Below are 541,209 nucleotides of genomic sequence, written 5' to 3' on the forward strand. Positions count from 1 at the left end.
TTTTTCAGGGATCCATCAGGGCGAGGAGGCAGAGCTGGCTTTGGGGGACATATTCCTCTTGCTTGAGGAAGCTCTGATTAAAAAAGTAGGTTCATGGAGTAGGGCTGGAACATCACTGTTTTTACTTGACTTTCTAGGTCTGAAAGGAGTAAATATCATGAAAAGGCGATAGTGTTGCTTTAACAGAAAAGTTGCTGAGTCGGGAGGCAGAGTCCAGCCTAAAGGGAAATGTCCAAGGCTACTGCATTAGCTCAGTAACATCTGCAAACAGTATTCACTGTGGCAACTCACCGTATGTCACTGGTGCTGCCTTCCTGCTGTATTACAGTGTAGCAGTTTTCTCAAATCAGATGACTCAAAGGACAAAAGGACCAGCGTCTTTCAAGGATTCTTCTGTAGCAACACTTAAAGAAGGAACCCATCACATAAATCCCTTTGCACAAAATGATGGTGACTGTCTTAGGCAGAAAATGAGCACCAACTTCACTTACCCTTGAGATATATTCCTTTAAGAATTTAGAAGACGAAGCTATTCTGGGATTAGCTAGAATTCTGTGCCTGGAAACTATCCCAATACTACTAAGTATTAATGGATCTTTGTTATTAGGTGGTGGTGGTAGGGAGCGGAAGCTGTGCTCAGTCTGGACAGAACGGTGATGCTCAGAATGCAGACATTTAATGTAGAGGCTGAGAGAGGAGCCCTTGGAGGTACTTTGCAGCAACCCTCACCTCTAGGAGAATGTGGAGCAACGTCTGATCACGTTCGCCTGCTCTGACAGGTGCCCATCTGAGAATGCTAAATCAACAGTCAGGCTGAGAAACCAACTTGTTGCTTTCATCATTTTATTGACAGTATAATAGCCAGAATTAGAGAAAGGATTTACTGGGTTCAGTCAAATTAATAAATAGAATAATTTAATTGTAACAGGAAATTGTCTACTTGGAAGTTTTAGCAGAAATTGCTAGAGGCAAGGGACTCTTGGCAAACAATCTGCTTGTACACAGGACAGCACAGAAAGAAAACTGGATAGGCCAGGGAGTGATGGCTGAGTAGGGATTCTGCAGACAGAAAAGCAAATGTACTGATTGACTGCTCTTTTGAGGTATGAATTTTGAAGAGTTAAGACATTAAAAATGAAAAGCAATTGAACTGGGTAACCAGCCTGAAACAGGGAATCAATATTTGGCGACACCTTGATTTTAGCTGCCAAGCTGACATTGATTACCCGAGAAATTTCAAAGTTTCAGTAAGTGACCTTTCCCGGTAGATGAAAGGGAGGCTGGGTGCCCCGGGCAGACGAAGGTCAGAATGCTGCTGAGTGGTGGGCTCCGGTCCCAGCACCGCCCACCAGCCCCACAGCAGAGTGCGCTGAGTGTCAAGGCTATCTTTAGCACGATAAAGAATGAAAAGAATGGACTCAGAAGAACTTAATAGCGTAAGTAAGAACAAGAGGAATCATGAAGAACAAGCACTTAGATCTTAACTTTGAGCTTTTCTCCATTCTTCATGTCTAACAAGGCAAAATAACTGGACTTCTGTGCCAGTACAGCTGAGTGAAATGTTACAACTATAAACGGACTTGCTGACCACGATGAGCAGTAGAGTTTCTCAATGTTACTGAGGATTGTGTTTCTGCCTCAATATAATGTACCTCCATGTACTGCCAGCACAGCAGAGACATGTAAGTAAGTACTCCAGTGACAATTACCACAATAGTTTCAGGGAGGAATCTATTGAGTAGCGCCATGGGAAGCACAGTGTGGAAAGGGAGTTTCCCCAAAGACAAGGGACAGGCAAACTCCAGCCCTTTCAAACAGGAACAGAGATGAGGGCAGGCAGGCGGTTTCCTCCCGTCGCTGAATGAACTGGGGCATGAGGCCTTCAGGCCGCCTACGGTTTAACTGGCGTTTGATAGGCTTTAGAAAACATGAAGATGGCAAAGGTTCACTTACGTTTCTCTCAGTCGTTTAATTTGCTTAAAATCTCAAATGCTTGTGCTTGCTGTAACTTCCAAAAAGCAGTAGTGTTCCCTTTTATTACCTTAAAGTATTTGCCCCTTTGATACAAATGACGTTTACTGTGCTAACAGCTGAACCAATGGCACAAAACTGAGATGGTACTCACTGCAGCAAGGTCCCTGTAAATCAAAATTGGAGCTTTACATAAAAATCTTATTTATAAAAAATACAATACCAAGTACAGTGAGAATGGGGCATGGAGCAGTGCTCCCGGCCAGGGCCATGTGGAAGTGGCTTTTGCTACAGTGCTTGCTTAATGGCACAAGTGAAAAGCTGAGTAAGGCAAACACTTGAAGAGGCAGTTCTTTGTAAACTTCTCGGGGTGGGGAAAATTTCCTCTGTTGGGACAGACACGGATTTGGGATGGCTAAGATCAGGTGGATATTTGGTGCACCTGACACATCACATTACAGATTAAGACAGCTCCTGCTGGCTTGTGTCCGGAGAGGGTATCACTGTGGCCTTCTGCCTTTACTGTTAACATGTGCAGCCCCCAGCTGGTGTCCTCCTAGGGAGGAAATCACCTCCCAAATCTTCCAAAGTGAAAAGATACAAAATAAGCTAAGTCATTCAAAAGTTACCTGAGCTTAATGCTCCTTAAGAACCCTACACTGATTACTAAGCAACTTTGTTAGCGTGTGCAGCTCGACACATATGCTTTAACTAGAATATGGATTCCCACCCACTTGGTACCTAATAGTAATAAACTGTAATGACACTTGGAAAACAAACAGGTCTTAAGGAATGTTGGCCTCTTCTCATGTCCTCACTTGGAACTTTCCAGCTTTTGTGACATATTTGACTCCTTTAAATGGCTTATATTTCTCCCCATACATGTCCAAGCGGTTTACTTTTAAGCCTGTGTCAAAAAGAATGGGTAAGGAAAGAAAGAAATTATTTTCCTGGTCACACCAACCAATACAGTATTTGTTTACCAATGAGCAGGATACAGTAAGTCTGCCATTAAGCCCCTCCCACCATTTGGAAGCAATGTCCCTCCCACCATTCACAAATTATAGCATCGGGGGTATCATTTTAGTTCAGATTCCCACGTGGGCAAGGAATTTAAGGATGATTCTACTCTCTGTGAGTATGAATGATGTCTTCTTTGATGCTTGAATGAGGGTGGGGGTGAAGTGAAGCTGCGTGAAATAGGGTGCCCTCCAAAATCAGTGCACCTGAGAGTCTGGCCCCATACACAGCATGAAAGGCAAACGGAGCTGTTGCTCTTTCTAGAGAGGGAATATGACTCACTCTCCTAAGCAACCAGTAGTCAACCTCAGCAAAATTCAGTTACTCTGAAACACAAGTCAAATCTACGCTTACCCGAAATCGCAAGCTGCTGGATCTTGAATTGTATATTGAGGCTTGGATTCTCTTCTGGCTTGGGTGCTCCAGATTGTAAATTTACCAGTCCTTTAAGACTTGGAAGCTTTTGTGGAGTAATTTTGCCCACATCCCACGTTAGTACCTTAAAAAGACATGGAAAACAAAACAACCTGAACCATTTAATAAAGACAAATGTTCAAAGACACCATAAATTTTTGTACAAAATGAAGCACAGTGTCTTGGAAGCAAAAGACCTCAGACATTCTTTTTCTTTTTTTTTAAGATTTTTATTTAAATATAGTTAACAATATTATTTTAGTTTCAGGTGTACGTAATACTTATTCAAAAGTACTCACCTGGCACTATACTTAGTTATTACATTACTGATTATATTCCCTATGCTAAAGAAGTGATCACCGTAAGTCCAGCAACCATCTGACACCGTACCACGCTATCACAGTATTATTGACTATATTTCCCATGCTGTATGATACACCCCCAAGACTTAACTTGTTTTATACCTGAAGTTTGAACCTCTAATTCCCTTTTATCTTCCCCTTTTTAATTTTTCAATTACAGTTGACATTTAATATTACTTCATATTAATTTCAGGTGTACAGCACAGATGTCAGACATTTATATAATTTAAGAAGTGATCTCCCTGACTAGTACTAGCACTATACATAGTTACCATATTTATTATATTCCTTATGCTTTACATCCCCAGGACTATTTTATAACTACCAATTTGTATTTCTTAATCCCTTTACTTTTTTCACCCTGCATCCAACCCCCCACCCATCACCCCAATAAACCTAGTATCCATCTGACACCATTGTTATTACAATATTATTGACTATATTCCTTGTGCTATACATTACATCCTCATGCCTATTGTGTAACAACCAGTTTGTATTTCTCAATCCTTTTCCCTTTTTCACCTAACCCCAACCCCCTCCCACTTGGCAACCATCAAAATGTTCTCTGTATCTATGCGTTTGTTTCTGTTTCATTTATTTTGTTCTTTAGATTCCACTTATAAGTGAAATCATATGACATTTGTCTGTCTGTTTGACTTGCTGCACTCAGCACAATACCCTCTAGGTCCACCCATGTTGTTGTAGATGGCAAGTTCATTCTTTTTTATGGCTGAGTACTATTCCATTGTATATGTGAACCACTTCTTCATTATCCATCCATCCATTCAGGGACACCCAGGCTGCCTCCATATCTTGGCTATTGTAAATAATGCTGCAATGAACATATGGAAGAGCATGTCCCCTCAAAGTACCATTTTGTGTTTCTTTAAATAAATACCCAGAAGTGGGATTACTAGGTCTTTGTCTCGTTATAGCCTTTATTTTAAAGTCTAATTTGCCTGGTATAAGTATTGCTACTCCAGATTTTTTGTTTCCAATTTCATGAAATATCTTTTTCCATCCATCTGTGTGTCTTTTGATCTGAAGTGAGTCTCATGTAGGCAGCATATGTAAGGGTCTTGTTTTCTTATCCATTCAGCCCCTCTATCTTTTGATTGGAGCATTTAACCCATTTACACTGAAAGTAATTGTTGACAGGTATGTAGTTATTGCCTTTTTATATATATATATATTTATATATATATATTTATAAATATTTTTATTTATAAATATATATATATATATATATATATATATATATATATATATATATATATATATATATATTTTCCTTCTTAAAGACGTCCCTCTAAGATTCCTTGTAATACTGGTTTGGTGGTGAGGAACTTTAGCTTTTTCTTGTCTGGGAAGCTCTTCATCTGTCCTTCAATTCTAAATGACAGCTTTGCTGAGTAATCTTGGTTGAAGGTCCTTGCTTTTCATCTCTTTGAACATTTCCTGCCAATCCCTTCTGGCCTGCAAAGTTTCTGTTGAGAAATCAGCTGACAGTTTTATGGGGGCTGCCTTGTAGGGAACTGCTTTTTTCTTGCTGCTTTTAAGGTTCTCTCTGTCTTGAACCTTTGGCATTTTAATTATGATGTGACTTGGTGTGGGCCTCTTTGGGTTCATCTTGTTTGGGACTCTGCATTTCCTGGGTTTGTATATCTATTTCCTTTGCCAGGTTAGGAAAGTTTCCCATCATTATTTCCTTAAATAGGTTTTCAATTCCTTGCTTTCTCTCTTCTCCTTTTGGTATCCCTATAATGCGAATGTTGGTACGCTTAATGTTGTCTCAGAGGCCCCTTAAACTATCCTCATTTTTTTGGATTTTTTTGTTGCTGTTCTGTTCTGATTGGCTGTTTTCTGCTACCTGATCTTCTAAATCGCTGATTCGATCTTCTGCTTCACTAATCTACTGTTCATTCCCTCCAATGTATTCTTCATTTCCACTATTGTATTCTTTATTTCTGACTAGTTCTTTTTTGTTTTCTATTTCCATTTTTATGCTTCCTATCTCTTTGTTGAAGTTCTCCCTGAAACAACTGAGCATCTTTATAACCAGTGTTTTGAACTCTGCATCTGGTAGATTGCTTGTCTCCATTTTGTTTAGTTCTTTTTCTAGAGCTTTGTTATTTTATTTGGGACATGTTTGTATCCCCATTTCGGCTGCCTCCCTCTGTTTGTTTCTATGTATTAGGTAGGGCTGCTATGTCTCCCAGTAGAGTGGCCTTATGTAGTAGGTGTGCGGTGGGTTCAGTGGCACAGTATTCCTGGTCACCTGAGCCACACACTGCAGGTGGTCCCTGTGTGAGTTGTGTGTGCCCTCTTGTTGTAGTTGAGCCTTGGTTGCTGTTTGCATATCAACGGGAGGGATTCACCCTTGGTCTCACTGGTTGTGAGGACTTGCTGGGATACAGTGGAGGAGCCGTGGTGCAGGGGCTGGCCTACTCTGCATCATCTGCAGCAGCAGGGCTCTGGTACTTAGCCATCTGCTCCCTGGGTGTGTCATCCTTGGAGGTGGCTGGGTGATGTTCCTACTTGTTTTGAAGCTGGCTACTGGTGTGCCACCTGGGAGGGGACCTGCTATGGGTCAAGTTCAGCTGCAGCCCATGTCCCATCTGGGGCCACCAGGCAAGAGCCACAAAACAATCTGCAGATGGCCGCTGCCCATGCCTTGATTGAAAGCACCTGGAGAGGCCAAGCCATGAACAAAGGCTAGCTGCCACTAGTGCTGGGCTTAGGGATGCTCAGCCAGAGGTATGGGACATACTCAAGCCAGATACTGCTTGTCTGTGTTCTGCAAACCTTTCAGAGACCTTAGGAGAGTCTGTGACATGAGCTAAGGCTGGTGGCTTGTATGAAAAAGCCACTGGAAACAGTTTGAGTGTGCCCAAAAGTTGAGTGGGGTGGGGTCTCAAATCACCAGGAAATGGCAAAAGAACAGCGTTAGCCAGCTTGATGGAGACTCAGATATGGCCGCCACCAGCGTCTGCACGCTGGGAAAGGGGAGGGCTCAACAAAGAAACAATGGCTTCTGCCAGCTCCTCTGTCTGGGAGAAAGCTGTCCCTCCAGCCCTCATCCTGCGGCCATACAAGTCAGTTCCCCACGTATGTGCCTGTCGCCTCTCCACCTGCTGCCCCAGCACTGGAGCTCAGAAGCAGTGATTGCAACATTAAGTCCGTGCATAGTCCCTTTAAGAGGGGTGGCTGGAGTTCACTCAGCCACAATCTCCGCTGGTTTTCACAGCCAGAAATTAGGGGACTTCTCTCCCCGGCACTGGAAACCTGGGCTCGTAAGGGGCTGGGACTCCTCGCTCCACCAGTGGGGGGATCTCTGCAGCTGAGATATCCTTCCTGATATTTAATGGTCACAGGCAGGTGTGGGACCAGTCCATTCCATGTCTCTGCCCCTCCCACCAATCCTGAAGTGGTTTTTTTCTGTGTCCATAGTTGTAAGGCTTCAGTTCAGTTACACTTCAGGTGACTCTCAGTGATTGTTCTATAGTTTAGTTGTAATTTTAATGTGGTCATGAGAGAAGGCAAGCATAGCATTTACCTACTTTGCCATCCTGACTGGGTCATTGAGACCTGGGATCTTCACTGAGTTTACCACTAATTAGTTGTGACTGAATGGAAAGTAAGTAGAGAACCAACATTTGTTGAACATCTATTTTTGGATATAGCACTATTTGTACATTATTTCATAGTAACCTATAATTTAGATTTTGTCTTTTTACAAATTAGGAAATTAAGGCTGAGGTCAAATGATTTGCTTAAGGTCAGACAGTTAGTGAGCAGGTTGGGCTTTGAACCTAAGGCTATCTGATTTCAAATGTTCTTTCCACTATACCGACTTTATTGTTTCTGTCTGGGCCTCAGTTTATTTTTTTATAAAATGATAAGACTGACTTAAATTGGTATTTTTAAACTTTTAGCTATGGAACACTTTGTTCAAATGAAATCTTTAGTGTGGAAGCTTACTAAGAGGAGAAAGTAAAGCTGTTATGGTTGAAGCTGGAATGAAGGGCTATGGATCTGGAACTCCCCTTCACTTCTCAACACTGTGTGGTCTCTGGAGAGGTTCTTTGAATACCCAGGACTGGATTAGATGATCTTTAATATTCTATGATTTTATTTAAAAAATTTTTTCATTTATCAGGCAGCTCAATGAATCTGCCATTGAAAAGAATATTTTTCACCCTAGCAGGAAGCTGAGAGAAAATAAATTTTTAGAGTTTCTCTGAAAACCCTCTACTTGAGGCACATTTATGTAGGGTGAGAAAGTAGCTTTCCAGCCAACATCCCCTGTGGAAAAGTATGAAACAATGCTTTTAAATTGAAAAGGAAGAGAAAGGTCTTAATGACCAATTTCTATAGAAAATTTAACAATATCTTTTTATACCCACAAAATACTTTTCTCTTTCACATCAAAAAGCTTTCACATCTTCCTCACGAGACAATGAGTGTGTCTCTGGATTATCAATGATGAGTAAAGGCACTTTATGGAGGAGGACAGGATGAGTCTCTTTGCAGTTGTTCTACTCGGCAGCAGATACAGGATTCCCTTCACAGCCAGTGGCAGAAGCACAGCACAGTATGCTCTCTGGGTTTCATCAGGAACTTTAGTTTTAACCAAGACACTAAACCTTCCCTCTACCTACTCCCCAAGCAAATCACAAAACAAAGACTGCAGAAACACTCGCTCACTCTTGATTTGAGGTAGCTGTACCTTGGTAACTGGATCAAATGTATAGCTGCCTTGTGTTGGTGTCAGGTTCATATTCAGCACAACTTTTGGCATGTGAACTGTCACTGTGATTCCTTCAATAGTTTTTCCCATATTCTGCTTTGGTCCAATTGTAATATCAAATCTGCCACAGGAACTGTTCTCCTTAAAGCTGATGCTATGTTTCACATACACTGGTATTGCCACTAGACTAAAAAGATAAAGAAAGACACAAAAGCACAGACACACACAATTAATGTTATGACACAGCTCAGGAGGCAGCCTAAAAACCTCAGTGCAGAGAATCTTACTCTGCCTCTTATCCCACTATAGGGCCCAATACCTTCAGAACTGCAGATTCTGTATCGGAGGCAGGCTGTAGGGAGGTGGTGAGCATAGCTCAGTGTTCAGGTACCACTGCGTTAGGAATGACAATTTCCGAGTAATAACTATACAAATAGAGATCTGAAGCTCAATTATAGGATCAACAATTGGGGCAAATAGCAGTAGTTTAAAGAAATGAATTAAGATCCCATAGAAAGAATTTAAAATTATAAAAACTAAATAAAGCAGTTCCTATGTGGTAAGAGCCAAGAAATAATTCCTCTGCTTTTGAGTCCTGTCCTGATGTTACCCAAATAACTTCTGATATTTTCAAGGGACAAACCAGCTATAAACCACAACACTGAATCATGCATTTAAACCATAGTTCAAGTCACTCTTCAGTTGGGGGATGTCCTGGGGAACTATCAGTAGGTCTGTCTCCTTCTGTAAGCCATGAAGTCTACAGACTATAGTAAAATTATAGCACGGATCACGGTTTTGCCCAAGTTATACATAGTCAGTCCCAAATGCTTGTTCTCAGGTACATATTTGACTACAGTCTCATTTCCTACTACTCTATATTCTTAGAGTCAAGGTACACTGATAATTTTAGACATATTTTCACCAGTCCTTGGCTATCCTGGTGAGCCATGGCTAAAGAGAACGATGATGATGAATTCAAGTATCTAACTGTCAGAACGAAACAGGGAAGTCAGTTCTACCCAGCACATTGGTATATGATGGCAGTATCTGGTTGATGCATCAACATACTTTTGTGAGCTGACACGATATGATATGAGTCGGAAATTTCCATCTGGAGGAATAAATGACAAAACTCTTTCAGATTCCCAACGCTTGAACCGGATGCAGGGGTGGAAGCTGACATCATCTAGAAGCCTTGGGTTCTGCCAGGAAAACAGAACATATTCATAGAGTATAATGAATATGACAACTCTACTCAGATATTATGAGAATATGCTCCTTAAAGGTCATGTAAGAGTTTGTTACTATGACCCCATCAACACAACGTTATGGTTTCATAGTATGACATGCCTTATTTTATTTGAATTTCAATAACTCTATGAGGTAGAAAATACAAGTAGTATCATTCCCATTTCATAGATGAAAAAAACAGGTTCAAAGAACTCAAGGTCAGAACAAGCTAGTGACAGAGACAGCACCAGAACTCAGTTCTCTTGATTGTGTCATACCAAGTCTAAAATGATGCCAAAAATCAATGCCCTTTCATATCAGCAAAGCAAATAATAATTCAGTAAAACTAACACGGCAGATTTGCAGAAATCAGCCAGCCGTTTAAGCTCCTTCTAGCACATCCAGGCAAAGACCTTTCCTCAGCCTTTCCATGAAGGCTATGCTCGTCATGTAAGCTATTTTCTTGGTAAGCTGTGCTACGGATATTTCTGAGATAGTCTTCTGCATTCTAAGATACCAACATGTCTCAGTATTTATCATTTCACTTAGTACTTCACATGGATTAGGCATAAAAGCAGCTACAGAACAGGAGAACAAAACCTACCATGAAAGAAAGGGAAAGGTCAGGCATTCCAGATAGTTTAATGCAAGCATCAATGACCCCCTGAATTTCTGCAAAGACTGTAGATCCTGAAGAAAGAAGAAACAGGGTGATAACACCACTAGAATCTGCGTCTTTACTAGAGCTATCACTATCTCTGAAGTAATGGAGATACCTCCTGGGTGTCAGGCATACTGAAGCTTTGCACATCTATTAACAGGTCAGTGGACAGAGATCCATTACACCACTTCAGACAGCTTTTTAAGTGCCGTGGCCTGTACCTAACTCTGGTTGGAATATAATAATTCTGAGGAAAATCAAACCTGTCTATATCTTTATAGTCAAACATACTAGTGCTGGATATAAAGTTAGAATATTTTTAACAGAATTTAAAAATGAGGCAAGTTTCTCATGAAATGGATTAAGCTGTTAACTTTTAAGAAACAGGAGCCATTATTCTGTAGTATAGCTATTATTCTGTACAACGGAATTTTACACTGAAAAGGGCACTCACTATAGAAAAGATATTAGCTATATTTCACAGTAACTCATTTTCACACACCAACTAGCTGTGTTACCTTGAGCAGATTACTTAGCCCTTCTGAACTTCAGTTTCATTCTGTATAAAATGTGAGGGTTAGACTAGATGTTTTATTTATTTTTTAAAAATTTATTGGGGTGACAATTGTTAGTAAAATTACATAGATTTCAGGTGTACAATTCTGTATTACATCATCTATAAATCCCATTGTGTGTTCACCACCCAGAGTCAGTTCTCCTTCCATCACCATATATTTGATCCTGGACTAGATGTTTTTAAAAACATTTTTATGATTCTAACAGAGTACTGTTGTTTTGTCTGGGGTCTTTACTAGAAGTACTGCACAAAAGTAGCAGCAAAGGTGTGGTATACACTAGATATATAGTAAATGTTAGAATGAATGAATGGCAAGAGGGAAAAGTGTACAGGGTAAAAACTGGCTTAATGTAAGACAGCATAAGATCTGATTTCAAAGGTTTGGCAGATCTCAACTAGTGGTTATGAAAATTATATGTAATCTCTGGGCAAAATAAACAGATTTTTAAACAATTAGAAAACCAAAGCTTTTCCACTGAAACCATACTGCCAAGGGATTTCAATTTTCTATTCAGCTTATGTCAGCTGAACTGTTTTTCCCAAATAAGACTGCATATACACAATTACCTGATTTATCTATAATTGCATCTATTTCTTCAACGACATCGAAATAGGCTTCATTATTTGTGTACTTTACCCCTGCTCGGCGCCATGGGATGTTGGACAGCTGCCCAGTGGGGAGTGTGTCCCCAACATTACTACTGCCTAAAAACCAGAAAAGGAGAAAGCGAAGCTAATGTATAAAATAATCATCAGAAAAGGCATTAACAGGAAAAAAAAAAAAATACGTTAGTTGCTTCTTTAACATTTGGGTTTTTCTTCACTCAAGTTGTGGAATGTTTCCAGAATTGTTGGAGACATATCCATACCAACATGATCAAATTTCCAGAAGACAGAAATAGGCCATGTGGTCCTCTATCTGCCAATCCAGGTTAAATTCATTTACTTATCTTTTGCTTCCTGTGTGTTAACAGTAACCTAACCTAATTCCAGTGGCTCAACAACAGAATCTCATCCTGCTGCCACTGATGAAAAAAGAAGCTGGTTGTTTCAAACCTTTCTGCTGATAAAATGTCTCCACTGAGAATACAGAGTGATAACTAGGTCCTTTGGTATTCAGCTTAGATTCAACATGAGATGCTGCCAAGCAGGCCTCAGTGGAGTAACTGCAATGAAGAACATACTTTGGCCTTTTTCCACTTTAAGGTCAGCACACCCATCTGGCTGCAATATGGCTAATGTTCAACAGCGGGCTAATTTCCTGGTAAGCTGACATAGATCTGAAAATAAATCTGATTGTCCCAAACATATATCCTTGAGGAGTGACATATTTAATATTTTTGGTTAATATAGATTTCCAATTCAAAAGTGGTACATTCTTAACAACACTTTCCAGTGTGACTACATCATCTATAAAGTATGAAATTGCTTTTAAAAACTTTACACTATTATTCATATATTTTAATTTTTTTTTCCAGTCTCTCCCATCCAGAGGGTAAGTTTTAGGAGCACAGATGAGATGATCTTTCTCTGAATTACTCCTGTCACTCAGTCTTGTACAGAGGACGAATAAGAGCTATGGAACGATCATTTTTTTCCAGGCCTCTCTTACCCCATTTTTTAGGTCAATGCACTTGGAGAGGCATTTACAATGGTGGACAGTATAGCTGGAATGGCATATAACGTTTCATAGACATTTTTCTCTAGAAGTCTTTAATATTTTCAAAAGAATATTCTTATCTGATGTACTAGCTCAGTAGAGCTAGAAATTGGAAGCTTATAAACACAAGTACAAGGCACACAAAGTATAAGATCTCACAAATGGACTACTTTCCTATATCCTTTTGTTTTAATACATCTCTTGTACGTATAAAACAACTCTATTATATAGAGTTACATTTTCTATACTCTAGTAATTGTAGGGTAGCAGCATAAGGCCAGTTTTATAATAGTATTTCTTTAGTTTTATTTTTTCCAACTTTATTGAGTTATAATTGACACTTAACATTGTGTTAAGTTTAAGATATATAATATAATGATTTATGTATATATTGCAAAATGATTACCACATAAGTTTAGTTAACATCCATCATGATATAGGCTTCTTTAGGATTAAATGGGATAATTTATTCAGTCTTAGTCTTTAGTGTTAAACAACAGTAGTAAGTTGTGGTCTTGTAGAAAAACCTATAATAAAAAAGTAATAACCAAAATTTCTTTACCATTTACAATCTAGCCTCTTTCCATGAAAAGAAATATACTATCGATTTTAACATTATCACCAACTTTAATTCTGGCCACACTGGACTACTTTAATAATCTGTCAGAACATAAGCAACGAGTTGTTTATAAAGTTTAAATTGCTCAGATCCTAATAAAGTATGTTTTTACCTTACCTGTAATAGAGTTGACGACAGAACGTAGAATTGTTGGTGGTTTAATCAGTTCTTTCAAAATGTTAGATTCAGTAGCCAGTGGAAATCCATTGTCTAACATTTCTTCCAAGAGCTCATATACTATGACCACATTATCCTTAATTGCAGCCTCCGAACACTCACCAAAGTAGTCCTGACAAAATGTATATAATATTGCACAATGGAAGGCATGAAGAAAGGCTTGCTAAATACTTTTTGTTTTGAAGAATAAAGTTATAGTAACATAATTAATTGTTTAAGATGAAAACAGAGGAAATACAGAGGAAAAAACACCCTCCATAGTTCTATATACCATTCCTCAATATTTTCTTAATATTTTTAGATTGAATTCCTATTACATATTATGCCAGAAAATACACTGAAACATTAAATAAGAATGTGAACTATAAGTTTCCTTTGCTGTGATTCGGTACTCCAAAACACAAGCTAAGTTAAACTATTTGGTATATTCTGCAACACAAGATAAAATAAAAAATGTAAATATTAGAAGATTTGATAACCAATAAAATCTTGGGACCATTCATAGAATTGTATGTGGAGGGCACTGTTGCTTCCTGAGGACATAATTTGTAATGTATATAAAAAATAAGGCTTTTGTGACCATGAGATTGTTCTGTTCTCCTAAAACAGTGAATGCAGCAGCCATGTGTGCTACTGTACACCCTACAAAAAAGGTTTTATGAATTTATGCTTAGTAGAAGAGACAGACAGACAACACATCAATAGCTGGGTAATTAACAAATATAATAATGTGTCCCACCTCCAACTAACTTGGGTAATTTAAGTTCAAAAGATTTGATGAAAAAAAAAAAAAGATTTGATGAATAACCAACCTGAAAAGTGTCAGCAACTCGATGTAGGAACTCAATTACAAAGAGAGGTGGCACTTCAGTCTGTATGACAGACACAAAGAAGAGCTTTTCCCGATAGATACTGATGAGGTAGTGGTGAGGTGTTGAAATGACAGGTGGCACATTTTCAACATCAGCAGCTTTCTCTTGAGCTTCAAAGAAATAATCACAGACAGATTGGCTCACAACACTCTTCCAGTGCTTCTCTAGAAATATGTCACCGGAGCAGTTTATGAGAAATAGACTGTGGATCATTTTCTGGGGAGGGGGAGAAAAGGTTTAAATTTAGTATACATCAGAAAGTATCCTTGTATTATCCTGACACCAAACCAGACAAGGCAATACAAGAAACCACATACTGTTATCACTTAAGAATATAGAGGCAAAAAATCCTGAACAAAATACTAGCAACTGAATCCAGCGACATATAAAAAGATTATACACCCCGACCAAGTGGGATTTATTCCAAGAATGCAAGGTTGATACAACATATGAAAATCAATCAACACAATACACAATACTCATAAGACAAAAAAACGTAATCATTTCCAAAGGTACAGAAAATAATTTGGCAAAATCCAACATCCTTTTGTGATAAAAACCCTTAAACTAGGAATACAAAAAAACTTCTTCAAACTGATAAAAAGCATCTATGAAAATTCCATAGCTAACATCATGTTTAATGATTAAAGACCAAAAGCTTTCCCCTTAATATCAAGAACAAACAATGATGTCTACTCTTCTGACTTCTATTCAACTAGAGGTTCTAGCCAGGGCAATTAGGCAAGAAAATGAAACAAAAGGCTTCTAATTTGGAAAGGAAGAAATAAACACCCCCCCCCACACACACACACACACTCACACAATTACAGCTAATAAATGAGTTTAACAAGGTTGCAGAATACAAGATTAATATGAAAAATCAATTGTATTGCTACACATTATCATAATACCTTAGACACACAAATTCACTCCCACCAAAAAAATGTATAAAAATAAAGTGTATTATTAAATGAAAAATTATACAGCAATGAAAATGAATAAGCTATTGCTACATGAGACAAATATGGATGAATCTTACAAACTCAATACTGAACAAACAGACACAAAAGGATACACACTGTATGATTTTATTTATATGAAGCTCTAGAACAGGTAAAACTTTGAAAATTCAAATGGTTTATTTTATGGAGGAAAGTGGAGGCAGTAACTGAGATGGGTATAAGGGTAGTGTTCTAAGGTGCTGGTAATGTTTTATTTCTTGATCTAGATGATGGTTACAAGTTGTGTTCATTTTGTGATAAATCATTGGACTTTATGTTATGACTTGTATACTTTTATACGGGTTAGTTATGTTTAAAAAAAAAAGTTCATTGTCCTTGCAATATGGGGGGTCAGTGGGAAAATGTCTAATTACCTTAATCGTTTTTTTCTTTTATGTGGATAGTATTTGGTGTTTAGTACAGTGGTCCATTCATTCAAAATTACAGGCTACGTGTTTAATACATGTATGATACACGTAGCCTAAGGAGAAAGAATTTAAAATCTGAATACAGTATCTATGCACAAAGATAAATTTCAAAGAGGAAAGGAAGACTTTCTAGAATGGATTCATTCAATTCTGTTCACATAGAAAACAATGACATCAACCTGACCAGTTCTTTTTAGAGAATGTTAGTTATTTTATGAAAGCAGCTGACATTTAAAGACTATCTGGTGATGATTTCTCTTTCCCATTTGGCATATGTTCAATAGTTTTCAAGTAAATTAATACTAATTACTAAGATGTGTTTTAGTAATTACTGTATTAATAAGGTTATAAATGCTGTTAATAGTTTAGGGTTTCTATTTATTGGAAACAATAAAATGTTTCTTTGTTCAAAGCCATCTCTGATTAGCCAAGTAATCAACTTGAGTTGGCAGCAATAAACCTTAATTCCTTAGGCTTTGGACCTACTGAATTTTTCCAGAATATCTGAAACCTGCTAAATTTTTCTACAGTTGTTCAGTAGGTTTGCTTTGTGTTAGCTTTATATTTCTATTAGTGCCAATGGAATACATAAACTTGCTACACAGAACCTATTAACTTTAACTGACTATAACCTCTGCTGATACTTTTCTTTTTTTCCATGAGACAGAATCTCCAGCAATGATCTGCAACTAAATTTGTATTATGACACTTTTCCTTGAAATAACATCTTCATCTGAAATATAGTGTGGTTTAAAGCAGAATACTGTAATAAACGTAGTGAGACCCAGCCTGGAGCACTTCAGGTGAGCCAGCTATTGATATGTCATCCTTTATAAAAATTAATTTTCAGTTCCATTCAAAGTGTTTTATTCATTAAGGATAAATGAATTAATAATATCTAAAACGTATTCAGTACTTACTATGGACCAGATACTATGAAAGGCACTTTAGCTGCACTATCTCACTTAATCTTCCGAAGTCAATGCTATTACTTCTCTATCTCCATTTTACAGATATGACAATAAAGTATCAGAACTGTTAAGCCTATGACCTAAGATCATAGCATAAGTATCAGAGCTAGGATTCAAACCCAGAACCAGTTGAATCCTGAGCTCCTATTTTTACCTGCCTCTTAGAAACTGATTATTAGGAACATAATGCAATACTGTCTGATAGGATTTCAGGCAATGATGGGCATGTCCTATATCTATGCTGTCCAGTATCGTAGCCACATGTGGCTATTGGACATTTAAAATATGGCTAATACTACTGATGTACTGAAGTTTTATTTTTAATTAATTTAAATTTAAATTACAACATGTAGCTAGTGGTTATACCACATTGGACGGGGCAGCAAATGTGCTGTTTTGAGCTTATAATTAAGAGGAAGAGTTGAAGGATATGCTTATTGTTTAGTTAGGAGCCAAAATGTGTTCTAATAAATTGTTTGGAATATAAATTACATTTAAAAGAGCTGACACAGGTTACCTTCCTCAACCATTCATCCTGTAGAAAGTATAGTTCACATGGACCTATGGTATTCCATTGCCACAATATACCCTAAAGGACCTGCTTGTTCTGAAAGCAAGTGACTTTGTTGTTTGTTTATTTTTAGGAACCAGAGTCCTACTCATCCTCTTAAGCTGGTGAAAAATTCTTTCCAGGAAAAGTTTCCACCAAAGTTGTTTTCACTGGCAGTAATTCAGGTCTTGGAAGAATACAGTAAGTTTAACTGGCCATCTGGATTTATTATTGTTATCCTTAGTGGTGAGATGAAAGTATAACACTTGTGGCTTTCAACAGTTCTGAGCTTTAAAACCCATCTTAACCTTCTATTATAGGAAAAGAGAGCTTATTTCTTCTGTCCATATTATGACCAAGGGCCTAATGCATATAACAAATAAATATCACATGCAGCCTGTTTGTTTAACTACTTAACCTTTTAGCAGCTGTAGTTCTTTTATTATTTTAATAAACTTCCCGGGAAAGCTACACACTCACCACCACCACAACTATCTTTTGAGTCAGAAAGCAGAATTCTCCCAATTTATTTTAAAGCCACTTGAGAAACTGCTCAGAGGTTGTTCCACCAAAGTTCTGACTGCAGCTTAAATGTCATAAATTCCCTTTACCAAATGTTGAACACACTCATTCTGATGATTCATAATCAGTGCAATAACAATAGTCAAAATATCCTTGGAAAATAGTGTCTAAAAAAGAAAATGTGTTTCTTCTATATATAACAGAATAAAGGCATGGAAGGTGAGATAGGTATATCCAAGGCCAGAGAATAAGACCAGAAAATAATGTAGCTTCCCTGATTCTCAGCCAATATTTTGACCATTTATTCATTCAACAAGTAGTTTTGAACATGTTTTATACATTAAGCACTGGGGATACAAGGGTGAACAAATTAGATTCCCTGAACTCACGTTTAGAGTTCAACGAAGAAGGCAAACAACTTAATACAGTAAAATGTAATTCCTACTATGATAGGGGAAATACAGTGTGCTATAGAAATTCACAGGCTTTGATGTGGGAGAAAACAAGACAAATCCAGTACAAATTCAGCAACTTTAGGAGGCGGAGGGAAGTTGTGAGATGAGACTGGAGAAGAAGATAAGCATTGATTAGTTCACTTTATTCTCTGGGCAATGCAAAGTCATTTTCTATGGTTTTATGGAGATTCATGCAATCCAATTTACAGTTTTAAGATTGTACTGCGGAAATTGCATAATGGGGCAACTGAGTATCGTGAGACCAGTTGAGAGATGTGTTATGGTAGTGGCCTGAACTAGAGTGTTGACAGTAAGGATGGAGGAAAATGAAAAGAGTTTTGAGCAAAGTGTGTTTCCAAAAGAATGGAGTATTAAACATTTTAAATGCCACAAAGAATTCAAGCTACAAGAACTTGAAAATGACTGTTGATTTAATAGTGTTTCTCAACTTCCTTTTCATTATTACCTGCTTTTTCAGATTACCCTTTCAATCATACCCCTCCCATAAAAATTTTAATACTACAGTATATCTGCATATCTCTTTATGTACTGTAAACAAATCTGTGCTTTATACATAAAAAGAGTATGATTTTTTTCGTTTGTTTGTTTCACAAGAGGCGGTTTTTGTCCCCACTGAGATATATGATTTAACACAGAGGACACTGGTGATCTTTGTAAAAGTGGTTTCAGTGGTCGTTTAGCTGAAAACTAGATAGGCTGCAGTGGGCTGATAAGTAAATAGCATGAAGTGGGAAGAAAAGAGATAAGGCGAGTAGTTGATACATTCAAGAGCTCTAGCTGTGAAGGGGATGAAAAGACAAGAAAATAAATAGGAGTAGTTCGTTAAGGAAGATGATTTTTAAATGCTGAATGAAAGGTGTGAGTAGAGGGGAAAGACTAATGATGTAGGAGAATAACTGAAAAAAAGAAGACCCGGAGACAGTAGGAGAGCATGGTATTGGGAGACGAGGTTAAGGATTTGAACAAACGGCAAGAAGATTTGTATATTTGGTGGCAGGAAGATGATGGCTTTTATTTTCTGTGTGTCATAAGAGAGGTCATTTGTAGAGGGAGAGAGACTACAAATACAATTTGCTACCCATGAATAGAGATATTATGGAGCTTCTTAAATGTTCTTAAAAATATCTAGCCAGCAGGGAACTCCAATAATGTATTATGTTGAATATTTAGAGACATTGCAAAAATCCTAAGAGTCAGTAAGAAAAGCTACCCTTACTTCAAAGAGAGCTTTCCTACTAAAGGTGTGTCAGGTAATTCTTCATTTACCTCATTCCTCCACTTTTCCTATGTTTTCAATCGAAAGGGTCCTCCTGTGTTTCCAGAGCTAATTCTTCCACTTGTGATTCTGATCCCATCTCCTTTCGTCTTTTCCAGGGTCTTTAATCTCCTCTTTTGGAATCGTTAATCTTAGACATGGGTCACTTGCTTTCTGCACCAAAACTTAATGCTCAAACCTTTTAGGGACCTCGTCAGGCTCCACAATCGTTTGCTTCATGCTCCAAACGAGTTCACTTGCAGTCTCTCCTCTCAGTAACCGACTCTCTTCAAGTCGCTCTCCCCAATGGCTAACTTCCGGATCGACAAACCCAATAACCAATTCCGGACTTCTACTTACTCCCTTGACCCTGGGACATTTCATGATAACGTTCCTCCAAACAAAACAAGTACTTCTTAATCCTCTTATATGAAACTGCACCTGTTTGGGTTGTCACCTTGTTAACGTTTCTTTCCGGATTACTTCCCACGCTTTTGTTCTTTTCATCTCTCTACCATTTCCATCTCAATCACTGTTTCAACCTCGATATATCCCTAAGTTCCACAAAATCCCTTCTCCTCATCCGAAGGCTCCTGATTCTATAGTGGCACCGCCGTCTTACACTATAGGCTTCAGGTTCGATCCAAAACGACCAAATCCACCCAGCCACGTGGCTCATCACTTTTCCATATTCCCTCTCTCCGGAAGAACTGCAATCCCCTCCTCCACTGTATTCCCCACCCCAGACAAGAGGTCCGCTCGGGTCGGTCAGAGGTTGTGTCCTCCAAAGCAGAAACCTGGGGCTGGAGTCCCAGGCGTCGGCACTCCAGCTCACTATGGGCGACAAGACCTTTTTCTCGCGCCGGAGAACCCCAATGAGCTTGGATCTCTCGGGTTTGGGGCCTGAGAACACTGAGCTGCAGGTGCACCGCTCCCTTCCGGCCCTGCTGGCAAGAAAGCCCGGAAGGCCGGGAGCGAGGCGCGGTCCCGGCCCACAGCACCGGAGACGCTCCGGTCCGCAGTCCAAGCTGGAGTCCGGAACCTCAGCTATTCAACCTACTCCCCAGGTTCCGAACTGTCCCCTGACCTCAGACACCCCCTCCTCACACTCACCCCGACACCTGGGCCTGTCAGTGATTCGGCGCCGGGTCCTCTCCGGACCGAGGCTGAGGCAGCTGAGAAGACCGTGAGGACCCCGCAGTTGGAGTGCCCAGTAGATTGCCTGACTAACCAACTAGGTCTACCGATTTGGAAATATTAAATAAGCGGGAAGACATTGAATGAGAAGAAACACGTCTCTTGCGGTTTAGGATATAAATCTTTTAGATCACCCAGAATCTAGAAGAATGGGGGGCAATCTCACACCATCTGGACTCAGGCGCTCATCCGCAGCCTAACTCAGTCTGGGGTCCCCCTATAGTAGGATGGGCGGGGTCAAGAAGGGTTTGTATATTAGCTGATGGGTGGAGCCGAGGGGTAGAGCCAATGACTGTGGGTGGGAGAGGCATAGACTGGGAGGAGTCGGGAGGGGCGGGGTTAGTAAAAAGAAGGCGGTGATACGAGAGGGGGCGGGTCCAGAGAGTCGAAGGGGCGCACGCCGGTGCCTAAGTGGGTTGGGAGCGTAAAGATGGCCGCGGCTGAGCAGGAGCCGAAACCCAAAAAGCTGAAGGTGGAACCTCCGCGAGCGCTGAGGTGAGCGCTACCCTAGGAAGGGTAGAGGGTGACGGCACCTGCCGCAACCCGGGCCCTCGTGTAGTTGCGCGATCCTGGCGCTGGGTGGCGTCCTCGCTGCCGGCATGCGGCCAAAGTGCAGAAACCGCTGCTCCGGGAGCTGCCCGCAGGGCTGCGACCTCTTGTCAGGTGCCCGCCCAGTTTGGCTGAGTCGCCTCGTGCTCCGCTGCGGCTCCCGCTGCCGGTGACCAATCAGAGCGCCGGTCGGGGTTGCGGAGCCGGCGGAGAGCTAAATGCAGGCGCCACGTGGGAGCCCTCTCAGGCTGGGCTGGTGAGAGACCCGCGAGAACCGGGCAGGACCAGCGCACGGTCAAACGCGGCCATCTCCTCTGCCCTGCGGGGTGACGAGGAGGAGACCCAGCGACTGCTCTGCCCTGGGGCAAAGACATAATTCTTGGGGATTTTTTCGTAAATGTCGCGGAAGGACGACTTGACCTTCCTTTTCATAGAGACTGATTGCTGGCACCTGTGAAGATCATCTGCCAGGGACTCAGTCCCCGCCTCTGAGGCTTTGTCGGGGCGGCCTTTGGCTGAATGGTTAGGAAAGGCTGAGTTTTCTTTTTTTCCTTGTAGTTTTTAGCAGCAATGGGGAGAGTTCTGCGTCCGACACCTGCCTCGCGTGATTGATGTTGCAACTTTTACTTATCGAAAGCTGTTTGTTAAATATACCTTCCTAATAAGTATAAAGTGCAGTGTGCACAGTCCTTGCTTTTGCAATAATCGTTGGAAGGCAATGATTTTTCTAACTATACAGGGACATATTGAATTGATTTAAAGCTATTGGGACACTCCTGATTATGCAAGACAAATCTCATTTCTTCCAACATCACCCCTCTTTACCTCCGAAAGAATGAATCATTCATAATTGAAAAGAAAAGGTCTCTTAGGGTGGTGTGTTCATGCTGTTTTGAATGGATGGTGACCAAATCCCTGCCAGTGCCTTTAATGTATTTCTACTACTGTCAAAGGGTTAATGTGCCTACCTCATACGAAGAAAATAAACTTTTATTTTGTAACAACTCAGGATGTTCTATTTTTATTTTAAGCTTTCAAACTATAGAGTAAAACTGGGGCTTTTGAATTAGACCTATGTGGGTTCAAGTCACGTGCTTTCCCTATTGACCCGTTATTAGAGTGTTTCCTTATAAGTCACCTCTTTTCACAAAGTTTCCTCTAGTAAATTGGCAGACAGATGCAACTTTTCCCTACTATACTACTAAACGAACTGCCTTTAGATTTTCCTATGTTAATCCATTTTAAAGTGCTTTCCTATTTTACAGATGAAGAAATTGAAGCCCAAATGAAATATTTAGTTAACTGTTTGAACCCAGAGCATTTGGGTGCAAGTTCGTTGTTGTTGGACTCTACTGTGTCTACTTTTATATAACCACCAAAAGGATACTTTCTGCCATCCTTACAACGAATGATAAATAATGTTTAATACTTAAGTATGTATGTGCTAGGCACTATATCAGCACTGAACCTATTTTAAGTCATTCGATTCCACAACAACCCTACAAGGTGGGTACTGTAATTATCTCTATTTTACCAAGGAGAAAACAGGCATAGAGAGATTAAGTAATTTATCAAGGTCACCTATCTAGTAGGATTGGGGTTTTAATCCAGGTAGTCTGATTCCAAGTCTGTACTCTTAATTACCATGCTATACTTAATAACTTCAAGCAATTTATTCCAAAATACCAGTGAATTGTTAACTCAGTTTTTGTTTCTCCACTGCTTTTGCTTCTGGGTGTTTTTTTTTTTTGTTGTTGTTAGTGTACATAACTTTTTATATTGTTGCAATATGTGGGCGTATGATACATATATAATATATATGTAATATATTTTGATATATAATGTATCTTAAATATATATGTTTTGTATGTCATTAATGTATTTAATACTTGTAGAAGTCTTTAGGTCACTAAAACTCATTTTATACACTGTCTACTTAATGCCACCTGTAGATTTAAAGTTAAAAGATTTAGACACTTGAGTGCTGGGACAAATCTCTTAATTTTGTGTGAAGATGTTTTAGGATTGGCTGTTTCTACTTTCATTATATTAGTTTGGCTTTAAGGGTTGGTGTGATTATGCACTGAGTGATCAGACTGCATGCGTTATCTATAATGACTTGCTTGACAATTCAGAGGCTAGATATCAGTTTTGGTTAACTTTTAGGGAGAATGACTTATAAAGTCTAAGCCTAAATTAATGTGTAGATCAGTCCGTGAGGGAACACATAAGTTTATGAGATATTTGTAGATGCCAGGGAAAGGATTTAGACTTTTGTGACAATTTCAGAATTCTGGAGTAGCAGTTCTCAACCAGGGGAAATTTTGGCAGTGTCTGGAGACATTTTTTGTTGGGGACTGCTACTGGTTCTCAACCAGAGGACATTTTGCAAATGTCTGGAGTCATATTTTTGGAGAGTACTACTGGCACCCAGTGGGTAGAGTTCAAGGATGCTGCCAAACAACCTGCAATGCACAGGAAGCCCCCTACACCAAAGACTTATTCAGCCAAAATTGACAATAGTGTTGAGATTCAAAGAACTCTGCTCTAGGGGGAACATCTGACAAGTCTAGCCTCCCTTTCTCAAATGGTCATTGTTTTTCTAACCTGGATTGCTTTTCAGGGTAGCAGTTACTAAAGTTGCAAAGAAATAAGCAGACTCTAACATGTTTTCACGTTGAGTTGGGGAACAGACAAGAACATTAATTGAGACATTATACTAGGTGCTCTATGTATGCTATCTCATTTAATCTTCCCAGCAACTTGTGAGGTAGGAGTAATGATCCCTGTGTTACAGGTGAGGTATGTAGAGCTGAAAAAAGTCTAGAAGAATTTTCGGGAACTGCTTTCTAGGCGAAGGTGCTCCACGATGCTTACCTATATTTAGGACGTCTTAGTTTTCTCTCCTTCGGAAATGTCATCCAAGTTTATTTCTTTAGCAGTCACCTCTGAGAGGATGCAGTTCCTTCCATGTGCTCCTTGTTGAGCACATGCCAAGTCTGTTCTTTCAATCGGTCTTTCAAGGGCCTGCTCTTTTTAGCATGGTGCTAAAAATTAGGTACCTACAGATAGAGAGGTAAGACCCAGGTAACACCCTCCTGGTGGAAATGAGTGGGGTTTGGAAAATGATACCTGAGCATTCTGAAAGATGACAAGGAGTTAACCAGGTGTGAAGGAGGGTGTCTGGCTTTATAGGAAAGTTTGTTTGGAGGTAGAGATGGGAGAGAGCTGCCCAATGGAGAACTACATATGGTTTGGTCTGACTGAAGCAGAAGGTGTATGGGGTCCAGGCTTTATACTGGGCACTCTTCACATGTGTGATCTTTCTATCTCTATATCCTTTAGCTTTCAGACCCTAATCTTACTGTCTGCTAAATATCTCCTTCTGAGTGTCTTGCTGACACTTCAAAGTCATATATATCAAACTAAATCCATCTGTTGACCTAAATCTGTACCTTCTTCCCTACTTCCTGTATGTGTTAATGGTACCACTAACTTCTCTCTCTAAAGTGTGGAACCTAGTTACTTGATTCCTTTTCCATCCACATAGAGTTATCAAGTTGGTCTTTTTTTCTTCAATAGTATCTCATAAATGCCTTTCCTTTTCATTTCCTGCTGCCACAACTCAAGTTTAGACTTTATCTTGCTTAGACTTTTTATTGGCCTCTTAACTAGTCTCTCTACCTCCAGTCTCAAGTTCTGCCTAATCTTCAGGCTTAGCTCTACTTAGTCATCATAGCAAATATTTGTAAGCTCTTAAGTTGATGTTAGGAAATGTTCAGCCCTAAGGGCCCACATCATAACTTTCTGACATTAGCAATTAAAGATTATTCTGGGTCATGATTTTTAATAATGTTAAAAAGGAAACAAATGACAGTTCTCCAATCAGTGAATATTGAGCTTTTCTCAAATTATTGCTTCCTAACCATTCATTTTCATGGCCTCATTTTATTCTTTCACTTTGTCTCCTACCTCATTCAAGACCCCGTGTTTTAAAATTGCATCGTAAACTTAGGAAGAAAAATCTGTAAGTATCTTAGGTGACCAAGCAATACCTTTGATCCCTTCTTCTAAAACACATTTTTTTCTCTTTCAGAAAATGTTCTGGAAGATTAAACTGAGCACACTGTTCCTGGAGGGGTCTGTTGTGAGGATTACATGAGAAAATATATGCAGATTGAAAAAGAGGAAGGATGAGCATGTGTTCTTAGTGTGTTGCACAGTGCCTGGTCCTTAGGAGCTGTTCAGTTAATGTTTATTAAACAAATCATCAGCACAGCATTGAGTGGACCGATAATCTTCACTTTTTAGAACTTACATTTTTTTTTATAATGCAGCCTACAATTGAGTTTGGCTCTTTTTGGATGATATTGCATGCTGTTCACTTATATTTATAAATTTAATTCTTTAAGATTAAGGCTTTGGGCTATGAAGGAAAATGGAAAACAAAAGTTTCCTGAGATACTTTGTATGAATGCCTTCATAAGATCCTTTCCTGCCGTGTTTCCCCGAAAATAAGACCTAGGCAGACAATGTGTCTTTTGGAGCAAAAATTAATATAAGACCCGGTATGATATGATATATGATATGATATTATTATATTATATTATACCTGGTCTTATATAAGGTCTTATATAAGGTCTTATATAAGACCAGGTATTATATTAAAATAAGACCCAGTCTTTTTTTTTTTTTTTTAATTAATTTTATTGGGGTGACAATTGTTAGTAAATTTACATAGATTTCAGGTGTACAATTCTGTATTACATCGTCTATAAATCCCATTGTGTGTTCACCACCCAGAGTCAGTTCTCCTTCCATCACCATATATTTGATCCCCTTTACCCTCATCACCCACCCCCCACCCCCTTACCCTCTGGTAACCACTAAATTATTGTCTGTAAGACCCAGTCTTATATTAATTTTTGCTCTAAAAGACGCGTTAGAGCTGATTGTTCGGCTAGGTCTTATTTTTGGGGAAACATGGTAGTTAGACTCTGGATTTAGGAGCTGGTGGAAATAACTCTGTGCAGGGGAACTAGAGTTAGATACTCTGGATGAAACCGGGAGCTGGATTGGGGCTAGATGAAAAGAAGGCTGAAATCCTCTGCTTCCAGTTGTTGCTTTAAAAACTGTGAACCTGATGTGACACAGAAGTGGCTGAACTGCCAGATAGCTCCGAATTGGGAACTGTAACTTCTCCATTATCCTGTAGTACAAGAGCACCAAGCTTGTAGGTAATGGGCTCCGGAAGAGGGGTGGCCTACTTCAAAACCACTGGAAAAAGGAAGTCTGAGCCTGCAAATATATGAGGAAGACAGGTACTTAGAAAATAAACACCAGAAGGTACATTCACTCAAAATCTAATGGAATTATTAGAGCAATTTCAAAATGACTTCAAGCATTTTAAAGATCTTAAAAGAGATAAAAGAAATAATTGCCTTTTAAAAAAACAACATGTTCTGTGCCCTGGCTCTCTACCTTCTCCCCTGTTGAAATGAATGCACGTCAGCCTTCCATTTATGCTTTTTAAACATCCCTTTTTCAAGGACTTTGATTCAACAACAAACATTTTCTTTCACCATCAATTTTCCCTTCCATATCGATTCATTCTTACCAACAAACATGCCCTATTATCTCTCATCTTACAAAAAAAAAAAAAAACCCAAAAAATACACACCCTCCCTTTATTCCATATCCCTCTGTAGTCATTACCCCATTTCTCTGCAACCCTTTAAAACAAAATTTCTTTGACTCTACTTCCTCGCTTCTCATTCCCTCTCAGTCCACCTTATTTGTCTTCTGTCTCCACTCCACTAAACATCTGTCAAGGTCAAAATGAACTTCATGTTACCCAATTCAGTGGTCTCTATTCTAATCTTAGCTGATCTCTCTGCAGTATTTGTTTCAGGTGACCTTCATTTGTTTAAATGGCTCTATTGAAATATAATTTACATACCTTGCTATTCACCTATTTCAATTGTATAACTCAGTGTTTTTAGTATATTCACAGGATTATGCAACTATCACCACAATCTAATGTTAGAACATTTACCCATCAGCAGTCACTCCTCATTTCCCTCTCCTTTCCTGTTCCAGCTATAGGCAACCTTTAATCTTTCTGTTTCTATAGATTTTGCCTATTGTGGACATTTCATATAAATGGAATCATACATATATATATAAAAACATGTATCAAAAATAGATAAGTAAATGGCTATGTAAAAGTAAAATTAAAAATGGGAGTTATTGAAATTAAATACAAAAATAGGTCGGCTAAACGTTAGACCAAACATATTTGAAGGGAAAATTAGCAAATTGAAAGATAGTAATGAGTAATTCACCTAGATGTAGCACAGAGAAATAAAGAGAAATTAAGAAATGTGAATATAAATTGAGGGGCACCAACTTGCATCTAACTATGAGTTCCAAAAAGAGAAAATACTGTGAATGGTGACAGGGCCATATTGGAAGAGATGATGGCTGAGAATTTTTCAGAACTTAGGAAAGCCCAAAGTCCTCAGGATAAAAGGATATTCCAGGTACATAGTAAGATAAAAACAAAAAATCCACACTAAAGCTATTTTAGCTTTTAGGGATTTTGATCCTAATTATTAATGTTTATAGGAAGAATCTGGAAATGTGGACATCAAAAATTTAGTAGCAGTTATCTCTACGTGGAGGGATTATGGGTTGTGTTTATTTTTTTGCATTTCTCAACTTTTCTGCACTGAACATAGATGTTAGGACTCTTAATTTTTAAGCTGGAGAAACTTGATATGCACCGAATACATAATTTGACTGAGTGCTGAGTGGCTAAATATCACCATTGCAGAGTGTATCTCTGGTATACTAAGTAAATCTGGGACTTTGTAAAATAAATATTATTATTATAGGTTGTAATTTTTTCATCTATACTTCTAAAATCCCAAAAGCTCTGAAAAGTGGAAGTTTTTTTTAACAGATGAATTTGCTTGTTAGCCAAACTTGAACTGATATGAGGTTCTCTGTAGCATTTATTTGTCTGACACAAATGTATATGTTTTGCTATAGAAATATTAGTCTGTTTGTTAATGGCATGCTGCATGAAGCCCTCCAGGGCAGTTTATAAAATACACAGTTCATACAGTGTGTTACCTTCCTAAAATCAATAACTTCTGAGTCCCATAAAATTCTGGCCCCCAAACATGTCTTGTCCCAAGGATTCAACCAAAGGACTGTGACCTTTATGAAAAATGTAGTCAGTTTTTAAAAATTTGCTATTGTACAGGAGCAATAATTTTTCATCGGAAGTCAGTTGCTAGATTTTTCCTGCGGTCCCCATTCTATACTTCTGTGATACTAACTAGATACTAATTTCAAGACCTCTTTTGGCTAGCTCTACCATAATACTATTACTGGTTATGTCATTAAGTGATTAGGCTTTTCTTCCTCTCTAATAGTAACTGACTAAGGTAAAATCTTCTCTTCAACTTTTGGACATGAAGATTTGGAAAGCTTATTTCACTGAAGGGGTCTTACAAACTGAGGTTTCACATGTGTTTGAAGAATACGCTTTGTAAATGTTTTCCAAGGCAGATTTAAAGTTGTTGCCCTCACTTATTTGTTTTATTTCTGATGTTTTGGTTTGTATCTTTTTGTACTTGTGGATTCATAGAATTGTTTTTTTTTTAAGATTTTATTGGGGAAGGGAAACAGGACTTTATTGGGGAACAATGTGTACTTCCAGGACTTTTTTATTTCCAAGTCAAGTTGTTGTCCTTTTAGTCTTAGTTGTGGAGGGCGCAGCTCAGCTCCAGGTCCAGTTGCCGTTGCTAGTTGCAGGCGGTGCAGCCCACCATCCCTTGTGGGAGTCAAACCGGCAACCTTGTGGTTGAGAGGATGCGTTCCAACCAACTGAGCCATCTGGGAGCTCAGCAGCAGCTTAGCTCAAGGTGCCGTGTTCAATCTTAGTTGCAGAGGGCTCTGCCCACCATCCCTTGCTGGACTCGAGGAATTGAACTGACAACCTTGTGGTTGAGAGCCCACTGGCCCATGTGGCAATCGAACCGGCAGTCTTTGGAGTTAGGAGCATGGAGCTCTATCCGCCTGAGCCACCGGGCCGGCCTCTCATACAATTTTTTTAAAAATTGTGTTCAAGTAGAAAGCAATGTAATTATCCTTCAGCATGAAAACATCTCAGTTTCCATGTGTATTTTGGCTTCCATTGTATGTATGCTGATTGCAGCATATTCTCTGGAATAGAATAAGAAAATACACATATGACAATTATGTAAGAAATTCTTACCTTCTCAAGGCACGTCCATTTGGTTAATATATTAATGGGGTCTCACTATTTTGTTGGCAGGCCACATTTAGTTACTAGTAAGCCCTGTTATTTTGCTATGTTACTTGCAAATATAGGATAATAGATATGACGGTATCCTGTATGATCATTGATCACTCACAAATTTGGGGATTATCAGAAATGATACTGAAGTAGTTACTTGGCTATTTGCTTTCTAGAGGCTGAGGCTGGACTTTAGTGCATCACTAGTAGAACCATTTGTAAGTCTCTAAGAGACTTAATTACTAACATAAGTGCGAAATCCAGCCAAATATGACTCATTATAATAGTGCCTCTCTTGCCTCTGTTGTCCTCTGGCATTGGATTTGTTTCTCATATAGGCCATCGCACTGTAACGAGAAAGATGGCATTTCTCAACCCCACGCTAAAATCGCATGAGCTCAGTAGAAGAGGCTTTCTGTGTCCATGTATCAGTTTTGAGAATACTTGTCCTACATACGCACCATTGAACCAATTACTATATCAGAGGTGGAGAGCTTGGCCAACCTTAGATACATTCTCACTCCTCATCCCATGGTGTGTGTACGTGTGTATGTGTGTGTGTATGCATGTGTCTGCCAGTGTGTGGGGATGAGTGTGGGTAGCTGCGTGAGCCAGTGGCATTTATATAATTGGGGGAGTGGATGGATACTGATAAGGACACCCTAATTTCCAATTCCACCAGAACCTTGTAGAGAGAGAGAGGTGGTGTCATTCCCTTAGCAAGAGAAAAGTCCCTTATAGCATGTATAGAAAATGTTTATGAAAACAACAAACAGTTTCCCCACTCAAACCTCATTCCTCAAGGTCCAGCCAAGACCTGTCTTCTCTGTAAAACTTCCCTAATTGCCCAATCTGGGAATGGCTCCTTCTTTGTTTGTACTTCATACTTTGCATTATTGCTACGTATAATATGTGCATGTTTTATCTTGTCTTCTACTGCTACTTGAAGCCAGGAAACTAGTTGAATAACTCTTGAATAACTCTTGGTGCCTCATAAATAATTACTTTATTGCAACATAACAGGCTCTAAATTTTTGTTAAATGAATGAATTCTTAACTCTTCACAGGTATTTTAAGGTTATGTTTGTACTACTTACTGAGGCAAAATGGTTTCAAGTATTCGACATAAATTCTTATCTATTCATAAGAGTCGATAAGAGAGAACCCTTACGTGAAAACACTTCAGGGTCTTGGATATTTCATTTTTCTTGTTACCTGGAGTGAGCTTGTGAGTGAAATAAATCCAATACTGGCGGACAGTAGAGGTAAGAGATGCCCCCATAGATTGCATTTCTGTACATGTGGCTATAGTGAGCTTTGACTATAATAATCATTTCTTGCATCTGTGTTACTGAACAGTAAGAGTTCATCCACCTGGTGCTAGCAGAGCCAAACCGGATAAAGCAGTGGAGAAAGATTGGCTATTTTGTTATGAATTTTTCCACCTAGGAGAACAGGAAGCTAATGATCAAAAACCAAACTCCCCTATGACCTGTAGATTACAGGTTATATAGGGCAAAATCACAAGACACGGTGGGTTAGAGGAGTTGGGGTGGTGCTGGGCGCTGATTGGTCAGAAGTGAGGTAAGGGTAATAAATGATTTCTTCAGGCCTTGAGGACAGTCCTGAGGTCTGTGTCAGTGTCCTGCTGTCTGGTTTCATGGGAAAGGAGCCAGGAAGTTGTTCCATCTTAGGGGTCAGGAGCTGAAACATTTAACTTAGGTCAAGATGTTATCTTTAGCCTGCCAGGGGTTCGCACCTTGTGACCATTAGTCAGGTCCCGGCTACTGTCTTCTGCTTTCTGCTGCCTTAATCCAAGAGAAAGGCTAGCTAGGTCTCTGAGGGGTGTGAGTGGGTAGAGCTGGGATTTAAAGCTAAATTTAATCAAAGTCATAAGGACCCTCAGTTTCATTTGTCTATGGGGAGAATTCCCTCAGTAGAAAATAGGGGACTATACGTCTTCTACATGATCAGTAATATTTTATTAATGCCCTATGGTCTGTTTTCTTTTTCTTTCTTTTTTCTTTTCTTTCTTCTTTTTTAATATAATAGAATTGCTTATTTGGTGGGAGAATAAATTTTTTGAAAGAGTGAATTTACAACGATCTCTGTGACCTATCAGAATGACGAATCTTTTTCCTGTGGGTCAGCAAGTTCTTAATTAGTGAGGCTCTTTGCAATGTAATTAGAACTCCAAAAGCATTGAAGGTCAGTAATACTGTTCTTAATTTTGTAGTGTGCTGTGTAACACAATGTACTACGTAACTAATGGATACTACCACAAAATGTTCTTTGAAAGAAAGTTGTCTCTATTGACTCATCCAGGAGGTGTCACTTGAAAACAAAATAGAGCAAAAGAATAAAATACAGATAGCTTAGGTTTTCTCCAATTCCTTTTAAGCTTGATATAGCAAAATAAACTGTGTTTTCCTCTCTGATCCCTAGAGCTGAAGTCTGAAAAACCATGTAAGTTTTTGACCAAACAAATTGAAGTACAAGAAAATTATCTCCTTTAAAAATAAACAGTTCAAATATTTTGTCTTTGAAGCTAACCACATTAGAGATTTGTAATTTTCTTGTTTTACAGGCATGATGGAGAAAGTCTTAGGTTCCTCCTAAAATAGAGTTTTTCAGAAATTATTTTTTTCCTAAACAGAGCTGAGACCATAGTTATCATTTTTAGTTCTTAGTTTTAAGATTAAAGCTGTTAAGCTGTAGAAATGATGCAGAGTATACCCTTGGTTATGTCTATGTTCTTACATGCTCAAGATAAACTGATTATATTACATTTTAGCATGTGATAGCATGTTGTTGGACATTAATGTATGCTGACAAAATTCCACTTTGTCTTGTTTTACTTAGCACTTGCTTATCCAACTGGATAGAACTGGATTGTTCAGATTTGAAATATTACAATAAAACATAGTTACATTACATTCAGTAAGTAGTACTTAATGTTTAGTATTAAAAATAGTATTTTAGTAAAAAAATAACTCAAAAGATTTGTCTTATTTTGGAGGGGGGGTTATAGTTTCTTCTCTACAGGGAATGTATCCATCTCTTTGACTCTCGTGAGGATGTTCTATAGAGAAATGTATAAATTTCTAGACTTAATACTCACAGATCCTTAGAATTGGGAGGGGTCTTAAGGTATCTTTGTCTAGCCTCCTACATTAGACAGGAATCCCTTCTTTAGCACTCTTATTCCACTATTTCCTCTCCTAGATTCAGCACAAATAAGGGAAGAGGAGTGTATTTTTCCAATGATGGAAACACACACACACACATCAGAGAGAGACCTTTGACCTCAGTTCTATGTCAAGCTTGAATAAACTACATGCCGGAGAAGACTTGTCAGTATCCTGTAGGTAGTGAGATTCAGAGCTCTTTAAATATTTCTTGTTGGCCAAGATGTAGCTCCTTTATACCCATGAAATGGGTGAAAGCAGTCTCTCCTAGCCTCTACCTTTGAGAACATACTTTGGTATTTCCAAAGACTATTTGTGAAGGCTGTTGGTAGTGGGGTTAGGAGCAGAGGTGGGAGGAGATGGTCAACTGTACAAATTTCCAGGTAGAGTGGGACCCCCTAGAGCTGAGGTTTCTTGCAAGTCGTGTAGTTAGGATGTGAAAACAATGGCAAATCTCGGTATCAGCCAGATGAGGCTTTTAAATGGTAGTTCACAATTTCAAATTTCATGTTATTTTTGAAAACTCTCTGAACATGTTTTAGACTCTAGATGAGGTACTTAAAATCAGTCTAAGATTTACGTTGTACAGTTGAAAGAATTGAAGCCCAGAGAGGTTAAGTGATATCAGTTAGGTAACACAGCTAGTTACTTAAAGCTATTAAGTATCTATCTGAGGTGAGATTTGATCCCAAGTTGTATTACTTCCCATTGTACTATGATCTGGAACAAGAAATGAAGTATCAGTTTTCTTAGAAGTGGTTTTTTTTTTTTTTAAAGATAAGAATAGTATTTAAAATATGTCAGGCACTTTCACTTAACCTTTTCCTATTGATCCTCGCAAGAAGGCCGCCGGGTAACTGTCTTTACCTGAGGAAAATAGACCCAGAGAGGTTGAGTCCCTAAATAGTGAGCTCTGATTTCACGCTCAGGACCTCTGACTCATATTTCTTGCTGTTTATATTACATTATGAAGGTACAAATGGAGAACTTGTCAAAGTGAATTCTGTATGTGCTAGATAAGCACACTATTTAAAGAAACACTGTGGCAATGCATTTATTAGCCTTGTCTAGATTTTTGTCTGTCAAGTTCTCTTATTCACACATGTAGTTTTCCTTCCCAAGAATAAATATTCCCTTGTGGGATATACTTAATTGTATGCTTTGCAAATGGATTAACTCATTGAACTTGAACTTTGAGCAGATTGTGTTTTCTAAATTAAAAGCCTTGGGCAAATTCATTTTGCTTATGATTAAAAGTTAAAACATGCCAGTGAAGAGAACAGTTTCTAATAAGTTTTAATTTACTTTGGAGATTTTGCACTTTTCCCTGGCATCAATGATTTGAATCTTATGACTTTAGCATTATTATTATGAGATACCCATTATTGTTCAGTTTAATGTACCCAAGGTTACACAGTAACAGGATTCAAACCTGAATCTGTTTCATTTTAAGATTTTTAGCAATTAGCTGCAAAGCTCAGGTATTATATAAACAACAGGAACAGGAATCAACAGTGATTTGTATGATTAAAACAATTAAGCAGGCCCCTTTTGCTTCAAAAAGTATTCCTATATTATACATGAAACAATTTGTAATAATCTTCTAAGAAGCTGTGAATCTATTAATACTATTTGTAATTTGAAATCCTACAAAAATGTTCTACCAGATTTGAGATGGCAGAAATAAGAAACTTTTTCATTGAAAAATGACTTACTGTCACAATTAGCCTTGGACCTCATACAAATAATTTTTAAAAAGCAACCTTTTTAAAGAAATGATGCAATCAATGTTCAGTTAGCCTGCTTTTAAGAATAGGACTATAACATTTCATTAAATTCAACTGATATAGGTATCCCCTGCTTTAAAAAAAAATCGCTTTACACCATTTTGCTTTTACGAAAAATCTACATTAGTACTTGTTTTTTGCTTTTCACTTTTTTGAAAAAGGGCGAAAAGCAAAACTAGCATTCAGTTTGTTTTGTAGTGACACATTATAGAGGCAGCACACACCCTGAACAGTGAGAGTGGCCCCACCAAGCTCCTTCCCGGAAACCACACTCAGCATCTCAGCGTCAAGCCATCATAACTTTGAACTGTGTGAGCCTCTGTGCTTTATCTCCATTTATTCTGCATATCCATTAGCAAGTTGTATCCTAAGGTAATTGCTTCTTCCCTTTATGCCATTTCAGCTTACAAAAGGATTCATAGGAACAGCCTACTTTTGGATAGTGGGGAAACTTGTATTTAAAAACCTCAATTACATAATACTTGATAACCGAAAAGGAAGTAGTGTGAGGGAAATACATATTTGGGAATAGGAACAGGGAGGTAAAAGGAAGTGGTAAAAAAGGAAGGGGGAGGTAAAAGGAAGTGGTAAAAAAGGAAAAGGCTTAATTCCTCTTAGCTATTTCTCATTTCTTCTACATAACCTCCAATATCAGACATCTTAGCTTTTCACCCAGCACTGAGGTGTGTGCGTGAGGGTTTGTGAGAGGCTTCTTGTTATGACCTGTAATACCCAAGGGCTGCTAGCATGGTGCAGGGAGTTTTGGATTAAGAATCAGGATATCCGAGTCCCTTTAAAGTTTCTGTCAAACTTTAAGTGAGTGGTAGAGACTAAAATACTTTTCAAACAACATCATGGATCAACCTGGGTGTAATACAACTGGTATTTTATAAATAGAAAATAGAATAGAAAATAATCAGTGCATTGAATATGGTGAGGGTTAAGCATTGCTTTGTGAAACATTGTTTCCGTTATGTATATGTATAAAATACTAGGTTACAATGCAAAATGTATTTTTCACAGTGATTTTGGTTTTCTATCCCCAAATTTAGTAACTTCAAATAACCCTTTTATTAGAGATCATGATTTTCTGGATCAGGAGTTCAGACGTGGATTGGCCAGTTGATTGTTCCGCTCGCTCCATGGGTATTGACTGGATTACTGGGAGGTATTTAGCTGACAACAGGTCTGGAGGGTTCAAGTTGCCTTTACTCACTTGCCCAGTGCTTTGGAGAGGATGGCTGGGAAGCTTGGCTCAACTGGGCTTCTTTCCTTCTCCATGTAATTCGAAGGCCTCCCCATGTGGTTTCTGCTAGTTGGACTTCTTACATGGCAGCTCAAGGTGCCAAAAGACCAAGACAGGAGTTGGCCAACCTCTTAGAGGCTAGCCTGGAATCTGGCACAGCAGCATTCCCACTATACCTTATTGGTCAAAGGAGTCATTGCCTAGCTTAGATCGAAGGGGAGGAGACATAGACGCCTGTCTCCAACAAATTGTAACTGTTTTTCAAATGCTACAGTTACAGTAAAATAATTTTGAGAAACATGGCTTAATTATATATAGAAGCTTTTAATTTTGTTATTGCCCTTTGAAAGATGATTGCTACTTTTAATAATCTCCCCCCTCCTTTGGAAGATGTGTCTATTTTTGGTTTCGGAGCTCAGAGTTTAAATATGTGTATTATTTTTCCATGAAATACTGAGGGTTTTAGGTTTTTGAAGAAATAATTTAAGGTTTAAAAATTTCCATGGAGTCTTAAGATAAGTTTCCTACCTAACACTAAAAAGTCTATTTGGCATGCAAAAGGAGCTGCCATCTAATGATGCCCGAAGACTACATTCAGACTTCATTACTCCCTCCCTTCACAAACAGGCAATCTGAGGCTATTAGGTTCGAAGTGAAACCTGAAAGAGTGAGAATTATGCTTCCATCCCCACATCCACCCTTTAGTAAAGAAAACAAAAATATTAAAAATTTTTATTAAAAACTTAAAAGTTCTCATCATAAGAAAAAAATTTTGTAACTAAGGCTGTTAAGTTGACATTTTGCAATATATACAAATATTGAATCATTACGTTGTATACCTGAAACTACCATGATGTTATATGTAATTTACCTCAATTAAAAAAAAAATTCATCTACTCTTATAAAATGCAGGTTTTGTGGTGTACTGTACCCTGAGCCAAGATGCTTTTCAGAAGAGAGTTATTCCCTGTGATAGAACCACAGGGATTTAAAGAAATGCCCATTTCAGACTATCTTCCCATAGTTGGAATATTAACATCAATTTCTTAAGATATAAGCAAAAAGGATTTATCTTGTCACATACTGTGGCTATTTAGAATCCCAAATCTTGAAGCAGTGTCTCCTCTCGGTTTAACCTCTGGCTTTTTGGGAATGTGTTGGGCTGGTTGTTTGACCTACATCTGCTGGCAAATGTTCTGTTTTTCAGGTAAACCACAGTTTTCTTCAGTGCTCTTCTACCTAGGAAGACATGAAGATAGTCAAGATTTCTTTCAAAGTATTTAAGGAGGAAAATATGAACAAAGGATAAGAGTTTAGAATGAAATTCTGTGGGTTTAAATGCCAGTATTTTAAGATAAAGATTAAAACCCAAAAGTAAAATGGGAATGGGAGAATGTAAGTGTATTTTAAACTTATAAAATAGGCATTGTGAGGATATATATCTCAATTCCTAGCAAAGGGATGTTAAGTTATAGATGCTTAGTTATAAAAATTGCAATTTTTGGAATATTACATATGCATGCATGCATACATACCTACATATGTACGTACAATGTACATACAGTATGAACCCTGATATTGGTAGTCCCATCACAGTATACTTCTCAATGAGTGTCTTTTATAACCACTGAGGAAATCAGAAATTCATTCTTAATGTCTTCATGCCTGATTCTGTCAGATACGTAGTGAATCATTAGGAAATCTTCATTGCAACACACCCCAAAAGCTAATGATCCTTTCTTTTTCACTAGAGACTACACAATCCCATCAAGTAACAACAGGGTGAAGTAATCTCCATTGAAAGCACTCCAAGGAGTGCTACTGTGTGTGTGTGTGTGTGTATGTGTGTGTGTGTGTTTACATATATATTTATATTGACAGTTTTAATTCCACTTGACTTAGAATGTCTGCTGTGCGACATAAGGAAAGACACTTCAAAGATTACATTTTTCATATACATTAGTTTAGGTGGGCTCTTTGTACTTCTTTCCCTCCCATGTTTCCCAAAAACACCAAGACTATTATTACCGCCACCTCCACCACCATCAACATATAAACCTCCAACTCTTTCAATTTTAAATACCTAGTCATTGCAGAACAGTCTATCCTATTTCCATGGCGAGGGGCTTTGCTGTAAATATGTCACTGTATTTCTCCCTGCACCCTAAAATCCAATTTTAGGTCAGTCTTTAGGCAGATGAGTCAGTGCCCATCTGGGTCTGGTCCTATAGGTTATGAGAGAAGATGGGCCTCTGCCCATGAGGTAGAGTGAAGATAGGACCTTCAAATCTAGGTCAATCCTCATCAGTGGAGACCGGGGGACTCTTGGTTCCTATTGTTACCCTCTCAGAGGAAAACAAAAGCATTGAATAAGGGAAAAAATTTTAGAAACCAGTTCCATCATTTATATAACAATCAAATAGAAATGATTAATTCTTAGGACATTTTTTTCAGCTAAAACTGTATATTCAATTTAAGACCATATTTATTTTTACTCCTACCCTGTTTCCCTGAAGATATGATCTAGCCAGACAATCAGCTCTAATGCATCTTTTGGAGCAAAATTTAATATAAGACCCAGTAATATGTTATGTTATGTTATGTTTTGTTATGTTATGTTATGTTATGTTATGTTATGTTATGTTATAAGACCTGGTCTTATATTATAGTAAAGTAAGACTGGGTCTTATATTAATTTTTGCTCCAAAAGATGTATTAGAGCTGATTTGTCTGGCTAGGACTTATTTCTTGGCAGCGCAGTTTATAGAAAATGGTATGCACTAGGAGTTAGAAAGAGAATATACCTAAGGACTAAATAAGTGCATTTTTTTTTTTTTTACGGTGGAACTTTTTGTGAACATTTGTGTTTTCAACTTCTGAGTCTTGAAAGATTTTGATAAGAAATAATTTGTAATTTTACTGAAGCCTAAATTTGATTCACATAAACTGAACGGGTAGGATGGGGGATTTACTTTGCTGAATAGTACATTTAGCTACGTGCTGCTCATGTGTGCCCCTAAATTCTTGTACAGAGATAAAAAAACTTTTATTTATCAAAAACTTCACTCTTGTGATTTTGACAGAAATGAAGTTGTGGTTAAAATTTTAAACACGAAGAATCTTCTGAAATTATTCTTGGTGACAATTAGGAGTCTTGGCTAAATTAAAGACAAAAATTGGCTGCTCAGACTTAATCTCTGAATGAGTGTATACCAAAATAAAAGAAGCAACTTCTGAAAGTATTTCATATGGTGCTCCAGCTAATCAGAAAGCTGTCACTTATGCACCCATAAGATGGATGTGGTGGTCTGAGATTTGGCTATTTATAAAGGTCTTACTCGGACAGAGATAAGACTATCTTGGACTTACGCTAGTGACACCATGTATGGTGGTTATTAGCTCCCGTTCTGGAGTCAGAATATCAGACTTTGGATTTCTGTTCTGCAACGTGTGAACTTTGGGCAAGTTGTTTAACCTCTTTGAACTTTAATTTCTTCTTCTGTAAAATGGCGATAATAAACTATCTCCTGGTAGGTGGTTGTAAATTCAAATAGGATAGTACTTGAAAGAGACATACCATGTCTGGCACATATTTGCACTCAGTCCGTTTTACCTAGTTTACTTATATATTACCTGCTAGCAGCTGACTGCCAAGGTAGAATAGTTACCCTCTTAGGGTGTTGTTCAAATGAAACTAACTGCGTATACATTCTGGACATTTATTTTTAGTCTGTCAATAGGAAACAGTAGGCACTATACAGTAAGAAAGACTGCGAAGAAAAATTTGTTTTCACAAGTGTCTGTCTCCATCCCTGACCTCTCCCCAGAACTCCAGACTTTTGTGCTTCTTTCTTGCTTTCTCCATTTATCACAGTAAATGGCAGCACCATTTACCCCAAATAGTCCAAAATGGAGGAGTTAGTCTTCATTCCTTCCTTTCCTTAAGCCCTCATATCTAGTCCATTAGCAGCTCCTGTCATTCTGTCTCCAAAATGTCCACCTATTTTTTTCTGTCCTGTTTGTCATCTGAATTATTATAAAAGACTGCTAATTGGGTCTTTCTGCCTTCATGCACTACATTATAACCAGGGTGGTCCTTGAACATAAAATTAGATGTTGTCATTCCTCATTCCTCTGTTTAATGCTTAATTACAGTGGCTTCTTGTCATGCTTATAACTAAATCAAAATTTCTTAGGCTCCTAAAAGCTAGGAAAATCTGTTTTTTTTGCTCTGACCACACCTTTCTTCTCTCCCTCACCTTTTTTCACACTGGCCTTCCAGTTATCACTTGAGTGCTGTCAGGAATACTATTCCCACACCTGGCTTTGTCATTCACTTCTGTCCTCTGGAAGCCTTCCCTGACTGCCCAACCTAACAAGACTTTCTCTGCTTTGATCTGCTGATTTTAATTCTCTGCACAGCACTTATGATCATTTGATGTTCTCATTTGTTTATTTGATTATTCACTTATATCCCATCACCAGAATATATAATAAGCTCTGTAAGGGCAATTCATGTTCTTGATTATTGCTGAATCTGTAGTGTTTTGAGTAGTAGATGCTCACTAAATATTCGTGGAGTTAATGAGTGAATGATTCCTAAAAGCTTGTTTGTGAAGTACCACAGACCAGATCTATGGTGAAGTGAAAATAAGAAAAATCTTTGATATAGAAAATATAATTCATAAGATTACCAACAATACCTTGGGAAGGGGTAGTCTTTATCCTGTGATGCCCTTCATACCTTTTTATGTTAAAATGCCCTTTCTTCTATGAAATGATAGTGATATTCAGTTGTATAATTTAAAAATATGTTCTTGGCAGCATAAATAATTGGGAAGCACTGTTGTCCTGTACTTTTAGATTGAAGGTTTTCTTTGAGTTTCAGAGATTTGTAGTTCACTGAAAATAAAGAAGCACTGTGTAGGTGTTCCTGGGAGGGAGTTTTGCTAAGCATTCTTACTAAATAAAGTTCAGTCAATCAAATGTTATTATATTCTTCAAATTCTCCTGGGAAATAAATTGTCAGGTTCCATTTAAAGATTATATGCTGTTTGAATATGTAATGTTAAAGTGAAATGTGACATAAAAATCCACAGATCATAATTAAACGAAGTAAAAATAGCAGACCTCTTCTGCCTTCTGGGGAAGAGTTAATATATTTAGCAGCGTTTCTTTGAATAACTTTGTTCATAATGAAAGCTAATTAAAATTGCATGCATTTTATTGCATTAAAACAGATCAACTCTTAAAAAACCCAAATTTGTGTTAAAAACAACAAGTGAATGTTTTTTTCCCTTTCATTGTCCTGTAATAACTAAAGGGACTCAAGATGTCACTTGTAACAAAGTCCCTGTGTTTCAAATAAAGAAACTGATGGTCAAAGGGCATAATGTTTTTCAGTAGTTTCAGAATCAGAATTTCCATCTCCTTATTCCTAGGCACTTGAAATTTATGCTATGACATACTACTTATTTTAGGGAGACAAGTCTTAAGAAATTTCTCTTTTTGGAATATGATATAGATTGCTTTAAAATATTATTTCGGTCAGTATTTTAATTAATATGAAATGAGGAGATATATTTTTAAGTAAGATGCAAAGAAGACATTCCACATTAGATGTTGTGACAGCTGGCCTCTTAAAGGCTATGCAAAGCTATAAAAGTGGTATTTATACTTTTAACTTTTGTCAAGTTAAGATTTAAAATTAACCAAGAAAATCATAAAGACACTATGTTTTTGTTATTCCTGTCTTAAAGAATCTTTACACATGAAAAGTTGAGAAACTTAATAAAATAAACCCAGTTTCTCTAAAAATAAGAATAGTTTTGATGGTTGTGATTAAAAAAAATACAAATTTTAATAAATAGCAGGGATAATTTTTGTATTTTTAAACCATTTCAGAAAGATAATTAAAGTTCAATAGTAATTACAAAAATTTTATGCTAATAAAACTAATATATAGTAGAAAATTTATAAGCTAGATCAATATAAGTAAGTAAAAATTACACATAATCTCACTTTTCAGAGAAAGCAAGAATAATAATATTTTGGTGTGTTTTTTACCAATCTTTTTTTCTGTGCAATTATGGCATGTATTTTTTTAACAAAGTCAAGATCATACTCTATATACCTTTTGTTTGCTTTGCAATTTTCATTTAACATCATGAGCATTTTTTGTACATTCTTAAAAGTCTGTGGAAACATTTTATAATAGCTACATAACATTCTAATGTAATTTATTTAACCATTGCCCTATTTTTGGTTATTTGGGATATAACAAATTTTTGCTATTATTAATGCTGAAATGAGTATACAAAATCTTTGTTCATATTTTTCTATTTTATTTACAATAGTTGCCTAAGAAATGGAATTGTTGACACATATTGCTGTAAAGCTTTCTAAAAATGTGCTAATTTAAACTCCCATTAATTATGTGTGAAAGTGCTTGATTTGAAGATGGACCAAGATGGCAGAAAAAAAAAAGTAATAATAAAAGGAAGTGTTCTTTTAACCCCCTGGACGGACGGAAGGAAGGAAGGAAGGAAGGAAGGAAGGAAGGAAGGAAGGAAGGAAAGAAGGAAAGAAAGAGGGAGGGAGGGAAGGAGAAAGAGAGACAGAGAGAGAGAGAGAGAGAGAGAGAGAGAGAGAGAGAGAGCGCGAGCTTGTTTTATTGTACCCTTAAGCACAAACTGGTTGTGTTTGAAGAGGACTTTGCTATGATTTTGGGGCTTGAAGCATTTTTTGAAAAGATTAATAGGGTGAGTGCACATGTTTGTTATGCTATCCTTGTTATGCTATCCAGAAGCACTTAATGTTTTGGGGTTAGCTATCTGTTTTCATAGCGGCAGACTAAATTACATGATTAGATAATGTAGATAGAATATTTACTTATCTATCTTCACTATCTATCTTCTCAAGAGCCAACTATTCTGACTCACTTATCGTGGTTCAACTATTTAAATTGTAAGGTTAATGAAGGTTAAAATTTCATTTGGCTGCTTTTCCCTAAAGTAAAAAGAATAGAGTTGGAATAAATTGCTTAAAAAATTGATCAAAAGAGTTTAAATAGTAATTAGTAGTTTAAATAGTAGCTAGTGTGTGTGTGTGTGTGTGTGTGTGTGTGTGTGTGTCTGTGTTGGGAAAGATTGGGTGGAAGAGAGGGTAGGGAAAGATTAGAAAAAGAGCATGACTGAGGAAACAAGGGCACTGTGAATTCACAAGAACACCCTTTACCTGGAAAAACAGGTCTCTACTTTTGTCTCTTTGTGATTGACTTTGAAAGAACAATCACACATGAGCCCCCTTTGCTGAAATAACATTTTTGTGTCTATACCTGCTGAAATGAACTTGTATCGATATACATTTAAAAATAATAAACTTTTTGCAAGTTTTGTTGACTGATTATGTAAAAACCACTTACAAGTTTTAAGTTAGATGCAAAGTGTCACTTAACAAAAATAGCTTTTTGAAAAATATTTGAATGTGATATGGCTTTACTTTGATTGAATATTGCAGGCCCTTGTCTTCGCTTAATGACATAGAATTTAGTATATTTGTTTAAAAAAAAAGTTTCAAGTCTAGCTGTTTTGGTACCAAAATTAGTTTTAAAACTTTCTTGTAAAAAATCAAAAGTGAGTGTTACTAAAGTATGTTAGACGTGAGCAAAGTGCATTTTATTTTCACAGGGCCAAGTTCATGTTAGCTTTCTTACCATGCTTTCCAGAGATGTAATTTTAACTAGTGTGATTACATCTCTAGTTAATCATACTAGATTAACTAGAAAGCCATGTGCCAAAGACTCTATTAGACACTTTATTAGAATCAAGTTTTAATCAATGCTGTAAAAAGCATGTAATGGGTAAACTGAGAGACAGTCTAAGATAATACAGCTAATAGGAACTGAAGCAGTTCCAAACCACGTGTCTTGCTTCCTTTGTAATCTTTCTACTTAGTGTGACCTATAGACCAGACGCAATTGGTGAGATCTGGGTACATAAAGAATTGCAATCTTGGCTACAAAGACCACTGAGTCAAACCCTTATTTTAACAAGATCCCTCAAGTGATGTGTATGCATATTAAAGTTTGAGAAACACCATACTACATCCCATGTTAAAAGTTACAATGAGGCTTTGAAATCCTTTGTAACGATTATTCCTGGTTTGACTTTTAGTTCTGTGGGTTATTAACATTTTCCGTAAGAGGAGGAGGGAAACTGTTGAATTAGTCAGTGTCTCCACCATTTCAAATTGCTATATTTTGCTTCTTTGATTTAGATCCTGTTTAAATCCAGGGGAACAATACATAGACTGATTCTGCTTGTGAGCATTTGATCAAAGTCTCAATCAGCTAAGTATAGCTCTGTTTTTAACAGCCATTTGTCATGGACTGAACACATCATCAGATTTATAGTCCATGGTTTCATTCTGGAGAGACATTTCCCAAATTAAAGAGAACAGTGCTAAAAAAAAAAAAGCATTTTTGAAGGAAACTTTAATTTTTTTGGAATATTTGATGTTTTATATGGTTAGCAAGGAACCATAGGTATGTATAAACTGGTGTCCCTGCTAATTTCATTTTGTGGACATAATTGTTTGGTCACAGGGGCAATGATAGGTCAAAAAAGAAGCAAGGCTAACTTAGTAGAAGAGCACTTTCCATTAGAAATATAATGAAAGATGCATATAATTTTAAATTTTCTAGTAGCCACATTAAAAAAATAAAAAGAAACGGTTTAATCTTAATATACTTTATTTAACCCAATGTAGCAAAATTTTATATCAATATGTAATCAATATAAAATTATTGAGACATTTTATATATTTTTGTACTAAGTCTTGAAAAATCGGGTATTTCATATTTACGTTGTCTCAATTTAGATGCAAAAGTTTCAACAGTTAAAAGAGGAAATGCAGTCCAATGAAAACCAAATTGTGTTTAACGGAAAAATATTTTATATTGCTTTGGTTTTAAAATGTAAACTAAAATTAAATTAAAAATTCATTTCTTTTCGTCACATTAGCCACATTCAATATCATATGATGTTGAGTTGTGTTTCTAATGCAACTGATTTCAGACCTTGGAATTGATCACCATCCTATACGGTCAGTAAATGAATGCCACTGGCAGTTGGAAGTCTTGTTAACATAAATATTATCGGAGAATAAAGAGGGAATAAAGAAAAGCTATTTAAGTCATAACGCATTTACTGATCTCTGCCCCCTTCTTCCCCATCCTTGCTGCAGTAGGAATGAACTTACCTGACTTTCATTAGTGGTTCAGAATCAGTTTACCCCGTTAACCTCTCTATATTGTAAGGAGTTAGGTTAGGGTCCTTCCAACTTTTCCCCCCTATGGTATTAGATGCTTGCTTCAGAGCACTGCACACTTCAGAAAAGTGAGGTAATCTGACAAGCGTGGCAAGTGGGATAGTGGGCTTGTTTGGCCAAGAGGTTTTATTTAAACTCTATATGTGTACCTGGATCACCTGGGCACGTTCGTTAAAAATACCAACGTCTGGGCCTCACCCTTCTAGATTCTGATTCACAAAGTTGACAATGAGTCCCTGACACTTCCATATTAAATAAGCTGTTTTAAGTGTTTCTGAAGTCCAAGAGAATTTGAGAATCACCGAACTCAGCAATTGACTCTCAAAGCTGCGAGTTCGAATTTAACATATGGTGCTGCTGTTGCCACGTGTTTGAATTTCCCCCGGCTGAGATTTCCCAGACAACTGCTGCTTTTCTTCTGCGGGTGGGTTCTGCAGGCTGTTGAACCCCATCCCCGAAGAGTGCGCTGAGAGCGTCTCTGTTCCATGTCCGGCTCAAGCGACCAGAGTTCGCCTAGGTAGACCAGGGCCATGTGACTGATAGATCGCTTGCCAGTCGGGGCGGCCATTTTTGAGGCGGGCATCCGACCTCATGTCCAGTAAATAGTGAGTGGGGGGAACACTGTTAGTAGGACTCAAGATGGCCACCGCGCCCGCTAGCCAGCCCGCTAGCCCGCGCGCCAGAGAGCGGGCAGCAGACGCGCGGGCGGCTCTCCTTGGCCGGCGGTGCCTGGGGCTCATCTCCGGCCGCGGGTCCGGGGCGGAGCACCCGCCCCCTGCGGGAGCGGCCAATCAGCGCGTGGGGCCGGCAGGGCGGGGGCCGCCCGCACTCGGGGTGTATGAGGACGCGTTCCCAGTGGCTGAGTCCCTGAGCAAAGGAGCAGTTGCTGTGGTACCTGCTGCTGCTTCTGTTGCCCGTGCGGACGCAGAGCATCGGACGCGAGCGCTTTTGGCGTGGGGCAGGAAGGTGAAGCCATGACGTCCGTCAGGTAATGAGAAAGGGCGAGAGCCAAAACTGCTTGCTTGCTAGGCGATAGCTTCCTGACTGCCTAAGGACTGTCGCCCCTTCTTGGGTGGTCTGGAGCCTCCCAGTGCCACCGGTCCTCCTCATGTTGGAGGTGCTGCCTGCACTTTTCATTTGGTCATTTCTGCTTTCTCCAGAAGTTTTTGGGTCTGTGGCACATGGTGGAGTCTTGTAAGTAGCCGCACTGCCGAGGTGACCCTCGCCCAGATTCCAGAGCTTGCTTGTGTGTGTACTGAATTTCTCATGCAAAATGTAGCTAGCTACCTTTAATTCCCCAGGGGTGACCCAGGGCCTGAGGAAGTGTGACGTGCTCCGTGTGTCACTATGCCTGCGTGTCATGCTTTCTGACAGAACTTCATTGGTAAGCCATGAGCAGACCTGCAAAGTTGGCTTTTCTCTGATGCAGGTAGATTGCCCCCAAATCATGGAATTGTATGTCCTTAACATGTTTGCTTATGACTGGAATTAGTACGCTGATTCCCAAAGGCAACATCTGTTTACCTACTTTTTCTGCGAGTCACAAGTGAAACGTCAGATGGTAATGAAATATAATGAAAGCAATAAACAGGCGATTTCCCCCCAATCGCTCTTCCAGAGTTTTGAAGATTCTTCTTTGTTAACGATGACAGATAATGGGCCTGTCCAATTTTTGTGTATCATTGTGTATCATTGACTGAATGTTTAACTTGTGCTAATGCAACTACTTACAAAAAAGAGATAAACTGCCATATTTACCCAGCGTTCTGACCTCTTTTAAAGTAGACTTTAGCCTTCACTGTCCCAGAGAAAGGGAGGCCCCAGCACAAATGGGAAGAGAATAAAATGGTTATTTATTTATTTATTTTTATGAGCTCCCAGCAGCCTAAGTCCTGGGGATTTAACAGTTTCTCAGTGGTTATTTTGACTACACAATATTTAAGAGATGGCCTGAGAAGCTAACCCTCAGGTAAGATAAGGTAAGGTAAGCAACTGTGCTGAACTTGAATACAGATTCTTTTTCTTAAATTGCGTGATTCTATCCTAACATAGACAGAGTACTTACCTCATTATGCAGAAGGAGAAATTCAGGTGCTGATATATGGAGACCCATATGGAAAGGTTTTACAGTCAATTACATCGGGGTGTGTAAGTCTAGCTTTTAATGCTAACAGTAGTTTAGGATGAATTAGGAGTTAAACTTAATTTCCCCTCTTCCCACTCCATTCTCATCATTGGAACCTGCTGCTAATTAAGTGTGTGGGTCAATTAACTTTCTATGTTAAGAGTCAGTTCTGAGTGGACTGAGTTTTAATTGACCCTTGTCTTCCTGGCTATTCTTCATTGGGGAAACACCCAAATCTAAAGCTTTGGCTACTTAGCAAATAATAGTAAGATGCATATTTTAATGTAGGGTTTGAATGGTTGTTTTGTTCACAAGACTGATTTAAAGGTTGACACCAGCCTTATTTGACTTATTATGGAAGGGTACATAACTGCTAATAAAATTACATTTATGCTGTTTCTTCAGATGTTAGTCTGCATTTTACAGTCTTAAACTATAGAGACATGACTTGAAAAAAAGATTTTTAAATGTTATCCAAATCAGCTTCCACATTTACACCTAAGGAAACAGACCAAGAAAAGTTGAGTGAGTGCCTTATGCAAAATCAGTTAGTGGCAGAGGTAGGAATTGAATCCAAATTCCACGATCTAGTGCTTTGCATGATGCCTTTATAGAAACAATATACTACTTAAATTTCTTGAAAAAGCTACCTCTATGGACAAAAATTCCAAAGTATTGTGAGAGGCAACTGTAGTAACAACTGTTTTGCTTTCCTCTAGTCCTCCAAGAAACTTGATAATTGAGGTACAGGAGTAGGCGGGGAGACAACTGAAGAAAAGCAACTATGTATGTGGTGACAGTTTTGAGTGAGTTGATAATCACCAGCCAGTTCCCATTGAGGACTGCATTTAATGCAATTATAGCATACCTTCATTTTCACAACTGTGTTAGGCATATTACCATTTTGTGTTGGGTTTAATAGTAGCCTGGAAGATAGGTATTATTGACCTGGTTTTACTGGTGAGGAGAGTGATCCTAGGTCACAAGTTATCAAAATCTGACTTCATGTCCAATGTTGTTTTTCACACCATACTTAAAACCGTTGTTGCTAAATATAGTAATATGTGACCCTTTGCAATGACTGGCAGAATATAGGATTGGAAACCAATGAGGACCAGTGGTGAACATATCTGCATTCTACTTGAGGATCTTTTCCTGTGTTACTGATCTTCCTTCTCTCTTTTTCTTCTCTGGATGTTTTTTTTAGTGAAATACTCAATGATGGTGATACGAATATGTACCCCACAGTGTTTTTGTGTAGGCATGAAAGTACTTGTACATTTTAAAGCATTTTATAAATGCATTATTCTCTTCTTGTTAAAAGCAACATAGCCCTGTAGAGAATGGTGTCATCTGAAAAGAAATGTTTAAATCTTACATTTTTAAACAGGAAGCAAACTTACCTATCTGATTCCTTCATTTTAAAGCAGAAGAAATGGAAGCCAAGAGATACTGTGATTTGTTCAAGTTTAGACAAATAGTTGCATTACTTGAACGAGAACCCAGATCTGTGAACACCTGGTTCAATGCCCTTTCTAGTGTGGCATTCAACTATTAGGAATTCCTAAATAATGATTTAAATCAAGAGATTTTTTTTTTAATGAATTTGGCTGGAGATACTGTCTTTGAACTTTCATTATTTGTATTCTTCATCATTACCAATGAAGAGTCTAAATTTACAGCCTCTGAAACCGATTATCCTTGAATAACAACTTTTATCCTTGGTTGTGTTATTAGATTCTAACTGGTTTTCATTTGGGAAATGATAGAACATATTTGATTAATTGATGCTTTTGTCATTTTTTTTTTTAAAGATTTTATTGGGAAAGGGGAACAGGACTTTTGGGGAGCAGTGTGTACTTCCAGGACTTTTTTCCAAGTCAAGTTGTTGTCCTTTCAGTCTTAGTTGTGGAGGGTGCTGTTCAGCTTCAAGTTGTTGTCCTTTCAGTCTTAGTTGTGGAGGGCGCAGCTCAGCTCCAGGTCCAGTTGCTGTTGCTAGTTGCAGGGGGCGCAGCCCACCATCCCGTGGGGGACTCGGAATTGAACTGGCAATCTTGTGGTTGAGAGCCCGTGCTCGAACCAACTGAGCCCTCCGGGAGCAGCTCAGCTCAGGGTGCGGTGTTCAATCTTAGTTCAGGGGCGGAGCTCACCATCGCTTGCGGGACTCGGAATTGAACTGGCAACCTTGTGGTTGAGAGCCCACTGGGCCATGTGGGAATCGAACCAGCAGCCTTCGGAGTTAGGAGCATGGAGCTCTAACCGCCTGAGCCACTGGGTTGGCCCCTCTTTTGTCATTTTTAATTGGCCCAGCAGAAAAGTTGATACTTGAGTTAAATTCAGGAGACACTGGATAACTTTGAGTGAGAGAACTAGAACAGAATCTTAGCGAGGCTTTTACTTTACTGGACCTTGAGACCCAAAGTGAAATGCTGTGTCCTAGTTAGGCAGTGGTAGAGCTTGAGATAGATTTTTCTGACTCCTATTTTAAGTACTTTTTACTGAGCAACACTATTTCAAAATGCCAATATTGCCTGTTTTCCTAACATCAGTGCTTAGTTTGGTTTTGGGTATTGCTTACAGCTTGTGTTTGTGCCAGGGAAGACTGAAAAAATGAGCTAGGGAGACAGGACTGTTTCCTATAGAATTAAGGAGCCCTATCTTTTGGCTTGCCCAGACAGGTCAGATTTGGCCAAAGACTATTCTGGGACTGGACATGACTGTGCCCTTCATGATGGTTCTGGAACCACTTCTATGGGCTGGCCAACGTTGGAAATTTATGTGGGCTGTGGGTGGGGTCTTGGGGTATTTTTCTCCTAACACTCAAGACTTTTGAGATGCGTCCAACATGATCTGCCAAGCCACTCAGATGGAAAACATTCATGTGGAGACTAAAATCTGGCTAAGATTGAAACTGCCTTACTTTGTTGAGGTGGTTTCTTTAAGAGCCTTTAAACAGAATTTTCAAACTCATTTCAGGACTTGTGTCTTTTGTAAGAATTGTAAATTTCAGATTACTGGACAAACTTTTTTATGCTATGGGACTTGTTAATGAGGCAAGGGAACTTTGAAATGAAATGAAATTGTTTCGTTTATAAAATATTTTGAACTAAAACAGGAATCCTCTTACAGAACTGTACAATGTTGTCAGCTGTTAATATTCATATTTATAAATAGGTCATCTTTGTTTGAAAAGCATACAAGGTTTTCTAACTCCAAATTTTTCCAGCCACAGTATTGCTACATTAACCAGAACTGTCAAAGATAAAAATGGAACCAAAATGATTATCTAGACTGAATGTTAACCCTTTCCTGTAACATTGGTTAATAATCATGTGTCTACCTCTTCATACCTACTTGATTTTAAATCGTTATTAAAAAATAGGCCAGAGATGGTAAAAAGATCAGGAGTTGCCGTGGGTTCAGGGGGAGGCTAGGAGGGATGAATAGGCGGAATAAAGGTCATTTTTCAGATGACAAAATTATTCTGTAAAAAAAAAAAAAAAAAAAAAAATGTAATAGACCATAAGTATGGATTTTTATTTTCAAATAGCAAAGCTAGCTTATAGATAGGATGACCATATGTAACAGTTTACTTTTCTTTTGACTGTAAGTTCAAGTTGTTTACTTATATTTTGATATTTTTTGTTGTTGATGGTTTGTGGTTCTTTTTGTATTCTGGATACAAGTTATTTGTCAGATTTTACACACACACACACACACACACACACACACACACACACACACACACACAGAGCGCAAATACTTTCTCCCTATCTGAGCTATGCCAGTTCCATTTTCTTAACAATTTTTTGGGAGCAAAACTTTCAAATTTTGATTAAGTCGAATTCATTGGTTTGATTTATTTTATTTTATGGTTATTACCTTTCGTGTTCTTAGAAAATTTTCCTTACCCTATCCCAGAGTTGTAAAACTGTAAGTGTTTTCTTCTAGAAGGTTTATAGTTTTAGTTTTCACATTTAGGTCTATGATCCATTTTAAACTAGTTTTTTGCTGTGTTGTAAGGGTTTCTCAATCAATTGATTAGAAAAGTGTAGGTCTTTTCCTGGACTCACTCTATTGACCGATTTGTATATTGTTATGTCAGTACCACACTGTCTTAATTATTATAGCTTTGTAAAATTGGTATTGTTTTTTTAAATTTTTGATAGAATTCAGCATTGAAGCCATCTGAGCCTGGAATGTTTTTGGGTAAAGGGATGGAAGGTTTCAAAATACAAATTTAATTTCTTTAACTGATATATGACTATTCAAATTTTTCATTTTTTTCCTGTGTCAGTTTTGGGATGTTGCATTTTTAAAGAAATTTATCCTACATGATCAAGATGTTATAAAATTGCTCATAATATTCCCTTAATATATTGCCTATAGGAACTGTTTTATGTCCCGCTTTTTCATTCCTGATATTGGTGTTTTCTGTTTTTAAAAACCTTTTTGGATCAGTCCTGCTAGTGGTTTACCAATTGTATTAATCTTTTAAAAAAACCCATATTTTGGTATTGTTGAACTTTTATTTTGGTAATTTGTTTTCTAATTTATTTTGGCTCTCATCTTTTTGCTTCCTTGTTTCTACTGTTTTGGATTTGATTTGCTTTTTCTGTTTTTTTTGATTTAGAGGTTTAGATAATGGATTTTAAACCTTTTTTTTCTAATATATGTATTTTATATATAAAATGTTGCCCTGTAAGTATTTCTTTAACTATGTCATGCAGATTTTTGTTTTATTAGTTTCAGGTGCACAAGACAAAGTAATACTTAGACGTTTATCATTTATATCCCTCGCACTGTGTGAACCCTCCTCCCCCCAACCACTATCCCTCTGACATTGCACAGAGCCATTACATTTCCACTGTCTCTATTCCTAATGCTGTACTCCACTTCTTGTAAGTATATACATACATATATATGTAAATAAAATTATAGTTGGCATTCATTATTGTTCAGCTTCAGGTGTACAGTGCAGTGATCAGGCATCTACATCAAACCTGAGGTGGTCTCCCAAATGGGACACGTGTCCATCGGATACCCTACAAAATCTTTACAACATTATTGATTACATTCTCCAAATTAATTTTCAAAACCCCATGGCCATCTTGTGGTTACTCACTGTTTTCTAATCCCCTCACCTTCCCCTTTATCCCCCTCCCCCGCCCATCTAGCAAGCCTCAGTTTTTCCTCTTTGTCTCCAAAACTGTTTCTGATTAGTTCATTCATCTATTCTTTTCTTTAGATTCCGCATATAAGTGAGATCATATGATATTTGTCTTTCTCTGTCTGACTTATTTCACTTAACATAATGTTCTTTAGGTCCATCCATGTTGTTGCACGTCATGCAGATTTTGATATGCATGTTCGGTGCAAATTATTTTCTAATTTCTATTGTTCAGTGCAAATTATTTTCTAATTTCTATTGTGATTTCTTTGATCCACAGGTCATTTAGAAGTTTATTGTTCAATTTCTAAATATTTGGGAATTTTTCAGTTATTTAGATTTCCAGTTTAATTCCATGATGTTTGGAGAATATATTATTTATACATTGTAAGCACATCTGTATTATATATATCTATATATCTATATCTATCTAGAGAGAATATGTTCATGATTTCATTCCTTTTGTATCTACTGAGGTTTGTTTAATGGCCTAGCTTATGGTCTATTTTGGTGAACGTTACATGTGTTTTTGAAGTCTTGAATTTCACTCAATAATATTTTGAAGTTTTCAGTGTATATGTTTTTGCACATCTTTTATTAAATAAATGAATATTGCAATTGTTGGGTGTAGTGTTCTATAAATACCAGTTAGGTATTTAATTTGTTCTATTAATTTATTATTAGTTATTGTTATTTAATTGTGATTAATTCACATACCATAATATTTACCATTTTAAACTTACAGGTCAGTGATATTTAGTTTATTCACAAAGTTGTGCAACCATCACCACTATTTAATTCCAGAACACTTTCATCACCCAAAAACAAAATCTCGTATCTGTTAGTAGTCACTCCATTTCCCCCGCCCATCCATGGCAACCACTAATCCATTATACTTTATCTCTCTGAATTTGCCATATTCTGGACATTACATAAGTGCAGTAATAAAATATTTGGGCTTTTGCGTCTGGCTTCTTTCACTGAGTATAGTTTTCAAAGTTCATCTATGTCGTTGCATGCATGCATGTCTATGGCCGAATAATATTCTTTTGTGTGTATACACCACATTTTGTTTATCCATTCATCAGTTGATGGATATTTTTATTTCTACTTTTTTGTCTATTATGAATAATGCTGCCATAAACATTCATGTTTAAGTTTTTGTTTTGTCACATGTTTTCATTTTTTCTGGATATATACTTAGGAGTGGACTTGCTGGGGGAAATGGTAATTTTATGGTTTTATTTTTTTTTGAAGAACTGCCAAACTTTTTTCCCCAAGCTGACTGTATCATTTTACATTTCTAGTAGTAGTGTATGAGGATTGTAGTTTCTTCACATTTTTGCCGGTATTTGTTATTGACTCCCAATCTTTGCTGAGAGACTCTGTGTGCTTGTTGAAGCATATCTTCAACATTCAGTTAGGCTTAACAACTCTGCCATAGCCTTCATTTCCTGCTTGTGTAGTGCCTCACGCTCAGAAATGATTGTGTAGGAATTCTTCCGGTCCTCAGCATGCCCACAGCCCTGTATTCCTAGATATTCCTAGAATGCCCACACCGGGCATTCTAGACAATGTGGGCTCATGTACCGGGCATTCTAGACAATCAGGAATATGCAGAACTTTCTAAAACCCCTTACGGACTTCTCATGTCCCCACTTTTCCTTTTAAACTTTTTGGCTAGCTTGTTGTTTGCCCCATCTGCTTCAGACAGCTGATAGTTTTTGACGAATACTCCTGGGGAAAAGGCTGTCAGCACTGGGCAAGCTCTGAGTCAGTTTAAATTCAGAGAAGCCTTCCCGTAAAGATTTTGTTGGGTATCCGATGGACATGCGTCCTATTTGGGAGACCACCTCAGAGATAATGTGGATGCTTGATCATGGCATTGTACACCAGAAGCTAAACATTAATGAATGCCAACTATAATTTTATATATATAATGTGATGGCTCGGTGTGAGGTCGGAGGGATAATGGATGCGGGGAGGGGGGTTCACAGTGTGACAGATATAAATGATGAACGTCTAAGTATTACCTTGTCTTGTACACCTGAAACTAATAAAAAAAAAAAAAAAAAAGAGAAGACTTCCCTTTTTCCCCACAAAGATGGCACCAAAAGCGAAGAAGGAAGCCCCTGCGCCTCCCAAAGCCGAAGCCAAAGCAAAGTCTTTGAAGGCAAAGAAAGCAGTCCTGAAAGGTGTTCACAGCCACACAAAAAAGAAGATCTGAACGTCACCCGCCTTCCGAAGGCCCAAGACACTGCAGCCCTGGAGGCAGCCCAAACATCCTTGGAAGAAGCGCCCCCAGGAGAAACAAGCTTGACCACTAGGCCATCACCAAATTCCCCCTAACTACCGAGTCAGCCATGAAGAAGATAGAAGCCAACAATACACTTGTGTTCATTATGGATGTCAAGGCCACCAAGCACCAGATCAAACAGGCTGGGAAGAAGCTCTATGACATTGACGTGGCCAAGGTCAACACCCTGATCAGTCCTGATGGAGAGAAGGCATGTGTTTGACTGGCTCCTGACTGATGCTTTGGATCTTGCCAACAAAATCGGGATCATCTAAACTGAGTCCAGCTGGCTAATTCTAAATACAAAATTTTTTCACTGTTAAAAGAAAAAAATTAAGAGAAGCCTTCCTTAGGAGTGGCCTTTTTTGGGAACTGCCAGTAAGCTCAAATAATAGCAGTTCTCTAAAAATGGGGCTTTGAAAGAGCTCTAATCCTGTTCTGACCCTTCCAATGGCTGCTGGGCTCCTGGTTTCCACTGTGTTTGTGGGCTATTGCTTTTTAAGGCTGCCATGGAGCTTGGGAGATGGGGATGGGATAGGGCAAGTTAAAATGCCACAAAGCTTGCTGTCTTTACTGAGATTCAGCCATAAGAAAAAAAAAAGCACTTTGGATTGTTACAAGCAGATTGTTTAATATTTAAAGTTCTGCAAAAATTGATTTTCATAGTTTTTGCTAGTGTTCTTGTTTTTATGGAAGAGGAATTTTTGGAGGTCTTGATTACACAGTGATGTCATTCAAATTGTTTTTTAAACATTTTTTTGCTATCCTTTTTCTTTCTTTTGAAATACTTTAAGACTCACAAAGTTGCAAAATAGTATAGAGAGTTGATGTGCGCTCTTCATCCAACTTCCCCCAGTGATAAATCTTATTATATAACTATAGTATATTACCAAAATCAGGAAATTGATGTTGATATAGTACTTTTAAGTTGACTACAGATGCTATTATAATTTCTTCAGATTTTGCATGCACTGGTTTTTTATTGGCGTGGTGGTGTATAGTTCCATGAAATTTTATCATGCCCAGATTTGTGTAGCCTTTAACATACCGTGTTTCCCCGAAAACAAGACCTAGCTGGACCATCAGCTCTAATGTGTCTTTTGGAGCAAAAATTAATATAAGACCCGATAACAACTTGAAGCTGAGCTGCGCCCTCCACAACTAAGACTGAAAGGACAGCAACTTGACTTGGAAAAAAGTCCTGGAAGTACACACTCTTCCTCAATAAAGGCCTGTTCCCCTTCCCCAATAAAATCTTTAAAAAAGGACTTTTTTCCAAGTCGTTATCAATTCAGTCTTAGTTGTAGAGGGCGCAGCTCAGCTCCAGGTCCAGTTGCGGTTGCTAATTGCTAGTTGCAGGGGGCACAGCCCACCGTCCCTTGGGGGCCTCGATTTGTTGAACTGGCAACCTTGTGGTTGAGAGCCCACTGGCCCATGTGGGAATCTAACCTGCAGCCTTCAGAGTTAGGAGCACGGAGCTCCAACCGCCTGAGCCACCGGGCCAGCCCAGTTCATTCCTTTTTATCACTAAGTATCAGTCAATTGTATAAGTATACCATAATTTGTTTCCCCGTTCACCTGTTGAAAGATATTTTGATTGTTTCTAATTTTTTTCACAATTTCAAATAAAGCTGTTAATGAACATTTGTGTACAAGTTTCTGTGTAAACCTAAGTTTTCATTTCTCTAGGATAAGTGTCCAGTAGTGCGATTTCTACTTATTTTTGCATCTGTCTGTTTTACCAATTACTGAAAGGGGTGTTAAAATTAAGATTGTGCATTTGTCTATTTTATTTTCTCAATTCCTCTCCTCCCCCATGTATTTTGAAGCTATTTCTTTTCTTGAACTGACCTATTTATTTTTATGAAATCCTTTTATATCTGGCGATAACCTTTGTTTTAAAATCTACCTTGTCTGATATTACTATAGCCACTGCAGTTTTCTTATGATTAGTGTTTGTAGGGTATACCTTTTTACCCAACCTTTTGTCTTTGAACTTTCTGTATCCTTGTAGTTAAAGTGTATCTCTAGTGAATAGCATTTAATTTTTTAAAATCCAGAGTGACAATCTTTATCTTTTAATTAGAGTGTTTAATCTATTTGCATTTAATGTAATTACTAATATGGTTGGGTTAAAGGATACCATCTTTTTGTTTTCCATTTATCCTATATGTTGTTTTTGTCTTTCCTTCCTTTTTCCCCCTAAATTGAGTATATTTTAGTTTTTCATTTTATATCCTCTATTGGATTTTTTAGCAATACGTAATTGTACTATCATTTAGTGATTGCTCTAGGAAGTACAATATTCATTTTTAACTTATCACAACCTATTTGAATTAGTTTTTGATCATTTTACCTTTGATGTAAGTCCCTTTAAAATCCAACTGTACTCTAGACCGAGCCCTGATCTATACGAGTCTGAGAGAAGCAGCAGTTTGTTGATAGAAAGGTCAAAATCTAGACTCACTTAAATCCCATGTAATTATCATATGTTAGCCATTGAAAATACAAATGTAATTGTGATTTAAAAAAATCTTTACCCTTTATTTCTAACTGATTGAGATCAGTTGATGGAGATAAAGTACAAAGCAGCCCCTAAACTCAATTAAAAAGTTCATGAAAGAAATTATAGCACCTAGGGGGAAGGAAGGTGGGTGGGCAGCAATGTCTTACTTAATACACAACTCTAGGAGCTGTCTTTCACATTGTGAACAGCACTCTCTGGAGTTGTGCAGGGGACAGCTTATGCAACTTTCCACTGGAACCCTTGAGTAGTAGTTGGGCAGAGAGGATTTCCTAAGAGAAATTAGGAATGTGAGAAATTTTAAAAAGATGAATGGGAGTTTGCCAGGCTAAAGAAGTAGGGAAAGAACTTTACATTTACAGTCGGAGTCTTTTTCAGGGAACAGCGAGGTATTAATGATTAGAAATATTAGAAAATAGATTGTATTACAATGATGAGAGATAAAGTTACAGAGGAACTGTATTTCAGTGATTTTATAATATGCACGTTTCTTCCAATTTAACATCTCTGAAATTAGCATGCGTCTTACAACTGATTGTGCCTTGCAATCACCATGAGAATTTGGAATGTATCTTAAGATTGATGGCATCTTCACTATGGAAAACAGTATGGCGGTATCTCAGGAATCTGAAAATGGAACTACCCTATGATCCAGTAATTCCACTCCTAGGCATCTACCCGGAGAAATCCAAAACTCCAATTCAGAAATCAGTATGCACTCCTATGTTTATTGCAGCACTTTACACAATAGCCAAGATATGGAAACAACCGAAATGCCCATCGATAGATGACTGGATTAAGAAGCTGTGGTACATTTATACAACGGAGTATTACGCAGCCATAAAGAAGAAAGAAATCTTATCATTTGCAACAACATGGATGGATCTAGAGAACATTATGTTAAGTGAAATAAGTCAGAAAGAGAAAGACAAGTACCATATGATCTCACTTATATGCGGAATCTAAAGAAAAGAATATGTGAATGAACTAATCAGAGACAGTTTTGAGGACACAAAGAAAAAACCGAGAGTTGTTAGATGGGCGGGGGCACGAGGGGGTTGGGGATAAGGGGAAAAGTGAAGGGATTAGGAAGCAGCTGGTAACCACAAGGTGGCCTCAGGGTTTTCTGAAAATTAATTTGGGGAACTTATTCAATAATGTTGTAAAGATTTTGTTGGGTATCCGATGGACATGCATCTTATTTGGGAGACCACCTCAGAGATAATGTGGATGCCTGATCATGGCATTGTACACCAGAAGCTAAACATTAATGAATGCCAACTATAATTTTATATATATAATGTGATGGCTCGGTGTGAGGTCAGAGGGATAATGGATGGGGGGAGGGGTGTTCACAGTGTGAGGGATATAAATGATGAACGTCTAAGTATTACCTTGTCTTGTACACCTGAAACTAATAAAAAAAAAAAAGATTGATGGCATCTTAAATTTGGTGAAATATGGTAGGTTTGAGCAATATTTAATGTGCTTTTATTATAAAAGCTAAGGCCTTTGGATTTTATCCTATACATAATTGGAAACTAGGCTGACTTTAGGTAGAAAAATATCATAGTCAGATTTGTGTTAATAAGATAATTCTGATATTATACAGGATTTATTGTTGGTAAAATTAGTAGTAATGTAGGAATTTAGGCAAGAGCTGTAGAGGCAGTGACGGTGGAGAGGTGGTGGGATTTCCTGGTACAAGAGCTGTTGGGTAAAACTACTAAGAAGACTCAGTTACTAGTAAGGTGATGTTTGTGGATGGAGAAAGCGGCACATATGAAGCTGAGGTTGTTGGATTTAAAGAGAGGATGATTAGTATAACAGTTAAGAACACTCATTATTAGTATTTATTCTGGCACCATAGAGTAACTAAACATTTCTACTGGCCAGAGGACTAATCAGCATTCATGTTTTAATAGCTGAGAAAATTTTTTTTCTCAGGAACTTTTACGCTAATCTCTATGTTAGTGCATAAACTTTGTTAGCTATCAAAATATAATACAGTGTAGGTTTATGTTGGCTAGAGGCCTGAATTATGAGACAGTTGAAAATTATGGAGGAGAAAAAGGCCATTTAGAATCTTTCATGCTAGTATCCATTCCAGGAAAAAGATACTGCTAACATTTGCAGCAAAAATAGTAATTCCAGTATGGGTCGGTCATAGTAGACCCCATGTTGTTCACATCTTGGAAAACAAGGTCAAAATAAATGCTTAACTTAAATAGTGTCTTCATCATTTAAGAAGGGTAATATAAGTCTTAGTGTTTACTGGTCTGGATACTAGTTTATATATGTTTGTATTTAAGAAATTAGCCATTTTGGGCCGGCCCGGTGGCTCAGGCGGTTAGAGCTCCATGCTCCTGACTCCGAAGGCTGCCGGTTCAATTCCCACATGGGCCAGTGGGCTCTCAACCACAAGGTTGCCAGTGCAATTCCTCGAGTCCCGCAAGGGATGATGGGCTGTGCCCCCTGCAACTGGCAGCAGCGACTGGACCTGGAGCTGAGCTGCGCCCTCCACAACTAAGATTGAAAGGACAACAACTTGACTTGGAAAAAAGTCCTGGAAGTACACACTGTTCCCCAATAGAGTCCTGTTCCCCTTCCCCAATAAAATCTTAAAAAAAAAAAAAAAAAAAAAAAAGAAATTAGCCATTTTAAAGAATTCGTTCTTTTTACCAGAGTTCATTTGCCATATTTAGAATGAAGCCACATAGTAGTTTCTCAGTTATGTCCAACGATGGAGAGGAAAACATGACATAAGTACTAGTTTGAAATCATTTGCTTTTATAAATAATTTTATAGTTTTTACTTAACTGATTGTAGGAAGACACCTCTTCTGTGTTATTTTGAATTCCATTGTCCCCACCTTTTTCACAGCCACCGTTGCTGCAACAGGTTCCACTTAGGCTTTGGACAATTGCAACTTGACACCATCTCTCATCAGAGGCCTTGCTGCGTACTGCTTGCCACGGGGGACGGGGGACACGTAGTCAATGAGTTATGGGAGTCTCAGGTTTTCTTGCTGATGCGGTGAAGAATCAAATGTCAGCAAGCTGATTAATAAACAAGCAGGGTTTATTAGTGATACGTTCTCAGGGAAGAAAACAGGCCTAACCGAGGTGGGGAAGGTGGGAGAGGGACAGAGAAAGGAGGAGAGAGGAAGGGGGAGGGAGCGAGGGCAAGAGTGCTGGAGGGCCAGAGAGACCTTGAGGGCCACAGAGAGAGAGAGAGAGAGCCCTTGTCCTAGGACTTATATTTTGCTGGGTGGGGTGAGGGAGTTAACACATATTGATTTGGCAGGAAAAGTGGTGACCTAAGATGGTTGGAGGTCTGTTAACTCAGATCCTTATCTTGCTCCAGACCACTTCTTGTCATCTGTTGTTGTAAAAACATACACGGTTGGAGGCAGTTAATCAAAAGCTGGTTATGAGCTTTTTCTATAGGCACTATGGACCCTCTCCCACCCCTCCTCCTCCTCCATTTTCTAACTTCTACCTAACAAATGTATAAATTCTTCCACTTTTGTTCTTTAGACAGGGAGCTCTGAATCTCATTTCATAAGGTTTTCTGAAAAGTTTGAGCCATAGTCACCTAATAATATATTTGTTATTATAAACCATAATATCACAGCAAGGTATGGGGGTGGGGGGTGGGGGACACAAGCTTCCACGTCTCTGTGGGCCTGCCATCCTTCCTTCCAACACCTCTATGTGTTCACCAACCTGGAAGTTCTATACTATCTTCATTTATTATTATTGTTTTAGGTGTATGTTTAAATTTTGATTTGAATCTTCTACTATATTTACTGAGTTATTCTTGGGGAAGTAGTCTAGGTGTACAACTCAAGAATTAGAAATAATTTTCTAAGTTAAGACACAGAAGAGCCTATGTAGGTGAATAAGTAGGAATTTAAGTGTTTGAAACTCTAATATAACCATTTATTGGAAGTATACAAAGAAAATGTCAAATGTTGGTTGAACATATTTTCCAAGCTTCACATGTCTATGTCAGTAAAACTAAAATTCATATAACCCTCCCCATGAAGGAAAAGAAACCACTGGCACTGGTCCTGTTGATATTACTGATAGTTTCCAAATGGAGAGGGTGGTAACTGGTTTGGAGGCAACTGGAAGAGATCTAGCAAACTAGAGACCAATGGGAAATTACACACAGGCAAATTTTATTGAATGAACTAGAAGAATACCTCCCATCGAAGCTGACTGAACCATGGCCACTGGTTCACTTCTTGCTGTCAGTTGGACTCCAGTTTAAGACATCTCTTGTGTTGGAGTCCTGTCTTTCCCCTGGTTTTGAGACATATTGTAATAAGTTATGTAAAACAGACTTCCTTAAAGTCTGTTAAATGTAATTGAAAATTACACCATTTATGATACCCAATGTGTAGGCCCCACCGCAATCATTCAGTTTGTCAAGGGTAGAGCTCTTGCCCGGATTCTCCAGGACCTGCTCTACGTTCCCTGGTAACTTTTAGTAGTTGGGTATCTTACTTGTTAGAGCGAGTTCATTCTTGTGTTTATTGAGTATAGAACTTTATTTTAATGGACCTTAAAAAAACAAAATGAAATTGACTTCACTTATTAGCTGTTGAATATTATGAAAAGCACACGATTTTTGTTATATTTTATGCCATCCAATTTAAGTCATTGTCTTTTCTTTTTTTAAAAAATTAAATTTAATGGGGTGACATTGGTTAGTAAAATTATATGTATTTCAAGTGTATAATTCTATAATACATCATCTATATATCACATTGTGTGCTCGCCAGGCAGTCAGTTCTCCTTCCATCACCATATATTTGACCCTCTTTACCCTCTTTTACCATCCCTCTCCACCCTTAACCTCTGGAACCACTAAGCTGTTGTTTGTGTCTATGAGTTTTTGTTTCTGTCTTTGTCTTGTTCCTTTGTTGCCTTCAGTTTTATATCTCACATATACTCAATATATTTTATAAATGGCTCTGTGCTACCTCTGAAATTTTGTTCTACATGTAATAGGCAAATCAGAGGTTTAATAAACTAGTATATTGGGTTTATTTTCAAGATGAAGTAAAGATATTTATATTTGGGTGCATTTTACACATCAATTTACTTTAAGAAGTATTTCTAACTTGTGCTTATATATACATATATATTTTCTTTTTTTTTTTTTTTTTTTTTTTTTGTAGAGAAAACATTCTCTTTGGAATGGGAAATCCTCTTCTTGACATCACTGCTGTAGTGGATAAAGAGTTCCTTGATAAGTAAGTATTAAACTCTTCGTATGTACTACGTGAAACATATCTAAAGAGAAACTGATGAGAACTTTAGAAATGAACTTACTGTCTACTACCTTCAGTTGGAGGAAAATTTAGGAAATTTAAACCTGTTACTTGCAAGTACACTGTCATTATTTATTGAGTGATTGACCACATTTTTCCCTGAGAAAACTTAGGTACATTTGTTCATTCCTGTTGCTATTTTCACCTAAAATTTAGTTTTTATTCTTTGCAAGGAAGAAGTATATATGATTTACCCAATGATTTAATTTCCAAATTTCAGATTCCAAAATTCTCTGGATTTTTAAATTACTGTCAGTGAACTACATCTATAATGGTACCATAACATAAATGAGAGAACAAATAGGCTTAGAGAGGACAAGAAGAATAAGCAGGACACAATTCAAAGGCCCTGAATATCTACTGTTTCCCTCTTAATAGTAACTTTCAATGTTAACTTAGCTGAGAATTCACTGTATTTATTTACCTGGCTGTTTGAGACCATTTGGTACATGGAAAAAATTAAGTAGTAGAAGAGGATTAATACTAAGAAAGCAAGAACGCTTTCTCTTTGCACACCCTAATTTCTGTGCCCAGGGGCAACCACTTTTTTAAATAATTAAGGTAAAATATAAAATCCGTAATTTTAACCATTTTAAAATGTACACTTTAGTGACTGCCAGTAGATTTGCAGAGTTGTATATGACCATGGCCACTATTTAACTTCAGGACATTTTATCACCCCAGAAAGAAACCCATACTCATTAAGCAAGCACTCATTTTGCTATTTCTTCCTGTCCCCTACCTCCCAGTCTTTCAGGAACTATAATATCAGTCTGCTTTTGTTTCTATGGATTCACCTATTCTGGACATTTTATTTCATATAAATGGCAACATATAATATGTGGCCTTTTATGTCTGGTGTTTTGCACTGAGCATGATGTTTATCCACCTTGTAACATGTATCAGTACATTATTCCTTTTTATGGTAAAATACCATTCCATTGTATGGATATATTACATTTTGTCTATACATTCATTGGTTGATGGACACTTGGGTGGTTGCCATTGATGGCTGTTATGAACAATACTGCTATGAACATTTGTATATAAATTTTTGTGGCCATATATTTTCATTTTTCTTGGATATGTACATTGGATTGGAATTGCTGGGTCTTATGGTAATTCTGTGTTAACTTTTTGAGGAACCACCTCTTTTCTGTACTGTACCAGCATCATTTTACATTCCTACCAAAAGCAAATGAAGGTTCCATTTTCTTGTCAAAACTTGTTCTTTTCCCTTTTTTAAATTAAAGCCTTTCTAGGGGGTATAAATTGATATCTCATTGTGGTTTTGATTTAGATTTTTCTAATGATTCAAGATGTTGAACATCTTTTCATGTGCTTATTGGTCATTTGTATATCCTTAAAAAAGTGTCTATTGAAGTTATTTTCTCATTTTTTTAATTGGGTTGTTTGTTTTTTTGTTGTTGAGTTGTAAAATTTCTTTATGTATTCTGGATACTACACCCTTATCAGGTATATGATTTGTAAATATTTTTCTCTCCTTCTTATTTTTACTTTCTTGATAGTGTTCTTTGATGCACAAAAGTTTTTAATTTTGATAAAGTCCACCTTATTTTTTCCTTTTGTTTCTTGTGTTTTCTTGCTGTCATGTCTGAGAATCCATTGCTAAATCCAAGCTTACAAATATTTATGCCTATGTTTTCCTCTAAAAATTTTACAGTTTTAGCTCTTATATTTAGGTCTTTGATCCATTTTGAGTTACTTTTTGTATCAGATGTGTGTTAAAGGTTCAACTTCATTCTTCTGCATATGGAAGTCTAGTTGTCCCAGCACCATTTGCTGAAGAAACTATTTTTTTATCCATTGAGTGGTCTTGGCACTTGACAAAATTTGTTTGACCATAGGTTTGTGGGTTAACTTCTGGATTCTCATTTCTATTCCATTGATCTATATGTCTGTTCTTATGCCAGGGCCACACTGTTTTTATTACTGTAGTTTTGTCGTAAGTTTTACATTCAGGATGTGTGAGCTTTCCAACTTTGTTGTCTTTCAAGGTTTTTTTGGCTATTTGGAGACCCTTGCAATCCCATATGAAAAGCAAAGATGTATAACCAAGATTAATCTACCCAGCAAAGCTATTATTTAGAATTGAAGGACAGATAAAGAGCTTCCCAGACAAGAAAAAGCTAAAGGAGTTCATCACCACCAAAGCACAAAGAACGTTAGAGGGACTTCTTGAAGATGAAAAAAATAGATGAAAATTGTGAATAACAAAATGGCAATAACTAAATATCTAAATATCTATCAGCAATTAGTTTCAATATAAAGGGATTAAATGCTCCAATTAAAAGACATAGGGTGGTTGAATGGATAAGAAAACAAAATCCTTACATATGCTGCCTACAAGAGACTCACTTCAGATTGAAAGACACACACAGACTGAAGGTAAACAAGTGGAAAAAAGATATTTCATGAAAGGAAATGAAAAGAAAAAAAAGCTGGGGTAGCAATACTTACATTAGATAAAATAGATTTTAAAACAAAAGCTATATATAACGAGACAAAGAAGGACCCAGTAACCCCACTTCTGGGTATTAATCTGAAGAAACCCAAAACTTCAAAGGGACATGTGCATCCGTATTTTCATTGCAGAATTATTTACAGTAGCCAAGCTATGGAGGCAACCTGGGTGTTCATTAATGGATGAATGGATAAAGAGGAAGTGGTACATATATACAATGGAATATTGCTCAGCCATAAAAACAGAATGAAATCTTGCCATCTGCAACAACATAGATGGACCCAGAGGGTATTGTACTGAGTGGAGTTAGTCAGACAGAGAAAGACAGATGCCATATGATTATACTTATATATGGAATCTAAAGAACAAAATAAATGAACAAACCAAACAAACAATCTCATAGATACAGAGAATATTTTGATGGTTGACAGACGGGAGGGAGGTTTTGGGATGGGTGAAAAAGGGGAAGGGATTAAGAAGTAGTTACAAAATAGTCATGGGGATGTAAAATATAGCGTAAGGAATATAGTCAATAATATTGTAATATGTATGGTATCAGATGGGTACTAGATTTATCGGGTGATCACTTCGTAGGTTATGTAGGTGTCTATTATGTTCTACACCTGAACCTAATATAATATTGTATGCCAACTGTAATTGAAAAAAGAAAACAATTATTAAAAAATTCCATATATAGGTGACACCGTAACAAAAAACAGAATAAATGGTGCCTTCTTATTCTCAAGAAATAAATTTGTATTTACTATCCCTAACTTACTGAACATCATAGCTTTGCCTCGCCTACTTTAAACACGTTCAGAACACTTAACATTACTTTCATCTCAAGAGTAATTTCCTTCCTCTTCCTCTTCTCACCAGCAGCAGGAGACACACATGGGTGTTTTGCAGATATGACGGGATGCAAAAACACAAGGCACAACATCTAAAAAATGTTGGCAACCCAGTATACTCTATCGGTTGTTTACTCTTGTGATTGCATAGCTGACTGGAAGTTGCAGCTCACTGCCGCTGCCAAGCACCACAAGAGTATCATACCACATATTGCTAGCCCAGGAAAAGATCAAAATTCAAAATTTGAATTATAATTTGTAGAGAATGTGTACTGCTTTCAAACCATCATAAAGTTGGAAAATCGTTAAGTTGAACCAATGTATGTTGGGGATCGTCTGGATATATCACTTATTGCAGTTTATTATTAAATAGTGTACTAGCAATGTAGAGTAGGTTTAACATTCAGAATATCATTAGAATAATTCACTGTATTATCAAACTAACCAACTAAAAACAAATCATGTAATCATCTCAGTAGACACTGAAAAGCCGTTTGCCAAAATCCAATATCTATTCCTAATAAAATACAGCAATCTAGAAATAGAAGGGAACTTCCTTAACTTCATAAAAGTTAGTTTAGAGAAAAACCTATGAATGACATAATTTTTAATGGCAAAAGACTGAATGCATTCCCTCAAGATCAGAAATCATTCAAGGATGTTGACTGTCACCACTTCAAAATGTATACTTTGGTACTGGAGATTGTAGTCAGTGCAATCAGGCAAGAAGACATAAAAGATATTGCAAAGGAAGAAAGAAGCTTCTACTTCCAAAAGATGATAATTGGTATAGAATAACTAATGCAATCTACAAAAAAGCTACTACCTGATTTTAAGAATTACTCTGAAGCTACAGTAATCAGAACAGTGATATTAGCATAAAGATATTTTTGGTATAGAATAGAAAGTCCATGAGTTTTTGTTTGTTTATTTGTCTTGTTTGTTTCTTGTTTTCAGTTTTATAGCTCACATATATGAGTGAAAACTTTTGGTTTGGAGCTTGGAATGTCTCTCATGTTCCTGTTATGGGCAAGTGGGGTTAAGTAGGGAGATGACATGGTTGGATTCACATTTAGAATGATATCAATCACTGTGTCTGCAGTAGGTCACTGGATGTGAGGAGATAGATTAGAGGAGGCTGTAGTGACAGAACTGTTGAGAGATGGTGACCTGATCATTGTAGCTAGGGTAGGAATAGACCCACACATAAATGGACTGATTTTTGACAAAGGTGCAAGGCAATTTGCTGGAGAAAGGATGGTCTTTTCAGTAAATGGTGATGGACAATTGAATGGATATCCACTTGCAAAAAAAAAATAACTGAATTTGGATTTATATTTTACACTGTATACAAAATTAATTGAAAGAACTAAATGTTAAGCCTGAAACTATAAAACTGCTAGATTATAACAGAAAATTTCGTGACTGTGGTTTAAGCCAAGATTTCTTATATGGTAACACCAGAAGCATGTGTAGAAAAAAATGAATTGAAGTTCACCAAAGTGAAACATTTCTGCTGTTGGAAAGAGCGTTACAAGAATTTAAGGACAAGCTATAGGATGGGAGAAAAATCTTAGCACACTATATGTCTGATAAAGGACGGTAGTCATAATATATAAAGAACTCTCAAAATTCAATCAGAAAAGAAACAATCCAATACAAAAATGGACAAAAGATTTGAACTTTCACTAAAGATACATGGATGGGGGTGGTCGGTTAGCTCAGTTGGTTAGAGTGCGGTGCTCTAAACAACAAGGTTGCCGGTCCGATGCCCTCATGGGCCACTGTGAACTGCGTCCTCCACAACTAGGGGAGATTGAAACAACTACTTGACTTGGAGCTGATGGGTCCTGGAAAAGCACACTTATAAAAAAAAAGAAAAAAATGAAAAAAGATACGTGGATGGCAAATACACGAAAAGGTACTCAACCTCTTTAGTCATTAGGGAAATATAAATTAAAGCCACAATGAAATAATATCACACATTTGTTAGAATGGCTAAAATTTTAAAACTGAGTGTACCATATGTCAGCCAGGAAATGGAGGAACTGGAGCTTTCTGCTCATGGTAATGTAAAATGCCGCACTGAGTTTGACAGTTTCTTAAAATGTTAAACATACATTTACTGTTTGATCCAACCATTCCATTCTTAAGTATTTACCCAAGAGATGTGAAAGCATATACCCATACGAAGACTTGTTTAGGAATGTTCATGGTAACTTTGTTTTTGATAATTAAAACCTGGAAGTTACCTAACGTCTATCAACAGGTGAATCATTAAACAGATTATTATCCATACTGTTGAATACTAGTCAAATAAAAGACGAATGGGGTATTGATTGGATGAAACTCAAAATAATTGTGTTCATTGAAAGAAGCCCGACAAAAAAGAATACGTTACTGTATTATTCCATTTATATAAGATTATAGAAAATTCATTTTAATCTACAGTGACATAAAAGAGAGCATTGGTAAGGGTGTGGTAGGATGTGGGAAGGAGAGATTGCAGAGGGACAGTAGGGTGCTTTTAGGGGTGTGTTCCTTATCTTGATTGTGTCATGAGCATATGCATGTATCAAAAGCTACTAAATTGTATACTGTAAATATATATAGTGTATCATATGTCAGTTATGTCAGTTTTGCCTCAAGAAAGCTATGAACAAAAAGTAAAATCAATTGAACATGAATTCATGGGTTTGCAGTTTACTTGGTGTGAGATATTTTGTCTAAGAAGTCAAGGTATTGATTGTTACTATTTAAAAAATAATCAAATACCATATAAAATTTCAAAGAGAAAGTACAAAATTTGAAATTTTATGATGGTAACCAGTGTTATAACTGTATCGTGCTAGACTAGGTGGGGGGGGTCACTTTGTAAATTATATAAATGTCTAACCACTATGCTGTACAACTAAAACTAATATAATATTGGATGTCAACTCTAGTTGAAAAATTGAAATTTTAAGTGTTCAATGTTTCAAGTTAATGAGGGACTTGATGCTTTCTTCTTTTGCTTTTAGATATATTTTTCATGCGCTATGTTTTTCAAGCGTTTCAGAGTTGTTTTTTAAAGAACAAGAACCATCATATGCTAGAGCTAGAGGTCTTCGCAAAATGGACTGGTAGAGCACAAAGAGTTGAATCTAAAGAAGGGTCTTGGAGAATCCATTTGAAAGACTTTCAAGAGGAGAGAGAAAAATAAGAGTATAATAATTTTTAACAATTATTATCTAATTATATAATAATGGTATTTATTTAACTTGTGTTAGGTGTGTTTTTATATGGGATCAGTTTAATCCTCATGACTTTGTGAGGTAGGTTTCCTCCTAAAGAATAATTTAGAGCTTAAGAAATTTGTTCGTGACCAAAAAACACATTAATTATACTGCAGAGATTTGAAGTAAATCTCTCATTGTAAAACCTGTTTTCTTTATTTTCTTCAACTATACTATGGAAATACTAATACGAAAGCGAAAAACTCAATCATTCAGATTTTTTTGTGTGTAGATATGTAAAGGGTTATAAACTTAATGAAATTTTGTTTTCCTTCAATTATAGGTAGAGTGTAGGTGAGAAAATATGTGTAATTTTCTCAAAAATTGTTACTATTTAGTTTTAATTAATGTGTTAGATTAGATTAACAAATCCTTTGTGAGAGATTGAAAGCCTGAACAGTTCTTGTCTTGGCTAAATTTTCAAAACAATGCACTTGTTGTATTGTGGGGTTGATTTGTTGCCTACAATTGACCTATTTCCAGAATAGAGCAAGCAATGCCGTGATTGAAAAATACCAATTAGATAATTATTTGATATTCAAAATTAAATTTCTTCTAGATTATGCTGTTGTTTATTAGAAGATTGTAAAGCTAATTTTTCCCTGGGATAAGAAAATTTAGGCTCTTTATCTAATTGAAAGAAAAGCAGAATTAAGTTAGTCAATTTTAATATGTCTAATTTGCCAAACTATAACAACTGAAAATAAATAGAAACACTTGCAGCAGGAAGTAGTAGGCTATTGAAAATAAATTTTTCTAGCATATTGAAGAGACACAGTTGATACAAGGGCAGGAAGAAAAATGGAACATATAAATACTCGTACTTCCAGATGAGTATTGTCTAATTGTGGAGAGTAAAGAGATAGGTGTTAATAAGGATGGAAAAGGGAGGGCAGGAATGTGTAAGACAAGTTTGCCTTGAGTTTTCTTCATACCAGGTAAATACCTTGGAAATGAGATGAATGAGAGGATTAATAAAATAATAATTGGGGAATAACCATCATTAGACATGAAAATACTCAGTTTTAAGAAGAGAAGTTAGAGTAGTTGAGGAAATATATGTCTTTCTCACAGATCTAAATATTAATAATGTAAATATACAAACCTTAGGTAAGTCTTGATTAATGTAAGCATGCATGAAAGATATTTTTAATGGTCACTCCAAAAATGCTCAAGGTAATAACAATTGGTCATAAATTTTAGTGCTGATTATTCAATGCCAGAAATTTAGAACTTAATTATTTGTATAAAGATGAATTACTTCTATAAATGAGTGTGTGTTAGGTTTGAAGGTGAAACAGTATTTAGAGTGTCTAGTAAGACTCCTTATGTAAAGTTAAAATCTGTAATTGTTTTAAAATTAATTGTGAGATGCTCTGATACTTTTGTAGTTAATTCTGTATAAAGCTATTTTGCAATATTTTTTTCTGCAAGTTTTAATATTATGCTTTGTGTGTTTAGGTCTTTAATTGAGCTGAATTGATTTTTTGTATATGATAGAAAAATTTTTTTCCTTATTGGGAATCAGCTATTACATCACTATATTATGAATAATACAACCTTTACTCAGTCATATGCAATGTCAATTTTTATTTATCTATATAGCTCAGTTTCTAGGTTCTTCGTTCTTTTTGCTGGTCTATTTATCTGTCCTTGAACTAATGCAACCCTACATTTATTTTAATACTAAGGCTTTATAATATTTTTTGAAGTCTGATAGAACAAATCCCTACACTTTTTTCTTATTCAAAAATTTTCTTACTTAGTTTTGGCTCTTTTGTACATAAATTTTAGAATGAGCTTGTCAAATTCTACAAATTTTTTTCTTGAATTTTGCTTAGAATTACATTACATTTATAGATTAATTTAGAAAAATGAGTTCTGTACCATGTAAGAATTTTTTTATCTTACATGTATTTCTCCATTTATTTTAGGTATTCTTTTATAATTTTCTTTTCTTTTTAACTTTTTTTTATTAGTTTCAGGTGCACAAAACAATGTAATAGTTAGACATTTATCATTTATATCCCTCACACAATGACAAAACCCCTCCTCCCATCCACTACCCCTCTGACATCGCACATACCCGTTACATTTCCACTGTCTCTATTCCTAATATATACATATATATTATATGTGTATATATATATATATACACAATTGTAGTTGACATTCATTATTGTTCAGCTTCAGCTTCAGGTGTACAATGCAGTGATCAGGCATCTACATCATCCCTGAGGTGGTCTCCCTAATGAGACAAATGTCCATTGGATACCCTACAATTTCTTTACATTATTGATTACATTCCCCAAATTGACTTTCGTATCCCTGTGGCAATCTTGTAGTTACCAACTGTGCTTTCTAATCCCCTCACCTTCCCCTTTATCCCCCCTGCTCCCTCCCATCTAGCAACCCTCAGTTTTTCCTCTATGTCTCTGAGACTGTTTCTGATTAGTTCGTGTTTTATAATTTTCAATAACACATAAGCTCTAGATACATTAAATACGGGGTTACAAAATAGGTGTTTTAAAACTTACACATCTTATGTAGTGATTATTGCTGAATTTGTTAGCTTCAAACATTACAAAAATGAATTTTTTTTTTGGAAAAAAATCAAACCATGTAGAAGTGATTACAGTAAAAACAAAAAACAAAATCTGAGATAAGTTTTTATCTCTATAGCTGTGCTTTACCCTAGAACTTTCTGTGATGATAAAAATGTGTATCTGTGCTGTAACCAGTAGTCACATTTAGCTTTGAACATTTGAAGTGTGGTTAGTGCAACTGATGAATTGAATTTTAAAACTTTATTTAATTTTAATTCATTTATGCTTAAGTAGTCATGTGATTAGTGGTTAAAATATAAGGCAGGGCAGCTTAGGTCTAATTGCAAAATTTTATAGTTTTCTTCATAGGTGTGTACATTGTTTGTTAGGTTTATTTTAGGAATTTTAAAAATAAAATTGTTGCTATTGTGAGTAGAATTTTTTTTAACAATATTTTCTAGATTATTGCTGGTACTTGGAAATGTTACTGAATTTTGAATATATATATATTTTAACCTTAATTACCTTGTGAACTGCATTTAAAGAAACATGGTCTTGGGTTATTCTGATTTTCTCTTTTAGCATACTAGAGTCTCACAATTTGAAATAAACTGGTATTTGATTCTGAATCTTTACTATTTCACAGATTAAGTAATTGATCTTGATAATACCTAAATTATGGGCTTCCTCACATAAGACCTAAATTATGGCTACTAAAGGACCACACACTCATGTATGAAATCTTCACTTTGCCCCAGATATAATTAGATGGTATTCCTTGGAGATCCTCTGATGTTCAGACCTGACTTTGAATATCGAGGAAAAGTGGTATTCCTAATACTTACCTAAACATGGATTCATTTTTAACAGTTCATTTACGCTCAATACAAATTTTTTTGAGTGCCTCAAAAATATTTGTGGTGAGCATTTTCCCAAGTACTGGGAATACAATGTTAAGTAAGTTTCTTCCCTTTAGGCATCTAGTAGCCTAATTGAGGAGACATGTAGAAAGAAATTACTTCATTGCTGTGGTATTATTGTAGAAGAAAGGTTATTAAGAGTGTTCTCTGGAGCCACTTGCAGTGTGACCTTGGTTATGTTTCTTCATCTATGGAAGCTCAGTTTCCTTGTGGATAAATTAGGAACATTATAATAAGAATATTAAAATAGGAATATTACAATGTGAGGATTGAATGAGCTAAGTTTCGTATTTGCCATTCGGCTACTAAGGAGCTTGGAATGTCCCTCATGTCCCTGCAAAGGGCAGGAGGGTTAAGTAGGGAGATGACATGGTTGGATTCACATGTAGAATGCTATCAATCACTGTGTCTGCAGTGGGTCAGTGGATGTGAGGAGATAGAGGACGCTGTCGTGATGGAGCTGTTGAGAGATGGTGACCTGATCATTGTAGCTAGGGTAGTGTGGGAGAAAGTTCAGTAATGCTTTAGTGTTACAAAGGTAAGACTCCACTTGATTTCATGAAGAGGACAAAGGAGCCAGGGATGATATGCCAACTTTTGGTTTTGGTGACTGAGTACTTGTAGATGGTGATATTTAGATGGTGGAAGACATGTTGGAGGGGATGGAGAAACTGAGTTCAATTTTGTTTGTGCATGAGATGAATATGTGATATCTAGGTGGATATATTAAGGAGAGAGCTTGATTTATGTTTCTGGTGGGTAGAGGATTCATGGCTGGAGAGATGTACAATAAATAAACATATTTAATTGTAACTTTACACATTGCCATTCAATAAATGTTAGCTGCTGTCATCATCATCATCATCACCATCATCGTCGTATAGGTGTATTTAAAGCAACCAATACATGAGCCTTTCTAGAGAAAGGGTATAAAGTAAAAGGTGAAGTGGGCTGGAAGATAGAACATTAATGGAGGGATAGATGAAGAATTATGGAAGGAGGTGGAGAAGAAAGTGAGCTTTTAGCAGGAGAACTAAGACAGGGTCTCACGAAGCCCAGTGAGTTTGTATGACACAGTGGTTAATAATATCAAATGTAACAAATGTCTCACAACATAAGGCCGACAAGAGTCCAGTGGATTTCACAATAGGATGTCAGTTGTGACCTCAGCCAGGTAAATCACAGTGAAGTGATAGGGACAGAAGCCAGATTAAAATGTATTTAGAAATAAATGGGAAGTGTCATATAAAGTGGGCCAGTTTTCTTGATGTAGCCCAAGAGCCAAGCAGTGACGTATCATCACAAGTACCAAATTTTTCAAAATTCCTTTACTGAAAATATGTGGCCAGTCATTTTTGAGTAATTATCAATTTTTTTTAAATAAAAGACATAAGGAGAGAAAAATGTAAGACTACCAAGAGTATAATTCTGTGAGTTTAGGTTTTAATCTGGTTTAATTCTTTTTCTTTCAGCTTTCTCTAATTGAGTTTTAATCCTCATCCAGTTTACTAATGAGAATTTAAAATATTATTTCCATAATCCTTGTACTTTTGCTGTGATTTTCATTCTAATCCTGTGATTTATTCTTAATCTGTTCCTTTAGAAAAGGCTCTTAAATTTCAGCTTTAGTATGAAACATTGTTATGATGAACACTTTTGGCCTCTCTTTTCTTCCTGTCTAGTATGTTTTAATCAACCTTCATTTTTTAATTGCAAGAGCCAACTACACATGTTGTTTAAAATCTTACCATATCCACACTGTCTACCTGATTGAATCTGCCAATTTTATAAAATTTTTCAGGACAGTATTAGGATTGTTTGGACTATGTGGTAATGTTTGTAGGTTTCTAGGAATTTTACTTGTTTAATTCTCAGAAGGCAATTTTAGTTGCAAGTATTTATGGAATAATTTATTCTCACGCTGCTATGTAGCAAGTCTTAGCTTGGCATTAATACCCGTACGACAGTGAGTAGGGCATTTTACTTATAACAGGGCTTTTTCTGGACTTCACAGTTTCTTTAAGGTCCTTTATAAGCCTAAAATTCCATGTTATGCTAAACTTCAGGGAAAGAACGTATTTGGTAAATAATGTTTGTTTCAATCTCTTACAAGTGTCCCAAACTTTGTTTTATTACTGTTAGTTTACACTACTGCTGTTCTTGCATATCTTAATAGTTATCTATAGTGTATTTTTTAAAAAAAATTTTGTAAGTGTATTTTGAACCAAACTGACCTCATATGCTGGTGAGCAAGATCTCAAATGCTCCCTCTATAATGTATTAATACATTTTTCTTATGTGTTCTGATACTAATTATAAACCTAAATAGCAGTAGCATTTTCCCATTGCCCATGGTGGGAATGCCATTATTGGATTTTGTTCTATTTTACTTCAAGCGTGTCTTCCTGAAATAGCTCATATGGGATGGAGGAAAGTACTCCTTTTTCTCCTCTCCTACTTCTCCTCTCCTCTACTTCCTCTATTCCGCTTCTTCTCCCTCCCTTTCTTCTCCCCTTCTTCCTACTTCTCACCTGTTACTGTCAATATTTATTCCATAAAGTATTCGACTTAAATTTATTTAAAATTTTTTATGCAAGAAAAGTTTCGAAATAATCTTTGGAGGCTTACATGTTAATTGGTTGAAAAATTTAGGTGAAAAGTATATCCAGATGAATATTATAACCACATTCTAAAGTGTTACATGTGTTTGTTTTTACTATATTTTTTCTAACTTCAAAAATGATATGCTTACTTATGTTTTGAAAAAGCACAAAGAAGAAAAATATCATCTGTAATGCTATATAATATTTTTACATACATGTTTCCAATTCTTTTTGGTAGTATATTGTGATTTTTTTTTTAAAAACTTATTATTGAACCATTTCCCCATGGTTGTACTATAATTTATTGATACAGTCTGCTACTTTCTGGATGGTGTAGTTGTTTACAGTTTTACTTTTCCATAAATAATGCTCTTAATTGACATCCTTGTGCACAACTCTCTGGTTTCCTTAGTGGACATTTGTAGTCGTGCAATTGTTTCCAAACATGCGAAACACTTTAAACTGTTGCCCACCCCCCATACTGAACTAATTGAGTTATTCATTTTATAGGGGTGGGAGCATTCCAAGAAAGGGGCTAGGGATGAGTATTTATTACGTGTTAAATAATGTGCTGGGCACTTTTCATGTATTACCCTATTTGATCTACATAGCAAACCTGTGATATAGGTAGTTTTGTCCTCCTTAGAGGAATTAAATGGCCTGCCCACTTCAAAAAGCTAATTATTGGGAGAATCAGAACAATAACCTAGGTCTCAGACTTTCGACCTAATGTTCTTTAACTCACTCGAGAGGTTCTCTCTGTGGGGGGCAAGCTGCAGGATCAAGAGTGCCCTTTCACGTGGTGCTTTGTCCTGCTTCCTCATCTGCTGAGTGGAGTATAGATGTGTTTTCCCTCTGGTAAAGTCAGGCAGAAAAAAGGTTGAGAACTACCACTTTTTAACTTACATAAAAATATTTTGCTCAATCATTAATATTAATGAGTTTTTATTGTAATGTTAAATAAAACTGACAAGTCACTCGTTTAGTGGACTCTAAATTACCTAGTGGTTTGATACCTACCATCCATTTCTAAAAATACATGAGCAAGCTCTTTTTTTAACATTGAAAAATTTTATATTCCTTTTTCTGTTAAATTTATATTTCTGTTATACTTTTCTCAACCAGATTTTATCCTTATGTAATTGATTTATATGCAGGAATTATATTTTCCATGTAATAATATATTATGAAAGTATATTTTGTACATTAAAAGTTCTCATGCTTATGGATCACTCTATCATATCGCTTCAATAAAAATATGTATGTAAACAGAAATTTTTAAAAAGTCTCCCAGTCATTAAATTATAATTAGCATGTGGTTAGTAAACCAACATAAATGTATTAAAATGTTAAATAAGGATGAAGCAGAAGAAAATAAGTTATTCGAAATGCAACTTTTGATGACATGGGTGAAGCTAATCTTAAATTTTTTTTTGTTTAGTTCAACATTTTGTGGATAAATACTACTCATTGCTACAATAAGACAATGTTCAGCATCATTTATTTCCCGTTTTTGTTTTAGAGGTGTAAGTATTGAGAAAAATTTCACATAATTAATTGGATGGTAATGGACAGGCTTTTGTTTCAGCTGAGTCACTCAATTGTTTGAACTCTATCATCAAATGATCTATCATAAAAAATTATTTTTATTTATCTATTAGCTGATAATTTGATTAGATCCTTCCTCAGTTTTTGTGGAAGTAAAGAATTAGAAACCACCTCACTTGCCAGGTATTAGAGTCTTTAGAGACATGCAATTCTGGGAAGTATACCAAAAAGGGCTTTATTTATCAAGGCTCCTTAAACACTTAGTAGTTACATCTATTAGTATTTTACTTCTAGGTATATGTTTACCTTAACATTTCAGGAGGTGCTGGGAAAAGTTAAATACTATTTATTTCAATATGCTTTTGTCAAAAGGATTTTTTTTTTTTTTAAAGTAAGGATAGGTTTATTAATCCAGAAGGCGCCAACCGAGAAGATGGGAGACCTACTGGTTCCTCAAATCCATCTTAACAAAGTAGAGTTCAGGCTTCTTTTACATCAAGGGAAGGGGAAATGGGAGGGGATGTTTTAGTAAAATTGAAGCTGTGAGCAGAATTCCTCTAACGATTATTATGTCTAGAGGAAATACTAAGCAGAAGCTATTAACTTGAAGGCCATGGGAACAAAGCAGGCTTGAACGAGATGGAGTCAGAGAGGCTGAGCATTTCAGCTTCCACCAACAGTTCTCAATGTGAAATCTATGGGCTGATTCCAAACAAATGAGGAATTACAGACTAAACCGTCAGCAGTTCCCAAGGTGGAATTCAGGGACAGAGCTAAGGGCTGAGGTTTACACCTGGGGATTGCGGTCTGACAGACTAGGGGCTTGGCTCTTGGAGATAGACCATCTGCCAGCTCACATAGCTCCTCTTCAGTTGGCTGCAAGCAGAATCATCTCCTAGCTCAAGGTGACCTGCCTGTACAGGAAAGCCAATGAGCTCAGAGCTCAAATGCAAAGAGAGAGTGGAACTCAAACAGAGAGGGACTTACTAATGGCCCGTCAAACAGCGAGAAAGACAGTGAACTCAAAATGGGGTTTGTGGGTGCCACACCTGTGTTCCTCACACACCTGTGTCCCTGTATGGTGTCAGGAATTCACTTTGGTCCCAGGGTTGCCACCACATCTGTTAGAAAACATAATTCAACGAAGTAAATTTGGAGGTCTGATTGGTTCATGAGTTGGGTAGCATTCTGTCTAGCAATTAGAAGGGCTCTTTGAAAAGGGTATTTTTTTGATAAAATGTTTTTATCAAGTCCCTTAAATATATTTTAGTCAAAGCCATTCATTTAGTTTAAGACCATCTGCCTTGGAACCTTATTGGCAAAACTGTTCTTCATTGTCAAACCAATCAGATTTATTTTCATGATAGAAAAAGTCTGGCCTCATTTTTCAATTCAAATTAATGATTTGATTCCTGTTTCTGTGACAACCGTCTTCTGATATTTGATCCTCGGTAGATAAATGGAAGGGCAAGGGGCCTTGTTTTAGGTTTGTTTCCTGGAAGAAATAAGTTGACACTTGTTGGACATTCTCCTAGCTTTGCTTCACAGGACTCTACCTGAAATGTAATACGTTCTTTGATGGTGATCATGGGATGGAAGAGATAAACTTTTGAAGTGAGAATTTTATAATTAACTTCTGCCCCATTCCATAACGTATCTGCAAATAGAACATGCTGTCACAATTCCACATTTTTAATTGCTGGCTTTGTTCTTTATAGAAATAATATATAAAACAGGAAGACCTGGAGTCAGTTTGTGGTATTAAAGAAGGTTTTGTGGACAAAATATAAATCATTCCTTGATTAGTACTTCAGAGGTTTTTTTTTCTCCAGAAGATTTTACACTCCAGGCAGTGCAGTACAGTTCTATTCAGGATGCGTGATTGCTGTTCTTTTTATAACGTGGGTAATGGCACTTCTTAAAGTGGAGGCAAGAAAGGAGAATCCACATGGCTTTTCACTTGGACCTCTGATCCATTGTCAGGTAGGTTAGTGTTACGAGCGACTGCTAGGCTCACAGTCTGTGCTGCAGTCTTTTCTTGCAAGTCAGGGGACTAATCCCCGAGAGACTCTCAGAGCCCCAGGATCCACCTGGGCACTGACTGAGGCCTCTGCGGTAGCCATGGCATGAGTGAAGAACAGAGCACGTAAAATCTTAAATGCCTTTCAATATGCTCTTTACTCAAACATTAATCATCAACACACCAAACAGTGAGACATCAATCATGAATACACCAAACAGTAAAGCACACAGAGTAATACAATAATTGGGTAAAATAGAATAATGAACCCGTTCCAAAGTCAATCAGAGTCCTGGTAGAACGAGGAAGGGAGGCAGGTCTGGGAGGTTAGGTTGGAGCAGAGCAGAGCAGAGCAGAGATTTCTCGGAGCAGAGATTTCTCGGAGCAGAGTGGCAGTGTGGTCACTTCTCAGTTGAGACTGGCTCTCCGAGCTGCAAAAGTCCCCAGTTCTTAAGCATTTCTGAGTGCCTTCCTGACGTCGCCTCATTGGGGCAGCCAGCCGGCGTCCCTGACATCCTCAGCAGCAGAAACTGCGGGGTGTTGCTGGTTACACCCAATTACCAGGGCAACCAGGCAGCTTCCTGGGCATTGTCCGCTAGGTTCTTTGCGTATGTCCAAAATGGAGTTACTCTCGCTCATTCAATATGGAGTCACTCTTGCTCACACAAAACTCATTCTAAAGGCTTTCAGGGGCGCTCTACACAGTTAATTTTAGGAAAGTGTTGAATACAGGTATAAATTGAAGATCTGGTAATTGCTGTCTTTTTCTTTTCTTTCTTTTTTGAATCTGTTTGAGCAGTGTACTCCTCAGAAAGTGTTCACCTTCAGCAGTAATTTGGAAGATCCCTGTTCTAAATTTTATAGACAGGAAAACTGAGATTTAAATAAGCAAAATAATTGTGTGTGGTCATTAAGCTGGTAAATGGGTCAGTCAAGAATTTAAAAACTCATTTTTTCTCCTATGTCACACTACCTAGTACATAGTTTGGTATGCAGTAGATGTTTACTATGTTTTAATGAATGAATAACTTCATTTTTTTTTTTTCAAGATAGCTTCTCGGGGTGGGGAGGTTTTACTTTTTTTTTTAGATTTTTATTGGGGAAGGGGAACAGGACTTTATTGGGGAACAGTGTGTACTTACAGGACTTTTTTCCAAGTCAAGTTGTTGTCCTTTCAATCTTAGTTGTGGAGGAGCTTCAAGTTGTTGTCCTTTCAGTCTTAGTTGTGGAGGGCGCAGCTCAGCTCCAGGTCCAGTTGCCGTTGCTAGTTGCAGGGGGCACAGCCCACCATCCCTTGTGGGACTCGAGGAGTTAAACTGGCAACCTTGTGGTTGAGAGCCCACTGGCCCATGTGGGAATCGAACTGGCAGCCTTTGCAGTTAGGAGCATGGAGCTCTAACCGCCTGAGCCACCAGGCCAGCCCATAACTGCATATTTTTTATGAACTCTTAAATACTTTGGGTATTTTGAATACTTTTGGGTAGTTTTTTGAATTTTGACCTGCTGGATGAGCATGACATTACAGATGATTCAATACAGAAAAATATTGAAGGTACCTTGTGTTTTTAAAGTATGGTCAAGTTGATCTCCCTTCAATTCTTGGGGTGCTGTATGTAGAAGTGACTAATAGAACAGCCTTTTATATATTTTATCAATTAAGACAGAGACCTGTAACAGTGTGGTAGTGTTTGATAGGTGTCAACTATTTATACTACCTACAGTCAGGTGTCCCTGAGGCAAATGTACTTGTATGTTTATATGACCTGTATATTTTTGTTTTGTGTTATAGGTATTCTCTTAAAGCAAATGACCAAATCTTGGCTGAAGACAAACACAAGGAACTGTAAGTGCATTAAATCCGAGGTTGTACATAGTTTATTCTGTCTGTGGGGTAGATGTATATAAACAATATGATTTTTAAAATTATATGAAGTGTAAAGATGTAATTAACACTAAGACCTTAATTTTAGTAGGATTAGGATATTTGTATTACATAAGGTTAACACAAGAAATAATTATTCTTATATGCACATTGAAATATTTAATATTGTATTCCATCATCTAGACTAAGGGTATATTGGGAAATATGTCAATTCATTTTCTTTCCCTAGATAAAATATTAAATTTTGTCTTTGTTAATTTCTGGCTCTTACTTAGTTGACTTCCTCGCCCTCATACTTAAGATGGAGAAATATATTAATAATTTTCTTTTGTTGCCTTATTAAAAAGTAAGTGCAACAAAGTGGTTATTGTTTAGCATAAGGTAAAACACTTTTTAAAAAGTTTGAAATGTGAATAAAATTGTTTTCCTTTGTAAAGTTTTAATGTGCTTAGGGTTCTATCGTCCAGATAAAAATAACTATATATATGACTCTGGGATATCTCCATTGCTATTTTTCTGCCCTATAGTCGTTAAAGATTAGTTCCTACTGTGAAGTTTTTAGTTAAAAATTACTGGGAGTTTGGGAGTTCTTTAAATTCATGTTAATTTAACCTTTTCAGTATCATAAGATTGTCCAAAGACAGAAGCTAAAAGTTTTTTTATGTATTTCTATTTTCTAGCTAGTCTACTTTTTTCACTTTGTACTGTAAGAAAGTTATGATAACCTTAATTATTATGCAAATAGCCTCATGTCAAATAATACTGTAGAATTAAGAATTTGAGGAATTTGAGGCTAACTACAGCTTCAGATTGGACCACACTTGATAATACTGTAATCCCATCTTATCCATGGGGGAATAAGTGGATGCCTGAAACCATGGATAGTACCAAATTCTACATATACTATATTTTTTTCCTATACATACATACCTATGATAAAGTTTAATTTATAAATTAGACACAAGAGATTAACAATAACTAATAATAAAATAGAACAATGTGATAATATACTTTAATAAGTTATTTGAATGTGGTCTCTCTGTCTCTCTCTCTCTCTCTCTCTCTCTCTCTCTCTCTCTCTCTCTCTGTCTCTCTCTCAATATCCTACCTACTCCAGTGTATATACTCACCCTTCTACTTGTGATGATGTGAGATAATACAGTGTCTGTGTGATGAGATAAAGTGAGGTGAATGACATAGGCATTAGAACACAGCGATCGGCTGTTATAAGGATTACTTGAACAAGCACTGTGATACCGCAACAGCCGATCTGGTAACCCAGACGGCTACTAAGTGACCAATGAGCAGGCAGCTATACAGCGTGGATATATTGGGCAGGGGGTGATTCATGTTCTGAGTGGGACAGAGCTGGACGGTGCAAGATTTATGCTACTCAGAATGGTGCACAATTTAAAACTCAAGAATTGTTTATTTTTGGAAGTTTCCATTTCTGTAATCAGAAAAACGAACTTAATGAAATTCAGTAAATTAACACGTTAAGTTTACTGAATTTCATTAAGTTCTTTCAGTTGAATATATCACCATAAGAGTAGAATGTTAATTTAAAAAATTCAGTGCTAGTCCTTCATGAAAGCTAACCTCATGAAAGCTGTTTGTAAATAATCTCATTTGTGTCTTTTACCAAGATATCTTTGTGCTCACGACTAAGCTTTTTAAACTATCATAAGAGATATAAAGCAAAATTTAATTATACAATTAATAATTCCATGTTTTATTCTCATGAAACATTATTGCTTCTTAATTCTAATCTGTTAAAGACAGCCTTGATTCACCATGATATTGTAAAAATGCATTGGCATCGTTAAATAAGCCCGCTTTTTGAAAATGTATCTTAATTCTATGTATACCAATAATAGTACAATGATTATCTTGGTAATACTTCATGTGGTAAATACTAACTATATTTTCATTAAAAATATTCTTAGTTCCTAAAATGTGGTGATTCAGGTTTCATATACACTTAGTCATTCTCGCTTCACAAACATATTTGTTATTTCTCTGTCTGGGCAAGACTGGCATGAAACAGAACAGGAAACATTGGTCAGCAATGACAGGGACACTTGTCTCTTTAAGCAGAATGGTTTCTCTTAGGTTCCTTTTTCCTAATATTCTACATCCTAATGATTCTGGAGGATGAGTTAAAGTAGGCAAAGCCAAGCAATTAAATTTGTGATGGGATTAATCCACAACTATGGAATGTATACTTCTCTCTGTACATGGTCCAGGAATGGACTGTTTTCGTTAGTTTTCTGTAGATTTTTCTCAGTCTGTCAGGGTTTTAGTGTTGTAAATGGAGTAATTTAAAATAAATTAGAAAAACCCCATTGTTTATTTAATAAATTTTTTTCACCCACTTATCAGTCACTGTGTTGGGTACTATTAAAAGAAAAGCTGTTGACTTCATTTATAAATGGAGACTTACTCTCCAATTTAATATTACTTCACATTTAAAAACAGTTGCATAATTGGGGATTTTGTGATTTTGGGTTTTCTTGTTGGACATATCTGCAGTTATAGAAGATAGAACCATTTTGTTTTCATAAATAGCTGTTCATTTTATGAATATCTAAATTGTATATTACTTTGAATTGGATATTGAGATCAGATCATAGAGATTCAGATAAAAGTTAAAAGTTGGCTGGAGTTAAAGACAAACTCCAAAGGCAATATAAATAAATATAGAAGTATCCATGCCACTTAACACAGACAGAAGTAACTTGATATCTGGATTTTTTTTCAGTTTGCTGTACTATATGTATAGGATGGGGAAAGCTTCTTTAAAAAGAGGTTCACATTTATTTACTTGGCTTTTCAAGATAGCTGCCAAGATAAAGGGTGAATTTTTATAAGCAGTGTGCTGTTCTAGATATGAGATATATGTTTCCTTCTGATTTTGAATTAATTCTCTTTAATGACTTTTTTATGTCAAAAATTAATTATTTTGTCAGAATTACCCCCTTAAATTATAAAATTTTGTCTTGTAATAATTATATTGTATTTATGTTTTTTGTCAATTTAGTATTATGATGAAATAGGAGGAAATGAATTATGCAAGGGGTATGAAGCAAGACTATTGAAAAGGACACTGTTAGACCTTGTTCTTTGATTCAATGTAAAAAAAATATAATTTGTTAGAAAACATTGCCTTATTTCTAAACTAGCATGGGAAATGTATAAGTTTTTAAGTGGCATGTATAAGAATATGTTTAAGAGCAATTAGAGACAATCAGTAACATCTGATATGCTCTTATGTTCATTATTATTAATGTTCTTAGCAGTGGTTTGAAAACATCAAATTGTTTTGTAAGAATCATGTAAGAATTATTTCCTGTAAAGCTATTAGATTTTGTTCATGGCAACATGTATTTACTTAATGCAAAAGAGAAAAAAAATCTGGCAAGCAAAAAATTTAAAAAATTGAAATAAAGAACATCTAGGCCCAACAAAAGGGTTAAATGGTTAGTATTTTTCAATATTCATAGATAAGATACAGTATTTTAAATATCGTGAACATTTTCATGGTCTTTTAAGGGCCACTTTCTTTCATATCTTTTAAATCATAGAACTTTGATTCTAGAAATGAATATTAAAACTCATATCTGTATTTTATAATGACTTGAGTGAGATTCACCGTGATAAAATGACTTGCTACAGGTTACACTGTTATTTAATGACAGTGCTGAACCAGAATTCGAGGCTCCTGATTCCCATTTAAGTGCTTTTCTGTTACAATGAGCATCTCCTTAAGGATGTAGAGATTTTTTTTTAAATAGACGAATTAATATCCATTGCAAGACTCAGTAACTGATTGTAGTGAACTCAATAGCTATATCAAGACTCAACGGCTGATTAATTTCACAGTATTGTATTATGGTTTTGGAAACCACTTCAGAGCTATAGCCACTAGTGAATGATTTGAGAATCATACACTATGTGTGCCTGACTTCCAAATGCAGGACACTTCCCATTCTTCCAAGGAGGGAGTATAATAAAGATTTCTGGCCCAGTTGATTCTAAAAGCTTTTAGAGATGTCTATGAAATAAGTTAGTTTTATACTTATAATTTAGTTTAGTTATGTCATACATTTCACAACCACATATTATGTGGAATAATTTTTAAATACTTTTTTCTTTTTTTACCCTCATTTTCTTGAACGTTCAGAATCTTTATCATGGACATCTTTTTCACCACTAGAATCTTTTTCTCTAGAAAATAATCTTTGATCTGAGTTGTTTGGTCATATGTATGATACTTTCATTGGACATTTCATCCACTAAAAAGCCTTTTACATGGTAAAAGTTTTTTTTATTGATTTTTATGTATAGTTTGATCTTTGTAAGGTAACCATTAACTCTATTGCTTTTTAAGTTGATCTTTAAGAAGTTCTTTATAATAATCTTCACCATTTTTGCTTATGAGGCTGTGACTCCAGGAATAAGTACTAAATGTTAGATTTCTTTGCTCCTTTTTTTTTTTAACTGATACCATTAGATGACTTCTGTGAGAGTCCCAAACTAGCATTGATTGAATTCATTTCAGGCTTTTATACATACTCATATTCCATAAATGGTTCTCAAGTAATCTGTGACCAGAGTTTACCCTTTTTGGTGAACTTTAGACTGACCTCTCACTTTAAAATTCTGGGATTTCATAGTTTTTTCTTATCCGTTATACCTGGATTATGAAACTTCTGAAAGGTTTGCTTAAATATTTTGTTGTTTAAAAGAAAATTATTACCCTGTCATAAAGGAGAACTCGTTACAGGAGATAATTTTAGAATTACACTTGGTCTCATATTTATGTATGTATGGTAGATGAATGAAAAAATGTATATCATTAGTGGAATGGTAAATCTTAAAACTCTTAAAGGATTTAAACCTAAATTGCCATCTTTTGTTTTTGAAGAAATGTGTGGTGCCATGGACTTAGCATTAGAAAAAACTTAGTTTAGGTGTGAATTTTGCTACAGATTATATAACTTTGGTGTGTCAGGATTCAGTTCCAGTATGAAAATTAAGAAATAAGGAATTTATTGTAGGAATTAAACTTTATTCAATTTGGGAAATACCAGGGAAGTAAAGGTCCAAAAAGGAGCAGAGAATAAGTCACTAACCACTTCTGGTGTAGGTTAATGAGTTGGAGCTTTTAAGAAGCAGCCAGGCATGTCCCACTGTTCGAGTGAACTGTAATGGGGGTTGTTGGGTTGTTGGTTCTTTGTAGCTACCACCTGAGGGTTTTCAGTGAACCGTCTGGTGATAGTCTTGGGCCTGGTTGGGAAAGAGAGCTAGAGGTGGAGTGGGGATAAGTAAGTACAAACTGGAATTCTGCCCATACCTTTCTGTCCATCCGCACTACACTACCACTAACTGATAACTACCTTTGGACTGACATGGCAGCTGCTTCACTTGCATCTCCCAAATTGTATACAAATATGTCTTGTGGTTAATCTTAACCTGAAACCATATAGGGAAGGGAATTCTGGGAAATGTAGTTCTAGTTGATACAGTATCAACTATATCACTTGTATTAATCACTTAATCTTCTGAATTTAATGTCCTTATTTATAAAATGGTGATAATTTCAGTTTTTCTTATTGGGTTTAATAAGGATTAGATGAAATTACATATATGAGAAAGTTCTGAACTATGAAGAACCATGTAAAGGTTAGTTGTGACATAGGTTTTTGTACGATGATGTTTATAAAAACCCTCTTGAACTGGCTTCTGGAGAACATGTCTGTCAAGTATCACTGTGGGTTTAGATTAGTGGTTTGCTATTTTATTAATATTATTGATCAAAATTAAGCAAGTGATTACTTTGCTACCTCATTTTTAGTCTATTCAGTAATTTCTATGGGTATAGTTTCTGAGTTTCTAGCATAAAATTCTTTAGAAAAAGAGAAGAATAATGGTCTTTGCTTTCCACCTTTTTGATTGTTTTCGGAAGGGAAGGGTAAGGTGTGTCCCGAAACTTTATCTAGAGGTTTTCAGTCCAAGTGCAGTTCATTGCTCCTTTGCTATAAACAATGTACTTGACAGTATTTCACTATATAATATCTATGGGGTGAATAGTCCATGGGGTCAGCACGGAAAGAAGAGACCAGGAACTGTTGGGATGTTGAATTCTTTTTCTTCTTGGTCTAAAACAAACAGGAATATTTTGAGAATGAAGCTTTGACAAATATCTACCTGAAAAAAAATGTAAGGGTATGGCAACACTGTCTGTACCCTATGGATTGAGTCAGAGTTTTGGGGGATAATATGGATATGGGAGTTTTGGGGAAATTTTTAGTATTTATTAGCTAATCTATTTCTTGAAAACATTTTCTCTACTGAATATAATTATTGATTTCTTTTGGAGCGTATTGAACTATTAAATGACACTTATGTATTGAAGAACAAGAAAAGAGAGCATTATTTTAATTGCTTTTATGCTCTAATTTCATTTTCATAGCAACCTTTAGAGGTAGATACAATTATTTCCATTCTACAGGAACATGAGGCATGGAGAGACTCTATAACTTGTCTTATAGTGGAAAAGGATAGACCGTGATTTGACTTTAGATCAATTTTATTGCTTTCTACTTTGCTTAAGTTCAGTGACTTAGGAAAAATAATATTTTTTACTTTTTTTTGAGGAATGATATTTAAAACAAACACAACTACTTCACAAAGTATTTAAAGGTATTTATGATGGATATCACATTTAATAAATTTTAATATAATTTACTAGAAATATGCCATAGTTTATTGGTAATACTGTGTTTTGGGGTGTTGGTTGATAGCTCAGGTGAAACCTTAGAGGATAATCTGAGCTCATGTTGATGAATAGAAATCCAGTATTTCCAGCAGACTAGGTCTTTTCTTGAAGTTCTGTTATAAATTTATTCTTTGTGGTGCTAGCTCCCTCTGTAGAACTTAATTAAGATTGCAACTTGACTTTTTAAATTATTTAGCAAAGTGATTGAAACATTATCTAGAATAGATTTGAAAAATTTCTTGTAAAATTTTATTTTATATCTCAATCACTTCCAAGTGTTTTTCTTGTGAAAATGTTACCTTTATAAAAATATCTCACTTTATATATATATATACTAAATTTTAATATCATATGCAAAATGAAACCACCTTCCTCAAACATTCCTACTACTTTAATGCTTTGTTTGGGAAGGCCAGGGAGACTTGTGATTTCTATGTGTGTAAGTCTGTGTTGGGTAAGACCAGAAAAGGTAGAAAAAAACCTAAAGGAAAACTTGAAAACAAAAATGTTTTGGAGTTAATTGGATTCTATATATCATATTTGAAATTATCCTTTTATCCCCCCCAGAGTTTTTTAAAATGGTGAATTGGATAGGAAAATTCATTAAAGGATTTTTTTTCTGAAAAGAGACAAAAGATTTCTGCATGGTAGAAAGAGCAAAAGAACTATTTTAGCAAGATCCGAAAATGGAACAGAGAAATGCAGAAAACATACTTCACCTATACACAATTTGCATAAATGTATGTTCTTGCAAAGAAAATCCTTTCTTACCAAATCCCTTTGTGGGAGTGTGGGTACTTTTTTTAACTACTACCTTTTTTCCTTTCTCTGCTAAACTATTTTATATAAATATTAAATGTGTAAATAGCTCTTCAAAGATGTTTTGTCTACTAGAATGAGGACAAGGGAATGTGATGGCTTCCAAGGTGGAATTTAGAGAAATGGGCAAACTGATGTCAACCATAATGCCATGGATTATGTACAACATGATAATGAGAATAGGCATGAACAAAGTGTATGTGCTCTTTCAATTTATCCAAATTTAACTATACCTTCTTCTAAGGAGGATTAAGGACTTTGTTAGGATCATGCATGGATAGGCTTTTAAACGATTTTGTAGGATACTTATTTTTAAAGTCTTTGTTAATGCCAAACATTTATTCTGTTAAGGTGTGATATAGTTTACACAAGTCTGGCATGCATTATGGTGGCACAAAGAAATTCAAGGATGATTCTTACTATACTTTTTATATTTGTTGACCTTGATTGAATTTTGTATCAGAGAATTATTTGAAAGACTACTAGCATAGAAAAGAATACAATTGTATGAATATAACAAATCTTTCATTATCTTTAAAGCAAATATTATGCCCTTAAAATAATAATATTGTTTTCCTATATAAGTAAAATGTTTATATTGATACATAAATGTTTTGCTAGGGGTTCTTATAGTTTTTATCTTTCAATCAGTTACTTTCTTACAATCTTTAAGGATACTAACCCATCTTTTGTTAGTCTCTGGAAGAAATCTGGAGTGGACTCCCTTTACATTATTATTGGCTACTTAAAAGTCCATGTCATTTTAAATTTGGATTAACCTAATGTGTCACATGTATAGTAGTGAGTCCCAGTGTTAATACTTCCTATATCATTTATTTAAATTTTTATGTTAACTTAAAAAAATTAGCCTTATCTTAATAATATCTGTGAAATAATGAGTTTTATACACTTACTTAAACATGAAACTATTCAAATCAAGATGTTTGCTACTTAAAATTGTCTCCAATACACGTGGACATCATGTGCTTTCTGATGTGATGCACTGAGGACATCATGTGTAGTACTCCTATTTAAAAAAAAAAAGCGTGAATCTGATTATGAGGGAAACATCAAACCCAAATCTCATTGTGAGGGAAACATCAGACAAATTCAATGAAACAGCTGGCCTGTACTCTTTAAAAGAGTCACTGTTGTGAAATATAAAGACTGAGAAACTTTTCCACATTAAGAGAAACCAAAGAAAGGGAACAACTGAATGTAATGCATGGGCCTGGGTTGTATCCTTGGAGGGAAGGTGGGTATTATAAAGGATATAACGGACAGCTGGCAAAAGTGAATGTGGACTATAGATTAGGTAAGAGTGTTATAGTAATGTTAAATATTGTGAATTCCTAAATGCACCATGGTTATGAAGACAGTGGTCGTGTTTTTAGGAAATAACACACTCATGTATTTGGGAGTAAAGGGTGTTGATGACTGCAGCGTATTTAAGTGGTTCAACAATAACTATGAGTAATAATGAATACTAGGGGGTGCCAAAAAATGTATATACATTTTAAGAGATGTTAACACTTGAGTCAATGTTGCTCAAGCAGTAGTTTGCTGTAATCCGAAGTGTCTGGACCACGTTGAGCACCTCTTGTAATTGCAGAAGTCAAACGTGACTTGTATTCATCATTTGTTATCGGTATATATTAATGCAGGTTTTTTACTTTCTTAAAATATGCATACTTTTTTTGGCACCCTCTGTGTGTGTGTGTGTATATATCGTGTGTATACATATGCATGTACATAAAATGAGAGAGATAAATCAAATTGTGTTGTAATGTTAATATTAAGTAAATGTAGGTGAAGAGTATATAGGGGGTTATTTGTACAATTCTTGCAATTTTCTTGTAAGTTTGAAATAATTTCAAAATAAGAACTTAAAAAAATTTGTCTCAAGTATCACCAGTGGTGCACATACTATACTTTGGGAATCACTTGACCCTGTGAGTCAGCAGTGGCTCTGGTAGGTATTCTTTTACATAGATATATACATAGATATATACATTTTTGTATATATCTATGTATATATCTATGTATATATATGTGTAAAAGAATACCTACCAGATATATACAGATATGTATATATCTATGTATATATCTATGTATATATATATGTAGGTAAGAAATTTTTAAAAGAAAACCATGGAACTTCCTTTACCTTTCTTGACTACCTCCTATTCATCTTTTTTTATTTTATTTTTTATTTTATTTTATTTTTTTTCCTATTCATCTTTTAAGACTGAACTCAGATACTCTTTCTGGTAGCTTTTTCTATTGCACACCCTTCCTGTATTCTGGGATTAGTTTGGTGCAAATCATCAGGCAGACTAGAATTAGAATCCTGGTTTTGATACTTACTAGTAGAGACTCAAAGAAAAGTCTCCTTGTCCTTTTTAAGAGGAAGAAGAGCTTTCCCAGAATTACTACAGTAGATTTCTCCTTAATTTATCATTGACTTCCATTGTATCACACGCCCATCCCTAAACCAGTGACTGGCAAAGAAAATGGAATTATGATTTGGCTTATTCTAATCAAGAATCATTCCATTTGTTAAAACACAAGATGATCTAATAACTGAAAAAAAAATTGGAGTTCCATTGGAAAAGGAAAATGGCTGTTAGTTTGGGAACTAACTGTAATACAGTGTTTAAGTAAAATGGCCTGTCACATTTCCTTGGAACACAGCAACCAGGGTCATACCGCAAACTATCTCAGTGAGAGATTTCCTAAAACTATTTCTGTTATAATCTTTATTCCTTATTACTGTGCATACTGAAGGAAATTAAAAATTTAAACCACTCCCTGACAGTAACAAAAATATAAAAAGGTAGGAAATTGAGTGAATAGTTTTGAAAGCATGTATGATTTTTGTTATCTTCAGATTTGAAAGGGACGTACACACTTATGTGGCCTCATGGGGAATATTGCTTACTTTTGTCTTGACATAATTTTAGCCTCTTCTTTGATTTCATCCTCAGCAACCAGCAAGACACCTTTAAAAATAAACAAACAACATTATTTACTGCCTCTAAAACCAGGGAAGGTAGAAAAATACATTCAGAAGAATTCTATATAGTGTGAACTGCTGCTTTGTTTAGTGCTTTATATTTGAGAAGAGATGCTGCATATTTTTAGGGGATCACAGGAGGGAAGCTTGTTACACCTCTGCTGCCTCCTGAAAACATCATTATTATACAGTCATGTGCCACATAACGACAGCAACGTTTCTTGTCTGTCTTGGTCCTATAAGATTATAATGGAACCGAAAAATTCCTGTGGCCTAGTAACACCGCAGCTGTCTTGACATCGTGGTGCAATGCGTTGCTCTCATGTTTGTGATAATGCTGGTGTAAACAAACCTACCATGTCGCCAGTCGTATAAAAATATAGCACATACGATGATGTATATAGCACATACTACATAATGATAGTAGACAACTGTGTTACTGATTTATGTATTTACTACACTATACTTTTTATCATAACTTTAGAGTATACTCTTTCTACTTATAAAAAAAGTTTGTAAAACAGTATGCTGTGTCATACATCTTGTGTTTACTGCATCTCTTGATTGCATGATTTTTCCCCTGTGCTTGGTTTAATCTCATGTTATTTTCTTCATCATGGCCCCTCAGTGGTCAGAATCCACTGCTAATGTTGCCAGTAAGAGGCCACATTGAGTGACTGACCTGGAAACAAAATTAAGAGTGATGAAAGACTACGAAGGTGGAAAATCAGTGATGGTTATTGCTCACCAGTCAGACGTGTCCCGTTCCACCATGACCGTGATTTTGAAGAACAAGAAGAAAGTGACAGAAGCTGTTAAAGATCTGTTTCATTGACGGCAACGAGTCTAACAAAAATTTGAGAAGGGTCTGTATTAGTCAGGGAGAAACTTCTAATGACATGGATTGAAGACCAGACACAGAAGCATATCCCTCTCAGTGCCATGACGATCCCGGCCAAAGCAAACCGTTTGAGATACTGAAAGAAAAGGCTGGACCTGACTACGATGTTGAATTTACTGCTAGCTCTGAGTGGTTTAAAGGATTCGAGCTGCTATTCATTACATAATGTGAAGACGAGTGGTGAGTCTGCAAGTGGTGATGTGAAGGCAGCTGAAGAATTTTTGGAAACTCTGGATAAGCTGATTGTGGAGGAAGATTACTTGCCAGAGCAAATATTCAGTATGGATAAAACTTCCCTATTCTGGAAACGGATGCTTGAAAGGACTTTTCATCTATAATGAGATCAGTTCAGTGCCAGGTTTCAAGGCTTTTAAGGGCAGGATAATAGTCTTGCTTGGGGGCAGTGTTTCAGGTTGCAAAATCGTCTGTGATCTGGCACCGTGAGAACCCAGGGCCGTCAAGCATGTCAGTAAGCACATACCGCCAGTGTCCTACAGGAGCCAGCTCTGCTCCCAGAATGCCCTCTGCAATTGCTGTGCCAGTGACATGGAGAAGTACTGGTTGGTTAATAAGACACTTTCATGATTTGTTTATTGTTGGTAATGTTCCCGTACACCCTCCTTTTCTTGGTGATCTTTACCCCAATATCAAAGTGTTTCTCCCTCCAAATACCACCTCTTTGATCCAACAAATGGATCAAGGAGTTCTAGCCGCTTTGAAGGCCCACAACCTGGCGAGGACGTTTGCCCAGGCTGTTGCTGTAACTGAGGAAGACATTGAGCAGACACTGATGCGATTCTGGAAGGATCACAACATCTGTGACACTTGGGGTGACGTCACCAGGAGGGTATGCGTGGCATCCGGACGAAGACACCCAAGAGGTTTGTCTGCGACTTCAAAAGATTTGCCAAGGAGGAGGAGGTTGCAATAATCCACTAGGCTGTGCGTGGGATGGCGCACAGCTCAAACCTGGGCGTGGATGAAGGTGGCATGGCGGAGTCCCAGAGGGGTTCCTGAGGAAGTGAGTAATGAGGGGTCAGAGCTGGAACAGGAACGCACAGCTGAAGAAGAGGCCAGAGAAAAGGAAACTGCAGGGGAAGAAGAAGCCCCAGGAAAATTCACAGCGAAGGGTTTGGCAGAAGCTTTTGCAGACCTCAAGAAGCTCCTTCAAAGGTTTGAAACATGATCCCGATGCTGAAAAGTTTTCATTAAATGTTCATGGTGCATTATCTGCTTAGGAGCAAATCTGTGATGAAAAAAAGAAACAAGTCAAGTAAATACCATGGACGTATTTCTGAACTGAGTGACCCCTCCTTAGAAAGAGCCTCAGGCACGTCCTTCAGGAGGTCTTCCAGAAGAAGGCGTTGTGATCATATGTGACAGCTCCATGTGTGTCATTGTCCCTGAAGACCTTCAGTGGGACAAGGCGTGGAGGTGGACAACAGTGGGATCACTGCTCCCGGCCCTGTGTTGGCCGAGGCTAGTGTGTGTGTCTGTGTCTTAGTTTTTCACATAAAAGTTTAAAGAGAGAAAAAATAAAAAAATTTAACTGTAGAACAAAGCTTGTCAAATAAGTATATAAACGAAATATTTTTGTATAGCTATACAACGTATTTTTAAGCTATTATTATAAAATAATTGAAAAGTTAAAAAAATTAAAAAGTTTTTAAAATAAAAAGTTACAGTAAGCTACAGTTAATTTATTATTGAAAAAAGAAAGTATTTAAAAAAAATAAATTTAACGTAGCCTAAGTGGACAGTGTTGACAAAGGGTACAGCTGTGGACAGTTGTGTCTCGGCCCTCACGGTCACTCACTCACTCACTGACTCACCCAGAGCACCTTCCGTGCAGCACGCTCCATTCATGGTGACCTATGCAGGTGTACCATTTTTTCTATCAAAAGATAGCTACCATATTTTTACTGTGCTTTTTCTAGGTTGAGATATGTTTAGATATACTAATACTTACCACTGTGTTACAGTTGCCTGCAGTATTCAGTGCAGTAACATGCTGTACAGGTTTGTAGCCTGGGAGCAATAGGCTACAAAATAGCCTAGGTGTGTAGTAGGCCATAGCATCTAGGTTTGTGTTAAACGCACAGTATGATGTTTGCACAATGATGAAATCAATCAGCAACCCGTTCCTCAGAGCGTATCTCCATTGTTAAGCCATGCATGACTATAGTTTTTTTTGGGGGGTAGATGGTTAAAGTCGTAGTAGTTTGAAGTATTTTATTCCAGACTATTATAAATTATTACTCTGTTACTTGCTGTTTGAAATTGTTTTACTCATTCACTCAATAAAGGTAGCATTAGATCCTCTCCATAGAAGGAAGAATATTATCTCCTATGTAAGGAAGTATAGATTAGCTATGGATGAAAGCAATGACTATGGATCCAATTCATCTTGAAGAAAGAATGAAAGTAGAATTGAGTAATTTCTGGAAAAAGCAAGATGAACTGTTATATCCTAGTACTTATTATATTTAAGATTATTTAATGTTAGTAGGTGATTGTATAATTAAAATATTCTAATTTATGTATCTTTCAATCCGTTTGTAATAACCAAACCACAGACATTCAATTTGCTTTGCATATGGAGAACTCTGCCTTAATTTTCATAATATTTGTATATTATGTATATGCTTTTCATTTCTCTGTAAAAATTACTTTGTTAATATGTGAGACCTGGAAAATAATAGTGTTGATGCAACAATGCCTTAAAGATTATAGTAGTATCTAGTTTTACAATATTCCTGAGATGTAGGTAATTTTCAGCCGCTCTTAAGATTTCCATATTATTATTAACTGTTATTGTTATCATTTGCATCTTTCTTACTTGTTTCGTTGTTCATACTAATTATGCCCTCAGGCATTAGCATAGTATTAATATAAATTTATTATTATTTTCTATCGGATACCTCATTGGATATTTAAAAATGATGAAACATTTTTTAGGGGTAGACATTGTCATTTGTATTCCCAGGACTTAGGCCCTTATATTTTGGTGACTGACTTGAAGATAACTTAATGTGTAATAATATTTCACTGTCTTCCATTAGTTTGTATAATTGAGAGAATTTTCCGCTGTTCTTACCCTAGAATTGTGATCTATAAAGTGTTCTAAAATTATGTATATATTTTCATAATTGTTTTACCTTGGCCTGCATAAAGCAAGTATTTTTTTAAAAAGTGTAATAATTTACCTTGCAAACCCATTGTTATTTGAAAAAATGAATATTGTATGATATGAAGCACTTTTTTTATTGCTATTTTCAGGTTTCAGTATCTGGAAGCCCCTAGGTAAAAATTGAGGTCTATTACCTGTCTTCTTTATTCTGTCTGAAATGATTTATTGACATTGTAAAACAAAACTTAACCATTAAGACTGTAGATTCTGTAGGATTCTGGGAATCATTTCACTAAGTTTGTAACTGGTGATGTTAACAGCATTATCACTGTTATTAATCATTATCCTTTGAATGTCCACATTTGTAAGGCAGAGTAAGTAAAGCCATTATACATGTTTAGTTCCAGGAATGACTTAGCATACAGTTTAATGTTAATATGTAGGAATTTTATTTAAAACCCTTTTTTAAGACAGGGTGTTATGGTTCTAAGGCTTCTTGCTCCTGGACATTTTATGTGCAAAATTATTGGTGATAAAAGTTGTGTTTTATCAGTTTCAAGTGAATGATTCCATTTCCCATCTACAAAGTTATTTGTAAGGTATTATTTAATGCTTAATTTATGCCTTTCTTCTCTCATCACAGTAATGAAAATGTCCCTCAGGTTACTGAATATTTTCAGCTATAGAAAACATGTAGTACCATTCCTTTAATTTTACTAATGAATAAGCTGAGGCATAGAAATCATAATTGGTAAGGAAAAGACTGTAACTCAGGTCTTTTTAGTCCATTGTTCTTTCCATTTTACCAAATTGTGTTCATTTTTCCAAAATATGCATTATTGAATTTTGAATTGATCTGCTTCTTTTTAAGCAGATGTGTTCTTTAATTTCCGACTGTGGCTTTTTAGTTTGAATACAGTATGCAAAAGCTAATGTGTAATAGAATTACCTCTTGATTAAGTATTCTATTCTTTATTTTCATAACCTCTTTGAAGTGGTAGTAATATTTCCTCCTATGAAGAATAGGAAGTAGAAACTTAACATACTTGTACAAGGTTGTATTGTATAGTTGAATTGAGAGTACTCTTAAATCAGTTGTTGCTTTTTGGCTTTTTTGGGGTCACCATTAGCTTTTGTATTGTTAATATAAGATAATGCATGTGAATTATCTAACTAGTTTCCATGTATGTAGACACTTATATATGCACATTATTTATAGTTGGCCTATTGTAATTTTTCTAAACTGAAAAATCTGATCTCATTTTTTCCAGGTTTAAAATCTGTTAATGACCTCTCTTTGTCTGCAGGATGAAGCCCGAAGAAATTCCTTTGCTTTTTACTCCCTGGTTTTGGCATCTATTTGCAATTCATTGAATAATGTCCCTCTTGTCCTTGTATCTGTACACAGTGCTCCCTCTAAACCTCCCCTCCTTGTAGGCCACCTCTCACCATTCCAAACCCTTTTCAAGATTTGGATCTCTATTTATCTGGAAAACTTTGACCTGTTAAAAAAACAAAATTCAACTGCATGCATTTTAAAGATGGTACTGGCTTTATTCAACAATTCATGAATTGGGCAGTATCCATTCTAGCAGATAGGAAGGAGTTCTGAGGAGCCGCACAGAATGAAAGACTTATGGGCAGAAGGGAGTGAGACCAAGGGGTTAACACTAGGCAACAATCGTGTTGGTTATTGCAAAGTTGTTTCACCTTCAGTGATGACATGGGCTTTTTAGGCATATTAACTAACTAGTGGTAACCAGACAATTCCTGATTGACTGTTTTAAGACTCCACTTCTGAGAGAGCTGAAACTATCATTAAGTCTCAGTTTGGTGACATGGAGCTTAGCATATATGTCTCCATTTTGGGCCTGTTGTTTTGTTGTTAATACCTTCTAAATCTGGCTTAGCCCAGATTTTATGTTAGAGGAGTTATTAGATTGTTTTGTAATTCCATGCTTTCTTTTTGTCTCCTCTGGATTATGAGCTGTACAAAGGCAAGGCTATCTTTGTATCATCAGGAGTTGGCATTATGCTAAGCATATTCTAGAAGCTTAATACATTTTAAATGAATAAATATTATACTTAGATGTCTCCAATTCTATTCTTCTTTTTTATAATTCTTGCCCAGAATGTTATAGTAGCACCTCATAAGATCACCCTGCCTCTAGTCTTACCCCTTCTCCTATCCATACTTCACATTCTTCTTTTAATGTGCGTTGTAACTTTGTTTCTGTCCTACTGGTTGTCTACCTTTCTAAAACACCAATTTGTCCCATCACTCGACCGTGTTATTAAAACACTTTAATAGTTCTCCATCCATTGCCTACAGGATTGAAGGGGTTCAGAACAGGCCTCCCCAAGCAAGATGTGCTATTTTGGCATGTGGATTATTTTGAGCTGAAGGTAATCAAGACCCTGGGCTCAAGAGAAATTTTCACCTCTCCCTTAAAGAATTTAAATTGAGGACGTTTCCCATAACAAGAGTTATCACCAGAAAATAAAATCTGCCCTTCTTATCATCCTGCAAATTATCCTCCTCCACTCTGAAGCCTCAGGTCCCTCACGTCATCCTTATGCCATATATACCTCATTTTACCTGTCTGTCTTTGAAACTCTCATATGTTTCCATACATACATATATAATTAAATTTGGTTATTTTCTCTTGTCAATCTGTCTTATGTAGATTGAATTATTAGACTAGCCAAAAGAACCTAGAAGGGTAGAGAAAAATGACTTCCTCCCCCACAGAATGAATTTCAAGTTGTTCAGCCAGACTTGGAAGAAGCTGATGGTCTGAATCTGGCTTTCCTTTCTAACACCATCCCCTGCCATCAACCTTCTCCCTTAAACCCCAGTAAGACCTAATTTCTTGTTTTTGTACCTGTGTCTTTGCACCTGGCTGTCCTACCCCTCCCCAATCTTAACTGCCTGATAACTTCAAAACTTAGTTACTTCCAGAAAGTTTCCTCTTCACCTCTAACAACTTTGCCTCTATTGTTGTACAATAATTTCTGTGTTGTTTTCATCTTAGGCTAGGCTCCTTGAGGCCTATGACGATTTCTTATCCAGTTCTGCTTTGTGTGTAGTTTGTAAGTCTGTTTATTAAGTGCTATTGAATCAAATTAAATGCCTGTGAGTTGTGGAATCAGTATTATTTAAATTGGAAGTTAAATTTTAAGAAAGTGATTTTTTAGGAATTTTAGGAAAATTGTGTTAGCTTTTAAAGCATAATCCAAAATTATAGTATTTTAATGTTTATTTATAGAAGTCTTTTTAGACAATTTAAAATGATTTTGGTTTATTTGTATTGAATGTTCTAGGAAGATATAAAAAAGACTTTGATCCATAATTTAATCCTTTTAAAAATAGAGTTAGTTATCAGAACATTTGTAGAGCATAACTTTATTTCCATGCTGATTTCATCCTTCCACATTATTTGTTGTCAAATAAGGGGGAGAAAGGAGTGAAGTGGGAGGGGTGGAGGGAGAGGTCAGGAAGGGGGAAGGAAGAAAGTGAGGAGAGTGTGTATATGAGATGAGGTTTATTTTACCACTCAGTGTGCAGACTTTTATTTAGTCTCTCTGCTTTTTAATATGGATGTATAGCCCGTGTCTCCAGAGATTTCTGAATCTTTTGATGATTCTGCAAATAAACTGATTTGCTTCTTATTTCTTCCTTTCCTTCTGCTTCCTCAGGCTCTGGTTTTAGATTTTCTAGGTGTTCTGGTTCAGCCATCAGTATATCTGTTATTTTAAAGACTTCAACATCATATGGACATTTTTCACCAAAACTACTTTTCTTGTGAGTTTATTGTTACTTCAGTGCACAGGCAGAGATGAACTTTGCGTTTAAGTCTTTTATGTTGAAGCAGAAGTTAATAATGGTCAGCATATTTTGCAGAGATGTTCAATTCCTTTACATTACGAGAAGAAATGCTGCGTCTGAAAGGTGCTCAGACAGTGGGGAAAAACAACAGCTACATTGTAAGCTCCAGAGAGAATGGGTTTATATCTTTGTATGTTTGTGTTTGCTTTCCATTGTAAACATAGTGTAACATAGTGTGGTTAACCAACAGTTATTGGAAAATTACATTATGTAATTATTATCATTGTAGATAAAAGAGCATGTAAGAAATATGCTACCTTTTTGGTTGGCTTTAGTATTTTGATCCTGTTGTCCTCCATTTCACCTTTAAGAACGTGTTATAAAATTTATCAAAATAAATAACCTCACCTTATTTGTGATTTTGTCCTGTTTGTTTATATTCCTTTTTATCATTGTTACGTGTCTGTTTACTCATAAAATTATGGCCTAAGTTATGTTTTGATCATTATCAGCCCACTGTTAGTACTCAGAAAGCTTTTATTAATAAACCTTGATTAGCCTTACTATTTTCAGTTGATTATTTTTAAAAAACTCAGCTCTAAAATAAACATAAATAACAGGCAATACTCTCATTTGTGAAGATGTTTACATCTCATTCTCTTCACTGAATAGTATAGATATATTATAACAAGATGTGTTATTTTTGTATTAAAAATTGACACTTTTTAAAGCTTAGACCTCAAGGTTAAGTTCTGAGGAGATTTTATCCTTAGTGGCATTACAAAAATGGTTAACTCCTCAGTAATTAAAAGAGCAAAACAATGCTGCAACTTTGGTTCAGTTTTCAAATATACAAGCTTGCTAATCAAGCTACTTTTCATTATTCATTCATAGTGAATAATAATTCCCTATTGTTATGCAGTGTTTTCAAAGAAGCTAAAATGGTAAATGTAGAATATTATTTTAAAACTAAGGTGATACCCACCAGATGGTGCTATTTCACCTGTTTTGTCTGTGAAAATAAAGAGGATAAATGAATAATAGAACTTTAGAAAAGTGTATAGAGAGCTAATATCTTTTGGCCATAATATTTTGGGGGTAGAGGAGCTCAGTGGAAAGAAGTATTCAAATGTAAACTTATATTCAGTACTGTATGTTTACCTTAATAAAGGTAAGTCTATTACTAGGGTTAACGTGACGGAGAATCTTCTATTTAGTCTAAAATTATTAAATAGATATTCTTTTTAAGGTTGACAGTGCAGATCCTATTATCTTAATTCCATGTGCATGAAAAATGTAAATATTTATAAAAGGAGATGTGTATTACCAAAATTTATGTTTCATTTTTCTTTACATTTTCAAATAAAGAATACTAAGATTACTGAGTGATAGAATTATTTACAAATTAAGGGAAACATTTAGATTATTTTATGTGTTCTTAAATATTTCCCAAATAAGGAGTGAGAATTAGGTTTGAATTCTATTATTTTTACAAAGGAAAAAGATAATTATTCTAAATTAATTTGTATATTAATTTGTAACTGTGTGGTACACTATTCATTTAGCTGCTTCAGTTGAATGACTGACCATCCATTATATTAACATGGCTAGCTAATGAAATGTAGGTACTTATTAGTGAGGTATGAAAGCTTCAGTCAGTGTTTCTAAGATTTTAATGTACTTACCTTTTCTGATCTAATTATCATTCCATTCATAGTTGTATCTGACCATGAGATTGAGGCATAAAGATGTCTAGGTACTGTTAAAGTTATTTACCAAAGTCACTGTTGATTCTGTCAACAGTGATTTTATTTCTATGTTTGAAATTAAAAATTAAACTTGCTTTCATTTCTTACATTTGAATTTTTCCTCTGCCAAGGTACATTTATCACTTTGGATTCAGTGAATGAAACATCTGTATAAGCTTGTATATATAGAGAATAGATTTTTCTTGTGTTCCTAGATGTTCTGAATGAATATTTTCATCATAATATTTCATAATTCATCATGAATATTTCATAATTCATCATGAATATTTTAATCATAATATATTGACATCATCCTCATGATACCCTTAAGATTATGAACCACCATACTGCTTTATCTTGTTTCATAGCATTTGTCTTTTTTTTTTTACTTTGTATTATAGTTGAGTATACATCAGATCTCTCCTGCAAGAGTGTAAAGTTCTTCCTGCTTAGTTTCCTTCATTTCACTTAGCATAGTAGTTTACATATAGTAGACAACTGTGTATATGTTACATAAAATAGTACTTTTGTCATGCTAAGTATTACTAGTAGTGTTACAATAAAAGAGAAAGTATTTAGATAGCTTTTCTTCCCTGTGTGAATTTCCATAGTAACAAAGAGTATGCTGTATTATTTTTATCTTCTTTACTGAGACGGCTTTTTATAGTTAGTTTAAAAGGACCATCTCACTGAAATCTCTTAGAATCATAATAGTGATGCATTCTATCCTGGTGAAGATAACTGTATTTTCAGTTTTTAAAGAAGTCAAAAGTCTTGTTATCAGTCTGGTTTCATGCAGGTCTTGAGAATTAGAGATGGCCTAGTTCGGCAGTTCTCAGTGTGGTTCAGGGCCTTTTTGGTGGGAGGTAGGTTCCTAAGACTTTTTCAAGGGATCTGGGAGGGTAGAACTACTTTCAAAATGGTACTAAGACATGATTTGCCCTTTTTATTCTAATGCTTTCATGAATGTAAGTAGTTTCCAGAGGTTATATGACATGTGCTATTGTTTGACTGTAAGCATATGAAAGTCTACCTGTCTTCTATAATATTAAACCAGACATTAAAGAGATTTGTAAAAATTATAAAACAATGTATTCTTATCATTATTTTTTTTTAGTTTGGAAATCAGTTATTTTTCACAAAACGTTTTTTATGTTGACATTTAATGGTCCCATTATTTAAAAAATAAATTAAAACACATTTAAAAAAATGTATGTTTTAATTTCTAATGTGGTAGGTAACCAGGGATAGACATAAAAGCTCTCTGAAGTGCTAAATACTTTTCTTAAAATGTAAAGAGATCCTGAGATCAAAGTATTTGAGTACTTCTAATTTTTTACTTTCCTTTCACAGGTGAGGGTACTCTGAGGTTAGCTGATACTTGTATCACTGACTTCTGACTGCTTTGATTTCTTTTGCTAGTATTTCACTTTTTAGATATTCTGTAACCTGATACCAACTCTGAGCTCCTTAAATTGTGTTTTAGTTTGATATTTTAACTATGTTAAGTATATGAGTAAACAGAATATTGATCTGATTTCAGCTACAAGAAATTGGTGAGGTTTTTTAAAACACATAACATGTCTAGTATAACCTTGCTATAAAGTATGAACTTCCTAGCAGGAAAAGGAAGTTAATACATGAATAGTGTAGCCTTAGTGTCACAAATATAAAGTTGAGGGCAAAGAGGTAGCCTTTTGTATTTTAGAGACTTTTTTTACTATCTTTACTCTTTTCCCCCTCGTCAACAATAAAACATTGGTTACAAGCTTCCCTGGACATTTATGGCAGTTCGGTCATAGAAGAACAAGGTATTCTATTCTTAGGTTTCAAAAATTAACAGGATAATATTTCCATATTCCTCTTTTGGTGGATATGCATTATTTCTCATGTTGAAACTCACGGTTGGCAGGGTGGATTCTAAAACATCCCATTGTTTATTTTAATTATTGAAGGAATTTAAAATCATGTCATAAAGACAGATTGAAAACCTGGATAGTTTTAACTTAAAGAAAGAGAATCAGGATATATATGATAGCCCTCTTCATTTGAAAGGCTTCCTTTATACGGAAATGAAATTAGATTTGTTGACTTATTTGTGAAACATCAAGGACAGAACCAATATGTGGATGACACAGACTGAATAATTTTAGCTCAATAAAGGAAAACTTTCTGGTGGTAAAGAAATACAGAAATAGAATCAGCTTATTTTGGAGGTATGAGTTCCATTTCTCAGGAGGTGTTAAAATATAGACCAGATTACTTGGTAGGAACGTTGGCAAAATGAATCAAGGAAGTCTGGTTAATTGGGTTGGGTGACCTTTAAGATTCTTTCTATTAATATGTGTTTGGGTACAATTTTTGAAAATAACTTATTTTCATGATGTGAGTTTATTTTTCAGAGGCAATTGGCTTAGTAGATGTATTTCACTTTTATATCAACTAGTCAATAAACCTGAAGACTTTATGGATCTGTGGACCTGCCATGAGCAGTATAATCGATTTCCCTAGAAGGAGTGTGTTTTGTTTGCTCCTTTTCTTGCAAGCCATTTGAAGAGATGATGGATTGGTAGCAGAACTTGGGAAGAAAAGGGATGATAAACATTAGAAAGGAAGATAAGAGCCATTTTGGAGATGTACATTGAATAGATGATATTTTGGGGTGTATTTTATTTTCTTAATTTGCTTATGATCACAAATATTTTTTGCCTCTTGTTACCACTCTTTTCTTGACTGCTTCTTTTCCATGTATTTCAACAAGATAACTATAACCAATATTTGTGTGAAATTCTCCTCAATTGTCGGTGGTTTTTAACTACCAGGGTCCTTTGTAATATAATCACTAATACAATGACTGCATTAAAGTATACCGCATTGTATTACTTACTAATTTAACCGAGTATTTGCAGGGAGGAGGAGGGAAGGATCTAGCCTAATATTTTAAACTCTTTTTATTTTCTTGGTGTACTAGAGGGAAATACATGTTCTTACTATTACTAGAAGTATATGGATTATACTTCTTATAGGGAACATACTTATTATAGGGAATATTTGGCTTTATTTTCATTTTCTAGTGGGTGTTTGTATTTCTGTGTTTCTGCATGTATCTTTATATATCATTTACATTCTTAATACTTTCAAAAGAATTTGAGATAATGTCTTATTGTACACACACGCACACACAGTTTTATTTGTTCATCAGACATTTTTTGAAGGCCTGGCATAGGAGTTAAATTAAATTCTGAAGGGTTCAAGTAGGGAATGAATGAGTGAAATGAGCCAAACTGAAACAATAGGTATTGATTGATACATAGATTATAATCTCTGTTCAGAATAAGATACCTGGCACTGTAGAATCTTGTCCTCAGATATACAGTGTAAATAAGATTGCTCTGTGATATTTAAATAATTAAGAAATTTGACAAGAGAACTGAATGAAAAGGCTTCCTGGTTAACCTATCATTAGACAAATTAACTAGTCCCATTCTTCAAGTATGCTGAAGTTTTATTAATTAATTATTTATTCATTTAACTAATATTAGTTATTAATCTTCTCTCGGTGAAGCCATACTTTAGATATTGGATATAGAGTGTCAGATAGTGATTTTCCTTCATTCATAGAGTTTACAGTGTAATGGCAAGACAGATTTGAGCATTAAATTGCTTATTCAATAAGTATTTCTAGTAAAACATTAAAAAGCTTAGAACTTGAAGTCTAATGACTCGAGATCTTATTCTGCCACTATTTATTTATTCAGTTAATGTTTATTATTAAATGTTTATGATATATACCAGAAATGGAGAGATTCATAAAATGTAATCCTGGCCTGAAAAACTTCACTCTCTCCAGGATTATAGACAGACAGATAGGAAGGAATAGCTAGCTAGCATGCAGTGTGATGTAACTGCCCTGACAGCATTATGTATGAAATCCTACAAGAGCAGTAAATTCCTGTAGCTGTGAGGGACGTAAGAAGCTACCTCAAAGAGCTGATATTTGAGCTGGGCCCTGACGGATGAGAGAAATTAGTTGAGAACAGAGAAATCAGCATGAATGAAAGAGGTTTATCCTTATGCCGCCAAACAGAGAGATGTACATGAACGCACACAGAAGCATGAGTGAGCAAGGTGCATTTGGAGAATGATGAGAGATTACATAGTTTGCTTAACACACTAGGTATGTCATAGAAGGAGTGTTAAGAGAAGAAGCTGCATGTGTAGGTAGGAACCAAGTTGTGAGTGATTTTATACAACTAGGCTAAAGTTGTTGTATTTTTATATGAGAGATATTTGGGACCTGTGGAAGGAGTTTAAACAGGCAACCATGCTTGGTCTGCATTTTACAAAAAATAGCTGGTAGAATACAAGATGAAGTGGAGAGAAGTTGAGACTGGAGACAGATATGTTGGTTTGAAAACGCTTCATAATAGATACAAATGAGATAATGATCTCATATAGGTAGCGGTAGTAACTTTAGAACACAGGTGATGGATTCAGAATGTAATTCAGGGGGTGAATTCATGGGATGTAGTGACTGGTGCATGAAGAGAGAGGCCACCCAAAATGCAGGAAGGTTTTGAAGCTTTGTCTTTGGAATCTGTATAGATAAATGGTGACGCTATTAACTTTGAAAGGAAAAGTAACCTAATTTGGGGAAAGTAATGAGTTTGGGTTTGTGATGTTGAATTTGGAGTAGTAAACCTAAAGGAATGTTGTCTGTATTTAAGTTGTAAGTGGAGGAAATGCCTATTGAATAGATAGGAGAAGAATTAGAAGAGATAGCTGTTATGTATGTCATTAAATCTCTTAAATTCTGAGCTGGTTATTTGTAAAATATGGGAGGTGGAATCAGTCTTTCTGGTTTGGAAATAAGAAATGTTTTAGTTACCACAAATTCTAAATTAGTAGTGCAAAAATCATAATAAATGTGTATATTACAACTAATAATATTAGTTAACATTGAGTGAATTAAAAATGTAATTCAAATGTAATTGAGTGCTTCCTATGAAGCTTAGCTAAAATGCTAAGTATTTTGCGTTTGTCATCCTATTTAATTCTCATAGCAGCATGAGTTAAATTACTACGATCTGAATTTTCAGAAGAGAGAATATCTTGACCAAGATTTTACAGCAAATAAGTGGTAGGATGGGCATTGAAACCCAGGGCATTCTGACTTTAAAACCCAGGTTTGTAATTACTATACTTTTTGCCTGTTTTATAGAGCATGAGAGCTATAATGGCTCTAAAGACATCATCTGACCCTGACCTGTAATCAACTATACTCAAATATCGTATGTCATAGCTAAGTTAATTTAATTAATACCAAGATTAGCTATCCAATTTACTTAATAAAAAGTTTACCCAGCAGCCATTCATTACTTCTGTTATCCTTGTGGCAGATCCTTCTTTTGTGTGTATGTATGGGTGGGGGGCAGGGCTTATCCCTCTATCATGTGGCTTGAGTAAATCTTGATCAGCCTAGGCCAGTCATGGTTGTCCCATTTTTTGTGCTAGTAATTAGTGAAGAGATGTGGGTATGTGACTTATATCTGGGAAATTTGATGAGGGGCTTCTAGGGAAGGGATTTTTCTTTTTTCTATTTCTGGATGTTATCCATCTTGATGGGTATTTGAAATTGTGGGATCTATTTTGTAACCATATGAGTGCTAGTTTAGTGAACTAAAATAAAACACTGTATGGCAGAGTAAAAAGATGGAGAGAACGTGGATCCTTAGGATTTTGTCATACTGCTAGATTACCCAATCCTAAAGCTACTTTGCCTCAGGACTAAGTCTTATGTGAAATTAGAGGAAATTTCTTAGGCTCTGTTGTGTGGAAATGAAAATTTATTTGGCCATTTTAAATGGAAATTTATTTGGCCATTTTAAAGTGGATTTTTCTTTATATTTACCACCGAAAGACACCTAACTGAGATCTAAAGTGTTCACCCTTGGTCTGAAGTACAATAGAACGCCATTGTAAGTCTTGCATTACTGTTAGGTTACAATTACAACAGGAATAGTAGAAAGAAAATTTTTGTGTCAGTGTGCCTAATGTAATTGGGGTAGAAGTTAGAAATGATCATATTCTAGAAATTATGTTAATCTTAAAGTAGCAAAGTGTCGTTGAGGAAATAAGTATGATTATTTTGACAGTTTCTTCAAATTAAGGTAGGAAATAGAGATGGATTTACTTTGTAGTCAGTTAACTTAAGGTTCAGAGTCCCTAACTTACACAGACCCTTCCAAGACGCTGGGAGAATCCCACGCAATGTATTTACATAGTTTTAATCTTTTTGTAAAATTTGCAAAAGCTAGATATTTTAACCAGTTAAAACTTGTGCCTTTTCTCTCTTACTTTCCCTCTATCATACCCTCATGTTGGCTGGCATTAGAGTGGCTGGAGGCATTTTTGGGATATGGTTAAGGGAAAGTTTAGGAGAGGACACATTTAGATGGAGTATATGGTTTGCAGTTGTTTCTATGTATAGTTATTGTTAGTCGTCCTGTCATAGTATGACTTCCAAGAGTAATTTTACTATCCACTGTGTCAGTTACTTTTTAATACATAATTACAGCTTATGTATTAAAGAAACATGATAGAGGTTTTCCTAAATTTGACTGTATTGCTAAGATGTACATGATCTTATCAGTAATAAGTTGTAAAACTGATAATCTTTTTAAACTATCAATAATAAAAATTGATCAAACACACTAACAGAAAGTCTAATTATCTTTTTCTTCTCTTAATATTACAAAATTATTGTATGAAGAGGCAATCAAAAGTATGCAGACACGCAGCCAGAAATATAGGAGCATAAGAGCATTATAGAGATTGGTCAAGCAGTTGATAAAAATATACCAAGCATTCTGGAATTGTGATGTTTGTGGCATTTGTCAGCTTTTGAAAATTTGTAATTTGTTATTTATTTTTATATTCTAAATAAATATTTACTTCATACCTAATTTTGTAGTCTTTTCCTTAAGGAGAGTTCCACAAATTTAAAAGATTCTGGCCCACAAAACCTGGATCCATTCCTCATAGGAAACAAAGCTAAGATCGGTTTTGTATAAGTACTGAACTAGGTGAGTCAAGTGACAGTTAAGCAAGTACCATGTTTCAGTATTATGGTAGAAGAAGATAGAGATAAAATGTTTGAAATGAACAGAGGGAATTGGAAGGTTTTATAGCTACAGGGTTTGAGTGATAGTATCTTAACACTTTTATCAAATTATTTCTGGTACATGGTTGTGGCAGCGTTGATATTGTCTTCATTGATGTTCTGAGGAATTGGAAAGATATGATTGGGGGAGAGGGGAGAAGGGCTGTACTGTGTGTCAGCTAATGAAGAACAGACAGAATCAGCCTCTGTTGTATTATAGATAAATTTGTCTGGTTTTTGTCCTGGGTTCCTTATACAGAGCAACTAAAACTCTTAGACTTTCCCAAGTGACAGAAGAGTCTTTGTTATTCATGATCTGCTTGGATCACAGGTGCTAATGAGATGCTTATGGTGGGCCTCCAGATAGCTTCAGAGGGGGGGCTGGTCACCCAGGAAGATTAAACCATGTGATTAGAGGATTGGGATTGGGAGCCAGTTTGACTTCTGAAGGGGCTTGGAGATTGAGTTCAATCAAGTGGCCAATGATTTAATGAACCATTGTAATGAAATCCTAATAAAAACTCTGGACACCGAAGCTCAGTGGAACTTCCTTGTTCGTAAACAAAATACGTGCCAAGAACGCGTTTTGTTCTGATTCCACAAGCAGTGGGCATGGAAGCTCTGTGTTCAGGACACGTTCAGACCTCACCTTAGTTTTCTCTTCATTTGGCTGTTCAAGAACTATATACTTTATAGTAAAACTGCAAGCGTAAGTATAGTGCTTTCCTGAGTTACGTGAGTCATTCTAGTGAATGACTGAACCTGAGGGAGTAATGGAAACCCCCAAATTTATAGGCAGTCAAAAGTGTGGGTGGTATCTGATGGGAGGGAGTCATGCTACGAACTATGTCCTTTAACTTGTGGGGTCTGTGCTAAGTTGTTAGTGCCAGCATTGAATTGTAGTACACCAGTTTGGAAGAGTATAATACCTCCAGAAAGACAAATTGTAAAATTAAAGACAAATTCTAAAATTGCCAAAATATTGAACACAACTTAGGAGTTGGTCGCTCCAAAACAAAAAACATGAACGGACAACTCAGATATAAAAGATAGATGTTCAACTTCATTCCTAAGAGGTGAACACTTTATTTTTTGTTCTTTTATGTGTTTCATTATCAGCAAATGCTAAACATCCACTTACATGTTGTATCAATTAGTATTGAGTTTGTACACACTAGAGAGTCCAAAATCACAGTAACAAACAAGACAGAGCTTTGTTTTTCTTTCATGGGAAAGAAGTCTGGAGCTAGCAGTCCAGGTTGGTATAACAGCTTTATAGTCGTCAGGAACCCCAGCTCTATTTCTCTGTGCCGGCTTCCATTTTCAGGGTCATTGTATGGTGCTTGTTACTTCAAGACATGTTAGGTCTTATACTAAAACCTGTCCTTAGAGTAGTCTATAAAACAGACCCAGTCCCTCACCTCATGGAGTTTATAATGAGCAAAGAAGCAGCTTGTAAAACTGAAGGTGTAGTAAGCATCAGATACTGGCTTCTTTTGGGGAAGGGTGGAGGCAAACACCTTTTCTGAGGAAAAGGTGATTTCTGAAGGCGGTAGGTTAGGAGCAAAAATAACAATTATGACGCTATAATCAGAGAATTGTGAGTGAATTTAATGTAAATAAACAGAAGTAAGGTAATCATATAGTATGCTAAAGCAAATAATAAAGGGGGTCTATATAAGAGAGAGAGCTAGAGAACTCTCTATATTAGAGGAGGGAATGACTGAGTTTGGGTAGGATCAGTGATTCAAGATCAACAGGACAGCCTTTCAAATAACTTGAAAACCCCTCCCTGTGTCCTCCCTGAGCCTCCATGTCAGTCAGGTTTTAGTTTTCTGGTTAGCCTCAGGTGCTCTGTTTGCAGTTTCTTGGTTGTGCACTGACTTCAGTGCTTATATAGTTTGAGCTGCCTGGAAGTTGTTGTGCTCCCCTGAAGGCTAATTTCTGTTTGTCCTTGAAAATTCAGGATTTCTTAAAAGGTTGCCTGAGAGCCTCCCCCATCTTCTTCCCTCTGTCATGCTAACCTTTCTTGTATTTTTACAATATGTTAGTATTTTTTGCATTGTATTAAAGTAATTTTCAGTTTGCCGCTTCCTATAAATTGTATATTATTTGAAGATGAAAACTGTTTTAATTCTTTTATTTCTACCGAAAAATAATAAGACATTTACATGAAAAAGAATTTTTAAATGTAATGTGCTCACCTGTACATGCTTTCTCACTAACTCTGTGTCCCTAAATATATAAAGCACTACTATAATCTTTTAATATTGAAAGTGTAATTTTCCTAAAAAATCTGGGCTTTTGGGTCACTTCTATTCCACTTAACTGTAAGTTATTTAATTTTATAACATCTATTTTAAATGCATCTATTTTAAATGTATTGAACACGTACATGAAAGTTTTGTACATTTGAAAAATACTAGTATAACCAAACTCTTAACAGCTTTATCTCTGGAGAGTATAACCGCAGTTATACTCTTACGAGAGTATAATATGAGTTATACTCTCATTCTGTTTCTTATTTTTGAATTTATAATTGGAAAATTATAAAAATTCATCTTTTTTTGGTTCCAAATACAAGTTTATTACGTTTCTTGTGAAAGATCAAAATGATTCAGAAATATATAGAAAGCAAAAGTTTCCCACAGTTCCTTACCAATAAGATAATCGGTGCCAATCATTTTGTATATATTTTTTCCAATGTCTTCCTTAGAAAGTATTTGATATATCAAAAGAAGATGTATTAAGGGGGGATGAGAGTGGTAGATGACGGTGAGGGGGATCAAATATATGGTGATGGAAGGAGAACTGACTCTGGGTGGTGAACACACAATGGGATTTATAGATGCTGTATTACAGAATTCTACACTTGAAACCCATGTAATTTTACTAACCATTGTCACCCCGACAAACTTTAATTTTAAAAAAATATGTATACTGTTGTAAAGCATAGTATGAAACTCTCATGAACCTAACACTCAATTTAAGAAACACAATGTTTTCAATAGTTTTGAGACTCCCTGTGGTCTCCTGCTGGATTTGATTCTCCCAAATCCCCCACAGAAGTAACCATTCTCCTGAATACACATTTTTTTCAAATAATGTTTTTTAATTCTTTATCTCTATATATAGTTTTACCATAAATATTTACAAATATTTATACCATTACTAATGTAAACAATATGCTCTTCAGTTTTGCTTGCTTTTAAGCTGTATAAAGTTAATACATTTTTGTATGTTTCTGTGATATATCCTTGTTGATACAGGTAGCTATAATTCATTGATTTTCATTGTTGAGTAACCGGTGTTCCGTTGCATGAACATGCATCACTATTTTTCTATTCACCTATTGATGTACATTTATGTCATTTCCAGTTGTTTCGCGATTATGGACAGTACTGCTATGAACATTCTTACATACAGGCAAGAGTTTATGTAGGGTAGTGTTTATCAATACATTGTCAACACCAACTCACAGCAATAAATACATTTTACATTGCAGTGCACGCACACACACGCATCCCTGCAATTGAAACTAACATTTTATGGAATAGTACTTAGTCTTAGTCTTAATAAAATAAAATAAAAATATAACAAAGTTAATGACAGATATTTAAAAAATCTCTAAATGAACATTCCAAAAATGAATATTTAGAATATTTTGTTTTGGAAAGACATACAGTTTTGGAATTTTTATGGTGTGTATTCTTATTTTTTCATAAATCCATTTCAATTCACTGCGTATAAGAACAAATGCAATAAACTTATTTGGTACACTGTTGAGCCTGTTGCTTTCCTGTTTTTAATTAAATCAAAGTTGAAATCCTTGTTCATGCTAGTAGGTTGTTGTCAATGATAATATCCTCTTTCTATTTAACAGTAGAAATTTCTTTCTGGTCCTAATCTAAAATAATTTATTCTGTTTGGGCATCAAATTTAATGTAATCATTGATTGAAGGTTTAAAAATGGATCTTTTGTCTAAATGTTTTTCTTTAATGTTTCGAATTTCAGAAATTAATCACGAAATGTTTTACATAGATAAGAAGTTACAGTATATCTCATTTAGTTCCAAACTGTTCTCTTCAGTGAGTTTGGGAGCATATAGTAACTAGGGTGTTTACTTTTAAGTTTTATTTACTATAACGTTAATGTCTTTTGGTATCCTTGGGAATTTCTAACATACTAAAATATGCCATTATTTGTTCCCTATAGTTTCACATTTATTTCTTTAAGAGTGTTGAAAATAATCAAGTAGATATACCTATTTTGTCCCCCAGTTTTTCAACAATATTTGCCAGATGAGAGTTTTATTCACTTGAATAAAAAAGGATACCCTATTCCTACATTTCACACCGTCCCCTCTGCTTTCTCAGCAAGCAATAAATGCACTCCAATATTGTGTTCTTTGTAGGCATGGTATGGTTAGTTCCAATCTCTGAACAAAATATTTTAGAAAGTCTGCTATTCACTGAGCTTCCTTTCATTACATTAACAGTTTTTATTACATTTTACCCATGGGAGTTGGTGGAATTTCTGTGCTAAAGCTTTATTATATAAAGCAGCGGTTCCAACGAACTCTTTGTTTCAGCAGCCTCCTAAGTTTTAAGACTACTTCTGTTCTTTTCCAGTCATATTTGCTGCTCCATCACTTCTAATTTATGTAAATTTTTTAAGTTTAACTTACATTGCTCAGCAGTGCACTTGGTAATTCTGTAAATATATTTAAACCAATTGTACAAGAGGTTAAAATTTCTACAACACAAAAATCTTAACATTAAATGGTCTTCTCACAGGTATCTGACATATATTGACAGAATTCCTATCAAGTTGGGTCATGAAATTTATGCCAGACTAAAACTGAGAAATAAACACTTTCCTGATATCTTGAAATAGTACAGATTTTATGTAATAGCATATCTTTGGTAAAAGATACAGCTTTTAATTTATCAGCACTGTTATTATTTAAAAAAATATACTCTCAAAAAAATACATTCTCTGTATCTGCAATGCTAAAAGTAAAAACATGTTCAGTGGCTATGTGAGTCATTTACAAGAATGACGAAGAATTGAGCTAATTTATCTTTTTTCTTTTTCTGAAAGTATTTCAGGAATGTAGAGCATGCTGTTCTTCCAAGTGTCTTTCTACTTTTGAAGATTTTAATCTTTCATTTACAAAATATCACTACAAATAATACTTGGTTTATAATTTTTATTACTTTTTTGAACATTATTTTCAATATTTACCTTTACAGCTCCAACAACTGATTTAGAATATGCTTTTTATTTTTTTCTCCTTTTTTTCTTAAAACACACCTCTCTGTTTTAATGTCAGTTTGTTTTGTTTAATTGAAATGTTTAATGTTAAATTGCTGTGAACTTGAAAAACATTATTTTATGATGTATTTCAAAAAAGACTTTTAAAAGCAAAACATAGTTAATACTTTTATGCCCAATGGATAATAATTGTTCCAAATTTTTTGTAACTACAGTGAATTTATGTTATTAGGTTGGTGCAAAAGTAATTGCGGTTTAAAAGGTTAAAAATAATTGCAAAAACCGCAATTACTTTTGCACCAACCTAATATAAAAGTACACTGTATAGTATTAGCTCTCCTATTATGCTGAAGGTAAAAGTGGACTACCATAAAATTAGATGAGACATCAGTGAGCAAAATATTAACCTGTTTTCGTCTGATACATGTATTGATGACATCTCCACTGTTAATGCCATCCTTAGAACCTCTCAAGCTCTTGGAATGCTGTAAATCTTAGCTGAATAAAGAAAAGTCTGGGGGAATGAATGAAGGAAGAATTAACTGAATGTCATATAACTTCAATTTGATCAGAATTGCCAGCAACAAACAGACTCTAGCATTTAGATCAGGGGTGTCAAAACTGCGGCCTGCAATCCATTGTTAATTGGCTCGCAGCAAATTCCAAAAATATATTTAGTTTACTTAAATAAACCAGGTGAGGCAATACGTAGTTCACCTTGAGTCAGTGGCCCCGCTGTTTGTGTATTTTACCGCATATGGCCCTTGGTGAAAAATGTTGAAAAAAATTTGGACACCCCTGATTTAGATCCTAAAAGGAACTCATTGAGCAGACTTACTGTTGAAATTATATCGTCATGAACTGCCAAGACGGTTAGTCTTCATTTATCAAAACATACTTCTTTTAGCACCATTCATTTGGCATTATGGAATGTAATTTATTTTTCCAGACATTTATTTGTTTATTAGCCACTCAATGTCCAGTGCCAGGGATTCAGAGGTAAATATGACAGCGCCTGCTTTTGAGGAGCTCATAACCTAGTGGGCGGCTAATGAACAGCACAGTGGCGACGAGGAATCAGTGTTTAGAGAGTACAAAATTCTTTGGGTGTTGTGATCTGAGTCAGGAAAAGCTTCACAGTGGAGATGGGCTTAAGCTGACATTGAAGAGTAAGATTTCATGAAGTGGAGGGGGCAGAGAAAGCATTCTCACGTTGTCACATGGATGGCATGTGAAAAATCAGGGAAGCCTGAGTGCAGCAGTTACTAGTTTTGTCCTTTGGAGCATTTTGTAAGTCATGTTGAGTATTCTGAGATGACAGAAAAAGCAGGCCAGGGATCATTTCATGGAGGGTGATTCTACAATTAGAGGATTTTGAGCACGATGTGTTCAAATTTGCAGTTTTGAAAGGGTGCTTGATATTATCCTGGTTATACTTTTGGCAGATTTGTCAAGAATTGATTGTTTTGATATGATAGTGAATTAGTACAAAAAGAAATTTAGAATGATAGTTGTCTTCAAAGACCTTCATGAACATTATCTAACCCATCTTTATAACCTGCTTAGGGAAGTAGATGTCTTTGAGGGGAAAAAAATTTTGAAATTTTAAAGATTTAAACTTTTTCAAGGTTTAAGTTTCTCAGATAATTGGCCTAATGAGTTGTGAGCAGAGGTGAGATGTGTTTTCCTGGGCTGGCGCATTTAATTACCAGTGCAAGACTGTCCAGAGCTCTCCTTTTGTCTGCCCTGATGACTGGCAGAATTTGAGATGGCTATTGCTCCATCATCTTTGGTACTGAAATGTAAAGACATGGAATAGAGCCTTTAGATGACCCGTGAACATCTAGTGGAAGCCAGGAAAAGACTTTATTGTTTTACGCCCCTGAGATTTTGCAGTTTTACCTGAACCTTACTTGACTTGTCTTCATTGATGCGACCTGCAAATTGAAACAGTTTTAGCCTAGAAATAAATTTATTTTAGAAGGAATCATTGTAGATAGAAAAATTTTACCTGTTTTAGAGATATTGAAACCACACTAACTCATGTACATAGTAATGTAAATGTTTTCATACTATATGTACATTATGAGATGAGTTATTGCAAGTATCTATAAGAAAGTCACTTTGAAAGAGATTTACATTACCTTATATTTAATTTGTTAACATAAATACAGCAAGCATTTTATAAATCCATTACAAAATTGTGTAAGAATTGTAGACAACTGCAATTTTATACGTCACTAAATTCAATCTTATATTCCATATTATTTTACTTTAAGTATTTACATACCAAGGAACCTAAGTAGCTAATTTGTATTTTGATATTTCAAGTTCAAAAATAATCCATATGTACATTGTAAAATAGAGTATGGTGACATTAATACTTATTTGAAAATATGAGTTACTAAAGCAATTCATAATTTGATATCCATTAATCATGTTGGATAATTATTACCCAATATCATTAGAATAATTATCTATATTGTTATAGGTATGTTAATCTTTCTATAAGACATTCTTATGGTGTTTTATCATCGTAACTAATTATGAGTGAGTAAAAATTACACTGCAAATATATAAACCAATACATGTTTAAGATTGTTATCTTTACTGATAGTAAATTAAATTTCTACACTAAATGATTCCTGTTTATTTAGACAAAAAATTTATAGAAAAAAATACAGTGTAAGTTGTACTGTAAGTAAACTGTTAGCAATGAGTATCATAGTGAGAGCTGGTAGCCTATGAATTATTCACTGCAAACTTATTATCTATATGTCATTAGCATATAAGATAATGAACCTAATTACCATGGCTTTAAACTCGGGGGAGTTAGCAATTTATGTGTGGAACTTTCTGGGCTGTAGTTACCACCCACAAGGGTATTGGGAGAACTAAAGACATTACTTCTGGGTTTTTTTGCTGAGATACTTTCTCCTTACATGTTTCTTGTTGGTAAATTAGTTTTTGTTTATTTTTAGGGTAAGACTTAGGGGATTTTTGTCTTGCTTGAATACCTTTTAAAGGAATTATGAGAAATATTTAGTATTTTAATGAGTTCTTTTTAGTGTAATTTAGTGTTGTAGGTAGAAAAAATATTGTTATGTGTTTTTTCATTTACTCACATAAGTTTGCATCAGCTATTATAGTAGATTACCATAAATAGTGTAATTACTTGAAAATCTAGGCTAAAAGGTTAATAATCAATTTTCTCTTCTTAAAGAATCTGTACTAAAATGATTTACTCTCAGAGTACTTGATACTACCATATAGCCCTTTCTAATCCATAATATTGTATCTCTAATCTTTTTTTTCCCCCTCTCCTTCTCCCCGCACTCCGGTTCAAGCTGTTGTTTCTCAGTTTAGTTGTGTAGGACACAGCTCCCTGGCCCATGCTGGTGTTATGAGCCTTGCGTTCTCCCTGGCTAAGGGGGTTGGTAGCCGATCATCGGGTGTTAGGAGCACGGTGCTCCAACCACCTGAGCTACAGGGCTGACCCGTGTATCTCTAATCTTAATATAAGGTTTTGATGAACTTCTTCTATTTTCTTTCTTATATTATAGTGTAAATTATCTGTAATAAGCTATTCTAATTAAAGTTGGTAAATATACAACTATTTCAATTATATACTAATCAATTTTACACTTTAATTCTGCTTAGCAGAGTACAGTACATTCATCATTAATTGGCTTCAGATTTAATACAACAGATTTAGAAGTAATCAAAATTTGAAGCATTTTGTTTGGGAAAAAAATGAAGGACCATAATGTCAAGTAATTCACATATCAACCCTGATAAACTAAGAGGTTCATCTCTAAAAATGAAGGTGTACAGCTACTATTTATGTTCATTGTTGAGTGCTGTGGACTGTATTGCTGATTTTATAATATCTTTAGCTATTAATAATATGTCTTATATTCCTTTTTTCCTAAATTTTTACTTTTTTAATGTTAAACACCAAATTATTTTCTATAGCATGGCTGTTTAACATGTATCATAAGGATATACTGTAATTCATTGCTTTTCAACCTTTTCCTTGTCATGGCTCACACAACGTATTTATTAGTAGTTTGTTTTGAACATGTAAGCACATGCTTAAGTGCATTTTTTCCAAGATTATGTTAAAGAAAAAGATGATTACATGTAATTAACTTGAAAATCTATAGCAAAGTGATCTTTTGTTATGGTTTTATTCTTGTTAAGTGTGCCTGAAAATTCTTAGGAATGAGTTATAAACTCAACGTTACAATTTTTTCCGGTTAACTGATCATTGAATTAAATTTCATTACTCATTTTTAATCTACATATTTATATTATTGGGAATACTCTTTTGCCCTGCCCAGCTTTCTTCCCAATAAATTAGTATTTTTTTGTTCACTGATCTTGTATTTCTTTATAGGAATGTTCTAGATGGGGTTTTTCTAGGTTGTGAAGACTATGTTAAATGCATTTCACCCTTTTGAGAAAGTTATTTTTGGTAACAAGTTTCAGGGAACCCCATGGGTCTTTGATCCATTATATCTCAGGGCCACTTTTAAAAAACTCAAAGCTAATGTACGTACATGGTTAGAAATCAAATAGAACAGATGGTCTTATAATGAAAAACAAGGGAAATCCTGCCCCACATTTCCCTTTGCCACTCCCCAAAGGTAGCCACTTTTAACTAGTTCTGTTTTGAATGCTCACTGTGGTTATCTCTACGTATGGTAGGATTATATATTATTTCTTGATATTTCTGCTCTTCTATGTTGTTCTATTAGATAAACCTCATCTCACACCACCTTGACCTTTGTTCTACCCTTCCTAGTTTTGATCACTGTTTCAGTTCATAAATTGCTTATTTTATATCTCCAAATAAGAAATGGAAACAGGTTTCATGTTTTGTTAGCTGTGTTCCCTGCCCTCTATCACTCAGCTTCTTTTAATTATAACATCATCAAAGTTGTTAATACTAAAAATTATTTTGTATTAAAGTAATTAGTGCATATGGGTAAAAAACTAATTATTGCCAAAAGATTTACAATAAAATATAGCAATCTCCTGCCTGCCCCTCAGTTCTCTAGAAGCAACCACTTTTTGATACTATTAGCTTCTTCATTCTGATACTACCCTATTTATAAATAATGTGCTTATTCAGCTTTTCTTAACTAAACAATTTTAGATGTTCTATATTGATCTTTTCATGGCAGTTTGGGATTCATACACATACTCTTTGAGTTTTGAAAAATTATGTAATAATTTTGGTTAAGTCTATAAACAATCTATTCTCAATATTTACGTTATAATGACCGTGTAAGTATTGAATAACAATGCATTATATTACATTCATTTACTTACATCCCCTTACCCCCGTCTTGTATTATTTATTGCCTTGCTTATTCATTTGCTTAATTCCCTGTGGGCTAAATTGCTAATTTCCCCCTCTGTTTGAACAGATCTCTCAGGTACTGTTCATTAATTTTTTTTTCAAGTGCTTAAATATAGGTTCAAAGCTCAATTAATACTTTAAGACTTATCTTCCTCAACCCTCTATTCTGCTTGTATCAGGTATTTTTTTTTAACTCTCCACAGCTCTGATCCCATGGCTTCTCTTTGTTGCTCTTTTGTTGGATAATAGGCTTTTGATTATTTTCCCTCTTATTAGTTTATTCCCTCGGTTTATTGAAACACACCCTCCACATATTCCTGAAAAAAGAATGGGTGGAAAGTAAAACTTTTGAGTACTTGCAAGTCTAAAGTATCTTTACTCTACCTTCACATTATTGTGTTTCCCCAAAAATAAGACCTAGCCGTACAGTCTACGTTCATGCATCTTTTGGAGTAAACATTAATGTTAAGACCTGTTATTATAGTATATAGTATAGTGTGGTGTGGTGTGCTGTGGTGTGGTGTGGTGTGGTGTATTGTACCTGGTCTTATAGTAAAATAAGACCTGGTATCTAATATTATATTATATTATTATATTTATTATGGTAATTATATTATGTTAATTCTATTATATTAATTCTATTATATTAATTGTATTAATTATATTATATTATTCCCAGTCTTATAAGACCAGGTCTTATATTAATTTTTGCTCCAAAATACTCGTTAGAGCTGATTGTCCGGCTATGTCTTATTTTCGGGGAAACACGGTAGGTTGTTACTTCAACTAGGTAGGGAATTGTAAGTTGAAAATAATTGTTCCTCAAAAATTTGAATTGTTTGCTCCATTAGTAGCCTGTGTTGCCCATGAAAAGACTGATGTTGAGCTGTTTTCTGAGCTTTTATATGTGACTTATTTTTTTTTCTCTTTGGAAACTTTTAGAAAGAATCTTCTCTTTCCCCCTGGTATTCTGAATTATCTTTATGTGGTTTTTCTTAGATTGGCTCCTATTTTCATTGTTCTGAGTATGTTATTGTCACTTACAATCTGGAGACTTTGGTGTTTAGAGTTTGGTTCATGAGGTTTAAGGAAAGAAGCCATCTCCATAACCTAAAAGGGCAAGATGAAGCAGCAGGCTGTGATGTAGAAGCTGTACCTAGTTATCCAGAAGATCTGCCCATGGTAATTAATGAAGGTGGCCACACTAAACAACAGATTTTTACTGTACTCGAACAGCCTTATATTAGAAGATGCTGTCTAGAAAGAACTTTCATAGCTAGAGAGGAGAAGTCAGTGCCTGGCTTCAGAGCTTCAAAGGACAGGCTGAATCTCTTGTTAGGGGCTAATGCAGATGATTTTTAAGTTGAAGCCAATGCTCATTTACCATTCCGAAAATCCTAGGGCCCTTAAGAATTATGCTAAATCTGCTCTGCTTATGCTCTGTAAATGGAACAACAAAGCCTGGATGACAGCACATCTGTTTACAGCATAGTTTACTGAATATTTTAAGCCCACTCTTGAGACCTACTATTCAGAAAGAAAGATTCCTTTCAGAATATCACTGCTCATTCACCCAAGAGCTCTGTCACCCAAGAGCTCTGACAGAGATGTACATTTGAGATTAATGTTATTTTCATGCCTGTTAACACAACACCCATTCCAAAGCCCATGGATCAAGGAGTAACTTTGATTTTTAAGTCTTATTATTTGAGAAATACATTTTGTAAGTATATAACTGCCATAGACAGTGATTCATCTAATGGATTGAAAACTTTCTGGAAAAGATTCACTATTCTAGATGCCATTAAGAACATTTGTGATTCACTGGTAGAGGTCAAAATATCCACGTTAACAGCAGTTTGGAAGAACTTGATCCAAACCCCCATGGACTTGGAGTGGTTCAAGATTTCAGTGGTGGAAGTGACTGCAGATGTGGTGGAAATAGTAAGAGAACTGGAATTAGAAGTGGATCCTGATGGTGTGACTGAATTGCTGCAACCACCTAATAAAACTTGAATGGATGAGCTGTTGCTTCATGTGGGTGAGCAAAGAAAGTGGTGTCATGAGATGGAATCTACTGGTGAAAATGCTGTGAAGATTGTTGAAAGGACAACAAACGATTTAAACTATGACAAAAACTTAGTTGAGAAAGCAGTGGCAGGGTTTGAGAGGACTGACTGATTTTTAAAGAAGTTCTACTGTGGGTAAAATCTTACCAAACAACATTACATGCTACAGAGAAATCACTATCAAACAGCATCGCGTGCTACATAGAAATCGTTTGTGAAAGGAGTCAGTTATTGCGACAAACTTCATTGTTGTATTAGTTTAAGAAATTGCCACAGCCACCCCACCTTTCAGCAACCACCACGCTGATCATTTTGCAGCCATCAACTGAGCAAGACCCTCCACCAGCAAAAAGATTACAACTTTCTCAAGGCTCAGGTGATAGTTAGCATATTTTTTTTCAAAAAAGTATTTTTCAACTAAGTTATGTACATTTTTTTAGACATAATGTTATTGCATACTTGATAGACTACAGTATAGTGTAAACAATAACTATTGTATGCAGTGGGAAACCCAAAAATTTGTGTAGCTCACTTTATTGTGGTGGTCTGGAATCGAACCGCAGTATCTCTGAAGTATGCCATTTGTAATTACATATTTTTGCTAAGGCTCCTTTTGTACTCATTGGCATGAGAGAATCAGTGCAGGGTTAATGGGTCAAAGAAAAGTTCCCTGTTCCTGTAGGCTGAGAGTGGCTCCTGGCTTTGTCATTTTTCAGACAGAGGGGGTATTCCCATGTGTCAGGGTACGTGAGCCAAATGGAGTATGGAGGGAAGAAGACTCCATTTGGCTCAAGAAGACCTTGCCACAAGACCTTGCCACAAGACACAAGATTTTAACCTTAAAATCTGGCTTTGGTTTTCACCCTGTGGAGCAGTGATTTATCAAAGAGCTGGAGGGTTGGGTGCATAGAGCAAGGGCTGGGAGAAGCTTTGAGTTTCTTTCTGATGTGAAGCTCCAACATTGAGTTCGAATTGTTTTTAAAGCATGGTGAGTTACAGTTTTTCAGATTTTTTTCTCTTAACCAAGTCACGAAGCATAAGAAACATCATGGAACACATTTGATACTAATGATAAGTAGGTAGTTTTATTCACTGATTATTCATTTATTGATTCAGTCGTATTGTGTAGGTCTTTGGGGATACATTAGTGACACGGTACTTGCTCTCATGGAACTTACAGTCCTAGGGATTGGTAGGAGTCTAATTGATAAAAACACATATTTTGTGCTTTGCAACAATAGAAGGATTGACTGATTCAAGAAAACTTTTGAATCAGAGTCAGGATCTCTTTAAATGGAATGTGATGTTTGCTTGTTTCTACTTTTATAAACACGTATATTTGCTTTTGATTTAAAAAAGTAGGATAGAGCAGAATGTCTTGGCAGAACAACCTAATATGCCATTCTTATGAGTTCTTCAATTGTTGCAAAACATAAACATTTAATAAGGGGTTCAGCAAAGTAGATTAAATGTTATTTAAAACATATGTTATAGTTGACCTCATGGCTAAATGGCCTGGTTCAGGAATCCATGAATTATTCCAAGGGTAATTCTTATATAGCAAAGCTTTTTGTTTTGTTTTCTTCTTCTTGCTGAAATACTTGATTTGCACAAATACTGCACAGGGGAATTAAATAAGAAGTCAAAAAGTCATAAGAAAAAGAGAAACCTCGCCTTTTTACTGCTTTTACTAGGAAGTAGAATTCATTTTTAGTGACAGGCTGTGCTTCGTCATTAAAATACAGTTGGGTGTTTTTGGCTTTCACAAATTTGATTTCATTCTGTTTAGTGATGGCTACTAATTAGTAAGTTGGATGAGATGGGGAGAAATTAAAGAATGAAAGGAACTCTCAAACTTTTAAGTTGTTATGTTCTAGTTTGTAGCATTGATTTTATTTTTTAGATTTTTAAAAATAAAATATTTAAAGTTTATAGAAAAATTTAACAATGCTAAAACAAACACGTGTAATATCTTAATATTGTGCTGTATTTACTGAAGGTTTGAGTGTGGTGGGAGGAGGGAATAAAACATTGTAGATACAGTCAGGAGTCTCTGTACACCTCTCAGCAATCCCATTCTCCTTATCCCAAAAATCACTGGTATTTTTAGATGTTTCTGGTGTTTTTAGCTATAATACCTTTCATATCGCTGAACGTGTGTGTGTGTGTGTGTGTGTGTGTGTGTATTTCCATAAAAAATATGAGGGGTTGATTTGCAGGTTCTAAAACATTATGTGAATGCTATTTTATTGTGTCTGCCCTTCACGTTGCTTTTTTTGTGCTGTGTTATATTCTTTTAGATTTAATATATATATACACGTATATTTGAGTCTGTGCTTCACGTTGCTTTTTTGTGCTGTGTTATATTCTTTTAGATGTAACATATACATACACGTATATATGAATTTATTTTCTCCTGTATAGTACTGTATTAATATGTCACAATTTTGTCTCTTGTTGAGGCCTTAGAAACACTACTGCATTTAAGGTTCTTGTATTTACCTATGTGTGCTTATGTGCAAGATTCTCTAGGGCTGTACTCAGTTCGTTGCAGGAGCCACTGGCCACATGTGGGTATTTAAAGTTAATCAAAATGGAATGAAATTCATTTCCTTGGTTGCACTAGTAGCCACATGTAAGTAGTGGCTAATGTTTTGAGTATTGTAGATGCAGAATATTTTCGTTATTCTAGAAAACTCTATAGGACACTGCTGTGGGGGATTTGTACCTGTGTGTGAAATTGATCATACACATCTAGCACTTTTCCAGATACTGCTTAATTGTTTTTGTCAGCAGTATTAGAGAGTTCCCTTTCTCAACTGTCTTGCTAAGAATTGGTATCAATAGAACTTTTAATTTCTATTTTGATAGGTGTGCAACACATCTCATTGTGCTTTTAATTTGTAGTTTAAAAATGTCTGGTGAGGTTGAGTCTATTTTTCTATACGAGTATGTTTCTTTGCCTAAAGTATCCTGTTTTGTGATTGTGTCTTAGTGTCCTTTGCTCATTTTGTTTTTCTGTTGGAATATTTAAAATGACTAATTTATAGCAGTTCTTTATATTTTTATGGATACTAATTGTTTGATTGCATTTGTTGCATATATCTGTGTCCTTTGTGTGACTTATCTTTAATTTTGTGCTGTCTTTTTGTTTCATACAAGTTTTAAAATTTGATGTAATCAATTCATCAATCTTTTTCTTTTATGCCTTATACTTGTCTAAGAAATTCCTTCCTACTCCATGGTCAAAGAGTTTCCCATATATGCTCTATAGAGTTTGATCTTTCATCCAATTAAATATAATTTTTGTGTATGGTGTGATGCAGAGTGTGAGACTGAATTTCTTTGCATATGGTTAACTAGTTATCCTGGCATAAATGTTTGAACAGTTCACTGTCATGTACTGAGTTTTCTGTGTATGTGTGAGTCTATTTCTGGGCTCTAATTCTGTTCCATTGGTCTATTTATCCTTACACCAGTATTTCATTTGAATTTTCTTAAAATAAAAAGAACAATGGTGGTTAGGTCTAAGTCCTTCCCCAAAATTGATTTAACTGATAAGCTAGAGGATTTAATTCATAATGCAGAATATTAGAGAATAATGTTAGTATAAGTGGCAGAAGTGAACAAGGACATTATTTTCTGTAACTGTATTTGGGAAAATCTTCGCTTAATTTTCATAGAATGAAAAAAAAGGATGGTAATATTTTGAAAGTCAGAACTTCTAGACACTTTTAAGAGGTGGATTAAGACTCAATTTTTTTTAAAACTCGAATTTTCACTTTAATACCATCTGATTCAGATACAGCTGAATCACCACCAATTTTATAAATTAGTTTGGTGGTTTGGCCATAGTATGAAAAGAAGAATTACGAAAAGGCAGCATGAGCCTTATGAATAGCAATTAAGCCAGTGGGTTTTGGAGTTGCACTGCCTGTCCAGTGATCTGTGATCTTGAGAATGTGAATGGGACGCTCGCAGTACGTGACAGGGTGGTGCTGCGTTAAGCACCAAGTAGCTGGCAGAGATCAAGGGCACCCTAAATAGGGATTCCTATTTAGTAACCGGACAGTTGTTGAGAGAGGGATGAGGGGGGGTTAGGACAATGTGTATATTCATACGAATAAGAAAGAAATGGCTTTTAGAAGAAAAATTAAGGAGAGCAGCAGAAGGAAGTGGAAGAGGGTGAATCCGATAGTGACCAGTACAAGACACGAGGTGGCGCTATTGGCCTAGACTGCTCGTTTTATGTCTCAGGAGGCTGAGTAGCCTCAGGGTAGAAGGATAGAAAGGGGTTAGTCAGGAATTGCTTGTGTATTGAAGGTCTGAATTGTTTTATTGAGTATATTTAAAAATAATATGATAGTTCTTGATATTTTCTCTTCCTGTGATCATTTTGAAAAATTTCCTGTTTTAAAGCAGTTTGTCCACCAAACAAACTATATTTTAAAAGTTGACAGTGTGTTTCTAATTTAAAATGAAAGATTATGTATAAAAATGTATTTCTGTTTAGAATCTATATTAAAACAAGATAATGAAGTTTTCATATTGAAATGATGCAGTCAGAAGGAACTTGTTTTAATAAGCTACGGTGGCCTTACCCCAGGTCAGTGTACATACAGCTCCGTTCAACTTTTTGAAATACTGGAAATTGTTCCTTGATTCATGTTAAATTTTTTTTTTTTTTTTAGATTCCAGATTAAGGATAATTAAACACCTGATTTGATTTCTGGAGGTGATTTATCCCATTAAAATTTTATTTATGGGTGCATTGAACAAGTGACAGAAACCCCCAAGTCAAACTGGAAATTTATTGGGTTGCATAATTGAAAAGATTATGGCTGATTTCAGGTGAAGCTTGATCCAGTGGCTATTTGGACACTCTTTAACTGTTAGCTCAGTTTCTCTTGGTATTGGCTCCTTTTGCAAATAGGCTCTCATCTCCTGGAGGTAGGATATTTGTTAGCAGTTATAGGCTTATGTCCTTCTCACTTTTTTGCATCTGTTCTAGTGGCTCCAAGAAAAGTTGTATTATTAGATCATATTAGATCTGTTTGGCTTGGCTTGAGCTACATACGTACCCCTGTAACTGGAGATAGAATTAACACTGCTGGAAACTTACGGATTAAGAGTGTTGGAGGAATGGTTTCCCAGAGCAAATTTGGACTCTCGTTATGGAAATAAAGAAAGGTTGTAAAATAGCAGTCATTTTTTTTTTTAGAAAGTTATCTTAAAACTGCTTTTAATCCTTTGATTTTATTTCACTGGAATTTGTTTCTACTTTAATTCCATCTCTGCTACTTATTAGTTGTGTGACTTCTCAGAATCCATTTCCTCATTGGCAAAAGTGAGGCTGTGACACCTATTGATATAGTATTATGATGATGAAATAACATAATATATATGAAATACCTAACCTAATGCCTGGCCTATATTATATATTCCAGAAATATTAGTTTACCTCTAAGCATCGTTATTATCCAGACACTTTTGGATTTTATCAACACTTGCTGTATTTCTTATATTAGTCTGTAATCTCTGAATATTACAAATGTAGTAGCTTTATAATGATATATTTTTAAATTATTTTAATTTATTGATGACCACTTTTAGTGCTAGGACAGTTGCCAGATACTGTCCTATTCATGACTTACCTGGATTTTTATACTTGTACTGAATATGTGGATTTAGTTTATGCAAGTTTTTGTAATTAATCTATGTTGGGAAATATAAATTATCTTTAAAGACAGCAATAAATATAGTGAAATTATGATAAATGGTTTATTGTTTGGGGACATAATGTAAACTGCTTCATGTGTTTGAAGAATAGAAGGAAGTTGGCAGCAAGAGAGAAAGATGAATGATTAAATATGGTTTAAACTTGTTTTTTAATTAAAATGTTTCATTGCTGTGTGTAATATTCAGAAATGTATTTTAAATGTAACATTAATTTTTCAATTACCATTCATCTTTATTAGAAAATATTGCTTATATTTATCATAATTTTTTAACCAACTATAAGGCTTTTATAATCCATTTATGGTAAATTGTGTATAATCTCAAGAAAAGAACCTCCATAATCGTTTTCAAACTATTAGAACATTAGATATCTGGTAACCCACATTTCCAATAACTAACAATACACATGAAAATCTTGATAGTGATGGAATAGAACTAATTATTTTCTTTATAAAATAACATAGTGTTACATCATTATTTGACTTAAGGAAGGCGTATTTAAATTGCTAACTGCAAGCAGTATTATATTGTTATGTTTTATTCAGGATTGATAAATATCAATGTGAAGTATAAAATAGTTCTTTTTACCATTTTCATTACATAAACATTTGTAAACAAATATAAATACACATCAGACCAAAGAATGCTGTAAACTGATCATTTTATTGTTGGTTATTGTGTTCATTATTCTGTACTGTGCTTGCTTTGTTTGTGTTTTAACTGCAATCTGTTTATTTATTGCAATTTATTTTAAAGAATATTGTGTTATGTAGGTATAAAAGCAGTAAGAATAATAAATGCTAGTAAGAAGAAAGGTGTCAGTCTGTTGGTATTTAAAAATAGAGCAATTTTAAAAAAATAATGAAAATGGTTGAAAAATTGTTATGCAGCAATAGGAATTATTTTGAAGACAAAGCCAGTGATTAAACAAATGAAAAGTAGTGTGCATATATCTCAGAGAACTATTGCTTAGTGGGTTATATATCTATTGATATTTACCATATCAGAAATTAAAATGGAGATATTTGAAAAAATTGATTAATACATTTAAAGATAATTGTAACAAACCCATTATATGTTGCCATAAGTAACATATTATTGTGAAAAATAATTATATTTTCCAAAACAAAAAATATTGTAAAAAGAGGGGCATTGTTTTACCTTTTTGCAAATCTCTTTAATGTCTGACTTAATAGAAGGCAGGTGGAGTCTCATCTGCTTCTGCATTCAATCTGTTGCAATATATTGTTTTGATTGAAGTACAAATGAAATATGGCCTCACACAGATGCGTAGATTATAGCAGGTATATGTAGTAAGAGTATACTAGAAGTACTAAGAACAAACGTAGTTAATCTCTAAAAACACATGTATTAATACCTTAGATCTATTACCTTAAAAAATTCTCAAAACAAAACAAAAATATACAAGCATCCATTCGATTCGCCACCAGAGCAATGCCATCATATATTATATTGCCTCTGGAAAACTTTGCTGTACAGTTGTGCAAGACTAACAATGTAAATGGCACACAGTTTTAACCTGGGGATTCCTTGAAGAATTTTAGGGACTCCTGTGATGCATGGGCCATTTTGAGAACTGCTAGCCTACACAACTGCAAATAATCAGTAAGAGACATTGGTAGAAGTACTTTTGAATTTACAGTAGAGTCTGAGCATCAGTATCAGATGTCTCTTCACCTTATGTTAAAGACCAAGAGTTTGAGAATTTAAAGTCTAAAGCAATGTGTAGTAGGCGTGTTGATCAAACTTGTCATAGCCAGAAATAGTTACGTAGGAGTCAGTCCTTTTAAATGTATGTGATATCCAAGTAAGTGATACGATGGATACCGTAGCTGCTAAAGTTTCTTACGACTCGTGCAGAGATCATCAAGAAGAGAAAATTATCTCTCATTGCCAATTTTTCATGTAGACAAAGCTAGAATATTTTGGAGAAAGAAGACCGATGGATACATGTACCAGCAAGTTAGGAATAGAGGTTAACAATGCAATTTTCTGTTTGACAGGATTGTGTATAGGGACTGGTCACATTAGATTAAGGGACAAATGGAATTTAACCTGCTTATAATAAAAGAGGAGATTCTGTCTTGAGAATTTTTTTTAGCCTAACACACATTCACCCCAATATCAAGTTGTGGAGGTTTTTGATACCTTCACATTAGCAGTTGTTCAGGTGAGGCATGGAGGCAGGTCAGCTCTTGATTAGTAGCTTGCGGTAATTTTCATTATTAATCTTGGAAATTTTAGCTCTAATGCTGTTGATAAAGCACTTTAGCCATATGTTTTCATACTTAGAGATGAAAAGTATTTCTGTTTTTTAGTTTTCTTCATGTGTATTTAAGGCAATTTCATTTTAAATATGTCATTTGTTTTTCTTTCTAATGGTGTTTATCAAAATTATAATTATTTGGCATGACAAAGACACTTGGTATTGTCATATTAGCGTAAACTTCTCTTTGATAAGCCCAGCAAACAGACAACTTGTTTTTCTGAGTAGAAAGCAACTACACTGCACATCCATTGACCCTAAATTATTTGCTGAGATTTAACATGTAGGGAAGCCTTAATTATTCAGAATATACTTATATTATGATGTATAGATAATTTGTTTACTGTTTTTAATGGGACTCAGTCAAAATATATGTAGATATTTGCATAAAGGAGAAGTGTTACTAATATCTTTTCATTATTGAATGTTACATATAAAATTAATTTTCCTTGGGTGAGAGAAATTATTTCAGTCCTCATTTCTGTTTTTTTCTCTTCAATTTCAATGAAATTGTAGATTTAACCTTTTTATGATACAGGAGGAGTGGAATAAGTGATGGGAAGCAGCATGAATTACTGGCCGAGTGTTTGCTTATCAGCATTTACACAATTCTCTGTCGGTAAACAACAGATTAAAGTCGCAGGAAGGATGCTTGATCCTGATACCGCACTGTGAGTGTCACTCTGACCTGGTGTAAGAGCACTCTTGCTCACCATGCTTCCGTGACACGCTGATCTTTGTTTTGTTTCTTGAGCAAGTGCTCATTCCTACCTCGTGGCCTTTGCATATGTTGTTTTCTCTTCTGGAATGCTCTTCTTTAGGGTTCTTTTGGACTTCTTTTAGTTCTCAGTTCAAGTGACACTTCTCATAGCACTTTCTGATATCCGAAGTGACTTTGTTTCCCTGTTTATTATCTGTCTCCTGTAACGAGAATGTAAGCGCCTTGATGGCAGGAGCTTTGCCCTGTTGACTGCTATATCCAGCAACTAGGAAATGACTGGCACACAGTAGGACTTTAAATATTTTATGAAAGCTTATATTTAAGTAGTGTATGATTGGAAACATAAAAAATATGCTTATTTTCTAATTCTGATAATTGAAAAGATAGTATTAAAAATGCTTCATTTTATAGCCCTCAAGTAGTGATATTTTATTGCTCCTTGTGGTGGTGGATAAATTGTAAGCTATTTTGTGTCTCATTCAAGTAGGGTTTTGTGGAAAAGTCTGCTACTCACAGAGGTTTGCTCTTGGGTCATTTTGCCAGTTAGTCCTATGTACGTGCTTATTTCACACAGTCTTTGCCAGCGATTTACAAATAAACAGATCAGTAGTGCTTCCTGTTGCTCTGAGTGGGACTCTTTCTGCCCGTGTCTAACTTCAGTCTGCCCACGGGCTATAGTGTACCTCTTGTGAAGTCTTCACAGTGCACATCCTCTCTGTACAAATGCTTGGGCTTTTACCTTCAGCAAGCACACTAGAAGCAGAAAAGAGGAGAAGCAGAAAGTACAAGAGAGAAGAGAATTTTTAGAATGGATGAAACAGGCCTCTCAATGAAAATATGGTAGTCCTAGAGTTAGGCAATTCCTCCTCCTTCAAGGGAGAACTGCAGCCCTGCTCTGGGGAGGGTGGTGATCAGAAAGCTTTCGGTTGTCCGTCAGCTTTTTCAAGGTGGGCCTCTGCTACACAGAGTCTTCTTGCTTCAGGTCCCACCCTTCCCAGGGCAGAACTTAATCCTGCAGCGGACCAAGATGGACGTATAAAGGCCCAGCCATTTTGTTCATACCTGAGACAAAGTCTGAGTTCCCTTCCAGATTGTCTGAGGCTTTGTGAGGCCGGTATCAGAATTTGACTTCCCACTTTGCAGTCTTGCTTCCCCGCCCCCTTCCTGTCACAGGGGTTGATCCCGACTAAACATCTTGTACCCCACAATGTCTCAGTGATAGTGATGTCAGTCAAGTCAAAGCTCTATTGATAGGGAAGCTTTCTCTCTCCAACGACAGAGCGATTAAATACCTTGGCAAAGGCCACTGGAGCTGGTACTCACATGCCGCTTTGATGGCTCTTGGAAGCTTGGAACAAGAGATGGCCCATGTTAATTGAAGTAGAGATGTCAGAGCTGCACGGCAGACCGTGGAGCAAGGGATCAGAAGGGCTCAGAGAAGCAAGCATGCTGGAATGGATCTACTGTGTAAGACACTGTATATCAATAGTGCAGTAAGGAAATGAGATAGGGGAGCGCCAGCATCATGGAGAAGCCTCAAGAGGGGCTGTTTACAGTAGATGGGGGCTGATGGTGGAAGATGCATTTATAAAACTGGACTCTGGTAGCAGGGGGATGAGAGGATATGGGAATAGTAAAGGCTAGGGAACAGCACTGACTGTCAAGCAACGGGGGTATATTACTTTTCTGTTGCTGCCGTACAAATTGCCACAAATTGGGCAGCTTAAACAACACCCATTTATTATCTCATATTGTTCTGTGGGTCAGAAGTTGGTACCGTGTGTCTCACTCAGTTGGTTCCCTGCTTTAGGTTTCAGAAAACTGAAATCAAAATGTTGTCAGGACTGCATTCCTCTCTGGGGGTTCTAAGGATGAGTGCTTCCATGCTCGTTCAAGTTATTGGCTGAATTCAGCTAGTTGGAGTTGTGGGATTGAGGTCCCTGTTTGCTTGCTTGCTGTTTTGTTGGTCATGGGTCTTTTATCTGTTTCCTCTCTGCTATAGCTGTTGTAGTTATATATGTGTGTGTTTTTAAATAGATCCGTTTACCTTTGCTTTCTATTTCATTGCTTTTCTTGCTCTTATTTCCTTCCTTTTACTTTCTTTGTGTTTATTTGTTTTGTTTTGTTTTAAGTATCTTAATAGGAACACTTGGCTCACTCATTTACAGTTTATTTTTCTTTTCTGATATTTGTAATTAACGCTGCATTTTTCTTAAAACACCTTTTGTGTTCTATAATCTGGCTTTTGAGATAGTGTTTTAATTGCCATTCATTTCTAAGTATTTTAAATTTCCCTTTAGATTGTTCTTTTTGACCTATTGTTTGAGAATTGTTTTAAAATTTGAAATATGGACTTTAAAAGAGTTATCTGTTTATTTTTAAAATTTAATTGTACATTGTGGTTAGAGGACAAGGTCCATGAGATATCTGCTCTTAGAAATTTTTGAAATTTGTCTTATGTACTGGTACATAACTATTTTAGTAATGTTTTATGTATACTTGATAAGAATATACATTCTCTAATTGCTGGGTGAAAAATTGTATGTATTGTATGTTATATGATCCACTCATGATCTGGCTTATTAATTATTACTTCTTGCATGTAATTTTTTGTGTACTTATATGCTTGACTGGCCAATAATGAAAAGAGGTGTGTAGAAATCCATTGTGATGCTAGATTTGTCAATTTTTTTCATATTTATTTATTTTTGCTTAATATATTTTGAGACTATTTTATTAAGTATACAAACTTTTAGAATTACTATGTCTTCCTGGTATACTGAACTTAAAAAAATAATTATGTAGTGACTTTTTCTGTCCTAATTGATATTTTAACATTTATCTGACAATAATTGCCATTAAACTTCTTTCTTTTCATTAACATTTGACAGCGTATAGGTAACCCCCGTATAACACGCCACTTCTATAACAGTTTCGCTGTAACACAGTTCGAGAATTAGAGAAATCCCTGAACAACATGGAGCATAATAAGAACTTTTAAGAGCAAGAGATATCTCATTTGAAATTTTTCATTTGAGCGTGGATGTCATCTCAGATTTGACTGCAGAATTTTAAAATTTATTAGAATTTTACATCCATTTTGTTCGTGGACTATTAAGTTCAGAGGATGAAGATATCTTGTCAAAAAGAAAACACCCTCAGTTAATGGTGCTTCGTAGTGATGATGAAGAAAACATTATTTAATACATATTAATATGTTAACTTTTGGTGAAAATTGCTTTAATAAAGATATTTCTCTTAATTATAAAAATATAATAGTATGTTTTTTTAATTTTTGGAACTAACCCCTTTTTTGCGGGGAGAGGAAGGGGAACAGGACTTTATTGGGGAACAGTGTGTACTTCCAGGACTTTTATTTATTTTTTTCCCAAGTCAAGTTGTTGCCCTTTCAATCTTAGTTGTGCCATTCAGCTTCAAGTGTTGTCCTTTCAGTTTTAGTTTGTGGAAGGTGCAGCTCAGCTCCAGGTCCAATTGCCAGTTGTAGGGGGCACAGCCCACCATCCCTTGCTGGAGTTGAAACCGGCAACCTTGTGGTTGAGAGGACGCGCTCCAACCAACTGAGCCATCCTGGAGGCAACTCAGCTCAAGGTGCAGTGTTCAATCTTCGTTGCAGGGGGCTCTGCCCACCATCCCTTGTGGGAGTCGAGGAATCGCACTGGCAACCTCGTGGTTGAGAGCCTGCGCTCCAACCAACTGAGCCATCCGGGAGGCAGCTCAGCTCAAGATGCCGGGTTCAATCTTACTTGCAAGGGGCGGGGCCCACCATCCCTTGTGGGACTCGAGGAATTGAGCTGGCAACCTTGTGGTTGAGAGCCCACCGGCCCATGTGGGAATCGAACTGGCAGCCTTCAGAGTTAGGAGCATGGAGCTCTAACCGTCTGAGCCACCGGGTCAGCCCCTAACCCCCTTTTTTGCACTAGTTCTTTGTTTTGTATAACACGGATTTGCATAACACGGCATTTTTTAGGAAACTAGCAACCGTGTTATGAGGGGGGGGGTTGTTACCTGTATCCTTTTCCTCCTTTTACTTTAGAACATTAGGTGTCTTTATACTTTTTTTTAAAAAATGCTGAATAATTTATTTCAAAAAGGAACTATATTTTAAATCTCTGCCATGTTTGTCAACACTTCACTATAATAATAAACAACCATTTATTTAAAAAAGATGGATGTGACCACTTTCACATAGGTGTCTTTATACTTTTGATTTTTTTTATAACATCCATTAGTTGGATTTTCCCCCTTTATCTAATCTTAAAATCTCTTTTAGCATAATTATGATTTAAAAATTTTGTTCCATTTTTCTCTTTTGTTCTCCTTTCTTAACTTTAAAAAAAAAATTGAGTGCCTTTTCACCCATAGCCTCACCAACAGTTGTTAAACTTGTGATTTTTTTTTTTTTGACAGCTTGATCACTAAATAATGGTGTTTCAGCCTACCTCTAATTTGCATTGTTTTTTTAATGAGTGAAGTTAAGGATGTCTTTCAAAAAACATTTCTCTTTCTGTGAAATGTCTGTTCCCATCTTAATCTTCTGCACCACACATCCTTTTTGGAGGAATAGATGGTATTTTTAGTGATTTCTGGGAGCTTTATATATGTTAGGGACATATGCTCTTTGTGATATGAATTGCAAACATTTTTACAAGAGTATAAATAACTTGGATTGTTTTTGCTAATTTCATTTTTATTGTTATATAATGGAAGTTATTATTTCTTTTAAGACTTCAAAATTCAGTTTTTTTACTCTTAAATATTCGATCCATTTATAATTTATCCTCATACACAGTATAGGATATAGATCCTACTTTATTTTTTCTTTTTCTTTCCAAAGAGAGACGAGACTGTGTACTTTATTTTTTATAGCTGGTTATTCACTTGTTTCATACTGCTTATTGACTATCCCATCTCCTCCTTATTATTGAGAGATACCACTTTAACCACAGGTTACTGTCGTATATAAATTTCCGTTCATTCTGATTTGCGTTTGAACTTTCATGTTGCATTGGTATGGCTTTTTATTCATGTGCCAATTTAATTATCGAAGCATTATAATAGTTTTATTCTTAATTGGACTATTCTTCCTCAGATCTTTAGTTTCTCAGGGCGTCCCAGTTTACCTTTATTTGTTTATTTTTCAACATTTTATCATGTTGTCTCGTTTGCACGACTAATCCCACAGAAAAACCTGAAATGTGTTGTTCTTGATATGGCTATTATATTGAAGTAGAAATTAACTGAAGGTAAATTGACATCTTAATACTGAGTCTCCTAAGCAAGAGCATGGTTTGTCCTTTCATTGCTTCAAGTCTTCTGTTAATGCCTTTAGAAGTATTTTACATTTATTTTCGTATAGTTATGATGTTTTTGAAGTTTATCTTTTTTATTGGTTTTGTGAGTCAAGAGCTTTTTAAACGAGTTTTGGTTTATATAAATGACAATTATTGACTTTATATATTATTTTTTTTACCCATTTACCTAACCACTTTCTCTTATTTTTTTGTTAAGTTTTCTGTTACATATTTTTTTGAAAAAAATTTAGCTATGCAATAATAACAGCTTCAAGGAGTAATAATTTACTTCTTGATTCAGAATATTTACACCTCTAATTTCCTTCACTTTGTTTAATAATGTTGGCTCGTACTCGTATGCTAATACGATGTTAACTAGTAGTGGTGATAGTGGACTTTCTTGTCTTATTTCTAACTTGGCAAATTAGTGGTATAGTTATGCATTTCATGGTACGTCTCTCAGGTTTAAAAAGTATATTTTTACAGGCTCTTGTTAGTGAATTTCCCCCACTGAACCCTCTTGCACACTTTGTACTTTTCTTCCTATTGCATGACAGCTGCTTTTTTATAGAGCTTAAACAGTCTCCATTTATAGTTTCATAACATCATTAATTAGTCCATCTTTTCCTTATTTATTTGCAATACTTACTGATTATGTTTGTCTCCTAATTTGACTGAAAATAAAGTGCTCTATTCATTATCCTAAATTTTTGCATGATTTCCAATAGGAGGAAGAAAGTGTTCCATGAACATTAAAAGTTCTAGTATGAAGTTTCATGCTGAGAGTTGGGAGCATTCTGATTTAAACCACGCCTTCATTTTTCTTGTTCTCTGTATAGAATTGAAATATTTAGAAATATTTAGAGTTGATCTTTCTCCTCTCTTGGGGTACTGGCTATCATAAAACCAACGTACTTAAAGCAGACAGTTTTGGAACACAGCTATGCTAAGTCTCAGTAGTGTGTTTCATTTTTGGTTTTTGTCAAAATTGCCCTTGTATTTTCAAGGCAATGCTCCGTTATCTTTTAGCTTTCTGTGTTGCTGTGGTGAAATCTGGTGCCATTCTGATTCTTGATCTTTTGTTTGACACATTTGTTTTTTTCTTACAAAAACCTTTACGCTCTTTGTCCTAATAATGGCTTTGTATGGGTCTCTTTCACCCGTTTTGCTGGACACATTGGTGGGGGATTCTTTTGATAAGGATCATCCCCTTCAGTTTTGAGAACTTTTCTTGAATCATGTATTTGTTTCTTCTTATTTTCTTTGTTCTCGCTCTCTCTTTCTCTCTCTGTTTGGAACTCCAATTATTTGGATATTGGGCATCTTGGGTTGGTCCTCTAAATTGTCTTTTCTAATTTTATTCTACTTTTTGAAAAATTTTGATTTTTGCTGACATATTTTGAATTTTAAAGGTTTTTAAATTTATTCTGATGCTCTTTTTAGTAGCATCCATTCTTGTCTCATGGATGCAGTATCTACTCTCATCTCTCTGAGGAGAAAAATAAGATAGGTTCCCCCCCCCCCAAGCTATTTCTTAATGCATGTCATCCTTTCGTCCAAATTGTCATTTAAAATTTTTGTTTATTTTGGCCTCTCTTTTTCACAGTAGAGATTTTCTTTAAAACGTCTGGCGATATTTGTCTCTGCTTATTTTATTTTATTTTTTTTATTAGTTTCAGGTGTGCAAAACAATGTAACAGACATTTATACCCATCACAAAGTGATAACCCCTGATTATTTTTCAAAGTAGGAAATTGAAAGACAAAAACTGTGCATGGGTAGGAATTGTCAGGTATTTGTGTCACTGTTAAATGATCTGGCTGGGCTGTTTTGTAGCAGAATTCCAGGTTGATATCATTAGATTGTTTCTTAGACTAGATCGATCATTGTAAGGTTCCTTTTGCAACTTCATGGCTTCTGGCTCCAAGAAGTTCTCGAGAAGAAACTTAGAGGTCTCAAAGTTTAGTGCGTCAACTTTCAGTTAATCTTTATGTTTTTAATACATTTTTCCAGCTCTCTTTTTATCCTCTCTAGAAAATAGACCTCAGTCTTCTGCATGGATGAGAAAGAGGGGTATTTGCCTTGATGTGCAGAGTATAGGACGGGATCTGGAAGTCCATCTGCTTCTTCAACAAACTTATGCCCTATCTTTCCTCCCATTCCTAGAGATTCCTAATGCCAGCCAGTGTGGTGCCTTGGGAGGGCAAGGCAGTGTAAATTTAATTGCTTCCCAACTTTCTTCTTTCTCCACTGCTGTTTAGGATTCAACTTTCTTGGGTCTGTTGAGTTAATCATTACTCTTCACTCTGCTTTCCAGTATCCAAATTTTTGTCACCATTATTTTCTTTTCTGATATTTTTGTCTTTGACAGTACTTTTAGTGGGGATTCAGGAGGAATCAGAAGTTCATGCATGTATGCAGTTCCCTTTGACTGAAAATCTGACACATATTTTGAATTAATTATTTTTATCTTTCTTAATTTAGATGGAAAATTATTACATTATACAATTAACTTCTCTAGTGAGATATTCAATTTATCAGAATTAAGATATTTGCCACACTGATATATATATAATATTCATTTGAAGTATATAAAGATATTAATGACTATTTTATATTATTATATGCAATGTATGAAAATAGTGATCTGATGCTCCAATTGATTTGATACTTTAGTTTTGTTTTTTTTCTAATTAAAGTTTATTGGGGTGACAATTGTTAGCAAAGTTACATAGATATGGACAGATAATTTTCGACCAAGAAGCCAAAAACACAATGGAGAAAAGGCAGACTCTTCAATAAATGGTACTGGGAGAATTGGAAAGTCACATGCAAAAGAATGATACTTTAGCTTTTATCACTCAACAGATGTCCATGTGCTTTATGGGAAGTTAAGTTCTTCTTTACTTTCAGGGACTGAATCTGAATTAATCTAAGCCAATCAGGGTTATTCATTCCCTTTGCCAATGATTAATTTAGTAATGAGTGACCAATAACACTGAGAAGTTTGGGCAGTCTCTCTTCTAATTTTTGGACGTAGGTAAAGTGAGACTTGCAACTATTGCAGTTGTTTTGAACTATTAAGGGGCAAAAGCCACAACACTAAGGATGGCACAGTGAAAACCTGGAAAGAACTGAGGCCTTTGATGATGTGGTTGAATCATGGATTAACGAACTCATCCTGGTGCTGTTCTAACTCTGGAGGTTTTGTTATATGATATCACAATTCCTATGATTGTCATAAAAAAAAAATCAGTCACTATAACCATTACTTGTAGCTGGCTAAAAAAAAATCCTAAGTAAATAAACATTCTAAGGCTCAAATGACATAAATATTAAAGCTCAAAACTACAGGTTTCTGAGAGATTAGTGATTATTGTTTTTCACTAAAATAAGCTGAATTGGACCTTTATATCATGTTTTTTCATTAATGTTGTCTTGGCTAATAACTTGTGTAGATCTGACATTTTGGTTGTTTAGTAAAACTGGTAATTTTAATCTTTTGTTTTAATATGATACAGGTTGACCTGACATTTTAATAAATCTGGCTCCTAGGACTGATTAAAGATACATCTTATTTGTTGAAATACGTACGTTTTCTTCATGAGATTGGTTTTCTTTTTTATCTGTCATTTGTCTTGCCAAAGCTTTTGAAACATATGTTTTTGATATGCCATTACATTTTTAATTAATATTTTAGATGCAAAAGGTGACAGTTTAAAAGATTGTTTTGTTAGTGGCTTATCCTTAAAAGCAAGTGGCATTTGGTTTTATTTTACAATAGAATTTAATCTTACATGTTTTTTGTTAAAGTAATGTTAACCAAAAAATCTCTTATTGAACTATTTGTGGTGAGCTTTTTAAGGATGTTTAAGATTTCACATGCAGTTTAACTGATCACAGATGAAGTTGTAAATTAATACCTCATGAGCGTATTTGACTGCAGGGCATTGTTTGTGAATCAAAACTGCTTTGTTCCTGTAAACTGTGAAAGAGGTTTAAGCATATGGATTAAAATTGCATGGTGATACCAGTGTACTTAGGAAAAGACATTGTAGTTGGATCATTTTAAATGTACTAAAATGTTATGAATAGCCATCAATTGTAATAATTCCCTTAAACTTTTAATACTTGTAAGATTTAGTTTTATTCCTTTGTTGGATTTAACCACCTTAATAAGGAATTGTTTTGTTGCTTTTAAAGCTGTACGTAGTAATAAGAATAACCATGGATACAGTGTGGTTATGAGAACAGCTAAAGTTTCCCAGAGAATATGCAGAAGTGTTCAAAGTTGTATCAAATATGTACATGAGCTTTTCCCTTGTTTTCATTTGTCATTCTCTTACCAGAACCTAGTATGAATAATTGTTCATTGATATTTTCTAGCATAAGATTGTTAAATATAGGTTGTTTAGTGTAAAATCAGATTTTTTTTTTAGTGTTATTTTTGTTTTACAATATGTGAAAGTTACTTGATGTAGAATGCACTCTTCTGGCCGTGATAAGCTGTATCTATTGGAACAAAAGACCAGAAAATAGTCAAGGAAGTCTTGCTGTGGAAGGCAGCATTAAGAGGAAGCAGAAGCAAGCTTTAATTCACTTCTTTAGTCAATAAGGCAAACACTAAATCATGCTAAGGAAAGGTTGTCGAGAAGTGTTTGGAGTGTCACCCTTTTAAACTCCTTCAGATTCTTTGAAAACTTTGATACCTGTTTTACAAATATTCCATTTTCAACTATCTTCTTAGTTCTCATGGGGAAGACATTTCCAGCACTAGTTATCACACTTCCTTAAACTCCTCTGTTAGAACTCCCTTTATCTCTATTCCACTTGAGCAACCCTCTTTTCATATTTTGAACCTAGTTCCAGCCCATAACTGCTTTAAAAAAATCTGTATCACTTTCCTATTTAGCTCCGTCCCATTTTCAAATTATGAGTGACACGGTCAGTTATTTCAACCACGTTTTATCATTACCTTCAATTCTCTCTCCCTTTTGACCCTACCAGTGGCTAAACCTGGGTCAGTTTAATTGTGCGCCTTGCTTCTTGACTTTTTATCACAATTAACTTATTTTGTCATACTAGATATTTTCAGCCGTTTTTGTTCCTACTCCTTAAACCTCCACAAGCATATGATTCTCCAGCTCTTATTATCATTTGAAATGGCTCTCAAATCTCACCCCTCTTTGCTACTTTCGTGTTTCTTGCCTGAATCATCAACCTCTCGCACTAAGTACTGTAGCCCTCTCCTGTCTGGCTCCATTTATCCAGTGGTTCTTTCTTTCCACCTTTTTCTATCCCAACAACATGTGAGGGGTTGGATCCCCATCCAACCACCCTCTCCCTATCTTAAGAGAAGCTCACTTCAGTGGTAATCGTTGATTGAAGCGCCAAATCTTTTGGGTCTCTGTGTACTGTGTATTTGGTTTTGAAGACACCCTAAAAGTGGTTCGCTTCCTTCTTTCTGAGGTCCTAAAGGGTCTCTTGCAGGACTTCCTCAATTCTATCTTCTGTAGTGCTCTCCGAGTCATCTTTCTGAAAAGTGGATTTACTCACTTTACAAATGTATGGTAACTTATTTTTTTGCCGAATACCGGATTAGCTGCTAGCGTAAGGGAAGATGAATTCTAAGGTGTTTGCCTTTGAGAAAAACATTAATGACAAGGTACATCTGTCATTTACTGGAACTTGTGTGAAGTGCTACTCACTTCCTGCACTTAGCCTTATAGGAGTCCTCAGGGTAGGGACTCTCAGTCACTGTACAGATGAGCAAACTGAGCCTCAGAGAATTCTGAGTAGTCACATGGGTAGTAATTTAATGTGATAAGCGTTTATGAAAAATACTTGAAAAGTCACCTTTGAGACCACAGAGGAGAGATATCTAGTTTAGGATTAGAAGATTAACAGTTAAGGGGAGCTTCACAGAGAAGTTGATGCCTTAAACTGAGTCTTTCAAGGCCACTATGAAGTTAGACAAAGAAAGTGATAGACAGGGAACTATGTGTGTGGCCTGGTTATGCTTGTAACAGTCTGTGCAACAGACATGCAGAGACGTGAAAAAGCTTTTCTACGGGAACACCTCAAAATGACTGAAGGATAGTGCTTGAGTTGGGGCATTGAGAGGGATTTTAGTAGATATAAAGGCATTAAACCAGGTTGTAGTGTACACACACACACACACACCACCCTGCTAAGGAGTTTCGATTTATTTTAGTAGGTGATGGGAATGATTTTTTTTTTTTTAATGTAGTACATTCCTTTATTAACTAGATGCAATGAAGTATTTTGTTAAAATTCTCTCCTGGGATGTTTTCATTTGAAGCCGGAGATCGTGGAGAATGGTGAAGACTCTGCATTGCTTTCACCTGGCCTTGGAGCTTAGTCCTGGAATCTTCAGCAGCTGTCTTAGGGTCCCACCGATGGCTCGGCAGCATCCGCCTCTCTGCAATCCGCTCTTGCTAGCTCAGCCACCCATCTTCTTGTTAGCCCCCATTCTTTCTCGGGAATGATTTTAAATAGGAGAGTTAATTGGTTAGACAGTATGGAGAATGGATTAGAGGGAGGCCTTTCTGCAAAAGACCTGTTAGGCTGTTGGAACAGCCCAGGTAAGAAATGAGGCCCTTGAAATGTGGCAATGACATTGAAGGGGGAAGAGGTGGAACTGAAGGCTATTGGGAGGTGGAATCAACAGACTTAGTGGTGTGAAAAGTGAATGAGAGAAACGCTTTCTCAGGTTATACTCAGCTTGGAGAGTGTTGTGTCAATCTGAGATAAAGCATATGAATAATAATACATATTATTATTACAGGACATCCTTAAGGCCTTAATAGGCTCTGAATAAATATTTGTGCAAACTGCTTCCTAAATTGTCTCCCAGGTTTTTATTGAAGTGTGTTCTTTAAACACTTTGGCCAAATATGGGCATTGAAACCTTTTTACTTATCAAGCCTTAACTGAATGCCCAAGGGTCCGTGTACATCTAGGTCCTGGGAGGGGGTACAGTGGGAGTTCTAGGAGTTACCCATTTAGTTGAACCTTTTGGTTTAAACAGCTACTGAATTTCCAGTTTTCACATTCGTCAGCACTGAAAACTAACTTTTGTTAGAGATCACATAAGTCAGTATTGTGGCTAAAAAAAAAGTGATCATAATATATAGAAGTGAACTTTTAAAACCTCACTGTAGACTCATTTGCCTGAAAGTCTCATTGTTTTTGATCAAATTGATAAATTATTAAAATATTGCAGTGAAGTTGAATGTATTGGAGGGATCTTTTTGCATACATTTGGAGTAAAACCTTTGGTAACTATTTAATATACTGGAAAATAGGATCTAAAATGGGTCACATTGTTACTTTTCATTCTTCATATCCGTGGAAGTCATTTTGCCCTAAGTTATTTAAGAGATTATTTATATGAAAAGTAGTGTTTTGTAGACCTGTATTGCAGCTGATTGGAGGAAGGAGGGTACTTTGAAATATTCCGGTAGGTAGGAAAGGAAAATACGAGTGAAGCAGCTCACGCTTGATTGTTGAATTCAACCATGATGTTGTAATATAAAGCCTGGATTAAGCCAGTAAAGTTATTGCAACTCAAACATTGCACACACACACACAAACTGTATAAACTAACATACATGCACTGAAGTCTCATGACTACTTCTATGAACTACATATCATTTTTGTTATGACACTGTGCTTTACACGTTGCAGGTGTTTAATAAACATTTGTTGAATTGAACTAAATAAACATTTCACCTCTCAATACTATATGAAGATTAAGACTAAGGAAAGATGTCCTTTGAACCGTGATGAAGGTTAAAGGTACTTAAAATGTACCCTTATTTAAAAAGTATTATGTTTCTTACCAGTTGTTGACAATTTTGAAAATACATTAAAATGAAAAAAAATAAAGATCACCAGTAATTCCACCACAAATGGAATATTCCTGTTACCATTTTGTATTCCCTTCTAACAGATATTTCTGTTAAAAATGGTACTACATTTTTTAAAAGAGATGAGTACTTCAGGAAAGTTGCTATCAGTTTCTTACACGGGTGCCTTTAAAAAAAGGTGGCTCTGAAGTGATCTCCTATAGTGAATCTTATTTTGGTGATTTTAAAAAGCCACCACTCCCCCAAAAATAAAGGAAAGAAAATTCTCCTTTGTGGAAAAAGGAGAGACTCTAGATGGAATATATGATGTCATAATACACCTGAAAATCAGCTCATTTCTGTGGTTATATGGACAATGAGTAGTATCATTCTTAAAATATTTTTACACTCTTAGGATTCTTGGTTATATGTGACAAGAAATCTAACTAGGACTAGCTTAGGCTAAAAAAGGAATTTAGTAACTCAAGCCACTAAACTTCACTCATACAAAAGTATGGGTACAGTTGGGCCTTAGGGATGATTAAATCTAAAGACTCAAAAGCTGTCAGATTTTTCTTTATTCAGTTCTTTCCTTTGTCTGTCTTTGAGAGTTATCTTCAATTTATCAGACTGATTCTCGATACTTCTTCCTCTCTTTCCTTCCTTTGACTTCCTGTGCCTGTAATCGTTTTATGCTACCTTTTCTCACTTGTTTGAAAAACTATCAGTACTGTTGATTAACTAGTAATTTCAGATGTTGTTTTTATTTTTATGCAAGATGAATATCCAGAAAAAATAGTTTGGTTTAATATTTTTATAAGATTTACTATGTATTTCAGTATTCTTCCTCAAAAGAATAATCTCAAATGAAATAACCGTGACTGGATTCTCATTTGCTTACTGGCTAAAAAAAACCTATCATTTTACACAAGAGACCAGGAGATAAATTTTAGTATTTGTGACCAATATTCATGTTCTAAGGTGTTAAGTGCTTTCATGAAAGCGGTGTTTTACCTAAAGAATGAGAAAAAAATTAATTTTTTTGTGACTTACAAAGTTTTCTCCATTTTTGATAAACGCTTTTTTCTTTTTAAACTTTACATTTTTCCAGGGTTTACTTCTTGCCGATCAGTTAATGTGCTAAATGTGTTTTGTTAAGGTCACCCTTTAAGATTGCTCTTATAGACTAAAGAGAGGCACTGAATTTTCTAATGTCGTAGAAGTTATATTTAGCTGTTGGTATTTCAAGTTGGAACACTTCATTCTACTGTGTCTTTAGTTAATGAGTCATCTGGAGAAAATGGGCTGCCTCTTGCTTTTAGGGAAGAGCCTGTAGCAAATAATAATAAGTTAAACACTGTGGGAGATTTTCTGCCAAGAAACAAACTTAAAATGGAAAATGTTTTGTAGTACATTTTATTATGCATACGTGAAATATATGCTAAAGGATATAGAAGCATTTTGCTCATTATTATCTTCAACTGATAAAAACCAAAAAAATAATAATCCCGATGTCACATACAGCAAAAAGAAAGCATTTTCTATTAAAGAATTCTGTAGATTATGAGTTACAGACAAGTGGGAAGCCACCTTCAACTTTATGAAATTCTTTTACATACAGGATATACAATAGTGGTCGAATCGAATCTTGATAATTGTCAGTAACAGGAAAGTATTGTGATTATTGAAGTAGGGTTTTATTTTAAAGTATTTTTATATTACGTCTTTCAACTTATTCTCCAATATTTTTTAATGTGGTAAAATACACATAATATAAAATTTACCATTGTAACCATTTAAAAAAATTGAAGACCTAATTGGCTTTATTTTATAAATTGCATAGCATGCCATCTGGTAACTACTAGAAGAGTGCTCCCTTATCTTAATATTTTTAACTGCACAGTTCAAGTGGTATTAAATACACCCATAATGTTGTGCAGCCATTACCACCATCCATCTTATAACTCTTTTCATCTTGTAAAACTGAATCTCTATACCCATTAAACAATAACTTCTCTTTCCCCTTTTCCTCCAACCCCTGACCATTACCATTCTACTTTTTGTCTCTGATTTTGAGTACTCTAAGTACCTCATAGAAATGAAATTATACAGTTGTGTTTTTTTGACTGGCTTATTTCTCTTAGCATAATATCCTCATGGTTCATCCATGTCGTAGCATATGTCAAAATTTATATATATGTGTATATGTGTGTATGTGTGTATATATATACACATACAAGTATACACATTTTGCTTATCTATTCATCTGTTGATGGATACTTGAGTTGCTTCCACATTTTGGCTATTGTCAATAATGCTGCTATGAACATGGACATATGAATATCTCTTTGAGACCCTGCTTTCGTTTTTTTAGGGTATATACCGAGAAGTGGAATCGCTAGATCATATGATAATTTTATTTTTAATTTTTGGAGGAACCACTGTACTGTTTTCCACAGTGGCTGTACCATTTTACATTCCCACCAACAGTGCACAAGGGTTCCTTTTTTTCCATATCATTGCCAATACTTTTGTTGTTGTTGTTGTTAGTTGTGTTACGTCCTGTGCCATGTAGGTATTTTCAGGCTTTTTGATGGTAGCCATCCCTAATGGGTATGGATGTGAGATAGTATCTTGTAATTTTGATTTGCATTTTCCTAAAGATTAGTGATGTTGAACATCTTTTCTTATGCTTATGGGCCATTTATGTATGTTCTTTGGAGAACTATTTATTCATATCCTTTGCCCATTTTGAATCAGGATGTTTATTTTTGTTGTTTAGTTTTCGGAGTTCTCTATATATCCTGGGTATTAATGCCTAATCAGATACATGATTTTTATGTATTTTCTCCCATTCTGTGGTTTGCCTATTTAGTATGTTGATACTCTTTTGATGCATAAAGGTTTTTAATTTTCATGAAGTCCAATTTGTCTATTTTGTTGTTGTTACCTGTGTTTTTGGTGTCATGTTCAAGAAATTGTTGCCAAATCCAATGTTGCCTTATAGTTTCTTCTAAGAGTTTCATAGTTTTGGCTCTTAAATTTAGGTCATTGTCCATTTTGAGTTAATTTTTGTGTATGGTGTTAGATAAGGGTCTGACTTCATTCCTTTGCATGTAACTGTCTAGTTTTCCCAGCACCACATGTCGAAAGACTGTCCTTTCCCCTTTGAGTGGTCTTGGCACCGTTGTCAAAACTCTTTTGACCATACATGTGTGGGTTTATTTCTGGCTTCTCTATACTATTTCATTGGTCTGTATCTGTCTTTATGCCAGTATACACTGTTTTGGCCACTGTAGCTTTGTAGTAAGATTTGAAATCAGGAAGTGGGAATCTTCAGCTTTGTTCTTTTTTTTTTTCAAGATTGTTTTCAAGATTGTATTTGGGGTCCCTTGAGATTCCATATGAATTTTAGGATGTGTTTTTCTATTTCTGCAAAAAAAAAGTCATTGGGATTTTGATAAAGTGCGGAATTTTTATAGTTTTCTTTGTTACCTCATATTTACGTTGCATGACAGATTTACAGTATTAGAAATTCTTTGATCCACAGTGAAGGATCTGCAGACCTCATATAAGAACAGTTTTCAAATGGGGTCTATGAGAAGCCACACAACCGAAACAACTCTGTTCCATTCCTCTCAGATTTACTGAAAGCTTTCATGGGTCAACCCTTATAATTTTGAAGGGAGAATATCTTTGCCCACTGTTTAGTTTCCACTGAGCTTGGACATTCATTCATGTCATCACTACTGTAAATAATAAAAACAATAACATTTACTGAACTGCTGCCCAATAACTCTTCCCTTTAACTTCTAAGAACTGGTACAGCGTAATATCCTCATCAGTGAAATTGAGACCCGTGTATTATTGTCTTCCATTTCTACATGTACTCCTAACCAGTAAGGTATGAAAATGGCAGTGGGAATTATTTTTATTAGGAAAAATGGAATTCTGATTTTTCTAGCATCCCCCTTTATCACCCTGAAAATCTTACCCTTTCTTCTAACTTGGACCAACATCTATAAATGACAAAATGAAACAATACATGACCATCCTATGTAAGGAGGTGGAGGTGGATGGCCATACAAGGTTCCCATGATGTTTTCTGTTACAAGCTTGTTCAAACTAATCGCTATGTGCTTTGAAACTCCTGAGTTATTCTTCCAAATGGTCTGCCAATAGTTTGGTTATTTATTGAGCAAGATACCCTGAAAGATTATGCGTTTGTTTCAGATGGTTAAGTTCTTTATATAGAACTTCTTTATATATGCCTGTTTAAGTTCTTTATATATTCTAACTCATCAAATCCTGTTAAGAATTCTACAATATAAGTACTATTAATTTCCCCCTTTTACAATTAGGAAAGTGTAGCACAAAGAAATAACGTCACCCCAAGTAATACTGATGGTAAGTGGTTGGGGCCAGGATGGCTAACCAGGAGCCAATGCTTGTGGAAGAGTGTGGGGAACTAGTTGGTCGCTGTAGCAGGGAGTATGGATGGAGGAGAGGGTGGGTAGGGTAGGAGAAAGAGCATGGAGGATGTATTGGGATGTTCCCTGTTTCACATGCAGTGTAGAAAATTTCCCAGGGAATGACTGCAGTGTCCATTAGAGAGGGCAGGGTTTGCATTCGGGGTGAAGGACCTGTAATTCGAGTCCAGAAGCATCCTGACCTTGCACCAATAAACATGAAGAGGAAGGCACCTGGGGTTAGTTTCAGAGTGATGGCTACATTCCCAGGAGCCTCATACCTGTATTTCTCAGTCAGTTTTGTTGTTACCTTCATGTCCTTATTTCAAAAAAAGAAGAAATTCTTTGAGAGTGGATAACTGGCAAAGGATGTGGGACAGACCAGTTCTAATTTTGGCTGCCTTTGTATTACATATGTCACAGTGACTGCCTACTTCAGTTTTCTCATCCACACAACATTTTGTTCTTCCTGACTTTTCTTGTAGAAATGAAAGGCAGCACGGAATGAAGAAAAGTATATCATACTGAAAAATGGGAAATTTTAAGGTCTTAGAATTCAAATTTTTGATGCAAGATGTCCGTTTTGAAGGAAACTTACCAGGTCTTCCTTGGGCACAGAAGACCAAGAACTGTGGAACTATTTTCTTATTCTCAAATGTATTTATTTACTGTGGATCTGTCTATCTAATCTAGAACTGTTGTGAGTTTAGTCTTACCGGGTTTGCGTGAAAATAAAACCTAGCCGGACCATCAGCTCTAATGCGTCTTTTAGAGCAAAAATTAATATAATGCAGCTGTTATGGAAGGCAGTGTAGAGGGTCCTCAAAAAAATTACGAATAGAATTACCATATGACCCAGCAATCCCTCTCCTGGGTATCTACCCAAAAAATCTGAAAACATTTATACATAAAGACACGTGTGCTCCAGTGTTCATTGCAGCTTTGTTTATGGTGGCCAAGACATGGAAACAACCAAAATGTCCTTCGATAGATGAATGGATAATGAAGTTGTGGTATATATACACAATGGAATACTATTTGGGGATAAGAAAAGATGATATAGGAACATTTGTGACAACATGGATGGATCTTGAGAGTATGATGCTAAGCGAAATAAGTCAGACAGAAAAAGCAGAGAACCCTATAATTTCACTGATGTGTGGTCTATATACCAAAAACAACAAAAGAACCAGACAAACAAATGAGAAACAAAAACTCATAGACACAAACAATAGTTTAGTGGTTACCAGAGGCTAAGGGGGGTGGGGGGAGGGAGATGAGGGTAAGGGGGTTCAAATATATGGTGATGGAAGTTGAACTGATTCTGGGTGGTGAACACACAATGGGATTTATAGATGTAATACAGAATTGTACACCTGAAATCTATGTAATTTTACTAACAATTACCCAATAAATTAAAAAAAAATTAATATAAGACCTGGTATTCTATTCTATTCTATTCTATTCTATTCTATTCTATTCTATTCTATTCTATTCTATTCTATTCTATTCTACTCTATTCTATTCTATTTATATATATTATATATATATTACATATATATATATAATATATTATATATTATATTATACTTGGTCTTATAGTAAAATAAGACCGGGTCTTATATTAATTTTTGCTCCCAAAGACACATTAGAGCTGACGGTCTGGCTAGGTCTTATTTTCGGGGAAACACGGTATCTGCTATACCAAGAATCCCAGTCCTTTCTTCATTTTCTTCATTTACAAAGGCCATAGGGAATATTCTGGAGGGGAATTTGGGCCTTCTGGTTTTGCCTTTAAAGCCTGCCTTTTGGTTGTCCCTGCACATGATTGTCAGGATATAGGCCAGTTTCTGCCACGGGAAGGAAATCTCGAGCAATCGTTTCTTTGCAGTGAAGTGGTGTGTCCTATGTATGGCCTAGCTCTCTGTGTCCTTAATCGTAGCTATTTTGAAATGTTGAAGAATCAGTCATGTTTGAGAGATTGATTAATTGATTTGTCCTTTCAGCATTTAATGAATGTGCTTGCATTTTTGATATCTTAAACTCAGTATTTCCAAAACTGAGCTCCTAATCTTTCCCCCCAAAACTTGCTCCACCTGTATAGCCTGTTCTGTTTCACTTGATGGCAACTTTATCCTTCTGGTTGTTCAGGCTAAAAACCTTAGAGTTATTCTTGATTCTTCTCTTTTTCTCATAGCACATATCCAGTCTTTCACATGTACTACTGATCCACCTTGAAATGTATCCTGAATCCAATAACTTCTTACCGACACTCCTACAGTCCCCTTCCCCCCTACTTTGTGGCACCATCATCATCCTTTGCCTGAATTAGTACAATAGCCTCTTAACTAGTCTCCCTCCTTCCACCTTTGCTGCTTATAGTCTTAGCACAGCAGTCAGGTTGACTTTTTTTTTTTTTTGTATTCAAAATGTGTTCATTGGGATGGTTCCTCACTCAGGCTGATTGAGGGTAATTTTCATGCTGCTTCCTTCTGAAGGCGCATCCTTGTAAGCTTTGCTCTTCCTCCAGTGGAGCAGTCAACATGCAAAACTACCATTTGTGCATGGCTAGCGACAGTGGTGATTTTATAGCCTCTGGGACCTTCCACGTCCATGAAGTAGGGGTTGGGCTCTGCACCAGGGTGTCTTGTCTTTCCTCTTCTCTTCTGGAGAGAGATGAAGGAGATCCTTAGCCAGAGGCATGTTCTCATGAGGAGGTCATCACCTCTGGAAAGCCAGGTTGATTTTTTAAAAACAAGTCATTACAACACTGATAAAAATAAGTAAGGTATAGAAATGGTAAAGAAATGAAATATTTGCAGGTGAAATTATTGCATTTCTGTAAAACTCAAAATGTATCAAGTGAAAAATAATTAGAAACAAAAACATTTACTTGGTGGATGATTATAGAATTAATACGCACAAATATAGTTTTACACTTTTCTATGTGTAGAGAGCTACAGATGATAAATCATCAGTAATATAAACTAAACAGAATACAGCCACACATCAAGAGACTAGTACAAGTGGGGTTTATTTCAAAATGAAGTATAGTTTAGAATTAGGGAATCTATTAATATGATTTACCATGTTCCCCACAACTGCTTCCCAGAGAGTTTCAACTGTTTGCTTAGCAACCCCAGACCAGCTAAACAAATGAATTCTGCTGTCTAGTGGCTGAACCACACCTTCTCAAATGAGGTCTGATCCTTTACAAATTTTTCTTTCCTGGGGTACTCTTCAGTCAGCCCTAGAGTATCATATGGAACTTCCTTATATCTTACAGATACTCTTTTATCATAGTTAATAATTCTTCTGTGTTAAGCTTCTCCTGTTTATGATTATTTTCGTAGATGCTAAAAATGTATTTGCAAAATGCAACATTCATTCTTTGATTAACTTTTAATGGATTGAAGTATAACAAACAAAGGAAAGTATACAAATCATAAGTGTTCAGCTGAAAGAATTACCTCAAAGTAAACACAGTACATGTTTAACCAGCATCCAGTTCTAGAAACAGAACTTGGCCAGCAGCCCAGAAGTACCTGCCCCCAGCACCCCCTTCCTGAAAAGTATCCACTATCTTACTTATACCACCACAGATTTGCTTTGCAGTTTTTGAACTTGAAATAAATGGAATCACGTAGTGTGTGTTTTTCGTCTGTGGCTTCTCTGGCTCATCCTTGTTTGTGTGACTTATACATCATTGCATGTAGTAGTGCTTTGTTCACTTTATTTTTCTGTGTCCTGTTCCACTGTATAAATCTATCTCAATTTATTTTTATATTCTGCTGTTGATGGATATTTGGGTTCTTTCTAATTTGGCTCTATTACAAATAATGCTAGTAATGAATATTCTTGTTTGTGTCTTTTGATGTTCATGTGCACACAGTTCTGTTGGAGTTTTCTGTAGGATGTTAATGCTGGGTCACTGGGTATGCTTGTCTTAAATTTTACAAGATATTGCCAAAAAGATTCCCAAAGTTTTGTATTCCCGTTAGCAGCAGGACTGAGAGTGCCAGTTATTCCACTGATATTTTCAGTCTTTGAAATTTTTTTCTTTCTTTTTTTTTTTTTTAGTCTTTGAAATTTTTTGTTTAGCCATATGGGTGGGTGAATGATGGTATGTCATTATACTTTTATAGTTTTAAATGTATTTTCTTGACCATGACCGCTAATGAAGGTAAGCATTTTCTTATGTTTATTGAACATTTGGATATACTTCTTTTTGAATTGCATGTTTAAGTTTTTTTCCCCAGTTTTCTATTGGATGTTTAACATTTTTTGATCAATTCATAGGAATTCTGTATGTATTCAGGTTATATAACCCGTTTTGATTGGCAAGTGCCTTCTCTGACCCCAAGACTTGCTTTTTCACTCTCTTAATGATATCTCTTCATGAGTAGATGTTCTTCTTTTTAACGTGGATACTCTTTTTAGTGTTTGTGCCTTTTTTAACTTTTTGGATGATTTTGCCTATGATTGGTGTTATTTTTTCCTTAAATGTTTGATAAAATTCACTGATAATGCTATCTACACCTGGAGGTTTCTTTGTGGGAATATGTCATTAAAAAATAATTAAAGGATTTTAAACATTTTTTTCTACCTATATCATGTTTGGTAAGAGTTGTATTTATAAGTATGTGAACATTTTGTCTAAATGTTAAAAGGTTTTGTCATACGCTTGTTTACAATATTTTTCTGTGATCTTTTAATATGTATATGATCTATGGAGATATTCCCTTTTACATTTTTGCTAATGGTTATTTATTCCTTCTTTGTAAAAGTTCATCAATTTTATTAGCCTTTTCAAAGCACCAAGTTTGGCTTTGTTGTTTCCCTGTAGAACATGCTTATTTTCTATTTCTACATATTCAGCTCTTCTCTTTGTTATTTTCTTCTTTCTCCTTTCTTTGAGTTTAATTTACAGCTTTTTTTTTCACTTGTAATGGATGTTTTACCATATAAAATATGTTTTTTATACATAGCGAAACGGTTTTCATAAAGTCAGAGACAATTTACAAATTGATAAAAATAGTTGCCAATTACATCCCAGTCCAACTCCTCCTTTCTTATATGTAAAGACCTTCTAGAAATCAGTAAGAAAAGAGCAATGATTACATATTAATAAGGAGTAAGGTGATGGATAGAAGAGTTAATATTAATGGCACTTAAACATATGAATGGACGTGCATCCTCTCTCATAAGAGGAATTCAAAATAAACATGTTATGATAATTCCTATATTGTATATTAGGAATTATATTGACAAGGATATAGAGAATAGGCACATTCATAACATGGTGGGATATAAATTGCCACAACCTCTTTGAATGAACAATTTGAATCATTTATCCAAATTTAAATGCCCGTTGATCTATGAACTATATGTATGGGTAAGATTATTTGTTCCCATATTACCTGTAAAAGCAAAAAAATTAAACAAAACCTAAATATTCTAGAGATTAGGTTGTAGTTATACAATGGAAAACTAACAAACCACTAAAAAGAGGTAGACTATAGGTGTTGATTGTTACAGAATAAGCTTTAGGAAAGATTGGTTGCTAAAATATATATTTTATTAAAGGAGTTTGTGGTTGAAGTATTTGTGTTTTGCATGCGCATAGTGGATTTCTGAAGTCCCTTACTATGTATCTTGCCACAGGTAAATGCTTAGTGTTTGTTTCATCATGTTTATGCAATTGAATTGACTACTAGTGTTTAACAGAGGCTATTCAGTATTTCTTTTGGTTATGTTGTATTTTCTTATATTGTAAACTGATAGAAAATGGCCGGTATAGACCATGTTATATACTTATTATATGCTCTACACTGCCTGGTACATTGAATGTACATTGAATAGTACATTGAATGTTGTGCAATCAAATTTTATAAATGCAAAATAGAATTAGTTGACATTCATTTATTTTACAGTTTCAGAACCTGTTCACATATTATCTTTGATGATCATTTTCATAGCCCTCTGTGGTAGATAGGTGCAACAATCATAATTTTATTTACATGTACAGAAGACTGAACTGAGCCCAAGTGAATAAGTATCTCCTTTAAAGCAGGGGTTGGCAGACCATGGCCTGTGGCCCACATCTGTCCCACCACCTGTTTTTGTATAGTACATGAGCTAAGAGTGGTTTTTATATTTTTTAATGATGGGGGGAAGGAATATTATTCTATGACATGAAAATGATACTGAATTCAAATTTTAGTGTTCATAATTAAAGTTATTAGAAGACACTATTGTCTATTTATCTATATATTGTCTATGGCTGTTTTCCCACCACTGTGGCAGAGTTGAGTAGTTGCAACAGAGATTTGATGGGGCATGCTCATTGCTCATTCACATTGTTGTTTGGCATGCTAGACAGCTCAGTGATGAGGTTGTAATTCAGTAGTGTTTCAAGTGTCATATGTATTGCTGGGCTATAACACTTCATACTTTATTACTAGTGCATACTCATCATGCCAAAACAAAAAAAGGAGAGAAAAGGAGACTTTGACTCTCACAGTTTTAAGGGAGATTGGACCGTGGATTATTTTATTAAGTTAGATTTTAAAACATTGGATTTATTATGCTCTATTCAAAGACTGTAATATTCATTGCCATTACCAGGCTAAGCACTTACAGTATTCAAACTCATAGGAGAGCAACTCTTATAAAAATTAGAAAATTTATAGTATAATATCTTGTCCCAGCAGAAAATGAGGCTGCACCCACAGTAAGGTTTGGAGTGACTCATTTGTTAGCCACGCAAAGAGAGCCACTTACCCGTGGTGAGTTAATTGAACTGTGTTTTATTGTAGTAGCCGAAGAAATGTGTTCAGAGAAAATAAAGTCTATTAGCCTTTAAAAATTGAGGATATTGGTAACAACATCAGTAGTCGATTAAAGAAGAAGATAATGATTTTGAGTGATTTTCCTTGGCTCTTGATGAGTCAACAGATGTTTACCGACATTGCTGAGTGTTTATTTATTCAAAGAGGTAGTGCCAAGTTTCAAATGACTGAAGAATTAGTCTCCATGAAAAGTCTGTGTAGAACAACTGCAGGCAAGATTATTTTCAAAGAAGTTAAGGCAACACTATTTCAATATATGTAGTCTGAAGTGGAATCTGTTAAGATGTGTTAGAACTGATGGTGGGAAAAATATGTGGGGAACAGAAAAAGAGTTAATTGGATACATATACAAAGTTTGTGAAAATGTAAGTTTTTTTTAAACCTATGGTTATTCATTGTTTTATTACAATTAAAAATTGTAGAAAATATTTGAATCTGTCATTTATTTTATTATTGAACTGGTAATATAAACAGTGAACTTCATTTGATTTCGTGAAGAGATAGTTCTGTAAGTTTTTGTCAGAAATTTGAGCTATTTGGCTTGCCCTACCACCCATTGGTTTGATTATTGAAATTTTTTGAGCTTGTGGTCAAGATTCAAGTTTTTCTAGACAAGAAGAAGCTCTTTTAAGTAATTTTATGGAACATTGAATGGCTTTAAAAGTTACCTTTTGTTTCAGTCTTTATATTGTTTCTTAATGACATAATTGATAGTATCTTAATTCCAAGGAAAAACAGCACTTATATGTGAAACTTATACTATAGTAGTTATTTGACAGCGACTAAATGTAGTTTAAATCACAAGTAATATCAAACTACTTCATGTACGTTTCATTCTATCAGAAGTTTAAACAAGAGATGTTATTTCCATTCCCACATATATTTGTAGCAGATACGTTTTCCAGGCTGAAACTACAGTTCCAGCAGTATTCTTCAGACCTTGATGAAAGTGCAAAGGAAACTTAAAAAATCCTCTAACAATGTATTTGAGGAGCCTCCACCTAACGTTGAGTCGGAAGTGAGTAGTCTATATAATGTAGAGACATACTAAAAGGCAAATATCAGGAGACCACTGTAATAGAATTCTATAAATGCCTTCTAAGTGATGAATATGCTTATTTAAAATCATATGCTTGTGGATTGACATCAATATTTGGCAGGACGTTTGAAAAGACTTTTTCAAAGTTGAAATGTATAAAATCTCATTATAGATCCAGATAACATACGAACACTTGCAATCATTTTTGATGCTAGGGAACAGTAACTTTGAACACTAGTTAAATGAAATGTTATTACCCCACCCCAAAGAATTACATTTTTATTATAATAGTAGACCTGAATTACGAACAAACACTCTATTATATTTTTAATTTCATCAGCAAAATTTTTTTGAGTGAAATTTATCTTCATTTGACAACCACGTAAATAATACCCTTGAGTTTTTCTTTGTACCCTCAAAACCTAAAATATTTACTACCTGGCCTTTTACAGAGAAAGCTTTCTGACCCTTCCCCCTTGCCTCCTGAAAGAATAATGGCATGCCTAATTAGAAACCAGTTATACATTGGTTTGATTGTCTTTTATTCTCATTTAGCATTCTTACATTTAGAGAATACTAAAAATTCCAAAATTTGGAAAAGTTTATTGTCTATATAATGTAATTTAAATCTTTGAAGTGATTGGAAGAGATTGACCTGTAAATTATATGTCAGTAGAGTATGTCTTGTAGGACATCCTACGACAAACACTCTTCTGCTGGATAACTTTGGAATTTAGGGTTTTGCCTTTTTTACCCTTTTTTGTTTCCTTTTGCTTCCAAATTGACTGATAATAGTTTGTTTGCTCAAAGGTTTTTACTATTGAAATTCAATATGTACTGTAAAGAATTTGTATTCTACATTGTACTGAGTCCAGTATTGGTGGCTGTTTTAAAAGACAATGTGAATACTTTCTTCAAATTAATAAACTTTATGGGCAGTTTTATTTTAAATTCTAAGTTTTAGGATCTCAAGTGTCGTGCCTTGATACATTATTGTATATTTTGGCAAATAATCTCTTTTTATGAAACAAACCTTTGCATTAATATTAACTTGATGCAAAATAAAGCTATATCTTCAGTTTTTTAAACATAAATTAAGTCATTTATTCCTTACAATAGCTTTCTGAGACTTTATTATAATTTCCTGAGAATTTATAATGGGGAAACCTCTTTCATAAAAGAATACTTGTTATCTGAATCCATCACCCAATATTTATTAGTTAGCAGTTGTAAAGGATTATTGACAGTTACCATCTGGTTGCTAATACCTCAAAAATCATTTTATTCTCATGATTATTTTGGAATTAAGTCCTATATATTTTATAATTGAGCCCTAGTGTTTATTTTTAAAGTTTCCTTTTATGGAGCATTTTTGTCTCTTGGCACTTTCCTCCTGAATTATAGTTTCTTTTTTCTCTCTCTTTTTTCAGTCTGTTTATATTCAATAGGATTAAAAACACACTTCCACTTTTAGAGCAGATATATCATCTACCCTTCAGGCTGTTCTTTAACATGGAGCTCTTAAGAATGAATATCTGAAGATATTCCCCAGATGTTTTAAACTTCAGCGAACTTGTGGTTTTCTTTATTGTAATCTCGGTTGGTACTATTCGGAAGATGAAAGAGAACATCTCCTCAGTATCTAAATACTTTTCATATTGGTTTTAATGTATTTTGCTGCAAAGACATACCCAAGATAAAACTTCTATACTGATACATTTTCAAAATCCTTGCTTTTAAAAGGTAAAATCAAAATGAAAATTGCATTTAAGTCATGTAAAAAATAATTTTGCGTGCTTCGAATCAACATTCTTATGTGGTTAGTATTTGTTTTTATAGCTGTAACATTTGGTTAATTGTTTAAAGGGTTACGCAGTAGATTTTATTCTTCATAACTTAGTAAACTAAGGATTGAGAATGTTCTGCATCAAGTGTTTTCCAAAATGTTGGGAAGTTTGAATATGAAAATTTTTAAATGTCAACCATTTAGTTTTAGAGGAAAGTTGAACTGAATATTCTTGCAAAATCAACAACTAAGTTTTTCCTTGACGATTATAAAAATAGTTGGTAACATTTATTGAGTGCTTATTATGTTCAAAGCACTGGTATAATCCTCAACAGACAGGTCATGTTTTGTATTGATTGGAAGATAAGGAGTTAAGTGAAAGTAAAATAGTGCACTACACACACACACACACACACACACACACGTTTTTCTCATCTTGAGCCTGTTATAGGGGAAGCAAGTAAGAACACTTTATCTGATCTCAGTTGTTTTTAACAATTTGATTTTGATTTTTCTCACCAGGTAACAGCATATCTAAGTGTTAACCTAAAATTTATATCTTGTAGTTAAATTTGACTCTAATAACAATGTTCTATATTCTTTTGTTTTAAGTGCTTTTGCCATAATTTTCTACTTTGTGTCCAGTATGTATCTGGTACATGGGCAAGACCCAAATCAATGTCAATTTCTTTTAAAAAATATTTGAGAGAAACACTTAATTTTGTTAAAATGTGTACAGATTGGTAGTCTGTACTTTCATAAAAATTCAGCAGCAGCAGCAAGACTCTCATTTAATCTTTCCATGTTTATTCATTCATTCATTCATTCCTTCATTCATGCATTCATTATTGTGTGTGTGTGTGTGTGTGTGTGTGTGTGTGTGTGTACATGTACACCCATATCTGTCAGGTACTGTGCTTAAATATTGTGGAATGCAAAAACATTTATGGTCTTTAATACCACGTTTTACAAATGAGGAAACCTAATCCCAGAGAATTTAAGGTATGTACCCCATGTCAGATTAAACAATTAGATGAACATTAAATTACAGCCAGGTCTGTCTGACACCAGAGCCTTTGCGTTTAACCATTAAGAAATGCTGTCTACCCTGACGACTTGCCATGTGAAATCATATTTTGGTCATATTAATATCAAATTTGTCTTATATGTTCTTAGTAAGGAATTTGGCTATTTTGGATATTCCTTCCTTCTTTTCTGAAATCTCACTTTCTTCTAGTTCTTGTTTTTGGCATGTGGATCTTTGTATCCCTGCCTCTCTGCTGGTACCTTTTACTCTTACATATTGATATTCCACCCACTTCCCCTCTGTGGGTTCTTCTCATGTGTCTGGGCTTAGATTTCTTTGGCGGTTTATCCTATTTGGTGTGTCTGAGCCTACCGTAGGAGTGTGTCTTTAGTCAAATTTGGGAAGTTTCAAGCAATTAGTTCTTCAAAAATTTTTTCTGCACTGCTTTTTCCCCTCCTCTTCTGGTAGTCTGATGACATAAATGTTAGGGCTTTGAATATTATTTCATAGGTGTCTGAGTCTTTGTTCATTTTTTAAAAATAATTTTTCCCTCTGTTGTTCAGACTGGAACATTTTCGTTGATTTCTCTTCAAGCACATTGAGTCTTAATTCTATCTTCATTTTGCTGTTGAGCCTTTCTAGTGAGTTTCAAATTTTCAGTTATTGAATTTGTATTTGGTTTCTTTATATCTTCTATTTCTTTGCTGCGTCTTTTATTGTTTTTTCAGATGTTTCAAGAGTTCTAGTATTTAATGGTTTCCAGGAGTTCTCCTTTTTGGTCCTCTAGCCAGAGAACTGGGACTTTATTTTCCTAGTTCTGCCACACATTTCAATGACTGAACCCATGTCTGGCCAAGTAGTAAGAACATACAGAGAGAATAATCTAAATTTAAACTTAGTCAATGAATTCTTAAACTCATGTATCAAATTATTTAGTTCTAGATGTTTATTTTATTCTTTTTGTTATCATTTAACTGTTGAAATTCTCCGTTCTTACATCTCGTTTATGCATCTTTTCCTTTATTTCCTTAAAAATATTAATCATATAGTTATTTTGAGGTCCATTTCCATTGTCAGAATCATTTCTGAAACTTTTTTCTTTTTTTCCTTTTTGTTTTTTGTCAACTTATTTTGTCCATTTGCATAACTGTCAGTTGTTTATTGTTTGCCAGACATTATTTATTTAAGAATGTAGATCTTCAGATTTTATCTTCTGCCGGAGTGTTCACCCTTTTCTTTACAAGGCTGATATGAAGTAAGGTCTTATCACTTTAATAAAATCAAGGATTAAGCCAAATCAAAGTTGATTTTTCCGTTTTGATAGATTCACTCTACCCTATTTATCTGTTTCTAGAACTTGACCTTTTAGGGCTTTTAATTGAGACCATCAAGTTTTTGTCTCATCAGCTCTGAAATAGTCTACAGAACAAGGGCACCAGAATTGCTCTAAGAGGTTTCCAGCTTAATTCTTTATCCTTCTGCCCAACCCACCTTTAAATTTTGGCAAATACCTCAAGTGGGAAAGTGATCTTTTGTTAGTTTAGTCCCTCCGTTTCCGATTTTATCACTTTAGTACTATGTAATAGCTGAAATCCCTACTTTTCTTTTTTTTTTCATCTCCTTGGCCCCTTGGCCCCCAACCCCATATCAGTGTTCTGCTTGCTAAGCCCCAACTCTGAATTTTCAGCTTCTAGGTGTAATCAGTATGGATATATGTTCTCTCTTGATCCCCAAGGGAAAATTGTCTGTATATCTTCAGTTTTTACTCTCCACTCCTCCTAGGGCTTTCATTTCTTGCTTACTTTGTTTTTAGTTTCTTTTCTCCCAGTCTGTCTTTGTTTTGTAAGCACTGCCGGACAGGCGGAACTTGCTGCTTCTTAGGTGATTTTGGTTAGCCTTCTTATCTTACCATTCACTTTCAGAATTTAGCAAATGTGTTACAGGGCAAACCAGCTGTGTGTTAGAGGTCCTCGATATGTCCAGTTTTATCTCTCAAACCCCATCCTGCTGTCTACAGATTTGGACAGGTCAGACAAGCAGCTGCCGATTCTGGCGTGTCTCTGAACAATTCTCACCTCCGTGGAAATTCATTCATTTGGTCCTTGTTGCTTCCATAGCGTTTTGGAAACTTTAATGATTTATAATTTGTATGATGGTTTCTAGTTGTATTCAGTAGGAATGCTGGCCGTGTCCTGCTATATGCTAATCAGAATCAGAAATTCTATGTTATGTTTTGATAAGAGATTTTCAATGTTTGAGTGTTTCTTATAACTGATATTTTTTTAAAGTTTGGTAGAGGAAAAAATGACTAATTATTGCATGAATACTTTTTATCCATATCTGTTACATATGTTTCTAGAATTTTTCTATGATCAGAGAAGCTAAGGCCCCATTACAAACCACGGATTCTGTGACAGAAACAATAGCTGGAACCAAACCAATATAGGAGAAAAAAGGTGTAATTTATGTTGTAGGACTGATTGTGGATATATGGACGATACTTTAGGTTTACCAGGAAACTACACAGTTCATTTTCAGAACCACTGTCCTGCAGTATTTCTCTTTTCCTTGTATATGGCTTTTTCTTACATGGTTTAAATGTCAAACCATTTTACTATTTAATGACAATTGTAAATTGGTTTAGTGAAATTTTGTTGTGTGTTTTTGTAACGTGTAGAAACCTAATGTATATATCATGCATCTGAATTTAGGAATAATTCATTTTATTTTAATCATGTATACTTACATGCAAAGTGCTTTTCAACAGTATTTTTGATTACCTCATGTGCAAAACTTCATTCATTTTCAGAGTTATAAATGGGAATAATTAAACTTTAAGCATTTTAGAATTGAATGAGGACTTATCTAAGTAGCACATGCCAAAAGCTGCTTTCTTATCAAAGAAAATACAGTTAGAGGTTGGAGAAATACCTTTAAATTACAATCCTTATGAACTAATAGCTTAACCTTAGTTTTGAATGACTGTTACTTTTTCCATCCTTTTAAAATATGCTTAAATATAAACACATGTGGGAAATGTTCTTTTGGCTTTTATCAAACTGACATTTAAGTGAATTTTTTCAACCTCACTAAACATTTGTGGTAAAAGATTTCAAAGCTTTGAATCTTACAATTTGCCTATAGATTCCCCCCCGTGTTATTCTATTAACATTTGGTCTTAATAAGTATAACCTGTTTAGAATTAACTGATGTTTTTTCATTTATTATTTGTTTAGATGAGAAGTTCAGGAAAGAACTTCATCAAAAACACTACTTGGCAGTTATGAATGCGTTCTTAAGGAAGTTAATTTTTTTTAGTTTTACCGTAAAGATTTTACTTCTGTCTTATCCCTCATATGTCTTCCTTTATAAAATCTTCAAAATTGTTGATGTTTGTTTCTGTGCTGTTGTGATGTTAGCACAATGAGATGTTTTTTATCTTATGATGTTTGCTGAACTCTCATTTTTCCCCCAAGATGGGGATAAAAAAGGCTTTAGTTACTGTGCAAATAGGAAGCAAATGCACTAATTTAAAACTAAAAATTGTAAAGGGTGGTTTTGTGTACAGTTTCCTGTTCATAATTCTTCTTATATCTTATTTATAAGGACTTTTTAATATAAGAATTACTGGTGCTAAGATATAGAGTATAATCATGAAATCTTTCTCATTTCAAGTAGTATTTGTTCCTTATCAGGTACTAGAAAAAAATGCACATTAAATGTAAAGAGCCATTTTTGTTCTTTAATTTCTTCTCTCCTCTTTTCGTTCTTTATCATTTGCTTCTTCTTATCTTTCTTACTTTTTAGAATGCATCTTCTGGATGCATCTGAAAAATAATTAAGCAACAACTGTCTTTCATTAAAAAGTAATTCATTTAGTTGCAGGCCATAAAGTATTCTAAATATTCTTATATTTATTTTATATGATTTTAATGTTTTCTTAATTATTGGGTGGATTTCCCAGTCCTGAGCCTGCCATTTACTAATTGTGAGAAATCCATCAAAAGTCACTTACACTGGGCTTGGAGAATAATCAATCTGAATTTCCTCATCCTTCTTAAAACAAGGGACACACGTAGAATCACATATAACCTGCACCTTCAGAATTGCTAGGAGACAGAACATACTAAGAATTCACATTTCTTACAAGTAGAGGAAGAAACATCATATTCTAATAGAGCTCTTGTTGCTACCGTTATGTCTGTACCTTTGGAGAGTAGAGGTGGGCTGGAGGCTTAAGAGACTGAAAAAGAAGGGAGAAGTAGAGAATGTAGTTCAGCAACAGACACAATCACCCCTGAAAAGTAAAAGTCCTAAAAAGTAAAAGTCCTGAAAAATAAAAGTCCCACACAGGTCCCAGACTTGTGTTTTGGACATAGAGCAGGATCAGGCAAACCCTCTTTCCGGTGTATCATCCGCAGTCCATTCCAGTTAGATTCCTGTTTTTTGCCCCGTGGGGGGCTTGTTCAGTGGGGGCACTGAGCCCTGTCCTGGACTTAAGAGCAAGGACCTCACTGTGGAAGAAGAGAGATCCATAATAGAAAGGGAGATGACAAGAAATGAGAGAAGACAATGGCTTTGGATTGTGCTGCATTAGAATTGGACATAGCCATACAAACCCATAGAATTAAATGATTTCATAGATATAAACTTCATCTTCTGAGGAAATTTTCCCTGAGGTATTACAAATAATAAAAGTGTTTTATATATACAACTACTCCAAAATTATTTGGACTCACTAGATATTTATGTATATAGAGAGAAAGAAAAAAACGTGCAAAAAATGGTGAATCTTGGCAAAAGGTGTATAGGTGTTCTCTGTACTACTCTTGCAGTCTTTGTTGTTTGAAACTATTTCAAAATTGAAAATTAAAAAAAAATGAGTCACTAAAACTCCAAATTTGTGTCTTTACTTAGAAAATTGAAATAATTGTATTAATCTTAATTTTATTATAGGATTGTTTTGAGTTTCACATGTGCTTTGTGTATGTCTCTGTGTGTACATGTGTATGTCTTTCTGTGTAGGTAGGTAGATAGGTACATATGTATATACATCCATGAAGAGAGAGAGAGGTAGTCTTTTGGAATTTCCTTGATTGGCTCCGTAGATTTTGTGTGTGTGTATGCGTGTGGGTAGGTGTGTATTTAATAAGGTATTTATTGAGATATATTGGGGTATAATTTGCATAGAGTAAAATACATCCTTTTATGTGTAAAATTTTATGAGTTGGGACAAGTGTATACAACTCGTAACTATCACCAAAATAGAACATTTCCATTGCCCACCAAACTCAACTTCTTTACAGTCAGTTTCTCCTTTCTACCTTCAGCTTCTGGCCACCATTCCTCTGATTTCTGCCCCTATAGCTTTGCCGTATCCAGAATGTCAAATAAATGGGATCATATTGTACGTAGCCCTTTTTAGGTCTGGTTTCTTTCACATAGTATAATACTTCTGAGATTCATCCATGTTCTTGAATGTTAGTTCTTTTTTTATTGCTTAATAATATTTCCTGTATTAATATACCACAATTTGTTCATCCATTCACTAACTGATGGACAATTTGGGTTGTTTGAAGTGTTTGGTGATTATAAATAAGGCTGTTATAAACGGCCCTGTACCTGAGTTATCTGGTGAGTGAATGTTTAATTTTTTTAAGAAATTGACAAGTTGCTACCTTAAGAGATTGTACCATTTTCCATTTCCATCAGTAATGTATGAGAGTTTCAGTTGGTCCACACCCTTGTTCCACTTAGTATTGTCAGTTTTTTAAAGCTATTCTAATAGATGTATCTCCTTATGGTTTTAATTTGGATTTCTCTAATGAGTAATGATGTTAAAATGTATGCTTATTTGCCATAGATTTTACCAAATGAAGGTAGGAATTCAAAATGCTCTAGATTTTAAAACTTTCTTTAAATCTTACAAATTGAACTAGACCACAGTTGATCCTCAGATTATGGGAATAAGACTTACTTTTTCATTCAGTTCCTGATGTGTAGATCTGTCATTGGAATTAGAATTCTGTGAATGTTTTTCTAAGGTATAGTGAATATACATTGTTATATTATCATCTTCCAACAAATATTGCTCTTACTTTTCACACTCCTGATTTACTTTACTTTTGTGTGCTGGGTATTCTTCATTCTTGAGTGCTAAATTTTCAAAGCAGAACAGGCTTATCACATTGGGTATATTGTTTCAATTCTGCTTTTTTCTGCTATTATTAATCTACCTCTTAAAACTCATTGAAAATTTATTTACTGTTTATTCCTCATTCTAACTTGATGAAGTGGAAACTAGTTGAAAATGATATGAAACAAGCAGTACACTTCAATGGCAAGCAGCAAATTCTACTATTCTCTCTTTAGTATAGATCATAATCCCCTTCCATTAAAATTTCCTTCCTGTAACCAATCTGCCCATGTTGTAGTGAATATAATTATTATTGCCTTTGAAAAGGTGATTTCTTTGTAACATACCATCCTGTATTTATTTCCATTAATACTTGTACCTTGATTTCGATGCCAAAAGGACTTTTATTTTAAGGGATGGATTATGTTAGCTTGCCTGTGTTTACTTTGGTCATTTAGTCACTGCCAGGCTGTTCCACAATTAGAAGCTATCTGCTGCTGCTAGTAGCATACTTAGGGCTATCAGCATTATTTTTATTTTTACTAGAAGTCAGTGTTGTCTTTTAGTAGACTTTAAATTTCTATATTTGATCATCTCATTTCATACCTTTTCATGTGCACAGTACCACTCTGAGGTGGTACTGTGTCTAAAGACATTTAATACTAAACCAGGATCAACGGACTCATGTTTACTCCCAGCTTTGCCTACCACATGAGTGTCTGAAACCCTCTCCACTTCCCTGTTTCATTTTCTTCCCCAAAGAAAAGCAGTTATATAGATATCCATCATATTAATTGTCAGGAATTCTCAATTGTTTATAAAGTATTTAAGAATATGTGATGTCAGAGTGGAAGGCATTACTTAGAATTTAAATTCTGTACACTATCAGAACAAGTATTGATACTTCTTTACAAGTACGTGGTATATTGCTTTTTGGTTTGCTTTTTTATAAGGTTAGTCGTCAAGAAATTCTGAATTACATTCTAGTGACATTAATTTTTATTTAAAGTGTTCCTTAATAAAAATGCTTTCATCGTAAAATGAATATAAGCACGTGATCAAATTGTAGAAAATATAAAAAAGGAAAAGGCTTATATCAAAAATACTGTTGGCATGTTAATATATTTCCTTTGGTCATTTTTTTAAATTTCTAAAGAAAACTAATGAACATGTCAAATGCATTTTTATGTTCTGATAATGTCTTTGAACAGAAAATATAAGGACATTCCATATTACATTTTGTTCTTCATAAACTTTGATTATTCATGTCTTATATTTTGTGTTCTTACAACTTCATCTTAATTTGCTACCTCTATTTGTAATGTCATTTTCACACATTTGCTTAATGTATTTATTCAGTCTATATTATAGATGTCTTTATAAGCAGTGATAATTTCTTCCTAGAATAATACAGCGTATAAATAATTATTATATGAGCTTTATTATATTCCTTCCAAGATAATTACCATAATTTACTTAATCATTCCCCTAATTTTTAGCCATATATGTTCTTTTTATTTTATTATACATTATGGTAGGATGAATAGCTCTTGCATATAGCATTATGTATGATTTGGATTACTTCCCTAAGGTAGAGTCTTAGAAATGGAATTTTATGAAAATAGGGTATAAACATATTTGTGATTCTTAATACGTATTGCTAAATTACTTTCCAAAAGTGTTCTGTCACTAACATTGTATGGTTATGTCAGCTTTTACACATCTTTACTAATGCTGAGTATTATAATTTACACTCTTGACTAATTTAATGTGCATAAATCTCTGTTTGAATGTATTTGATTACTGGTGAACGAAGCTGATTGTTTTTCAACATTTATCATTTTTCTTCTGTTCATTTATCTAAATCATAGTTTTTTGCTTTTGTATGAGAACATTAAAATATTTTAAAATAATTGAATGAAAATCATTTAAAATTAAAATATATTAAGTATTTGAAATATATTTTAAATAAATATAATAGCCATTTTCCTATTTGTTAAACATTTCTTTATATTTTAAACTTCTTATTTTTGATTTTGTTTTTATGTAGAAAAGCGTTAAATATTTTCGTATTATCAAATATGTTGATCTTTTTCTTTGCTTGCTTCTGTCAACTGGAAACTCTCATCCAGAAGTTTGATAAGCACTGAATCCAGTTTTTCTCTAGCATTTTATTTAAGTAACATACCCTCTGGAATTTTTTAACATCATAAAAGCTGTACACTTTATTAATTTAGGCTTCACAGTAGATTGATAGTAGGAAAATGGATTAGCTACTGTCCTTTCAATTCTGTCAGATTTTTGATAGAGGTGTTTTATATGCTCACTTCATTCAGATGACAAAAACGCTCAACCACAAGGAGAAAGTAAGAATGGATCTATAAAGTTCAAAATTGCCACACTTCACTCCCTATAGAAAATAATCTCATAATGAAAATACTTAGAAGTTTTCCATAAAATGTAAACATATCATAAACTCTTTGATCCCTAAAGAATTTAGAAAATATTTAAGACTTTTACATAACTATTTCCCTATTGATAATTTTGACACAGACAAGATAGACATTGATAATTTTGACATGGACAAGGTAGACCATTCATAGACAAACAGGACATTTTTGTCTAGCTAGAAAGTGTACAGAGAAAACCAAGATATGATTTACATGCCCAATCCATGCAAACGTTTAAAAGGAAGAAATGTTGTCTCACTGCAGTCAGTTCCCTGAACAGAAATGTTTTTTAGTTTGTTAGTCAGCTACTTAGGATTTCCCTTTGCTCCGTATGGTTTTTCTTCTCTTCTGCAGTCCCTTTCCTGACAACATCCAACTGGTCATCCAAACCAGAACTCTCAGAATTGTTATCCCTCTGCCATGTGTTCCTATTCTAGTTATTTATCACATGCTGTCTTCAACATTAGAAATGATTCCTTAGCTTGATCACTTCTCTCTCTAGCCCTCTCTAGCTCAGCATCTGATTTTCTTTGGTTTGAATTATTCTATAGGCAGGCAGTCTGCCTTTTTTACTCTACCCTGCCCTCAAAACTGTGTTGTCATCATTAAAAAAAAAAAAATCTGCCTTTAATGCCAGTAGTAAATAGAGTCTAACAATTACTAGTTGCCTACTGAATGATATCTAAATTTATTAGCCTGGCAGAGTGAATAAGATACCTTTTCTTTGTCTGTTTTTACTACTTTGGTTTTGACCTGTATTTTACTCTGTGTTTAACTTGTTTCTCTGAATTCCATTTTGTTTTGTTTTGTTTTACCCTCAGCTCTGAATATTTTTTCTCCCTTATCTGTCAAATTCCAGTTCTAAATGTTAAACTTTCCCTGCCTCTTTCATTCAGAATCACTTTTCTGCTCTGTGCTTTTTATTTGGCTTTGTTCTATATGTAGATCTTTTTAAATAATTATATGGAAAATTGCTGTGTTCTTCCATTGTAAAATATAGTAGACTTAAAAATGTTTTTATTACAAAACAGTTTTTGTGCTCATTACACAATCAAAACAAATGTATACTAGATCTATAATTACTTCTACTCTGAGCTAATCGCTGTTAACCCGTGGTTGTACTCTAACAAGTCCTTTTCAGTACACATGAATATTGGGTAATTTTGTTTGCAATATACATATGTATATTGTAATTTTGTTGGATTATATTATGCATACCTTTTGATAACTTAATATTTCTAAATTAAAATACATGGAAAATATCCATTAGTAGATATAGGTCTATAACATTTAAAAATTTTTATTCTTTAGTAGAAGCAATATAAACACCCAGTAAAAATAAATCAGAATGAAAAATTAAACACTTCTCTCAAAGACTTCCAGTTTTGGGAAATGGACCTTCCCCTCTATTTATCAGTATTCATCAGGATTTATCAGACCAAAACTTGGAATAAGACTTAGTTTGCCCCTTACCACCCACTACTATTTTTATCTCTATGTGTGTTATACAGCAGATCCTACTCTCTGCACTAAAGCAGGAAAAGGGGAGAAAAAATTATTCACAAATGATAATTATGTATATATGGCAAAATGGACAAATCATTAGAATTAATTATAGATGTTAACACTTGACTAGATAAAACATTATAGTTATATTTCTAAATACCAGCAACAAATAAAAATTACGTTTAAACAAATATTACTTACAATAATATTAAAACAGGAATTATGAAATAGTGACTCTAATAAAAGATTTACAGGCTTTATGGCAAAATTATGAAACTTAATTGAGAGATATTAAAGAACTAAATAAATATACTGTGATTATGAATTGGACCATTTATGAACACTGGAAAGATAATCACTACATATATATGATAATCACTATATATATAAGTGATATATGATATGATATGATATGATAATCACTATATATATAATCACTATATATATAAGATAATCACTATATATATATATATATATATATATATATATATATATATATATATGTTTAATACAGTCCTAGTAAAAATCCTGACAAGTTTTTTTTTTAGAAATTGACATCTAGTTTGTACATTTTAATGGAGGTGCAAAAGGACCAAGAATAGTCAAAGCACTCATGAAGAAGCACAAGGTGAAGGCACTTGTCCTTTCATTAAGACTTATAAAACGATAATAATTAAGACAAACTGGAGTTTGTGCAGGGGTAGAGATACAGAGACAGAATAAAGAGCCAGTAATGGTTAAGCACATATATGTCATTTCCTGTCTGCCTGTCTATGCTTGGTGGTGGTTGTTACACAGGTGTTCACTTTATAACTGCAGTCATGTACTGCATAATGACATTTTGGTCAATGGTGACTACATATACAATGGTGGTCCCATTAGATTATAATGGAGCTGAATTTGCTGTAAGAAATGGAAGGATATATGATTCAGGAAGATTTTTTGTTTTTCTCTGACAGGAGCAGTATCTGTTGGGCTTGGCAAGAGATTTTGCTTGGCATCTCAATTTTGAATGCAGGTTCTATCCCAGTCAGCAAGCCACTGACCTGTTTCAGCACAGAGGAGCTGGTCCCCTCGGTGGTACATATTCAGAGGGTGCTATGGCCCTCCCTTATCTAGCTTGATGGTCTTCAGAGTACATTGCTGTGAATTCTTTGTTGAGCCACCCCAGATCCTGTACAAGGACACAGGTCCACAGGAGCTAGCTTAACAAGTACTAAATGTCCCTGACACTTTAAGCAAAACCTTTCTGTGGTAGTATGTACCTGTACTTTGGAAATATTTCCAGGTTGCAATGATGTAAAGCATAGATAAGTTTTATTTTTTTCTATCATTTCAATGTCAGAGAGAACCCTTTGTGCCAGATAGTGTCAGTGAAACCAAAAACAAATTTCCAAAGTCAGAACATTGAGTCCATAGTTTTACACCAGCTCCATGTTAAATACCCTTTGCTTTTTATGAATACCGCAAAGTTCTTTAACCTGACCACTGCTGACATGAAATTGCCTAACACATTTCTCAGAAAGTATCCCCATCTTTAAGCGACACATGACTGAATTTTTTTTTTTAATTTTTTTTTTGAATTTTTTTTTTGATATATGATTTTATTCTTCTTGCTTTTACCTATCTCTCTCTCCCTTTCTCTCTCTCTCTTTCTTTATTGGGGAATATTAGGGAATAGAGTGTTTTTCCAAGGCCCATCAGCTTCAAGTCAAGTTGTTTTCAATCTAGTTGTGGAGAATGCAATTCACTGGCCCATGTGGGAATTGAACCAGTGACCTTGGTGTTATGAGCACTGTGCTCTAACCAACTGAGCCAACTGGCCACCTTGAATTTTTAAAACTAACATTTATTTTAGATAACCTTAAGAAATTTATAACGAAACAAAACTGAACTAAAAAAAAGAAAAGAAACAAACTTCACAAATTTGCAAATATTAACAATTTTTCAGTTTATCATTATAAATCTAAATAATAGGGTTATGCCCCGTTCTTGAATGAACAAATTTACACTTCTATTTACGCTTGTCTGGAAGATGAAGAATATAGTGCAGTCATACTATTTTACCTATTTTCCCCCTTCCTCATTGTCATATTTACTTATTTTATATATTTTAATTTTTCTACTGATTGACTTGAAGCAATATTCTTAAAATCTTTTTGAAAAGTTGATTATTAACATTTGAGATACTGACTCTTCAATCACAGGAGAATTAGAATGCTTTTCGTTTCATCTCGCACTCTCCCACCTTCAAAATGTCAATGTTAGATATATAACGTTTTAAAATTGTTTCATAACTATAATTAAATTAAATGTTATCTGTCCCACATCTGCATAGATTCTAAAATAAAAATGAAACATAATTACCAAAGAACCAAGAAAATTTTATTCTCTGTAGAACCAAGTAGTGTGATTGATGGATTTATAGAAAATACAATCCTTTGTTATTAAAAGTTTTGCTACTTAGGGTAGAATTTTACATGTAATAAGGATCCTCTTTAAATTTCTTTCTGGATTCTTTTACTTTTCCAAAGTCATAAACAGTTCTAACTTTTTCATTTTTTAAAAACCCATGCCATCTTTCTTATATTTCCTTTTGATTGGTACACCTCCTCCCTAGTAATATATTTTTTCATATGGGAAAAGGATGGGGAATACTTTTCCTTATCATTGAGTTAATAATCTGAGTGGATATTGAATTATATTAAAAATTGTTTTTTTCTTCCAGCATAGAATACAATATAGTATTGCCTTTTAGCATCCTATATTCTTTATGAAGTCTGGTATTATTCTGATTCTTATTCCTTTTTAGGTGATCTGTTATTTTTCACTCTAGAAGCTTTTAAGGTTTTCTCTTAATATGAGAGTTCTGAAATTTAACAAAGATGTTCAAGTATGGATCCTAGTCCCCACTCCTTGGTAGACTTGCTTGGTGTTTGGAGAAATCTGAAGATTATATATTATTTCCTTTTTTCAAAACTTTTCCCTACTATTTCCTTCTTACCCATCATTATCTCTATTCTTCTGTCATTCTTTTAAAGTGAATCTTGGGCCACCTGATCCATTCTCCGTGCCTTTTAATTTGTCTTTCATACTTTTTATCTATTACATTTTCTCTCCAATTTCTGAGTATTTTTCTTAACTTCAACTTTGTTCTCTTCATCTTATTTTTTACCTCTGCTCGTTTTTTTCGGCTCATGTCATACATTTACCTATTGATTCTTTTAAAATATTACCAGTGGTAAAGTTAATTTATAGAAACTATTATTCTCTAGTTGCGTCTTTTTCATATAGTAATTAGGCAGATTTCCCTGTATTGTTTCTGAGAAAAAATTAGGCACAGTGGAAAATATAGTGTGGCAGTTCCTCAAAAAGTTAAACATAGAGTAACATTTGACTCAGCAGCTCCACTCCTAGGTATGTAGTGACGAGAAATGAAAATATTATGTCCACACAAAACCTCATATGTGAATGTCCATAACAGCATTATTCACAATAGCCATAAGATGAAAGCAACTCAGGTGTTCATCAATGGATGGATGGATAAAGAAAATGTGGTATATCCATATAATAGAATGTTATTCAGCCATAAAAAGGAATAAAGTACTGATGTATGCTATTACACATATGGATCTTGATAACATTCTAAGTGAAAGAATCCAGTTAACAAAACGACGTGTTTCCCCAAAAATAAGACCCAGCTGGACCATCAGCTCTAATGCGTCTTTTGGAGCAAAAATTAACATAAGACCCGGTATATTATATTATATTGTATTATATTATATTATATTAATTATATTATATTATAATATTAATTATATTATATTATACCTGGTCTTATTTTAGTATTAATTTTTGCTCCAAAAGATGCATCAGAGCTGATAGTCTGGCTAGATCTTATTTTCGGGGAAACACAGTATACGTGTATTATGTGATTCCATTTGTATGAGATGTCTAGGCAAAATTACAGAGATGGAAAGTGGGTTAGTGATTGCTTGGGGTGGGGGAGAATGATGGCAAGATTTGATTTTGATAGCTAAAGGGTACGGGATTGTTTTTTTAATGAAAATATTCTAAAATTGATTGTGGTGATGGTTGCACAACTATGAATACATTTCATCGATTGGATGGTAGACTTTAAACGGGTGAATTGTATGGTAGGTGAATTATATCTCAATAAAGCTATTACCAAAAAGATAAGACGAAAGTGAAAGAAAAAAATTGTCAGGTAGGCTAGCAATCTACACAACTGCCAGAATAGAGACTTGGCCACGACAGATTCGAGCCTTTAAACACATTTTACTCTTGTGGTGTGCTAGGAATGGTTAGGCAGCTACACTGTTGTTCCAAATATCAAAGGGTGACAAAAAATGTATACACATTTTAAGAAAATAAAAAACTATTAAAATTATAATAATCTATGCCAATAACAAAAGATGAATACAAGTCGTGTGCATACATTTTTTTGGCACCCCCGATAGTGTTGAAAGAAATTACTTACTATTATGACTTCTATCATTGCAGTGTCAATTCTGTTGTATTTGCTTTCTGTTAAACTGAAATTTGTTGTTTCTCAAATTTGTGGTCTGCATGTGACATTTTCCTTGCTTTTCAGTGTTGTTATACTTTTGTTTACTTTTACATACACATATAAAACATTTTTTTTGATGTCCAGTGGGACTTGGAAGAGGAAGTAGACATATGCTTCATCATCCATCTTGAAATGTGAGGGTTTATAATTTTTATACCTCTTGAAATGGTTCTAAAGATAACATTAGTAAGCAAAATTTTGGTTTCTACAGAAAACTCGTAGTTGACTGGAATGAGGAAAAACATACAGATTTCTGTGTTTGTAACGGACAAGTAATTCTGAGACTGTAGTTCTCATTTTAACTCACTAGTGTGCTATATATGACCTTTGTTTGGCAATCTATTCAAGGACATTATGCCTTACTTTTCCCATTCGTTAAACAAAATCATTATTAGGTCTCCTTCCATTCTATTAGGTTGGTGCAAAAGTCATTGCGGCTTAAAAGGTTATAAAGAATCACACAAACCACAATTACTTTTGCACCAAGTGAATAAAATCGATCATGTTTACTCTGTTTACTTGGTTTTCGTTACTGAACTCTCCCAGCACCATCCAATAGAACATTATTTTTGTAATAGTGGGAATGTTCTGTATTTGTGTGTTCAGTATGATAGCCAGTAGCCACATGTGGCTGTGGAACACTTGGAATGTAGCTAGTGGGACAGATACACTGAATTTTAAATTTAGTTCACTTTAATTAGCTTAAATTTGAATGTCTATCGCCACATGAAGCTAATAGGTACCTTGACCAAGTAAGCTTAGGAAATGTGCGTCCTCCATCTCCATCTTGAATTTTCATCAGCATATGAAAGGCCTTGAGATATTCTGAAGCAAAGAAACCTGTTTAATTATTACTCAGTTTTTCTAAAACTTATGGGATCTCAGCACCTTCTGAGCCTTTGGGATTAGGTTCCATAGATAGCATTTATAGAGTATTTACTATATGCCTAAAGTTACTGTTTTAAACATTTTATCCAAATCATCTTTTAAAGGCTCACTACCAGTTTGTGAGTTGGGTACTATTAGCCCCTTTTTACCAATGAGGAAAGTGAAACACAGAGGATTCACTGACGTGGCCCATGTCACACAGGAAGTAGTACAACGATCATTCCAATCTGTAGTCAGATTGCTATTGAGCAGTATGCGATACACCTTCCAAAATAGACATTTCATTTTACATTTTTTTACACTTTTTAGAATTAAAAAAAAATATAGTTGATTTATGTGATTTTCAGTATCTATAGCAAATTTAGGCCCATCTAGTTCTTTCCAAAATATTATAGCTATTTGATTCTTAGTCGGAAGGGAGAAATTGATGATGAAATAGAGAAGGCTATAACTTCAGGAAAGAGATCCTGAAGAAAGTGAGGAAGGATCGATGTGGTGACGTTAAAAAAAAAAAAAAAGAAAGTGAGGAAGGATGGTGTTGCCATAACAAACACAAACCCTGATGGGTTGCAACAACACATTTTTTTCTTGTGGTTCTGGAGGGCAGAAGTCTGAAATCAAGGTGTTGGTGTGGTGTGCTCCTTCCGAAGAGCCTAGGGTAGAATCTGGTTTTGCCTCTTCTAGTTTTTGGTGGGTGTTGGCCTTCCTTGCCTTCCTTGGCTCGTGGCTGCATCACTCTAATCTCTGCCTCCATCTTCATATGCCCTTTTCCTCTGTGTCTTCTCTTCTGTCTTCAAGACAGATTTGTCGTTGGATTTAGGGCCCACCCATGGTGATGAAGGAGGGAGAGTCTTATCTCAAGATTCTTAATTATATCTGCAAAGATCCTTTTTCTAAATAAGGTTATACTCACAGGTTCTGGGGGGGACATATCATTTTGGAGGCCACCATAGAACCCACTACATATGTGATCCAAAACCTTTGGAGGAATTGGCTTTTGAAAGTGAAAGGACCTCAAATGAGCCTTGCAATTGATTGATTACTCTGTTTACTTTCACCCTGCCTTTCTCCTCCAATCTCTAACATTACTCTTAGGTGATACCTAGTCAATAAAGTAATTAGAAGAGAACGTCCCCTGAACTACCAAAACCACCCACCTCTCTGCATCTGAGTCCTATGTTCTCGGCTTTCTCTACTGTTATTCTTACATCAGTGATATTAGTGGTATACAAATATTGCTGTCAGAGCTCTGGGCAGGTATACTAATTGTGTTCATTGGCATCTCAGGGTTTTACCGATCCAATTGCAAGGCAACTGGGGGTATGGGACTAAGCTATAACTCAATTTTCCTTACCCCTAATCTAACCATTTCTGCATTTATCTCTTTTTTGTATTTGGAAACCTGTGCAATGTGTCACTTGAATAACAGCATCTACTTCTATAATTGAAAATATGTTCCAAGACTGAAATCTTCCTTGAATATTCTACTCACATCCCAGTCTCTCTTTTTTGACCAATCTCTTGTAGCACTTACTGTCTACCCTGCACACATTTTGTTATTTGAGGAATTGGTATTTTTCTAATGGGTAATCATTGTTTTGTCCCTCCAAAGCTTATAAATCCTTTGAAATTAAAGTACATGCCTATGCCCCTTAAATATTTCCCATAGCATCTAACATGTTAGATATATGTAGTAGAGATAATCTGATTTGTGATCCAGATTAGTAAATACCATCTAATTTGAGATTTACTCGAATCAGTGTCCGTAGTCCTTTGGCTGGGGGTATGTAGGAGGGGTGTACATGGATCATCTTCTACGAAAAGTTGCATGTGTGTGAGTATATGTATTTTCCTGGAGGAAAGTTCTGTATCTTTTATCAGATGCTCAAATAATGAGTTATCAAAGCTTAATTCATCTCTCTCTGTGCCTTTATTTGTCAGATACAGAAATTATGTCCCCAAGCAACTTGCCCAGGATCATGCAACCCAGTGTAGTTTCTCTATTCTTTAAATTTTAAGCCATCAGTCTTTGTGATCCAAAACTTTTAAAACTTATTAAATATGCATATGTAAGGATTCTAGAGATCAACACTTAATATAGGAAAATATGCATTGCTTATAATAATTATTTATGAATTTTTATTTCTACCTTTAGTTTAGTGATTAATTATGGAAAGCCTATATATTTAAAATTCTTATAGTTTTACATTTATGGAATAAATTTCTTACTTATAGAAATTTAGCTAAGTTGTTTTTCATATAATATTTTAATTCATCAACATAATTATGTAATTCCAAAATTTCTGTGATGTAATTACCTTTTAATTTTTAGGTATTAAGTAATAAAAGATAACATTTATTGAGGGTTCATTATACATGCCAGGCAGTATTCTTCTTTTTTTTGATTTAATGACCTTCTAATCAGAAAAATTTTTGCATTGTGACACCGACAAATGCTAACTTATTTTTTTTACTGTGATTTCCTTATAGGTTTGATGAACTTGTAAAAAAATTCAAAGTCGAATATTATGCTGGTGGTTCTACCCAGAATTCAATTAAAGTGGCCCAGGTTAGTTAATTATTTTTAAAAGTATAAAGAAATGGATTCAAAATGATTCTAGATTTTTGGTCATTGTACATAACTGTTCCAATCTATATTTTGTTGCTATAAAAGAGTTTTGGTGGTTTTGAATTAGGATTTTAGCGGTCATTGCCCATCTAATCAACAAAAATTATTTTATTTTAATTGGTATTTCTTTGGTTATTGGTAAGCTTGAACATCTTTTAATGTGTTTATTGTTCATTTGCATTTATTCTTTCTTATTTGTCAAATCCTATGACTATTTTTTAATTTTTCATGTTATTGGTTTGTAGAAATTTCTCACATCTTATGGGTAGTGTTCCTTTTTATTCTATAAATTGAGAGAATTTATTATTTGTTATTTGTACTTTAACTCTGCTTATAGTAGCTTTTACATTGCCAAAGTTTTTAGTTTTTTAAATATAATTAAACCTTATGGCTCCTGCAGGTCATACAGTGTTTAGAAAGTACTTTCCTATAATAAGATACTGCAAGTTTTCTTGTGTTATATGTAGATACATATGCCGGGAGTGCCCAAAAAATGTATACACATGACTTGTATTCATCTTTTGTTATCGGTATATATTATTACAGTTATTTTCCTTTCTTTAAATGTGTATATATTTTTTGATATCCTCTGTATATCTGTATACATTAAATAAAGATATATTTGTATTTATATATCTGCATGTCTATCTGGGTATATCTTTCATATATTTATATACATAAATTTATATACATAAATTTGTATATATGTATGTATTTATGAATTTCTATATCTATCCCGTATATATATCTTCTAATGGATAATTGGATAAACTCATTTGACATAGAGTCTTTAAGTCACCAGCCTAACCTAATCTCAATTGAGAGGCTCAGTATTCTGTTTAAACTTCTAATTATGAAGGACATGAAAAAGCTTTACATACTCTGGTTCTTACCTCTGTGATTTGAAAACTAGCTCAAAACCCCACTCAGTGGAGTCATAAGTCCACTCCGATGGATTTGGGTCATTTTGTTTTTTCATTGATTAATGCTTTCCCTTTGAATTTTATTAACTACAAGAACTGGAGAAGTGGAAAACTGACAAATAATGGTTAAACAGTTTTTGTTTTTTGAACAAACTTTTAATTGATTTAGACACCCAGTGTAATTATCTTCCATACTGACAAAGCTCACTTTTAATCATAGTATGAACATATTTTACGTTGCGAAAATTAATCTTTAAGGTGGTCATTTATGTGCAGTGGCCTGTGGAGGTCATTGTGTTTGTTAGTTGATTTGTATTGTTTTGTAGAACATCCTGCTCGTCACTTTGTGAGTTCAGGTTATTAGAAAAAGGACACTTTACTTTTTGTCCTTAGATAATATATTTTTCCACTCAGGCTGCCATAACAAAATACTCCCGACTAGTGGTTTAAACAAGAGAATTTTGTTTTCTCACAATTCTGGAGGTTAGAAGTCCAAGATCAAGGTTCCATCAGGATTGATTTTTGGAGAGCTCCTCTTCCTGGCTTTTAGAGAGCTGCCTTCTCACTGTATCCTCACATGACCTTTCTTCTGTGCCCACCTGAAGAGAGACATCTTGCTGTTTCTTCCTCTTATAAGGATACCAGTCCTACTGGATGAGGGTCCCACTCTTAGGACCTCATTTAACTTAATTATTCCCTTAAAGGCCCTATCTCCAAATATAGTCACTAGTTTAGGGCTTTATCATAGGTATTTTCAGGGCGGGGACACAATTTTGTCCATAACAGGTACAGTTTTTAAAGCCTCAGTCTACCAAAGCACATTCTACTATCTCTTCAGTCGTTTCTCTTTCTATTAGGTTGGTGCAAAAGGAATTGCGGCTTTTGCAATTTTTTTTAACTTTTTGAACTGCAATTCCTTTTGCGCCAACCTAATAGATCTGGGAGACTATTAACTGTCCACTAATAAAGTCTCTCCTTTCTTGAGCATCTTCATTAATTTCTACCTTCCCGAAATGTATTACTTACATAATAAATATCAAGACCTCTGTTGGATTTCTGCCTCATAATTAGTCTCATTAATAAAACAATCATTGCCTGTTATTATTTTGTAATTTTTAAAAAAACTTCATGTGCATTGTAACAATGTATTCTAGTAATGGTTTATTTGTTCCTATTTTTAGCAAGGAAGTAAATGGAATTTAAAGTTTTAGGTGGCTCATCTAATAGTTTTATTTTGTTATTATTGGCATATTTGTGGTTGTCAGACTAGCAATCTTTATTTCCTCCCATATGCAGAGCAATTCAGTTCAGTTCAGCCAACATGTATTGGTATATATGAAGCGTTGTGCTATATGATGGATATATTGCTAAATAAGAAATGTTCCTTGTTTACAAAATTCTTGCCTACCTTTTGAAACTTACCGTTTCTCTTCTCTTCAACCACCATTCTAACTTTTTCACTTTTTCCTCGCTTTCTTCCTTGTCCATTATTAAATACCTGCTGTGTGCCAGGTAGTCTGTCAGATGTTGGTGAAGAGAAAGCTGATAATAATCGATTTGGTCCATACTCTTGAAGCTTTTGTTATAGTGAAAATGTGTTTGGGGATGGAGATGGTGAGTGGAGAGAGAAAATTATAAACTATTAACTACAGTATAATGTTATAGGAGGCATTCTCTCTACTCCTAAAAGACAAACAAATCTATAAGAACCAGGATAAAAACATATCAGTACTCACATCTGTGATTTCTCCAATTTCTGGAAACTTGAATGCAAAACTCTGTACATTTTCCCCAGTACACCTCCAACGTGATGTTCAATTTCTAGTTGAATCACAGTAACTCCAATCTTCTCAGTAGGATTTTTATCTCATGTCCTAGATTTTAGGTTTTAAATTTGAACTAGGAAAAGTGAAAGAGATACCCTGAATAGCAGTTTTCTTCTACCCAACTCGAACCCCACCACCTGCCCCCAGCATAAGCCATCAGTCTATTTCCTAAGATTTTCTTTTCAGACTGTTTATGGAGCCGCTAAGAGACTGTCACAAAAAAGCAAGGGTAATGCTAGATTTGTTCTAGATTTTTTGCTTTAGAAGGAGAGCAATTCTGCTTTCCCCCCCCCATTTTGTATATTAGCTTTAATGTGTGATTTAATTCTTTTAAAAGTTATACTGCCCGTGTTACACCCATTAGGATAGTACTATCACATAAACATAAAATAACAAGTGTTGGCAAGAAAGTAGAGAAATTGGAATCCTGTACACTATTGGTATGAATGTAAAATTGTGTAGCCACTATACTATGGAAAACATTGTGGTGTTTTCTCAAAAAATTACGAACAGAATTACCATCTGATCCAGCAATTCCACTTTTGAGTATGCTATCGATGGAATGTTTCTGTGCCCCCAAATTCATATGTTGAAGTCCTAACCCCCAGTGTGATGGTACTTGGAGATGGGGTCTTTGGGAGGTGATTATGGTTGGGTGAGGTCATGAGAGATCCCCTCAGGAGGGATTAGTGCCTTTATGAGAAGAGACACAGGAAGCTTGCTCACTCACTCCCCTTCCCCCATCGTATGAGGACACAGTGAGAAGGTGCCATCTACAAGGCAGAAAAAGAGTCCTCACTAGGGTCTGAATCAATTGCACCTTGGTCTTGGATTTCTTAGCCTCCAGAACTGTGAGATGTAAGTTTCTGTTATTTAAGCCATTCAGTTTATGGTTTTTTGTTATGGCAGCATGAGCAGACTAAGACAGATTACATGCTCTATAAAGAACTGAAAGCAGGGTCTTGAAGAAATATTTGTACACCTACGTTCATAGCAGCACTATTCACAATAGCCAAAAGGTGGAAGCAATGCAAGTGTCCTTCAATGGATGAATAAACAAAATGACTGCTACATGCTAGCTATGGAAAAATAGGTGGAAATATTGAAAGGGAACATTATTTGCAAAAGTCATCACCTCTGTGAAATATGAACTGAAAGTCATCTGGAGAGTAAAGGTCAACACTTTACAATGCAGAGCTCATTCTGTCAGATCTTACCAACAGTCGTACTTTGATAGATAAAAGATGTGGTAAATCATGTCAACACGAAAATGTTCCCATTGCTCATTGATACTTTGATTTGTTAAATCATGTTCTTGAAGATTTTAATGAAACCACCGCAACATGAAACAAAATATTGTTGATACCATGTCCAAATACAATTCAAGACTTTCTCATCTGCATATTTGACAGTACAACTTTAAATTTTGGCAAATTCCATTCAGTATATACTTCCTAATGAAAATAAAATGATCCTATCTGCTGAATATCCTGTGTACTTTAAATACAACAATACTGTGGAAAGGAGGTATGGTTTGCCTACCTGTGACATTTATACTTTCCTAGTGAATATTTTGGTCACTTCAGTGTTCTCAAAATGTATAGACTTACTTAATGTGATTTTTTATTGTAAAGATACGGAAGGAGATAGCCTCCTTGGACATGTGCCTCAAAGATGGCTATAATTCTTGTTGGACTTAGATAAGATATCCTGTAGTAAAATATTTCTAAAATGGGAGGCAAGAAGAATGTCTTTGTCTAATTTGGTAATACCCGGAAGATGAAAACGGAGAAAAAGATTACAGTAAAACAGAAATTTATATACCATTTCTTCTGCAGTGTTTGTTGATACTTGAATAGGCCATACAGAGGCTAGAAAGAAACTCATACAACAAACAACTAATTTTTGTGTAATATGACTGCTTTATAACTTAAATGGGGGGGAGGTCGCCACAAAAGGGCAGGTAAGTTAAGTACGGCTTTCTCACTTTTCTTACTAAAACCGTAACTTATTTGCAATCCAATTTTGACAGCACAAATTGAAATTACCCATGTGCTTTGGAGTGTTTGAAATGATGTTCATTTTAGACATGAATAGCATATATAATGAACCTATAAATGGAAAGGACCTGATTGATAAACAGTTGGAATACCAAAGCAAACATTTAGATTCAAGGTAGGTAGATGTTTTGTAGATCTAGAAATGGATTTTTATACTATATCTATAGACCAGCTGTTCCTAGTAAGTAAAACGCTGTGTATTGTAGTCCATGTTCAAATTCTTTGGTTGAGAGGATATTTTGTTGGATGTCATCACACTGGACTGACACCAAGAATGTGGACTTGATAAGAGCAGAGCTGTAAGTCAAAGTGAAGTTTACAATGAACTATATTCAGTTTTACCACATATATAAGAAGGATGTCCTAATGGTTCCAGTCAGTTCAGAAAAGTATTACTGAACTGTAATGTAAAAAATTCTATTATTTCATGGGACAAAAAGAAAAATGTTATTTTCCCTAAACATTGGTAATATCTATTTAATCCAACTGTACTTACTCTTCTTTTAAAAACCTTACACGTATATATGTTAAGAATATACAAAAAAAGCAATAAAAAGAATATACAGTGTAGTCTGTAAAATTTAAATATCCGATAAAGAGTTAAGAAAAGTTAAAATAAGTTGCGGTATGTATTTTAATGAAAGAAACATTATAATTGTTATATTCTCACAGATACTATTAATATTTGTTGAATTAGTCCTACTTTTAATTGCCATTAACTATTCCTATAGTTTTGTTTAAATAATAGCACTTATGTAACAGAAAAGTAAATAATACAGAATAATATTTGGCTTGGGCTGCCATAGCAATATCAGAGACTGGATGACTTAAGCAAGAGAAATTAATTTTCTCACAGTTTTGGAGGCTAGAAATCCAAGGTCAATGTGTCAGTAGCTTTGGTTTCTTCTGAGTCTTCTTCCTCTTGCTACCTTTTCACATAGTTGTCCTTCCATGCATACCCTTAGTGTTTCTCTGTGTGGTCTTATCTATTTTTATAAGAATACCAGTTTGATTGGATTAGACCCCCCCAAAGAGCATCATTTTAAATTAATCATTTCATTTCTTTAAAGGTCCTCTCAATATAGTTGCACTCTGAAGTTCTGGGGATTTGGGCTTCAACATATGACTTTTGAAAGGGCACAATTCAGTCCATGACAAGTACTTGTTTGTATATATTTTTTATTTTTGGTAGTGTATGTACCATTTTGATTCCCTCAGAGCATACCATTTTGTTATAATGTTGATGAAATGCTATAGAAAGTTAACTCTTGTTTATATCAATTATCCTATGGTAAAATTGATTTTGTTACGTGTCGTTTTGTTTAAAGTTGCAGAACCTATTGATGACATTAAGTGAGGACTTCCTGTATGTGATTTAGTTATTTTTTTAGTGGTTACTTTGGGGATTGCCATCACCATTCTAAATTTATAATAACCTTATTTGAACAGTACCAATTTAGTTTTAATAGAATACAAATTTTCTGTTCTTTTACAACTCCATCCTCCCCTTTATATTATTATTGTCACTGATTACATCTTTTACATTGTGCCCATTAACACAGACTTATAATTATTGTTTAATTCATAAAGTTTTGCCAGATATAGATCATGGCTGATAGTTCTTTTCTTCAAACACTTTAAATATGTCATCTCACTGCCTTCTGGCCTCTATGGTTTCTGCTGAAAAATTATATATTTTCTTGTTGAGGATTCCTTATTAAGGACAAGTCACTTCTCTCTTTCTGCTTTTAAGATTTTTTTTCTTTGTCTTTCAATAATTTAGTCAAGTGTTGGTGTGCATCTCCTGAGTTTATCCTTCATTGAGCTTTTAGGATCATGTATTTCCTGAAATTTGGAATGTCATTGGCCATTGTATCTTCAAATATTTTTTGTGCTCCTTTTTCTCTTCTCCTTCTGGGTTTCCTATAATACATATGTTTGTATGATTGATGGCTGTGTTTTTTATTGATGTTTCTGTGGGGAGAGTTTGGAGCTGCCTACTCCCATCAATTTGTTCCATAATTATATATATATATATATATATATATATATATATATATATATATATATATATATATATATATATATGTTCCCCTCCCGCCCCCGTATGAGTATTTCGGTGGCTTTCTAAAAAGTTGGTCACTCTATATTAAGACCACTGGCCAATTGATTTCTGTGCCTCTACTGGAGCCATAGGTTTTCTTAATTGTGGCCTACCTATTTATATTACCTCTCTGTAATCCTTATTTTATACTACTGTTCTCTCAATCATTAGATCCTCACAACAGCCTATGAGGCAGACAGGGCGATGTGGTTTCTATACAATGATGAGGATTCTGATTCAATAAGAGAAACAAAAATGCCCTGGTGGATAAGGAAACAAGGCAGAATTAGAAACCAAGTGTTCTGATGGGAAACTTCTGATTGCTCTCCTTACTGGAGATTTTCCTGTCTTCCTCAGAGGACTTCAGTTTTGACTTGTCTATATGTTTGAAAGTTTGAGTAGTGTTTCACATACCCTCTCTGCTTCTTATAGTGTGGGAAGAATTGGAGGCTGTCAGGGAGAATAAAGTATTTATCATTTAAAATACAGTTCTGAGTAAACCAACTCTTTCTTGCATGTTCTTAGGGACACCAATTTTCCTTGATGTTTAGATACGTTTTTTCTCCTTGGAGAGTTGTGATTTTTTGTTACTTATTGAATTTTTCAGAAGCTGATAACTAGCTATTAATACATGTGGTATTCCGCTATTGTTTTAAGTTGTATAAGTTCACTTGTTTGTATGCTTTCTGCAAATTGATTTACTGATTTTTCTAATGTTCTGTATTTGTTAAAATTTTGTCATTTCTGTGTATGTTCTGGGCATCAGATCAATATTTTAAGTGCCTCCCTAACCTTCGTTAACTGGTATATAAGCAAATCATCATTGAAATAAATTATTTCTTCATGTCAGCCCCCAAAAGGTTGAGGCTATATGGAGGACTTCTCTATTCAGTAATAAAGAGTAACGATTTTCCTATTACTTTAATAACTGCCATCTTTCTAAATAAAGTACATTTTTCTCTTATTTAAAGCAAAGGTCTGTGGGATAAAATAATTCCTCTTTCTTTGGTGTATTCCAAATTATTTCATGCAAACCACTAAATTTCTATATGTTTCTTGCCAAATAGTCGTCTCTCTCCATTTTTCTTTACTTAGTAGAGATGATACTGTACTCCTAATTACAGATTTTCTTTGTTTTAATCATATACATACTAAAATCATCAGTAATGGATTTGATTTTTTTCTCAACATAAGCATTTAACATTTAGCTTGGTCTCTTCTTGGATTCTTAGATCCTTATTTCTATCTTCTAAGTACTAACCTGGTTCTCTGATAATTGACTTTTTAATCTTCCAGTTTCTCATATTTATTCTAGTTAGATAAGCTTCCATGTTTGTATTTAACTTCTGGTGAAATTTTAACCAAGTTTTTGTTTGGTTTTTAATTAAATTTTGAGAGAACTGTTTAAGTACCAGTATGTTTATATTTTTATACAGGATTGTATGGGGGTGAGAGGTGGAGGAAGCATGTATTTAATTTTTTTTTTGATGCTAATGTCCTGTAATGAACCACTTTTCAGAATTGTGTTTTAGACCTTTCCCAAACTCTATATCCATTGAGTTCCTAAAAAAATGTTTTAAAATCTTATAAAGAATTGTGTTTGAATCAATAAAAAAAATGATGAAAATATTGTAAAAGTGATATTTCAAGAATCATGTAGGATTTCCAATTGAATCATGGTATTTAGAAACTAAAATTAATGAAAATCAAGAGCCTCACTTTCTTTTCTTTGTAGACCTTTTTTTTTTTTCTTAAAGCTAATCTATTGGTTTTTCTGTATGAATGCATATTTCTGATTATCTCTTTTGTGGCCTATTTCACCTGAAAAAGCTAGTTATTAAAAAGCCTTCTTACTAGACATACCTCTGGGAATCTGGGAACAGCCCAAACTGCTTAGATCTAAAAAGAAGATATGACATTGGAGTGATCAAAGAGAATTCTCTGTTCTAATGCCTTGTGCCTGAAGCAATTGTAGAAATGTCAATAACACAACTGTATTTATAAATATCAGAGCAGGATGTGGCAGATGGTGATGCAAGACAGGGTCGTGTGGAACCTTTATGTCATTAGAAAGGAGGTTCCTGTTAGTACCAATTTTAAGATTAATGAATAATTTTAAGTGACTTGGCTCTTGCAAAATAAAGTTGCCTATTCAAATTGTGATTTCTACTTGCAGTTGAAAAAACTTTAAATATGAATTAATACCTCCCTTCTTTGGTAATCTTTTTCTGTGTTGAATGGGATTGTAAGAGACATTAGTAGTCAAAATAAGGTGAAAAAAGCAGTGTTTTGTTTTCCTAAATGATATTTTTAATGTGTTTGTGACATTCTTCTAAGTTATGTCTGATTCTTTAACGTAAAGCAAACTTCTATATTTTATCTTTTCCTTCTTTTCTTCTTCCTTCATTTTTTTCTTTCAGTTTTTTTCTTTTGTCTTTAAAACCTTGTTTTATACCTTACATTAAAAGATTCTTTTGCAACTATTAGTAAAACTTGCTTTTGGTTTTGCTCAGTAGTGATAGTAACGCTGTGAGGTTATCTACTAGAAGTCTACACATACATATTATAATTATCCACTTTATAAAAGAAAGGCGTACTTTTCCCCTTATACACCTTAATGTGTTCCATTATCCTAGGATATGCCATTAAACCTGGATACAATTTGAGATTGTGTCTCTCCTGCTTAAGAGCAAAGCAAAAAGAGCTTCAGTGAGAGTACTGCATGTGACAGGACGTGATTTCAACCAGGGGATAAAACTCTTGCCTTGGTTCCATTCTTTTTCATTCTATTTTGGAATTAAAATTCAGAAACTTAAGAAAAAATGTCTTGTGGGTAATGTATTCATTTATTGAACTGAAAAATAAAGTCAGATCTTTTCTGGGGGAAAAAGTCTCATTTGTTTAGTTGTTTGGACTATGAGGATGTTCTTTGTCAATTGAAATATAGTACTGTCAGCCGCCATGTTTTATACAGAAAAACTTTTCTAGAGGATTTGTGTTCTTTAGTACTTTTTGTAGTAAGATACATGCGATAACAGAGTAAAAAAAACAAATAGTCTAAATTTTAGCAAAGCATAGTGATTAGGGACAAAGGGGATAGGTGTGGAGGTAAGCAAAGCAGTGCAAATATAAACTTGGGCAAGGCACCTAACCTCTTCAAGTTTCAGTTTTCTCTTCTGTAAAATGGGAATATTCACAGTACTTTTGCAGGCTAATATTCTTAAAAGGGTAAAATCATGATTCTCATAAATATAAAATGAATACGTCAACAATTTTATTTAACTCATAATTAATGCGTGAACAGGTAAGCATTACAGCTGATTTAAAGGAGAATTCAAAGACTAGAGACGTATGGTCTGTGAAAATAATCTACAAATATTATATCATTATGTTGTATTTTGATCTAGAAGGGTAACATCTCTCTACACTGTGAAGTATTTTAAAAAAAATTACCCAATAGAGTTTCATAATTTTTTAAAAGTCCTCACAATCTCACGTATAGTCTAAGTATTGTGTGTTGTGCTGTCATTCTTGTTTCTGTTGTTATTTCTATAACTTTTATTTTTTTAATTTTTAAAAAGATTTTTATTCAAATAAACTAACATACAATATTATTTTAGTTTCATGTGTACACAAACATTTACATGCTTAAAGAAGTGATCACCATGATAAGTCCAGCACCCAACTGACACCGTACCATGCTATCACAATATTGTTGACTATATTCCCCATGCTGTACATTACATCCTCAGGACTTACTTGTTTTATACTTGGAAATTTAAACCTCGTATTCCCCTTTACTTCCTTTATCCCTTTAAAAAATTTTTCAAATACAATGGACATTCAATATTACTTTGTATTTCAGGTGTACACATCGTGGTTAGACATTTATATAATTTAAGAAGTGATCCCCCTGACTAGGCTGGTATCTTCCTGGCACTAGACATAGTTTTACCATATTATTGACTATACGAACAAAAGCAGGAACTACCAATTCTTAACCATCTCCTTTACACCCCTAAGGGATGAATTTTAATTTTATAGCGGCAATGGGTACAAGTAATGTGTGGGGTTTGGCACATGTATAAAGTTTCTGATTTGACAGGGCTTATACTTTTGGAGAGGTAGTGTCCTAGGTGAAGAAGAAAACTCTGCTATTGGACCCTTCTACAGGTAATTAAAACTGGCATCTAAGAAGTTGTGGCAGATTCACACTTTACCCTCAGATCTACTGTATCTTAGGAGTCCTTCACATTTTTTAAATGATTTTAATTGTTAAACTTGTAACACGTTAGGAAATCAAAAAATAGAGAAACGAAAAAAAAAAGACAATAATCTCTTGTTTTTTTCCACTTGTGTGTGAGTCAGTGTGTGTGTTTACATAGTTTTACAGTTTATATTTGTTTTGGGAAGGAAACATTTTGCTTTGTTTTTTAAAGTAAATGCAGTTTGTGTCATGTAGTTTTACAGAGCCACCAAAACACAATCTTCGGGAAAATAATGTAAAACTAGTATTCCAAATAGAGGAAAATGGGCTAAGGATAGTACATTTCTTGATTGTGGTGCTCAATTCTGGGAACCATGTATTTGGAATATATGACAAACGTCTTACTTGTTGCATATGACCTTGGACAACTTAGTCTTCCTGTGCTTCAGTTTGCTCATCTGTACTGTAAAACGTACATTGTACATTTCAGGATGTGAGGGTAAAGCATAAAATAAAGATTTGAATAGTATATGCTAATAGTTGTAAAGTGTTGGCACATAAAAATATGATGTTTTTAGGTTTCAAGTATCATCATCACTGTTAAAGATTATGTGATTTTGAAGTACAGCATAGGGAATAGAGTCAATGGAATTGTAATGTAGATATATATGATGTCAGAGGGGCAATAGATTGGAGGAGGAGGCTTATCACTTTGTGAGGGGTGCAATGTCTAACTAGTACATTGTTTTGCACACCTGAAACTAATAAAAAAAAGATTATGTGATTTAATTTCTCAGTATTTTCACAAAATATTTATATGAAGTAGGTGATGTGCATTGATCAGTAGCACTGCAAAATTCCATATTCAAAATAGTCCTATATTTGTATTCCCAGATTCTTCTGAAGTTATTTTTAGTTATATGTTTAATAAATTGCTGCTCAACCTACTGTGACTTCTCTGAAGTATTATATTATGGGTTGGATTTTAGATGTTGTCAACTGGCAAAAAATAACTCTCCAGAAAATCCACCAAAAGAGTGGTTTATTCTGGAAAAGAAAAAGAAACAAAAACCACCACTGTAGTGCTGGAATGTACACCTCCAACCTGGGGCTCCAACTGGCTGCCACGTGAAGAATAATAATACTGGTTCCAAGATGGCTATTCTATTTATTAGCATCCCTCTTCCGGAAGTTACCACAAAGTTTAAAAAGAAGTCAGGACTAGAGAGTTAAAAAGAGGCCCAGCTCTCCCCATTGTCCTCCCATCTCTATGGTTAAGCGTTTTAAGATGACAGTGGACTTTTTTCATTGTCAACATATGTTCATCTTAGATTGAAATGTATAGTCATTTCATAAGAGTTAAACCTTCCTATACTTTCTATCATCCATTTGATTAATGATGAAAGTTTGTCTACCACAGAATTAAGTGAATCTTTCAATTTAATATTGTAAAAATATCCTTTAAAATTTTCCCCCCAAAATGTAATATGTACATTTTGGTTATTTAAAAGTATTCCACAAGTTCTTTGACATACCTTCATTAGAAGTGGAGCCTAATTTCCCAGCTCTTGAATATGGGCCACACTTAGTGACTTGTTTCTAGCAAAAAGAATGTGCGGCAGTGATGGTGTGCTATTTTTGAGGTTAGATCATTGTTTCCACATCATTTTCTTTTGGAATATCCATAATGGGAAAGTCGACCTCTGTGTCATGAGAACACTCAGTCAGCCTATGGAGAGTCCTACACAGGGAGGAACTAAACCATTCTACCACTAACCAGCATCAATGTGGTAGCCATGTGAAGGAGTCAGGCCCAATCAAATCTTCAGATGATTGGAGCCCAGGCCAACTTATTCACTGCAACCTAATGAGATACCCTGATCCAAAACTGCTCTGCTAAGCCACTCTCAAGTGCCCGACTCATAACATCTCTAAAAGATTATGTTTCTTGTTTTAAGCCACTCTGTTTAGCAGCAACAGATAGCTAATATGCACAAAGTCCAAAATTTTTAATGTACAAAGAGTGTATAATGAAAAGTAGGATTATTTCCTGTGTCTATACTCCACTTGCCCACTTTATTTCATTAGATGTGATCCTTTTAATGAGTTTCTCGTGCATACTTCCAGAAATACTCTATTCCTTTACAATTATGTGCACATTTACTAATGCATCTTTTATGTCTACGTTATACTATATACAGTTTTATATCTTGGATTTCTTTTTGTTAATATTATATTTTGGAGATTGTTCCATATCATTGCAAAATAGATTTCACCAATTATTTTTAATGGCTATAATGGTCCATTCTATGACAGTATTGTAATTTATTTACCTAGTCTCCTATTTTTGGACATTTAGATGGCTTACAAAGATGCTTCAGTGAGTACCTTAATAGACATGTCATTTTCCATCTGTGTAAGTATGTCTTTATAATTTATTACTAGAAATGGAATTGCTGGCTCAAAGAGTATAGGCGTGGTAAATTTTTATAGAAGTTGCCAAATGTGTTCACATAAACATTTTACCAATTTTTATTTCCACCAGAACTAAATGAATGTGTTTGCTTTAATACATTCTCATAAGTGTTTTTTTATCAATATGATATGTAAAAAATAATATCCCATTGAAAGTTTACATTTATATTTCTCTGGTTGAAATAGAATTGCTGGAATGGAGTGAACTATTTTCCAGGAGAAATAAGTTGCCAAAATTAATTCTAAAAGGAGATAGAATATCTGAATGGAGTAATGCTCATAGAAGAAACAGCAGATTATCAAAGAGCTTTCTCTCCACAAGAATAATAGTCCTAGGTGACTACACCAGGAAAATATGCCAAATGTCTGAGGAGCAGATAATTCTAAACCAAATGACTGAGGAGCAGATAATTCTAAGATAATTCTAAACCATTTGGCAGCATAGGAGAATAAAATCTTCAGAATCTTTTTTTCCAAGGTGGTCTCATATTGATACCACATCCCAACAAGGATAGCAGAAAGACAAAGAAATAAGCAAACATAAAACATACAGGAAAAATATAGATCAATATTATTTATGACTTTTGAAAGAATCCCAGATAAAGTATTTGGAAATGGAATCTAATACCACATTAATAATAGTCAGTCATCCAGTTGGGAAGTAGGGTTAATTCTGGGAATCCAAGGGTGGTTCAATATTACAAAATCGATTATTTTGGTCACATATCAATAAAACAAAAAAGAAATAGGATCTTCTCTGGAGATGCTAAAACACCATCCATTCCTGATAATAGAGAGATGCTTTCTTACAGTGATAAAATCTGTCTCTCAACTCCAATGTCAGCATCATATTTTATTGATAATAGAGGGAAATAACACTACGTTTGTTAATTCTATTGTGGAAAATCCCAACTGTTACAAACAAAGAATCCATAAATTAACTGAATTTAAAATTAAAATATTGAGGTACTTAAATTAATAGAGTACATATACAAACCATAAACCTGATTTACAATATCAAATAAAAAGATAAAGTACTTGTTGGACAGACATTGTTTTTATTCCTGTTTTCTACAATCTTGGCCTTTCATCCCCCCATTTATATTTTCTGTTTCTATTTAAATTTCCTTTTTCTCTCCTCTTGTTTTTATTTCTCTTTGTTTTCTCCCTCTAGCCTCCCTTTCCCATGTAATTTTATATATTGTTTTGAGCTATAAGAATAATATGAGAAATATTACAGATTACAATGTTACAGTGAATCCAGAAAGTACAGCTAACATTGCACGTTAGTATTGTAGCTTAAACTAAAAAGTATCAAAATAAGTTTCTCTTTGGCTAAAGTTTGCTTTGGCCCAGAATAGTTTAATTATGTTTCCCAGGAGAAGAACGAAATAATCGGGTAATTCTATATAATATTAACCTATATTTTTATTTCTTTAATTTCAAACCATTTACTACCATTAGCTGGATTATATTTCTTGAGTTTTGCTTTAATAGTAATTTTGCTAATGTAAAAATCACTATATAATGTGATTAGTAATGTCATACTCTATCAAGCTGATGCTCTGTTAAAAATTGTTTATGGTAATAGTAGAAGAGGGGTGTGTGTAGTTGTGAAAGACCCCCCCCCCAACATGATTGTATATCTTTTTATTTAAATACAATGTATACTCATATTGTTTCTATTGCTAGAATTCTTTTTAATGGCATAGCACAAAGAACTGTATTATGATGGTGAGACTATGGAAAGGTAAATTTATGGTTAGCTTCCAGATCTGTTCTAGAGTTTATTGCCATCTGGTCTCTTTGGAGACTATTATAATTATTCATGGGAATGTTTTCAACACACAAAAAAGCATGGTTTGTGTATTGGCAGAAAGTAAAAAATACCAGTGGTTTAAACCATATGTAGTTTTCTTAGAGTTAGGCAAGGGAAATGAACTGAAGAACTAATTGAGAATTAACAGTAGTGATGTGGTTGGTCTCAATTTTGTCAGAATCTGTTCATAATGAACAAAATATTGCACAAGAAAAACTGAAGGTAATAGAAGTACAACTCCATTTGGCATAGTATTTTATTTCCATTTTAATAAATGAAGTGTAAGATAGTCTTAGACAAATCTTGGTGTAAATCTCAGAAACAATGTGGAATATATGTTAAATTTTGAGGGCTTTTAGAAACAAAAACATTATTTTCTTTAAGATTTTTATTAAAATATAGCTAACATGTTACGTTAGTTTCATGTGTACACAGTAGTTATTCAACATTTATATACCCAAAGAAGTGATCACTATGATAAGTCCAGAGTTGAACCTGGACGAACGCTTTTGTTAAAGGTATTTGTCTTGACTTGAATGCAAACATTTAAAATAATTTTACATGTGTCGTGGACTTATTTATGTCACTCTTAAGAAGCATAAGTTGTTTACTGTATTTCTTCAGCTTACATAGGTTTAATAGCAAAAGCATAAAAACAAATATCTTTTCACTTTTCCGTTCTAAGAGTTGGAGAGAGATCTATTAAAAAATGAGATGACAAATTTAAAAATTGAAATCATCTATTTTTACTCAGCTATTTTAAAAGAAGAATGCCTGGTGGGCTGGGAGAGTACAGGAAATTTAAATTTGTGATTGAGAATAAGAAATGCATTTGTGGTTTAAAAAGAAATACCAGCATGTCACATAAAAGTTATGGTTTATACAGTATAGTAAAGTTAGCAGGAAAATGTATTACATCAGGGTATATGTTGCACTTTAGAGGACTAGTGTGGGGATGCGAAGGAAGAGAATAACTCCATAGAAGGCATGAGCATTAATAATCCAGTCAGAGAGGAAGAATTTTGCTGTCTCCCATGTAATATAAAACAGATGTTGCATTCTATTAAAAACCTTCTTAACTAAAATGAATGTTTACATCACTGGTCAATAAGGAGAAACATGAACAATGGCAATTTACTGATTTTGAAAATTTATTTTGTTTGTCAGTTAATATTGCTAGGGTGGGTGAAGGGAAGCTTGCCAATTGGGTATCTTAATTTAGAAAGCGGAAAGGCGACAGCAAACTATTAACTTTTTATTTATGTTTTTCATATTTGATCTATTTTCTTTTTCAAAAATTGTAAAAACCAAGTGATTTAGAAACCGTGAGTCCTGATTTAATAAGTTTGAATAGGAGGTTTAATTATATCGAACAGTGTAATTAATTAACCTTAAATAAATGCTGGAAACATTGTTAAGTATTTGGCAACTGAAAGTAGACATATCCAAAGGGCCACTGGGGATGTGAACACAAGGGCCTAAGTGTCTTTTTTTTAATTTAAGATTTACCTTTGTTCCCTTAAAAATTCAGGTATAATTTACATACAATGAAATTGATCTTTTAAATGTACAGTTCTGTAATGACTGTCACGCAGTTGTGGAACCAATACCAGAAAAAAGCTACAGAATCGTCCCATCACCCCAAAACTTCCCCATGCATCTTCAGAGTCAGTCTTTCCCCCATCCTCGCTCCTAGCAATCCTTGCTCTGTTTTTGTTGGCAGACAATCCTCCTTGGTGGGTGTGCCAAGACTATAAGGCTCCTGGCTGCTCTTTTTCCTGGGACATTTCTGAGTGTTATTTATACAGCTGGTGGACCTAAGATATGAGGTAACTGCCTCTCCCAAGACAAAGAGCAGACGTGGTTACTGTTTGCTATAAAATTGGTGGATTCCCCAAGCTTGATGGTCCTCACCTGCCGATGCAAACTCCTGCATGCATAATATCTATCTGAACCGTATCGTCTCACCTCCGTAAGTCTTAGGAGAAGGAATTGGTACAAATGTTTCTGTTATTGTGCCTTGCCCTGAGTAATAAATTCTTTGACCCAGGTGTCTCATGGCTTCTGTCCTTATCCATGAATTAGCAGCAGACGTTTTTGTTAGCTTTTAAACAGGGTAAAATCAAATCCCATATGTCATAGTTTTATGTCCCTATAGTTTTACCTTTTCCAGTGTTTCATATTGAGGAATCTAGCTCCTGGCCAGAAACCTATGTGTGATTTTTTTTTTTCCAGGTTCAATTATAGGTATTTACAAAGGTTATACCTGGCGGGCTTTGTGTGGGAAAGCTGCCTTCCCTACACCAGGCTTGGTGCAAAGCTAGTGCGTTTCAGTCTCTTAAGGGAGCTGAAGTCAAGGACTCAGCCCCGCTGGCCAGCCACGCTCTTACACACGTCTGTATTCCTAGTCCAGGCACCTTTATCTGGAGGCCTTTTTATCTGGGGCTTTCATTGAGGCCTCCTCAGATGCTTCTGTCAAGACATAATGATTGAGGAACTGAGGGGGGATTTTGAAAACACCTTTCTCTACTATGACTTAGTACTCAGTACTTTTCCACTCCTAGTTCTTCTCCCTCTGCCTTGCCCGGGGCCCAGGATCTGAAAACTGCAGGAGCCTTTTGTTGGGGGCTCCCTTGACAGTGAAACAACCCCTACATCTTTGCTGATCCACCTGATCTTTGAATAGTATGTTGGTCCTTGGGAGAAAATGGAACTGTGGGAAGCTGGGACTTTTTCTGGTCTAGCTTCTTTCTTATAACATCACAGTAAGTGATGAAAGGCTTGACTCTTACTTTTATTCTGGCTTGTCATAATTGGCTCCTCTGAAACCTGGCAGATGGGTTCTCTCCAGCTCACCTTCATTCCTGAGGCACAGAAATGAAATCATACAGTGTATAGCTGCTTTTGAATCTGGCGTTTTTCAGTTGTCCTAAGTGCATCTGAGATTCATCCATTTTGTTGTGTATCAGTAGTTTGTTTATTTCATGGCTGAGTAGTAGCCCATCATATTGATGTCCTGCAATGTGTATATCCATCTCCAGAAGAGGAGTATTTGGGGTGTTTCCAGTTTGGGGGATTGTGAATAAAGCTGCTGTGAATATTTGTGTAGAAGTTTTTATATTAAAATATGTTTTTATTTCACTAGAAGAGGGATTGGCGGGTCACACGGTATGTGTTTAACTTCATAAGAAACTGCCAAACTGTTTGCCAAAGTGGCTGTACCATTTGACATTCCCACCAGCAGTGTGTGAGAGTTTTAGTGGTTCCACATTCTTGTCAGCACTTGGTATTGTCAGGTTTTGTTATTTATTCATTATCGTAGAGGTACAGTTATATCTCATTGTTTTAATTTACACTTTCCTAATGATGTTGAGAGTGTTTTTTTGCTATCTGTACACTTTCTTTGGAGACGTGCATGTTCGGATTTTTGCCCCTTTAAAAGGCTGAGTTGTTTACTTTCATTATTATTGAGTTTTGAGAGATCTTTACACAGTCTGGATACAGTTGTTTTATCAGATATGTGATTTGCAAATGTTTTCTCCCAGTCTGTTCTTTTTTTCATTTTCTTAACAGCATCTTTCAATGAGCAGAAGTTCTTATCAGTTTTTGTTTGTTTTTTATCAATTACATTTTTATGTGATACTTAAGAACTCTTTGCTTAATCCAGGGTCAGAATGATTTTATCCTATATTTTCTTCTACACATTTTATTGTTTTGCTTTTTATTATTTGAGTGAATTTTTGTGTATGCAGGATGAAATATGAAATATCCCCTCCCACTTTGGCATTAGCTATCCAATATTACACCCAGTACCCTTTCCTGAAGTATTTTTAAATTGCTTTAATAGCTTTTGTACTTTTCTCAAAAATCAATTATATGGTTGTATTTCTGTACTCTTATCTGTTTCATTGACCTATATGTCTGTTGTTTCTCCAGTATCATAATGTCCTGATTATTGCAACTTTATAATAACCATTGATATGTTTGTTTTTTGTGGTCTTTGTCATCATGTTAAATTGAATCTGAAAGTGAAATTATTACATTTTACAGGTTGAAAATCTTTTACATTTATAGTCATAGACAGCTATAAATTTTCACTATTTTTGAATTTTGATGTAATGTACATGTTAGAAATTACGTTTTCAATATGTAGAGGAAAGTGCTGTTAATGTACAGTGGAAGAGTTTTGAAATAGTAACTAATATGTAGAAAAAGTAAATAGATGGCAAGAGGAAAGGTTATACATCTTATTAATTGTCAGTACATTTTTCTTTTACATATTTTTATTTTAATGAGACTTATTTTGTTATGGTGGATGGTTTAAAATATGTAGGTTTTCCCAACAGAACCCAGCACAAGGATTTTAGAACAAATAGTCTATTTAGGAGATGAAAGTAACACTGGCCAAGGTGCAGGAGGTGATTCAGGGAATACAATGCAGCTAATAAAAGTTATTAAGTAATTACCATGATAAGTTGCTGGAGCTTTATCTTGTGGGGAATCTTTGAGAAAAATTAGTGTTAACATTGGTTTCAGAATTAACTCACCAGAAATGTGAATTTATTTCCTGTTTTTAGTTGTGGAGTGCCATCCAGAGGACTCTGCACTTGCCTAGCGCTCAGGTTGGCATAGCAGGTTTCTCCAGTTCAGGGAAAAAGCTCTCGGGCACAGAGAGGAAGATTCTAGCTGTTGAAAGTAATCTGGAGCAAGGGGAGAAATGGGTAGTTCCACAGGCTACAGCAGCCTCTGATGTCCTATGACTTTTAAATGTTTTTCTTGGGTTATCATAATAAATAGCTTTAATCAAGTCATCCCTATAATGATATTTTCAAAATAAGTTAGATTACGTATTGTGTACTTATGTTTATCTCCATGTTTTGTTCACACAGTTTCACTAACTTTTTGTATGTTTATCCCCGTTATCATACTATTTAATTACCTAGAAAAACTTACTAACTGCACACTTGGAGATATTATTGGCTATTCCCTCTTCAGATCATGTATTCTAAAATGTTAATGATAAGAGAGGATGTATAAGATGGCATGTAAGCATATAAAACATTTTCAGTATCTTTAGCCATCAGACAAGTGCAAATCAAAGTCACAAGAAACCATCGCATATATATATTCAAATAGCTAAAATTAAAAATGCTGACAATACCAAGTGCTGGTGAGAATACAGAATGACCGGATCTCTCATGCATTGCTGGTGGGAATGGAAGATGACAGAGCCGCACTGGAAAAGAGTTGAGCATTTTTTATAAATTTAGATATACATTTTCATATGACTCAGCATTCGCATTCCTGTTTATTATAGTGGAATGAATATTTATGTTCCTGCAAAAACCTTACATACATACATATAGCAGCAGTATTTATGATTGCCCCAAACTGGAAACAATCCAAATAACCTTCACTAGGTGAGTTGATAAACAAACTGTGATAAATTTATATCGTGGAATGCTACTCAGTTTTAAAAAGGAATAAGGTATTGATACAGACAACAATTTGCATGGATATCAAGGGACTCGTAATGAATGAAAAAAGCCAATCTCTAAAGGTTACAAATTGTGTGAATCCGATTATGTAATGTTCTTGAAATTAAAAAAGAAAATTGTAGTCTTGGAAAACAGAACAGTGATTGCCAGGTTTAGGGATGAGAGGATAAAGGGGATAGTGCCGCTTACAAAGGAGCTGTACGAGGGGCTTCTTGGTGGTGATGTAACAGTTAACGTATCTTGATTGTGGTAGTGGCTGCACACATCTGTACAGCTGATAAGATTTCACAGAAGGCATACACACGCACAAACAAGAAAGAGTGTGGATAAAAACTAATGAAACCTGAATAGGGTCTGTGGTTCAGTATTGTACCAAAGTCAAGTTCCTGGGCTTCAAAATAGACTCTGGTTATGTAATGTATTATGGTTAAGGGGTTAGGGGAATCTGGGAGAAGGAACAAGGGAACCTTCTGTACTATTTTTGCAACTTCTTATGAATCTAAAATTAGTAATTGATCATTTAGTAAGTTCTATTTATTCACATCCTTTGTACATTTGTATCTAAGCTAATTCTTTCTTAATGGCAGAATAATCACTATATATATACATATATATATATACATATATATATGTGTATATATATATATATATACATATATATATATATATACTTATATACGGACTTAAAAGCCTATGAAACTAATTGCATGAAAATAAACTTTATAAACTATGTTTTCTATGTCTATTACTTTTTTAACCTCTTCACAGAATTCCAGGATTACAAATATAAATAAAATAGTTTTCTTTTCAAAATGATCCACTTTATAGATTAAATTAGAGGAGACTCATAATTTCTTCAGAACTTATCCTATAAATTGAAACTTTTGGTGGCCACTCGTTTCATACAATCTCCTCTGCCTATAATGTTCATTTCCTTCCTTTGACCAACATGTACCCATTTCATATGTCTCAGCTTAAAAATCACTTTCTTGTGGCTGTCGTACCTCTGACTCCTCTTTTCCCCAGATCTGTGTTTGGTGCTACTCCTATCTGCGGTATATACCAGGCTGGACCCTTTTTGCAGATACACAAAGAGACCATGTAACGGGCACGTTAATAATCCAACTGAAATGGTGGCATTGGTATAAAACTGCAGAATACATCCTAAATCTTAAATGTACAAATAAATTATTCAAAACATGAGACCACCCAATCTATTCTAGTGATATTTAACAGAGATATATTTGTAACTGGTAGAAGAAGAATCACTCCCTAGGTACAAGATCAATTGCTGTTCATTTTATTCACCTGAAGATAAATCACTTTCACAGATTTTGCAGACTTCTCCTTTTCCTGAAAAAATGATTTATTAAAGTGGAGGTTTCTTTACTATATCAATGCTAGCTTACTCTTTTCCTTTATAATACGTCTTCTATATTGAAGGAAGCCAGAGGCCAAGAGTAGTCTTGTCTGTTCTGCTCTTTATTTCATTGTTATTTTGAAACCAGTTGATGAAATTCCCTTCCATTTTGAAGGATCGTTCTTCTCATCTGTGAGAGAATTTAAACTCTTTGAGCTGATATTTGTAGATTCTATTACAGTAAATTGTCTTTAGTTTGATTACAAAATACATGTTGATTTATATTCATTTAGTGTAATTTTGGGATTCTCTCTATGACCTGTAAAATAGTGTTTTATGGTGAGTATTGGGTAAGGAAAAGGTATAGAATACTGGTTAAAAATCTCAGGAAATGTTTTCAATGTTTCATCATCCCTCTGCATTTTGTATTGTTTATATTATATGAGAGCATTTCAGTAGTTTCCTTAAATTCCCATGTACTTTTTGACGGTTTGAGTAAGTATGACAGTTTGCATTTCTGCACCTAGAGACTTTTGATTTCTAAAATATTTTCTAAACCAGGTGTCAGATAATGTATTCTGGTACCTAGTTTGGGAACTCTGACTGTTACTACTCAAAACTGTAAGCAAATAGATCTTTATGAAAATGAGGGCATATGTACCATTGGCTTTGATAAAGAGAATAGAAGTCTGGACTGTTCTGTAAAATCTAGGATATAGTTTCAGTGTATATATATTATCTAGGTACACAGACTGACAAGTTCGGGGATCTGAATAGAGTTAAGAAATAAACAAATAGAAGTGGAAATTCAGTAAAAATATATATAAAATGACATCCAGTAGAGGAAAACTGAGGAATAATTACTATTTGTGGGAGAATTGTTTCCCACTCCATGTGCTTCCTTACTGTTTTAATCCTATTTTAAAATAATATGCTCTGTATTACCAATTCTCAATAAATAATTTTGAAAGACTAAAATGGCTGGCAAGTTTATACAGGAGCAATTTATTTTATCAATATTTAATTATTGCTCATTTGCAAAATATGATTATACCAGGCATAGTATGATATGTAGAACACTGGACACATTCTCTTTCAAATACTTTAAAAAAATACCACGTCACCCCAATAAATGAATAAAAAAATACCACGAACTTCTTCCCTAAGAAATACATCTTAATGATTAAGATTAACTCCATTCATTAGACATCTACCATTATCTTTTATGTCAGAGTAAGAGAAATTTTATGACTAGACTGATTGATGAGCACTTGTCCTCATTGGCTGGTGCTATATATATATAGCCTTGTGACATCCAAAGCTATCGTTTTTTACTTCTAGTTATTTTTCATCTCCTTGATTGTATACTAACACAAGTATGTTCAAAGTGATGTCCTGGATTTCAAAGTGCTATCCTGGATTTGTTTCTTTCACATTAAAATTTTATTTATGCTGTTGCCAGGATTTCTTGTATATGCCATAGTATTTCATATATACCATATTGAAAGGATTTTTGCAATCATTACCTTTGCTTCTTGTTCTCTTTTTTTGTTGTTTGTTCATGTGTTTTCTTTTGTTGTCTATTTATGGCTTCTTCAAAGATTTATATGTTTGGACTTCCTTAATCCAAAACCCTCCATGTGTTGGCTCTCATGCTAATTCCCCATATCATGTAGTAGCTTACATACTACAAATCATGATTGTTGGAGTTTTGTATAATTGTTTATTTGACTGTCATTGTATTGAAAATTATTTTGACAATTGTTCATTTATGAACTTCCTTAGTACTGAAATATGCAATACAAGCCCAGTGTGCTCAGGTTTGTGCTGCTGTGGTTAATTGTTGCTGTATGTGTATTTTCAATATTTTAAAGAGTTAGAGAATGACCAAACATACACTTAGCACTAATGTCACCACTCCTTGGTACCTTTAAATTACTCTTTAACTGTCTTCTCATGCTACTTATAAAAATAGCTTCATTAAGATATAATTCATATTCATACAGTTTATTATTTAAAGAATGCAATTCCATGGTGTTTAGTATATTTATAGATGTGTGTAACCATGACTAGTGTCATTTTTAGTACATTTTTATCACCTCAAAAAGAAACCCTGTATTGTTTAATTACCACGCCCCACTCTAGTCCTTCCTCATGCCTATTTGGGTTTCTTGTAATTCTTTATGAGTTTTAAATCAGCTTGTCAATTTCTACAAAGAATACACCTTGGATTCTGATAGAGATCAATATAGATAGTATTGACTATGTTAATAAAGTTAAGTCTAATGACCTGTAAACATGGGATATTTTTCCAGTTATTTAGAACTTTAAATTCTTTCAACTGTGTTTTGCAGATTTCAGAATATAAATTTTGCACGTTAAAAAATGTATTCCACAGCAGTGTACACCAGAAGCTGAAGCTGAATAATATACTGTATGTCAACTATAATTTGTATATATATGTATATACATACATACATATATATATACACAAATATATATATACACACATATAGTCACAGGATGTGTGGAGTACAGCATAGGGAATAGAGTCAGTGGAATTGTAAGAGCTGTATACGATGTCAGAGGGGAAGTAGATTGGGGGAGGGGGATTTATCACTTTGTGAGGGAAGTAAATGTCTAACTATTTATATTGTTTTGTACACCTGAAACTAATAAAAAAATTAGTTTCCTTCCTTCCTTCCTTCCTTCCTTCCTTCCTTCCTTCCTTCCTTCCTTCTTTTTTGATAGTTCAACTAACACCTCTACTGTAATGTTGAAGAGAAGTGTGAGAGCATTCTTGTCTTGTTCTTGTTCTTCATCTTCATCCAGTCATGCACCTTGATCTTTACTGTGGGTTTTTCTTAGGTGCCTTTTATCAGATGGAGGAAGTTTCCTTCTATTCCTAAATTTGTGCTCTTAATTTGAAACTTGCTGGATGCTTTTTCTGCACGTGTTGTGATGATTGTGATTTTTGTTTTTTGCTCAATTGATATGATGTATTACATTAATTAGTTTTGAGATGTTAAACCATCCTAGCATTCCTGGAATAAATCTCACTTGGTCATGTTATATAATTCTTTTCATATGTTGCTGGATTCATTTTGCTAGTATTTTATTGAGGAGTTTTACATCATATTCATAAGAAATCTTGGTCTTTAGTTGTCTTTTCTTGTGATTTCTATGTCTGGTTTTGGTATTGTGATAATATTGACCTCATAAAATGAGTTGGGATGTGTTTCTTTTTCTATTTTTTTGGAAGAGTTTGTGGAGAATAGGTACTAATTCTTCTTTAAATGTCTGTTGGAATGTTTGTTGAAAGCACCTGGGCCTTCGCTTTTCTTTATGGGTAGTGTTTTTTTTTTTCTTTTTTCTTTTTTTCCAAATTCAGTCTCTTCCCTGGTGTATAGGTGTATTCAGTTTGCCTGTTTATTCTTGTGTCAGTTTCCATAGTTTGTGTCATTGTGGGAATTTGTCCATTTCGTCTAAGTTACCTAATTTGTTTTTACATCTATTTTGTTTAATATTAGTATAACCCCTTCAGCTCTCTTGTGGTTACATGATATATCTTTGTAACCACATGATATATCTTTTTCCACTTTCTTACTTTCAAATTATTTGTAACTTTTGTTCTAAAATGTGTCTCCTCTAGACAAGAATAAATGTCTTTTATCTGTAATTATCAGAACTTTTGATGTGAAAATGTGAAATTTATCCCATTATCTTATTTTCATGGGATCAGTAAACTTAGTATAATAGTCCGTAAAATATCTTATACTCTTTATATGAAACCCAATTATTTTTACTAAGGCCTTTGAGAAAAACATTTGAATAAGCTTAAGATTTGTTGCATTTAAAAATTTCTGTTATCTAGTGAGTTCAAAGTTTATCTTTATTTTCCTTATTTTTGTGCTATGGTACATATGAAAACAAGTAAAAATAGTGATTTGTAGTTCTATGAATAGTGGATTTTAATCTTATTGAATAATGGGTATAATAGTTACATTTTATAAGGATATCTTCTGGTGTGGAGAAATAAGTATTAAACATAACCATAATGTTTTAGTTAAGTTTATATGCCACTTAGGTTTTCCTCTTATAGATTAAATTTTTTTTTAATTAAATTTATTGGGGTGACAATTGTTAGTAAATTTACATAGATTTCAGGTGTACAATTCTGTATTACATCGTCTATAAATCCCATTGTGTGTTCACCACCCAGAGTCAGTTCTCCTACCATCACCATATATTTGATCCCCTTTACCCTCATCACCCACCCCCCACCCCCTTACCCTCTGGTAACCACTAAATTATTGTCTGTGTCTATGAGTTTTTGTTTCTCATTTGTTTGTCTTGTTCTTTTTGGTTTATATACCACATATCAGTGAAATATAGATTAAAATTTGATATTTATAATCCATTGCCATTTATTAGGTTGGTGCAAAAATAATTGCGGTTTTTGCCATTTTTTTTTTTTTTAACCTTTTAAACGGCAATTACTTTTGTACCAGTAGAACCTAGTAGAAATTGTATACCACTAGTGATATTGATAGGTGCTTTACAATTATAATAATGTATAAATATAACATGGGAGGGCCTCGCCCAATGAAATTAATTAGCTTGTAATTAATTCAATCTTGTCTAAATTTCACTGATTCCAGTTTCTAATCAATCTGAATTTTACCCCCTTTCTTCCGCCTCCCCCTCCTCACTCTGGTTTAAACCATTGTTTTTCAGTCTAATTGTGTAGGACACAGCTTCCTGGCCCATGCTGGTATTATGAGCTCCCCTTCCCCCACTGAGGCAGTCGGTGCCTAGTCATTGGTTGGCCGCTCATACCAGCTCACAGCAGCTCTTGCTGGCTGCCAGCCACTCATGCTGGCCACTGGCTGCTCCTGGCAGCACACCGCCACCTGCCACAACTCACGCGGCCCTCCGGCTGCTCGCGGCATCCCAGCTCCAGGGAGAGCCGTTGTTTCCAATCTTAGCTGTAGAGGGCGCAGCTCACTGACCCATGTGGAATCGAACCAGCGACCTCCACGTTAGGATCCTGGCACTCCAACCACCTGAGCCACCAGGCCGGGCCAAATCAATCTGAATTTTGAATTATGTTTCTTCTATTCTGCTTTTTTATCAAAAAAAGAAAAAGCCCTCCTAAAAGTGGAAAGAAAACACTAAAATTATTTAAATGCAAAGTTGAAAGTGTTTCATAATGTAAAAAAAAATTTTTTGTTTTTTGAAATGTTCAGTTTATTTGATTTTGTATATAGAGTTCCTTAGGGATTTATTTTATTTTTCAATTAGAGTTGACATACAATATTATGTTAGTTACAGGTGTACAACATAGTGATTAGACATTTATATAACTTAAGCAATTAATGTGATACCATACATAGTTATTACAATATTATTGACTATATTCCTTCTGCTATACCTTGCATCCCCATGACTATTTTGTAACTACTAATTTGTACTTCTTAATCCCCTCCCCTTCTCATTCACTCCCCAACCCACTCCTAAAAATGTCTGTATCAATGAGTTTGTTTCTGTTTTGTTTGTTTATTTTGATCTTTAGATTCCACATATAAGGGAAATCATATGGCATTTGTCTTTCTCTATCTGACTGATTTACTCAGCATACATAACCTCTAGTTCCGTCCATGTTGTTGCAGATGGCAAGATTTCATTGTTTTATATGGCTGAGTACTATTCCATAGTATATATGTATTGCCTCTTCTTTATCCATGTATCCATTGATGGACACCAGGTTGCCTCCATATCTTGGCTACTGTAAATAATACTGAAATGAACATATGGATGAGCATGTCCCTTCAAAGTAATGTTTTTGCGTTTCTTTGGATAAATACCCAGAAGAGGGATTAGTAGGTCCTTTTTTGTCTCTTACTATAGCCTTTGTTTTAAAGTCTGTTTTGTCTGGTATAGGTGTTGCTACCCCAGACTTTTTTGTTTGTTTGTTCCATTTTTATGAAATATCTTTTTTCATTCCTGTACTTTTCAGTCTGTGTGTGTCTTTTGATCTGAAGTGAGTCTCTTGTAGGCAGCATGCATAAGGGTCTTGTTTTCTTACCCATTCAGCAACCCTACATTTTGATTGCAGCATTTATCCATTCACATTTAAATTAACTGTTGATAGATATGTAGTCATTGCCATTTTATTATTCATATTTTTAATCTTTATTATTATTATTATTGTTAAAGAAGTCCCTTCAACACTGCTTGTTGTTGAACTCCTTTAGCTTTTTCTTATCTGGGAAGCTCTTTATCTGTCATTCATTTCTAAATGATAGCTTTACTGTGTAGAGTAATCTTGGTTGTATGTCCTTGCTTTTCATCATTTTGAATATTTCATGCCAGTCCCTTCTGGCCGCAGAGTTTCTGTTGAGAAACCAGCTGACAGTCTTATGGGAGCTCCTTTGTAGGTAACTAACTGCTTTTCTCTTGGGGCTTTTAAGATTCTCTCTTTGTCTTTAACCTTTAATAGGATCGCCTGGGACTCTAGCTGCCCTCTGTCTCATTCATCCCCAATCTCTGCTGGTTTCACAGCCAGAAGTTGTTGGGACTTCTCTTCCTGGCACTGGAACCTTCGGCTGGGGCCTTGGTGTGGGGCTGGAACCCCTCGCTCCTCAGGTGGAACTCTGCTGCCAAGATATCCCTCATGATTTTTTCTTGCCATACACAGCTGTGGGACCAGCCCATTTCACTTCTCTGCCCCTCCCACCAGTCTTGAGATGCCTTCTTCTGTATGTCCTTAGTTGTTGGACTTCTCTTCAGCTAGATTTCAGGCAATTCTCTATGATCATTGTTCTGTAGTTTAGTTCTAATTTTGGTCTGATCTTGAGAGGAGGCAACATTTACCTACTCTGCCATCTTCACTGGAAATCCTCAGAGTTCCTTAGAGATTTAAAAAAATGCTCTATTAATTTACCAAAAAAAAAAAAAAGAAAGAAAAAGAAAAAAAGCATAGAACAGAAGTAAAGCTTGTAAAATGCTCTAAATCCTTCTACATTAAAAAAAGTTTTTAAAAAAGCAGCACTTAAAAAAAACAATATTTGAAAATATGTATTCAACAAATTGGTGTATGAAGTGTAACATAAGCAACTAAACCTGTGGCTTTGGTTAGTTTCTCTACTGATTACTACTGTTGAGCAGAAGTTTCATATGGGATTAGGAAAAAGTATATTCATCATTTTCTTGAGCATCTGGAAAAAGATCCTGCCAGAGGCAAGATAGTAATTTTTATCTTCTCAGTATAGCAGATTCTATGCTGCACTGAATCACTTACAACCTTATTGACTCTCAGAGAACTATTCCAATATCTATGTGAATTTTCTTTTGCTGGAAAAATTGCGTTTTTGTGATGTCTACGCAATTCCTTCATAGATAGTAAAAAGTTGTTTTTACTATCTATGCCTTTTGGATACCTGTTTTTGATTTGTTTGAGTATATCTCCGGGAATTTAATTGCTGGGTCATATGGTAAATCTACATGTAACTTTACAAGGAACCCCCAAACTGGTTTCCACAGTGGCTGCACTAATTTATGTTTATGTGTTCTCTACCCATGTATGAGGCTTCCAATTTGTGCTCGTTCTTGCCAATACTTGTTTTTGTTTGTTTGTTGTGATGGGGCCTACCTGGTGTGTATAAACTAGTACTTCATTGTGCTTTTGATGTCTTTCTCTATTAGCTAATAATATTGAACATATTTTTAAGTGTTTATCGGCCATTTGCATATTTTCTTTGGAGAAATGTCTATTCAGCTTATTTAACCATTTTTACAATTTAGTTGTTAGTCTTTCTATTTTTAGCCTAGAAATATCTTTTAAATGACACAGATCCAGGATTTTGCTAGATTTAATGATTATCAAAGCAGAGCCACATTTTTACTTTTGAATTCTCTATTATTATAATCTTCACTGTTTATAATTACTTGAATATTATCAGCCTCTCTGGATTCTCTAAAAAGCAGTGAATTATTTTTTGATCTTTATACTCAAATATCCAACTCCTTTTGAAATTTTTAACATAGAAAATTTCCACCTTGCATTTCTTTATACTCTAATATACAATTATTAAAAGGGTATAAATTCCTTTGTCAATTAACTAGCTGTCATTAGTTATTGCTGAAGCAATTGCTGGTATTTGTTTACTTTTTTTCTCTTAAGAGACATTGCTTGCTTCCATGTTAGTACTTCACAAAACATTTTCGAACTTAATATGTCAGTTGTAAATCAGATTTAACTGTTTTTGACAGGCAGGGTTTTACCTTGAGACCAAAGGGATATGGGATTACAATCAACATTTTAGATATTTCATATGTAGAGAACCAAATAAAATGGTAAAGCTGATTGATATAAATATCAATGTGCTATGAAACCTTACAGTTTATGTGTTCATATACTAAAATTGGGGCATTTTAAGAAGCAAGAAGAGGTCTCTAAATTAATTTATGTTTTGCTTTTATGATGTTCTGTAGGGATTTTTTTAAAAAAAATAATTTTACAAGAAAGCCAAGAAAAATTTGCTCTAGAAAGCATGAAAACTACAAAGGCATTTTATCCTCTATGACACTATATCCTGTTTAGCTGTAAACCCCAATCTTTGTGCACTATGCACTCAGAAAATGTAACCTGATGATATGTACAGTGATGACTATTTTGTAAATATGAAGAGTTAATCAGTAGTTGACATCTAAAATGATTATCAAGGGATGCTTTTAAAATTCTTTGCTTACAAACCTCTAAATGTGGCATTTTAAAACTATGTTTCATGGGTTATCAGTTGGAATGGAGATGTGTTTATAGACCTATAGGAGGTCCATAATTGTCATTTCATGCACTGAAATGACAATTTTTTTACTGCATTTTTTTTCAGAGAATACAAATTTTTTTGTTATATTCTCAGAATCTAAGACTCAAAAAATAGTCAAGAACAACTGATTTAAAATATTGATAAAGGTCATGATGGATCCCACCATATATATATATAATTGATTTTCATTATTTATGGAATCTGTATTTGCAACTTCACCTACTCAGGAAAAATTTATTTGTAAATCTAAAATCAGTACCCAGAGCACTTTTGGAATCATTCACAAACTTATGCAGAGCAGCAAAAACTTTTGAGTTGCACGATGTGCCCATTACCATCTGAGGTCAAGCCAGGCAGCCCTCTGCTTCATGTTCTAGCATGCATACTATAAACAAGTGTCCTTTTTGTGGTGTATTTAGTGCCATGTTTTCTTGCATTTTGATGCTTTTGTTGTCTAAAATGGCCCTCAAGCATAGTGTTGAAATGCTGTCTAGTGTGCGTAGGTGCTAGAAGGCTGTATTGTTCCAAACAGAAAATCAGTGTTAGACACACTCTTTCCAGGCATGTATTCTAGTGCTATTGGCCATGAGCTCAGTGTTGATGAACCAAATAAAAATGTGTATGTATTTTTATATGTAGTTTTACCTTTATACACGAGGCCTACCAATTAAGTTTGCAAACTTGTTGCAACAATGTTGCTAACCTTTTTTGATACCAGAGGGATTATTCATTATGAATTTGTACCAACTGGACAAACAGTTAACTAAGTTTACTATTTGAAAGTGCTGAAAAGGCTGTGTGAAAAAGTTAGAGGAAAATGACCTGAAGTTTTCGCCAAGAATTCGTGGCTTTTGCATCACTACAATGCACCAGCTCACACGGCACTGTCTGTGAGGGAGTTGTTGGCCAGTAAACAAGTAACTGTATTGGAACAACCTCCCTACTCACCTGATCTGGCCCCCAATGACTTCCTTCTTTACCCAAAGATAAAGGAAGAATTGAAAGGAAGACATTTTGATGACATTCAGGACATCTAGCATAATATGATGACAGCTCTGAAGGCCATTCCAGAAAAAGAGTTCCAAAATTGCTTTGAAGGACTAGGCACTGGCGTCAGTGCATAGTTTCCCAAGGGGAGGACTTCGAAGGTGACCATAGTGATATTCAGCAATGAGGTATGTAGCACTTTTTCTAGGATGAGGTCACGAACTGAATTGTCCGACCTTGTATGTATATGTACGAGTAAAATGTGTCTGTAAAGAGAACCACATGTAAAACAAAGTTATGTATTGATACTGATTGATTGACAAAAATATAACAAAAAGTTCACAGGAATCTAACCCTGTATTTCGCCTAGGAGCAGTGGTTCAGTATTCATGAAGTCAATCTTCATGTCAAGCTTGTACAACATAAGTACCCGGAATAATAAGAATCAACTGTGATTGGGTAGAGCCAGAGAGGCCAATCCAAGTTGAGATTTTGAAATCTTTTTTTTTTAAACTTAGTATTTCTTGATCCATTTCTGAACATTTACTGATACTAAAATGGCTATGCATCATTCATCTTTTAATCTCACATTAGACAAAACCATGATAAATGCTATTGATTTAAGGAAGCTACGTATTTACACTTTCTAGCTCTGCCAGAATTCACTCGTCTACGTCAAATTTCTGTCTGAAATGTTATTATTGTTCATCATACAGTGTATTAGAATATAACATCCTATTTTGCTATGGGATATTGGTAACCATTTAGGTGGAGTTTAGCCATTTTATCTAAGGGCCTACTAATTCATAATAGATGAAGAGTTAGAAGCAGGTCTTTTTCTTATAAATCTGAGCTGTATATTTGCGTACTTGACTACGTTCATTGAATCAGATTATATTTTTCATTATTCAAAATTAAAAGAATTTGGGGCTCTTTCTAAAATGATGGGGTAACAAGTACTGGATTTACCCTCCCATGTGAAAGCCATATGATCATGTCTGTAGATGCAAAAAAGGCATTTGACAAAACCCAGCGTCCATTCCTCATAAATCACTCTATAAACTGGCAAGAAGGGAATAGTAGGGAACTTCCTCAACCTGATAAATAGTAACATTATATCTGTTGTTGAAAGACTGAATGCTTTCCCTCTGAAATCAGGAACAAAACAATGATGTCTGCTTTCACCACTTCTATTCAACATTGTACTGGAAGTTCTAGCCAGCGCCATTAGTCAATAGTCAATAAAAAGAAGGCATTTAGATTAGAAAAGCAGAAGTAAATCTGTCGTTATTCATCTGTGACATGATTATCTATATACATTATCCTATAGAAATCTACAAAAAAGTGGTAGAACTAATTGAGTTTAGCACATTTACAGGAGACAAAGTCAATATTTTAGAAAGCAAGTATATTTTTCTTCACTAGCAACAAACATTTGAAATTGAAATTTAATAAAATCAACGTTTGCCATAACATCAATAATATAAAATACTTAGGGACAGATCTGACCAAAGACATACACGATCTGTATACTGAAAACTATAAGACATTAGTGAATGAAATTAAGTGGACAGATTTCTTAGATATGACACCAATAGTATGATCTGTAAAAGAGAAAATTGATTAATTGTGTATCGGGAATATACATATGTCAAAACTTACACAATATTACACTCTAATTTGTACAGATAATTTTGTATCATTTAAACCTCTGTAAAGCTATTTAAACCAACCAACCAACAAACAACAAAACCTAAAGGAATTTGTGTCCATATAGCACTAAATGCGTTTGTTGCCCAAGCTCAACTCAGTTTTTAATCACAAGGAAATCAGTCTTCAAAAATGAGCATCTACTGAGCAAACATGAGTGGAGTGAATGTTACTATCAGCATTACTTCTTTGGAAGCCAGAACTAGCTTAATCTTGACTAATTTGTTTTCTTGTTAAATACATTTGCCTATCATACTTTTGGGGTTAGCACTCTAAAATCAGAGTGGGCAACATCTTTTGAGCTTTTTTTGACTGTTTTCTGTAATTTTTTTCTGATATATAATTGGTCCAATAGATTATAATTAGAGGTGCATTTGGGATATGTGTATTTAGGGTAGACGATATTTAAGAAGTATTTATTATGAAGAACCTTTGATTAATATTTTTAAAAGGTCATATAGACTAATTTTGAGCTGGGTTCAAAATAGTCCTTTGCAATTCTTCTTGTGGTGCATTAAACTATTAGTTTCCGGATAGGTTTACTGATTAGTATGTTTTTAATCATGATGTTTCCTTTTCAAGCAACACATTTTGATGAAAAATAACTTCACAATGAAATGTATGTATTAGCAATTACAACTTCTGGGTTTGGAAAAGAAAAATTAAAATCAGCCACTTTTACATTTGGAAAAATCATAATCTAAAATTTGCTCTCTCCCCAACCCCCAAAGAAAAAGTCAGTTCCCTTCAACTTTTTGAAATGGTTTCGATTAGATTTCCTAACATACGTATTTTGAAAGGATGTGTATTTATTTTGACTTATGTTCAAAAAAAACTGGAAGGTTTAGCCATAATGCTGACATATTCATTTGTAATCAATGTATGAAAGAGATTAGTTTTTGCAAGAGAGAATCATACATCTTTAGTATCTGACTCATGTTATCTCCAGATTTTTCAAAGATGTAATAAATCTGACTTCCAGTATTTTCCAAATGAAACATTTGTAGATATAACATTTTTCTGCTTTATCTAAAGGGTTTACTTTACAAATTTGTTTGAATACCTATACTCTCTTGTTGCATATAATTTCTGGAGACTAATTGTATCTTTTAATGAGGTATATGCCTTAGCTATCAGGAAATTTCCACTGTGTACCAACTGCTTAGAAATGGGTAATAAATTATCCTGGAACTGAAATATTCTATTTTTTTTGGTCTACTTTACAAAGTAGCAGTTTCTCTGAATAATAGGCTGTTTATGAGTGTCTCTTAATTTGTAACGTTTGATACCAGTTGATTACTGGGAGTCCATATAATATCTGTAGCTGTTAAATGTTAACCAGATGAAGAATTATAATTATTGAAAAAATAGTTGCCTATGTTTTATGCTAAAGTTTTAGTTAGTGTCCCTGTGATCATTTGTTATTTTTATTTAAATCTTTATATAATAAATGGGACATTCATGACAATCAGTATTTTTTATTTTAATAAAAATTCCATTTATATTTTCATATCGGTTATACTTTGTCATTGTTTTTTTATGCTCTCCTCAGAACAATGACTTGATATTAAATCCCAGCGTGATTTTGTACATATGCTCAGATCCTTCTGTACTGAGCCAGCAGGCATTTATTGAATGCTGAATATTTCTTTATAGCATTAGTTTAGAATTTGTTTCTGTTTCTTGAATCTTAAAATACTTTTTATATCACTCACCCTCACCTTACTTTCTTGAAGAAATAAGACTTTTTTATGAATAACAGTACTTTGAGTTCAAGTTAATAATATTAGATATTATTGGAAAAACTAAGATTGAAATATGTTGTGAAATAGCGATCCTGCTCTAATATATCTTTTCAAGACAATTTTTTTAAAAAAAAATTTATTAAATTTATAGGGGTGATATTGGTTAGTAAAATTATATAGGTTTCAAGTGTACAATTCTGTAATACGTCATCAATGTATCACATTGTGTGTTCACTACCCAGAGTCAGTTCTTCTTCCATCACCATGTATTTGACCCCTTTTATCCTCTTTTGCCACCCCTACCCCTTGCCGTCTGGTAACCACTAAACTGTTGTCTGTGTCTATGATTTTTTGTTTGCTTGTTTGTTTGTCTTGTTATTTTGCTGTTTTCAGTTTTATATCCCACATATGGGTGAAGTCGTATGGTTCTCGACTTTTTCTGTCTGACTTATTTCACTTAGCATAATAATCTCAAGATCCATCCAAGTTGTCACAAATGTTCCTATATCATCTTTTCTTATTACCAAGTAACATTCCATTGTATATATCTACTACATCTTCTTTACCATCTATTGAAAGACATTTTGGTTGTTTTCATGTCTTGGCCATTGTGAATAATGCTGCAGTGAACATAGGGGTACATGTATCTTTACAGATAAATGTTTTCAGATTTGTGGGGTAGATACCCAAAAGAGGGATTGCTGGGTATATGGTAATTCTATTCTTAATTTTTTGAGGAACCTCCATATTGTTTTCCATAGTGGTTGTATCAGTTTACATTCCCACCAGCAGTGTATGAGGGTTCCTTTTTTCTCTACAACCTCTCCAACACTTCTTTTCCTTGTCTTGTTGATAATAGCCATTCTCACAGGTGGTATCTCGTTATGGTTTTGATTTGCATTTCCCCAATAGCTAGTGAAGTTCAGCATTTTTTCATTTATCTATTAGTTGGTTGTATGTCTTCTTGGGAGAAGTGTCTATTCAGGTCCTCTGCCCATTTTCAAGTTGGATTGTATGATTTTTGTTGTTGTTGAGTTGTGTGAGGTCTTTATATATTTTGAATATTAGCCCCTCATGGAGGTGCTGTTTGCAAATGTCTTCTCCCATTTGGTTGGTTGCCTTTTTGTTTTATTGTGGTTTCTTTTGCTGTGCAAAAGCTTTTTGGTTTGATATAGTCCCATTCATTTATTTTTGTTTTTACTTCCCTTGCCTTTGAGGTTCAATTCATTAAATCTCTCTGAACCCAAGGTCCTTAAGTTTAGTACCTATGCTTTCTTCTTTGCAATTTATTGTTTCAGATCTTATGTTTATGTCTTTTATCCATTTTAGCATTTCACTTTTCTGACAATCCTTTTTTCAAATTGTCTATTTTCTATGGGTCCAAAGAAGCCTGGTAAAATGCACATTTTAAGGAAAACTAAAGCGATAAAATGAAAGCACAGTATAATACACCTCTTTTCATCTTCGTTATAATTTTTCCTATATTTTCATAATACAAAAACGTTTAAGTAAATTTTATTGTGGTTTGCCAAGTATTCCTCAACCAGAAATTAAGGAATAATTTAACTAGTAGTTGTCTGACTTCTTGTTGTACCTTGGCCGTCATCCTGGTTTCAGATTTTGTTGAACTTGGTATTTTTTAAACTAGCATACTCTGTGATGTGTACATGCTGTGCATTAACAACCCTTGTAGTTCTATATATGGAATCTAAAAATCTAATATTTTACTCTTATCTTTTGCAGTCTTATCCCTGACTTTTCTCCTATTATTTCAGTTCTTTTATCATAAAATTCTCCTAGCCTTTGTACTTGTAAGCTTCATTACCACCAAAACTGCCATTTCGCTACACATAGTGCATTTGACTACACTTACATTTTTCTCTCAATTTTGTGTCCTTTCATTTCATTGTGCCTAGCCACTGATTCTAGATCAGTCTAACTAACCATCCACCACAATATCTTGGATATTGAGACTATTTGATGAAAATCATAATAATATTTTATGTATTCCTCTTATTTCAAATTTCTGGTCTCCATACCTGACTTAGTTCTTCCTGTAACATTTCTGTAAATGGTAGGTTTTCTTTCAAGAAATTCTTTTGAAGATTAATGTAAATCTTTTACAATTTTAAATAATACTTTATTATCCATCCACTTGGAGGTTATCCGTTTCCAAAGTAGCAATACATCCTAGAAAGTGGAAGAATATAATTGATAGGTGAAAACACTGTTTTTTACTCAACTTGCAAAAGGAAATGTGTCCTTTTATTTGTCACCTGAGATGAATATCAACAAACTATGTTAAAAATTTTTTGCAGTAAAAATACTACCTTATGAAGCGGAGAAGATGTTTATGATATGAGGGACGAACACTTCAAAATATAAAAGCAATTTTATGCTTTTGATAATTTTATTGTTATATAACATGTTAATAATATAAAGCTGTGTGGAAGAAATATGGGAATTCTCTGTATTATTTTGCATCTTTTCTGTAAGTAGAAAATTGTTTCAAAATAAAAAGTTAATAAATATAAACCTATTAGTCATAGTTAGTTTTTTAAAAATAAACTTATTTGGAATAATTTTAGATTTACATAAAAGTTTCAAGGAGAGTACAGAGAATTCCTTTGTAAGCCTCACCTCATTTCCCCTGGTGTTAGTTTATTAATTAAAAAATCATTTTCAGAGTACATTTAGTAGCTGAATACATTTAGTAAGGTCATCACTCTAACTCTATTTAGATACAAGTTTTACCATTAATTAGCAATTTTAGTACTTTTTCCTTTTGCTTTTATTATGGAAATGATTTGACTATACAGATTAAATAAATGGGGTTATATATGTTCTCCTTGGGAAATCATGTTACAGTGTAATTATCATACTAGTATACTGGTTTACATAAAACATGTTAAACACATATAAAAGCTAAATTTTTTAGAGCATACATATTTTTAATTATCCCAAGTTTAGTTAAATTTTATACATACTCATTGAGTCCTTCTATGTGCAAGGCATTTTTCTAGGCATTATAAGGGACTCATATATGTTTGCATCTACAATACTTTGTTTCTATTCCAATTCTCATTTTCCTTCGTGTTTGTTCGAATTTTTCTCAATTTGTACCATTTTACCCTAATTTCAGCAAGTGACCTCATATTCTTCTCTATAATTACAATGGAAATCATTAGGTATCAACTTCTTCACCTTCTCTCCCCATTGTCTCCAAACTTGACTATATAATTTTGCCTTTTTAAACTCTATTTCTTTTTTTCTCTAAATTCTCAAACTGTTCTCCTTTTCCCTGTTCTCTTCCCTGCCAGATGTCTAGACCGAGTTTACGTTCATTACCAGTCCTCTACCTCCAACTCATTCTTTATTCACTAACTGCAATGTGAGATCTCAACCATATCTCTCTTTGGAAACATTTGTTTCCAAAAGTCACTAATAATATAATTGCCAGATCCAATGGCCATTTAAAAGATGGGATCCTAATTGACCCAGTTAAGGTTGTTTCATTTGTGGATTACTCCATCAATTTTGAAACTTTCTTTCTTCCATTAGCTTGCAGGACAGCTAGTACTTTTTTTTTGTTCTTTTCTTGTTAACTCTTGAGTCACCCTTTCTCTGTACCTTTTACTGGCTTACCTTTCTCTGTCAATTTCTTATTGTTTCTAATCTCATAAATCAGAAAGATTAAAGTACATAAAATGCAAGAAAAGTAGGTGAAAGTCGTCATAAACAAAGATGAAATGGATATTTGCAAGATATAGCAGACAAAGAGCTAATCTTCCTAATATGTAAACAGATTTTTTGATTCTTGACATCATTAAGAAGAAAAACCCAACTGAAAAAGTAGACACAGGATCTGATGGGTAATGATTTACCATATGACCCAGCAATTCTAGGCAGATAGCCCAAGAGAAATGAAAACATATGTTTACCCCAAAACTTGTGCATTAATGTTTATAGCAGTATTATTCATAACAGCCAAAAAGTGGAAATAACCCAAATGTCCATCAACTGATGAATGGATAAATAAAATGTGGAGTATTCATATGATAGAATATTGGCAATAAAAAGAAATGAGGTACTGATTCATGCCACAATATGGATGAACCTTGAAAACATTATGCTAAGTGAAAGAAGCCTCATATTTTATGATTCCATCTCTGTGAAATTTTTTCCGCATATTTATAGCTGCAGAAAATACGTTAGTGTTTGCTTAGGGTTTGTGGCAATAGGGGTTTTAGGGTGTGATGGCTAAGTGATGAGGGGTTCTTTTTGGAGTGTTGAAAATGTTCTAAAATTGATGTGGTGATGCTTGCACAATGCTGTGAATATATTAAATACCAGTGAATTGTGCAGTTTAAATGTAAAGTGTATGGCATGTGAATTGTATTTCAACAAAGCTGTTATGTTAGAAAAATATGCATTGATCTGTTCACTCTGAATGGGATCACTCGTATGGGATCTTGAACCCATACGTGAATTTTACTATAATACTTTGGTCACTTGCAAAGTTTTTGTTCATTAAATTATGCAGATCTTGCAAAAATGTCTCATTTGTCTATTTCACGACGGGTCTCAAAAATACAGTCATTTATGTATTGAGAATCTCACCGTGGTGGATATGAGTTTTACACAATTATGATTTTCAGTTGAAAGCTCAAATTTTATTATTAGCAATAAATCCTGACAGTTATTTTTTAAGTGACAGACTTACTTTTTTTTTCATTTTGAAGAAAATGTCTGCCAAATTTGCAAGTCTGAATAACTATCATTTGTCTGTCAGTCATTATTTCAAATAAAAATAGTTTTCCATAAAAAAGCCGTTCATAGAGAAACTCAACTGCACAAGTGCTTTTCCTCAGGAAACCATTGTATTTCATTCATACTTCCCATTTCCTTACACAGAGTATTAAAAAGATGTGTATTTAAGTGTTAATATTTGTTCAAAACAAATGATTTTTGCTGCTTCAAAAAATTCTTAAATTGACATCTTTTTAATTGGAGCACAGGGTTGTGAAGAATTCAATGACTACTAGGACAGCTTGGTTGCATTGCCTTTATTTGTTTTTAGGTACCAGCAGTTTTACCCACCTTTGAATTTGCACTATGAACACAAATGTCAACAGTGAAAAATGCAAGTAACATCTTATTATTGTGAAAATGGAGTTGATTTTGTGGATCCCCTGAGAAGTTCTCAGGGTCTGCAGACCCTCTCCAACAATAGATGGATGCTTTTTTTCTATTTTCTACCTCTTTCTGGAACTACAAACTGGTATTTTGAAAGTTCCAGTAGGTACCTCTACAAAAACATCCTCATAATTCAGTATGTTCAAACAAAATTCACCATTTTCTGGCTTTTTACATTGTACTTGCTCCTGTGTTCTTAAATTTTCTTTATTAATGACATAACTGCCCATCAGTCATCCATTACAGACATTATAGTCAGACTCAACCTACTTTCTCTCTCACCCAGTGAGTTCCAAGTCTTATCCTTTTTACCTCTGTATTTTTTTTCTTATAACTGTTTTCTCCTTTCCTTAGAATTCCTGAGGTTGAGAGCCTTGTCTTTTTTCTATAACACCACATGGTCAGGTAATTGGTCTTCCTGTGACCTGTCCTGATCCTCTCCTTTTGGAAGAGGTCGTTTTCAGTATCTGTGAAACGTCTTGGATTTTACCCCACTTGCAAGCTAACAAATTAGTCCTTTGCAGTTTCATAGATGTTGACAGAAGACAAGAGCCTCCTGGTTCAGAGACAAAGGAATTTTTTACTCAAGGCAAGGAGGCTGCATGAATTTCATATTCCCATTGGTTCTGCTTTCATTTCCACTCACTCAGGAGCAACTGGAGGGTGATGCAGGTGGAAGCTGTGCACAGAGTTTGCCTCACGATTGAGGAATCCTGACCTTAGAAAACGCCAGTCTTTAAAGGTGCTTATTGGAAACCTGCCTAATCTTTACCCTGAGATAAAACCAGTATGTTTAACTTCTAGGGTTCTTTGCTATATACACATCTTTAAAATAGAACATAATCTGATAGACCCACAGAGACATGAAATACCCCTGGTCTGTTGTCTCCCAAAAGTTTTTGGTTAGTTTTCTGAACATTGTTGCTAAAATTACCTGTTTAAAGTACATTTTTATCATGCAACTCTCTGATCCCAGCCTGATTTTTCAGTGTTACTGACTACTGGTCCTTCATAAAATATGCTATTTTATTTTTGTTTTTCTTGTTCTCAGCCAGGTAAAATCTTCAACCCTCAAGAACAAGTCTATTTGTCATTTTCTTTTTGACTTTTTCATAACTCCCCAAACTTCTTGTTACTCTCAGAATATTTTGTATATACTGCTATTATCATGTTCATTGAATTTGAATTTGTTTCAATGCTGTCTCCTGCACTAGACTGTGAACTCCTCAAGGTCATTTTCAAGATTGTATTCCCTCACAGAGTACTTAGCTATGAACTTAATAGAAATTTGTTGGATTAAAAGTGTATAATTCCATGGTGGGTGCCCAGTAACATTTTTATTTTGATGATGTTATGATTGAGCTACTAATAAGATTCTCCTTTAACTCGCAACTTGCCGCTGCGTGTAAATCTTTCTTCCTAAAAGAACTCTATACATTTTAATTATCTGATGTTACTATGTAATTATGTTACTGTGCAAAAAAAAAAATACACGTTTATTGTCCATTGCTGTTTATTTCATTGTAAAAATAGATACAGGTGGACTAAAATGTGGGCCCATCAGATATGGATATGCCTGGGAAATTGTCCTTTGGTTCACCTGGCCTCACCATCTAGCACTCAGAACTATGATATATAGTTCTTACCATTTATTTACACTTAGTAGATAGACAGGCTTAAAGCTAAAGTCTCTTACTAGGGTCACTCAGGAGGGGCCTGAATGGCCTAAACACCTCAGCAGTACCGTGAGAATGGCAAAGGGCACTTCTTGGAAGACCTTATGGCATCCTCACTGCAAACAGGAGCTAACATCAACAGTAGCATCTGTGATACACATTTGAAAGCCAGTGAAGATTCCTCTTGGATTTGCAAAGTTGATTTTCTTATTATGTACAGGCCTTTCAGTGTTTTACATGCGTGTTTTCTTTACCTGCGTTAGAGTAGTGTAGATATTATTGCCTGTACCTATGGGCGTCACGCTATCAAGCACCACCACCCTGTGATAACCTTGCAGATCTTTTCCTTACTGATTTTTTAGAATTTCTTGTCTATTAAGGAGACTGATTCCCCCGACCCCCGCTACATACACGACTTCTTTTTCCTGTATAGTGATCTTAAGTTTATATCTAGTCACAGCTATCAGTACTTTCTTTTATATCATTTGGCATTCATGCCATGGTTAGGAAATCTGTCTCTGATTTAAAGTTATTAAAATAAGTAACTGAATTTTCTACCTTCTGGTTTTATGTTTTACATTTTTGGTTACAGTGTGAGGTGAGGGAGTACCTCTTCCCCATAGTTATATACTTAACCCATTCAGTTGAGTAATTCCCTCTTTGCCATCTCAATGAAATGTCATCTGTATCCTTACTGTATTACCCTCGGTACTTGGGTCTATATTTGAACTCTGTTTTTTCCCTTGGTTTCTTTATGTGTCAGTACCACATTATTTTAATTACAGTTGCCAAATAATACATTTTAATACCTGGTAGTAAGTCCTCTATTTCCCCCATTGTTATTACTCATCTTTTCCCGAGTGTATTTTCCTATTATCCTCTCAGATGGATTTAAGGATTATATTGATGTTTTCAAAATATCACATTGGAATTTATAGATTCATTGGTGAGAAATAACATTTTTGTTATACATATTTTGGGTAAATGTTTTTCTTCTTTTTGTCCTACATCAACATTTTCTTTTTAGCTCCCCATGTTGTATATGTATATGTGTGTGTGTGTGTGCGTGTGTGTGTGTGTATATATATATATATATATATATATATATATATATATTTAAACTTTTTATTATAGAAAATTTCAAACCGACACAGAAATAGAATAGTATAATGAACTCCATATACCGATTATTTAGCTTCAGTAATTTAACATTTTGCCATAGTTGTTTTATCTCTTTTTCCTATGAAGCAAATGCCACGTATCTTGTCACTTCATCTATAAATCTTTCAAATTTACTTTTCAGGAATGACACTGTAAAAAAACACCACCACCATACTATTACCTTAAAATATTAATTTTTAATGTCATTTAATATCCAATTCGTATTTAAATTTTCCTAATTGTTTCAAAAATATTCATTTGTGATAGGTTTATTTGAATCAGGATTTAAACAAGAATTCAAACATTGCATTTATACTTTGTATCTTTGACTTAGTAATTACCCTGATTCCCCTCTTTTAAAGTGTCATTGATTTTTTTTAAAAAAAGAGAAACTGGGTTATTTGTACTGTAGATTATCTCGTTTTCTGGATTTTGTCTGTTGCTTCATATTTAATATTTGCTCACAGAGCTAGAGGTTTGGTTAGATGGAAGTTTTGTTTCTTTAGGCAAGAATCTTTTAACAGTGTTACTCTATCATTTCTCTTGTATCTTGTCTGTATCCCTGTGACCCATCATATCTGGTTGTTCCAATTTTAGTTATGCTAAGATTGATCAGTGGCTTCAAGTGTGGTGTCTTCCTGCTGCTATTGTATGTAGAATCATTCCTTTTAAAAATATTTTTTTCCTGTTTTATTGAGATATAATTGACATACACCACTGTATGCATTTCAGCTGTACAGTATAAAGATTTGATTTAACATATATTGTGAAACGGTTATCACAGTAATATTAGTTAATATTCATCACCTCATATAGTTACAATAAAATGAAATGAAAAAAAGAAAAATATTTTTTTCCTTGTGATGAGAACTCTTAGAATCTACTCTCTTAATTTCATACGTATCACACAGCAGTGGTAACTATAGTCATATTGTACATTAAATCTCGTTATTTTCCTAGTAAGGTGTTATTATTGTATGAGAAAGCTTGTAAAGCACATGTTTTAGTAACTGAACATCTTACAAACTCTCTTTACTATTTATAATAATTTTTTTAATGTATTTTTTTCAGTGAGCATTACAGAAGAGTGGTTCACATTTGGACTTTGTTGGTAGAATGTCTAGATTTAAGTTCTGGGGAGCTTATTCACCCTTTCTGTGCCTCAGTTTCTTCATCTGTGAAAGGAGATTAAATGAGTTATTTCCCATAATAATCAGAAGAAAAGTATGTTTGTTCTTAAAATTCTTATTTCTTTTGCAGACCATGATATTATGTTTTCACCTTCTCAGTATTTTTCGTGCTTTATTTAATTTTAGAATAAATTACACTGACCACAACATTGTTAAATAATGGCAGTGATAACATGCCATTTGAAACATGCCAAGCTTCAATAATATTAATAACCAATATCTATTGAAGCATCATTTTATTCTTGTGCTAATTTTATTTTACTTTTGTTTTACAATAAATAAGTTTTAGGAATATGATGGATATCATCAAAATAAATTTTTGGTATCGGTTGATCTCTGGGGATCTACTGATATGTTAATAAGGTACAATTCATGAAATACTACTGGTTATCTACTATGTGACAAGTGCTGGGCATGCATTGATGAGCAAAACAGATTAAAATTCCTTCCTTTATGGAGTACATATTTTAGTGAGAGGGAGAAATATAGCGAATGTAGTATGTTAGCAAATTAGAAGATGTTAAAGAATAGGGATAAAAAGTAGAAGAGTGTGATTGTGGTATTGGGAATGTTGGAACGAAAGGAGCATTTTACAATATTAAATAAGGTGTGTGGAACAATTTTGTTGAAGAAGGTAAAATTTGAGTAAAGACTTCCAAGATGAAGGAACAATCGTCTGTGTCTAGTATAGTAGAGATGTCAGCAGTTGCTAAGGGAACACGTGCTTGGCATGTTTCAAAATTTTTCAAGGAGTTAAGTATGGATGCAGCAGTATAAGAAGTGCCACAGGAGATGAGTTTAGAGAGACAGTGGGAGGTAAATGAAGAGTGGCTGATCCTGTATGGCCTCATACACTAATATAATGATTTTTGCTTCTTACTGAGTGATAGGGAGAGCATTAAAGGGTTTTATAAGTGAAGGAATGACAAGCACTGACTTACGTTTTAAAAGGAAAATGTCAAGGATGGAAGCAAGGAGTTTAGGAAATACTGCAACAATCCAGGGAAGAGGTTATGGTAACTGGGATGGGTGATCATAGTGGAATTAATGGAAAGTGGTTGGAAAAAAAAGTTTGAAATCTGTAAATAATTTCAGATGGAGCTGTTGGGGAAGAAAAATTTTCTTTCACCCTTCTAGTTTCTTTGGTTGATTTAATAATTAAATCAATATTAGATACATTAACAAAAGAAAAACACATTTAAAATTTTGTACATACAGGAGCCCCATAAAAACGTGAGACCCAAGGGCAAGTGGGCAGTTGAGGCTTATATGCCATCTTGAGCTAAGGAATGGAATAGGGACCTGGGGATTCAAAAGGAAGGTGGATAATTCACAGGACAGTAAGAAGAGCAGATGTTTGGTAATTAGATGTTAGCCCTGCCATACAGATAGGTCATTCAGATAAAAATTATCTCTCGTAATAGCTCTTTCTGAGCCAAGCTCCCTATCTAAATTTTTTTTTTAAGTAGTTAAGGGAGAGGTAAAAGTTTTTCTTGAGTTGGCTGGGTCTTGATTGTCTTCATCTCAAAATAATCCACATGCCAAAGTGGCACATTTTAGGGTGGCATATTTTTTCCCCTTTAGAGCTAATAAGCTTTTCCAAAGGACTGGATGTAGGATGTGAATAACACCCTCCTAATTTATCTCCTCATTGCTTCTTCTTTTATACACAGTACAAAAATACTTCTATCTACAGTAGCAAAGGTGGTTCTTATTTAAATTTGGTAATTTCACTTTCTTGTTTAAAACCCTTTGGTGGCGTCCTATTGTACCCTGAATAAAATTTATTCTCTTTACTGTAGCCAACAGGATATGCACGATCTGGAACCTGCATATTTTCCCAAACTTACTTATCTACTCTTCATCTCCCTCAGTGATCTCTAGCCACACTGATTTTCAATTTTTTTTAATATGCCAGCCTCTTTCATGCGAAGCTTTGCACTTGCTGTTCGTTGTTTGCAAAATCCCCAACCCAAGCTCATTCTTTGCCTGTTGAGCTCATTTGCATATTTTGTGCCTCAAGTTAAATATTCTTAGACAGGCCTATTTAAAGTAGATTCTTGCCCCCCCCACCACCAAATAGTCTTTCTCAAGTATTTGTTTTTTCTTTCATAGCATTTCTCACAATTATTTGATTTCTCTGTTTAATATTTTTGTTTTGTTTACATTTTGTTTTGTTTGATTTGGAATCTCCAAGAGATGGAGACCATGAGTGTTCCAGTGCAGACATGGCGCCTGCCCATCGAACTACTCAATAAATACCTTTCAGTTGGATTGACTGACTAAAGTAGGGAACAGTTGAACAAATAAAATATTTAAACTATCTGCTAGAGGAACAGAGCTGGACATTGCATCTTACTTAGATTTCAGTTTGATCTTATTATTTTGATATTCTCCTTCCTTAATCAGCCATGGCATATTGCTTATTGTAAGATGGTCATCAGTGATGTTTTATCACTAGAAGAATATTTCCTCATTGAAATTCACTCAGCGATTAACATCTAGGTAAATTCTTATTTTCAGAAGAGAACTATAGTTGTACAGTTATACTGTCATGGAGATGTGTCAAAGGAAATGTGAAACAGTGGTTGTAAAGATGTCTTCTATCCCCAATCCCGTTTTTCCCTTGAAGCTATTATGCTAAAGGAAGAAAGGGAAAAAAAAGAAATCTATGGTGTGAGTTCAGGTTTACTACAGTAATTGTTTAAGAACAGGGCCCTGTTACCATGGCAACAAATGCATGGATTTCAAGTGGAAAATTTTCATCATATGGGACTGATAAAATCCTAGCATCCCTATGCTCTTGGTGTAGAATTGGTCTTTGTCAAGTTGAAGAAATTTTGAAAACCCCTGTTAAAATTAATTTTTAAATGTTCCTATGATATTTTTTCAAGTCACTTATTATAACTTAAAAATATACCAAAAGAATATACGTTGATAGATATGTTATGTAGAAAGTTAAGCATTTGATTTTATATTAAAAATTGCTTTCTTATTCTGTACTAGATCTTTGCTTAAATGGTAAATAAAATGGTAAATAGTGTAATGTAGTGGGAGTTTTTGACAATAGAATACGACCTCCCACTTCATAGATTCCTTTGCCTTAAATGCTTTATAACTCCAGTAGAGGAAAGCTGTTAAGCTTTAAGTGCTCTGTCATATTTTCAGTCTTTTATAGTAAAGGAGAACAGCAGTGAGCAATGATGATAGAAAACGATGGCAGGTAGACTTAAAACACCATAAAGCACAGACGATTGTGTGTAATTCCTTGAATTGAATCCTTTTTGAATGAAATGATCAGCCATATGTGCCACCCTTATGGACCCTGTAAGAAGAAGAGAAGAAATGTGCCCTAATGCTAACTGTGCATGAAATTGCAGTGTTAGGAGATATTGACCAGATGTTTCATTCTCATCAAATGGCTTGTTATGTGACTGAGTGAAAATATCTTTGCTGCTTTGATCACATACACCTTGAAAGAAGGGGTAATTTAATAGAGGCTGTCATAGTTCATCATTGTCAATAAACTTTGACTTGACCTTTGCCTTATATTTTTGATGTTGCTTCTGATAGGTGTTGATGGGCAGATGTTTACTGCCTTAAGGGATTTTGCTTTTTATAACGTGTATGCTAGAAATAGTAAAGGAAAAAGGATTTTCTCAATTTTTTTCTTGTTCTTTGGTTCTTAGTTGGCATACTTCTCTGTAGATTTTGTAGAATTTCTGGGCGAATGCATCTGAGAGACAGTCTTACTTCTAAAGATCCGTTGTGGTTTTTCTCTACAGGTTTTTTACTTTCTTCACCTCTCTGGCCCAGTTTTAACTGGCCACAATGAACGTGTATGATAATTCTTTTCTTATTTTATATCTCGCATATTCTTCTATTTTTTTTCATAGCTTGAAGTGATGGATCCTTAGAAAAGTCATCATAATTTCCTGAGTTTTACAGTTGAGGACAATGATGGCTAGAAAGATTACTTTACTTATACAAGGTCATACAGTTACTGTTTTCCAAGCCAGCTATGGCTGAGGTCTGATGATACTCCTTCCAGTATGATTTCTCATTGCTTCCCTTTGTTTCCTCATATCTAGAATAATGATTGAGTGTATACCTGCTAAAATAATTCAGACTTGAGCTCTGCCACTGGCCTACTTTCTTCACCTGTGAAGTTGGAATAGTATCTGTCTCATGCTTGGTGGTTCAGATTAACTGAGGTAACGCAATAGCTAAAGGACTAGCATAATGCCCAAAATATAGTACTTCACTAATTTAGCTCTTCATTATATTGTTGTTTCTAATGCATCTTTGGCTGATTATAGTAGGTTTTTTGTTGTTGTTTGCTGAACCTTCAGTTTGTATTTGGATTTAGCACAATGTTTCTTAAGTTGTCAGGGGAAGGGTTTTGGAGTATAATGGGAAAATGATAAACTAAAGCAGCCATTGCTATCATCTCTTTTAACTTGAAGTTGCTTGAGGGTAGTAGGGAAGGAGAAAATTTTCCTTGACCCTCTTGGTGTCCCTGGTTGGGTCTGAAAATTAAACTGACAAAGCATACAAATTTACTTAATATAACTTTTAGGTGACAGGGTGCCTTCATAAGGAAATGAAGACACAAAGAAACAGTTTGACCTGAGTATTTTTAGGCTAGGTTTGTTGAAGAGTGGGAAATCTTGTAGAAATATGGTAAGTCAGAGTATGAGGTAAGTGTAGTAAACTGAATGAACTTTTGTTAGGATTCTTCTTACTATCCTTTTGTCTTTGGAATGAGGATGTTCTTTTCCTCCAGGCATAGGGGGCACTTTTCACTTGAGAGTTTTATGAGCCGTTTCAGGGGAGAACAGAAGGGAAGGTCAGTATCCCTTTCTGCTTCTGCCATTTCCTCACATTTTTTCAGCCACTGTGCCGTAATTTGGAATAATGTGTCCTGATCCCCATCAGTGTGTTTCCATATATATTTACATCATTTCATTACGTAAAGGAATTTCTTTCAGATAATGTGGAAATACTATATATTGAATTCTGTTCTAAAGACATTTTCTAGAAGGATTTTTCTTTTTAAAGACCTGCTTTCTCCTTAAGAGATCTGTTTTTATTCCAACCTAAAAGAACGACTTCATAGTGCTTAGCAAGAAACTAAAATTGTCGAAGTAGGCATGATTTTTTTCAAATCTTGGGAGAATATAGAGATATAATACATACTATCCATCTGATAGAAACCTTGTTGCTTAAAGGCTTCTGGTGAAAGTCAGATCGAATAAAACCCTGAGGCCTATTATAACAGCATATTCAGGTGCTATGCTATCTATTACCTAGTTTTGGAGACCTTTGGAAATAAATCTGGCTACATATTTTTGAAAAAGAAATTAATTGAGTAACAATTTCAGATAAGTTATTTAAAAAAAAAAACATAACTTACCAGTATTTTCAAATTGGATAAATAGCTTTGTATTAAATGGTTTTCTTGGTTAATTTGGTGTAATCTTACAACCTGTTCCTCTGCTTAAAAAGAAAAGGCTTCCTCCCTGGCTGGCTATAACTGGGTTTTCCCTACCCTTTTCCTTGTCCCTTCCCTTTTGGTGTGGGTGGCCTAGTCCCTTTTAGGAATCTGATGAAATATGTGAATCCTCTCCTCTGAAAAATACATCAGTTTCTTTATAATTTCAGGGAGTTCATGCATTCCCCCATTCCTCTCACACATAACCTGTCCTGATAGGGACCCATGGATCTCAGGCAGTCTATAAATCTCCTTAGAAAATAAACTTCAAACTCCTTAGTATTCTAAATATTTAACAATTTGCCTTAGAAATAATAATAAAATAGTGTTGATACTCCTATACTAATTACAGTAGTAGTAATTATAATATTAATAATAGTTAAAAAGTGCCAACCTCATGTCAAGTCCTATACTAAACCTTTAACTTGGATTAATGGTTATATTATTAATGATATCTCCAAGTGGAATATATTCAGTATGCATTTATTGTGTTTTAGAAACTACTGTATCTTTAGAATACAGATTTAAGGAAGAGATTATAGCATTTTGATTCTAAGACCTTATTTGTCTTTATTCATTGCATTTATAAGGTACCAAAATCCTTTTTGGAATTCTGAATTTACTTTTAGTTCTGTAATTCCAGTAGTTTCTTTTTTGTTTCTGAGCCTCTTTGTCATTCTTCTTCCTCTGAAAATTAACTATCCCATCCAAGACCCACCATGTCCCTTAATTTTTACAAATTTTAGCATGGACACGATTTTGTCTATTTCCTTTAGGAAATTTTCTTTGGCCACTCCCCAAAGTCTAACATAGGTGCTACTCCCATGTATTGCAATAGTCTCTCGATAGATAGATAGATAGATAGATAGATAGATAGATAGATAGATAGATAGATAGATTAGCTAGATACAGATATAGATATGTATAAGAGATTGGACAATTAAGTTCACAAACTCATCCTAGAAAAAGTACAATTAACACCATAAATACATTAACAGTCGCGTTTGAATCAATACCAACTAACTTTAACAGCACACAAAACCTCTACTCCTCTATAGCTCCTTCCTCCATCATGTTGTTGTTATAACTTACATCTTTACATGTGTGCTCATTAACACACGACGTCTGATGATTAAGACTGCAGACTCCTCCTAGAAAAAGTGCTACAGACCTCACTGTTGAATATCATTACAATCACCTTCAAAGTACTCCCCTGAGGAAGCTATGCACCAAGGCCAGCGCCTAGTCCACCCTTTAAAGCAATTTTGGAACTCTTTTTCTGGAATTGCCATCAGAGCTGTCGTCGTATTACCCTTTATGTCCTGAATGACATCAAAATGTCTTCCTTTCAATATTTCCTTTGTCTTCGGGTAAAGAAAGAAGTCATTGCGGGCCAGATCAGGTGAGTAGGGAGGATGTTCCAATACAGTTATTTGTTTACTGGCTAAAAACTCCCTCATAGACAGTGCCGTGTGAGCTGGTGCATTGTCGTGATGCAAGAGCCATGAATTGTTGGCAAAAAGTTCAGGTCATCTAACTTTTTCACGCAGCCTTTTCAGCACTTCCAAGTAGTAAACTTGGTTAACTGTTTGTCCAGTTGGTACAAATTCATAATGAATAACCCCTCTGGTATCAAAAAAGGTTAGCAACATGGTTGCAACAAGTTTGCGAACTTACTTGTTAGACCTAGATATAGATATATCTTATAATTAATAATAATATATTTTTGTCTGTAATTTTTATATAACCCTGAACTGTAAACTTTATGAAGAAAGGATTATGGCTTTTCTGTTTCTTAATTTAATTGACAAAAATTATTTAATACATAGAATATGGCAGGCACTCTTTTGAATTAGAAATATACCCTATAGCTCTTTCAAAGAAGCCAGGAAAAATGTGTTGAACAGGAAATTACAAGTAAATGGAAATTAACAATTAATCTTATGTGGGATTGATACAGTGTGCTGGTTCAATCATAAAGTTGTGTATATTTGAACTTTGGTTAACAGAAATGGGTAACTATTAAAGGACATTTTAGAAAGATCACTAAGTGCAGTGGATTTGAGGGAAACACAACTGAAGGGAGGGGGATGAGGTAAGCTTCTGCAAATGGCTGTGGAGGGTAGCATGGGGGAAGAATGAGGCGTGATTGCTAAATGACAGTTTTCTTTTTGTGTGATGAAATGTTCTGGAGTTAGACAGTGGCACAACCTAGTGAATATATGGGAAACAACTGACTTGTCCCTTTAAACTCGTAAATTTTATGATACATGAATATATTTCAACAATAAAAATTTTAAAGAAGCTTTTGCAGTAGTCTAATTGAGAGAAGATGGTGGAATGTACTAACGTGGTAATAATGGAGCTAGAGAGAAGAAATGTGTATATCTACTAGGCAAAATAGGCATTTAGATACTTGTGTTAGTTACCTGAAGAGAGGTCTAGATTAAAAAATAGAGGTGAGGAGTTTCAGTGTATAGGTGGTAATTGAAACCATGGGTGTGCATTAGATCATGTCAAGAGACATGGTGTAGGTAAGAACAAATAATTCGTGTATTCAGGCCTGCGGAACACTAGGGGATCAGGAGAAGAAAAGAAGCGTACAAAAGAGAAATGCTGTTGGACTTACTACGATAGTGTCCAACAAATGATAGGTGATCAAAAAATACTATGTAATGAGTTGAATGAAGTTAGACTAAAAATTATGTGATCGTATCTCAGTGCCCTGTTAGTATCATCATCGTCAGTACTTTTTAATAGGTGCTGCTTTAGACACTTTACTTACATAATTTTACTCAATTCTCACAATAATTCTGCAAGCAATATAATCACTGATAAGAGTATGTAATTTACCATCACAGGACTAGATGAACTATATATATATATGTATATATATATGTGTGTATATATATATGTGTGTGTGTGTGTGCATATATATATATACACACACACATATATATATACATATATATATATATTTCTGAGTCTAAAGTTTATCTTTTTTTTCCAACTAGGTCAAAGTTTCCCAAAATCTCTTCTGAGAAATAGATGTTAACAGGTACTGTATTTTGCCGTGTATAATGCACTCCTGTGTATAATGTGCACCCACATTTTTAGCCCAAACTTTCAGGGGAAAAATGTTTCATTTTAATTTTTTAATTCATATTTTTATTTGTTTACATTTATGTACTTGTTTTTTGTATTATAAAAGGAATTTCAGCATTTATTTTTCAACATAGTAAGTTACAAGAAATTTTGTGTGCCGGTAACAAATTTACAATATTTACGCATCATAGAAGGCCAAGAACTCTTGTTGTTATAAGTTGGTCTAAGTTCCACAAAACTGATTATTATATTCTAGGGTGTTATTTTGCTTACGGATATCGTTATTGATTTCTAGAGTTACATTTTTAACTCATAAGCATAAATAAAAGAATTAAAAACATATATATACACACACACAGAATTAGTACTACCCATGTGTAATGCGCATCCTTATTTTCCCCCCACAAGTTTGGACAAAAAGGTACGTTATACATGGCAAAATACAGTATTTGACAACAAAAATAACAAGAAACTGTTGAAATAATACTAGGATTATTGGGAATCAGTTTCTATTAATAAGATGCTTGACAGTAGCAAGCAGGAAAGCATCATAACATACTAGTTTTGAGGGAAAATGGATTCTTAATAATATTTATGAAAATTTTGTTTCACCCGGTGTCACTTGTTAGCATAGCAATCCTCTGAGAGAATCAATCCTTTAAACTAGGTAATATACGCTGTTTCCTAACCAACTACTGCAGTTTTGATTTCCTCATCTCCCTTTGCAATCTACTTGTGGCTGTTATTGCCCAGTTTTGACATTTAATTTCTTTTAGTTGTGCTTTACAGTTTTCCTGAAATGCCTCATTGGGTTTTTTGGTATAAAATTTCTTAGGTTTGGCTTATCTCACAACTGTTTCAGTATCTAGGTATCCTTCTTCATCGTTCTATTAGGAATTGAATTATATAACATTACATTAGAAGTGACTAGCTCTTGAGCATTGTTGTCAGTTATATTGTTCTAAATATTACATATAGGTAACAAAGAGGAAATTCATCTGGCAGGTGAAGTTAATGATAATAGAAATCATTCCATACGTTGTTAAAGACTCATGAAGTGAAGCTTTCATATGTCATTTATTCAGCCTCTATTTAAATTCAGTTATCATTTTTCTCCTCCTAGTCCCTTAATAGGCATCACCTCTTATCTCACTCTTTTGCTCAAAACCCCTCATTTGTACCCCTCGTTTTGCTGCCTAAACTTCAAAATGGCATGTAATGATCTGGCCTAGATCTACTTTTCACATTAGTCTCTTTCCTCCCACATAGTGCTTTGTCGTTACACTCCTAATAGTCCTTTATTTTTCTTTTTCATTGCGTTTGTTAACACTATTCTTCTTTATTTCCCAAACTGTGTGCTAAGACCCCTTCGGTCCCACATTGAGTCTGCGGGTTATTTTAAATTTTCTAGGGAAACAGTGACATTTATTACATATAGCATGACCCACTAACTCCATATATGTCTGTTTTCACATTAGATTTCTACATTCTTTTTGGTGGTATCATATGCTTTGGAAAACTGGATTTGGGGTGGTTTCTGTGATTTTAAGAAAAAGTACTGCACAAAGATTAGTGTGACATAGGAAATGAGGATGGTGTGTTATTCTGAGGTTTGAGAATTTTGCAGTGCACAATACGTGCTAAGTTGTTAGGGAATAAATATTTATTAAGTTTTTTAGGACTAACTACTTGATAAATATAATTTTTTTTTTTTACCTTTGGAATACCATGATAAAATTCCCAAGACAGGAAAGGAGACGTGTGCTCAGTGCCTCTTCTTTCTTTCAAGTTCATAGCCATTTTTGAAAATTACACCATCCTACAAAGACTAGTTGATAATGTCACCCATCTCTGGAAGCCTTTTCTGATCCCTTAGCTGCAATTAATGTTCTCCTGGGCGTTTCCTGGTGGCATTCTGCCTTTATTACTGATTTTTAAAATCGAATTCAACTGTATTTATGTATTTATTTAAAGTTAACATTTATAGCTGTGGCTTTCTTGTTCTCCAGTTAGGTGTATTACTTACAGTATAGTGAGAGCCCTTTTCATTCTCTGTATAAAAGTGACCCAACTGTAATAATAGGTATTATTTGCTGAACTAAATTGCATGTCTTGTTAGTCTATTTCCAATTCTTAAAACGTGCTTACAAGATCATAGGTTATATTATCAACATTATATTTGAAAAAATTAGGGGTTAGCAATGTTGGTTTCCATAACACTGACATACCTCCTAACCTTTGGCTATTCTAGTTCCTTTTCCTTTTACTGTGGATTGTAGAATCAGTTTTTGGTATCTTCAGAAATCCTATTGAGATTTTGATTGGGGTTGCAGTGAATCTATGAATCAATTTGGGGAGAATTGCTGTCTTAAGAATATTGAGTTTCCTAATCCATGCATATACTATAGCCCTCTATTTTTATAGTTTTTTTCTCAGCAAACTTCTGTAGTGTTCTAAGTATGGCTCTTGCACGTTTTCTTAAATTTGTCCTGATGTTTCATTTTTTTCATGCTATTGTAAATAACATTGTTTTCTTAATTTTAATTTTCAACGGTTCCTTGATAGTATATAGAATTACTTTAGATTTATGTATATTCATCTTGAATTCTGAGACCTTGATAAAGTCACTATTTAATTCTAGAGCATTTATATAAATTCCTTATGATCTCATATATTCCTTAAACGTGCAAAGATTGGTACCTGCCAAAGCCTAGAGAATTATTCTATATGGATTTCAGCTCAGTCCTCTCTGATGTTGTTTTTTGCAATTTCTACTCTTCTGGCTCTCCTTGAACGCTTACCTCTGTTTCATCATTTCAGTGAGAAAGCCAGGGTCAGTTTGGCTTCTTCCTCCTTGCATCAAAGCTTGGAAATTGCCTCCCGGCAGAGAGCCTGCATGATGTCAGGGCTCACCTTGTGTTCTTTTCTACCAGATCACAGTCTTGCCCTGCCTGATGTCCAGTGTCTGAAAATTCTGTAGTTGCTTCCTTTTGGTTTTGTTTCCCAGGTATTCACAGCATAATGGTAATTCTGGACCCTCTTCTCCCTTAGAGCTAGAGTAGAAGTTAAAGAGGTGTTTAAGGATGTGCTATACATATAAAACAAAAAGAGGCTGGGCAATTTGCTTCAGCCAAAGGAAGTAGCATAATAAGAGGTTTCACACAAGGTTAAGTCTTATTCCTGGAGAATCTGAAAATGTGGCTGTGACTTTGTATTAGTGTCACTGTCATTTTCTTCCTTTTATCCTGTAGTTGACATGCATTAAGTATTTATTGATTGGATGTCAGAATAGTAGGAAATAGATTGGTTAGGTGTTGGTAACACATTGTGTTTGAGATAATGTTAGAGATGTACTAAAATTTTACCAAAACTCTTAGCAAATTATTTTAGAAGCTTTCAAAAAAAATTGACATTTTTCATCTATTTCAACTTCCTTGATTGTAACATCTTTCCTTACTCAGTTAGGTTATGAAGTGCTTTGAAGCAGTGGACATGGCTTCCATTTCTTTTGTGTGTCTACTTTTGTGTGTCTACTTTGTATGTCTACTAAGCTCATTTTAGATGTGCTAACTTTTGAATGAAAATCACTGATCAGTAGTAAAATTCTCACATTTTGGCAGTGTCCTATGTGCTGACATTAGAAATAGCCAGAATTTTAGTCATTTTCTTGCGATGAAATATTCAGTAGTGGAATTACATATGAAACCTGCTGAATATTTCTATTATTTGTTCATTTTTGTGTTGTAGGTTTAAGTAATATTGATATAATGGAAACATTTTAATTAATTTAAATCCTGATTATGGAAATGTTGTAAGTCAGATATAAGCCTGTAGTGAGTTGATAGAGCCCTCTTTTCAGACTACAGTTTGAACATGTAAATTTTTATTTTTATTAGGCTGTATTACATTATAATGAATTCACTTTCAATGAATGAAGTTTCCCATTATTTTGATGGCATATTGTTATTTGAGTAATCATGGTAAGATTTGCTATTGACTTTGGTTTTGTATTTTACTACATAAAGCAGACATGCTTGATCATTAATCCATGCTTTCTATGTGAATAAAAGTAATATATAGAATAACACATATTCTTCTCAACTGTTGAATTTATACTTTCCCTAAATCTCGTTTAAAGTATTTAAAATCTATTAGGCATTGATATTAATGCATTTTAAGGTATTAATTGCTTCATGTGATTTATTCATTTGAATAAGTGATAATATTCATTGATAATATTAAAGATTGAATAAATTAATTGAAAAATTGTTATTCTTTAAACAGAATGATTGATTTAGTTACAGTATCTTTGGTGCACTCTTTAATTTTGAAAACTTTCTAACAAAAAAGTAGAAAAAACAGTGAAATAAACTTCTCTAAACCCTTCACATAAGTCTACCAATTGTTAAAGTTTCAACGTATTTGCTTTCTTTTTCTTTATATAAATGTATATATCCTTGAACCATTTTTTTATTAGTTTCAAGTGTACAAAACAATATAATAGTTAGATATTTACACCCCTCACAAATGATAACCCTCCCCAGTCTGCTATCCCTCTGACATGGTATATAGCTGTTACAATTCTATTGACTATATTCCCTATGCTGTACTCCACATCCCGTGGGGGGAGCGGAATATATATATTTTTTTGACACTCTCTGTACACACACACACGGTGCCAAAAAAAAGTATACACATTTTAAGAAAGGAAAAAAAACTATTAAAATTGTAATACTCGATATATACCGATAACAGAAGATGAATACAAGTTTCATTTGAGTTCTGCAATTACAAGAGGTGCTCAAAGTGGTTACCATCAGCGTCCAGACACTTTTGATTACAGTGAACTACTGCTTGAGCAGCATTGACCGAAGTGTCCACTTGTATACATTTTTTTGGCACCCCTGAGATATGTGTGTGTGTGTGTGTGTGTGTGTGTGTGTGTGTGTATTTAATTATAGTTGACATTCAGTGTTATTCAGCTTCAGCTTCAGGTGTACAATGCAGTGGTCAGGCATCTACACCATCCATGAAGTGGTCTCCCTAATAAGACAGGTGCCCATCTGATACCCTACAAAATCTTTACAACATTATTGATTATATTCCCCAAACTGTATTTCATATCCCCGTGGCAATATTGGACTACTGATTTGTACTTTCTAATCCCTTTACCTTCTCCCCCAGCCCTTTCCCTCTCCCATCTAGCAACCATCACTTTTTTTTCCTTTATATCTCTGAATCTATTTCCGTTTTGTTTGTTTGTTTATTCTGTTCCTTAGATTCCACATATAACCATTTGCAATGACATGAATGGACCTAGAGAATATTATGCTAAATGAAATAAGTCAGATGGGAGAAAGAAAAATTCCCTGAACCATTTTGAATTGTTTGTCCCGTTTGAGAAATTTGATACAGTATTATTTTCTGATATAAAATAAGTAGTATTCCAATTTCAGCAATTATTCTAATAGTGTCTTTTATAGCTATTTTATTTAATTCTCAATCTAGGACCCAGTAAGGATTACACCTTGCATGTATGTGTCATAATTCTTTAATTTACTATAATCTGTAACAGTCCTTCTTCCTACCTTTGTTTGTGAGTGTGTGGGGGGAGAGGGACGGCGGGTGTGTGTGTGTGTGTGTGTGTGTGTGTGTGTCTTACTAGGCATTTCCTTGTTTTAAAACTCCAAGCCAGTTGCTTATAAAATGATGTGCCATACATAGTCTGATTGTGTCCTCATGATTAGATTCAGGTTAAATATTTTTGGCATGAATACTACATAAGTGATCCTGTGTATTTCTCATTGCATCACAGTAGAAAGTAATAATGTTAGTTTCTTGCCTTATTGAAGATGCTAAGTTAAATTATTTGGTTAAGACGGTATCTCTCGGAATTCTTGCTTGGAACCTTCTTCTCTTACCCCATTCCATATTTATATTGCCCTTCTACAGTGCAAGCCTACTTTCTGACCATCTCAACTTACATTCATTTGCTATATGCTACAGTACATGCAAATAGTTTTACCAAGAGCATTACCAACAATAAACCTACTATTAAAATTCAAGATATTTTTGGTTTTTATTTTTGCTTATATTAGTATGTTGAAAGTTGTTTGTATTCTGTGATTATAATTTGGTATTTCTTTGCTTTTGTTGTATTCAATTTTCTCATTTGTTTTTTTTTTCTCATTGAAGTCTTCTATGGATGGACATTTAGGTTGTTTCCAACATTTTGTTTTTACAAATAATGTCTCAAAGAATATCTATACATACATTATTGTATATTTATAGACATGAATTTTCAGCATAAATCCCTAGAAGTAGAATTGGTAGATCATCATATATAGTTACTCTATCTTACAGTTTTCTCTGTTACCTTTTGTTTCTCTCATCATCCTTTTAACTCTCAAATATACATGCATTTCTTTTATACACCAAATATTTGAGAATGTGATAAGATTTTGCTGTTTTTTCACTTTGTATATTGAGTATTTTTCTAACTGTAAGTGTTAAAAACAAAATAGGCGGTGGCTTTAGAATAGCTAATTTTACAAACTTTAGGAATTTGAGCTAATTGTGAAATGCATGCTTTTCACTTTTTGTATCAGTGAAAAGTATTCATTTTAAAAGAAATCCACTGTTATTAATTTATAACAAAGAAATTAAAGTTTATGAGACTAATGAAAAAATGAGATAATAGAATTAGAATTTTTAACACTTTGGAATTTTTAAAACAATTTATTAGACCTGAACAGAGTTTAGCTTAATTTATATATGACAAGTATGGCAATAGTGGCAATGACAGCATATATATGTATATCTATCTATATAATTTACTATGTGCTGGGTACTAGGCTCAGTTATGCATATATATTAAATTAAATTATTTAATATAATCCTCAGCAACCTTTTGGGGTATATTTATAATCATTTTTTCATTTTTTTTGATGGTTAATTTTTTTTATTAAATTTATTGGGGTGACAATTGTTAGTAAATTTACATAGATTTCAGGTGTACAATTCTGTATTACATCGTCTATAAATCCCATTGTGTGTTCACCACTCAGAGTCAGTTCTCCTTCCATCACCATATATTTGATCCCCTTTACCCTCATCACCCACCCCCCACCCCCTTACCCTCTGGTAACCACTAAATTATTGTCTGTGTCTATGGATGGATCTTGAGAGTATAATGCTAAGTGAAATAAGTCAGACAGATAAAGCAGAGAACCCTATGATTTCACTGATATGTAGTATATAAACCAAAAAGAACAAGACAAACAAATGAGAAAGAAAACTCATTTTTTCATTTACAGAGGAGGAAAATGAAGCATAGAAATATGAAGTGACATATTCTTACTCATACAGCCAATAATTGGCAGAGGCAAAATTTGAACCCAGACAGATAGATAGTCTTCAGGATAGATTCTGGGCTTTTAATGACATTGCTATGCTATTTCTATTGAGACTCAGCTGTTATTTTTCTGTACCAAGCCAGCATTGACCTAAGATCTACATGACTTTCGATTCTGAGTTCTTAACCACTGTGCCCTATTTCTCTCCCCCAACATAGTATAATAAGATTTTATGTGGTTGTTACATCAAATTTGTTATCATAAGAAGTAGTACAGGATTGGAATTCCATTCGTAACAGTCATAGCTTCTAACAAAGTGTCCCTTTTATATCACTGTGTATGGCAGAATACTGAACTATGTGTACCATTTTTCTGACCTACTAAAATTATTTATGTTCCTCTTTTTCAGTGGATGATTCAGCAGCCACGCAAAGCAGCAACATTTTTTGGATGCATCGGGACAGATAAATTTGGGGAGATCCTGAAGAAAAAGGCTGCGGAAGCCCATGTGGATGCTCATTACTATGAGCAGAATGAGCAGCCGACAGGAACTTGTGCTGCATGTATCACTGGTGGCAACAGGTCGGTGAGACCCCAAGGCGGGGGTCTGTATTAGTTGGCTCTTCAAACGCTGGCAAAATCTGAATTTGGAATTTAAATCTCGAGTTTATAATTGCTTTTAACGTTTAATAAACTCTTCTTTCTCATAATTTCTCCTTTCTTTAATTATCTTTGTTGACTGAACATGTTGTTGTCTTCATGAGACATAATGGAATGAAATTTTTGAGATTATCTAGTCTAGTCTCAACTTTTTATAGTTATGATCAGAAAAGGAAAACATTTTATTCCATGTCTTGTAGCTACTTTCTTCCAAACTGAGATTAGAAAGAAATATTCTTTTTACTATATCCTGAGATTGGAGTATTCAAATATACACATACATATACATATATATTTTTTAACATATATAAAATACTACATTATATCTAGTCTCATATACATTTGGTCATCTAAAGCATTTCTGGCATGACAAATAGTCATTGATCCACATTAACAACTTAGTCATGGGTAAATATACCACTCAAGAAACAACCCATTACACTTCTATACAGTTTTACTTACCAGAATTTCTTCTTTATATGAACTTTGAATGTATCACTCAGGATCTTACGTACGTTAGTTGTATTTGTGCCTTTTGCAGCTATGTGTAGATTTTCCTTCAGTACATTCGTACTTTGCAAGCAGCATGATTGCCATATTGCTCATCAGCATAGGCTTTTTTCTCCTTTGCATGGGAAAAACAATACAACTTGTTTAGCTATTATATTGTTAGAATTAACAAAGATGGTTTGTTTTTAAATAGTGATTCACTATAAATTTTATATTCCTTATAGCTAGAAATATTTAGTCTGCCCTCCTCCAATTTCCTGTCTTCATTCCTTTCTCTCCTTTCTTGTTTGCCTTGTTTTCTTCCTTTATTTCCTCCCTTCTCTCTCTTCCCCTTTCCCAACCCAGCTTTTATTTTTGCTTACTCTTTGACATCCAGCAAATGTATGTTAAGGATCTGACATTATTCGGGGCAGTAGTCATTAAATAACTAAAATATAACTTTTAAAAATAATTAGAGTGCAAAAACCTTTCAAACCTTTCTTGTAACTTTACTTTTTGTTTATAGGAGACTGTTATGATTTTAAGGTTTCAGTAAATAAAACCACTCATTGTTCAAACATATTTGAAATTAGACCTTTCCCCTTTTCAGTTTTTCTAAAACCAACATTAATATTCAGGTGTAAAGTTTTCCCATTAGAGAGAAATGAGTCCAGTTTTGCCTCTGACATCACTGAGGCTAGAGTAAAATTGATAAATTATTTTTGTATGCTAAATTGCTATTTTAAAGAGCAGTTATGGTAATATTAGGTCTCCCAGATGTCAACAGCTTGATTTATTATGGTTATGACTATCAGCATTGTTCAAATGATACTGGAAATTAGAAACTGGAGAAAGCCCTCCCGATCTAACTCATTATCCAAATTGTGGAACCTAACAGATTTGGATAAATTATTTCAGATAGGGCTGGTAATTCTTAGTACCACTATCCAAAACTCAGGAATCAAAGAGTTTAGGTAATGCAGTAATCTTCTTAATCCAGATTCTCATTTGCCAAACTCTGAAGCAATACATTTGGATAGTAAGAATGCTTGTATTTTTATTTTGGAGATACTTGATAGTTTCCTATCAAAGAGTAGTTTTATTATCAAGATAGAGTTTAGTAGCTGTTACCAGAAGTGTTTGTTTTCATTTAGTAACCATTTTTGTCAAAATTTTGCTGAAGTCATGATTACTAAAATATTTTTTATAAATTAGGACTAATTATTCTTAACTTTGTAATATAGTTATTTACATATGCATATACTGATGCATATTACTCCTATTTTCATTCATTATAATTGAACGTAAACAGATATATTTTCAGTAGTCAGTTGGCATGTGGATGAGTAGAAATATGTTTTGGAAAAAAATCAACTTACTCTTTACTTAACAGGAACCATCATAATCTCAAGTGATGAGATGATGTATTTGGTTTGGTTTTTTTTTTTAACCATAACTGTTGCCATTGATCACAAAAGTGAAATATTGTCAAATTATTTTCTAATTTCTGAGTCAGAATGAGAAGGAAAATTATTTTTATTAATTTGTGTATAATGTGAATAATTTATTAAGTTTAATTGTTGGTCAATAATAAAAAGGTCTGTGTAGTGTCACGTGTAGCAAGATTTTAAATGCAGTGTCCTGCATAGATTTTTCAGCTGCAAAACTGGACCAGGGTAGGGCAGTTTTTCAACTGTAGAAACTAATTTAAATTTATTCCAGTCCTTAAAATGTAGTGCTTTGCAATTAATTTTACATAGTAAATATGGTCTATATTTATATGTGTGTTTTGTATAATTAATCTTTTACATGACTTTAAAGTCAAGTAATAATAAATGTATAGTATGTTGATACTTAAAAACAGGTTTTTATTTGCATGGTTTTTTTTTTTTTTTGCATAATGGCATTGTAACTTTATGTCTTAACTGCATTTTGAACAATTGCAATGTAGAAAGTAGCAGAGAGTAATCCAAAATGGCGGAGTAGATAAATGCTGTGCTTGCCTCATCCCATGAACACATCCAAATTACAACTAAATTATAGAACAATCAACTTGGAGAACCATCTGAAATCTGGCTGAACAGAAGTTTTATAACTAAGGGTATAAAAAAGATTGAGATTGGCAGGAGGGGCAGAAACACGAAATGAGCTGGCCTCAAACCTCTGTGTGGCAGTTGGAAATCAGGAGGGATATCTCTGGCACAGAGGTTCCCCACAGAGGAGCGAGGGACCCCAGCACCACAACAGGACCCCCAGAGCACTGGTGCTGGGAAGAGGAGCCCCCTATAACATCTGGTGTGAAAAAGAGTGGGGATTAACACTCTCTGAGTAGGACAAAAGGCTGCAGGAAACCCAGACGTCCTCATAAAGGGCTCGCACACAGACTCTCTCACTCGCAAGCACTCACCCTGGGCTCCAGCGGAGGGACAGTGACTTGGGGGATGCTGGCATGTACAAGGGGCAGACTGAGTTGTGGCTTCATGGCTAGGATTGGAGGGACAGTTGCCATTTTCCCTGTGTGGGGGTCTTTTACCCGTGCAGCCAGCAGGCCAGTGCCATTTCTCCTGTTTTGACCCTACCCCACGCTCATGGCCAAATCTAAATTTCAGTTGGTCTGGTGAGCTCGGCTCGCTCCATCCTGGTGACTCACTGAGACCCTGCCGCACCTAACTCCATACCACAGGAGGCTTTGTCAGTAGCTGATAAATCTTAAGGGAGCCAGCAGCTGACAGCAGGCCTCAGAGTTCTGGCTTTTTGCAGAGCTACCCCTAACCTGGTACTTGTGGCAGACATCCTTGATTTGCAGTGTAGCCTCCCCCATTCACCTCCAGGTCCAGCATAGGCAGTGACCAAACATGGATTACTTTGTGGCTCCTACCAGGTACTCCTGGGCTGGTCACAGTGGTGGCTGACCTGGGCTAGCACCGGAGCCCCTCCCAAGAGGCCCCAGAACCAACATACTTGGAGTTTAGCTTCAGACCACAGTACAGTACCACCCAGTTAGCTTCACAAGTGACACACCCAAAGGGTGGTCTCAACAGGAACCAGAGCCCACTGGGGTGAATCCTGTTAGGTGGGATAAGCCACCTGCACAGCAGACTGTAAGCTGTGGATGTGGCCGTACCCCACAGCCAGTCAGCCTGAGGGTCAATACAACCCATTGACATGCCAACATTAATCAAGGCTCAACTACAAAAGGAGGGCACACACAACCCACACAAGGGACTCTCCTGGAGCACCCAGCACAGGTGACCAGGGATATTGTGCCACTGGGCCCCATAGGGCACCTACTACATAAGACTACCTGGCAAGACTGGGCAACATAGCAGATCTACCTAAGACATAGAAACAAGCACAGAGAGGCTGCCAAAATGAAGAAACAAAGAAATACTTCCCAAATGAAAGAACAGAATTCCAGGAAAAAAACCCAAAATGAAATGGTGGCAAACAACATATCAGAGACAGAGTTCAAGACACTGGTTATAAGGATGCTTACAAGGAACTTAGTGAAAACTTCAACAGAGAGATAGCAAGTATAAAAAATGACATAGAAACCATAAAAGAACCAGTCAGAAGTGAAGTATACAATAACTGAAATGAAGAATGCATTTGAAGGAATCATCAGAACACTAGATGAAGCAGAGGACCAAATCAGTGATTTGGAAGACAAGAGAGCAGAAAATACCCAATCGGAACAGCAAAAGGAAAAAAAAAATGAGGATAGTTTAAGAGACTCTGGGACAACATCAAATATAACAACATTCACATTCTAGGGGCACCAGAAGGAGAAGAGACGAAGCAAAGGATTGAGAACCTATTTGAAGAAATAATGACTGCAAACTTTTCTGACCTCATGAAGGAAACAGATATGCAGCCCAAGAAGCAGAGTCCCAAACATGATGAACCCAAATAGGCCCATACCAAGACACATTATAATTAAAATGGTGAAGATTAAAAACAAAGAAATAATCCTAAAAGCAGCAAGAAAAAGGCAATTAGTTTCTTATAAGGGAGGTCCCGTAAGATTATTAGCTGATTTCTCAACAGAAACTTCGCAGGCCAGAAGAGATTGGCAGGAAATATTCAATGTGATTAAAAAAAAAAACAAGGACCTACAACCAAGGGTACACTACCCAGCAAAGTTATCATTTAAAATAGAACAATAACTCCCCATTTCCCTCTTCCCCCAGCCCCTGAGCAACCACCATTATACTTTGTCTATTTTTTTCTCTTTTATTATGTCGCTTTGAATTGCCTATTCTAGGTACCTCATATAAATTGAATCATACAGTAGTTGTCTTTTTGTGCTGGCTTATTTTACTTATAATGTCCTCAGTGTTCACCTTTGCTGTAACATTCATCAGAATTTCCTTCCTTTGTACAACAATGTGGATGTACTTAATGACTGAGTTGTACACTTAAAAATGGTTAAGATGGAAAAGTTCGTGTTATGTGTATTTTACCACAATTAAAAAAGTCAATGAAGTTTTTAAAAAAGAAAAAAATGGAAGGACAGATAAAGAGCTTCCTAGACAAGAAAAAGCTAAAGGAGTTCATCACCACCAAACCAGTATTACAAGGAATGTTAGAGGGACTTCCTTAAAATGAAAAAACAAAATCAAAATTATGAATAATAAAATGGCAATTGCTACATATCTATCAACAGTTATTTTCACTGTAAATGGATTAAATGCTCCAATCAAAAGACATAGGGATGAATGGATAAGAAAATAAAACCCTTACATATGTGCCTACAGGAGACTCACTTCAGATTAAAAGACACAAACAGAAAATAAAGGGATGGAAAATGTTATTTCATGAAAATGGAAATTTAAAAAAAAAGTTGGGGCAGCAATACTCATACCAGACAAAATAGACTTTAAAACAAAGGCTGCAACAAAAGACAAAGAAGAATCCAGTAATCCCTCTTCTGGGTATTTATCCGAAGAAACCCAAAACACTACTTCGAGGGGACCTGTGCATGCATCTGTTCATTGCAGCATTGTTTACAATGGCCAAAATGTGGAGGCAGCCTGGGTGTCCATTGATGGATGAATGGATAAAGAGGAGGTGGTACATATGTACAGTGGAATATTGCTTGGCTAGGGAAGGGAATGGGTCTTGCTATCTGCGGTGGCATGGATGGACCTAGAGGATGTTGTGCTGAGTGGAGTATGTCAGACAGAGAGAAGACAGATGAAATGTGGAATCTAAAGAACAAAATGAATGAACAAAAACAGAAACACACTCACAGATGCAGAGAACATTTTGATGGTTGGCAGGTGGGAGAGGGTTTGGGGGTGTGGGTAAAAAGGGGGAAAGGATTATGAAGTACAAATTGGTTGTTACAAGTAGTTATGGGGATGTAGGGAATAGCATAAGGAATATATTCAATAATATTGTAATAACTATGTATGCTGTTAGATAGGTACTAGATGTATTGGGGTGATAATTGGGAGAGGGTTGGAGGGCAGGGTGTAAAAGATGAAGAGATTAATAAGTAGAAATTGGTAGTTACAAAATAGTCATGGGAATGTAAAGTACAGCATAGGGAATATAGTCAATAATATGGTAATAACTATGTATAGTGCCCGGTGAATATTAGTCTAGTTAGGGGGATCATTTCGTAAATTATACAAATGTCTAACCATATGCTGTACACCTGAAATTAATATAAAATAATATTGAATGTGAGTTGTAATTGAAAAATTAGAGGGGGAGGCAAAAGTGAAGGGGAATAAGTGGTCCAAATTTCCAGGTATGAAACCAATAAGTCATGGGGATGTAACATACAGTATAGGGAATGCAGTCAGTAATATTGTGATAGCGTGGTACAGTGTCACATGGTTGCTGAACTTAACACAGTGATCACTTCTTAAGTATATAAATGTTGAAAAACTATGGTATGCACTGAAACTGGTATAGTGTTTTATGTTAGCTATAGTTTAATACAAATCTTAAAATAAAAGTAAATTTTAAAATCAATGCAGTTACCACCAAAAGCAGTAAAATATTGAAAATATCAAAAACATCATATTTGTGTATCTATTTTAATGCATATTTATATTTACAATAAATCATCTCGTAATTTTTTTAAAATGTAGAAAGTAGATAATCTTATCATTTACGTATCAAAAGGAAACTTAAAAACCCATTTCTGAAAATACCAGGTGGGATTTAGAACAAGGATTAACATCTCTGCTTATCTCAAAGGCAACATAGAAGTCTCACAGAAAATCTCAAAACAAAACTAATTTTATTTACATTTATTACAATCAGTACACAGTAGTTTGAAGAATTATAATGTGAAGTAAAATTTGCAAAAACTATTAATTAACTGTAGAAATACATGACAAGTTTGCCAAAAAAAAAAGAGAACAAACTGTATATGAAAAAAACCCACTTGCTTTCTGTTGTTGTTTTAGGTCCCTTGTAGCTAATCTTGCTGCTGCTAACTGTTATAAAAAAGAAAAACATCTTGATATGGAGAAAAACTGGATGTTGGTGGAAAAAGCAAGAGTTTATTATATAGCAGTAAGTATTTACCTAATTCAAATTTCTGGTATATAGTTTACACTATAATTTATAGTTGTTAGCTGATATAATTTTTTAAATAATTATCTTTTATCCTGCAAAGTATTTACCCATCTCAAAGTATACATTACGTTCATTATTACAAATAGTGAACAGGAATTAATGATCATTCTGTGGTAACGTAATTTGTATTTTTTACCTTCAAGTCTGCCTCTTTTTGGATGCATTAGACATAGGTGTTTGTTAACCAAGTATTGAATTCTGTATTAAATCAGTTTCTTAAGATCTTTTGATTTTGCAAATTTACATTTTATATTTTTCGACTACTTGTAGACGATGAATGCATTGTATGGGTATGAATGCATTTTTTTTTAGCATACGCTCAAACGGATATTAGTGGTATAAATATTCACTGCAAACAGTTTGAGCTTATTTGCCTAAAAAATCCTAATTGCTGTTTATTCCATAGTAATTACCATGACACATTTTAATTTAATATTTCAGAAACATTGATCGTGACAAATCTCTTAAATCTGGGAATAAGGACAGCATGTAATTTGAATTATTAAGTCTTCTAGCATAAGAATCATTGGTTAAAAATTTATTCCTAAAATAAGATTGTACTGAAGATCCTCCTGAATTCACCCCCCCATGAATACCTTGTTTTTATTTAATATGAGTTAAATGTGGCTGATCACAAATAAGTGGATGCCTATGAAAAATTAAAAGCACCTCAAATGCATATAATACACGATTTTGATATATAACAGCTGCTGCCGTTCGCTACCTGAGCTGTGAAACAGCTGGTACGACGGGTAAAAAATTGATTATCTAGTAGGAACATGTTTATTGAAAATATAATTATTTCTTTCAGTCTAGTGTTAATGTCTCCTACAGCATGTTTATGTGCACTGCTGTAGGCTTTCCAAGGTTGTTATTGACCCCTCTGTATAGCGGACCCTACCCCTTTTTTATAACTGTCAAATAAATGCTTACACCGAGAGGATTATATAGAGGAAAGACATATTACCTCCTCTGCCATTATGTGAGAAAAACATTTCAAAAATTAAAATTTTTTTCTAGTGATTTTCTTCTATTTTATTTTAATTCTCAGAATGGTCTTTTTTTGGGGGGGAGGGTAATGTCTTGGTAGCATGTTATTGTGGTGTGGCTCTTTAGAGGTAGTTATATACTATTTCAAACCATCTTACCTTGAAAGTCTGCATTGTCAAAGCATGTGGTTTAATTTTTGGCATTATTTATATTACATTTTATATTGACGAAATATGACAATATATTATGATGGAAAAGTCTTTTTAACTGATCGTTAGAATTCTCTCTATTTCAATGGATAGTCATTGGACCCGGAATTATGAACTAAGTTGGAAACAACTCATACTTTTAACAGTTATGCACATGTGACCCTTTAGCCAAGTTTGGGTGAATGGAATTTTTATGTAATATTAACTGTTCATACAAGTGCCATTTGTATAAAGTGTGGAGTGATTCGTTTTGGTCAAATTAACAAAGAAAATTGAATTATTTTTGAAGCTTGTCTAGTATAATCAGTCAGAAACAAATATAAACATGGATTCCAGTTGCTATATCTGATGATAGTGGGTAGCTCTTAGCTTTTATTTCAGCTATTATATAAAAAGAATGCTCTTTTACATTGCCAGGTAATTCTATAGTTTGCTTAGAGTTTGGCTGTTTTAAAATAGTTCTGAAAATAGACTCATGTTGGATACTAGGATTCTGTTATTCTTGGTGGACATTCAGTAGATATTTATTTTGCTAACAACTAAGAGCATACTTTTTATTCATTAAAATCTGTGAAGTCTCTTCTGAAATGTAATGTTATTTTCACAAAGACATTCTGCAGGTTTTTTAAATCTTTAATTCCCTTTGAGCACAGAGTATCCAGTCTAGTCTTTTCTTAGCATATGCTCAAACGGATATTTTATATTGAGTAGGTATATATATACTTAGTTCATCAAATCAGCTGGACTCCTTCATACTCTCAGGCTCTATAGGTCAGCAGTCTTCTCTTATCATCATCATAAACTACTGAGGTTTAACAAGTTGAAATTCTAAACGCTCTTCAATTACAAAAAGTTCTTGATCTAAGGAAGCAACTCAGTATATCTATTCAACAAGTTTCCAAAATTAAGACATCTGTCTGCATTACGTAAAATAAACCAAATCTACATACTCAGTAATTCTTCCCATTATTCCATAAATTAGTAATGGTCATGAGCATTAAGAAAATTCAAAACCTTGATCATTTTTTTTTTTGGTCACATAATGCAATGAACCTACAATGCAGAGGTCACATAAAAAACTTTCCGGACTAAAAAATAAATAAAATGGAATATGCATATACCAATATTATTCTCTTTTGATTGAAATAAAGTGTTGTGATTTTTTTTTAACTTTAAAGCAAGTTGTCCCATTTATGGCATGTAAACTCAGTTTTTGCCATGTGTAAACCAAATTCCTTGTCACTAGGTGATTAGGGATTACTGGTTGAGATAGCTGATTACATTTTTAAAAATATAAATCTCAGGTGCTCTTCACCTTAGCGTCATATTTACATATATCTTTCTTCTTCTCTTATAGGAAATATTTCTTACAATAGCCCTTAAGACTGATATTTATAAAAGGTTGATGAACAAGGTTAGGATATTAGAGACAATAATTTTTCTAAACTGTATATTTCCTTTCTTAGACAACATTAATGTGCCATAAAAAATGAGAAAATTAGCACTCAATATTTCAACCTGCCTCTTGATTTTTTGTAGTTATAGTTTTATGTCATTTTTTACATTTTAGGGTTTAAACATTTGCATTCTCTTCTATAATTCTTACAGTCTTAATTCTACATTTAAATGAGTTAAATGCTTACCAAATACTTTACCCCACTTTCCTCATTCCTTTATTGTTCATTTTGATTATTTCTTAATTGACTGTGTTTTTGTCATCAAACATTTTTTCCCCTAAGAACTCAGAGCTCCTGTCTTCTTGAGTTTTTATTTACTTTTCATTGCTTTTATATATATAAAGACAACATGTTTGATGTTATATTTTGTGGAACAAAGTAATACTCTGTAGACAGTGTTTTATTGTCTTCTAGCACTTTTTGTAAAAAATCTAAGCCCAGGTTGATTTTCATTTTTGTTCTTTATTATTTCCCTTTTTCTACTTACCTTGGATTTCATATGTTCTTCTATTCCTCTTCCTTCATCCTCACCATCCTCCCAACTGCCTTTTCTTTGTTTCTTAAGATGGAAGAATAATTCATTGATTTGAGACTTTTCATTTCTAGTATAGATATTTAGTGCTGTAAATGTCTCTCGAAGCATTGATTTGGCTACCTCCCACAAATTTTGGTGTTTTATGTTTTCATTTTCATTCAGCTTGTAGTACTTTTTATTTTCTTTTTTTCTTTCTTCTTTGACTCATGGGTTATTTTCTACATCTTTATTTTCTAAATCTCTGGGAGATTTCCTAGAGATATTCCTTCTACCATTATGATTCTGTATATTCCTCTTTGCAATGCTATCAGACTTTTCTTCATGTATTTTGAAACCCTGTTATTAGATGCATAAAGGTGTAGAATTGATTATTTGGCTCATTTATCATTTATTTATCCTTGGTAATATATTATCCCCAAATTTGCTCTATTATGCTGGTAACAGTATAGCCAATCCAACTTTCTTTTGACTATTAATGTATTTTGATATTATGGCATATCTTTTTCTGCCTTTTACTTAAAACCTATTTGTGTGTTTATTTTTAACACCCCTATTTGTGTATTTATTTTATTATAACCTATTTGTGTGTTTATTTGCATGCATGTCTTGTAGGCAACATATTGTTGAATGTTAGTTTTTGTCCAACATGACAATGTCTACCTTTTCATTGGGATGTTTATACCATTCCTATTTAATTGATTATTGATATGGTTAGATTTGAGCTCATCATCTTGGTACATTATCTCTGGATGTAACATGGCAGACACCCCAAATCCTGGCTGCTGTTAATATCTCCTATTTATTACTGGTTTTGATCAGTTTGATTGTATTGTGCCTTAGTGTGTTCTTTTTCATGTTTCTTGTGCTTAGGGATTATTTAACTTAGAGTTGTGATCTTATAGTTTTTTATTATGTTTGGAATATTTTTCAGCCATTATTTCTTTAAATATGTTTTCTGTCCCAACCCTCCTTTTGGGTCTCAAGTTACCAATATATTATGTCACTTGAAGTTGTCTCATAGCTCAGTGATACTACCCTTTTCATCTTGTGAACTCTTTTCTCTCTGTGTGTTTCATTTTGGATAGTCTTTTGCTATGCCTTCTAGTTCACTAATATTTTTTTTCTGTGATATCTGAACTGTCATTAATCCCATCTAGCATATTTTTTATTTCATTTTTTATTTTCATATCTGGAGGGTTGATTTACATCTTTTATCTTTTTCTGTCTCTATTTAACTTTGGACATGTAAAATACAGTTAAAGAACTGTTTTAATGTCCTTTTCTGTTCATTTTAACATCTGTGTCAATTCTGGGGTAGTTTTGAGTAGTTATCCACCTCACTGAGAGCTGTATTTTCCTTCCTCTTTGCACGTCAGACACCACAAATTTTACCTTTCTGGGTGCAGGATGTTTTTGTATTACTGTAAATCTAATTGAAGTTTATTTTGGGATCCAGTCTTGTTACTTGGAATGAGTTTGGTGCTTTTCAGTCTGGTTTGTATGATTTATTAGTGCTCATTCAACCGCAGTGCTTCTTAACCAGGGGCGAGTTTGCTGCTGCGGGACATTTTGGCAAAGTCTGGAGACATTTTTTTTATTGTGATGACTAAGGGTTGCTACTAGTAGGTTTAGGACAGGAATGTGGCTGAGCATCCTACAATGCATGGGACAGTACCCCACAGCATGGGACAGTACCCCACAGCATGGGACAGTACCCCACAGCAAAGAAGTATTCATTTCAAAATGTCAATAGAGCCAAGGTTAAGAAACCCTGGTCTAAAGCTAAAAATTCCCTACTACTGAGGCAAGACTTTCCTGTACTCTATGAAATACCCCATTAATGATGAGCTTTTCTGCTCTAGCTGTGGGAACAGGCACTATTTTCAGAGGTATGTGTGCCCCAGGTCCTGTTCTCTCTAATCCTTTTCCCTCTGATACAATCAGGTGGTTGGTTCCCAGGCTCTGATCTGGTAATGCTCAAGGGGAATCCTCTGCAGATTTTCAGGGTCTCCTGTAAAGCTTTCTCTGCTCTGATATTCTAGCCTCTGAACTCTTATGGCTCTGGTCTTTCTAGATTCAGCTCTATCTCCTCAACTCACTGGATTTCACTCCATTTGCTGCTTATTATGCTGTAGCCTGGGAACTCTCAAGACAGTAAGCTGATTCAACTTTATGGCTCACCTGGATTTTTACCCATCTCTCAAAGATCACTATTTTTCATTCTTGATGTCCACTGTCTTGAAAACATTGTGTCATTTATCATGTCTGTTTTTGTTTGTGTTGTTTCAGGCTGGAGGATAAACCCCATTTCTGTTTCTCCACTGTCTTCTGCCTTGCAGTGTTTTTTGAGAAGAAGTCTGTTGTCATTCTTATCATTGTTCCTCCTTATCTAATATGTCTTTTTTTCCCTCTGTTAGCATTTTAAGATTTTCTCTTATTGGTTTTAAGTAATTTTATTATGATGTACCTTGGTGGAGTTTTTTTCGTGTTTCTTGTGATTGGGGTTTGTTCAGTTTGGAAGATTTTCTGTAAATTAATTTTCTCTGCTCACTCCTATCCACCTTTGAGGACTCCATTTGCATTAGAGCTGATGGTCCAGCTAGGTCTCATTTTCAGGGAAACACGATATTAAGCCACTTGAAACTGTCTTATGCTCAGTGATGCTCTTTTGAATTATTTCTTTTTCTATCTGTCCTTTTTTTAAAAAAAATAATTGCTATTGCTATGTCTTGACTTTTACTAATCATTTCCATTGCAATATCTAATCTGCCATTAATCTCATCTAGTGTATTTTTTTTTAAATCTCAGACACAGTTTTGATCTTTGGCCTTTTTTTACCCCTGCCATGTCTACTCTACATACTCATGTTGCCATTTACCATATTTAACTTACAAAATATTGTTATAACAGCTACTGTTAATGTCCTTGTCTGCCATATCTATCACACATGTTTTTTTCTGGTTCTTACCTTAGCATTGGGTTGTTTCCTAATGCGTATGCACAATACTTATGGGAAGCCCCTGCAGATCTCCAGAGTTCTCCTTTTGTACCTCTTTTCTTCAGGCAGCTCTCTTCTGTTCAGTATTCTGCCCTGGCATGTGCCAGACACTGTGACCTTCCTGAATAGAGACTACTGGATGCTGTTTAGCTTCTCTCAGCCCACACTACAGCCTGAAAACTCTCTCCAGGGAGTAATTTTGACTAATTGTAGGGATCACCTTATTCTGTCCCTTTTTGGTTATTGCTCACTGTCTGAATATTGTTTCATAGGTGTTTTTTTTTCCATTTTTATAGTTGTTTAAGGTAGATGTGTAAATCCATCCTTCATTCACTCCATCTTGGTTGAAAGTGGAAATCCCCAGGTTGACTTTGTTTTCCCATTTTTAAGATGTCTCTCTTTTTCTACAAGATTGCCTCACTAACTTTTCCTTTGAATTTGAACCTGTTGGTAACTTAACCATGGTTTATCTTTGTGTCCATTGTTCTATACTGACTTTTCCTGGAACAAGGTATATCTATTTTAAATTGCAGATTTAGTTCTCAGTTAACCTAGTTAATTCTTTCTTTCCCTGTCCCCAAATTTTATTTTTCCTTCCTTGAACTATTTGAATGTCTGCATGACCAACACCCCTACTAATAGGTGTATTATAGGGAATAATCAAGTAATAGCAGAAAGCAGAAATCCCAAGTTGAGAAATTAGTCTTAAATTAGTCTTGAGGGAGACTCAACCTCAAAAGTTCCCCAAAGTCTTATTCTATTAGATTCTGTAAAATTCTCTATCTCCCATTTTGTCATTTAAAAATAGTTTTAAAAACTTTCAGCTAATATATAACTGTTCATCTATGTATAATTAATTACTAATGTTGCAGTAATTTTAAAAAATATTTTCAGTCATCCCTTTACAGTGTTTTGGCTTACATTTTGAGTATGGTAGGATTTTGCATAGAAATCTATGCATTATTTCTAATAACTTTTTTTTTTTGATGAGAAAAAGTTGCCAAGTTTCAAATATGCTGTAAAGCACAAATCAGCTTGCAAGTTTAGGCCTATTATAGGGAGAATATTTAACTTTGGAGATTAAGCAGATATTTAAGATAGGTTTAATAAAAAATTTTCAGTGCCTTGTGACTTACTTTGCATAAATTACATTAGCTGCATGTTGTGCCTTTTTTTACAGAGTAAAAAGAATTATATATGAAAGAATAGTGAATCATAGTTTGTCAATAATTGTCTGAGAATATGGGTCTTGGAGTTTGAATTTTCCTTTGGCATCTGTGCCTATTTCCATCTTTCTGTGATTTTTCCAGTTCCCATGGCACATTACAGATCTTTTTTTTTACCTATTTTATAATTCCATATTGACTGCTTTTATTTATTTTCAGCCTGGAATTTTACCATTTTGGGGAATATAATTTTTGTGAGGGTAGGGTTTTCAACTGTTACTAATGTTTGCTTTTGGGATAAACGGAGGTAGTAGAGGAAATATAGTTTGGAGAAGTGTACGTTCTTGGAGTAAAGGAATAGAGGTCAGAGATGGGAAGAAATAGGAATATTTGTATATAAAGGACAAATAATGGTCAGTAACAACTATTTGGGTTTTACATCTCTCACTTTGTTTGGCCTAGTTGCTGGGGTTTCTAGTAAAATTCTTAATGACGCCGTGTGTAATAATTTATCTTAATAGAATTGCTATTTAGCCTCAGTTGCAGTTAAATATCTTTATCAGTAATCTGAAAGCAATAACATATGCCCTTAAAATGAGATGTTATAAATCGTAAGAAATCTGGTCTAAGAAATTATATATTTGAAATTTTACATATGTTTTCTAAAATGTTGAATAACAAATTAGAATAAATGGATCATGAAATATATGATTGGTGTTTTTTTTAGGATTTGGTTACAATTTGATAATATTTACTAAAGATATGCTTACATAAAACTTGATTGGAAATCATGAAAGATGGTTCTGATTATGTTCAAAATTTAGTATGTGTCACTGGTATTGTTAACTCTGTCATGAAAAGATTTTTAAAAAGTTCTAGCGAAAGTGAGTGAATCTGTCTTATAATGGTAACCTAAGGAATTGGAGTAATATAAAGAGACATGAAAGATAACAATTACTTAATATACATATTTGAGATTTGCCACCCTCCATACTCCCCCAAGTCTCTACAGTTGAAGAAATTTTAATAACATACAGTTACTTAAAACTCATTGCCTTAAACCATATTAGACCATAGAAAAAGCTTTTATAATGTCTTCCTTTGAAAGCTGTATTATAATGAATATAATGAATATACTTTATCAGAGAAAGTAAACTAATAGATATTTTTAATGTAAGCTATTTTGTGAATGACAGTTGATTTAGTAATATCACAGTTCTTTGTAAAACATTTAGATTAAATTGAAAGCAATTTTTGGGATTCTAATTGGAATTTATCAATTTATCTGTAATAGTCTTCTGAGATTATTAATTAACTAACTACCTCTGACTTTCCGTTTTATCAGTGTTTGAATGCAGTTTTTAAACTCATGGATTGGAACTCCCACTATAGTTTTCTTCCTTTATTTTTTGCTCAAGATTTTGACCATTTTGTTCTGGACTGCTTCATTGATTTCATTAGGGATTACCTATGAATTGTTCAGCCTTTATTTGAAAACGTCCTTGCAGGTGACCTTAACTATTACGTTTATAAATTCCAAAAATAAAATGAGAAGAAATGTGTGGGGTTTTTTTGTGGGTATTTTTTTCTTCTATCTGGAGCATTTCATGTTTCTATTTAATTCCTGACGGTATATACAATTCTTTGTCATGTAGGAGTTTAGAATTTTGTGTGCCAATTTGACATCCCTTCAAGTAGTATAAAAGGCCAAAACTATGGGAAAGATAGTTTTAATATAAAGATAGATAAATATAATACAGAATATAGTTTTAATATAAAGATAGATAAATATAATACAGAAAGATACAAGAAAAAGACTGCTAATTATGTTTCTTATTAAATATTAGCATTAGAGTTCAATTTTTAACTTTAAAACATTTTCCATATGTTATTGATGTTCAGTAAGTTACACAAATAATTATTGTTCTCACTTCTGCCTTAATAGGGACAATCTTCGATTCTTGTTAGAAAATTTTTCAAATGAGTGTGATTATTGAAGTCCTACTTGTATTCATTTCCAGTTTCTCTAAAATTGCTTTTTTTCTGTCAGGTTAAATTCTAAGAGTATCATTTGTTAGTGATACTAATGCTTTGTGATTTTTATAGATACATATTTTATCCAAGTTGGGCAATTTACTTCTCTATTCCTGTAACTTTTCTTAAGTGTCATTTTTGGCAGCTATTAAAAGTAAAACTCTCTCCTAAGATGGAGGGAATCTATGGAATATTAAAGTAATGCTATTTTTAGTTAAACAGAATAATCATTTTACTTATATATAGTAGGAGTAAGATAGTATTGGTTAAAGAAGCTTTGAGCTCTAAAGATTTTTGTGTTTTAGACTGTGGCATTATAATGAAGCCTTGAAATTTTATGTGAACTTGGAAACCACGCTATGTGCTAATTGCCTTAGAATGGTAAGAAAATAAACATATGTATAGCACTTAGTTGTTAAGACAGGAGGCCCTTATACAGAGCCCCAAATGAATTAACAAACCATCTACTGAAATGTTTCCACTTCCATTTACTTTATTTATATATTTCAGACCAATCAGCAATTGCTTGGGAAAATGAGGTGTTTACTAAATCTCTTTAATAAACATGATTAAGAGAGGCAAAATTTATAAACATTATGATGGCAGTGTACATCTTTATGTGCTAGTTGTCATATCTTTGAAATTGTATATAAACTGGACATAAACAGTATAGTATCTGTAGAACTGTATCTGTTTCCAACATATTTACTGTGCACATAATAGAATCTCTATAACCTAATGTGGTTTAACCCATATGTTCTGCTGTTGCTATCCTTCTAGATAAATAAAATTGGATTTAATTTTTTTATAGCAGCTTTATTGAGAAATTTATATACCATAAAGGTCACCTGTTTAAAGTGTATAATTCAATGATTGTTAGTATATTTACAGAGTTCTGCACCAGTAGCCATAATCTAATTTTGGAACATTCACATCCCCACAAAAAGAAACTTTGTACCCATTAGCAGTTATTCTCTGTGGCCCCTGGATTCAATCTTATACCCACACTTCTCAATGATACCTAGGTATTATGGCTACAAATAGTGTAATTGTTCCTAATTAGACAAATAATGAATTTATGTCTTTGTTCTTTGACATGTATAGTGCAAGTCAAATAAATCTATTTTGATTTCTTGCTGTTACCTATTTCTCTTTTACAGGTGCTTTAAGAGGGTCTTTTAAGCTTTTGTTCTCATTTATTTGTTGTAGATATAATATTACTATGTTTTGGGGTCAGTTCTTTAAAAATGTTAATTTTTTCTGATATGGGAGGCTGACATGTAGTAGATGAAGTTTTAAACAAATTAGATTTGGTAAAGTAGATGAAAAAATTAGAAAACACTTTTCTTTCCTTCCAATACTTACTTAAGAAGGCAAGCTCATGTATAAATCCATATTTGCTGTTACACAATTTCAGGCGAATGCAGGTTTCTCAGCTATACAATAGGGCTCGTTTGACTCTACTCTCTTGTGTCTGTCATGTGTTTTCTCTGCCCCTTTGCAAAAGCTTCTGGCAGGCTGTAGGGAACACTTTAGACTCAAAGGACATACTCGCATTAGTGTTTTCACTGACATTGTTCTGATATAATTAGGAACATTATCAAATCCTAAATAGTTGAAGATATTCAAAAGATAGATTGCTGCTTTTCCAAATTTCCTTGTATACTTTTCTCTGTAACTCCCATCGTCCCAAACATCTCATTTTTATCCAACCTCCCAAACCTGTTCAGCTCTGCTGTCCTGAATAGTCATTTTGTGTATTCGTTTTCTAAGTATTTCTTTCTTTCTTCATTGTGTAAAGAAGTTAAGACCACCTTGTATTGTTACGTTATTGTTAAGTGTAAGAGAGGTTACAGAAACAATCATAATCAAATAAAATATAAAATGTAGAATAACCTACCACAAATTTTTAGTTCATGTTTTTCAGAAAGACACATATAAAAGATCAAAAAAGCACCGTATATTGCATTATTCATCCTTGAGAAATAATTACTTTTATAGATACGTAGCTTCTTGTAAGGTTAACATTTATTTAATTTGACAGCTAAAGTAAACTAAATTGCGTCTTAAAATAGTATTTTACCTGTGAATGTCAACTAGCATCGCTCAGGTAGATTGATATGCTTAGTGTAGTGGTTTTTAGTGTTTTCTGAATTTTGAACCCTCCCAGAAAAATTTATTCACTTATAAAATTTTCATGTAATTTTTCAATGTTGATAGATTTCAAAAGACTTTTTGCTAATTCATAGAGTCCAGGTCAAGAACTTGTCATAGTAAATAGTGAATTAAATTGACATATAATTCCAGTTATAGTTTCATATTAGAAAACGTCCATTCTGGATTTCTAAAACTTTTCTGATTGTGAATGTGTATTTGCTTTCTTATATCAACCAAGAATTGTTTTTTGTAAAAATATACTGAAGGGCAAAATCAGACTCAATGGTGAAATGATGTGGTTTAGTGCCAGCACTAAGCAGAATTTTATAAAATTATTTAAATATTTTTAACTCATTTGCTCTCTTCTAAAAATATCTATATATTTTAACTACCTGGATAAAACCAAAGACCTTTTAATGCTACTGCTCCTTTATAAACATTCCCTAATGCCATTTATATTTCAACCTGTCAAGGTGGTCATTGTGATGTTTCAGGTAGACTGTGGCATTTTCACTTCCTCACATGAGCTGAATTGGGGCTATACTTTGTGGGAAGTATTTTTATACAGTACATAGACATTGGTAAGAATCATAATGTCCACTGACTTATTAGTTTCACAGATGTTTCCATAATACTTAGTGTACTCTTGGGTCTGTTAAATTATATCCTGACAGCAGTCCTGAAACATGTCAGTCTTATAAAGCCATATTTGTGAGAACTAAAGCAAGGTATCAGCGAACCATATCTGGCATGCCATGTTAATTTCCATAACTATCATTCCAGTAACTATCATTACTGGAAGTGGTAGTATTTCTAAGGCATGGAGAATCTCACTAAATCCACCAAGTAAAAAATGGCAAAATATCTACCTTTTCACTAAGTTTCCAATTATAAAGTCTGATTTTTTTCAATCCCAAGTGAATTATTTTAGAAATAATGATAAGCATCTTTTCTTCTCTTACCATGGATGATAAAATAGTTATTTTAAGTGGTGAATATACCAAACCACAATATTTGAATTATTCTATTTTCATTGTGTCTAGTGTTCATGTTGTGAATGAAAATCTCATTCTGCCATCTCATACAATATTTACATATTCACATGATTTTTGCCTTAACTAGAAAAGAAACAGCTGACAGATACATAGGTTAATTTGCTTTTTAAAATTGTAGCTAACTGTTTTGTGGTTCTTTTGTGTGTTTGGGGCTATTTTATAGAGAAAGAATTTGTCAGGCAACATTTGAGTGACATTGGCCTTTTGTACCCTTTCCTAAATAAACTTAAACAGAAACCTGTCAACTCAAGAATAAAATATTTCTATGTAAATTCTCACCTGCAAATTATTGATAATGCAAGGAGCACCTTTTAAATCCTTATATCTTCTTCCCCCTCAACACAGCTTTTAGATTGTAGATAAACTTCCCAGCTCAGTAATTAACTGAGCTCAGTCATTGCACCCCATATCATGTGATTTTTTTTTTCCAGTGGAATACATTATTAGAGCACTTACACAGCCAGTATAGCTGCAGCAGCCCAGGCGGCAACAGCAGTGCCATTTTTCACAAAGAAAATGTTGAACAGGAGCCAAATGTTTGGTGGCAGTCTGTTGCTAGGAAATCAAGGTCCTGAGGCGATTAATGACAAAGCAAGCAATAACAAGAAGGCAGAATTACAGATTTAAAAGAGAAAAAAGTGGTTGGTGTTATAATTACCCAAAGAAATCCGTACTCATTAAATTGGCTGTTTTTATGATTGACTTTAATTGGAGGTTAGCTCAGATATTTAGCTCCTTTCCCACCCCTTTAAACACACACAGGCACATAATCTGTAGAACTGCAGACTTGTTTTTCTAAGCATTGAGAGGAGCTTGCCCTGTAATTTGATCCCCACTGACAGATGCATTTTCTATGCTGCCATTTTGAATTAACCTATTGTAGAACAATTTTCTTCAGTCCTGTTGAATAAAACATCCAGTCTGATTACCTCCGATGGATTTGATAGAGTAAAAGAATGTACTTCTCATTGAAGTAGATTGTTTGCATGGACTCTACTGATTTTGAACTCTGCCAATAAGCACAATCATTTGTAATAAATTTTCAAAGAAATTTGTAGGGAGAAGGTAATTAAAGTCACCTTTTATAGTTTAATGTTTGGGCACCTGCATCAAAACTGTATTATTCTTACAAAACTTATTTTTTCCAATGTGATGTTCATCTGCATTTAAAAAACATTTTCTGAATCTTCGTTTAGACTGTTGATATTTTTAGGAAAAGAATCTTATATTTATGTGCTATAAAATGACCATTCTTTCTCCCCACCAAAGTATTTTAATTACAGGACTCAATATGACTCATAGCACCCTATTGTAAAAATACTTTTAATATATAAAATATTTAACTGAAATGATTTTAAGATCTGCCTTTTAAATCAATCTTTGGTGTATTTTTTAAGGAAAAAAATAATGATTTTATGTAAATTTGATAGAGCATATTCCTAGCAAAGCATTAATCAGTCTTTCCCGGACAATACCAGAGAAAAAGCATCAGTTTATTTACCTTTCAGAAGCCTTAACAATAAAGTTACATGATGCCACTGCTCTCCAGATTTCTAATCAAACCCCAGAACAAAAGAGCTAAGCACATTCTGTCTGACAATACCCACACTGCTAATCAGATGCCAATGCCAAGCTGTCTGCTTTGTTAAATACTTCGCTTCCTAGAGGCAGGAAGACAGCTGCTATAAGTATGATGAAATTTGGTAGTTCAATCTATTTTTACTACCCTTGGGCTACTAAAATACTGTTAATTTAGACCACCCCAATTGGTACACTTCAGGGAGTTTTTTTAAAGAGTTTGTAATTAAAATGATAAAACATCATGATTACATTGAAGACCTTCTGTAAGTTTTACATTTGGCAGATACCTACTGAGATAACCCCAGCATGTAATTTACAATGATGTAATGGTTATAATTGCATTTTAGGGAAAAAAAGAGGAACTATAGGAAACAAGTGCTTCCTTTAGAAGAGTTTTGAGATCTGCTTCTATTTCATTTAAATCTACTTTTATCCCCCACTTACTTACCTATTATTGACTGTAGCAGCCATAACATTCAGATACTATCCAAGTATTTTTAAAATTATTATCATGGCAGACACTACCACCAGGGGGAGAAAGCTAAACTTAAAGTCCTTAACTGATGATAATACTTCCCTCAAGTAGATTGTTCTGCTCAGACCTGTGTAGTTAACCACCTTGCCATATGACGCTGCCTTTGAGCATGTGATTCTTTCATTGTACGCAAAATCTGTACAGACTTCACACACTATTTAAATGTAAATACAATGAAAACGTCCAAACCTTATGTTGTGTGTTTTAGAGAGTGCAAATAAGCCATATGAAGGTTTTTATAATTTTCTTATTTATCAGCTTGAGTAGCTCATAGCATATTAATGAAGAGCAAATAATCACATAATTGATACAGCAAATTAAATAGCTTGTAAAGATCATTTTCTAGTTTATTGTCACACAATGTAGTTTTTGTTTTTTAATATTTCTCTAGTAAACCATTAAAAATTCAATCCTAAACATTTGAGCAAAGCTATTAGGTTCCTTCCTTGGAGAATATTTTATAAATGCAGGAAATAAGTGCTTGGGACTAGAATTCAACTCTCAACCATTTACAACATCAAGGGTGATCTCATAGTCTCACATTTTAGAATAACACCATGGGAAAGCTAATTGAAGAACTTGGGTATCTTCTTTTCCAGTGTAGACCTCTAAAGTGACAAATTATGACCCCTCAATGCTAATAACTTTTAAGCAGTGACTCTCCTTACAGTTATAGGTTTTATTCTGTGAAGATGATTTTTAATATTTGCATTCTGATTTTTAATCATTTCAGATATTAAAATTGCAAATGATGGGGAAGGAAAATGGTTGATTACAAAGAGGACACATAGGTCAATTTTTAGGGCAGTAGAACTGTATGGTACTATATAATGGTGGATATGTTGTTTTATGCATTTGTTAAGGCCCATAAAACTACATCACATGGAATTAACCTTAATGTATGCAATGATTTTTTAGGTATTGGGGATCGGTGGATGTAATGCAACTGTGACAAGGGAATCTACCTGTATTACAAATGTATGACCTTACCTCATTGAAGGGACGGTGGGGGGTGGGGGGGGGGAAGGAGCTGGCCTAAGTAACTTTGGAAAATTGATTTTGACTGGAAAATGTATAGCTAAAGACAAAGGAACACAACAGAAACACTGTATTCTAGTTGGTAAATTTGTGTCTTATAGGGGTATTGGGTTAATAATTCTGAACCTGCTTTGTATATACTCATATATTGGAGTTAAATAAATATCTAAATAGATGATGAGTAGTGAGATTCAGGTTTCTCACTGTCAGAGGGATTTACAGGATAAGCAAGGAGGGAGAGCTGGAATAAACTCTATGGTACTGGATTAGAGTTGGAGATGATTGTATGAACTCTTGTTTAGCTTAATATGTATAAATGGGTAGATGCAGAAATAACTACAGATATATCTATATACATGGATTAGTATACATACAAATATTTCCTAGCTCTGTCCACTGAGAAGGCTTAGAAGCAGCGATACCCCAGTGGCAACAAACACACCTAGTACCCAGGTCTGGGTTTGTAAATACCATTCTCCAATACAAAGATCCAGGGTTCCTTGGAGAAATTCTGATTCTATGGCTGGGGCTAAAAAAATACGACATGAGTATGGAGTATCTGGTGTTCTTTCCCCAAACCTGTGGCCTCCATCTAATGATGAAAAAAATGTCAGATAAGTCCAAAATGATGGACATTCTACAAAATACTTAAAGGATACTCCTTAGAATGGTGGAGGCCATGAAAACAAGGAAAGACTATGAACTTGTCACTGACAAAAAGAGACTAAGAAGACATGACAACTAAATACAAAATGGTTTCCTGGATTGGATCCAGAACAAAAAAAAAAAAAAAAAAAAGGACATTGGTATAAAAACTGGTGAATTCTGATTCACCTGGACTTTAGTTTATAGTAATGCACCAAAGGGTGGTTTCTGTAATACTGAAAATATTCCCAAATAATAACTATTTAAATGTAAAGGGCCTATGTAGCCAGCACCCATCTTAAGAAACAGGACATTACTAGCATCTTTGACTCCTTGGGTGCCCTTCATGATCCCATGTCTCTCTCCACCCCAAAGATAACCATTATCTTAAATGTTATGGTTATTATTTCCAGACTTGTCTTTATAGCTTAACCACACGTATCCCTAATCATTCTACCACATCTCTTCACCTTCTACATAGTTACCCCTATCTTTGTCTTCTTTGCTACATTCTGGATAATTTCTTCTGATTTTTCTGATTGTGTTTTCAGCATTGTCTAATCTTGTTTTATCTATCCATTGAGTTTTAACATCCATTATTTTTCATTTTTTTCTCTCAAAACTATTTGTTTCATTGTTTTCATAAACTCTTACTCCTTTCCCTATTTACAATCCTTTCTTTTATTTCTTGAAATATATTAAACTTATTTTCTATTTTGTGCCTCATCAAGTGTTTACAATTTTTGCAGTTCTGATTTTGTTGTCTGTTGTTTCTGCTTGCTCTTACTCAAGCTGCCTTATTTTGTGTGAGTGAGCTCATCTTTATTTGTGGGAACACTTGAGGCTGAGATGAAGATAAGTTTTCAGAGAGAGGCTTTGCGTTTGAATCTGCCACAAGCCTGGGAACACCGTCAACCTGGGAACACAGTGAAATAAACTTTAGGCTTAAAGTTTTGTGACCTACCTACATTGGTAGCATGAGTTCCAGATCCATAAACTTTCACGAGGGTAGGCTTATAGTTAAATTTTCAAGGGAGATATTTTTTAGCTTTACCCAGCATCAAGTTTGAAACAGACAAAATTTCCTTGCTGATTCTTTCTCTGGGATAGGTATAATTCTATTCTGCTCTTACACTAAGCTTGCAGGTCTTCAGAGTCCCAGCTTTATGTTGAGATCTGCAATTAGACTCCCTATCTTCAATATACCTAGGATTTCTTTCCTAAATCTTGGGCTCAGTAGTGTGCTGGTAAATACTTTAAAACTGGCTCTCCAGAGGAAAAAAAAAAGTCCTTATTTGTAATCTTTTCCAATTTCATATTATGGCTGATTTCAATCTACCAACACAAAGTCACTGAACATGAATTTGGTGAAAGATATGTATAGTTGGCTTTCACAAGCCAGCTCCAACATACCACTGCCTGTCTGTACACGGCTGTAAAAACCAGCTCAATTCATGGGGTTTGGCATATCTCCAGAGTGAAAGACGTTTGGGTGTTTGCTTACCTCCCTTTGTTTCCATTTTTATATTGTTTTAGCCATCTGAGTATTCTGTATCAACCCAATGATGTATCTCAAAACAAAAAAGATTCTTTTGTTTTCTTTTTATTTTTCCTCATTTATTGTTTTTGGCAAGAGGGCTGGCTATGTTATGGTACCTTAGTCATCTCTACTGCCAGAAGTACAACTCCTTATTGTTTACAAGTGTAACTTATTGTTTTATTTTTTATTGTAAATATAATATGTGATGATTGCATTAAACTTGACAAATATAAGAGTACAGAGAAGAATAGTAAAATGCTCATAATCCCATCACATGTTTATTTTTTGTGCATACTTGTGAGTATCTCTTTGAGTTTTTATATGATTTGCATCATACTGTATCAACTATTTCATAATATGATTTTTGTTTCTTAATATTTATTGTTAGCTCGTATTATTAAATATTCCTCTGAAGTACTCTCCACACACACAATTACACATGAGAGTTAAGATAAAAATCTGCACAGTTAGGAGTTAGTTTATCCAGGAATCCTAGTTTTGTGTCGTATAAAAATAATATTTTTAAGATGATTTTTTACAGCATTATTAATAATTGCAAAATACTAGAAACTATATAAACAACAAATCATATTGTTTGAATCCACAGATATAGAATGACTTCTAGGAGATAGTACACAAAAAGGAAAGCACAAAAAAGCATATATAGTGCTACCTTTTATATAAGAAAAAGGGGAAATAAAATATGAAGATAAGCAGGAAGGAAATTGGAAAACAATAAAATCATGTGGTAGAAAAAAACGTGTGATGGATGAGATATGGGAAGGCATGATACTTCTTAGAGTATTTTTTTTGGTATGATTTTGAATATTGATAGGTTAAATAAGAGTGATAAAACTGTAATCAAACTGAAACAAGTGAACTTAATTGTCAAAAGTCAAATACATACTGCAATCACACTGAAAATAAAAAAGAAAGAAGTGAAGGGGACGAAGGGAGGACTAATCCAAGAAATTTATGAACGCCATATTGGGCTGTATATCCTCAGTTTGGGGCAGAGTAGGAGAGGAAGAAAGTATTACAAACAAATCCTGAACTCTTTTTAGTAGGTTTGTTTATTTTAGTGGTATGGGAAAACTAATTCTGAAACTATATTTAGCAAATGAGTGAGTTTATATTATTAGGAACCTGTGTTCTCACTGTGGATAAAGGGACGTACAAATACAGAATAGCAGAAAACAGGAAAGAGTACTGTGGGGATGGATTGGATTAGAGGTTCCTGTTGTAAATATATACATTTATGTATAAAAGTATGTGTGTGTGTTTGTATATGCATGTATGTATTTGTGAATATACATGCATATATTTCTTAGTTGTATATCCAAATGGGAAAAGGAACAGAGTGACTCAAGTAGTAATGACACAGCTCGCACCATTTCTCACCCTATTAGTTTACTAGGGCTGCCATAACAAATGACCACCAATGTAAAACAACAGAAATTCATCCCCTCACAGTTCAGGAGTCCAGACATTCAAAATGAAGGTGTTGGTAGACTTGCTTAATTCTTGAAGGGGCAGAGGAAGTTCTGTTCCATGCCTCTCTCCTAAGTTTTGTTGCCTACAATCCTTGGTCTTTCTTGGCTTGTGGTAACATAACTCTAGTCTCTGCCTCCATTGTGACCTAGCATTCTCCCTGTGTGTCTGTGTCCAAATTTCTTTCTTATAAGGACACCAGTCATTGGATTAGGGCCCACCATAATCCAGTCTGATCGCATCTTGTATACGTCTTCAAAAATTCTGTTTCCAAATAAGCCGACATTCACAGGGAGCAGGGCTTAGGTCTTAAACATATGTTTTTGTGGGGCACGGTTCAACTCACAACACCCACTAAAAGGAACCAGGACTCATTGAAATAGCTGGCTCCAGGTCTAGGGCCAAGTAGATACAAGATGAACATCTTGTAATGTTACAAATGAAGTGCTCAAAACAATGGTGGGTGATTTATCATAACTACATGGGAGCTAGATTGAAGGGTTTTCCAATGGCCAATCGGGGGCAATTTGAGCATTGAAATAATTAAATACAGCAATGAACTATAGAGCATTGTGGGGCGGGGTAAAGAGCTTTATGAGATTATACCAGTAATGGGAGTGAAAGAAGAAGGGAGGGAAAGAATGAGAGAGGGAGGGAGGGAGGAAAAGGACAGTATCTTGCTTCCAATAAAATGCCGAAGGTTGATTGGCAAATGTGGAGAACGTGCTGGAGTTGGAAAAGAAATCAAGGCCAAAAAAACTATTATTTGGCACCTACCAGGCTAAAGATTAGATCAGGCAAAAATCATCAATGAATGTAACATCTAAGAGGACATTTTGATATGAGTATTTGCATGATCTTAGAGTGTCTCCCCATAGAATGTTTATTAGTTATAGAGGAGAAAACAGCAGTAATACCATGTTTCCCCAAAAATAAGACCTAGCCGGACCATCAGCTCTAATGCGTCTTTTGGAGCAAAAATTAATATAAGACTTGGTCTTATTTTACTATAATATAAGACAGGGTCTTATCTAACATAATATAATATAAGACTAGGTCTTATATTAATTTTTGCTCCAAAAGGCACATTAGAGCTGATGGTCTGGCTAGGTTTTATTTTCGGGGAAACACAGTACAGTGGAGAAGTCAGGTAACACCTGACCCGGTGATCAAAATTATCATTATTAATGAAAATTGAGGGGTCATTATGTGCTTCCAGATGAGGATCCCTGAGAAGGACACATTACCTGTGCAGTGTTCTGGCTCATAATACACAATCTCAACCTAATCACAGGGAAATATTGGAAAATTATGCACATACATAGAGCAAGACAGAGGACTAGGAAACACAATAATGCAAACGGGGTAAAAATGTTAACAGGAAAGTCTAGGTAAAGAGTATATATATGGTACATATATGGCTGTTCCTTGTACTGTTTTTGTTTTTGGAAATTTTGTAGATTTGAAATTATTTCCAACTGAAAATTTAGATAAAAAAAATTTAGTGGCAGAGGAAAAATTGAGAAAAACTTTGTAAAGTGGACCCCTAAGTGAATATTATTCAGTATATACAATTAAGAAATCCATTTTTGTGTTAATTGCAAAATGTTTTATTACATTGACTTTATGCCTCTTACAGCATTAAATTATGTGACCTGGAATCACCTTGAGATTTAACATATGATAGTTTTTTTTTTTTTTTCAGTTGTTTTTTTTTTTTTCTTTCTTTTTTTTTTTTTTTCATAGAGATTTAACATATGATAGTTAATATACATTATACTTGTATGAAGAAACAGAGCTGTGGAGGTAATAATTAACATGCTCCAGCTCTCACAGGTGTTAACTGGCCAGTCCAGGGTTTGAATCCATCAGGTTACTCCTGTGTCCAAGCCTTTTTTAAAAAATTAAACTTTCAGTTTGAGATGAATGAAGATTCACGTGCAGTTAAGAAATAATACAGAGAGATCTCGTATACTAGTTTTCCCCAAAGGTAACTTCTTATAAAACAATAGTAATAGTACAGTATCACAACCATTATGGTAACTATGATGGAATCCACATACCAAGCATATCTATCATAAGAATCCCTTGTTGTCTTAGTTCGGGAGCTATAACAATACTATACACTGGGTGGCTAAACAATTGACATTTGTTTCTCACAGTTCTGGAGGCAAAGCAAGGTGACAGCACATAGTTGAGTTCTGATGAGGGTCTCCTTCCTGGCTTGCAGATGGAAGCCTGGCTTGCAGATTCCTTTCTGTAGCATTGCATGGTGGTGAGAAGTGAGCATCTTTCTTGTCTCTGCTCTAAGGGCACTAATCCTACCCATGAGGGCCACACCCTCATGACCTAATTAACTTCAGCAATCTCACCTCCAAAACTATCACATTGCGAATTAGGGTTTCAACATATGAATTGGGGGATGGTGGTAGAACAAACGTTTGATCCATAGCACCCTTTATAGTCACACCTGTTTCCTTCTGCCCCAAACCCCTCGTAACCACTAATCTGTCCTTCATTTATATAATTTTGTCATTTCAGGAATGTTGTATAAATGTAATCATACAGTATGTCACCTTTTAAGATTGGCTTTTTTCACCAAGCATAATCCTCTGGAGTTATTCAGATTGTTGCATGTATCAATAGTCCATTCCTTTTTACTGATAAATAGTGTTCCACGGTATGGTTGTGCTACAATTTACGTAATTATTCATGCATTGGAGTACAGGCAGTTTGTTTCTAGTTTGAGGCTATTACAAATAAGCTGCTGTGTACATTTGTTTATATTTGTTTTCACTTTTCTGAGTTGCTTCTAAGCTTTATCCGTCACATTTTACCATTCCTCAATAAAGAGAATAGGCAATGACTTGCTGGTAAGGTGACTTTGAGAATAAGCCTGAAGGAAGTAAGGGGAAAAGCAATGTAGCTTTGCGGGGAGAGCACCTTTCTAGCAGAGGGAACAAATGCAGAGGCCTGGAGGTTGCAATATGCCTGGAATATTTGTGACACAGCAAAGAGGATAATGAGTCACACAGCAAGGAGAACAGAAGATGAGCTATGAAAGATAGCTGTGAGTGGTACCTATAAAGCATGTAAGGTTTTCGTTTTTTCCCAAAGTGAGACAGGCAGCCATTGAAGAGTTTGAGTAAAAGAGTGGCATGTTCTGCATCATGTTTGAAAATCACTGTAGCTGCTGTGTAGAAAATAGGCAGTACTCGGGCAAGGGCGAACAACTAGGAGGCTGTACGCTAGTCCATGCAATGGTGGCTTACACTAGTGGTGGAAGTAGTAAAGATGGGTCAGATCTGGATTTATTTTGAAGTAGATAACACAAAAGTTTGTGATGGATTGATTGTTGGATATGAGAGAAGGAGAGGAGGCAATCGGACGATTCAGTTGACCAAGTTCAGAATGATATATGAAAACCAATAGGCCCCCTATTCATTTATAGTAGAAAATGTAATTATCACAGAAACCCAGATGTTTTTATCTGCTCAATCTGCATATTCTCTATAAACAAATTTGCATTGAAAGCTAAATATTTTCTCTGTGGTGACATGGAGTCAGAAAAAGTGGACTTGAATAAATTAATCTTTAATCGTATCTGAATATATACATTTATCTCATCAATAGAAACTAAAAAATTCAAGTCCGTTGACCACGGCTTCCCGAGCTCTTCTTTAATAGCTACTATTGACATTTGCCTTTGTCTCTCTTTCATAACCTATCAACACTAACACTACTCCTAACCTCAACATAATCTTTCTCTAGAATTGGTAATACAGGCAAACTGGCCATATTGTATATCTTTGTTGTTTTATAGTTGAATGAAAAGCAGTATTAATATTCCTTATTTCCATGTTATTGAGGGATGTCTCACACTGCGTCCTTGCACTGGCAGTCGTGTTAATGACTGTAGACAGTTTTTTTCATTTGGAGAAATTTAGCATTGCTTGAGTATTATTGAAACTTTGCTTAGTGATATATCATATATCCAGAATTGTTAAGGACAGCAGTGAACCTTAAAAAACAAAATATAAAGTGGAACCTTCTTTAAAATACAGATGTAGAAATGTTTCAAATTCATAGTCTTTCTTCATCAATTCCGTAAATATAATTCAGTTTTTCTTCATGTCTCAAGATCATCATTTACAATATCTATTATTTTTTGGACTGTTTTATGGGTCTACTCTATGGTACATTTATTTGCTTTTATTTTAAGTGGCTTGAAACTGCCATGTATTTGAGTGCCTCTAGATACTTTGTAATAATTTTATCACTTCTGGAGCTGATAATATATCATCCTCAAACAACCTCTTTTTTATTATTTCTAATATTTTAGAGTGTGGAAAAAAAATAATTAGATAGGTAGCATTTTTATAAAAGAGTAAATAAGCTGAGTACTAAATATTTAGGCATTTGACTACTCTGGGACCATTTCTGCTTCCTGATTCTCTTTAGTACTCAGCATTCCTGATGGTTCCTTTCATTAAATATTAGGTTTTACTCTACAAGGTGACTCAGCAATAGCTCTGTGTATCTCTTAGTTGAAAGTCCTTTCATTCAATGCAAGCAAACATTGCCCATTAATTAGCAACCTGACATAGAATTATTCTGTTGATGAGAAAATTAGCAAAGTGGATCATCCATGAGAGTTTATACTGCAAACAGTGCATCAGAAATGTCATAATCTCATTTCATTAAGAAATTTACATACACACCAGATTTTAGAGTACTTATTCATGATGAAAGTCTACTTCCACACTGTTTGTGTTTGAAAACATTCAATAGCCAGCCCTGAATTGAAGAAATTAATTGAATGCTTAAAGAATTACAAGTGTTCCTTTCCTTAGCTCTAATGCTAACCGGAGTGCTTTTCTAAACTGCTGAGAATGGACTGAAGATTCTGCCGAGGGCTGTAGATACTTATCTGCCTAATTGAGCCATCATTTGTTGACATGAGGAAAACCACGTGACCTGCTTTAATGCTTTTCTCAGTAACAGCAGGAGGTTAGAATGTAGTTCATCCAAGAGTAAAACCAGCAGCAATATTATTAGACATGTGAAAATAACATTGGTTATGGAATGGTTTTGTAAAAGAAGAATAGTGGTATAAAGGCATATAATCGTACAAACAGTATAGAGAATGATTTTTTTTATTTGTAAAATTATTTTGAATCCAAATGTCTTAATCATTTAAGTTAGTCATTCATTCAATAACTATTAATATTTACCGATGTTTACAATTGCTATATGTTAAGGGAATTGTTGACTCATCAAAATGGATTAGTATACATCAATGGTCAAATTTGAAATGGATGCTATATCATGGAATGCAAAGGTGGGGAAGTATTATTGAATGTTTTTGAGTAGGTATGGAAGTAATATGATCAAAACTGTGCTGGCCACATTAACCTAACCTGGGATGAGAGAGATTTGTTACACGGACATTAATTAGGGAAGTGTTACTTTAGTCTAGGTCAAGGCAAGAGAGCATAAGAATCTTAACCAAGGTACCAGTAAAAAATCAGGAGAGGATACATGAGCCTTTGGAAAGGAACGTGTGTGGCAGACTGAAACAAGTGAGAGGTTACCCTCTCAGATGTCTTAAGAGAATCATGGCTCCATTTCCAGTGGAAGAAATGGTTGTCTAGATGCATAATGAGTTCAACTTAGGACATGTTGAAATAGACATGCCAATGAGAATACATAGGTAATCTAAAATGAAGTTCTGGTTCTTGGGAAGTGAGTCAGAGCTAAAGGTTCAGATTTGGGAGTATGCCATATGATAGATTTGGTAAAACTTCTGGAGTAGTGAGATTACCATGGAGAAGAATATATGAAGAAGAAGTCTAAAAGCAACAGCTTGTAGAATGCTTCCTAAATGGAAGAAGAAATTAAAACCAAGAGAGGAGATAGAGAAGGATGGTTCCAAAAGATAAGAGTTCATCACTGAGTGAACCAATAGACTTTGATATATTACTTAGGAGCAGTGTGAAAAAAAAAAAAAGGCGTTTGTTAGAGCAAAATTTGGTCTGAGAGACATTTGATTCCACTTTGCAATTTAACTCATGTTAAATACAGAAATCTAGAGTAAGTATTTAGAAACTTTTTAGCACGTTGACATTGTCCCCAATATCCAGTGCACAATTCCTCATTGAACAGGGAATGGACAGCTTCAAATGTTGGAAAACACCTGCGGTAAGTTTCTTGTGGTACAATTTGTAAACAAGTCAGGTGCAATAGTGCCATATATGGTCCATGTAGAACTGGGTAAAAAACTGAATTTGTCCTTTACCACAGAGAGTTTGAGAATCTCTACATCAGAGCGATGGTGATGGTAGGCAAATTACATAGACTTAAAGAGTGTTTGATGAGATGGAAATTTTGCTTAAAAACATAAGAGATTTGAGTTTGTATATTGACTGAAGAAGAGCTGATAGGACAGAATAGTCCGATGATGCAGTATGGAAAAATAATGAATGGAATGAGATCAAGGGCATATAGATAAAGGCTTTATCCTTGGGGGGTGGGGCGGAGGAAACACTTAATATTTTGTGTGTTGCTTTTACTATATAGCATTTAACTTGGTCCTCAAAGGACTCCAGTGAGTTAGGTGTAGTATAATTGGTATAATTCACCTCCCTTTACATGTAAGGAAAATGAAACAAATTTTAAGCATCTTATTCATGATGCTATGGTTAAAGAATAGAAATATGCCGATGCCTCGTTCTATACTATGATTACTATCATGTCTGAAAATAAGGACAGAAAAAATATCTGTAGAAATGCTGGATGAAAATTTCCCAAATTTGTTGAAAAGCATTAATTTACGTATCATAGAAACTCACAGAATGTCAAGTAGTATAAATGCAAAGACATACAATAGTCAAAATGTTGAAAGACAGTGATAAAGAGGAAATTATAAAAGCAGCAAGGAAAAAAGTCATCACATAATAAGACAGTAAGACAATAGGACATCACATAATAGGACAATAAGACATAATAGGACAATAATAGCACAATAAGATTTTTTGCTGATTTCTCTCATCAGAATCAATGGAAACCAGAAGCCAGTGGAATGACATATTTAAAGTGCTGAAAGAAAAAAATTATCAATAAGTAATCTTCTGTCCAGAAACATAAAAATTGAAGGTGGACTACTCCCCTAGATAAGCAAATCCAAGAAAATTTGTTGCTAGCAGATCTGCCTTACACGAACTAATCAAGTTATTCAAGCTGAAAGCGACAATAGACAGTAATTCAACTTTACACACAATAAAACAAAGAACACCAATAAAAGTTATTATTTAAGTAATTATAAAAGGCAGTATAATTGCCTATTTCTTCTTTCTTCTATTAACTCATTTAAAAGCAAATACACACAACGATATGTGCATAATTGTATTGTTAGCCCTATGATATATCAGAATGTAACATATATGACAATAACAGCACAAAGAAGATGGATAGCAACAAAGCCATACTGAAATAAGAAAATGACACCAGATGGTAACATAAATCCAGGGGAAGAAATGAAGAGAACCAAAATGTTAAATAAGAAGGTTAATATAACATTCTATAAATACATACTTTGCTCTCCATTCTTCTATAAAAGATGTAAAATTATATAATACATTTAAAAATGTGTTGCTGGATTTGTAACATACATATAGACCTAATACGTATAATAATAATAATTATTATTATACACCATATTATATATGTATATATGTATTATTATACACCATATAATAATAATTATTATTATACACCAGAGGGAGGAGGCAATAGAGCTATATAGGAATAACATATATCTTATTGGAGTTAAATTTTTATGAATCTGAAGTAGATTACGGTAAATTAAGATGTATATTGTAAGCTTTAGGACAAACAATGAGAAAAATAATGAAAAATTGTAGTTTAAAATTGTTAAGGTATCCATACAAATATGTTCAACTGATTTTGACAAAGTTACAAAACCAATTCAATGGAGAAAGGTTAGCCTTTTCCAAATGTTGCTTCAGGCATTGGACATCCATAGGGAAAAAACAAATGAACATTAACCTAAACCTCAGACCTTAATATAACAATCAAATCAAAATGGATCACAAATTTAAATGTAAAATATAAACTATAAAATTTTTAGGAAAAAAATAGAAGAAAATTTTCTGGATCTAGTGCTAAACAAATTTCTATTCTAGCCATAGAAATTAAACGAGAAAAAGAAAAATCACATAGATTAGAAAAGAAGTAAAAGTTCTAGCTAAGTAAAAGTCTATCTGCTATAGATTGGGTCCCTCCAAAATTCATATGTTCAAACCTAACCCCCAATTTATATTTGGAGGTGGACATTTGGTAAGTGATTAGGTCGTAAGAGCAGAGCCCTTATGAGTGGAATTAGTGCCCTTAAAAAAGAGGCCACACACAGAGAGATCCCTTGTCCCTTCCACCATATAAGGACACAGAGAAGGGTGACCATCTATGAAACTGATAGTGGGGCCCTCACCAAATACTTGATCTTGGTCTCTCCAGTCTCCAGAACTGTGAGAACTAAATTGTGTTGTTTACAAGCCACCTAGTCTATGGTCTGTTTGTTACAGCAGCCTGAATGGACTAAAACCCTATATTTGCAGATAACAAAATTTTGTATATAGAAAATCTTAAAACATCCACTAAGACAATAAAGAGGGAAGAGAAATGATAAATATAAATACAGAAAGTAATGAAATAGAAAATGAGGCAGAGACTTAACTCTAAAACCTGGCTTTTTAAATAAGATTAATCAAATAGACAAAGTGCTGGTAAGATTCATCAAGTGAAAAAAAAAGAAAAGGCACACATTAGCAATATTAGAAATGACAAGGATGCTTAATCAATAAACAATTCTCAGAAGAAAATTGGGCCAATACATTTAAAAGTTTGATACATTCCGAATTTTCTCCTTTTTTCCTGCATTATTGTCATAGTTGATCTTAGCCATACCCATGGCTATAAATACCATCAATAGGGGGATGATTTCCAAATATATTTTTTAGTACATACCTATTTTCTGATTTTCAAATGTAATGGTCAACTGGTTACTTGGCTGTGTGCAAACAGAAGCCTTGATGTATTCTGTTGGTCTTGTTCCCCCCTCATATCTAACACATCTCTGTATGTGGCATCTCTGTAGGGTTTGGCTCAGGGCTCTCTGGCCAAACACTGGGAGTCATCCTTGATTATTCATACTTTTCCTTCAGGAAGCCTCTAGCTTTAAAGTGTATCTGCAATCCATTTATTCTCCTTTTATCAGCAATTATTCTATTTTAAGACAGTATTATTTTACTCCTGACCTACTGCAATAACTGGCCTCCTTACTTTTACCTTTTAATTCTTTCCAAGCCATTCTCTACAGAATAATTGGAGTGATCTTTTTAAAATGCAAGCCAGCTTAAGACATTTGGGTGTTGAAATTCTTTGCACAGCTGCCATTGCTCCTAGAATAAAGTCCCAAACTTCATGCAATGATATGTAATATTCTACTTGTCTTACAGCTTTCTCTTACCAGTCATTTCACCTTATTTCACCCCCTCCCTCCTGGACCATATTTTAAACATCCAAATTCTTTTCCTTCTCAAGCCCTTCACTCTTATTCCTTCTTCCTGGAATGCTCTTGACCCATTCAATTCAAATATCATTCTAGAATATCTTCCTGGAATGCTCTTGACATATTTAACTCAAATATCATCCTCTCAGCAAGACTTTTTCTGGTCACCTATCTAAAATTGCTTCTCCTGCTCTCCCTTGAACTATTGTCTTTGTATACCTCTAGCCCACTCCCTACCTGTCGTATAACCATATAACCATGCTTGTTGCCTTTCTTTATTAAGTAATCTCATGTGCGAATTATCTATTTCCTCCTAGAATGTTAGCTAAATGAGCAGGTAAAGAAAGTCCTTGCCTGTCTTAACCACATTACCTCTAGCAGCTAACATAGTGCCTAGTCTTTCATGTATGTTCAGTATGCATCTGTAGGATCCTACGTTTCTTTTTGTATACTGTATAGTGCACAGCACATTATAAGTAGCCAGAAATGTATAAATTGATAGGTGTTGTATTTCTCTTGATTTTTTTTGTGGTTTACCTAGTGGGCCCATGTCCTCTTTTCTCCTTTCTCTTTTAGATCATGTAATCATTTGTTTTATTGTATTTGTCTTCAGTTTCATGTGGACATGTTCAAATGCATACATATATGCAGTATTCTTTTTTCCCTAATTATGTGTTTTCTGTATAAAAATTGTCATCTTCATATCATGATCACCTTTTAAAAAACTTTTTTATGTATTCCACAAAATGTCTCCTATCTTTTCTTTTGTTGTTATCCTTAAGGTGTCAACTGGATTTGCTGCCTTTGGTATGTGTTCTGAACCAAAATTTAATTCTAGAGCTTGGGGTCAGCATTTTTTTCCAAATGTGTTAGACTATAATCCTTCATATAATATTATATGTAAAATATTGAACAATTTTGTATGTACTAAAAGCTGAGAAAGTTATTACTTTAGCTTTCACCAAGATGACTTTAAAAAAGTTTATCAAAAAGGATTATAGAAAGAACAGATTTATAGCAACTGTCTGATATATGACTAAAATCCCCATGTTCAACTAAAACAGACTTGCCCTAGGCTTTCTAGAGCATAATGCCCTTAGCAAGTAGCTTTCAACAGCTTTTTCAGGAAGCAATATTTTCCTTCAGTAAAAGGGTCACTGTACTGTTTTTCTTTTTCCTTCTCCTGTCTTATCTTTTGAGTTCAGGAAGTACTTTAAATTTACAGGCAGCTTTGAAGGCATGAAGCAAGTTCAGCCCCAGAAGTATTTCCTGTTATGGCATTAATCTAATTCCATGAAAGTAGAGCTGATTTTTCATCTGTAAAGTAGATAAAGTGCCTAGAGCAGCCGACCATTATTCTGGGTTATCATGATAAAGAGGCTTAGTTTTGACACGAAAGAGTTTATCAGCCTAACCAGTGGAAGATTTCATTCTTTTTGTTGAAAGATATATTAATGGATTATAATCTGTCTTGGCTTCCAAAAGAAAAGTTCGCCTTCATATTGAAAATGTTTACTTAAATCAGCAAATATGATTTTCATGTTTATAAAATGTATAATATACAATAAATCAAGTAAACATACGAGGGGCATTACATAAAGTTAAATCTCTAAAGTTAAACCATTTTATGTTTGTTAATGTTCAAATTAATGTCCTAATTTGAAATGATCAGTAATTTGCTTTACAAATCAACATGATTTAATTTTAATACACAGATATGCATAATTTCCTGTAAGCATATATGTTTGGTATTAGTAGCCCATGTTATTAGGTCATATAAACTCTTCTATCCACTTACAGTATAGAAATAGTTTTCTCATAACTTGTTCCTTTTAATGATCAAATATCAAAGCTATTTGGTTATTTATGTATTTTGTGGACTTATTTTGAATATAATAATATATGCAAATAACATGTAATTCTAAAGGTAAAAGTCATCTTTGTCCCATCTCTGTCACCTAGTTCCTCACCAAGGTAAGACACTGAAATTAATACTAGTGGCTTGATACAGATTAAATCATTTTTTTGTTTAAAAATTGATTCCACATTGAACATATTTATAACTTTCCTTGAATAATAATATCTTACTTAAATACATTCATACTACATGCTAGTACATTACATATTTAGTCCCCTCGATAGCCCTTTGAGTTAAATTCTGTTATCCATTTGAAAAATGCAGAAACTGAAGCTCAGAGAGGTTAAATAATTTGCTCCAGGTCACCTAACTCCTAAGTGGTAGATTTGGTACTGGAACTCAGGCCCTCATTATAGGTTCATAGTAGTAAACACTCATTCCCCAATTCTGCCTCTTAAATTTGAGAGAAACAAGATGCCATTGATCACTTATTTCACAATTAATGAGAAAATTAATTAAGCTTTACCATATCCTAATGAGATGATATCTAGTTTTATGTTCAATTTGTTTAAATAATTGACTATTCGTGTTCATAAACCAAAATAAAGACATTGCTTTCTTGTATATGTGAGTATTTTAAAACTAAGATCATCTGAACATGAAAAATCTCTGGCTAATCAAAGGCATACAAAGTACTAAATTTGAGATTAGGAAAGTTGGAGTTTTGTAATGTTCTTACTAATTCAAGCATAATTATGTATGATCATCATTTTTTCAATATGGGATTGAATACTATCAGTCCATTCTATCTTAGAGGGGCATTTGTGGAGGTAATATGAGATCAGGTGTTAAATTTATTAATTTAAACATCATTCCTTGGGTCTGACGAATGTGTGTATCTTATTAATTCATGGGACAGGTACAGACATGAAGAAAACATGGGCACTGCCTTTATTGAACTACCAAACTTCTAGCAAGGATAAGAACTATTGCAATATAAATTAGAGTGATAGGTGCTTACTTAGTGTATGTGAGGGTCTCCTCAGCTAAACTGTCAATATTAACAAGTTAACTGTAATTTCATCGCAGTTAATCTCATAGCTTTACAAGCTCAAGACCGTACATCCTCTTTCTGAGAATGCATACATACACAAATACACAAAGCAGAGGTGTTAATAAGCCTATGAAAAGGTGCTCAACATCATGAGCCATCAGAGAAATGTAAGTCAAAAACACAATGAAATGCAACTTCACACTCACTAGGAAAACTACAATGGTACCTCGGTTTTTGAACGTCTCCATTGAAGAACATTTTGGTTTACGAGCGCCGTAAATTTTATGGATCTATGGTATCGTTAGATAGTAAAATTCATGCTAAATTTCCAGTTTTAAGGGTTGATTTTTAGGGGTCTATTTTGCATTACTTTCTATGGGGAAACTGTGCCTCGGTTTTCGAACGTTTCAGAACTCGAACGGTCTTCCAGAACGGATTATGTTAAAAAACCGAGGTACCACCCACTGTATAATCAAAAAGACAGATATCAAGTATTGACAAGATTGTAGTGAAAATGGAACCCCTCGTGCACTGGTGGTGGGAATGTTGCCAGTTACTCAAAAGACTAAACACAGAGTTACCGTGTGACCCAGCAGTTCCACTTCTGGGTATATAGTCAGGAGAAATAAAAACCTATGTCTACACAAAAACTTCTACACAAATGTTCATAACAAAATTATTCAGAATAGCTAAAGTATGTAGAAACAACTCAAATGTCCATCAGCTGATGAATGGATAAATCAATTGTATTACACCCATATAATGGAATATTGTTCAGCAATAAAGAGGGTGGAGTACTGACACCTGCGACAACATGGATAAACCTAGAAAATATTATGCTGAGTGAAAGAAGCCGTTTACAAAGGGCCACATATTGTATAATGCCGTTTATGTGAAAAGTCCAGAATAGTTAATCCACAGAGACGTAAATTAGATTGGTGGTTGCCTTGGGCTGGAAATATTGGGAATGGATAGGGAGTAACTTACGGGTACAGGATTTCTTTTGGGGTTAGGAAAGTGTTCTGAAATGGATGATGGTGATAATTGCACCTGTCTGAATATACTAAAAAACCACTGAATTGTGCACTTTAAATGTGCTTATTGTATGGTGTGTGAATTAGATCTCAGTAAAGCTGTTATTTAAAACAATAAACAAAAAACAGATGGTATTACAGAACTTTTAGACTACTTAGACCACTTGGCCTATCTAAGAACAAAGCATCCAAGAAATTAATGCTTAGAAGTATATTTATTTGTAGTATTAAAACACAGATTTAGAGAGGGACACTTTGAAAGTATGTATATAATGTATTATTATTGCTGTTTTATTATTTTTGTCAAACACCATGGTTTTGCTAGCTTATTCATTCCCTCTGTAGTTTCTATTGGTTAAATACATTATAGTATTTAGAATGAATCTCAAATGCTGATAATCCGGTGAGGAAGGATTGATACCAGAATGTTATAGGTCACCTATCACTTGCCTCTCCATTTCAGGTGTATGCCACTTACCTATCTATTAATAGGATTATTTATTTGGCACTTTTCCAGTCCTTTGCCATACCACCATCCAGTGTGAACACATGAGCAATATGCCCAAAGTTTATGTGTAATTTAGTTACTTGGAGTTTAAGACAAATTTCCCCACAGACATTAACCCCATAAACAAATGCTGGTTAATTTCCCACACTATTCCATAAATGCTTAACACTTAGTGTAGCTAAATTGAAGCATTAATTAGGTAGGAAGCAGCAGATGTTTAGTTAAAGAGGAAGAAGAAAGGTCTCTTTCCTAAGGATAAATCCTGGCCCAAGATTTTCACTTTTAACAGGGCATGTTTGTCTGTTTTGTGATAAATACGGACTTGGGAGTTAGTAGCCTTGGTTATCTTCTGTTTGATCCTGATCATATAACTGATAGGAACCTTTAAAGAGTAAACACTTTTAGGTTGTTCTCCAGCCTTCCCGATTAATAAAGAAATGATTCTCACTTTCTGGAGTATTTTGAAATGTTTATTAAAATAAGTAGACGTGGAAACTAGTGAGGGATGGGAGGAGTGTGTACTCTAAGTCAGCTTTGCCCTCTGGCCATAGCTCTCCTATGACTGTAGTATAAACATATGATTTATAATATGGAAAAAGGAAGGTTTCGTCTTTTAAAGAAGCCATTCCTTTTAAATTCAGAATTAAGGGATTTAGATCCTTTTTCTTCTGTATCCAGCAATGATTTCAAGGTCATCAATATCTAGATCCATTACTTTTCATAAAAAATAGGATTTTTCCCCCTGTAATGGTTCATTTGTCTGACTGGTTTATTTCCCACCAGAAATCACAAAATCCATTTCTTGTGACAGTATAATAATTTTCACAACATCTGGTTATAGTGGCACATAAATAAGATTAAAGATATAGGTTAGAAAAGAAGTGTAAGAAGACATTGAAAATACACATCCTGGTGGAATTTATTTTTTAATCTCACAGTCACCAGTTTACAAAGACAATGGGTTGTAAATAGTTTATTCAGTATTTTCCTAAAGAATTAATTCATTACATGCACATTTACTTTTTATACACTTGCTTAGGAATTTTTCAAAAATTTTTTTTCCTCTTTATTCTGACATGAAATTTACAGATCTTATGCACAACCTCTTGAAAAGACCTATTGTTAAAATCAGCTGCCCATAGCTTGACAAATCTTGATTACTTAGTGATTAACATGTTAATAACAAGTGTGAATGTCATTAATATATCTAGAATTTATTTCATTATTAACACCTATGTTTCTTATTATTCATTCCTCAAATGAAGAGTTTTCCAGTTTATAACAAAGTGGCAATTATTATGTAATTTTTATTTAATAAAATAAAGAATAAAGTGCTAACAGTATTAGTAATTCTTATATTTGCTTATAAATGCTTCTATACCATTCTTTAATATATTTATCTACTAGAATACCATACTTTTTAAGTGCCTTTGAGTGAAAAAAGTGGTTGAAATGTGAAAGAAGCTACTTGGAATGTCTGTAATATCACGTGTCTTCGTATGTTTACACCTGCTTGAAGGAAAGAGTAAATTATTTCCTGAGAACCCCACAGTTATATAGCTAGCTCTGCTCTGATCTGCTCTGAGGCATTTAACCTCTCTTAACCTTGGTTTCCTTATTTAGAGGAAGTGGCTGTTGAGCCTTACCTAAATCATAAAGTGAGTGCAAGTAATTGTTTACTGAGAATTCTAAGAAAGGGTAATGGAAAATGTCAAGTATAAATGAAAGAGTTATAACTGCTCTCCTCTCTCAAAGAAATTGCAATTCACTTATTGAACTTCTATCATTTTTTAAACTTCTACCTTTTTTTTAAAAAAAGAGCCATTTAAGCATAAACACAATAATCAATATATAGTGTTTTGATTTGTTACTTCAATAGCAATTTTGAATTAATTGAAGCATACAGCTTAAACATTTTTTATTACATTTAAATAGTAGGTTAACCCAAACCCAATGAATAATTTGGCAAAAGATTCTGCCCAGTGAATGCTAAAACGGATTGTATGTACTGTAAAGGGCTTAAACTTTTTCTTTTATACTGATTCAATACTGATAATTTATCTCCTACCTCATTCTAATTACTTGCACTTGGCGGAAAGTGGGGGGGGTCTACACTAATTGTGTAACCCTTGTATTATTTACTTACTTTTTCAGAAATCCTTCCAACCTACCCCCTCTCCCTAATAGGCTGATGTTCATTTTGAATTTCCGAGAGAGATATGAAGCTTTTAAACTCTTATTTGCCGCTCAAGCCTTTTTTTCAAAGAGAGCTTATTAACCTCTGCTGTGGAACAGATTGTGCAATACTAAGTTAGGTTGCATGTGGAAGAAAGATGGGAAACGATGGTAGAAAAGTAAAAAAGTCAGAGGGACTTATATTCCATGGTTGGGAGTATAAACTCTATAATATAAGCAGTTGGAAACCATAAAATCTTTTTAAGGACTGTGATATAAGAGTATAATTTGGAAGAATAGTAGTGAGAGGGTGGATAATTGTCCTTTTGCATTTAACCCTTTGTGCTAGTAGTTCTCAGGTACACTACGTGAATGAGATACAGAAAGCAAAGACCTTCAAATATTCTTCAGTGTCTTATTGCTTTTCAAGCTGGGAAATCTGTTGCGTAAATTTGTTTCATCAACTATATTTGCTCTAACTTTTATATTACAATGAATTTAAGCAAACTTTTGCATAGGTTTTGTAAGCCAAAGTATATGTGATTATCTTAAAGCATCCCCTGGTCCTCACTCATTGATTTTCATTGAGGAAGCTTTCGGTTTTTGTTTTTGTGCTTTAATGCTTTACTGAAATCATTTCAAAACTTCTACCCTTTCAGTAATAATTGCTATCAAAAATCTTGCACTGTGTTTATGCTGATTGTTAAATTTGCAGCTATACTATGTGCTATATTTACTTAAACATCCCTCCAGAAAAAGGTAGATTGTCTACAAACTACTCCAGATACTAGGGTTCTGAATTAAGGTGAATCTTAAGCTTTGGCAGATGTCCTACTATCTGTGTCAGTTTCCTACCTTTGTTCCCTCATCTGTAAAATGGAAATTATGATATTACTTACCTCACAGAGTTGTATAAAGTCAGTAAAAAAATAAACAGAAGGGTTTATTGTAATGGTGTAACACATAGTAAGTCCTTAATAATGGATTCATTATACTGTTAGGGAATCGTTTTCTTCTAAGAATCTATAGTGTGGAAGAAAAAGGTGGAGCTTTAGAGTTAGACTGGCTTATGTTCGAAATCTTATTCTACCACCTATTAGCTATGTGACCTTGGACAACTCTATGCCTCAGCTTTCTCATCTGGAAATAGGAATAATAATGTTTATTTCATTAGATTATGAGGGGTAAATGGACAGCATATGTATAGTGTCTGACATATGATAAATACTATTACATCACCTCCTCTATATACTTTCTAGGCCTCTTGCTTTGCCTCAGGATGTCAAGCAGCTTTGACATAAAACCATGTCCTCAGTGCCTAATGAGTGCTGTATTGACAAAGAAAGTACCAGTATATGTTAACAGACTGTTTAGAACTCCTCTTCAATTTTGCTCCGTAACTGGGCCACTTTAATTGAAAGCTGAAGTTTAGGCCAAAAATTGTTATTAGGTTGGGGCAAAAGTAATTGCGATTTTTGCCATTATTTTTAAACTTTTGAATCTCAATTACTTTTTCCCCAACCTAATAAAATCCCTACTCAGGTGTATACTAGTTCTCACATTCACCTCAATTCAAACTTGTGTATATATCATACTTGATATACTCACATACAATAATATGTACTAGCTTATGTAATGAATAAAATGCCTGAATAAAATGCCCGCTATTACAATTAAAAAGCAGGGCACACATTCTTTGAAAATGTATTGTATAATGATTATATAATTGGAATAATGAGATTATATCAATCAGAGATGATACAATCAGAGATGCAGAACCAATAGTGAGATAGAGAGAGAGAGAGAGAGAGAGAGAGAGAGAGAGAAAGAGATAGATAGAAAGACAGACAGACACGGGGGAGGGGCGAGAGAGATATATTAGTTGATTAATTGAGAGAAAGAGATGGTGATTTCACAGAATAGGCCTCCATCATTGTGGAAGCTGGCTAAGCAGCAGTACAAAAACCGTAGGGCAAGTGACCAGGAAGGAGGGATCACCAGCAGGCTCGAACTCCACAGGCATGGGCCAACCTGTCTTCCACAGATGGAATGAATTCTGTCAGGGAAACCGTGGCTATGGTTTTAAGGCCTGACTAATTCAGTTTGCCCATTTCAGGTTATCCAGGATACTCCTTTACTAGATATCAATGGATTAGGAGTTTTAACTATGTCTGAAAATACCTCCACAGCAACACCTAGATTAGTGTTTTATTGAATCATTGGAGCCTGTAGCCTAGTCAAGTTGTCACATCAAAAACACCAACAGTCAATTTTTGTGAAAGAAACAGCAAGTTAAGGTAGTTGATCTTTATTTTTATTCATGTTATATCATGTTGGTTTTTTTTTAACTTTTAATTTTTAAAGAATTTATTATGTGCCTAGTATTTTGCAAAGAGTTAAGGAAACAGAAGGTATTTGAAGTGTTTTTCAAATCTTAACATCTTAGAGTTCAAGTACTTTGCCTGAAATCGTTGTAAGGATTGACAGAAGAGGTAGAACTTGAATTATAAATATGATTTAGATTGACAGAAATGGAGTGATCTGCTCCAGTGAGTGATTAAGTGTAGATTGAGACATTATATGTATGGCGACTAAGAGGATAAAAAGATGGTAGTATGAGGAGTACAACGAGACAGTGAGCTTTCTAAAAGCTGGAATTGTGTTATTTATCCTTGTATCCCCATGGCCTGGCACAGTACCTGGAAAAAAGTGTTCAACAATCATTTGTTATTTCAGTGGATTAAGTAATAAACAAAAACATAATTTGAAATCTACCTGTGTTATAGTGTGATCCATCATATACATCCAGATCTGATTGGACTTTAAGTCAAAGCACCATATCTAAATTAGTATTAAGAATCGATGTAGTCCCAGTTCCTAAATTGGAGAAAGTCATTTTCTACCACATTTTCCCCCACAAGAATGTAAACCTTTTGAGGGAAAGAATTATAATGTAATTTTGGATCTCTTCTCAATGCTTTATTGCTTTGCACTTAAAAGATACTTAATAAATATTGCTTGCTGAATTAATTTAAAACATCATACAGAACAAATCCAAACTTAATTTGGTAACAGATGTCCTTTGAGACTAGGAGAAACCAAAATATTTGAAATACATCATATAATTGAATAAGGAATAGTAAACTGATTTTTTTCAGTATTTTTGCTTTTATGTATTTAAAGTTTATGTTTAGTTATTTTTGTCTGAAAGCATTATAAAATTTCTCTGGTTTGGTATCTTTTAGTGAACAAGACATCTTTATAGGTTTTCTGTGGAACAAGGCAAAGCAACTGAATATAAAGGAAAACTGCTATAGTTTTATCCCGCTGAGTACAAATATTTGTTTGGGGATTAAAGGTTTATTAAATAAATGGTATAAAAAAATTAACTATCTTTTTTACCTTTCTATCTCATTTGTAGGTCAGTGGTCTGTCAATACATAGAAATTGCTTTATTTCCCAGTGTGTTTCCTCTTCTAAGTGTGAGAAAAATAGCAAAGGAACAACAACAATTGGACATCCTTTTTTTATGTGTGCTTTTAAAATTTATAGGAATTATGGCTCTGCTGCTTATTTTATTTATAGTTAAATTAATTTTCACTGGGATTTGTGAAAAAAGTAAAATAATAGTTCTAATTTGTAATTTTCTTTTCAATTTATCCTCATTTTATAATACCTAGTCACCCAATGACATGCAGAGATTTCCTTGTGGGGAGCAGGAGAGAGCAAAGAATATCTTACTCTGATGGCTTTTCAGTGATTTTTATTACTAGAAAAATGGACATTGCTTTATTATTTATTTTAGCCAGCAAAGTTGTCTCCAAACTAGGTAACAAAATGCAAAGCAGTGTATTTACTTTTCCACTTTTTCCCAGAGAGACAATAAAAGCAGTGTTCCAGTGGAACAATTTGCTAACTGCATTCTTTCTTGGGGAGTACTGGTAGCTTCTACCACATGATTCTAGATATAGTGAAACATGTTAATGATGAAAGATGAGTATAATTCCTATTCCTTGACTACAAGTTTAGAAATGAAACCTCGTTTTCTGAGGTGACATCCAGATTTTTGGTTCATTTTCATCAGATGACCTAATCCACTTTTTCCAGCAATTAAGAAAAAAGGTGGAGAGGTGGGAGAGCTAATATGTTAGCAAAGCTGCTACAGTGACTGTTTTGAGTATTTCATTCCATCTGTCAAATCTTCACTGGGATTAAGAATTTGGCACAGGTGGATGTAGTTCATTATTATTATTATTATTTTTTACAAAGAAGTAAATGATAGAACAAAACTGCCTTAAAATGAAGGAGTAAAATGCCATAAAGAGTAAAAGGGGGAAAAAAAGATATTTTAAAGTAATAGTAATTTAACTCCTACGGTAAAGATAATAATTATGTTAATGACTCTTCACTTGCTTTTTCCTCTATTTGGTATTTTCAGAAAAGGGATTTGTAAGAATGTGATCAGAACCAATATATTGATTAAACATTTGAATGTCTGTTTTGTTTGTTCATGGTGGGCCAGCTATGATTAATTACTCAGAGTGTAGACATGATGTGTTACACAGATATTAAGTTACATATAATCATGCATGAGTAAAAGAAAGATGTATCTTATATTAACAAATAATCACTATTTTAGTAAATTTGCAACTAAGAAAATAGACTTGGTTGACAAGAAAACATGAAATATATTTTAGATAAATGTATTTAAAATTTTCAGATCAACCTATAATTGTATGTGCTTTTGGATTATGTCATTAGCTAGAATGTGGAAATAGGCATTCATTCTACTTACCGACAGCTTCTAAAGTACTGATTATATGGTGTAAGGCTTTGTGGTATTGCCTTCTTCAGAGCTAGTAATGATTTGTTTCTCACAGAATTTTTGAAGTCATTTTGTAATTGATCACAAATTTGGTGGAAAGAAATGAGGGTAAGTATGCAAGCTTTATTTTTATTTCAACATTATAAATCCATAAATTTATAAATAATACAAAAACACAAACCTTTGAATATATATCAGGAAATTTGTAAATGAGAGCTTCATATTCTTACAGAATAGTAATAATAAGAATTTTATTCGGAAGTTTTCGAGAACAATCTTTCATGGCAAATTGATTCTGGGCGAACATTGTCATGTTGATTCTAGTTTATCTCATGACTGGCCAAAAGTTTTTAACATAGACATTTGATTTTAACTACCATTTACACTTATTGGTTATAATTAGAATAGCTCTTAAATGAAAACATTTATTTTGAACAATAGACAAATTTCTGGTTTGCTTTTTGCCATAGACTATTAAAAAGTTTAACCAATTTTTAAGGTTAATGTGACCTCTAAAGTTTTCAATAATGATAGTGGTAATTTCCTAATATAAAAGGAAGTGTCTAGGTTTTACTATAATAAAAATAAAAAAAACTTACATAAACTTCATACTTTAAAGATGTGTACAGATGTACTAATTTTTTAATTGTCTTCATTTTGCAATTAGTTTACTTTCTGATTATTTGCACAAACCATGGTTTAACATACGGGCAAGTGATTAGTCTCATGGTAATAGAGATATTTTTAACTAAAATTCAAGTAAATCTTGTACATCTTTCTGAAAATCACACAAATGAGATGATTTCTTAAAAGGTCGAGAAGTTATTAAATTTTAAAAGTATAAACACCTGGTACCATCCAGATGTTTTATTGATTTTTTTTTTTTTAATCATAAGTCTAACTAGTGGATAGCTAATTTGCTCAGCATTTAAGATGCGTTTGGGTAGGACTAAGAACATGCATCCCATCTCCTTGACTATGGCTCTAATTACCTCAGCTTGGACTGATCAATATTTGATCTTTTTCCCACTGTGCAAACATGTTACTTTGACTCTGTCTCTTTCTCTTCCTTTCGGATAATTTGCAGCCATGTGAGAATGGTTCATTTTGTTTGTTCTCTCTGGCTAGAGGCCAGGGGTCTCTTATTAGTATAATGCAGTTCATTGATGTGAATTTGTTGATCTCCTGGGTAGTTTTTCACAAATTTAAGGCAATTAAAAGCTTTTACATGGCATTTCACTTGAAGTTATTAGTGGTCTTTCAGTGATTTTGCTTTTAAAAATTACTTCATCATTTTATGGTTATTTCCTTTCCTTCTCATTCTCTCCTGTCCCCAACCTATAAAATTCCAGAAAAAAGGATTGAAACAACCATTTCATTGATTGATTTCATAAAAAGTAACAACTTATAAACTTGTAATTCAATAACTTAATAATATTTTAATTAACACAATGTTTAAAGGACTAATGAAATTTTGGGGTTTGTTTTATAAGACCTGTTTGTTTTAAGATTATGGATGGATATTCATCATAGAAGCCGGAATGAATTTGGAGAACAATGACAAGAATTGAATCTAAAAATTATTCACTATTGCTATAAAACTTAAAAAGCATATGTATTTTTTAAGCTTTTGTTTTTTTAGTGAGGCAGAACTCTTTCTAAATTGGAGCTTTATTCATATCTTAAATTTTTCTTATAGCTAACAGATGCCCATATTTTTGGTTTCTTAACGTTTGCAGTGAATGGACCTTTCTTTAGCACATAAGAAGTAAGAATGTCAAATAAAGACCACCTAAGTCTTTAGAAGTGCTACAGACTTGATTAGATTAAAAATCTTTTGGCTTCGTTTATACGTATTGGGAATCACTGGTACCATTTCTCTTATTCTTTCCCCATTTAAAAAATTGTTTATTGGAGTTGTTTTCCTGGTGTTTGTCAATGGCATACTTTCAATTACAGTACTTGATTCAATTTGTTTCATTAGTGTACTTGATTATTGTGAAGAAACCATAGGTGGAGTTCATTTGAGGTAACTTGGAAAAGTTTTAAATTATTGCAGGTGTACGCAATGTCATATTCATTGATAGAAACATTCTTGATGTTTTATACTTATTTTAAAATATGTGTAAAAATAATATGTATTTATTAGGAACTTAATTTCATGTTATATTAAGGCTAGGATATATTGTGTTGGTTAAGAGGGAATGCCTTGGAGTTAAACTATCAGGATATAATTCCAATTTTCACTATTTACGAGCTGTGTGATGTTGGGCAAGTTAACATCTAACCTCACTTTCTTCATCTGCAAAATGGGGATGATTATAGTACTTATCTTACCAAGATAAAATGAGATAATATGTATAAGTTTTTAAAACAGTGTTGGCCCATAAGAAACACTCATCAAATGTTTACTGTGAAGATATTTTTATTATCTGCCATACTCTATGTTAAATTTTATATATGTTTAGTCAAGGGAATGTCAAAGAGAGAAGTTGAATCCCAATTAAAAAACACTATACATAAAAGAAATGACATGTTTGACAAGTAGTTTATTTGGTATAATACAGTTCTTTATAGTTCATTGGAGCAGAACTATGTGCAAAGCAGCCTCATGATTTCAAAACAGTAGTTGATGCTTGCATTTATGATTGAATTGTATTGAGTAAATAGCATCTGCCTGTTCCTTGGGCAGGAACACCTTAGAGAGCTGACACATTCTTACTTATACAGAAAGTAAAGTGATTTGTTCATTGAAATGGTATGATCAGAAGCTCCCTGTTTGATTTTTGGATTTATTGGTGACTTATTCGTGTAACATAGGAAATATTTAACTTTCTGAAAAACATTGCCTCATCTAAGTTAAATTAATATTTCTGAATGATTTTTATTATTGTGCATTGAAATGGCCTGGCTCTAAGATGTATAAAACTATTCTCCACCTCTTCCTCTAAGCAAATCTGTAAGGGAACATTTAATTTAAAAATCTTTTTAACTTCCAAAAAAGGCCTTTTTTGGTCTGCATTCTACCTGACTCTCGTACCTGTCTTCATACAGTGTTCTTTGAGCTTCAGCCACACTGGACTTCTTTCAGGTTTTCTTCTTCACTGCTGGAACAACTCTCTGATATTTCCACCTTCCTTTTCTAATTAACTCTATAGTTCCACCAGATTTTGTCTCGATTGTCACTTCCTGAGTTGGTCAGTTCCATTTAATAAACTCTCTATCCTAAGTCCATGTGGCATTCACAGTTTCAACAACAAATACGAAGTAAGTCCATACTATCTATTAGATACCAGGCATACCGCAAAAACAAAAATCCTTGCTTCCAGGAACGTTTCATTCTAGAGAGGCAGAGGGAGGGGGTGGAGCATAATAAACAATTATATAGTATATATATTCAGGTGGTAGTAAGTACTTTATGGAAGTCAGGTGGCAGTAAGTACTTTATAGAAGAATAAACCATGGAAATCGATTTGAGCTTGACTGGCAGTGATTGGGGGTGCTCTGTTTCAGACAGGGTATTTATTCTTGGAAGATCTCTTTAAAGAAAAGACTTTTGACAGAGACAGAAATTAATTCAGGGGCAAATCATGTATATATCTGAAATACCAGTCTTCCAGGAAGATGAAACAGCATGCTTAATGTTTTTGAGGAACAGGAAGCCTTTGTGATGAGAAGGGAAGGAATGTTTTGTGACCCTAAAAACAGTGATTAGCATATAATGTGTGAACAGTAAATATTTGTTGAATGATAGACTGATATTTGAAATATTGGCCCAGATCATTGCTTTATTTTTTTGGCAAAACAAACTGTTCACTTATAAACTATTCTCTTGATCGTTCTAAGCCAGTGCCTTTCAAACTAGCTTTAAAAATATCAGGGGTGTGTCACATATTGGATGTAAAATTGGGAGTAATTTTTAAAGTTGTGTATGAAAACATTTTAATGCAGTATTCCCATGGTTCTTTAAAGTAGATGACCAAGACATTTTAACTTAAGATTCATCCCTTAGATCATGTTCCCACGACCATCACACCCCTGTTGTTTTCTATCAATCAGGAGTAGATTCTCTGAGACCTAGTCCAAAGAAAAGTTGTGTTATCATTCAGGATGGCTTTAGCGGAAATGTTATTATTGCCCCGTATTTCTAGTGGGGGGGTGCAGACGAGTTAGCTATATACATCTGTCCTACCAGCTCCCACTTGTCTCAGCCCCCAAAAGAAACAAAAGTAAATAGGTTTCTTCTTCATACTACTTTTTGAAGTACTTATCTACCTTACCATTAGGTCCCGCTGGCACACCACCTAGTGGTTCTTCCCTAACCGTAGAGTTCTTTTGATTGGTCAAGTTTTAGCGCTCTAAAGAACAAGAAATAATTCAACAAAACTGATTAAAAGATTTCTTTTCTCTTTAAATATGCATCCGAGTATATATATCCTTCCTTAACATACGGTGAAAAGCAATTTTTCCCCAAGTATATTCCATGAGACAAGAGGTTCATTTCCAGATTATCTGGAAAATGTAAAGGTAGTGTAGGGACAGAGTCCCAGAGAGCAGTTTCCAGGCTCTCGGCCTCACGTGGAAAGGTGCTGGCTTGGGTAGTAGATGGCCATCAGCAGTGACTAGTTGGCCATCAGCTGTAACCAGTTAGCCATTAGCCACTAATATAACTGCCATGGCTATGCTAGGGGGTTGGTTTGTTGGTTTGTTGGCAGAGAAGCGGACGGTGGATTGCGGATCGTGTGGCTACTACTTTTTGTGTCTCCAACCCAGCAGCCAGAGAGACTATAGTGGTATGACTCACCTATATGCAGCTCCATTGGTGTTCCTTTTTGGCCTCACCATATCCTGCGTTCTTGTGTGGCGAGCAGGGACCAGAGACCCTGCATTACAGATAGGCAATAATTGAACAGATTTCTTTACTGTGGGAGAAAACCATTTTTTCACACAATGTCTTTTTTGCATGTAAAGGGACACTGGGGTTCAGCAGAACACAGTTGGGAAAATACTAGTACAAAAAAATCTGCTCTCTCTAGGCAAGAGTCAAATATTTTCACTATTAAAATAAGGCAGTTATTTTTTCTATTTGCTTAATTGCATACCAACCTTTATTGGTTCTTTCTTAACTCCCAACGATTTATAAAGGAAAAAAATATCTAAATATGTTCTCACACCTGCCCATGGTCACTTCTTGTTTTTACCTTCCTCCTAAGAGTATTTTTCCCCATAATTATACTCACTCTTTAAAAAACAGAAGACAGTCTTATTTTTTATTTTCAAATTACATATTAGAGATTGGGTTTGGAAGCTTGTTTCTGTGTCTGGCTACCTGTTTCTCTACCCCAAGGAACAAATACTGTGAAAGAACATCTGCTATTGAATAATGTTCTTTGAACATTATGCTCCCAGATAAAGCAGTTTTTAATGGAAAAACAAAAACGTCCTTGTTGTGATATTTCTGTGCACCAAAAGTTCTTTGACACAAGCTCCGTAATACTAATACACGCAACACACTAACTCATTTTGGTGGTTCGGGGTGGAGAGGGTGGAGCTTATTTCGTTTGTTGTGCTTGTGAGTCTGCTATTCTGCAGTTGTGAAATTTCACACATTGGCATAACCGATTTCTGGGTTTGATTTTTATTTCTTACCTCAGACATGTATAGTATTGTTGCTTAAAAATAAAGTTGCGTGAATGTAAAAGGATTACAGTTTTTTTAGATGTTCATTAACTCCTTTAGACTTTGTATAATGTAAATAATGGATAGATTCCTATTCATGGAGTTTTTTCTAAAATTTGTTATGATTTTATATTCAGTGTAATTGGTTGTACATCACTGACAGGGCCAGAGTCTCCTCATTGCCTCATCCTCACCATGTACAATTTAGATACTCGGCTGCAAACAACTGTAGTATAAGCAAAATCATCCCTAACAAACATGTAATCAGCAATGGCTTTGCTTGTGTCTTTTCTTCTGTGAACTTGTCCCTTCAGGGTTACATGATGTGGTGTGGATGTTAGAGTGGTGTTCCTTTTAGTCCATGAATTACAGAAAGCTTAAGAAAATATTTAAAGCACAACTGTAATGATTAGTCCTGGTCTTCTCCGTTTTACTGAGAATGCCTTTGTCAGAAATTATGTCATCACAATGGTCTGTTAGCCAGGAAGTTCTGTCTAGCAGATGAATGAATTAGGAGTAGTGAGTTTCTAATAAAAGACACTATTGTAATATTGAAATACTGCTGATGGGGTTGCCAATTTTCTGTCTTGAAATTTACAGAGCATGTTCTGTGATTAAAGTAAGGAATACTTAGAGTAAGTCCTTAGAGTAAACCAACTATAAACTTGAGAAACCAGAAATAGAAAATGATATTTCCTTTTAACAATGCCATTTAAGTTCCCAACTTCTCTTGGTTCAGCTGCCAGACACTTGTTCCTTTGTCTCAAAAACTGTTAGCAAAAAACAATAAATATACTTACTGCTTTACTCGGCTAACATCTGATTTTATCTGCACATTGATTCCATTTTTAAAACTTTTCTCACCTTCCTACTCTGAATGGCTTATGTAGCCCTCCATTGTTATTATTGTCAGAACAGATAAACTTTGATTTTTTATCTTGGCAAGAAAAAAGTCCTGACAATACATTGTGCACTTCATTTAATTGTTTTCTTCCTATTTAAAACATGGAATATTTTAGCTATATTGCCGATCCTTCCCTATCTCAATACTAATCTTTTTGGTAATTCCCATTGTAGTAGCATAACGTCTTGCAAACACGTATTCCCTTTATGACTGATGTAAAGCGTTACATATTCAGTATAATGAATGATGATTTGTCTAAGCTAAATATAACTCTCCTGCTGTTTCATCTACTTTCTTAGCTAGATTTACTTTAACAGTTACAGATTTCATCACTTTTTACAATTAATGGCAAATTTAGTATACATTATTTTTTGTAGTAAATACAGAAATCTCTTTGCTCCGCAAATCTTAGCTTTCTGACTACTAATAAAATGTTTTATCTGGACTAGGATTTTATTGTACAATAATTACAGCATTTTCATGTGCTACGTCATAGCCTGTTAACTAAAAATAAATGGGTGCGTAAAATGGAAAATGAAATTATCCTGTTGCTTGAAATATCTTAACTCAGGTTTTATTACAGGTTGCATATGGTATCTGTTAGAACTTTGAACCTGTCTTTGGTTGTTGAATTATTATGTGGATTAACTGTTGCATTTGAAAGTTCTTGACTTTAAAAGCATATGTCTGTTTTAAATCTTATAAAAATGCCTTACAGATTTTGAGAACAGTCTAATCTCTTTGTAGTTGTGTCTTTTTTGTTTGTTTACTGTGTTTTTATGCCAGAACTCCCAAATTCTAAGCACCAGCAAGTTTAGAACATTGCTTAGGATAGTTTTATGATATCATTAATAAATTGTTTAAATTATAAAAAGTCTATCTAAATTATTGCCCTATTGTCGGGAACATGAAAAAGTAATTAACAGTTTGGAAAATTTAGGAAAAGTAATACAGTATATTTTTTTTAAAATCTCTTTTATCATGATACTCCCAGGAAAAATAAAACCTTTTTTAAGAGTACATATGAAGAGCTTTTCTAAAATTCTATAGATCTACAGAGGAGAAAAAGTATAGAAAAAAAAATTTTAAGTATAGAAAGACCACATTTTCTCCTAAACCTAACTACTGAAGTTTCTAAAGGTAATTCGATAAATGGTGTGTATTTCATATCTAATTTCAAGAATCCACATAATTTTTGTTTTGGCCATTAGGTAGGGTCATACAGTTTAGCCATAGTGGAGTTATCCATTTCACAATGAAAGAACAAGATAGTTCCTTGCCTTTCACAAATGTAGCTTTCATAGTTTGACTCTTACTTAGGTAATGAATGAGTCTAGTCAGCTATCTAGAATCCAATGTGACATATTTTATGGTTCTCTACAGCTCATGAAATAGCAGTTGCCCTTCTGAAATGATAAGAACTTAGATTCTTTTGAAAAATTACCTTTAAATGAGAAGACTATCGTAATGATAAAAATCTGATTCATTTTAAGTTTAGAGATACACATGAAAGAAAGATGACTCCCACATAAAATTTAGGATAAAAACAGAAGTTTTGATTGGCATATCCATAATTCATGGATTTAAGGATTTGCGATAGTCTCAAAGCTGTCTTCTGAAATTCCAAGATAGTGATGACTCAGAATTCACCAAACAAACGTGGAAAATTACAATTAAAGAACTTCATTCATTTCTGTCTAATGCTATTGTTTTATCTTTTTATATTTCTGAAACAAAGAACCTCTATATGCTGTTTACCCCGATTTGCCAGTCTTTTGTAGATTTTCAATTGTTATCACTATATTTTTCCTTTTTCTATGGTTATTAGAAGCCTAAAAGCAAATCTCTGTTGTGCAGCTTATGGCGTGCATTTAAAGTTTATTCTGTTTTCTTCTTTATCACTAACTTTAAGTCCTGGTTTTGTCTTTTTTACATCCTTCTAAACCACTTTAATCCTCAAGGGATTAGGCAAAGTGTAAATAAAATACTAATAAAACTCAAGAAAATGTTCTAAAAATAGATAGTTATTTGAGAACATACAGATACTAAATGTATTGTAAGAGAAAAATCATCAGCAAAACTTCCTAAAGAGGTGTTTACTGAACTAGAAAGGGCTGTTGCTTTTTATGATTAATCTGAATTAGTGTATTCTTGTAGACACTCAAAGATTCCTGTAGACATGGTTACTTGTGTGCTTCCAACATTATACATATAAAGCATTTGTACTAAAAAACAGTGACTACCAAGGAAAATTTCGGGAATATATGTAAGCTATTTTTTTATACATCACATTCAACTTTTCCTGTGTCCTTTATGTTCTAGTTTCTGGAAATTTTCATCTCCGTAAGAAGCGTATGTGAGTGTGCTCTTCGTCTATTAAAATAAGAATCTATAAAAAATTCTTGGAATGATAGTATTTTAGTTTTACTGAATATCTGTTTTCATCACACCTGGAAAGACTATTTCATGAACTTTTAATCATTTTTACCCAAGAGATACGAAGCAGAAGTTCAAAAGCTAACTTACCTTTAGAAAGGTACTTAAATTTAAATGTTTTGCATGCCTAATTCATTCCTATTAAAGGGTTACTATGCACCTAGCACGTTTCTAGGTGCTGAAAACATAGCAGTGACCAAAACAAATAAAAAATTGCTGCCCCCAAGGAGCTTTCATTCTGGTGGGTGAAGACTTTAATTAAAATATATTGTATATTAGAGGATGATAAGAGCTACGGAGAAAAATGAAACAGAAAAGGAGGATCAGGAGTGCTGGGGTCTGGAGAGAGAGGTTACACTTTAACTAGGACCATTAGGGAACATCTCACCCAAGAAAGTAACCTTGAAATAAACATTTGAAGAAGTTAAAGGAGCCAGTCAATCACATAGTAGGCAGAAAAACAATCTAAACCCAGGGGAGGGACAGCAAGTACAAAGGCTCTGTGGCGGGACAGTGGCATATGAAACAAACCAGGAGGCTAATGTGGTGGCCTGGAGGGAGCAGTGGGAAAAGTGGTGGGAGATACAATTATAGGAAGAGTTGGGGGCATATTGAATACAACTTTACAGGCCATTGTAAAGACGGTTTTTTTTACTCTGAGTAAAATAAAAAGCCTTTTAGAGGGTTTGTGTAGAGGCAAATATAACGTGACGTATTTAAGTAGGGTTATTCTGGCTGTTACTTGAACAAGTTGAACAAGGAACCGAATGGGGCAAAGATAGAAACAGGAAGCTCAAATTAGAGACCACTGCAGCAGTTCAGGTTAGAGATATGGTGGCTTGGCCTCGATTACTGGCAGTGGAAGTGGTGTGAAGCTCTCAGGTTTTGAATATAGTTTGCAGGTAGAACAGAATTTGCTGTTGGATTGGAAGTGAGGTTATGAGAGAAAGAAATCAGTCAAGGATGAAACTTGCATTAACTGAGAGGGAAGAAATGGGAAGAATTTGGTCTACGTTTATATAATTTATGAAAAGTTTTAGTCTCACAGCCCAGTATCCTATGGCTAATATAGTCTTTTGTCCATGGTTAGTCAGTGATGGGTATGATGCACTAATACTTCTCTTTGTTTCAGACTTGATTTAAACTTCAACTTTGATAAACTTCTATGTTTATAATGAATGAATTGGTTTCTTTTTAAATTCATTGATTTCATTATTTATATTTTATAATGGATGATGAAACACATTCATGGAAACACAACTTGAAGTTCTTTACTTACTAACATTTAAAAAAAAAAAGCATATACTCATATAATGTTTTTTTTGTCTTACTCACATATTTGTACACCCTCCCCCTACTTGGCAAACTTATTTGAAAGTATAGTGTTACATGTTATGTCATGGGTATACTGGAACACATGTGTTCAATACAGTTCATAAATGGAAGCAGCTGGTTTCCTGTGCAGTTAAGAAAAGGTATGCACACAGCTGAGATCTTCGAACTTCAGAATTCATTGGATTCAGTTTCTATCTTGTATAATCATGCTGTGATTTCATTTACTACAAATGTGTAACAACCTACCTTAATGGCTTAAAAATTTAGTTTGTTTCAACAGTTGAACTGCAAAACCTGGTTAATGTTCTCCCCCCTGCCCTGTCTCAACTCACCCATCCTACCTCTTAAAAAGAACATTACACCTATAGTCTTAGTTTTATATTCGATTCTGAAAAGGCCTTGGCAAGGGGGAAAAAGTTATCATCTCAAAGGGAAAAGCTGAATTCATACACAGGAACTGCAGGATTACTTTGGCGTTTTACTAGTCCCTTGTAACACTGGCAAGTCCCATAAATACCTAATGGAAAAACAGCAGAAAATGAGATCTGCAGCAGCCTTTTGAGATCAAATTTATGTTGCTGAACAGTTTTTTGAGGTTGAGTGTAAAGGTCAAAAGAAAGTGGATAGATTAAAGTTGCTGATTTTTGCAAACTTAAGGCCACGTTTAAAGGTTTCTCTTTCTATAGCAAGAAAATTTCAAGATAAATGGCTTGGCTTCATTAGCTGAAATGTCACGTCTTCATTTAATATCTGTTACCTGGGACATTTAGTGATTCAGTAGTATTTATATGCAATAAATAAAATCTTCAATTTAACAATTCTAGATAAAGAAATTAATTTATGAAATTGCGGATCTTCCCAAGAAGAGTATGATGATAAATGAATATATATGGTTGAATTACTGTGTATGTATATATTTTAAAATAATTAATTTTAGATAATTTTGGAAAATATAGAAAACAAAGGTAGAAATCAATGTTTTCCCTTTTGTAAGTATAGGTTATTGATCCAGCAATATAATTACCCACCTCTTTTTTTCCCCCAATTATTTTATCTACTACATTATTTCAGTGAAGGTAAATGACCTCATAAAAAGGACAGTGGCATCTTATTAAAATAAAATTCATGGATGCTTTTACAGGTCCCTTTAATTTCTGAAAAACCTTCTAACACTGTATCACTGTTGTTAAGGCTGTACCAAAGAAACTGAGTGATTAGGGTACTTAACACTTGATACAATGAAAAACATTGACCTGCTTTAGATAGATACCTCTATCTTGAGTTGATAGTACATTAAAGCCACAAGTGTTAACCTGAAGTTATGGGTTATTTATATCTCCAAGACTTCCCTTGTGTCTGATTTCACAGTCCACATTGCCAGTCATTAATACTTAGAATCCAAAAGAATGAGATAAAATTTTTTTACTTACTACATTCAGCACTGCATTACAATAAAACATTTTCATGGAAATCATCCCAATAATTTCATAGTAGAATAATAATATATTAAATCTTTTCTTTTTTATGGTAGTTGAGAATGAATAGTAAAACTATTCATTTTTTTTTTTTATCTCTAGAAAGTGGGATTATGGGCAACTTTTCACTTTCTATTTTATGCTTTCCTCGATTTGATTTTTTCATGACAGATTTCTTTCATCAGGACAATATCAATTTTCATTATTCATTGTTGTTTAAAACTGTGTGTTAAACATTAACTGATCTTGCAGTGCCCTAGAATCACTATTTATATCAAAGTTATGTTTGATAGTTGAGTTTGCAATCTCAATTCATTTATATTAAATAAGGTAACTAGCATCTTGATGGAACTAGCTAGAGAGAGGTCACGTATCTCATTAGTCACTGGCAGTCAGTTCTCAAACCCAGGGACCTCGTTTTTGATCCTTTATACTACATTTCCTCATTAGTTCTCACTGCACTCTATAGGCAGTGTACTCCTCTTAACTTTTTGTATTTTATTACACTGTTAATGTACAACTTCTCTCCTCCAGTGCCCTTTCCCATTCAGTACCATTTCTATTCAAGGGTCTCAAGGGGTTACGGATTCTACTGGGGAAGAGGGAGAAAGTGCTATTGTAACGAGTGGTATTCAGATGACCTCAGGAAAATAGGTAGATGTACAGTTGTGACTCTTAAAGAGAGCCTCCCTCCCCTTGGCCTCATGACAGAGGACATGCCTTAACTGACTTACTGCCATTTTTATTTTTAAGGTCACTCTTTAGGGACATCTTTGGATGGTTTTTGATGTCGCTGATATGAGGAACTCAAATAAAATTGAACCAAACGATCCTTTACTTTTACTATTTTAATAAACTTACGTTCTCCAAATCTTTGTAAGTTAACGTCTAGTGATCCTTTCAAATATGACATGCTGTCATGTCATTTCTTAAACGATAATTGTTAACAGAATGATTATTAATATTTTAGCTAGCTGCAGAAGCCATCAATAAAATGTATCACATATAGTCTATGTTCATTAATGGTTTTTATGAAGGAGTCAGAATTGTTTACTAGATAGAGCATTAGATTGCAAATCAAATATGAAGCATAGTGTTGCCACTAATTATATACTATGCAAGTTTAATAAAAATGCTGGGCCTACACTTCTCATAACATTGGAAGATGGATAGGATTATCTTTAAAGTCTTTCTCAGCTCTAAAAAAATCTCTAACTTGTGAACATTTTATTATGGAAAATTTGAAATCATACACAAAAAATAAAATAGCATAATGAACTCCTATGTACCCTTTACCCAACTTTGTCTGTTATCAACATTAAAATCTGACAGACACCCCCATAAGCAGGTGATCAAGTTAAGCATCAAGAGGAACGAGGCAGGTTGATATGATGTATGCCTGGAAGTAATACACCTAGAAGGCAACGTATTTGTTGCTATCTCTCCCTCTCTCTCTTCCTCGCTGTGAGTGTAATCATGAGTTCATAATAGGTTCCCTGACTAATTCAGCACCAGACTTCATTGGCTCATTTTTCTTATGTGTAGCTTTTTTCTCTGATAGTGAGAAAACTGGTACTCATTAGTTGACAGATATTTACTTACTTGCTTAACCCTGATATACCTGTAAAGTTCTTTCAGAGTTGCTGAAATCTCCTGTGATAAACAAATTTACCCATGAAAGTACAGTGTTTATATACAGTTCTTTTTGTCTTCGGCCTTACAGTATCCAAACAAAGTACTGTTTGCCAGTTATCGAAGTTAGCTCTTTTCTTTCCTACCCCATTCAGTAAGATTGTATCATACACAGGTAAAACAGTTAGGCTAATTTGTCACACTTGGCATTTCATCCTAGGTTTTCCGAGCATCCGAATTGATATTTAAATTTTTTCATTCCTTAAAAGTAATCATCATGGTGTACAGTTCTCTAGGTTTTGACAAATACAAAGAGTCATGAATGCAACAGTACAGAACCATACAACATAATTCCATCATCCTAAAAATTCAAAGGTATGGCTCCTTTATAGATAACCCTTGCCCCAATTCACAACCTCTGGGAAACATTAATCTGTTCTTTATCTCTATAGTTTTGTATTTTCTGGAATGTCACTTAACTGGAATCACACAATGCGTGGCATATTAGAGCTGGCTTCTTTCACTTAACAAAATGTGTTTTACGATTCATTCAAGTTATGTGAATCAATAACGTGTTTATTATCTAAAATATGTAGGTAAAGCACATATTTTGAGACTGGGTTCTGTCATTTTACATTATGCTTTCTGTTTTATAATTTTTTGTGTATGTTTATCTCTCATTAGGGTCTCCCCTTTTCCCTTTGGTTTGTGTGTATGTTTCTTCTAATCATTTGTAAGGCTTGTATTTTTATACAAATGATTACCTTTAGATCTTTAACTTCATATAAAATAATTAAGACTTTTTAGATATTAATTATTGATTCTTATGAGGAATTTCTCACTCCATTTTTGTACAAAGTATTTCTTTCCCTTTGTATTTTTTAAGTAAACTTAGACTGTAATTATATAATTTACCAGCTTTTCAGAACCTCCTTGACCCCTGTCTATAAAAGACGAGGAAATCTTACTCTCAGAGACTCTCACTTTCCTCTATTAATTACTTTATTTTATATATATCTTTATTGCCAGGGGTTATAACATTGACATTCTGTTCTATAACCATAATTATTCTCACCCACCCACAATTTTTGGTCTTATTCTTAACAGTTAAAAAGAATCAACATTTATTGTCAAAACTTTCGTTACAGTTGGTCAATTCATCTGGTTTACTACAGTTTACTCTATACTTTCTTCAGATTTCTATAGAAAGTCACATAGAAACTATGTTCCTGAGTTCTTTTATGTTCATTTCACTTATACTTACATAGTGTTTTGTCAGATATAAAATTCTTAGCTACACTTTCTTTCCTGGAGAAGATGATAGGCATTGCTTCATTGTCTTACGGCTTTAGATGATGCTTTGCACAGTTCGAGCATTCACATCTATTTCTTCCCTCTTCATTGGTAACTCTGTTCTCTATCTAGCTTCATTGCTCTACCACCTGGCATATACATATATTCCTTGGTTTATTTGTTCTCTGTCTCCATCTAGTAAAATGAGGCATCAATAATAAAGGACTTTGGTTTGATTTTTTTTTTCACTGCTTAATTCCAAGAGCCTAGGTTGGTGCTTACTACTTAGTATATATCTAATAAACATTTGTTGAGTTAATGAGACCAGACTGATTTTGTCCCATACTCCATCCTTATAAGTACCTTGAGCTTTTTTCTGGTTCACTAAAGGGTTGTTTTGAAATTTTGAATTTCTGTACCTTTGCTAGGGCGTATTTGTTCTTAACTATCATATGTCAATGTTGTGCTCCCCCCACCCCCACCCCATACAGATTTAGATTTTATTTCCAGAAACTTTTCTCAAATACATATTTTTATCAGAAAATATCAGAAGTACAGCTTCTGTTTCCTTGTTCCCATTGGCCTGGTTTATCTTTCTGTGTCCCTTTCAGTCACTTTGAATCCATCCTTTTCATTGTGTGTTTACCAAACAGCAGAAAGTTTCACTTTGCTTCCTGAGGCAATTTGAAAATTATTTTCTCTCAATAGGCTGCTGATGTGTTTGACCTCAACTCTGTCATGTTATTGTATGTTATAATCACTGGATGCATTATGTATACTGTTTCTCTCTGAATGTGGTATGTTCCCTTTGCTTTTTAAACGTTTTTTTTTGGTGTTTTGAAACATTTACATTTCCTTTTTAGTATTAGCTTTTCATTTATACCTTTCAAAGTGGACTTAATCCTCTTTTTTCTTACTTCACATTTTACTATCTAATCCACCAGTTTTTAATGGTATCCTTTGATTCCTACTTATTATCTATACAATTGTCAGTGCTGTTACTCTTTTTTCTTTCTCCCTTCTCAGTTTTTAAATTCCAGTATTTCTGCTTTGTCAGAGTACATAATGTTTATAATTTTCCTTCCATTCTTTTGATTTATGTTTATTGTTCTATTATTAAAAATAGTGAATTCTCATCAACAATACTTTGCGGTTTCCCCAATTGTCTCTGGCTTGAATAAAACTAATCTTCTGATAGATTCCTCAAGGAAAGGCCACATATGTATGGTATTCCCTGTTTCCTCTTTTTTCTTTCTACAACTTGGATCCTTGAAGGACAGCTTGGCTGGATATAAAATCTTTGACTTTATTTCTTGAAAATTTTGCTTTATTTTGGACTGGCTTTGTATATTACTCTTGACACATCTCTAGTGTCAGCCTGATTTTCCTACCCTTATAAGTAATTTTGTCTTTTTGCCAGGAGGCCCTGAGAATATTTTCTTTGTCATTAAAGTCTAATAATTTAAAAGGGTATGTCTCACATTTTATTGTTTGTGGCCTGTTTCCCCAGGTACACAGTGAGTCTTTTAAATATGTAGATATAATTTCTTTTATTTTTTGAAGTTTTTCTTATATCTTAAATATTATTTTTACTCAATTGTTTTATATTTCTTCTTCACTGGATTTAATTGTGTATATGTTGGATCTTCTTTGCCTCTCTTCCATTTCATCCACTTTATTTCTGACCCTTCTATTTTATTCTCTTTGTTGTTTGCTTTCATTTGTTCAGTGTCCCATATTATATTTTCATTTGAATATATTCTCTATTAGATACCTTCTAATTTGTTTCTGGAGTGATTTTATTTTTTGCTTTTCTTCCCTGAATTCTCTGCTCTGTAAATGCTGAAGACATGGTCGTGTATTGTTTTATTTGTATTCCTTGTTGTTACTGTGGTTTATTGGGAGGATGTGAATAGAAATTTTGTTTAAGGTGAATGCTGCTATCTCAAATACATTTTAAACTATTTTTCTATTCTATTTTATTACTCTAACATAGGGATATCATTATGTTACTTAGATTTATGGGGGTTTTCTTTTATAACTTTTTTGTAAATTCTGGACTTGTTTATTTTAAAGATTTTTGTTTTTTAAAGCAGTTTTAGGTTCACAGCAAAATTGAGAGGAAGCTTGAGAGGTTCTCATACACCCACCTGCCCCCGACCCCCGTACATGCATAGCTTTCCCCATTATCAACATCCCCCACCAGAATGGTTCATTTATTATAATTGATGAACTGAGAAATCATAATCACCCGAAGTCCAAAGTTTACATTAGTATTCACTCTTGGTGTTGTACAGTCTATGGATAGTATCATACAGAGTATTTTCACTACCCCAAAAGTCCTGTGTTTTCCTATCATTTTCTTACTAATTTATTTTATTGCTGTTAATTAATTCCCAAATCATTGTACTTACTTTACCCAATCCTGACCTCTATTTTTTTTTCTGACCTCTATTTTATTTACTATAGTATTACCAATACCTTGTCCATTTCTGTGGTAGTTTTCTGTTTTACATTTCTCCTTTGAACCCAGACAGTTTATATTTCACTTTCTGTTAATATCCTTAATCATATCTTTTTCGTGCTTCTGTACCTCTGATTAATAGGGACTTTGCTTTACAAAATTTGTCTATGTAATTTGGTTATCATTCATATATGTTCCATGGCTATGTATTTCTGTTAAATGTCTTTTTCATGTCATTTATTTTGACAGTTTATTTTTTCTTTTCTTTATGTACAGATTCTAAGCTGATTCCCTTCTGATTTCTCCTGTTTGAATAAGGTGTGTTTTCTTAACCCAGTTATTTTACAGGAAGTTCAAATAAGGAAGGGTTTAGTGATGTGTTTTATACTAGCAGGAATTTTCCTTATGAGACATATGCACCATTTTATTTAATGATCTGAACTCAGTAGAATACAAATAGGAAGTAAATTGTGTTTTCTTACCACTGTCTTCAAGCACTTTATATCACATTTCCTTTTTGTTAAGCATTGGTGACATGCAGAGAAATTTTGCCATAGTTTTTAAAGCTATTAAGGGAATACATTTATTTTTGGTTATTAAAATTTTAAGTCTCATAAAAAAATATAAGTCTTATACCATGTTCATAAATTGAAATTTTTAGTATCATTAAAGATGTCAGTTCTCACTACAGTGAGCCATAGAGTTAATGCCATTCTAATGAAAATGCAAATTAGATTTTTGGGAACTATACCATAAGTTTCCATAGCACAGCAAAAAGCCAAGAATAATCAAGATACTCCTCGAGAGGCACAGTAAGGAGAGGTGGAACATTTCCTACCATATATGCAAACATTTTATGATTTTCTAATTTAGATAATGTTCTGTTGGCACAGTGGCAGACCATTGGCAGAGAATAGAGAGGAGAGAGATAGACCTCTCTTGCATAATAACTTGATTTATAAAAGAGCTGCATTGTAGCCACTGTGGAAGGCAGTGTGGAGGTTCCTCAAAAAATTAAGAAGTACCATATGACCCAGCAATCCTTCTCCTGGGTATCTACCCAAAAAATCTGAAAACATTTATCCATAAAAAATATGTACTCCGATGTTCATTGCAGCATTATTTATGGTGGCTAAGACATGGAAACAGCCAAAGTATCCTTCAATCGATGATTGAATAAAGAAGATGTGGTATATCCACACAATGGAATACTACTCTGCCATAAGAAAAGATTAAATAGTGCCATTTGCAACAATATGGATGGATCTTAGATTATCATGCTAAGTGAAATAAGTCAGACAGAAAAAGTCGAGAACCATATGACTTCACTGATATGTGGGATATAAAACTGAAAGTAACAAACAAAAGAAACAAATAAACAAAACTCGTAGACCATAGTTTAGTGGTTACCAGAGGGTAAGCATGGAGAGGGGTGGTAGAATAAGGTAGAAGGGGGTCAAATATGTACTGATAGAAGGAGAACTGGCTCTGGGTGGTGAGCACACAATGTGATATATAGATGATGTACTATAGAAGTGTACACTTGAAACCTATGTAATTTTACTAACCGTAACAAATTTAATTAAAAAAAGAAAGAGCTGCATTGCAGCTAAGTGAGAAAATGGTTGATTATTCAATAAGTGGTACTGGGATAATTATTTTTTCATAAAGAAAAAGTAAAACTGAATTCCTGTTTCACATCATAAAAACAATTTCAAGTGAATTGTAGATCTAAATATTTAAGTTAAAATAACAGCTTCTAGAAGGTGACATTGAAAAATATCTGTATGGCTTTAGGGGTAAGAAATGATTTTTGAGCAGGACACAAAAAACGTAAAGGAAAAGACTTTTAAAGTTTAACAACTCCAAATGCTATCCAAGATTAGCATTAGTAACTCTTACATACTTTGGAAAACACTATTGCATTGTTTGTTAAAGTTGAAGATATGAATTCCCTAAAACCCAGGAAATTTTGGTACTTTTGGATACTAATTGTATCTGATATCTAGAACTTAATCTTATGAACCATGTACAAGGCCTCTGTACAGAAAATTATAAACATATTGAGAGAACTTTAAGAAATCTTACATAAACAAAAACACATTTTTAAGATGTTTATGGGTTAGAAGGCTCAATGTTGCACAGATTTGATCTTGTCAGTTCTCAAACTGATCTGTAGATTCAGTGCAATTTAGTAAAAATCCTAACAAGTAGAGGGGTGTATGTGTGTAAATTGACAAACTCATTCTTCAGCATTTTTGGAAATTCAAAGGATCGGTAGTATTCTAGACTCTCTTAAAGATGAACAAGATGGAAGAAGTTAATTTCCTGGATGGAAAGTTACAGTAATAAAGATATTGTGGTACTGGCAAGACGATAAAAAATGGAAGAGATAGGAGAATCTAGAAACACACCAACAGATACACTCTTCCATTTTGATTAGTGTTTGAAACTAATGATACGTGTTTTAAACATGTGCTGTTTTCAATAAATGTTTAAAACTTTATCACACATGTGTATATTATTTTAATCAAAATCTATTTCCTTGACAGACAGAATGATACGGATTATTGTCTTTGAGGGCAGATCTGAGTTTAGGTCCCAGTTCAGTCAGGTACTTACTAGCTGTTTGTCTGAAGGCAGTTATTTAACCATTCTGGTTCTTGATTTCTTTATCTGTAACATAAAATAAAATTTTCCTCCCAGGATTTTGGTGACATTTAGAAATAACAAATGTAAACCTGCCAGCACATGCTATGTCTTTGATAATGGGTACTTGTTACTGTGTTTCTCAGGGAAAATAAACATTTCTTAAAATTCTTTATTACAATTCATATTTCACAAATCTGGACATAACTTTTTTTAATATTTAAGCTTATCAGCTTGCTTCTTTTGTCATAGTTGCCATTGGATCTTTTTTATTATGTGGAACTTTTTATTTAGAGTGGCTTCCTAACCAGAATTAGTTTTTGTGGTTTTAGAAGAGCCTAATTGTTGTCTTGTATTCGTCAAGTAGTTTTGTAAACACTGATTATTATAACATTGTGAAAAAGTAAATGTTCTCAAAATCACTAATATTCTTTAAAATAATGTAGTTAAATGTAAAAAAGTGTTGTCTAAATATTTTATAGTAAATCCTTTGATAGTAATTACATTAAGTGACTAGAACCTAATTTTTGTACATGCTAAAGATAATACTTGCTATTAAGAATTTTGTTCTTATGTGGATTAGTGCCTCAATTTAGAAATGAATGTTAGCTAGAAAAAAAATACAGCACTTACTAAATTGTCTAATGTGGAAAAGTTTTAAGTAATTAAGATGATTTTAGTGCTGAAATCTTTAGTATTTATTTTTATTAAGTATTCCATTTTGGATTTTTTTCCCCTGAGCACTCTAAAATTAGAAAACTGATGGTAGATTCGGTCAGTTTAATTTTTTGGCTATTATTTTTTTAACCTATCTGATTTTTAAAGCTAATTGAGTAATAGTTTCCTGAAAATCCTGAAATTGTATGACCTGTGGGAAATTCCCACAATCTTTTTCACTTTGTTTCTAAATACCATATTAAATATAGCCTAAATTAGTCACATATTTTTTAATCAAAGTATAATATTGTGTTTAGCTTTCTCTCAGATCTTTTGGTAAAGACCTCATAGTATTATACAATGTCCAAAGCTAAAATGTACCAGGACTTCAATAATGAAAATAAAGGAAATGCCAAAGAGAAAGAAGAAATAGTAGTATAGTTAAAAAGAGCAGGTTGAAACCCTTACAGAAAATTATCTTTTATGTTCAGCGTATTATTTGGCTTATCTAAAAATGGTATATCTGGAGCCAGCCACGACTTTTAGTCATTAAATGTAGTAATTTAAAAAGTGGCCATAATCCACCCTAATCAAATGATTCAATGTAACACCTTACCTAACAATTATTTAATGTGTCTCTAATGGCATGCAGAAAGATGTACAAAACAGCGTTTACATTCTTGCCAAAAATCCTACAGTATCAGACCAATCTTGACTGTGGAACATTTATAAGAAAATGGCCTGCAATCTTGAAAAATGCCACTGTCTGTTAAAGAACAAAGTGGAGAGGGTGGGAGGAAAGACTTGACAAGTAAGTGTAATAATTAATCCTTGGCAGAAACTGCATCCAAAAGTTGTAAATGGAAGAAAGGAACTTGCTACAAAGAACATTTTGAGACAGTTGAGAAAATTTGATATTGATTATATATTAGATGATATTATTGTTTCACTGTTATATTTTGTAAAGACAAAATATAGGAAAATGTCTTTGGTCTTAGGAGATACATACTGAAGGATTTAGGGGTCATGATGTTTGGAACTTGTTTTCCAATGGTTCAGGAATAAAAGACATGTAGAATGTGTTGCAATTAGTATTACCGTGTTTTCCCGAAAATAAGACCTAGCCAGACAATCAGCTCTAATGTGTCTTTTGGAGCAAAAATTAATATAAATATAAATTAATATATTTTACTTATAAGTAAAATAAGACCGGGTCTTTAATATAATATAATATAATATAATATAATATAATATAATATAATATAATATAATATAATATAATATAATATAATACTGGGAATAATACCAGGTATAACATAATACTGGGTCTTATATTAATTTTTGCTCCAAAAGACACAGGAGAGCTGATTGTCTGGGTAGGTCTTTTTTTCAGGGAAACCTAAGGTAAATACTCTAGGAGTGTTCATTGCACTGTTCTCTCAACTTTTTCTGTAAAGTTATTTTTCAAAATGAATAGTTCAGGAATAACTTACAGGGAAAAACACATTTTTAAATATAATAATAAAGTAATATACTAAATACATATTTTATAACTTTTGTGAGTTATCCTTTTCAGAAATCTTGTTTGTTGAGTTTGGCAGTTTTTCCCCTCATGGTAACTTTTTTTTTTTTTTTAATTTATTGGGGTGACAATTGTTAGTGGAATTACATAGAATATGGTAACTTTTTAAAAAAATAATTTTCCAACCTTCAGATACTGGAAAGGGAGGAATCTAAAAAATGTTTTTCATTTCATTTCTAAACGCTAATGAAAAATGGCCTTTTAACACATTAAAGAAATTTTATTGATCTGACTGGGATTCAGTGTTTAGCTTTGTTGAACAGATATGTAGTGAACATCTAGGGACTGTTGTGAAATGCCTAATCTTATAGGCTAAGATTGTCCAGATTTATATCCTGATTACACCACTTACCAACTGTGTGATCTTGGATGAGTCATTTGACTCCTTGCCTCAGCCTCCTCAAATATCAAATGGGATAGGATTTTGGTAATGACTAAATGAGTTAATATATTTGGAGCACTTAGGAAAGAGCCTGGTATATATAATGTTCTCAAAAGTAGCTCTGCAGCAACTGCTGCTACTGTTGTTATTGTTCTTGCTCTATTGGTGGTGGTGGTAGTTGTGGTATTACTATCTGGATCTTTAGTAAGAAAGGGTAAGACGCTAAAACCGGCTGCCACTGAGGACTTCACAATGTAGTGGTTTGACTCACAGACAAGGTAATCACATGTTTTGTATTAAAAGAAAGTTCATATAGAACATTTTGCTTATATGCTTAGTCATCTTTTCAATAGGATATTGAATTTTACAATATGGAAGGTGGTTTTCAGCTCAAGAGACACATACGAATATACTTAGCAGAGAGTTTATGTGATAAGTGTCAAAGTAATACTAGTCAGAGAAATTCAGCAAATTTGGATCAATAAAGGAAGGTCATGAATTTTGGGTAGAGATTAGAGAAGTGAGGAAAAGGAGACTTATTCCCAGCTGGGACAATGACTTGAGGAAGGGTACAGCTACTACCTGTGGTGTATCCATCTACTGGATGAAAGAGAGCGAGCGCGAGCGCGGACACATATGAACAAAATCTTTGGAATGTTTAGATTTGAATTAAATTCTGATTTTAAGAATTCATTTTCCCTCTGCATCCTGTTTTTGATAGCATTCTGTTTCCTAAAGCATACTTTGAAGCAGGGATATATACCTAGTCCTAAAAATGCTGTTATTATTGTACCAGACTCAGCAGGATGAGATAATTTTCTGATTGTTCTCCAATTTGATTACAATATGATTGCTCAACCTAAGTTCTGTACATAACTACTAAATGCTAACTCACAGAATTAAACAAATTTCTGTTTTATCCAGTTAAAATGGAATACAGATTTTTTTTTTTAATACTTAAGACACATTATATCTAATTTACTGAAACCACCAAATGTCACAGAGAAAAAAATTCTGTGTAAGTAGGAATAATATACTGGAGTTTGAAGTGATCTTTGAAGAGACTCGTTAAAATCATGTAAAATGATTTGACCTTTTATAAGTTTGTCGAATCACAAATAGCCCAAATCACTTTTAATCTTAATATAATAATATTTAAGCTCAGATTTTTGAAAGTGTTGTAGCATTTAACAAATATTTCTGAAAGTAGATTATTCCTTTTCAAATCCATGGCATCTGAATTTGGAAAATATTTCAATAAAGAAGAAAATAAGCATTTTAAAAAATGTTTTAGAAAAGATTTTCCAAATTATAAAAATATTTGAAGAATTAAAAACATTTTATGCATTCATCACAGTATTGATTTTATTGATGTGTTTCTGTACAGATACATACTAACTAGAATAGGTTAAACATACGATATATATTATGTAATTAATGATAGTGTAGAACTATGTTAACCCACAACATATTACCAGGAATTTACCAACAGCCACAAATTTAATTATACAGAAGAAAATTGCAGTTGAAAATGCAGTGTTTTACCTCTTTACATTCTCTCTTTATATCTAGATGGTACCAGAGATATTATATCCCTATGCAGTATATTGTCCCTAGAACATATTGCCACAATTAAAATAAAGCTTCAGAGCCTAATTTAAGCTTACATAGTTATAGTTATTTCCATAGTGTAAATAAGAGGGGGGGTGGGAATCTTTGATCCAGTATCTTAACCTAGATGTCCTAATTGAAATGATCCAAAAGTCCAAAGATTTCAATACCATTCATCTCTGCCTGTTGTTGTTGTTGTTGTTTAATCCTTGGACAAGTCAGTTAGTTAATCTGCTGAACAAGATGATCCCAAGATCTTCTAGCTTGAAACTTCTGTTGATTTTTCTCTTAGTAGCTCACAGTTTGCTTTCTGGAATGGAAATAGTGTTGTACCAACTGCGGTATCAGGTGTTAGATCAGATTTGCACCCATAGATCCATGATTATTTTAATTTTTGCTTGTTATTTGTAAGGAGAATTGTATACTTTTCTATGGAATGGAATGTTTTCTTTTTATTTCAAAAATATGATACATTGAGTCACCCTAAATTATGACCCTATAGAACTCTAATAAGATTTTGATAATATAAAATAATTGATCAGTTAAATATTAAATATTGTATCAACTTAAAATGGACACAAAAAATAAAAACCTTGTTACTACTTAAGCTATTTATAAGAGTTTTGATAGTTCTAATTTGAGATAAAAATCATATAGTGCCTTTTTTCACAATGCCTATTAGAAAGAAGATGATGAATGTTGAGTGAGTAAAACTTCTTTATTTGGTGCATCTCATTTCCTTAAATGTTTATTTTATTACAAAAGTTTTCAAGCATACACAAAATTGCAAAAATATTTTAATGATTTCCCCATCTACCTTACTGAGATTCAACAATTTCTTAGATTTTTCCCCCATACCTTAAAAACATTTTTCTACTGAAAGATTTGCTTTGAAATACATGACCTCTTGCCTTTTACCTTACATATGTTGTGTTTTAAAGAAAATAACAGTAATTTTTGACTTGCTTTATTTTTTTCTTTTCTTGAAGTATTTGCTTCTGAGGCTCCTCATTTTCTGCTCCAAGCTCTTTTACCAGGGAGTTTCCTTCACTGTCATCCTGAAGTTCCCTTCATCTCTAATCTGTGTTGAATCCTCAGTATCTAGAATCCTGTGAGTTCTTCCTTAATTTTAAATTCTTGTTTTGAAGGTACAAATTCTGCGTTAACTTTCTGAGAAAGAACAGATGGAGAATAACATTTAGAGACCTAAATATTTCAAAATTGTCACCATAATTTACTCTCACTCTAGATTAATAATTTGTCTGTATGAGGAATGCTAGGAAGAATATTTTGTTTAGAATCTTGAAATGATTGCTCTAACATATTCTAACTCCAACGATTGTTTCTGAGATGTCTGAGTCCATTTTTTTTCTAATCCATTTATATGATCTGAATTTTCCCTAAAAACATTTATAATCTATCTTTCTCTCTGGTTTTCTAAAAATTTCCTCATAAGTAAAACCAGTACATCTCCTTTAATTTGTTGTGTTAACTTATTGGATCCTATAAATCTAGATACTAAGAAACTTCTGGTGAATTTTTAAATGTAATTTCTTTTATAATTTTCTTCCTATAATTTTTCTGTTCTTTGTTTTTGGAACTTCTGTTAGTCAGAAATTTGACTTCATGGATTGATCCTCTACAATTCTTTTCTCTTGATTTTTTCCCTCTCCATTTTCTGTGTTCACTGGAATTCCTTTTTGATACCACTTTTTCACTTTCTGTTAGACTCAAATATCTGGTAATGCTGGTTGTCCATTTATATTTAGGAGTGACACATTTAAATACCTGATTAGACTTGCATAAGATCTTCTTAGAATATTTGAGTAAAAGACAGGTTTTTCATGAGATAATTTGTATGAGTTCTCCAAGGCTATTTAGTTTCTCCTGAGAAGATTGGATCCCCCGGTTTACTGCTTGGGTGAATTTAAGCCTGAGTGCTAGTCAGGAAAAAGGTATGAAGAGCTGACTATTTGGTAGATAGATTTCACATAACCACTTCAGCCTATTTTTCCATCTAGCACTTCATTCTGAACTCTATCCTCCTTTATGCTTCCTAAGTCTGGAGCCTTTCCAGTTCTTTTGTAGCCTACTTTCTCTTCATTATCCTGCAGAGGCAAGGGAAGGATATTTGTCTGGCTATATAAGATGTAAACAGGAATTTGAAAATTCAACACTTTATTATCTTCCCTAATTTTCAGCCCCACTAGATACCTGGTTCTGCCATTTTCTGAACTTGCCATGTTCTTTCAGTGAATCAGTTTGTTTCTCGTTGGAATCTCCTGTAGGCATTTATACTTTAGCTTTCTTTACTTTGCTGATCACTTCACATTCTTTCTGCCTTCAGGTCTTGTAATGCATGATTGTCCGTATCTTCTAGTTTTATTTACAAAGGAGTTTTGTTTCAGTTTCTCATTCTCTACATGGTTTTCAGGTAATATTTGGAAAGAACATGTACAGAAATGTCTATACTCTGGAATGAGAAATGTTATCTTAAAACAAACTCTATCTTTCAATTATCTCTCATTGAAATCTAACAATAGTTAGAAATACCTATATAACAAATTGTTTTCTTTAATCTCTGACTTTTAAATAATCTAATTTACTTGCATATTTAAGAATCAACAGTATTTTATGGTCTGAGATAGGTAATATTCTATTTGATGAGAGCAAATGCATGATATTACTTTTAAGCAGCATTTCTAGATTTAAATAATAGCATACTATTAATATTTGGTCAAAATAAAAATTCATCTCATTACCATATGACATTTATTTGCCAGTGATATTCATTGTTCACTGAGCATGTAGTACACGAGAAGAGAAATGACTTTTTGAATGTTATTACTCAGTTCATTCATCTAGTTCACATATGAAAAACACAATTTTGTTTTAAATTAAAGATAAATGTTTTTCTGTGTTTATTAAGGAAGGTTTTTATTTATGTCTTAGCAATTACCTTTATACTTAAACCTTTTCTGATGTTCTTTTCCAAGTTATTTGTTATTTTATTTAACCTTTTATTTGGTTTCTCTGTTTTGGTTGGTATCCTTTACTCTCATCTGTTGCCCATAAAACAGCCTGTGAGTGCCTCTCTCTTCCTCTCCGTCTCCGTCTCCCTCTCCCTCCGTCTCTCTCTCTTTCTCCCTCTCTCTTAATCCCTATTTCAGTTACATTGTTTCCACCTTGTCCTAACTAATAGAATTTGTACATTCCTTTTTTATTCTTATCCCTATTTTTTATTTTGTACATGTACATAATAAATGTACATGTATATATTTTTAAATGTTCACCATCATTTGAAAATTCCTCTAATGGATTCTTCAAAAAGACTCATGGATACAGAATTCCCTAAATTCTATGTGTTGAAAACTGTTTTTCTATAGTCTTGATATTTAAAGGACAGCTTGGCTAGATATAAAAATCCTTGGTTGACTCTCTCCTTCACTGAGTTTTTAAAAATCCGATGCTCCATTGTTGCCTGGGTTTTGAAAAGTCTGATACCAGTCTAATTATTTTGCCTTTATAGGTTATTTGATTGTTGTTTCTGGAGGTCTGGAGGATTTTTATCTTTATTCTTGAAATCTGTTAGTTTTACTCTGATATATCTCCAACTTGTTCATTGTGGGTTGATTTTCTCAGGAAACTAGCAGGCCCTTTCAATGTCTAGATTCAATTATTTTTTTAAAGTTTTCTGGGATTGTAGTTTTAAATATTGTATTATTTCTGTTCCCTTTTATTATTTTTTTAGAAATTCAGAAAATGTGAATGTTATTCCTACTTTCCCTATCTTCTATTTCCCTTATTTTTTTCTGATTCTTTCTATTTCCTTATTATTTTATTTTCATTCTCTTTTAGTTTCCTGACTTTTTTTAGTGTCTCATATTACATTTTCATTTGAGTTTATTCTTCCTTGGGCACCCTGTAATTTATTTTCTTTTCAGATGATTTTATCTTTGTCTTCCTTTGACTTTCCTGAGTTTAGTCAATTCTGTTTTTGTTGTTTTGTTTATTTCTAGTTTTAGTTTTGAATTTCAGATTCATGTTGGGTTTTCATATGTTCAAATGCTTGTTTCAGTATATTCTATTTGTGATGCTGTCTTGTTTCTCGTTCAGGGTATGTGGGGGAGGGGGAAGAAGAGAAAGATTATGGTGCTTTAAATGATTCATAGTATAACAGTGCCCTCTTCCATCAGTATATCAAAGTGCAGATGTTTTAGTAGATTTATTTTGGGGGAGTGGGGACATGAGTTACTTTCAGTTGATTTTTAGGAGGAAGGGGTTAGGGGTTGTGAATTCTCCAACTTTGTGCTCTCTTCAAAACCCTAATTTTTTCCCATTTTGATTCTTTTCCTCTTCCTGAATCAGTTGCGGAAAGGACTTCTTTTTTAACCTTTTTCCTCCCGCAGGAAGTATGTATTTCATAGAGTGCCCCTTCAAATTTCTGTACTTTTAAGTTCCTCCTCTCATCTACCCATTTACCTGTTTAATATTTTCATATTTAGGACGGATATCATCTTTCTGACAGTGGTTTTAGATTGACCTTCAGGCCAAACACCAAGTTCCTTTTCTTTACCCAACAGTTTTTCTCAAACAACTTCTACTTTCCACAAGGCCTCATAGTAGAGTGGGGATGGAGCATGAATATAAGAGATGATGCGATGGAATTCCATGATTTTTCTCTTTTCACTTGTAGCTATATTGACGGTGGGGTATTCTTTTTGTCTTTAAGTTATGCTGAGGACAGAGTATTTTTGTAGGTTTATTGTTCAATCTTTGTTCTCTGTTGTTTTGGGGGGAGCCAAGACTTAGGTTGCAACCATTGCTTCAGCTATCTGGTATTTTTCAAATTAATTCATTTTAACTTTATACACCATCTCTTCTTCTACCCCTCTCTTCACTCTAAGTAGACTTTTTCATTTAAAAAATATTTAAAATGCTTTTAACATTTTATGCCAGCCATTGTTCTAGGGATGCAATAATGAACAAAACAGATGTTCTTGTTCTCGTAAGTATTACATTTCAGTAGTGGAGAGAAAGAATAAAAAATGCGTGAATGTATAATACAATATTAGGTAGTGATGAATGCTATCTTTAAAAGTAAATATATAGTGCCAGATAAAAATGACACGGTTGAGGATGTTTGGAAGACCTCTTTGAGGAAGTGTTATTTGAGCAAATTGTGTTATAGAATAGTAATGTACATCTCCTTATGTTAGTGTTTACCTTATGTAAGTCATGAAGGTCTTACCACTAATCAAATTTCCATGATGAATAAATTGATCAATTCTAAAACTTCTATAATAAAGTTTGTGACATTGGATTATGAAACATGTACCAAATGAGAAGACTTTTACAAAAAGTACAGCCTCAAATTATATACTCTTGAACTGTTTTCACACCCTGCTTTCGGGAATTGATCTTAATGGGGGATTATTTGAGGAACACATAGTCTATCCTTTTCTCTACAAACTGCACATTTTATGGTTGGACCATCAGAAATCTATTTACTTGGTCTTTACCCCTGCCTGCATTGCTTTTACTGAGTTGCTATCAGTGCCTTAGTCTTCCATTGAAGAATACTACAATATCTAAACAATAGACTGAACTTGCTATTGAGAAGTTGTTGAGGACAGCATAGTCTTTTGTATTAATTGGTATTCAATATTTTAAGCACCATAAGAGAAGCATATTTTACAACCAAATGTTTCTTATATGAAAGTAGTATTTTTCATGTCTTCAAGAATGAAAAAGCCAGGTAACTGGATGTCTTACCTTTTTGCTTTGGCTGTCCAGAAACTTAGAACCAAATTTAGAGCTAATTCAAGAGCCCAGAAATATGTGTCTTTTTCCCAAAAAACTTAACCTATTCTGATTTATATTCTCTCTGATCATTTTTTAAAGTTGTCTCATTAATGGGGAACATTGCAGGGGTGTGTGTGAACGAGCAGACATACGAGTCAGTGGACTGGAATTCTAGTGGCTCCTCAGATCATTAGGTGTATGACCTTGAGCAAATAGAGCAACCTCTTTGGGTTTTAATTGCCTCATCTGCAAAATTGGTTAATAGATCAAATATTTTTAGCCACAGAACCCTGTTATCATGGGAAATAGCTTGGAAATTTAATACGTAAACCAAATAACAGTAGAATGGCTGTGTTCAGGCTAATGCCATCATTGCAGGAAAACTAATTCTAATTTTTGATCTACATAATACTAGAACTACCTCTTGGAACAAAGAAACACAACTTTTTTTCCCTCCACCTCAGCCAAGTTTTATATATTGTAGTGCCCTCCCCCTTTTTCCCATCGTCATAAAGACTTTGAGTTTCTCTATGTTGGATAAAAGTCTTAAGGATAATGAATAGATATGCAGTTATTCTAGATCAGTGGTTTTCATACTTTAATGTGCATCAAAATCACCTGAAGGGCTGGTGAAAACTCTCATACCCACAGTTTCTGATTCTGTAGGTCTGCAGTAAGACCAAAAATTTTCATTTTTAGCAACTTCCTGATCATCCCCTAGCTGCTGATTCAGGAATTATGCTTTGAGGACTGCTGTCCTATAGCATTGTTAAAAATGCATTTTAGCCACTTTTCTTATTTTAAAAATTATATTGAATAGTATAATTTAAAAATAGCCAGAAGACAATTAATGTCTAAGTTACATTTGATATCTGAAAAATAATATTCAATTATCATAACAAATCTTCTGATGACATGAAGATTTCATATCTAGTGTCAAGAGGTATCTCTACCTTTTTGACTTTGCTACTGGTGGGGGCAGATAGATGCTAATTTCGTAGCAATCATGGTCGGCTTCAGCAGTAAAGAAATTATTCAAGTTTACAAGCAATCCTTTCCTTTTTACATACTGGCAGCACCTAAGAAGAAATGGTTCCGGTCAATATAAGTGCTTTTACTGACAGTTTAGCTCTTTTCCTATATCATAGAAAATGGTTTCAAATTTGGCTTTTATTAAAATCTGAAACATTGACTACTTAGAATGATAAAACAGTAGCTTTCAGCTTAGTCATTTTCCATTTGTAAAGTGATACTTTCATAAAAAAATAAACAATGCAGACTTCAAAAAGCTATAGCAATTACTCAGAAAAATAGTTGCATTTTTGCCATTCTTGAACTCAGATTTAAAACAACTGTGTCCGGTAGTAATGAGGAGAAATTATTTTTTTGCATTCCATTAGGTAACTACTGAAGATCACTTTAAGATAAATATGGCCAAAAAAGAACAACCATCTCAGTGTAGGTTCTTAAAGATCACTTGTGTTCTGTATTTTCTGTCAGAGATTGACCCAGGTATTTCATAAACTTTTTCATGTTAGATAGAATCTTATATTTTTAAACTTTTCACTCATTAATTATTAGTTCTATGCATCAGAAGTTATAATTAGTTGCATTGGCTCACTCACATTTATCAGTTTCTGAATAAAAGGGACTCCCTCCTCAGAATATCCCTTCAAATCTTTTTTAAATTGTACTTTTGATATGTGCATGTTTTTTGTTATTTATGGCTTTTAAAAATATTATGCAAAAAAATTTGTGGAAAGAAGCCAGATGTTCATAACCAGAAAGATGGATAAAAGCATTGTGATATATCCATGCAATGGAATATTATTTGGCCATAAAAAGGAATAAGTACGTCATATACTACATACTACAATGTGAATGCACTTCAAAAATGTTATGCTAAGTGAAAGAAGCCACGCATAAAAGATCACATAATACATGATTCCAATTAGGTGAAATATCCAGAATGGGTATATCTATAGAAGCAGAAAACAGATTGGTGGTTGCCAGGGGCTAAGGGAATAACTTTTTAATGGGTATGCGGTTTTTTTGGGGGGGATGATGAAAATGTTTTGAAACTAGATAGAGGTGATGGTTGCACAGCACTTTGAATGTACTGAATGACATTTAATTGTTCACTTTAAAATGGTTAATTCTATGTTATATGAATTTCACCCCAATATTTTTAAACATCCATTAATTTAAAATCTAATAAAAAATCTAGACTTTTTGAGATGAATGGGCCTCTCAAGATCATCCACCCAATCTGCTGTCTATTTTTTATAAGTGAAGAAACTGAAGCTCATTGAGATTAAATATATCATTCAAATGTTTCAAAGTAGCTTATCCAAAACCTAGATCAGAATTTGAATATCTGAATTTCTAGCTCAGTTATTTTTTTAACTACACATGCTGCTCTATTATCTTGCTATTTTTGATATTTTAGGGAGACATACTATTCCAATTACTACTTTTACATAAATTATAAAGACAAAGAGACATAGCTCTGTGCCGCTATTTTTAAAACAGTGGGAATAGTGAGTGTTTATTTCGGTGATTTGTCAAAACGCAAGCAAGCGTTTGACTTAGAAGAGTGTTGTTCTCTGCGATACCTTGGCAGTCAAAGAAGCCACCCTATATTTTAATTTTAGTCCACAATTGCCTGGTTTGTAAACCCCACGCTCCTACCATGATTATGATTTGTTTTTAAAAATTAAAAACTTATCTTAAAAAATAGTTAGCTTTATTAGCACATTTGACCACTTGATAGTTTTTGTGTTTCTTCCAGTAGACAAGAACGCCGAAGGTAGAAAAGTTATATAAATGATCCTGTCCTGCTTGTGGAAGCTAGAGGATCGGTTTCAACAGTTGTCTTCAGAGGCATCTAGGTAGAAGCACTGAGTGGGATTGGGGGGTGAAAATGGACAGCAGCAGCAACCAGAACAACAACATAGTCCCGTCTGGAAATATGCTCAACTGTAAGGGACTTGTATCGATTTAGTGCTTGTCGCAGAAAATAGATGTTCTCATTTTAAGAGAGGACGTTAAGAAATATAATTATATAGTTTCCTTCTCTTTAAACCCACTTTATCTTTCGATTTCTTCATGCTCTTTATTGTTAAGAGGAAGCTGACTCTTATTACCACCCTGTTAATATTCTCTCCAACATTGTTTTTGCCTGAGTGGTTGTTTTCATTTCCACTTAGCAGGGTGTATCTCCTTCTTCTCCTTTAATCCAGAGGTAAGCAAAGTATTTCCGTGGGCAGATTTGGCTCACTGCCCATTCTTGTGAATAAAGTTTTATTACACAAGCATGCTCATTTTATGTACTGTCTATAGCTGTTTTAAGTGTTACAACGGCAAAGTTGAATAGTTGCAATAGAGATCATGTGGCCCACAAACCCAAAATATTTGCTATAGAGCCTTTAACAGTTGCCAACCCTTGCTTTTGTTGACTAAGTGGAAGGTGAAGAACAGATTCTAGAGTAAATAAATATCACCAGCAAAGGAAAAGATATAGGTAGGTATAAGATCTGTACATACTTCCGCTAACTACAAGCCCCATGTGGTCAGAATAAGAGTGTGATGGAGTTGAACCATCACAGCTAATATAGGAAAGATAGATTATTGCTAGATTTAGAGGATTTTTAATGCCATGTCAGGAACTTGAGACGCATTGTTTAGGAAATGAGACATTTGTTTTTGAGCAAAGGAGCTGTGCCAAAACAGGAAACTGTTGTAATAGTGTTTACAAAGTAATGGGGGTTGTATTAATGGGAAATTAATACTAATTTTGTGTTAATAGGAAAGATGGCAGGCATAGTTGCGAGTTACTATAAAGTTAAAATTGATAGGACATTAAACATTAGATTTGGGGACAAACAGATGATTCTCAAACTTCACTGAGCAGAAAAATAAAAATTTATTTTCACATATTCGGGAGGTGCAGAGCTCATTTTTATGGAAGGTTTAAGTTAATGGAGAGGGAATTATAACACTACTTAGGATAGAAAGCAAAAATTAATTCTTAGGTATCAGCATTGCTAAAGTTGTTAGGGCCTCCCAGCCACAGGCAGTTTTTCATTGGCCATATTTACCTCCAGGGCACCTGGCTGTCATCATCTAGTTGGGATCCATCTCTTTATAAAATCCTCTCCTCTCTGCTCTCCAAAGTTCCACTCTTATACTCAAATTTACTTCTGCCATCTCTTGCAGAGTAAATTACTTCCATTTTCTAAATTCAAGTAGCCAGGTACAGCTTTAGCTCTCTCAAATAAAAATGTTTATCAGGGTATTTTCTTCAACGAGAGCCATAGTACCCCAACTGTGCACTGAGACACCCTGGGTACTGCAGCAAACTTAGAAAAATGCTATAGGATATTTTATCTCAGGGTAATATGCACATTTCGACGTTAGATTGCAATACATTCCTTTGGGATGATGTGCTATCTTTGGGAGTGGTTGCTGTGATTTAAAAAAAAAAAAAAAAGGCAATGCAGAACAGGGAAGAAGGGTTGCACTATTCAATTTGAATCCAATATCCCATTAGTAAATACTGTGGTTATTTTTGAATGAAGTGAAAAAAATTTTTTTTTCCAATTTATATGTATTATGTTTTAAACTGGGTGTTGTTAAGATTATAGTATTTATTGAGTTATTTGGTCCTGACAAAACAAAAAACAAACAAAAAAAACAACTGTTGGGTCTTAGAAAACCGTAAAAAAATTACTTATACAGTATGGGTGCTCTGACCTGAGAAAGGCTCAGATCCTCTGAACTAGAGTTGTCCAACTCTAAAATGAGTATAATCTTCATTTAGCATGTGAAAATGTAGCAGTACTATTTTCTTTTTTAAATAACATTTTAGTTACATGGGAATATATCTAGAGTATCAATAACAATTTAATTAATCAGATACTTTTAAATTATCAGTACACTGTACACTGTGCTTTGTGCTGTAGTGAACATAAAAATAAAAAGTACTCTTGCCCTTAAGGTTACAGTCAAGTTAGGGAGGTAAGACAAATGCAAGTTGCTTATATTATTAAGTAAAATAAAATAAGTATTCTTGATTATTTATTTCATAATATTGCTTATTATGAAGGTTCAAAGAGGAATGAGTACATTTCTTGGTGGGAATGCATTAAGTATTTGTGGGATGAAAATTCGATTTTGAATGGGCCTTGATGGAGGGGTAAAATTCCAAGTAGAGTTAGTGGATATTTCAGATATGTGGAACTCAGAAGATTTATTTGGGGAGAAGCAAATCATTCTGGATGATTGAAGCAAGGACATATGCTATGGAGTAATAGAGGCTACAGCTGGTTTACTATGTAAGCTGGAATGTATTGTGGAGAGCTTTGAATGCTGGGGTGTGAGGCATTTGGATTTAATTTACTAGGAAAAGAAGAGTGATTAGGGTGATTAATCTGTCAGCAGGATATAGGATGATTAAATCAAGGAGAGAGAGGAGGCAGGGAGAGCTTTTGGAAAGGGAATGATTGATTTTGTTTTATGTATTTGTATTTCAAAGGAAATACCAAACTGTATATCGAAGTTAAGAAACATACTTTGGTTCAGCATTTTATAACCGCACTCACCATTCATGGAAAAACAAAACTTTCTGATGATCTTGATATTACTACAGAAATAATGTCAATAAAATGTAAATATGTATGGAGTGTATATTACATGCCAGACATTGTATTGAGCACTTATTTACCTTTCACAACAACCTTGAAAGATATTGCTATTCCCATTTTTCAGCTGAGAAGAGTGAGGCCTAGAGAAATTAAGTAGCCCCAAATCACATAGTTAACAAATAGATTGGCAAAACTGTTAAAAATAAGTATGCTTGTTTGTTTAAACTCTCTGGTACTGAGAATTGAGTGACTGCTTAGACCTTTTCAATTAGTATCATTTGTCTTAGGGATGACTCCTCTTTCATTATTTTGTTTTTCATATTATTCCTGATCTCTATGTTATCTTGTTGTTTTAGATGTATGTACATGTTTACATTATACACAATTGTATATATAAAAGTATGAATTCTATATGTTGTCCAATCTGATGTATATATTTCTACTTTATTGCTTCTTTTAATCTCTATCTAATAGTGTGCATTCACCACATTTTCCTTATCTTTTCTCCTAGAAATAGACTTAAAGGATGGCTCACACTCCGTTTCACTTTCAGCAAAGTTATGATAAAGATCCTCCTATGTGTTCCCCTAAAACCCATCTTCCTTCCACTATGTTTTGCTGCCTCCTATTACATCCTTTTTGAGGGGGTTAGTTTGGATGGATGAAAAGCTGACTTCTACATTCATGGTACAGTTAAGACTGCCAGTATTTCCGTGCTTAGAAAGATTAAAATATACATGGAATAGTGATTTCATGAATACTTCCAAAAGCGTCTACATAGGCAGGAAGGTCTAAGTGAATTAGTCTATTCCAACGATGCGTTTCATTCCATCAGTGGTGACATAAGCTTTAAAACGTTCACTAGTATATTCGTTCTGGCTGTCTTATTTTAGTGATTCTATTGCTGTCATTGATATGAAGTAGTACATATCATAACATTGTAATTGTAAATGATGTATACATTACCTTAATGGTTGTCAAAGTCAGTATTTTCCATAGAAACAAATAGGATCTATGCTTTGTCTTAATTCATGTTTGATTCTCCCACTCCTACGAGGAAATACATTTTACACTCTCTGGGAGATTCACAAAACATGTAGGATCCATTAAGAGGAAGGAAACATGCTTTTTAGTTGTTATTTGGGGCTTCTAATTTATTCATTCTCTCAACTTCTCTGACTTGGGTTACTATGGCACCTTCGTTATGGCTTGGAAAACAGACTAATGATGTTTTTTAGAACAGAGCATAATGGTTCATCTGGAGACACAGCATCTAGTACTCTGAGACCTCCCTAGTCTAGCTTTGGTTGTCCAAGTATTTTTTGACCACAGATCCCTCTTTATTTTCTCTTTTGCTCCTATGAATAGCGATGTATATTTACCAAACTCACTAATCTCATATTTAGTTTGTTCCTTTTTCAGCCATCTATCTACTTGAAAAACGTTAACTTAACTCCCAGCTGTTTATCTGCTCTTACTCTTGCTTATTGAATTAAACTTCTCACTATTTATAAACATCTCTTGTTTGTGTAGAGATTTAGTTAAGTGAACAAAATATGTTTTTCTTTTTGTTTTTCTTTTTTTAAAATATTCTTTTATTGGGGAACAGTGTGTTTCTCCAGGGCCCATCAGCTCCAACTCGTCCTTCAATCTAGTTGTGGAGAGCTCAGCTTAGTTCCAAGTCCAGTTGCTGTTTTCAATTTTTAATTGCAGGGGGCGCAGCCCACCATCCCCTGCAGGAATTGAACCGGCAACCTTGTTGTTGAGAGCTGGAGCTCTAAAACCAACTGAGCCATCTGACTCCCCCTCCCCCTCGGGAAGCTCAGCAGCAGCTCATTGTCTTCAATTTAGTTGTGGAGGGTGCAGCTCACTGGCCCATGTGGGAATTGAACCAGCAACCCTGTTGTTCAGAGTTCGTGCTCTAACCAACTGAGCCATTTGGCCAACCCAATATGTTTTTCTTTTAAGCAGTTTTTATCAGAAGAATAATTGAACCACATTACCAAAATTTTAAAAATAAAAAATATTTAAAAATCCATACTTTTTAAACTCAAACTTAACCATTTTTACTTTTGGTGTATTCTTTTCTGTTTTTTTCCCCCTATTGGTTTAATGCAGCTTATAACCATATTTTGTACATGCTATTTGTATGTCTCATGTTTCATTTAACATTTATGTAGCATAAATATTTTCTGCTTTGCCACTTAATTTTCGTAATCAACACTTTTAATATCTTCAAAGTGTTCTCTAGAACAACACTATCCAATGGAAATATAATACGAGCCACATATACAATTTAAAATTTTCTAGTAGCCTATAAAAAGGTAAAAAGAAACTGGTAAAATCAATTATATATATGTATAATTTTTCAATTACAGCTGACAGTCACTATGACATTAGTTTCAAGTATACAGCATAGTGGTTAGACATCTATGTAACTTATGAAGTATTCCCCCTGATATGTCTTGTACCCAACTGACACCATATATAGTTGTTAAATAATTATTGACTATATCCTAAGCTGTATTTACATCTCCATGACTATTTTGTACCTACAAATTTATACTTCTTAATCCCTTCACCTTTTTCACCCAGCCTCCTAACCCTCCCTCCATCCCCTCTGGCAACCATCAGTTTGTTCTCCGTACCTATTTTTGTTTGTTCATTTATTTTCTTTTTTAGATTCCACATACAAGTGAAATCATATGGTATTTGTCTTTTTCTGTCTGACTATTTTACTTAGCATAATACCCTCTAAGTCTGTCCATGTTGTTGTCTCAAATGGTAAGATTTCGTTCTTTTTTATGCTGAGTAATATTCCATTGTATATGTACCACTTCTTTATCTATTCATCTTTTGATTGGAGCATTTAATCCACTTACATTTACAATTATTGACAGGTATGTAGGTATTGCCATTTATTGTTTTCTGATTGTTTTTGTAGTTCTCTGTTCCTTTCTTATTCTCTTACTCTCTTCTGTATGTTGATGACTTTTTGTAGTGTTGTATTTAGGTCCCTTTCTCTTCATTTCTTGTTTCTTTCTTGTAGATTTTTGGTTTGTTGTTACCATGTGCTTCATATATACCAAGCTGTGTTTATAGCAGGCTATTTTAAGTTGATGGTCACTTAAGTTAGAACAATTCTAAAACATTACCATTTTTACTCACCCTCTCCAGCTTATGTTTATGTCATTATTTACTTCTTTTATGTGTGTTTGTGTATATCCCTAATTTACTGTTGTAATTACACATGATCTTCCTAATTTTGCCTTTTAACCTTTGTACTAGCTTTAGTGTTAGTTGATTCACTGCTTTTATTATGTGTTTGCCTTTGTCAGTGAGAATTGTTTTCTTTGTGATATTTTTATTCATATTTTTTATTCTTCTGAGAAGTCCCTTTAACATTTCTTATAATCCTGATTTGGTGGTGATGAACTCCTTCAGCTTTTTCTTGTCTGGGGAGCTCTTTATCTCTCCTTCGATTCTAAACAATGGCCTTATTGGGTAGAGAGAGTAATTTTGGTTGTAGGTCCTTGCTTTTCATCACTTTGAGTGTTTCATGCCAATCCCTTCTGGTCTGCAAAGTTTTTGTAGAGAAATAAGCTGACAGTCTTATGGAATCTCTCTTGCTGCTTTTAAGATTCTCTTTGTCTTTAACCTTTGACGTTTTAATTATGATGTGTCTTGGAGTGGGCCTCTTTGGGTTCATCATATTTGGGACTGTCTGTATTTCCTGGGCTTGTGTGTTTATTTCCTTCACCAGGTTAGGGAAGTTTTCCATCATTATTTCTTCAAATAGGTTTTCAATTCCTTGCTCTCTTTTCCTTCTGGTATCCCTATGATTTGAGTGTTGTTGTGCTTGATGTTTTACCAGAGGTCTCTTAAACTATTCTTTTGTTTTTTGTTTTTCTTTTTGCTGTTCTGATTGGGTGTTTTCCACTACCTTGTATTCCGAATCACTGATTCAATACTCTGCTTCATCTAATCTGCTGTGGATTGCTTCTCATGTATTCTTGAATTCAACGCCTGTATTCTTCCTTTGTGACTGGTTCTTTTTTTGTTTGTTTTCTCACTCCTTTTTTATGTTTCCTATCTGTTTGTTGAAGTTCACTCTGAGATCATCTATTTTCCCCCTAAGTTCATTGAGCATCCTTATAACCAGTGTCTTAAACTGTGCCTCTGGTAGATTGTCTCCATTTTGTTTAGTTCTGTTTCTGGAGTTTTGTCCTATTCTTTCATTTGGAACATGTTTTTTAATCTCCTCATTTTGGCTGCTTCCCTGTGTTTGTTTCTGTATATTAGGTAGATCTGCTATGTCTCCCAGTGTTGGCAGAGTGGCCTTATGTAGTAGGTGTCCTGTGGGGCCCATTGACAGAATCTAGTCTCCCTTTTCACCTGCGCTGAGGACTCCAGCAGTGTCCCTTGGGTGGATTGTGTGTGCCCTCCTGTTATAGTTGAGCTTTGATTGCTTGTTGGCATGTCAGTGGGTGAGATTGACCCTCAGGCTGAATGGCTGTGAGGACTGGCCATGACAACAGAGGACAAGGTGTTATGCAGCAGCAGGCCCTACAGAATGGGATTTACTTTAGTGGGGTTCTCATCCTCCTGAATCCACTTTTTGGGTGTGTTGTTTGTGGTACTAATTAGGTAGTACTCGGGTATGTTCTGAAGCTGGCCACCAGTTGTATTGGTTCTAGGGCCTCTTGGGAGAGACTCCAGTGCAGGCCAAGTTCAGCTGCTGCCTGTGTCTGGCCCAGGGCACTTGGTAGGAGTTACATAGTGATCTGTAGTTGGTAGCTGCCGGTCCTGGGTATGGGAGTGGTTGTACTGTGAACTGGAGCCGGTGCCACTAGTGCTGGACTTTAGGCTGCTTAGCCAAAGGTATAGAGCACCCTGAGGCCAGCTGCTGCTTGTTTGGGGTTTGTGAACCTTTGAGAGATTTTAGAAAAGTCCTCAGCACGGGCTGAGGCTGTCCACTTGTGAGGAACAGCCACTGGAAGAGGTTCAGGCAGTGCACAAGTTAGGTGGGACAGAGTCTCAGAGAATCACGAGTGTGGGATGAGAGCAGTATTATCCAGGTTAATGAAGACAGATTTGTTGCTCATCTGTGTGTGCAGGCTGTGTGGGGGGAGACTTCATCAAAGGAACAATGGTACCTCTCAGAGAAAGCTGCCCATCCAGCCCTCACCCTGAGGTCAGACAATTCGGTTCTTTCTCGTATGTCCCTGGTGCTTTTCAAGCTGCTGTCTCTTAGCTGGAGCTTGGAGTACGTGTTTGTGATAGAGTGAGACTGCATGTGGGCTCTTTAAGGGGATTCCTGCAGCTCCAGCAGCCTTCCACTTCACCCAGATGAGTCCCCGCTGATTTTCACAGCCAGCTGTTGTGGGGACTCCTCTTTCCAGCACTGGTGCTCTGGACTGGGGAGCCCGGTGTGTGGCTAGGACCCCTCGCTCCTCAGGGAGGATCTCCGTGGTCGACATCTTCCTCCTGATTCTTAACTGCCATACATGGGTGTAGGACCAGCCCATTTGGTATCTCCACCCTCCTACCAGTCTCAACATGGCTTCTTTGTATCCTTAGTTATAAGAATTCTGTTAAGCTAGTCTTCAGGTGGTTCTCAAGGGTGGTTTTTCTGTAATTTAGTTGTAATTTTGATGTCATCATGGGAAAAAGCAAGCACAGCATTTACCTTCCCTGACATCTTCACCAGAAGTCTCAATAATATATTTAATATATTTAAAATATTTATCATTTATACATGGAATCCTATAAAATTATTATATTGTTAATGTTTTTATAATACAAAGTCTTTGAAATGGTGTCTATTTTACCTTTATAACACAATTCAGTCACTAAATTGACAATGGTCAAAATGACGTGTGGTTCCACAGGAAAAAAAAATTTGTTTAGAGAAAAACATTTTACACTGCTTCCATTTTTAAATTCAATTCAATTCTATGGTCACTCTAGCCACACTGTATGTTCTTCATTGGCTACATATGACTTCTTACATTTAAAGTAAAATTAAATAAAATTTGAAATTCACGTCTTAGTTGCACGGACCATATTTTAAATGATCAATAGCCAGGTTTAGAGCAGATATATATGCTAATTATTACTTGACTGTTTATTCCTCTATCATTGATATTTACATTGTCCCCAAGTTTTCAATAACATAAATAGTATACTGATAACATTCATCAATGTATATTTTCCCATATTTGGGGTTTTTCTTAAGGTAAACTCTCAGAAGTAGAATTATTGGGTCAAAGAATATGAATTTATTTATGGTTCCTCGTGTATATTTTAAAATTATTTTCTGAAAAAGTGTCAGTTGTACTCCCACCAGCAGTATTAATATATTAATTTCACCAACCTTCTTCATCATTGAGTACTACTGTGTTGTTTCTTGAATTGCTAGAGAGGAATGTTTGCCTATATATTTATTTGTGTTTCCCTTTCTTTTTTACTGGAATGCTTTTTCATGTTCTTGATTCATTTTTCTGTTGGTATCCTAATATTTGTTTATTTTAAATCTATTTTTAAAGTTCTTTATAAACTAAAGATATTAACCCTTTGTTATATTTATTGTAGACATTCTCTGGATTTTGTTTGCTTTCCTTCCCCCCATGGGATTGGAAGACAACCAACTGAAGGTTTTTTCTACAGTAAATCTTTAGATAATCTTCCCTCTCTAGGCTTGAAAGTCATTCCCACTCCAGAAGTTGGATATTTACTTCTGTTTTATTACAGATTGTCTATGTTTTTAAAAAAGAAAAAGAAAACTCTTTAATCAAACTGGAATTTATGTGGTTCTGTATTCTTGAGAAAAGAAACCAAATTACAAGTTCTTAACCTTCAGTCAAATCCAGTGCTTACCCATTATTGATAGATGAGCCTCAAGGGATGGTTGTCCCACTCCTACTGCCAATGCATATAAAATTTTATGCATATGTGTATGTAGATAGACCAAATAGGTTAAAATCCACTGATCTGAATGTTTCAAAATAATATGATCTATTTCTACCCTGTTATATTCTGATCAGAATATTTTCCTAACTGAAAGGATGTGTGTGTTTTTCTTCTGTATCACTATGAATTCACAATTGATCATTGTAAGGCATGGTCACTCTATGTAGCTTTATTTCCTTTTGAATCAATATTCTTATACTTCCATGATTATAAATACCTAAAATTTCCATAGGTGTGTACACACACACGTGCACACACACATGCATATTATTACTCAGATCGTTTTGTGTTTGTTTGTTTTTTTTTTTACCAAAATCATTTATTTCCAAACTAATTTATTATTTCTCAGAGGCCAAAACTTTGTGAGCCCTGGCCTCAGATAATTGTTAATGGAAATAATAAAAAAGAGTTTGTGCTCTGAGGTAAGGACAATTAAAAAGAACCCCAAATGATCACCTTGAATTAAGGTAAACACTGGTAAAGAGCAAAAGAGCAATTCCATTCCTATTCTTTTAGTACATTAAACAGCTTAATTTCTTGCATTCACCTGTGTTTAAACTCCCCTGAGAAATCCTTAGCGTGGTTGAATGACAAATCTATGTATTTGAGATTTAGCATGAAGTCTGGCTCTGTTTAAATGATTCTTTGGGTTCTGCCATAGTCTTTGCACCTCCCTCCTATTCTTGCCTTTTTGTTTTGTTTTCCATTTTAATAGATAAAATTGTCTCGATTCTCTCTCAGTTTGATTGTTATTCAACCTCTTAAGTGTTAGACTTCACTTTGCTTAGTTGCTTGTAGGGACAAAGAGTAGCAGGGTTAACATGTAGACTGAAATCCCTAATATTTTTTCTTTTTTTAAAAAAATATTACTCCATTATCTTCTTTTTTAAAAAGATTTTATTGGGGAAGGGGAACAGGACTTTATTGGGGAATAGTGTGTACTTCCAGGACTTTTTTCCAAGTCAAGTTGTTGTCCTTTCAATCTTAGTTGTAGAGGGTGCCCTTCAGCTTCAAGTTGTTGTCCTTTCAGTCTTAGTTGTGGAGGGCGCAGCTCAGCTTCAGGTCCAGTTGCTGTTGCTAGTTGCAGGGGACACAGCCCACCATCCCTTGCAGGAGTCGAGGAGTCAAAACTGGCAGCCTTGTGGTTGAGAGCCCACTGGCCCATGTGGGAATTGAACCAGCAGCCTTTGGAGTTAGGAGCACGGAGCTCCAACCACCTGAGCCACTGGGCCGGCCCTGAAATCCCTAATTTTAAAAATCACAAGATTTTTTTGATTATATAGTGTATTTTTTTAAACTATAGCCATATAAACTATTGGCCTGTTTTTATATTGCAAACCTGACACTTGAAAAAAAAATTTTTTTATAATGGTACTGTTTTTATTTTTAGTGATACTACAGTCTGGAACATGTAGCCTAGCAAAGGATATAAATCTAGGAAGAAAAATTATGGTTGGCATCAATTTTAAGTCTTTGCACTCTAACAGAGCACAAATCCTAAATTGTTTAAATACTAAATATTTACTTAAAGAAAAACAAGAGACCATTCAAAAAGGGAATTAATTTAAATTGTGAATTTGCCTCATTTAAAAGCTTATTGTTTTTTGTATATTCTTTATGAAATGTACAAAATGGAAGTTATACTATCCACATCACAATACTCTTGTGTTGCATTTTAAAGTAAAACACACATACAACATGCACACATTTGGAATGGGGCCAGATTTGGACTCCAGGGGCATACTGTTCTGCACCGTAAATTACAATCAGATGTATTTTAGCACAGATCAAATTTTCAGTCTGAAGTTGGTGAGAAGCCTAATTATTTGACCAGGTTACTATTTATGTAGACCATTCTATGGCTGTCTGTGGTTAATCCACAGCTGGCAGAATGCTAGCTCTGGGAGGTTTTTATTTCATGCTGGAACAGTTTGGGAAAAAATGGGGTTGGAGGGGTGCTTTAAACTCGCCTCATTAAATGAAAGACTAAAAAGCAAACACATACTATTACTATGGAGACAAGATGCTATATAAACCTTTCATTTTAATTCTCCAAGTGACGGAAATAGCAAAGGAAGCAGCTTGGGTGCTCATAGTTTGCAAGTGACATGGTAGTTGGTTAAGAAATTAAGATGAAAACACTTAAAAAATAATGTTACCTAAGACAAAGACTTGTTACCTTTTAGAACAATTGAATATTGGTAAAAATTAATGAATTGGAATTTTTAAGTGATGATAAAATATTATATTATTGTGGTAGGAAAAATTTTTTATTAGAATTTTATTAACTATATTTTAATATAATAAGAGACCAGTATAGTGTAAAATTCTTTGTTAGTATTTCAGAACTTATAAGGGCAATAAGCCTTCAAAGATGAATCCCAGTATACATACTCCTGCCACAAAATTGATTTTTCAGTGTTCTTTTAATATTCAATTTGAAAATTGAAAGTAATAGAAAACTGTCTTTTTTTTTTCTGTTTAAACTTTCTAAAGTTTGCATGATGGAAGTGTTTAGTCCCTTAATCGAATGTGAATGTTTCAATAGCTTTTTTGTAACTTTTAAAAGAAGTTTCCTTTACATTTTTAAGGTTTCTTCTTCCTTTATAAACTATCTCTTCTCCCCTTCTGGATCCCATTGCCTTCATTTCCTCTGGTTCCTTGCTCTAATTATCCTCTTTTTCTTGCTTTTTCATTCTTCTGTTTCTCCATTGGACCCTATTCGTTGTAGAGCAAAAGTGCTCAAACTTTCTTTTGTTGTTTTTTTAAAAAAACAACTCTCCCGCTCCCCTTCCCCCACAAAAAATATCTTTCTGGTCTTTTCTTCTGTATTGTCTACTCAAGCTAGGAGCATTATCTCTGGACTCTTGAATCCAACCAGTTTCTATCACATATAAGCTGTATGGCCTGAGGGACATTTCTTAACTTTCCTATCTTCTTTATTCATAAAATTAGGATAATAACAGTATCCACCTCATAGATTTGATATAAGGAAAGAAATAATAAATGAGTTAATATGCATAAAGCTTCTAGTATAGTACCTGGAACTCAAGAATTACTCAGTAAATTTCGGATGATTTTATTATTCACCGATAAAGCTCCCAAAATAATTTAGAATCCTTGCCTTTACTTTCTCACCATTCTTTCTTGTAGTAATTATCTCTTTTTTACCTTCACACCATAAGGACTTTCTCCTAATCACTAAATCCTGTGGCTTTTGCTCAGTCCTTTCTCTACCCCTAAATAGCATTGGGTACCCTTAAGTATTTTCTTGAAATTTCCCTTGTTGGATTTCTCTTTCATCCCTTCTACTATCCTCATTTGTCTTCCTCTTGTTCTTTACTTGTTTTCCTTTCCTCTATCCCCTAATTTTTGTTGTACTTCGTTCTATCCTTCGCCCTCTCGTTTTTCTACATTCTTTTCCATGGTAATTACAACCCCTCTTTTACCATTATCTTCGTCCATGACCTTTCTTCTGAGTCCAACTTTCTGATATATATTAGGGGTCCTTTAACACCTCAAATATAGAATTAGGTTGGTGCAAAAGTAATTGCGGTTTAAAAGGTTAAAAATAATTGCAAAAACCACAATTACTTTTGCACCAACCTAATATAACCACAACTAAGCACTCTCTATTTCTATCTAAGCCAGGTCTTATTCTGGACTTTTCTGTTTCTATTAATGGTAGAACCAGATTCAAAAATCTCATTCATCTTCTGACTCTTTTCTCCTTTGTCTCCCACATCTTAAACAATTGCTAAGTCCAAAATGTAATACTCCCAGTATGATTTCCTGTTACAGAGCCAAGTGCATGCTTTTATCAACTGTAGCTGAACTGTAGCTGTCCAGATGAACGTTCGTTTACATTTTCTTGCTAACTTGTTATTCCTTTCTTTCAAGGAAAACTTAATTATCCATCACCCATTCCCACCCCACCTAATAGACTCCCAACCTGCCACTCAAGGCCCCTGTGTGTTAACTCAGCTGGCCTGTCTGACTGTCTTGTCTGTTGACCTTTATGTGTTGCTTCACTCACTTGTGCACCATTTAAACCAATTTCCTGTATGGGCATCCACGTCTTTGCTTGTGCTTTCTTTCATCTAGGAAGCACAAATAATTTTAAAAGACTTACTAATGTTTAAGATATAGATAAATAGCATTTTAAAATGTAGTTTTTCCGGATATGAAATTTTAATTGAAATACTTTTAATTTCATTGCCGAATTATTTTCTCCTTATTTGAAAATTCTAATTCCGATTCTTCCTTAAAAATTCAGTTAGATATTCCATAAGGTAACAAACTATGATTTTGGTTTTTAAATCATTTTATTTTTTAATAAATACCATATCATTCACAAGAATACAAAGTGTTTCTAAGAAGCGAGAAGTATCCAATCTGCCTTCATTACTATTTGTCTCATATAGATGCAATTACTGTCTTGAATGAGACCTTTCAAATATTTTTTCTTATGTGGATTTCCAGAATTCTTTCAATGTTAAGTATATAAATCTAATATGAAATAAATGATGTGTTATATGTAATGTGAAATAAATAATGTGTTACACTTTGACATAATGGCATATATCAAACATATAGTACTCATATGATAAACTTTTCTCCTAATTAAATGCTGCTATTTTCTGCCTTACATTTTATAACTGTATTTTAAAGTTTGTATTATCTGAATACGTATTGTATTATATATCCTGTATGGATTTCTTTTATTCTCAGTTACTCAGGGGAGATTGCATTTCTAATTTTCCCTCCCTTTTTTCTTTATCCAGGGCTTTTTTCTTACAGTTTCACCAGAGTCAGTGTTAAAAGTGGCTCACCATGCTTCTGAGAAGAACAGAATTTTCACTTTAAATCTGTCTGCACCATTTATTAGTCAGTTCTACAAGGAACCATTGATGAAAATTATGCCTTATGTTGACATACTATTTGGAAATGAGACAGTGAGTTACTCTGTTTTTTCTTTTAAGTATCTTGATTTTTTTTGGTTTCTGGTTTATGAATAAGTTTAAAAATATATAAATGAAAAACAAAATATTTGCATAAATATGTTTGAGTAGTATACAACAAAACTGCCTCAATTTGGGTCACTCCAATTCAGTGTTTTCAGTATTTTCTTCAGTATATGCTAATTTCTTACATAGTAAAAACTTGTTTTGTTAAAGGGTTCGGATATTGAGGTTTATAATTTACCTATAGTAAAATTCACTTTTTACTATACATTTCTATGAGCTTTTGCAAATGCATAACACCTGACATATAACCATGACTACAATCAAGATGAAAACTACTCTCATCACCTTTTTCAGTCAACTCTTCCCTTCACCCTAAGCCCTTGATATCAACTGATTTATTTTCTTACCAGTAAAATAATGTTTTCCTCTGAAATTTTCAGGGATTAAGGTAAGAGACATCTAGTCTAAAATAAATGTTTTATGAAATTAAGTAGTACTTAAAATTGTGAGTCTAATTTAATTTAACAAATTATGAATGAATGTTGGTATGTTGTAATTTATATTAAATTTATTAATAGCAACATTTTTGCTATTTGTATGTTATATTTGACAGTAATGAATGGAATTTTATTTGAATTTTTGCAGCTTTTTCTTTTTATCAAGAATATACTTTCATTCTACATGAGTGGAAAATGCTTTTTTTTGCTGATTTAGTATTTATAACTTCTGTTTAGTCTGTAGACTTTAAAAAATCATGAAATAAAAAAATAAAAGAGAGAGAGAGAACTTTGGTGTAACTTCAGTGTGACCTGGGCAGTATTACTTAAATTTCACGAATCTCGGGTCTTTATGTGTAAAGAGAAGGTGTTCTATTAATTATCCCAGAAGTCTATTCTGATTCTAATTCTTTGGTTCTGACATAGTTTGATCATATTCACAGATTTTGTATCTGAATTAGGTTAACTGTGTTGTCTGCCTAGAAAAACATAAAATTTGACCTGGAAATAATTTATGAGATCAACCTGGGTGATTTGTAGTAATAATAAGGTGTGAATATCTTCAAAGTTACTAACTAGTTGAAGGAAATGCTACATTTTTTATGATTCGTAAACTGACCTACTGGCAAGAAATAGTGATAAAACCCTGGGACTCCTAGGTATTTGCTGGAAGTCTTATTTGATTAAAATCTACATTTTAGATTTTCCTTATTGCCAGTTTTGTTTTCTGAAGGGTAAAGAAAATAACTAGGAAATGTGCCCTACTCTATCCCTTTAAATTACGTGAAAGACTTGATCTTCAGTATGGAGTCTGAGAATCCTTGTTAAAAATTGATACTGGAACTCAGAGTTCTTCATAGAAATGGCAATACTTAAATATATACTCTAGCCTTCAAAAAAGACAAACTGTAAAACTTTTTAAAAAGATAAATATGGTTCCAAAGAATGAGACTTTGGATGTAAAGACAACGTGAGAGGATTGAATACCATCAAAAATTCAATTCTGACTTAATAATCTCAAATGACCCTAATTAGGAAGAAAAATGGGGAGGAGCCTTACAAAACATTGCAGAGCTCACAGAAATCACTTTAGTAAGAGCTCACATTTGTAAAACACATGTAACAAAGATGAGAAGCATTTACAGAACCAGGGAACAATGCTAAAAGTTTGGCAGAGACATAGGAGAACAAAAGAATAGAGGCCCCAAAATGATTAGGTTTGCAGAAAATGCTGATGATATCAAAATGGTCTTCACTTAAAACAAAAGACTCCAAATGCACAAGCAACAACAGCAAAAATAGTTGGACTTCATCAAAATTAAAACTTTTGTGCATCAGAGGACACTATCAAGAAAGTGAAAAAGATAACAAATGGAATGGGAGAAAATATTTATAAATGATATATCTAATAAGGGATTAATATACAGAATATACATCTCAACAAGAGAACAATCAACCCAATTCAAAAATGGTCAAAGAACTTACGTAAACATTTCTCCAGAGAAGATATACAAATGGCCAGTAAGCACATGAAAAGAGGTTCACCATCACTAATTATTAGAGAAATACATATGAAAACCAAAATGAGTACCACTTGACACCCGTTAGGGTGGCTGTTATCAAAAAAAGCAAATGTTGGCAAGGATGTGGAGAAATTAGAACCCTTGTGCATCGATGGTGGGAATTGAAATGATACAGCTGCTCTGGAAAACAATTTGGTGGTTCCTCAAAAAGTTTAACATAGAATTATTACCACATGATTCAGCAAGTCCACTTCTATGTACATACCCAAAAAACCGGAAAGCAGTAATTCATATACTTGTACACCAATGTTAATAGCAGGATTATTCACAACTGCTAAAAGTTGGAAACAAACCAAATATTGATCCTGCACAGAAGAATAAATAAACAAAATTTGGTATATATGGGTGACCTTTCAACAACCCAGGTTTGAACTGCACAGGTCCAGTTATATGCAGATTTTTTCAATAAATATGTACAGTACTATAAATGTATTTTGTCTTTTTTATGATTTTCTTAATAACATTTTTTTCTCCAGTTTCCTTTAGTGTAAGAATGCAACATATAATACCTATAACATACAAAATATGTGTTAATTGACTGTTTATGTTATTGGAAAAGCTTCTGGTCAGCAGTAGGCTATTAGTAAAGTTTTGGGGGAATCAAAACTTGCACATGGGTTTTCAACTGGGTGGAGGGTTGGTGTCCCTAACCCCCATGTTGTTCAAGAGTCAGTTTTACATACAGCAGAATGTTATTCAGCCTTAAAAAGGAATGAAATTATGATACACCGTGAATGAACCTTAAACATTATGTTAAATGAAATAAGCCATACACAAACAGGTATGCTATAAGGATTCCACTTATATGAGGAACCTAGCTAGAATAGTCAAATTCATAGAGACAAACAATAGAATAGTGGTTACCCGGCACTGGGGGAAAGAGCGAATTGGGAGTTATTACTAATGGGTACAAAGTTTCTTTCTATTTGGGGTGACAAAAAAGTTCTGGAAATGGATAATGGTGATGATAGCACAATGTTGTGAATGTACTCAATGTCACTGAATTGAACACTTAAAATGGTTCAAATGGCAACATTTTATCTTATATATATTACCACATTTTTTAAAAAGATTGATTCCACAAACTCTAAAGTTAAAGTTTGGCTAGAATTTAGTATAGATTATTAAAGAAATCAATTTTTCCTACCTAGAATAGGAAGTGTTAAATTATAAGCTATAAGTCATGTCATATTTTACTTTTTTGGTGATTACTATTTATTTGAATTCATTTCAACAAATATATAGTACCTATTATGGCAGACTAATAAACACTGGATGTACAGTATATTTGAGGTAATCTGTCATAATATACAGAATAATAAATATTGGATACAGGGCTGTTAGATGTATTTGGTATTTTGTTGGACCAGTTTCAAAAAGTCTGCTGATAAATAGATTTCTAGTGATACATCTCAGTGTTTACCCTGAGCTTTGCTCAAGTAAACGATCATTGATTCAGATAACTGTATTTATAGATAATACAAATGCAGAGACTGTAAATAATGCAATGAATAAGTTGAATCTCAAAATGAGACTTAAAAATTTTAATAGACTGGAAATATCAGTTGAATTATGAAATTTAATAAGAATAAATAAAAATGTTACCATATTTGATTATAAGAAGCAAGGATGTTATTGTGAGTTTTATCTCTTTAATCTCATCTCATTGTTCTCCTTGAATACTCTAGTAATAATAAATTATCTTCAGTTCTCCAGGGGGAAAAAAAGGACAGTTTATTTAAAAAATACAATGAAGTATTAATATAAAATATATTTCTTGTGGAATACATATAGGATTGTATTTCTATATGTATTCGACATACACAACCTCCCCCCCCCATCCCCGCCAAAAAAACCCAATCAAATCTTCTGTGCTTTGTATAAATTTTCAGAATATCAACACTTAGTTTAAACCAAACACAGTTGGCTCTTATTTTTTTCCTGATGCCACCTTTTTTTTAGAGGGTAATACACTGTTAATGATGCTTTAAAGCTTTTTTGATCATCTTAATATTAAGAAAAAAATGCTTTGTTGACCAAGACTATTTCTTTACAGTAATCCCTATGAGATAAGAAATAAATGAAGTGAGCCGTATGATTACCCTAGCTTACGCCTGGAGAGAATTTCCAGGCCACAGCACATAGAGGGGAACCTTCTTGGCAGTCTCTTTTGAATTGAGGACCTAGAGCTGGAAGTTCGGGAAATGTAACAGCTAGACAGCCAGAGTTTGCAAGTCAGAGTACCAGAGAGGAAAGAACTGCATAGAGAGAGAACATAGGAGATTTGCAGAGAATCCCACTCAAGTCTTTAGCTGAGAACTGATCAGAACATATTTTGAGGAAACTAATGAAGGCTGGGGAAAAAAGGAAAGAACCACTTGTAAAGATTCGAAGGAATAATCCTCAGAGTACACGTAGGGCCTGGAACCATTCTTGTTCCACTAGCCACAGTGAAAAACCTCATAATTCATGGGGCTTCAGATAGAAAACTCAAAATGCTCAAGGGACAAAATTAGTGTGCAGTAAGCTACTGTTGTCCCCCCAACAATATTATTCTAATATAATTGGCTTCTTCTATGTAATGGACAAATTCCTTGAAAGACATAAAGTACTAAAGCATACTCAAGAAGAACTAAAAATAGGTTTATTCAGGTTGTCTATTGAATTGAATTTTTAGTTAAAACACTTCTCACAAAGAAAACTCAAGGGCCACATTACTTCAGTGTTGAATTCTACCACACATTTAAGGAAGAAAAAATACCTGTTCTATACAAACTATCCCAGCAAATTGAAGAGGAAGAAACACTATCAAAATCAAACAAATAATTAAAAGAAAAAACTACAGATCAATTTTCCTCATAAACATAGATGCAAAAATTCTTAAGATACTTTTAGCAAATCAAAGCCAATCATATATAAAAAGGATAATTCATCATGACAGGAATGCAGGGTAGGTTTAGCATTTAAAAACCAATCAGTATAATTCACCTTAGTATATCTAAAAAAGAAAAAATTATTACCTTAATAGACATAGGAAAAAAAAAACCACTTGACAAAATCCAACATCCATACAAGATAAAAGCCCTTGAAATACTAGGACTAGAAGGGAACTTCTTCAACCCAATAAAAGATATCCACCAAAAAATGTATAGCTAACATCATACTTAATGAAAGAATGAATACTTTCCTCCAAGATCAGGAACAAACAAGGATGTTTTTTCATTTCTGTTCAACATTGTACAGTGCTAATGAGGCATAAAAAACATCCAGATTAGAAAGGAAGAAGTAAAACTGTCTCAAACACAATGATAGTTTTTCTAGAAAATCCTATGAAATCTACAAAAAGCTATTAGGACTAAAAGTGAGTTTAGCAAGGTTTTCAGATACAAGATAAACATACAAACTAATTCTATGTCTATATGTTAGCAGCAAAAACTCAGAAATTGAAAATTTAAAATAAAAATATGACATACTTTGGGATAAATCTGACAAAAGATGTGCAAAACCTGTACACTGAACACTCCAAAACGTTGTTGAGAAAAATTACAAAAGAACTAAATAAATGGAGAGAGTATGTTCATGGATTAAGACTCCATTGTTAAGTGTCAGTTCCCCTCAGATTGGTCTGTGGATTCAACATAATTTAATCAAAACCCCAGTAAAAAAAGCAAACTTCATACAACTTCATACAACTGCACAGGTATTCAAGTGTCCAAAATTAAAGAGTGAGACCATACCAAATATTGACAAGATGTGGAGCTACTAGAACTGTCATATGTATTATAGCTGGTGACAATGTAAAATAGTTTTCCTGTTTCTTACACGTTACATATAACTTGTAACCTAGCTATCCCACTCCTAGATGTTTACCCAGGAGAAATGACAGCATTTATCCATATAAAGACATACACAAATGCTCATAGCAGTTTTATTTGTAATACCCAAAGTCTGGAAATAACCCAAATGTCCATCTGCTAGTGACTGGATAAGCAAATTGTTACATATCCATAGAATAGGATACTACTCAACTATAAAAGAAATGAACTATTTATGTATGCACCAACATGGATGAATCTCAGAATATTTATGCTGAGTGAAAGATGAGATGCCAGATCAAAGTATATTCTGTATGATTCTATTTAAATGAAATTCTAGAAAATTCACACTAATATATAGTGACAAAAAGCAGATCCACGGTTGCCTGGGGATGGAGGTGTGCTGTGAGCCACTGATCGCAGACAGACATGAGGAAGTAATGGATGTGCTCCTTATGTTGACTGTGGTGTGGTTTCAGGACGTCATACATGTGTCACAACTTACCTAATTATATACAGTTAATTTGTGCCGATTAGTATGTGTCAGCTTTACCACATAAAGCTATTTGAAATGATTCCATTTATATAAAAAGTTTAAAATTAGGAAAAATAATCTAGTCGTCCAAATAAAAAGTTCCAAAGAACCAATGTTAAAATGAAGAAGTGCTAACTTCTAAGTTTAAAAGGGTGTCCACCAAAACCATCATTTAATCTACACAGCAGTTCTGTGGCAGTTTTCTACTTGATGTTTCAACTTGACTCATAGAAAGTACTCAGTTTTTGTTAGGTGGTGTTGGTTGTGTTATTAGGAGTGTTGATCTTATTTCTCTCTTAAGTTTCACTAAACTAAGTTGGTTGCATAGCGTGCAGTCCCCCATTCCCATGATAAAACACAATGAGTGGGGCCAAATGAATGAGGGATAGCTGGTGGCTGTTCTCTGGTATACCACCTTACTCCTCTTTTTACAAAACTGCTTGTTTACCAAGAGTCAATTTATTTGTCCCTAAGCATTTTTTATGCAATTTGTCTTCATTGTCTAATTAATTGTTATATAATCTGATAAAATGTGAATGCAAATAGAATGAGAATTAGTTTAGCGAATTGAGTACAAAACGCAATAACAAAGTTGCTCTTGAATTAGATGTGGACATGAAAAGTATGAAAAATTAAAGGAAAAAAAATGCTGTAACTATCTACACTCAGGAGTGCTTCCTGGATGCAAGTTTTTACTCTAAAGAAACTGAAACTGGAATTCATAAAAAAAAACTATGAATTATGGATCTGGTTCTATAAGAAAGACACAAACTAAAAGTCTTGACCCCACTTTAAATATTAGCAAATGATCTTTGTGTGTTAATGAATGTTTAGACTTATCCCATAATTTAATTAAATTGCTGATTTATTACCCATTTATTGTTCCTTCAGTTTCCTCATATGTAAAGTGAGGGATTTGTGTAGATATTCTAGATGATCTTTCAAATTTTTACTTATAGCTTAAAAATGTTTTTTGAAAACCAGATTCATTTTCTCAACATTCTTATATTTAGTAACACTAACCCATTTTATTATAAACCAGCAAAATCCTTGCTGTGCAACCTAGTAATGTAATGTCTAACATATTAAGTTTAGGTAGTTATTCTTTTTCATCATGAGTGCTACAGACTCAACTGTAGTGTCTTTCGAGCTGGATTTTTCCCATCTCTCACCCCAACTCCTCTTTTCTCTGATTTGCCCAGAAAAAAGGATATTCTTTGAATATTATCCGAAAATACTGGGTTGGACACATCCTGAAACAAAATAGAAATGTCCACAGGAACACCATTGCGGCATTAATGGGATAAAAACAAATCATTAAATGTTGTAACTTACTTTTCTTTCATTGTGGTAAAAAATACATGGCATGAAATTTACCATTTTTAAGTGTACAATTCAATGGCATATATTGTAGTCACGATGTTATGCAATCCTTACCATTATTCATTTCCAGAACCTCTTCCTCATCCCAAATAAGCGCTGCACATATTCAACACTAACTCCCATTCCTCCCTCCACCAACTAGTCCCTTATTAACTACTTTCTATTGTCTGTCTCTATGAATTGGCCTATTCCAGGTACCTTTTATAAGTAGGATGATACAATTGTGTATGTTTGTGTTTGGCTTATTTCAGTTAACATGTTTTCAAGGTTCATCCATGTTGTAGCGTGTATGGGACATTCACCTTTGTTTATCCACTCATCTGTTGGTAGATATTCGGTTTGTTCTCACTTTTTGGCTTTTGTTGATCATGTTGCTATGAAGAGTAGTGTACAAGTATCTGGTGATACTATTTTTGGTGATACCCTATTTTTAGGACTTTGAGATATATACCTAGAAATTGAATTGTTGGATCATCTGATAATAATTCTGTTTAACTTTTGAGGAACACTAAATATTTTCCACAGCAGCTGCACCATTTTTCATTGTCACCAGCATTAAACAAGGGTTCCAGTTTCTCTGCATCCTTGATAACACTTGTTCTTTTCCTTTTTTTTTTTTTTTTTGACAATAGCCATCCTAATGGGAGTGAAGTACCATCTCATTGTGATTTTGATTTTTGTGGTTTACTTTTAACTGTTAACTGAAATGTAGAAATACATAGAGCCAAATTTATATGTCGCCTCAATTAAAATTCTTGGTAACCTGTTACATTGCATTTTGTACTTTTAAACTGTACACCTGAATTTATTGGTTGGCTTGTTAAGGTAGTTTTGAAACTACTGTAGTATATAAATTATTTAAATTGTTCCATTGTATTTTTAATTTGTTTCTTACATCTTCAAAGTTTAAAACATTTCCTGTTGCCACAACCATTTGTTATCAGCTTAACAAAGGCCATTCTACATTCAGGTAATTATATCCATTGAGGCCTGCTAATGCAAGCTGCTTTGTAGTTATTATCTAGCAATACATGACTAAAGAACTTGATTATTCTTCTTGTTTTTCATTTTTATTAAATTAAGAAGTTTTTTTGAATAGCCATCATCTTGCAAATGGTTCTTGCAAATGGCTCTTAAGAGTAATACCTTTCAAGGTTCCGTAATCACTAGATAATCACCCTGCCAGGATTAAGTACACTCAACTTTGCCTCAGGATGCTTAACTTTCAAATAAGGTCAATTACCTCATGATAATAACTGCTTTGTCAAGAACTGTCACTTAATTCTACAGTGAACCGTCACCTCACCAATACAATGCACTTTAAAATAATTTAAATAATAAAATACAGCTTGAAAATTGGGCAGAAGGATTCAGTTTAATTGTTTTATACAAATTAAGAATGATACGTTTTAGATAAGCCCCCTCATAGACCTAGTATGTTGAGTCTTACTGGTGATTTCTATTTATACAGATTATATGTTGCGTTGTTTCATCAGTTGTTTTGCTGACAGTATTCCCACGTTGTACATCTTCTTTCAGGAAATCGATTTTAAACCTATTGACCCTACAGAGGATTCAGTATATTAAACATCTCTAGTACAGGAAAATTGAAATTACTGTTTCCTTCCTGAATTATGATTTAACTTTTAAAAACACTTATTTTATCAATGAATGAATTACAAAACAGTGAACAAAATTCTGCAGCTTGTTGTTGCGGTTGTTTTTGTTGTTGAGTAACTCAGTCATTAGGAGAGTGACATACAGCCAGAAACAGGATGCCGCCTGACCCAACGGGACATTTTGAAAAAAACAAAAAATTGGATTTAGGTTTCAATGAATGTTTTCTAAACCTGAATAATGACTGTATCTCCTTAGAAGTAAATGTTCCGGATACCAGGACCCAAGCAGCACTCAGAGAACTAGGAGAGTCAGCTTTATTATGTCAGCGCACTCAGCAGGATCTTTCCCAAAAAGTGAGCCCCTAGCAAGGTTTTGAGCAGGTTTTTATTGGCTGGGGACTTCCTTGAGTTGGGGAAAGGGGTAGGTGTCCTCTGGTGATTGGCTCAGGGTGTGGCTTGGAGGGGGCTATGAGGAAGTGGGCTGGGGCTTAGGCTGGGGACTTCTCTCTCCGGCTATTTTAGGTCAGTTCCACGGGGCAGAGAACCATTTTAGGTCAGTTTCTCCATCATAAACTCTAATCATCTTTTTTACCAAATCAGGTGGGATAGGTTAGCTTTTTCTTCTTTTACATATTTTTCTGGGCAAGGAGAGACTTTATTGACCATTTTACTCTATTAGTCATTGATTCTTTTTTAAATGACAGTATAAAAATTAATAATTTGAAAACAGCAATAGTGCCTCTAATTGTAAATAACTTTTGATAAATTCTACTTTATCTAAAGTATTGTGTCTGTTTCTACATATAAATAAAATGGAAGTCATTTGCTATTTCAATATGAAAATCTGTATAAATCTTTAAATTATGTGTGCCCAATATGGATAAGTGCTACAGACATATGTATCTTCATTCAGATATTCTCTCTTTGGTTAGGAGTTTTCTGTTCTTTGTAAAGGTATTATTTTTTATTTTTTGGAAACTCTCAAGTTTGTGCACATTACATCCTCAGAAAATTCCTTTTTTAATTTTTACATCTTTTTGTCAAATCTAATTCCTTAAAATACATGATTTCCAAACATTTTCACAGGGCCAGAATCTGTTACCAGATCCATATTTTGACAGTAAAAGACATAGTCTCTCCTTTCCTTGTATCAAGGTAATCCCAACAATGAATGTGGGGAATTGGGCTCTATCTAGAATAGTAATTCCACCCTTTTAAGTGTATAAAAGTGCCATGTTTCTTCCAAGAAAAGATGGAAGTCACCTTCCTGAAACTGTTGGTATAGATGTTTCCATTTTCTCTTTCTTTGCTATAAGCAGTAAAAGGAGCCGAGCCAATGATACAGACACAATCTACAATTGTTATAAGATCAGTCAAGGAAGGTGGGAGAGATGTTTTCAGAGAAGATACATAACCCCTTCAAAGAAATAAAAATAAAATGCTATGGTGCTCTTATAAAATTCTGACATATTTATATTTTCTGCTGAGAATAATGAAATTTCAATTAAGACAGGGCTAAGGCATTATAAGATTGTTGCTTAGATGAATTTAACTGCCTCCTTAGGATCTTTCTGATATAATTTACTCATCTGAAAGAAAATGAGATTCACTGTAGCACAAGGGAGACTTCTAATGTCAGTGGCATGTTGTAAAGATGTGCTGTGGGAAGGATTCTGAAAGAGCCAAGGGCTATTTAACTATGTGCTTTGCATCTCTCTGCCTTCCTTTCTACTTAACTCTCTCCTCTTCTGAGCCTCACCAAAATACCCTTCCTTTCTTACTCCCTTCATCTCCCTCCCCTTGCCCAACTACATTGCCTCTCTAAACATGAAAGGTTTTTAAATCATTCCCAAACTACCATCCATGATTGGTGAAAAGCCCTGTAATTTGTAATGGTTTGAATTGCTATGGAGATAATCCTATTTTATGCAGTAATGCCTTTTTGTGTTACTCAGTATTTCAATTCATCTTTTTTATTTATTTGATTTTGTCAGTTACCCTTACTACAAATTGGTGACTATTTTAGTATAATTCGTCTCGTATGCCATGATATAAAAGTAATGAGTTAAGATTTAAAGTTCTTATTTAATTCATTTAAATTTTTTCTTATTATTGAATTTATGTAATGAAATTGATTTATCCTCGTAAATAAAAACTAAATTAGTATCACACTAGCACTGAACTATATTTAGAAACAATGGTTTTTTGACTAAACTCAAATATTTTCTGTGCCTTTCTTTTTTGACATTAGGAGGATAATAGGCAAAACTTAAATAGGTTTTGTAGATTAGTTAATAGTTTTTTTTATCAATAGTAATTTCCCAGCTTTGATGATTCTACGCTAGTTATATAAAATGTTTACATTTGGAAAACTCCTAAAGTCCTTTTTCTGATCCAGGTCCAATCAGGATCCTACACTGTATTTAGTTATCATGTTTCCTTGGCCTCTTTAATCTGGAACAATTCCTTAGTTTTTCTTTGTCTTTTATGACTAGACACTTTTTTTTTTCATTTAATTTATTTATTGGGGTGATATTGGTTAATAAAATTATGTAAGTTTCAAGTGTACAATTCCATATTACATCATCTATATAATGTAATATGGGTGTGTTCACCACCCAAAATCAAACCTTCTTCTGTCGCCATATATTTGAACTCTTTTACCCTTTTCTAACTTCCATTCCCCTTTCCCTCTGGTAACCACCATACTGTTGTCTGTGTCTATGAGCTCTTGTTTGTTTATTTGTCTTGTTCACTTGTTGCTTTCAGTTTTATATCCCACATATGAGTGAAGTCACGTGGTTCTCAACTTTTTCTGTCTGACTTATTTCACTTAGCATAATAACCTCAAGATCCATCCATGTTGTCGCATATGGCACTATTTCATCTTTTTATGGCCAAGTAGCATTCCATTGTATGTATGTACCACATCTTCTTTATCCAATAATCTATGAAAGGACACTTTGGTTGTTTCTATGTCTTGGCCGCTGTAAACAATGATGCAGTAAACATAGGGGTACATATATCTTTACAGATAAATGTTTTCAAATTTTTGGGACGAATACCTACTAGAGGGATTGCTGGGTCGTATGGTAAGTCTATTCTTAATATTTTGAGGAACCTCCATACTGTTTTCCATGATGGCTGTACCAATCTACATTTCCAACAGTAGTGTATGAGGGTTCCTTTTTCTCCACAACCTCTCTTACACTTGTTATTACTTGTCTTGTTCATAACAGCCATTCTAAAAGGTGTGAGGCAGTATGTCATTGTGGTTTTGATTTGCATTTCCCTAATGGCTGGTGAAGCTGAGCATCGTTTCATATATCTGTTGGCCATGTGTATGTCTTCTTGGGAGAAGCGTCTGTTCAGGTTATGACTTTTGGAGAGTACTGGCCAGTTACTTTGTAGAATGTCCTTCAAATTAGGGTTGACTGATATTGCCTCATAATTAATGCTTTGTTGGCAAGAATACCCCATAAATGTTGTTGTGTCTTTTTTCATATATCAAGATTTCAATTTGTCACTGGTGATATTAACTTTGATCCCTAGGTTGAAATGTTGACCCAGTTTTATGCACTTTAAAGTTACTGTTTTCCCCTTTGTAATTTAATTCATAAATATCTTGTGGGGAAATACAAGAGACAATGTAAATATTTTGTTTATTACATTTTCACCCACTACTTTTAGCATCTATTGATGATTCTTGCCTCCAATAATTATTGTGGTATTTGCCAAATGGTGATTTTTCTATTTCCATCATTTCTTCTTATTTGATTAATTAATTGGAATTCTATGTGAGGAAGAGCTACCCCTGGCTCATATTCTTTTGTTTCTTTTAGCACAAATTAGCAGCAAAATGTGTTTTCTTACATCCCCTTCTTTTTAACATAAAATATAGCACACGGTTGGTTCTTTTTGCACTTGGCTTTTTTCTTCTTCTTAAGTATATCTTGAAAGTCATTCCATAAAAGCTCATAGATATCTTCCTCATTTTTTTATAGCTGCATTCTACCCATTGTCTGCATGTACCATAGTTCATTCAAACACTCTCTTGGATATGGGCATTGAAGTTGTGTCCAGTATTTTTTCAGTTGAAAACAATCCTTCAGTGAATAACATTGTGAATTCATATTTTTGTGTTGTTAGGGTTATTTCTTCAGGGTAAACTCCTAGAAATGGGACTGTTGGATCAAATATAAATGCATATGTAGTTTTATCAGATATTTCCAAATTCCTCTCCAAAAGAGTTATAACTGTTTCCATTCCCAACAGCAAGGCATGTGTATGCTTGTTTCTAATGAGGTTGTTTTATTTTATTTATTTTTTTCTTTAAATTAAAGTTTATTTAATTTTAATTTTTTCTTTAAATTAAAGTTTATTTAATTGTCGTAAAGTTTATTTACGACAATTGTTAGTAAAGTTACATAGATTTCAGATGTTAATGAGGTTATTTTAATGTTTGGTTACCAACACTTTGTAAGGCATTGCCATCAAATTGAATTCATTAGAATGATATAATTCTAGTCTTATTTCAAAAACATAGTTTCTGCAAGTATTAAGCTGAATTAAGACTATAACATGGTTCAGCCCCTACCAGCCGATTCATTTTAGCACAGTAAAAACGATCCAAGAAATAAAAAGTGATCATTCGTTAAAAGTATAGACTTTAAAGACTCATCTCATTTTTGCTTGATTGTTTAAAAACATTAGATGAATAGGAATGGCTCCCCATTATATACTCTTTAATTTGCTTTTCTGGCCCGATATTTTTATCTTTATCTCCTACTTCCTTCCTACAAGCACCTCTTTCTCCTATACTACAGAACAGTGCATGTTTTCCAGAATGCACTGTGTTCATTTTTGTATCCATGTCTTCATATGCCAATCCTTCTGTCTTTATCCTCAACCCTCTCCAATTCTATGTGGCAAATTTCTACTTATCCATTAAAACTCAGTTCAGATATTAACCTCCCTCACACATTCTTCCCTTCTCCTCCTGTCCCCTCCACCTGCATGTACTTAGTCATTTTTTTTTTATAAGACTTTATTGGGGAACAGTGTGTATTTTCAGGACTTTTTTTTTTTTTTCCAAGTCAATTTGTTGTCCTTTCAGTCTTAGTTGTGGAGGGCGCAGCTCAGCTCCAGGTCCAGTTGCCATTGCTAGTTGCAGGGGGCACTGCCCACCATCCCTTGCGGGACTCAAGGAATTGAATTGGCAGCCTTGTGGTTGAGAGCCCACTGGCCTATGTGGGAATCGAACCGGCAGCTCTCGGAGTTAGGAGCACGGAGCTCCAACCGCCTGAGCCACCAGGCCGGCCCTACTTAGTCATTTTTAAGGTGTTATTCTGTGATATTTTGTATGTAATTATAACATTTACATTGTTTAGTAATTATTTGTTAATGTGTTTTGTCTTACACTAGAAAGTATTCCTTCACAGCAGACTTTCGTTCTTCATTATAGTCCTGCTGCGTAATAAATAATATGTATTTATTAAACATTTAATGAATGAATGAATGAGTTTTTTCCTTTGCTGAGAAAGTTTAGATCTTTGCACATTATAGAGAATAATAGTCTTTATAAATATGGTTGTCCATACTTAATCACTTTTGATCTTAGAAAGATTTAAAATTTTATCTTAAATCTGAACCTATCAAACTAAACTTTATAAATACTTTAGATTATATTTGACACATTTAAAATATTTTTAGGTAATAAAATATTAACCCTTGCTTTGACAGTTTTATGTATCCTGTGACAGTTTTACATATCTGGTTTTATGTGACATAATAAAGCAGAATTAAAATTAACCTGTAGTTAAATAAAATTTGAATGTTTTCTTCACTGCTGACTCACACTTTCCTTTTCCAATCATAAAATAGAAAGTTGTACATTGCATGGGCTGTTAGATTGACTCTTGAATTTGAATGACAACCCTAAAATTTATAACTTTTGGGATAGTGTGAAGAAATCCTCTGTAGATATATATGAAGCAAATCTGAATGCTCAGTCCTACCATTTTTATAATTTAAAAATGCACACATTTTTTTCTGCCTTCTAGGTACTAGCATAGGTGACAACATATACAATATGTTTGTGTACTTTGCTTTTCCTTCCTTGATTATTACTTTTTTCCTTAGACTTGTTTCCATAGCAACTGGGTGGACTGCAATTCTATTCTGACAGTAACTACCTAGAGTTTGGCATCAGACTTCACAGGTTGAAGGGCTCAGTTCTTCATTGCACTGCCCCTACTTCAGACTCCAGCCAAACTTTGGGGGCCCCCATGCTACCTACTCTTCTAACCAACTTGTCTACAAGTTCAGGGATTCCCATAGTCCTTTCAGGGTGGATAATCTTGATAATTTGCCTGAATGACTCATAAAACTCAAGGAAGCACTATACTTACAGTTACAGTTTTATTATGAAGGATATAACTCAGGAACAGTCAAATGAAGAAATGCATAGGGACAGGTCTAGAAGGATCCTGGATGCAGAGCTTTCATGCTCTCTCCCCTTAGAGTCAAGGCATATCACCCTCCTCTGACATCAGTGTGTTTACCCACCAGGAAACTCCACTAAGCTTTGGTGTCCAGAGTTTTTACTGTGGTTTTATAATACACACACACACACACACACACGCACACGCACACGCACACGCACACACACACACACACACAGTTGATTAAATCATTGGCTGCATGATTAAACTCAAACGTCCCACCTTTGGAGATTGGGCCGACCCCAAAGTTCCAACCACAATCCTGAAACAATCTAGAGGCCCACAATGAGTCACCTCATTAACATTAGAAAGACACTCCTATCACTCAGGAAATACCAAAAGTTTCTTTTTTTTAAATTATAGTTGGTATACACTATATTAGTTTTGGGTGTACAACATAGTGATTCAATGTTCTGTGCCAGAAACCCAGGATAAGGACCAGATCCGTTCATTATTATACCACATGAAGGGTGTTACGAATAGATTATTATTTATACAAGCTTTATAATTGGGTTGCGAAATCATGTAATCTAATCGATAAAAATGAGACAGAGTACAAAATACACAAAATTTAAAATGACAGAAGAAAATAATTGAAACAGAAATTTATAAGATAGTTTATTTCAAGACCACAACCTGGTTGCTAGGGATGTTTATTACTGCAAGATTGTTCATTGTTTGTAGTCCTGTTCAATGAACAAAGCTAGGAAATGTGTGTGCAATATGTGCACACACATATGCATAAATGTATAGGTGTATGTAACACACATTTATTTACACACATAAACATCTGTATGTATATTTAATTTTTTAACCTAACCTCTCCCATAATATATATTTTCTCTTCCCTTTCTTTCACACTAAGAATGGTGGTTCTTGAGGACGCAGTGTGTGACAGAATTTGAAATCCATATACTTGCTCAGCAGTCTCACACTAATATTTTTAATACTACCACTACCATTATGATTACAGAAAATAGTTTTTATTTTTTTACTTATGATCTCTATATTCTCCCATTTTAAAAAGTTTCATTACGTTTTTAGAGTACATAGTCATTATGTAATTCTCTCCCTGTTTGCTCTCATTTATTCTTAGTTCTATAAGTCACTTTATATTTAATTACTGCCAGCAATCTCATGTTCGTGTTTCTTTAGTTGTTTTGATTTCCTGAAGCTTATGGTAGAGTTGTTTCCTCAGGAAAGCCTCAGGAGAACAATACTCCTTGAGTTCTCTCATATTGTTAACTGTTTGTAACTCAGTTTTGCTACGTATAAAATCCTTGCCTCATGTTTTCTTTCCTTGTGTGTTTTAAACATGTTGCTTCATTTTCTTTGCTGTCAAAGTCTGATGATAATCTAAGTTTCTCATAAGTCACTTTCTGCACAAAGATTTATTTTAAATAATTTAGTACAGCTTTTCTTGGTGTTCATTCTAGGTCAAAATTCTCAGAAACTTTGTATGCATGCTTTTCCAATGCATAGTGTTAGTTTATTTATTTTTTTAAGGAAAACTTTCTTAAAATACAGTTTTTGGTTATTTGTTCTATTTTCTTGTTTTGGTTTTCTTTTTTCAGGCACTTTTTAATCCACATGCCGGATCTTCTTTGTCTGGCTTAAATGTTTGTTTCTTTTACTCAAAACCTTTGTCTTCATATATTTTTATTTTTAAATTTTATCTTTTTACTTTCTGTTTCTCTTAAAACAAAAATTGATGTATTTAATTCTGTGTTCCTTCTAGTTTACTCTTCATTTTAAAAATACTTTTTGGTAAATTTTTAATTCTTTTTAAGTTCTGTTACTTTATTTGTGATATTTTTCTCATTCTAACACGTTTTATTTCATGTTTTATGTCATTTTCTTAATGTCTTTTATCTTTTTTGAAATAATAGATTACAGTTTGTACCTGTTTTGTGAGCAGTCTTTCTGGCATGCTTTCATTGTGTATAGAGATTCAATTTTGTTCAGTCATTATGCAGTGACTATGTACCACCACCTTTGTAAGTGGAACCACATACCACCACCTATGTAAGTCTTGGGTAAAAATAAAAAACTTGAACCTAACTACCATGAGAAATATAAGAAATAGAGGAGCATTTTAAATAACGTCACAGAGGTGCATTCAGCAAAATCCAGACTAAGAGACATTCTACAGAACAAATAACTCAGTTTTTTAAACCAAATTTTTTAAAAGAGAGAAGGGAGGAATCTGTAGATGAAGAAAGACCTAAGATATGTCATCCAGTGATAAAACATTGACTTTATTTGTGTCCCGCACCCAATTTGAAACAAATCGTTTAAAGAAATAAACTTATAAGGCGGTGGTGGAGATATGAATGGTGATTTGATTATTTGTTGCTATTAAGGAAGTACTGTTAAATTTTTTTAGGTGCATAGTGGTGTTTTGGGTTTTTTTTTTAATAATTCTTTTCTTTTAGACATTAAAAAATTATCTAAAAACAAGAATAGACAGGATGATCAGAGAACACCTCACTGAAAAAGTGGTGTTTAAGCAGAGATCTGGAGAATAGACATCTGAGGGAGGAGCTTTCCAGACAGACAGTAAGTGAACTGGAGTGAGACGAGCGTAGCTAGAAAAGGAGAGTAGTAGGAAAAGAAGTCAGAGCTATATGGGGTGCCAGATCATTCAGAGTGTTGGAGACCATTTTATGGACTTTGGCTTTGACCTTTAGATAGGATGGAATTGGGTGTGGCTTTAAACAAGGGAGTGAAATGATGTGAGTTACCTTTTAAAGGCATTACTCTGAGTACTGCATTTATTCATTACAAAAAATACCTTTTCAGTGATTAGTATGCGCTAGATACTGTACTGAATACAAAACACAAAACTACCTGCCTTTGTGAAACTGACACTTTAGTAAGAAAGAATACACTCTAAAGGAGGCAAAGACAGAAGCATGGACTCGTTATTAGGTAAGGAAAAGATGCCTCATCTAAGCAAAAGGTGGTAGTGGTTTGGACCAAGGTAGTTCTGGCAGAAGTAGTGAGAAGTTTTGATTCTGAATAGTTTTTGAACATAGAACCAACAGGATATGCTAGTAGACTGAAAGTGAGATTGAAAGAAAGAGGAGTCAAGGATGACCACATCCTCTTGTGAAAATACCACAGACGATAACTATTATGTATGACTGGGATTTTCACATTACTTTCAGTTGTCACCTTTTCAGAGTTAGGAGAATATCATAAAGTAGGGCATCTTGGGTTTGCTCACCTACATTGGTCTGATTTCAACGATGGATAGATTTCCAAATTGTTATTTCCTTTCAGGCTCTTCCTCAACGGTTGATAGTATAGACACATATTGATGCTTTGTGTCTGTGCCAGATGTACTCTTCACTATGATATGGTTATTAGAGTGCCAGCTAGCCTGGAACCACAGGACCTCTGCTCTCTTAGTCAATTAAGCTGTGTGGCTGTGTGGCAATGACAAGTCCATTTAACTTCTCTAGCCCTTAATGTTCTCATCTGAAAAATGGTACTAAACATACTCTGTTTTTGTCAGTATTAAGGAAAACGTGAATATGATTTCAGAAACACACAGGTTATCTAAAAACAAGATAGTGATATGATTACTCCAATTTCTATATACTTCTCTCTGTTGTCATACAAGTCAAGTAGAAGCTATATGATCTTGAGCACAGGCATGAATATTAAAGAATAAATTCCCTTCACAATTTTGGTAATACCCAAATTGGGTGCTTTGGTAAAGGAATCAATATAAAAGAATTATCGGGTGCTAGCTTTTTAAAAGAATAGAGTTGAAAGTTTATCTTAGCTTTCCTTTTTGTTTAAGACACTCTCTTGGAGAGTTAATGTCCTGCAATTTGACAGTGTTTTAGAGCATTTTGCATCAGGCACTGCACTCGGTACTAGGTATTCTAAGAGCTCTAAGAATATTAACCTGCTGTTATATTATGCAGTCAGCTATTTGTCACAGTCTCTCTTCTCTCCACTTTTTCAAGAATAAGAATCTAATGTGTTTGCACATACAAAGTTTAGGTCCAGACTAGAGGTCCCAACTAATGTAAATAGTTTTAAGGGCCTCAATTTCGTGGTAACTCGATACTAATTTAACAAGCCCAGGAACTTTGGTTTCCACTAAAAGCATTTCGTCAGCCCTTTTCCTCTCTGGTTTCAATACATAGTGTAGAGATGGAAGGCCAGGGGACTGGCACTTCAACTCCCTATTGTCATATTTTGCTACCTGAGAAACAAAAAGCTTAAATCTGTCATTATTTTCCTATATTCAAGAGCTGATTGAGCGGCAACTCTTTTTAATTCCTTATCCTTTGAAAGGGTGTTTGAATGTTCATTCAGATATACAACTGCTCGTGTTGTATGAAAGGAGAGAAGGTTAGCACTAGCACTCCCCTTGACAAGGATGGAAGAGACCCTCAGGCCTAACAACACGCGTTAGGGTTAAGGCATTGCCACCTACTTTGTGGCATCTAACCACTGTTTTTGAACAATAATGAATGTCAACTACAAGTTTATATATATATATATTTACAAGAAGCGGAGTACAGCATTAGGAATAGAGACAGTGGAAATGTAATGGCTGTGTGCGATGTCAGAGGGATAGTGGATGGGGGGAGGTTGACACAGTGTGAGGGATATAAATTATAAATGTCTAAGTATTACTTTGTTTTGTGCACCGGAAACTAAGAAGAAAAAAAAGAGAAATACGACTGCTCATAGGTTTGTGTTAGGTATTTTCAAGGAAAAATAGATGTGATGGTGTTCCCATTACTGTTGTTTTATTGTTAAACTACTGTTCCTTTTGAACTATAATGAATAATCCATTTTGAGAGACAATGTATGTTTTTAGTATTTGACCTGAATAAAACTAAATATTAAACATGGAGACATTAGTTAATAGAGTGGATATTAATAGTAATTTATTCAAATTAAGATTTACCCTTAACTTAATAAATAGAATTATTTTATTACAGCATTGAGCCACCTGGATTGGTAGTTTATAGAAAATTCATTTTTTTACAACATGAGTGACATACACATTTTCTTTCTCTCAGCATGGTATTAATTCAGAAATGACCTCTTCAGTTCCTACCTCTTCCAGGAGGGAAATTCTAAATTCAGAATTCAGTTTATTCCTTCATAATGAAACTTCACATTTGTTATGCTAAAGTCAAAGTTTATATGTCTGGTTATGTGCAACCCAGAAATGCACTGGGTTCCACATAGGTTAGCAGAACTTTTGCTTATTGTTGAGAACATTTAGATAGCTACCAAATGGGTAAAAATGATATAAACCTACCAAGCAATGTTATCAAAACTAAATGGTGCTTAGTGCTATTTTTCAAATAACAGATGGAAGAAGTGGAAGATTTGAGACTGGGTTGCCTTTATTTTTTATTTTTTTATTTTTTTAAAGATTTTATTTGGGAATGGGAACAGGACTTTATTGGGGAACAGTGTGTACTTCCAGGCCTTTTTTCCAAGTCAAGTTGTTGTCCTTTCAGTCTTAGTTGTGGAGGGCACAGCTCAGCTCCGTGTCCAGTTACCGTTGTTAGTTGCACGGGGCACAGCCCACCATCCCTTGCGGAGTCAAACCGGCAACCTTGTGGTTGAGAGCCCACGCTCCAACCAACTGAGCCATCCAGGAGCTCAGCGGCAGCTCAGCTCAAGGTGCCATGTTCAATTTTAGTTGCAGGGGGCGCTGCCCACCATCCCTTGCGGGAATCGAGGAATCGAACTGGCAGCCTTCTGGTTGAGAGCCCACTGGCCCATGTGGGAATCGAACCGGCAGCCTTCGGAGTTAGGAGCATGGAGCTCTAACCACCTGAGCCACCGGTCCAGCCCTGGGTTGCCTTTAAAAATGTGATTTTAATGCTTTATTTACTATGACAAGGACTTGGGAAGAGGTAGGCCTTTTCTAGAAATAGTCTCATCTCTATTTCTTTAGATACTCTGACTTAGACTTATATTAACTGAGCTCAGGATTTTCATTTCTTTTTCTTTTTTATTCTAACAATTGGAAAAATACCCCCAAGATGTCACTGATTTAGTTATCAGATTTTCTTATCTTTGTGTGTAATAAAGTAATGGGAGTACAGGGAATATTCCTGGAAAGGTTGCTCATACCTAAATCAATTTCAAGTTAGAGCCTTTAAAAATTACCTGTATTATAAGACAATAGAATGTCTCAGATAATAGAGTAGAAAAGTGGAAGGGTAGATGGACAAACTGATTTGATACCTTTTGGTACCTCGAATTCTTAGGAAAGTAATTGAAAATGTAGTCAGTCTTCTAATTTATAGTGATCATTTAGTAAAATTTTAAAAATAATTTATCCTAGAGGTTTATAAGATATCAATATGGGATATCAAAATAGATAAATTTGATAAATTCATGAATCGTGGATTATATACTTCATCAAAGTACCTTTAAGTGATTTTTAAAAAATTTTTCTAGCTATAATAATAATGCACATTCATTGTAGATAATGAAAGAGAAAGAAACATGCAAAGAAAAAATGAAAATCAACATTCATCATATCATCCGCCATTAACTACTCCAAAAAATTTTTTTCTTGCAGTGTTTTTTCCATATTTTTTAACTTTTTATTTTGAAATGATTAGCAACATAGACAAAAGTTGTAAGAACAGTACAAATTTCCAATACATGCATTGAGCATTCTCTGTGTCTCTCTCTCTCTCTCCAAACATATGCATAACCACAGTACACACTCAAAATTTTCTACTTCTCCCAAGAATGTCCTTTCTAGCAATTTTGTTTTCCTAGTCCAAGATCCAATCCAGGATCATACAGTGCCTGTACTTATGATAGCTCTTTGGTTTCCTTATTCTGGAACACTTCCTTGATCTCTCTCTCTCAGGACAATGACATTTTTAAAGAGTATAACTAACTGTTATGTGTATGCAGTTTTAACAAATTAAAATTATTTCTATTATAATTTTGTATCCTTTTTTCCCACTTAATATTATATTTTCCTCATTTTCTCATCTTTCAGCATTAACTGATCTTTCAGTTATCATTTTGAATAGCTGTGTAATATCATTTATTTCCACTAGTCTTCTATTGTTTTTACTGTTTTTAGTTTAGTCAGTGTTGCAAATAGAGCTGGGAAGAACATCTTTGGAAATTAATCTTCATTTTAATTTTAATTTCTGAATCCATCTATCAAGTATTTGTTAAGTGCTTACAACATGGAGCAACAAAACAGAAATCCTACGGAAGACAATAATTACATGTTAATCTCCATGATTCTGAATATAATTAGAATGGAAATTTTAAAAAGGGGGAAATTACCAGATAATGAGGTTGCCAAATTTAGCAAATAGAAATACAAGATACCCGTTTAAATTTGAATTTCAGACGGAACACACAATATTTGGGACATACTTACACTAAAAAGTTATTTGTTGCATGTCTGAAATTCAGATTTAACTGAACGTCTTGTATTATATCTGATGATCCTACCAGAGGATTGAGTGTTCAACTTCATGGTAGAGGTAATGGAAAGGAGTAAAGAAGATGTTGTACCCAGAAGGAATGGCTTGAGAATGCCACTGAAGCAAGAATGAGTCTAGTTTGTGGAAAGTGTGCTCCATAAGGATAAAGACTTTGTGTCTTATTTGTTACCATATGCCCAAGCCCTCGTACTTGTGTACTGTACACATTCAATAAATATTTTCTGAAGGAATAAATGAATTTGTGCTATGAATAAAACCAGTCGTTTTGAACAAAGGTTACCTGTTAAAACTAAGTAGATAAAGATCAAATTTCCATGAAACTGGAAAACCTGACAGAAGACTTTGGACTTCCTGCCTTCCTTTACTCATTTCATAATGATTTAAGTATCTGTTATATATCAGATGTTGGGGACACCTTGGTGAGTAAGAACAGACATGGTCCCTACCCTCATGGATTTTACAGTCTAGGGAGATTGACAGACATTATTTAATTAAGGTACTCGATTTGTTATTACAAACAGGTGAATATTATGAGAGGAAAGTATTTTCTGAAATCATAAAATGAGGATGTAATCTTAAAAACCCGCGTTGAGGATGGGTCATGCTGTGTCTTCAGGGAGAGATCCAGTTTTTTCTATGAAATCTTCATTCATTCACTCATTTTTCCTCCTGTGTTTCTAGCTCACTCATTGGACTATCACACTTGCTTCTTATACACATTGGGGTTTTTTTAATCTTTTTATATGGTCAATTTAGTTTATATAGTAGATTGCATATCTTTGAGAAAGGAGCAGTTGGGATACACGAAAAGGTGTTTAGATTTACTTTTATCCCCTGTAGTCTCATGGATTTAATAGGTATAAATTATTTATATGTTGACTCATTGAAATTATAATGGAGATTTTGATAGCTGTAGATAGGCCATGCACATTTAAGACATTATTTCTGGATTCTTTGGGCATCTTGAAGAAGTTTATCATGTGTAATTGTCATTCTTAGCTTACAGACTTTGAGTGGCAATTTTAGGTCAGGGATAGATGTCCAGTGATTTGCAGTCAGGGAGTCTTGATACCCATTGTCACATATGAACATCAGTCAAAACAGTCGCTTTTGAATCTGCCTTCAATATATGGAGGGTGCCAAAAAATGTATACACAGTTTAAAACAGGAAAAAACTGTTAATGTATACCAATAACAAAAGATGAATCCACAGTCACGTTTGACTTCTGCAATGACAAGAGATGCTCAAAGTGGTTACCATCAGCGGCCAGACACTTCTGATTATGGCGAACTACTGCCTGAGCAACATTGACCAAAGTGTTAATATCTCTTAAAATGTGTATCCATTTTTTGGCACCTCTGGTATATTGAAAATCTGACTGCTTCTTACCACCTCTGCTGCCTTCCTTCTAGTCCATGATGCCGTTACCACTGGCCCATGTTGTTGCGATAACCCCATGATTGCTCTCTCCCCGGGATAGCTTGGAGCCCAGAGACTAGACTTGATTCATTGCCCCCAGTAATCAAATTTTGTACTGCAACTGCTGATATGAAAATTATAACACTTCAGATCTTCAAGATAAAAATGAATACAAGGTTTTAGAGGGCCATTCAGATTTCTTTATTGGTTTGGTGTTTGGTCCCAGAGAAAGCCAAGAAATTGCAAGTGTGAGTGATGATCATATCTGCAGGATTTGGAACTTGGAAGGAATACAGACAGTTCATTTTGTTCTTCGTTCCCCTGGAATGAGTGTCTGCTAGCATCTTGAAGAAATTTTTAAGCTGATGTTTACAGAGAAGAATGGAAAGATACAATTTTTTGATCTTTTGGCCCAACATGCTATTTTATTTCTTGAATCAGAACAGATGCCATTAACGTCAGCACACTGGTGCCAAAAAAACACCTTCAAAGTTGGAGCTGTTGCAGAGAATGTTTGGTTAATTTGGGATAGTACTGTATTTTGACGTGTATAATGTGCTCCCATGTATAATACACACCCACATTTTTGGCCCAAACTTTTAGGGGGAAAAAATCTTTTGTGTAATTTTTTAATTCAAATTTTTATTTGTTTACATTTATGTACTTGTTTTTTGTATTGTAAAGGAATTTTAATATTTTTAACATATTATGGTACAAGAAATGTTATGTAACAAATAATTACAAAACACAAGAACAAATACAAGATACAAAAAATTTTATGTACTGGTAACAAATTTACAATATTTACACATCATAGAAGGCCAAGAACTCTTCATTATTGCAAGTTCATCGTAACTTCAACAAAATCGATTATCATATTTCAGGGTATTTTGCATATGGATGTTGTTACTAATTTCTAGAATTACACTTTTTACTCGTAAGCATAAATAGAAGAATTAAAAACATTTATGTAGATTCGGAATTAGTACTACCCATGTATAATGGACATCCTTATTTTTCCCTCACAAATTTGGGCAAAAAATTGCGACAAAAGACTGTCCTCGGTCCAGTTACCCTGGAGGTAAGAGACCTGTCCAGGTGGATCGAGGCTGCTTTTTCAGGCGGCCCACAATTAATGAAAATGTGTTTGCTACCACTGGTTATTCTGGCAAATCAGAAGCCAGTTTCAAATTCATCATTTAGGACACGCTCCGCCCATCCTCATAGGTTCTGTAGCTTTTGGATCTGTCCGTTCTTGGCATGGAACTCTCCCACTGTGTGCAATTGGAGGAGACCACAAGCTGTTGTTTTAGGTGATTGAAATGTAAAATAAATTTTCTGGATACTGTAGATCCATAAACTTCATATTTTTAGTACATATTTTAGAGAATTCCTTATTCTTATATCAAATATACTGTAAGCTCTAGAAATGTCCCAGTTGTAGTTTGTGTTAAATAAAATATTGATAATTTGGGGAAAAAAAGAATTATGAGAAGTCCAGCAGGGAAGACTAGTGGAAGGAAATATAGTTATGCATAATTTTTTCCTACACTGTAGCAAATAAATTATGCATAACCATTTTTTAAATGAAAAATAAATCCTGCCTCTGTTTTTAGGAAAAGTGAGAAGACAGTTTTATTTAATGCTATTTTACATAAGTTTATATATGTCATACAAATGGTGAAAAGATTATCTAAACAAGTTGACTAAAGATCCTTTATGAAAAAGGGTGAATCTTTGCCTTATTGCATATGCTTTTATATTGAGTAAAACAAAGGTGATTCTCCATTGTAGCCTTTTGTACTCTGTTCTCTTATTCTTTCTTGTAGTAAAATGGGAACTGTGATGTTCAGCCCATGGAAGGGTAATGATACATCGAGGTACTCTCTGTTTCTTTTCTCTTGCCCCTTTGTTTTTTTATTATGAGTATTTAATATATTCAAAGAATATATGAAACATATATGTTACAAAGCAGATGCCTATTCTGACTTTTGTATTTTCATTTCCTTGTATGTATGTATATATGTATGTATGTATCTCTCTATATGTGTGTGTATACTTCTTGTATATGTACATGTGTCCATATATCTTTACATTATATACTATTGTGCTTCTCTTTTAGCTTTATGAAAATGGTGTAATATGGTATATGGTCTCCAGAGTTTTGCCCTTTTCATTCAATACTAGCTTTTTAAGACGTATCCATGTTGCTGTATGTAGCTAAAGTTTATTGATATGCCTTGTTATATATATACTGTTGTTTTTTATTTTCCCTTTTCCTTGGCCCTCCTCCTCATTCTTTGACCCCACTTGTAGTCGTAGTTAAGTCAGCGACATCAGCAGTGGCTTCTTGATATGTATGGAACGCTCCTAACATGAAATTATGATTTGGAAATATAGATGCCATCAAAATCCCTTCTATTTCTACAAGCATAGTAAGCTGGATGATTTGCATTTTTATAGTAGAGTATGAATTATATAGTTATAATGACAGATGCAGGATAGAAAGTTTTAACACACTAAATGAAACACATCTTGGAGACATTCTTCGTATCTGAAGATCAGCATGCTCCATATGGTGCCACTGAACCAATGAGTTTGAAGAAAATGTTCCTATTGCTGAAACAGCACAAAGTATGAATTACTCTTTTGTACACAAATTGATTCTTTCCAGCTTAATTTCTATATGAATAGTTGTACGTATGAAGCATATTGATTATAAATATCTGCTTTATTTCACACGTAATTTTCCTCTAAGTTCCAATAAAAGGATACTATATTTTCTAAATTAGAAAGTTATTACAGTAAAGAAAACTTTCCAGGTCAAAGTTAGTAACAAGTTAATAAGATATGGTAAAACTTAGAACAGTGACATTCACTATAAAAAAGAACCATAATTCTGATTGTTTTTTCAGTAGTCCATTTTGATATTAATGTTTGCTGTAGTGAAACAGTATTTTGTTTCCCACAGAATATGGTTTATTATAAAAGAAACCCAAAGTATTTATTATATAAAACATAATTTTTTGTACATGTAGATGTAGCTTAAATTATACGTAACCATAGTGTTATAGTCATTGTGGTAAGTCATTTTATTAATGTGACCACAGGCTTAACGTAATATGAAATTTGGTATGGATTTTTAACTCTTAAAAATTATTTTAGGGGCTGACCTTTCTCTATATATTTTTATAATAACTCATTCAACTCATTACCTTTTTTCTCTAAGTCATTAGTGTCAGGTCCCACCAGCGGTTTCGTAAGTCAGAATCATGGATCAAAAGGGATTGGGCGGGGAGAGACTTGTCAAAGAAACTTGTTAGAATTTCTATTCCTAAGTGGCATCGTACAAAGAGTTTAAAATTAAGTGTACAATTGGAGACTGATCTAAAAGTAACTCAGGATTATCAAATCTTGGAAGTATTTTATGTCTTGGTTGCTCTGGTCAGATAGCACCTAGGAAATTGAGATAACTGTGGTGCCCAATCAAAGATTCCTCTCCCTGTAATCAACCTAAAAATCTGGCTGAGTTGGTCTCAACAATAGACTCAAACCCCTAGAGAAGATAGGCAGAGCATTTTTCCTGTTGACCAAAGCAGAGACTCCCTTCAGCCTTATAGCACATAGGACATTGCATGTACTTTTTCAGAAGCCCAGGTCTCTAATAATAATAATAGTTCTCTATGAAACAGCTGAAACCCTGGTTATGAAAGACACTATTCATTTGTTTCTTGAATGGGGAAGGCATTATGAAGAGTGAAGGCTTATTAACATCGTTCAAATAAAAAAATAGAAGAGGTAGAATTTTATTCTAGTAAGTCATGCAACAAGGAAATTTAAGTTATTGCAGCTCCAGGGCAGCAATTACTTACATATTGACAACTTATACATGTTTTACATGTATACTCTCCTTTACTGTTTGCTCTCCTGTTCACTACTGAAATGTAGTTACCATAGCAATGAACACATCACATGGTTCCTGTGCTAGTTCTAAAATAGAGAACAGCAATATGCCATATGAGCCATGCTTATTTTCTACATAAGGACTGCATATAACAACTTGAGGCTATTCCATACCCTTCTCAGTGCAGATACTGTAGCTCATCATTGATTTAGAAGCTTTCAAAGTAAAAAGCAATTGGCAGGAGTATATCTCAAGTCTTCCACCTCTCTTGTACTATATGGTATGAATTCTTTTCCACTGAGCTGAAATAACAGTTTCACTAGCTTTGACCAGCAGGGACTCTGCGATTGTATATTTAACCAAATATCTTCTATTGGCATATCAGTACCACTCAAGAGATTTGGCAGGAGGGGCATATATAGCATTCATGGAAACATTTTGTTACTCTTATTGACCAATCCTTAACCAATTTTAGCTTTTCTCCTACTGTCTGCTTTTATGTATCAACTTAAAAGAATATAGGAGTCTGCTTTAGAATTTGAGTAGAGAAGGATGCCGGGCACAGCTGGAGGCATGTTATTGGCTCCCTTTTAAAGAACCATTATTGCTCTGTACGATTTAAGCCTAGGTTACACAGCAGTGTATCTATAGAAAAGGACTTCAGCTTTCTATGATTGGTGCTGTCAGGTCCCTGCTTCTGCCTCCTTGCGTTCTTTAGAGTCTGGAGTAGGCTATGAGGCCTCAAGACATAAAATAGCACAGCCTTGTTACTGTGGATCTTATCAGATATTTATTTGAAACAGTCCAAGTGCTATGACATTAGAGAATGGTGCTACTCTATAACCACTTCTAACATGTGTAAAATAGGCAATAAATTTCAGGTTGAGCTGCCAGCTTCACTACACCTATTGTTACTGCAGCTGCAGATTAAAATATTTAAATATTTTTTATTGAAACCACTAGGAAAAGTTTATGCTATAGCTAGTGGAAGAACCCATTGCTTTACTTCCTCATTACCTTCTACTCTTGACTCACGTTTGTAAGAGGTGAATCTGATAGGTCTTCACACACAAGTTAGTAAATTTAAGAAGCTAAATAGGCACATATATTTGACTGGTACTGCTGATGGGGATATATGTTGATTTATAATATATGTGTTTGCCTTTTCATCCTCTTTATAATTTAAAAAATCATGTAATATAGTATTACACAAACTGTGTATTATCAGATACCTCTATATCCAAATAATTTATAACAAAATAGAGCAAATCACCAGAGATGTCATTGCTGTCTTGTAGTTGAACTTTATTTCTTTTTTCTTGATCATTGTTTAAAACTTGGACATTATAAAAATAGATAATGCAGGAAGAAATCTTTTTTATAATCCCACCACATCTCATAGTGAGATAATCTCTATTATTAGTTATGGGTATGTCCTTTAGATTATTTTTTCTTGTAAAATATTCATTTTACTAAGATCACACTAATTCTGTTTCGTAATTCTGTTTTGCAGCTTTTTACAGAACAAAATACTTAGACCTCTTTTCCTGTTAGTACAGACTCATCTTCCTGACTTTCAATAATCATTGTGTTACTGTATGAGTAACCATAGTTTGTTCTCCTATTGAAGGCTATTGGATTGTTTTCTTTGTTACAATAAATAGTGCTATAGTGAATATATGTCTATGTACTAATGTGTAAATTTTTCTGTAGGCTCAATCTCTAGAAGAAGAGCTGCTGATTCTTAAGAAATGAATATTTTAAGCCTTGACATATTTTGCCAGTTGCCCTCCCAAGCATTTCTACCAAATGATAGTCCCAATTTAAATGTGTTTTTAGACTTTGCTAAAATGATAAATTTAAAGTGACATCTCATTGTTTTAATTTGCATTTCTAGCTTTATTGTTGAAGTTCCACATCTTTTCATGTGTTTACAAGCCATTTGTATTTTCATCTTCTGTTATTCTCCTTAATTTTTTGCCCATTTTTCTTTTAGATGGTTCATTTTTGTTCCTATTAGCTTTTTTCTTGTGTTTTTTTTGTTTTCTTTTTGTGTTAGGGAAATAAATCTCTGGCTGACTTTTAAATGTTTCCTCAGTTTGTCTTTTGACCTTGTTTTTGGTACTTTTTTATATATGGAAGTTTTTAATTTATGTATAGTAAAATTTGTAAGTCTTGTCCTTTATAGCTTCTGACTTTTATTTATTAATATCAAACTGTACATTTCATATGGCCTAACATACTCATTCATTCACTTATTTACAGTCTAATTATTTGAGCCCTATAGTATAACAAGTGTCTGCTAGATGATGGGTCCGCAGCATGTACATTCTTATGATGTAATCATGTCTGCAACAATGATATTTTTGCCTAGAAACAGACCAAGTTCGTAGAATGGTTAGCAGCTACTTCTGAATGTTACTGTAAAGCAAAGTAATGTATAACATTACCAACTTCTCTAGAATGATTAGCAGCTATTTCTGAATATTGCCATAAAGTGAAAGTAACATGTAAGGTGTGAAACAAAAGTAAGAGGTACATGTAACAAACAAATAGTTTGTCTTTTCTAAAATTTAGTCAGTCTTTTATGTGTCTTTATATTTACTATTGGTTTTGTGGCTGACGTCTTTCCAAATTATGGTATTACTATGAAAAGCACGGCTAGTGGCATTTCACACAGAGCAGACAAAAATTCCTTTAGATAAAAGCCAAACCACAATTTTCCTCATTCTGTATACTGTTCTTCACATTATCAAACAAACAGATACTTACTGGATGCCTGTTTTATTGCTAAGCTCTTACAAGAAAAAGAGAGAAGTGGAGGAATATATATATTTTTAAGGTACAAATTATGAGTCTGTATTCAAAGAGCTCTTGATCTAGTTTGGAATGCATTGCATAAGTACATGAAAAGTTAAATAATAAAATCAATGATAATTACCCAATGATGTGTAAATACCTTCTCCCAAAACCAAAATAAAACAACAAAAAAGCATCAGTCTGTTCTGTAGCAGTATTGCCTGGTAAGGAAATGTTCCTGGTAGGGAAGCTTTTGTTGTGTCATTTCTAAAATGTTAAGTGAACAAATCATTTTTTAAAAACTGAATGTGGCCAGTGTACAAGTAGACAGAATATATGGTTACCTGAGAGTTTGTGAATTGAAGTCTCACAGAATATACTTATTTTCTTGCTTATCCCACTTTTTGTTACTTCTTTCTTTTTTTTTTTAATTGGGGAACAGTGTGTACTTCCAGGACTTTTTTTCCAAGTCAAGTTGTTGTCCTTTCAATCTTAGTTGTGGAGGGTGCCATTCAGCTTCAAGTTGTTGTCCTTTCAATCTTAGTTGTGGAGGGCGCAGTTCAGCTCCAGGTCCAAAAGCCGTTGCTAGTTGAAGGGGGCGCAGCCCACCATCCCCTGCGGGAGTCGAGGAATCGAACTGGCAGCCTTGTGGTTAAGAGCCCACTGGCCCATGTGGGAATCGAACTGGCAGCCTTCGGAGTTAGGAGCATGGAGCTGAGTCACCGCGCCGGCCCCTATTTGTTACTTCTTAAAGGAGAAGTAACTTCTGGAAATTTTAGCACACTAAATGTTGTTGAACATCAATACTATAGTTTGAATAAGTTTAAGAACCTTTCCTCATCTCAGTTTTGGATAGGGAAAGAACAAGAATGAGAGGCTGAAGAGTCTGAGGTAAGGGGAGACAATGAACAGTATGAATCAGGATCGGGTAACATAGGTAACCTTTGTACACCTCAAAGTTTTATCTGAATATAGACTTCATCTGCCCAATATACATGTGTCTATTCCTCACATCCATTCATTCCGCTGAAATTAGTGGGAATGGTTAAAATCTGTAAGATGTTCACTGTTTCTAACTTATGTAATGTCATTACATGAGTAGAGTTAAACCAAGAGAAGCCATATAAACCAGTAGACCAGAGAAGCTATATAAACCAGAGAAGCCAGTAAAACCATATAGACATAGGTATGGGATTTGTTACAAGGAATCAGCTTGTGCCGTTCTGGAGTCTGGCTAAGCAAGTCCAAAGTGCAGTCTGGATGAGCCCATCACGAGCAGGCTAACACTATGGGTCTATGCTATTTGGAGTCAAAAGCTCAGGGAAAGCCTAAAGCCTTTGAAAGGGCTCACCTAATTAAGTCAGGTCCACCTGGGGTAATCTCCCTTTAGATTAACTTAAAGTCAGTTGATTAGGGACTCTAATTACATCTGCAAAATTCCATCACAGCAGCAACTAGATTAGCGCTTGACTGAATAACTGGGGAAGATAGTTCAGCCACATGATCACAAGGGTAAACAACTGATACTCTCTGCAGTGTATTCATTGTGTTAGATGCCTTTGCCCAACTGTAGGCAGATGTAAGTGTTCTGAGCACACATTTAATGTAGTCTAGGCTAAGCTATGATGTTTGGTAGGCTATGTGTATTAAATGCATTTTCAACTTACAGTGTTTTCCATTTACAGTGGGTTTATCTGGACAAGGTATCGCTAGCAAACCTTTCCTGACTAGTCCAGTTGACACAGCCAAAAAAAAAAGCCAGTATGATAATTTAAAAATAATTTAAGTATTAATTCTTTTCTTTACTCTAATTCACAAAAAAATATTTCCCCTATAAGTGGTAACCCCACAAATCATCTTCAGTTAATGTAATCATACATAGCCCCAGTCATATTCAGAAAAGAAGCATCGTCTCTGGTCATACAATAGGGTTTAGAACTAGAAGGGTCTCTGTAAGAGGCCATCTGAATCTAACCCTTCACTTTACAGGTCCAAAATCTGAAGCCCAGAAAGGCTGTGAAATTTATTTGTGTGTTTCTTTTTTAATACAAACAAAGGCAATCTCTCATTTAGGAATTATTTTTGTTGAATTAGTCTTTCACCTGAGGCCTTATAAGATTTATGTAAGAAAGTAGGCAGAACACTGACAGTACTCCATTTTTAGTTCAATTAAACTAGTTGCCACTTTATATTGCTATTATGTCCCTATATACAAACCAATACTAGGAATGTAAAACTGAAAACCTGGCTATTTAATGAACTTTGAGGAGATAGTTTTATGAGAATGAATTTTGTCCTCTTTGGGGGGTTCAAAACATGTTTTAAGAGGTCTCATAAGGATTAGTGACACAGTTTTACTATTTTTCCATTGCCTGGCCTCCCAACTTTACCTTGTAATTTTTCATAATGGATCCCTAGAGTTCACCCTCTGATATGGTCAGAGTTAAGTGTAAGTGAAATTTCGTTGTGAAGTAGTCTGTGTTTATTTATATCTGGTGTTCTTGAGCATTGGGATAACCTCCCAACCTCTTGAGCATTGGGATAACCAGTAAAAATCTGTAAAAACCATTTATTAATTCAAAAAATATTGATTGCCTGCTATGTGCCAAGCACTTGTCTTGATACAATGGTGAGTGAGATAGTCTAGTAGGAAAGTAAGACAGGGGAATACCAGCATTAATTGTGAGAAGTATCATTATGGGGGAAATATAAGGACATGATTCATGTTTTTTTCTTTATGGCCCACTGCCTGACACATAGTAGATGCTTAATAAATGCTTTTTGAATAAATAAGGCTGATATGGCATTTTGAAAGAAATATGGACTTTAAAAATGTATACATGTCTGTCAGACACTTGGTACACAACTAGGGTAACTGAGGCAGATAGAAAAGCAACGAAAAGTTCTAATTTGGTGGTGGATTCGGGGACTTGAATATTGGAATGGGTGAAAAAATATGCTTTCACTACTTAGTAGTTTGGTTTTTTTTGTTTTTTTTAGATAATCTTATTTTCCTTGTTTTTGACATTTAACCTCTATTTGACATTAGTGGATCAGTTTGTATTCTTTGGAATTACAGTGACCAAGTGAATATGACATATCTATAAAAGAATAGAGAAAATGAGGTCCTTATTATGTTGCTGCATCACTAATCCAGGCTTTCAGCTAAATGCCAGAATATAAATTAGATCCCTTATCAAATGTGGCACATAAAACTTTAGAATCCTTTTTAGTGTAGTGCATGTGCTTTCAATAAATGCCTGCTTTGGCAAGAAATTACATCAGAGTTCTTTGTGTCAAGTACACTTGCATTATATTTTATGCTCTATAACTTTAAACGGTCTTTGTGAACCAGGTCAAGGGCAAAATTTAATTTGGTTTCTGGATTTGGTTTTACATGTAAGAAATATCCTTTGTTTTCTTTTTTTTTTTTTTTTTGGTTATGTTGTATTTGTTTTGTTTTTCACTTAGAGCAAAATTCAGAATCTATACATTGTATCTTCACTAACTGTTGTTTAGCCACACTGGATTCTTTTTTCTGTCTTCTTTGGACTCTTTGCACATGCTCTTTCCTCTTCCTTGACTTCTTTTTTCTCTTTTATTTAGTATTATTCACCCAGCTGTTACTCATTCATAAGTCTCAACTTAAGTATCATTATCTCAGAGATTCCTTCTTCGTTCACATCACCAGATATTCCCTTAATAGCCTATTAGTTCCTGACACATAGTGGGTCCTTACTAAGTGAAAGGATTGATTAATGTATTGAGCACTTGCGATGTTCTAGTCACTATAGCATGTGTACAAGAAACTTAAGTCTGAGTTTCAAAGGGTCATGTTATTTTATAAATGCTATTCTTAGTTTCACTTTAGGGGACAAAATTAGCAATTTTGAATGAAATAAGTATAAAAGATAGAAGAATGTATATTTATATACGTACATGTATACATATGTCTGTGTGTGGCAAGTTAGAAAGTGAATATTTTACTGTGGTTGCTGTCAAGAAACCTTGAAAGCTACGACTCTAGTAGATACTGTTATGTAATAATGTCCTAACAAGTGTATCTAGAAAACAACCTGTTTTACTTAGCAACTTCCCCAAGCATATCTCTGCTGTCTGCATCTTTGACTTCTAACAGTTCTTTGCTTAGCGTCAAAAGCCAGAATCTCAGAAATCTCTTAGAAAGACCATTTAAATTAAATGAACCCATCAAAATTTGGAGGAAAGCCACTTGTAAAAAAGAAAACACTATACAGACGGCCTATGACTTAAGTGGTTTGACTTATGTGTTTTTGACTTTACGATGGTACAAAAGCCGTATGCATTCAGTAGAAGCCATACTTTGAATTTTGAATTTGGGTCTTTTCCTGGGCTAGAGATACGCCGTATGATACTGTCTTGTGATGCTGGGCAGCAGCGGTAAGCTGCAGCTCTCCATCAGCCATGTGATCATGAGGGAAAACAGCTGATACTCTACTCATTGTATGAGACTATCGTGACCAACTGCAGGCTGATGTACCAGCGTGCTGAGCATGTTTGAGGTAGGCCAGGCTAAGCTATGCTGCTTGGTAGGTTAGGTGAATTAAAATTAAGTGCATTTTCAATTTAATGATATTTTCTATTTACAATGGGTTTATCTGGACGTAACCCCATTGTAAGCTGAGGAGCACTTGTATTACATACTATGTTTAATTTTCAAAATGTGGAAACCTTCAAAGCCCAGGAAAACTAATGGTATTTCATTGGTTCTTTTTGATGGCTCGTGTGCCCCAGTCTTGTGATTTTTCTTAGCATTCTGTAATACATTTTACTTTTATGCTTTTATTCTGGTTTTCTTCCCAGGATGCTTTCAAGGTCCAACACAGAAATCCTTTTCCTCTATCAAACCTTTCCTAACCCTATTCCGTTTTTAAAAATTCTCTGAATTTTCTCACCGTTTTGGTATGTATTTCTCAACTTTCGTATTCTATGTTCTGTCATGCATTTGGTCATATGTACATGATTCTGTATTGGAAGTAGGCTTTTTTGTATGTGTTTGTTGTGTTCTTACTCCTTAATCATGTATGTACCCCCATAAAAGTCACTTTACTCTCATTTTCTTTAAATTAAATGAAATACAATTTTAAATCTTTTTCCCCCAGAATTAAATATGTTGTTATTAGGTTACTTTCCTTCACCTCCTCAGGGTTCTTACACACAAAAAAATTACTCCAGAAATATTACTGTGTTTTTAACATGTGCTTGTTGAGTTGATAAAACAGTGTTAGCATAACTATTCCCTAACCACTGACTGAGAGATTTAAAGATTGTAACAATTCAAGATTGCTGCTTTGAATTGCTACAATACTGGCAATTTGTAAACAAATGGTCCTATCAACAATAAAGCATAAACCTTGGTTTAGGAAGGGGGACAATGTAATAAGACCCTACTTACAATTCCATTTTTCAGATTATTGAATATGATTATGACGGAATAAAAATTTTAGAAGACAGTTAATAAAATCCAAATTGGAAGGGGAGTAAAGGCCAAATTGTTATTTTCAGTCATGTGGTGCATATTTCCATATGTTTGGAAAATCCTTAGAGCTTGGCACAAAGTTCTACTGAAATAATTTCTGCCTCTTAAATGACAGGTGCCTCATCTTTTATTATAGTACTAATTCAGAATCCCATCAAATAAGACAGTGCATGATACAAACAATAAATTTATAAGCATTTGCCTCCCAACTTCAGCCACAGAATCATTCCTGTAGTATATTCACTTTTGGCCTACTTCTGTTAACATATCCTTCCTCTTTTTCACCTTCTAGCCCCCTTATGTCTTTATTTTCTCCTTTTCATTTTAACCACAATCATTTCTCTATCAGATGGTTCTTGTTTCTGCTGCTGAATACATTTAAATGCCATTTATAAAATCATAAATTCTTATTGAATTTATGTTTAAACCTAATGGGATTCAGCAGTAGTTTGAAACTGCAACATAATTATTAATATGGGTTTTAATACCAGTGATGATTCACATTTTCCAACCTCCGTATTTTACAATTTGTTTTTCTTGGCAAGGGTTTATTTTAAGTATCCATGAATACGGCGAAAGGTTTCTTGAATTTTGGCTTATAGAAAGAAGGAATGAATCCTCCTGTCTTCTAAAGTTACTTTATCCTTGACAGAAAGACATAAGCAGCAGAAAATGAGATATTTAAACTTACTCACAGATTTAGGCCAGTCATTTCTTAATAGAGTCTGCGTTTTTTTCTTAAGGGGCTCTCCCTAATTGTAGCCTGTCTCTGGTTGTAAGGGACCTTCCAAAACCTCATTTTTATGGTCATTGAATTTTAGAGTACAAGGACTTGAGAAAGTGCTATAAGCCTCTCATGAGGAATCTAAGAAGAGTTTGTGTCTTGCCGAAAGTCACAGTAGAGGTAAAGTAAGAGGCAAAGTGAAAACTGGAATGCAAGTTCTTGAACTTGATTCCAAGTCCAAGACTCTTTCTTTTTATTGCATGATTTTATGGAGCATGGAAAGCACTGATTGTTTGCCTAAAGTTCATTATATTGTTTTGATCTTAGAACTTGTCGTTTCTGTAATACTTCATTCTTTGAATTAAAATATTTTGTATTTATCACCTAATTCAGATCTGTCATCTAAGGAACTTCACCTGTCATCCCTTTCACATCCAATCTGTATCTTGCTAAATTAATAATATTTATTTATAAACAGTAAGTTAATAAATAGATAAATTAATCTTTCTGAAGTGTAGTCCTAATTATGTCACTTACATACCTTCTCAGAAACCTTAATGTCGCTCACCCCCTCCATTTTTTTTCCACATAGTTAAATGAATTAAATCCAATCACCTAACTTGTTACAGACTACATCTACCTTTCAAATCGTAGTGATTTTTCACTTCTCTGCTTTTCCAACCAGACTGAACCAATCATTCTCAGGACATTCCTCTCATTTCCCAAACCTCTGGGTCCTTCCTTCTGTGTACCTTGACCTAAAATTTGACCTGTCTTCCTAGATTTATATTAAATTACACTTCCTCCATAAAGCCTTTTCTTTTCCCTTTTACTTTCAATTGGAAAATACTATACTGACTTTAATTTGTGTTTTCATTTTAATTCTTCCTTCCTTATTTTGGATTAATGAGTCTAGCACCATGTTATATAACTGTGGAAATAAATGGTATCTAATATGTTCATTGGTTGTTAAAATTCTTGAAGCCGATGGAAGACAATTATTGCTACTTCCTTTATTCCTACAACAGATTATCAAAAATCTACCCAGGTCATCACAACCATCACAACTACCATGCCTGTGCAGTGCCCAAGAGCATCTCCCTGACATTCTCACAGTGGTTACATGGAGACTAGAATTATTCATCAACTATTTAATGCCTGCTCCAAATCTCTCACCGTTAACAAATCTCACAATTTAGGCAACACCTACAGAGTACAAAATGTATATGTTTTGCTTTGGGGAGACTAATGAGAGTGCATATTTTTCTTAGGCAGTTACACGGAAAATTATGCCATTTTCTGTGGAAGCTATGTTTGCAGATGCTGTGCGCACTCAATAATTTAGGATGCACCTGAAAAACTTGAGATAGACTTGGACTGTCGGAATTCTCTAATATATGCAGTTTATATAGTTTTATTTTCCTCCAGAATGTACTTTTGCTTTCTTGAGACTCTTGACTTCTCTTGCCATCCTTTCAAAATAAGGAAACGAGTCCTACCACCTACTGATTAGCAGGGGTCAATGTGAAGGTAGCAGAGCACAAAGAGTAGTTACCGATAACTGAACATCTCCGTAATAACAAAACCACTGTTAAGTGTTGGTTGTCCAGGTGAAGGTTACCATGGTAACATTATGGGGAGTTCTTTTGTTTGAAATGGAGGTGGGTGGAAGACATAGTGCCCTCGCCTGCAGCAACCCACTCCTGAATCCAGACTCCTTGCCTTCGTCCCCCTGTGCTAACAATGCTGCCTAAGTACTGGGCCTCGTGTGGAAACCATCTCTAATCTGCTCTGGCTAATCAAGAATTGGCTTTCCTTGCTTGTGAGGTGTAGTGCATATTATAAATAGTTAAAGATGTAACTCAGATCGTTCCTTGCACAACACGGTTTTTAGGATTGTTACCATTGCTCCCAGCTTTTGTTTCCATGAGGTCCGCTGGGTGTGTCAGATCTTGTCCTTGGAACGCGTAACACAGAAGATCAACTTATTGTATAGAATCTCTTCTTTTGAAATAAGAAAATTTAGCAGTGGGTCTTGAGCTACTACTAGAGTGGGTTATTGCTGGTTATAAGCTCATTTAGACTTACGTTTCTATCCCACGTGCTGTAAATTTTCTAATTATCTTGCACATCAGCAAGCTAAAATAGTAGAGTGTCATAAAATGACTCTTAGTTGATAACTTACCAAGTCCTTAAACTGAGACAGGATTTACTGTTTACCCGTTCTTTAATCTCTATACAGAGTATTGTTTTATAGTTTTTGTTTATTTTTGTTGTTTTGTTTTTGTATTCTTGCTACTTCTGTCATAAATCTTTTGGCACTTACCCTTGTTATTGTGCTATATTGTACTGTTTGATATCCAGTATCTGCCACTGATGTCTGGACTACATATATCTTTGAAAATGTAATTTCAAAATTTAGAGTAAAATATTCTTCCAAGAAAACTATTTCCCTGATTATTTGTGTGATACTTGGAAATGAGACAAATGCCAAAATCCTTCATGGTAACTTTCCAGAGCAGCACAACTGCAGATATGGCACAAGATATGAATTGCATAAATACTCTCACAGAACACATCAGACCAGCAGTTTACTAAGTTTTTAGCCAAATGTTAGATCTCATTCTTGAAAATCTCAATACACATAAGTAGAAATAAGATTCTACTTTTAAATAAGATTCTTTAAATTAATCATCGAACTACACATTTATTTAATTCATACTATGTGTGAGGCACAGTTCTAGATATGATATAAAACTTAATTCTCAAGAAGCTCTTAAACTTGGGGAGAAAACAGACCATGTAAATAAATTATAATGCATTGTAAGGCCTAGCGTAGTAGAGGTATATACAGAACACTAAGTCATTCACCTCTGATCCCAGTAATAATGTATGAACCACAAGAAATCAAGTCATTGTTAATCTAATGTAGAGGTATTTTTCTTCTTTGCTTAGTGTAGGTGAGTGTTTTGTCCTTAGCATTTGGTAGATCAACAAGGAGTTATTGTCTCTTCTGTGCAGAGCAATATGTTATTAGGTTGGTACAAAAGTAATTGTGGTTTTTGCAATTATTTTTGACCTTTTAAACCATAATTACTTTTGCACCGACCTAATACATGCTTTGAGGGTACAACGTGAAAAAGTGTTTCTGCACTAAGAATTTATAATCTAGTTGTAGGGATAAGTTGTCTATACAAATATTAATAACTATGTTTTCAGTTGGCACATCATTGCCATAAGAGAAACCTTTACAAATTGAGCAAAACTCTTTCTGCAGTGTAGAAAGCTGCTTCTGGAGGTAGGGAAAGAAGAGACCATGCAATTCAAGAAGGCTTACGTTAAGCAGAAGATGGCTGAACTGACCCTGGAGGGATTGGTAGGATTTTGACAAGGGTGGTTGAAGGATATTCTAATTCATTTAGTGCCTACATGTGCAAGGCAGTATGAAGGCAAAAAAGCCTGGGGCATGTTCAGAGAATAGCAAGCATTCTAGTTTGAGTGGCATCTGGTACATGTATAAGAAAATAGTAAAAGATCAGGCTGGAAAAGAAAAGTAGGGGCCCATTATGGAGGACCTTTGAAAGTCAGGCTATGTAACTGGGACTTTCATCAGGAAGCAGTAGGTAGCGCTTTGAGCAAAGGCTAATCAGAGTTGACCTTTAGGAAGATGAATCTAATGGTCATTCAAACTGAGTGTGACTGGTACCAAAGACTGGGTAAGAGACAATGGCAGTAATCCAGGCAACTGGTAACGCAGCCCTGACCTAGGTCCTTATTGGTAGAAATGGAAACAGGCTATTGATGTTATATGCCTTACTGATGCTTATAAAATGTACTTGGCAGAACTTGAACACTGACCAGTGCAAAAAAGAAAGTGTCAAAAGTGTCTGGAATGATGGAAGGAGAACTGACTCTGGGTGGTGAACACACAACATGATACATAGATGATGTGTTACAGAATTGTACACTTGAAACCTACGTAACTTTACTAACAATTGTCACCCCCAATAAACTTTAATTTAAAAAAAAAAAAGAAGAAGTGTCTGGAAGTGAGGCAGTATGTCTGATGATGACATCAAATGAAGGGAATAAAAGAAATTACCCCCAAAAAAAGTGAAGAGAGAAAAGATTGGAAAGTTGATAACTGAATTTCTAGAGAAACTATATTTAGGGAATGTAAAAAATAAGAAAAGAAAAGCAACAGAAAGGTGATAGAGAAAGGGAAAGAGGATGCACAAAAAGAAAAATAGGGAGGTGAGTTTCTAGGGGAAGGTGGGAAAATTCGATCTCTAAAACATCAATAAAGTCCCATTTCTCACCTATTAAATTATCCACGGAATTGGAAGATCGAAACTATAGAGCTTGATGTGCAGGAGTTAATGGTAAAACTGACCAAAAACCTACAGGACAGAAAATATTTACCTGGGAAATGAAGAGTAATTGGCGATGCACAGAAATTTGGAGGGGGGTTGAAATTAAACCTCTGAAAGAATAGAAGGAAATGAGTACTCATTTTTATATCTTAAAATAATTATTCCTAAATTTTACACTATGCAAAAATCCTCCCCTCAAGAAAAGAGATCCTATTCAAAAAGGTCAAGAAGAAAGGCCAAGATTGGTAACCAATGAAAAAACAGTTTCTGAAATGGGTGTAGGTAGAAGGCTTTACTTGTCATACTATGCACAGTGAGTCAGAATTGTTAACAAAATCCCATCTGTTAGCCAATCACTTTATAATGTTCAGTACAATAAAAATACCAGTACTTTGTTACTACCTCTGTGCTATATTACCTTCAATTTCCAATGTGTTCTTGATACCCAAATTCATCCTTTATCATGGAGAATACAAAACACCTAAAGTAATCACTAGGATTGGATGATGTGTTCTTTCAGATTCTAACAAGACGTTTGAGAGGTAGAAAGACATTTCCTGATTCTAGTTTATAGACTAAGACAATTGGCTCCCATTTCTTTATCTAATGCAGTATGAGCTTTTCTGAAATATTCAGTATCTTTTCAAACATCTCTTACACAACAAGGGTAGGTGAATCATTCTTTCAAGTTAGCATTTCTTACTAAAAAAAATGCTGCTATATGCTCTACTAAAGAAGTCCTGCTATATGCTCTGTTGGGTGTTTTCTATAATTTTTCTGTGATTTTTTTTTTAATAACGTGACTTGTACATTTGCCTGATTACTTTTTCATGAACATTAATTTTTTTTTCCTTTGATTTCTTTGTAGTTTCATTGTTGTTTTGGTTTTTTGTTTTGTTTTGTTTTAATAGACCTTTGTTGTTTACTGTGACTTCGATAACTATCCTTGCTACTTCCCAGTGAAAATTTTAAGTTTGTTTATATCGGACTTGTTTCTAGGCAGCATTCAATATACTCTGTACATAATTATTGTGAGTCAGCTGGCAAGAAGGAAGAAAACAACACTGGTTATTGATGATGTTTGGATGGGATGCGTTATATACATATCCATAGGCTAAAATCTGACCTGGGGGAAGTGACCTGTTCTTTCACTAGAGGTAGAAGAACAGTTGCTTCTGTTTTTACTATATTTTTTATATTAATAAATCACATGGTAAGCCTATAAGTTCCTTTTTAAATTTAATCCAGTAATATTTTGGACTCTGAATGTTACTGGGATTTCCAAGTCTGTTCACTCTTCTCCTTCAAAAGACCCAGAGACCCAAGAAATAGGGGAGCTTTTGTGATAGGTTATGCAGTTAGAGTCAAAACATCTATAAACTGGTGCTCTCTTTTTAGCATCCATATTACTCTACCATATCGCACACCGTACCCTTGCCACTTTGCTCACAGTAAAGTTTTAAAAAAGACTGTACACTGTTTGTCCATTTCTATGGTTTTTTATTAGTTTCAGGTGTACTAAACATAATGATTAGATATTTACACCCCTCACAAAGTAATAACCGCACCACGTCTGCTACCCATCTCACATCATATATAGCTGTTACTATACCATTGACTGTATTCTCCATACTGTACTTTACATCTCCATGACTATTTTGTAACTACCAATTTGTACTTTCTAATCCCTTCACCTTTTTCACTCATCCTCTCAACCCCCCTCCCATTTAGCAACCTTGAGTTTGTTCTCTGCATCTACGAGTCTTTCTGTTGTTTGTTTATTTATTCTGTTCTTTAGATTCCGCATATAAGTAAAATCATATGATATTTGTCTTTCTCAGTCTTACTTCTTTCACTTAGCATACTTCTCTTTGGCTCCGTCCATGTTGTGGCAAATGGTAAGATTTCATTCTTTTTTATGGCAGAGTAATACTCCATTGTATAGATGTACCATTTATTTATCCAATCTCCTATTGATGGGCATTTCGGTTGTTTCCATTTTTTGGCTATTGTGCATAGCCCTGCAGAAAACATAGAGGTACATAAATTTTTCTGAATTAGTGTTTTGGATTTCTTTGGATAAATACCCAGTAGTGGATTGCTAGTTCATAAGGTAGTTCTATTTTAATTTTTTTAAGGAACCTGCGTACTGTTTTCCGTGGTGGCTACACCAATTTACAATCCCACCAACAGTGCACAAGGGTTCCCTTTCCTCCTCATCCTCACCAACACTTGTTTGTTGATTTATTGAAGATGGCCATTCTGACAGGAGTGAGTTGGTATCTCGTTGAGGTTTTTATTTGCATTCCTATGATTATTAGTGACGTTGAGCATCTTTTCATATGTCTGTTGGCCATCTGTAAGTCCTCTTTGGAAAATGTCTATTAAGGTCCTCTGCCCATTTTTAAATTGGATTGTTTGCGTTTTTGGTGTTAAATTATATGAGTTTTTAAATAAATTTTGGATATTTAGTTTGATGTAGTCCCATTTGTTTATTTTTCTTTTGTTTCCCTTGCAAGAGGGGATATATCAGTAAAAATATTACTAAGGGTAATGTCTGAGAATTTACTTCCTATATTTTCTTCTAGAAGTTCTATGGTTTCAGGTCATACATTGAAGTCTTTAACCCATTTTGAGTATATGGCATAAGATAGTAGTACAGTTTCATTTTTTTCATGTATCTGTCCAGTTTTTTTAGCAACATTTATTGAATAGATTATCTTTACTCAGGTGTAAATTCTTGCTTCCTTTGTCAAAGATTAAATGACCATATAGGCATAGGTTTATTTCGGGGCTCTCTATTCTGTTCCACTGATGTATGTGTCTGTTTTTATGCCAATATGATGCTGTTTTGATTACTATGGCCTGCAGTATAATTTTGTATCAGGTAGCATAGTACCTTCATATTTGTTCTTTTTCAGGATTGCCATGGCTATTTGAGGTCTTTTATGGTTCCATATAAATTTTAGGATTATTTAGTCTAGTTCTATGAAAAATGCCGTTGATGTTTTGATAGAGATTGCATTGAATCTAAATATTGCTTTTCATTTATTTGTATCTTCTTTAATTTCTCTCGTCAACGTGCTATAATTTTCTGAGTACAGGTCTTTCACTCCTTGGTAAAATTTATTCCTAAATATTTTTTTGATGCAGTTGTAAATACAATCATATTTACAGTTTCTCCTTCTGATGGTTCATTATTGGTGTGTAAAAATGCAACTGATTTCTGAGTATTAATTTTGTAACCTGCTACTTCACTGAGTTCATTTATCAGTTCTAATCATTTGCTAATGGAATCTTTTGGATTATCTCTATATATCATGTCATCCGCAAATAATGACAGTTTTACTTCTTCCTGTCCCATTTGGATGCCTTTTATTTCTTTTTCTTGTCTGATTGCTGTGGCTAGGACTTCCAGTACTATTTTTCATAAAAGTGGTAAAAATGGGTGTCTTTGTCTTGTTCCTGATATTAAGGAGGATGCTTTTAGCTTTTCCCCACTGAGTGTGCTATTAGCTGTGGGTTTGTCATATATGGCCTTTATTATGTTGAGATATGTTCCCTGTATTCCCACTTTGCTGAGACTCTTTATCATATGGGTGCTGGATTTTGTCAAATGCTTTTTCTGCATCTATTGATATGACCATGTGATTTTTATCTTTCATTTGTTTATGTGGTGTATCACATTAATTGATTTGCCGATATTGAACCAAGCTTGCACACCAGGAATGAATCCCACTTGATCATGGTGTATGATCTTTTTCCCCCCCTTCTTCCACCTCCTCCCCCCAGCTCCCCCTGCTGCGGTTCAAGCTGTTGTTTCTCTAGTTGTGTAGGACACAGCTCCCTGGCCCATGCTGGTATTGCTGGTATTATGAGCCTTGCACTCCCCTCAGCTGAGGCAGTTGGTTGGCAGCTCATGGCAGCTCTCACTGGCTGCTGGCTGCTCACGATGGCTGCCGGCCACTCAGCACTGGCCACTGGCTGCTCCTGGCAGCACACGGTAGCCCACACCCACCTCTGACTGCTGATAGCAGCCCAGCTCCAGGGAGAGCCGTTGTTCACAATCTTAGCCGTAGAGAGTGCAGCTCACTGGCCCATGTGGGAATCGAACTGGCAACCTCAGCATTAGGAGCACAGTGCTCCAACCACCTGAGCCACTCGGCTGGGCCTGTATGATCTGCTGAATTTGGTTTGCTAATATTTTGTTGAGGATTTTTGCATCTTTGTTCATTAGGGATATTGGCCTATAGTTTTCTCTTTTTGTAATGTCTGTCTGGTTTTGGAATCAGGGTCATGGTGGCCTTGTAGAATGAGGTTGGGAACCTTCCCTCCACTTGAATATTTTGGAATATTTGAGAAGAATAGGTGTTAATTCTTTTTTGAATGTTTGGTAAAATTTACCTGTGAAGCCATCTGGTCCAGGACTTTTTTTTGTTAGGAGCATGTTGATTACTGACTTGATTTTGTTAGTAGTGACTGGTCTGTTCAGATTTTCTGTTTCTTCTTTATTCAGCTTTGGAAAATTATATGCTGCTAGGAATTTATCCATTTCTTCCAGATTGTCCAATTTGTTGGTGTATCATTGCTCATAATACTTTCATAAATTGTTTTGTATTTCTGTGGTGTCGTTTGTCACTTTTCTTCTGTCATTTCTGATTTTATTTGTTTGGTTCCTCTCTCTTTTTCTCCTGATGAGTCTAGTTAAAGGTTTGTTGATTTTGTTTATCTTTCAAAAAAACACTAGCTCTTGGTTTCATTGATCTTTTGTGTGTTTTTTAACCTTTTTATTTTTCTGCTCTGATCTTTATTATTTTCTTCCTTGTGCTCACTTTGGGCTTTGTTTGCTCTTCTTTTTTCAGTTCCATTAGGTGTAAAGTTAGACTATTTATTTGAGATTTTTCTTATTTCTTGAGGTAGGCCTGCATTGCTATGAATTTTCCTCTTCGGACTGCTTTTATTGTTTCCCATAGATTTGGGGTTGTAATGTTTTCCTTTTTCTTTGTGTCAAGGTATCTTTTGGTTTGTTCCTTGATCTCATTGTTGACACATTCATTATTTAGTAGCATGTTATTCAGCCTTCATGTGTTTGTGTGTTTTTCAGTTTTTTCTTGTAATTGATTTCTAATTTCATGCCGGTAGAGAAGACACTTAATATGATTTCAATCTTCTTAAATTTTTTCAGACTTATTTTGTGACCTAACACATTCTCTATCTTGGAAAATGTTCCATGTGCACTTGAAAAAAATGTGTATTCTGCTGTTTTGGGGTGAAATACTCTAAATATATCAATTAAATCCATCTAGTGTGGTGTGTCATTTAAGTCCACTCTTTCTTTGTTGATTTTCTGTCTGGAGGATTTGGCCATTGGTGTCAGTGGGGTTAAAGTACCCTATGATTGTGTTACTGTCGATCTCTGTCTTTATGTCAGTCAATATTTGTTATATATTTAGGTGCTCTTATGTTGGATATATAAATGTTTACTAGAGTTATGTCCTCTTGTTGCATTGATCCCTTTGTTATTATGTAATATCCTTTGTCTCTTATTATAGTCTTGTTTTAAAATCTATTTTGTCCAATATAAGTATTGCTACCCCAGCTTTTTTCTCATTTCCATATGCATGAAATATCTTTTTCCATCCCTTTACTTTCAACTTATGTGTTATCTTTTGATCTGAGGTGGGTCTCTTGTAGACAGCATATGCATGGATCTTGTTTTCTGATCCATTCAGCTACCCTATGTCTTTTGATTGAAGCATTTCATCCGTTTACATTTAAAGTGATTATTGATAGGTACATAGTTATTGCCATTTTATTATTCATATTTTTAAATCTTCATTTGTTTGTTTTTTCCTTTCCTTTCCTGCTTCAAGAAGTCCTTTTAACATTGACTTTAATACGGGCTTCATGGTAATGAATTCCTTTAACATTTTCTTGTCTGGGAAGCCCTTTATTTCTCCTTCAATTTTAAATGATAGCCTTGCTGGGTAGAGTAGTCTTGGTTGTAGGCCCTTGTTTTTCATCACTTTTAATATTCCATGCTGGCCTGCAAAGTTTCTGTTGAGAAATCAGCTGATAGGCTTATGGCAGCTCCCTTGTAATTATAGTCTTTCTCTTGCTACTTTTAGGATTCTCTCTTTGTCTTTAACCTTTGCCATTCCAATTATAATGTGTCTTGGTGTGGGCCTATTTGGGGTCATCTTCAGGACTCTGCGCTTCCTGGGCTTATATGTCTATTTCCTTTGCCAGGTTAGTAAAGTTTTGTCACTATTTCTTCAAATAGTTATCAAAACCTGGCTCCCTTTCATCTCCTTCTGGTACTTCTATGATGTGAATGTTGTTAGGCTTGATATCCCAAAGTTCCCCATAAACTATCTTCTTTTTTTATTGTTATTATTCTTTTTTCCTTTTATTGTTCCAATTGGGTATTTTCTGCTACCTTATCTTCTAAATCACTGATTCAGTCCGCTGCTTCATCTAATCTGTTATTGATTACTTTTCATGTATTCTTCATTTCAGTTATCATAGTCTTTATTTCTGAGTGGTTCTTTTTTATGGTTTCTGTGTCCTTCTTTATGCTTACTATCACTTTGTTGAAATGCTCGCCAAGTTCCTTAAGCAATCTTATAACCAGTGTTTTAAACTCTTTCTCTGGTAGGTTGCTTACCTCCATTTCATTTATTTATATTCATTTATAACCTCCTTCTATTTCTGGGGGTTTCTCCCATTCTTTTTTTTTTTTTTTTTTTTTTTTTTGAGACATGTTTCTTTGTTTCTTCATTCTGGCTGACTCTCTATGTTTGCTTCTAGTTTTAGATAAATCTCCTATGTCTCTCAGCCTTTGCTGGGTGGCCTTATGTAGTATGTGTCCTGGATGGTCCAGTGGTGCAGTTTCTCTGATCTCCTGTGCGTGTGTTCCAGGAGTGTCCCTTGAGTGTGTTGTGTGTGTTCTCCTGTTATATTTGAACCCTGATTACTTTTGGACTGTCAGTAGATGGATTGACTCCCAGACTGACTCACTGTGAGGATTGGCTACACCCATAGTGTATGAGCTGCTGTGTGGGGGCTGACCCCTCAGAGGGACATCTACCCCTGCAGGCACTTGTGCCTTTTGAGCACCCCTTTGGTTGTGCCAGGTGTGTGGCTAGCCAGATAGTGCTCTGGTGTGTTCTGAGGCTGGCCTCTGGGTGTGTTGTTTCTGGTGTCTTTTGAGAGGGGCTCTTGTGCAGGCCAGTTTCAGGCTTGCGTGTAACTGGCCTGGGGCTGCCTGGTAGGAGTTACAAAGATATATGTGGTTGGCTGCTGCCTGTGCTGGATTTGGAGGCATGTGGAGGTGATCTTGCTGTGACCCGAAGCTGGCTGCCACCAATGTTGGGCCTGGGACAGCTTAGCAAAAGGCCCCGAACCCTCTAGGCCTGCCTGTTGCCACCTGCTGGCTGCCTGTAAGGCTCCGTTGTTGAAGGATCCTCCTTAGGTGTGCCGGCCAAGCTGGTTGAACCAGTGTTGAGAGTGCCTCTGGTGATGCAGCATCAGGTGGGTGGGGTAGGATCCAAGGAGTCACAAGGTGTGGCCAGTAATTTTTTTTTACAACGTAATGCAGATTCAGTTCTTGTGCTAGTTAGTGCCTGGCCTGTGACCACTTTGCAAAATGCCCTGAGAATACTGCAGCCAGCCACTGCTCACCACAGGGGCCCACAGGTCCCCGAGAGCCACCCAAAAGAGGCTGTGGTGCAAGTTGTGGCTTGCTGCTCAACAACAAAAGTTCCCTGGGCAGCCGGGCCTTCCACTGAGCTAAAAGGCTTCTGCAGTTTGTGGGGCAGAGCCAGTGCCCAGGGGCCAGGAGTGCCCTCAGTGATGTAGTACTAGCAGTGCGGGGTGGGAACCCAGTGCATTACCAGGGTGGTGCATACACACGGATTTTACTAGACCAATGTGGTCTTATATTTGGCTCTTTCAGGGAGGGTTCAACATAGAAAAGATGGGTAGGTTACATGTGAGGCAGGCTCCACACAGTTACAGTGGCTCCTGTCCCTCCAGCCCTCGCCCTGTAGCCACACAACTTAGTCTTTCCTGGTTTGTCTCTGGTGCCTCTCAAGTTGCCACTCCTTCTTCTGAGACCAGGTGAATATTTGCAAGCAAGTGAGTGTGTGCAGGCACTTTAAGGGAGCATTTGGGTTTCCAGCTGTCTTCTGTCTCACTGGGACATAACAGACAAAATCCTCACTGATTTTTCACTGCCAGATGTTGTAGGCACTTCTCTTACCAGTACAGGACCCCTGGGCTGGGGAGCCGAGTGTGGGTCTGGGACTCTTCTCTCTTCCAAGGAGACTTCTGCCGCTGAGGTGTCCCCCACAGTGTTCAACCATTTTCTGTGGGTTTGGGGTCAGCCCGTTTCACATCTCCACCCCTCCTACCAGTATCGATGTGACCTCTTCTTTATATCCTTTGTTATAGGGGCTCTGTTCACCTAGTCTTCAGATGATTCTTTAGGTTGATTGTTCTATAATTTATTTGTAATTTTGGTGTGATCCTGAGAGGCACTAGGCTTAGTGTTTATGTAATCCACCATTTTGAACCTTCTCCCATTTCTGAATTTTATATATTATTTGGCTTTTTTTTACCTTATTTTTAAAGAGATAATATTGCATTCTAGAATAAGTTAGTGCCATTAGAGTGGACTGGAGGGTGGGATTTATAGTGTCAGTGATTAGTACACTCTGACAACTTGGGAAGCACTGTGCATGGAATATGGAAAACCTAAAGGACATTGGATTACATTTGAACTGAAGGAAAGGAATGATTAGAAAGGCACTTAACAAGAATGCTGATTTTTCCTCATCTGAAGTCTTCCATTCCTCTTTTTGTCTTATATTTAGCATTGGTCAGTAATGCTAGTCTCATTGTCCCACCTAATCATGTGTCTAAACTTATAAGATTTACTTATTTATTTTGTGTTTTACTGTATTTTTAACATAACTGATTTGGTTTTCAGATTTTTTTGAGGGTTTTTTTTTTTGCCAGTGAATTAAAAAAATAAGACCCTTCAAAGGATACACATTTTTACTTAACTTAAGGCTAGCAGGCTGGACTCTGCTCTCCATACAGCCTTCAGTTCTTTTTTCCATAATACATCATCTATATATTGCATTGTGTTTTCACCACATAGAGTCAGTTCTCCTTTCATCACCATGTATTTGATCCCCTTTTCCCTCTTCTACCACTCCCCTCTCCCCTTATCCTCTGGTAATTCACTTCTTCATTGGTGACTCAATACAGAAGCAATAAGTCTGTTTTGAAACTTACAAATAATCCTACTAATAGCACAATGCGAGAGTTGGCATTATTCTATTACTTTTAAACTTTCTCTGTAAAAGTCCAGGTAGTATGATCTCTGTTGAACTATTCAACTCTGCTGTGATAGCATGAAAGCAACATAGACAATATATAAATGAATAAATGAATGTGCATTGCTGTGTTTCAATAGAACTTTATTTATAAAACCAGGTAGCAGCATTTGAGATCTTGCTTCCTGACAATTGTTATCATTTTTGCTCAAACTCATAAAAATTCTCTTTGGAAAAAAAAAGTGGTGAGCTGAATTTGTCCTGCAGGCTGCTGATCCCAAGTATAATGTCTTGATCATTTGTAGTAGATCCCTCTGTTTGTTCAAAGAAAGGACCAGGAAAAAAAGGAAAGATTTTTTTTTTTTTTTTAGCTTTCTAGTGCTTTCTAGTTGGTAAGATAAAACACGAGAAAAATGACAAAAATGTATGATATATAAAGTAAGAGAGGGTTTAGAACTGAGTAGAGTTATTCTTCAGAGGGTTTCAAATATAGATTGCTGGTAAAGTAGCATGTTTATGATTTATTGCAACAGCTCTAAATAAAGGAACCATATCCTTTGTACAATAAGATGTAAAAAGCAATGTATGAGATGCTTAAGATAAATTGTCAGCATGTCTTGTCTTTACCCTGATAGATAAGCTTTTTTTAAACCAATAAATAGAGATTTGTTTAATGTGCCAGGATAGTTTAGGATCTATACTTTAAGAGGGATCCACACTGAACTTCTGCTGAAAGTAATGAAGTAAGAGGGGCCAGATTTAGCTTTCTTCCTTAAACAGTGTAAAAGCAGAGAAACTATTAAACAACAGTTTCCAGTCACTAGACAACAGGCAGCACAGGACACTGATCCCTGAGAGAAGGGAAACAGATGAGGGAATCCTTACAATTACCATAGCATCCTGCTTAAACAGAGTGGCCAGTCTTCAGTGCAGGAAGGAGGATCCCAAACCCATTGGTCCAACTGAATTGAAACAGAATTAAGAATTTAAGAGGGCCAACGTGGTTAGAATTTGCAAGATAAAGTACCAGAGAAGAGAGAACTACAGAGAAACAGAGCACACACACTAGATATCTACAGAAGGTCCCCTGGAGTCTTCAGCTGAATACTGATCAGCACATGTAGGTGAGGAAACTATTCAAGGCCAAAGCTTTGGCAGGCTATTTTCCAAACTCACACAAAGCTGATAACAGCTTATGTGCCCAATAGCCAGAATGGAGAAACCTCTAATAAATAGAACATTTTATTTAGCACTCAAGATTTTACCTCAGTAGGGTTCCAAATTATCTCTAGAGTAAAAGCTACTCTTGTGTCACCCAACAAAACTTAAAAATAGCCTTGAAAGGATCAAAATGTTTTCAGGTAACCTAACTGAATTTTAGAATAAACCTCAAAAATGTAGAGAGAAACACAAAAAAGATCCAGAATGCAAAAACAGAAAATTGTGTATATCTGATATCCAGTCAAAAATTATCAGGCATGCAAAGAAGCTGAAAAATGCAATCCATAATAATGAAAAACATCAACCAATAGAAATGGATTCAAAAATGGCACTGATGTTAGAATCAGTTGATGAGGATTAGCATTTCTAAATATGTTCTATATTTCAAGGAGGTGTAGGAAAGCATAAGGCTGTTAAGGAGAAATATGGAAACTATTTGTAAAATCTAACATCTGAAGATGAAAAATGTGCTGAATGCGATTAGACACTGAAGAAGAAAAAAATAGTAAATTAGTGATCTTGAAGACATACTGGAAGCAATTCAAAATAAGCACTGAGAACAAAAAACAGTAAACAGTGACCATTTCAATTATGTATATTTAGAGTGTGAGGGAGGGGGGAGGGAAAACAGAAAAGTATTTAAAGTAATAAAGGCTAAAAATGTTCCAAATTTGATAAAAATCTATGAACTCACAAATCCAAGATGCTCAACAAATCACAAGCAGAAGAAACAAGGAAAAAAACTATACCAAAGAACATCATCATCAAATTGCATAAAATCAATGATAAGGAAAAAAGTCTTAAAAGCAGCCAGTTTTTTTAAAAAAAAACACATTATATACAGAGGTACAAAGATGAGAATGACAGCAGTTCTATCATCTGAAAAAACTGCAAGGTAGGCCTTGGAGCACTGAAAGAAAAAACTGCCAACCTAGGATTCTATACCCAGCAAAAATATCTTTCAAAACTTAAAATGAAATAAAGACTTTTTCAGACATATAAAAGCTAAAAGAGTTCATCAGTAACTGACCAGCACAGACCATTCAGAAAGCCTCAGATCCAAATGCCAGCTCTAACAATCACCCGTTATATGGTCTTGGACATACTTTAATCTCTCTGAACCTTCAGATTTTCATTTGTGAAAAACTGAAAAAAATACCTGTTTTATGGGATTTTTATGATCAATAAAATCAAGTGAGATATAGAAAATCAACATTTGTTGAGTGCCTCCTTGGTGCCAAACACTTGTGATTTCATTAAAAATGAAAATACAATACCCAATAAAAGGCCTACTACCCTGAGAATTTTCTTATACTATCATCTTTTTTCAGTAACTGAAAAACTTGGTTCTAGAAGTTAGCCCAAATAACTAATCAGTCAAATTTTAATGAAGTACTTTTCCTGACTTTGTTTTCCTTTAGTTACCACTATTAAATATGCTTAAAGGTGGGAATGAACAACTCTCCTTCCTAGAATAGACATGTCAGCCAATAAATCACTGTATGAAAGGATTAAATACATTCTAAACTAAACCTAATTTTTTTGGCTTGTGCTTTGGCTGCCTAATGTTTTTTTCAGTCGTGTTTATTGAGGTATAATTTATGTACTGTCTATCTAATTTTTATTATAAACCTATTGGATTGGGGCCATGGGTGTCTTTATAGCTTATACATTACCCCACAGATTTTTTTGGCACTCAATAAATGTTAAATAATATTTCTATTCAGTATTCTGCAGACAGGAAGCATATGGTAATAAATGTCACAGCACAGATTGAAAATCTCCAAAAAGTTGTATGTTATATTCCTTGGAAAAGCCAGTACAGATATTTTCGTGAATGAAACTTACTTTAAAAGGGTTTCCCAGGCTCATATTTGAGTTAATGATTTTCTCTGGTCTTTATTTACATTATTTACAAATTAAAAGTTTTTCCTCATCAGAAATAGTATAATATTAAAAATAGTATAACACTAATGCAGTCTCATAAGAAAGTATATAAATGATTTTGTAGACAGCATAAAGAAAGGGTAATTTCTGTCTGAAAGACAGCATGAAGAAATATTTAGAGGCTTAAGCTACATCTTTTATGATAAACTGTATGAAAAGAAATAAACAGCAGGTAGTTCTTTATCATTAAATATCAGCGTGATTTAGAGGTATATCACTGCTACAGCTGTTGCGGGCCTTATAATGGTATTAGACATTGACTCAATAATATTTTTCTCACCCAGAGATTCTAGCACTACTTAAATATCTTACTTTCTGATCTCAGGTAACCATTGCTTCAGAACAACAAAAGACATAGTAAATTAAAACTAAACTTGAAGCCAAAAAACGTGAATTTTGTGCAAAAGATAATATATGCCAGATAACATATCTGTGTTGAAGAAATGATTAACCATAATCAATTATACAAAACATTTAGATAGTATGCATCTAAATTATCTTTCAATATCTTGCTCACCCTGTGATTGATCTGTTGACCATGCTTGTTTTGATTTTGTGAGAATGTTTTTTAAGGATTAACATAATCTGAATGAGAAAATATCTGAATTTGGCCATGTTACTTAACCTCTCTAAGACTTCGGTTCCTCATGTATAAAATGGGAATAGGGAATCCAGGCACAGCTTAGTTTGGTGCCTCTGAGTCAGTCTCTCGTAAGGCTGTAATCAAGATGTCAGCCAGGCTGTAGTCATATCCCTGCTGAGAGAGGATCCTCTTCCAAACTCACTCACATGACTATTGGCAAGCGTCAGATTGTTATGCTTGTTAGTTATGGGCCTCTTCAGAGGGCTAGAGGAGTACTCACAATGTGGCAGTTTATTTCCCCTAGAGTGAGAGTTGAAAGAGAGCATGTGAGCAAGAGGACAGTTGAATAAAACATTCTAATCACTTTTGTCATATATTTGTTAGAAGCAAGTCACTAGGTCTAGCCCACACTCAGGGGGAAGGAATTGTATAAGGATTTGAATACTGGCAGTCAGGGATCATTGGGAGCCAATCTGGAGGCTGCCTACTATACATGTGATCCATATATAGGACAAATCATTGAATATACTCTGGGTGCTCTGGAACTCGTTTGCTTAAACTATCCCGAGATCGTACCTAGAACTTGAATTCAATAGGCAAAATGATTTTATAGTTTCACATCCAATATTTCCTTTATTCCTAGCAACAATCCAGAGAAATAGGTATTGTTGGCCTCAATTTCATTGACATAAACTGTTATATTGAGTGACTTGCTCAAGATTACATAACAGAGTAGCTGTAAAATTGTGACCTTTCGTTAGGTCTTCTGATTCTAAGCCCTGGAGTCTTCCCATTTGCCTGTAACTGCCTCCCGAACGGTTCTATCTTGCATTTGAAGCCTTTCAAAGAGAGCATTATGCATCTTAATGCATACAAATACATGAGTTTTATTTTATAGAGATTTTTATACATAGATTTATAGACAGACAGACAAATAACATTCTGTCTTAGACTTTCATCTATACCACGCCATTTAAGATTTACAGTATTGTTTCAAATATTAGTGAGTCAAAGTCTAATGCCATTATAAGGGCTGCAATAGCTGTAGCAGTGATATACCTGTAAAATAACAGTATCTGTTATCCAAAATTAGCTATACTTAGGGGGTTAAAAGCTATTGGGTACAGAGATGAACAGAGTAACACAGAATTGTTTTGGTGGCTCCATTCTCCCTTGGCTTTTCCCAGAGCTCTGGACTTGTATGAGTTCATGAGGACCATGGGGATTCCCAGTGAATTTTCTGCTTCCTCTTTGCATTGGAGAGAAAGTGCTTTGTTTTGGATGAATGGGTTGCTCTCTGTGGTAGTCAAAAGTTACCCTCTTTCTTTGGTCCTAAGTTGGACCTTCTCCCTTTTTGTTTTAGTCCATGAAGATTTAGCCTATGCTCAGAAACCCTCATATCTGAGATTAAAGAGTAGAGTGGTATAACATACAAAAGTGGGAGGGCAAGAGTTATGAACTATGGTAGTGGCGGTACTTAGTTATACCTTTCGGATTACCCTGGAAATAAGATAGGTGATTTTTTTTTTTAAGGCATTTGCTAACTTCTCAAAATAACATGATATGGTTGGTTAGCTGCAACAGAAAACTACCTTTCTTGACAGAAGCAAAATAATAGCTCTTACAACTAATAAGTAAATGTGGCAATCCAGGATGCAAAGCAATATAGAGATCATTTGTATTTCTATATAACTAATAACAAATAATTAGAATTGAAATAAGAATATGGATGTTACAGTATTAGTTTAATATTGATTACAGATAATTCTACTTTATAAATTAAAACTGGGGTGTTATCAGACAAAATGCAGAGAAAATAGTTTCCTTCTCAGTTGAACGCAGTCTTTTCCCCTTATCTATGGGAGATATGTTCCATAACCGCCAGTTGATGCCTGAAACCATGGATAATATTAGGCATATATACTATGCAATATATACTGCTGTGTTTCCCCGAAAATAAGACCGGTCTTATATTAATTTTTGCTCCAAAAGATGCATTAGGGCTTATTTTCAGGGGATGTCATCCTGAAAAATCATGCTAGGGCTTGTTTTCCTGTTAGGTCTTATTTTCAGGGAAACATGGTATGTTTTTTCCTATATATACATACCTCTGACAAATTTAATTTGTAAATTAGGCTCAGTAAGAAATTAACAACAATAAATAATCATAAAATAGAACAATTATAATACTATTACTGTAATAACAGTTATGTGATTGTGGCATTATTAAGTGAAATAAGGGTTACTTAAATGCAAGTGCTGCGATACTGTGGCAGTTGATCTGATACCCAAGATGACTACCAGGTAATTAATGGGCAGGTAGTGTATACACTGTCAATAAGCTGGACAAAGGGACGATTCACATTTGGGTGGTACGGAGCAAGATTTTATCACACTACTCTCAGAACGGTGCTCAATTTAACACTTATGAATTGTTTAATTCTGGAATTTTCCATTTAATATTTTTGGACCACCACTGATCACACAGAACTGAAACCACAGAGCTAAACTGGATAAGGGGGGAACTACTAAAGGAAATAGTTGTCTTCCATACATATATACAAACAAGCACTTGAGTTTCTCCTTTCCTTCCTGTGTATCTGAGGACATGCTTTTTAAGAGTGACTTGCTTTAAATAGTTCTTAATGTAAGTATTCCATAGTTTTCATTAACCATAAATTTTAGCTTTTTAAAAAAGAAAAACCTCCACTCAAAAAACTATACTATCTTGTTTCACTAGCACCCTTTTAGCCCGGTTGGCAAAGCAGTAAGCCTACTGCAAATCTGAAATAGCGTGGTGTAGATGAGTGTCTAAGACTTTAATTATAAGTCATTTTATTCACAACACTCAATTCCAGGAAGGAAAAAATGACTTTGTTGTTGTAAAAGACATGTGAGTATCATTCATTGTAAACCAAAAATGATCCTGTATTACAGCATGGGCGACAATGGGAACTGATTCTGAGAAGGTGACCTGCCTGAGAAGCTGGATAATAGTGAAAGTTATCAAAATGGAAAGAAGTGTTAATGTGAAATCCAGCCTTCTCAGAAATACTCTTTCCTGGCCTGTTTGATTTTGCTTTTGTTGCTTGTCATGCATGAATGAAAGTGCTACACTCTCAAGGGAGCAGGAAAGCCTCTGTGTCGGTTGTTTATTTCCTTAATCCCTCCTTCTTTGTGATTTTTGATGTCAGATCTAAAATGGAAAGCCTGTAAATATAATGATTATCACATGGATAATCACCTGCATTAGGAACCGCCCTGCTTCTCTATTCTAACCTAGCTGTTCTCCACATGTCACATCCACTCTGAGGCTGGATTTTAACCTGACTGCTTCATTAGATTTGTGAAACTCAGTACGTGGCGCCCTGGGGCAGCACAGATGGGGACTTGCTTGTTTTCTTTTCTCACTTTTGCTGCAAAGGCACACTAAAAAGTCCATTTCAATTTAGTGTGATCAGTTAGTTCACTTGGAATTACCCCTGATATTTGGAATGTGCCTTACTCTTCCGCCTACCACCTATGCCCCTGTTTTCTTCCCTCCTTTCTGACTTAATGCCTTTCCTTTCTGTCCCTCCATGCATTGAATCTGAGGACTAAAAATCTGCTTCAAATTCTTACTGGGTCAACCTGTTCCCCTACGTTGTTTTATTTGTTTTGCTGAGAGGGAAAAATAAATGTTTTTCCATCAATGTATCTACAGACACCTTCAGATCAGAGGTGAGCTGTGGGAAAGTCTGCGGTGATATGAGCCATCTGCCTTCTCTAATGGAGTGACTGGGGGGCACCAGTCCAAGATCAAAGGAAGGTGGGAGGAAGTCGGGAGATAAGATCTCTTTAAGCCATGGAACAAGTGCTTAGCTTTTCATTGATAGGGCACAGCTCTGCAAACTGTGGGAGGGGGGCGCTAAGCTAGAAAATGGAGTTGCCTTTTCTTCAGCATGTCCTTCCTCAGTCAGAAATATGTTGGCACTTGGAATAGTTTACAGATGGAGAAGTATCCTAGGGCCTGGTTTCCTTAAGAATAGTGACCTGACATTTATATGCATGTCTTGTAATTAGTCACTTCTACTATACCACACCAGAACACAGTTAATTGCCTCTTAAATTTGTATGAGCAAAACTGGACATCAAAAAAAGCAATATAACTACTGTATGTGAATTTTGAGTTTTTGTGTCTTTGTGCAGTTTTAATCATACAGATTCTTCATATGAACTTGGTCTTATAGGCCTCTGGGGTTCTTTCATGCCTCTGGAAGTTCTATATAAATAAGTAGTTCTAGCAGAGCTTTTCAGTTATCTTTTTCATAAAAGATTTGGCTTGGTTAATTCTTGGATTGGACAGCTTGGAAAAATACTACACTGATAGCTTTTAAACCTTATCCTTTTCCTTGACATCTAGGTCAGCAAATATTATTGACTATGTGGTGTACCAAATTCTATTGTAAGTATATTGTCAAAGAGGCTAACCTTGCTTGCATCTGTGCTTCTCTAGTGAACAGCCTGAGGAGCTGTACTTTCAGCTTATCACTTTCTGTTAACTTCAGTGTTCAGCTGTAGTCATCTGTTTCAACCTTTTTGAACCCTCGAAATGGTTCTTGAAATCTATATGTTATTAGTATATTGGACCATAAGTACATAAATACTTTCTTTCCCAGTGTTTTCTTTCACATAGATCGGACCCAAATTTGTGCTGGAGACATTCTGCCTTGTACTTTCTGCCTTACATGGTTTGGTGCAGCAGTCCTTTTAGTTGAGTTGGATCTGCTTACTACTCGGGCTCAAATCCCATCCTTCTATTAATATCTCTTGGCAAAGATAATTTTGGAGGAATGTAAGTTAAGATGTAGAGGCTCTTGACAGTTGTCTGCAGTTTTTTTCATTTGCAAGAGAGAAGTGGAGTTGAAAAGTAATATTGCCTCCATTTTCTGTATCAGTCCTGAAATTAAAATTTGTGCACAAAGCAGAGTAAAGAAAGGGAAAGGATTTGTTTGCACGGATGTGTTTTTGTCATTTGATAGCCTGTTATATGGGCATTAGGGTATATAATAATGGTCATCATGTTGTACCATTAAGATATTTAATACGTAGAAAAACATTGTATATTAAAATGTTTAACTATATTTTTTTATGTTCAACTTTTATTACCCTGTCATCTTATATCAAAGACAAATAGGGGTTTGTTTGGACTATTATAATAATTTTCAAACAGACAAAGTAGAAATACTGAATACATCTACATTTAATAGTTAACATTTTGCCATTTTTGCTTAATCACTTTTTTAAAAAGAATTCTAAAGTATATTACATATATCATGCCATTTTATCCCTAAATATTTCATGATTAACCCTAAAATTTGAGGACTTTTTTAACAAATGGATAATTTTTAATATTATCTAATTCCCATTTCATATTCAAATTTCTCCAGTTGTCTCCAAAATGTTTTTTGGTTTTTTTTTATAGCTGTTTTGTTCAAAACAGGATCCAGTTAAGGTGTGTGCATTGCCTTTGGTCATTTTTCCCCTCCCCACTTTATCGTGACATTGACTTATCGAAGAGACCAAGCTACCTATCTTGTAGAATATCCTACCTTATGGGTTGGTCCATTTGTTTTCTCAGTGTATTGTTGAACTTATCCTCCTATCCTCTATGTTTCCTGTAGACTGCAAGTTCTTGAATTAAAGTTTTGATTAATTCATTTTTTAAATTTTGGGTCAGAAAACTTTATAGGAGATGCTGTGTCCTTTAGACTGCGTCATAAAAGAAGGCGCAGAATATTTGGTGATCCCACTATTAATGATAATCAATGACAGGATCGATTGCTGGGTGAAGGTGATGACAGCTTGATCCTTCCATTATAAAGTTATACTTGGCTCCCTGTGACCAGCATGTAATCTGTGATATTTTGATTCTGTGGAATACCCAGTTCCCCATCATCTTTTCACCTGATGAATTTAACATCTATTGATGATCCTTGCCTGAATAAATTTCATTAGAGATTACAAAATGGTGATTTTTCTGAATCTATACATTTACTAGCAGACATTCTTCTCTATAGAAGAGCTTTCTGAAAGATTGTTTTAATTAAAAACATAACACCAGCATGTTCCCTAGTTTTCAAATGATTGTCTTTCTTTGTTGGGGTCAAAACACCTGAACTCACTGTGACAGCTACAGTAAAAACATGCACTACATCTTCTTTATTCCAACTTGTGAAGTGTGTTGACATTATGCTGCCCTTTTTTTTTTTTATGCCAAGGGGAAAAAAATCCTTTCTGGTGTAAGCATAAAAATTGAACTATGTGGATATATTGAGATAATTGTGTAAAAAGAAGACTGTTGGAATGAGTTTCAAATGGATTATTTCTTCATTACCTAGCACTTTATAATTAACTGTTCTTTTTTTTTTATTTCAGGAAGCTGCCACTTTTGCTAGAGAGCAAGGCTTTGAGGTGAGTTAACCCACAATTGCACACTAAACAGATCCTAAAGGTTTTTTTCTAGCTGATAATGAAGTTCTTTTGGACAGTGATTGATGTGCTATTATACTCTCAGAGCCTCGCAGCAGTTGCCATGGAAACTTGGCAGTCGTCATGGTTTCTTTGTTCTGCTAGCACAGTGTTATGACGCACTCTGCTAGGTCTGCACCCAACATCGCCTACAGATGTTATTTATTGAATTTTGAAAAGCCTCTTGGGAAGCCAAGAGGTTGGGCACGGTTTCAAGCTGCCTCTGCAGATATGGGGCCTGTCAGTTTGTTCAGTTAAAAAGCTACCTCATTAGCTGCATTACATTTCATAAGGATTCACTGCTAAAGCAGTGGTGGAGCAAGACTAAATAGTGAAATACAATGTCTTTTAAATAATTTCAATCTTACCACATGTAGATTATCATTATGCAAATTAATCTCCAAAAGGTTGTACTTAACAATTGTTAGGAACTGATTAATTTAAATCCTGCTCATATAAACTTCCTGTTTGAATCCTTTTTTTTTTTCAGTGAAGGGAGACAGTATTAAAACATAAATTTTCTGAAACTAAATATCAATAATTGGCTTTAATTTCCAGGTCCTGATTGTGTTTTTCTGATAAAAGTGTTATTCTGTCAAAAATCAAAACTCCATGTGGTTTTTGTTGGCAAAATTGAGATAACACATCAGACCCTGGTTTTATCTATAGAATATCATCTTCCAATTGATTGTTAGAAAACACTGAACCCAGATTAATTAACAGAATTAGCTGAATTTATGATTTTTATGATTATCATATTTATTGAGCCAGAACTATGTAGAATGCTGTGTTCTGTACCTCAGTTTGATGTGTTGCACATAGTAATTTTTAAAAATGTAATTTCACTAAGCTGAATATAGAAACTTTTTATTTCCCTACTCCGTATTGTCTACCATCTAGAGAAGCTATGAGCATTGATTGGATATATTAGCAAGCTCACTTTGAACTCTTTAGAGAAAGGTGTATGAATTGTGATGGAACTAATTAAATATACTAAAGGCAGATTCATTATCGAACAACAAAGTAATACATGTGCATGTTATCTCTGTCATGGGACTTGACAACCATGGAGCTTCTTCTTCTTGGAGAAAGACAGTGAACATGTGGTATTCTATTCTCAAGGTCCTATGACAAAAACATATCAGCGTAGGAAAACTTGCCTCGTAATACTTAATTTTTGGAAACTGATAATTTCTTGGGAATTTTCTTCTTTATTACTGCATGTATTCCCATGAATAAAGGGTTGAGTCACATGTAGAAGGAATAAAGATTTCCAAGTATTTATTTATCTAATTTAAGTTTTGCTTTGTAATTTCCTAAACTGGCAGTTGAGGTACAGGACTAAATGTAATCAGGGTAATATTCAATTTAAAAGACAGTGTTTTGATCATGAAAATATAAGTAAATTTTTTCAGTCATGTTTTAAAGTTTCGCCGAAGTTAAATTTTAATATTGATATTCTCTGTTGTTACATCAAAATTCTCCAGATAAAAGCTTATAGAACATAAATTTGTATCCTATTTTCTGTGCTAACATAAAAAAATGTAATTTGGATCTAGAAAGTAACCAATTTTGTAGATGCTTAGAAATATAACATGTTACATAACAAGTGATCATGATTCTGTAGTAGTAGATAATAATTTTTTTAAATAGTTTATTAAGACTGACTAATTCATGCTTTTATTTCCCCTTGAACTACATGCTTTGAATGTGCCTGGTTTAAATTCAGTCTTAGTAACCAACTACTTTTTCTATTTTCTACTAACTAGCACCATATTAACCTTTCCATTAATTTTTCCTTATTGATTCTAGAATTTCTTTTTACCATAAATCTGCCATAATTGATGATAGCATATAAACTAAGTGGTGATGGTTATAATAGTATACCTTATTACCTCCTGACATAGCAAAACTCTTCTGTTGGTGATGTTGACAGTGATCTGTTAGATTGCATAAAGCGCACAGCATCTTGATGTGTCCCTTCCTGGGGTCCCTAAGTATTATGAACCTGGCAGAATATATAAGAGCCATGAGTAGAGTAGCCTCTTAACAAGTAAATATTGTTTTATTAACCTTATTTATTTATCAGCCTTATTAACAAGTAAATATTGTTAATAAAATATAATCCAAGCATAGACTGATATCTACAGAAATTCAATGATTTTTAAATGCCACTGTTCTTTTGTTTGTTTTAGTTCATTAGACAGTTCTATGAAAACATAAGTTTGAAACTTAGTATTCTAAAGAATCAAACAAAGGGGTGTCCGGTTAACTCAGTTAGCTCAGAGCGTGGTGCCACTAACACCCAGGTTGCTGGTTCGATCCCCAGGTGGGCCACTGTGAGCTGTGTGCCCTCCTTTAAAAAAAAGAATCAAACAAAAGTAAATCCCTTTATCTTAACCATTCAAGGTCTATGGAAGGGTGTCAGTGCTCTCAAGTTTAGTGTGATGAACTAGACAAAATCTGCATTTTGTCAACTCCCAACTTAAATTTTACCTCTAAATTCGGGGCATGGATTAAAGGAAGGAATTGAAAAGATTTAAAAGAAAGGAAAGGTGAGCAATTTTTTCTTCCCACCAGCTCCGCAGTCCTACCCTCATTTTCTGTTTTAAATCCCAATCAGTTCCCAAAGCCACTGAGTATTGCCACTAGTGATCTGTCTGCTAATAGACCAATCCAGATGCCTCTAAAAATAACCAGTGTTTATTCGTCAGGAAGTACCCTCTGTGGCATTGTTTATGATATCCTCGTTAGCTTCTCTGCAAATTTTAGATAATCTTTCTTTTTTAAAAAAAGCTTTAATCTTTAAAATGAATTGGGCAATTTTCAGTAAGAAGAGGCAGCTTAGGAGGGCACTGGAAAAGGAGATAAAAACTGAAGCTGGGCAGAGCACAAAGCAGAAGAGAGGTTTTTTTATATATATATAGGTGATAGAAAATTGCATAGTGCCTGATTTAAATGACAGACCTGCTAAGAATTTAAAATGACAATTCTTGGGATAAAAAAAGTTTCATGAGGCCTTTTATTATTCTGGAAAATCAGTTCAGACTGCAATGTGTTTTTAAATCGACCTTATCTTGAACTGAACTGATTAAAGGTTTGTATTTTTAGTAACTAAATAAAAATAGGTACTTAAAAAAAGCATGTTTCATTATGAAGCCTTGTAAAAGCTATATTAAAAATTGATTTAAATTAAAGTGAAGAAAATACTTCCAAAACCTAAATACAAATATTTTTTGTATTTTCATTCTCTGTGCAATAGAGTATATGCCAAGTGATGAAGACAATTCATCATTTGATCTCTACTGGATCATTTATTCCTTTTCACTCTGAGCAACACATTTTAATTTCCTTGTTTTGTATGTCTAAGATATAATACTTCTGACTATAGAACAAATTCCTTTGCCATTTTCCATCCAGAGAATCGCAAACTTGTCTTCTTTCTCTGACCAATAATGACTCTATCATCTTATAACACTAAGAGAAAGAAGTATTGAATTATGCTATCCAATATGGCATCCACTGGCCACATGTGGCTTAATTTAAATTAAAATTAAGTACAATTTGAAATTCAGTTCCTCAGTCTCACAAGTGCACTATAGCTGCTGAAGGTAGGAACTACCATCGTGAGCAGTGCAGATAGAAACGTCTGCACCATCACGGAGAGGTTGATCAGTCCTGGATAGAAAGTCCACAGAGCATATTCAGTACCTGTCGATTCCCAAAGAATTCTTCCAGATTTTTCTGAGATTCTTTACGTTCCTCACAAATGTAAAGAATGCAGTGACTATCAGCCCGACTTTCTGTCACTAAGATACTAAGTAAGGTCCTACTGGCTAAGAGAGCACCGTGCTGCTTAGAGGACAGTTTTAAAACAGTTAGATTAAGGGACACAGTCGAGATAGTCTTCTAATTCTCTTCATTTAATTATTTATTCATTCAAAAAAGTATTTACTGTGTATTAGCTATGACCTCACACTTTGATAGACCCTGAAAACTAAATAGAAATGACCAGAGAGTGTACTAGGAAAGAGAATGTGGGAGGGGTTCCTATTTTGGATACGATGGCCGTGTAATAACTCTATGAGGAAATAAAACTTGAAAAATACAATTATCTAGCCATGACAGAAAAAAAGCAAAACAATCAAACAGGGAAACAAATTTCAAGCAAAGGGAACAAGAGTACAAAGGCCTCCAAACATGGAGGCGCATAATGTACAATGTACTCCCAGAACTGACAGCCAGCCAGTGTGACTGGAGCAGAGTGAGTGAGCAGGAAGGGAGTCTGAGATAAGACTAGAAAGTGGCACATCACATGCACATCATAATTATGACGGGAGTTTCTTTTTGGAAAACAAAACAGTGTAGCATGGTTCAGTGGGGCACCACAGTTGGTATTCTGTAGGGGTAGGTGGACTGGATAGCATTGTTTCACATTTGTATCACCAACTTGTTAAAAATGGAAGAGAGAATACCCTTTCATTCAGAAGACAATGCTGAATTTAAGATGTGTGATCACCAGTGACAATAAAAGCATAATTTGATATTTATGAAATGCTTCATAGTTTTTCAGCATTTCAATACATTTAATATTCACACAAACCTTTGAGGGTCGGGAGGGCAAGTACTGCCATGTCAGTTCAACAGATAGAAAAAAGTAGGCTACGTGACTTGTGCAAGGTCACACAGCTAATATAATGGAGCCGGAACCTGAGCTCAGCTCTCTAAGTTCACTCCTCTTTACTATAGAAACTACACATCTTTCTCTTTCACATTCTAATGTGTTGGCAGAGGAGATTAGATTTCCAAGTGACCTTGGAAAATGAGAAGTGTCTTGAAATTGAAAAAAAACCCTGAAATTCACTAGGGTAAAACACAAGCCAGAATAATGAAGAAAAAAACAGCAAACTTAAATACAGGATCGGCAATGACTTGTGAATGTGGCAGAAAAATGATTTCGGATAAACATGGTATAGTTTTATGATAACAACAGAAAGCACACTGCTCAAGTTCATGGAAGTAGTATAAGCTGTGGGTAGCCTGGGATAATGGTGAGGAATGTAATCCCTGGAGTGGGTGCTGGACCTGGCTTCACCAACTAGTATATTTATGACCTTAGGAAGTTACTTCACCTCTCCATGACTCAGTTTCTTCATCTGTAACATGAAGATGTAGTTATAGTACCTACTGCCTAGAGTAGCTGAGATTTAATGAGTACTTTAGAGCTGTAGACATGGCTTATAGCTACATTGTATGAGCTTTCTTCTACTTCTCCTCCCACCTTTTCTTTTACTCCTTCCTTATTGGAGACCACAATTGAATTCTCAGTACTGAAAACTCTTGAGGCTCTTTCTGAAGATTCGTGGGCAACCTCAGGATGTGATAGTTTGGGACAGTCATTAAAATGATTGTCATTAGAAGAAAGATATTAATATTTATTAAGTACTTAGGATGTGCTAAACATTGCATTAACCTCTTTCAGTCACCTTATCCTCCTTCATCCCCACAACAATTACTATTAACTTTTTATTTTGAAACATTTTAGACTTAGAAAATTCGCAAAAATAATAGTTCCCAGATACCTTTCTCTTAACTTCCCCTAATCTTAACCTCTTACATAACCAAAGTATAGTGATCAAACACAGGAAACTCACATTGGTACAATACAAACAAACTGAACTTCGGTCTTTATTCTGATTTCATCAGTCTTTCTCCTAATTTCCTTTTTCTCTTCCAGAATCGAATCCGTTGGCATTTGTTTGTCATGTCTCCTTACTCTCTTCCCATCTGCAACAGTTTCTCACTTTCCTTGTTCATGATCTTGATACTTTTGAAGAGTACTTGTCAGTCATTTTGTAGATTGTCCCTCAATTTGGGTTTGCCCGATATTTTCTCATAATTAAGTTGAGTTTATGCATTTTTGCCAGAAATACCACAGAAGTGATGTGCCCTTCTCAGTGCATCGTCTCAGTGACATACAGGATGTCCCCGTGTCTTGTTGTTGCTGATGTTTACCTTGATCACTGGGTTAAGGCAGTGTTTGCAGTTTATCCTCTGTCAAGTGACTAATTTCCCAGTGTAGTTAATAAATATCTTAGGGGCGATAATGTAGGACTATGCAAATATCCTATTTCTCCCACTAAATTTTAACATCACTAAAGTTGATCACGTAGGTCAAGTGACACCTGTTAACTTTCTTAATTATTATGCCTTTTGTAATGAATAAGTATCTTAGGGGGAGATACTTGTACTTTGGGACTATGCAAATACCATGATTATCTTCAAGTTTTTGCCCATTAATTTTAGCATACTTCTCTCCCAACATCTTTTACCATAAATCTTTTCTTAGTATTATAGATGAGGAAATGGAGCCTCAGAGAGTTTTATTTACCTGCTCAAGGTACACAAATCCAAGTGTGTCATACTCTAAATCCCTTGTAATGTCATCATTCTGTTAAGATATATTAGCCCAGGTATAAGGGAGAAGAAATCTGACAGGGGGCAGGGGTGACTGCCAAACTAGAAATATGTACGTAACTTCGGGAAGACAAAATTGAGGTTTTAAGAAAAGTTTTTATACTAGATGGGGATCAACCACTGAAGGCAAAGCAATGCCTCCCGAAGGCACATGAGAAATTTGGATTTGTTGCTCACTGCCAGTTATCCTGGAGGGAAAGAAAGGTTTTCTATGAATTGGGGATGTGGATACAAATAGAATAAAGTGTAACCATCTGCAAAGATTTATGTTGTATATTTGGGAAGTTTATTTCAATCTTGAATTGCCAGTTTTATAAGATTTAATTTGAGACATACGAAAGATTTCCTTGATTAGGTGACCAAAGCTCCATAAAAAAACATATCTTCCCACAGAGTTGGTAGAAGATAATAGTGGAATCTCATTCTTAATTTATTCCTTATACCACCTTGAAGAAAGACCTCTATTTAAAAAGCATCCAGTACATGCATAAGATGTTGCTCCCAAGATGATAAAGTGAATCTATTCCTGGAGTTTGCCTCTTATCTTTATTAAATATGAACTGTACTCAATCATAAGCAAAAATCCTACAGTAGTAAAAATATATGTGTGGTAAGGAGGGTGGGAGAATATATGTGAGGCATTTTCATTAAATGTATACATTTATTTGAGAGAATGAAGACATTATTATATGGCAATTTTTTGGTCCTTTCATCTGTAACTAGTCGTTTCTGTTTTTTCTTTCTTTTTTTTAAATTAAATTTAGTGGGGTGACAATTTCTTTTTTGTTTGTTTTAACTAGTCATTTCTAAGAGTGTTTCTCCAAAACTGAGGGCATTGTATCCGAGTGCAAGCTTAGTTCTGTTTTAAAATGAACAACCAAAAGTGAAATAGTCAGCATGTTTGAAAGGTCAGCAGCAATGGCCTACCACAAGTGGCTATTCTTTTCAGAAGCAACAGTCCTCTGGAATTATTGTGTTAGGTGTAGTAGAAGCTCAGCTTCATACATCCTCTGTAATTTCTTAAGTATTTAGGAAACAAGCAGCATGAGTATTTCACTAACGGTTGTCATACCAATTAACTTCCTGATGCCACTCAGATCCATTTCCCCTCTGGTATGTGTTTTCCTCTCCATAACTTTTTGAGACTTTGCACAGTAGTACTACGAAGTCCTAACCAACAAACAAAAACTGTGGGCAGTTTTAGCGGCCCATTGAATTCAGACATGAATTTTCAAGTTATCCAAAATCAGTGAAAACATGATTCTAAACATCCTACCAATAGCTTAGGAGTTAGACTTCAAGTCAAAAACATTTATGATATAAAACTTCATGGCCTGTGTGATACGAATAACAACATCAGGGTTTCTAGAATTAATTTGAACTTTAACTTTATCTTTTAAAAAAGTCTGTAGGAAACGGTTAGTATCTCTTTCATTTTAGTTCTTTGAAAAATTTGGCATGATAACAACTGTATTATTTCTGGAGTCAGCATAATTACGCTCTGTAAACCTAAAATAATTCAGCATTTTTCTTTTTACAAATCTTTTATTGGAAATTTGAGAACTAACTGGATGTTTGCTGATATTAAGACATTATTGTTTATTTTTTAAAATATGATAATAGTTATGTGGTTGTGTTTAAGTTGTCTTTCAGGGATACATACTAAAACATTTACAGACGACAATATATAGTATCTGGGAATTGCTTCAAAATAATATGAAAGGTGGGTGGATGAGGGTGTAGATGAAATAAGATACATCATAAATTTAGAATGGTTACAGTTTGATGGTGGGCTCCTTGAAAGTTATTGTACTATTCTATTTACTTTTGTATGTGGTTAAAATTTTTAAATAATAACTCTTATTTTGAACATAAGAAGCTAAATCTTTAATCTACTAATAATTGCTTTATTAATACAGTTTTGAGTTTCATTTGTTTTCTTTCTTTCTTTCTATTAATAGACTGATGACATTAAAGAGATAGCCAAAAGGACACAAGCTCTGCCAAAGGTGAACTCAAAGAGGCAGCGAGTCGTGGTTTTCACCCAAGGGAGTGAAGACACTATAATGGCTACAGGTATATGTGATAACTGTGTGATTAAGTATTTGTAACAAAATTCTGAATTCTTTCTATTGTAATTTGCTTAAAACAATGTCCTTTTTTTCTTCTTTTTACCACCTTCATTCATTTTGCTCACACACACATACATACAAAACTGCCACTGGCAATTACCAATCTGTTCTCTGTATCTAAGAGTTTCGGTCTTTTTTAGATTCCACATGCAAGTGAGATCATACATTATTTGTCCTGCACACACGTGTGTGTGTGTGTGTGTGTGTGTGTGTATCACATTTTCTTTATCTATTCATCCATCAAATGGACCACTTAGTTTGGCTATTGTAAATAATGCTGCAGTGAACATGAGGGTGCAGGCATTTTGAGTTAGTGTTGTCATTTCCTTCAAATAAATACCCAGACTTGGAATTGCTGGATCATATGGTAGTTCCATTTTTAATTTGTTGAGGAAACTCCGTACTGTTTTCCATATTTGGTGCACCAATTTATATTTCCACCAACAGTGCACAAAGGTTCTATGTCCTTGCCAATACTTATTTCTTGTCTTTTTGATGATAGCCACTGAATAGGTGAGAGGTGATATGTCATTGTGGCTTTGATTTGCATTTCCCTAATGATTAGTGATGTTGAGCACCTTTGCATGTATTTATTGGCCATTTGCATGTCTTCTTTGGGAAAATGTCCATTCAGCTCTGTCCATTTTTTAATTGGATTTTTGTTGTTATTGAGTTGTATGAGTTCTTCATATATCTTGGATAGTAGCCCCTTATTAGACATATGATTTGCAAATATTTTCTCCCATTCCATACGTTGACTTTTCATTTTGTTGGTGGTTTCCTTTGCTGTACAGAAGTTTTTTCTAGTTTAATGTACTCCCAACTTGTTTATTTTTGCTTTTGTGGCCTTTGTTTGTGGTGTCAAATAAAAAAACACACACAAATTGTTGCCAAACCAATGTCAGGGAACTTCCCCCCCACCCCCCACCATTTGTTCTTTTAAGAGTTTTATGGTTTCAAGTCTTATTTTTAAGGCTTTAATCCATTTTGAGGTGATTTTTGTTGTAAGATAGTGGCCCAGTTTCATTCTCTTTTTATGGCTGTCCAGTTTTTCCCACCACCATTTATTGAAGAAACTATTCTTTCATCATTGTGTATATTCATGGCTCCTTTTTCATAAATCAATTGACCATATGTGTGTGGGTTTATTTCTGGGCCTTCTGTGTTGTTCCATTGATCTCTTTGTGTCTGTTTTTATGTGAGTACCATGCTGTTTTGATTACCATATCTTGTGATATAGTTTGAAATCTATATTAGATGCCTCCAAACTTGTTCTTCTTTTTCAAGATTGCTTTGGCTTTTCAGGGTCTTTTGTGATTCCATGTAAAGTTTAGGACTGTTTGTCCTATTTCTATGAAAATGTACCTTTTACAGTTTTTTATTTTAATAAATATACCTACCTTCTATCACAATAGAAAAGATTTCATTTTCACGAAGATGATTTACGAAAATTCAGTTGAGTAAATCCACTTTGTTTTAATATATTTACTTTGATATTTTGGAAATATTATCAGTCTAGAAATGTCTGTCCTGAAAAAGAAAATACATTTTATTTACCAAATACCTGTGTCGAATAAAATTGGTTTATCTAACCATGAACAAATAAAATCTAGAACTTCCTCAGTTTTAAGTCTTAAGAAGGAGAACTTTGGCTTCTGTTTTTACTCAGCCATCTGTTTTATAGCACTCAGAGAATAGGCATTTCATCTAGTCAACAAACATTTTATAGATTAAGATGATTAATATTGTCAATACAATGCTACCTACCATTAAAGCTAAAACACAAATCTTTTAATTTAAGATTAAACCAATCGCATAATTAATGATTATCAACAGTAGCAATTATTACATTTGTATTTATTCAATACTCTGCTGAACACTGAAAGTTAAGAGATGAGTCTTAAAGATCTAACTCGAAAATAAAATTAACATATATCAATATATGAATACAAGGAAGTATAATTATACTTCTTAATTATTGATGCAGACTGTATGGGTTGTATTGAATCAGAGAAGAAAATCAATAAAGTTTGAAGGAAGATGTTAGAGTGGATATGCAGTAAATTTTTGTTGAATTAAATATATAAGGTTGAAAAGGGTCAAAGCAATCATTGTCAGATTTTGGGGAGTAGGGACCCTAGAATTAATCCATTCCAACTGTCTTATTTTAGAATTGTCAAAAGCAAGATTCAGAAATTTACTTCAAAAATATTCGTTTCAAAATAATTCAGTTAGTGGTGAATAGTGAAGTGGGGTTATAGATGAAATGAAATTGTGGAAATTGGGTAATAGGTATCGGGGGGGTGGTCATTATGTTATTACCTCCACTTGTATATATGTTTAAATTTTTTCATAATTAAAGTATAAAGAACAGAAAGAAAGAGAAGTGAAAATTAAATTTTCAAATAAGCTTCAGAGATAGTAAGTGGTTTTCCCAAAATACATTGATATCTTTGCTCAGCCTTGAATTCTAGAAAGGAGGGCAATCTAGTCAGAGGATCATGTGAGCAAAGGCACCAGGTACTGTATAATGTTTTATTGTTGTGACAGGAAAAGCCATGTTGTTAATTTGTACAAGAGAGAAAAGAAATAAGTCATGAAAAGATATCCCTGCGTTGAGAGCTATCTGAATTGCTGTCTTCCTATAGTACGTGGCCTATGCCTGTGTTAGCAATGAACACCATTTAGAAAAGTGAAAAACATGCAGACTTCTTATCTTATAGGACTGTCGTACTGCCTTCAGATTCGTAAAATGCTATTTGGTTGCTCTTTATGGAGACATTTATTTTAAGGCTTTATTCCAGATACACATATTGTACAAGTGTCTTCCTCATTGTGAATTTGCGCGAATTTCCCCAAATTGAAACCTTTAAAATTAGCCTCCCCTTCCTGTGACTGAGTTTCCTTGTCGACTCATTTTGTTCTTTATTAAATCTATTAAACCATTCTTCGGAATGCTAACCAGCAGGAATTTATTTGAGGAAAGACACTGACTAATCTTTGCTGTTTCTACTATATGAAAATGAACTTAAATTAGAGGATGCACTATATCTGCAATGCATGATAAATACAAGATGGATAGAGAATCTGTTCAGTGGTGTCAGCTACCAAAGCAAACATGATAAATGTTAATGCAGTTTTGAGCCTTGGGATAAGCTATTCAGTGCACAAGCATAGCTGAATCTCTTTGCTATGTTGTTATTCATGGCAGCCAAATAAATGTCAATAATAAAAGAGAATTAAAGATTTTCATTTCCCAGAGGCAATCCTCTAATACGGCTTGATCTTTCATTTCATTTGTAATTCGTTCTCATGTCAGGATGCAATCATTCGCCAGGCTCTGGGTGTCATGTTAAGTCATTTAATAATGATTAAGAACATAAAAATGCTTGGCCTGTGGGGCAATCCACACAAGAGATGCCAATTTGCTATTGTTTTTCCTCCTTTCCTCTTGAATATGGATCAGCTTTTTCCCACCTCCTAGCATTAAAATACTGATGGAAGATGGGAAGGGAAAGTGTCCCTTAATTTACCAAAAGTGACATTCCAGAATGACACAAAGCAGTGCTAACACACTTATTAAAACACTAATTAGAAATCATTGTTCCTTAAACCTCACACTGTAGAGTATTTTAAATGATCACTGCTAAGTTTGTGGCCTTTAGCAATAATATAACGAAATCAGTTTCCTTGGTTTTAATTCTAGAGACCTTTCCCCTTTTCAGATATGGCATCTATAAACCACTTTCTCTTGTTTTATGAATGTAATTCTTTGAATTCCTCTCCTCTAAGTTGCCTGTGAATCTAAAGGCTTTCCCAGTTACCCTGGTTTTTTGGCCGCCGTGATTTCAGTTGGGTGTGCGTCCTCTGTATCCATCAAGCCCAGGGGTTTTGTCACTATCAGTCATTGTTTTCGTTGCTTGCAGGCTAATTGGATTCCAAGCTTTCGGGGCACATGGGGGTTGGGGGGAACTCTGGAAAGTAATGAGTCAGAATCTGGGAATGAAGGACAGGATAGAAAAGATGATTCTGTCCATGTTGATCCTTTTAATAAATGTTGAATGAACTTGTTAGGTATGATGTGAGTCAGGTCAAGGAAATCATTTCTGTGTCTATAAACTTTAGGAAAGTTAAGACTAAAGGTTTTCATTACCTATTGGACAGCAGATACTAATGAGGTCTTCATATAGTAACACTTTATTATATTAGGGATTGTACTGAAAATATTTTATATACGTGTACATATTCATATACACATATACATAATACATACATACATACAAATGTGGAACATATGTCCATAGAAAGTTTATATTTCTCCAAGTTTCTGTATTAAATATATCACTAAATATTGGAAAAACAATAACACTTTTATTCTAAATTGAAAATAATACATTTCACGCAGTGGCTCTTAGGAGGCAATAAGTCCACTGAAGAATAACTGGTAGAATTTTCTGAATACTTTCAGATTTCTTTCTGCGTTGTTTGAGTTATAATTTCGCTGAAAGGGAGAAAATAGATGAGGTCAGAGGTTTTCAACTGGAAGACTGGTGCTATTCTATGAGAATCACCCCGTGGGCTTTTGGTAAATACAGCCCTGCCTTCATTAGAATTCCTTCCCCTCAATCTGATACATCTCTGTAGGAGTATGCAAGTGACACATCCTAGACAAGAGAAGGAGGGTGGAGGAGGCTAGGGGAAGAGAAGTGTAGGGTTGTGTATTTGTGAGCAAGAGCTCCCTTCTGCTGCCTGTCCTTCATCTCTCACTTTGAAAACCATTGAATTAGGTGATCTGATACTGTTGCCTCCAGTTCTATGGTCCTGAGGTATGATGGAAACAGAACAGTAAAAGATGCTTTTAGCAACTGTGCATCATTACTTCCATAAGTCAGGCCTTGATGAACGCTTCTCTTTCCCGATCAATCAGAGTATCAAGGACCCATCCACTATGACAAAAACATCTACATGTTACCTTAAATAGTCTCCCGCCTTTGAGGAGCTTATAATTGAAGATAGTCACATCCTAGTGCCTTTGTCATTTCGTTATAAGTAAATAGGGTTATTGAAGTTACTTGTCTTCCCGTTCCTAAGTCCTTAAAGAAACTTATCACCCCATTTGCTAGTTAAGTTTTCATGTTCTTTGAAAACAGCGCTGTCCATTACTCTATAAGATAAGGTCACTGTGATTTGCGATTCTGGTAGGCATAAAGCACAGAAAGTGCAATAGGAAATGTAAACTCTAAAGGCAAGCAATCTCAGCAGCTGGAAGAATAATGTCAGCACATCATCACAAGTCCTACTGCTACAAAATATTATTATAAATCATTTTGAAAATGTTTTCTCTACTACAGCCAAACCAACTTTAAATGATGATCTTGTTGGCATAGGTTGGTGATGGTGTGGATAGAACAAATTAAATAGCATTCTTTCAGAATGTATGTGTCTGGCATTCATAGAGAAAAGTTCTTACCAGAGGAGATTTTAAAGAATATGTGTTTCTTAACTATGAATGTAAACAACTAGTTATTAACTCATGTTCCATTTTTAGATTTTTGTAACTGCAAATGTCAGTGTTCTTTAATTAGCCAAGTGGTCGAAAATAATTTAGAATAAATTTAATAAAATAATTTAAATAATTAAAATAAAATAAAAATAATTTGAAATAAATGTGGAACAGTCACATTCTTAACAAAATAATATCTGTGGGGCATGGTTTGTATGGTTTAGTGACCTCAGGTCTGTCAAGAAATGAGACGTCTTTCAACTCCTACCTTTCTATCAAAGCTAGAAAATGGAAGACAGCCTACCCTAGGCAATGTTAGCCATATTATAGCATTTATTTCTGAAAAGACCTTTAAGTCAGGTTTATTCAGGGATAGATTACGTATCATAAAAGGCACACATATTTTGCTTAAAAACAATGAACAACCACCATAATCAAAATATAGAATATCTTGCATAATTTTTTTGAAGAATATCTTACATAGTTTTTTTTTTTTTTATGCCTTCAAAATTGGTACTTTTCTTGAAGTGAACACACTGTGTCACTACCACCAGATCAAGAAATGGAACACTTCCAGCACTTTCGAAGCCACCTCTTGGACTCCTCTCCTAATCATGATCCCCACCAAAAGTCACCATTATTTTGGCTACTGCCAACAATTAGTTTTGTCTCTTTTTGAAATAGAATCACCCAGTATATAGACTTTTTATCTTGCTCTATCCCCATCCTTTTTGAGCACTACCTTACTTTTTGACAATATAAGATGCTCTAAGTGCTTGTATTTTCCCTGTCTCAGTCCTGGAATCAACCACTTCCTCAAGTAACCCACTTTCCTTTTATTGGCAAATGTTATTTAGAAACCCAGATCTGGGTGCTAGGAATGCTCATTGCTCTTGAGTCTCCTTACTTCTAGACCATCTTAGTAAATAGATTGACAATATATGTATAGTACGTATAATAGCCCTTACATACGCAGCCATCTACATTTATTTTTGTATCTATCTGTTTATATTCCTGTTTAAAGTTCAAAGTGATACCTTTGATTCCAATCCAACAATACTGTTCATTCTAGTTTTCACCCTTTCCTTATCTATAACTTCTTCCTCTGGCATGGAAGGTCTGGCTCTCATTATCTAAAATATATTTACTTATTTATTCCATCCTAAAGTATTTTTTGAATTGCTTACCCATCCCATTGTGGGAAACGTAGTTTTTTTACTAGAGTACAGTGTTTGCTTATAGTTCTTTTGTCTCTAGCCCTACAATGTCTAGTCAAATACTGTTATCCAAAATAACTTTAGGTTAGTTCTTTTATTTCATGCAGTTTCATACAGCTGTATTCATTTGTAATACAGTTAGATTTATTTGTTAGAGCTTGTATTCCGTTTTCATTTTCTTTCATATCTGGGTTGTTTTTTATAATAAGTAAAATTCACTCTTTATGGTGTCAAGTTCTGTGTGTTTTGACAAATGATTGGATCGTGTAACCACCACCATCATTGTGATACAGAAGAGTTCCATTTTTTAGTTCCAGTTTTCCAAAGTGATGGTATTTCTACTCCCACCAGCAGCATATAGAATGGCTTTTATTGTTCCACATCTTCACCAGCATTGGCTGGTAAATTTTAGCCATTATAGTGGGTATGTACTAGAATCTCATTGTGCTTTTAATTGGAATTTTTCCGTTGTAATGAAGTGGGGCACCTTTTCATCTGCTTATTAGCGTTTGCATATCTTCTTTTGTGAAGTTCCTGTTAAAGTCTTTTGCCCCTATTATATTGTCTTACTGATTTAGAATTCTTTTTACAGTCTACATACAAGTCTTTTGTTAGATAAAGGTATTGCAAATATACTCTCCCACTCTATGGCTTGCCTTGTACTCTCTTTGTGGTATCTTTTGATAAATGAAAGCTCTTAATATAGTCCAATTTATAATATTTTCCCCATATGGGTAGTGCTTTTTGTGTTCTTTTAAAGAAAATCTTTGCATTTCCCAAGCTCATGAAGTTATTTTCCTACTGTTCTCTTTTTCTAAAATTTTTATTTTTACTATTTTCATCTAGATCCATATAGAATTAGAATTAATTTTTATGTATGGTGTGGAGTAGAGGGCATGATCACTTTTTTTCCCATATGAATAATCAGTTGACCCATTATGATTTATTAAAAGGAACATCCTTTACCTAACTGCACCAAATTAACACCTTTGTCACATTTCAGATGACCTTGTATCAGTGAGTCTTTTCCTAAACTATTCTATTCCAATCTTCTTTATATCCTTGTATCAGTTTACACTCTCTTAATTACTTAGTTTATAATCAGTCTTTTTACCTGGTATGGTCCTCCAATTTTGTTCTTCAAGATTGTCCTGGCTTGTCTTGGCCCTTTGCATTTTTACATAAATTCTAGAATGAGCTTGTTGTCATGCCCCCCCAAAAAAATTTTTTTTAGTCTTTACTAGAATTTTTATTCAGGTTATATTGAATCTGCAAATCAATTTAGAGAGAATTGTCATCTTTACAATATTATGTTTTCCAATCCATAGAGTATTTCTCTTTATTAATTTAAGTGGTCTTTAATTTTTCTCAAAATGTTTGTTGTTTTCAGTGTAATGGTCGTGTGTGTGTGTGTGTGTGTGTGTGTGTGTGTGTGTGTGTGATTCTGACTGTCTGTCTGTCTTTGGTAAGATTACTATTACTTGGTTTTTGATGCTATCCATTTTTAAATGGCATTCTTTTAGATTTCAGTTTCTTTTTTTTTTATTGGCATGTAGATTTTTTTATAATGACTTTGTTTTCACTAATTAATTGTAAATTGTGTCTGTTGATTATTTGAATTTTCTATGTATATAATTGTATCATCTGTGTATAGTAACAGTTTCATTTCTTCTTTCCCAGTCCTTTAGTTTTCCTTTCCTTTTCTTACTGCACTAATTGCCACAGTAAAGCACACTGAACAGGAGCACAGTTGAAATGGTTACAGTGAGCGTCTTTGTCTCATTCCCAATCTTAGGTGAAAAAACCATCAAAAAGTATAATGTTTACTATAGTCTATTTGTAGACACTCTTTGTCAGATTAAGGGTGTTTCCTTCCATTCATAGTGTGCTAATATTTTTGTTGCTGTTGTTGTTTTGATCACGAAAGAATATTGAATTGTATGAAATAACTTTTCTGCATCTATTAAGATTATATGATTTTCTTCCCCTTTTTCTTTTAATGTTTGAATTACAGCTTGATTTTGCAATGGTAAACCAGCTTTGCATTCTTAGTATAATCCCAATATAGTCATGATAGTCTGTTAATTTATCATTGCATTTGATTGAATTATATTTTGTTTCAAATTTTTGTATGTTGTGTATGAGAAAGTTTGTAGTTTTCCTTTCTTGTAATGTCCTTATTAGTTTTGGTAGGAACGTTATGATGACCTTATAAAGTGAAAAAGAAAGTGCCTTTTTCTGTTCTGGAAAGTTTTATAAAATGTTATCTATGTAAATATTTGAAAGAACTCATGCATCAGAATAGCTGGGCCTAGAGAATACTTTGTTGAATGATTTTTTCATTATAGTTTCAGCTTCTTCAATTGAATAGGAATGTTCAGTTTTTTCTATTTCTTCTTATGCCAGTTTTTGATAAGTTGTAGTTTTCTAGGAATGTGTCTAATTTGCCTAAATATTCAAATTTATTAGCCTAAAGTTATTGATAATATTCTCTCATCTTCCTAATTACTGTAAGATCTACAGTGATGTTTCATTTTAAATTCATAATCTTGGAATTAAATTTGTATTCTTTCTCTTTACCTCGATCACTCTTTCTAGAGGTTTATTTTAGTTTGGATTTTCCAAGAAGCAGATGCCAAGATGAGGTTAGACATTCAAGAGATTTATTGAAGGAAACACCTGTGAAGGAAAATAAGGTGGGAGCCAGAAGAGACAGGGAGATCTGTTAAATTGTAGTCTGACTACTGGTTTGAAGAGGAAAGGAGAGAAGATTGGGCAGTAAGAGGCTTAGATCGCATTATACTTAAATTTTGACAAGGCCAGTGAGGAGTCCTCAAGCCAAACTTGCCCATCAAGTAAAGCTGCTCACAGTAGCCCACGTCTCTCACGAATAGGTCTCCATAGCATGCCTTCTGTGCTCATGGGAAGCATGGACAGTGGTTTCAGAGCACAGCTGGGACCATCAGTCAGTTGTGCTCCGAATGGTAGATCTGAGAGACACGTTTTTATGGCCACCACAAGGTTTATCAACTTTAATAGTCTTGTAAAGAACCAACTCTGCTGTTCTGTATTGTATGTTTGTATTTTTTTTTAATTTCTGGTATTTACTGTTTTCTTTCTTCTGTGTTCTGTATGTTTAATTTGTAAATTTTGATATCTTAAAATGTTTTCATTATTTTCTATTCCAAATACTTTCTAATTGCTATTGTGATTTCATTTTTAATCCTTAAATTACTTAGAAAGTGTTGCTTAATTTCCAAATATCTGGAGATTTTCTTATTGTGTATGTTTTTGTTTCTGATTTTTTATTTTATTTCATTGTGATTAGATATGCTGAGTGATTTTAATTCTTCAATGTTTGTTGAAATTTTGTCTTCTTGCACACCATATGGTCAACTTTATACATGTTATTTATGCATTTGAAAAGAACATATATGTTGACATTCTTAAATATGGTCTTTGTATGTACTTAAGTTTGTTGTCCATCATTTATACTTTTGATTAGTTTTTGTCTGCTTGTTTTATTGGTCGAGAGAGGTTCATTAAAGTATCCTGCTATGATTGGGCTATGATTGGGATGTGTGTATTTGTCCTTTTGGTTTTGTCAAATTTAGCTTTATGTATTTTAACGCTATCTTAGTACATGTATGTAAGTTTAGAATTCTTATATCTTCCTGATGGATTGAATCTCTTATCATTTTGAGATATCCTTCTTTATCTCTAATAACGCTTCTTGGCTCAGGATCTATTCTATCTATCTATACCAGCTTTCTATTAGTTAGTGTTTACATGGTGTATCTTTTTCCGTCTCTATACTTTCAACTTCCTATATTTGTAAAGACTTTTTTTTTGTGATCAGCTTATAGTTTTTGTTGTTTTTAAATTCATTCTGACAATTCTTATCTTTTAATTAGAGTCCATTTGTATTTAATAAAAATTTATCATGTAATTGGATTTATATCTTACTCTTTTTATTCTGTACATCTCACATGTTTATCTTCTTTTTTGTCTTTTTTTCCTGTTTCTTTTGGATTGATGGAGTATATTTTATTCTCATTTCCTTCTCTTACTAGCCTGGCAATTGTATATCTTTTAAATGTTTGCCCTAAAGATTACAAAATACGTCTTTGACATTAAGTCAAATATAAACTATAACTTTTGCCATTTCTCATACAATTGTAAGATCTTAAAACATTTTCATTCCATTTAAGCCTTCCCACCTTTTGTATTATTATTGTCAGTCACCTTAATTCTACATGTATTTTAATACCTTGTGACAACAAAGTGCTACTATTTTGTGCAGTTGAATTTACTCTTTCCATTGTTTTTCTTTTTTCTTTTTTGCATTTCCATGTTTTCATCTGAATAATTATGAATTATTTTGTAATTTTTCTTCGGCCTAAACAACTTCTTTAGTATTTCACTCCATGTAAGAATGCTCTTGTTTTTTGTTCATTGAAATTATTTTCATTTTGCCTTTCGTTGAATATAGAGCTCTACACTGACTGCTATATTTTTAAAGGTGACCTTTCATTATCTTTTGGGTTCTCTTCTTTTTATTGAGAAGTTAGCTGTTAGTCTTATTCTTGGTCCTTTGAATATAATATTTCCATTTTCTCTGGCTGATGTTTAGAATTTTCTTTGACTTTAACTCTGTTCTTGGTTCTGGTTTTCCTTGTATTTATCCTGCTGGGGGTTTTAGTGCTTCTTAAATCTACGGTTGATGATTCTCATATGTTTTAGAAATTTTTCAGCCATTATCTCTTTACATACTGCATCCCTCTCTTTCCAATTGAGACTAATTATATATATTTTAGGCCTTTTTATTGTGTCCCATATGTCTTCTATACTCTTTTGTATTTTTCACCCTGTTTTTCCCCTCACACTTCAACTTACATGTTTTACACTGACCTGACAGTTAGCTCACTAATCCTTTCTTTTCTGCCTTGTCCAGTCTTCATTTCAACACATCTATGAGTTCTTTATTTCAGCAATCACATATTTCGTTTTCTAAATTATTTGATTTTTTTATTTCAGTTCTGTAGTGTAATCCTCTATTTTGTCATTTATTGTTTTAACATGTTAATCACAGTAATAATAAATTGCATGTCCCAAAACTATAATATCTCAGTTTTATGTGTGTTTGTCTCTTTTTCTTTTGAACTTATTTCTTTGTCTACTTGATAGTTTTCCATTAAATGTTAAACATTGTTCGTAATAAATTTATAGTGTTTCTGTTGGTGATATTGTCTTCTTGTGGAATATACCTAGTGTAAAGATAGATCAAGGACTGAGCCAACTCAAGATTGGGTTGCAGTTTTATAAGGGTCCACCTTTTTTTAATTTGTCCCCAGTCCTATGCTAGCTATAGCTCTCCTGACATTGCAACTGGAATCTTAGGGTATTTACTAGGCTCCCCACTCCATGGTGGGTTCTATTTGGTCCTACACAGCTGCCAGAAATACTACTCTGCCATTTAGAGGCCTTCTGCTTAGTGTGTTGGCCTCTTATCCTGCTAACCTTACAAATTTGGCAAATACTTCAAAGGCAAAAACCCCTGAGTGTCAGGCATACTCCACCGTGTTCCTCTTCTCTTCATGATCATGACACCTCAGTTCTGACTGCCTTGGCAACCCCAAATTCCAATTTTTGCCAAAAGCTCTGTTGGTTTTCTGCCTCTTAGGAAGAGTTCATTGTCTAGATCTTCAACCTTTCACGAAGCACTAAGACTTTGCAAATGCCCTGAGGAGAAAACATTTAGAAAGTCAGCCTAGCTCTTTAAGGTTCTTTTCTCTCAGGGATCTTGTCCTATCAGGTCTTGGTTACACTGGCAGCTGTCTCATACCTTCATTTATTCTTTCAATTTTTTTCATTTGTGCAGCTTTTCTAGTTTATGGGTTAGGACTTAGTTTGTTACAAGCTGTGGCATTAGAGCCTAAATTAAAGTTCCTAGTCAATGTTTTTGTATCATAAAATAGAAAAATATGTGGCCCAATAAAGTTAAGTGGGCTCATCTCTTTAATATATAAGGTTCTTAGCTAATTTAGCAACACTATTCTCCATAACCCACTTTGAAAATTGCTGGATTAGGTAATTTCTCCAATATCCCAAAATTAGAGACTAAAACAGCTAGATTAGAAGAACCCAGCCTCTTGAATCCCATTGTGGTCTAATCTGTTCTATACCATGTTGCCTCATTTACTTACAATAGTTTCTCAACCAGGAGCAATTTTTCCTCTCATTTTTGGTTGTCACAAGTGGGTGGATGGTGGAGGGTGGGGGAATTCCATTTGCATCTAGTGGATAGAGACCAGAGATGCCACTCCACGTAATGCACAGGGCATCCACCCACAACCAGGAATTATCTGGCTCAAATTATCAGTAGCGCCAAGGGGAACACCCTGGCTTACAGTGTACCTCAGAATGTATATTTAAAGGATCACTATCCACTTCCTCTTCACACTTAACCATGAGATCAATACCGATAGACTTTAGTAGGATCAGTCTTGTAGGTATACAACCAGAGGCCCTTTGACCCAAGAAAGCATCCATATATGCTCTAGTCCATACTTGGTTAACTATGTTTCTCAGAGCTTCTGCCAAATAATCTGCAATTCTAAGACTTCTTTTTTTTCTCTCTCTTTTTTTTTAAATTTATTGGGGTGACAATTGTTAGTGAAATTACATAGATTTCAGGTGTACAATTCTGTATTACATCATCTATTAATCCCATTGTGTGTTCACCACCCAGAGTCAGTTCTCCTTCCATCACCATATATTTGATCCCCCTTACCCTCATCTCCCTCCCCCCACCCCCTTTACCCTCTGGGAACCACTAAACTATTGTCTGTGTCTATGAGTTCTTGTTTCTCATTTGTTTGTCTTGTTCTTTTGTTGTTTTTGGTTTATATACCATATATCAGTGAAATCATAGGGTTCTCTGCTTTTTCTGTCTGACTTATTTCGCTTAGCATTATACTCTCAAGATCCATCCATGTTGTCACAAATGTTCCTATATCATCTTTTCTTACCGCCAAATAGTACTCCATTGTGTATATATACCACAACTTCTTTATCCATTCATCTATCGAAGGACATTTTGGTTGTTTCCATGTCTTGGCCACCGTAAACAAAGCTGCAATGAACATTGGAGCACATGTGTCTTTATGGATAAATGTTTTCAGATTTTTTGGGTAGATACCCAGAAGAGGGATTGCTGGGTCATATGGTAATTCTATTTGTAATTTTTTGAGGAACCTCCACACTGCCTTCCATAGTGGCTGCACCAGTCTGCATTCCCACCAACAGTGTATGAGGGTTCCTTTTTCTCCACAGACTCTCCAACACTTGTTACTATTTGTCTTGTTGATGATAGCCATTCTGACTGGGGTGAGGTGATATCTCATTGTGGTTTTTATTTGCATTTCTCTGATGATTAGTGACGTTGAACATTTTTTCATATGTCTATTTGCCATTTGTATATCCTCTTTGGAGAAATGTCTCTTCAGGTCCTCTGCCCATTTTTCAATTGGGTTGTTTGTTTTTTTGTTGTTGAGCTTCATGAGTTCCTTGTATATTTTGGATATTAGACCCTTATCGGAGGCACTGTTTGCTAAGACTTCTCTTTAGTTAGAATTTTTTTCGAGTTGGAAAACATTCTGATGTGGAGGTTTGTATACATATCTTATAAATGCATTTTGTGTATGTGAATAGATATCTAGATGATAGCTACATTTGCCTACATATATATGTATATACTATGTTTCCCTGCAAATAAGCCCCAGTTAAGATCGTCAGCCAGACGGACTCATTTAGTACATTATGACGATGTTCCAAAAGAAGATGACATGACTGTATTTGAATGAATGTTGATTGTTGTACATGAAACAATAAGCCATCCCCTGAAAATACACCCTAATGCGTCTTTGGGGGCAAAAATTAATATAAGACCCGGTCTTATTTTCAGGGAAACACAATAATATATAAATATTTATACACGCACACACAAACACACACATTAGCTTAAATAGTTAGAGAACATATCCATCTTCTTTCAAAACTCCAGTTAACCAATTTCTATAACTGAAAGCTCTTGAAAATAGAATACAAATGGATATTTATCTAAGAGGTATATTCCCCAAACGTTTTTCAAAATAATTGTATGTAGTAAGTGATTCTTCTGAAATTCAGTGAGACTCCAAGATCCATTTTTTAGAGCATTACAACTTGGTGGCACATTTTTACTTTGGCTGAAACACTGCATGCAAGTTTTCAGCTCAGGGAAAAATCTTTGGAGGTGTAGCAGGAAAGTCAGATTCAGATAATTGAATAGCAAAATTTTACTCAGTTAAAAAGAACAAAGTGGTTGCCCATTGAATATTAAAATCTGTACTTAAATGAAGACTTATCTGCCTTGCTTTATTCCTTCTAAGCCTTAGCCAAGATGGTTTATCCTAATTAAACTTCTTTAGAAGCTCACATCATTTTTGATTCATTGATTTTTAAAGTAGCCCAATAGAAGCCAGCATTACTGAGGATTCCCCCGCTTTGTTTAATCTTGGCCCATAAAGTTTATTTAGATTTTCTCTGCTTCTATGAAGCTATTTTAAGTTCTTATGTTTAGAACTTTTCTGGTTTAATAAACAATCTAAAGTCTTAAGAAAATGTCCTAACTTTTTGTCAAATTAAGAATTTTGTACTTAGCCATCTATTCATTTAGCATAATAAACTTTGCCTGCACTCAATCATTTCCTTTAGTTCTAGAACTCTACCTCTTACCCACCTATAACAAAGGAGACATTTTTTTAAAAAAATGTTTTGTGAAGATTCAGTAGATTTACATGGTTTAGAATTCAAGAGATGTGGTAATTAAGACAGTTCAGCTATCCAGTACTTGTGAGGAAGTAAGCAGTTTTTGTATTATTGGGATGACCATAAAACTTACCATCAAAACCCAGATACTTTTGAGAGTGAAAGGGGGTGCCATTATTTATACTAGGGCTCTCCTGGGCAAACCAGTGCATAATAAGGTCATGCTAATCATTATAGATATTTAAACAAAGGTATTTGGTAAAATGACTTCTTGCATTGGTTGAGGTTTTGGACTGTGTTATTTCTAACATTTCTTCCAATTCAAAGATTCTTGATTGTGTTCTAAGACTATGTCAGGTAATATTGAATTTTAAGAAGTCTAAGAATCTCTAATCTCAAGCAGGAGAAGTTGGAGAGCAAGACTCTGATAGATAGTAAAGGACCAGTACAAATAAGTTTAAATCCGCATGGTTTTATTGAGTGCCTACTGCTATGTATCAAGAATTGTGATCAAGATAAATAAGACAAAAACTCCTTTACTTGAAATGTAGGAGAAACATAATCCACAGTACAATATCAGAAGTGGTACATGACTTTAATGAACTAATTTTTATGGAGGAGCAGAAGAAACAAGAAGTTGGGGAAAGTTTTGTGAAAACAAAGGAAGTGATGTTTCAACTAGACTTTGAAGAAGACTACAATTTTGGCAAGTTGAGATTACAAAAGAATGTAAATTAATGGAACAAGATCAAAACGCAAAGCGGCCTTAAAGGGTATGACTTATCACAAAGAATGTCAAATATCAGGGAGAGAGTGGGGGTTAGCATGAAATGGTAAGTTGTGATTGGCCTATGAATGCTAATGCGGGCAGTGCCTGATTAAGTGCTTAAAGTACATACAGAGAAGGAAGAGAGCATTTGGGCTGCAAAACATTCTGTGCATGGTTTATCATAATTCCATAAAGGAAGGGAACTACACTTCTATCTGTTTACAAGGCCTTGTTTCAGATGGAACAACAAATGCTAAATATGGAGATCTTTTTTTAAAATTAAATGTGAAAGAATTAAAGCTTCAATAATCCCGCTAAAAAATATTAGTGATGAATGATCCCGTGAGGTTAAAGTGAGATGAATTTGATAGGGTTAGAAAAATTGTAGAGAAAAAGAGCTGTATATAAAACATAAAAGCTCCAGGGAAAATGCCTTAGAAAATTAATAAAGATTGGCTTGGCCTAAAAATGATAAACAAAGAGTAATACAAAAGGCTAATGAATTCAATCATGGGGAAAGTTTATACTAAAGTGCTTTCTAGAAGAGCTGCTGGACTGACTCTTATGGTGCTAAGCATTTTTTCCCCTTAGATTAAGGGAAAAGATTAGTAACCGTTAATAAAATTTACAGTTGATACTAAATTAGGAGATACTATATAGCTGTTAATAAAATGTTAGAAATTCTAATGATATTGGACGTTAGAAATGGAAGTTCAAAATAGTGTTGAAAATAATCTATATTCACCCCATTTTTAAATCCACATAGAAGCAGCAGGCAACATTAGAGAAATGCCTCTATTTCTGGGAATTATTCCTGGTTTAGGGATTAATTGAATGGTAGAGTCACCTAAGATTTAGAGCAGAGGCATATGTCTTCACTGAAGCGTCTACATTTATACAGTGTATAATGTGAGTATATTCTATGATTCAAAGTGGATTTTTTATGAAATTTTTCAGGTACATCTTTGTGATTGAATTTTCAATAGAACACTGTTCCTTCTGTGACCCACATTTTGATAAAGGAAGTGTTTTAAAATTGTCTTATTCCCTCTAGATGTTGTTTAAACATCTGGAGGGTATCTAGGTCTTAAGGAAGGAAGGATGAGGAACAATGGGTGGAGGCTTGGACAAAATTGGTCTAGTTCCCTGGAACAATTAATTATATGTATCCCTAGCAAGGTTTATATTTCTGTCTAAACTGCTGTTTAATCTGAATATGCCCATGAGTCCTAGAAAGTAAACCATAGCCTTGACTTTGTGTGTCTTGCAGTAGGATTTACCATTTTATTTCTACCATAAATTAGAGATTGTAGCATGATTACTGTGCAAGATCAACAGTGCTATTTGTTAGGATCAAATAAACAGTAGTTTTGCAGTCAGCTATTCTGGGATCTGTTAAAGCATTTAGACCTTAAGCCCTCATAGCAAATCCATATAGATTTAATCTTTTTATAGCCTTGGCTCTAGCTACTTTGAGAATTTGACACAAAGGGTAATCAAAACAGCTTTCTTTTGAAATGGCCTCAGGTTTATCAATTTCTATTTTTACAATGCTCTATAAAGGATTTCTATACAGATTTCTCTTATGGGGTATTTTATAAATATAAATAACAGTTTTGGAAAAAAAGAGAAATTCGTATATATACAATTTTTTTAACCTTAACTGAACATTTGGCTGCCATAAACTTTTAGAAACCTGCTTGTTGTTATGTCAGCCTATGAAGTAGATCATAATGGAGGTCATTAGGTTTCTTTGACACATGATAGCAAGAACCCAACCCAGCATGCCACTTGTAAGCTTATCTACAAAGCATAGAGGCATTTGTCACCATTGACAGTACTGACATTTAATCTGGGATCTGTTTGCAACTCGGCTTTCCATGTGTTAGTATGTATTTGGTGGTCTTGATTCGGTTTCAAAGCATAGCTAGATTTTTTTTTTCCTTTGAATTATTCGGAATTTTACCTAACAGAAGAATAGAAATATTAAATAGATATTTTGGGGATGATAATTTTTCTCCAGATGAGTTATGCCAACCAAAAAGGTACTGGGTGTTGAACTCTTATGCTGTTTCTGAACTCGTATGCTATAGTTCCCAAGCCAAAGCTGCGATAAATTAGATTATAGTAAATTAGATTAATGGTATAGGAAGGCGGCATAGTGATTTGGTTAAATAGGTAAGTTAGGAAAAGCAGAGCCAGCAGGGACTGGAAAAAACTTAACCCAGGTGAGGCAGATGATGAGATAAGATGTTCTGGTTACAGAGGTTGGTAGCAACAATTTAGATATACACCAATAGGGATTTGAACTAGAATGATGGAAAGCTGATGAAAAAGAAGGTTACAGAATTATCCCATATATAGGGATTCAGGACCTACTATGTTCCAGGCACTGGGTAAGGTACTGTATACATGGTGGTCTCTATATTCAACGAATTCACAATATGTGAAATATAAGTGTAAAGAAATAATCACAATTCATTGTAATGAGATCTATAATAGGTGAATGTTTAAAGTGTTAAAGACCTAAGAAGAGGGAGTGACTAACTGTATGGAGAAGTCTAAGAAGTGTTTTACATAAGGTTTAACGTTAGATGGGTATTTGAAGTTTTCAAGGCAAAGAAGACAGAGAAGAACAGAAGAAATACCATGTGCAAAGGCATAGGCAAGAAAAGTAGAGCATCATGCATTGGGGGACAATAGGTGAGTGTGTCACCATGTGTAAGCTAAGCGTATGTAGAGGAAGCTAGAAAGATACAGAAGAATCACAATGCTAAAGGTAAAAGACATCATGAAAGAAGTTTTAATGTAATAGGATTTAGTGATGATAGAAGACAAAAATGACTCTAAGATTTTGAATTTAAGTGACTACAAGAATGATAATACAAAGAAATGGAAACTCCGTATTAAGAATTATATAGCCTATAGATATTTTTCATCTAAGTGGACATAAAATACCTAGAAGGTCTTTTTATTTATTTGTGAAGAATAACATTAAATGTGTTACATCAATGAAATTCTGAATATCAAATGCTCGTTAAAAGATTTTTAAAGCCAACCAGCAACCTAAAATTGATTACTGGTCATTGGCATAGTTTCTTTCAAAATTATAAACTGTAAAAGAAAAAAAAATCACCTGAATGAGTGTTTTTCTTAACTCAGAAGAAAAGAAAAACATTTTTAATATATATAGGATAACAGAAGAAGAAACAGAATAGCTATGAATGTTCCAAATATTTGGTTCTAAATAATCAAATTAATTCCTCTTCCATTTGTTTTAAAATACTGTTGTTTCAAGAACTGCCAATTATCAGCTAACGCTGGAAGTCTATAATTATGTGTTAATATATGACAAGGCTGGCAGTCTCCACAGAAGACTGGCACTTAGCAGAATGTTTGAAGCTGCTGTTGATCCATTGAATCTGCAGCTCAGAAATTTCCTTAGAAAGTAACTTCTATTGTTCAAATTACATATCCATTTATGGAAACAAAACCTACTGGGTACAGGCAGTGTTACCTGAATGATTGCAGAATAAATGGTTAGAAATCTGAATCAGACTTCGATACTGTGGTTCCAGATGGGTGGTTGCCTGGGCACGAGGAAGCAGGAAGAGGTGGCAGCTTACTAAGAAGCACAAGGAGATTTTTAGCAGTGATGGATATCTTCATTATCTTGATTGTGGTGACGGCTTCCTGAGTGTATATGTATTCAAACCTCTCAAATTGTACTCTTTAAATACATGCAGTTTATTGTATGTCAGTCATGCCTCAGTAGAGCTGTAAATAAAATAAAAGAATTTAATCTTAGAATGATCAGGTATAATCGTTTGAGTCCTGTGCCATTACCCTATTTTAAAAAGTTAGCCATTTTTAAATATATATACACAATCTGAAACAATCTAGGCTATCTGAGTTGTGATGAATTGAGTGTAGTGATTTTTTAACTAGAGTCTTAAAGTAATACACTTTATTAAGATATAGATTTGTGTATGTGTGTTTGTGAATCTGTGCTGCTTCTGGGTAATTATTTTTCTCAAGAGTCGGTACCTGTGGACTGGATGTTAAACTAGCTTTAAAGCAGCTTTTAGAATATCAATACCACATTAGTTTGAATATTTTTTCCTTGTGAGAGATACAGAAAGATCAGTGTCTCCGCTGCCAAAGGTCACAGTAAGTACTTATTATAAAAATATTTTTTTTAACCTTTGTACACTTTTGGTTTTATTAATGAGCTTTTCTTTTAGAAACAGACTATTAATGTTTTTCTGACAATGTTATCCTGGCTGTGATAGAGACCAATATGAACTCCAGTTATTAAAGATTAATTCTATAGGTGGAACCCAGATATGTTAGAAGACATAGGGACTTTCATTGAAAATTTCATATTGGGATATGTGATACAAGAGAATCTTTTAAAAGAATTGCTATTTGATGCTTCAGGTGTGGCCAATCCGATGCCCTTATAATATTGTTAGAGTATAAATAGGTGAAAGTATTCATACCCTCTTATATAATACTTTCACTTCTTCGAATTTAATCTAAATAATTAATCAAAAATATGGGAGCAACTATATGTGAAGATATTCATCTCATGTTTATGTGAAATAATAAAAATTGAAAGCAATCTTAATATAATTGGTAAAGTATGTTATTTACTTGCTGCTACCATTGAAAATAATGCAGCGATTTGAGACATCTTTATGGGTTATGTTGGATGAAAAATAAACCAACACAGTGGGTTTATTCATTTTGTGAAACTTCGTTACTTAAATATTGAGAACTTTTCTGTAACTAAAAAAATCAGAATACAAAATTACTTGCCATTACAATCAAAATAGCGAAAATGATTAAGTTAGCGATTAGATGATAAATACTGTTTTCCATATCTTTTCATATTATTACGAAATTATCACTTTTTAAAAGAACATACTCCTTTTAATTAATTGTACAAATTTAGCTACCCTAAAGTAGCATAGACTGCTGGTGGCTGAAGCTCTGGGGTTTCATTAGTACAGTGACGACTTAATTAACAAATCCTCTATGAACAAAACCTCTTTCCCCAAGACTGGCGTTGGTGCAGCAGGCATGAGGGAAGGATCAATTTTCCCTGAGCTAGATTGGTGGCAGCAGGGACTAATGAGGCAGCGCTTTGCAAGTGGCTCTCTCTCAGATCCGACTCCTAAGGGGCTGGCTGGAGATGATGCTGAGGGCCCTGGTGCACTCCTGGGACCTACACAGCCTGGGTACCCAGGTGTTGAGAAAACAATTTCTGTGCCAAGACCATATGTGGCTTTTAAGAGACTCGGCAGGACTCTTGCTTTAGGCAGAGCATTCCTAGTGTGGAATGAGTAGGCTAGAAAATAGCAAAGAGGGAATCCCATGTGTTAAGAAGTTTCCACTTGTCTTCTGTGCTGCTCAGTGTGCTGCTTTTTCCATTTTCTGGGCTTCATTTTATTCAACCATAAAATGAAAGGACTGACTGGAAAATCTCTAATGTATCTTTCAATTCTAATGGACTATATATCTGGATCAGGAGTCAGCAAATGTTTAGTAAAGGGCTAAATAGTAAATATTTTCAGCTTTGCAGGACATGCATTCTCAGTTGCAACGGCTCAACTCTTCCTCTGTTATGTGAAAGCAGTCATGTGTAACAGTACAGAAACAAATGGTTGTGGCTGTATTCCAATAAAACTTTATTTACAAAAACAGGCTGCTAGCTGGATTTGGCCCACAGGCCATAGTTAGACAAACCCTAGTCTAGATATTAATGTAATGGAAATACCATTAAAATAATTCTGTGGGAAATAAGATATAAACCTTATTTCAGAGGGATCATTCTCTCAGACTTTTTACTTTTACAGATTACTCAAATATAAAATGATATTTTAATGTCAGGCTTTAGCACCATGGGGAAAAGGATAAAAATAGTTGTCGCCAAACTGTTCTAGTAAATTCTCTGTGCCTTCCAATTAAGGAGGAAAATGGTGTCTACAACACTTGTGACTGGATTCTTTTTTAAGTCTTCAAAACTCTTTGAACCTAGTAGGAGAGATGGTCAATGGCCCGTTAATTTGTTTCTGATAAAATAGGCTAAATCATGCCTTTCATGGTAGAGTGTAAGCTGCAGACCGTGTGTGTGTGTGTGTGTGTGTGTGTGTGTGTGTGTGTGTGTGTGTGTGTGTGTTTTCCAGAAAGGAGCAACTGCCATACTAGGCAGGCTTCAGATTTTCCCGTCTTGGGTTGGGCTTATAACTTGGTTTTAGTTTATCAGGATTCTAACGTGGAAATCAGTTTGTCTTCACTTTGGAGACCTTTGTTAGTTCTCCCGTGTCAGGCCTCAGCTAGTCTACTTTGTCTAGTGTATTTGTAGCAAACTTTACTTCTGTTTGCTATATCAACAAAGCAATCATAAGTTGGGATAATTAATTCAGGCCTATTATTGCATAAAGGGACCCAGCACAGTGGTCCTTTATCTGCCTAGAGAAGTCTAAAATATTCTTGTTGGCCAGCTTATTTTCATCTAAGCACTGTTTGGTATCTACTTTCTAAGCTGCAGAGTATTAACACTTTCCTGGCCTATTCCATTAAACTCAGCTGTGAACATAATAGAACTGACATATTCTTGTACTTACAGCTTGTCCAGAGCGAGCAGGTCAACCATCCCAGTATGGTGACAGCTAGAGCCCTTACTTTAATACAGCAGTTTTCAAAGTGTGGACCCATTGGAGGTCTCCAAGAATCTTTCAAGGTGTCGGTTCTGTGAAGTCAGAACTATTTCACAATAATTCTAAGACATTATTGGCCTTTTCGACTCTCTATTTCAGCAGGGTTTTTCAGCAACTGTATAATGTGTGATGTAGCAACAGAATGAGTACTGAAGCAGATAATGAAAATTCATCTGTCTTTTATTACACCAGACATTAAAGAGATCACCAAAAATGTAAATGCCACTTTTCACTAATAGTTTTGTTTGGAATATATCATTTTCATAAAAATATGTTAAAATGTAATAGGTTTATTAATAAATATTTTTAAGTTTTGTTTTAATTTCTCATACAGTAAATATTAGTAAATATAACTCACATAAACAAAACCTATTTAAGGTCCTCAACTTTAAGAGTATTACAGTAGTCCTAGAAACATAAAGTTTGAGAACCCCTACTCTAATGTACTATCCTACGTTGCAATGCTCTGATCTCATGGTTCCATCCTCAGCATATTCCCAGATATAAAATATCCACTGAAATTTCCCCAGTCAGACGTGACAAATGTTAACAAGTTAGTGATTATCTTCCAGACATCTTTCTACTGAGTGCTTGCATGTCTACATTACATAATTTTATATACAGAGGATCATACTATACTTTTCCAAACTTTTTCTCATAAGACACTTCAGTTTAATTTTTCTCCCTGTTAAGCGAATTCTTATGAAATCCTAAGGTCTTAAAAAGGGCATAGGGATCATCTTATCTCATTTCCCAACTCAATTCAAGAATCCTTTCTAAAACACTCGCTACCTAGCAGAATTATTCATTTCAATTTTATAAACCCTAAATTTTTGGAAAATTTTTTTCTTCTTTTGAACAGAAATTTTCTTTCTTATGACTTCTGTCCATGGGTCCTAGCTCCACTTTTAGAAACAATATAGACTACATCTTATCCATCTTGACTGTGCTTCATTATGGATATTTTTTTCTGATTTACCTTCCGGTTCACTAATTCTTTTCTAAACTGTGTCTAAGTTTCTGTTAAATTCATCCATTGAATTCCTATTTTCAATTTCCATTTAAACCTATTGAGTTTTTAATTTCAGTTTCTATTTTGTATAGTTACAGTCCTTGCTGAAATTCAGTTTTGTTTTTTATTTGTTTTTCAGTCTCGATCAGTAAGCATAGTTATTTCAAAGTTTCTTTTTTTTAATTAGTTTCAGGTGTACAAAACAATGTAATAGTTAGACATTTACACCCCTCACAAAGTGATAACTTCCCTCCCCCAGTCTGCTACCCCTCTGACATCGTATAAGCTGTTACAATTCCATTGACTATTCCCTATGCTGTACTCCACATCCTATGAAATATATGTGTGTGTGTGTATATATACATATATACATATATACATATATACATATACACACATTTATACATATACACACACAGTTATTTATATATTATTTATTTATTTAATTATAGTTGACATTCAGTATTATTCAGCTTCAGGTGTACAGCGCAGTGGTCAGGCATGTACACAGTGTATAAAGTGATGTCCCTAATAAGACAAATGCCCATCTGACCCCCTACAAAATCTTTACAACATTATTGATTGTATTCCCCAAACTGTCTTTTCAGTTTCTTTTGATAAGAGGTCAATATCTGGAGCCACTTTGGGCTACTTTTTGTTGTATAATATCTGTTGGTTTTCATTTCTTGCCTCCTTATATCCTTATATTACTTTTTTTTTTTTTTTTTTTTTTTTGCTGTGAGCAATACATAGCATTTGGAAATTTCCTTGTAGAAATCATTTGAGGCCTAGGGAGATTCGTGTTTGCTTTGGGGAGACTCAGGAACACTGGCACACTCAACTCATCTTGAACTAAGGTTTAGGAATTTAAATGATTGGAAGCTGATCTACATACTCTATCGCGTAGGCCTGCCTACTTCCTGTTCACCCGTAAGCCTAGATGCAGCCTTTGGGGTTCCCAACCTAAGATGAGGAGGTTTTTACCAGGGCCTCTGTTTGACAGGCACTGGATTCCAAATTTTGTCCTCCTGGTACCATCAACCACCAGACTCACCTCTCTGGGCTCCATCATCTTATATGCTACCCTGGTAATTTTTGAATCTTTTGTTAGGCCTTCAGTGCCTTCAAGCACATTTTTTTTTTATAGTTTTATTTTATTTTATTTTATTTTTACATCCATCACACCGTGAAACCCCCTCCCCCGATCCACCACCACCCCGACCTCACACCGAGCCATCACATTATACACATAAAATTATAGCTGGCATTCATTAATGTCCAGTCTCTGGTGTACAATGCCATGACCAGGCATCCACAGCATCCCTGAGGTGGTCTCCCAAACAGGACACATGTCCATCGGGCACCCAACAAAATCCCCAAACACTATTGAATAAGTTCCCCAAAGTAATTCTCAAAAAACCCTGAGGCCATCCTGAAGCACATTTTTTAAAGATGCATTTTGTCCAGATGTTCTTATTGTTCTTGATGAGATATTTGGTCTAATTTACCTAGTCTGACATTATCAGAAGCCCCTAGAACTTACTTAAATTCAATGAATATTTCTCTGTCCTTGTGGGTTGCTTAGAAAGCTGTTAAGGAGCAGGGATAATCGTGACTAGAGCATCCTGATGGGCACATTTCATCATGTGTACCACACTCATCCAGATGCTTTTTAAGAGCACTTCTTGAATGTTTAATATTATATTTTGGTTCAGACAAATTGAAGGCATTCTCAAATTTAAATAAACAATTATCCCATAGCCTTCATCTCATAGTTTTGAATTCTGTTGGAATTAAAACTCGCAGTGCTGCCCTTTTTTTTTTTACATTTATTAACCAGATTAAGCTACACCTACTAAATAACCCTCCATCTTAATGACTTTCAATAATAAATGTTTCTTTTTCTCTTATGTTCCTGTTCTTCACTGGTTTAGCCGAGGCACTACTCCATGTTTTCTATATTCTAGAACCAACACTGAAGGGCAGCGCCAATCAGGAGTGTGCTAGTTGTATTAGACAGGAAAAGGCATGATGACATAACTACACGGTAGTTCTTACAGCTCTTGCATCATCACTTGCCTTCACATTTCATCAGCTAAAGTCAAGTCACATAGCCAAACCTGACTAATCAGATAGGTAGGACAGTCCTTATTAACAGGTTATGGTTTTTCCACAGTGAGGAGCCCAGTAAGGAGAGGTAGTGAATACAATGTAAGAGTAGCCCTATTTTCCTTAACAGGTTATATTCTAGCCTTGAAATAAAACTAATGCTTAGAATGTAAGGTCTCATTGTAATTTAGGATGTAAACCAACTAAAAACAAAAAGTCAGAACTTTGTCTAAACCTTGAATTAAGCTTAAGAATTTGGTTTGTTCTAAAAATTACTCTTGTTGCTCTTCTTTAAAACATTAATTCTGTGTATGCACAGTTTCTTTGATCTGGTGTTCCTCTAAATTCCTTTATCCCATCTCTTACGCAACTAATCATATGGGAATTTGCTCTTTGAGGAGTTAAATCTTTAATATTGACCTTCTAGGTATTACAGGCAGCCTGAATTGTGTTTCCCATTTTGTATTACACCTCCATTAGCAGTAAATTTTCCATATTAGCTTCTAAGTTTTATTTTTTTAACTTTAAATTACATTCTTCCTATTTATTTGCAATTCTTTTTCTCTCTTCTCCTAATTGTTTAATTGTCCACCCACTAAAGATATGTTTACTATCTCTTATCCTTTCATTCATTAGATATGCCCATAAAGTCTAAACTCAGAGATTCCCAGTTCTCCCTTATATGTATGGTATTTTTTTTAGTTACTATCCTATTACTGTTCAAAATGTTTTTGGAAATGCATTAGGATTTTCTCCAGTTTGAGGTTCTCCAGTGTGTCATTTTATTTTCATGCATCAGAGCTATTCCTACTGTTCTTATATACAATCTCTTATATGACGACTTTTCTTTCATGAGTAAAGTAAAATACTGAGCAACATTGAATATTTTGTTATTTCTTAATCTAAAATATAATAGTTATGTATGTAATAATGAGATGGAAATACAGGTTTTGTGAAATGAAGAAAGGTGTTTCTCCAAATATAATTCCTGTGTCAAAAAGCTGCAAGTGCTACCTCTGTTTTGTGACCCCTGAATGACGTCTGCTCTCTTTGTACTAAATCTAATAGTAGTAATTGATCCCAGCGAAGATGACAAAATTCTCTATTGTTAGCTTTAGAAATGCATTGATGAGTATCTTGTTTGATGGGATAAAGCTTCAATAGGTGATGCCCCCACCTGAGTGGTTGATTTCAAAATATTGTTTGTCTAACACATTGTCAGTGACAACCAAACAAGAACTTTTAGAAGCAGTTGGCTGTCCAATAATGGCAAATTTCAAGGCTATGCAAATCGTGCCAGTTCAGCCCAGCTCTTTTCTCTATTATCATATCAATTGAGTCAGTTCATAGTAGACAAAGCAAGGTTATGGGAACCACCTCGAGCATCATGCACCATTTAACATCAATGCAGCATACATGAACATCTGCAGCTTCAGTCTTATTAACAGAGGAGAGAATGGAAGGCAATAAACAGCTTTCTTCATCATTTATTTGCAAAATAGTATTTCCTAGTGTTTGCATTGTTTATCAACAGGAACTTCATCAATAATTGTATAATTATGGTTGCCTAGATTACAGTGCCCTCATGCATTTGTCATTTATTACAGAGAGGTCTGAATTTAATCTGAATTTGAACACATGATTCAAGACTAATAATATTAAGTCCCTTGAAATGTGAGTTGCGTAACACAGATATTTTGTATAGTAGGAGAATGGCAGTTTGTGATTCCCCAGTCGCTTTGGGGATTAAGTTAACACGGAGAAACTGAAAGGCAGTGAAAAATGAGGGGAAGCCAATAGTTAGGTTCAAACATAGACCCATTGAATGTGAGAGTAGGTTACGTTCTTTAATCACCAGTAATTAGATGTTTGCTTTAGGCCAAAATTGGGCTGAATTAAAACAGGATTATTCTGTTGAGGTCTTCCCCTCAGTTTCTGTATTTAAAGGGAGAAGAAAATGGCAGAAAGCTACAAGTATAGTGAGAAAAAAGCGATGGTGGCCAAAGTTAGAAATTCCAAATGCAGTAGAGGGGCTTCACAACCATATCTGTTCATCCTCTACCTCTGTCGCCTGTGAAGCCTGGTGATTCCTGGACTCCCAACCATGTCAGCATTTACAGTAAGCAGCCAACTGCATTCTTCAGGTCCTGTGGCAGCAGAGAGTATGTTCTGGCACACAGTGCAAAATAACCAAGAAAAATGAAGGCAAATAATTTAGGCTCAGTAACAGATATTGGTGTGGTCAGACAGAGTTGTCTTACAGTAGAGCAGGAATAGGCAAATGTGAAAAAGCAGTGGATGCATTTAAAGAAAGTAAAGGGCCGGCCTGAAAAGCTCGTCTCTTTTAAACATGAAAATTTCATATTTTAACTGAAATCCATTTTATATTTAAGGAAAATGTGAGACCTGTTCATGAAATTGCATTTGAAATATTTTTATTGGTGGTTCAAGTTCCTCGCCCACACCAAAAATTAGAAGTATTAGATTGAGTGAACTCCATTTGAACTGGGCTCTTTCTTCCCAATTGATCAACATACTCATTTCCTTAAAAAAAAAAAAAAAAAAAGAACAAAAAAAAATCAAAGTTAGAATATTTTCTGACCCTTATTAGTTTGTATTTATACCTTTAATAATTCTCCATGCATTTTCTAGCAGCAAATTGTTCTTCCCTTGTCAGATTGTTTTTTAAGATCACATAAGGAAATTAAAAAAAAAAAAAACAGCTGCTAAACTACAGTATTCACAGAGTAGAGGAAGACACAGAGTTTTTTCTCCCCTTTTTTGGTTCTTGGGTATAATGAACATAGCAGAAGCTTTCTTAACGTGATAGTTAACATATCATTTCCTCCATCTGAGGGATGCTAAGAACTGGTTTGTTAGAGGTAATAGTTTGACCTATAATTGCACATTATGCTAAAAGACTCTTTTTTAAAACGTAATTACAGCCTATAAACTTGAAAAAGTTCTACCGTGTTTCCCCGAAAACAAGACCCAGCCGGACAATCAGCTCTAATGCATCTTTTGGAGCAAAACTTAATATAAGACCCTTTATATAAATATATAAGACCAGGTTTTACATGATAGTAAAATAAGACTGGGTCTTATATTAAGTTTTGCTCCAAAAGACGCATTAGAGCTGATTGTCCGGCTGGGTCTTGTTTTCAGGGAAACACAGTAGCTCTGTGCAGAATGAGGGTAGAGATTTTATATACATACATCTCACCTGAATATCTCAGGAAGCTCATTGTTCTAGGTTGGGGCCTTGCAATAAATGTGTAGCAGCAATTCCAATACATGTACACCTTTCCTTTAAAGAACTTATATGCAAGCATGATTCAGGAACCTCTTCTAGAAGCTATTTATCAAAACTGCTATGATAATAACTTTGTCCTAATGAGTCCCAGTCTCTGTTTAGGGAGTAATCGATAAACTACAAATTAATGTTCCATAATTCACATTACAATGCACATGTAATTATTTTGAGATGAAGCAAACCCTATGCATTTAATTTACAGCTGTAATTAAGTAAACTCATTTGATACTAATTAGGTGAGCCTTAAAGGATCATAGGTTTGTGTATTTAATTATCAAAGTACAATCAGCAACCAATTCCTGAAAAGCTTTCCTGTCTTGAGCTCAACACTGATCTTTGTCCACACTACAATTTTTTCTTCTTGGATCTTCAATAAATTAAAATGCATTGTGAATTGTGGAGAATCTACTTGGTGAGTTAGCTTTTTGGGTAATTATATTTGTAATGCTCCATCTAAAAATAATGGGTTTAAGAATACAAAAGTTCTATATCTGACAAAACTGTCTATCAGAAATAAAGGAGAAATTAAGACATTTCCAGTTAAACAAAAACTAAAGGAGTTCATTGCAAATAGACCTGACCTACAAGAAATGCTAAAGGGAATCCTTCAGGCTGAAATGAAAGGGCACTAGACAGTAACTCAAAGCCACATGAAGAAATAAAGAGCATCCATAAAGATAAGTATGTAGGTAAATGTAATAGCCAGTATTCATGTGTTTTCAGTTTGTAACTCCTCTTTTATTTCATACATGATTTAAAAGATAAATACACGAAATAATAACTACAAATATAAAAGGTCGGGCAATTAAGTTCACAAACGTGTTGCAATGATATTGCTAACCATTTTTGATACCAGAGGGATTATTCATTATGAATTTGTACCAACTGGGCAAACAGTTAACTGCTTTTACTATTTGGAAGTGCTGAAAAGGCTGTGTGAAAAAGTTAGACGACCTGAACTTTTCGCCAACAATTCATGGCTCTTGCATCATGACAATGGACCAGCTCACACGTCTGTGAGGGAGCTTTTAGCCAGTTAACAAATAACTATATTGGAACACCCGCCCTCCTCACCTGATCTGGCCCCCAATGACTTCTTTCTTTACCTGAAGATAAAGGAAATATTGAAAGGAAGACATTTTGACGACATTCAGGACATCAAGGGTAATACGATAACAGCTCTGATGGCCGTTCCAGAAAAAGAGTTCCAAAATTGCTTTGAAGGGTGGACTAGGCGTTGGCCTCGGTGCATAGCTTCCCAAGGGGAGTACTTCGAAGATGACCATAGTGATATTCAACAGTGAGGTCTGTAGCACTTTTTCTAGGATGAGTCTTAATCATCAGACTTCGTGTGTTAATGAGCACACATGTAAAGATGTAAGTTATAACAACAACATGAGGGAGGAAGGAGCTATATAAGAGCAGAGATTTTGTATGCTGTTAAAGTTAGTTGGTATCGATTCACACTAGACTGTTAATATATTTAGGGTGTTAATTGTAATTCCCAGGGTAATCACTAAGAAAATATCTAAAGAATACAGGTTTCTCTATTTTGTTAAAATAACATAAAAGTTAGTTTATCAGAAAATATACTTAGTTGCTAGCTTAGAAGTCTTTTAAATTCTACTGTTAGTCAATCACCAGGTATTTATTAAGTACCTAATATAATGGGCTTTTTGCTAGGTTTCAATAATTATCCCTAATTTTTCCCATTAAACATGTAAAGGTATAATCAAGAAAGAAGAGTTATCTGATGTCTAGAGTGACTTCCTAGTTTGGGAATATGCTAGATAGTGTTCACATTTTCCTATTTCCCGGCCACATCTCTGCTGTAAAGAATGTGAAAGCTTGTGCTCATGACTGTCCCTGAAGATATAAAAGATATTTCTGTCTCCATGCCTTTAAATCCAACACAGCTGAATGTAAGGGGTGGCAGGCACCCATTTGGTCCAGTGTATGCTCCCTTCACTCTCAAAGCATTTAGGGTATTGCCATCACTCTCAGAAAACGGGAACCTTGCACTCACAGGCTCACATGCTAGGCTTTAGGATGAGCTAACCAGAACAAGGAGTTTTTTCCCTTTTCCTTATCAGCAGCCTTGTGGTAAAATTTAAAAAAAAAATTGCTGATACTTATGTTGTGTAGTACAGCTCATATAGAACATTTACTTATATTATCTAAAATGAGGAATTAAAATAGATTTTAATGGGAATATTAGCACAATTTGTCAGTACGTTAACAATAGACTTTTTTTTTTTGCATTAGTTTGTCTTTTCGAAGAATTAACAAGCATGGTACACAAATTTCTTCTTTCTAGATGTAACCGATGTCAAGACTTCACATACCTCTAATTAACGACAGCAGCCTTGACTGACTGACTGTTGGTGTCTCTGGGTCATCCGAGGAACTATAAATAGTGTCGTGGTCTATGAACAGATCAAGTCCAGTGGCTGCCACTTACACAGACTAGAGTATGAGTCGTATCCTCTGAAGCTATACAATGTGATGATCCTACATTGAATTATCTCCCGTCTTCTCTCAGTCTCACAAATGAAGATACTGATTCTTGTATTGGTTGATAGAACAACTATCAGTAGTTCAACATAACTAGCAAAGTGGAAAAGACTTGGCACCTTAATGACTTCTATTCTTTCTGAGGATGAGAATGAGTTGGTGGCTTGAGAAGACATTTAAAACGATACGCTGGGGAGGGAAATGAAAGTTCCAGTTAGGAATTATTAATAGGACCAGTTCTGAGAGGACTTAGTACAGTAGTTGGCATTGTATTGATGGCAAAGCCTAGCCTGCTTTGAGACAAGTTTTCGTCATTTTTATGATAAGCATGAGTATATGATCCTTAAATTATTCCTGCAACTTTTAGAAAGTTTGATGCTGCAACTTCTTCTATACATAAAGAATGAGGAGGAAGAGGAGAGATACAACAGGGCTTTAAAAGCAATGTAAAATATGGTACTTGAGAGGTTTCTTTAGACAGGTAATTAACCATACGTTTGCACATTTTAATCTACGTTTAAGTGCAAAAGAGATTGGCAAATGACTCAATAAAGAAAAGTGTTCTGTTTAAATTGGATAAAATGGTTATTTACTGGTGTTTACTGCTGTCCCAAGTAGTCAAGTGATCTGTGAATCCAATTTAGTTTACTGGACTATAAATAGTACTTATAACTTTTATCAGTGTTTGTCAGGGCACCCACTGAAATTGACTCCATATTAGGGGAACTTCAATTTTATTGTACAGTATGAAATGTTTTCAAAAATCTTTTTCTTTCAGTATAAACCTATGACATTATTTTGAGGCATTATTGTCCCAGCAAACCACTAAACATCAGGGATATTTCAGCAATGCTTGAAATTTCTTGCTCTAAGATTTCTTCTAATCTATGAAGAGGAAAAAAAGGAGCCAGTGGTCCCCTCATATCTAATGCAGTTTTTGCTTTGTGAACTTCATAAATGCTTGCCATTGCCACCATCAACAATTTAAACAGAAATCTTAGGGAAAGAAAGGATTAAAAGTTGTGACATCAATAGTGTCTTCTCTAATAACCGAAAACATCTTTATATATGTTATATCCATTTTGAAAATCTTTACTGTTGGATTCTGAAGGTATACCGTGTTTCCCCCAAAATAAGAGCTAGTCGGGCAATCAGTTTTAATGCATCTTTTGGAGCAAAAATTAATATAAAACCCAGTCTTATTTTACTATACTATAAGACCGGGTATAATATAATATAATATAATATAATATAATATAATATAATATAATATAACATAACGTAATTAATATAATATAATATAATATAATATAATATAATATAATATAATATAATATAATATAATATAATATAAAATACTGGATCTTATATTAATTTTTGCTCCAAAAGATGCATTAAAGTTGATGGTCTGGCTAGGTCTTATTTTCACGGAAACACAGTACATGATTTTAAGAAAGGATGCACTTAGAACACCAATAATGTTTTGTATCCTACTACTGCTGTGATTAGGACTAACCCTCAAAAAAGTCAAGAAAGTCATTGATGTTTGGTCTTTTTATTCTATAACCATGATGCATAGGTCCAAATTGTATGAGTTCCTTTCATACAAGCGTTTATAGTATTAGATTAAATCCTAATAACTCTAAAAAGCAGGATCATTGACAACTAGACTTTTTAGATTACTTGGTTTACTAAACTAAGCTAGAGAAGTATATTATAGTTAGGCACCACTTACTCAAGATCAGTCAGAAAATATATAGTAAGGTATACTCTACTAGATGAAACAGAGAACAGTCTTAAGGAACTTAAAATCCAGTAGGCATAATCATTCATTCAGTAATAAATGTTTATTGAGCACCTACTATGTACTAGGTAGAGAACTGAGAGCTGGGAATAAAATTAAGTCATCATTCTTACCCACAAGGAGCTCATTCTTTAATACAGAGGATGCTTATAAATAAACCATAAATATAATAAGTATTCCCTTAGAGGTATGTGACAGTTGTAAGTGATGGCATAAAAGAGGAAGTAATCAGTTATGCTTCTAAGCAGAATGCTGAGAGGTCAGGGACTGCAGCCAAGAAGACAAGCCTTATCTGGAATTTGGAACTAATAGTGAAATTTGAGCAGTAAACTTGGTATGTACACAAGAACTTAAAAAGCATGACACATTTGAAAAATTATGAGTATGAGAAAAGAACAGTCACAGGTCAGGGAATGGCAAAAGATAAGGTTTGAGCAGTAGGCTGGATTCATGTCCTGGAGCTAAGACTTCAGTAGAGAACCATCAAAGGGTTTTTAACAGGATAATAACATGATCAGATTTGTATTCCTGCTCTTCTGCCATAAGTAAAGATGAAATAGTGCCATTTGCAACAACATGGATGGATCTTGAGATTATTATTGTATAAGCAAAATAAGTCTGACAGAAAAAGTCAAGAACCATATGATTTCACTGATATGTGGTATATAAAACTGAAAACAACAAAGGAACAAGACAAACAAACAAAGAAACAAAATCTCATAGACACAGACAATGGTTTAGTGGCTACCAGAGGGTAAAGGGGGTAGAGGGTGGTAAATGAGGATAAAAGGAATCAAACATATGGTGATGGAAGGAGAACTGACTCTAGTGGTGACTCTACAATGTGATATATAGATGATGTGTTACAGAATTGTACACCTGAAACCTTTGTGACTTTAGGAACCATTGTCAGCCCAATAAATTTTAATTAGAAAAAAGAAAAGAAAAATAGAAAGATGTGTAAGATCTCTACACAAAAACTATAAAATATTACTGAGAAATAAAAAGAAACAAATTTTAAAAAAAGATTTGTATTCATGAAAATGTCTCTGTTCACTCAACAGCTATTTACTGAGCACCTATAATGTGCCAGGCATAGTCCTGGGTGTTAGAAATCATCAGACAAATTGTCTTTCCTGTAGCCCCTCTTGCCTAAGCAGCCAAGTTGTGTGTCATGAACCCTAGCTCCTTTCCTCTCACAGCCGATGGGATCAGGGATAGGAACCTCAACAAGGGTAGACTATCCATAAATGGCCAGTGACTTAGGAGCTAAGCCAGCAGAGAAAACCACTTCTTACAGAGATGAAAATGGAGCAAATGCATAGGAAGAAACAGAAAACAGGTTGAAATGAACTGCTCTATATAAGATTAAAACAATGTATTTCATATAGTGAACCTATTAAAGATGTCAGAAATCCCTAATAGAAAAAGTAAATACATACCAAACAAAGGGGAAGTAAGGTTTGAGAGCAAGCAGTAAAGCCATCTATCGTTTTCTTGGTCACTTTTCTATGGAAAACTATTTTTATATTCAAAGCAAATACTCACTTGTTCTCTTTATCGTTATACACTCAGCTCTGAAGACTTTAACTGGCATTTACTTGAAACATTTTTAGAAAATTAGAAAACATGAACAAACTAAGAGGCTTTACTGCAAACACTGATAGTAGACCTCAAGGTCAAAACCAGGCCTTCAGGAGCAGCACTTGTAAGTGAAACATGAATCTCCGATATTCAAATGTCTCCTTTTAAGATTAATAATATTCTTGTCTTTTAGTCATTAAATGCTTACTATGTGCCAACTTTTGCTGTAAGTGCTTTGCATGTATTAACTGATTTAGTATTCACAAAAACCCTATGAGATAATTACTATTATTGTTCCTGTTTTAAACATGAGAAAATTGAGGCTTAGAGAGTTTAACTTGGTTATGGGTAAGTACATGGGAATGTACTAGTAAATGGGAATATGAACCGAAGCAGTCTATATTCTTAATCACAATGTTACACTGCCTCTGTTCTCTATGGTATATTTATCTACTTAACTGAGTCAAGTTTAGTTAACAGTACAGGCCTTGGAAGGGAATTTACATGTCAGTGAACTGCTCTAGACTGCTTAATCAAAACCAGTTTTTTTCCACGATCACCGTTTTTTCAGAAAACATGGTGGCAACATTGCTGGAATGGCAACTTTGGAATTACATTTTACTTCTTCTCCCATTGTTTTTGTCCCAAAGTCCTACTTTGCCTCAGGACCCAAGGCAGTTGGCAACCTCTGTGAGCCTTAATGTCTTCATGTATAAAACCAAGTCAATAATACCTGGGATTGCAGTGAGAACCTAGGAGATAAAGTCTATAAGCACGTGTTGCTGTTCCTGGCGCACCGTAAGCATTTGAATGTCACTTTTTTACTCAGAGACAACAGCTGCATTCCATTGCCTGACGTATCAAATGCAAACTGTTGTCTGGCTTTCAAAGCCTCCTTAGATATGACGGGGCCCCCACATAACTTATATTATTGTTTGCCTTACCTGGCGTATAAACTTTCTTCTTTCTCTCTGTCTCCTGGGATATATATACACCTTTCTTTTCCTGTCCTCTTCACTAGTCATTTCACTAGCTTAAGTTCAGTCTTCTCCATGAAGCCATTTCCAGTTCATTAAATTCACATTGTTCCTTTCCTTCTTTGAACTCCTGTTACAGTTATAAGTGTTATATTGGCTTGACACTTCACAAATTCTTTCACATACGCTAGATTTCTCTTTCCATCTAGATTCTAAGTTCCTTCAGAAGACAAATCATGTCTTACTATTTCTCCTGTATCTCCCGCGAAGGATCTAACAGAGTATGAAGAGCTCGTGGCAAGTGTTCACCAAATTCTTGTTGCCTGATTGAAGAACATAAAGCTCTTAAAAACACCTTATAAAATTGTATAGGGCTTTATGTTTCACAGGGTGCTTTCATAACGTTGTTAATACTAAATCCATATAATAGTTACAGAAAATAGCTATAGCAAGTGTTATCCTTATTTTCTAAGTAATCAAACAATTCAAGTTACAGTATGACTTACACTATGTCTCCTGGTAAATAGCATCACTGACTACCCCCAACCCCCATCAAAGACTTCCAGAACAATCTTTTTAAATCAAAGATGGGATGGTGTCACTGCCCTGTGTAAAACCTTCCAATTTACTTAGAATGAAATTCTACCCACCCCACCCCCATACACACACACACACACACACACACACACACACACACACACACACTTGATCTCCCCACCCCACCAAGCATGTCGCTAGCCTAGGGCCGGCACTTGAATATTAGACCCCTGGACCCTCACAAGGCTGTTCTTCTTGCTGTTGAAGTCTCAATTCAAACATCCCCTCCTCAGTGAGGAAGTCACTCCCATCTAAATTAACTCTCTTCCCCAGGAAATAGCTATGGCAAGTGTTACCCTCATTTTCTAAGTAATAACACTGAGTTTAAATGACCCTGGGACTTACACAAGGTCTCTTGGTAAATAGTATCATTGACTTTACTCCCAATCCCCACCATTCAGTCCATTCTCTGTAAGACTTCCAGAATAATCTTCATGTCATCCTAGTTTATTTTCTTTGTGGCATTTATTATCTCAAATTATCTTCCTCATTTTTTTGTTACTTGTACATTGTCTCTCCTCACTAGACTGTAGGTCCCCCGAGAGCTGGGTTTTGATTGTCCTATTCACATCTGTACTCCAGTTCTAATAGAGAGCCTGACACACGATAAGCTCTTAATAAGTATTTGTTGAATAAAGTAGCTGAGCCAAAACCAGACTAAAATCATGAGTCTTTTGAGTCCTAATCCAGTGTACTTCCTACCATTCCATTTATCCTGCCTTTCATGAGTGCACTTATGCCTTTGGAACTACAATAAGAATTGATGTTCAGAATAATGACATTAAGTGTGCTGTAGGATTCTCTATTATCAAAGAAAAATTCATTCAGTTCAATAAACTAAACTAATTAAAGCAGGGATGTCATGGTATATTATTATATTATATTAATACATTTAGAAAAATTTCCAACTGAAAAGACTTTCTGCTTTTTCTTTAGTTAACCAAAAAATTAAATTAACCTAGAGCTCTTCATTCCCCAAAAGTCCTTGTTAATTAGGATTGTTCTATAAATCTCTATTATTAGCAGAATTTGTCATTTGTTTCGTTACCCTGTTTATTAAGCCAGTCTGAGCAGGGCGTCTTTGCTCATATCCTAGTATGTGTCTCCTAGTGAAAAGAAAAGCATTTCCTAGATTCTCTTGTTTTCCCCTCTTATTTGACATTGGTGTGTTTCATGCTATTTGTATAACAACTTAGTTTCCTTGTGTCAGTTCCCTATATAATGCAGGACTTACATATTGACTTGGCTATTGAGTAAAGTAAATAGATTTGGGGTCTATTTAAAATAAAAGCATTAGTAGTTTGCAACATTGCTTATGATAACAAGACTGAAAACAATCTAAAAGTCCATCAGTACAGGACTACTTAAATAAATTGTAGTATATGTATACAGTGAACTACCATGCAGCAATAAAAAAAGAGAAAAAGGGACATTCTCTGTTTGCCAACATAGTAAGATCTCCAAGTAAAAAAACGTGGTCCAGTGCAGCTTGCATACTATGATACATTTTTTGTTTTGATTTTTGTTTTTCTTAAAAACGAAAAAAAAAGGACAAAAGTAAGAATGTGTTTTGCTTTTATTTACACAGAGAAATTCTGGATGGTTATACAGGAAAGCAATAACAGTGATAACCAGATTGGAAAATAGTAGGACTAGAAACTGAATGAATGGATGATAAGGGGTGAGAAGAAGTTTTTGTATAGCATGCCTTTTCATTTTTTTTGCACTGTGTGTATATATTATCTATTCAAAAGGTTAAATTGAATTCAAACAAGCACAACTAAAAACAATATTTGATTCTGAAAAAAAAAATTTGATTCTGGACTGAATCCTGTATGGGATGAACAAAATTGCTATAGAAGACATTAGGCCAATTAGCAAAATTGGAATATGGAGTATAGATTAGATAAAATAACAATATTGTTTTCTAATATATAAACTATACCATGGTTACCTGAAAGAATATCTTTGTTCTTGGGAAATACACACTGAATTATTAAGGAGCCAAGGGCATAATATATGCAATTTATACTCAAATGGCTTGAAAGAATGTGTGTGTGTGTGTGTATATATATATATATATATATATATATATATATATATATATATATATACATATATATGTGTATATATGTATATATATGGGAGGAATGATAAATTGTGGGGAATTGTTAAAAACTGGTAAATCTGGATAAATGCTATATGGGAGTTCTCTATATTTTTCTTCAGACTTTTCTGTTAATTTAAAATGATCTCCAAAGAAAAAGGTTAATATAAAACAAAAACATTAGTGCTCTGCAAATTACCTCAGTATAAGGAATGGCCAAGGTATAGCAGCTTCTTTAAAGAACCTTAAGAGTTCTGGGTTTTACCTGGTCATGCTTTTTCTTTCTGGTGAAGTGTCTACCATCACGTTTCTGTCTTTTCCATGCCTGGAGATGCTTAGTCAGAGGCCAGCAGAGGTGGTGATTACAGTCCACCTTGAAAAACAGCTGCCTATCTGCCTCTCACCTGCTATATATCTTCTTCAGTTACATCTTCTCTACAGTTGGGCAGTGGCATCAATAAAACAGTGACAACACATGGCATTTTAAAATACCTTCAACAAAGTTTTCTAAGGATATTAGTTACCATAAGGTTGTGTGTCCACAGTGCTAAAATATATAGTGAATTTAGTAGCCATAAGGCTACAGAAACATTTAATTTAGTTGTTTGGCATTGAGTGACTGAATTTATTGTTTTTCAGTTAGACGTGTCATTTTTATGAAGTAACCATCTCTGCTATAGTTTACTTAACATTATAGATGCGTGATGATGTTTTGATTCTAGGCAGACTGGCCTCCGAAGTGATTAGGTAGTAAATTTTATGTCATAATAACGTGAAGAGGAAATTATTTGTTTGTATAAACTGTCCAGAGAATGTTTGAATTTTACTGTAAGTAAGCTAAATTCCATTGTTCTGGATGAAGATACCCTGAAGGGCTTACGTATCTAATAAATAATACCAAACAAATCTGATATCATCTGAATTGTTAGTGTTTGTTTTCTATCCGTTTGGAGAAGTTCATGATTTTGTGGTGTCATAGAAACCTGGAAAATAGGAATAATAATGGTTCCCAATCCTTTTCCTTCTCACTTTACAAAACATTTGGGAAGAAATGAGAAACAATGGCTCTGTCTTATCTTAATCTCTTAAGTAGAATTATTTCATCAAAACGAACAGTATCATTTTTCTACAACTGAGGCAGAAAACTCTTTTTGTTACTTGTTCCCACAACTCCTCCAGACCCACTTCACACCTAAGCAAACTAGGTACCACTGCGAGTCATTTGAGTGTCTTGGGCCTCATTGGCCCATGCCTGTAAGTGTGTCTTAAGATTTAGTGAGGTAGTTCATACATTCGTACAGTAAATTATCTAGAAGGCTAGGGAATAGTCATGCTCGTGAATACTGTTTAGTTAGTTGTGTAGGTTTTGTTTTTTTTTGTTTGTTTGGTTTTGTTTTTTTAATTTATTGGGGTGACATTTGTTAGTAAAATATATTTCAGGTGTACAATTCTGTATTACACCATCTATAAATCCCATTGTGTGTTCACCATCCAGAATCAGTTCTCCTTCCATCACCATACATTTGATCCTTGTTTTTGTTTTTTAATAGCTCTGTAAACCAGTTTGGGTCATCACATTTCAAAAAAAATCAGAATGTACCAAAAATATAATTGAACTTAAATATAATTGCACATTATTGAATCCTTTTTCAATGATTTAGAACACATTTTAGGATCTTGTAAATGTTCAGGGTCATTATATTGAAAGGAATTCTCATACTATAGCTGTAGATATGAAAGATAATACAGACTGGAATATGTCTATACTGACTTATGACAGCTCTTTTGCAGTCTTGATATTTTTATATATTTATGTGTATCAAGTACAAAAGGTGGAAAATAATTCTACTTTACGTTTTAGGAAACTGAACTTCATAAGATACATAAGAATAAAGCATCTCAAGGATCCATATATCCAGGGGGGGAAAAATGTAGTAAAACTGCATTCATTTAGAATTTTCAGTAATTACGACCAACAAGTCATGACTCTTAAGAACAAAGTACAAAATAATCTCTTCCATTCTGAATTAGGTACTATTTATAAATAAAGATTTATTCAGCCAAAAATCAATAACTTTTTTAGACAAAGAACTCAAATAATTATCTCTAATTGTGGCTTATTTACCATTCATATATAATTATTTTCAAATCTGTAATCTAGTAATTAATTCTTATATTCTTACATTACCTAGAATGTTTTATAGACATGTTATTACATAGGGTGACCCTATTATAAATGGTAATGATGTCATTAACTTAGCTAGTTTTACTTATTTAGTGCCTGTTTCTTCTTAGTTTATAGTTATTAATTCCCTTTATAGTAGACTTGTACTTGGAAGTAAAACCAGATTTCTTTATAAATATTTATGGTACAGATCTTTTCCTAAATCAGACTGTGGCCCTTTCCTAATTATTTCCAATAAAGTCTACTTCCATCTTTTTATTTGTTTGTTTTTGGCCTGCGTAGCAATGGGTACTGCATCCTCCCTAGAAAATTTAATCCTAGATATCTATGCCTTAACTTCCAATTAATCGAAATCTTGTTAACTGCCAAGTCGGTTCTGGTGTTACAAAGTGTGGAAAGTTAGTCATTTTAAAGAGATTAAGTAGATGCTTCTTAAGCCTAGAGTCTTAGTATCTGCAGTCATGTGGTCAAAAGGGATCATTAAGCGAATGAGTCCACTTCTGGAATTCCAGGAGGATCTTTTTTTTTTCATTATCATTTCTGTGCTTCTCTCTTGTTGAAAGTATTCATTAGTAGCAGCAGGTAGCAGAAGGCCCACAGAACATGCTTTTTGAGATTCTTAGGTTCTCTAGTAAGACCTTTTGGTTCTCAAGTACTCTTTTCCCCTCCCTCTTGATCTTAGGTGAGATTGAAGTTTACAAGTCTTTGACCACATCTGTCCCCAGGAGGGATGCAAATTTGTGCTTTCAGAAGTTCCAGCCCCCCAATAAAAAGCACTACCCAATCTTTTGCAGATGTCCCGTAGGCCAGATTTCAGCACAAATAACTCCATTCCACTGTCATGTGCCAAGTCTAAAGTGCTGGGTTAGGTTACTCTGTAGTCAAAACAACCAAGGCCTGGTCCAGACTGCTGTAAGACAAGAGGCCATCGCACTGTCCTTTTTCTTCTGCCTAGGCATTCCCTGTGGCTTTCCCTTTTGTTACTTAACCATTAAAGGAAGTAGTGACTCCTTAGTGAAAAGTAACCAGATTAGGTTGTTTGTAATAAGCCAACTAAACTCAGTAATCCTTCACATTGGCGTGAAGTATCAGAACAGTAGTTATATTTTTATTGTGCCCTTCTGATTTTTGGTAGAGAAACACCCAAGAAAAATCATTATTTATATACTTTTAATGTACAGCTCTTTTGCTGTATCCAAGATGTCACTTCAGTCAGGCTTGAAACTTTATATTAGACATCCATGATCCACTCCTTACAACCATTTCCTTTGGCTCATAGTTTCTGTATAAGTATTTGTACCATTCAAAAAGGTACAAATAGTCGTTTCCCCCACACATGTGAACTGCCTAGGTCTAACTCTTAACAAAACACTTACAGCATCTGTGTGTTGAAAATGAGCAAACAACCATTGCCTACACATTACTTTGCACCTTTGTTCCCAAGTGCTCATGTACAGAATATGGAGTTCATGTTCTGTCTCGCTCTTTGAATAATGATGTAGGAGCTTCAGCTTTACGGGGTGAATTTGGGTATTGAGTATTACAAAGAGAAGTCAGTCTGCCTTTCTTTGGCTCTAATTGCAGAGAGTGAAGTCACCGCTTTTGCTGTCTTGGATCAGGACCAGAAGGAAATTGTTGATACCAACGGAGCTGGAGATGCATTTGTTGGAGGTACAGACTCATTTATTTTATACTTACTTATAATTTAAACATTTCCTTTAACCCTTGTCTCTACTACCTCGACAAGATTTATGAATTTAATAACTTTTAATTTCTTCTTTTAAATAATTAACTCCTAATGTTCTTTCCATATTCTATCATTTTGAGTACTAAGAGGGTATTTTACTACAGGAAAAATCTGTGGTTTTGGCTTAAAGATAATTTGCTATTATGCTCTACCCCAGTCATTTTCACAAGATTAATTGTCTTTCAGAATATTGCATAAACAAGCTACATCAAATACAGTATATAGCATATTCATAACCCTTCAGGCTTAAATGTTAACACGTTCTTTAAAACAAGTTGTGGTGAATATTAAACAGTATGCTAATAACTAAGGATGACGTCTTTGGATTATATCATTTGGTTAAAACATCTGTTTCTAACACAGTAGTTGGATGTTTACTGTATTAGGAAGGGTTAAGTTTTTGTCTGGTTCAGGCTCTGTAAGAACTGGCACAATTTATAAGGACTAAATCATTTTTGGAATGAGCACTCAAAAACAAAACCAGGACAATTAGGAGCTTCTTGGCTTGATGACTTAGATTGATCTAAAACCTGGTTCAAAGGTTCTTTTCATATGTCTAACCTCCCAGTTAAGTGTAGTTAAGTTGGGTTATGATCTCTGGAAAGCTTTAGATTCATGAATGATAACTGAGAAGAGTCCCTCCTGATCCCTGTTTATTTCCCATAACATCAAGGATGACAAGTTAAAAAAGGCCAATGGAGCTAGCTATTGTCCTCCTGTCCTTGGAAAATGATTTGAATCATGGGATTATGTGATGGTTCTAACTTAGTATTGTTTAAAATATTTGTTTGTTTATTTTGATAATCATTTTCACCAACATAAATTTTTCATATTTCCTTCTTTGAAACTATTCCTGCTTAGTCTTAAATTAGCTGTTAACCATTAGACTGGGGGCATGCCCCATGCCCTATTCTTTGGTAAGAGTACACACCACAGATAACATTCTACTTGACGGTTATGCTTGCATCTTTTATTTCTTTGCTCTGAAAGCTTTCAGCATTGATTATTTTGCAGCTCTTTTTTCCTATTCCATACTGCTTCAGAGCTGTAAATCCATGTAGGCTAAAAATATCTTATTCAGAATTGGGCCAAATCCTGTAATACGTTAAGGAAACACTAGTGATTTCCTGGTTAGAAATTGGTTAAACCAGAATCTTAGTATAGAAACTCTTCAACTTGTTTCCTCTGTGTGCCTTTTTAAGGAAAATGAAACAGTAAATATTCTATTTCTTTGATATTTAGTATGGTACATTGTGAGTGTACCATCCATCATAATATCCATCATACCTTAGATATTAGCCACTACCTCTGGCGCTCAGGCCCTGAGCTACCTGGCCCTGCAACACCAGATTCCCTTACAGACGCCTAACTGTCTGTACAGCTTCTAGTACTAGGTAAGAACATACAGACTTTTTTGAGGGAGACGGAAGAGGAAGTCATTCTTAGGATACTGAAGTAGGAACAGCTACCTACCCATTTATATTGTAGCTAAGGTGATAAATGAACTGCCTCATCAAAGCATTGGGGTTCTTTGTTACTGGATTTTCAGCCTCTTTTGTTTTCTCACTCTACTTACATAGCCTCATTATATGTTTATTGTTGGGGAACATTGAGGTCAGTAGAAAGGAAGAGTATGGAAGAGGGATCCATAGATTTTTCGTAAAGGGCCAGATAGTGAATATTTTAGGCTTTGCAAGCCATATATATATATACATGGGTTGTATTACATATTCTTCTTGTTTTGCTTGCTTGCTTGTTTTTTGTTTTGTTTTTGATATTTTACAACACTCTGAAAATGTGAAAACCTTTCTTAGCCCTCCGGATGTACAAAAAACAGGCCAACGGCTAGATTTGGCCCTCAGTCTATAGTTTGCCAACCCATTGTGTAATACATGGCAGCTTCCTCACTTTCTTCACTTCCATCATACCCTAGATCCAAACGCTGGATTTCATTACATACTGTCAAAATCAGTATAAATAAAGTGGAAGGCAGGTTGAAACTACACAATACTTTCCTGGTAATACCTCCGTTAGGTAGCCATTTTTCTCACTTTAGCCCTACTCTGATCAGTTCCCATGATAATGAGATCTTGAAAGACTGAGTCATTCAATGAAATGAATACTCTGATGTCACCTTAGCAGTGGAATACTCACGTTAGCATGTTCAGCACATTCTGCCTGTGTAAGTCAAGCTATGTAGTAATAGCAATAGGTGACATTTATATAGCACCTATTAGCCAATCAATATCTTAGGCACTTTACATATATTAACTCCTTTAATGTTCATAAAAGCTCCTTGAAGTAGGTTATTTTTAACTGCATTTTACTGATGAGAAAACGGAGACATACAGGGGTCAGGTAGCACACCCAGAGTCTCATAAGCCAGAAAGTAGCTTCAAACCAGTCAGTCTGGTTCCAGAGTCAGTGTTCTACTTCACTGCATTATACTGCTTCTCTGCACTTTCAGGGAAATCTCATCATTAGGACTGAGAAGCACAGACCATCCTTACTAACAAAAGCTGGTTTTGCCAAAGAGAATCTTCCTATTATCTGAATAAATGACTTCATTTATTGAACAGGAGCTTTTGTTATCTTACAGGAGTCTCAGGACTCTAAGGTAAGACTATTGCAGAAAAGAAAGAGAAAGTAAGAGGGAAGAGAATCGAAGAACTGTAGTCCCCAGTGAGTTTGAACCCGGAGCTTTTTGCTAAGCAGTAGAATTGATTGCACTACAGAGATATAGAAAGCCAGGTCATAAACTTGCGTGGTCAGCATGGAATCCAGCTACAGAGCTACATGAATCAACTGTTTAACAGCACCAGGCTGATGCATCCATCTTACAACAGAGGTGGTCTTGTTAGTTGGAAATACTCAAAAAGCCGTTGGTTAAAACCCCCTACTCCCATCTCCACAGCAAGGAAAGCCTTTCTGCTAGGATTTGAAATACTCCAGCTGGTGAAGCATACTCCTCTACCTTGAAAATGAATGGAGAGACAATGGCAACTTTTACATTTACTATGTAGTTTCTTTTTCTTTGCTTTACTGCCTGATTAACATATCTCTTTGTTGATTGACACATTCTATCTTTAGATAGTTAATATATTCCTCCTATGACTTTCAAGTTTTGCTAGCTTACGAGTATTTCTGTCTTTTGTGACTTTGCATAACTGTATTTCAGTCCCAATTTCAAGTTCTTGGATAAAGCATCACTTCAGCTACCATATGCTAATTACAGATCTCAGTACCAGAGTGCCATGTGTTCTTATTAGCCACATAGATATATATGGCTGCATCATAGATTTTCACATATAATTTTAAAATGAGTATCTCAAATGTACATAAATTAAATTTGTAGTTCCATCTCAAGGGTTTAGTGACAGTGACACATCCCTTCAGCCTCTACAAGCATACCTCCTTGTTCTATTTGGAGATCTTAAGCACTTGGTAACATTTGCCCTTTATTTGTCACTAGCCAGCCCTCATGAAACTACCCTTTTCACATTCTTCCTCAAAAGCCCAAGTGCTACGATTGTACCCTTGGAAATGGAGACAATTCTGTAATCTCTAAATGTGATTTCCTAATTTCCCAGGTCAGGAGAAAATTTCTTCCTGTTGTCCTGCTGTGCTTTGTCACAGCAGGTCTGCCTTTTCATTTGGAACCCTCTTTGTCACTGCCATAGTAACAAATGGAAACATTGAGAACATTTTGTGACAGGCACTGTCATTGTTCCCAGTGAAATCTCTTCCCAGTAAATGAAACCGAGGGGGAAAAAATCATAACAAATAACATGAAAGGAGACCTAATCAATATGTTCCCAGTAAGCTGTCAATACCAGCCTGTGTTAATCTAAGATGATTGAGTTGTATGTTTTATGGCAGCCGTAGGAATATGGATTAGACCTACAAATCATCTTTAGACTAAAAGTGAGTACACCTTTGACAGATTATACCCAGGCACATAGATAAAACTCTCAGATAAAAGACTAGAGACCTTAACCAAGGACCAATACTTTTAGGATTTAAAAAGCTTCATTAAATGTGGTTAATAGCATACATAGCTGAGAATGGTTTATTTTGAATGATAGTAAAGTAACTGCTGCCTCTAATAGTTTTTATTTTCAAATTTCTCTTAACAACTTTAGCAGGGAAACTGTATTACTGTAAAAGATACTACCTAAAATATGCAAATGATTCTTAAAGCCACTTAGCAATCACAGTGTAAATAATTGTTCTATTTCCATCTAATAAAAGGAACATTAATTTTATTTTCTAATTCTTGTTCAGAAAATAACTTTGGTTTAAAAAGAAAAAGAAAAAAAAGATTTAAGTTTCCAGACCAGGGATTTTGCTTCCTTTTCATGTAGCACCTCTCTCTACTTCTGATCGCCATGGAGATTCTCTAAATTATCCTCATATTTTCTATTCTCACCTTGTTTGTTGGTTCCCAGACATTGGTAGCTTGCTCTCCCATTCTTACGTGCTGCTTCATTGTGCTGTGCAAAGAAGTGGTGCAGAATTCTTGTGATTTTTTTTTTCTGTACCACCTCCTTCCTTTGCTATCCCAACACAGAAGACTAGAAAATAACATGGTGAGTGTTAAATATATCATTTCTCACACTTCTTCACTCCAAAACCAAAACCTTCATATGACCCACTGTAGGCAGAGGCTTTCCTTACTGGTGACCAGGATGAGCTACACACTCCTACCCCACCCCACAGCAACAACACCTTTTCGTTTTTTAACTCTAATAGGACATCTTCATGTTCTGTCTCCTAAGTAGCAGTTTTCCTGAAAACCATCAAATGATATAATGACTTGGTCATTAAGAATATGAAATTCACCACAAACAGCAGCTCAAGTTCATGCAGGGAGGAAGGGAATAGAGATTCACACCTTGCACACTCAAAGGACTCTTGATGACATGCTCCTCTGGTGTTACACATCCAGAGATTTAGATAAGCCAACGTTGGACCAGAACCACAATTCAGGGACCTTGCCTAAGAGTATTTAAGGCTATGCTGGTTAAAAGAGGTAAAGATGATACTCAAGCCATGACAATAAAGAGAAATAACTTTGACTCACATGGAATATAGGATTTTAGAGTGAAGTCTGGAATTCCTCATAAACATTACTGTTCCCTCAAAGATCTAGTACTCTGGATGGCCTACTTCTAGAAGCAATTATAAATAGATAATGGAGTTCAAAGAACTTTATCTTCTGGAGATTTGGATAAGACAGAGACAATCTGAACCATGTAGGTTATCAAACCTCGAAGCTCAAATATGAACCTTAAGTTCCTATGTTTGAAGATAATTGAGAAATGTTTACTCCAAAGAAAACAATGTTGATATTTATACGACTTTATTGAGTTGCAGAGGGCCAAAAGAAATGTCATCAGCAAAGTTTCTTAAGTTAATTTTCTTAGAATTTCAACATGACAAATGTATGTATATCGGTTTCTTGGCCTAGAATATTTCTGAGTCAAATGGAACTAACTGGAATCCAATACTGTTCCCAGCTGCTATTACTAAATGGATTTGGTCAATTTTTACCTATCCGTCTGATTCATACAACATATATCAGTTAGCTTTTGCTGCATAACAGACCATCCCCAAATTTTAGTGACCTGAAACAAAAACTGTTCAGCTCCACAAATCTGTGGATTGGCCTCTGGGCCTAGGCTCAGCTGGACAGTTCCTCTGGTCGCAGAGTTTCGAGAGATTAAGTAATTTGCCCAAGGTTACAGTGAAAGCCAGGATTCAAACACAAAAGTTTGACCCCAGAGCTCTGACCCCTAATCGTTTTGTTATACTGTGTTCCATTAGGTACGTGTATATCATCTTCCCTTCCCTTCCAAGTGAGGAGAAATAGCCAAAGTGGTTTTCTAAACACTAGTCTTTAGACCCGTGTCAGTCTATGACCTAATAGAGATTTCATCAGTCAATTAATAGCAAAATGAAAAAATTTAGGAGCAATATAGCAAGTTTTCATACAGTTAAATGTATTGAATTTTAAATTTTGTCTCAGTGATGTTTGAATTTGTTACAGTGAGTCTTTGTTGGCTTTGTAATTAATGCAATCTAAAAATGAAATCACATATTGGTAATTCTGATGCATACATAGCCTGACCCACCCTGGGACCTAGCAGAATTCTTAGCCTTGGTAAATAACTCATTAGAAACAACTTTCCAAACTATATGAAACTTTGTATGAAATGTAACCTCTGATGTTGTAAGGCTGTTTACTATCAACTGAGGTCTGAATAAAACAAACAAAAATTAGCAACATGATTACTAAATTCACAACTATTCTCACTTCAGATATATGAGTTCCCAAACGTGGGGTGTGAAGACAGGCTCTTTATTTTTCATTTAATTATCCAGTTATTATTGACATTTTATAGTTAATATTTGTATGTTTTATTTCTAGCCCATGAAATAGGTGGCAAATTAAAACCAGTTTCCGTTGTCAAATGCTCTTAAAATTTTAGAAACACTGCTATAAGAAATTGTCAGTTGATCAAACACAGGTTTTTGAATAGAGTTAAATAGTACCAAAATTAGTTACCTTGCTAATCAATTAGGTCATAAATAAGCTCACATAAGTAAGCTTTTCGTTATTCCAGCATCTGTCTATCTTTTCCTTATTCCAGCATCTATGACTTTGTCCTGATGAGTCTTTTGTTTTTAACTAGTATATTGCTTAAAATGTTAGTACCAAAAGGGAGTATTTTTAAACATCACATTTTCAGGTTTTTGTACTATTTTCAGTAGTGACACTACTTTCAAATGAGATCTTACCTGAATTAGAATGAAATGAGATTAAACAAATCCCCATTTGGCTCTATCCACATTTTATTTGGTGGCTCATAAAGCAACTCCCTGGAATGAATTGATGTTAGGTGTGAAAACCATGTTCTGTTCAAAAATCCCCATTTGATGGATGAGGAAAGTGAGGCCCAAAGAAAGGGAGCTATTGGTAAATATGCAATACTAGAAGTCAGATCACCTGATTCATTAATTCATGATCCAGTAATTACACATGTTCATAACCCAATGAAAGTTGTCAGTTAAGCAATCTGTTATATAGGTCTCTTGGAAATATACAGGTCAAGAGTCAATATCCCAAATGGATAGAAGCCTTTGATGTAGTTTTTCTTGGCATGTGGGTATCCAAGATGTTTGACTTGAACAATAAACAGAAGCATATGCTAAAATTTTATTTTGGGAACCACATCAAGAGATCACACGTTAGGTTTCAAATTCAAATTCTAACCTGATCTTGTTCATTTTTGTTCCGTGCGGAGGAATGATCTTTAAAGCAGTATTTTGATAGGAGCTAGGGTGGAAGGGCACCATATCTATATGAGTAAAATAAAACATACTGCTTAGTGGTACTCTTCAGGAGCTTCTCTCCTGAATTGGGGGCATTTAAAAGTTTCTTTTCTTTTTTTCGCTTTTTTTTTTTTTTGGCTTTTGCTTTTTTAAAGTTAAAATGCAATGGCCCACACCATGTTAATAGAATTTGACAGGTTTCCATTTTTAACCACCAGAAAGAGGAAATAAGTTATCCTCATAGGTATAGCGCTGACCACTTGCCTATATATTATATAGTATAACTCAATTGCTGACTTTGTGTGAGAGGGTGTGTTGTGCAGAGCTATTGTGGAAGAACCTTTGCTCCAAATTGACTTCCTGTCCATGTCAGTCACGGCACCATCTGACACCACTTAGGCTTTGGTTTTCATTATGCAAATACCTGCTAGGTCAGACCTTACCCTGGCAGGCATGGCAGCTTTTTAAGTTATTTCCAAATTTAATGTTTGTTGATTTCCTTTTTCCAGAAAAATCTCTGTTGTTTAACATATAGGTCACAAGTTGTTATTGGAGTTCATGACAGGTTGGTAGTCAATGTGAAGTCAAAGCAAAACAAAACAAAAATTTACTAACTAGACTACATAGAAAATGAAAAAAAGAAAAAGTTTACATCTGAGAACTTTTCAGCAGGGGGAAACCATTACTTTGTCACATCTGGGTAGTCTAAGCTAGCCAAATTGAAGTGGGAATTTCCTGCCAGATGTTAGTTCTTTGAGCGACCTGTGAACATCTAAAAGAGGGTATATGTGTTCTTATTGGATAGAACTATAGCCACTGTTGGGGCTTGCTCCTAATAGGTAGCAGGCATTTTTATATACTACCACCAGTCAGGAGGTTGTGCAGCCCATCTAAAAGCTAACACTGTTTGCTCTGGTAAAATGCATAAATATGGAAGGTCCAACATCAGATCTCACAGATATTATAGCAAGAGTGACCCTGCATTGAAATGACCTCTCAAATGTAGATGACAGCAATTTTGTTTCATCAATAGAAGCTGAGACTGAACCACCACAGTTTTTCCAGATAACTTGAATAATCGTTTTATAAAGTCAGTGAAGACCGAGGTAGGTCTCTAACTTATGAAGGAAACTAAAGAATCTGAAATGGCAGGGAATATACCAAGTACGTACATCAGCTTCCTGTTGCAGATACGCATGGGAATTAGGAAGCAAAAATTTCATTCAGAAGAGCTGTGCACACCAAGTAGAAATGCTTTATCCAGTTGAAACAAGAAACATTTTTAAGAGAAGAAAAAAAGACTTTTCACATGATCTCACTGTTTTTGTCATCCTCTGTAAGGGAAAATATTGACATTTACCAGACTGTTTGCTTCAGCTTTCTGATCTCCTGCAGTTTATTTTTATAACAGCCTTATCGATGGGCCTCTTACCCAGCTCTCTAGGTTTAACTGAGTTGAGTCAATTTGTTACCACAGCTTCAAGTAGCTGTTACAGAACAAGCAAGTCATCCTAATAAAGCTGTAAACGTGTTTACTCAAACAGAGTATTGATTTTACTTGGAGAAGGAGAAGCCGGTGGTTAGCACAGTGTCAGGGTGGATGAATTTCACTGCAGTTTTTCATTGTCATCTGTCATGGCTGTGAAGTACTAAGTAAAGCCATCAGAGGATAATTAGAAGTACCAGAAATTTAGCCCCTAAAATCTGTTAACCTCTTGGGAGTTTTGTCGCTTAATTAGCTTTTGTTAAAAATTTCCTGTAGTAATAATAGTCAAGCATTTTTAATGGTCCTTTCAGGTAGAGCAAGATTTCAAGGTTGTCATTTGTTAAATACTGTATGAATTTAATGGCTAAAGGTTTTTCAGACTTTCTCTCACTCTAGTAATTAGGCTAACACTGGAACACAATGTAAAGAGACAGTGATCTTGTGCTCATACCATCAGAACTACATGCTTTTTCTGCAAAATCAATTTTTAAGGAAATAGTAAAGCAATTATAAAATATTTAAAACACATGTCTTTGTAGAAACATACCTGGTTCACATCTTTATTAGACTTAAATATTTTTGTACCACAACATGACCTAGACACCTAAAGGTATCAGTGCCATCCTTGTGTCTAAATACCTTCCTTTACTAAAGAAGAATCTAAAATACTCTGATCTGCTCTAAGTTAGCTGTCATCTTAAAGATAAAAGTTGATGCACATCTGTGCAAAAGACGAGGGTAAGACTAAGGGTTGCTTACCTTCTACAGAAACTGAATTAGCTATTGAACTTGACAAAAGGTATTCATATAAACAATATCTGCCCTCTTGCAAATGGGTAGAAAAACATCACCGTTGAGAAAAGAAATCACTCACCTAGGCTGATGAGCATAAAACTGAAAATGTAGTAAACATAAGTTTGACCATCATATTAAAATTAGTCTTCTCCTCGTATCGACAATTATTTCTTTACTCAGTGCCTTACAGAAAACTTCACGTGCCTTCTTTCACCACTGCCCCCGCCTGCTTCAATGACTATTAAAAATGATGATATCTGAGGGATAACCAATTCTAAAGCCTAGAAGTAACAGACTCTGTAAAAAAGGACAGTGAAAGATGGGGGGCCCAGAGGGGTGGTTCTTTGCCTTTGAAATGCCATGTAAGCCAAATTCTACCCTGAGTTAAATCCTTAAGCCATGCAGTAGTAGGTTGTAAAACTCTGTGACATAATGGGGCACCACCAGACCTCTTTCTTTTAATTTTTCAGAAGGTGGAGGAGGAAATTGGTTTTTCTCAGTTGTATTTGGATCTTTATTCTGTATTAAAGTATTCAAAGAGAGTCAGAGGTAAAAGAAAGGATATGGATTTATGATTATAATAGATCATCCTGTTTTTTTATATGTGCATTTCAAAATCCCCACAATACAGTAATTCATTTTGATCTATTCCATTTTCTTAAGAATGACAACTACGTGAGGGAGCGGTAGGCACGGAAGGCAAAGTAACACATAGTGAGGCAGCCATACTTTGGCTTGAAAGCACTGTTTCATCTGACTCCTTTGGTCAAAAGGAACAGAAACCTATTTCTTCTAGATTAGGATAAGAAATTTTTTTTTTTTTGTAAGGAAGCACACAAGCATTAAGGGAAACATTATAACATAGTGGTTAAGACAGTGGATCAAAACACGTGGGTCTGCGTCCTGGAAATGTCTTTAGCTAGTTGTGGGACGATGGACAAGTTACTTAATTACCATCTCTAAGTTTCAGTTTCCTTATCAGTAAAAACGAGGATAATGAGTACCTACCTCATTTCGATTCTTATGAAAGATAAATGAAATATGTTTGTAAAGCACAATGCCTGACACTCACGTACCGTGTTTCCCCGAAAATAAGACCTAACCGGAAAATAAGCCCTAGCTTGATTTTTCAGGATGCTTGTAATATAAAAACCACCCTACCGTATTTCCCCGAAAATAAGACCGGGTCTTGTATTAATTTTTGCTCCAAAAGATGCATTAGGGATTATTTTATATTACAAGAATCCTGAAAAATCATGCTACGGCTTATTTTCCAGTTAGCTCTTATTTTCTGGGAAACACGGTAGTAAGGATTCATTACATGTTACCTATTGTAAAAGGAATCTCAAACAGGAGCCACAACTGGACAAGTTTTCACTGAGAGTGGAGCCAGATGGTGATTCTAGATTGAAATCATTCTAGAGACCCCCCAACAGATATTCGTGGATCTTCACCCCAGTGCTTACACATTACTGTTACGCAGCTATGTCACATGCCGGCTTCTTCCTACTTTACAGTCAGCTTCCTGGTCTTTCTTTGCTTTCATTATGGCTCCTGAAAGAGAACACTGGTAAGCCGTTCGTAAGTAGGACACTGGGAGAACCATAAGTTGTTTGCCCTTGGGCCACATGCCCTCACCTTGATTCAATTAGTAGTAAGGGTTGATTTACAGGGACAAAAAGTATTAGCTGACCCCCTCAGCAATGCTGGAGGTGAGGTGATTTTTCTCAAAAGGGTAATAGATCGGTGGGTTCTAGGAACCTGCATGTCTGCTTGTGTTGTCTGCACCCTTTGCCCCATACTTACGGTTCTAAAAATGTTCCCTACCACATGATCCATCTATATCACACAATGCGTGGAACATGAAGCACCCTATACCTCAAGCTAGAAACCTAAGAGTCGTTCTTGATGCCTTCCTTTCCCTCTGTCTCAGTTTTAAGGATGTATTTCATATCTTATCTCAAATCCATCTCCTTTTCTGCCATGACTTGAGCTCAGTCCTGTTTTCTACTGTCTGTAGTAGCTTCCTAACTGATCTCCATACTTAAACTCTTTCTTGCATCCATTCCATGTTCTACACAGTAGCCAAAATAATCATTTTAGGAAGAAATTGAATTATTTCATTCCCCTGCTTACAACCCTTCAGTGGCTTATAGTTACACTATAAGCAAATCTGAAAATCTAAACTCCTGTTGTAGTCTAAAGGACCTATATGATCTTCTATCCCTGCAAATGTATTTCATGCCTCTCCCACCTTTGCTCGCGTGCTTTGGTGATACTGGTCTTCTTTCAGGCCTTAGCTACTTTGCACATGGACTTCCCTTTGCCCAGAATGCTCTTCCCCTGTTCCTTACATGGCTATGTCTTTCTCAGCCTCAGTCTCAACTTAAAAGTCACCTCTTCTCCAATCATCCTAAATAACATGGGTCCCTTCACTAGTATTCTCTACTGCGATACACAGTCCTTTTTCTTAATAGCACTTAATACTCTAGAATTGCCTTATTTACTTATTATCTTAGTTACCTTAATTACTAATTTATCACTTGCTTTTTTTTAATCTTCCCCATTAAAAAATGAGCTTTAAGAGATCAGGGGATGTAGGTGTCTTATTCACCAATGTATCCCCAGAAACCAACACAGTGCCAGGCATAGAGTAGATACTCATACAATATTACTTGTATGAAAGAATAAATAAATAAATCACATTCCCAGCTGCAAACTTGCCCCTACCGTCAAATAAAAACCGTACTAGTCAGTATATCTAAGAAATTGGTTCTTGAAGGATTTTGTCAGAAAGGGTGAAGTGAGTCAGGAAATAGCAGAGTAGGCCACCTTGATTTAAGGTTAATCCATGCTAGCTTGTATATGTGGCTAATCCAGTGACATGACTGATCACAGATACCTCTCCTTACTGTTACTTAAAACAGGTAAATATGAGGAGAATGCAAGTGTTAGGAAAGGAGGCAGCATCTAATGTCCATTATGCTAAGTACGTGTAGTACTTATTAGTATAAAACTAATTCTCAAGATCATAATCCTGAACATCAGTTCCTGCTATAATAGGCAGTGGTATACAGGTCAGGGGCTCCAATTGAGATTTCACAGAATATATTGAGATTAACCAGTAGATCTCTAAATGTAGTTTGCCGGAATGGCCAGTGGCAAGTCGAGAGCATCAAATAACAGCACCCTCGGCCTGTCCAATCTAGAATCTTTACTGCTATTCCTCCGCGACAGGTGAAACTGGGGTAGAAAGTAGCTCCTCCACAGAGAAGGCCGTTATCATCTCTGGTGAAGAGCACTTGGTGGGAACTCATGCTGGGACACACCCCAGGTTTCATTTTCCATGTAGCTTCCTAAGCTTTGAGCCACAATTCTCAGTTTTTTAGCATTGATCAGCACCCACATCAGATCACTAAATCTGTTTATTCTCCTTCCTAAACTTATTGTCTGTCACCTAGGACAGTGGTTCTCCAATGAGGATGCATCCAAATCACCCAGAGGACTTGTTAAAAGACAAGTTGTGGGCCCTTCCTCAGAGTTTCTGTTGTGTTACGTCAGGGGGAGGGCGTGGGTGGTGCCAAAGCTGCCGGTCCAGGGACCATTCTTTGAGACAGTCCTAGAATATGGCACTCGACTCCTCTGATCTTTCTGCCAATAATCTCTTTCTTGGTAAATTCATGCTCCACACTTCTGCCAGGATTATTTTTCAAGTACTTCTGTGCCTTTCTCTCTCCCAGAACCCTAAAAATCCTTAAAGACAAACACTATGTTTTATCTCTAGAATCCTTTGATGTCTAGCACAGTACCTACTGATGGGAGGCAGTCAATAGCTGTTGATTGAATAAATCAGAGTACTTTGATAGCATCTAGGTTTTTACTTTATTTTCATTTGCTTCTTACAATAAATATCAAGTATAAGAGTGGTAGTGGCATGAGTCTGGTAAATTGAGGATTCAGGTTAGTCAAGAGTTTTAACTGATATTTTATTCTTTTTCCTAAAGCAGCTACAGGTAATAAGAAATACAGCCTTTAAAAAAATCGTCTTTAAGTTGACTTTCTTGTGTGCCACGTGGCAGTGTGTATCTGATAACTATTGGTATAAAAGGTAGAGTAGGCTAGTCTAAGAGAGCACATAAATGATCGCTAAAGAGTCAATACCTCAGAAAGATGGAAAATAAACAAAGGATTGGAAAATCAAATTGACCCAGAAATGACAGAGCAGATTTTTTACAGGAGGAATATAGAATTCAGAACTGGTAGGTATTGCAAAATATATCAGGTTTGCTTTAATTACGTGGTAATGCCTCTGAGAACAAAGGTGATTACAGGATAACTCATGTTACTATCCCACATTATCTCTTAATAACTATGTAATTAACTTGTCACTACTATACAGCATGTAGTTTGATATTACTCAAGTATAAAGAACATTGATAACTTAAATGAATGAGCTGGGTTGGGGCGAGGGATAGAAACAGTAGGGAAATCACAGTATTAGAACAATCCGCATGCAAATGATTCATTAGATCATTGACCCAGTCCTCTAGGATCTGAGCCAAAGCCGAGGAGAATACCAACAGAGTCTGAAGTGAATCATTTAAAGAAGAGAAATATCCCAATGGAAAAAGAGTTAAAAGTTGTCATTAGTTTATAAAAAGACGAAATACAAATGGCCAGTAGGCATAGGAACAAAAAAAGTTTTCAACCTCCCTAATAAACAAATACCTGTAACTTAGAACAAGATTTTACCTTTCATTTTTTAGATTATCAAACAGAGTAAGATCTGTTTGCAAAGAAGTTTGGCAATATGGACATAAAGCCTTAAAAATGATTAATTACCTTTAAGAAAATTTACCCTAAGGAAATTTAAAATATGCACAATGAAGAATGTTATAAAGATATTTGTCATAGTGTTATAGTAGTAAAAAAATTAGAAACAACCTAAATATCCAATAATAGGATTATGTAAATTATGCTGCATCCACATTTAAAAAGCATGGTGTCTAAGAATATTTAAAGATGTAGAAAAATGCTCCTTCATAGACTTTTCATTGCAGAAATAATATCTGTAAGCAGTAGAAAATACAACAGTACAAAAAGGATGTGTATATATATTAGAAGTGTATGTGTGTGTGTGTGTGTGTGTGTGTGTATAGAAAATGAAAAGTAAACATTTCTACTACCTCAATCCTCTAATTCCCCTCCCTGAGGAGCTTTGGTTACTAGTTTCTATTGAATCATCCAGAAATATCCTTCCTTTGTAGTTTATGTGTGTGTGTGTGTGTGTGTGTGTGTGTATACATATACATATATATATATATATATATATATATATATATATCCCAGTTTTTCATAAAATGAGAGTATACTGTGCTAACAGTACTGTACCCTTGATTTTTCGTTTACTCGTATCTTTTATAGCATCACGTTAAATCTACCTCATTCTGGTTAACTGCTTTATATCATTCCATTACATGGATTTACTTGGGTCCCTTCTTCAAATTGTTGGACTCTTTTTTTTCTACCATAAATTATATAACTTTTACAAGGAGAAATGTGGTAGACATTACCTTAACCAAGAGATCAAATTTAGCATCACCAAGGATGAGACAACCCAACACTGTGCATCCCCTGGTTGGATACCCTAAGGACACAGCATCACTTCTGTGGTACTCCCACCAAAATTGTTAAACCTGAATCTAATCATGAGGAAACATCAGACAAAGCGAAATTGAGGGACATTATGCAAAATAACTTGTAAGACTCTTTAAAATTGCCAAAGTTTTGAAATGCAGACGAGGCAGGGGGACTTTTCTAGATTAAAGGAGACAAAGAGAACATGACAACTAAATGGAACCTGGAATAAATTCTGGAGCAGAAAAAAAAATCTATAACGGCCATTACTGGGATAATCGGGGATATTTTAATATGGACTATATATTAGATAATAGCATAGTATTAATATTAAATTGGTCTTTTTTATTACAAACAGTGCTGCAATGAATGTCCTTGGGCATATGCTTTTGTGCACATATATGCATATATGTGATTTAGAGGCCACTTCCAGTTCTTACAGGTGGAATTGTTGGGCTGAAGGCTGTGTGCACTTATAATTTTGATAGATACTATCAAAGTGCCCTTCAAATGGAGTTCTAATTTACACTACAGTATACAAGAATGTTCACGTCTCTTTGATAATACAGTATATGAAATACATATATATATATATTTTAAAGATTTTATTGGGGAAGGGGAACAGAACTTTATGGGGAACAGTGAGTACTTCCAGGACTTTTTTCTTCCCAAGTCAAGTTGTTGTCCTTTCAATCCCAGTTGTGGAGGGCGCAGCTCAGCTCCAGGTCCAGTTGCCGTTGCTAGTTGCAGGGGGCGCAGCCCACCATCCTTGTGAGAGTCAAACCGGTAACCTTGTGGTTGAGAGGACGTGCTCCAACCAACTGAGCCATCTGGGAGCTCAGCGGCAGCTCAGCTCAGCTCAAGGTGCTGTGTTCAATCTTAGTTGCAGGGGACGCTGCCCACCATCCCTTGCAGGACTCGAGGAATTGAACTGGCACGCAAAGCCCGCTCTCCAACCAACTGAGCCATCCGGGAGGCAGCTCAGCTCAAGGTGCCGTGTTCAATCTTAGTTGCAGGGGTGGAGCCCGCCATCCCTTGCAGGACTCGAGGAATTGAACTGGCAACCTTGTGGTTGAGAGCCCACTGGCCCACGTAGGAATAGAACTGGCAGCCTTTGGAGTTAGGAGCACGGAGCTCTAACCGCCTTAGCCACCGGGTCAGCCCCATGAAATATTTTCATCTTTGCTAATCTCTTAAGTAAAAAATGGTATTACGATGTTTAGATAATATATTAAGTGAAAAAAGCAGGCTACAACACCTGTAGTATGATACTGAGATATACAAGTATATATGTATATTATATATACACTTTATTACACAGAGACACACATATACATATATGTATACATGTGCTATGCATATATTTTCATATGTATATGAAAACCTGGAAGAATATACAGAGAAATGTTAAGTGTAGTTATTTTCTAATTTTTTAATAATTTGAAGTGACATTTTATAAACATAGAATAATATATAATAATATAATAATAATAAAAATGAGCAGTCCTCCTACTGTCTGTCACCATGTACCAAAATTAATTCAAAATGGATCAAAGACTTAAGCATAAGACCTGACACAATAAACTGCATAGAAGAAAACATAGGTACTAAACTTATGGACCTTGGGTTCAAAGAGCATTTTATGAATTTGACTCCAAAGGCAATGGAAGTAAAAGCTAAAATAAACGAATGGGACTGTATGAAACTTAAAAGCTTCTGCACAGCAAAAGAAACCATCGACAAAATAAAGAGGCAACCGACTGAATGGGAGAAGATTTTTGCAAACAGTGCCTCCGATAAGGGGCTAATATCCAAAATATACAAGGAACTCATGAAACTCAACAAAAAACAAACAACCCAATTGAAAAATGGACAGAGGACCTGAAGAGACATTTCTCCAAAGAGGATATACAAATGGCAAATAGACATATGAAAAAATGCTCAACATCACTAATCATCAGAGAAATGCAAATAAAAACCACAATGAGATATCACCTCACCCCAGTCAGAATGGCTATCATCAACAAGACAAATAGTAACAAGTGTTGGAGAGGCTGTGGAGAAAAAGGAACCCTCATACACTGTTGGTGGGAATGCAGACTGGTGCAGCCGCTATGGAAGGCAGTGTGGAGGTTCCTCAAAAAATTATGAATAGAATTACCACATGATCCAGCAATCCCTCTCCTGGGTATCTACCCAAAAAATCTGAAAACATTTATCCATAAAGACATGTGTGCTCCAATGTTCATTGCAGCTTTGTTTACGGTGGCCAAGACATGGAAACAACCAAAATGTCCTTTGATAGATGAATGGATAAGAAGTTGTGGTATATATACACAATGGAGTACTATTCGACGGTAAGAAAAGATAATATAGGAACATTTGTGACAACATGGAAGGATCTTGAGAGTATGATGCTAAGTGAAATAAGTCAGACAGAAAAAGCAGAGAACCCTATGATTTCACTGATATATGGTATATAAACCAAAAACAACAAAAGAACAAGACAAACAAATGAGAAGCAAAAACTCGTTGACACAGACAATAGTTTAGTGGTTACCAAAGGGTAAGGGGAGTGGGGGGAGGGAGATGAGGGTAAGGAGGATCAAATATATGGTGATGGAAGGAGAACTGACTCTGGGTGGTGAACACACAATGGGATTTATAGATGATGTATTACAGAATTGTACACCTGAAATCTATGTAATTTCACTAACAATTGTCACCCCAATAAATTTTTTAAAAAAAGAAAAAAAATGTGCAGTCCTCTACTTACAACCCAGGTTGAGAAATATAACATTTATAATACCTTTGAAGCCTGTATACCCCACCCCAATTAGGTCCTCCTGCAGCAGAAGTCACTATTTCCTGATTACTGTTTTCTTACTTTTCTTTTAAATTTACCACATATTTATGTGTTCGTAAACAATATGAGAACTCAGCCGTGTTCACATATATAGCAATAATTCATTCAGTTTCATGGTTGTAATACGCTGGAATGAATCCAACTTGTGTTGATGGATCCTGGAGTTGTTTCTAGCTCTTCACTGTTATTACCGATGTGGCTACAAACAACCTTATGCGTGTGTCCTAATGGTGCAGGAGTTTTTCTCGAATGTACACCTAGCTGTGGACAATGCTTAGTCAACTTTATTAGGTTATGCCAAATCGTTTACCTAATTCACTGTACCAATTTAAAACTCCTGTCACCCTGTATAAAGATTACAAGGCATCCTCATCATCAAGTGGCATTGACAGACTTTTAAAGTTTAGTCAATTCTTTGGATTTATAGTAGAATCTCTTTTTAGTTTTAATTTGCATTTTTCCTCATTACAAATGTGGTTGAGCATCTTATGTTTTCCTTTTGAAATGCCTGTTCAAGATGTTTGCCTATTTTTCTATTGTTTTTTTTTCTTAGTTTATGAAGTATGTTCTAGAGACTTATTCTTCATAAGTATCAGCATAATTACAATGAAATTGGTCACATTTCTTGGAAGATTTCTCTAGGACATAAAGATCTTCACTACTCTTTCTACTCTTAATATCCAGAAAACAAACTTGATTTGTTTTTCCCTTCTCTTAAAAAGGTATATTTTGAGGAACAGAAGTTTTCATTTTGGCATTGTTGAATTTTTCAATCTATTTTACAGTTTGTTTTTTCTGTCTTATTTAAGAAATCCTCCTTACCTCTACAACATTAGTATAGTTCTTATTTTCTTCTAAAAGTCTTACAGTTTTGCCATTCACATTTAATTCCTTGATACAGCTGAAATTTTGTTTTTAATATGAAAATTTATTTTTAATATGGAAAAATAATTTTACTTTTCCAACTCAAAACTAGTTCCCTAAACACTATTTTCTAATAAACTGTCCTTTCCCTATGGATTTACAATGCTATCTCTATTGTAGCTCAGTTTTCCACATTTGCATATATATGTTTTGGTACTATTCTTTTCCTTTGCACTTTTCATTTTTATCTATGCCAATACCTCACTCTACTTATTATTGTTGTTTTATAATGTGTTGAATCTGGTAAGGCAAATCTTTCCTACTTTGTTTTTCTTCAGTAGGAGTGTTTTGACTATTCTTTTTTGACTTTGCTTTTTCATACAGATTTTAGAATCAACTTGTCAGGTTCCTTGTTGAGACTTTTATTGAATTTCCTTAATCGTCTTATCGAAGAACCTGGTATATCTCTCTATTTAGGTCCTTTAGAATGTTTTTCAATAAGGTTTTATAATTCTCTTCATCAGAAACTGGCATACTTTGTGTTGCTTTTGTATCTTTTCCAAATTTTTTTATGTTGCTGTTCTATGTGTAGATAGATAAATACATATATGAATAATTCCGTATATTTCTCTTGTATCCAGCAATCTTGCCAAACTCTCTTAAGTCCAACAATTCATAAAGTCTTTGGAGTTTTCTATATACAATCCTCTTAACTGAAAATAATAACTTTTTTTTATTTCCTTACATTCTTAATTTTTTTGTAATCATATTGCTCTTGTTGGGATGTCTGTGCTATATTAATTCTTTGTAATGCGACTATGTGTGTGTGTTCTTTACTTGTTAATTCTACTGTTTTATTTTTTACACTTTTTATACAGTTATTGGGTATTTCTTTCACAATCAGGGGAAAAAAGAAACCTTTTCCTTGCTTTCCTAAACATAAACTAAATGGCCTTTTAGTGAAGACCTGAGAGGTCACTGTAGGTATAATGTGCGTGGTGGCCATGAAAACTGCTATTGCTTCAATTCTCCTATGTGACGTGTAACTCTGTTTCACAGTGTTAGTTTTCTCTGACCTTTAAATTATATGGCTGAAAATCCATTTTCAACCCATATGCATTTGTATATATTGCCAAGTAAACAAACTTCTATACTACCTAAATGTGTAATAATTTAAATTCAGCATAAAATGAGATTTCTTAAAGCAAATTATTTATATATGTGTCTATATATTCCAAAAAATGCTTTAAAATATTTTATGCTACATATACATATTGTGGTGTGCTATATATTAAAGTTCTTTGGGGACTATGTAAGAACTAAAGACTTAGTCACTAAATAAAAACTTATGGCAGAATCACTGGGGAAACAGTTTGAGAGTAACAAGATGCTAACATTTGTAAAGAGTGAATTATTAAAACTTCATTCTTCCATGGAGCTCTACCTGAAATTAATATAAAATAATATCGAATATCAACTATAATTTAAACATATATATATGTATGTATGTATATGTATATATATGTGTGTATACACACACACACACACACACACACACACACACACACACATATAGTCATGCGATGTAAAGTCCAGCATAAGGAATAAAGTCAATGGTACCGTAGCAGCTACCTGTGGTGTCATAGGGGTTGTAGACTTGGGGGGGGGTTATCATTTTATGAGGGATGTAAATGTCTAATTATTATGTTGCTTTGTACACCTGAAACTAATAATAAATTTTTTTTTAATAAGCAAATAAAGTTGAGAAAAAAGAAACCTTTTTCTGCCATAGAAAGTAATTTGGAACCTATTTTAAGAAAGAGAATGACCAATGCAGGTAGATAAGACTTGAGTTTATTTATATGATTCATATCTCCTTTGTTGAAAGGACATTTACAAACTTGATTTCAAAAATAGAAGAACTTCTGAACGGAAAAAAAAGACAAAGAAGTAAATAAAACTTTATTCTTTCAAGTTTATAGAGTCAGTGTGGCACAGCTTTCTTATTTGATGACAACCAGAAAAGCTGTCATCCTTTTTGCTGTGAATGTTCAATGAACAGTAATGGAGTCTACTGGTTGGTTAGTTCCAGCCACCATGAAAACCATTCATGAGGAACTATATATATGAAAAAGAAAAAATTTACTTTTAGACAGTTCATATCCTTTTAAAATATCCCTAGCTCTTAAGTGTCTCCATTAAGCTTTCCGTGTCTACTGACAATATTTCTCAAGTCTCTGTAAATGACACACTAAGGAAACCCTAACTGTTATATCTCTTCTACAGTACTATTAGGTTGGTGCAAAAGTAATTGCGATTTAAAAGGTTAAAAAAATTGCATAAACCGCAATTATTTTTGTACCAACCTAATATATGGAATGGACAACTTAAGTTAGGAAATCACATTGCCTTTGCCCACACCAGCCATCCTACCTCTATGTGCTTTGAGGAAACTAGCTTAGCACCTCCTCTCTGCACAGTTTAAATATGGTTCAGGACTCATCTCAGACACTGGATTTAGTTATGCTAAAATCAATCACTCTCGTTAACACCAGGAAAAGAAAAATACAGATAAAGTTAACAAGAAGACAATAAGCAGTACCAGTTGCTAATGGAGAGCTCTTATTCTGAGAGCTCTGGATCTTTAATGGTTCCAAGATTCAGAGCCAGCCAACACAAGCCCTAGGAACCAATTCAGTGTCGGTGAGAAGCCTTCCCCCACCCAATGCCTCAACAGCGAGAGATCGAAGGTCCGTGACATGGCCTAAAGTTGGAAAACGTCTGTGAGGCCCTGGGACAAGCCTACCTATAAAAGGATCAGAGAGGAGTTAGAGGTTACCGGAAGAAGGAACCCAAGTAGAAAGGCAACAACTGCCTCAGCACATGAGCTCTTAATGTGGAAACCTGTGTTGGTATTTCTTGTTCTCCAGTGTTAGCCCTTCTGTTCTGTTCTCGTGGCTGTGTTGAAAGGCCTTTCATTTTCAAGATGATATACTGACAAGACCATAAGCTAATGGCACCCGCAAAAAGGGCTCCTAAGGGACTTTTTCATATTGAGCACACATGCCAAGTCAGTTAAGATTTTACTTCTTGAATTATTGGTAGGCCCAAAGTCTTTACTAAAAGAGAACAAACTTGTAATATATGTATCTGCAAGCCATAAATAACTTGCTATAGTGTTTGCCAACCACTCTTTATAATGCACCACACTCAGTGCATGAAATATGAATAAGCACTTTGTTTGCTTGCTGACACCTTATTTGTATATAGTAATAGCATATTGTTATTGTTGGTATTTCCTTCTTACCTAAAAAATACTTCTTTGAAATAATATCCCAAATAGTAAAGAACTTTTGAAAGTGGGGAGGAGGGGATATCAAAATTCCTATAAAAAATAAGCAAAAGATAAGAATAAACAATTCACAGGAAGAGATTTGTTCTTTCAACATATGAAAAGATATTCAGCCTTATAATAAGAGAAATGCAAATTAAAATTACACTGAGATTATCATTTCTAACCCATCAGATTGGCAAAAATACAAAAGCTTGACAGTACACTCTGTTGGTGAGGGTCTAGGAAACAGGTACTCTTAAACAATACTAGTGGAAATACAAAATGGTTCAACTCCTATTAACTGGAATTTGGAAATACCTAACGAAACTATTTATGTATTTACCTTTCAACCAGAAATGCTCCTGCTGGAAACATATCCTGAAGATACACATCTCAACAACACAAAAATACTTATGCAAAAGGTTATTTATTGCAGCATTATTTGTAATTGCAAAGCACTGGAAACTATGAACATCCACACATAGGAGATAGAGTAAATAAACTATGGCGTGTCTATACAATAAGATAATATGCAGGGGCCGGCCAGGTGGCTCAGGCAGTTGAAGCTCCTTGCTCCTAACGCCAAAGGCTGCCAGTTCGATTCCCACATGGGCCAGTGGGCTCTCAACCACAAGGTTGCTGGTCCAACTCCTCGACTCCCGCAAGGGATGGTGGGCAGTGCCCCCTGCAAATAACAACTGTAACTGGACCTGGAGCTGAGCTGCACCCTCCACAACTAAGACTGAAAGGACAACAGCTTGACTTGGAAAAAGCCCTGGAAATACACACTGTTCCCCTTCCCCAATAAAATCTTTAAAAAAAAGACAGTATGCAGCTGTGAAAAAGAATGAGGAAGATCTCTGTGAACTGATCCGCAGTGATTTCCAGAAGACATTTTTAAGTGAAAAAGGCAATGCGCGAAACTGTGTGTGTGTGTGTGTGTGCGCGCGCGCGCTACCTCCTTCTGTTAAAAAAGAAGAGGAAATAAGAAAATTCATATATATCTGCTTACCTTTACAAAAAGAAGCACGGGAAAACTAACCAGGAAATAGTGAAACTGGGTACCTGTGAGGGATGGGGGAGGGGTAGAGGATAAAAGGAAGTGACACTTCTCTGAGTATACCAGTTTTAATTTTTACTTTTGGAAACATGTTAATATTTTACATTTAAAAACAATTAATTAACAAGAATAGAAGGGGGGGACTAAAAATGAAAGACCAGAACTCATGAATCCAACATTATTTTTCAATCTTAAGTAAAATGAGCCACCCTGAAGTGGGGTGAAAAAGCAAACTAAATAACATACCATATTTTCCCAATAATAAGACCTAGCCAGACCATCAGCTCAAATGTGTCTTTTGGAGCAAAAATTAATATAAGACCTGGTCTTATTTTACTATAATATAAGACTGGGTCTATAATATATAATGTATTGTAATGTAATGTAATGTAATATAATATAATATAATATAATATACCAGGTCTTACATTAATTTTTGCTCCAAAAGACACATTAGAACTGATGGTCCGGCTAGGTCTTATTTTCAGGGAAACACTGTACTAAACACTGTATTTGAGTACGTGGAAGAACAGCAAACCAAATATGAACTCTTTCTTAGGAGATTTGTGGTTTTTTGTTGTTGTTTTTTTAAAGATTTTATCGGGGAAGGAGACCGGGACTTTCATTGGGGAACACTGTGTACTTCCAGGACTTTTTTCCAAGTCAAGTTGTTGTCCTTTCAATCTTAGTTATGGAGGGCGCAGCTCAGCTCCAGGTCCAGTTGCCGGTGCTAGTTGCAGGGGGCACCGCCCACCATCCCTTGTGGGACTCGAGGAATTGAACTGGCAACCTTGTAGTTGAGAGCCCACTGGCCCATGTGGGAATTGAACCGGCAGCCTTCGGAGGTAGGAGCATGGAGCTCTAACCGCCTGAGTCACCAGGCTGGCCCAGGAGATTTGGTTTTTTGTAGAGTTAGGAGTGAAGCAATTTTGAAGCTGTTTTAGATATATTACAAAACTGAGCAAATAAATAAATGTGTCAATGTTGTTGGGAGCTATGATTCTCACTGTAGAAGGAACATAGTAATGATGGAATGCGGAAAGGTAAGAAAAGTCCTGGAGGGATGGATTGGAGTTAGAAATATTGATATCAATTCAGTTTCTAAAATAGGTCTGTGTATACATATGTACACATGTCCACATTTCTGTATGTAAGTGTGTCTGTGTGCCTGTGAGTATTATGCATTCTTACTTCCCGGCTCTATTGACTGACAGGGCTCAGAAGCAAAGAATAAACTACCACCAACATCTTGGTCTCTAATATCATCCCACCCTAAACAAGTTCCTTGGAGAAATGGCAGGTTCCAGGGCTGGGGTAGAGTGGGTATAAGATAAGCTGGAACTTTGTGCCAGAGAGTCAAGAAGGGCTCAGAAACGAGGCGGGGGCAGGTCCAAGGACACCGGAGCCAGCCTAAAGGGGTGGCAAAAACTGGGAAAAACTGGGACCTTTTGAGCACCAAATTAAGGACTGGAATGAATTGTAACCCTTTGATTTAGAAAAAGAATCTGTGCCTCCTTATGGATAATAAATAGATTTAAAATAATAAATGGGAGACGGGTAAGCTCGTGCACAGAGTAGAATGCCAAGAGCTGACTGGTAAATGCACAAGGAGTGCTGGGGTTGGAAAATCCCCACAGCAGAAGCAGCTTCAGTTAGGAATCATGAATGGATATGAAGTCTAGGGAAGTGGGTGGGGACTTGGGATGAAGAACAGAGTGTTTGCATGGTCTTAAAGTGTCTGTCAGCAGACTGCTTGTTATGTGCAAGGGAAAAAATAATAACTATGCCTATCATAGGGAAATGGGATGACACCTTGATCAGGTGATCAAACTTAATACCACCAATGAACGCGAGCTGGACGTAACATGCCTCTAAATGTGATATCCTGAGAAGGACACAATGTAATTTTTCCAGTATTCTGGAATCTCTATCTCCTTACTGATAATGGAATGCATAATCTGAATTTCACCATGAGGAAATATCAAAGAAAGGGAGCAGGAGATGACTGTATTCTTCAAACATGTCCCTGTCACAGAAGTCAAAGAAAGACTGAGGAGATATTCAAGACGAAAGAAGACGAAAAATATGACAAATCCTAAACTGGATTCTATCCTGGAAGGAAGAAATGCTGTAAAGGACATTATTGACAAAACTGGAATATGGACAGTAGATAGATAACAGTATTATAACAGTGTTACTGAAGTTGATGACTGGATATGTAAGAGAATAGTCTTATTGGCAGGAAAGACGCCCTGATGTAAGTAAAGGTAAAGAGACATGATAAATGCAACTTGCTCTCAATAGGTCAAGGAGAACCAAAATTGTATAGAGAGTAGAGTATATGTGCACGAAAGGAGCAAAATGTTAATAGTAAGTGCATCCGGGTAAAATATATATATGGATATTTTTTTTGCATTATTTGTATTCTTGAAACTTTTTTCTGAATTTGAAGTTATTTCCAAAGCAAGGTTTTTAAACTTTAGACCAGCTAATAATTTTAAAATGTAAGCTTAAAAATTATATTGGGAAACATTACACTAAGTGGAATAAGGCAGACACAAAAGGACAAATATTGTATGATCCTACTCACATGATGTACCTAGAATAGGCAAATTCATAGAGACAGCAAGTAGAATAGCTGTTACCAAAGGCCAGGAGTAGAGGGGAATGGAGAGTCATTATTTAATGAGTATAGAGTTTCTGTTGGAGTGATTAAAAAGTTCTGGAAATTGATAAAGGTGGTCTTTACACAGCATTGTAAAATACACTTATTGCCATGAATTGCACACTTAAAATGGTTTAAATGGTTGATTTTAGATTTGCACATTTACACAATAAAAAATTGTCTTGGGGATGTTTATTTCTATTATAAAAGTTTCCCTATGATTCTTTAAATATAAACTCCTTTTGTTTATTTAAATCATTTTACACAACTTTTAAGATTCACATCAGCTACTTTATGAAGATGCCACTTAAAACTGATTATATGACATCTGTAGTTTGTCTAAGTTGGTTTTTAAAAATAGATTATTGAAAAACTGATACTCACCTAGGGCAAAGGTCTTAGCTTTTTTCTGCATCCAGGTTTTCCACTTGTCACAGCAAATGTCTCTTCAGAGTACTTCACTTCAGTTACCAGCTAGCTCTTCTCTAAGAAAGAGAATGCTGGTACTTAGCTTCACAGAAATATTTCATAAATGTGAACTTTTCTTTTTCTCACAAAGATCATACCAGGAGAAATGAGGAAAACAGATGTTGCTTATAAGGCTTCTCTAATAGACGTGTTTCCATTGTAAGCTGATCTGACTCAGAATTTGGCATCTGCTCCATTCACTGTGTGGGCTAAGCATTTTAGTCTCACAGTTTGGCTGAAAGTTAATATTGACCTTTGACTGTTACCTGAAAACACAATGATAAAATACTCTTACTAAACCTCTTGAGGGAGTGATTTCACATTCTAGGCAAATGTCTTCAAAATACATCACTCCATTTACCAAATTAATTTTATTCTTTGTTTGGGAATACTTATTTATTTTATCAAATACAGAGCATTCCCTAGATCTGACCAGGGAAAGGCTGTGTGGTCAGAATGGTAGAAGAAAAAGAACATAAATCTATTATAATGTTCTCTACAGGTCATTATACCACAGCTTCTCAATTAACCTTCACCCTCCCCCACCCCAGGCTGCCCAGGACCTAGTGGGGAAGGCCTAGAAGTCTGGCTACAGGACAGCTTCTCATTATCATCCGTTCTTCTGAGTATTCAAGTACTGCTGCAGCAGCTCTGCTTTCCCCTAGAGAGGAAGTAGCCCCAGATTCTACCTAACAAGATATATCTTATTTGGTAGAATGTAACTACAACACTTTTTTCTTTTTTTATAGTTTTATTGCAGTATAACTGACATGCAAAAAACAGCACATATTTAAAGTGTGCAGTTTTACAAATGTTGACATATATACACCATGAAGCCATCGCTGTGGACGTGGTCATTACTCCCACGTTCTTCTGTAATCCTGCCTTCCTGTCCCTTCCAATCCCTGTCTGGATTGTTTCCAGTTTGGGGTTATTACAAAAAAGGTGATGTGAACTTGCATTTACGATTCTTTGTGTGGATATATGCTTTCATTTACCTTGGGTAAAATATTTAGAAATAGAATAACTGGGTCATACGGTAGGTGTATCTTTAACTCTTTAAGACACTGACAAATGGTTTTCCAAAGTGTTCTTATCATTTTGTATTCCAATAACCAGTATATGAGCATTCTAGTGGATCCACATGCTTGCCAACACTTGGTATGGACAGTCTTTAATTTTAGCCATTCTAGTGGGTAGGTAGTGGAATCTAATTATGGTTTTAATTTGCATTTCTCTAATGAATATGGTGTTGAACATCTTTTCATGTGCTTATTTGGCATCTATTTATCTTCTTTGCTAAAGTGTTTGTTTAACAATTTTTCCCATTTTTTATTGGGTTATTTCTTGTTTTTGAGGTGTAAAAGTGTTTAATTTGGCAAAGTCCAAATTATTTTTTCTCTTTTGTAAGAGTTTGTATTTTTTATGTCTTATGAGATCTTTGGCAAATTCAAAAGCACAAAGATTTTTTTCCTATTTTTTTTTCGGAGTTTTATAACTGTAGCTCTTACATTTAGATCTATGATCCATTTCAAGTTAATTTTTGTAGATGATGTAAGGGTTGAAGTTTTTTTTCCTTCACACATGGCCATCCAGCTGTTCTAAAACCATTTGCTTAAAAGATTATCCTTTCTCCATTGAATGGCTTTGATACCTTTGTCAAAAATCAATTGACCATACAGAAGTAGATTTATCTCTGGCCTCCTTGTTCCATTGCACTGATCTATTTGTCTATCTTTGTGCTGATAACCATAGTGTCTGGATTATTTTAGGTCTATAACAAGTTTTTAAATCAAGTAGTCTTCTGTTTCAAAGTTGTGTTTCGATTAATCTAAGTCCTTTACATTTCTGCATAAATTTTAGAATCAACTTAGTTTCTATAAGAAAAACCTGCTGGAATTTTGATTGGTATTTTTGAATTAATAGAAAAATTTCTGCAGAGCTGATAACAACACTGAACCTTCTGATCTGTGAACACTTTATATCTCTCTATTTCTTTAGGTTTCTTTTATTTCTCTCAGCATTGTTTTGTCAGGTTCAGTGTCCAAATCTTACATACCTTTTGTCAGATTTTTCCCTAGGTATTTCACATATTTGATGGTATGGTAAATAGTATTTTTTAATATCAATTTCTAATTGTTCATTGCTAGTATATGCATATGCTAGCTAATACACACACACACACACACACACACACACACACACACATCACTAGTATGGAAATTCTATTGGGTTTTTGTGTAATGACCTTGTATCCTACAACTTTACCAAACGCACTTTGTTCTAGTAACTTTTTTCTAGATCCATAAGATTTTCTACGTAGAACAGGTTTTCGCTAATCTTGGCATTATTGACATTATAGGATATTTAGCAGCATCCCCTGCCCCAGCTGCAACAACCAAAAATGTCTCCAGACATCACCAAATGTCCTCTAAAGGGCAACACTGCCCATTGTTAAGAACCATAGACATAGACAATCTTGCCATTTGCAAATAAAGACAGTTTTACTTCTTTTTCCATCTTGATGCCTTTTATTTATTTTGTTTGCCGTGTTGCGCTGAGTCTCGAGTACTGTGTTGAAGAGCAAACATTCTTGCCTTGTTCTTAATCCTAAAGGGAAAATATTCCATCATTGACCATTAAGAGTGATAGTAACTGGAAGTTTTACTTAAGTGCCCTTTATCAGGTTGAGGAAGTTTTGTGCTATTCCTAGTTTGCTATAAACGTTTTTATTAGGAGTAGATGTTAGATTTTGTCTAATGCTTTTTGGGGGGCATCTATTAAGATGATCTTATGGTGTTCTTCATTAAAATGGTAAATTACATTGATTTTTGAATGTTAAACCGAACTTGGATTCTTAGGATAAACCCTACCTGATCAGGATTTATTTTCTTTTTAAATATACTGTTGGGTTTGATTTGCTGAAATATTTTTCAGAATATTTGCGTCTTTTCTGATTTTTGTTATCAGAGTAATGCTGGCTTTAAAGAATGAGTTGGGAAGTTTGCCCTCCTTTTCAGTTCTCTAACGTGTTTGCATAGCATTGATATTATTTTTTTCCTTAAATGTTTGGTAGAATTCACCAGTGACACCATCTGGACCTGGAATTTTCTTTATGGGAAACTTCTTAACAACAAAATCAATACAGAGGGTGCCAAAAAATGTGTACACATTTTAAGAAAGGAAAAAAGCTTTATTAAAATTTTAATACTCAATATATACCAATAACAAAACATGTATACATTTTTTGTCACCCCAGTATTTAATAGACACAAGGCTATACAGGTTATCTCTTTCGGACTGAGTGAGCGTTGATAGTTTGTGTCTTTCCAGAAATGTGTCCAACTCATCTAATTTGACTAACCGTCAAATCTGTTAGTATAAAGTTGGTAGTAATATTTTATTATTATCCTTTTGGTGTGATATTCAAAGTGATATGGCCTCTCTTGTTTCCAATATTGGTAATTTATGTCTTCTTTCCTTTTTCCCTGACCAGTCTGCCTAGATGTTTAAATTTGTCCCAAATAGACTCCCATTTCCATCTTCTCCGCTCAGTGAGACCGTCAGGCTCTGCCTGGCTTGTTCCTCTTTGCGTTGCAGCCTGGTAACTCTAGGTAGTAAGCTGCCGTCTACCTCACTTGTTTCCCTTCTTTCATGGATCTTTTGTGGCTAATGTACGATATTTGCAAACTTTGTTTATATACTTTTGTCTTTGTTTTAGTTGTTTCTGGAGAAAGACAAACCTGATTCCTTCTATTTCATCTTGTTCAGAAGCAGAAGTCCTCAGTACTGTTTTCTACCTTATTATATTTATTTTAACGTCAAGCTGGTCCACGGTACTTAACTACAGAAATGATTTCATTGTTTCTTCTGGGAGTTAAGGGGAGGTATAAGGGCCTCATAACTTTTCAACTCTCAACTTTGTCCTTGGACAGACATCCAGATGATAGAATTTTGACCAAAACAATATGCTAGCAATCACAATAATACAGAAGGAATCCAGAGAGACGGGGAGAGGGATGTCTAATAACGTCCCAGCTGTAACGACTCAAGAAAATATTATTTGGCCAGTATTTCTTATTCATCATCTTTTCATCTCAAAGCTAAAGGAAATCGTGCTTGTTTAGGCTTACAAAGACTGGATTGACTTGATAGTGAGTTGCCATATCCCAACTTGAGCTCTGTAAGAGAAATATTAGGGGAAGCTCATTACATTTGGGGGAAGACCTCTTTCACCCTTGAGGTTTAACGCTAATCGGACTGAAGAAAGGGATAGGTGTATAGACTATAGACCATTTTTTGGCCTGACCCATTACAATGGTTCTGATGCTATTACACAATACTCATGTTCTTCCCTTTTGTCCGTGTTTCAGGTTTTCTGTCTCAGCTGGTCTCTGACAAGCCCCTAACTGAATGCATTCGTGCTGGCCACTACGCAGCAAGCGTCATAATTAAGCGGACCGGCTGCACCTTTCCTGAGAAGCCAGACTTCCACTGATGGAAAAGCAGGAAATCCAAGGCCAGGAGTTCAGACACTGCACTAATTGCTTCCTGAGAATTCCCATATTAATAAAGGAGAAAATTATCTGCCATCTTTTCCTACTATAATAATGTTCATTCTTAATTTAGAGGGTATACTAATGCTCAGTAGAATCTTTATTCTCTCAACAAACTAAAAAATGATTTCCATAGTTCCATAGATAGTGCCACTTAAATGTCAATTAAGCAGGAATAAAACATTTCAATAGAAACGTTTATTTCATTTTCAATTACTTTGTAAATTCATGTGTAATTAGCAAATTGATCAGGATTTTTTTTTTTTACATTTCTGCTTTTAATGCAGGTGCAATTTAATATAATGGTTTTTTTAAAGGAATTAATCCTAGCACATCAATCTTTAGCTTTTTATACAAGTATATTTAAATTTAGAAATGTGTGTATGTATGTATATATGTGTGTTTACCTATACACATTCATACATATATGTACGAATATATACATGATAAACAGTCAAACAAGGTACAGAAATATTTATCTTGCCAAGTTATGCCAAATAATCTCTTCAGTGCATACTCAAATATATAATGAACTTTGGATAATTAAATAATTTGCCAAATTATGTTATATTACAATGTTCAAATCATAATCTTATATTTACTTATGGTACTCTGTAATTTGATACAAATAAAAACTTGTCATATGGGATTTCTTTTTCCTGTCTGCCCTCAACTGTACAAACTAAGGAAAAAAGATCATTATTTAGTACTGGGCTCTGAATGATGTCTAATTTGTTAATGGAGATAGAAAGAACAACAACATAATACACTGAAATATAACAATGTTGGAAACCAATAAGTCACTATTTTAAGGAAGACAAAATGGTATAATAGAACCTCTAGAGTCAGACTTACCGTGTTATCCCGAAAATAAGACCCAGTCTTATTTTACTATCATATAAGACACGGTATAATATAATAAATATACTATATTACTATAATATTGGGTCTTATATTAATTTTTGCTCCAAAAGACGCTTTAGAGCTGATTGTCCAGCTAGGTCTTATTTTGGGGGAAACACGGTAATTATCTTTATAAGACCTTGGGCAAATTACTCAGCCTCTTTGAGCTACAATTTCCTTTCTATAAAATGGGATAATAACTCCTATGTACAAGGTCATTGAGATGATTTGAGAGAGAATACCAAGAATAAAATGCTTGCTTCAATGCCTGTCTAATGAATACTTAATAAATACCTGCTATTTTTATCATAATGATGATTGTTGTTGAAGAAGAAAAAGATAGTATTTATAAAACTGAATTCAAATCACAGAAAAGTATTTTCAAGTTTTTGTTTTATCTTTAGGTAAACTTTAAGGTCTCCTATGCTGCTTGTCTTTAATATTATAGAGATATAATTCATATACCATAAAATTTTCCATTATAAAGTATACAAATAAGTGGTTTTAGTATGTTGACAAACTTGTGCAACCACCACTATTATCTAAATCAAGAACATTTTCATCACTCCAAATACAAGAAACCCTATACATCCCAATTCACCCCACTCCCATCCCCTGGCAACTAATCTATTTTCGGTTGCTATAAATTTGCCTATTCTGAACTTTCATAATAACAGAGTCATATAATGTGTATTCTTCTGTCTGGCTTCTTTCACTTAGCATGTTTTCCACGTTCATCCATTTTGTAGCATTTATCAGTACTTCATTTCTTTTATTTGCCAAATAATATTCCATTGTACAGATATACCATATCTTATTTATCCATTCTTCAGTTTATGGCAATTTGGGTTAATGCTTTTGGGCTATTATGAATAATACTGCTATGAACACTCATGTACAGGTGTTTTTGTGTGGACAGGTGTTTTCAATTTGGGGGGATGTATAGCTAGGAATGGAATTGCTGGGTCACATGGTAACCTTAATTGTAATGTTTTGAAAAACAGCAAACTTTTTTCCATTCTCACCAGCAGGGTTTGAGGGTTCCAGTTTCCTCATATCTTTGCCAGCTTGATGTTACTATCTGTTTGATTATAGCCATTGTGGTGTGTATGAAGTGATATGTCATTGTGGTTTTGAGTTGCACTTCTCTAATGATTTGAGCATTTTTCATGTGTTTTTTTGGTCATTGATATATATATATATATTGGGGGGGAAGGAATGTCTATTCAAATCCTTTGCCCATTTTTTAACTGAGTGATCTGTCCTTTTATTGAGTTGTAAGCATTCTTTATATATTCTAGATATGTCTTTTATCAGATATGTCATTTACTTCCATTCTATGGGTCCTGGTTTTACTTTCTTGATCATGTCCTTTGAAGCACAAATGTTTTTAATTTGTATGAAGTCCAGTTTATCTATTTTTTTCTTTTGTCACTTGTGCTTTTGGCTTCATATGTAAGAAATCATTGCCTTATCCAAGGTCATGAAGAATTATACCTATATTCTCTTCTAAGAATTTTATAGTTTTTGCTCTTACATTTAAGTCTTTGACCCATTTTGAGTGTATTTTTGTATACATATGAAGAAGGGGGTCGAAATTCTCTTGGCACATGAATATTCAGTTGTCTCAGAAGTTTATTAAAAGGATTATTTTCTCCATTACTGAGTTGTTTTGGCACCCTTGTCAAAAATCACTTGACCATAAATGTAAGGTTTTATTTCTGGACTCAGTTCTATTCCATTGGTCTATATGTCTATCCTTATGTCAATCCAGACTGTCATGATTACTGGAGCTTTGAGCAACTTTAAAAATCAGGAAGTGTGAGTCCTCTAACTTTGTCTCTCATTAGTTTGAGTGCTCGGGTATCTTTATCACATTAAAACTACTACAGAATGCCTTCCTTTTAGATAAGTAGGAGGGACACTGATGAATCTTTTCCTACTTTTTTTTTTTTTTTTTGGCTGAGAAAATCTTTTACCCAAAGACTGTTGATCAAGTACCACTCACAAGCTAAGCTTTTCTGATAGTCACTATTTATAGGAGGTCCCAAATTATGCTATTTGGTAGTACTTACATGCACACAGATCCATAACTTTCTTGTAATAAGAAATAAGTCATTGGGATGTTTGTATTTTGTCCTTGAGCTAATGGCATACTGTTTAGTTCTCTGTTTTGGTAAAAGACAAAGGCAAAATAATGGCTAGCCTATCAGATTGGGTCTCAGGAAAACTGTCTCGGACTCATTGTTAGGCATTCCTCTCTGTGGCCTAAGTTTTACCATCTTGTAATGAGGAGTAGTTAACCTAGTCCCACTTTATATCTTCTTGGTTTAACAGATATTTGAGGGAGGATATAGAGTACGGGGAAAGAATAATGAAGTTGCAATGGGTTCTGGCCCAAGGTAAGCGTCAAATAGCTGTGTGGCCCTCTTGTTCTGTGTAATTCACGAGATGTAGATACTTTAGTTGTGACATCCCTGAAGTAACATTATGGACCAGTGGTTTCAGTAAGGTTGCTTCCCTATATGGGGGAAAGGGTGTTTCTTACTTGAGGAGTGAACCTGAAGGACTGAGGCCATTCATTTTTGTGTCACAGTTGAGCGAATGAGGTAGGTACAGGAGAGATACCTCAGAGGCAAGCCTAGGTGATCTGGAGAGTTAGGACATTGAGGTCACTTTAGTCTCAGCAAGTGATCAAGGTTGGCAGAAAACTGCTTCTGTGAGGTGAGAAAGAAGATGATCCAAAACATTTGGAGATAGGCTGGGTGCCCGAATATTAATATAGCAGAGTAGGAGAGAAAGAAAAAAGCAAGAGTGGCTATTGTGTTCTCTTCTAGTTTTTACATCTATCTTCATGATATGTACCTTTAAGTACTGCTTTATTTCTCCAAAAGAATCAGAAAAGAGTGAGACTTTCTTTTTAGATCAGGGTGAGGGAAGTACATTCTTTATGTTAAATAAAATCCAAGCAACCTTAGCTAAAAGCTATTACTATGTTTCCCCGAAAATAAGACCTAGCCAGACCATCAGCTCTAATGTGTCTTTTGGAGCAAAAATTAATCTAAGACCTAGTGTCTTATTTTACTAAGTAAGTAAAATAAGACGGGGTATAATATAATGTAATATAATATAATACTGGGTCTTAGATTAATTTTTGCTCCAAAAGATGCATTAGAGCTGGTTGTCCAGCTATTTTTTGTTTGGGGGGAAACACGGTATTATTACCCAATTTGGGGAAGCAAGTATTGTAATTTTTTACTCTTTCAAAACAAAAGTATAACATAAAGATTGTTTTAGACATACACAAGTCTACTGAATAAGCATGTGTTCGGTTGGCAGTCTAAAAATACTACCAGTGTTGAAATAGAAACACACGTACTTTACATTTGTTACTCCATCACCCTCAGAAAAAGTGTTCATTTAATAATATTTCCATGGGATGAAATAGGTTTAAAATGTAAACAAGTTCTATGATTCAGTAGTAATTCTATGTTCAAGGCCTTGGCTTTGTGTCCCTTTGGACAAGTTCATGAACTGCCCTAAGCCTTGGTTTTCTCACCTGTAAAATGAGAAAAATAGATCCACCCCCAGGGAGGGAGTGTTAAGACAATGTGTGAGTAAAAACAGTTTATAAATAAATTTATAAAGAAATTTCAATACGAAAAAGTTCGGTATTTTACCAAGGCACCGCAAGCAACCTAATGGGAAAAGGAAGGGTTTTTCATAGACAGTGCTGTAACAACTTGATATCTAATGGGGGAAAAAAGAACCTTTACCTCACACAATACATAAAAATTAGAGCTGGATCATGGCCATAACATAAAAAGCTAAAACTATTAAGTTTCTAGAAGAAAACATAGACGAGTGTTTTCCCAGCTTGCGGGCAGGCAAAAGTTCCTTGGAGGGAACTTTGATAGCACTAACCATAAAAGAAAAAAATATTGCTGAATCAAACTCCAAAAAATGTTAAGCTTTTTGTTCATCAGGACATCGTTAAGAATACAAATAAACAAGCCACAGTCCAGGATAAAATGTTCACAACACATATATCTGACAAAGAACTTATTTCCAGAATGTACAGTAAATTCTCACTTAATGTCATTGATAAATTCTTGAAACCTGCCACGTTATTTAATTTTACCATAGGCTAATTGATATAAATAACAGTTAAGTTCCTGAGGCATATTTCTGTATATCAATTAGCCTATGGTAAAACTGGTTAACAGGAGTTTCCAAGAACCTATCAACGACGTTAAGTGAGGACTTACTGTATTAAAAACTCCTACAACTCAAACAGATGACCTTACTAAAGAAAATATATGAGTGGCCAAATAAGCACACGATAAAGTATTTGACATCATTAGTCATGAGAGAAATGAACATTAAAACCTCAGTGAGATATTGCACTAGAATGACTAAAATTTCAATGACAACACCAAATGTTGGAGAGGATATGAAGTAACATTGCTAGTAGAAATGTAAAATGGTACAGCAACTTTGGAAAAAAGCCTGGAAGTTTCTTATAAAATTAAACACATCTATTCTTTGATCCAGCCATTCCACTCCTAGTATTTACCCAAGAGAAATGAAAGCATATGTCCACAAAAAGACTTGTATTAGACTATTTATAGCAGTGCTATTCATTGTTGCCAAAAACTGGAAATAGGGTAGTTGTCCAACAGCAGGAATAAAGATAAAAAACCGTGGTATACTCAAACAATGGAATAATACTCAGCAAAAAAGAAATTAGCTACAATTGATGAAATAACATGAATCAATCTCAAAAATATTTTACTGAGTGAAAGAAGCCAGATATGAAAGAATGCAGACTGTAAGATTCCATATGCGTGAAGTTCTACAACAGGCAAAACCAACCTATAGTTTATAGTGGGGGAAAATCAGAACAAATGTTGCCTTTGTGGGAGAGGGGAGAGGTGGCAATTGACTGGGACTTTCTAAGCAGACAGTGATGTTGCATGTCATAACAGAGGTTACGCAGATGTACGAATATGTCAGAATTCAGGGAATACTCTACACACGCACAAAGAGCCCTAAGCAAATATTGAACTCTAGTGAATGATATGCATACTAAAAGAGATGAAGTGGATGGATGTCTTCAGCTTACAGCCACGCACATCAAAAAACAAGATGAATGCAAAGGTGAGTAGATAAATGATACGGTAAATATAGCGAAATGTTAATTGTAGAATCAAGGCAGTAAATAAATAGATGGATGTTTGCTATGTACTGCTTTATAATACTTTTCAACGTTTCCATATGGTTGAAATTTTTCCAAATGTTGGGAAAAATATAAAGTACTTAATTAGGAAAACCTATTCAACATAATAGCATCTCCTGAAGAATTAAAACAGCAAATAACATAAAAATCATATACATTATTTACTTCAAAATGTCATTTTGTTCATGAATTCCATAACAAAATGAGCCAGTCTTGTGCTGCTACAGGTTTCTTGGGACTACCGCAATCTCTGAGCTCCTGTTCTGAGCATGCCACCCCCTCTCCTCCTCTGCTAATCGGCCTGCATTTGGAGTATTCATAAACCACCCTTGCAAACCCAGACCCCTGAACTCACTGCAGTCTGCTTCTGTCTCTTCTGAAGCTTCCCACTGATCACCAGTAAATTCCTAACTGTCAGATCCAATGGCCAGTTTTCATTTCTTACCCACCTCGTCTTTTCTCAGCATCTGACTTGGAGGACCATACTTTCTTGAAACTTCTTATTCCCTCAACTTTTATGCAACCACTTTTTCCTCATTATCTTTCCTCCTCTACAGCCTCTGTGCTTTAGGAACGCCTCTTCTGTCCTCTTCAGTGTTGAGGCGCCAGGCCCACAAGCCTTGTGCACTCTGTAAGCTCCTCCTAGATGACCAATTTGTCGCCCACGAATTCACCCACCACCTGTTTACTCTCAGATCTGTTTCTAATTCTGTCGCCCTCCAGAACTTTAGGCTTGAAACCTACCAGTCAGCACCTTGGGATATTTTGCAGACACATTAATTGTCAGAACTAACCTCACCTTCTCTTGAACACCCAGATCCAGTCTATTCGTCCTACTTTTTCTATCTCCATTAGTAGAAATAATTCTTCCTGACTTTTTCTCTTCCTCGCTATATCTAATTGATCACCAAGTTCTGTCGGTTCTCCTCTCTTAAATCTCATCCTTGCCTCTTTATCCCCTCAGGTGTAATTTAGACTTTCATCATGTCTAACTAATTTCCCCAACTCCGTTTCTCCTTCATTAGTCAGTACCCCTCCTCATGGGGGATGCCTTGCTGAAGTAGAAACACAATTACATGCCCTGGTCTGTTTAAATTCCTTGAGTGTACACCCCTTTCTACTGCCATCCTTCCTTATATCTAAGCTCATGCCTCTATCTAGACTATTGTTTTCCTTCTACACTAACTCTGGTTTAAAGATTCAGTTCAAAAGTTAGTTTCCTCAAAAAGTTTTCTCTAAACCTCCCAGGCAGTTTCTGCTCCATTTTTTTTTTCTTTCAAAGTACATTGCATATTTCCTTATTGTAGTTTATAGAATCATAATGTATTATATAATTCTTTACTGGTGTATATGTCTTCTTCTAAGACAGGACTGTCAACTGCCACATAGTAGAATGCTAAATAAATGTTTGTTCAGTGAAGGCCTTTCACATTTCTCCAGATCTCTGCAGTGAGTTAGAGACAAGGGTGACCGGTCACCACGGATTTTAACTGCCAGAACAGCTATAATTGTTTGTATTATCTGGTTATACTTCTCACATTGTCTGCACTGGAACTCTTCTCCATTCTTAGAAGTCTGTCCACTAAGTGAGCAAGAGAAGAGGGTACCCAGGTTCCCACAGCTGGACCACCTTCTTTCCCCTCCCTAATCACATAACCAACATTCACATAAATGAAATGTGATCATGTGGTATGGTGGAAGCTTTTATCTTTTGTGACTTTGATCCTTGTTTAACTCAGACAAAGCTATAGTGTAAGGGGACCTAGAATTTGAAAACTGGACTCTAGTTTAATTCCTGCACTAACTACCATAGCTGGTAAGGAGGAAAGGATTCCACCACGCTGAGCTTCAGTTTCTCCTCTTTAAAATGGTGCAAGATGTTTGTAAAGACCTAGCGCAATATGTAAATATGCATCAGTCATTCACTTATTCAACAAATATTCGCTGACTGCTTACTAAGTTTCAAGTAATGTGCTACATACAAATATATAGCACTCAATAAAAATGGGAGTTTATTTTCTTCCAGCTGTGTTTTGGACTTTCAATGTTTGAAATATTCTGTATAGTGCTGTTTCCTCCCCATCTTGTTCTCCCTTGGCCAAATTAATTTTTCTCTGAATTTCTCTTTTAAGGTCTGCTAAGTAGCATAGAATGGTGGTTAACAACCTGGGTTTTAAAGCCCATTCAGGGCTTTTGGATCCTGACTGTCACTTTTCAGCTGTGAGACGTTGGGTAAGTTGCTTAAACTCTTGATGTTTTGCTTTCTGTGTCTTTAAGCACAAAACTACTTACCCCATTGGGTTGTTATAAAGAATAAAAGTGTTAATACACGTAAGTCTTAAAATATTACCTGGCATGAAGTAAAGTGTTTAGGAGGTGGTATTGTTCATGGCACCTACAGTTTGTAGGGTACGTTCCTTGCCATGAAAACCAAAATTGACCCAGGTACAAGAAACTGATTAAATTAGAGACCTAATTTTCACTTATATTCCTTTAAATAACTTTGCTTAGAAATTTTCTGATAGACCTGCACTGCCAATATTATTAGCCCCATGTGGCTACCAAGCACTTGAAATGTTGCTAATTTAAAGAGTAGTGTTGTAAATATAAAATTAACCAGATTTTAAAGATGTATAGGAGAGACATCAGTGAAAATAACAGAGTAAGGAACACCAAAAGTACACCGCTTCTAAAGGAGCAACTAAAAAATGACAACTTTTTCAGAACTCTGGACAGTAATCAAAAAGGTTGAAACAATATCGAAAGCATTTTTTTTCAAAAGAAACAGCTGCATCTTGATAAGAACAGTGATGTTTGTGACATTTAACTTGACCTAATCTCATCCCAAACTCCAAGAAATGCAAGAAACAAGAAAACATGGTCTATACATGGAGGGAAAAGGCAATCATATAAAAATTGTCCATGAGGAAGCTGAGACATTGGACTTACTAGACAAAGACTTTAAATCAGCCATTTAAGTATGTTCAAACAGCTAAAAGAAGGCCTGGCTAAAGAACTAAGGCAAAGTATTATGTCTCACCAAATAGAAAATATCAATGAGGAGGGCAGAAATATAAAAAGGAGACAAACAGATACACTGAAGTTAAAAATTACAATCACTGGAGTGGCCTTTTAGGTCAGTTGGTTAGAGCGTGGTGGTAATAACACAAAGGTTGGCGGTTTGATCCCCGCATGGGCCACTGTAAGCTGCACCCTCTTTAAAAAAAACAAAAACAAAAACCACGGAGCGAAAAATTACAATAACTGAAGTGAAAAAAATCACTAATGGGTCTCAAAAGCAGATTTGAATGGACTGAAGAATCTGAGACCTTAAAAGTCAGTCAGTTGAGAGTACCTAATCTGAAGAATAGAAAAAATAAAAACAAAGACAAATGAACAGAGCATGAAAGGCCCATGGGATACCACCAAGCATACCATCATACACATAATAGAAATCCCAGAAGAAGAGAAGAGAAAGAAGCAGAAAGAATATGGAAAGAAATAGTGGCTGAAAACTCACCAAATTTGATGACAAACATTAATCTAGATATCCAAGAATATCAACAACTCACAAGTAAGATAAACTCAGAGATTCACATTGAAACATGTTAAGTCAAACTTTCAAAAGACAAAGAATCCTGAAAGCAGCAAAAGAGAAGCAACTCATTACATACAAGGACTCCTCAATAAGATTAACAACTAATTTTTGATCAGAAATCAAGGAAGCCACTTTAGGTGTATAAATGTTGAATAACTATGGTGTACACCTGAAATTAATATAATATTGTATGTTAGCTATATTTTAATTAAAATATTTTTAAAAAACAAAGAAAATTGAGAAAGTCAGTCAGTGAGTCAAAAGAATAAGAAAATAAGCCACAGAATGGGAAAAAATATTTTTTAAAAAAATCTGAAAAAGACGTTTTATACAAAGAACTCTCAAAAGTCAACAATAAGAAGACAATTTGATTTTTTTAAATGGGCCAAAGACCTGATCAAACACCTCACCAAAGAAGTTATACAATTGAAAAAATAACTACATGGAGAGATGTTCAATTTATATGTCATTAGGAAACTGCAAATTAAAACAATAGCTTCACCCCTATTACAGTGCCCAAAAATCCAGAACATTTACACCATGAAATGCTGGTGAGGATGTGGAGCAACAGGAACTCTCATTCATTAATGGTAGGAATGCAAAATGGTACAAACACTTTAGAAGACAGTTTGGCAATTTCTTAGAAAACATACTATTATTGTATGATCCAACAATCACAGTCCTTGTAGTTACCCAAAAGAGTTGAAAACCTATATCCATACAAAAAAACCTATACATGGATGTTTATAGCAGCTTTATTCATAATTGCCAAAACCTGGAAGTAACCAAGACGTCCTTCAGTAGGTTAATGGGTAAATAAACTGTGATACATCCAGACAATGCAGTAGTATTCAGCACTAAAAAGAAACAAGCTATCAAGCCATGAAAAGACCTAGAGGAACATAAAATGCATATTAGTAGCTGAAAGAAGCCAATCTGAAAAGGCAACATAATATATGATTCCAGCTATATAACATTCTGGAAAAGGCAAAATTATGAAGATAGTGAAAAGTTCAAGTGGTTACCAGAGGTTGTGAGGAGTTTGGGGAGGGAGGAATAGGCAGGGAACAGAGGATTCGGGGAGCAGCGAAACTATTCTGTATAATACTGTAATAATGGATTCATGTCATTATATATTTGTCCAAACCCATAGAATGTACAACACCAAGAGTGAATCATCATGTTAACTACAGACTCTGAGTGGTGATGTGTCAATATAGGTTCATCAATTGTAACAAATGTACCACCCTAATGTGGAGAAATGTCCATAGTAGCAGAGGCTGTGCATGGAGGGGAGACGGGATATATGGTACTTTCCATTCTGTTTTGCTGTATACCTAAAACTTCTCTGAAAAATAAAGTCTGTTAAAAATTAAAAAGCTGTGGGATGACATATTCAAAGTGCTGACAGAAAGAAGAAAAAGAAACTATTAACAAATAATCCAGCAAAAATATCCTTCAAAACAGAAGGCAACACTCAACACCAGAAAAACAAACAATCCAATTAAAAAATGGGCAGACCTGAATAGATATTTCTCCAAAGAGAATATACACATGGCCAATAGACATATGAAAAGATACTCAACATTACTGATCATCAGAGAAATACAAATAAAAACCACAATGAGATATCACCTCACTCCTATCAGAATGGCCATCATTGATAAATCAACAAACAACAAGTGTTGGCGAGGATGTGGAGAAAAGGGTACCCTCATAACACTGTTGATGGGATTGCAAATTGGTGTAGCCACTATGGAAAATGATTTGGAGTTTCCTCAAAAAATTAAAAATAGAACTACCATATGACCCAGCAATTCCACTTCTGGGTGTTTATCCGAAGAAATCAAAAACACTAATTGGAAATGATATATGCACCCCTGTGTTCATTGCAGCACGATTTACAACAGCCAAGCTATGGAAGCAACCCAAGAGCCCATCAATAGACAATTAGGTAAAGAAATTGTGGTACAGATATACAATGGAATATTATACAGCCATACAAAATAATGAAATTTTACCATTTGCGGCAACATGGATGGACCTAGAGGGTATTATGCGAAGTGAAATAAGTCAGACTGAGAAAGACAAATACCACATGATCTCACTTATATGGGGAATCTGAAGAACAAAATAAACGAACAAACAAAACAGAAACAGACTCATAGACACAGAGAACAAACTGATGGTTTCCAGAGGGGAGGGGTGTTTGGAAGCTGAGTGAAAAAGGTGAAGGGACTAAGAAATACAAATTGGTACTTACAAAATAGCCACGAGGATGTACAGCACAGCATAGAAAATATGGTCAGCAATGTGGCAACACCTATTTATAGTGGCAGGGGTGTACCAGACTAACTGGGGGGATCACTGCATAAATCATATAAATGTCTAACCTGAAACATCAGAAACTAATATAAAGTAATATTGGATGTCAACTGTAACTGAAAAAAAAATTTTTTTAAATTAAGAAATAAAACTGAATGCGAAATTGAGATATTCCCAGACCAACAAAAGTTGAGGGTGTTCATTGCTGGCTAACCTGTCCTGAAAGATATGCTTAATCGTGTCCTTCAGGCTGAAATAAAAAGACACTAGACAGTAACTTGAATCCACACACAAAAATAAAGAACACTGGTAAGAGGAACTACATGAGTAAAATATAAAAGATTATATGGGTAAATATAGAAATATATAATATATTTTTATTGTAACTCTTCTTTTATCCTGATTTAAAAGATAACTGCCTAAAGCAATAATTATAAATATAGGTTGATGGGCATATATATAAAGATATAATTTGTGACAATAACATAAAGAGGGGAGGACAAAGCTATTACAGGAGCAAAGATTTTGCATCCTGTTAAAATTAAGTTGGTAATAATCTGAATCATACAGTAAGTATAATAGATTAGTGATTGCCAGAGAATGGGAGAATGGGAGGAATGGGGGGTGACTACTAGTGGTTAGGGAGTTTCTTCTTGGGGGATGAAAATATTCTAGAATTAGTGGTAGTGGGGGCACTACCTGAATATATTAAAGAACCACTGAATTGTACACTTTCAAAGGTAAATTTTATGATCGCGAATTATGTCTCAATAAGAAATTGCTTTGAAACAAAAAAATTACATGAAAGAAATTGAATTTGTCATTAAAAAACATTCTCACAAAGAAAACTTCAGGTCTGTACAGCTTCACTCATGAGTTCTACCAAACATTTAAAGAAAAAAGAATGCCATTCTGCACATATTCTTCCAAAAAATATCAAAGACAATAGAATTCTTCTCAACTAATTCTATAAAGTGCCAAAAGCATGTAAAGATGTTAGAAAATAATAAACCAACATCCTTCATAAACAGTGATTAAAAATTTCAAAAAAAAATAAATTGAATCCAACAAAATTTTAAAAAGTTAATACAGCATGATCAAGTCGGGTTTATCCCAGGAATACAGGGTTGGTTTAACATTCAAGATCAATCAATGTCATTCACTACGTATATTAACAAACTAAAAAAAGAGAACCATATGGTCATCTTAATAGACACAGAGAAAGCATTTGACAAAATCCAATATCCATTCCTGACAAAAACTCTCAATAAATTTGGAATAGAAAGGAACTTCCTCAACATGAAAAAGGGGAATCTACAAAACCCTACAGCCAGCATCATACTTAAGGGGTGAAAACTGAATAGTTTCTGCCTAAGATAAGGGACAAGACGAGGGTGTCTGCTCTTCCCATTCCTAGTCAACATTGTACGGGAGGTTCTGGCCACTGCTGTCAGGCGAACAAAAGGAGAGAAAGCAGCCAGATTGGAGAAGTAAAATTGGCTCTACTTGCAGACAACACAATTGTCTATGTAGGAATCCAGTGGGATCTAGAAAAAAAGCAACCACAGACTTGTGTCACTTAACAACGGGGATACATTCTGAGAAATGCGTCATTAGGCAATTTCTTTGTTGTGCAAACACCACAGACAGAGAGTGCACTTACACAAACTAGATGCTACAGCCAGACTGAATGCTAGAGCCCACTACACACCCAGGCTGCACGGCATAGCCCGCTACACACCAGGGCTATGTTGTAGCCTATTGCTCCAAGGCTGCACACATGTACAGCGTGTTACTGTACTGAATACTGTGGGCAATTGGAACGTGAGGATATCTGTATATCTAAACATGGAAAATGTACAATAAAAATACCTGTACATTTAGATATGCATGTATATCTAAACATGGAAAATGTACTATAAAAATACAGTCCAAAATGATATACCTGTACAGGGCACTTACCATGAATGAAGCTTGCAGAACAGGAAGTTGCTCTGGGTGAGTCAGTGAGTGGTGAGTGAATGGGAAAGTCTAGACTTTATAAACACTGTACACTTAGGCTACCCTAAATTTATTTTTTAAAATATTTTTCTTCAATAATAAATTAACTTTAGCTTACTGTAACGTTTTTACTTTTAAAAAAATTTAATTTTTAAAACTTGTTGACTCTTGTAATAACACTTAGCTGAAAACACAAACACGTGGTACAACTGTATAAAAGTATTTTTTTATTTATATCCTTATTCTATAAGCGTTTCGCTATTTTTCAATTTTTTTACCTTTAAGTTTTTATGTGAAAAACTAAGACACAGACACACACACTAGCCTCGGCCGCCACAGGGCCAGGAGCAGTGATCCCACTGTCGTCCACCTCCACGTCTTGTCCCACTGAAGGTCTTCAGGGACAATGACACGCATGGAGCTGTCACATATGACCACAACGCCTTCTTCTGGAAGACCTCCTGAAGGACGTGCCTGAGGCTCTTCCTAAGGAGGTGTCACTCTGTCCATGGTGACTTACTTGGTTTCTTTTTTTTTTTTTTTTAACATAGATTTGCCTGTAAACAGATAATGAGCCATGAACATTCCACTCTATTAGTGAAAACATTTCAGTATTTGGGTCCGTATTTCAAACCTTTGAAGGAGCTTCTTGAGGTCTGTAAAAGCTTCTGCCAAACCCTTCGGTGTGAATTTTCCTGGGGCTTCTTCTTCCCCTGCAGTTTCCTTTTCTCTGGCCTCTTCTTCTGCTGTGCGTTCCTGTTCCAGCTCTGACCCCTCATTACTCACTTCCTCAGGAACCCCTCTGGGACTCCTCCATGCCACCTTCATCCACGCCCAGGTTTAAGCTGTGTGCCATCCCACCCACAGCCTGGTGGCTTTTTGCAACGTCCTCATCCTTGGTAAATCTTTTGAAGTCGCAGACGAACCTCTTGGGTGTCTTCGTCCCGATGCCACTCATACCCTCCTGGTGACGTCACCCCAAGCGTTACAGATGTTGTGATCCTTCCAGAATCGTATCAGTGTCTGCTCAGTGTCTTCCTCAGTTGCAGCAACAGCCTGGGCAAAGGTCCTCGCCAGGTTGTGGGCCTTCAAAGCGGCTAGAACTCCTTGATCCATTTGTCGGATCAAAGAGGTGGTATTTGGAGGGAGAAACAGTTTGATATTGGGGTAAAGATCACCAGGAAAAGGAGGGTGTACAGGAACATTACCAACAATAAACAAATCATGAAAGTGTCTTATTAACCAACCAGTACTTCTCCATGTCACTGGCACAGCAATTGCAGAGGGCATTCTGGGAGCGGAGCTGGCTCCTGTAGGACACTGGCGGTATGTGCTTACTGACATGCTTGACGGCCCTGGGTTCTCACGGTGCCAGATCACAGACGATTTTGCAACCTGAAACACTGCCCCCAAGCAAGACTATTATCCTGCCCTTAAAAGCCTTGAAACCTGGCACTGACCTGGCCTCATTATGGATGAAGAGTTCTTTCAAGCATCCGTTTCCAGAATAGGGAAGTTTCATCCATACTGAATATTTGCTCTGGCAAGTAATCTTCCTCCACAATCAGCTTATCTAGAGTTTCCAAAAATTCTTCAGCTGCCTTCACATCACCACTTGCAGACTCACCACTCGTCTTCACATTATGTAATGAATAGCAACTTGAATCGTTTAAACCACTCAGAGCTAGCAGTAAATTCAACATCGTAGTCAGGTCCAGCCTTTTCTTTCAACATCACAAAATTTTTGCTTTGGCCGGGATCGTCATGGCGCTGAGAGGGATACTCTTTTCTGTGTCTGGTCTTCAATCCAGGTCAGTAGAAGTTTCTCCCTGTCTGATACAGACCCTTCTCGAATTTTTGTTAGTCTCGTTGCCATCAATGAAACAGACCTTTAACAGCTTCCATCACTTTGTTCTTGTTCTTCAAGATCACGGTCATGGTGGAACGGGACACGTCTGACTGGTGAGCAATAACCATCACTGATTTTCCACCTTCGTAATCCTTCATCACTCTTAATTTTGTTTCCAGGTCAGTCATTCAATGCGGCCTCTTACTGGCAACATTAGCAGTGGATTCTGACCACTGAGGGGCCATGATGAAGAAAACACAGGATTAAGTCAACCACAAGAGACAATGATGCAAAAGGCGAGGTAAACGCGAGATGTGTGAGGCGGCGGCTTGTGTAACATGGCACACTGGTCTACAGCAAACTTTGTTTTATAAGTAGAAGGAGTACAATCTAAAATAATGATAAAAAGTGTAATAAATACATGAACCAGTAACAGTCTTTTACTATCATTATCAAGTGTTATGTACTGTACATAATTGTATGTGCTATATTTTTATACAACTGGCAATGCGGTAGGTTTGTTTACACCAGCATCTCTACAGACAAGTGTAATAACTATGTGGGGTGTCCGATGGGCACTAGATTTAGTGGGGTGATAGATGGGAGGGGGTTTGGAGGCACGGTGAAAAAGGTGAAGGGATTAAGAAGTAGAAATTGGTAGATACAAACTATTCATGGGGAGGTAAAGTAAAGCGTAAGCCGTATAGTCAATAATATGGTAATAACTATGTATAGTGCCAGATGGGTGCTAGTCAGTGGGATCACTTCTTAAATTATATAAATGTCTAACCATATGCTGCACACCTGAAATAAATATAAAATAATATTGAATATCAACTGTAATTGAAAAATTAAAAAGGGGGGAGATGAAGAGGAATAAAAAAATAAAGGCAGGGCGACTGGATGGTTCAGTTGGTTAGAGCGCGAACTCTTAACAACAAGGTTGCTGGTTCAATTCCCGCATGGGATGGTGGGCTGTGCCCCCTGCAACTAAAGATTGGAAAACCACTACTGGACTTGAAACTGAGCTGCGCCCTCCACAACTAGATTGAAAGACTACGACTTGGAGCTGATGGGCCCTGGAAAAACAAACTGTTCCCCAATATTCATCTATAAAAAAATTAAAATAAAAGCAAACAAAGAAGTTCAAAATACAAGTACAAAATCTTTTTAAACAAATTAGAATTTTAAAAATACTTGAAATGCAAATAAGAAATGCTCATAGAGGAACAGTTTCTCAAATTTTTCTAGTGAAATTACAAGTTGTTTCAATCTTTTTAGAAAGCTTATTGTCAACATGTACCAAATATTAAAAACATTGATATCCTTTAACCCAGTGATTCTACCTTTAGAAATACATGCTTTTAAAGGTCCAAAATATGAAAAAAAAGATGCATTCAAGGTGAATATCATCAACATATTATTTATAACGTAGATTTTTTTTTTTAAATCCCCAACCCAAACAAAGCCAGTTTGGGTACCAATAGCAGATGGATATTTAAGCAAATATTGCATAATTAACAAAATAAATGTTATGAAAACTACTTTTAATAGCATGAGAAAGGTTTGAATAATTAAGTGGAAAAACAAAAGATATCAAATTATCTGCATACTACAATTAAAACTTAAAATCAGTTACTTAAATAGGGGAATGACTAAGGAGACACACTAATTGTTAATAGTGAGTGAGAATATTGGAGTGGCAGGATTCTGGATAAATTTTTTTCCTCTCCCAAATTTCTGTCATATGTTGTATGACCTTTGTAAATAAAACAATCATAAAATAAGAAAATGCAAATTAAAACCACGAAGAGGTACCGCTTCACACCTATTAAAAACAATGGAATTTTTAAACTGATCATATATCAGTTATCGATGAAGATATGATAAACATAACAGTCCCACAATGATGGCTGTGACTTAATCCCTGAAACCTATCAGCGAATTATGCAACATGGCAAAAAGGACATTGGCGATGTAATTAAGGTTACAGATCTTAAAATAAGGAGGTTATTTTGGATGATCCAGGTGGGCCCAGTCTAATCACATGAGCCTTTAAAAGCATAGAACTTTCTCCAGTAGGAGGCAGAAGAGATGAGGTAGAAGTCAGACACATTCAAAGCATGAAAAGGACTCAGTACAGCATTGCTGGCTTTGAAGATATAGAAGCAATGTGAGAAGGATTACAGGAAACCTTAGGGAGCTGAGCGGGGCTCAGACAGACAGCCAGAAAGGAAACAGGACTTGGCCCTACAACCACAAGGATCTGAGTTTGACCAACAACTGGAATGAGCTTGTTAGCAGATCTTCTCTAGAGTCTCCAGTAAGTAACAACGCCGTCCTGACACCTCGATTTCAGCATTTTGAGACCTGATGGAGAGCACCTTGCCAAGCCCAGCAGACTTCTGACTGCAGAACTGTGAGATAATAAGTGTTGTTTTAAGCTTCCAAGTTTGTGGCAATTTGTTACATGGCAATAGAAAACAAATACAAGAGTTTTTGGGAAGAGTTTTAAGAGCCCCATATACTTAAAAAGCTCTGAGGGAAGATAAGGGGGAAGGTACTTAAATTTAAAAATTGGAAGATGAATTCAGGAATATAAATACAAGCATTATGAGTGATTATATTATATCACAGAACTAGGGCTTTGGGCTCGCAGGTTGGGCTTGACGTTGGACTCCGCAGCAGGCATGGAAGTGGCCTGATAGGTTTAGCTAGAGTTGTACAAATTCAGAGAGATGCAGAAGATGAAGACGAAGCACTAGGAAATACTGGACTCCTTTGCATCTGACAGGGAGGTTCCCTGAGAAAGGAACGGCAGTGGTGCTGCTTTCTGCCCCTGTCTGCTGTCACTGGAGTTTTCTACGCACCTCATACACACTGGTCACCTCTGCCTCACAGCACCATTCCCATCTTATACTGGCCAACAGCACTGAACACTCTAGGACGAGGGCATACTTGGAAAAAGTCTTCCCTGGAAAAATGCTAGTCCTTTCAAGAAGTGAACATACGAGGCCACTGTTCCCTTGTGAGGGACAAGACCGAAAAAAGAAATGCATTTCTTGTCGTCGGGCTTGTGTACATCTCCGTTCTGTCCCATTTCTACAAATTCTTTCAAAAGGTCTGAGATTCAAGAAACCTGAGGTCTTTTCTCAGTTCTAGTCTTCTAGTTTGAAGTGTATGATTTAACATGATTGTCAAGGAATAAGAATAAAATACTTAATGCCAATGCTTTATAAACTATAGAAACAATGGCAAGATTTCCAATGTATTTTACAAAGCAAACATAAATACACACACACACACACACACACGCCCCACCGGCCAGACCGGACTCGTCTCATTTAAACTGTTGATACGCAGTTTATAAGTATACGTCATAAATCAAATACTACCAGATCTAATCCATCAGTACGGTATATTAAAACAATAACATCCCATTACCAAGCGGGGCTTGGCTCAGAAATGCAAGGATGTTCGCTATTTTAGAAAGTATTCATGCCATACACAGACTGTGTCTGTTTTGTACATTCATGTAGTCCTCGTGGCCAGCACGGACTCTGGACATAGTAGACACTAAGTGTCTGCTGAATGACTAAATGACTGTTCACTGTCAATAATCCATTTGAAAATAAAATGAAAAGAAAAAGATCCCATTAGAGTGGCACTGATAGCAATTTTATTTAAACATATAAAAATGTGTCTGTGTGTGTCTGTGTGTGTGTGTGTGTATGTGTGTATACATATCACCCAGAAATAAACTTAGCAAAATGTGTGAAGAGCTACATGAAGGAAAGCAAAATTTTACCAGCATACCTAAAAGAATGTAAATACATGTACAACAATGTGACTACAATTAAAAATACTGTATTATGTACCTCAAATTTGTGAATAGGGTAGATCTTGTGTTCTCACAAAAAGAAAAGAAAAAGGTAAATATGTGAAGTGATGAATATGTTACTTACCTTGATTGTGGTGATTATTTCATGATGTATACTACAGCCAGTGAACAGGTTGTACATCTTAAATAAGTGCAATTTTTAATTGTTGATTCTACCTCAACAATGTTGAAAAAATAAAAAGAATTTCTAAAATGTTCCTGAAAACAGAAAGTAAAACAGACTGTAATTTTTAAAAAAAGAAAAATACATCAGCGATATGGCACATCCCTGGAAGAGAAAATGCAATATTACAAAGATGTCAGTTCTTCTCAAACTAATTGATGAATAAATGTAATACAGTTCCTATTAAAATTCAAAAGAGATTTTAGCACAGATGAGTCAATGACTTTTTAGAAGAAAAACTATGAGGGGATGTTTGTATAATTAAGTATTAAGATCTATTATAAAGCCAGAGTAATTAAACTAGTGAGGTTTAGCATAGAATAGACAGATCAGTAAAATAAAATTTAAAACATTGAAACAGACCCAAATACGTACAAGTATTTAGTATATGATGAAAGTAGCATTTAAAATCAGAAGGGAATGAGGAAGGCAAAATGGATGAAGGTGGCCAAAAAGTATAAACGTCCATTTATTTGTTTATTATAAAATAAATAAGTCATGGGGATGTAATGTACAGCATGGCAACTAGCATTAATAATACTGTGTTACATATTGAAAATTGCCAAGAGTATAAGTCTTAAAAGTTCTCAACATAGGTAAAAAATTTTTGTAACTATGGTCAGTGGATGTTAACTAGACTTAACTTGTAGTGATCATTTCACAATATATACAAATATCTAATCATTATGTTGTACATGTGAAACTAATATAATATTATATGTCAATTATATCTCAATAAAAAATCAGAGGGGAAAATATTATTCAGGCAATGAGTGCTGGAATACTTGGTTTCTGTTTGGGAAAATGAAGCTAGTGTTCCCACTGCATGCCAATCATCAATGTAAAGTTCCAAACAGATGAGTTATTTTTTAAAATTCCTTCAACAAAATTGCTAGAAAATATAGAAAGTGTTTACATAATCTTGAGTCATAAAGGTTTTTCAAAGCATAATACCTCCAGCAAAAATTGTAAAAAATGCATAGATTTGCCTACATAAAACTTTAAAATTTACATTTGACTTTTAAAAATGAAAAGACAGAGCACAAACAATGATAAAATGTTGGCAGTATGAAAGACAGACAAAGGCTTAATATCCTTAATTTTAAAAATGCTTTTGCAAAACAGAAGGAAAAAGACACCTACCATTAGAAAAAAATGAATAAAAGGCAATTCACAGATGAAAAAAAGAAATGTTTACCCTCACTAATAGACACAGAAATGTAAGTCAAAATAAGAAGGTACCCTTTTTATACCTCTCAGGTTGGTATTGATTTAAATAATGAAAGAACTGAGAAAAAAGGAGTTCATATACTGTAGAAGGCGTTTAAAAGCCTTAAAAATATGACCTAGAAAAGCTATGTCCAGAATTTTTTCTGAAGAAAAGATCAAGTGACATATATAAAGATTTATGTCCAAGAATGTTCATCACAGAAATCCTTAAAATATTTTTAATGGAAATAATTGAAATTTTCTGCAATAGAAGGCTGCTTTGGTAAGTTAGGGTCCACATATGTGATGGAATACCACAAAGCCCTTAAAAATTCATGTTGAAGAGTGTGTTCTGACTTGGGAAATTTATCAGAATGTTCAAGCCACTGGGCTCTGGAGTCAGACCTGGTTCTAAATTCGTCTCGTCCCAGCTTTGGGTCATAGGGCCATCTTTTTAACTTCTCTAAGCCTCAGTTTCTATACCTGCCTTTTAAAGTTGTTATGGGGATTGATCAATCATTTTCTATGAAGTGCTTATAAACACAGTGCCTGACATTCAATGAATTTTCACTACTCTTTTTTGTAGTGTGATTGGATTCTAAATCTTGAAGTCGGTGATGCTAGCATACAAAAGGCATTTAATAAACATCTTTGAATAAATAAAATGTGAAGAATATGATGGGGGATTTGACTGAGGAAGTTGAGTGTAGGTCAAAAAGAAGATATATCTATAAAGTAATGAGATCGTGGTTTTTACATGACTTAATTGAAAAACTCAGGAGGAAATGCCAAAGAAAGTTTTGAAAGTATTTTGTATAACGCAACATACTGAAATAAATGTATATAGGCTCGAAAGGTGAATTCTTTGCAAGACAAGACTCACTTGGATATAAATGTTCTGCTAAAAGGTATGTTGTTTTTTATGCTGTAACTTGATAGCTATTGTCCATGTGGTCCACCTCAAAATGCCCTCAACAGCTCCTTCATTCAACAGTCCTTTCTGAGCACTCGTGTGTACTGAGCGCTGCAGAGGCTCAATGTCTGTGCTCTCGAGAGTGTTTTATTGTGGTTAAGAGTGCGGTCTCCCCCGTCCATGGGCACTTTGGTAGGTTCCCAAGGTTCTGGGGGGCCTGGCACTCACTCACCCTGGGAAACCAGGCTTATTTCCTGGGGAATAAAGCTCCTCCTGCCACATAACCAACCGCGTCACCCTGGGCAACTATGTTGTGACTGGGCCTCAGCCTCCTCATCTATACAATGAGTGTGTGTGTGTGTGTGTGTGTGTGTGTGTGTGTATGTGTGTATGTGTGTACACACATCTACAGCGGGTGCCAAAAAAATGTATACACATTTTAAGAAAGGAAAAAAACATACTAAAATTACATTGACGGGAACCACTTTGAGCACCTCTTGTCATTGCAGAAGTCAAACGTGACTTGTATTCATCTTTTGTTATTGGTAATATTGAGTATTACCATTTTAATAGATTTTTTCTTTTTTAAAATGGGTATACATTTTTTGGCACCCTCTGTATATGTATATGTCTCAAATATATATATCAAATATTTGATATCTATATATCAAATATTCCATCTTTCAAATGTGTATGTATATATGTGTATTTATATATATATATATATACATATATATATATATGTATATATATATATAAAGCAGAAAGAAATCGGAAGTGACCCAGTACCCCCCCACACACACACACACACATACAACTGAAAGATGTTTCACAAATACCAATACCAAGGCCACTTGCAGCTCTGAAACGTCTGTTTTTTCAGTGGAAAAAGTTCTAGCAAGGAAGCCAATGCCCAGGTTGCTGGTGGCCGCCAGCCTTATGGGGTCACAGGCAGATTACTTTTCCTCTTCAGGCCCTTCTCTAAGAAGTCAGCTTCTGGGACTAGACAGTCCACGAAGCCCCTCCATTGCTGAAATTCTGTTCTGTGATCATTCACTTCTATTCACTCGTTACCGACCACGCTATTCCAGGCACTCGCTAGGCCCAGAGGAATGACTCAGAGTCCACTGCCTAAGGACGCAGCACTGTCTTACTGAGTGAGCCAGGGCAGGCAGCGCAAAGATGGAAATGGCTGTGTCTTATAACATGCTTGGCGGTCTTAAGAAAAAGCCATAATCTCTGCCTGTCTCCTCTCTGGCCTCAGCCATTTTTGCAGTCCAGTAAATGAGCTATACTAAGAGTCACAAAACACATACTTTCACATTTCTATCCCCATCCTGAAGGACAAGACTTTCAAGGGAAGAGTCTCTGTGTGTTCCCTGTGGCCAGCGTCAGCGTATGGCAAGCTCTGGTGACAAGGACAAATGCTACATACACTGCATGTGCTATCAGGTTGGTGCAAACGTAATTGCGGTTTTTGCAATTATTTTTAACCTTTTAAACCGCAATTACGTTTGCACCAACCTAATGCATATTACAAAGAACAAATGCATAATATGACTTGTAGCTAAATGCCGAGTTAATTATCTTAGTCAAGTCTCAATGTTGTTTTTCGCCCCCTCACTCCCCCACCCTATGAGTTGTTTACTTTTAGCAGTTAGATTTTTTAAATCAATGTCATACAAAACAATTATATTCATAGCAATGCAAGAATGTTTCCTCATTTAAGACCCACAGCCATATCCATTTGACCACTTTCCATCAGAAAAATACTGTCTGAATTGTCAGCTCAAAAGCTCCCCTTGCCCGATAAGGCCGAATGCCAACACCAGAAAACCCTCCGAGCCAATCGAGTTTATTTCTGATGCCAAACACAGCTTTCATCTACAGGGTTAGACAGCAGTGGACTGCTCGTAAATAATTGCTTCAACAGGATCAGCCCTTTAAGGGCCAAAGGGGAAAACATGATCTTCCATGTGACTAAAATGCCATGGCTGTGTATAGAGGAGACATGTTACAGGTTTACCTTCAGCTGCACAGTCGGAAGTGGACTCTTCCCTTGCTCGAGTGTGAAAGCCCATCGATGAACAGCGTTCGCAGCTCCATGGTGTCAGACAATTGGGCCATTGAAACACAGGACTGGTGAGTGCTCCCCACTTCCAGGGATTATTCTGCACAATCAGTAGAAGTAGGGCGCTTTGTCCTGCTTCCCTTTATGTGAGTAGATGTCTCCTTCTGGGAGCCCCACTCCTGCTCTCAGTCTCTTACTGTTACTGTTTAACATTATCAGCAGCAGAAAGGCAAAGGGAGAGGAGCCCACCACAGAGCCGCCCATCCCAGTACCGGGAGCACAGCAGCAGTCTCTCTCTAGGAATTGCCCTCGGTGGCAAACCTGTGACTCAGAGTGAACTCAGGATGGTTTGGGGTATGGTTTTCCTAGGAAGCTGTAAAGCCATCCAGAAGCCATTGTAAACCATGCAATCCAAAAGTGTTCATTGAGACCTAACACATGCCAGCAGGTTCCAGGTCCTGGGAAAGCTCTGTTTACAATCAAATCCCTGCTCTTGCAGAGCGCACATCGATGAGGTAAGAAAGATAATAATTACATCACCGGTCAGGTGGTGTTCAGGGCAAGGAAGAAAACTCAGGACAACAACGGGAAAGATGCGATTCTACTTGGACTGCTCAAGGACGTTTCCTCTGACAAGACACTATTCGAATGGAGAAAGAGATGATATCATGCCCGTATCTGAGGCAAGAGAGTTCCAAGCAGAAGAAACAGCAAGGGCAGAGGCCCTGGATGGGGGTGTGCTTGGCCGGTTTAGGGAACCATGTTTGAGGTGGCACTTCGAGGAACTGATGACAGGAATTTCTCCTGGGGAGCCTCTTACAGGAGACACTGAGTTTAGTGACAAATAAGGGGCTTCTTACTAATATTACTAGTGATGATCTTTCCCTGTGAATGGTAGTTGATCCTGCCCATCATTGGAACTCATAGCTTCTCATCCCTCCATCCAGTCTCCTCAACATGTGTTTTCTTAAAGGGCCAAAGCTGTCCTCCCTCAGACTCTGTCCTGTGCAGTTAATTCGTGCCCTTCCTGGGGGGCTATGCGGTAAACCTCTAACTCTTGTTACACGGAAGCCAAACGTGCTGTATACTGTGCTAATATAGCCTGAAGTCACAGCTTTTTTGACACTCACATCATACTGTTGATTCATATTGAGCTTTTCATCAACTAAAACTTGTGGGGGTTATGGGTTTTTTGTTTATTACTGTTAAGCCATATCCCTATGTCCTCACTAGTACAGTTGATTTAATGACCAGTTACAAGACTTTACATTTATCTCTATTAAACTTTCACTAGATGCATGTCTGTTGACTAGATCTTTCTGGATCTTGATGTTATCCATTTTCTTGCTATTTTTCCCACTTTCGCTTTACCTGTGATTATTTGGGGAAGCATTTGTCAACAGGGTCTCAAAATCTAATACCTAGAGAGACCAACGAGGTAACCTAAATGGATCAGCGGGGCTGGATGTGACTGCCCATCACGTGAGTGATATGGGCTCTGGGAACAAGGGAGCAAAAGCCCGTCAGCATGGGGGCAGCTGCTACTATAACTGCAGCTGAACGTTGCTCTGCAAGAATACAAACACACTGTTACCAGATCTCCAGCTTCTATAAGAGAATCTAGAATTCTGGATTTTTTTTTAACCACCTGATTTTTAAAACATTAACTTCATGGGTTTTTTTTAACAGCATGTGGGACAAAATGTTTGACAAAAATGTCAGAGCCTGTGACATACACTAGAACCACCCTACAAGGCATTCTGAATTCATTCTCCAGGGTCTTCTGGATGTGGTGCTTCAGCCACTTACTAAACCACTTCCTGGGGTTGACATCCAGCCTCCGAGTTGCCATCTCACCCAGATAATCTAGGTACTGCACCATAGGGGAAATATCTCATCTCAGAAGGGGATATACACAGTGAAAGGGGGCAAAACTTAAGTATCTGGAGTCAGATAGTGCTAGGCTCTGATCTTACCCCTGCCACTTCCTGGCTGTGTGACCTTGAGTAAATCACTTCTCTGTGCTTTAGTGTTTTCATCCATAAAATGGGAATAATAATAGTGTCTACTTCATAGAGTTGATATAAATGTTTTAGAAAATAATATATAGAGAATGCTTGTCTCAAAGTCTAGCATATAGGAATTACTCAATAACTTTTACCACTACTCATTACTTTTATAGTTATTATTGTGAATCACGTAATTATTATCTCTGACATCTATCTACTGAAGATGGTGACTGGAAAATGAGAACAGCTCAGTGAGCACAGAAGAAATGACCTTGGAAACACATCCAACCTTCTTCCTTCACTGATGCCTTCCTCAGCCTGGCAACGTTGGCACGTCGCAAAAGCTTCTGTTAGAGAAAAGACCTCCAATGGTGAGAGTGGAAATCCCAATTTTGCCTTTATGACATAACCAGATTATGCCACTCTTCTCCTTAAAATCTTTCAAGCAGGGTTCCTGTTTCTTACAGAATGGAGTTCAAACTCCTTTGCCTGTCATTCGAGGTCCTCTTCCACGAGTATACTCTGCTCACATCCTCAGCTCTTCTCCCAGGAGGCGCTTCCCAGGAATTCCCACCGTAGAAATTCCATACCTAGGACTTGCCATTCCCTTGGCCCATCCTGGGCCCCTCCCTCCATACCCATCCTGCGAGCTCTTCTCCCAGGTGAGGTGCCCTCACCTTGCTCTTCACTGACTAAACCCCATTCATCCTTCAAACCCTTGTGAAATTCAAGGCCACTATGAGAAGTTCTTTCTTTGAAATTCTGTAGCATTTTTTGTTTCTAATACTTATTTAGTGTGTAGCATATTCTGTTTTCTATTGTTGCTTGACTGGTAAGCTATACAATAGGGACTGGGTCTTGGTGTTTTTTGTGACTCTCCCCTCAACACACACACACACACACACACACACACACACACACACCCCACATAGCACAAGGCTGAGAACACTGAAAATGCTCAACAAAGAAACATTTCTGGCCTGACTGAATGGCCTGAAGGACTGTTCCTTTCAAACAATTATGGCCCAATAAATTATACCAGCATTGCCTGCTGGAGGGAAAGGCCACACCAAGGCTCCCACAGATGGGGAAACGGCTCTGTCTGCCAAAACCCAGATGCAGGGCCGCCGTGGCCCTCTCTGGCTGTCTACCTGAATCTGGGTTTAACAACCTGGCCTGCAGTTTTACAGCCTGAGTCACCAGGATCAGCACAACAGCGTGAGCTCTTTGTCCACATGCTGGTGCCAGGTGTTAAGGGACTAACTGGCTGTGGTGGCTCAGCCAGCTTGAGGAGACCTGCGGGCGGGGAGTGGGTGACTGCGCCCCAAGCTGTGAGGCCAGGGGGCTTGTCTGCAAAAGGAGCCTTCGTCTGGACCCTAAACAGGAAAAAAGAAATGAGGGAAGTTCATAGCGTGAGGATTCAGGGCTGGATGTTGTGTGTGGGGGGTGTGCACTGGGTTAGAAGTTAGAATGATCTGGAAGGTCATGACTGAACTGGACAAAGATGAGAAAGAGGGCCTAGACTCAGTCCAATTTTACTGTAAGAGTTGTGTGGCCCTAAGAAGGTGAAAGAATGCAGAAATTCATCAAATTTAAATCTTTAGAATTGAGGTTTTATATCATAAGAGACAAAGAAATGCAGTATCCAAACAAGTGATAGAAAGGTGGGAGACTTCAGTGAATGGAGGTTAGGGGACTCTCGGCTTTGGAAGCACTCCCTTTTGGGGCTATGAAGTCATTGCTATAGCAACTATAAATAGGGTTCATGGCCGTGGTGTGCTGTTAATGTTTAACAACCTGTTCAAAAAAAGCCCTAACTTGTAGCATTTGCAGATTTCAGTGGTGTAAACACACCCACCATGGCCAATTTCAAACTACTAACGTGAGGCCCAGAAGGCTGGATTAGCAAGAGATGGCACAGCCTGTACGAGTGGCCCTGGAACACACTGACTCTCCGAATCCTGTCAGTCACCATGGAGAAGGCCCTCAGCAGCCCACTTCTCTGGTAGTTTTGCAACCTTAAGTAAGTCAATGAGGCAACCTTAAAAATTATATGAGAAGATAACTCCCAAAGTTGTCTCAGATAACTTAATAATTCCCTCAGTGGGTAAGTATCTTTCAAATGTGGTATGGTCTTGAATTAAGTATGGAAATGTTCAAAAGAAGAAAACTCGTAGCACTAATGCTTTTGAGTTAAGATGCTTGTACACATTCTGTTTTTTATGTACTTACAATGCTTCATGGGATTTGGCCTGTCAGTGCAACAGCTCCACCAAGGGCCGTGGGTTTCTCTTGTGTGGTCCAGTGCTTCCTCTCTCTTCTCTTCCTTCCCTTCCTTCCCCCATCAGTCCCAAAGCCATCAGATGAGGCAGAGCAAAGGAGAGTCAGTCAGTCCTTGTTTACTGTGGATACCATATTTTCAAATTCACCTCCTCGCTAAAGTGTATTTGTAACCCTAAAATCAATACTGATGACGCGTTTGCTGTCATTCACAGACACGCTAAGAGCAGCAAAAGTTTGAGGTGCCCCAAGGGCACTTTCCTAGCTGAGGCCGCCGAACGAGGGGTGCTCTGCCTTCTTATTTCAGCCCCATCCTGTAACCAGGTGTCCTTTTCTTGGCCTATGTAGAGCCATGATTTTCACATGTTTGTCCTTTTTCTTCCCGATTTTGCTGTTTAAAATAGCCCCCAAGTGTAGTCCTGAAGCGCTGTCTGCGGTTCCTAAGTACAGAAGGCCTTGATGTGCCTTAGAGAGAAAATGCACGTATTACATGAACTGCATTCAGGCCTGAATTACAGTGCCATAGGCTGTGAGTTCAATGTTAATGAACCAACAATATCTATTAAATAAGGTGCTTTAAACAGAAATACACATAAAACGAAGTATGTATTGATCGGTTGACAAAAATGTGACCAGAGGCTCTTGGGATCCTAGTCCTATATTTCCCTTAGGAGCAATGGTTCAGGAGTCACTAAATAAGTGTTTGCAGCAACTTTATAGAACACAACTACCTCGAATGAGAATTGATTATATCTTCAGAAAGAGTGAAGAGCTGAAATGGCCCAGGGCAGAGTGTCAGCTCCCAAGCAGGATGAGGTGGGATCCATGCAGGGTGGACCGTCAGAGTCCAAGCAGGGGAAAAGCCCAGGTGAGGGAGTAACTACGTACATAGGCATCGACCAAATAAATAAACATATTAAGGATAATGGAAGCCAGGTTTCTCTCCGTTTATGTCCAGGAAAGGACTCAGTGGCAATCCCCAGGTCTTGGCTTCTAAATACAATGTTCCATGGCTCATTGATGAAACAGATGATTCCAGCATGAGGACAGGGAAGATGCAATATAAACCTGAAACATCTCTCTTTTTTTCATAGACTTCCTTTTTTAGAGCAGTTCTAGGTACAGCAAAATTGAGAGAAAAGTACAGAGATTTTCCATATACCCCCTGCCATCGTGATCCCCATCCCCCACCAGAGTGGGACATTTGTTACAACTGATGAACTTATATTGACACATCAAAGTCCACAGGTTGCCTTAGGGTTCAGTCTTGATATTGTATATTCTACTGTAAACCTGAAACATCTTATTGTGACAGACAGCCTAGGAGTGTTCAAAAAAATGTGGGGGCATATCAAAAGGAACAAGCCAGCTTAATTAGAGAGACTGTGAAAATCAAAATAAAGGATGATAGTAACGGATTACAACCCATTGGATAAAATAGGAAACACACAGACATAAGTAAGTAAATGAATATACTGAAAGTTTTATTACAACTTTTCCAAATACGGGATACTCACATAGCTTCAAAATACTGGTTAGTTACAAAAAGACTAAAAAGTTAAGTTTACAGTGAAGACTGGAAGACATCACCTTAATCAATTAATCAATATGAACATGACCACTAATGAGAAAAACTAAAATCACACACCAGGTGATAGAGTGCAGCAGGAAGAGCATAATATAACTTCTGTGATGTTTTTGCCCAAGATGGATAGCCTAAACCTACTCATGAGAATCGGACGTACCCAAACTGGAAAGTATTCTGCAAAATAATTGTCTGCAACCTTCAAAACATATCAAGGACATGAAAGTCAAAGAAAGACTGGGGAACTGTTCCAGACTAAAGCAGAGTAAAGAGACATGACAAGTAAATAAACACATGACTCTGAACTTGATCCTTTTGCTGTAGAGGCCGTCATTGGGACTACAGACAAAACTTGAAAGGGGTCTGAAAAGTTGATGGTAGTAACACATCAGTGTTAACCTCCTGCTTTGAGTAGGTGTGTTGTGGTTATGTAGGAGAATGCCCTTACTTGTAGGAAAACACACACTCAAATATTCGGAGGTGATGGGGAATCAGATTGGCAACTTACTCGCAAATGGTTCGGAAAAAAGCTCTTTGTCCTGTACTTTCAACTTTTCTATAAATTTGTGTTTGTATCAAAAATATATAATTGAATAATTGATTTGGCTTTATGATTTTTAAGTAGAAATCTTACCAAGTTTATATATAGTGGTGAAACATTTCAGAGAAATTAAGTTTACCTTATCTATATGTCTAATGTATTAGACTTGTAAAAATTACTTAGGTACTTGGGAGGGTTTGTCAGTAAGACAACTGAAGTACTTTTTAAAGGAAATATAATATATTACATTTATAAACGCCACTTTAAATGGTTCAAGGTATTTAACTGAAACTGTAAATAGAACCAAATTACTATTTTAAAAGTCCTTAAAAATAATTGCTGAAATTTTATAGACTTAGAAATGGGCATTCAATTGAACTTAAAAATCTATGAATATTAACTTTTTACAAGCAGAGAAAATACAAATTGTTTTTCTGAGTAATATAGATTCAACAATGAACTAGCATTGCTTTAGCACTGAATTTTATGCCTGTAGCTGCTAGGATAAAGATGAAATGTAAAACAATCTCTAGCCTGCTAAGGAGAGCATAACAAATCAGTGACATGAAATCAACACGCAGGAGACAATAACAGATAAAACAATGTGGCAAGAAACTGAGATTATGTGGCATATCCTTGTGTATAGCCCTAGAAGGCAGAACTCCAATCAAGAAGAAAATAAATGTAGGCACTTATAATATTTAACTTTAATGCTCAGGATAAGATAGTCTACACTGCAAGAACAAGCAAACCTTGAACTCTCAGAAGCTTAACACACAAAAGTTTGTATCTTGTTTGTGCAAAGTTAAATGCAGGCCAGGGTAGCTATTTGCCATGTCATGACTTCGGGATCCAGGGTACCTTTCTAGTGTTGCTGCAACAGGGAGAACTCATACTTGCTCTTAAATGCCTTAGCCTGGAAGTTACACTCACAGCCAGCTGGCTAGTAACAGAAATGAAGTCCCACCTAATGTCAAAGATGCTAAGAAATGTGGTCCTCCTGTGTGCCCAGAGAGGAGAAGAGAACCAAATCTATTTCTCTACCACAAGACCATGTTTAAAAAGGGTAGACTAATTGGAACACAGGCTTTGGAGTCTGATGGAACTGGTTTAAACCTAGATCCACACAATTAAAGTAATAGCATGTGTGACTTTCAAGCAAATAGCTTCTCTGTGCTTCTCTGTAAAGTAGGCTAATAATAACTAACTCAGATGGTTGCTGTGAGAATAAAAAGGAGAGGATACATCTTACCACAACATAAGGACTCAAAGTGGTGATTGTTGTTATCATTATTATTACCAAGCCATCCACTAGTTGAACTTATTATTTAAAAAATAGTACTTTTCTCTTACATGGAGGCATCTAAAGAGAGATGGGGCAGCAATTTATGCAGCGTCATCCTGTGAGAAAGATTTAAACTTCAGAGAGTGGGTCAGGCTAGACCTGTAAGGACATTTATGGAGAGTCTGTTCTATCCTAAGTGCACTAGAAGATGAAGGAAATAGGTGTGGAATGGAGGAAATGATCCTTGAAAGATGGGAAGAGTTGGCCATGGCACCTGCCTCCACAGTGACTCTTGGTCAGGTGGACACAAGGAAAACATGGAGTCAGAAGACTCAGCTGAAGACACTCTTTTCTGTCTTTCTCAAACATAACATTAGCTTCTTCATTAAGAGTTTGTGCTGCCATTTCAAATGGTGCTGGGATTACTGGATAGCTACATGCAAAATAATGAGGACCACTTCCTCACATGCACCATATGCGAAAATTAACTCAAAATGGATCAAAGATCTAAATGTAAGGACCAAAACTATAAAACTCTTTGATGAAAACATAGATGTTAATTTTCATGACCTTGGATTAGGCAATAGTTTCTTAGACATAACATAACATATATATACATATATATATATATATATATATATATATATATATATATATATATATATATATATATATCTGATAAGGGTATGCAGAACATATGAGGAACTCTTACAACTAAATAACAAAAACAAAAATTCAATTTAAAAATGGGCAAAATATCAGAATAGACACTTCTCCAAAGAAGACTTATAAATGGTGAATAAGCACATGAAAAGATGCTCAATACCATCAGTCATCAGGGAAATGCAAATCAAAACCACAATGAGATACCACTTCACACCCACTAAGATGAACATAATCAAGAAGATGGACAATAAAAAGTGTTGGTGAGAATGCGAGAAATTGGAATCTTCATACCTGCGAGTGCCTATATAAAATTGTGCCACCATTTTGGAAAACAGTTTGGCAGTTCCTCGAAGAATTAAACATAGTGTTACCATATACAGTGGTACCTCAGATTTCAAATGTAGTCCGTTCTGGAAGACCATTCAAGTCCGGAAACGTTCGAAAACAGCCGACAGCTAGGCCTCAGGATCTTGCACTCAGCGGAAGCTGTGTGACATGTTCAACTTCCAAGGTGTGTTCGAAAACCGAAAACCGAAGCATTTACTTCCGGGTTTACACCGTTCGTAAACTGAAATGTTCATCAACGGAGACGTTCGTAAACGAAATGTTCGTCAACGGAGACATTCGAAAACCGAGGTACTACTGTATAACCCAAAAATTACACTCATAGGTATATACCCAAGAGAAATGAAAGCATATATCCACACAAAAACTTGTCCACAAATGTCCATAGCCACATTATACATAACAGCCAAAAAGTGGAAACAACCCAAATGTTCATTAACTGGTGAATGGATAAACAAATTATGGTATACCCATACAATGAAATATTATTTAGCCATATAAAGAATAAAATATTGGGGTGGCCAAATGGCTCAGTTGGTTGAAACACGAGCTCTTAACAACCAAGTTGCCAGCTCAATTCCCTCCTGGGATGGTGGGCTGTGCCCCCTGCAACTAGGATTGAGGATGGGGACTGGACTTGGAACTGAGCTGCGCCCTCCACAACTAGATTGAAGAACAACGACTTGGGGTTCATGGGCTCTGGAGAAGCACACTGTTCCTCAATACTCCCCAATTTTAAAAAATTAAGAAAAAATACAATATTGATAAAAGCTACCACCTGGATGAACCTTTAAAAATTATGCTAAATGAAAGAAGCAAGTCACAAAAGCTCACATATTATATGATTCCTCTTATATGCAATGTCTAGAACAGGCAAATCTATAGAAACAGAAAGTAAATTAGTGGGTGCTAGGGCTAGAGGTTTTGGGGGAAATGAGGAGTGACTGCTAATAGCCATGGGTTTCTTTTTGAGTTGATGAAAATGTTCTAAAATTGATTGTGGTTACATACACACACCTCTGGACATACTACACATTATTGATTTGTACACTTTAAAAGGGTGAATTGTATAGTGTGTGAGTTATATCTCAATAACTGTTTTATTTTTAAAATATTGCAAAACGTATACCTGATAGAGGAATTATATCCAAAATACACAAAGAACTCTTAAAATTCAATAGTAAGAAAACAAACAACCCAATTTAAAAATGGGCAAAAGATCCGAACAGATTCTCAAAAAAGTTATGCAGATGGCAAATAAGCACATGAAGAGATGCCCAACATGATATGTCATTAGGGAATTGCAAATTGAACAACTACACACCTATTAAAATGACCAAAATCCAAAGAATGGACAATACTAAATGCTAGCAAGAATGTGAAGCAACAAGAATTCTGATTCATTGCTGGTGAGAATGCAAAACGGTATAACTGCTTCGGAATACAGGTAGGCAGTTTCTTACAAAGCTAAATGTCTCACTGAACAGTCCACGTGGCACTCTGAGATATTTATCCAAAAGACTTGAAAACTTATGTCCACACCGAAACCTACACATGAATGTTTATAGTATCTTTATTCATAATTGCTAAAAATTAGAAGTCACCAAGATGTCCTTCAAAAGGTGAGTGGATAAACAACTGTGGTAATCCATACAATGGAATATTGTTTAATGATAAAAAGAAATGATCTATCAAGCCACAAAACTACATGAAGAAACCTTAAATGCATAGTGCTTAGTAAAAAAAGTCAGTTGGAGAAGGCTACATACTGTATGATTCCAACTTTATGACATTCTGAAAGCAGCATACCTAGAGAGAGTAAGAAGATCAGTGTTTGCCAGGAGTTCTGGGGGCGAAGGAAGGGATAAATAGATGGTGTACAAGATTTTTAAGGCAGCGAAACGATTCTGTATGCTACTCTAATGATGAGTTCATGGCATTAGTCATTTGTCAAAACCCATAAAAATACAGAGGGTGCCAAAAAAAATGTATACACATTTTAAGAAAGGAAAAATCTGTATTAAAATTGTAATACTCAATATATACCTATAACAAAAGATGAATGCAGGTCATCTGTATACATTTTTTTGGCACGCCCAGTGTATAACACAGAGTGAACCCTAATGTAAACTATGGACTTTAATTAATAATAATGTATCAATACTGATTTATCCATTTTAGCAAATATACCACATTAATGGAAGATGTTAACAATAGGGTGAACTGTGTGTGTTGGGAGGATGTATATGGGAACGCTCCCTACTATCTACTCTAAGTAGTGTAAACCTAAAACTGCTCTGAAAAATAGACTATTGATTAAAAAAAAAAAAAGGAAAAGAATATGGCAGACAGAAGGCAGATAAAAATACACAAGCCTGTAATACAAATTAGGCAAAAAAAAATTATGAACAAATGGTACTCTTTAAAGAAAAATAATTTAAAAACATGTTTTGAGTGTCTGTGTGGTTGCCAACTATGACGTTTCCTTCGTTGCAAAGGACAGACGATGTCATGGCACTGAGTCTCCCCATTGCTGCTCCCATGTTCAGAACAAGCCCAGTGCCACAGGCACCAGACGCTCTCCTGACAGCCATGGAGAGGCAGGGAGAACCCTGCTCTGAAATTTTAATTAGGGCAGAAAAACATGCCCTCTCCTACCATCCCAAATTCAATAGTCACTGAAAATTATTCTGTATCCCCATGATTTGTATTTTTTGTGGGTATGTGTCCATTTAGAATATGAGCATTTAGAGAAGCGGCCATTGTGGGCACACACAGGAACCAACTCCATTTCCTTGCTCTGCCAAGGAGGGATGCTGTTCCTGATTGGCAGGAATAAACCAGAACATGCTTAGCCGCTTAGGTCCAAACTGAGAAAATAGTAAGGACTACACACACCACTCAGGACAGTGGGGCCGTGGTTCTCCGCCCTGCTCTGCTCAGACTCTCTCAGGGAGCCTATCAAAATCACAGATGGCTGGTGTGGGGACAGAGCTAGGAGAGCAGTTTCCAGGCTCTCAACTTCATGTGGAAAGATGCTGGCTCGGGTAGTAGATGGCCATCAGCTGTGACTAGTTGGCCATCAGCTGTAACTAGTTAGTGGCTATTAGCCACTAATATAACTGCTGTGGCTATGCTAGGGGGTCGTTGGTTGGTTGGCAGAGAAGCGGATGGCGGGTTGCACATCGTTTGGATCCTGCTTCCTGTGTCTCCAACCCAGTCGCCAGCGAGAATATAGTGGTATGAACCCCCCATCCATGGCTCCATGGGTGTTCCTTTTTGGCCTCACCACATCCTGCATTCTTGTGTGGGGAGTGGGACCAGAATCCCTCCATGATACCTGGCCCCACCCTTTTCATTCATTCAACAAATATTTCTTAAGCATCTTTTGTGTGAATGTGCCAGGCACTGTCCTATTTACTTGGAACACAAGACTGACCAAAAAAGACAAAATTCCCTGTTTTTGTGGAGCTCATGTTCTAGTGGAGAGAGAAAGAAACAATAAAGACAATACATGAGTAAATGGTATGGCTGGTACAAGGAGAGCTATGGAGGAGAGCTGTATGGCATGGGAGACAGAGAGCATTCAAGAAGGTGAGCGGAGCTGGTTGCAATTTTAAATTTAAAGGGTGGGGTAGGCCTCACCTTTGAGCAGAGACCTGGTGATGGGGGAGTTAGACACCCACCTTCAGGCAGAGGGAGCAGCATTTGAGGCTGAGGGAACGAGGCCTGTCTAGCCTAGGATCTGTAAGGACTGGCCTTGGCTGGAACCCAGATGTTTGTCCTCTGCCAATTATGGATGGTCCCACCTGGTTTCCCTATCCTGGGGTTTCCGAGGTGGGTGTGTGATTTCTAGGGACTCTTTTAACTTGAAACTTTGATGGCAGGTTGGAACAGGGTCACCAGTGGAAACACCATTTCTGAATTGTCAAACTGAGTGACAATGGACACAAAGGAGCTCCAGGCAGCCACCATGTGCTGGGGCAGAGTCAGAACTGAGCAGCGGATGGAGTGTGTGATGTGATGACAGAAGCAGCTGGGGTTTACGGCAAACTCAACAGTAAGTGTGGTCCCAGCCTAACCAATTTATCCATTAAGTGTGAAACAGCGTCTGATTTCACACAGGTTAGGTCTGCGTAAAATATGCAATGTCAATGTGCATATACATTCAAACATTGTTTAAAGAGAAACCGATTGCTTTGGGGAATTTCATCTACAAAGTTTGTGGACATAGCTATGTCAGCTGTTTACTTATAAGAACCAAATGCATGCTTCAAATACAAAAGGTGCTAAACATGACTTCACTTCACACTAGTAGGGTGCTAGTCAGGATAAGATACTGTGCAAACAACGCAAACCTTAGTGGTTTATAACTGTTAACAAAAGTTCTCACTTGAGCCACGTGTCTATCCTGAGCGGCTAGGCCCATGCTGCATGTCTCCTCATTCTAGGGCCCAGGTAAGGGAGGCTGCCTTCATCACAAACATGGCCAGTCACTATGGCAAAGAGAAAGGGTCATACACGCACAATTCAATGCCTCAGCTCAAGCACTACAACGAGTTACAGGGCCCCACCCAACCACAAGGGGCCAAGAAATGCAATTCTACCATGTCCCGGGAAGGCAGAGTGCTGGAAGTATTTGACCACCCTACACTATCAGAGCTGACTGGTACTTAGACAACTTGTGCCACAAGCAAATCCAGCCAATCAGAGCTCGGCCCACAGCACCCCCTTGTGGTGTTTGTGCCACGTCTGAGAAGGACGCTGCTACCGTGTTTCCCCGAAAATAAGACCAGGTCTTATATTAATTTTTGCTCCATTAGGGCTTAATTTCAGGGAATGTCTCATTTTTTCATGTACAACAATCGACATTTATTCAAATACAGTCATGTCATCTTCTGGAACATCGTCATCACATACTAGATGTATCCGTCTGGCTGAGATCTTAACTGGGGCTTATTTTCGGGGTAGGACTTATTTTCAGAGAAACACGGTAGATAAGGCTACTTCTTGATGTAGCAAGATAGAAACAATTATAATAACTATGAATAGAGACAAACAATAAAATACTATGGTCGTCCTTGTCACAAAAGAACATCACTAAGCAGGAGACAACAGGACACGAGTAAACTTTCTATCACATTATGTAAAAAGACAAAAGCAAGTGACAGCCTGACTCCTACCAGCTCCATCACCCGAATATGTCAGGAGCAGGAACTCAGAAGAGAAACACCCCATTCTGTTCTGACTGTGCCAGATTTTCAGGAAGCAGAAGAATGTCTAGAAGACTGGATCCAGCAGGCAAGTAGCAATGTACCTCAAAGAGACAGGGCTTAGAAACACACAATGAGAAATCATCTGCTCTGAGGTGAGAGCAGAACCAGGGAGAATGAGGAAAATGTCAAGGACAAAGCTTTGCCAATGCTGTTGGATGCTGAAAAAGAGACCAGGATGTCACAGGACAAGGAAGGTCATCATTTTGAAAGCTGAGAGAGAAAGACCATCTCCAGTAGAGAGGTTTGGAGGGGAAAGGAGTCATGTGGAGTTGGTCCCAAGGGCTGAAGTGCATACGTCCAGGCAGAGGGAATACATGAGCAAAAGCAGGGGTCTTCGCTTAGACATCGCAGCCCTGGAAAGCCTCCTCTGGTTTCCCTAAACTTCAGCAGCAGACCCCACTACGACCCCTGCAGCATGCCATTCCCTCTTCCCCTGCTCTCCCCTTAGAGAGGGAGCTTCTTGGCACCTTCGTTCACTGTGACCTGCCCTGGGCCTAGTCCAGTGCCTGACACTTGGAAAGCACATAATCAATGTTTGTTCAACAACTGAAGAGTTGAATGAATAGAAAGAAAAGGTATATCCTAGTGAAGACTGAAGCGAAGGGTTCAGATGGGGAAAATACAGGTAACAAGGAAGCAAAGATAGATGCAGTTTGGTTTAATTCAAGAAGTAATGTATTCAGCCATTCTGGGGTGGGTGGGGGTGGATACAGGATGTCAAATGACAAAGGTCCTGTTTCTAAGCTGCACACAGCCCAGTGGGTAGAGACCACAGGCCACACATAACACTAATATTACAGAATGAGGGGAGCTCTAGAAGAAATGCACAAAGTGTTATGGATATTTAAAGTAGGGAGAAATAAAATGAAAAGCGATGAGATGGTATTTGATATGGGCAGTTGAAAACAAGCATGGACTTTCCAGGTAGTAGAAGAAGCAGAATGACGAAAGGCACCAGTCCGGGACACCACAGCCTCCCCAACACACATTGGATGTAGGCATCCAGAGCTGGGAAAAGCCGGAATCCCTGGTGTGTTAACAAGCGGAGAGTGAATTTATCTTCATGGGGATTATTTTATGTGAACTTGAAAATGTGAGCGCATGCTAATGACTCAGACCAAGAGCAGAGTCACTGCTCTCCCTTGTGTGGTTGCTGAGCTGCTGTCACCAAGGAACAGAAATGCTCAAAAGGACAAATGCAAACAGAAGGTGTCAAGAGGTGCCTTCCTTCCCCTTCACACCCACTTAAGAAGACCTACGTGATGGAAGCAGAGAACCACCTTACCACTCACTGACTTCACTGGAGCCCTAAAAGAGACACTTCTGGCTGATATTCTTTCAGAGCATCCAAATGGAATTTTTAGACTTTATATTTCAAAATCAGTGACTGATTTATTTGCCACTGCCGCGTGTCGGTTTGAGATACTGGCAAAGTAACCAGCCATTCAGATTGGCCAGAGGACCTGTCCCTCTCACCAGGGCCCCTAAAGTTCTTTTAACAAATTCTGCAGGAGGCGAGGACCAAAGATGCTGACATTTGTGGCTACATTATGCCAGAACTGAACTGGCGACCACAGCCAGGAAGCAGGGGCAGAGCTTGGGCAGGACATCTAGCGATGTCACCTGCAGGTGGAGGAGACGTACTGCAGGCAGGCTTCGGCTCTCCCCTAGCAGGGCACAGCTCTCTGTCACCTGGCAATTCCGCCCCTCAGCATCTGAGAAGGAGAAAGGCTTTCCAGTTTTCAGCAGTACTTATCCATGTGAAGAAAAGCAAACCTTTCAGTTTCTTCTTGTAAAACAGCCTTCTATAGCTGTGGGAAGTGGCAGGATCAAAAAGCGTCTGTACCCTCTCCAAAAACAGACCAAAATCCCGCCTCGATCTAAATAAAGTGACTTAACAAGTTTTCACTTAATTTAGAGAGAGGATTTGCATCCAATTCAACAGTCCACCTGCCAAAAAAGGCGCTTTATGGAACTAAAGCAGACTTATGAAACCTCTCAGCAAACTTGTTTGTAATAGAAATTACAAACCAGCAACTATGATATAATTATAAAGGATATTTTATAAGAAAAAATTTCTAGCACATTTAGAGATATTTTATGTACCGTAACATAAAACACAAATCCTGGGGCTAATTGAAAACAACAACATGCTATATAATAATGACGTGTTTGTTTTTTTTTTTCTGGTGAGTCTATGTATCCACCTAAGCTCTTACCCTGATCTTTCCAGATAATTGGATTAACAAATCATAAATATCTAATTTCTTGTGCTCAGAGGCAGGTAATGGTGGCCTCACCCAGAGGTGGGCACCAAAGGGATGCAATGAAATAAGAATAATCAAGGACCAAGCCCCAAGGGCAGCAGAGTACACGCCTGGTCACCAAAGCCTGATGGGCTCTGCTGGATCATCCTGAGTAGACCCCAAATAAGTTCAAATTAAGTGAAACCAAATAAGTCATTTTCTGTAAGTCACGGCATCTCAGCCCTTAGTAAGAGAAAGGACAGGGAAAATCAGAAATTCCCATATGCCATGTAAATGACTCGTATATTAAATGGGAAAAGCACTAAATGAGAAGGAATGTTTCCCAAAGTATGGTACCCAAGATTACTTTAGGGGATACCCACAGGAACCTTTTTATAATCTGGAACATTAATATGTATATGTCGATGAATAAAGACAAGTGATACTGGTTTTTCTACTTGATATAATTTCCCTTTCGACCACTCTTCAGTACAGCAGCAAGATCATGTAAATAAAACTTTTAATGAATAATAGCACAGTTGGCCCTCAGCTAATGATAAAACGATACTGATATCCTATTGTGAAGTCTGGGAAACACTGAGCAGAGGCAGGTGTCCTGGGCCTTCCAGACACTTCTTTCTCTCCCAGAGTGGGACATTCATTCAGTCAGTCATTTGACTTTTATCAAATGTTTATTGGGTCTCTGTCATGTACCTGACATTGTACAAGGCCCTGGCAACTGACAGTGAACAAGATAAGGTTCTAGCCCTTGTGGAGCTACACATTAGTAGGGGACACAGATAATTAAAGAGACAGGGACCATAGGATATGATGAGTAAATCTTAAAAGTTCTCATCACAAGAAAAACAATTCTGTAATTATGTATCATAATGGATGTTAAATAGACTTATTGTGGTGATCATTTTGCTATATATGCAAATATCATATGAGGTTGTACACCTGAAACTAATAGCCTCAATTTAAAAAAAAAAAAAGAATTTCAACTTGAAAACAAAAATAAACAAGAAAAAGAAGAGTGAACTAATGTGTAAGCAAGCCGAAGGAAATAAATAGTAAAAATTAGAGCAGAAATAAATGAAATAGAGTACAGAAAAACAATAGAGAAAATGAACAACCCAAAAGTTGGTTCTTTGAAAAAAAATCAACAAAATTGTCATTTAGCTAAACTAACCTAGAAAAACAAAATGATACTCAAATTATTAAAATCAGGAATAAAAGATATTGTTACTAATTGTATTAAAAAAAAAAAGAATAGTCTGTGAACAATTGTATGCCAACAAATCGGAAAACATGGATGAAATCAACAAATTCCTAGAAAGAATAAACTACTGAAACTGATGTAAGAAGAAATAGAAACTCTGAATAGACCTATCACAAGTAAAGAGACTAAATCAGTCATCAAAAACATCCCAACAAAGAGAAGCCCAGGACCAGATGCTTTCACTGGTTAATTCTACTAAATGTTTAAAGAATTAACACCAAGACTTTACAAAGTCTTTCAAGAAATAGATCAAATATATGGTGATGGAAGGAGAACTGATTCTGGGTGGTGAACACACAGTGGGATTTATAGATGATGTAATACAGAATTGTACACCTGAAATCTATGTAATTTTACTAACAAATGTCACCCCAATAAATAAATTTTAAAAAATGGAAGAGGACAGATTACTTCCCAACTCATTCTAAGACCAAATTTATTCTCATACCAAAACCAGATAAAGAAAACTACAGGCCAATATCTCTTAAGAATACAGATGCAGGGTGCAGCTGGATAGCTCAGTTGGTTAGAGCACGATGCTCTTAAGAACAAGGTTGACGGTTCAATCCCCACATGGGCCACTGTGACCTGCGCCCTCCACAACTAGATTGAAACAACTACTTGACTTGGAGCTAATGGGTCCTGGAAAAACACACTTAAATAAACAAAAGTGTTGTTTTTTTTTAAAGTGATTTTAAAAAAAAGAATACAGATGCAAAAATCCATAGCAAAATACTAGCTAATCAAATTTAGCAACATATCAGAAGGATTATACTCCATGACCAAGTAGGATTTACCCTAGGAATCCAAGGTTGGTTTAACATACAAAACTCTGTCAATGTAACTCACCATATTTATGGAATAAAGGACAAAAACAAACGATGATCTCAATAGATGCAGAAAAAGCATTTGACAATATCCACTATCCTTTCATGATACAAATATTCACCAAACTAAGAACTTCCTCAACTTGATAAAGGGCATCTATGAAAAACTCACAGCTAACATCATACTTAATAGTGAAAGATTGAAAGCTTACCCTCTTATATCAGGAACAAGACAAAGATGTCTGTTCTTGCCACTTACATTCAACATTGTACTGGAGGTTTTAGTCAGGGCAGTTGGGCAAGATAAGAAATAATAAGCATCCAGTTTGGAAAGGGAGAAATAAAATTACCTCTTTCACAGATGGCATGACCTTGTATGTTGAAAATCCTGTGGAATTCACCAAAAAACAATTAGAACTAATAAGTTCAGAAAGTTTTCAAGATACAAGATCAATATACTAAAATCAATTGTATTTCTCTATATTGGCATTGACCAATACGAAAATGAACTCCAGAAAACAATTAAACTTACAATTTTATTCAAATAGAATAAAATACTAGGAAGAAATTTTTAAAAGTGCAACCACGATATGTTAAAACTTACAAAATATTGTTGACTTAATAATAAAAAGATAAATAACCTAATTAAAAGTGAGCAAAGGCTCTAAGCAGGGGTGTCCAAACTGTGGCCCGCGGGCCAACTGTGGCCCGCAATCCATTGTTAACTGGCCCGCAGCAAATTCCAAAAATATATTTAGTTTACTTAAATAAACCTGGTGAGGCAATACGTACTTCACCTCAAGTGAGTGGCCCAGCTGTTTGTGTATTTTACCGCATATGGCCCTAGGTGAAATACGTTGAAAAAAGTTTGGATACAATAGACATTTCTCCAAAGAAGGTATACAAAAGGCCAATAAGCAAATGAAAACATTATTAGCCGTTGTGGAAATGTGAATCAAAACCAGTGAGGTACTACTTTACACACCCACTAGGATGGCTATCGTCAAAAAGACAGATAATAACAAATGTTGGCGAGAATGTGGAGAAATTAGAACTCTTGTACATGCTGATGGGCATGTAAGTGCACAGTCACTTTAGAAAACAGTTACCATGTGACACAGCCACTCCTAGGCAGTTATCAAGAGAAATGAGAACATACGTTCACAGAAAAAAACTTGCACACAAACTTTGTAACAGCCTTCTTCATCATAGCCAAAAGCCAGTTCATGTATTTAGTGTAAAAAAATAGTGTTCTTTATGTGAGTGTTTCATTAGCCTGAGTCTGTAAGCCTCCAAAATGCAAATACCATGTCTGATTTTGCTCATTATTATATGTCCTCCATGACACAGAGGGCTCAGCACAGGCGAGGAGGTCAATAAATTGTTGTTGAATTAATAAATGAATTACATGCAAAGAATGAAATACCCAAATAATATTGCTAGCACTTTCTCTCCCTTAAGAAACTAAATCCTATTCGGAAAGTTGGTTGGTAGAATAGGAATGAGGGAAGTTAGTTATGTAAATCATATATTCTATTGAAAAATTTTAAATTGACATAACATATACCGGAGGTGCCAAAATAATGTATACAAGTGGACATTTTTGGTCAATGTTGCTCAAGCAGTAGTTCGCTGTAATCAGAAGTGTCTGGATGCTGATGGGAGCCACTTTGAGCACCTCTTGTAATTGCAGAAGTCAAATGTGACTTGCATTCATCTTTTGTTATCAGTATATATTGAGTATTATAATTTTAATACAGTTTTTCTTTCTTAAAAATGCGTATACATTTTTTGGCACCCTTTGTATACAGGATTCTCTTTGACAGAGTGTAAACTAAAGTTGGAACAAGACAAAGGTTAGGCTAGTCTCTTCTAAAGTCATGGAACATATGTACATATAAATGTAAAATTCATAAGGGTGTAGCTCCATGAATTGTCACAGAGTGAACATAACCTTAGATCCACCCCCCCCCCATTAAGAAATCCAACACCCCTGTTCCCAATAAGCCCCCTACTAGGACCCCTCCCAATGATTAACTTCTCCCTCCTCTCCAAACTAAACAACTTCATGGCTTCTAACACACAGACTTGTTTTGCTGGTTTTTAACCATATATAAATGAAATCACACCATATTTTTTCAGTGCCTGGCTTTTGGGTTTCAGCATTTCTCTGTGATGTTGTATATAGCAGTAATTAATATTTTCGTTGCCATATAGTACTCCAATATGAATACACTGCAGTTTATGTATCTGTTCTTCACTCGATAGACATTTTGCTTGTTTCCCGTTTGGTGCTATTATACATAATGCGGCTATGCATATTCTTGTACCTGTCTTTTGAGGTCTCGCATATCCATTTCTATTAGTTATATCCCTGCAAGTGGAATTGCTGCCTGATAGGACACCATCTATTCAGCTTTACGAGTGCTGACAGAGTTTTCCAGTACATGGAAGAGTGTCCGTCATTTCACATTCTCCCCAGCACTTACTGGCCTTTAGCAGCTCAATATTTAGTAGCTGATGTCTCCCTTTCAGAATAGGATGGTCTTAGCTAAAGGAACTGCAATGATATCCTGATGGGACAATTTCCTCTCCAGCACTGGTCTGTGGCCGACCTCATCTCAAGATTTTGTCATATTTGTTGTAGATCAACTTTTTAAAAACAAAACATTACAAATCAATTGCAATCCATCCCTCTCACCTCAAAACCAGAGATAATTACTATCCTAAATTTCTCGTTCCCTTAAATTTGTATACAAATTCCCTAAATTTGTGTTGTTTATGTATATATAAACAATATATCATATTGTTTTACATGTCTTGGAACTTTATATAGACAATATCATAACATAAATATCCTTCCACATTGTGATTTTATTGATTAACATGATTTTGAGATTTCAACATGTTTGTTCATGCTTGGTGTTTGGGATACATCAGTAAACAAAGCTGACAAAATCTCTGCCCTCATGAGACTTATACTCTAGCAGGGGAAGACAGAAAATGTGGGTTATATCATATGTTTGAAAGGAGATCATGCTACAAAGAAAGGAAAAGCAGAACAGCGCATGTGGGCTCAGGATCATCATGGAAGAGAGGCGTTTGTGGTCATAAACTGTATGTGAATTTAATGGTGGGGAGGCCCTTGCATTGAAGGTAAAATTTGAGCCAAGACTTGATGGAGGTGAAGGAAGGAGCCATGGAGAGCAGTGTCAGAAAAATAATAGGTGGGATGGGGGATGCCTAATCACAGGGGAACTTGTAGGCCATCGTGAGGATTTTGTTTTCACTGGAATGAAATGGGGAGCCATTGAAGAGTTTGGAGTAGAGGAGAGATGTAATCTGACTTACATTTTTACATTTTTTATATTTTTTTAATATTTTAGTGGGGAATATTGGGGAACAGTGTGTTTCTCCAGGGACTCATCAGCTCCAAGTCATTGCCCTTCAATCTAGTTGTGGAGGGCGCAGCTCAGCTCCACATCCAGTGCCGTTTTCAATCTTTAGTTGCAGGGGGCTCAGCCCACCATCCCATGCATCCCATCCCAGGAATTGAACCGGCAACTTTGTGGTTGAGAGCTCGTGTTCTAACCACCTGAGCCATCCCGCTGCCCCCAGTTACATTTTAAAGTGTTGATACATATAACTCTAATTCATTCCTTTTAACTTTTGCATGGTATTCTACTGTAGGATTGTACATTTGTTTATTCACTCTCCTATTAGTGGACATTTAAATTGTTTCAAATAATTGTTTTTATTATACACAATGCTGCAATGGACATTTTTGTATTTGTCCCTTGGAGCACATGTGGGAGAATTTTTCTAGGAAGGGAATTACTAGGTTGGGAGGTATTTGCCTCTTAAATATTATTAGCTATTGCCAAATTGCTCTGCAAAGAGCATGTCTTACTTTACACTGGCAGCAGTGTGTATAGAAATCTCATTTGCTGCAAAGCCTCGCCAGCCCTTGAAATACCTCTTTGTGGTTTTAATTCACATGTCCCCACCCCTGGTAAGGTTGAACACCTTTTCACGTGTTTATTTGTGGCTTGAGCTTTTCTTCTAATTGCTTATTCATGTCCTTTGATCATTATCCTATGGAGATATTTCTTTTTTTTAAATCAATTTTTAGAAGTTCTCTCTGCTATACTTGAAATACTGATCTTTTGTTGATTATATGCAATCTGTTGTTGATTGTACGTAATGCAAATATCTTCTCCCCTTCCGTGGCTTGTCTTCACTTTTTTTTTTCTCATTTTTTGTTGTACAGAAGTTTTTAATTTTTATACAGTTGAGTATTTGAATCCTTTTCTTTTGCGGCTTGTGCTTTTGTGGCTTGTTTAAGAAATGCCCTTCCATGTCAAACTCATAATGTTTTCTTCTATTCATTCTTCCTTTATTTTGCTAATACAATCAAATCTGGTTAGTGTTAAGAGGGAAGGGTAAGGCTGATCTGTTCCTTTAGAGGTGCCATATCTTGCTTGTATTCTTTAATATTCTTGAATCATTTAATGCTGATTTTGTGGTTTAACTCTCTGTGAGCAGTTGTATTCCCTTTATTTCCAGGTTCCAGAGAAAGCTTTACTAAAACGTCCAAATCCTAGGTAGAGTTTTATTTAATGGGCCTGGAGTGGAGGCCCAAGAATTTGCATTTTGATGTGCAACCCAGGTGATTTTGATGCAAGAGGTCTCCTTTTCAACTACCGTGTTTCCCTGAAAATAATACCTAACTGGAAAATAAGCCCTACCATAATTTTCCAGAAGGACATCATAAGCCCTAATGCATCTTTTGGAGCAAAACTTAGTATAAGACCAGTGAAATAAGTCATGCACAAAAAGACAAATACTGTATGATTCCGCTTATGTGAGGTACCTAGCATAATCAAATTTATAGAGATAGAAAATAGAATGGTGGTTGCCAGGGTCTTGGGGAGACCCTTCGCCCCATTAATAACTTAGAAAATTATTATTTAATAGATGCAGAGTTTCAGTATAAATGTAATTAATGGGGCAAAACTGTACACTTAAAAATGGTTAGGATAGTAAATTTTGTTGTATGCATTTTGCCACAAATAACAATAATATTTTTAAAGAAGAAAACTATTTATGTGATAGTAGAAGAATGAACTACAGACTCCAGGAGACCAGTGACCTATTTTATTCATTTTGTGTGTACTCAAACAATGCTTGGGCCCATTGTAGATACTTAGAGATATTGGATGAATAAATGAACATTAAGGAAAAAAAAAATCCTCCTGCTAACTCCTATAGCCAAATAGGGAGCTCTACAAGAAATGAAAAATGGTATTAGGAGGTATAGAGAGGACAAAGAGGAATCAAGGTAGAGGCAGTTGTTCAAGCCCCACCTGAGATAGGCAAGAGCCGGCTAAAAGGCAGCAGAGGCCAGGAGGTTTCTGTGAGGGGCAAGCAGATGAAATGGGGCCCCACTCAGGAATCCAGTCTCTGTCTGAGTGTGTTAAAAGTCACACCAGCCTCCCAGGTCCTCTGAAGAAGAGCTCAGATGTTACCTGGGACTGCTGTCTCACCTCCCCAGTGCCCAACAGTTGCCATGACTTTTTCATGTGACCTCCATCCTACCTCTAACTGACCCTTGCTTTCTACCCAATGGCGACTGGCCTGTAGTAGAGTGATTTCTAATTGGCCTCTTCACCACTGAACAAATCCAAAAGGCACTGGAGCAAGGGAAGACTTTATTCAGGCAGCAGTTTGCAAATGGGGAGACACAGCCTACGGCAGAAACTGAAAGTGTGCTCCAAAAAGACAAAGACAAGGTCACCTTTTATAGAGAATTTTCCCACCCACTGTTTCCAGTTTGATCTGTTTCATGTAAATGAGGTAACCAAACGATACAGTTCTGATTGGTCTAAATTGTGCAGTTCTGATTGCTCGATATAGATGCAAATGAGGATATAATTTGCATAGTTCTGATTGGACAGGGCAGGTCTCAGTCCACTGGTGGAGTGATGACACCAGGGCTTCCCTGCAGTGGTTGATAGGACTGCATAAAAGAGCAGGGCAGAGTGCGGATGCAGAGAGTTCCGTCTGAGGTTCTTCCTGGTATACGGAGTGCATGAAAAGTCCCTGTCAGCAAATGGCCACTAGGCTGTTACTGCTTATAAAACTTGGGTTCTCGGTGGACCATGCGGAGTCCATCTCAGCAGATAAATTCCTTCTTGGTGTTCACATCAAATGAACCTTTCTTCTCGGGGTCCACACCTCTAATCCTACTCTCTTCCAAATTATGCAGTGTAATCTTTCTAAAATTCAGTTTTTATACCTTTAAAAAGTCATAATGAGCCCCATTCTCTACCTACTATATATAATACAATCTAAATTTAGATGCTTAGAGAACTCTGTAGAACGCTATCCTTTTGCAAGTGACATACAGGCTGTGCTTGCTCTTCTCCTATCTGTCCTAGCTTTTTTGTTTTGTTTTTGTTTTTTACTTTTTATCATGGAATAATATACACAAAAGTAGAGAATACAAGGAACACATATGCTACCCCCTCCAATAGCTTCAGCTATTATCAACATATAGTCAGTCTTGTTGTATCTGGACCCCCACCAACTCCCTGACTCCACACATACCATTTTTTTGACTTGAGCTTTTTTAATCTTTGGGGTTTTTTTCCTGATTTTCAAAGAATATTTCTCATGAAAATTTCAAATATCACAAACGTACAGAACAAAGAATGTGAAAGCCTCCCATAATCCCACATTACTTGTTCATAGTTTAGTGTAGGTGTTTTCAGATTTTTTGTTGTGCATACATTAACATAAACTAATATTTTCAAGATATCAATAACCATGTTTAATCTGTTTTGCAAATGGCTATTTCCATTTAACGATATATATCTTGGACATGTTCTATATTAGATCATACCGATCTACCTGTTCCTTGTAAGAGTGGGGTTATATTACGCTGTATGCTGTCCCATAATCTATTTAATGAGCCCCTGTTGGTGGACAGATGACTGATCTGTTTCCATGTTTTCATTGTTAGAAAAAGGTTACAGTGAACATGTGTTTACATGTTTCTTTCTGTATTTGTTCAAGTATTTCTCTAGAGGAAAGAGTCCCAGAAATAGAATTGCTTGGTCCACAGGTAAAAGCATCTTAAGTTTAAACAGATGCTGTAAAATGTACGAAGTACTACTTTTGCCACTTTCCTGAGTATAGTTAATCTATTTAATCTTTTCCAATCTGAAAAACTTAAACCTGATAAACTTAAACTGATATTTCATTATACTTAAACTTGTTTAATTTTCTGTGAGCTTAAGCCTCTTTCCATCTATTAACCAAACATCAGAACTCCATGGAGGGAGTAGAGAAAGCTGTATTACTGGCAGAGGAGCAATAGGGATGGAGAGTCTCAGCCTGGAGAAGTGAGTTCACTCTAGATGGTACATGCATTGAGCATCAAGCTGACTTGGCTGGATCACACTAAAAGCTAGAAGGTTCAAACCAAGGAGGGACGACATAAAATGCTTCGGTGTTCAGACTTGGTGTCTTCTAGTAGAGCCTGAAAGTGTGCCTCTGCCTACATTTCTGGGAGGAACCTGTCCCCAGAGAAGCCCAGCTTCAGACTTCATCCTTACCCAGGCTTCCACCTTTAAATGCACCGGTGCCAAGTAGGGTTTCAGTCAAAGATGGTGGACTTCTGATGGTGGGCTCATCAGAAGACTGAAACACTTAAATCACTAGTAGAAGAAATTTTTGTAAATCTGTAACATCCAAATTCCTATACTTCTCAATATGTACATTGATTAATAACAACAAAAGTATTTCCTACAGAGACCCTGAATTCAGAAAACTCAGTGTGTGAGTTTCACTGAGTCATTCCCTGAATCAACCAATGTTTCCCGAAGGCTTCCTGAGTGTTGCCAGGTATTGTTGCTAGACACAGGGATACAAAGGAGAATAAAAGAGACTTAATCTGGAAAGGGGCGGGGGAAGACTTTTTTTAATTTCAAAATAAACTGTCAATATCCAAATGTTATAAACAGATACCAAAAAAAAAAACCCCAAAACTCAAAAAAAAAAAAACAGATTGGATAAAAAGAGAGTGACCCAGCAAGGGAGACACCCTGATCTGTGTTGAAAAGAATAAAAACTAAATGTAACAGAGTGAAATGCTCTGTCACATTCTGCCTCCATCTTGTTCAAGCCTACCTTGTTCCCATAGCCTTCAAGCTAATAGCTTCTGCTTAGTCTTGCATATACACATGCTAATCAATAGAGAAATTCTGCTTGGGGCTTGAGGAGCTAGGGAAGTATCTATTGTTTATCAAAGATTTGTGGGAACCTCATGACCAGACTCACATCAACCAGCACAATTTTCCTCATAGCCCTGCTGGCATCCAGATAGCTGTTGTGGTCAAGCACCTCTTGCCCCTCCCATTTGACATTACAAAAGCCTGAACTCTGTACTTTAAGATGGATTTGAGGAACCTCTAGGTCTCCTATCTTTTCCATTGGCTCCTTCTTGATGAATAAACCTTTCCTTCCTCCAAATGTTGACATTTTGAGTTTTGGCCTTTCGAAGCATCAGGCACATGGACTTTGGATAGGTAGCATAAATGCAAAATCATTTATTTTACCATGTTTAAAGATTACCAAAGTAGATAGTACAAAAATGTAGAAAATAATGTAGTAGAAAGTAAGCTGCAAACAAACATGAGCTAAAAGGAAAAAATCTTTTTCAAAACATGACTCATCTGATACTTTAGTTATAATACACGAGCATCACGGGAAATTAAAAGCATTGTTTATCAAAAATGCGTAATCTGAATCTAATCATGAGGAAACATCAGACAAACCCAAACTAAAGGAAATTCTACAAAACAACTGGTCTGTAATCTTTAAAAACATCAAGGTCATAAAGACTACATTGAGGAACTCTTTCAGATTAAAGGAAATTAGGACAAAATAACTAAATGCCACCATGATTAGATCCTGGCCTGGGAAAGAAAAAGCTATAAAGGGCTTTATTAGGACACTTAATAAAATTTGAATATGAACTGCAGATTAAATAGCAGTAATTTAACAATGTTAAATTGTCTGAATTTGATCATCGTACTATGATTATATAAGGGGATGTCCTTAATGTTAGCAGCAAAGATGGAAATATTTGGGGGTAAAAGTCTACAATGTGCTCTCAAATAATTCATTAAAAAGATAATAGTACATACTGTGATAAAGCAAATGTAGCAAAAATAAGAAACAATTGGTGAATCTAGGTGAAGAATATATGGGAGTTCACCAAATTGTTTTTGCAAGTTTTTGGTAAATTTGATCTGTTTCAAAATAAAAAGTTAAAAATTGAAAAGCCTTGGGGCGGCCGGAGACTTATCTCAGTTGGTTAGAGCAGGGTGCTCTTTACAACAAAGTTGCCGGTTCAATCCCCACATGGGCCACTGTGAGCTGCGCCCTCCACAACTATGTAGATTGAAACAACTACTTGACTTGGAGCTGATGGGTCCTGGAAAAACACACTTAAATAAATAAAAGTTTTAAAAAAAAGCCTTTAAGATATGTAAAAATATAAAGATATCTCAGATATGTCTGGTATGGTTGGAGTCAATGTTTAGAGTGGCTCCATCATTCTTTCTGGGAGGAGGGGCCTAGCCATGGCAGAAGAGCAGTATTAATGCCTGAATATAGCCCTCCCTTGACAAGGCCTTCCCTTGCTCATGGCATGTGGCTCTTAGAAAAGCAACACCAGTGACTAAACTCCAAAATGAAATCAGCTTTGGGGACAAGGTATAACTTTGTACCTCTGCCCAATTTTGCCTCTGAACAGCAAGTAATATGTGAGACCCTGGCAACAACGGCTAGCCTGGCCCATCTCTGCTAAAGGCTGGAAGTTGTTCTGTACTCTCTTTTCCTTTTTTTCTTTTTTTTAAATTGGGGAATATTGGGGAACCGTCTGTTTTTTTCCAGCACCCATCAGCTCCAAGACTAGTCCTTGTTCTTCAATCTAGTTGTGGAGGGCGCAGCTCAGCTCCAAGTCCAGTCACCGTTTTCAATGTTAGTTGCAGGGTTGCAGCCCACCATCCCATGTGGGAAACAAACTACCAACCCTGTTGTTAAGAGATGGCTGCCCACTTTTCCTTTTTTAAATTTGAATTTTCTGTTGGAAAGGAACTTCCTTTTTCCTTCTAGTCCCCTGAGAAGACAAGTTGAGGATCTTCTGAAGCTGCCCAGTCCCTGTGGATGGGGGTGGTTTCCTCAGCCCACTCAGTGGGGAGCCAGAGCACAGTGAGGGGCTAGGAGACTGTCAGATGTGGGCCTGAGTGGACTGAGACTCCGTAAGGAGTCTGGGATTGGATCTGTGGACACTCACATGCCCTTGAATGTTGATACTGCTGACCTCTGAGGCTGGGGTAATACCTTGAAAATTCACCACATTTTTATCACAAGTTGAACATGACTGTCTCATGGCAGACGTTGATAGCACACGAAATTTTTCTTTCCTTGTTTACTATGCAAATTTACCTAGTCGGCCACAGGTTCTTGGTGCTCACTTACCAAGTACAACTACGGTCACTGAACTGTTGGGTGCCTACTGGGGGTTCAAGTGGTGAACTAGATCGTCATGGTCCCTGCCATCAAGGAGCTCAGAGAGAGCAGGAAGAGTCAGTAGGTTAGGACAATACAGGGTATCTCAGCACCGAAAGAGAAATTGTCTAGAACCTAGACAATGTTCGTATGTTTGTTGTTTCTTTTTTAAGCTAAGTGTATTTTTTCTCTTCATCCTCACAACAGCCCTATGATATAGGGAGGAGCACCCCCGTTCTCCTCATAGTGGAGGAAAGGGGCTGAAAGGTGGCGAAGTAACTTGTCCTTGGGCAAAAAAACGACCCAAAAAGTAAAAAAATAAGTGATAAACTCAGGGGGGAAAAAATTTGCATCTGTCAGCCAAGGGCTAAATAAATGCAAACAAACAAAAAAAACCTACCACACCATAGAAATGGAGGCCAAAGGGACTTGAGCAGAAATTCGATGAAAAGGAAACACAAATGGCTCTTAAACATATGAAAAGGTGCTCAAACCTTACTCACCATAAGAGCAATGCAAGTTGAAATTTCAATGGGTTACCACTTTCACCTTAGCCAAGAACAAAGGTTGATAACACTGTCATGAAGAGCTGGGGAAACTGGCTTTCCAAGGTATCTCTGCAGGGAGTGTGCCTGGAATCACCCCCTGTGGGGCAAGTTAGCCTTAGCTGTAGGTATTTAAAATGCACATCCTTTGACCCAGTATCCCAATGCTAGGCACTTATCCTGCAGACTCACTTAAAAAACTTGGAAAATGTCATCCTGTGAAGTATAAAAATGCAAGGTACAGAACAGTGTGTATCATATGCTATCAATCGAGTTTATATTTAAAAACCATGTGGCAGTACCATAATTTTCTTAACTTTCTCCCAAATGCTGGGTACATTGTTTCCGTATTTTTATGATTATAAGTAACCCTGGGTAGACATCTTTCGTGCATGAATCTTTATCCAGATCTCGTAGTATATTCCTGTGACAGTCCAGATTACTAGGTCAGAGAGCTTTTACAATAGCAACCACTGCAGCAACTGTCACCATTTGTGAAGCAGCCTGTATTTTTTTTCTTCGTCCTCACAACAGCCCTGTGAGGTAGGGGGGAGCACCCCCATTCTCCTCATAGTGAAGGAAAGGGACTTAAAGGTGGAGAAGTGGCTTGTCCTTGGGCAAGCATGTGGAATGGTGGGAATCAGAACTCACATCTGCTTGGCTCCCAAGACGCTGTTTGGAAGCTTACTCATCTACATTGGGGCATTTTTAAGACTCTTGATAAACATTGTCTTACTTTTGTAGACAAAAAAAGGGGTTCTATGGAGAGTAACCTAAGGGTGATCTGATCAGAAATTCCTAAATGGGTAGGTCATGGTGGGTAGTCTCGCCCCAGGCCTATAACTGTTTAGTAAAAGATGTATTTTTGCCTTAAGCAAGCCCTGTCCATTGTTTCAGTGCATCTAGTTAGCACACCTTTGAAATGACTCCTTTCAGATTTCTCCTAAAGTGAGAGCTTAATTATCCTGTATTCCAACCCTTGCCTTGCACCTGGCAGGGGCTTGCACCTAGGAGCTCCAACTCCAGCAGTTGCCTGGGGGAGCAATCATGTCCTCCCTCCATTCGACTCTCTATAAAATACTCTTGTAGCAAGTAAGTGAGAGGTTTTGCAAGCCAAAACGTGGTTATTCCAATGTCCTCACAGCCTAGAAGTGGTTGGGCCTCAGTCGTCGCCAAGGCCCAGCCTGGGACAGTTATTTTCTCTGTCACTGCCAGCAACATATTCTCTTTCTCATTTCCATAAAGTGCTAGGGCTCCTTCCTTCTGCCTCAGAGGCCACTTGGCCTTCCTTGGCTTCCCTGCCCTTTTGACTTCCGGTCCTCAGTGGTGCCAGCCTCCTCCCTGGCCAAGGGTTTCAGGCATTGGTGCCAGGGTGAGGTCATGGGCGCCTTGGGGTTGCTTCTGGTCCACAGACACTATCAGGGTAGTGTGGGGATGGCAGGTTGCTTGGGCTCCTGAACAGCCCCACAGGGCCACCCTCATGGAGCAGGGGTTTCAGGCCTGGGCTTTGTGTTCAGATCTCATTGAGGGGCAGACAGGATGTAAAGGTGAAGAGCTTGGGTGGAAATTCTGACCTGTGGTCAAGTTCTCAACACCTCAGGGCCACAGTTTCCTTGTCTGTAAAATGAGGGACAATAGCAAGCAGTATTTAAAAGGATTTTTGTGAGGATCAAATGAGCCAATTCAGGGAAATCACTTAGCATTGTAAGTACTACATAAGTGGTAGCTATTACTAATAATATTGTTACACCAAGCACTCTAAAACCATGTTCAGCAAACATGCTCCCTCAGTCCACTTCAACATCCTGAGTTCCCACACTATTTATCCTTAGAGGTTTTGAGTGGAGCCACAGAATCATACAACAACACGCACAAAATGATTCCTCCTACTCCTTTAATTGACAGGAATAAAATGCCCTTTTCCTAGCCACCTTGCAAATCAGCTCCTAGGTCATTTGTCATTTCTTAGAGCTCCAAGAAGAGGCTGAGAAGCTGCAAAGAGAGCACTGAATGGGCTGGGATGGAATTTCTGTCTCTTAAGAAGCCGCCAGATTCCTAAGAAACATCCATTATTTCCAAAAAAACTAAAATTACAGTGGTGGTAATTATTTGGAAGCCAATAAAATCACGTTGAAGTATTGGGATGATTCTGACTTGCTTTCCTCCCCTTTCAGGGCAAAACACAGTAGAGTCTATCCTGAGAATGACACTGTTGTCCTAGGCTTTCACAGCTTTTATTCAAATGGAGAAACTGATCCACTTTTTAATTCTCTCTGTCTCATTAGTAGTTTTACTAAAGTACCATAGGGAAGGTCCAACATAACATGCTATATCTGTTATATCCATCACAACCATGACCAATGGGCAATCAGCTGGGGTGCTTGAAGAAAAGGATAAGTAGTGGGAAGTGCTTTTACCTCAGTGACATAGTTGAGATTTAAGAAGGTATTTGTAAGTATTGCATTTAGGAAATAAGTTAGTTTAGGTTATGCAACACTACTACCTGCTGTAGTAAACAAAGTTCAACATCTCTGGCTTACCACAACAAAAGTTATTTCTCCTATTACATGGCAAAGCTAGTGGCAAGTGGGAGGTGTTTGCTCCATTCAGTCACTCAGGGATCCAGTCTAATAGCGGCCCTGCCAACTTGTAGTTCCTCATCTGGAACACATGGCTTCTGAGCTGCTTCAGAACGGAAAGAGGAATGGAAAACGACCACCTTGGCTCTTAACTTCCTTGAGCCTGAAGTGATATATATCACTTCTGCTCATTGTCCATTGGCTGAAACTAGCCATATGGTTCTATTGAAAGGAAGGCGGTGAAATGTAGGGGAGCACAGGGAATATTTGGTGAGGACTAATCTTCCTGCCACAGACTGTGATTCTATGAACTCCAAATAAACTGAATTTGGAATTGTTGTCTCAGGTCATCGTTTATAATTCAGGAAACAAAACCTAGGAGCCATTATAGACTGTTTACTAAAGGTTATGACTTGATGTGTAGCATTGCAATTGAAAGAAAACAGAAGATCTCAGTCCCAGTTAGTAGATATGCCAAGTCACATCAGCCACTGAAATGAAGCACATGGAGCAGATTAATAGGTTGCAAACTCCAGAAGGGGGCAGTTAAAACAGTTGTAGGAGGAGAGAGGAGCTCCTCAAAGTATGGTACTCTTAATCTCAGAAAGAGAGAAACTGACAAGGGAATGGTTCCAAGTCTATGTATACACATACATACATAGTAGGAAAAAAATAACAAATGTAGTATACTCATGTAATAAATAAAAGACACCCATTGGTCAAAATGCTAAAATGTTAAATTTTTAAAATATACTCCCCAACAAATATACATAGCTTAGAAAAAATGGTGTTAGATTGGGTAACAGGAAGTACTATTTTACTATTTTACTATTGGGTTACAGGAAGTACTATTTTACTATTTAGTTTAGGAAATGTATTTATCCAGCCTTCATTATATTTAATGAACATCTATGATGTACAAGATACTATATAAGAAATCTGTAAGCTTATGAGATTTACAGTCTAATTTATGAATTTTAAAAGATAGGCTTTGGATAAGCAGGTAGATAGCAGATCCTAAAACTTTTATTTTATTTAACATCATTTATTATTACTATGTGCAAGGCAATTTGGGGAATATAAAGAAGAACCAAACCCAATCCCAGCCCTGAAGGAGTTTTTGGCCAAGGTTGTTAATCAAGCTCGACCATGTTCTCCCACAAGCTGTCATTGGTTAATACTAGGTTAACACCTTTTATCAGGAAAGGTATCAAGCTGGTAAAATGGTTCACCAGGCTGGTCCCCTTGGCCTTCTTTGGGATGTTTCAGACTTGCTAATTTGAATGATCGGATGTTGATTTCATTGAGCATCATACAGCTGCAAAGGCTAATTCAGGCCCGCTGTCTGCAATTCTGTTGAAAAATTGGAAGATTTCCAGAAACGGAATGGTTATGATAACTGCAAATCCTCTAAAGAGGCTCAACATTCCAGTAAGGTCTAGTAAGTTACTTTTTACTATCCTAGTTTCCTTAACTGAAAATTTTATCCCAACTTTCAGTCACAATAGAAATATTGACTGAGGTAAAAAATTAGAAGCATACATTTCAAAATATTATCTTTCAGTGTCAGGACCTAGAACTAATTTTTTTCCTTTCCTCCCTCTTTTTCTTTATTATCCATAGTTTCAATGACAAATATAAATACATATATATATAAATTTTTTATAATTAATGCAGTACAAAAAATAAAGTTATTCAGAGGTTTCAGTATTTTATCAATTCTTTAGGTACTTTACATACAAGAATAATGACTTTTGGGAATCACAGGAAGAAATTTGTAGTTTACTGGTTAGATACGGGCTTGGAACTTGGCTAAGACTTTAGAGATGATATAAAATAACTGGATTTATTTAATCTATGCATTAATTTAACAAATATTTATTGAGCATCTACTATGTAACAGACACTGTGTTAGGCTCTGAGGACACAGCTGCCCACTTGGGGCTTACTGTCTCATAGAAAACCGAAACTCTAAGACAACACCACTCTGTGATTTGCCCAAGAAAACACATTAGTTGCTGGCAGAGATGGAAAAAAATATGGTGTCCTACTTTTATTTATTTTTATTGTTTTAAGGTTGTTTATGGTTTATTGAAAATATTAGAGCACAGCAGAAAGATTCAAACCGTGCCATGTGGTATTTGGAAATTCATCCCCACTGCAGGCTGAATGACCTGCAGGTCCAACAGACTGCCAAAGTCCAAGAGCTTCAGCATTTCCTTAGGGTCAGGATCAATTCCAATGATCTCCTGATCTAGGGCTGAGACCTCATAATTCTCCTCTTCCTGCAGCTTGATGGAGAGACCTCTCATGGGGCTGCTCTGAAGCCACTTCATCAGATGTGTGACATAGCCTGCTATCCTGTTGCGGAGCTTCTCACTGGGAATAATGGCGAGCTCTTCCCACATGCGCTTGCTGGTGTGTTAGTCGTTGCCCGGGCGCATGTACGACTTCTCCATGATGACTAAGGCTGCCTTGTTCATGGTCTTGGTGCAAACATGGCCCATCTTGGCAGGTCCCTGGTGAAAGAGCATGGTGTTCAACTTTTAATGGCAAAGGAATATGGGCTTTTGTCCATATTCCTTTGCTACTGGCTCGCTGAGCTGTATATTTTCTTTCAGTATTGAAGATAGAATAAAAGAAAACCATCTTCGATTAGTTGGGTTGGGCATATTGGTAAAAACCCTTAGTGGTTAGACTGAACATGATCTACACTTCCTTACCCCTGGGAAAGTATAAAGTAGCTCAGTGTTTCCTAAATGTATTCTGGTCAGGTAGCCAGACTTAGAGGAAGTTTCACTGTCCACATTAAAATAAAAAAAAATAAAATAAAATAAAGAGGAAGAAAGAAAATGTACATGCTGATGTAAATTTGCCCACTTTCCTTTCATCGGAGCGGCTGTACTTTATACAGAGACTATGTTCTTCTTACTTTGTGGGGGGTTAAAATGTCCTTCTTGAAATAATACATGGTGGGGGACAGTTAAGAATGTTTTTATCAAAATTAAATATTGACAACTCTGTCAGTCCCCGCTGCCCCTCCCCCCAAATTTGAAAATCCAAATGACTGGGAATAACTAAATTAAATATTGGGGTAGTTCCAGTTTTCTTTGGGATAGCCTGGTGCTAAAAACTGACTCTTAATAAAGACTCTTTTAGGATGATTAGTGAAAGGCCTTTGAGTCTCAAAACAAAAACAGAAAGATCTCTGACCTCTCAGCCACATTTAGCTAATTTTATGATCTTTTACCAACTTCCTTTTTTCTTCAGAATTTCTTACTTGATGCTGAACCATCCTCCTCATTTATGTGAATCAATGGTTTCTCTACTCTGCACAGGGTGCTTTAAAAAAACCAAAACACCGATAATGGGCTCCACCCCCAGAGATTCTTATTTAAGTGGCCTCAGGTGGGACTTAAGTGCTAGGCTGGCTCAAAAGTTCCTGAGGTGGTTGTAACGTGCGCGATGGGAACCACTGGTATGGATGGTGTTTCTTTATTAAACAGCTTCTATGTGTCAGGCACTAGGGCAGTTACACAAATGAATAAGCTGGTCTATGCAATAGAAAAACTGATTAGGGAAACAGGCAAAATGTGACAACACAGTGTGGTCAGTGCTTTTATTTATTCCGTAATTCAACAAATATTAACAGAGCACTTCACAAGTGCCAGGGCTGGAGTAAAGGTACGCTCCGAGTCCAGTGGGCTACTTGCAAAGCCCAGGAAAACTTCCCTGAAGAGGCAGCAACCAGGCGAGGATTTAGAGGAATCCCTCTTCAAGGTCTTCACCAGGTAAGGTAGGGAGGGAGAGGATGGCTGCATGTGCTGGGCTGGGAGAAGCTGGAGATGAGATACTGGTTGGGTGTAGAGCTGTACGTAGTAGCCTTAGAAGTGGACTAAGGAGTTCAGGCTTGATCCAGAAAGCATTTAAAAGACATTAAAGGGTTTTCAGCAGGAGTGCAAAGTGGGGTGTGGGTGCAGGATACCTGTATTTAAGGTAATACAGGCTGTTCAGACTCAGAGCTATCTCTTGGATTTGCTAGCCTATTTAAAACGAATAGTTTGACTGATCACCCTCCGCCCTCTCTGCCTTTGACTGATGTAACCAGACACTGTGACCTTGTGGGGACGCAGTTTCCTGTCAATGAAGAGAGGATTCCGTGTGCCATTTGCAAGAGGGGTGTAGACCAGGGTTTTTTAAGTGACTAATTGAATGTACTAGAATTCATCATGGGTGAGACCTGGACAAACCAATTCAGGGTCTTCTGCTTACTGCCTCCCTACCCAATTTCCTTCAGAAGGACTTTTTAGCGTGTCTGTGGATGTGATACCTCTTCTCCGGTTGTTTGTCTGACTTGCTTCAGAGTGAGTGAAAAAATTCGAAAGATCACATCCTTCAGCTCCTGAAGCTCCTCTACATTCGTTTGTATTCTTACGCAGGACTAAGGACAAATAGGTCAGACCATGGACTCAATCATCCTAGTACTACGTAGGGACTATAGAACTTTCTGGCTAAAACACTCCTTTCCAGTTGGGGAAGAAGAGGATTCGGCTAAGGCCAGTGCTTCTCAAATTCAGTGCCAAGAGGTTTCAAGTCAAGTCATGGGCTAAAAATGTAGATTTTGGGAGCCCCACTCCAGACCTACTGAATCAGAATCTCTGGGGTCAGGCCAAGGAAACTGTTTTAAGCACTTATTCCCCAATCATTCTGATGCCAGCGATCTGCGAGCCACACTTGAGCAGTTTAACTGTAGTTAACACTAGTTCTGGCCAGCTGTGGCCACTGGCAGATGTTTTGGGAGAAGGGAGGAAGACTGGTCAGATGAGCCCCTGAATTCATAATTCTTCAGCACAGTCAGCTTGCAAATTGTACACGATGCTTGGTTTTCAATTCAAGTTACTTCTAGGTTAACTTCTTAATTGAGCTGTTTGGCTCAGCAGAGGACTTGAGATACCACAGATAAGAGCGAGGTTTAGGAGTAAGCATTAAGTATCTCTGGCTGTGTCTTGTTATCCTTTCTAGTCCCACTTATCTGGAGAGCCAGGATTTCTCCAAGGACAAGCAATGTTAGAGGGGCGTATCAATTAGAAAGCAACACATTCCCTTTCCTTGCCATGCCCGTTAGAGAACTTTATTAAGAACCTCAAGACAAAAACCAAACAAACAAAACAAAAACAAAAAAACACACACGTCAAGATACTGGATAAAGATATTTATCTTTTCTGTGTTTGCCAGGTCCTGAGGTTACAGGAACACAAATTTAGGCAAACAAGACCCATTTCTCTGTAAGGTGCTCTTCTTGATGCACTGGAAATCCGTGTGGCTAACTCATTAGTCATAACGAGTGTTAGATGCCCATAAATCTCCCACAGTTCATTGGCTGAAGACATCTTAAATGTGGACTTTTCGGCTTTTATTGTCTGGTGGCTTCTTTAGCATCCTTTAGTTTGAGTGTACAGATTTGGGCTTTTGAAACTTGTTTTTAATTAAGACATGGTTTACTTTTATTGCTTGAGATAAAATGTAGTCTGGGGGACTCAAACCTAAGTTACAAAATAAAGTGCATCCGAGCAGACCATAGGGAAAAAAAGAACATAAAGGCTAACGTGTCTGCCAGGATTCTTCAATTTATTTAGTAACTTCTTGGAAAATAAAAATTCCAGCACCTGCAGTATTAAAAAAAGCACACCTTATAAATGTCCTTCACTTTGAAATATCTAAATGAACTAGACTGAATTATGAACTAATGGCTTGTAAAAAACTCACATTGAGCCAGCTACTGAAGATACTTAGTAAAAGCGGGAAAGAGAGACTGAGGAAACCCAACCTGCTGTTTGTTTGTTTTATCAGTAATGTAACTCAAAAGTAGCCAAGAGATGGCGGATGGCGGATCTTTCTTTCCCTGTGTTTTGTTTCCCTGAGCTGAGCCTGTGAATGCCAAGATTTAATCTAAAGAGGTTTGTGTTTTAAAAACTAACAACTAAGTAATAAAACACCTATAAAAGGGGTTTATAATGGAACCAGTGACAGTTTTGAGTGTAGTATTACAACTCTTCTGCTCTCCCTCTCCCTTTTTCTATCCTTTCATCCAACTCTGTGCCCTTTGTCTTCTTAGCTCCTTTCTCACCTTGCTGCCAAGAAACATATAAGTGGGGGCTGCTCAGACCCCAAAGGAGCAGACCATCTTTAAAAATGGAAATGTGTACTGTGCTCTGCATTTGCCACAGGGCGGTGTGGCTAGTGTGGTTTGTCTGAGGTCAGGTGCTCTAACAAAGTACCTACCTAGTGTCTCCAGGGTTTTTAATGGGGAGTTGGAGATGGTGCTGTTGCAGTGTCACTGGCATGAGGACGCTGGAGTCAACCAGGACCGGCAGCCTTGGGCCTCCTCTCCCTGCCACCTTGCATCCCCCCTGCTAGTGCCCAAGACAGCACTGACTCCAGGGACAGACTTCAGTCAACAGGTGGTTTTCCACCCAGGCCACCATGCCTGAAACTTGGTTCTTTGACAAAGCCATAGTTCTCCCCCTCTCAAAGAAATGGCGCCTGGGAAGGGAAACTTCTTACTCAAACTCTGTAGGAGCCATTTCTCTAGCCTACTTTTCCTATTTTCTGAAGTCTTCTCTACCAGCATCCCATCCATCTCCGGGAGGAACTCTTCAGGCTGGAGGGCGCTGGGAGGCATGTGGGCAGCGTCAGAGTGGCCTCGCCTGGGCGGCCAGAGGAGCCCCCAGCCTCCCTCATGTGGGCCTCAGGAACTCGGGGGGCCCAGGGGAAGCCTGGAAAACCGAACTTCGCCACCAGCCTTCCTTCGAGCGCTGGCTAGAGGAGAGGAAGGGCCCCCCAGCGGTCTTCCCCTGACTCCCCCTGCCCCTTAGCACCTCTGCCATTCGGCTGCACCGCCCAAGAAAGCACCCAGAACGCAGCTCAGGGCTCTCCAGCTCCTCGTAGGCCGGGGGAGAGCATCTTGAGGGGCAGCTTCCCCCTTCAGCCCGCGCCTGACATCCCCACTCCCACCTAAGGATGCCGCCGCGGTGCCCTGTCCGCAGTCGCTGAATGTCACTGCTCCCTCTTCCTCCTGATCAGGGTAGACACAGCTCCCGAGGCATCCCCCACCCCAAAACTGCCGCGATTGCCCAAGGGTGCAAGGCCTGGGCGGAGGACGAAGTTTGGGGCCCACGGCGGCGGGAGGGGGGCGAGTTGGCGAGGACCGCACCTCTCAGTCCCAGCCCTCGCGGGCACACTCCCCGCCTTAAACGGCCCAGGCGTCCCCATCCTCCCGTGGACACCGGCATCCCCGCCCTTCCCCGAGGGCGGCGAGCGGAGCCCCCCAGGGCGGAGGCAGGTACCCCCGGGGCGGGGACTGGGGCGGGCGGGGTCCAGGCTGCGCCCCCGGCCGGGCCGGGCGGGCTAGCTGGCGGCGCGGGGGGAGCGGGGCTGGGCGGCGCTGCCTCGGGCTCTGTGCGCTGCAGCCCGGAGCCGAGGAGGAGGAGGCGGAGGAGGAGAAGGAGGCGGCGGCGGTGGGTCCCGGGCGGGGGGAGCGCGGCGCTGCGGACCCGGGCGGCTGGCAAAGGACGAGGCGGAGGCTGAGGAAGGCAGCGGGGAGACCCAGGCTGCAGCAACAAAGGGCAGCAAGCGATTGGCCGGGCTGCAGGCGAGGTTAGCCGGGGACCGGGGTGGCTGGAGGCAGCGGCGAACGGTGCACGTGCTTGCAGACACGGGCGAGTGTTGAGCCGGGGGGTGCACGCCCGGCGGGTAGGGGCTTGCTCCCCCTCGGCATGGGATGGCAAGGAGGCTGCAGTGACATCGTTCTGACTGCACCCAGCCTGGGGCTTGCAGGGTAGGGGGTGTGTGGGGGGTAAGGATGCGAGCCAGGGGGCGGGCGAGTAGTCGCCCGGGACGGGACCGGAGAGGGTGGAGGAGGGGGCGGGATGGAACGCTCCGGGCGGCGCGCCCGTCCGCCCGCTACGGCGCCGGAGCTGGCGACTGAGAACCTCGAATTTTAACTTCGCGTGCCCGCCCGC

General features: G+C 35.3%; 2 protein-coding genes and 2 pseudogenes across 10 annotated transcripts; 2 read left to right on the forward strand and 2 right to left on the reverse strand.

Moving 5' to 3' along the window:
* Positions 1 to 824: 824 nt before the first annotated feature.
* Positions 825 to 20,937, reverse strand: AP3M1 (adaptor related protein complex 3 subunit mu 1). 2 transcript variants are annotated; one of them, XM_081073613.1, is made up of 9 exons: positions 20,633 to 20,937; positions 14,257 to 14,532; positions 13,385 to 13,556; positions 11,556 to 11,693; positions 10,355 to 10,440; positions 9,589 to 9,722; positions 8,497 to 8,704; positions 3,346 to 3,490; positions 825 to 2,878 (listed from the first exon to the last, which is right to left on the reverse strand). In XM_081073613.1, the coding sequence occupies exons 2-9, from the start codon at positions 14,527 to 14,529 to the stop codon at positions 2,778 to 2,780; spliced, it is 1,257 nt and encodes a 418-aa protein (XP_080929739.1). In that variant the 5' UTR covers positions 14,530 to 14,532; positions 20,633 to 20,937; the 3' UTR covers positions 825 to 2,777. The 2 variants fall into 2 exon arrangements, with proteins under 2 accessions (XP_080929739.1, XP_080929740.1); XM_081073614.1 differs by having other exon boundaries at positions 828 to 2,878; positions 19,531 to 20,681.
* A 126-nt stretch (positions 20,938 to 21,063) lies between these two features.
* ADK (adenosine kinase) lies at positions 21,064 to 479,533 on the forward strand. 6 transcript variants are annotated; one of them, XM_081073617.1, is made up of 12 exons: positions 46,011 to 46,133; positions 46,447 to 46,529; positions 62,452 to 62,526; positions 80,642 to 80,695; positions 175,999 to 176,077; positions 237,269 to 237,441; positions 244,434 to 244,542; positions 332,385 to 332,555; positions 394,228 to 394,263; positions 402,759 to 402,873; positions 445,741 to 445,827; positions 476,787 to 478,243. In XM_081073617.1, exons 3-12 carry the CDS (start codon positions 62,471 to 62,473, stop codon positions 476,909 to 476,911), a joined length of 1,005 nt encoding a protein of 334 aa, XP_080929743.1. In that variant the 5' UTR covers positions 46,011 to 46,133; positions 46,447 to 46,529; positions 62,452 to 62,470; the 3' UTR covers positions 476,912 to 478,243. The 6 variants fall into 6 exon arrangements, with proteins under 6 accessions (XP_080929741.1, XP_080929746.1, XP_080929744.1 ...); XM_081073615.1 differs by lacking the exons at positions 46,011 to 46,133; positions 46,447 to 46,529 and adding an exon at positions 21,064 to 21,211 and having other exon boundaries at positions 476,787 to 479,533; XM_081073616.1 differs by lacking the exon at positions 46,447 to 46,529 and having other exon boundaries at positions 45,775 to 46,133; positions 476,787 to 479,533.
* LOC308508209 (nucleoporin Nup37-like) lies at positions 357,449 to 358,710 on the forward strand (annotated as a pseudogene). Its single transcript has 2 exons — positions 357,449 to 357,928; positions 358,452 to 358,710. The product of its transcript is annotated as a nucleoporin Nup37-like (transcript).
* Positions 479,534 to 535,308: 55,775 nt separating the features above from the next.
* On the reverse strand, positions 535,309 to 535,695 carry LOC308508558 (small ribosomal subunit protein eS17-like; annotated as a pseudogene). The gene has a single exon. The product of its transcript is annotated as a small ribosomal subunit protein eS17-like (transcript).
* Between the last annotated feature and the right edge of the window lie 5,514 nt (positions 535,696 to 541,209).

The sequence above is a fragment of the Rhinolophus hipposideros genome, assembly GCF_964194185.1.
Source record: "Rhinolophus hipposideros genome assembly, chromosome: 15".
NCBI lineage: Eukaryota > Metazoa > Chordata > Mammalia > Chiroptera > Rhinolophidae > Rhinolophus > Rhinolophus hipposideros.

Coding starts and splice junctions, on each gene's coding strand:
- ADK (XM_081073615.1), top strand. CDS start 21,147: ATGGCCGCGGCTGAGCAGGAGCCGAAACCCAAAAAGCTGAAGGTGGAA. Junction 402,874..445,740: donor AGACACTATAATGGCTACAG/GTATATGTGATA, acceptor CTCTAATTGCAG/AGAGTGAAGTCACCGCTTTT. Junction 445,828..476,786: donor TGGAGATGCATTTGTTGGAG/GTACAGACTCAT, acceptor TCCGTGTTTCAG/GTTTTCTGTCTCAGCTGGTC.
- AP3M1 (XM_081073613.1), bottom strand. CDS start 14,529: ATGATCCACAGTCTATTTCTCATAAACTGCTCCGGTGACATATTTCTA. Junction 8,705..9,588: donor TATCGTGTCAGCTCACAAAA/GTATGTTGATGC, acceptor TTATCTTTTTAG/TCTAGTGGCAATACCAGTGT. Junction 2,879..3,345: donor CCAGCAGCTTGCGATTTCGG/GTAAGCGTAGAT, acceptor TTTTTGACACAG/GCTTAAAAGTAAACCGCTTG.